The following is a 576,716-nucleotide window of genomic DNA, read 5'->3' on the forward strand; positions in this document are numbered from 1 at the left end:
GCTGTACAGCTCTGTGACTCTAGATTTGAATTGTTCTAATTTTCAAATTCTTTATCTGGACACTGACAGTCCAGTTGAAACAATCTGTGACAAAAATGACTCACTCCATTCAGCATACTTCCTTGCATGAAGCACGTATATTTCCAATTGCTCCACTGTTACAGAACCAGACTTACCCCCACTGTCCACACTTGCTATGGTGAGATGAAATGTCACATACTGCATTTCTGCTCTTGTCTCTGGCATGTTGGCATACCTAGAGTTAATGTACTCGATTCAAAGCAGCCACCCTCCACGGGAATGTGAGTCATGTTTACCTATATAAGGAAACCTGTCAGACTGAGGCCAGCCTTGTTCACTTAACTAAGAGACATATACACACAACACACACCCCGAAGAGAGTGGGAGTGATCTACAATTTGGACAAGAGCACAACTTCCTCAGTAAAAGAGCTCCTGAAGTATCTTTAACACAGTGAGGACCAGACAAGACTGCATTAGAGAGAAAGTGTGAGGGAGGGAGAGACAAATCTATTCTGGAACTACAAGCTTTGCCTTTTTACAACTTCAGGGAGCTGCAGCTTCTGGCGAAATGGAGAGTCAGGTAAGTAAAGTTTGATGGGAAAGCAGTTTGAAGCTAATGGGAAGTTCACAGAGAGGTTAAGTTTCGTTTGTGATTCAAAGTTTGACAATCAAATTGAAGTTTTGTTTCTCAATCAAAAAGACACTACATATTATTATCATAAACTTCTGTGCTACACATTTCCTCTCTTGCACTTGCATTATGTCCTACTGTAGGTGAAAACTATATTTTTGCAGAAGGATTGTCCATGCATGTGGGTTACCCAGAACAGAAATACCTACACTTGTGATTCTAGTCTCAGTGTGTACCACTTCTGACAAAACCCAGATGCATAGCTTTGTCCTAGCAAGGGTAAGTGGAAGGTGGTGGGAGAGAGGGGGAAGGGGCTGTGAAGGGGCAGATTTCTTGCAATGAACGCATGATCTGTAGGCTCAATTGCTGTCTGCAAGCTGCATAATGATCACTAATGGGGATGTGTTGATTCACGGTAAAGGTACCATGTCTGAACAGGCTCTCTCTGTTTATTGGCAGGGCTAGCTTCTGGACTGCAGAGCATGGGAGTGTTTAACCCCTTCAGAATCTGATGGTGTTTATTTTACTACTTCTGTACAATTCTTTTTTCTTAAATTGCCTGCCTGTAGACCAAATCCTTCAATACTGCTGATAAATGGGGTTCCAGTTTGTGTTTCACTGGTGAAAATGTCTAGAGACAGGATTGCAATGAGCATTAAATTTTGTGAATTGTTTTGTTTCGCCTGAAGGATCTTTATTATTTTGAGATGCAATTATTCTTACTGTTGCACCAATTTATGTGTGCCTCAACTAATTATTAGGGTGAATGCAGAAATTGACTTTGAAAAGATACTTCAACATCCGGTAGTTTATTTCGTTTTTTTGATTCATAATCTCTGACAACTTTTTGCTAACGTTACATCTGTTGGGGTTTTTAACAGCCTTTGCCACTGTTATTATGCTGGAAGCTAAACTGTCAAATATTTAGTCAGAACTTAAACACTGTTGTTCGAGCAGCTTCAGATTTAACTTGACAGTGAATAACTTCCATTCTTGCTTCGACAAGCACTTTGTACCTAAAGCTGCCTAAAGCAATATTCAAAGGCTGTCCAAACAACACTGCAAGAGTAGCTTCTCTGCCTTTCCCTATCCCCAGTTCAGATATCCCTCCCCTTGACTCAAATGCCCCTCCCCCCAGCTCAGACATGCCACCCTCTCAAGTCAGACGCCCCTTCCCCCAGCTCAGATGCCCCTCCCTCTGCCCAACTCAGATGCCCCCAACTCAGACACCCCTGTCCCCATGCACATACTCCACCTCCACCTCAATTCAGATTCCCTTCCCCAATAAGTACACTCCTTCTCCCCTTAAGTCCAGTTTCCCCCCTCCCCCTTGTTCCCCTTCTCTGAATGACTGAAGATTGCTTGTGATTAACAGCCTCACGTAGCCATAACCATGAGAGGCTGTTTTCAGGGCTATGTGATTTGAATGGCAGCTGGCTGTGTCAGTCTCTCTTGGGTCAGTAAAACAGACCTTGCAAATTGAACTGTCTAGATTCCTGAAGACTTTGGAGCTGGTTTGTAGCAAATGAAAAAAAAAGAGTTTTGTTTTGTGGGAATCTCAGCCCTGAATTTGTCTCTTAACCTTCATAATGTGTCATAGGAAATATTCTGGAGTTTCTTTTGTGGACTCATTATAAAGTGGTTTTATTTAATTCAGCACTGGATTAAATTTCACCAGCAATTTTGCTGGCATAAATCAGAGGGATAGCGCTGTTGTGTTGGCCAAACTTAGATGGGGAGAAGTTGATTGCAGCAATGACAATTTGGGAATGATTAATTTCAACGTTAACAAAGCTGTTCAAAGTTGTCGTGGATTTTAAGATGAATGATAAAATCAAGTACCACCAAACTTCAACTCTACATAGACATTGTATTTTTAGTTATGGTTTGCAATTTAGAAATTGGAATATATTTCAATCCTTCTGGGATAACAAATCAAATAAGATAAACATATACTTGGTTACATATACTCCATAGCATTGTATATCATAATCACGAGAGTTGCATTAAATTCTTGCGTAGTTTCCATTCAGTACTCTGAAGTTGCAATGGATTTTGAGATGAATTGACTCTTGCCTTAAACAACATGTAGTTTACTCTACGTTAGCAACTAAGACAAATTACACTGATATGACATTGTCACAGAGTCTATGAAGAAGACCAAGATGGTAATTCATATTCCTTCGAAATGCTCAGCTGTTATCCCACCATCCTTTAACATCACTAAACTGAAATGTGCTCACGGCTGTTTTCAGTATTAACCCACTCAAACCCGTACACCTTTATGCATTAAAGTGTGAACATTAAAGTCAGGCAGGTACCATTCTCCAGCTGCTACTCATGAAAGTCTCAGTGGCTTAGTGCAACACTTTTATATTATTTAACAAATAAACCTAAGAGCTATCGTTTACCAGTGGCCATCGGGGAAGGATATCTGTCACCTCTACCTAATCTGGCCTTTAAGTGAGGCCAACCCCACCTTATGGTTAACTTTTTTTAATATTGCGACAGTATACTTTATTCACAAAAAAATTATGTGTAGGTTCACACGCAGGTGCTAAAGCAGTTTGTTACAGTCTTTGCACATAAAGAACAAACAAAAATTGAAATTAAACATTCCTTGCAGTGGCAAAAAAGGGCAATTAATTACTCATGCAGGACATGACTTACATAGATTGAGGCAAACTGAACAGACCCCTGGTATATTTTAGCAGGAAGATCTTAGCTAGTGCTCTTCCCCCTTCCTCAGCACATTGTCCTGAACCTTGGAACACGCCAGTCTACAAAACTCGATTGAGGTCAGCTCTTTACGCTGGAAGACCATCAAGTTTCGGGCAGACTGAAATGCATCTTTCACCAAGCTGATGATCCTCCAGGAGCAGTTGACATTTGTCACGGTGTGCATCCAGGGGACCAGACCAGCATCACGGAGCTGCTCGGGATGAACCTTGACAAAACCCACTGCATTTCTCTCCAGACTTCCCTTGCAAAGGCACATTCCAGAAGGATATGTGTGACAGACTCATCCCCCACCCCGCAGCCACTTCGAGGGCAGCTTGCGGTGGTGCAGACTGATCGAGCGTACATGAAGGATCTCACATGTCGTGCCCTTCTTCCTACCAACGAAGCAGTGTCATGGGCTCTTTGGAAAGTTCTGGTGCTGAAGCGTTCTGCCAAATGACTTTGATAGTCCGCTCAGGCAACCACACGACAGGATCCACCCTCTCCTTTTCCCGCATGGTCTCAAGGATGCTACTTGCTGACCACTTCCTTTTGGACATTGGTTAACATTTAACTGTCTTCCAACAAGCCACTTGGTTGTCTTGTGTAGCTCACAGACCACAGAGGCTCAAGGAGGTGATGCGTCACTGTCTTTTCAGAGCAACTAGGAATGGGCTAGTTTTGAATTTGTTGCCACTGTTAGAGACATCCACATTCTGAGAATCAATTTTTAAAAACTTACTGCTTAGGATCAAGGTGTGTACGTTTTGTGCTTTCTGTGATCTAGTGATCAAGGTTAATATTCATGGCTGTGGGACTGTTCCATTATAACCGTATAGTACAATATATTAACCTTGAGGAACAGATTCCAAAAAGTAGATTACAAATTCTGTTTAATAATTCAAAGAATTTCCCTTAGGAAATTTTAAAAAATCATTTCAAAATTATGCAACTCAAAGGAAATTACCGTATATTGTGGAATAAAGGGGAAGTACATTTAGGCAGGCAAAGTCCTAGTGGTATTATCACTAGACTATTACTCCAAAGTTGCAGGCAATGTTGTGGGGCCCCAGGTTCAAATTCTCCTCTGGAAGATGGTGGAACTCAAATTCAATGAAAATCTAGAATTAAGGGTCAGATGATCATGAAATTGTTGTCGATTGTCAGGAAAATCTCATCTGGTTCAGAAACGTCCTTGAGGGAAGGAGACTGCCGTTCTTACCTGGTCAGGCCTACATGTGACTCCAGACCCACAGCAATGTGGTTGACTCTTAACAGCCCTCTGGGCAATTAGAGATGGGCAATAAATTACTGACCTAGCTAGTAATGCCCACGGCCTGTGAATGACTTAAAAGAAATGTTTTAAAATTCATTCTCAGAATATGGCAGCCAGTGGCAAGGCGGTATATAATTTCTCCTTCGAATCCTCCCACTTCCTCAGGTGAAAGGGGTAGCCATGGGCACCCGCATAGGCCCCAGCTATGCCTGTCTCTTTGTTGCTACATAGAACAGTCCATCTTCCGCAGTTACACTGGCACCACCCCCCACCTTTTCCTCTGTTACATTGATGACTGCATCGGCACCATCTTGTGCTCCCACAAAGAGGTCAAACAGTTCATCAGCTTCACCAACACATTCCACCCTGACCTTAAATTCACTTAGACCATCTCTAACACCTCCCTCCCCTTCCTGGACTCCTCCATCTCCATCAACGGGGACCGACTCAATACTGACTCCAAACCACCGACTCCCACAGCTACCTGGATTACACCTCCTCCCACCGTGCCTCCGCAAAAATGCTATCCCTTGTTCCCACTCCTCCGCCTCCACCACATCTGCTCCCAGGAGGACCAGTTCCATCACAGAACACACCAGATGGCCTCTTTCTTTAAAGACCGCAATTTCCCCTCCCACGTGGTTGATGATGCCCTCCAGTCCATCTCATCCACTCCCCGCACCCCCGCCCTCGAACCCCACTGCTCCAACTGCAACAAGGACAGAATTCCCCAGTCCTCACCTTCCACTCCACCAACCTCTGTACACTTCACATCATCCTCCACCATTTCCGCCACCTATACGTGGATCCCACCACTACCCCTGTCCGCTTTCTGTAAAGACTGTTCCCTCTGTGACCACCTGGTCAAGTCCACACTCCCCTCCCACCCAAAAAACTCACCCTCCCCTCCCAGCACCCTCCCCTGCCACCGCAGGAATTGCAAAACCTGTGCCCACACCTACTCCCACCTCTATCTAAGGCCCCAAAGGAGCCTTCCACATCCATCAAAGTTTCACCTGCACATATCATTTACTGTATCCATTGCTCCCCATGCGGTCTCCTCTACACTGGGGAGACAGGACACCTACTCGCAGAGCGCTTCAGAGAATATCTCTGGGACACCTACACCAACAAACCCCACCGCCCCGTGGCTGACCAATTCAACTCCCCCTCCCACTCCTCCAAGGACATGCAGGTCCTGGACCTCCTCCATCACCACTCCCTTACCACCCGATGCCTGGAGGAAGAACACCTCATCTTCCGCCTCGGGACCCTCTAACCCCATGGCATCAAAGTGGATTTCACCAGTTTCCTCACTTCCACTCCCCCCACCTTACCCCAGATCCAACTTCCAGCTCAGCACTGTCCCACCTGTCCCTCTTCCTTCCCACCTATCCGCTCCACCTCCCCTCTAACCTATCACCTTTACCCCCACCTCCATCCACCTATTGCACTATCAACTACCTTCTCCCCAGCCCCACCCCCCTCCCATTTATCTCTCCACTCCCAAGACTCCCAGCCTCATTCCTGACAAAGGGCTTGTGCCCGAAACGTTGATTCTCCTGCTCCTCAGATGCTGCCCGACCTGCTGTGCTTTTCCAGCACCACACTCTCGACTCCGATTTCCAGCATCTGCAGTCCTCACTTTTGCCTGGTATATTTTGCCCAGACATCATTGCCCTTGAGGTACCCTTCTGAAATCTCCACCAAGCTCAATATCGCCGAGTGAGTTACTCGGCCACTTTAGGAGAGCAGTAAAGAGCCAATCAGCTTTCAAATGGAATGCAGTTGAACCCATTGCTAAAGTTGTTGCCTTGACTAACCAATCTGGTATGTGCTTTTGTCTGTTAATAATACATTTGGAGGGCTATTGTTTCCATAAAAAGAGAGTTTAAGAACCATATTTGTTTGCTTTGAAATGCATGAGGCATATCTACACCTCACATCGTCATGGTGAAAACAATATAACGTTCTTTGGAGTCTTCTCTCTTACACTCGCTCTCACATTCACACGTTTACTCCCATTTTCACTCGCTGATATGAGAGGGAAAATAAAGTTTACCCAACATTTTTGAAGACACTTTACCTTTTATTACAGAACTGATTCGGAGTAATATGTCCCTAATTTGGAAGGCCTGACTAGTGGGGATAAGGCAATACAATGAACTTGCATCCAAAACCAGTTACATCCTGCTCAGTCATATTTTAAAAGCGCAGAAGGAGCCACTTTACTTTCCAAAAAAACGGCTATGAATTTTCATGTCAAAACACAAAGGGCTGTGGTATTATTAATCTGGCTGCAGCTTGCTGGGTGTGACCCCTGCAAGAATATTTCTTAAAAGTTTCCTGACTGAAAACAGCTGTTCGGATCCCTTGCAGAGCAAAAACAGAAATTGAATATGTTGTGGCCTATGATACCCAGATAACTTCGGTCCATTTATTCTCGAGAGACAGAAAGAAAGTTTTTTTTTTAAAAATCCTTGCTTCCAATAGTAGTGGTGCATTTCGCTTGCAACTCATTGGTTGTTAAAATGCTAGGATTTGCCTTCAATCGTACATATAGCTAAAGATACGTGGCCAAAATTAGAGAGAGGCATTTGGAGCAGAAAGAATAGTGCTGGCCACACACACTCACACAAAAACACACACATGTTTGAAACATTAATTAAACTTTGAAATATTATGAAGCAAGGATTTAACCAGTTTGAGCTGTGGATTGAATGAGGCACTGGTACACAGCAAGCCTTTAATTCAAATTACTCAATCCAAACAAATCCCCAAAAGACTTATTTCGGTTGAAGTAGAGGACTGGGTTTGCATTTATATAGCAGCTTTCCCCTTGTACTTCACAGCCAATCAACTGCACTTTGAGCTGGCGTTACTATTCTAACATAGGAAATATAGATCCAATTTGTGACTAGCAATTTCCTGGGCTCTGCAGTGAAATAATTGCAAGATGATAGACTGAACAGGCTGGGGCTGTTTTCCCTGGAGGGTTGGAGGCTGAGAGGTGACTTCATAGAGGTTTAGAAAATCATGAGGGACATGGATAGAATAAATAGACAAAGTCTTTTCCCTGGGGTTGGGGAGTCCAGAACTAGAGGGTTTAGGGTAGGAGGGGAAAAATATAAAAGAGACCTAAGGGGCAACTTTTTCATGCAGAGGGTGGTACGTGTATGGAATGAGCTGCCAGAGGAAGTGGTGGAGGCTGGTACAATTGCAACATGTAAAAGGCATTTGGAATGGGTATATGAATAGGAAGGGTTTGGAGGGATATGGGGCTGGGTGCTGGCAGGTGGGACTAGATTGGGGTGGGATATCTGGTCGGCATGGAGGGGTTGGACCGAAGGGTGTGTTTCTGTGCTGTACATCTCCATGACTCTATGCCTCTATGATATCTTTTAGCGATGAAATTAAAAATCATACAACACCAGGTTATAGTCCATCAGGTTTCTTTGGAAACACTAGTTTTCAGAGTGCTGCCCCTTCATTCAAAAGCTAATGCTTCCAAATAAACCTGTTGGACTATAACCTGGTGTTGAATGATTTTTAACTTTGTCCACCTCAGTCCAACACCAGCACCCGTGCCACCACATCTTTTAGTGAGGTTGGTCAAAAGAACTCTACAGTTAGACAGTGGAAGGGTGACTCCTGTTTCATTTAGAAATGTTGTCAGGATCTCCAAAGACAACTGAACTTGAATGTAATGCACTAGGTTGTCAGCCTGACATACATCTGTGTCTCTGAGGTGGGACTTGATCCCCCAATTTTCTATCTCAGAGGAAAGAGTGTCACAGCCACTGGGTCATGGCTTACTGTAGCAGTACAAGGTAAGGCTTTATGGTATATCCCTATCATTGTCAACACTTTACAGTTCTCGTAAGTACAGATACTGGACTTAAGGGGTTAAAAGCATTCTGCATTTGTTTGTAAGTATTTGCGTTGTACAATGGTGCTTGCTGCAAGTAGACACCAACTGAAACACAGAAATGTGTTTCAGAGTCTTCAGGAATGTGACATTAAGGAAAATAATGTGAGGCTCTTTTGCCCAGTATTTACTTTCTTAAAGAGTCCTGCATTTTATAACAGCACGGTGGCACAGTGGTTAGCACTGCTGCCTCACAGCGCCAGAGACCCAGGTTCAATTCCCGCCTCAGGCGACTGACTGTGTGGAGTTTGCACATTCTCCCCGTGTCTGCGTGGGTTTCCTCCGGGTGCTCCGGTTTCCTCCCACTTTCCAAAGATGTGCAGGGCAGGTGAATTGGCCATGCTAAATTACCCATAGTGTTAGGTAAGGGGTAGATGGAGGGGTATGGGTGGGTTGCGCTTTGGCGGGGCGGTGTGGACTTGTTGGGCCGAAGGGCCTGTTTCCACACTGTAAGTAATCTAATCAGCAAGATGCTTCGGAGGTCAAATTGATCTTTATTTAGCAAACTTGGTTTTTCTATTGGCATCGATGTGGATGGGTTAAACAGACTGCTATTCACTAATGCCTCTTTTTATAATAGCCAGAAACAACTGAACCCCCAAGTTCCATCTTCTATTATGATGAAATCCTCCAGTTATGTGCATTTCTTTTACACTCAATAGGTCAGTGCTCCCTGTGAACTGTGATCAGCGCACACTCAGCTCCAAGAATTATTAGGTGGCAACATTTAGGTGATAGGAGCGAGGTTAACAATGGGTCACTCAGAACAATTTGGAGATGAATAAGCAACAATTCAAAATATTACATCTAGGCACTGAAGGTCAGTAAGCATAGAAAGATGATTACTGTAGACTAGGAGACAGTGAAGACTGCAGGTGAGAGTCGAAGAGTGTGGTGCTGCAAATGCACAACAGGTCAGACAGCGTGCCTGAAACGTCGATTCTCCGGCTCCGCGGATGCTGCCTGACCAGCTCTGCTTTTCCAGCACCACACTCTTTGACAATTGTAGACCCCAATTTAGGAGTTTGGCAATTATCAGCACTGCTGGGAAGATAGCTGAACTAACTAGGCTCTCTATAGACGGTAAAAACAATGACTGTAGATGCTGAAAACCAAATACTGGATTAGTGGTGCTGGAAGAGCACAGCAGTTCAGGCAGCATCCAACGAGCAGCGAAATTTCGGGCCAAGAATCGGGCAAAAGCCCTTCATCAGGAATAAAGCAAGGATCAAGAGCAGTTGGATGGCTCTGTGAGGATAGAATGAATTCCAGAAGGATTCCTAGGAATTAGTAGGCAACTGAGAGGTGGAGTCAGGACACAGGAGAAACCTTGGACTGCTGAAAAATTGGGAAGATAACTGGCTCTGTCTTGAGGGAACTGTGAGTGTCTCAGAAGAAGCCTGTGAATTTGAGTTTAGAAGAATGAGAGATGATCTCTTTGGAAAATAGAGGCTTCTTAAGGGGCCTGACAGGGTAAATGCTGAGAGGATGTTTCTGCTCATGAGAGCATCTAGGAACAGATGTCTCAGAATAAAGGCCCACCAATTTAAGGCTGGGATGAGGAGGAATTTCTTCTCTCAGAGGGTTACGAGTCTTTGGAACTCCTTGTCACAGAGAGCTGTGGGGACAGAATCCTTCTGTATATTTAAGGCTAAGACAGATAGATTCTTGGTCAGTAGGGGAATCAAGGGATATGGGGAAAGGGTAGGAAAATGGACCTGTGGAATATTGGATCAGCCATGATTCTTTTGAAAGGTAGATCATGCTCAAGGGCCCATTATTATAATAAGCCCAAAAATTAATTAAACACCCCAGGACGAGTCACATGTCAGTGAAACATAGCATTAGTGGCACTAAAATATGAGTGAAATACTGCAGATGCTGGCAATCTGAAACAAAACAGAAAGTGGTGGAGAAACTCAGCAGGTCAGGCAGCATCTCAATGGAGAGAGAAACAGAATTAATGTTGTGAGTCCAGGATGACTCTTCTTCAGAACTGAAAGGGGCTGGAGAATGGATTTTATTTTTCATTTTGAATGGAATATTTTTGCTCAAGTGAAGGATCATAGAATCCTTACAGTATCTAGCCAGGCCATTTGGCCCATCAAGTCCATACTTGACCTTCTAAAGATCATCCTACCCAGAGTCACTCCCTGTGCTCTATCTCCCTAACCCTGTATTTCCCATGGTTAATCCACCTAGTCTGCACATCCCTATACACTCTGGGGAATTGAGCATGGCCAATCCACCTAATCTGCACAGCTATGAACGTAGGAGGAAACTGGAGCACCCGGAGGAAACCCACACAAACATGGGAAGAATGTGCAAGCTCCACACTGGCAGTCACCCGAGGGTGGAATCAAACCCAGGTCCCCAGTGCTGTGAGGCAGCGGTGCTAACCACTGTGCTACTCTCAGCTGTGAAAAATGAGAAAATCGATCTGCTCTGTCTGCCATATGATTTCACTGATAGGTCTGTGTCCTCACCCAGATTAGTAAACTCACAGCCCAGCATGTTACTGAATCTTTTAAACTGGGAGGAATCTAAACTAAATTTCATTTTTAATTGATTTAATCCAGTTGGAAAACAAATTACCCTCAGCATTTCCGCACTGGGAAGTGGAAACAACAGGCAAGCTTTAGTTTGATGGAGATATACTTATCAATGCCTATACTCCACACAGGCTTCCTGTACCTTAATTCTTTCAATATTTTCACAATATCATCCATGCCTTTCTCCCTCATGTTACTCATCTAGGTTCTTCTTAAATACACCTATGCCATTTGCTCAACAATTGCTTGTAGTAGCCTGTTTCACACCCTTATCATCCTCTTGGGACAGAGGTTTCACCTGACTTCTTTATCAGCTTTGCTAGTGACTCTCTTATATTCATAGCTCCTAGTCTTCAGCCCCTTCAAAAGCATCTTCTCTACATTTACCTGATCAAATCTCCACAGAATTTTAAAGAGCTCAACAAGGCCACATCTCAGTTTAAAATCAGAGACTCTAGGAATCGACCATTCAGTTGACATCAAGGTCTCATTTAACGGAGTGTCACATCAAGGAGCCCTGAGAAAGCTGGAATCAATGGGAATCAAGTTGGTATCATGCCTGGCACAAAGGAAGAGAGTTGTTGTTGGTAGAGGTCAGTCACTTCAGCTCCAGGACATGTCTGCAGGAGGTCCTCAGGGTAGTGTACTTGGCCCAGCCATCTTCAGCTGCTTCATCGATGATCATTGCTCCAACATAAGGTCAGAAGTATGGATTCACCAATGTCGGCACAACGTTCAGCACCATTACAACTCCTCAGATATTGAAGCAGTCTGTGTTCAAAGGCAGCAAGACCTGGACAATATCCAGGTTCAAGCTGAAAAGTGCAAGTAACATTCATGCCACACAAATGGCAGACAACAATCATCTCAAATGAAAGCCTGCCCACCGTATCTCCAGGGCAATAGTGAGGAGTCTGATGAAATACTTCCCACTTGCTTGGATGGTTATCGCTTCAAGAACTCATCAGAAGCTTGATACCATCCAAGGCAAAGAAGCCCACTTGATCAGCACCACATCTACAAACATTCAGTCATTCCACAACAGCAGCAGTGTGTGCTATTTATAAGATGCACTTCAGAGACCCATCAAGATAGCACCCTCCAAACCTAGAAGGAGAAGGACAGCAGATACATGACAACTTCACCATTTCAAGCTCCCCACCAAGCCATTCACCACCCTAAATTAATAATATATCACTATTTCATCATTGTCACTGGGTCAAAATCCTGGGATTCCTTCCCCAGTGACACTGTGGGTCTGCCTTCAGCAAGTGGGCTGCAGCATTTCAGGAGGCAGCTCACCACCATCTTCTCAAAGGCAACTAAGGACAGGCAATAAATGTTGGCACAGCCATCCAAAACTCTGCTGTGTGTCTAAACTCGTGTCTAAACTCACAGCAAATCCCATTCCTTTATTGATTCCCAGTTGAGCAAATTCTAGACTATAAAACTCTCATCCTTGTTTTCAAAAACCTCCATAGTGTCGTTGTTCTCCACCATTTTAATCTCCTCAAAGCTTCCTGCCTCCTGAGATAGCTGCACTCCACCAATTCACTTTAATCTTCCCACCATTGATGCCTGTGTTTCTAACTGCCTAAGTCCCAATATTGGGAAATTCCCTCACTGCTTCTCTCTGCCTCTCTATTTCCCTTTCCTCCTTTGTTAAAATATATCACTTTAACCATACTTTTGATCATCTGACCTCAACTCTCCCTATATGATCCAGTGCCATACTCTCTCTGATAATACTCCTTTGAAGCACTTGGGGACTTTTCATGCTAGAGGTGTTATGTGACAATAAACTGCTTATACTCACTTTCTAATTAATGTAGCCAAGTGCAGTGCAGTGATGGTGGATGTGTCAGATGTCTAATGGCAGGAGTGTAAGAGCAAGGAAGTTGGAGGTTATGTGATGAAATCTGCTGCAACATGCCCAACCAGAGGTGACAGCCTGCTCAAACAGCAGACCAACACAAAGTCTAGAGATGCCTGTGAGAAACGGTCATTTATTTGACTAAGTTCAAAATCACACACCAGGTTTATTTGGAACTATAACCTGGTGTTGTGTGATTTTCAACTTTGTCCACCCCAGTCCAACACCGGCTTCTCCACATTATTTGAGTAAGACACTGAAGATCTGCCATTCTTGTGGAGATGCACAAGAGTCAGCAACTTCAGGGAACTGGAGTTAACAAATGGTTGGACAAACTTTTACCCAGAGGGCACTTTGCACATTGAATTAACCACATGAGGAAGCGATGAATGTGGGCACAGTTGCAAAGTTTAAAAGACACTTAGATAAGGACATGAATTGAAAAGATTTGGAGAGATATGGGTCAGGACCAGGCAGGTAGGACTAGTTTAGTTTGGGATTATGTTCAGCATGGACTGGTTGGACCGAAGGGTCTGTTTCTGTGCTGCATGACTCTACAGGTGAAGATACTGTAGAATGAGGGGGAGAAATATCCAAAAACACATGCTGTAGACAATGTTTCTTCAATGTAATGTGACACACTACATACCTGTCTGGTAAGATGCGTATGGACAAATCGAACACCTTTCCTATCATGTCATATTACAACTTAGTATACCTCTTACGTTTTACCGAATACAATCAGATCTTGGCACTTTGCTGTGTATTTCAAAACACTCCCGAGTAGAGCTGCCAGTATCTATTGCTTGGCAATGCTCCTTCTTGCTTTTTGTGAAACTGATGTCTTACATCTGACTCTCCTTCACGACCCCATGCAGTAACAACTCCAACAATAGCCTAACTGATTACTGAAGCATTGTGAGGAATGCCTTGCTCACTTCTGATATTGTCTCCTGATACAAAGCTGTCTATAGACTCAGCAGCCAGAGGCGAAACCACAGTCTGTATAAACAGAATTGAACTTCTTACAGCTGAACTAGGGTGAATCAGTTACAAAGTAAAGGGAATAGTTGCCTCATTTAAAGATGCAAATGCAGTTGAATTTTCAGAGCAAACAGAGATATATTTCTGAATTTTTACATGTGAATTTTAGCACTTAACAAATAAATGTCACGCAAAGAAATTAGTAATGTTGATTGGATGTCAGCAAACATACAAATGGTCTGAATCCCTACATTATGTTGCTAAAGCTCTTTACCCTTATGTTGTCCCTTAAAAACCTAATTATTTCATCAAACCTTTGGTCACCTGTGTTCATTTTTGCTTATGCTTCACAAATGTCAAAGTCGGCTGATAACACTCTAGTGAAGCACCTTGGACTGTTGTACTATATTAAGGGTAGTACATGAATGTAAGTTTCTTTAACTGGCTCTCAAACACCAGAAAACCTAACGTTTAACTCCTGCCTTAAACTCACTGCCAGCTATTTGTTATTCTTTGCAAAAAGATTGTTTGTGTTGTTTTGCAATAAAACCAATGTTTTGACTATTACACAGTGGGCCATTGTGCACAGATGGGAATACATGTTTCATACAGTAAAAAGAACACAACAGCAGAATGCCATATCCTCAGCTCCCAGGTTACGGTACAGAATTATCTAGAGATCTCCAGCAGTAGATTACTGTGAAATGAATACTGTATTATAATCAGCACGTATGGTGTTACATTAGCTTAAAGAGTTTCAACAGAGGGAAAGGTTCCAGGTTCCACACATAAAGAATATGCATTCAGATGGAAAGAAAGAAATATTTGCACTTGCTTTTTCACATTCTCAGAAGGTCCAACAGTGTTCCATTGCCAAAGAATCATTTCTGAAAGTAAACTCACTGTTGTAATGCGAGGACACCAATTTGCTCCGAGTGATGTCTAAGCCAGAGAATGAACGCCAATGTTAACGGTTACAAGTAGGCCAACAGGAAGGCATTGCTCCTGAAATACTATACTTTTACATCTACCTTGAGGCTGTAAACAGAGCTTCAAATTCATGGGCGCAATCTTCCAGCCCAGAAGCAGTGGGACTGTATGCAGGAAGTGAACTAAATTAGGCAGAATTAGTGATGAACCAGCCCTACTGATCCTGCCTCAATTAGGTGTTGCAAGGAATGGTCAAGCTTCCATTTTCTGCCTTGCCATCAATTGAGGCCCTATTAATGACCACTTAAAGGCTTCATTCCACCTGGACTGCATTTAGTTTAGCGCCAGATGGATGGGAAAGAGCTAGTCTATTTGAATGGTTAACCAGTATGGGTGGCAATTTGGGAGGCAGTGGGTATTTATTAATCTGCACGCATCTGTGCATGATCAAGGGACTGGACCTAGGGTGAGAAGTGGCAACTGAAGGTCAATGTCTGCCCTTGCTTTCAACTCCCAAGGACCCCTTATCTCTGTGATTGCAACCTACAACAATTCCCGAGCAGCACTTCTCTTTGGGTGAGGCTTTGCCTTGAGAATCCAGGAGGTGTGGTCTCTGTAGCAGCCATGTGCAGCCTCTGACAAACCCTGGAGTTACCGGTTTCCTATTGGCTGGCAGCTTTTGGCATCCTGGTCTGGGGTTCTAATTTTAACAGATTGGCTGCTGACAGCCAATCAGCTGGCTGATGGCCTGCCGGATCTTCCACCATTGCAACCTTAGTATGCCATGGGTTTCTTTCCTGGAAACCCTCCCACTTCCGAACTTAGTCTGAAAATTGTGGGCAATGTATCATGTGGTGGACAGCACTGCTGCCTTGAAGTTTCTGGAGGCTTAAACCTAATTCAAAGACTGAGCTGTGGCTTGCTTTCTGTACGGGAGAGAGAAAATTGGAGTGAGCTGATCAACCCAGATTTGCAGCAATATCTTAGGGAAGAAAATTGTTTGTTTCTAATAGCACTGTGCAGACTTACATTGATTCCCAAGGGCAGACAGTGTCAAGAGCATTCCTCACTGGCATCACTAAAGTGCACTGACACGTGGAATTCAAACTAGTCTGCATAGTTGACAGAAATAGATCTGCACAAACTATCAGCAACCCCCCCCCCCACCCCCCAACTGCTTTGTCTCCCACCCTGCACCTAATGAGACAAGTTACATTCCCTGACCCCCTCACCACGTGTGTTACAGAACACAAATCAGCTTTGTGTAAGTGCTCAATGTTGGATTAACACAGACATCTCAGCGGGTTATCGGGTTAGAGGAAATTACAGCCAGGGGCAAGGCTGGAGATTTGAAAACAAAGAGTTTAATATCATTGGCAAATTCACTTTGTTTGTGTTATGTTTCAGAAATCCGGGAGGGTTAAGAAGAGACAGAAATACAAGTTACAGATGGTTCGAATGGAGAGCAGTAATTATTGGAATGCTTTGTCAGTTTAATAGGGCCACTTTAGTAAAGTCAAGATTGGTTCAGAAGAGATGTGACTATGGGGGCAATTTGATTAGCTCTTTGGGCATGTTCAATGTGGACATGGACAGTGCAGAAGATTATCTCAGAGTACAAATGGGATCTTGATCAGCTGGGCTAATGGAGCAAGGAGTGACAAGTGGAGTTTAATTTAGCTAAGTGTGAGGTGCTGCATTTTGGAAACACAAATCACGGCAGGACTTATTCACTTAATGGTAAGGTCCTGGGGAGAGTAACCAAATAAAGGGACATAGGGGCGTAGGTGCATAGTTCTTTTCGGTGAATTGGCCATGCTAAATTGTCCATAGCGTGTTCAGGGATGTGTAGGTTAGGTGTCCTAGTCAAGGGTAAATGTAGGGGAATGGGTCTGGGTGGGTTATTCTTCGGAGGGTCGATGTGGAGTCAAAGGAAGACTAGGTGGTAACGAAGGCGTTTTGTATGCTTGCCTTCATTGGTCAGAACATTGAGTAAAGGAGTTGGGACATCATGTTGCAGTTATACTGGACATTGGTGAGCCCACTTTTAGAATACCCCGTATAATTCTTGTCACACTTCTATAGGATGGATGTTGTTAAACTTGAGAGGGTGCAGAAAAGATTTAAAAGGATATTACCAGGACTGGAAGATTTGAGCTATAGCGAGAGGCTGAATAGGCTGGGCTGTTTTCTCTGGAACATTGGATGCTTAGAGGTTTATAAAATCAAAAGGGACATGGTTAGCGAGAATAGTCTTTTTCCTAGGATGGGGGAGTCCAAAACTAGAGGGCATAGCTTTAAGGTGAGGGAAAAGCTTTAAAAAGGACCCCAGGGATAATTTTTCCATGCAGAGGGTGGTGCGTGGTTGAAAAGAATTGCCAGAGGAAGTGGTGGAGGCTGGTACAATTGCAACATTTAAAAGGCATCTGGATGGGTATATGAATAGGAGGGGTTTAGAGGGATATGGGTCAAAGCTGACATCAGATTGGGATGTATGATTGGTGTGGATGAATTGGACCAAAAGGGCTTTTGCTGCGCTGTATGAATTTACGACTCTACGATTTGATAATATAGATGGAGGATAGTTTTTGGAGGGGATTCTTCTTTTCATTCAAGCTACATCTGGTGTAAGAACCATGAATAATGTTGGGATGGACAGCATAACTGGGCAGGTGAGAGACCTCCTGCAGAAATTCACCTAGAGAGAGTTTACAAAGTGGAATTGATTAAACAAACATCTCTGTTTCATATCAGTCCTGACATGTCTCTTAGTCTCTTCCTTCTTCCTGCTCAGTTACACTGGGACTAACCTCAGGATTTTCCAGTAGAAAAGGTGAGAAAGTTAAACAGCCCTCTGATTCTGTCTTATTATTCAAATCTGGCTGATCCTGCATCTCAATTTCTTTTAGATAGCTTAATCTTGGAATCCCTACAGTGTGGAAACAGGTCATTTGGCTCAACAAGTTCACACCAACCCTCCAAAGAATAACCCACCCAGACCCATTCCACAACCCTATTATTCTACATTTACCCCCTGACTAGGGCACCTAGCCTACACATCCCTGAACATGCTATGGGAAATTTAGCACAGTCAATTCACCTAACCGACACATCATTGCATTGTGGGAGGAAACTAGAGCACACAGTGCAAACCCACACAGACACGGGAAGAATGTACAAACTCCACACCTGACAGTCACCTGAAGCTGGAATCAAACCTGGGTCCCTGGCGCTGTGAGGTAGCAGTGCTAACCACTGAACCACGATGCAACCCAGGCTTAGCAATCCTTAACCACGTAGCTCTACAAAGATCAATCAGATTCAGTTTCAAAATGTTGTCTTTATAAAAGCATCCATAGATGTGTTCTTCCAAATTCTGAAGGATTTCTTTTGATAGGGAGACTCCTATTGGGAGGATATGTTTGCCAAGTGGCCATTAATATTAAAATACCACTTGATGAATGTTGAAGGAGATTAGGAAAGTTTAGTGAATGTGAGAATTGAAAGCTTTATCACCAGTAGGAAACTCCGTTATATTATTAATCAAAGAGGTCCATGGACTTTTAAATAAAGGGAAGCATAAAACAATGCAGAGAAAGAAAACATGGGTTGATGCTACGTTTCTCCAGCAAAGGACCATCATCAATACAATAGGATGAAACGACTTCCTTCTGTGCCATTCAACATATATGGTCTTCCCAGTGAAGAGTCTATTATCTCTGCTCAGAAATGTCTGGCCTCACATCTCTTCTTAGTTTTCCCTTAATACTATAGTGTATCCAACCATAACTCAGAGGCAGCCGTTATGCCTCTCATAGAATCATAGAATCCTCACAGTTTGGAAACAGACCATTTGGCCCAACAAGTCCACATTGACCCTCTGAAGAGTACCCCACCCAGATCCATTCCCCTATTATTCTACATTTCCCCTGACTAATGAACATGCTATGAGCGATTTAGCTTGACCAATTCACCTAACCTGCACATTTTTGGACTGCGGGAGGAAACCGGAGCACCCAGAGGAAACCCATTCAGACACAGAGAATATGCAAATTCCATGCAGACAGTTGCCCAAGGTTGGAATCAAACCCGGGTGCCTGGCGCTGTGAGGCAGCAGTGCTAACCATTGAATGTTCAAAATGCACCCTTGATGGAATGGGTGAGTAGAGATCAAAGGCCCCATTCTTTGGACACTGCTTGACATCCAATGAGATACCTCCAGCTGATGGGAATGGAGTGATATCCCCTGCAGACACCCTCACCTTAATCCTCTCCTTGCTCCTAGTCAGTGTCTGCTGATCATGCTAACAAACCTGTCCACATACAAAGGGTGCAGATTCTCAGAAAGGCTCCAGAAACCCAGAACAACATCCATTATAAAAACAACATACTGCAGATGTTTTTATGAATCACTCTCGAGAGGTGGGCGTCGCTGGCTGGGCCAGCGTTTATTTTGCATCCCTAGGTACAGGAGATCTGGAAGCTCTGGCGAAACTCAGCAGCTATGGCAGCATCTGTGGAGAAAGAAAAACAAGTTAATGGTTCGAGTCCAACATGACTCTTCTTCAGAATTGAAGGGGACTGGGGAATTAATGGGTTTTATAGAGAGCAAGTGAAACAGATGGTAAGGGTGCCCAGAGTCGTGGACAAAGGGTGTGTTAATGTTCATAGAGGAGTCATGTAGATGAACAACAGATGTCAATAACACGGGTCCGTCACAGAATAATAAGAAAATCACCCAACACAACTCTGAATCTTCCTTCATAAATCTCTTCACCTCCATTTACTTCTTAAGATTCTCCTGAAGCGAATCATCTTTGATTAGTCCTAATTAATCTTCATGTGAATTGCTGCGAAATTTGCCTTGATAATGCTTCTGAAATACCTTGATTATCTTAAAGGTCAGTTATTGTAATGGACTCAAAGGCAGCTGCTCAAATTGAGAGAAGGAACTCGAAAGTTAAATGCAGACAAGAGTAAAATGCTGCATGTAGGTTGAAAAAGATCAAGAATATTCATAGATGATGGACAGTTTTGAAAGAGATCTAGAAGTCCTAGGGGAGTCAATATTCCTTGTGTCAAACTGTAGCTTAGCAACCAGAAAAGCCAAACAGTGGAAGCAGAATGTAACAGCTAGTCATCCCACAACCTATAGGTCAGACCCAACCACTACAGTTCTGCCACATCCAGTACAATTGAACAACTAACAGTACATGGAGGCTCCACCATGTAACCCTATCCATAACAGTTGAGGAGCCCAGGACATCGGTGTCAGAGATAAGCTGAAGTCTATTGATTGATGTTCAGCATGAGTGCTGATTAATGGACTATTTCCATCTCTTTCTGAAATCCCCAGAATTACAGATGCCAATCTTTAACCAATTGATTTCACTGATCTGATCTCAAGAAGTAGTTGAGGACATTGGATATTGTAAAGGCTATGGGCCTTGACAACATTCTGGCAGTACTGCTGAAAATATGTGCTGCAGAATAAACTGTGCTCTGAGCCAAGCTGTTCCAGTACAGTGACAACACTGATGTCTACTTAACAATGTGGAAAATTCCCCGAGTGTGTCCTGTCTAGAAAAAGTGGACCAAATCCAATTTCCGCCCTAGGAATCAACTCTCAACCATGAGCAAAGTAATGAGAGGGGTCAGTTAAATTGTTACCAGGCAGCTCCTGCAAAGGAATAGCCTGCTCATTGATACTCAGTTTGAATTCCACCATGGTCGGAGCTCTTGACCTCATCACAGCCTTGGTTCAAACAGAGACAAACAAGTGTAATTCCAGAATGATTATCCCTGACATCAAGGCCACATGTGACCAAGTGTGCCATCAGGGAGTCCTAGCAAAACTGGAGTCAATGGATATCAGCGGGCAAACTCTCAGGTGGTTGGAGTCATATCTGACACATAAGAAGATGAGTGTGGTTGTTTAAGGGCATTGGTCTCAGCTTCAGGACATCTCTGCAGGAGCTCCTCAGAGTAATGTCCTTGGCCCAGCCATCTTCAGCTGCTCCATCACTGACCTTCTCTCCATCATAACCTCAGAAATTGGGTTGTCCATCAGTGATTGCACAATGTTCAGCACTATTCACAACACCTCAGAGATTGAAGTAGTCCATGTCGAAATGTAACATAACCTGGGCAACATCCAGTTTTGCACTGATAAATGTCAAATAATATTCCTGTTACACTAATGCCAAGCAATGACCATCTCCAGCAAGATAGAATCTAATCATTTCTCCTTGACATTCATTGGCATTATCATTATTGAATCCCGCACTATTAGATTCCAGAGTTAACACTGACCAGAAACTGAACTGAACCAGTCATTTAAATACTGTGATAACAAGAACAAGTCAAAGGCTATGAATTCTGCAGTGAGTAACATCACTCCTGACTCCCCAAAGCCTGGCCATTATCTACAAAACACGAGTCAGGAGTGTGATGGAATATTCCCCACTTGTCTGGATGGATGAAGCCCCAACAACACTCTAGAAGCTTGACTCCAACCAGGATAAAGTCTCCTGTTTGATTGCGAGGGCAAATGCATCTTGACAGCAGTATTGATGACATTTTCCATTCTTTGATAATTGAAAGTAGTCTGATGATATGGTAATTAACCCGATTGCATTTGTTCTGCTTTTTGTAGACAAAACCCAACTGGCTAATTGTCAGGTAGATACCAGTGTCCATGCTGTACTGCAACAACTAGACTAGGGATGTGGTTAATTCAACTGCTGGAATATTGAGGGCTATAGTCTTTGCTGTATCCAATACTTGCAGCTGTTTCTTGACAAATAAATGGAATTAATTGAATTGAATTGGCTGGAGATTGGTATCTGAGATAGTGAGGAATTGAGAGGTGTTTTAGAATGGGTCACCTTCTTGTGGGAATGGGGGGAGGTGGAGTAATAATTCAGGGTGGAGCCCGCTGATAGCAGAATTCCCATTCAGACTTAAAATTCCGGTTCAAAGGTCATTTCGTCATACCCTCACTTCACTTCACTGAGTGACTGAGCAGGCTCAATAATGGAGTTTTGAAACCTTATAATTTAGTACCACTTTTAAAAGGAACTTTCCTTCGCTGTATTTATCAGCTGTCATCTGTAAAGTGGTGTAAATTGCATTTAAAAACCTTTTAGAAAGGTTGGAGATGAATGTGTCTTATCTCCCTTCAGAAAATAGTGTCCTTTTTGCAGTTCCTTTTCCTGGGAGTCTCTCAGGAAAACAATCTGAAATGGAAGCATTTGCTTCAGAGTGCAGGTATTTACACTGTCATTCACCCTGATTTTTAAACTAACTCACCCAGTGAATATAAGGCAGTTTCACCACAGGATGGCTATTTTGAAGTTGTTGGGTAAAATCAACAGCTGAAAGTATTAGATACAGCAAAGACTATAGCCCTCAATATTCATATTGGCTGACAGGGCTGCAACATAAATTCCTATCCTTGTATAGCCACTTTTAGTGGAGAAAATGCATTAGTATGGTACATATCCCACTTTGTAAATGCTGGACCCACTGTAAAATTCACAAGTTCCTCTTTTCAGAGTACCCAGGTCACAGAAAAATCTTTCATTCTTGTCAGAATTCCCTCAGTCTTCCTCACAACATCAAAACCCTTGCTTGCTCCAACATTCCCAGTTGGGTAAACCTCCACAATCTGCAGATCTTAGCTCTTCGACTGCTCTTAGATGGTATATCTTCATCCCAGCACTCCCATCTTGAGAACATTTCCTTTGATTGCAGATCCTGGGAAATCCTCCCGAGTGCTCAAAAGCCCCTCGATTGTCCTGTTACTCAGAAAGAATGGGATTGGCCCCAGTTTGGATCACACACCACCCCAATCCAGATTTCCCCCTCTGTCCCTTTCTGTAATGCCACTGCAGACATGAAGGGACGAGTGGCCTTCTTCTGCACCTTAACATCTCTTTGAAACTACTAAACCCTGCAATGCTCACCCAAATCTTCTCACACCCTCTCTTCAAAGTAGCCCTGGACCCTCATATCCCACACTGCAATACCCCAGGCCATCTCTCCCAATACACCACTGCCCTCCCCTCTCCAATCCAGCAGATGATTGAATGTCCATGTCAATAATATGATATGCCACTGTTTAAAAAATATCTGAGTCGCCACAAGCAGCAACATGAGGTATCGTCTAGTAATATTTCATATCTTTACAAACTCTGTTCTCATGTTGCCTTCATTATTGAAATGAATGAAGGATTTGTATCACAATTGTGCAGGTTAACTGCAGGTAACAGTTTGCTTCTGGCTTGCATTTTCTTTCAGCTGTCAGTAATGTTCCGATAAGCTAAACTGATAGTCTTGAGCAAAGAGAAATTGACTCCAACCTTCCCCACACAAGATTTCCACCAGCTTGTGCTTAAACCAAAAAAAAGCAAACAAGTGGCAATTGTTTGAGGATCAGTCGTGGAACAAAGGTGCATTCACAACAGGTGCTCAGCGCATTATGGTTGGAATAAACTGTATTCCTAGTCAATCAGATACGACAGTCAATTTTCACTCTTTTGCTGAGTGCTGGAGTTCAATAGTTCAAATATTGGTCTCCTGGAAAGGAGTCAATTAGTGTTCTCTTTGCCTCAACTCAAGGCCTCAAATTTCCTGGAAAGTTTCATTGCACTCCAGCTTATGAGAGACTCTTAAGATTCTTTTGAGGAAGAGTGAGTTTAGCCCTTTTGTCTAAGCAGTACTAAGTATTACAAAGTGCAATACTTAGTACTGCCAGCAGTCACTATTTGTGATGTATCATGGCATATTTAAAATGATTTATTTACTATTGCTTCACTGAGATTGTACATTAATTTCAATACTTTTGTCGTTGGTACCATCAGATTCTTTTCCATTAAAACACAGTCATACTTTCTGAAGCATGCAGTTTTAGTGTGTACTAATGATGGAGTGAAGGACTCACACATTAACTTTTTAAATTAATTCATGGGATGTGAACATCATTGATTGGGCCAGCGTTTATTGCCTGTCCCTAGTTATATAGTCATGGAGATGTACAACACGGAAACAGACCCTTCAGTCCAACTCGGCCATGCCGACCAGATATCCTAATTTAATCTAATGCCATTTGCCAGCATTTGGCCCATATCCCTCTAAACCCTTCCTTCCTATTCATGTACCCATCCTGATGCCTTTTAAGTGTTGTAATTATACCAGCCTCTACGACTTCCTCTGGCAGCTCATTCCACACACACACCACCCTCTGCAATGTGAAGGTTGTCTCTTAGGTCCCTTTTATATCTTGCCCCTCTCACCCTAAACCTATGTCCTCTTGTTTTGGACTCACCCACCCTGGGGCAAAGATTTGTCTATTCACTCTATCCATGCCCCCCATAATTTAATGATCCTCTATAATGTCCCCCCTTCACTCTCCAATGCTCCAGGGAAAATAACCCTAGCCTTTTCCCTCTCCCTATAGTTCAAAACCTCCAATCCTGGCAACATTCTTGTAAATCTTTTCTGAACCCTTTCAAGTTTCACAACATCCTTCCTATAGCAGGGAGACCATAACTGAACACAGTATTCCAAAAGTGGCCTAATCAATGTCCTGATTAAGCTGCAAAATGACCTCCCTTGAGAAGATGGTGGGGGTGAGTTGTCTTCTTGAACCACTGCAGTCCGTGTGCTGTAGGTTGACCCACAATGCCCTTAGGGAGGGAATTCCAGGATTTTAACCCAGCGACAGTGAAGGAACGGCAAAATATTTCCAAGCCAGGATGGTGAATGGCTTGGAGGGGTGCTTGCAGACGGTCCTGTTCCCATGTATCTGCTGCCCTTGTCCTTCTAGGTTGTGGAGGTCACAATTTTGGAATGATTCGGAGAGGCAGCAGAGGCTGATAGCTAAGTTCGGTACCCATAAGGAGGGCCTCAACTGGGACCTTGGGTTCATGTCACATTACAGGTGATCACCATTGCACTACACACACACAGATATTCCTACACACACACACACACTCTCACATACACACGGACACAGGTACACACAGACGCGCACACAGACACCCACACACACCCTTATAGACACACACACTCCCACACATGCACCCCCTCACAGACTTAAGACACTCTGCACTCACTACACACACACACACACACACACACTTTCTCATACTCACAACCCCCACCCCAGACAGTCACACACAGACAGACAAAGACCCACATGCACACATATATTTTGTGTGGTAAATTTTTTTGTACTTGCAGAGTTACATTGCACTTTGCTCAAAAACTGCATACATTCATGTAGAACTCTGAGCTCAAAAACTGCATGAATTTATGTAAAACTCTGTTATCTCACTTTTTAGATTGGAATCAATCTAAACATCAGGTGACAGACAGAGAACACAGGGGGCTAAGACCTTCAACATATTGTCTAGCTATCACCATTGTTAACAGCTAACCCGAGAATGCAACTTTAAAAAAAGGGTTTTGTGATTTACACATGAAAGAAGTGAAACTATCACTGTATTCTAACAGATGAAAGGCTTAACAGACAATCAATTCTTCAATGTATAATTTCAGTTACATCACACTGCAAATTTTTGCTATAAATTCTGTGTTAGGATCGAGCCCTCCACTATCACCTGATGAAGGAGAGTCGCTCCGAAAGCTAGTGTGCTTCCAATTAAACCTGTTGGACTATAACCTGGTGTTGTGTGATTTTTAACTTTGTACAATTTTGGAAGGTGTTCTTATGTGTTATTGCAGTGCATCGTGTAGATGGTGAGGCATGGGCTGCCAGTCAAACAGGTTGTTTTGTCCTGTCGAGCCCCATGAATGTTGTTGGATCTGCATTCATCTACTCAAGTGGAGAATATTCTATCACAGTTCTGAATTGTACCTAGTAGATGATGAACAGACTTTGGGGATAAATGAGGTGAGCTACTTGCCACAAGATTGCTAGCCTTTGATTTGTCCTTGAAGCCACATTATTTATATGGCTAGTCCACTTCAGTTTCTGGTCAATGGTATACCCCAAGATGTTGATAGTAGGGGATTCAGTGATGGTAATAGCACTGAATGAAAAAGGGGAATGGTTAGTTTGTCTCATGTTGGAGATGGGCACTGTTTGGCACTTGTGTGATGTGAATGTTAATTCTGACTCACCAAACTACTCCTGAAAATTACACAGGTCTTTCTGCATTTTTGCATAAACTACTTTGGTATACAATATTAATAAGAGGGATTTACCAAAGAAAGATTCTCCAAGCTTATCTTGGATTGTGCTAAATTATGATCATTTCTGCTAGACTTAAAACCACTAATGCAATTTGGTGCAAAGTTACTTTGCCATAATTACCATAGAAACAAAGAGTTTCGATGTGACTTTGAATCCAGGACATTCTGGGTCTATAATGCAGAATGAACTGAAGTAATTACATTTTGAAAAAAGACACATGCTGCCAAAATATTCATCATGCTGGCCCTCAGCGTGATGAATACAAGAGTGCAAAATTTCAAACCACCATAACATCCCTATTACAGACAGGAACAGCACTCATTGAATGATAAGAACTAAGGTATTGCCTTGGAGGTAGTATCCATAGGCTCCCTAAACTCTCGGGTAATTTTTAAAAATGCAAGACTTGAATATATTGCTTTTGTTTGCATAGAATGGATCGCTGCATATGAATGTGTTCCTTCTAGCAAGTTAATGAGCCAAATTACAAGTTCAACTCACTCTGTTATGTGAGTCATTAGTACAGCTAGTGGTACACTCAGGATTCTTTAGCAGTGCTGCTCAATGATAGAACTACACCGAACAACAAGGTGTTTCATTTCGGGATTTTGCAAGGGCGCACTGCACTCTACCTATTATGAACAATGAAAGTAACATGCTATTTGATTCAATCAGCCAGTCACTGGTATCACACCATTTTGTGATGTGACTGACTACAGCCCCCTGTTCCTGGAAAATACCTCCATGCAATGGAAGTTGAAACAGCTTGCTTAATATGTTGTTCAAATTTCCAAGCAAAAGTTTAAAGCTTTTAATGTGACATACTTTCTCCATGGCAACATTTCAAGCAATTGCGATTGACTGTCACTCACCATTCTTTTCTACTGTAGTAAACTGTTGTGATCATTTTAAATTGGCATTCTTGCATTTGTCCTGATGAGGAGAAGATGAAAAGCTTTGGTAACATGCCTCTGTCTTCAGCAAGATTTAAGTTCTGTAAGACCAAGTGACTGGAATATTACCTCAAAGGAGTCATGCATTTAACTCAATAAATGGATTCTTCAGCAAATAAAACCAGCTGAGTTTACCCTTCTGAAATTCATAAGAGTGTTGCAGGGCCAGAATAGCTGATTCAGACAGTTTGAGAATTTAACTGCGCATAAAAAGAGCTAAATAAAAAATATTAAGGGTCAATGTGAAACTGTAAAAATCTCAGTGGTCCACTGATATCCTTGAGGGAAGGAAACCACCAGCCAATATCCGGCCAACTCTGCATTTGATCTTATCAAAGTAGTTGAATCAAAGCTTGAATATTCGCGGCCCTCTGAATTGACCAAGCAAGTCTCCAATTACATCTAACCTCTACCACAAAAGATAAAGAACATGCAGCAGCTTGGGAAGGCAGTCCTGCACCTCCCTCTCAAGACATTTGGGGATGGGCAACAAATGCCACCTGTGCCAGTGATGCCAACAGCTCAACTTAATACTTGTTAAAATTCCATATCAGGCAGTGCATTGGGTTACAAAAGGGATAAAACAAGCTCCTCTACAGTAACTCCTTTTATTTCATACAGTAGGCTGTTTATTCGGATCCTGGATGAGCCCTCATTTTTTGGGGCTGCACGGTAGCTCAGTGATTAGCAACACAGCTTCACAGTCCTAAGGATCGGGGTTTGATTCCAGCCTCAGGCAACTGTCTCTGTGGGTTACCCCTATGGGTCTAAAGATGTGCAAGTTAGGTGAATTGGCCATGTTAAATTACCCATAGTGTGCAGGGACCTATAGGTTAGGTGCGTTAGCCATGGGAAATGCAGCATGATAGGGTGGGGCAATGGGTCTAGGTGGGATGCTTTTTGAGGGTTGGTGTGGGCTTGTTGAGCTGAATGGTCTGTTTCCATGCTGTGGGGATTCTGTAAAAGAACAAGATTATGAAATCTGCTTGTTTTACAATTTGATCTCACAGTGATACAGCTTTGCATCCAAAGTGTCCCTCAACTATCACTAACATCAAAAATGCTCACATGCTTTCACAGTGTTGCAAATGGAACCATTTGACTTGATCATAAGATGTAGGAGCAGAAGTAGACCATTCAGCCTGTCTAGTTTGCTCCACCACTCAATGAGATTATGGCTGATCTGATCCTCAGTTCCACTTCCCTGCCTTTTCCCATGACCCTTGATTCCCTTACTGATTAAAAATCTATCTTAGCCTTGAATATATTTAATGATCCAGTTTCAACAGCTCTCTGCAATAAAGAATTCCACAGAATCATTACCTTCTGAGAGACAAAATGTCCTCTTATCTCTGTCTTAAACGGCAACCCCTTACTTTGGCCGCATAGAAGATGAAACATTGAATCAGTTCAAATCTTTGTTATTGAGACAGGTAACGGGACAAGTCTCATTGCGCAGGTAACCAACATGAATAAAATACTTTGTGGGCAGAGCATAGAAGGTGCAAAATTGGGCTCAATAACAAGTGTCGTTCTAGATCAAGGCACTGCCTGATGTGGGCGCGCACACACTGTCAATGAAGTTAGCAAGAATTCATTGAGTCAATTAATGTGTCACACTAATCCAATGCCAGTACTACCAATTTAAAACTCTTGTGCCCAGCACTTTTTTGTTTCAATTCATTTGTGGGATGTGGGCCACACTAGCTGGACCAGCCTTTATCCCCCATCCCTAGTTGCCATTGAGAAGGTGGTGGTGGTGAGCTGCCTTCTTGCACCTTCCTTCAGTCACACACAGCCAAATCAGCAGCAAGAAAGAGTCCCCCTCCGCCCGATGGTATACCAGCCCTCGTTCTATTTAAAGGAATCAACTATTTACAGGTCGGTTGCTGATTGATTGATTTCTTATGGCTGTTGCTACGAGGCTATGAGTGTTTCACAGCCTTCGTCGTTGTTTCAATTTACAAAGGACCACAGAGAGTGGGGTGACAGGTGCAGAAGGCCATTTTGCTGACATCTAGGCCTCAGCACAGATTTCTTGCTCTCAGACGCAAGGACAGTAATAGGAATTCCCCTTAGAATATAGCACAACAGGCTGACCTACGGTCACGAGGAGCAGGCCCAGCTGCTGGAAGGGGGAAGAGTAGGAGAAGGACTTTGTTCAGGAACCACTCTCCTATGTAAATCACTGTAAGAGAAAATGTGTGGGATGTCTGTGCTTCAGCAAGGATAGATTCACTGAAACCTACCAACAGCTGTAGCCACAACTGAAACCTCAAAACAGGTTAAGGATCGCATTGCTGAGGGATGTGGAAGTGATCTTGGCAATCAATTTTAATTAGTCTGATCCTCTCCTGTCTGATCCCAGAGATATTAGCTGCATCTCACACTTTGCTATTCATTGTTCCTTAAGGGTGGGGTGGGGAGTAGGTGGTATGTTACTGATGCTTTTAATTCAATGCAAGTTAATTATATTTCATTGTCTCCTCCCAGAGGCAGAAAACACAAAACCTTTCTAGGATTTCAGGCTTCTCTGTGGTGCAGGATGTCGCCGTCTGTGTTCACAATCCATTATGTGTCACCTCCAATCCTGTCCTATATCAAAAGCAAAACAAAAAGTCTCCACTCCCTCAGTGTCCAGGGCAGGGCTGGCTGGCACAAGCACTGCCAAAGTGGAAGTAGAGGGTGCATGAAGCTTATAATTTGCTCAGACAGCACCTCAGTGATCACTCACTGGAAGACAGGTTTCTGGACTGTTGTGGTGCATTGTAAGCCCCTTGGAGCAGTAGCATCCACAGCCGTGGTGGGAGAGTTGGAGCCTCCATGGCAGAGCCCAGACCTTCAGTAGAATCTGCTCGTGCTTCAATGGACGATCTGATGCTGCATAAAGGTTGATCCAGCACTGTGATGATAGGGCTGGCTATGGCTTCCAAACTGAAAAGGACACACTCCAACTGCCGCTTGACGCATTGTGACAGGTTTGTGTTGGGCTCATCCACACTCCTTTAAAATTGAGTAAAGGCTTCCCAATGCACTACCCATCAAGCTGTGTACACCCATCTATGCCTTGTGTATGAAACCCCAGCGAACTCTTCATCTGCAATCTCTGCTGCGTATGTCTTCCTCCCTCTCCTCCAGTGAACTGACACTTGCTCAATCCTTGTCCACTGCTCTGCAATCGCGCATTCATGTCTGGTGTCTCACTCAAACACCGTCTCTAATTTGTCCTCAAAGAACAGTGTTCCGTCAGCTGGGTGTCTGCAACTGTGAAATCATCATTTCTTACCACATCTCTGTTCCCTGACTAGGGTTGCAGATATCTAAAAGCAAAAGTCCCAAGGATAGGACTGCGCTGTGATGACAGAGATCAGAAAAAAAAAAGCTACATCATCTGCATTACACCCGGAGAAATGTGAAATAATGGGAAAATGGGAGTGGGAAGGATGGTTGGGAATGAAGATTCCCCCATTTTGAATGGTTTCTGCCCCATCACTGGCCAAAGACTTAACAATCACCACCATCATAAAGGCAGATCCATCTCCTCCTTGGGGGGGTTAGGTGTGCCTCTCCTACTCTGGTCAGTTCCCCCATCCCTTACTGTGCTGTATCCTGTCCTGCAAGATGAGGGGGGTAGGGGGGGGTAGGTCAGTGAGTGTGGTGCAATCTGGTTTGGTGATGTGGCTGTTGTTGTTGAATATCTGGCAGACTGTGATGTTTGAAGGCGTGGGGCTTGGAGTCACACTAAGATATGAGGGTGTGATTACACAAATGAATGTCACGCACATAAGTCCTGACTGATAGAAATGGTTGGTCAGTGGTTTGACCAGTGGCTGAGGCAGGTCATGCAGTCTGTGAGGTTTGACACCTGGAAGTGGATTCATTGGCCTTGCCCATTTGGATGAGGTCATTGGGTTTGCTGTGACACTGCACCCAGTTCCTTGGGCACTGACTGCTGGAGCAGACTGCCATTGTATCTTCCCTCACTGCTTTTTGACAGTGAGTCTGCTGAGCCTTCTGGACCTCTGTGGTCTCCTGTGTACCACCTTCTCTAAGAATTTACTGCAAATAAATATTTCCTCAAAACCTTTTGATGGCTTGGCTCTACTTTTAAGACCTTTACTGTTAAGTGTGGCTGCTGCTCTTGCCTACATTATAGTGGCTATGAGACAATGAGGTTGGGTCACAACAAACTGGTGTTAACAAATTAACAACTTATTTGCGGACCTCTCTGAATTTTAGTCACTTTTACCAGCTGATTCTACACAGAACTAATTATTTTCTTGGTCACCTACTCAGTTAAAAGGTGAATCAAGTTGGACTCAGTGATCCCAATGCTAACCAAAGTGATCTAATTATCCTTAACCATTAGACATAGTGATTCCATTTCGTGCTAACGTTATAAACTGATGAGATGGTGCCAGAACGCAGATAAAAGTTCCCAGAAGCTTCAGGCAGTAGAGAGAAAAGAAATATGATGGTTTTGGTGGAAAGGTTATTTTCAGTTCAGTATTCACAGGTGGTGTGACATTGAAGTTACATTTGACCTCGGTGCAGCCACATCTGGAGTGCTGCCATTTTGACCCCCGATTACAGGCAGGTAGTACAATTTGAAGAATGCCAACCTTACGACTGTGTTTCTTAAACGGTCTCAGTTATTGCAACAGAATGTCTCTCTTGGCCTTTTTTTTTCCTGCAGGAGATGAGGACGATTGGTGATCAGGGATTGTGGGCAGTGTGTAGTCCACTGCAGCTTTCTGACTTTCTAAGGTGTGGAAGAATTTAGGTCTTGATGTATTCTCCTGTCAAGAACAGGGTCAAAATAACACAGCAGATAAAGGCACAATGTTCCCCCAGAAGAACACAATAGAACAGCACAATAGATTAATATTGTGGTTGGTAAATCCTTGGAATTAGTTAACCCTATAGTGCAGAAGGAGGCCATTTGGCCCATCATGCCCATTCCAGCTCTTTGAAAGAGCTGGTCAAACCTGCTCTTTCCCAAAAGACTTGCAAAATGTCCCCGCTTAAGCAATTAATTTCCTTTTGAAAGTTACCATTCCAGTATTCAGATATTCTCAAGTATTTAAGCAATTCACTTTTGAAAGTTACTATTCCATCTACTTCCAAAGCTCTTTCAGGCAATGCAATCCAAGCTACAACGACTTGCTGTGTGGAAAAATATTATTTTCATCTCCTGCTGGCTCTTTTGCAAATGATTTTAAATCTTTGTCATCTGGTTACAACCTCCTGCCAGTGGAAACTATTTTTTACTTACTTGAGCCATCAAAACCCCCTAGTAATTCTGAGCAACTACATTAACTCTTCTGGCAACTTTCTTCAGAAAATCATTGCACCAGGCACTCCATGTCTTTGACATCCCTTGGTCCATTTCATATCAGTGCTGCCGATGTGCCTTTCAGCCTATGAGCTTCAACCCATGTTAAGAAAGAGATACAGGACTAGTCTTCCCAGAACCACAGTGAAGAAATTGACAGTACATTTGGAAGGACTGGTCTCCCTTTATCAGACACACTATAGTCGCACTCAAAATTAAACATGGCCTTCTCATATTTGCATCCTCCAGCAGGAAAAGTCAGCCTGTTTAGCTGCTCCTTCCTTTGCTTTGTGATCACAGTGTAAATAAAGGGTTGGCAGAGTTAGCTTTTCATCTGTCTTGTGTTTCCAGGCAACAAGGGACTTAATGTGACTCAACTGCCACCTGTAGTCAGTGCTGTCTTGTAGAGCCAAGATTTATATTGTCTGAGAGGTGTAATTTAAATAGAACAGAACTCAAATTGACACCTGCATGAAGTAATCAATAAGTCAAAGGCAGGGGCATTTACTGTGGAGAGCTATTGATTGAGGTCCTCTAACAAGATGAAAGGATTGGATGCAACCCAGTTTAGGTAGAATGTTTGAAATGGATAAGGATGGTGGAATTAGAGGTCATGTCTATAAAATCTGGTGGCACAGTTTACAGGTAAGGTCATATTTTTGCTGTCCTTGTCCACTGAAAACATTTCCATGATCTGACAACGATTCAGGAAAGCTGCAATAGTTCTTTACAAGAAAGAGGTTTCTGGAAGAAGGCAGCAGGAAGACAAGAGGAGATCATTCCGTCCTGGAACTTGTTTGTTCACTGTTCAATTAGATGTGCACCTGGCATCCATTTTCCTGCCTTTTGCTCAATCTCTTGCTTGTGCCCAGATGAAGAAGGAGTACACGATGTCCACCAATACTCTTGATGCCTTTAGAAAAAGGTGTTACAATCAGGGTAGGGGTAGACTGTTTTATCTCCCCTTCCAATTGTTTCAATTTAACATCCCTCCCTTTCTTCCTACTTCTCTCTCCCCCTTTGCACTTCCCTTAATGGGCTGGATATTAATCAATTGGGATTCATGGATGACTTACTGATGGTGGTCAATTGATTGAAAAAACCACGGGTAGTTTGGTGATGGAAAAATTAGTGTTCAATCCCTTGCATAGGGACACTTGAGGTCCAGTAGTAACATCCCTTTCTCTGGGTAAGGAGACTCAGTTCAAGACTCTGTAATAACATCTCTGAATAGGTTGATTAAAAAAGATATTCAATTGCCAACAAAAAAAAATGCTCAGTTTGCAGAGATAGGACAAATTGGATTCCTAATAATTCCCTGGGCGATGATCCAACAAGCTACCAAGTTGATTTAAGGTTGAAGAACCCAGCACCACCTTTTCATGGAAGATGGGGATGGGCAACAAGTTGTTGACCTTGCTAGTGATTCCCACTTCTGGAAAGAGTTTAAATGTTGCCTGTGTGAACTAATACCTTTGAGGGATTTGTTGCTAAAGGCAAGAGGTGTACATCTGGACCCTAACTCTATAATGTAAAATGGATGACACCAAACCAAAGGAATAGAAATTAATTTTAAAATTGGTTGAGGGATAATATCAGTCTGGGTATTGATTTTAAACTAATGCATAAAGTCAAAATTGTTCTGGACATCAACTTGGGGGGACTGCTCCATTTACAGTGAAATGCATGTGAGCTTATTTACCTGGCTCCACTCCATCATTTTCAAAAAAACCATCATACAAATGACAGGCTTTAAAAAAAAACATTTACTGTGGGTTCCCAAACGCAATCTTTATGCAAAGTATTTCTAATTTACAAAAACATTTTGAATAAAAAACAAAGTACATCTGACACAAATACATAATTTGCGGTTGTTTCTTAAGGGAGTTATACAGGCACGAACGCTTTTTTTTGCAGCAGAATACCATTTTTCTTAGAGCTTCAGTCAATTCCTTTTATGGATAAAACATTCTATTTGCTGTATGAGATCCAGGGGAAGGTGTTTGTCTACTGGAGCACTCAGAGCATCAGATGCTTCCAAACTAATTAAAATAAAATCTTATAAATACGGAACAGGAATATGCCAGGATCAAATACTCCTCTACGACATATTGGTTTCACAGTCAAACAGAGACAATTGCTGGAAGATTATCCTGGAACTAAATAATACTACTTTGTAATTACCTCTCAGGTAAGGGCTGCTTAACGTTTTACATTTTCTTTTTGAGAGGTGTTGCAGTTGCTCAGGAGAGGCTGTCAATTATAGTCCCTTAATAACAAAGGCAGAAAGATGGGGGTTAAAAAAAACATGTTTTCATGTTGACAATCTGTGACAAGAAAAGCGAAGTTGAAAGGAGTGCTAAATGATCAGGGTTAGGAGATCAGATCAGGAATTAAAATGGGTGAGTGCTGGGGGCTGGCGTGGTTCTGTTCTCCTTCAAATATCCCGAAAGGTTCAAGCAAAAGTGAAATGGTGAGCCAGAGGCAAATTTGAGGCAGGAAGACTGAATTGTTCTATTGGTTCAACCCAGACTACTGCCTGGTCCCAATACTGAAAATCTCGACTGGACTTTGCCCATTGACTTCCGATATTTGTCTGTCATTTTGACATTAATTAGTGGATAAATTTGTTCCAGCTCCTTTTGAATTCGATCTGCTTTTGTGCACATTTCATTTGCAAAATGCAGCACAGATGTTGGAGTTTTGATTGACCAGTGAGGGTAGATAAAGTGTGCAGTCTTGCCCCCACACAAATACTCGCACACAAAGCAAAACTTAACAGTTGATTATAGATTTGATCTGATTAATGGGTAAATGGCTTTGACAGCTTTTGTTTACACCCTGTAGTTTTGTCATACCGGTGTGTTTTATTGATGACTAAAAACAATGGGAGTTGTGGTAATGTTACAGTGATGACACATGAAGAGTGTGTAAGAGTGCTTCGTGGAGAGTGACATAACCACAGGCATGGCTGCTTGTTAAAAGTGTCAGTCATAATTTCATAGAACATAGAACATAGAACAATACAGCACAGAACAGGCCCTTCGGCCCACGATGTTGTGCCGAACTTCTATCCTAGATTAAGCACCCATCCATGTACCTATCCAAATGCCGCTTAAAGGTCGCCAATGAATCTGACTCTACCACTCCCACGGGCAGCGCATTCCATGCCCCCACCACTCTCTGGGTGAAGAACCCACCCCTGACATCTCCCCTATACCTTCCACCCTTCACCTTAAATTTATGTCCCCTTGTAACACTCTGTTGTACCCGGGGAAAAAGTTTCTGACTGTCTACTCTATCTATTCCTCTGATCATCTTATAAACCTCTATCAAGTCACCCCTCATCCTTCGCCGTTCCAACGAGAAAAGGCCGAGAACTCTCAACCTATCCTCGTATGACCTACTCTCCATTCCAGGCAACATCCTGGTAAATCTTCTCTGCACCCTCTCCAAAGCTTCCACATCTTTCCTAAAGTGAGGCGACCAGAACTGCACACAGTACTCCAAATGTGGCCTAACCAAAGTCCTGTACAGCTGCAACATCACCTCACGACTCTTGAATTCAATCCCTCTGCTAATGAACGATAATACTCGTTGTTCAACCAGACTTGCATTGAGACTTATTACCAGACTGAGGATTAATACGGGCATGTGGTATTGCTGGGGCAAAAGCAGAAATTGCTGGAAAAGCTCAGCAGGTTTGACAGCGCCTGTGCAGAGAAATCAAAGTTAAAGTTCCCGTCACCTTTCCTCAGAACGCTGGACCTGAAAAATTAAACTTTGATTTCTCTTCACAGAAGCTGCCAGACTTGTTGAGCTTTACCAGCAACTTCTGCTTTTGTTTCTGATTTACAGCAACTACATTTCTTTCAGTTTTTATTTAGTATTGCTGGAGTTTGGGGCCGATGTAAAGATTTCCTATCAATTGTTATCATGTCTCCTTCCATGCCACCCAGCCCCACAGTTACTTACCTGAGGAGGGATCAAAAGCTGCATTGTGTTGTGTTGGGATGGCAAGAGAACAGGAGAAAGTCTTTTGAGCCTCAGTCCCATTCTTAGGATTTAGGCATGCTGCTAAGGTGAGCATTTATTGCCCATTTTTAATTATCTGAGATCATTGCGAGCCTTCTCCTGAGGCATGGTCGTGCTCACATGTCCTATGTCTGTAAGTTATTGAACCATTGCACTCCTTTGTGCCAAAAATATTGTTAGATAAGGAGTTCCAGAATTTTGCCCTGGATCAAAACCCTGGGACTCCCTTCCAAACAGCACCATGGGTGGACCTGGACCACACAGGGAGACAGCTCGTCACCACCATTTCTTAGGCAATCAAGAGATGGGCAGTAAGTGCTAACCCAGCCGGCGATGCCATGTCCCATGAACCTTCGATGTGCAGTGTATTTTGAATGAGCAATAACAAAATAGTGACAAATCGCCGAATCTGGATGTTGTGCAACTTAGAGGAATCCTCAGTAGTGCTGGTCTTCCCATACATAGTTGACTTCTGGATGCTGTAAATCACAGGTTTGGAAGGTAATAGCAAGTAAATCTCAATGAGTAGCATCTTATAGAAAGAACATACAGCAGCCCCTGCAATGAAGGTGATGGGTGAGCTATATTGAGTGCTGTGACAGCCAGTCAAGAGAGGAGTACTCTCCTCTCACTTCTAATGGGTCTAGTTATCTGTAGTGATCCCACTGCATCCCCATAGTAAACAGCTTTCTGGTAGTTTATTGGCTTTGGGGAATCAAGAGTTAATCAATTTCTTGATGTTCAGTCACACAGTTTGAGCTAATGCCCTCCTTTATCTGGTATCCTGTGAGTTCTAGTATCCAAGATAGTACAACTTTGGTACTACTGCTAATAAGGCCAAAGGCCTGATTAGCTGATATTGTAGCACAGGGTTAACTTGTCAATTAAGGTTTACTTTCCCCATTTCTTCTCTCCTCACCTGCTCCCTTCCTTCTCTGAGGCTAGATTTTAACTCTTCAACTCCCTGTCCCACTCCGCCAAGGACATGCAGGCCCTGGGCCTCCTCCATCACCCGACGCCTGGAGGAAGAATGCCTCACCTTCTGCCTTGGGACCCTCTAAACACACGGCATCAATATGGACTTAACCAGTTTCCTCACTTCTCCTCCCTTCACCTTATCCCAAATCCAACCTTCCACCTCGGCACCACCCTCTTGATCTCTCCTACCTGTCCATCTTCATTCCCACCTATCCGTTCTGCCCTCCTCTCCAAACTATCACCATTACTCCCACCTCTGTCTACCTATCACACTCTCAGCTACCTTTGTCCCAGCACAACCTCCCTCCCATTTATCTCTCTACCACCCTCGGCTCACAAGCCTCATTCCTGATGAAGGGCTCTTGCCCGAAACGTCGATTCTCCTGGTCCTCGGATGACCTGCCTGACCTGCTGTACTTTTCCAGCACCACACTATCGACTCTGATCTCCAGCATCTGCAGTCCTCACTTTCTCCTAGATTTTAACTGTCAGGCTGTCAGACAGCCATTCTGAAGAAAGGTACTCATTAGCATACTGAAAATGCATACAGTAAAAAGAGACACCTTTACACTCAGCAATATTTTCTTGGGTCACTGGGGTTAACTTTCCCGATGCTTTCCTTGTATCTTAAGGACAATGAGGCGGCAAAGTTGATTTGGAGAACGTTTCCTTTGTGTGGCTTTGTGTAGGATTTTATCAAGGTATTGAGGGAATGCAGTGCATTGTGAGAAAAGCTTCACTCACTCAGGCAGTTATATAAGAGCGGAGGAGGTAGAATACTCCCTTCATCACGATCCCACCTAGCCCTCACTCCCATCAACCCGAGATTGAGCCCTTCCTCCACCCCGATCTCAGTCAGAAATCCCCCACCCCCTCAATCTCTGACAGGACCCTCATCCATTCCCCCCACCCCAACTGATCTCAGATTACTTACTGCCCAGCTCACGCCAGGCAGCTGCTTCACATCCCTACTCTCAGACAACTGACTCGCTCCCCCTCTGTGGGCGGCACGGTGGCACAGTGGTTAGCACTGCTGCCTCACAGCACCAGAGACCCGGGTTCAATTCCCGCCTCAGGCGACTCTCTGTGTGGAGTTTGCACATTCTCCCCGTGTCTGCGTGGGTTTCCTCCGGGTGCTCCGGTTTCCTCCCACAGTCCAAAGATGTGCAGGTCAGGTGAATTGGCCATGCTAAATTGCCCGTAGTGTTAGGTAAAGGGTAGATGTAGGGGTATGGGTGGGTTGCACTTCGGCGGGGCGGTGTGGACTTGTTGGGCCGAAGGGCCTGTTTCCACACTGTAAGTAATCTAATCTAAACCACTCTGATTAGTGAGCGGGAGAGAGCAGGAGGTTGTTTAAATATGATTGTGCTGGTAAACTTGGCGGGGCTTCCAGAACCCTGACCTTAGCCTTTATTTCCTCATGCCTCCACCCTCCACTTCACCGTCCCCATTAAAATCAAGTCTGGAATAACTGCTGCGAGGCTGTCTGTACCAGCACTTTCAGATCGAGTGGTAAGGGAAGCTGAACAACACCTCTCATGCATTATAAGGGAAAGATAGAAACTGAAATCTAATTAACCCTCGGGTTTATCAAGAACATAAAAAGATGACCATCAATGGACCGCATAGTCCCTCAAGCCTGCTCCTACGTTCAATACAATCAGAGTAATCTTTGGCTTTAAAAAATCCATATTCCCTTCTACTCCTCATATTCCTTGATCCCTGAGACACTATAAATCTCAGCCTTACTGAAGAGTGCAATGAGTAACACTCTGGCTTAGAGAATTCCAAAGGCTCACAGCCATTTTAAGTGAAGAGATTACTCCTAACCTCAGCCCTAAATTATCAACCTCTAATAATGAGTCTATGGCTATGGATGTAATGGAAAGCCAAAATGTGGCGGGACGAGCTTGAAGGGTCGAAGGGCCTGGTCCTGTGCTGTTTTGCTCTTTGTATGAGATAAAGCATTGGGAAGTCTAAGTATACTACATCTATTGTTGCCCCTTTGTCCATCCTACTCGTTACATCTTCTGAAAAATGAGTACATTTATTAAACAGGATTTCCTTTCTTGTAAAACCATATTTACTTGTTCTCATCATATTGTGCTTTTCTAAGTACATTGCCAAACTTGATAATAAGGAATTTTAACATTTCCTTTAACTTGCCTATCATTCTTACTTTCTCTCACCATTCTTTCTTGAATATTTGCTAACTTTCTATCCACTGGGACTGTATCAGATGTTAGGAAATTTTGGAAAATTATAGCCATTATCTCTGCAGCTACTTCTTTTAGAATATAGACCATCAGGTCCTGGGGATTTATAGAGTTTTGAACCCTTACATCTCTTTGGTACTTTTTTTCTCTATTGAAGTTTATCACTTTAATTCTCTCACTTTCATTAACCCCTAGTATACCTTCTGTGAAGAAAGACACTGACATTTGTTCAAAGTATCTATGTTTTTCTCATTTCCTACAATAACTTGTTTCTGTCAAAAGGAAAAAATTGTCTCTGTTAGCTACTCCCCTTTTTAATATATCTTAAAAGTTCTTAATTTATTTTATATTCCAAGCTTTGTTCTTTTTTTTTCAATTAGCTTTTTGATAATCCTTTGGTTTTTAAAAACATTTTGAGCTTCAGCCTTAGTAATATTCTTTTCAACATTATAACTTTCTTATTTTAATCTGATACTATCCTTAACCTCCTGCATAAACCATGATGCATGTCTCCAACTGAATTTTATTTTTCAGCGGCATATATTTTTGTGCACACCTTGAAATGTCTTTTTTAAATGTTCCCCCCGTTAATCTGTTTTCGTCTATTCATCTAATCAACCATAGTCAGCGTTCCCCTCATCACTATGCGGTTGGTTTTCTTGAAGGCTAAAACTTTTGGTTGAGACTGGAATATGTCATTTTCAAAAATAATGTAGATTTAAATTGTATTCAGATCACTATTTCCCACTGGATCTGCCATTCAACCGGATAATGGTTGATATGTATCTCAAATCCATTTATTCCTCTTTGATCCACAGCCCTCGATATCCTTACCTAATGAAATTCTAGTCATTCAAATCTTGAAAGCTTCAATCGTTCCTGCAGTCCTTTGACTAAAAGGAATTTCCAGATTTCTCCATGTACTCAGCACAATACAGCTCTTTCAAGGAGCCCATGATGAGTCTATTTAATAAATTAATCGATAAAGGTGATCACTTTGATTTGGTTAAACATTGTTCCTCGATAAACCTAGTCTGCAGGTTCCCGACGAGAGCCTTCACTATATCAATATGTACTGAAGGAGTTAACTATCTTATGATGCCAGAATGAATAAGTGTCTTGTTTAAAGAAAGCAGGAGTCTCAAAAGTAGCTTCAATTATTCAATTCTTTGAAACGTTGTATCTGCAATCTATCACCTGTCAGATCAAAGTGTTGCTCTGATCTTAGTGCTCAGGTCACCCAGGTCAAGATCCATTAGCCATTTGTACTAAAATATATATGGAGACTTAGGATGAGGACTCAAGGTCATCAACCACGTCGTACTTGGTGTCTGTATCATCCTCATGGCATTCCTGTACTCTGCTGAATTATGAAGTGTCTTGTCCTGTTCTATTCGAAGAAGATGAACTTATTCCATCAGCATAAAATTGCTCCAGTTAAAGGTGAAGACTCCCAAATAAAAGTTACTCAAAGGTTGTAATTAGTCCACTCCGTATTAATTACCACATATCATTTAAGAGAAGGCAGAGGTCATCCCAAAAGGCTTTACCCCACTGAGGTAATTTTACAGCATAGTAACAGTGACAACATCGGAATCACAGCAACATCCCACAAAACGCAATGGGAAAATCGAAATGGAAGAGGAGGAGGAAACGTCACTTTCACCACTCAATCAGGTTAGGGTTGACTATAATTTAATTCCAGTGACCTGCTTTGGTACTGCAAATTCTGTCCATGTCCAACAAAATTCTATCAATGTAACACATGATTAGATCTTATTTAATGATGGATAAGTATTGACTAAGACAACATGTGAACATCCCTGCTTATCTTCAAAAGGTGCCATGAGGTGTTTTATGTGAACCTGAGAGGGAGCAGATGGCCCGAGGTTTAATGTTCCCTCTAAAAAGCAGGACCCCTGACAGGACAGACCTCCCCCAGTTTTGCACTGAAGGGTCAGCTGAGGTTATGTGTTCAAACCATTGTCTTGAGGGTTGAGCCCCAACTGAGTCACACATACCAGAAACACAGGTCTTTTAAGTACCTGAGATAATCCTTCCTTAACGTTACTGTGGTTAGGAGCAGATATTGTCGTTTGGAGATATTTATTCTCAGGGATTCACTTGCTGTAAATGATAACTTCCTCAGGCCAGTCACAATAAAGAACGATGGTTAACGGTGCAATTTGTATTGTCATTAAAATCTTTCTCTTCAAAACCTAAGCCAATTTCATCTTAGGTATTATAGTTTGAGATATGGAAAACAGTTGAATTGGAATTTTTGTTTTTTAGCCTTCACCTCCTACATTCTCTGTGCTCCAGAACCACATTTGCATTCCCTGCCTCTGCACCTGTTGAAATGATCAGGGATAGAATTTGCTTTTATTATCTGATCCTCTCTTTCTGTCTCTCTTCTTCATCTCACGTTGCAGCACGTGTCACTGCCAGGTGTAAGACCATGGCAAAATTTCTTCCTGAATGTGCATCGGCATTAATACCAATTGTAGCAAGGAACCTGTGACTGAGATCACCTGACTCAGCATGAACCAATCTTTGGGGTTTATGACTTACTACTCTCAAAGCGTTTTGTCTCTTCAAATTCCGACTGTCAGGCTTAAACTTGTGGTTTCTTTTGGATATGAAGGATGTCCCTTTCTGGGTGATTAATGCATGAAATTCAGGGCAATAAGGGAAGCAGTTTAAATGATGACAAGTTAAAGCAGATAAGATCACGGTGTCAATGAATGAAGTGTAGTATTGTATAATAATAATAATAATTTGTATGTGATCTTCACAAAAAGAAAAGTTATACAGGACATCTCACAACTACCTCATGATTTTAATGAATTGCCTTTGAAGTGATATGGAAACAACCATGTCAGTGTGTTACATGTGAAACATGACTGTGTAGTAGAGTGAGTTAGCCCTATATTACTGAGGATACAATATAGGATGTCACTGTTAAGTAGAAAGCATGAAAAAAGATTCGCAAATTTGGAATATCCCTAAATGCTTTACACTTAATGAGTAGGTTTTGAAGTGTAGACTTTTGGTGAGGGGTGGGGGGGACGGGACGGCGAGGTGCAGTGAGTGGGGTTGGCGGGGGGGGCACGAAATCTTACAGCAGTATACAAAATTATGAAGGAAAAAGATAAGGTACAAACACAGAAATTGTTTCCACTGGAGGGTGAAACTAAAACTAGGGGTCATAGCCTCAAGAAAATGGGGAGCGGATTTCGGACTGAGTTGAGAAGGAACTTCTTCATCCAAAGGGTTGTGAATCTGTGGAATGCCCTGCCCAGTGAAGCAGTTGAGGGTTCCTCGTTCAACGTTTCTAAGGCAAAGATACACCAGGCAAGGAATAAAGGGTTATGGTGAGCGGACGGGTAAGTGGAGCAGAGTTCACGACAAAGATCAGCCATGACCTTATTAAATGGCAGGGCAGGCGCAAGGGGCCAGGTGGCCTACTCCTGCTCCTAATGCTTAATTTCTTATGCTCTTAAAATGACAAATATGACAAGCAGTATATGCAGAGTAAGAGACCACTATCAGGAGTATGATAGTTACTGTGTCAAATACTGAGTCAGATACTGGAGTTTACTCAAATAAAAAAAAACAATGAGAAAGAAGTCAGGGCTATTAATCAAACAGACAATCAATGTCTGCTTAAGAGGTGTGGACAGATTTTGACAGATTCAGAAAGACTAGCAATAGTACCAAGAAAGGGTACATAATGGAATTCAGTAGATTATGTGCAAGGCTGCAGAAATTTCTTTTAGAAATTCCCCAAGCTGTGCTGGTATTTATGTTATTAAACTGGGCCAAAGTACCAACTATGGACAGATGTTTTGACCGGAGTTAAATCTGTGGATAAACATATATTACCAGAACAACTGTTGGCAGCATTTTAAAAATTGCTAAGATGACATTCCTTTCTAGCAGCAGTCACAGCATAAAGGGGGAAATGATGATATGTCAGAAAACATGTCAGAACCTGTCAAGACCATCCAGATACGGGTTCCAGGTGACAGTGCAAAAGGAAATCTGTCATTAACCAAAATGAGAATGCAAATTCTAATGAGAGCAAAGAGAATTTGGGGTTTACAATAAGGAAACTAATACTTAATATTCAGAATTTCAGGTGCAATTCAAAATTCTATTAATGAAATACCCCCCAAACTTAATACAGCAGTAAAATATTCAAATCTAAGCATGAAATAGGAGATTCAGAGGAAGTTGATGGAGATACAGGTCAAAGAAAGGTCATTGCATTTGCACAAGAAATTTCAATTAATTGACTAATGTATTGGTGTCAGAGTCTTTGAACTTCCTGTGTATGGAGTAGACAGTTTGAAACGTTATCTGGAGTTTCCAAGTGAAAAGGAACAAGGCAAAGGCAAGGGATGTCCAAGGTTCCACCAGTTTCACATTTGGAGATGATAACATACTGAAATCTTTGAAAACAGTGATTATTCATTGTAACAGAGTTACAGTCAATAATTTTATGAATGTAGATGTCGGGTCCAAAGCTGTATCCATATAATGATAGGCTGTCAATAAAAAAAGTAAGTACTAAACCGGATATGGAAAATGGGAAAGCTACTGTATTTGGAAAATCTGTGAATTTGCAATTTATATAACTGGGGATGCTTCTAATGGAAAAATAATCTCTCCACTAAATCAATTAAAGGAGTTTTATTGACATCAGTGGGTCGAAATTTAGAAAACACAAAGTCAGGTGTGTTACAATTAGACATTCAATTTGCCCAGCCATCCTCGAAAAAGCTAAACGTTTTTAGTAAAGGATGTAGGAAAAAGGGATAGGGAATATAGTCAACTCACAGAAGAGGTGTGATGGAAATAGGAAATATCAAAGGATACCATCAGATCTATTGTATTATAACCCTCAGCAGGAGATTTCAACAAGGTAGTGGTTATGGATCAAAAGGTATGTGATAAAGAAAAAATATGTCATTTTACATATTGTAGATTTAGCAACCAGGATTAGTTATTCAACAATGCTACATAGTAAAGATAAAATAATTTTGGATCAAGTCATGGAAGAGAGGGCATGGACCAGACTTGGACTATCTGCAAGATTCTCCCAGATAATAAGATGGAGTTTGCTCACGGTGAATTTAGAGATGTATGTGTGGTTTTAAACATAATAGCCATGAATATGACAGCAGAAGCCCTAATAACAGTGGTGTATATGAGTGGAACCATGTAGTAATGGGCAAAATGGTCCATGTAATTTTGGTAGATCAACAAACTGTAAGTTATTATCTGCATTAGTGTGGGCTGTACATCTTAAGAATTTGTTGCAGATGGTAGAGGATTATTATCCAAATTAGTCAGTTTTTGGCAGATATCATGAAGGAACATCAGTAATAAATGGTCAATTCCAAGCTTGTGAAGGGAAATCGTCTTAGTTTTTCAGAGCATTTAAAGAGCATACTGAAGTAGTCCATGTTCAAATGCAATAAAATTTGGACAATATCCAGGCTTGGGCTGACAAGTGGCAAGTAACATTCATGCCCCACAAATGCCAGGTTATGACCATCGCCAACAAGAGACAACCTAACCACTGCCCCATGACATTCAATGGTGCTACCATCACTGAATCCCCCACTGTCAACATCCTGGACAGAAAGTCAATTGGACTTGCCACATAAACACAATGGCTACAAGAGACAACCTAACCACTGCCCCATGACATTCAATGGTGCTACCATCACTGAATCACTGTCAACATCCTGGACAGGAAGTCAATTGGACTTGCCACATAAACACAATGGCTACAAGAGACAACCTAACCACTGCCCCATGACATTCAATGGTGCTACCATCACTGAATCACTGTCAACATCCTGGACAGGAAGTCAATTGGACTTGCCACATAAACACAATGGCTACAAGAGCATGTCAGAGTAGAGATGGTGGTGAGTAACTCACCTCCTGACTCTCCAAATCCACTATCTGTCCACCATCGACAAGGAGAAAGTGGGGACTGCAGACGATGGAGACAGGAGTTGAACAGTGTGGTGCTGGAAAAACACAGCAGGCCAGGCAGCATCCGAGGAGCAGGAGACTCAACGTTTCGGGCATAAGCCCTTCTTCAGGAATGAGGCTGGTGTGCCAAGCAGGCTGAGATAAAAGGTGGGGTGGGGGGGGGGGGGCGCGCTGGGAACACAATAGGTGGAAGGAGGTGATAGACTGGAGAGGGGGTGGCGGCGGAGAGGTCGGGAAGAAGATTGCAGGTCAAGAGGGCAGTGCTGAGTCCGAGAGTTGGGACTGAGATAAAGTGGGGGGAGGGGAAATGAGGAAGCTGGAGAAATCTGCATTCATCTCAGCCCGCTTGGCACACCAGCCTCATTCCTGAAGAAGGGCTTATGCCCGAAACGTCGATTCTCCTGCTCCTCGGATGCTGCCTGGCCTGCTGCGCTTTTCCAGCACCACACTTTTCAACCACCATCTACAAGGCACAAGTCAGGAGTAAATTGGAATACACCCCCTTGACTGGATGAGTCCAGTTCTCAAGAATTCTTGACACTATCCAGGACAAAGCAGATCGCTTGATTGGCACCACATCCACAAACATCTGCACCCTCCATTATGGATGCTCAGTAGCAGCAGTGTGTCCTATCTACTGATGCACTGCAGAAATTCTCCAAAGGTTCTCAGGCAGCACCTTCCAAACCCATGACCACTTCCATCTGGAAGGGCAAGGGCTTAAGAGAACTCCAGCACCTTCAAGTTCCCTCCAAGCCACTCACCATCTTGACTTAGAAATATATCCCTATTCCTTCTCTGCCTCTGGGTCAAGATCCCGGAATTCCTTCCCTAATGGCATTGTTGACCTACCTAGAGCACATGGACCGCAGTGGCTTTAGAAGGCAGCTCACCAGCACCTTCTTCAGGGCAACAAGGGAAAGCCAGTAAATGCTGGCATCACACAAAATGATTTCCAAAAACAATTGAAAGTATTGTATGCAGACAGAGAGGCTTCCCTTAAAGCCAAAGTCTCAAAGAATTTGGTGAGCCCTATTAGAAACTGGTTTAAATCAGTGAATTATATAGTTTACTGTAAGAGAAGGGAGCTTAAAGAATGGATAGATCCAGGGAAGGTGACTGATAAATACAGAAGAAACAATAGCTGTACAGACATAGTTACCAGACTGATCGAGTGCATCTTTCAAGTTTTTTTATGAATTACAAGCTTGCTGATTCTGAAGGAGTTATAGAAAATAACAAGGAGCTAAGTATCTCTCATACCCAGTTGTCGCACAGCTCTGAAGATCAAGAATGCTGCAGCTGACAGTTTGTTTGATGATGGGCAGATCAGTTCTAATGGCTATTGGTCCCAGAGCACAACTGGGACCAATATCTGCAAAGTCATTTTTTTATTAACCGGAAAGGGCTAGTTAATGGAGAAATGTGACTATTGTAAATAGAGTGTGAAAAGCCACTGGAAAACATAAAATCTGGCTGAATGTACAGGATGCTTGGTTGGGGGTTAGGTTTGTGGATTGCGAACACAAAGTAGAAAGATGGAAGGCAAGGAAATGCAGTGTAAGCCCAAACAGTGGCCCTAGGAGTGAACGTGCCCAATAAAGAGATCATGAACTGTCGAAAGTAATCCTAGTGATCGGAGAGGGAGATCATACAGTAACAGCATAGCAAGGTACAGAAGGCAAGAGAGAGAGAGAGAGAGAGAGAGAGCATAGTTTCACAAAGACAAAAACTATCGTACAAATCAGAATACCACCAGGAGCAGAAGCCTATGGGATTGGGAGTGTCTCAGTGGGCATGAACAAATTAAAAGACAAGATAATAAAAGATACAAACAACAAGAAATACAAAACAGGAGAGGGTGTACACAGGTGCCATGTTGGGGACAACCAGCCCTATCACATCACTTAGGTAGTTATGTACAGTAAGGGTGCCTTCTGATGGGACGTATCAGACTAAAGTAGGACTCGTGGCATAAGGTTTCAAAGGAAAACTGGGGAGACCAAAGGTAAAAGAATAGATTCAACAATAACAGGAAACACAATTCTGAACAAAGGCTTCGCTTTGCAACAAATGCTTGAGAGTGTAGATCAATTGATATTAACGCTGAATTTTTGCAAGGCTATCAGCTCAAGAGGGAAATGCCTTTCATCCTCAAAAAGATGCAAAGAATCTCTGTAAATTATATATACATGTGTACATGACCTAGATGTTACTTTTGCAATTTGGTAAGGTATGATGTGTCAAATTATAATTGGATTGTCTTCAGTTAAGAGAAGACAATTGAGTGTTTTATTGTTTTATTGCCCCCATGTTTTATTGCCCCCATGAGTTGCTGCTGTGTGGTATCTTATCGATGCATGCAGCTGATATTTTTTGTGGGTTGCAGGAGTGAATTGCATTGGAAATCAGACAGAATGAATCAAGTGTCATTTTACATCAGGAAACTGACTTGGAAATGTTAGCCCCATTGTCATTAGTCAAAGTATGCTCTCAGAAAAAGATGCAGCGACTTCCAAAACTGAAATGGAGGAATTGTGAAATCCAATTGGATAACTTGGCATCTAAACAAGGCTGGAAGCCATTTTGAAGTATTAGTTGTGATGAAGAGTCACCGAACCCGAAACATTAACTCTGCTTTCTTCCCACAGATGCTCCCAGACCTGCTGAGTTTCTCCAGTAATTTTTGTTTTTGCCTCAAAACTCCAGCATCCATAGTCGTCTGTTTAATTTAAAGTATTAGTGTTGAGTATAACGATGAAAGATCCCAAGGTGGAAGATATTATTTGGACAAAGATGCATTGAAAAAATAAGACATGGAGCATTGTGTCTTGAAATTTTCATCATTGGGGATGACAGCAACATGTAACTTGTTGTTATTAATTATCTTTCTTATGCAAATCTCCAAGATGGATTCTTCAGTGCGAGAAAATTTCTTACTGTTCTTGTGGGAAAGGGAGGTGAATGTTGCTCTTTAGCTTGGAAAGCTAAATGATGCAGAAGAATAACAAAAAGTACCTCACTGACAGAAATTCTCACTCTTGCTGAGTTTGGTAGACATGGCAGGTTTCGTAGCAAAAATATTGGAAGACCTTCTAAAAATGGATTCAGCAACAATGCCATGAAGTGCAACATTGATAATTAGTCACTATGGGATAAGGTACACTCAATGAAATGTGTGAATGAGAAAAGACTGAGGATCAATGTCACTATTTTAGAACAGATGGAGAAGACAGGTCCACTTTGAAACTGGTGGATAGCAGTTAATTATCTGATTGTTTTACAAATAAAGGAACAAGATCTAAGAAACTGTTGGACATACAGAAAAAAAAAGGACCCATGGAACTTGAATGTGCAAAGAAAAAAATGGGAATATGATATGTTGTCATTTTGTACATTCTGGTTGCTTTATATGTATAGACTTATTTAAAAAGGAAATGCAAACTCCATCATCATCAAATATGGCCTGAAGGAATCCCTGAGAGCGAATGGAATGAGGGAATAGGTGATGGATATATTCATTCAGGCTTAACTGGGTATGAATTTGTTGTATAAATATGGGGAGCTGGTAATAAGTTTTGTGGTGTTTATGAAGTGTGGTTAGCTGAAATAAAGCTCTCAGTAAATGTGTGGATATGGACTTGGTTTAACTATTGTCATCTTCCAGGGTGTAAATATATCTTAGTACTACACTGGAGTATCAACCTACATTTTGTTTTCAAGTGTTCAAGTGGGGTTGGAATCCATGATGTGTTGACACAGAGATGAGAATGTCACTGTTTGACTCACACTGAATGTTGGATTTCTGCCTCAGGTTTATACAGTGTTTTAGGGCCGTGATATTAGACCTCAGGATATGGATTTTCCTGGATGGTACAATATGGAAATCATCATGGTGATAAGATTTTTATCTTCACTATTTGGCTGCAACGAAATGAGGCTGATCACTCACCCTTTATAGAGCGCAACTATGCATCATTCCACTGATTTCAATGGAGCACAAAATTACAGCCCAGACTGTGAAGACCAAAATCTATCCCACTGTCTCCTTAACAGTATCAACCTTTATTAAAGGCCCTTTGTATCTTGCAACAGTTAATTCCCTTGGCAGAAATGTATAACGGAAATGAAAGGCAGTTTGCTGTCTATCTCCTTGTACAGCGTCTACTCAAACTGACTTAGTAGCTTCCCTTATGTCATATCAAGTTAATAGAAAATTATAGTGGGAACATTACTTTGGCCTGAAGCTATTGTTACTAGATGGTATCATTGAGCATAAATACAGACATATGTCTGCTCATTCCTGTAAGTACCTCATGAGTGAAATTGGTGATCAAGCACAACCTCTCATTGGTTAACGGGAATTTTTTTTGTGGAATCGATGATTGGTAAACATGTTCTATTGACGTATCACCCCTCTACTCATTCTCTTACATTGGCTCCTGGCATCAATTTTTAAAATTCTCAGTCTTCTGTTCAAAACCCTCTGTGGCCTCACCCATCCTTTGTTTAAACAGATGTGGCCCCACACTCCTCACAAAGCAGTCAGACCCTTTGGTTCTGCTTTCTCTTGCATCTTCTTTTTCGTTCACCACCCATTGTCAGCCAGGCCTTCAGCTGCCCAGACCTTATCCCCTCGAGTTTCCGACTCAAGCACCTTCTCTACCTCTCTATGCCTTGCCTAAATGATGCCCTTTAATCTCCAAACTTTTAATGGTCTCACCTTGTGTGGCCCACTGTTAGATTTTATCTGATTGCCTTCAGAAGAAGCAAGTGTTCCTGTATTAAAAATGCTTTATAAATACACGTTGTTATTACTACTGGCCACACAAGGTGCCTCTCATTGTTGAGGGAACCAACCATAATTTATGTGTTAGTGGCAACTGGTGAAGCAGCATCGCAATATAATATATAGGTAAGAATATAAAGCTGTAAAAAAGCAAGATCAGCAGTAGGCCATTTGGCCCCTCGAGCTTCTTCTAGGTTTCAATAAAATCATGACAGATGTTGTGGTTCTGTTCGCCGAGCTGGGAATGTGTCTTGCAAACGTTTCGTCCCCTGTCCAGGTGACATCCTGAAGCACTGAGGATGTCACCTAGACAGGGGACGAAACGTTTGCAAGACAAATTCCCAGCTCGGCGAACAGAACCACAACAACGAGCACCCGAGCTGCAAATCTTCTCCCAAACTTTGATCATGACAGATCTTATAATGACCTTAACTTCACTTTCCTGCCCGACCTCCATTAACTTTGGATCTCTCATCATTCAAAATATATCAAACTCAGCCTTGAATATATTTGATGACCCCATTGCAGTGCTTTTTGTTGAAGGGAATCCTAAACACTCCTTCTCTCCATATTCCAGTCTTGATCCCAATTTCCTCAGAACATGAAACACTGTCTCATCAACCATTCCATCAAATTCTATCAGAATCTTAAACTTCAATAAGATCACACTTATTCTTCGGAACTCCAATGAGTATAGGCTCAACCTTTCCTCATCAGTCAAATTGCTCATCCCAGTAATCGTTCTAGTTAATCTCATCTTAACTGCCTCCAATGCAAGTATATCACTTCTTTGGTGAGGGGACCAAACTATACAAATTATCTCAATGCAGTCTCACTAGTGCCTTTTAATAACTTGTGGGATAATGAGACTTATGTACATTTATCCTCTCATGGGACCTGGGTGTTACTGACCAGCCAGCATTTATTGCCTGTCCCTAATGTTATGTATGTAGTTGGGTATGTGTTGCCACTTTAAGATAGCAGGTCAGCTGAACAGGTGGGGAGTTGGGAAAGCAATCTAAAAAAAGTGATGGTGAGCTTCTTCTTGAACCATTGCAATGCACGTGCTGTCAGTTGACCCACAATGCCATTAGGAAGGGAATACCAGGATGTTGACCCAGCACAGTGAAAGAATGACAATATATTTCCAAGTCAGGATGTTGAGGGGCTTGGAGGGGAACTCAAAGGTGGTGGTGTCCCCATGTATCTGCTGCCCTTTCCTACTAGATGGAAGTGATCATGAGTTTGGAATGAACTGTCTGAGGATCTTTGGTGAATTTCTGCACCTGGTTCAATTGAGTTTCAGGTTAATGGTAACCCCAAGGATGTTGATAATGGGGGAATTCAGTGATGGCAACAGTATTGAACATTAAGAATTGGTTGTTAGATTGTGTTTGCTGGAGTGGTCATTTCCTAATGATGATGTAGTAGATAATATGAATTTGACATCAGTGAGAGAGTAGATGTCAGTCCAGAATGAGCATGTGACAGGAAAGCTCTTAGCCGCTATGTTGGAGAGCTGCATTTGATAACTTTTCAGTTTCTCAGGTTGCATTAAAGTTTCAGTATTAAGTTCACAGGACCTTACAGGAGGGTCAGCTTTATGAACTGTAAATCTCAGGAACCTCGTGTGCATTTATTAGCAGGTCAGGGGCGGGCAATAAATGGCAGTCTCGCTGAAAATGAATTAAAAACATATTTAAGTTCTGTTCCACCTCTGGTATGACAGAAGCTATGGATGTTCCCTCCCTGTCCTGAGAAAACAAAATATCAGATGGCTTGTCTTATTGACCAGCAACCCCTCACAGTGTAGGCAGAGGACAGAGAGCAGTCTGTTGCCCATTCTATTAACTTGTACCATAGTCTTTACTTCTGTCTGAGAGTAGAGAGGGCACCTGAATAAGTGAAGAAAAGGCTAATAAAAATGAATGTAAAATATTGACAACCTGAATTAAATTTATTTGAACAAAGTGTAAGAGTGTAATCAGTATTAAACATTGCTGTCAAACACTAACTTAAGAATTTATAATTTGACATTTTTCTTATATTTAGGAGAGAGAATACAAGGACAGAATTCCTGCAGCAATAAACTTCAGTTTAACTGCGTATACTAAGCTTTATTAAGGATAATCTGTTTTATCCTTCAATTTTCAACAAAGGCTTTTATTACGGGGCTGTTAAATGTGTGGTACCACTTATAATTTACAACTTTGTATGTAAATTTAATGCTGCAATATGTTATAGGGATAAAGTGATTTATTCCTTTCTGGCTGAGTGCATGTTGCAAAGTTAGAGGCATGTCAGGGGTTTTAGATAACAGTTATAAAGTGCAAAAGCAGACCTCAAATGATTTATGAAATGCCTTTGACTGTCTGGTTTGTCATTGATTTGGCGGGATTCCTCATGATCTTTCGTCTTAACGTACATGCTGGGGTAGCCATTCATCTGGTTCCACTTTCAAACTCAGAATGAGGGCTGAACTTACACAGGCAGCTTCCACTCAAACCAGGAGACCAGGGGGCTCAATAGGGGGCCTTAAATGAGCTGTCAGTGCCTGTCATGGCTCCCTGGGCATGTTGCCCATCAGTCAATTCAATTTTGTGTCCCCTACCTTGCCAGTTCTGGCTTCATGGCAGGTTCCTGGATCGGATGGAAGGTGCCAAAGTGACATTTGATAGGTGCCCAAACCGGTTTTACTGAGGAGTCACAGTCAACCTCTAGCAGTGATTCTTGAGTGTGTTGGCAGCCACCGAGTGTGGGAGGCCAGATAACTCCTGTGCTGATCAACAAGCAATGTTGGATGGCAGGTACTTGTCGTGGAGTTTAGGCCCCTCCTGCTCACCCATGCTCCTGGTAGATCAGGAGTTCACCCAAATAATCTGCTCTTATTCTCCATCTTATCAATGTAAACCAGGTCACAGAGCTTGTTGTGTTGCACAGAAGGCTGCCAGTATTGCAAGGCCATTTGTTTTACTTGTGAATGCTCCCACACAGCGTGATAATGTTGAGAAGTGCCCCTTTATCATGAGTGATACGAGCAGTATCTATCAGTTTGCAGTGCAGACAAACTAATCCTTCTTTGCTTCAGGATCTACAATCCACCATTTATCAGTAAATCTCCAAGATCTCTCTGGCATTTCTTGGAGCCTCCTGTCACATGAGCTAGTCACTAGCGTAGATGTAGAGAAGCCTAGGTTTTTCTTGTTTTATGTAATACATGTTGATTGGTGAAAAATGGTGCCATCAATTTTGCAAATCACAAATGTCAGGGACCATCTCCACTTAGGTAACATGGATCAGTGTTATTTCTTTTAATAGAAAATTAAAAACAAGAAAGAATATTTACATCGTTTCGCTATAACCTCTACAGTGTCAAGGTGTTGCAAAGTCAATGGGCTGGACTTTGGTTACTGAAGCAGATAGATCAAATCAGAACAATTCCCAACTTACTGGACCAGCCTCAGTAAAGAATTCCCACAATGTAAGACCTTCCCTTTAGGAGGGAGTGGGAAACAGACTGTCCCAGACCCTGGAAACAAAGTGAAGGTGACTATGGGCTGGTGCTTTAGAAATAGTTAGGCCTTCTAATCCTCATACCCTCTAATCCTTCCAAAGGTAATTTATATTCAACCACACCCTCCTATAGATCCTACCTTCATGGCCACTCAGCTCTGAGCAAACCTCAGTAGATATGTAAGATATGCAAGAGTGGCACGGTGGCTCAGTGGTTAGCACTGCTGCCTCACAGCGCCAGGGACCCAAGTTCGATTCCAGCCTCAGGCAACTGTGTGGAGTTTGCACATTCTCCTCATGTCTGTGTGGGTTTCCTCCGGGTGCTCTGGTTTCCTCCCACAGTTCAAAGATGTGCAGGTCAGGTGAATTGGCCATGCTAAATTACCCATAGTGTTAGGTGCATTAGTCGGTGTGAATGGGTCTGGGTGGGTTACTCTTTGGAGGGTTGGTGTGGACTTGTTGGGCCAAATGGCTTGTTTCCATACTGTGGGGCTTCTAATCTAGTCAAAACTAATTAGGTAGCCATCCAATGCAGCTCTCACTCCTAAACAATTGATAGCAAAAAACAGCTTCCATTCATAAAAGCCAACTCAAAGTTTTTAGGTTGTAAAATGTTTTGTCTTTTATTAAGAGCAGTTATTTTCATAAATTTCTTTTAATTCAATCATAGGACATGGGCATCACTGGCTGGGCCAGCATTTATTGTTCATGCCTAATGAAATACAGATGATCGTTTAATAGACTCTTTAAATTGTCAATTGAGCAGTGAACTCAGAATCCCACACTGAGGTCATTGTAGCTTTTTAAATTCAGCCAAGCATTCACAACAATATAATGACAGCTTTTGGGGAAGAGCTCTTTTCAAACTGTACTACAAACTGCATAACCAGTCGTTATTTTGCTGATGAAGGGCTTATGCCCGAAACATTGATTCTCCTGCTCCTCGGATGCTGCCCGACCTGCTGCGCTTTTCCAGCACCACACTCTCGACTCTGATCTCCAGCATCTGCAGTCCTCACTTTCTCCTGTTACTAACCTGTGTCTGCCAATCAAAGCCATCCAGCAGAGAGTTTTTATTTGGAACTCATTGATAGCTGCAGCCTGTTTCTTTCCAAAGTTTCAAGAGTGGAACCTTTAAAATGGAGTCTTGATGAGTTTGTGATTCTCTCCTGTGTAATCCATACCCTATCTCCTTACCCCTGCCAACTAACATTCGATCTGTTGGAAAAAGAGGCAGGACATGTACACCTGGGTCCTGCCCACTAATTTTAAAAAGTCCAATCTGATGCAATGTTTTTGACATGTAGCCAGTGTAGTAATGTTGGAAACATTGCTGGTGTGAACAAACCATTCTCCCAAGCAAGGTGTGTATTTGGTGATGCCAATTGAAGGATAAATATTGATCACAACCTCTCAGTAATCTCGCCTGCTGTACTTCAAGAATATTGTCTGGGGATGTTTAACACGCATCTGAGAGGGTAGGACCAGCTGAACAATTCATCTAAAAGACTCCGACAATGCTGTCATCCTTCAATAATGTACTGGCATGGGTATTTATATACTGAAGACAGTGGAAATGAATCATGGCATCTGAATCAGAGGTGAGAGCGAAGCTGACAGATAAGATTCTCCTTACTTCATCCCTTGCTCCCATTCCGTAAATTAGTGTAACATTATTTGCAAGTGTGCCAAGATAACTAACAAATTTAAGAGTGCATTTTAATGTCTGTATTTTAGTGTTCACCCAATAATGATGTAATTGCGTCAGAGTTTATTAAGGCTGGGAAGCAGTAAATATTTGAAGTTACGGTTGCCTGTCTAGAGTGCTAGCATGGAATTGGTCTTGGCAGCGAGGTAATACAAAAGGGGTGGAGTGAATTGCCAGCCTGTTTTATATTCCATCCATTGGAAGATAATCAAGTTGGATGTAAAACCGACAGCCAATTCACTTGTCACCTTATTCCACTTTTGGCCAAGACTAATTCCACCAACCATTTTCAAAATGTACCGACCAGTCTCTCTGTTGTTGATCCTAAACATTGTGGAGTAACTTCCTGCTGGCAAACAGCTGAGACTTTTGAATTATTTTTGTTGTATGCATATGCATTTGAAGCATCAACAACTCCACACCCCAACTCCCAGCTTCACTGATAAAGCCTCATATTAATCTCGATTATACAGTTGGAAGAAATCCTTCTGTATGATACAGTTCAATTGCTGGTAATGTTCTCTTTCCAAGATTTCCCTGGCTTTGATGATCTTCTTCCAGAAATACCTCCCTCCCTCCAGAAAGAGAGATCAAATTGTGGGAAAGGGCCAATATTCCACCCTTGGAGGTATTGCTATTTAAGGATGGGAATTTTAAACTGAAGACAAAAGGGTTCAGAAAAGATTTACAAGGATGTTGCCAGGGTTGGAGGATTTGAGCTATAGGGAGAGGCAGTATAGGCTGGGGCTGTTTTCCCTGGAGCATCGGAGGCTGAGGGGTGACCTTATAGAGGTTTATAAAATCATGAGGGGCATGGATAGGATAAATAAACAAAGTCTTTTCCCTGGGGTCAGGGAGTCCAGAACTAGAGGGCATCAGTTTAGGGAGAGATGGGAAAGATGTAAAAGAGACCCAAGGGGCAACTTTTTCACAAAGATGGTGGTGTGTGTATGGAATGAGCTGCCAGAGGAAGTGGTGGAGGCTGGTACAATTGCAACATTTAAAAGGCATCTGGATGGATATATGAATAGGAAGGGTTTGGAGGGATATGGGCCGGGTGCTGGCAGGTGGGACTAGATTGGGTTGGGATATCTGGTCAGCATGGACAGGTTGGACCGAAGGGTTTGTTTCCATGCTGTATATCTCTATGACTCTATGACATAGTCGAACCGAGAGCTGACGCAAGTGAGCAAGACCTGCAGCAAATTCAAATATGGTGCAGCAGTTCTGGATGAGCTGAGGTTTACAGAGGGCATAAGGTTAGCCATCACCAAATAGATCTTTTTTCTGTAGAATTAAGGATATGATCATTGCCCTCTCATTTTCCTGGAGTGAACAATTGCAAGATGCAGTTATTGTATGCAAGTGAACTGGCGAATGTTGGCTTTGATGCATGATGGATAGGCTGATTATAAATCATTGATAATTAATTGGGCTACAGTTGGCTTCAGCAGCCTGGGGGTGAAGGAATTGAGAAAAGATTACTCCTCTCAAAAATATCTTCAGCTGGAATTGGCCACCAGTTTTGACAGCGAGAATCAGTGAGGGTGTAAATTTACATGGTCCAGAGTGGAAAGCAGACCATCTATGAATCATGAAAGCTTCTGTCACAACCCTGCTTCTTACATTTTACCATTTCATCCCCAGTGGGCTCTCTGTGTGGGCTCTTGGATGTAATGGATATTTTATGAGGGAGCAGAGGACAAAGCTTTCCCTGGAACTGCCCCTGAATTGAAGCTGTGCCTGTTAGAAGGGAGGGAAAGAGAAAGGTTTCGATTCAGAAAGTCTTCTTTAAGCCAGAATTTCATCCAGCCCACCGATACCAAATGGATGTATTTATATTTATTTGCAAATCTTGAAATATTTAATCCGAGACCAATCCAAATAGAAATACCCGGTCAGTAATCCATGGCATTTAGAAGTTGGCTTGTTTAACCGTGAGAAATAGACATTTGAGATGTATCTTTTGTCCCTTGTGTTAGTGCTGCTCCCTCCGTACTGTGTCTTAATGGTGTTAACCTAGACGTAATGTTATGCTGCAAATAAAGTATGCCTTGCATTTATTTGATAGCTATGTAAGCTGCACAAACAACATTTTCACAGTATGCTGCATTAAACCTCACATCCTGTACAGGTACTAACCAAATTATATGCTGTTTGCTGTATGTTCTTTTTTTATTAAGAAAGTGTTAGATGCCATAAGTATCACTACTAAAAAGAAATACCTTGATATCTAAAACATACCGGACAATCTGATTGCATCTGAATGCTTGCAATTCTCATTTCTTCTGAAGAGACTGATAAGTTTTTCAGTTACGGCTGACACATTCCAAGCACATAAACTGGGCTGATTAGTACCAATGGCTTCCCTTCCCATTCCTGCATAGGTATCTCTGGTGTCTCCTGGAATCTATCCTTAACCCCTTCCTATTTCATAACTTCAGTGCTCTCCCCAGAAATACCATGGAAAACATATCAATTTCCACACAAACACTGATGACTTTCAAATTTCTCCCCCCTACAGCCATTCACAAACAGCCTTCCCACTGACTCTAAATGATCAGACTTGCCTGACACTCAGTACTAGATGGCCAGAAATTTCCTCCAATTTAAATATTGAGAAGACTGAAGCCATTGTCTCCAATTTCTGCTCAAAACTCTATACCAACACTGTCTCTATCGCTAGCTAACGACTGAAGCTGAACTTGATGGATCAAAACCTCAGTGTCATACTTGACCTGGGGATGACCTCTGAACCACAGCACCTTATCTATCATTGCACGTTTCCGTCCTTTCTTCAGTTGTTCTGCCTGAAACCTTCACCGTGTCATTGTCACCTCCAGACTCGTCTATCCCAATGCATCCTAAGGTGGCCTCTCATGTTCTACGCTTCATAGGATTGGGTCTATCCCAGACTCTGCTGGCTATGACCTGACATCACATACCATAACCGTGAACTGACATTTGATCTTAGCCAATTACTGCCTCAAATTTGAAAATTATCACCCTTGTTTTCAAATCCCTCCATGACCTGGCCCCACGCTACCTCTATAATCTCCGACTCAACAAGTTATCTAATTCCAACTTATTGAACACCATCAGTTTTATAACCTCTCCATCATTGGTGGTCATGCCTTAGACTCCAACTACTGGAATTTCACTTCACCTCCACCTCACTTCACCTCCTTTAAGACATTCCTTAAAACCCACAACTGGATGAAAGCTCAGATTGCCTGTCCTAATCTCATACATAGCTCAATATCATGGATTGTTTGATAAAGCTCCTGTGAAGTGCTTTATGAGGTTTTCTTATGCTATCACAGGCATATAAATACAAATTGTTCCTATATCTGATCAGAGGCTGCTATAACTGGGTAGCTACTGGAAGCAAGGACCACGCCCTGTTGTTTTCCCTCACTGAGATGACTGCACTCATGGCTTTTGTTCTATGTCTTGGTTGCAATCAGGTGACACACAGTGTTCAAGCCTGGGCCTTCAGCAGTCTGTCCAGGACAGGATTACCCTGCAGGCTCCTTTGAATCACTGTCAGGTAGAAACGGGAGACAGACGCCTCACACCGTACAGGAAACACTCACTGTTAGTAGTCGCCAGTTAGTGGCAAGAGGGTAGATTTACCATCCAATCAAGGATGCCTGGGGCCTCTCTCAGATTTGGAAGGCCAATCATGGGCCTTCCAGCCTGAAAGCAGCAAGGAAAGAGATATCACCTCAAAAGAGAATCACCTGCCCTCCAACCTTCTCAAGGCTATGGCTGTGCCTGCCAGCAGGGAGAAGGTATAAGCCAGCCTGAAGTGATGGTTGCCCTCAGGAGGTCAACACCAAACAGTTAAAGTACTCACCACCACCTCCAGAAACCTGAAGGCTGAGTGGGAAATTCCAGTCAGGATCATTCAATGGGCTTTCATAGACCCTTAGATATCTCGACTGGCTGCCCAACTTGGGGTATGCAGTTGTGGTGCAAAATTTCCCACCCGCCTCCAATCCCAGCCTGGAGGGGGGGGCTGAGATTAAGCCAAGCGTCAGCTGTGGCATTTAGAAGTTTGAATTAGAAATTTGTGTACCAGAGACTGGTGATTGAAATCGGGTGGATCTCATTGACTATGAGATCCTGATGGGGGTTGTTAACCTGGGCCAGTAAGGGAACCTTGGCAGACAGATATAAACAGGAGGTTCAGAGAGGCTCCTGACCTGAGACACTGACTCTGAGCTGGCTGGTCACAGCCAGTGTACTGTGCACATGTAAATAAAGGGTGACTTGGTGACGGGATACTGGCTTCTGTACAGTTATTTCAGAGACCCCAGTCTAGAATCTCAATGGTATGGATTTTACAGTGACATATTCAATGTTGGAGAGGCCCAGAAACTTCTGGAATGGACACTGCAGTAAGCCATCCTACACTGTTCCTGAAACTTTACAAATTCAACCATTGAGTTTTCAATTTGAGCAGTGAGCATGCAACAAGCACGAATCCAGGCTAATTGCTCACTAATAATGCACTATTTGCACTGAAAATTGTTACTGTTGATATCTTCTCTGATTTTGTAAATACTAACTAATGAGATCATCGCCAGAGGCAATCTCGTAATTTTCTAAAATGTATTTAGTAAAGGAGTTGCAAAACATTTAACATGTCACATTCAGAGATCTTATGATATTTATCAGCCCTTCTTTGCGTTTCCACGTACATGACTACATTTAATGTTGATTACATTTCTCTAACATTTGAAATCAGATTATTATTGTTGAACTTCACAGCGATGAGAAACCGAGATCAGAAAAAACTTGTTCGAATACTAAAGATTAAATCATTTGAAATATTTGAATCCCTATGACCTTTTAAGTACAGTTTATCAGATTGTTTTAAATACTTTAATGTTTACCATTTTTTAAGCCTATTTATCTGACTTCACAATGTTAATAACATAATTCACTAACACAAACCTGATTAATTCTATCACATCTTTAAGTGTTTACATTTTCAATGTGGTGAAGCGATTTCCATCAAATAACTCAACACTAATCCTTTGTTCCAGTGCCTTCATATTCATGGTGCTGGAGCAGCCTGGAGTAGATTGACTTCTCAGGCATGGCTTGCAGGTCTAGCACCATGTGGTCACACATTCCAGAGTGCCGTTGGGCTCCAATGTCAGTGAATCATCCTTCCTTCAAGTTCTAACCCTCACCTCGGGGATTGCATTGAGCGAGTCTGTAGTTTGTTCTGAGGTCAGAGGCGAGTGCTGTTACCTTGCTGTGCGCTGAAAAATCCAGCTCACAATTTGTTGCATACTGTACCATACTGAGGGACGGCTGCTCTGTCAAATGGTGGTCATCCTTCAGTTCAGAGATTAAACAAAGGTTTTGTCTGTCCTGTTAGGAAGCTACAACAGATCCCATGGTACAATTCCAAAGAAAGACAATATTGCTCTCCCAGAAGTTGCTGGAAAAGCTCAGCAGGTCTGGTGGCATCTGTGGAGAGAAATCAGAGTTAACATTTCTGGTCCAGTGACCCTTCCTCACCGGACCTGAAACATTAACTCTAATTTCTCTTCACAGGTGCTGCCAGAGCTGCTGAGCTTTTCCAGCAATTTCCATTTTTGTTTCTGATTTGCAGCATCCCCAGTTCTTTTGGTTTTCAATAAACCAGATTATCAGGTTATGATAAGCGCTACTTGTTGCAGTAAATTATAGTTTCCAACAATACAAAAGCAACTATGCTCAAGAATACATCCTTTGGGGTATTGTAGAACAGTGATAACGTTTAAATCCCACCTACTCCAGAGGTACGTCATAATGTGTCTAAACAGATTGATTTAAAAATACCTAAAAATACTTCATCGGTTGCAGACTGTTTTGAGACACTGTTGTGTAAGGTGCGAAAAAACTAAAGTTATTTCTTATTGAAAATAACGATTCATTAGGCTGTTGCTGCAGAACTTTCTCAGTTAATGAAAGCTATTTGTTGGGTCACAGTTGTAGTATATGACCTTTGAATTAAAGATATGTTCCATTGATAACTAACATTGTGGAGAATAAAATGCAACAGGCATGACCTTAGATTGTTAACAAGCACCTATAACAAGGCTGTTGATTCATGAAGTCTCCATTATTAAATTTATATGGTTGACTAGAAACACTCTGGCCCATGAAGAGTTTGGCAATGTTCCACTTCCATTATTGCCTAATGTTCTTTCTCTTAACAAAGTTGGATTTTGTTTTGTTTTGCTCGCCTGACCTGCATTATTGATACACAATGCAAATCTGTGCACTTTGGCAAAACAGGTTGTCTCACTGACGATACAATAGAGCCTCTAGTTTCCCAGCTGACAAGCTTTCCAACATGGTCTTTGTTTATTGGTTCGCGAAGCGTGGACTTCGCTGGCAAGTCCGGCACTTACTGTCTATCCTTAGTTGCCCTGAAGAAATTTCTGCCGGGCCTTCTCTTGAAGCTGATCACATGGTGAAGGTGTGCCAAGACAATGCTAAGTGAAAGACTCCAGGATTTGTAACCGTCTGCCACTGAAGGAACAGTAATGCATAACCAAATCTAGATAGTTGAGGGGCCTCAGGATGAAGATCTCAGGACGTTGCTGAACACTCTCGGACAAGTGTTGAAAGTAATTTGTCTATTTTTTTGATGGAAGAGTGGTTACTCATCAACGCTGCTTAGCACTCTGCTGATAACTAAGTGTTTTACAAATACCATTTTGAATGATGGTGAATGAAAGAGGATGCAATGCCCTCCGTAAAGGGACTACGTAAATTTAGCATCCCATAAAGAAGGTAAATTTGGAGAAATTGATAAACCAATTGGTCAATTGATGATTATGGAATCATCCACACACTGCCAGATCCTGTTGAAGAGCAACAACGACAACTTCATTGACATATCACCCCTCACGGAGTAGAAATGCCACAAGGGAAAAGACTGGATGCTGATGCAAATAACGAGACACAAAAGAGGTGCCATAAAGCTCAAAGATGAAATCCTATGGGGAGTCTTAACGGGGAAACTTAAAGGAGTAGAAGGAGGCACAGAAATTGTAGAAGAAGCTGTAAAGTTGTGAATTGAAGAGATTGGGCCATCAATAATGGGCCAAAAGCAAAGGAAGAGTTGAATGTAGGGGCAGAGCTAATCGTGTGCGATCATGAAAGAAATTAAAGCAATATTGACACATTTTCTCAGATCTACTGAAGAAAACTTTCACTTCCTAGCAGAAAGAAACTCCTTTCTGAAATGGCTGGGGGCCATTTTGTTTTGGGGCAGAGTGGTGGTCGTTGAAGGAGCCATAACCTTTATAATACTCCTCTTGGACGGATCGAGCCCAATCTTTACACCTAATTTCCAGTCCACAATACAACTGTTCGCTTTGAATTGATAAACACTCTAAATCTCACCGTCTGAATTGCTGGACTTTGCTCAGCCAAAGAAACAAACCAGAGACTGTTTTCAATCACAAGCTCAGTTGTTTAGCTTTGACCGACAAAATCCAATCCCAGGGTCACTACACATCTCTCAGAGAGTCCTTGATTGGAGTAAGCTAATCCTTTGAGTATTCCCTGTTCTTCCCGTTTTCCAGAATAAGCTCCCCTTATATCCTCTGACACCTTTAATCTTCTGCATAGTTCCAACAGTGAAACACGGGAATTGGGAAGAATGCCTAAATCATTGAGGACTTCTTAAATCTGTAATACATTTCGACTTGACTGAAAATTACTTAAAGGGACCTTCCTCTAATCTTCAAAACAAAATGGAATACTTGAATGCCCCTTACTTACTAAAATTCTTCTAAATTTCTGTGTTCTCATTACCAGCAGGATTTCCTGTGATTTACAGGAAACCTGAGCACAGATGCAGGAAGAAAAATACAAAATGAAGGCAAGTAACCAAGGGCGTAAATGAAAGAGTAGAACTTGATTGTGATCTTGGAAGGCTCAATTTATAAACATTACATGAATCAAACTTTTCCTCGTTTGGCACATCAGTTAAAAATGAATCAAAATCTGAATGGAAACCTCTGTTCTGTTTTTTCCTTATGGTTACATGGATGGAAAAATACAGGGACTCCCCCACCACCCACCACTCCCCCGCAGAAAATCTAGAATTCGGGGTTTGGATCTGTGCAAAGTTACAGGAACACAATGACATGCTTAATTGACACTCCCACTGGTTAGACTAAATGTTCACTCTCTTTACCATTCATACACCCCGGAGCCATGTTGCACCATCTACAAGATGCACTACAGCAAGTTGACAAGATTTCTCTGAGTGTGTTTTCCAAGTGCAATGTCTTGAAAGACAATGGTAGCAAGCACATGGGAACACTGACACTTCCCAGTTTTTCACTGACCCAGACATTGCCCTGATGCTGACATACTTCACTGCTCCTTAAGACATCACTGGATCAAAATCCTGGAATTCCATTTGTATTAGCACTACATTCCCTACACAGCTTGCAGTGGTTCAGGGTGAAGGCCAATCTCCCCTCTTAGAGGTACCGGCAGTAAATACCAGCTTTGCCAGTATTGGCATCATCTCAAGCGTGAATCATAAAGGGTGTATGTGATCCAAGAATCCTACATATCAAACTAACATACAGGCAAAAGCAAACCAGGTGGGCAGACAGGCCTGTAACAGGTGATGATGAATCCTGACCTGTGCACTGAGCAGAGATTTATTGATAGTGAGAGGGTCGCACTCATTCCAGTTTGATTACAGGGAGTTCTTCTATAACACAATGGATACATTCGTGTGCAACCCCATGTTATAGAAAAATTGCGGTTTAGAAACAGCGCATACAGTGTTGGCGGTGTAATCATGTTACAACCAACACACATTTTAAAAGTTCACGCTTTAGGAACAGTGTCCCTAGTTCATCAATCATATTACAGTGAATTTGCGTTGACGGAACGCACATTATAGCAGAACGACCTGTAATTTCTTTGCGATGGTTGGGGTTGAAATGATTAGAGATCAGGGCCAATGGCCCCCAAATCATATTATACCCTGAGTATTTGACACATGTCTTTTATGGGAGGAGACCTGCTGTCATTACACATGACTCCAATTCCACAATAACACAGTTGACTTCTAACCATGCTCCAGTGTACCTAGCAAGGCAGTCAACACTGCATCACCTTTGTGGGTGAACTTGAACTGAGAATAAACCTTACCAGTGACATTCTGAGAATGGGCAGAGCAAAATTCAATACTAAAGCAGCCAAACGGATGAAAATAAATGCCTAGAAAGGTTAAAGCCTGCATGTATTGAGATCACATGCCCAAATGCATTGCCAGTTACTCATTGTGTATTTGCAACAGAACTACAATTAACTGCATCTTAATCTGCAGTTAGCCATATATGGTTATTCACTAATAGTTTGGGTTTGAAGTGGGTGGCAAGGCAGGCTGGCTTCCTTGTAAAATTGAGCGGTTTTCTGGTGCTTGGCTAAGAAATGGAAATGGGATTTAACAAATGAGAAAAACACTTCGTGTCTAAGTATGATTCTGATCCACAGAGACTCCTTCATTACCAGTTCAAATAATCAGCATGTAAACTGATGACAAAGAAATATTTGCCACCATTAGTAATACAGGCCCCAACCGCTGATTCCACACAAATGGCTGTCATTGAAGCTAGTTTTCTTTAGTTCCAGTCATAATAATATGTACTAACAGGTGTCAGGAAATGAAAGGAGAGCAGAACATTCCAGAACAGAAAGTTGTTCCAATTATTCAAAGAAAAATGTGGCTCCCTTTGTCATGACCCATAGCAACAGCAGGGACTGCTACATTCTCAGGTTAGAAATTGCTTTGTATGGCAGGTTTGTAATTCCAGGATGTGAAGTGAGTAAAAGTATTTCTGGATAGGATAATAATCACATTAAGAGTGTGACAAGTGTCCTATTCATTGCAAACAGGCAAATACTCCTTGGCTGTTCTAGCAACCTACCATGTAGAATGGGCAGAGCAGAATTCAATACTAAAACAGCCAAACTGATGAAAAAACATGCCTAGAAAGGTTAAAGTCTGCATGTATTGAGATCACATGCCCAGTTACATTGTCGATTACCATGTAAAAGGCTCTATTCTAGCTCACTAGCCATGGTGGGATCCAATGAGCTGTAGGAGGAAAGGATTTTTCAGCCTATTTTCAGCCAGGGCAGCATGTCAAATAATCAAGGTCATCCATTGTAAATCAAAGCAACTCTTCTCTGAAAAGTAGACTGACTTCTCCTTTCGTGCCCTCTTGGCTTTTCAGAGGTGTCACCAGTTTCCAAACGCCAACACTTTAATTTTCCCAGACCCATCTCCCATTGTGTTCTTCCCCTGTGTGTTCCAGGTTGCAAGGAAATCCTCCAGGATGTACGTGAAAGTCAAGGGATACACAGCAGCTCACAGTAAGCCACACACCACCCACACTGTAACCAGAACTGAAGGGGACCAATTAACGAGACAAGGGAGGCACTATAAATTCTTGTTTACTTAGTCACTTCAAAAAAATCATGCCGCTTACATTTCAAAGATCCCTTCACTTCCTCATGGGTTTAATAGAGAAGCCTGTAGCTGCTCCCAACTGAAAACGGAAAAGAATATTATGCATTGTTTGGTTGGAAATTTAACACTGCAACAAATCAGGGATCACCAGCATCTCTACACCTTTTGATAATAGAAACAGGGCTTCAGTAGAGAAGCACTGAAATGCTTTCAAACTGACCAATAGTACAGAAACCACAAGCAAGAGCAGTTTGTTGTTGATTTATTGTTTAAGCTAGCCCTCTGTTTCACATGGCAAGGTTCACAACATTGTAGTCATTAATAGTGAATGATTCCACTCTAGATTGTGCAATACTGTTCAAATACAGTCCAGCTTACAGTGTCCTGCTATATAGAAGAATAGAATCTCTACAGTGTGAAACCAGGCCATTTGGCCCAACAGGTCCACACCAACCCTTCAAAGAGTAACCCACCCATACCCCTACCCTATCACTTTACACTTACCCTTGACTAATGGACACAGCCCTGATCTCTCTGGGCAATTTCCCATGGTCAATTCAGCTAACCTGCACATCTTTGAACTGGGGGAGGAAAATGGAGCACCCGGAGGAAACCCTTGCTCTGTGCAAACTGGCAGCTATGTTTCTGATGTTACAACAGTGGCTGCAGGTAGCTAATTAAAAAAAACTCTTCATTGGCTAAGTGCTTAAGGGCATCCTGAGTTTGCGAAAGGTGCTATATAAATGCGAGTTTTTCATTTTAATGATTAATGGATTCAGGCTTTACTTAGCCTTTAGTTTGATATGTACAATGATTTTCATACTGTCATTACTAGATTTGTGAAGAAACTTGGGAGCCTTTTGAAGTTAGTGACCTGTAGTACATTTCTTCTGAAAACCTTGATGACAATGAGGCTCTGTTCGTGAAGCTAAAATCTCATTCATCAACTGAGCATTCAAAATCTTTACTACAACAAGGCTTTGAATTTCATTTGAAATTCAACAGAGATTTAAAGGTTTACTTATGAGACTGGGCTGCCTGAATTGGATTTGTATTCCTTTGAGTGCAGAAGATATAAGGACAGATCTAATGCAGTTGAAAGATGATTAAAGAAAATGATACAGTAAACTGAGGGAAATGGTTCCCTTTAGTAGGGGGTCAAGAATGAAAGGACTCAACCTTAATATTGCAGCGAGGCTGTTTGGGAAGGATGTCAGCAGATGCTTCCTCACACAGATATTGAAATTCTCTTTCCCCCCCCCAAAACAAACTGTCAAAGGTGATGGTCAATTTTAAGATTACAATTAGAATTAGCTTTATTGTCACAGAGTAAAAGATTCACAAGTCGCCACTTACAGCGTCATGTTAGGCACCAAGATACCTAGGTACAGATTCTTAAGTACAGATTCTTAGGGGAAAGGAAACAGGAAAAAAAAGAAATAAAGAGTCCAGCAATAAGTTAGAAAAATTAGCTGTGCAGACCTGTTTTCGTTAGATAAGGGCTTTAGGGATTTATAACAAAGGTAAAAAGCTGGAATTAAACATAAGATCTGAATCGCAGAGCAGGCTCGCTTCCTGATTTTATGACTGAACATGGCAAACATTTTCATTTTCACCAGCAATGACTGTTTGCAGATTTCCATCTTGGAATGCAATTCAATTCCATTGTGCAATGTGAGCATCCATTCCCTGGCCTACCAGCCCAGTAACATAACCACCACATCCCAAAATTGATGGTTTCGTTTCCAGTCACTAATGAGTTAATTGAGGGGGTTAATTGTTGGATTAGAATTAGTCTCAATTGTCAGCATCCTGTGTTAGGTAGAGGAGGTCGCAGTCTAGAGACCCCTGCTGGTCAATGCATGTAGATTGTCCCAATGGGGTCAATGGAATAACCGTTTATCAATATGCCCCTTTTTACAAAGGGTTACAACTTAAAACATAACTTTTTTTAAATGCCCGTGGTCAAAAAGCCACAGGTCAGGAATCACAGAAGACAGCTCCCCCTAGGCTGAGCTCACGACCTTTGCATCGAGAGCAAATATTGAGTCATAGAATCATAGAGATGTACAGCACGGAAACAGACCCTTCGGTCCAACCCATCCATGCCGACCAGATATCCCAACCCAATCTAGTCCCACCTGCCAGCACCCGGCCCATATCCCTCCAAACCCTTCCTATTCATATACCCATCCAGATGCCTCTTAAATGCTGTAATTGTACCAGCTTCCACCACTTTCTCTGGCAGCCCATTCCATACATGTACCACCCTCTGCGTGAAAAAGTTGCCCCCAAGCTCTCTTTTACATCTTTCCCCTCTCACCCTAAACCTATGCCCTCTTTGTTGCATCATTTTCCATAACACCCATTTTCAAGACATCGCATTGTCATTCGGTGCCAAAATATTTTAGCCTGTGGACTTGTCTTGACTTGGAACTGAGTTGAAACTGCTCAATCATGCAGGAAGCATATAGCCTTGGATTGGATTGAGTCCCAGATTCTACATTTTAAATGTCATGGCACCAATTATACCCCATCCTAGTTCAGAGATGTTTTCCCTTGCAAGACACAGAGCCATGCTCTTATTTGTGAATCGTGGTAAAGTGATAGGAAGAAATGATTATCAGTTTTAATGTTTACTTCCACAATTATTCTATTGTACTACTGCATCAGCTAATGATGTAATGCAATTAAAGGAACACTTCAAGTGCCAATTAATAAACCCTACTGCACAGAATAATCCCCAGTCATGTCATATATAATAAAACATTCAGATCCATCTTAATACATTCTCCCAAGTTGCCAATGTCACACAAGCATTGTAACGGTATCTTGTCACTTTTCCATTTGGTGCTACCAAGTTGAATTTTACGATGGTTTCTGAAGATTATTCATTATACATACTGGAGGAATACTGACACTGTGCTGCATGAAGGCTCTCATTAAATGATCTTGATGGGGAGTTAATTAATATTGTTGATGAATAACTCGTCAACACTTTTTTTTCCATGATGGAAGTATTATCTGCTCATGTAGTTGTGGAAGGTAAAATTTAAATCACTATCAGATATGACATCAGTACTAAGTGTCATGTGTCAAAAAAAATGTGTGTGTATGTGTGATGCAATGATGCTGACACTGTGGGGTTTTTGATTCCAACACACCTTCCACTTAAAAGTGTCGTCAACACAGTTAAAGTGTTCCGAGGTTAGCCTAAATTTGACATCAAGCCAACATTATTACAACTGGTGTCCACAAACGTGATGAGGAAAGCAAGATTTTGAGAAGTCTCTGAAAGGATGGGAGAGAGATTTAGGAGGGAATTCTAGAGTTCAATTCAGGATTGGAGGAAAATAGGTTTCCCAGAGGTTGGCAAAGTCTGGAGATTACACAGTACTTTGAAAGAGCTATCCAATTATTTCCAGGTGGCCATGCAATAATTCTCTTTTCAAGTATATATCCAAGTTCTCTTTAGAAAATTGCTGCTGAATCTGCTTCTATTCATGCAATGCATTCCAGATCATAACAACGTGCTGCGTAAAATTCACCCTCTGGTTCTTTTGCCAATTATCTCAGAGAGCAATTGTCATAGTCAATCTTTACATCTAATAAGATAGGCTCCCACTGGAAATAAAAAAAGGGTATTGAGAAAGGATATCACAAAATAATCTTAATGATGTCTACAGCATATACACTTCACTGTTTTATGTGACATTGGCTATAAGGCCACTTTTGTGACTTATTTTCCCATACAATAGTATCCTGCCTCAAAAATATACAGAAGACTTACCATTTAGGTGTTAGACTGAGAATTTTCATTCCATACAATGTTCGTTCTTTCAAAACTGGATCATTTCCATAGGTGATACCCAAAAGAACTTTGTGATTTTTTTTTAACAGCTTCAATATTTTTAATTGAATATTTTGGAGATGATGAAAAGACTTCAGGAACTGAAATTCTCTTTGAGCAGCCACAGAGGAAGCAATGTGGTGAAATTTTAAACAAGAGCTCTTAGTAAGTAAATAGATGGCAAAGCTTTCCTATGAAGGGTCTAACTGAGTTGTTGACAGATGTAGTTAGGACGGGATACCAGAACGTCGTCACTTTGCAAACTCGTCAAATACAATGAAATGCTTGTACATGGTGGGATGAGGAGGCCAGCTGGTCTAGACTATGCCAACACAGAGGCAACCTGGACTTTGGCCAAAATAAGTCTCCCCTTCTAACAGGATATGTTTTCCAGTCATGCCTTCACACATTCAGGTGCTGATAGGATGTGCCAACAATCGATCGCAACCATTGAAAGATGAGTGGTAATCTTTGCTCTCCAAAGAGATTCAAAAATTATCGACACACTTCAAACTTTCCAAGACTGGATTGTTGCGACCTGCTGATTGATGAATTGTTAATTCAACCTTTGCTTCACAGAGCTAAGCGATCCCACAATCAACGGATCAGATCTAAGCACTGCAGTCAGTCACATCCAATCACAAATGATTGTGGACAGTTAAACAACTCACAGAAAGAGGAAGCACCAGAAGTAACCGCCCCCCCCCACCCCCCACCCCCCCCCCACCCCACCCCACCACCTCCTCAATAATGCAGAGCCTAGCACCTCAGTGCAAAAGATAAGGGTGAAGCATTTTCAGCATTCTTCAGTCAGAAGTGCCAGAAGGATGATCCATCTCAGCCTCCTCCAGTGGTACCCAGCATCACAGTCGACACTCTTCAGCCAATTCAATTAAACCCACGTGCTAGCATGTGAAAGGGTTGACAATGGGCCTGACAACATTCCAACAATAGTAGAGGAGACCTATGCTTCAGAACTTGCCAATCCTGTTCAGACAAGCTGGTCCAGTACAGTTTCAACATGGAAGATTGTCCAGGCATGTCATGTCCACAAAAGACAGGACAAATCCAACTCAGATAATTACTGTCTCATCAGTCTAATCTCGATCATCAGTAATGGAAGGTATCATCAACAGTGCTATCAAGCAGCACGTGCTCAGCACTAACCTGCTCGGCGACACCCAGCTTGGGTTCTGAGAGGGCCAATTAGCTCCTGACTTCATTACAGCCTTGGTTCAAACATGGACAAAGGAGCTGAATTCCAGAGGTGAGTGTGAGAGTGATAGCAACATCTTGATGTCAAGGCTACATTCGACCGAGTGTGGCATCAAGGGCCCCTAGCAAAACTGGAATAAATGGGTATTGAGCAATCTCTTCACTCTTCAGGAGTCATACCTGGCACGTAGGAAGATGGTTATGGTTATTGAAGGTCATTCATCTTAGGTCCAGGACATCTCTGCAGGAGTTCCTCAGGGGAGTGTCCTAGGCTCAACCAAGTTCAGATGCTTCATTAATGACCTTCCCTCCATTATAATGTCAGAAGTGGGAATGTTCGCTGATGATTACATAATGTTCAGCACCATTTACGACTCCTCAGACACTGAAGCAGTCCATGTTCAAATGTAAACAAAACATAGACAATAACTAGGTTTGGACTGACAAATAGCAAATAACATTTGTGCCACTCAAATGCCAGGCAATAACCATCTCCGATAAGAGACAATCTAACCACTCTGCCTTGACATTCAATAATTTTACCATCACTAAATCCCTCACTATCAATATCCTGGGGTTACCACTGGCCAGAAACTATATATAAACACAATGGATACATGTGCAGGTCATAGGCTAGGAATACTGCGGTGAGTAACTCACTTCCTAACTCCCCAAAGCCTATCCACCGTCCAAAAGGCACTAGTAGGGAATGTGATGCAATATTTCCCACTTGCCTGGATGAGCACAGCTCCAACAACACTCAAGAAGCTTGACACCATCCAGCACATAGCAACCCTACATCTACAAACATCCTTTCACTCCACCACTGATGTTCAGTAGCACAGTGATACAATTTAGGAGATGCACTGCAGAAATTCACCAAAGATCCTTCAACAGCATCTTGCAAAGCCACGATCACTTCCATCTAGAAGGACAAGGGCAGCAGATACATGAGGAACACCACCACCTACAAGTTGACCTCCAAGCCACTCACCATCCTGACTTGCAAATGTATCAACATTCCTTCACTGTCGCTGGGTCAAAATCCTGGAATTCTCTCCCTAAGGGCACTGTGTATCTACCTACACACATGGACTGCAAAAAGGCAGCTTACCACCACCTTCTCAAGGCAACAAGGGACAGACAATAAATGCAGCCTAGCCAGCGATGTCTAGATCCCACAAGAGAATAAATTCTTAAAATAATTGGGAACTTTGAATGGTCCTGCCCTTGCAGTGTGGCTGAATTCTTCTGAAGTGTAATCTTCTAATTTAGTTACTGTCTTCCAACACAGTCTATCTGTCCAGGCTCCCATTTGCAATCTGTTTAAAAAGATTACACTCCATGCTTGTTTAGCTGAAGGATAAAGGTTCTTTTCAAGTTCAATGATGATATTTTAAAAGTTCTTTAATTGGTTTAAGAATGAAACAGAGCTTACACTTCTGTACCCCAACAACATGTCTCAGTTCAGCAAGCCATACTACTGAAATTTTCTTGCCCACCTTGTTACAAATGTGAGGTTTTATAAGATTGTTAATGTCTTCTGTGTGCATCAGAGCAACTGTGGTGATGAGGGATAGATTGCCAGTCTCCTAGCCCTGGGATATGTCAGAACTGTTAAGTTTTGTAAAAGACCCATGTGATTCATGTTCCCTTTGAGATGGCTTTAGTAGGGAAGAGTCCAAAGGAAGGCAGCTTAGGTTTGGGTTACAGGCATTCCAAAAAGTATCATGAAATTTTACAGATTTGATCAGCTGGTCAGAATGTGACAGAGAGCAAGATGTCAGAAGCAGCAAGTCTCTATTATTCATTATATTAACTGCAGGTGGAAGTTTGTGCTTGAATTAAAGAGTTCACGTTTGTGACTGTTTGAATCAAGTTAGGAAGATTTGCCAAACTGACCATAAGGAGGAATCTTCTGGGTACACTCTGTCCCCACCAGGAGAGTCTGTTCAGGGATTAGATATTATTCAGCTGGCAAAGGAGAAAGGAGTTAAAAATCACTCTGGACTGGTTCTGAGAAAACATGGTGTCCATTTAAAATATTGCTGGACTGTGGGAGTTTTTGGTGATTTTAAATGTCAAAAGGGGGATCTTTGCTGTAATTGATAGGACAAATTGCCTGTTGAATAATGTTTAGTCAATGTTACTGAATTGAATTGAATTTATTGTCACATCTACCAAGGCACAGTGAAAAGCTTTGTCTTGCAAGCAATACAGACAGATCACCGAGTTAGGTAGCATGGATAGTAAATAATAGGTCAACAGTGGCAAAACAAAAACACAGGTTCAGGCAAATGTTAAGAGTTTGTGAGTCAAATCAGTATTCTAACAACGGTAACATTGAAACTGTTTCGAAACCATGTGTTCAGACTTCTGTATCTCCTCCTTAATGGTAGAGGTTGTAGAAAAACATTGCCAGGTGGGATGGATCTTTGAGAATGCTGGCGGCCTTTCCTTGACATCGGGCCTGGTAGATGGATTGTATAGATGGGAGGGAGGCCTTTGTGATTGTCCAGGTCAAGTTCACCACTCTGTTACTGTTTCTGATCTTGAATGGTACAGTTGCCATACCAGGTAGTGATACATACAGACAGAACGCTCTCATTGGCACACCTATAAAAATTTGCAAGGTTATTCACCGTCATGACAAATTTCTCAGCTGCCTGAGGAAGAAGAGACGTTGTTGGGCCTTTGTAACCAGTGTGACTACATGAAGAGTCCAAAAACGCTTGTTTTGGATAACCACTCCCAGGAGCTTGACACTCTCCACTCGTTCCACCTCTGTACTGTTAATGGGTGGGGGGGGGCATGAGTAACATCCCGCCGAATGTCAATAATGAGTTCCTCGGTTTTGCCGGCATAAAGAGTTAGGTTGTTCTCAGTGCACCATTTTTCCAGGTCTTCCATCTCCCATCTGTAGTCTGTTTCACCACCATCTGAGATTCAACCAACTATGGTGGTGTCATCAGCGAACTTGTAAATGGCATTAGACTGGTATTTGGCGATGCAGTCATGGCATACAGTGAATACAGTAGCGGGCTGAGTATTTAGTATTCAGTCTCGAGGGGATAATAGTGTTGAAGGTTGAACTGCAGTCAATGAGTAGAATTCTTACATTGCTGTTCTTGGTGTCAAGGTATTTTAGGGAGGAGGGAAGGGCAACTGATATGGCATCTGGCGTGGATCTGTTGGTCCGATAGGCAAATTGGCGTGGGTCAAGAATAGTGGGGAGGCTGGAGTTGACTGATGCCATGATCAGCCTTTCAAAGCACTCCATGACCACCGAAGTTAAGCCCACTGGACAGTAGTCATTGAGACATGCTGCATGAGCCTTCTTAGGCACAGGGATGATGTTGACCCTCTTGAAACAGGCAGGGACAGTGGCCTGCTGCAGGGAGAGGTTGAAGATGTCCAAGAAGACCTCTGCCAGTTGATCTGCACATGCTCTGAGTGCATGGCTTGGTACTCCGTCTGGTCCCATCGCTTTTCTTGGATTCACACGAAGGAAAACTGATCTGATCTCTGATGCAGTGACTGTTGGGATAGGTTCGTAAGGACTTGTCAGAATAGGTGTTACCTCTCCGCTGAAATTCTGCTCAAAGTGAGCATAGAAGGCTTTGAGGTGATCTGGGAGGGATGTGTCATCGTCTGCTATCTTGCACTGTCTCTTTTTAGAACCTGTGATGTCATTCAGCCCTTGCCATAGTCGCCGGGTGTCTGTCTGGGTCTCTAGTTTGGATCGGTATTGGTCCTTAGCTGTCTTAAAGGCTCTGCAAAGATCATACTTGGACTCTTTACACCTGAGTGGGTTATTTGAGTGGAAGTTACTTTTAATCTTTGTGTTATGTATAACCTGCAACCTTCCTTTATAATCCTTTCAGCTATTTAATGGAAATCTGTATTTTGTTTTTTTAAATAAATATCAGTCTCTATTTTAATTGTAGCAATATACAATGATCCTATTGTCATCTAACAAATTCAAAATATTTCTGGGTGTGACATTAAACCAGGACCCTGTATGTCCTTTCAGCTGGATGTAAAACAATCCAATCTGAAATGGAATTGGGGGAGTTCTGCTTACTCCTATCACTTAGTCACCATCTCCTGGGGAGAAATAGAAATATTTGTGCTATTACATTCCTGCTTTTGGATCGTACTCTGCACAAATTGGCTACCACATTTTATATAATGACTCCATCTCAAAAAGTACTTCATTGGCTGTAAGTAGCATTGGGATGACTTGAAGCCATTAAAGATGCTTTATATTTACAAGCTCTTTCTTCCTCCACTCCCATTTGTGATCCTCTGGTTGTGAACAGGTCAGGAAACAGAAAAGTAGTGTTGCTGACCAGAAACTTCTGGTACGATGATGGAGTGTTGATGTTGCTACACTAATAATTTACGACATTTAAATTCAATTGCTGCTATGCCAACTTTAGGATTTAAATAGTGTTTTTAAACAATATCTGGAAGTTACAAAGCCAGTACTAGTAAAAGTGACTGTGTAGATTTCACAGAAGCAATTTTGAAGGTTTTGTTTCGAAAATCCATTAGCCCACCAGTTCCCACCCCTGCCCTCTGCTCTTTCCCTATAACCTTCCAAATTGTACCTTTCTGTGTGTATATCCAATTCCCATTTGAAAGTCATTATTGAATCTGCTTCCACCAGCTTTGCAGCTCAATATTTTCTTTCTAATAATAAAATTGTCCCCATTTCTTGACTGGTTCTTTTGGCAATCATCATAAATTTATCTCCTTTGGTTACTAACTCTCTTGCCAATGGAAACAATTGCTCCTTATTACTCTGTCAAAACCTCACATAATGCTCAGCAAATGAATTTAGCTCCTCTGGTAAACAACCCTCGCTTCTTAGTCTCTCCTCATAACTGAAGGTTCTCATCCCCGGTACCATTTCAATCTCCTTCACATCTTCCCTAAGGCTTTGAGATCTTTCCCCATATGTATTGCTCAGAATAGTTTTCAAAAGTCTTGATTTTTACAGGGAAGAAAGAAAAGTATGCAGAGGTGGCCAGAACCATATGATACACCAGAACCATAAATCCTAATGACAAAGGAGTGCTGCACTGCCTTAGTGACTGTACTGAGGGAGTGCTGCATTGTCTTAGTGACTGTACTGAGGGAGTGCTGCACTGTCTTGATGACTGTACTGAGGGAGTGCTGCACTGTCTTAGTGACTGTACTGAGGGAGTGCTGCACTGTCTTAGTGACTGTACTGAGGGAGTGCTGCACTGTCTTAGTGACTGTACTGAGGGAGTGCTGCACTGTCTTAGTGACTGTACTGAGAGAGTGCTGCACTGTCTTAATGACTGTACTGAGGGAGTGCTGCACTGTCTTAATGACTGTACTGAGGGAGTGCTGCACTGTCTTGATGACTGTACTGAGGGAGTGCTGCACTGTCTTAGTGACTGTACTGAGGGAGTGCTGCACTGTCTTAGTGACTGTACTGAGGGAGTGCTGCACTGTCTTAGTGACTGTACTGAGGGAGTGCTGCACTGTCTTAGTGACTGTACTGAGGGAGTGCTGCACTGTCTTAGTGACTGTACTGAGGGAGTGCTGCACTGTCTTAGTGACTGTACTGAGGGAGTGCTGCACTGTCTTAGTGACTGTACTGAGGGAGTGCTGCACTGTCTTAGTGACTGTACTGAGGGAGTGCTGCACTGTCTTAGTGACTGTACTGAGGGAGTGCTGCACTGTCTTAGTGACTGTACTGAGGGAGTGCTGCACTGTCTTAGTGACTGTACTGAGGGAGTGCTGCACTGTCTTAGTGACTGTACTGAGGGAGTGCTGCACTGTCTTAGTGACTGTACTGAGGGAGTGCTGCACTGTCTTAGTGACTGTACTGAGGGAGTGCTGCACTGTCTTAGTGACTGTACTGAGGGAGTGCTGCACTGTCTTTGTGACTGTACTGAGGGAGTGCTGCACTGTCTTAGTGACTGTACTGAGAGAGTGCTGCACTGTCTTAGTGACTGTACTGAGGGAGTGCTGCACTGTCTTAGTGACTGTACTGAGGGAGTGCTGCACTGTCTTAGTGACTGTACTGAGGGAGTGCTGCACTGTCTTAGTGACTGTACTGAGGGAGTGCTGCACTGTCTTAGTGACTGTACTGAGAGAGTGCTGCACTGTCTTAGTGACTGTACTGAGGGAGTGCTGCACTGTCTTAGTGACTGTACTGAGGGAGTGCTACACTGTCTTAGTGACTGTACTGAGGGAGTGCTGCACTGTCTTAGTGACTGTACTGAGGGAGTGCTGCACTGTCTTAGTGACTGTACTGAGGGAGTGCTGCACTGTCTTAATGACTGCACTGAGGGAGTGCTGCACTGTCTTAGTGACTGTACTGAGGGAGTGCTGCACTGTCTTAGTCACTGTACTGAGGGAGTGCTGCACTGTCTTAATGACTGTACTGAGGGAGTGCTGCACTGTCTTAGTCACTGTACTGAGGGAGTGCTGCACTGTCTTAGTGACTGTACTGAGGGAGTGCTGCACTGTCTTAGTGACTGTACTGAGGGAGTGCTGCACTGTCTTAGTGACTGTACTGAGGGAGTGCTGCACTGTCTTAGTGACTGTACTGAGGGAGTGCTGCACTGTCTTAGTGACTGTACTGAGGGAGTGCTGCACTGTCTTAGTGACTGTACTGAGGGAGTGCTGCACTGTCTTAGTGACTGTACTGAGAGAGTGCTGCACTGTCTTGATGACTGTACTGAGGGAGTGCTGCACTGTCTTAGTGACTGTACTGAGAGAGTGCTGCACTGTCTTAGTGACTGTACTGAGGGAGTGCTGCACTGTCTTAGTGACTGTACTGAGCGAGTGCTGCACTGTCTTAGTGACTGTACTGAGGGAGTGCTGCACTGTCTTAGTGACTGTACTGAGGGAGTGCTGCACTGTCTTAGTGACTGTACTGAGGGAGTGCTGCACTGTCTTAGTGACTGTACTGAGGGAGTGCTGCACTGTCTTAGTGACTGTACTGAGGGAGTGCTGCACTGTCTTAGTGACTGTACTGAGGGAGTGCTGCACTGTCTTAATGACTGTACTGAGGGAGTGCTGCACTGTCTTAGTGACTGTACTGAGGGAGTGCTGCACTGTCTTAGTCACTGTACTGAGGGAATGCTGCACTGTCTTAATGACTGTACTGAGGGAGTGCTGCACTGTCTTAGTGACTGTACTGAGGGAGTGCTGCACTGTCTTAATGACTGTACTGAGGGAGTGCTGCACTGTCTTAATGACTGTACTGAGGGAGTGCTGCACTGTCTTAGTGACTGTACTGAGGGAGTGCTGCACTGTCTTAATGACTGTACTGAGGGAGTGCTGCACTGTCTTAGTCACTGTACTGAGAGAGTGCTGCACTGTCTTTGTGACTGTACTGAGCGAGTGCTGCAATGTCTTAGTGACTGTACTGAGGGAGTGCTGCACTGTCTTAGTGACTGTACTGAGGGAGTGCTGCACTGTCTTAGTCACTGTACTGAGAGAGTGCTGCACTGTCTTTGTGACTGTACTGAGGGAGTGCTGCACTGTCTTAGTGACTGTACTGAGGGAGTGCTGCACTGTCTTAATGACTGTACTGAGGGAGTGCTGCACTGTCTTTGTGACTGTACTGAGGGAGTGCTGCACTGTCTTAGTGACTGTACTGAGGGAGTGCTGCACTGTCTTAGTGACTGTACTGAGGGAGTGCTGCACTGTCTTAGTGACTGTACTGAGGGAGTGCTGCACTGTCTTAGTGACTGTACTGAGGGAGTGCTGCACTGTCTTAGTGACTGTACTGAGAGAGTGCTGCACTGTCTTAGTGACTGTACTGAGGGAGTGCTGCACTGTCTTAGTGACTGTACTGAGGGAGTGCTGCACTGTCTTAGTGACTGTACTGAGGGAGTGCTGCACTGTCTTAGTGACTGTACTGAGGGAGTGCTGCACTGTCTTAGTGACTGTACTGAGGGAGTGCTGCACTGTCTTAGTGACGGTACTGAGGGAGTGCTGCACTGTCTTAATGACTGTACTGAGGGAGTGCTGCACTGTCTTAATGACTGTACTGAGGGAGTGCTGCACTGTCTTAGTGACTGTACTGAGGGAGTGCTGCACTGTCTTAGTGACTGTACTGAGGGAGTGCTGCACTGTCTTAGTGACTGTACTGAGGGAGTGCTGCACTGTCTTAGTGACTGTACTGAGGGAGTGCTGCACTGTCTTAGTGACTGTACTGAGGGAGTGCTGCACTGTCTTTGTGACTGTACTGAGGGAGTGCTGCACTGTCTTAGTGACTGTACTGAGGGAGTGCTGCACTGTCTTAGTGACTGTACTGAGGGAGTGCTGCACTGTCTTAGTGACTGTACTGAGGGAGTGCTGCACTGTCTTAGTGACTGTACTGAGGGAGTGCTGCACTGTCTTAGTGACTGTACTGAGGGAGTGCTGCACTGTCTTAATGACTGTACTGAGGGAGTGCTGCACTGTCTTAGTCACTGTACTGAGGGAGTGCTGCACTATCTTAGTGACTGTACTGAGGGAGTGCTGCACTCTCTTAGTGACTGTACTGAGGGAGTGCTGCACTGTCTTAGTGACTGCACTGAGGGAGTGCTGCACTGTCTTAGTGACTGTACTGAGGGAGTGCTGCACTGTCTTAGTGACTGTACTGAGGGAGTGCTGCACTGTCTTAGTGACTGTACTGAGGGAGTGCTGCACTGTCTTAGTGACTGTACTGAGGGAGTGCTGCACTGTCTTAGTGACTGTACTGAGGGAGTGCTGCACTGTCTTAGTGACTGTACTGAGGGAGTGCTGCACTGTCTTAATGACTGTACTGAGGGAGTGCTGCACTGTCTTAGTGACTGTACTGAGGGAGTGCTGCACTGTCTTAGTGACTGTACTGAGGGAGTGCTGCACTGTCTTAGTGACTGTACTGAGGGAGTGCTGCACTGTCTTAATGACTGTACTGAGGGAGTGCTGCACTGTCTTAGTGACTGTACTGAGGGAGTGCTGCACTGTCTTAATGACTGTACTGAGGGAGTGCTGCACTGTCTTAGTGACTGTACTGAGGGAGTGCTGCACTGTCTTAGTCACTGTACTGAGGGAGTGCTGCACTGTCTTAATGACTGTACTGAGGGAGTGCTGCACTGTCTTAATGACTGTACTGAGGGAGTGCTGCACTGTCTTAGTGACTGTCCTGAGGGAGTGCTGCACTGTCTTAATGACTGTACTGAGGGAGTGCTGCACTGTCTTAGTCACTGTACTGAGAGAGTGCTGCACTGTCTTTGTGACTGTACTGAGGGAGTGCTGCACTGTCTTAGTGACTGTACTGAGGGAGTGCTGCACTGTCTTAGTGACTGTACTGAGGGAGTGCTGCACTGTCTTAGTGACTGTACTGAGGGAGTGCTGCACTGTCTTAGTGACTGTACTGAGGGAGTGCTGCACTGTCTTAGTGACTGTACTGAGGGAGTGCTGCACTGTCTTAGTGACTGTACTGAGGGAGTGCTGCACTGTCTTAGTGACTGTACTGAGGGAGTGCTGCACTGTCTTAGTGACTGTACTGAGGGAGTGCTGCACTGTCTTAGTGACTGTACTGAGGGAGTGCTGCACTGTCTTAATGACTGTACTGAGGGAGTGCTGCACTGTCATAGACACTGTACTGAGGGAGTGCTGCACTGTCTTAATGACTGTACTGAGGGAGTGCTGCACTGTCTTAGTGACTGTACTGAGGGAGTGCTGCACTGTCTTTGTGACTGTACTGAGGGAGTGCTGCACTGTCTTAGTGACTGTACTGAGGGAGTGCTGCACTGTCTTAGTGACTGTACTGAGGGAGTGCTGCACTGTCTTAGTGACTGTACTGAGGGAGTGCTGCACTGTCTTAGTGACTGTACTGAGGGAGTGCTGCACTGTCTCAATGACTGTACTGAGGGAGTGCTGCACTGTCTTAGTGACTGTACTGAGGGAGTGCTGCACTGTCTTAGTCACTGTACTGAGGGAGTGCTGCACTGTCTTAATGACTGTACTGAGGGAGTGCTGCACTGTCTTAATGACTGTACTGAGGGAGTGCTGCACTGTCTTAGTCACTGTACTGAGAGAGTGCTGCACTGTCTTTGTGACTGTACTGAGGGAGTGCTGCACTGTCTTAGTGACTGTACTGAGGGAGTGCTGCACTATCTTAGTCACTGTACTGAGAGAGTGCTGCACTGTCTTTGTGACTGTACTGAGGGAGTGCTGCACTGTCTTAGTGACTGTACTGAGGGAGTGCTGCACTGTCTTAATGACTGTTCTGAGGGAGTGCTGCACTGTCTTAGTGACTGTACTGAGGGAGTGCTGCACTGTCTTAATGACTGTCCTGAGAGAGTGCTGCACTGTCTTAATGACTGTACTGAGGGAGTGCTGCACTGTCTTTGTGACTGTACTGAGGGAGTGCTGCACTGTCTTAGTGACTGTACTGAGGGAGTGCTGCACTGTCTTAGTGACTGTACTGAGGGAGTGCTGCACTGTCTTAATGACTGTACTGAGGGAGTGCTGCACTGTCTTAGTGACTGTACTGAGGGAGTGCTGCACTGTCTTAGTGACTGTACTGAGGGAGTGCTGCACTGTCTTAGTGACTGTACTGAGGGAGTGCTGCACTGTCTTAGTGACTGTACTGAGGGAGTGCTGCACTGTCTTAATGATTGTACTGAGGGAGTGCTGCACTGTCTTAGTGACTGTACTGAGGGAGTGCTGCACTGTCTTAGTGACTGTACTGAGGGAGTGCTGCACTGTCTTAGTGACTGTACTGAGGGAGTGCTGCACTGTCTTTGTGACTGTACTGAGGGAGTGCTGCACTGTCTTTGTGACTGTACTGAGGGAGTGCTGCACTGTCTTAGTGACTGTACTGAGAGAGTGCTGCACTGTCTTAGTGACTGTACTGAGAGAGTGCTGCACTGTCTTAGTGACTGTACTGAGGGAGTGCTGCACTGCCTTAGTGACTGTACTGAGGGAGTGCTGCACTGTCTTAGTGACTGTACTGAGGGAGTGCTGCACTGTCTTTGTGACTGTACTGAGGGAGTGCTGCACTGTCTTAGTCACTGTACTGAGGGAGTGCTGCACTGTCTTAATGACTGTACTGAGGGAGTGCTGCACTGTCTTAATGACTGTACTGAGGGAGTGCTGCACTGTCTTAGTGACTGTACTGAGGGAGTGCTGCACTGTCTTAGTGACTGTACTGAGGGAGTGCTGCACTGTCTTAGTGACTGTACTGAGGGAGTGCTGCACTGTCTTAGTGACTGTACTGAGGGAGTGCTGCACTGTCTTTGTGACTGTACTGAGGGAGTGCTGCACTGTCTTTGTGACTGTACTGAGGGAGTGCTGCACTGTCTTAGTGACTGTACTGAGGGAGTGCTGCACTGTCTTAGTGACTGTACTGAGGGAGTGCTGCACTGTCTTTGTGACTGTACTGAGGGAGTGCTGCACTGTCTTAGTGACTGTACTGAGGGAGTGCTGCACTGTCTTAGTGACTGTACTGAGGGAGTGCTGCACTGTCTTTGTGACTGTACTGAGGGAGTGCTGCACTGTCTTAGTGACTGTACTGAGGGAGTGCTGCACTGTCTTTGTGACTGTACTGAGGGAGTGCTGCACTGTCTTATTCACTGTACTGAGGGAGTGCTGCACTGTCTTAGTGACTGTACTGAGGGAGTGCTGCACTGTCTTAGTGACTGTACTGAGGGAGTCCTGCACTGTCTTAGTGACTGTACTGAGGGAGTGCTGCACTGTCTTAGTGACTGTACTGAGGGAGTGCTGCACTGTCTTAGTGACTGTACTGAGGGAGTGCTGCACTGTCTTAGTGACTGTACTGAGGGAGTGCTGCACTGTCTTAGTGACTGTACTGAGGGAGTGCTGCACTGTCTTTGTGACTGTACTGAGGGAGTGCTGCACTGTCTTAGTGACTGTACTGAGGGAGTGCTGCACTGTCTTAGTGACTGTACTGAGGGAGTGCTGCACTGTCTTAGTGACTGTACTGAGGGAGTGCTGCACTGTCTTTGTGACTGTACTGAGGGAGTGCTGCACTGTCTGAGTGACTGTACTGAGGGAGTGCTGCACTGTCTTTGTGACTGTACTGAGGGAGTGCTGCACTGTCTTAGTGACTGTACTGAGGGAGTGCTGCACTGTCTTAGTGACTGTACTGAGGGAGTGCTGCACTGTCTTAGTGACTGTACTGAGGGAGTGCTGCACTGTCTTAGTGACTGTACTGAGAGAGTGCTGCACTGTCTTAGTGACTGTACTGAGAGAGTGCTGCACTGTCTTAGTGACTGTACTGAGGGAGTGCTGCACTGTCTTAGTGACTGTACTGAGGGAGTGCTGCACTGTCTTAGTGACTGTACTGAGGGAGTGCTGCACTGTCTTAGTGACTGTACTGAGGGAGTGCTGCACTGTCTTAATGACTGTACTGAGGGAGTGCTGCACTGTCTGAGTGACTGCACTGAGAAAGTGCTGCACTATCTTGATGACTGTACTGAGAGAGTGCTGCACTGTCTTAGTGACTGTACTGAGAGAGTGCTGCACTATCTTGATGACTGTACTGAGAGAGTGCTGCACTATCTTGATGACTGTACTGAGGGAGTGCTGCACTGTCTTAGTGACTGTACTGAGAGAGTGCTGCACTGTCTTAGTGACTGTACTGAGGGAGTGCTGCACTGTCTTTGTGACTGTACTGAGGGAGTGCTGCACTGTCTTTGTGACTGTACTGAGGGAGTGCTGCACTGTCTTAGTGACTGTACTGAGGGAGTGCTGCACTGTCTTAGTCACTGTACTGAGGGAGTGCTGCACTGTCTTAGTGACTGTACTAAGGGAGTGCAGCACTGTCAGAGGATCAGTGGTAGGGGAACATTGCGTGATTGCAGGCTCAATACTGATGGAGTGTTGGACAATCAGTACTGATAGTATGTACCTATACTTATTTAAGTCTTTACTGAATATGGATTTTTAAAAACTCATTCATGTAATGAGGGCGTCCCTGGCTAGGCCAGCATTTATTGTCCGCCCCTAATTGCTCAGAGGGAAGTTAAGAATCAACCACATTGCTGTGGGTTTGGAGTCACATGTGGGCTAGAACAGGTAAGGTTGGCAGTTTCCTTCCCTAAAGGGCATTAGTGAACCAGATGGGTTTTCCCTGCCGGTTGACATTGGATTCATGGTCATCATTTGACTCTTAATGACAGATTTTTTTAAAAATTATTATTAGAGAATTCAAATTCCACCATCTGCCAGGGCAAGTTTCAAACCTGGATCCCCAGAACATTAAGCGCCCAGAGATAATACCATTCGGTTATTGCATCCCCGTTTGTGGCTTAGAGTCAAAGTAAGTGGCATTTCAGAGAAATATTTACCAGTGTTGGCCTATTTTCTCCTTAGTGTACGCACTTCCTGTTTATCCTTTCTATTTTAAAAAAAGTTCTACTTAGATTCATAGAGATATACAGCACAGAAATAGACCCTTCGGTCCAAGCGGTCCCTGCTAACCAGATATCCCAACCCAATCTAGTCCCACCTGCCAGCGCCTGGCCCATATCCCTCCAAACCCTTCCCATATACCCATCCAAATGTCTCTTAAATGTTGCAATTGCACCAGTCTTCACCACTTCCTCTGGCAGCTCATTCCATACACATAACACCCTCTGTGTAAAAACATTGCCCCTTAGGTCTCTTTTATATCTTTCCCCTCTCACCCTAAACCTATGCCCTCTAGTTCTGGACTCCCCACACCAGGGAAAAGACTTTGTCTATTTATCCTATCCATGCCCCTCATAATTGTGTAAACCTCTATAAGGTCATCCCTCAGCCTCTGACGCTCCAGGGAAAACAGCCCTAGCCTGTTCAGCCTCTCCCTATAGCTCAAATCCTCCAACCCTGGCAACATCCTTGTAAATCTTTTCTGAACCCTTTCAAGTTTCACAACATCTTTCCGATATGAAGGAGACCAGAATTGCATGCAATATTCCAACAGTGGCCTAACCAATGTCCTGTACAGCCGCAACATGACCTCCCAACTCCTGTACTCAATACTCTGACCAATAAAGGAAAACATACCAAACGCCTTCTTCACTATCCTATCTACCTGCGACTCCACTTTCAAGGAGCTATGAACCTGCACTCCAAAGTCTCTTTGTTCAGCAACACTCCCTAGGACCTTACCATTAAGTGGATAAGTCCTGCTAAGATTTGCTTTCCCAAAATGCAGCACCTTGCATTTATCTGAATTAAACTCCATCTGCCACTCCTCGGCCCATTGGCCCATCTGGTCAAGATCCTGTTGTAATCTGAGGTAACCCTCTTCGCTGTCCACTACACCTCCAATTTTGGTGTCATCTGCAAACTTACTAACTGTACCTCTTATGCTCGCATCCAAATCATTTATGTAAATGGCAAAAAGTAGAGGGCCCAGCACCGATCCTTGTGGCACTCCTTCTTTTCTCAGTTATTAAATCAAAGACAACCGGGTTAAATTTTCAGGTACATTTTGTGTCAAAGTCACAAACTAATGCTAAGTCCTGTCTGTCCCAAATGAAGTGGTTCCTGCATTTAATTACAGAATACGCCGATCATTTTGATGAGTTGTATCCTGTTAACTGAACACCAGAGGGCACCACTCTGTGGAGTCAAGCATAGTGCAGACAATAGACTCCCAGAGTCTTTCACTGAATGGCAGAAAGGTCTTATTCCTTAACATCTCTTCATATATTGTAAATGTTTTAGTCAGAAATAAAAAAAATCAAAGAGATTAAAACCCTAGTTTGCTTAATTATTAGACATGATAAGTTAAATTTTCAATCCAAACAGCTGTATGATTGGTTGATACTCCCCTTTTCCTTTGTTTGTTTCCTCTTCCTCCTTGCCTGTCCTGAGAAGACTAACTGCCTGTTAGGAAGGTAACTGTCAATATCCTAATCCTCATGCTGAGAACCCAGAACAAACATGACAGCACCTGTTGCATTTATGTAGCACCATCCATAATCTCATGTTGTCCTAAAGTGTTTTATAGCCAATGAGGACTTTTGACAAGTGAATGCTATTCTGTTGCAGGACATGTTTGAATCAGGTCGTGCGTGGCAAGCCTCCACAAACCAAATGGGACAATGCTCAGATAATCTGTCTTCTAAAGATGTTGGTTTCAAAGTTAAAGACCTTTCAGTCATAGAGTCATACATCATGGAAACAGACCCTTCGGTCCAATCAGACCATGCCGAACATAATCCCATATATAACTGGTCCCACCTGCCCATATCCCTCCAAATCTTTCCTATTCATGTCCTTTTCGAAGCGTCTTGTAAACGTCGTAATTGTGTCCACATCCATCACCTAGAGTCATAGAGATGTACAGCACGGAAACAGACTCTTCAATCAAACTTGTCCATGCCGACCAGATAACCCAATCTAGTCCCACTGCCAGCATCTGGCCCATATCCCTCCAAACCTTTCCTATTCATATACCCTTCCAGGCACCTTTTAAATTTTGCAATTGTACTAGCCTCCACCACTTCCTCTGGCAGCTCATTCCTCTACATGAAAAAGTTGCTCCTTAGGTTTCTTTTATATCTTTCCCCTCTCACCCTAAACTTATGCCCTCTAGTTCTGGACTCCCCAACCCCAGGGAAAGGCCCCTGTCTATTTAGAGCCCAACCATGACCCTTATGATTTTAAAAACCTCAATATGGTCACCCCTCAGCCTCCGGCATTCCAGGGAACACAGCCCCAGCCTGTTCAGCCTCTCCCTATAGCTCTGACCAATAAAGGAAAGCTTACCAAATGCCTTCTTCACTATCGTATTTACCTGTGACTCTACTTTCAAAGAGCTATGAACCTGCACTCCAAGGTCTCATTGTTTAACAACACTCCCTGGCACCTGCTAAGATTTGCTTTCCCAAAATGCAACATTTATTTAAATTAAACTCCATCTGCCACTCCTCAGCCCATTGGCCCATCTGATCAAGATCCCATTGTAAGCTGAGGTAACCTTCTTCACTCATTTGAGCATCACATCCAAGACTGACCCTCACCAACTCCTGTTGGTAAACATGAATTTCTTGGAAGGGTTGTTGGACAGTGATCAACTTTTCCACATGGGGCTGGTGATCCCTTGGCTGAGATCAATTACTTCTGCAGGTTAGGCGGTCTTCCTGATTCCTCAGCTATTTAACGGGATAAACACCTTTTGAAGTGCCTAATTGTTTTTAAAATTTTAAATTCTTTTCCTCTCTGCTCATGATGGGTGCATTTCTGTAATTGCTACATACCCATGCTGTCCAGCAGGGGTCTCTGCAATGGGAGTCCAGCTGACTTTCTGTCACGTGATGCTGACAACTGAAATAGAACAGAAATTGCTTGATAAACTCAGCAAATCTGGCAGCTTCGTTGGAGAAGGAAACAGTTAGTGTTTTGAGTCCAGTATGATTATTGGTTGGATAACTGAGCTTGAATTTATGCCAACTACCATCACCCACCTGGGCATGCACTGGTAATCTTGGGTTTGATCCTATGACATTCATATTACCGTGATTAATTCAGAAAATGTGAAAATGACCAGAATGATAGAACAGGCTCGAATGTCTGAATACCTTATTTCCTATTTTCTTTGTTTGTATTACATAATCTGGCTTATATGAGACTGTAGTTCCCACAAAGATAGTTAACTCATACTTGCCCTGTCAAGTGGGTGAGCAAGTCACTTAGTTATTATCAGTGATTTAAGAAGGCCACTTCTTTCAGGGTAGCAAAATTCCAGCCTTGTTGTAGATTCCCTACAGTGTGGAAGCAGGACATTCAACCCATCGAGCCCACACCGATCCTCTGAAGAACATCCCACCTAGACCCACCACCCCCTATCCTATAACCCTGCCTTTCCCATTGCTAACCCACCGAGCTTGCACATCCCTGGACAGTATGGGCAATTTAGCCATCCACCCAACCTGTACATCTTTGGACAGTCGGAGAAAACCCACTCAGAAACAGGGAGAACATGCAAACTCCACACAGACAGTCGGCCGAAGTCGGAATTGAACTCAGGTCCCTGGTACTGTGAGGCAGCAGTGCTAGCCACTGTGCCACCCCATACCATGTTTCACGCATCCCAGTAATGCGGTGGAAAATACACAGATCAGGACCTATAATTAACATTTTAAAAAAGAAGGGGACTTTCACTACCTCAGCACTTTCCCAAGACAGTTCCTAGCCAAAGTATGTGTGACTTCACACCATTTTTAATGATATTTCTACATTTGTACCTATTGGCTACCCAAGACATATAGAGGTGATGCACCTTTATGCCCTATTCAGTGCATGATCAGTTCTTCACAATATGAATTGGCCAAAAGGTTCAGTAATTTCCCACAAACAGATTTGAGCAAGTTTTCTAACTACATGGTGAAGGATTCCTTCACATGGACTGTACTAGACTTGCACATTTAAAGCAATGCAGCGTCCCCGGGTTCATGTGCCATATATTCACATAGAGGAGGCCCACCTGTACTGTAGCATTGTGTCATGGTGATCTAGTCTCACTGACATTGAACTATGAACTCATCAACTTGCACAGTTCAGGTTTAATGACACGATATATCCCTATATAGAATGGTGACGTCATGGGATCCTCTCTAAGCCCGAAGTAAGTATCCCACTGCTCACACTGTCTGTTGTCCCATTGAAGGCTGAGTCTTGTGGAGGCCGAGGACAGACAGTGGGTACCCTTCCCTGAAGGACATTCATGAGCTAGTTGAGTTTTTATGACAATCCAGACACTTTTCATGGTCACTGCTGCTGAATGTCTTTCACATAAATGACCAGATGCAATGAACTCCATTTCGTGACCTCTTAAGTGTCTTAGACGGTTCTTTATCTCATACTCTTCTCTTCCAAATTTAAAATTCTTTTACGGAGAATCATAGAGGCACATTTATCACCAAGAAGTTCAAACAAACAAGATTTGAAATTGAGTCAATTCATCAGGACTTCAAACCCACTGGATTTTCAACATTTGTCTGGTCTGTCCGTGAGAAAAGATTTCAAACATCAGTGCGTCTGGAAATGTATCAAGGCACATCCACCCAAGTGAGTGTTCCAGTGAACTGACAGTGAGACAGGTCTTGAACTGGTTCCACAGCCTGAATAACATCACACCATTCACAGTGAGGAGAAACTGTATCCTTGTCCTGTGTATGGGTGAGGAGTCAGCTGATCATCCAATATGGAGAGACATAAGAATGCCTGCACCATGGAGAAACTGTGGAAATGTGTAGACTATAGGAGGGGATTCGAATACCCATCTTTGCTGGAAATACACACACTGGGGAGAGGCCGATATACTTGACTGATGTTTGCCTCATCGTTAGCCACGGGTGAGGTCCCGGAAAACTGGTGAATAGTGAATGTTGTGCCATTATTCAAGAAGGGCTGCAAAGGGAAACCTGGGACTATGGACCTATAAGCTAACATCTTTGGTAGGTAAGTTACTTGAGAAGGTTCTAAGATATATGTGCATTTGGAAAGACAAGTTTAATGAGCAGTAGTCAGCATGGCTTTGTGCATGAGAGATTATGCCTCACAAATTTGTTAGAGTTCTTTGATGAAGTGACCAGGAAGGCTGATGAGGACAGGATGGTAGATGTAGTCTGTATGGATTTCAGTGAGGCCTTTGATGAAGTTCCACATGGTAGGCTGCTCTGGAAGGTTAGATCGCATGGAATCCAGGGAAAGCTGGAAAATTGGATATAGAAAATATAGAAGTTGGCTTGATGGTAGGAAGCAAAGGTTAATAGGCAGACTGGAGGCCTCTGACTGGTGGGGGAGTGCCTCAGGGGTCAGTGTTGGGCCCATTACTGTTTATTTTCTATATCAATGATTTGGATGAGAATATACAAGGTATGATTAGAGAGTTTGCAGATGACACTAAAATAGGCGGCATTGTGGTTACTGAGGAAGGTTATCAGAAATTGCAGCAGGACCTTGAGCAGCTGGGAATGTGGGCTGAGAATTGTCAAATGGAGTTCAATATAAATAAGTGTGAGATGTTACATTTTGGAAAGTCAAATCAAGGTAGGAATTTCATGGTGAATGGTAGGGCCTTAAGGAGTGTAGTGAAACAGAGGGATCTTGGAGTTCAGGTGCATGGTTCTCTGAAAGTGGAGTCACAGGTAGATAGGGCAGTGAAGAAGGCTTTTGGCACACTGGCCTTCATCAGCTAGGACGTTGAGTATAGAAGTTCGGAAATTATGTTACAGTTGTACAGGACATTGGTGAGGACACACCTGGACCATTGTGTTCAGTTTTGGCCACCTTACTGAATGAAGGATGTTATTAAACTGGAAAGAGTGCAGAAGCAATTTGTAAGGATGTCACCAGGACTCAGGGGTTTGAGTTATAGGGAGATGTTGGACAAGTTAGGACATTTTTCTTTAGAGCATAGGAAATTGAGTGCTGGTGGTGGTGGGGGGATGGCGGGGTATCTTTTAGAGGTGTATATAATCATGAGAGGAATTGATAGGGTGAATACGCTCAGTCAATTTCATAGGGTTGCTTTGATGAGGGGGCATGTTGGTCACAGTCTTGTCTCTGAGTTTGAAACTTATGGATTCAAATCCCATGCTGAAGACCTGAGACCAGAAGTGGTTGGGGCAGGTACATTAACACCATTTAAAAGGCATTTGGACAAATACATGGATAGGAAAGGTTTAAAAGGATATGGGGACCTCATTCCTGATGAAGGGCTTTTGCACGAAACGTTGATTTTCCTGCTCCTCGGATGCTGTCTGATCTGCTGTGCTTTTCCAGCACCACTCTAATGTAGTCTCTGATCTCCAGCATCTGCAGTCCTCACTTTCACTTAGAAAGATATGGGCCAAGTGCAGGGAAAGGGGGTTAGTGTGGATGGACATTTTGGTCAGCATGGACCAGTCTGGGCCAAAGGGCCTGTCGCCATGCTGTAGGACTCTATGTACCTATGACTGACAAATGTCTTTGATTGTTCAGTGAGGAACATGTCGTTGATGGAATGACACCTAACTTCTTCCTCTTTGCATTTTTCTGATGTATAGATGAAATGTTTCCTTTATGTGAATTGTAGCCTCATGTAAAAATTTCCTTACACATCTGACTATGCCCCATGCTGCCCTCAAATTCATATGTGAAACATAATGGTCAAATGATTTTCCTTTCTTTGATGACCTGGTTGGGAATTAGGAGGTCCTGTACTGCTGCCTATTGCATACCTGCCTTCACTGGTCAATCTACACATTGAGCTTCCAATAGTATCATGTGTTATGATGTTAACCTTATCACCAACATCATAAGTAGGGCACAAGCTATTCACTCACAATGTCTATGGGATGAGATGATTGACCTGAAACATCATCAAATATTTTCCTTTATTCTAGATATGACTCCAACCAATGGATGTTTAACACCCAATTCCCATTGATTCCAGTGTTGCTAGGACTCCTTGAAGCCATACTTAGCCAAATGCAGCCTTGATGTCAAGGGCTGTCACTCTCCCCTCCCCTCTGGAATTCAGCTCTTTTGTCCATGTTTGAACCAAGGCTGTAATGAGGTCAGGAGCTGAGTGGCCCTGGTGGAACCCAAACTGGATGTTACTGATCAAGTTATTGCTGAGCACGTGCTGCATGATAGCACTGTTGATGCCAGCTTCCATCACGTTACTGAAGATTGAGATTAGAGTGATGGGGCAGTAATTGGCTGAGTTGGATTGGTCCTGCTTTTTGTGGACAGGACATACCTGGGCAATTTTTCACAGGTTGGGTAGATGCTGTACAGTGTTGTAGCTGCACTGGAACTGCTTGGCTATGGGCATGGCTATTTTTGGAGCATTCATCTTCAGGGCTATTGCCAAAATGTTGCCAGTAGTATCCAGATGTCTTTAGCTATTCTTCCTGGGGTATATTAAATTGCCTATGATGATGGGGCCATCTGGAAGAGGCTGTGATGGATCATTCGCTTGATCCATCTGTCTGAAGATTGTTGCAAATACTTCAGTCTAATTTTTGCACGGATTTGCTAGAAACCCTGTTATTGAGGATGGGGAGATTTGTGGAGCCTCCTCCTCTTTAGTTGGACACCATCATTCACAAATTGACATGACACTACTGCAGAGTTGAGATATATTCTGATGCTTGTGGGATTGCATAGCTCCATCTGACACATGCTGTTTCTGCAATTCGATACACGAGTAGTGTGTTGTCTTGTTGCCAGGTTTACAACTCATTTTTAGATCCATCTGTTGCATGCCCTTGTGCAGTGTTCATTGAACTAGGGTTGACCTCCCAGCTTGATGGTAATGGTAGATGGTGGAATATGCTGGTCTACGAGGTTGTAGATTGCAATTGAATACAAGTCACTGTTGGCCCACAGTACCTCATGGATGCCCAGTTGGAGTTTGAGATCTGTCTGACGTCTTTCTCATTTAGCCTGCAGGTCATGCCACACAACGCAACTGAAGATAACTTCAATGCAAAAACGGGACTTCATCTCCACATCTATTCTGTTTCATTTCAGTGATGTGTACCGGTGACAAATCACTTGCTTTCTCGTTTTCTTATTGAAGTTCGTTGCCATTGCAACCAGCTTATTTTGAACACTTCTCCCTTTCTCTGAATATAATTTTCTGTTAGCAAGTCAAGAGGTTGCTGAGCCTGAATCAAGCACTCAAGGATGAATCAAAGGGCTGGAACCCAGTGAAATGTGACATGTTCAACACTATCATTTCTCTCACCAGGAACAATTTAAATGTCATCCCACTTAGTCTTTTGACATTTTGTTTGTACCAACACTGACAGCAAGCGGGAGAGTATAATTATCGCTAGAACTCCCTCCCTTACATCACTGTGGGGCTGTCTGCAGCACACATAGATTGCCGTTGTTCATTAAAGACAGCTCCCCACCACCTCGAGGGCAACCAGGCAGAGGCAATAAATATTGAGCTAGCCGAACCCTCATATCCCATGAAAGAATAATTAAGCATATGGAGTCCCTGGAAAGAATTTACAAGGATGGGAGGCAGGAACTCTTGTGATATCTAAAAAAAGACCGAATGAGCTGAGAATCCTTTCTCCAGAGGAGAGAAGACTGAGTGGTAAGGTGATAGCAATCTTTGAAATGATGAAGAGACTTGATCAGGTTGATGGGGAGAAGATACTTTCACTTTTAGGAGCATGCAACCGCGGGGCCATGACCACTAATACATCCAGGTGAGCTCAGCAGAAATGTCTTTACTCGCTGAATAGTGAGCATGTGGAACTTGTTGCCAGATAGAGCAGTGAGGATGAATGGCACGGACATACTTAGGCATAGTGTGAAGAATTACCTGACGGAGTGAGTGAATAGAAGGATATGCTGCTGGGTTAGATAAAGAGGGGTGAAAGAAGGCTGAATTGCCTGGTTCTGGGTGGTCTCTATATTATTCCGTGTAAAATTACCAACAAGGAATGGAATAAGAAGGCTGAGATGTGGGCATTTATTTAACCAAATGCTTTCAACCTGTAAATCAAGAAGGATTAACAGAGACTAGTTTGTTGGAGATGTACACAGACTGGCAGTTCAATTGTAAATAGTCAGGACAGCATTAAAAATTAAAAGGAGAAACTGATTTTGTGTACATGATTAATTAATAGGATGTGTGAGCCTACAGACTTCTTTTGTGTTTAACCATTATAACAAATGGTTTTAGTTTTTACAAGAAAGGGAATTGTTGTCATCTACTCCATTCCAGTCCAAACTTGAACATGGCCCGTGGGACAACAGAAGGTAAGGCAGACCCTGAGGAGCGCATCTGGCTCGATAATCACTGGCAGTGTGTGCTGTACAACCTACTTCAGAGCTGGCTCTTATTTCTTACAGAGTCTGTTCAGTATTTGCTTTGTTTCAGTAAATACTCTTGGCAAGTAGCCAAATCCCCAAGAGTTGCTCTGTTTTAAAATGCCTGGCTTGATCCTGAACACACGAGGAATTATAACGCAGCATTATTGACAGCTTGAAGTGAGATTACAGAATAAAACTGCTGACTGGATTTGCTGTCCTTGTTTGTAATACTTGTCAAGTATTTCAGACCAGTCTTTCATTTTCCCTCATTCTGCTGGAAGTGGTTCAATTTATATCAATGGCTCCAATCAAACCATTGCATTGAAGAACAAGACAGCACAGATGGAAGCCATTCAGCCTATCATATCTGTGTTGGTTTTTGAGTACAGCTGTCCAATCAACCTTTCCCAGTTTCCTTCCCCTTGGCGCTGTAAATATTTTCCATCTATGTATGTATCCAATGTTCCTGTGAATGTTGTTATTGAATCGGCTTCTGCTATTCTTTTAACACATACATTCCAAATCAGATCAACTCACCATGTTAAAGGTTTCCTGATCTTGCCTCAGTTACTTGAGTAAGTTTATGCTAAGTTCATGTGACAAAACAAGTCTTTGGTGACGTGTTAATGTTTCCACCTTCGAGTCAGAAAGTGCTAGGTTCAAATCCTTCCCTCGGTTTTCCTGATCAGATCAGAGATCTGGTTCTGAATTTTGCACTGACATTGAGCAGGAAATGTGGGTTTGAGACAGCCCATTACAACCTCACACTGTACAGCGCTTACAACCAGATCAGTTGGTATATCCATGACTACGCCCATGAAAGGCTGTCCATTAGCCAATAAATCCATTCCTTATGCCACACTCAAAAGACCAATCATAATCTTACTGGTTACCAACATACTGTGAGTTCTTCATTTGCACAAATTAATGAAGAAACTGGCAAAACTCCCCTGTTGTTCTTCAAAATAATACTAACAGAACGTTTTAGGTCCATCTAAGAAAGTAGACATGGTTTTGCTCTAACTTCATATTCATAAGATGGTACATCTGACAGTGCAGCACTCCCTCAGTATGAGGCTGGAGTGAATGTCTGGGTTCTTGTCCTCAGGTCTTCAGCATGGAATTTGAATCCATAAGCTTCAAACTCAGAGAAAAGAGTGTGACCAACATGCCCTCTCATCAAAGCACTTCCAGAACACAGTGATTCAGTGGTTAACATTGCTGCCTCACAGCGCCAGGGACCTGGTTGGATTGCAGCCTTGGATGACTGTCTGTGTGGAGTTTACGCATTCTCCCCGTGTCTGCCTGGGTTTCCTCTGGGTGCCCCTCCCACAGCCCAAAGATATGCAGGTCAGGTGAATTGGCTGTGCTTAATTGCCTATAGTGTTCAGGGATGTGTGGGTTAGGTGCATTAATCAGGGGTAAATGTAGAATAATAGGGTAGGGGAATGGCTTTGGGTGGTTTACTCTTCGGAGGGTCAGTGTGGACTTGTTGGGCTGAAGGGGCTGTTTCTACACTGTAAGGATTCAATGAAAATACTGAGGTCATGAAAGGCACGATGAAAATGCAGGTTTGTTTCTTTCTCAATGACTGCCTGAGTAGGTATATTAATGCAATTTATTCATTTGTGAGTCTTGGATTCGGGAACAACCAGATAGAATGAAAGTTTCTGTTCAAGAGTAGTGGAGATTTTAGAATGGTCATCAAACATTCACCTATTCTAATCCCATTTCTCAGCACATGGCCCATTGCTTCACACACTATGGCATTTCAAGTGCTCACCTAAATAGTGCTTAAATGTCTTGAGGGTTCCTGCCTCCACGATCCTTTCTGACAGTGAGTTCCAGATACACAAAACCCTCTGGGTGAAAATGTTTTCCCCCAAAACATTTCTAAACCTCCTGCTCATCTTAAAACTGTGCTCCCTGGTCATTGACCCATGTATTGTGGGGAAATGACAACCAGTTTCCATTTTTAAAGAAGGTACAAAGCAGGAATGACATGCCAGCGTTCTTCGGGGCCAGTACGAGACAAACTTGGGCATCGAGCCAAATTGGGGAGGTATGAGAAAGGATGACCGAATCCTGGAACAAAAGCTGGATTTTAATTTGGCATTGAAGATGGTGAGTGATGGAGAGAGGCATTTCGGGATGGAGTTTGGGATCCAGGTGGCTGAGGGCATGTACAGCCAAGTTGAGGCTTGAAGGAAGTCTGGGAGTAGAATTGCTGCATATCAGGTTGAAATTGGAAAATTTACAACTTTGAGGTGTCCAAATACAGATAGGAAGGCAACTACGGAGGGGCTGAGACAAGCCCTCTGCTACCCACCAACCTCTTTATATCTCATCTTGAATGTTTAAACTTAAACATTGTAATATAAGAGAGGAGGCAAGAGAGGAGGGGGAGTGGCATTTTTGATAAGGGATAGCATTACAGCTGTGCTGGGGGTGGATATTCCTGGAAATACATCTAGGGAAGTTATTTGGGTGGAACTGAGAAATAAGAAAGGGATGATCACCTTATTGGGATTGCATTATAGACCCCTAATAGTCAGCATGAAATTGAGAAACAAACTTGTAAGGAGATCTCAGCTATCTGTAAGAATAATAGGGTGGTTATGGTAGGGGATTCTAACTTTCCAAACACAGACTGGGACTGCCATAGTGTTAAGGGATTAGATGGAGAGGAATTTGTTAAATGTGCACAAGAAAATGTTCTGATTCAATATGTGGATGTATCTACTAGAGAAGGTGCAAAACCTGACCTACTCTTGGGAAATAAGGCAGGGCAGGTGACTGAGGTGTCAGTGGGGGAGCACTTTGGGGCCAGTGACCATAATTCTATTCGTTTTAAAATAGTGATGGAAAAGGATAGACCAGATCTAAAAGTTGAAGTTCTAAATTGGAGAAAGGTCAATTTTGACGGTATTAGGCAAGAACTTTCAAAAGCTGATTGGGGGCAGATGTTTGCAGGTAAAGGGACGGCTAGAAAATGGGAAGCCTTCAGAAATGAGATAACGAGAATCCAGAGAAAGTATATTCCTGTCAGGGTGAAAGGGAAGGCTGATAGGTGTAGGGAGTGTTGGATGACTAAAGAAATTGAGGGTTTGGTTAAGAAAAAGTAAGAAGCATATGTAAGGTATAGACAAGATAGATCGAGTGAATCCTCAGAAGAATATAAAGGCAATAGGAGTACATTTAAGAGGGAAATCAGGAGGGCAAAACAGGGACACGAGAGAGCTTTGGCAAATAGAATTAAGGAAAATTCAAAGGGTTTTACAAATATATTAAGGACAAAAGGGTAACTAGGGAGAGAATAGGCCTCTCAAAGATCAGCAAGGCGGCCTTTGTGTGGAGCCACAGAAAATGGGGGAGATACTAAACGAATATTTTGCATCAGTATTTACTGTGGAAAAGGATATGGAAGATATTGGAAGTAGGGAAATAGATGGTGACACTTTTCAAAATGTCCATATTACAGAGAAGGAAGTGCTGGATGTCTTGAAATGCATAAAGGTGGGTAAATCCCCAGGACCTGATCAGGTGTACCCAAGAAATCTGTGGGAAGCTAGGGAAGTGTTTGCTGGACCTCTTGCTGATATATTTGCATCATCAATAGTCACAGGTGAGGTGACAGAAGACTGGAGGTTGGCTAACGTGGTGACACTGTTTAGGAATGGTGGTGAGGACAAGCCAGGGAACTATAGACCATGGTGGGAAAGTTGTTAGAGGGAATCCTAAGGGACAGGATGTACAAGGATTTCAAAAGGCAAGGACTGATTAGGGATAGTCAACATGGCTTTGTGCGTGGGAAATCATGTCTCACAAACTTGATTGAGTTTTTTTGAAGAAGTAACAAAGAGGATTGATGAGGGCAGAGCAGTAGATGTGATGTATATGGATTTCAGTAAGGCGTTTGACAAGGTTCCCGATGACAGACTGGTTAGCAAGGTTAGATCTCACAGAATACAGGGACAACTAGTCATTTGGATCCAGAACTGGCTCAAAGGTAGAAGACAGAGGGTGGTGGTGGAGGGTTGTTTTTCAGACTGGAGGCCTGTGACCACTGGAATGCCACAAGAATCCGTGCTGAGTTCTCTACTTTTTGTCATTTACATAAATGATTTAGATGCGAGCATAAGAGGTATAGTTAGTAAGTTTGTAGATGACACCAAAATTGGAGGTGTAGTGGACAGCAAAGAAGGTTACCTCAGATTACAACACGATCTTGACCAGATGGGCCAATGGGCTGAGAAGTGGCAGATGGAGTTTAATTCAGATAAATGAGAGGTGCTGCATTTTGGGAAAGCAAATCTTAGCAGGAGTTATACACTTAATGGTAAGGTCCTAGGGAGTGTTGCTGAACAAAGAGACCTTGGAGTGCAGGTTCATAGCTCCTTGAAAGTGGAGTCACAGGTCGATAGGATAGTGAAGAAGGTGTTTGGTAAGCTTTCTTTTATTGGTCAGAGTATTGAGTACAGGAGTTGGGAGGTCATGTTGCAGCTATACAGGACATTTGGTTAGGCCACTGTTGGAATATTGCGTGCAATTCTGGTCTCCTTCCTATTGGAAAGATGTTGTGAAACTTGAAAGGGTTCAGAAAAGATTTACAAGGATATTGCCAGGGTTGGAGGATTTGAGCTTATAGGGAAAGGCTGAACAGGCTAAGGCTGTTTTCCCTGGAGCATTGGAGGCTGAGGGGGGACCTTTATAGAGATTTACAAAATTATGAGGGGCATGGATAGGATAAATAGACAAAGTCTTTTCCCTGGGGTGGGGGAATCCAGAACTAGAGGGCATAGGTTTAGGGTGAGAGGGGAAAGATAGAAAAGGGGCCTACGGGGCAACTTATTCATGCAGAGGGTGGTACGTGTATGGAATGAGCTGCCAGAGGAAGTGGTGGAGGCTGGTACAATTGCAGCATTTAAAAGGCATTTAGATGGGTATATGAATAGGAAGGGTTTGGAGGGATATGGGCCAGGTGCTGGCAGGTGGGACTAGATTGGGTTGGGATATCTGGTCGGCATGGATGGGTTGGACCGAAGGGTCTGTTTCCATGCTGTACGTCTCTATGACTCTCTGAATTGCAGCCTGATGGAAATGAATTATAGAAAATAAGGAGGTAGCCGATGAATTAAACAGGATTTTGTTTTTGCATCAGTCTCCACTGTGGGGCAGTTACAAGGAATACCCAAGGCCCATCAGGAAATGGAAATGAGGGAGAAACTTAAGAAAATTACAATCACCAGGGAAATGATGTTGAGAGAATTGTTGGAGCTACAGGCTGATTCGTCCCACGTCCTCAGAGCCTTCTTCCTGGTCTCAGTAACAGAGGGATAGTGAATACACTGCTTTTAATTTCCCTAGATTGAGGGAAGATCTCATTAGATTTGAAAGCAGTGACAATGCTAAATGTAACTCTCTTATTCAAAAAGATACTCAGATAGAAACTGCAGCTTAGTTAGAGTGACATCTATCGTAGGCAAGATATTTGAAGCTTGGATTGAAGACATTATCACAAGGCACTTAAGGAAATTAAGCAGAGTCGACATAGCTTTATTAAAGGAAGATTGTGTTTATCCAATTTATTAGAGCTCTTTGAAGAAGTAACATGTCCTGTGAATAAAGGGGAACTGGTGGGTTTATTGCACTTAGTTTTTCAGAAGGCATATGCTAAGGCCTAACCACATCAAAGGTTATAGTGGGTAATTAAAGCTTGTGGTATAGGGGCTAACGTATTGACAGGAATAGAAGATTGACCAGCCAACAGGGAACAGAATAGCCTTAATTGGGTAGCTCTTTGCTTAGCATAGTTCATCAAGCAGTGTGCCAGTTACTTGGATGAAGAGACTGCGGGTATGGTTACCAAACTTACTAATAACACAAAAATAAATATGAATGTAGATTTGTGAAGAGGACACGAGGAGACTGGAATGGGATATGGAAGGGTCACATGGATGGATCACATGAGTGGGTCACATAGATAGGTCACATGAGTGGGTCACATAGATGGATCACATGGATGGGTCACATGAGTGGGTCACATAGATGGATCACATGGATGGGTCACATGAGTGGGTCATATAGCTGAGTCACATGGATGTGTCACATGGAATGGTCTCATGGATGGGTCACATGAGTGGGCATAGATCTGCAAATAGAAAAAAAAGGATAATGTGGGAAAAGGTACAGTTGTTCCATTCTGAAGAGGTAGAGGTGTAAACAAACATATGATCTAAGTAGTGAGAGATTGCAGAGTTCAGATATGTGTGTCCTCGTGCACGAATCACAGAAGATTAGCGCTGTATACATGTACAACAAGTAATTGGAGAAGCTAATAGAATGCTATGATTTATGCAAGGGGAACAAATTACAAAAGTAGGAGACTTATATATCAGTTCTACAGGACATTGGTGAGAGCACAACTGGGGTACTGTATGTAATACTGTTCTCCTTATTTAAGACAGGATGTAAATGCATTAGGATCAGTTCAACGAAGATTTACTAAACCATTGCATAGGAATAGGCAGATTGTCCAATGAATAAAAGTTTAAACAGCTGGGCTTCTATCCGCTGCAGTTTCGAAGTGTGAGATATAGAAGTGAGATCCCAAGGCATCTTGGCAGAGTAGGATGCTTCCACTTAGCAGAGAATCAAAAACTAGGGTTTGATGTTTAAAAATCAGGGGTCACCCATTTAAAACAGAGATAAGGAGAATTGTATTCATTCCCTCAGAGGATAGTGAGTCTGTTCCTCAAAAGGCTGTGGGAGCAGAATCTTTGAATAATTTTAAGACAGAGGTTCCTGATAAGGTAGGGCATGACAGTTATGGGAGGGAGGGTGGGGCTCGGTGGGAATGTGAAGTAATAAGGGGATCGTAGTTGTGTTCTTATGTCATTCGTTTGTATGTTCATATGTACCACAAGAAGGGATATCAGGAATAAAAGAGTGGGGCGAGAGCAGCATATTTCTAGCAGGATTCCTGATGCTCAGTGCATGGAGACCTACAAGAAGTGTTTGAAGATGGACATGTTTGAAAGTTTACAAATTTTGAATTGGCTTTATAAATTGAGACAGAAAACACAAAATCGAGAAAGTTCTTTGAAATGGTTAAATCACTGGTTGTACCTCAACTGGAGCATTATATTTAATTTTGTACCAAACACTTCAGAAAGCATGTCAGCGTCTTGTGGGGGATGGGGTGCGGAAAAAAATCTACTGCAATGGTACTAGCGGTGAAGGGCTTCAGTTGTGTTGAGGAACTGGGATTGTTATCCTTTAAGCAGAATAAATGAAGGGAAGGTGTAAGTAACTAGGCAGAAGCCAGTTCCATTGTTGGAGGAAGTGATCAAGATAACTGAGCTGCTGTCTTTTAGAAAAGACATTAAACTGAGGCTCCATCTCTCAGGCGAGTGTAAAAGATTGTATTGCTTTATTGTGAAGAGGAGCTTTTCACAGTGTTGGGACCAATAACGATCTCTCACTAACAGCTAACAACTGTTTATAGGAACATTTATCTCATTGTTGTTCATAGAACTTTGCTGCATTCAAAATGGCAGCTGCAGAAATACAGGCAGGTTCTGCTCCCTGAACAAATCTAATCCCTGGTTGCATTTAAGACCCTCATTCAAATGTTCATGATGCCTACATGTTTTAGTCAAGTGCCTTTAACCAGCTTCCAAACTGGTGGCCAACCGAGTTCATAGTGGGGTTGGATGCTGAGAGCAGGCCTGAAAACCCTTTTCTTAAAGAATCATCTTCTCACATGGAATGAGATCCTATTTCCAAACCATGTCTGGCCCCATTCCGATATTTTTAAACAGAAACATTATTGAGGTTGTTTTAAAGTAGTATTATCCTGACACGTTAGATTCAGCCACAGGAGTGCACTGAGCTCAGTGAGAGAAATGGAATGTATGTAATGTACAAAAATGAGAACAATTGCAGAGCACCCAGTCAGCAGCTGCTGGATGACTGAATCAAACATTCCCCTCTACTGAACATGTGTGACTCAGGCTGCACAATAATTAAAACATTCATATCCTCAGGCACTGCTGAACCATAAACAATTAATCGCTAGCATTGCTCAATGGCAAATGCACAACATCCAATTGTTTAAAAGTTAGGCTTTCGTACTTTCATAGTCCTAATCCTAAATGAGAGGTTTTGAGTGAGATATTTGTTTGCTCCTATGCACTGAAAGATGACAACTTAATCGAATGTATCGCCTATAACAAATCACATTTGACAATCTCAATGTGATATTTGTCAGGTTTGACTTTGTTAATAAGATGTATGAGATAATCTGCAGTTTTCTGGTATCCAGCCACTCAAGATTCCAGCTCAGCCCCTGTGATCAACAAAAAGCCGCTGGTTAAATTGTGTTATTTCAAGGCTGTCAGCACTCACACTACACTATCATTCTCAGGTTACAAACCTTCCACTCTCCCCCACCCCCCCAATCCCTCCCTCTCCCCTGCCTTCATTGTCCTACCCACATCATCTCCAACATGCACAAATCTAAACAGATAAACAGCGAGTCACTAATGTTATCCTTGCTCCACACACCCCTCGCTCCTGAGGGAGGTGAGTGATGGATGACTCAAATAGCTTTCAATGCAGAGGCAGCTGAGGCACACTGACAGGCTTTCCAGAGCCATCCTCTCCACCCATCTCTCTCACAACCACAGCTGCTATCCATCCCCTACCTCAGGAGGGCCATCCACACCGCTCCCTCCGTTCTCAGAGGAACGAAAGCACTGTGGGGAGGGATGTTTCATCACTTTTCACGGCCAACGCTGCTTTGACTCAAATCCGAACAGATGGCGCAGTGGCACACACGGCTTTGAAGAATCAATGCGTTCGCTTTAAGAAGTCAAGCAACGGAGGGTCTAAGACTTTTCTCGTACCTCTGTTGTGTCAGGCAACATCACACAGAATCAGTGTCCCCTTTCGCAATGCGCAAGGGACAAGTTAGAATGGCCGTTCCTGTCTCATTCATAGACTCAGAGACTTACAGCACAGAAACAGATCCTTCGGCTCAACTCAGCCATGCCGACCAGATATCTTAAACTAATCTAGTCCCATTTGCCAGCACTTGGCCCATATCCCTCCCAGCCCTTCCTATAAAGCCATCCAGAGATTCATAGAATGGAAGGGTGCCATTCAGCCCCTCTTGTCTGTATCTGTTCTTTGAAAGAGCTGTCCAAACAGGTCCATTCTCCAGCTGTTTCCCATTGTCCTGAAAATCTTACTTTTAGTTTCTTCCTTCATTTATGCTATGTGGCCAGGCCAGCATTTATTACCCATCTGTAGTTCCATTAAGTGTCAACACGTTGTTGAGTCACATGCAGGCCAGATCTGTAAAGGATGGATGTTCCCTCCTCGAAAGGGTATTAGTGCATTTGTTCAATTGTGTTTGAAAATTTTGATTGAATCTCTCCATTGAGACATTCAGGCAGTGTATTCCAAATGAAATCAAGTTGCTGGGTAAAAGTCATTTTCCCTAAACTCTCCCTTGTTCTTTTGTCAATAACTTTAAATCCTCATCCTCCAGTTACTGCCTGTTTTTTTTGCAGAGCTACAGAAAGGTGACAACTCATTCAGCTCATCATGTCTGTGCTGAGTTTATGCAAGAACAATTGACCTGGGGCAATTCTACCATCTTTTCCCAGTAGATCTACAAATGATTGTTTTTCAAATAATGATCCTTTTCAGTGCAATGATAGAATCTGCCCCTGCCACACTCGGGCACTGAATTCCAAATCCCAACCACCTGCTTTACGCAAAAGGTTTTCCACACATCACCATTGCTTCTCTCACTGATCATTGCTGATCTCATTGAGGATGTAACTCTGAAGATGGACAAGAGAGATCTAGTAGATGTAGTGTACCTAGACTTTCAGAAAGTTTTTGATAAAGTCCCACATAGGAGGTTAGTGAGCAAAGTTAGGGCACATGGTATTGGGGGCAAAGTACTAACTTGGATTGAAAGTTTGTTGGCTGACAGGAAACAAAGAGTAGTGATAAACGGCTCCATTTCGGAATGGCAGGCAGTGACCAGTGGGGTACCGCAGGGATCAGTACTGGGACCTCAGCTTTTTACAATATATATTAATGATATAGAAGATGGTATTGTTAATAACATTAGCAAATTTTGCTGATGATACTAAGCTGGTGGCAGGGTGAAATGTGAGGAGAATGTTAGGAGATTACAGGGTGACCTGGACAGGTTAGGTGAGTGGTCAGATGCAGTTTAATGTGGATAAATGTATGGTTATCCACTTTGGTGGCAAGAACAGGAAGGCAGATTACTACCTAAATGGAATCAATTTAGGTAAAGGGGCAGTACAAAGAGATCTGGGTGTTCTTGTACACCAGTCAATGAAGGTAAATATGCAGGTACAGCAGGTAGTGAAGAAGGCTAATCGTGTGCTGGCCTTCATAACAAGAGGGATTGAGTATAGAAGCAAAGAGGTTCTTCTGCAGCTGTACAGGGCCCTGGTGAGACCACACCTGGAGTATTGTGTGCAGTTCTGGTCTCCAAATTTGAGGAAAGACATTCTGGCTATTGAGGGAGTGCAGCGTAGGTTCACGAGGTCAATTCCTGGAATGGCGGGATTACCTTATGCTGAAAGACTGGAGCGACTGGGCTTGTATACCCTTGAGTTTATAAGACTGAGAGGGGATCAGATTGAGACATATAAGATTATTAAAGGATTGGACACTCTGTAGGCAGGAAACATGTTTCCGCTGATGGGTGAGTGCCAAACCAGAGGACACAACTTAAAAATATGGGGTAGACCATTTAGGACAGAGATGAGGAGAAACTTCTTCACCCAGAGAGTGGTGGCTGTGTGGAATGCTCTGCCCCAGAAGGCAGTGGAGGCCCAGTCTCTGGATTCATTTAAGAAAGAGTTGGATAGAGCTCTCAAGGATAGTGGAATCAAGGGTTATGGAGATAAGGCAGGAACAGGATACTGATTAAGGATGATCAGCCATGATCATATTGAATGGGGGTGCAGGCTCGAAGGGCAGAATGGCCTACTCCTGCACCTGTTGTCTATTGTCTATTATCTTAAATCAATGCCCTCTGGTTCTTAAACTTTCTGCTGGTGGGGTCAGTTTCTCTCTATCTACTCTTGTTTTATTGGGCTCTGGTAGCAACTATTGGCAACTTAGATATTTTGTGGTCATCAGCCCTCATTTCCACTTATTTTCTGAGCAATCTGTTCAGAGATATGATCACACACCTTTGGGGCAGGTCAGCCAAGTCTCCTAGCTCAAAGGTAGGGGTACTACAACTGACCTTATATAAGTCTTAGTTATGTTTCTAGATAGCTTCTCATCAATCTCTGGAGTCAGAGGAACTTGAACCTGGACCTCTGACCCAGAAAACTATGAAGCACTTAAATTGTTTGCAGATATTTTCACATCAAGCTGTTCATAGATGTTATGACACACCTCTGGATGGATGGAGTTTGTACCAAGTTTGACTGAGTCTGAGGGCCTGTGTAATTATCAATAGTACAGTATAGATCACTAGACAGTCTTCATTAAAAGCACTGGGCTTACATAACAAGACATAGTTTATTTCATAATAGCAATAGGAATTAAAACAAACTCATTAGACATAATTATAATAATTCAGAGCCGAGTCTGTCACATCTAATTCCATCAGAACATTAAAAAAATTACTCTTTTGCCACCCAAACACTGTATGACATTATCAGATTGGGTGGAAACTAATGCAACTTCAACATCAACTCATTCAGACCAATTACTTTAAATAACAACTTTGTACTCACTCTTCACAATTGTAATTGTCTCTCTCCAAATCTCCCCCCAATCTTCCCTTCTCAAAGTAGAACAGCCCCAAATTCTACTATCTATGTAACTGGAGTTTCTTTATCTTCAGAGCCATTCTCGTGAGTATTTTTCCATACCCATTCCAATGCCCTCACATCTGCTGGAAGTTCGGTTTCCAGAATTGGACTCAATACACCAGTGGAACCAAATGAGTTTTCATTAAATACTAGTTTATCATAATATCTTGTTTTTGTTCTCCATGTCCCTATTTATAATGCCTGGCTAACTCAATCAGTACAGCATGAGGCTCTTAATCTCGCAGTTTTTACATCCGAATGGTGCTGGAAAAGTACACAGGTCAGGCAGCATCCGAGAAGCAGGAACATCGATGTTTCGGGCAAAAGCCCATCATCAGGAATAGAGGCAGGAAGCCTACAGGGTGGAGAGATAAATGGGGTGGGTGGGACTGGGGAGAAGGTAGCAAAGAGTACAATAGGTGAATGGGGGTGGGGTGGGGATGGAGGTGATAGGTAATCTCGCAGTCATTGGAAATGTGAATCAATGAGTTCAGCTGGTTGGATGGCTGGTTTGCAATGCAGAGTGATTCCCCTCCTGGCTCAGGTTACCGTGCAGACTCTCCTTCTCAATATCTCTCCCTGCCTGAGGTGTGGTGACCCTCAGGTTAAAAATCCAAGAGTTGACGCTCTGTAATGAGAGATTAGGACAATGACAACTTTACCCTTTTGCCAAGGATATGGACCAATTACAGAATAATGGAATTATAATAGGCAGTTGTTTTTGACCAGTGGTATATAATGGACCATAGGGCCTTTTTCTGTGCCGTCAATCTCTATGACTATGATTAAGCTCATAATCCTGAACACTCAATTATCAAAACTGAATACTCAACACTCTTCTGCCAGTGGAATAGGTTTCACCCAATTTAGTCTTCCAAAATCCTGCAGGGTTTTGAACACATCTATTTAATCTCCCCTAAACGTTCTCTCTTAAAGGAAAATGAAAACAATATGTATTTATATAATGCCTTTTCTTAGCGAAACATCTCCAAGCACTTCACAGGAACAGAATGAACCAGCATTGAGCCACATGAGAAGAGATTAGGTCTGATGACCAAAAGCTTCTTGCTACAGAAGCTCTCTTGGTGAATACTGATATTTAAATCAATCCAAGAGCCTGACCTTTGCTGCCATGGTGACAGGATTTGGGCCGACTGGAGTAGTCCTGTATGTTCGAGATAAATAAATAAACAGAACTGTTTTGGCCTCCTCTGGTCGCAGCGCCTGTTTCTCTTTGGAACACTGTGCAGATTAACATCTAAGTCCACAGCTGGACTGGTGATATTATACACCAATAAAGAAGGACCCTGCTGACATTTATTTTAGAGAAAGGGTGGATACTTGTGGGCTGCTCAGGGGAGCCAGTTAAAATGTGAAATAGTAGCAGGTTATATGCAGAATAAAAAATATAGGTAGTACCTGCCCATTATCTGAGATCCCACAAATCAGCTAACATTTTTAATCAAGCACAAACTAACATACATTCAGTTTTCAGTGAAAGTTAAAGATTTTCTATTTTCACACTAAGTAGGTTCCTGGTTTAATGGGCATGAGTAATGGTAGTTGACTTTCATTGACTAGATATTTCAAGTCATTTCATTTTAAACATACACATACCTATAATTCAAAAAGTGTGGCGCTGGAAAAACACAGCCGGTCAGGCAGCATTTGAAGATGGTAATTCTAATAGAATGCCCAAATGAGCAATGGAAAAGGATGGACCAGATCTAAAAGTTGAAGTTCTAAATTGGAGAAAGGCCAATTTTGATGGTATTAGGCAAGAACTTTCAAAAGCTGATTGGAGGCAGATGTTCGCAGGTAAAGGGGCGGCTGGAAAATGGGAAGCCTTCAGAAAGGCGATAACAAGAATCCAGAGAAAGTATATTCCTGTCAGGGTGAAAGGAAAGGCTGGGAGGTATAGGGAATGTTTGATGATGAAAGAAATTGAGGGTTTGGTTAAGAAAAAGAAGGAAGCCTATGTCAGGCATAGACAGGATAGTTCGAGGGAATCCTTAGAAGAATATAAAGGAAGTAGGAGTATGCTTAAGAGGGAAATCAGGAGGGCAAAAAGAGGACATGAGATAACTTTGGCAAACAGAATTAAGGAGAATCCAAAGGGTTTTTACAAGTATATTAAGGACAAAAGGATAACTAGGGAGAGAATAGGGCCCCTCAAAGATCAGCAAGGCGGTCTTTGTGTGGAGCCACAGAAAATGGGGGAGATATGAAATGAATATTTTGCATCAGTATTTACTGTGGAAAAGGATATGGAAGATATAGATTGTAGGGAAATAGATGGTGACATCTTACAAAATGTCCATATTACAGAGGAGGAAGTGCTGGATGTCTTGAAACGGGTAAAAGTGGATAAATCCCCAGGATCTGATCAGGTGTACCTGAGAACTCTGTGGGAAGCTAGAGAAGTGATTGCTGGGCCTCTTGCTGAGATATTTGTATTATTGATAGTCGCAGGTGAGGTGCCAGAAGACTTGAGGTTGGCAAACGTGGTGCCACTGTTCAAGAAGGGTGGTAAGGGCAAGCCAGGGAACTATAGAACGGTGAGCCTGTCCTCGGTGGTGGGCAAGTTGTTGGAGGGAATCCTGAGGGACAGGATGTACATGTATTTGGAAAGGCAAGGACTGATTCGGGATAGTCAACATGGCTTTGTGCATGGGAAATCATGTCTGACAAACTTGATTGAGTTTTTTGAAGAAGTAACAAAGAGGATTGATGAGGGCAGAGCAGTAGATGTGATCTATATAGACTTCAGTAAGGTGTTCAACAAGGTTCCCCATGGGAGACTGATTAGCAAGGTTAGATCTCATGGAATACAAGGACAACTAGTCATTTGGATCCAGAACTGGCTCAAAGATAGAAGACAGAGGGTGGTGGTGGAGGGTTGTTTTTCAGACTGGAGGCCTGTGACCAGTGGAGTGCAACAAGGATCGGTGCTGGGCCCTCTACCTTTTGTCATTTACATAAACGATTTGGATGCGAGCATAAGAGGTATGGTTAGTAAGTTTGGAGATGACACTAAAATTGGAGGTGTAGTGGACAGCAAAGAGGGTTACCTCAGATCACAACAGGATCTGAACCAGGTGGGCCAATGTGCTGAGAAGTAGCAGATGGAGTTTAATTCAGATAAATGCGAGGTGCTGCATTTTGGGAAAGCAAATCTTAGCAGGACTTATACACTTAATGGTAAGGCCCTAGGGAGTGTTGCTGAACAAAGAGACCTTGGAGTGCAGGTTCATAGCTCCTTGAAAGTGGAGTCACAGGTCGATAGGATAGTGAAGAAGGCGTTTGGTATACTTTCCTTTATTGGTCAGAGTATTGAGTACAGGAGTTGGGAGGTCATGTTGCGGCTGCACAGGACATTGGTTAGGCCCACTATTGGAATATTGCGTGCAATTCTGGTCTCCCTCCTATCGGAAAGATGTTGTGAAACTTGAAAGGGTTCAGAAAAGATTTACAAGGATGTTGCCAGGGTTGGAGGATTTGAGCTATAGGGAGAGGCCGAACAGGCCGGGGCTGTTTTCCCTGGAGCGTCGGAGGCTGAGGGGTCACCTTATAGAGGTTTACAAAATTATGAGGGGCATGGATATGATAAATAGACAAAGTCTTTTCCCTGGTGTGGGGGAGTCCAGAACTAGAGGGCATAGGTTTAGGGTGAGAGGGGAAAGATATAAAAGAGACCTAAGGGGCAACTTTTTCACACAGAAGGTGGTGTGTGTATGGAATGAGCTGCCAGAGGAAGTGGTGGAGGCTGGTACAATTGCAACATTTAAAAGGCATTTGGATGGGTATATGAATAGGAAGGGTTTGGAGGGATATGGGCCGGGTGCTGGCAGGTGGGACTAGATTGGGTTGGGATATCTGGTCGGCATGGACGGGTTGGACCGAAGGGTCTGTTTCCATGTTGTACATGTCTATGACTCTATAACTGTCGAATGTATGAATGAATTTTCTTCATAACTAATCTCTGTAATGAATGTTGTACGCCACTATTCACCATGATGCCTTGTGTAAGACACTGCTACATAGAATTTTCAGTGGCTAATAATGCATATATTTAACCATGTAATGTATTAATATGAGGAACTAACATTTCTTTACATTAGGAATGCACCATATAATAACTGTCTATTTATGTCAGAAAAATACTTAACATTGACCTAGCCTTGGTTCAGTGTAGTAATTCTGCCTTTGAGTCACAAAATCAAGTGTTCAAATTCCAAACCTGAGACTTTGAGGATATAACTCATGTTGACACCCCCAGTTCAATATTGGGACATTGGTACATGGTCAGTCATCTTTCAGATGAAACCAGCGAAGATAGACCATTCAGCCCATCAAGTCTGCTCTGTCATTCAACGAGATGGTGGCTGATTTGAAAATCTTCCACTCCGGCTTTATCCCTGAAACCCTTCAGCCCCTTATTGCTAACAACTCTGTCTGTCTCAATCTTGAATATATTTAATGACTCTAGCCTCAATTGACCTCTGTAGTAAGGAATTCCACAGATCACTACACTCTCAGAGAAAAAAAAATCTCTTTATCACTCTCTTAAGTGAGCAACCCCTTGCTCTGAATTTATGACCCCGCTCTTAAGTTCTTCACACAAAAGGGGAGAATATTTCAGAATCTACCCTGTCAAGTCCCTTAGAATTTTAAAGTCATATGGCACAGAAACAAACCCTTTGGTCCAACATGCCCACGCCAACCAGGTATCCAAAACTGAACTAATCGCATTTGCCTGCACTTGGCCCATATCCCTCTAAATCTTTCCTATTCATGAACCTCTCCAAATGTCTTTTAGATGTTGTAATTGTACCCGTCTCTTCCACTTTATCTGCCAGTTCATTCCCATACACACACCACCCTCTTGTGTGAAAAAGTTGCCTCCCAGTTCCCTTTTAAATCTTTCCCCTTTCAACCTTAACCTATGTCCTTTCGTTTCGGCCTCCTCTACCCTTGGAAAATTACCTTGGCTATTCACTTTATCTATGTCCCTTATGACTTTATAAAACCTTATAAGGTCACCCCTTAGATTTCAGGGAGAAAAGTCCCAGCCTGTCCTTATAACTCAAACCGTCCAGTCCTAGCAACATCCTTAAATTTTTTCTCTAGCCTTTCAAATTTAACATCTTCCTTTCACAGGGTGATCAGAATTGTACGCCAGTATTCTAAAAGTTAAGAATCATGTATAATTCAATCAGGTCCCCTCGCATTCTTCGAAACTCCACTGAGTACAAACCTAGTGGACCACTCCTCAGAAGAACACTCCTCCATACCTGGAATCAACCTGGTGAATCTTCTCAGGACCACCTCCAATGCCAGCATATCCTTTCTTAGATAAGAGAACGAAAATTGTTCACAGGATTCCAGCTGTGATCTAACTAGTGTCTTGTATAGTTTTAGCAAGACCTATTTTTATATTCCGTTCCCTTTGAAATAAATATCCATTTGTGTTCCCTACTATCCCCCTGAAAGTCTGTGTAAGGTTTTATTTTCTGATTCATGTGCCAAGGACCTCCAAATCCGACTATACTGCAGCTCTTTCTTTTCCCCATTTAAATAATATTCAACAATTCTACACTTCCTGCCAAAGTGTAAAGACTCACCTTTTCCCATGTTATTTTCCATCTCTAAACATAACGATAAATCATGGTGGTCCCAGCACTGATCCCTGTGTCACTCTATTGCTGCAGGATGCCATCCTGAAAATGCCCCAGTTATCTAAACTCACTGTCTTCTATTATTTAGTCAATCCTCTGACCATGCTAACATATCACCCCAATGTCTTAGTGAGTAGCCTTATATGCAGTACCTTATCAAACACCTTTTGGAAAACCAAATATATTACATCCACTACTTCTCCTTAATCTATTCTACTTGTTACCTCCTCAAAGAGTTCTAGTAAAGTTATCAAACATGATTTCCCCTCCACAAAGCAATTTTGACTGTATTTGATTTTGTTATGTATCTGTAAATGCTCTGCTATTATGTCTTTACAATAGACAAACATTTTCCCATTGATTGATGTTAAGCTAACTGACCTATAGTTATTGGTTTTTTTTTGCCTCCACACCTTTTTAAATAAAGGTGTTATTTTGACAGTTTTCCAATCCTCTGGGACATGTCCAGAATCTAAGGATTCTTGGAAGATTACTATCAATGTATCACTGTCTCCATAGCTACTTTCTTGAAGGTCCTAGAATGCCATGCATCAGGTCCAGGGACTTGTCGGCCTTCAGTTCCAATAGTTTCCCTCATACCTCTTCCTGAGTGAAACTCATTGTGTACATATCCGCTTCGCTTTCAAACATAGAATATAGAACATAGATGTTGTGCCAATCTTTTATCCTACTCGAAGATCAAACTAACCTACCTATCCTGCATTTTATTATCATCCATGTATCTATTCAAGAGTCGCTTAAATATCCCTCATGTATCTGACTCTCCTACCACCGCTGGCAGTGCATTCCACACATCCACCACTCTCTGTGTAAAGAACCAACCTCTGACATCTCCCCTAAACCTTCCTCTAATTACCTTAATATTATGGCCCCTCATGATAACCATTTCTGCCCTGGGGAAAATGTCTCTGGCTATCCACTCTATCTATGCCTTTCATTATTCTATACATCCCTATCAAGTCACCTCTCATCCCTCTTCGCTCCAATGAGAAAAGCCATAGGTCCCTCAAACTTTCTTCATAAGACATGCCTTCCAGTCCAGGCAGCATCCTGGTAAATCTCTTTTGCACCCTCTCCAAAACTTCCACATCCTTCCTATAATAAGGAGACCAGAACTGAACACAACTTTCCCTTTGATGTTAACTATTTTTGGAATACTATTCATGCCCTCAATTCTGAAGACTGATATTTATGCAACTCCTCTGCTATTTCCTAGATTCCCCATTGTTATTCCCCCAGCCAAGTTATCAATCAGCATGACCCACACGCCACAACGTGGTGAAGTGTATGCATCCTATCATCGCTCTCAGGTGTTAATACTAAATGGGGTTTCACTGAATTGTTAGATTGTTTTTGGTGAGAATATCACAAAATTACAATAAAATGTATCAAGGGTGAGATTCATATAATTTAAAATGTTCTGAAAGGCAGGAACCCTGGCCAATTTGCCCTCTATAACAGCGTGGACTGAGGCCAATTATAGTAAGGTGGGATCACTTAATGCTGCACAAACCAGTGAATGAACCTGCAACCGTCACGGCTTTTGAGGCTAAGCTCCTTTACCAGCAGATCCAATGAGTCCATTTGAAGACCTTTCCTCCGCATTAACTAAGTTCATGTCTTTTGATGCTATTAGGGGTCATTTTATTAACTCCTTGAAATCCTGAGCACAGGTCATTAGGTGCTAATGCTTTCTCAAGGTGCAGCAATGCACTGCTGATTCAGCTTTGCACTTGTCTCAAAGGCATGATATTATATTGGAGACTGTTTTTTTTCCTCTCTGACCTCGCTCTTCATTGTTTGATTTTAAAAGATGCTGGTCACAGAGTGCACAGTTGATGAGAGTTGAATTAGGAGTCTGGGGTGAGTGATGTCAGGGGCTTTATTATCTACTTGGAGACCCATCCATCAAACTGTCACCCTCTGGCTCACAGTCCTGGCTCCCCTGGTGCAAAAGGTGACCTGTCCAGACAGGAATTGGAAACGTGTTCTCTCAGTCACTGAATATGAGGATACCTCTGTGTAGTCCTTGGATAAGAACAACCAAGGGCAAATAAATATGTTCGGATATGTAATGTAATGAACTGAGTAGATGCACAGAAGGCCAGTGGCTGACTATGAGTTTCATTTATGTTTGATTCTCGACTGAGAGAAATGGTTCTTTTCAGCAGGCACGTCATCTTTGTGCCTAGAACCTAAATGTAAACCTGCACTGACCAGATAGGTTATGTTTTCAAAAGCTTTCTGAAGATTTAATGAGCAGTGGCCTAATTCCAACAAAACCTAGGGAGACTCCTGTCTGTTGAAGTCATTTAGTGACACATGTTCACTCTCTCTGCAGCTCTCTTTCGCACACGCACACTTTCTCTCTAGAGAGTAGGAAAGAGATTAGAATGTAGTCATAGAACACACTGATGACCACAGAATGATAGCCTTCACTTCCTAAGGTTCTCACAGCAGATTGGTTTGTCCTTTTACTGCAGCGTGCCTGGACTGTGCTCAGAAATACAGACGGTAAGATGTTTGACTGTAAAGTCATTGTCTGATATATATGATTTGCTCAGTTTTGTCAAAGATTTAAGTAGTTCCATCACTATTACCACTCTGTCTTTCTTGCTCAGTTGTTTGTGTTTATTGGGAAGGCTTCTTTTTTTCGGGAAGGTTTGTTATTAATAAGATTTTTAAGGAATTTCATATTAAGAAATCCACAGTGATGAGATTGGCTGTTTAATTTATAAGTAAGAGGCAGCAAAACAACAGCTTTGCACTGTCCACTAAAATGCTAAGTATGCAGGTCAAGGAAGAAAACCCAAAGCAGCTGTTTAAAGCCACAATACCCTGGTTAAGTGCTTCCTGCTGTACTTTGAATGGGAAACTTTCACGGCGTGTTGAGAACTGTGCTCTTTGATTTAACTCTGACAGCTTCTGCTTCTTGGAAAGTAGTGCTGGCTGTGAATTCTTTAAACCCTCTATGCCTCTCCACGCTAATGTGGAAAATGAATTCAATCTATCATGCTGTGATATAATGTAACATTGAGTACAAATACTTTCCTTTGGATTTTGTGTTAATACTTCAGTGTTTGTTTCACAATCTTAGATATATATGGAGTTTGTTAAATAACTACATATACGAAGACAAAGACGTATGAAAAATGATAAACACCTTAAAAATAATCATTATTCTCAGAGTATGTCCATATGCAAATTTTTTTAATCACTGACAAGAAGATGGGGATTTGATGTTTCAACATTGCAGTTCAGCATCTCATTCCAGCATCTTTCTCATTTCATTTACTGGACAGATTTATTTCCTGGATTAGAGTGAGGCTTTGAGCATTGATAAAGACAATGGCACTGCAATGGAGAGATTTGGAATAGTAAGCAAAACTCTCTGGAGCCCTTGCTTGTTCAGTGCCGTATCAAGTTAATGGTGCTCAGACACTTATTTCACACCCACATCATCACCAGAGCTGTTCCACCAATGCTGAACATCCATTTTTATTTGTTGAACTAAACTCCCCGTGAGTATTCCAGGAGACCAAAACTGTCTAGTATGCTGGCTTGAGTTGCTTTTTGAATATTTGTGTTGATTTTGAAACTGGAAGATTTTTCTGATTTTGGATATCGAGATGACTGAGTTTGATCTTTGCTGTTAACTCATTACCTATATCAATTTAAACAAGTTTCCAAAATGAATAGGACTGCATTTAGTGAACATCCTAACTCTCTCTGAACCATGCAGGCAGGCATTATAGTCCCCGATCACTCTAATGTTTAAAGTGATTTCCTCTCAAGTGGAAGTTTAGCTTTCCATTCAGGGACCGTCTTGTAGAAACTGAAACAAATTATGTTTTACAGTGGCTGAATGGGAGTTTGATCTTGCAGGAGAGTAATCAGCCGACAATAATTCGGCAAGTTTAAACCTCAAGACTTTTACAGATTAAATCTTACATGTGAATAGTGGTTCTAAGCTCATTTGTTGTATTGAGGAAGTGCTGCATTATCTGTGGGGTGGTTATTTAACCTGTCTGTGCTATCAGTGGAGAGAAGGGATCCTTTGGCCCAACTTGGAAGATGAGCTGGAAGGAGGGCTCTACTTAACCACCTAACAATTGCACAGAAGCAGATTATTTTATCAATCTTATTGATGTTTGTGGGAACTTGCTGTGTGTAAATTGGCTGCTGCATTTCCTACAATAAAGCTGTGACTCCATTTCAAAAGAGATGATTTGGCTGTAAAATGCTACAGGCAAAGATGTGAAAGATATCTTTTAAATGTAAGTATGTCTTTAAGCAACACTCATTATCCAGTTTTCTTTAAATAATATCTGACTGCTGCATTTTCGCTTTAACCAATTCCTAATTTTAATTTTGGAATATGCTTTAAATTCTCGGAGTTCCATAGTTACCTTACTCAGAGATCTGGATTTATAATATTCTAACCTCCATAGCAATTGACTCTTGGTGCATTGGAAAGTGCAATATTCTTTCTTCACTTTTGCGAGAATGGATCATTTCTAATCAGGTAACTTAGCTGATCCAGGACCATGACATTGCACAACCTCCCCGAGATAGTCAAACCAAATTTGATGAAATTATCATTGGGGTTAAACATAAATAAACTTTAACACAGTCCCTGACCTCCAGTGTGTGCTAATATTATAACATCATTGCAAAATGATGGATTAAAAGTTCACTGAAGGCCAACCTACTCTGTCAGTCTTTTCAAGAGCAGGATTATTAAAAAATGTTTCAATGGTACTGATCTGCAATGTACTGTCAGGATGATGGAAGTAGATTCTGAAGGAACTTTCAACACATATTGAATAAATAGTTGAAAAGAGAGCAATGAAGAAAGAGTGGGGATAAGTGGTTAGCTGTCTCAAGTCATAGTCATAATGGATTGAATAGCCTGTTTCTGTGATGATAGAAACATTGATTCTAAAGCAAAATCTATAATGCAATTCTACAGTTTCTGGTGCAGCCCCAGGAAGAATTTAAACCTGTCTGGATTTAGTGAATTGAACTAAAGAACTCACATTTATAGGCTTCAGCTTAGAGGGCAGGTTGGGCCTGAGTTCAAATGTCTCATCCGAAAGACTGCACTTTTCACAGGGCAGCTCTCTCAGTACTGCAATCGACTTGTTAACTTCAGTGAAGTTGTGTTTGTATATTGGTTAAAAAAAAAGATGTAATCAACATTGCTATTGTATTGAAACAATTACCTAGTTTGGGAACTGACAGTTTAAAAACAAATCACAGTCCCTTGCCAATGATGCAGTGAATGTCGGGTCACCCCTGAGGGGATAGTTTGAAATTCACATCACAGTGCTCTTTGTTGAGGAGCTGGTTCAGTTCGATTGGGGCCTAATTGAGTTGATCATTAATAGCTACACCTCCCAGCTGCTACCTTGACACAGCAGACAAAGGGAGATTAAACACAGGTCCACAATGACAAGCCCAGCTCCTGTGGGACAAACCTATCTGTGCATGCCTTTTCACTGAATTCTCTGAAAATATGGGTTGGATTTTCAATCAGAGCTTGTTTCTGGCAAGCACAGGAAAGAACTTTTCTACCTGCATATAACGAAGTAACTTGCATTTATCAAAACCTCCGAATGCTTTTTAAGTGTTTTACAGCCAAGTAAGCAGGTCTTTTCCGAGCGTCTGTTAGAGGAAAGATCTGAAAGAAAGAAGGTTGTCCTTGTGTTTGGTTTGGTTTCGGTCTGCCTTCGTCAAATGGGAAGAGGTTCTGTTGAACGTGAACTCCTCTCAACTGTCCTGTCACAAAGCAGTGTCCACTGTTAGACAGTGACTCCTTGAAGGTGTGCCTTGCTGATGGAGCACACCCACATTGCAGGATTCTGAATTACTTGTTTGGCTTTCACATGCACTGTCAATGGCTGACAGCAATATGAGACCTCAAGGTCAGCATGGACATTCATGGCAGTGAACCCAACAATGGCACTGAAATAGTCATCCTAAGCAGTGTGATTATATCAACAAAACGCAGAACATTCTTAACAACAGGTCCAAATTTGTTTCCTTTGGATCTGTCATTTACAATGATCAGACAGCCCTACTTAAAAGCAAATGCCAACAGCCTCATAGTGCCAAGGACCTGGGTTTGAATCCAGGTTGAATGTCTGTGTGGAGTTTGCACATTCTTCCCGTGTCTGCGTGGGTTTCGTCCGGGTGCTCTGGTTTCCTCCCACAATTTCAAAGATGTGCAGGTTAAGTGAATTGGCCGGGCTAAGTTACCTATGGTGTTAGGCGCGTTAGCCAGAGGGAAATGGGTCTGAATGGGTTAATCTTCGGAGGGTTGGTGTGGACTTGTTGGGTCGAATGGCCTGTTTCTGCACTGTAGATAATCTATGCTGGACTTCTGTAAGAGCAAGTTGCTGCTGGATGATATATATGATAAGCTTCGTCTTCACTGCTCACTGAGTCAGGACACATACAGGTTATCCAAGACACACAAAAGCAATGGCACTTTATGCTCTGTAGCTATGGCCAATTCTGCACAACCTAAGCTAGCCATGTGGTTGGGTCAATTGCAACAGGTTTTAAGCAGGTTTTCCACTTACACAGTGAAGTATCTGTGTACACTTATCAAGACCATACAAGACGTGCACATCAAGAGCAATGCAATGTCTACATGTGACATTGCTAGTCTATTTACCAACATACTACTCAAGGAAGACATAGACGTCTGCTTTGCAATTCTATATCATGGCGATCTGGACCCACCAACAGTGTGGGAATCATAAGACCATAAGGTATAAGAGCAGAATTAGGTCATTCAGCCCATTGAATCTGCTCCACCATTCAATCATGGCTGATGTGTTTCTCAACCCGACTCTCCTGCCTTCTCCCTGTAACTCTTGATTTCCCTTACTAATCAAGAACCTATGTATCTATGTCTTAAATACACTCAGTGACTTGACCTCCACAGCTCTCTGCAAAAATGAATTCCACAGATTCACCACCGTCCGGCTGAAGAAATTCCTCCTCATTTCAGTTCTAAAGTGTTGTCCCTTTGCTCTGGGGCTGTGCCCTCAGGTCCTAGTCTCTCCTACTAAAAGAAACATCTCCATGTCCACTCTATCCAGGCCTCTCGGTATTCTGTAAGTTTCAATCAGATCCCCCCACTTTCTTCTAATCTCCATTGAGTGCAGACCCAGAATCCTCAACTGCTCCTCATATGACAAACCCTTCATCCCTGGGATCATCCTGTAAACCTCCTCTGGACCAGCTCCAATGTCACCACATCCTTCCAAAGATAAGGGGACCTAAATGCTAACAGACCAGCATCTTACAGGGCCGCAGCAGTACGTCTCTGCTGTTGTATTCTAGTCCTCTTGGAACAAATGCTAACATTGGTACAATGACCATGCTCCATGTACAGGCTCAGTACAATGACCATGTTCCATGTACAGGCTCAGTACAGTGACCATGCTCCATGTACAGGCTCGGTACAATGACCATGCTCCATGTACAGGCTCGGTACAGTGACCATGCTCCGTGTACAGGCTCGGTACAGTGACCATGCTCCATGTACAGGCTCGGTACAATGACCATGTTCCATGTACAGGCTCGGTACAGTGACCATGCTCCATGTACAGGCTCGGTACAGTGACCATACTCCATGTACAGGCTCGGTACAGTGACCATGCTCCATGTACAGGCTCGGTACAGTGACCGTGCTCCATGTACAGGCTCGGTACAGTGACCATACTCCATGTACAGGCTCGGTACAGTGACCATACTCCATGTACAGGCTCGGTACAATGACCATGTTCCATGTACAGGCTCGGTACAGTGACCATGCTCCATGTACAGGCTCGGTACAGTGGCCATGTTCCATGTACAGGCTCGGTACAGTGACCATGTTCCATGTACAGGCTCGGTACAATGACCATGCTCCATGTACAGGCTCGGTACAGTGACCATGCTCCATGTACAGGCTCGGTACAATGACCATGCTCCGTGTACAGGCTCGGTACAGTGACCATGCTCCATGTACAGGCTCGGTACAGTGACCATGCTCCGTGTACAGGCTCGGTACAGTGACCATGCTCCGTGTACAGGCTCGGTACAGTGACCATGCTCCGTGTACAGGCTCGGTACAGTGACCATGCTCCGTGTACAGGCTCGGTACAGTGACCATGCTCCATGTACAGGCTCGGTACAGTGACCATGCTCCGTGTACAGGCTCGGTACAGTGACCATGCTCCATGTACAGGCTTGGTACAGTGGCCATGCTCCATGTACAGGCTCGGTACAGTGACCATGCTCCATGTACAGGCTCGGTACAATGACCGTGCTCCATGTACAGGCTCGGTACAGTGACCATGCTCCATGTACAGGCTCGGTACAATGACCATGCTCCGTGTACAGGCTCGGTACAATGACCATGCTCCATGTACAGGCTCGGTACAATGACCATGCTCCATGTACAGGCTCGGTACAGTGACCATGCTCCGTGTACAGGCTCGGTACAATGACCATGCTCCATGTACAGGCTCAGTACAGTGACCATGTTCCATGTACAGGCTCGGTACAGTGACCATACTCCATGTACAGGCTCGGTACAATGACCATGCTCCATGTACAGGCTCGGTACAGTGACCATGCTCCATGTACAGGCTCAGTACAGTGACCGTGCTCCATGTACAGGCTCGGTACAGTGACCGTGCTCCATGTACAGGCTCGGTACAGTGACCGTGCTCCATGTACAGGCTCGGTACAATGACCATGTTCCATGTACAGGCTCGATACAGTGACCATGTTCCATGTACAGGCTCGGTACAGTGACCATGTTCCATGTACAGGCTCGGTACAGTGACCGTGCTCCATGTACAGTCTCGGTACAGTGACCGTGCTCCATGTACAGGCTCGGTACAGTGACCATGCTCCATGTACAGGCTCGGTACAATGACCATGCTCCATGTACAGGCTCGGTACAGTGACCATGCTCCATGTACAGGCTCGGTACAGTGACCATGCTCCATGTACAGGCTCGGTACAGTGACCATGCTCCATGTACAGGCTCGGTACAGTGACCATGCTCCATGTACAGGCTCGGTACAGTGACCATGCTCCATGTACAGGCTCGGTACAGTGACCGTGCTCCATGTACAGGCTCGGTACAATGACCATGCTCCATGTACAGGCTCGGTACAGTGACCATGCTCCATGTACAGGCTCGGTACAATGACCATGCTCCATGTACAGGCTCGGTACAGTGACCATGCTCCATGTACAGGCTCGGTACAATGACCGTGCTCCATGTACAGGCTCGGTACAGTGACCATACTCCATGTACAGGCTCGGTACAGTGACCGTGCTCCATGTACAGGCTCGGTACAGTGACCGTGCTCCATGTACAGGCTCGGTACAATGACCATGCTCCATGTACAGGCTCGGTACAGTGACCGTGCTCCATGTACAGGCTCGGTACAGTGACCGTGCTCCATGTACAGGCTCGGTACAATGACCATGTTCCATGTACAGGCTCGGTACAGTGACCATGCTCCATGTACAGGCTCGGTACAGTGACCATGCTCCATGTACAGGCTCGGTACAGTGACCATACTCCATGTACAGGCTCGGTACAATGACCATGTTCCATGTACAGGCTCGGTACAGTGACCATGCTCCATGTACAGGCTCGGTACAATGACCATGTTCCATGTACAGGCTCGGTACAATGACCATGTTCCATGTTCAGGCTCGGTACAATGACCATGCTCCATGCACAGGCTCGGTACAATGACCATGCTCCATGTACAGGCTCGGTACAGTGACCATGTTCCATGTACAGGCTCGGTACAGTGGCCATGTTCCATGTACAGGCTCGGTACAATGACCATGCTCCGTGTACAGGCTCGGTACAGTGACCATGCTCCATGTACAGGCTCGGTACAGTGACCATGTTCCATGTACAGGCTCGGTACAATGACCATGCTCCGTGTACAGGCTCGGTACAGTGACCATGCTCCATGTACAGGCTCGGTACAGTGACCATGTTCCATGTACAGGCTCGGTACAATGACCATGCTCCGTGTACAGGCTCAGTACAATGACCATGTTCCATGTACAGGCTCGGTACAGTGACCATGCTCCATGTACAGGCTCAGTACAGTGACCGTGCTCCATGTACAGGCTCGGTACAGTGACCGTGCTCCATGTACAGGCTCGGTACAATGACCATGCTCCATGTACAGGCTCAGTACAGTGACCATGTTCCATGTACAGGCTCGGTACAATGACCATGCTCCATGTACAGGCTCGGTACAATGACCATGCTCCATGTACAGGCTCGGTACAGTGACCATGTTCCATGTACAGGCTCAGTACAGTGACCATGTTCCATGTACAGGCTCGGCACAATGACCATGTTCCATGTACAGGCTCGGTACAGTGACCATGCTCCATGTACAGGCTCGGTACAGTGACCATGTTCCATGTACAGGCTCGGTACAATGACCATGCTCCGTGTACAGGCTCAGTACAATGACCATGTTCCATGTACAGGCTCGGTACAGTGACCATGCTCCATGTACAGGCTCGGTACAGTGACCATGCTCCATGTACAGGCTCGGTACAGTGACCATACTCCATGTACAGGCTCGGTACAATGACCATGTTCCATGTACAGGCTCGGTACAGTGACCATGCTCCATGTACAGGCTCGGTACAATGACCATGCTCCGTGTACAGGCTCAGTACAATGACCATGTTCCATGTACAGGCTCGGTACAGTGACCATGCTCCATGTACAGGCTCGGTACAGTGACCATGCTCCATGTACAGGCTCGGTACAGTGACCATACTCCATGTACAGGCTCGGTACAATGACCATGTTCCATGTACAGGCTCGGTACAGTGACCATGCTCCATGTACAGGCTCGGTACAATGACCATGTTCCATGTACAGGCTCGGTACAATGACCATGTTCCATGTACAGGCTCGGTACAATGACCATGCTCCATGCACAGGCTCGGTACAATGACCATGCTCCATGTACAGGCTCGGTACAGTGACCATGTTCCATGTACAGGCTCGGTACAGTGGCCATGTTCCATGTACAGGCTCGGTACAATGACCATGTTCCATGTACAGGCTCGGTACAATGACCATGTTCCATGTACAGGCTCGGTACAGTGGCCATGTTCCATGTACAGGCTCGGTACAATGACCATGCTCCGTGTACAGGCTCGGTACAGTGACCATGCTCCATGTACAGGCTCGGTACAGTGACCATGTTCCATGTACAGGCTCGGTACAGTGGCCATGTTCCATGTACAGGCTCGGTACAATGACCATGCTCCGTGTACAGGCTCGGTACAGTGACCATGCTCCATGTACAGGCTCGGTACAGTGACCATGTTCCATGTACAGGCTCAGTACAATGACCATGCTCCGTGTACAGGCTCAGTACAATGACCATGTTCCATGTACAGGCTCGGTACAGTGACCATGCTCCATGTACAGGCTCAGTACAGTGACCGTGCTCCATGTACAGGCTCGGTACAGTGACCGTGCTCCATGTACAGGCTCGGTACAATGACCATGCTCCATGTACAGGCTCAGTACAGTGACCATGTTCCATGTACAGGCTCGGTACAATGACCATGCTCCATGTACAGGCTCGGTACAATGACCATGCTCCATGTACAGGCTCGGTACAGTGACCATGTTCCATGTACAGGCTCAGTACAGTGACCATGTTCCATGTACAGGCTCGGCACAATGACCATGTTCCATGTACAGGCTCGGTACAGTGACCATGCTCCATGTACAGGCTCGGTACAGTGACCATGTTCCATGTACAGGCTCGGTACAATGACCATGCTCCGTGTACAGGCTCAGTACAATGACCATGTTCCATGTACAGGCTCGGTACAGTGACCATGCTCCATGTACAGGCTCAGTACAATGACCGTGCTCCATGTACAGGCTCGGTACAGTGACCGTGCTCCATGTACAGGCTCGGTACAATGACCATGCTCCATGTACAGGCTCAGTACAGTGACCATGCTCCATGTACAGGCTCAGTACAGTGACCATGCTCCATGTACTGGCTCGGTACAGTGACCATGTTCCATGTACAGGCTCGGTACAATGACCATGCTCCATGTACAGGCTCGGTACAATGACCATGCTCCATGTACAGGTTCGGTACAATGACCATGCTCCATGTACAGGCTCGGTACAGTGACCATGTTCCATGTACAGGCTCGGTACAATGACCATGCTCCATGTACAGGCTCAGTACAATGACCATGTTCCATGTACAGGCTCGGTACAGTGACCATGCTCCATGTACAGGCTCAGTACAGTGACCATGCTCCATGTACAGGCTCGGTACAATGACCATGCCCAATGTACAGGCTCGGTACAATGACCATGCTAAATTGCCCAAAGTGTCCAGAGATGTACAGGCTAGTTAGTTAACCATGATAAATGTGTGGGGGTTGGGTTTGGACGGGATGATCTTCGGAGGGTCAGTGGCAATCCAATGGCCTGAATAGCCTCTTTCCACACTGTAGGGATACTATAATTCTATTAGTGTAACTGGACTATAAATTTTCAAAGATTAGAAAAACATTAAAGAAAATGCACAACAAAAGATTTGGATAGCTTTTACTTCAGTCCTTTCGAAATGAATGCTGATGTTGTATTTGCCTTCCTAACTGCCAACTGAATCTGCATGTTTACCTGAAGACAATCCTGAACTATGACTCCCAAGGCCCCTTGTGCTTCAGATTTCCAAAGCCTTTCCCTATTTTGAAAAGCCTATGCCTCTATTCTTCCTACCAAAGTGCATAATCTCACACTTGCCCACTATTCCATCTGTTACGTCTTTGCCCACTCTCCTAGCCTGTCCAAATCCTTTTACAGCCTCCCTGCTTCCTCATCAATATCTGTCCCTCCATCTATCTTTGGGTCATCTACAAATTTAGCTGCAATGCCCTCAGTTCCATCATCCAGACCATTAATGGATAACGTGAACAGTTGTGGTCCATGCAGAACTCCATTAGTTATTGGCTGCCATCTTGAAAAAGACCCCTTTATCCCTTCTCTCTTTTTTCTGCCTGTCAGCCAATCCTTTATCCATGCCAGTACCTTGCTGCTAACACTGTGGGCCCTGATATTATTTTGCAGCTTCTTCTGTGGCACATTGTCAAAGGCCTTCTGGAAATCCAAATAGATCACACTCACTGGCTCTCCTTTGTCTAACTTGCTTGTTACGTCCTCAAAGAATTCTAACAGATTTGTAAGGCGTGACCTCCCCTTGATGAAGCCATCCCAATTCAACCCTATTTTATCATGAACTTTCAAGTACTTCTCAATCTCATTTTAATAATGGACTCTAAAATCACATTAACAACCGAGGTCAGGAAAACCGGCCTGCAGTTTCCTGTCTTCTGCCTCCCTCCCTTCTTAAACAGGGGTGTTACATTAGCCATTTTCCAGTCCTCTGGCACCCACCCTGACTCCAGTGATTCCTGAAAGATCACCATCAATGCCTCTACAAACTCCTCAGTTATCTCCTTCAGAGCTCTGGGGTGCGTTCCATCTGGTGAGGGTGATTTATCCACCTTCAGGCCTTTCAGCTTCCCCACCACCTTCTCCTTAATGAAAGCCACTGCTCTCACCTCTGCCCCCTGAATTTCTTGAATGTCTGGTGAGCTGCTGGTGTCTTCCATTGTGAAAAGTGATGCAAATGACCTATTTGGTTCATTCACCATTTCTTTGTTCCCCGTTTCTACTTCTCCAGCTTCATGTTCCAGCAGTCCAATGTTGATTCTTGCCTCTCTCTTCCCTATTATATATCTGAAAAATCCCTCATATTTCATCTCCTCCCCCCTTACTGCTTTCTTCAGTTGTCCCCTGCTTGTTTTTTTAAAGGATTCCCCATCCTCTGTCTTCCCACTAATCTTCACCAGATTGTGTGCTTTTCCTTTTGCTTTTTTTGCTGTCCCTGACTTCCCTCATCAGCCATGGTTGCCTCACCTTCCCCTGAGTATGATTCTTCTTCCATGGGATGAATTTCTGCTGTGCCTCCCAAATTATCCCCAGAAACTCCCACCATTGCTGCTCCACCATCTTCCCTGCTAGGTTCCCCTTGCAATCAACTCTGGCCAGCTCCTCCCTCATGTCTTTGTAGTTACCTGTATTCAATTGTAACACGTTATATTGGATTCCCTTTCAAACTGCAGGGTGAATTCTATCATGTTCTGGTCACTGCCCCCTATGGGTTCCTTCACCTTCAGCTCCCTGCCTCATTACACATCACCAAATCCAGAATTGCCTGTTCCCTAATGGGATCTACCACAAGCTGCTCCAAAAACCATCCCGTGGACATTCCACAAATTCAATTTCTCGGGATGCACGACAAACTTGATTGTCCTGCTCCATCTGTATTTTGGAGTCCCCCATGATCATTACAATGGTGCCTTTCTAACATGCCTTTTCTGTCTCCTTATTTATTTTCTTCCTCACATCCTGACCACTGCTAGGAGCCCCGTAAATAACTCCAACAAGGTCTTTTTTCCTATATGGTCCTCAATTCTACCCACACAGATTCCACGCCTTCCAACTCCATGTCACTTCTTGCTAACAAGGCATCCTGCCCCTCTGCCTGTTTGACTGTTGTTCTGATAGGACTGTATCCTTGGATAGTTCCCAGCCCTAATCCCCTCATAGCCACGCCTCTGTGATGCCCACAATCCACCAATTTCAATCTGCAGTATGAGCTCAGTTACCTTGCTTCATATACTGAGTGCATTTAAGTACAACACCCTCAGACCTGTGCTGCTTGCCCTGTTATCTATTGTGCCTTAAGTTAGATTCTTGACCTTTCCATACTCTTGTCCTATAACTTAATAACCCCAGCTGCCTCCCCCCCACCACCCATTAACCTTTTCCCTAATCGTCCATGTAACTGAACCCCACTCCCTACTATTTAGTTTAAAACCCTATCCATAGCTTTAGTACTCATTAAACGCAGCAACTGGTGCAGTTTTAATGGACCCCATGTATGTCCAAATGTTCTCGTGGGATCCCCATAGGCCCAGCTCACATCTATGTTAGATTCCACGAAGAACCTGTATTCAATGGAATGTCACCTAACCTCCTACCCCTTGCAGATTTCCAGTATTTGTTACATTTGACTCCGTAACTGCATGTCGAAATTCCTTACCTGTCTTAATGGACTCCATCCTGTGCTCAAATTCATGTGTAAAATGGAGCAGTCAAATGAGCTCACTTTTCTGATGTCCCAGTTGAGAAATCGGCTGGGGGTTTTCTCCTGCTGTCCATTGCGAATCTCCCTTTGCTGAGCAGGACACACAAACAGGATTCCTATGCTTTCAAGCACCATAAGATTGACCATTTGCTCCCCTCCAAAAACTAGACAGCATAGGTCTAAAGTGAGAGGGGAAAGATTTAAGAGGAACCTAAGGTACAATGATAATCACACTCCATGAAGACACAAGAAGATTTTAAACAAATACAGATCTCTCTTTAATTCTCCCCATCTCTTCCTTCAATGCACCCCTCCCATTTCCAGTCTTTCGACCTGAGCTGTCTCTCTCCACATGCAGAATCTCAAGGTCGCATACCTGTTACAGCACTTATTCCTTTATTTGCTCCTCTTCATGGTTAGCTTCCTACTTCCAGGAAGAAACCGGATAATGACCATCGTACAGATGAAACTGCACAGATTTCCAGTGCGGTGATGAGTGGGTTTGTCTGCGGATGATTGAGTTATTTGTCACTGTCCTGCAATAAATGGCCCTCAGCTGCTAAACTCTTAACAGACACATAATTTGCTCATTTACATTTATCAATGCAAAGAACCAATTAGTGCGGACTCATGGCTCAACTCAATTACATAAATATACCTAAGATTCAGCAGGAATTGCCAAGCCCAGAGGCAGTTAACACTGTGTGAGGGGTCAGATGGGCTATCAGTGAACTTTTCCCATCTTTCATGTTGGCAGCTTTCACTAATTGGGATAGACAAGCCCATTCGTTAAGATTCAGTCACCTTCCCCAAATGCACCTGAGGCACTGCACAACCATAATAACCAATGAATCACTGGAGGTGCTTGGGAGGGGGCATGTCCCCTTGTCAAACTAATTATTCTTCCAACACCCACACACGCACAGGTAAAAATGAGCAGGATCAAAACTATAGCACCAGTAAATTATTAAAATATCCTCTCCTGCACCACTGACTACAAAAAGGGATGATGAATCCAGGAGTCCTCAGGAGGTTGAATAATTAGAAAATAATCAGCCAAACTGCAGGAAAAACAGTGCTGTACACTTCCCCGGGATGCGCTGAATAAACAGGGTCTTTCAACATCTAAAAGGTATGTAAAAGATCTACAATTGTGAGTGTCTATTGTCAGCTAACTAATCCTCTTTGTCCAAAATGCTAAGATTAAAGTTAATACCTCAGAACCTCAGAGCAATAACAAACTGCAGTCAATACTGTTATTTTTTTCAAACAAATGATTGAATTAGCAATGCCCCAATTCTGATATCAAACACTGGGCACACCGTTCTCACTAAAGACACTTAGTGATCCAGGAACCTATATATAAATAGGTATATACTCAGTACGCTGTCCTTGTGTTTGGTAAGAAAGATCTAGATTTGCCCAGCCTTCAATTGTACCACTCCCAGGATGTCCCAAAGGACTTTATGTTCAATGGATGATTTCCCATTGTGACACATTGTTATTTGATAGTGCAGGGGTTCTGTTTTAAGATGTCCATGGAAGGATGCAGAATGGAGATCCTGAACACTCATCACAGACGTAGTACAAGAAGAAGTGGGGAACTGAAGAATTTTAAATCTTTGTGATAACTTATCCAAGGGATATGGGAATCACTAATTACCCTCCTTATGGAAATCATTGTTTATGAGTAACAGGTAATGGCCTGTCCTGTTAGACCCACGACCCAAGCCCTTTATAAAGCAGACCCAGGGATGGTCTGCAAAACTGTATGTTGCTGGCTGGGATCAGCCAGTGTTGGGCTGTGGCTCTGTTTTGGTGTTCAACAATAAACTACATTCCTTTTCAATGTTATTACAATCTTGTTCTCTGAGCTGGCAGTTCGAAGGACTGTGAGTCAGAAACAGGCTACTTGTGGCTAATTGGGAACAGGAAGCTATCATTCAGCATTTCAGTCCTAATCCACCATCTGATGGGAATCTTGACTATCTTGCTCTTCCACGCCATTTACCTGCCCTGTTCTGTCTACAGTTTGTGACCCTTACCCAACCAATATCTCATCACCTCCATCCTGAAAGCTTCAACTGATCCTCAGCTCTTTGGAGGACTGAAAGATAGGAAGACTTCCAGATTTCCACTGCACTTTTGTGTGAAAATGTTCCTCCTGACAGTAGCCCTAAATGAGCCCAAATTTTAGGAATTTGACCCCTTGTTCTCACTTTCCCGAAGCAGAGGAAATAGTTTGTTTCTAACAACTGTGAAAAAAAAATCCTTTTTAACATTTTGAGAAACTCCGTTATATCTCTCTCACACCACTGCCCCCAGTTTCCACTCTTCCAATCTCAAGGGGAATTCGAGCCAAGCGTTATGAAAACTCTCCCCTTTTAATATAGCAGGAATTAAAATGCCTGAGGATAACAGAAATCATATCACACTTTACTGTCGATCCCCTTAAGAATCAATGGCACAGTTATTAATGTGCAAAAGAGAAAGATCAAAAAGACTCTGCCATTTTCATTAGGACAATATTGTGACGATTGAGGATGAAGGTTTTGGTGATTTCAAACGAGAAGATTGAATTTGTGAAAGACTTATCAGAAAGATATAAGCAATTGCACTGTATCGTTAGCCCGTTCACTTAACATAACTGGGCTACAAATGCTTCTATGAGCATCCATCTTTGTTACCTCAAATGATGAGGCTGTCTCTTCCTTTATGCACTTATCTAGCTTCCACTTCAACACATATATGCTGCTTTTCTCAGCTGCTTGTTGTGGTTCCACATTCTAAGCTTTTCAGATCCACACTGCTGACTTTTGATGCCATGTCAGAAAGTATTTCATTGACTGCAAGGTGACTTGGGACATCCAGAGATCATGAAAGGCAGTATAGAATTGAAAGTTCTTTTCCTGGCACTCAACAAAAGTTGAGCTTATCGGAGTACATGAAGACACTGCCACTCTCCTGTGAACAGCTCTGATTTTCTACCCTTGAAGGCGGAAGAACTCAATGGTGAAGGTATGGAGTGTTTGTAATGCAGCATCTGCTTGGCCTGCCACCTGCAGTGTTCCTTTATTCCCTGTGTTTCACAGCCAGCAATATTTCTGTCACTGCTTTCCGTCACATTCTGGTGTTCAATTCAGTGTGGCGTCTGCTAGGATCAGTAAATCTTTCAGTCAGTTACATTGTGTAGCTCAACAATATAAAGACCCTGTGAGGGCATTTTGACCATTGTCCCAATCACTTTCAGTGACCATTAAACTGCCTACTGAACTAATCTGAGCAACATTTATGTAAAACGATGGAGAGAACAGTGCTTCACTTCCAAACACATGGCCAACGCATTGAGGTATGAGCTGGGTTGCCATTCATTTAATCTGTTTTAACGTCTGTTCCTTAAATTACTTTTGTTCCTCCCCACTTGTACCTATAACTCACTTCATCTCAGGAGGCAAGGGACAGCTTCTTCCGTCATTCAGACATTTCTACAGAAGCATCCTGGCCATCTGAGAGGATGGCACTGCCAACATTCCTATTGGTCCTTCAGTACAGCGATTGGGAGGAAACTCGGATGGGGTGCATACCAATATTTTATTGACAGCGTTGCAACAGCCATGATTATTGACAGGAATAGCAAAGGAGCATCTGAGGTAACTTGCAATGGGCCTGAAACAAGGCCATTCGGCCCATGTGTTGGTGGTTCTGTTTGACATGAACCCCTTCACACTCTATGTCAAGCAAATCTATCAACACTGCTCCTTCATCAGGTACCTGGTGCTCTGAAAGCTAGCACTTCCAAATAAACGTGTTGGACTATAACCTGGTGCTGTGTGATTTTTAACTTTATCCTCAGTGATGGCACTCAGCTGGCTGAGTAAGATCACACGACACTTAAGTCTCTTCATGTTGAAAAAATATTTAACAAAGGACACATTTTATAGCAGCTACGCGCTTCTTTTTACAGTATTTTTGCATTGCTCAGTATTACAAATGGCCATTTTCTTTGAGACATATAGCACATATAGACATCAGATGCACAAGGGCTGCATGTGTGGCGAGGGCATCTGCTGCAGTGTGGCAACAAACACAACCTTCCTTTTTTATAAACTCAATGACCTTTCTCTGGGGTTGCTCATAGCAATGTCCTGGAGATTAGCCATTAATTCTGGAAGACTCCAGGATTAGTCTGGCGTGTTGATGACCATTTCACCTCCTTCGAATGCAGGGGCCAGAGAGTCACCTCTGAGCCAAGGCTGAATCTTAACAACGAGCTTAATTGTTAAGAGTTTATGTGTGAATTTCGTACGCTAGGTGTGTGAGATTGAAAAACACAAATTGAATTTGAGTGGGAGTGGCCACAACAGTGGGTCTCAGAGGGTGTCCTATATTTTGATCAAAAACTCCTTGTTTACTGCTGAGCATCTTCCTGACTCCTCTTTCATGACATAAATTTAAAACAATTTATGCGAAGCATTGACCTTCTCCAATAATCTGCCTTGGGGTCAGTCTTAACAGTTTTAAAGATAGGTATTAATTCAGAAGGAAATTAAAAACTGCAGCAACAGGGGAGCATTCGACCAGAGTACTTGTGAGAATTCGAGCCAACGTAAGATTGAAAGGGACAATTACTTAATCAGGTTGCTTCCTGAAGTTGCTAAGTGAGTTAGACATGAAATGAAGCAAATTATACGTTCAGACACACACAGTGATTGCTCGTGGAGGTTGTATCAACAAGGGACATCTGTGAATCACCGATTCAGATAGATTGCAATTCAACCTGAGAGTTGAGGATGTTGTATTGCACGAGTAGTGTCCTAACCTCTGAGCCAGGAGACCTGGATTCTAAGTCCTACTAGTGTCAGAGGTGTGCATTATACATGCCTGATCAAGTTGGTTAGAAAACATGTACAATACCCCAGTGACAGAGTTAAATCCTTTTCCTTCCATTTGTCAATACTGACTCACTGCAGTTGGCAGACTGTGAAAAGAATGATGCTTTACTACAGGTGCCAACAGTTACCTTATATTAAATTACAGGTAGGCCACGGATTGGTTTCTCACCATCTATGAGCCATGTAACCATTTTTCTGTTTAGCTTCAGTGCGTTTTATTGTTCTTTATGGCAAAAGGTATAGTGGACGTTTGCGAGGGATTGCGTGTGTGTGAGAGGTGGTGGGATTGTAACGCTTTAATCCTGTCCGCCCAGAGAACAGACAGAGAGGCAATTGCAATTTCTCTAATTAGGTATTGACCTGGAGTTGCCAAGAGCTGATTTTAGCCTGTTCCACTCAGTGGCTGCCCCCCCCACTCCCCCCCAACCCCATCTGCCAGAGACAGCAGGGTCCTCCCTGGCACCTACTGTTCGGATCCACGTGACATCATTGAGACCTCAATCCAATTTTCTCTCAGACCTCAGTGAATGCAGGGTAAAGGTCCCAAAAATGTTGGTTCAATTTTTTCACCTTTCTGTGGCCAGGAAAGGCAGTGATTCCTTACCCAGTTGTATATGGGTCTGAAAGTTGTATATGGTGCAAAGGTGCACCATAAGTACCTCCCACTATGATGAGATCATATGGCATGCGGGCTGTAGTGAGTCCTCCCAGCTGGTCCTCCTCAAAATCTCTGGAATAATGTCCTTTCGATCAATACCCTGTAACTAGTTGCTAGAAACAATATATTGTTAAGCAGGAAGTGTGCTAACCATGGACTCGTTCAGCCAAATGGTCAGCTTCCATGTTAAAATGTCTGTCCTCTCTACTGATTGCAAGTGCATACCAGTTTCACTCCGAGCAATCAGGTTGTCTGATGAGGTGACCTTTTGTTGGTGCTCAGTCCTTTACGGGGGGGGGGCAATGCAATGTGTCACAGCCAGGAAAAAAAAGAGTGGAACCACTGAGTGACAGGTCATGGGACTCAGAAAAGCTGACAACAAGAAACATTGTCAATGTTACCTCTTAGAAATATAGTTAGAAATACCAGTTGTTGATAACATTTTAATTTAACGGTATACCGAAATAAACTGTGAAACATAGAACTTCAATTTTAATTTTCAAAAACTTGTGTGCATATGCACTCAGAAATAATGGACGGTGCTTTGGTTAAGAAAAGAGTATTTTAATAAACCAGAATAATTCACATTATTTTACATGGTTGCCCAAATTAAGTTGGAATGTGTGACACTGGAAAGCACAGATGAAGGGCTTATGCCCGAAACGTCAATTCTCCTGCTCCTCGGATGCTGCCTGACCTGCTGCGCTTTTCCAGTGCCACACGTTTCGACTCTGATCTCCAGATTCTGCAGTCCTCACTTTCTCCCTGCACAAATAAAGTGTAAAACAAAGTAAATATTTTCCTTCAATATTCAATCATTCTCTGAGTATTGCACAAACACCGACGGTGCAGTGGTGTCAGCATATGGGATTGATTTCTAAAGAGGTGCAGAGTACTCCGTTATTGCTGGTCGTTGCTCAGGTCAAATCACCTTTTATGATCTAAATGTTGTGTTTTAAATGATCAAGGAACAGTAATTTAACAGGAGCAGGAGGAGACCATTCAGCCCCTCCATCCTCCTCTGCTATTATGTTCAATCATCACTAATCTGTACATACCTTGTTTTGCATACCAAATACCTGATCTCCATACGCAACAGAAGGTGTCAAACACAAGTCTTGAAACTTCTAATTAACCCCCAGCACCTACTGACTTATGGAGCACTGAGCACAAGATTTTCATGACCTTTTGTGAGAAATAAATGTTTCATGATATCACTTGCATGTGGCCAAGCTCGAATATTAACACAATGCCCTCTGGTTTAGGACTTTTCACCATAGGGAACAATTTTTCTCCCTGTCAAATTCCTTTTTTGACAGGGTGAACATCTTGAAGAGATCACCCCTTAGCCTTCGGAATGTAAGTCAGGGTTTATATAACCTATTCTCACAAATTAACCCAGCGTTATTGTTGCAAATCTCTGACACCCCTGGTAAAGGAAATTTATATTTTCAGGGGTGTGGGGTCCAGCGATGAATGCAGGAGTCCAGATGGGCTTGGACCAAGTGTCTATACAACTGAAGCATTACTTTCTCCACTTGGTAATCTTGAGAGAAAGACCCCCACTTCATTCCCCCTTTTTAATTATTACAGTATCCTCCTGGTTAACAACGGCAATAGAATTTCAGAGCCAATACTCCATTTCAAAATGAATCCTATTGTAATAGCAGGCACCATTTCACACCTCGTGTGAAGCTTCCTTAATTGAGTAGCAAGTCTGGGAATGACAGCCCGCAACAATTCCCTGCCTCTGGATTTTCGAGTGGGAGGCGGGATTGGCAGTGGAGGTGGGTGAGTGTGTTGACCTGTGCTGCCATTATATTTATAGCACTGTGGAATCTTAGCTGAATGAATAGGATTCACCAATCGTAAACACCCTTCAGTTTAATTGGCATGCGGTTTACACTCGGCACTCAGTCACTTACTGACTGTTATCTTACTGCGGCCCAGCTCTTGGGATGTTGTCCTGACCTTTCACTTTCAAACACAGAGGGCACTCGGTCTTTTTCTAAACAGGTCCGATGTAGGGTTGTGAACCTTTCAAGACATCCCTGAACTCTCCGGGAATTAAGGACCATTCTCCAGGACACTGTTGTGAGCAGCCCAGGAATAAAGTAAAATGTTAGGGGAGCTGGGGAAAAGAAAAGGTAGTGTTTACATTTTCTTCCCATTGTCTTCGAACAGTTTGCTTAGCTAGTAACAGAAGTGTGAGAATCGGTTCGACTGACAGTCGATGGTCATTGATCGGAGTCTTGAAAAGGGGAGACAACGTGCCATGACGATGGACTTGGCTTATTAAATGATGGGATGGTGGCTAGCTGCACTAGCACTTATAGCCTGTCACTAATCCTTGAGAAGGTGGTGAGTGGGCTGCCTTCTTAAAGCACTGCAGTCTATTTTGCGCAGGTAGACTTTGACCCCATGCTGCTGAAGGAACACTGATATATTTTCAGGTCAAGATGGTGTACAGTTTAAAGGGGAACATCAAGTGGTAGGGCTCCCATGTATCTGGTCCCCATGTCCTTGTAGGTGGTAGTAACTGTGAATTTGGAAAGTGCTGTCTTGAACTGAATTGAATTACCTATATTGTCATGTGCGCTCGAATGAGTGCAGTGAAAAATTCGCAATGTCACCACTTACGGTGCCATCTTAGGTATAAGATATGTAAGTACAGGTACTTAAGTATTTGGTATAATATAGAAAAATATACTAAATAAAAAGTCCAGCAGAATAAAAAGGGGACAAAAGGGGACTCAATTTATAGTCCTTCCACCCCAGTCCGTGCTGGTACCAAACCTCCAGACCTCACCGGGCCAAGTCTCCAGAACATGCTGCTCTTCAAAACTCAAGGCCTCATCTCCCGCCAAAGGCCTCCAGTATAAGACCCACCTCCTCAGCATCCAGTCTAACACTCAGCACCACACAATCGCCTCCAGTCTGTGACCCACCTCCCCACGATGGCATCCAGTCTGTGACTCACCTCCCCACGATGGCATCCAGACTGTGACCCACCTCCCTTCGATGGCATCTAGTCTGAGACTCACCTCCCCTCGATGGCCATTAGTCTGTGACTCATCTCCCCACGATGGCCTCCAGTCTGAGACACAACTCCGCACAATGGCCTTCAGTCAATGACTCACCTCCCCAAGATAGCCCCCAATCTGAGACTCACCTCCCCATGATGGCCTCCAGTCTGAGACTCACCTCCCCACATTGGCCTCCAATCAGAAACTCACCTCCCCACAATGGCCTCCAATCAGAGACACACCTCCCCCCAATGGCCTCCAGTCTGAGACTCACCTCCCCAAAATAGCCTCCAGTCTGAGACTCACCTCCCCGTTATGGCCTCCAGTCTGAGATATATCTTCCCGTGTAGGCCTCCAGTCTGAGACTCACCCCCACAATGGCCTCCAATCAGAAACGCACCTCCCCCCAATGGCCTCCAGTCTGAGACTCACCCCCCCAAAATAGCCTCCAGTCTGAGACTCACCTCCCTGTTATGGCCTCCAGTCTGAAATATATCTCCCCGTGTAGGCCTCCAGTCTGAGACTCACCTCCCCACGATGGTCTCCAGTCTGAGACTCACCCCCACGATGGTCTCCAGTCTGAGACTCACCCCCATGACGGTCTCCAGTCTGAGACTCACCCCCATGACGGTCTCCAGTCTGAGACTCACCCCCACGATGGTCTCCAGTCTGAGACTCACCCCCATGACGGTCTCCAGTCTGAGACTCACCCCCATGACGGTCTCCAGTCTGAGACTCACCCCCACGATGGTCTCCAGTCTGAGACTCACCCCCATGATGGTCTCCAGTCTGAGACTCACCCCCACGATGGTCTCCAGTCTGAGACTCACCCCCACGATGGTCTCCAGTCTGAGACTCACCCCCATGACGGTCTCCAGTCTGAGACTCACCCCCATGATGGTCTCCAGTCTGAGACTCACCCCCACGATGGCCTCCAGTCTGAGACTCACCCCCACGACGGTCTCCAGTCTGAGACTCACCCCCACGATGGTCTCCAGTCTGAGACTCACCCCCATGATCGTCTCCAGTCTGAGACTCACCCCCATGATGGTCTCCAGTCTGAGACTCACCCCCACGATGGTCTCCAGTCTGAGACTCACCCCCATGATGGTCTCCAGTCTGAGACTCACCCCCACGATGGTCTCCAGTCTGAGACTCACCCCCACGATGGTCTCCAGTCTGAGACTCACCCCCATGACGGTCTCCAGTCTGAGACTCACCCCCATGATGGTCTCCAGTCTGAGACTCACCCCCACGATGGCCTCCAGTCTGAGACTCACCCCCACGATGGTCTCCAGTCTGAGACTCACCCCCACGATGGTCTCCAGTCTGAGACTCACCCCCACGATGGTCTCCAGTCTGAGACTCACCCCCACGACGGTCTCCAGTCTGAGACTCACCCCCACGATGGTCTCCAGTCTGAGACTCACCCCCATGATCGTCTCCAGTCTGAGACTCACCCCCATGATGGTCTCCAGTCTGAGACTCACCCCCACGATGGCCTCCAGTCTGAGACTCACACCCACAATGGCCTCCAGTCTGAGACTCACCCCCACGATGGTCTCCAGTCTGAGACTCACCCCCATGATCGTCTCCAGTCTGAGACTCACCCCCATGATGGTCTCCAGTCTGAGACTCACCCCCATGATCGTCTCCAGTCTGAGACTCACCCCCACGATGGCCTCCAGTCTGAGACTCACACCCACAATGGCCTCCAGTCTGAGACTCACCCCCACGACGGCCTCCAGTCTGAGACTCACATCCCCACAATGGCTTCCACTCTGAGTTTCACTATCCACAACCGCCTAAAGTCTGAGACTCATCTCCCTGTTACTGCCTTCCGTTCGGGAGGCACTTCCTCCATTCCCGTTCGAGTAAGTTTAAAAAGTTAACAGTTTGAATAAAAAACATAAAATGCACAGACAGAGTGGACAGGTGCCCCAGCCCCCTGCCATGTTGGCAGTTTTAGGAGCCTTGGTGACTTTCTGCCAGTGCCGTGTACTCAGGCGATCAGAAGTGAAGGTTAAAGATTATGTGGAAGCAGTGTTGTTAGTGGTTACCTTTTATCTTTGCCTTCATCTCCCTTTTCCTGAAGCTGACCCTAATTTTTAGGAGAGTGGCCTACCCTACAGTCTTACAACCTCACTGAAATACCACATCCAGAAAGGCATGTTTGAGTGACCTCAGTAAAATGGTGGACCAGCTCTTGATCGTAAATGTAGAATGCAGTGAGTTTACCTCTAACATTCCCCCTCTTGCGTGACTGTGAGACACGCACTTCATGAGAGGAACAATGTAAAAAAATTGTTTTAAGAATGTAGCATTCCTGAAAATAAAACAATGGCTGTACATTTGTGCGTCAGTATACAACAATAATGACATTGATAGATGGCTTTAAAACCTGAACTTTCACCCTGAAGGTAGTCAGCTCAGAACAGGGAAAACTTAACTGTTAACTTGGTCCTGGTTGGAAAAAGACTTTCCTCTGAATCAGGAAGTTATGAGTTCAAATTGCACTCTAAAGTCTGAAATAAAGGGACAAAACTCACACTGGCAATTCAGTGCGGTACTGGAGGAGTGTAGCACTGTTGGAGTTACGATTTAAAGAGGATGTTAAACCCACTTCCTAGGCCAGAGACAAATTGGGCTATAAATTGCTGAATGAAACTGCTGTTCCAGCAAAAAAAGGGAAAATGTTCTTGAGGTCTTCCTGATCTTATGCCATCCTTTTCACAGGCTGGGAAGTTCTCTGTTGTAAATTGTCCACACCACTCAACCAAGGCAGAGGTGCCTATTCTAAAGACCATTTGAGAATTGTATTTCATCCTGCACACTATTTTTGTTGCTGTTATGAGGTTGGGAAGCCTTAGAAATCAGACTCTCCTTTGAGATTTTGTGACCACTGTGGAAGTCTGTTTGGGAGCTAAGAACATTCTGAATCTTAGAATCGCTACAGTGTGGGACCAGGCCATTCTAGCCCCCGCCAACGCTCCAAAGGGCATCCCACCCAGATCCGTTGCACCTACCCCATAACCTTGCAATCCCCATGACCAAAGTACCAAACCTGCACATCTTTGGACGATAGGAGGAAACTTGAGTACCTGAAGGAAACCCACACAGACATGGGGAGAATGTACAAACTCCATATAGACAGTTACCCGAGGGTGGTATTTAACCTGGGTCCCTGGTGCTGTGAGGGAGCAGTGCTAACCACTGAGCTCCCGTGCTGAAATGTAAATGTGAAATCTTTTGTCACCTTCAGAAGTCGCTATTATATGCTGTGTTATAATGTAGGTCTGTTTTTAGTGCAGTGATTGATGGACCTTTGCCCTGGGAAGATAAATGAACCATTACATTTGGTCACTATTGTAGAAACATTGCGGTATGTTTTCCATTAGTGAAAATGCCATAATGTATTCACCAATATAGAAAAATATGTTGGTAAAGTTGTTCTGTCAGGTTTGTCACTAGCACTTATAGATAGCTAGCTAGCTGTGGCTATGGAGGAGACAGGCTTTGGTTCGGAAAGAAAAAGTAAAATTATGTACTTGCTCCCTCTACTGACAGACAGCCTGCTATTAAGTGGTGAGAAACCAAGTGTTTAGCCAATGTCTGGCTCTTTTAGTCAGTAATGATGTTTCGGCAGCTATGGCCATTATGAATGCTTGACTGAGTTTGAAAAAATATTGTGGGTTCGGTCAAGATAATGATTGATAGGCACAAGATTGTGATAGCATCTTCTGTGTTTGTGGTTACTTAACTGAATGGAGATTTTTCTTAATGCAGTATCAATGATTGATCTTTAAGTGAGAGTTTTGTTACATTGTCACGGATTTTTTTAAAAAATCTGTTTTTAAAGTAATTCCCCTTAGTATTGCCTAGCTCCTAAAGTGATAGAGGTATTGGATGTAAGCCATGGAGGATACTTGGGGGTTGGGAATGGAAGGGGTAAAAATGTTCTGGGAGGCATGGAGTGGCATAGAGGATCTCAGAGCGCATAGAAGTGGGATGAGATCTGAAGGGCCATGGGGTTTGAGTGACTGCAAGAAGAGTGATATTTCGGGGTATTTGGGCAATGTTGCTGTGTCTGAGAATTGAGACTGGGCCTTCTAACCAGCCTGGCTGTGGATTCACACTTTCTGCATACTCCACTGTGTTTCAACAACCACATTGCATACCTGAACCCTGTGTCAGAAAACAGAAGTCTTGGTCACAGTCACACGAGTTGTATGTACAGTTAGAAAGATGCAAAAACAGACATGCCATATTTTCTTGAAACTCCATGAAAATCTTGGCCCCTATTTGCCCTCTCAAGAGGACGTAAAAATATCCATGCTGAAGAAGATTAGGGAAGGTGCCCCCAGTATCCTGACCAGTATTGATGTGTCAAGCAACATCACTGAAAATGGTGGATCCAGTCAGTTCCCTCATTATTATTTTTGGGTGTCTGCTGTTGGCAAATTGGTTGCTCCATTTCCCCAATACAACAATGACTTTACATCAAAAATACTATAATGGTTGCACCGTGTTTTGAGACATATGAAAAGTTGTGAAAAGTTAGAAAATTCCACTGCTCTTCCCCTTAAACAATACATCAACGTATAACGAGAGACTAAATCAATCAATGCCACTACAAATGGCACCTTTGAGGGTAAAACTGCAGCAGTTTACCTGCCAATGTTGGTTTGATGTGTTGGGAAAGTCCACAGTGCAACCTTTACTCGGCACTCTGGGAGTGAGTTAAAGAACCAGAGCTGCTTCAGAATTTTAACCGGTCTGCACACTCTTCAACAGGCCAGCTTTTACTAAGAACGCTTCTGCCCTGGTTACCAAATTGGAGATAAAGTAGTTACTGCTGAAATATTATTTATCTGGCTTCTCCTAAGGGCAGGCCAAAGGTCATCAATTAGAAATGCAATTTCTGTTAGAGGTTGAAATCAGTCAGCATCCTTTTCATGAGGCTATTATAAAGTATCTCCTTTATGAACCAATTAAAGATGTGGTTAGAAGGGGCTTTACTTCAAGAAGGGGGAAGAAGTGAAATGTCTGTTGATTCTCCATTTGTTTTCAAAGAGATCAATGTCATAATTAGATCTGGTTGTGAGTTTTGATCGACGAAAAGTTGTTGTGTAGTCCGTGACCAAACACTTGATACCATCAGCTGACTTTATTGCTATTCTTTATTTCAATTCATTTAGTTTAAGTGAGTTAAGGCTCTGCTAAACCAGCAATCCAAGGGATAGCTCAAGATAGTTCACTCGTGCTGCCAGTGGTAATCTCCAGTTAAATCCAGAAAAAGTTAATACTCTATATATATCAGGCCAATCAATGGCTGTGAGAGAAAAATGCATTTGCAGTCTGGTATGTGACATTTCATTAAACCTCCAGCAATTACATCTGTAATATTCTGTGGATGCCGATAATTTGAAGACTGGCAGCATTGGGTTTGTGTTGGGTCAGGTTTTCACAGGCTAGAGAACAAAGGCTATCAAATGAAATTTAAGAAGAGGTCAGCCATGATCTGACTGAATGACCTGGCCATCATGCAAGCCAACCCTCCAATCATTGACTTCATCTACAAGTCCCAGTCCTCGGGAAGGCAGCCAACATCATCAAAGACCCCTCCCATCCCGGGTTTTAATTTCATCCAACCTTTTTCGTCAGGCAAAAGGTGCAAAAGCTTAAACACACGTACTAACAGATTCAACAACAGTTTCTTCCTCATTGTTATTAGACTTCTGAATGGACCTCTCAAATTTTAAACTTAATGTCGATCTTGAGGTTTGTGCACTTTCTCTGCAGCCGTAACATTGTATCCTTCACTCGGTTCCATCACCCTCAGGCACTTTGTATGGTATGATCTGCCTGTGTGATCTGACATAGAAAACAAAAGCTTTCACTGTATGGAGGTACATGAGACAATAACAGATCAAACCAAATCAATAAAAGAGTAGAGGAGATGGCTCGGGATGCTGAATGATCTATACTGTTCCTCATCTTTGAGCAGGAGTTTACCTTTTACAGTAAGGATCAATTTAATCAGAAATAAAGATCCTTTGGAATGTTGAAACTAGCTTTACTCACTTTTGCTCTTACTCTCCAAGATAGTTTAAACTAATGTTTCTTTTCAATTTCAAGCACTTTTAGACAAGCTTCTCTGAAGAGTTTTAAACAAGAACAATCTTCCTGGGGAGCAGAACTACATCAGAGTGAACGCATGCCTGTTAAACACTGGAGACAAATGAACAATTATAGTTTTAGAAGTGGCATGTGAAACTACTTATGGGGTCAAGGAGAAAACCAGTAACCATTCAGACAGAACTCTGTGAGAATCAAGTACAACAGACAAATGAACTGGATGAAGGACTTTGACATGATAATGGCTTGCAACCAAAACATTTGCTATCCTTCAATTGATACAGTAAATAAGCAGACACGCATCTGTGTGGGCTGATGGGCGATAGGTCCTAATGTTGACCTCAGCTTGGAGATGTGAACTTTTCCCAATTTGCCATGCCGGGCCCAGAAAGCCACGCAGCTTTGTAATGCCAGAACCTATTCACTTCTTGGAAGGGCAGAGGGAAACATTCCGCAAATTTTTCTTATCGCATTTGGCACTCGTGATCCCAATGAGAGCTCCAGTTCTGGCCCACTAACTGAGGGAGGCCTTGACGCCAATTTAACCAGCCTAAGAAGGCTAGCAGCAGACCCATGGCCCATTGAATCACCAACCTTATTCATTTCAGGCCGGTGAACTGCCAGCAGCAACCCCAAGCGGTGCCTTGGCCATGGGGAGTGTCCGGGGAGAAGGTGACATGAGTTGCAATGGGCCAGTGGTGAAGGTTTTCCAGCAACAACCCGTCCTGCTCCTCATAGCTCCACAATGACAGCAAGTATCTGACATTCATGCTGACCCTCCCCAGAAGAAGGGCTGCATTCTCACAGAGAGGTATTAAACCAAGGTCTTCTCCCATCCTGTGGCACTGCTAGAAGGATAATTCACCACAGTGTCCTGATTCTTCAACCCACATCAATAAAGCAGGTTATCTGCTTGTTATTCTCATTGTTTGTTGTGAGTGGTACAGTGTGCAAATCGCCTGCCTTGTTTCCAGGCTTTACAACATTACGTTACACTTCAAAACCGCAATTAAGCTTGTACAAATGGACATGTCCAACAATTGCTGGGCACTTACTGGGAAATCCAAATCACTTGCGTCATAAAATCTCCATAAGGTGCCCTCAAAACATGGAGACTTACAAATCAGATAGATGTCAAAGCAGCGAGCTTTTTCACAACTTCAAACAGTCTGTTACAAAGCTGCAGCATGTGGTCCATTCACAGAGTCAGGATCACTGATAGTACCTATCAGCTGGCTTGCTTTCTCTCATCCAATGTTCACAAGGTTTGTGTGTGCATGAGGTAGAAGCAAATGTTTGCAGCATCGAGAGCTGGGAAGTGACAACTGAAAGCAATCTGTCTGGAATTGACAGCGTCTACTTCTTCCAACGGTTATAACAAATTCATGAACAGCACTATATGAATGCAAGTCTTTCTTTAATTTACAATATAAAACATACAAACGTACAGTTACATTTGCAGCTTGCCTCAGGATGGCTGGCTGAGTTTGCAGAGCCTGAAGGAGCCAGCTGTAACATGCATTGCTGCAGACAGTAGTCAGTGGCAATCCGATGTTGCGAAGCACCTTCTCCTTAACATTGCCAAAGTGTGATACCTGCTTTGTTCACTTGCCCTGGGTGCCAATGCAGAAGCCTCTCACAGCATAGCATGTGGTAGGTGAAATGACAGTCCATGATCACCACAGCTGCATCCTGTTCCAGCAGCCAATCTTAAAAGGGGCACTGATCATAGAATCCCTACAGTGTGGAAGTGGTCCATTTGGCCTATCGAGGCCACACTGGCCCTCCGAAGAGCATCCCACCCGACCCACTGACCCCCAGCCCTGTAACCTTGCATCTCCCATAGCTGATCCACCTAACCTGCACATCCTGTGGTAATTTAGCATGGCCAATCCATCTGATCTGGACATCTTTGGACTATGGGAGGAAACCCATGCAGACACGAGGAGAACGTGTAAACTACACACAGACAGTAGCCCGAGGCTGGAATCGAACCCAGATCCCTGGCACTGTAAGGCAGCAGTTCTAACCACTGAGCCACCGTGCCATCCATTAAATTGTTTTGTAATTAATCTAGAGTCACAGCCATATAGAATCCCTGTAGTGTGGAAGGAGACCATTCAGTCCATTGAGTCCACACTGTCCATCTGAAGAGCGTCCTATGCAGACCCACAGCCTCTCCCCTTTCCCTGTAACCCTGAATCTCCCATGGTTAATCAGGAATTGACCCTCTCCAACCTCTAGACTGCTACCTACGCTTTGCTGTTTGTGAGAGCTTTTTTGTGCACAAACTGGCTGCTCTGTTTCCTACATCCCGCCAATGACTACAATTCAAAAATAATTCATTCACTCTAAAACATATTTGACGTACGTTAGAAGTTTTGAGAATAAAACAATTCCTGAACGTGTTTTATTTCCAGTACTACTTCTGGCTGTGCAGCATTCGGTATGAAACGGAAATATCAGTCTGGGTGACATTAAATCTCTGGAGAGAGGCTTGAACCCTCAAACTTGTGAAGAAGTGTTTCCTTCGGCAGGTCTCCATCACAGAAATAAAAAGACTAACTGGTTCAAAGTTTTAGGCATACAATTAAAGAGAGACCCTATATTGTCTGGTGACAGCTTTGACAAACTGTATTCATTCAGACATGTTCAGGGACTACATCCCAAAATTCCCCTTTCATCTGTTAATAACTTAACCACCAAATAACTATGTGCATTGCCACAGGCTATCAACTAAAAGTTTTTGCTGTCTTTCCTTCATCAGTTTTCAACTAACGAGAATTTTATTTTAACGGAAAGCAGCAACAGTGTTATGGCTGCTGAACTGCCAATATCAAACCCATGCTATGTGAATGGTTCAGAGTTAAGAGTTTCATCAAAGTGTGAAACCTGTCCTGTTAAGGCAGTGATTTGATAAGTGAATGATATTGAGGTATTTAAAATAATGAGAAGATTTGATGGGGTCAGTGAGGGGAAATTATGTCCTCTGTTGGGGGAGCTCAGACATAGTATTCAAGATTGAAAGCGGGAAATTCAGGAGTGAGTGAATGAGTGAGTGAATGAATGATTGAGTGAGTCAGTGAGGGAGAGTGAGAGAGAGAGAGAGAGAGAGAGAGTGTGTGTGTGTATTTTGGATATACAGAACAACCTTGATTTTCCAAATGAGACAGATGCGGAGTATTTTGTTCGGATAACGAACAATGTTTTTACGGGACCTTGAGGTCTTATTCGGATAATCCAAAATTCGGTTGTTCTGTGTATATAATATATACATATATATACCTGGAGCCAAAGTACGGATCTGCTTTCATCTCTGGAATTGTAAAATAGACTAGATGGGGTGAACGGCCATCTCCTGTCCCTGTGCTCCAATTTACTGTTTGGAAACTAAAGCCTGGATTTTTACTTCCAAGGTGGGTAGCCCAATTCAGAAACTTTCCTGGTTCATTGGACCCAGCTGAGTTGAAGGGTGTTGATTAGTCACTATCTTCCCTCTGGAGTTGAGGGCACTGGGGTACATGTGGTGGTTGGACGGCTCACTTTGGTTTTCTAGGATTTTGTTCCATTTGTGTTCAAGACTATTTGACCCACTAGCCTTTAATACCCACTAATCCCTCGCCCCAAATTATACCAAACTGTGGGCTTGAAGGGTCACAACTGAGTAGACATGGGGACTATAAGAGGTCATTTGGGTGGGTGCTTGGGAGTGCATGAGTTGGCATACAGGGGCCTTGGGGCTGAGTGAGGTCACAGGGTTGGCACTGAGGGATCATGAGGGATATGGGAAAGGCATGGAGGCAGCTGTGAGATCTTCTGAATTTATTTTCATAATAGTTACCAATCCTAGACAGTGGTTCTTAACTCCTCTAATGGACCTTGAATCACATGACATAGGGAAACCGAGCTGACTCCACGAAAATTGGGAGGAGAGGTCTCATCATCCCTCCCAACCCAAACTGCAATGGCATTAGTCCGTTTGGGAGTGCAGGGTGTGGTCTAATGACTGACTCTCACTCTACGTCAATGAATACTAGGGGCATACTGCCATTTTTAAATGATAACGTCACTCAAATCTGGGCCGAGGCACTGAGAGTTTGAGTGATGTATAGGTCAAGAGGGTGTATTATGAGAATGGAGAGGCATATGTTTGACTTGCCTCAGCACCAATTTTATAAACAATTACAGATTAGATGAGGACTGAAAAATTCTTCTGATCTCACAAGTTGTGCAGTACCCTGAGAAATAAGGTGAAATGAGGTTCTGTATCAACACGCTGCTCTGTAAAATGGCAGAGGGGATAGTCAAGGAGGAACAGGGGACATGGGAAGGTGGCCGGGGAGTAGAAGACAGGAACTCAGTACTATGTGACTGTATCTGACAGATTGAGAAGGGGGTTCATCCAAACTGGAGTATTGCGTTAGTGTTATTCCACCACAAGTCAAGTGAAGGAGCTTTACACTGCCACTGCTTTTGCATCACATTGTGTAAAATATCACATGGGTAACAGACATTGACATACATGCCTAATATTTTGGCATTTGTTCTCAGAGTGACATCCCCCCTGAATGAGAGGCTGAGGGAGCAAACCTTCAGCCAAATGATAACATTGCCACTTCTGAGTCCAAGCTTGACTCAAACCCCACTGCAAACAGTGAAGACTCCGGGGCTATGGTCGAAGGCTATTTCAGACCGACTACCCTATCGCCTGGGACGGCAGTGGTCACATCATTCATGTTCTGATCTGTCAAAGTGTTAATCAGCCTGAAAATCTCCCTCCAGCCCACTTCGCACAATCCCCTCAGGTTGTGAAGATATGAAAACAGCCCAGGAGACGGCAGGTCTCGTTGTCTCCACATCAGGAGAATAAATCAACAATATTAATTTTTTTATGAAGGTGTTATTGGATGAGGTGAGAGAAGATGGGCACCTCAAGAGGATTAAAGTAATGAGGTCAATGGAGAGCGGACTGAACTGTGCAATATATTTTTCTCCTGCTATTGGATTTCCTGGTATGATTGGCAGGGGATCAAACAGAGGATTATTGAATCTTGCAGGTCCTGATAAGAATCACGTAATGATTGAGCTAGGGACTACAGTGGCTAGTTTTGCCTTTACACCACTGACTTTTCTCTGCAATTCTTTCAGATAGCAAAGGACAAACCTAGTTCTTTCCCCCTGGTAAGAGCTTGAATTTTCAGCAAAGATCATCATTTCCCTTTTAGGAAGCTTAGAATCTCCTGGTTAGTGCAGCGACTGGTGCAATGCTGTGTGCATGAGAAAAGCAGCTGGTTCGTTTTGTAGTCTGAGCAGTAACGAGCTTTTTGAGGTCGGGAAAGGGGCCACACACTGATCTCCCTGTTCCACATTATTCATAGAGCCAAAGGGTCATGGAACACGGAAAAAGACCCTTCAGTCCTACTTCTCCATGCCAACCAGACATCCCAACCTAATCTAGTCTGATTTGTCAGCACTTGGCCCATATCCCTCTAAACCCTTCCTATTCATGGGCCCATCCAGATACCTCTTAAATGCTTTAACCATACCAGCCTCCATTACTTCCTTTGGCAGCTCATTCCATACATGTATCACCCTCTGCGTGAAAAGGTTGCTCCTTAGGTGTCTTTTAAATCTTTCCGCGATCACCCTAAACCTATGCCCTCTAGTTTTGGACTCGCTCAGCCTGTGATTATTCACCCTATCCATGACCCTCATGATTTTATAAACTTCTATAAGGTCACCCCTCAGCCTCCGATGCAACAGGAAAAACAGCCCCAGCCTGTTCAACCTCTTCCTATAGCTCAAACCCTCTAACCCTATCCTTGTAAACCTTTTCTGAAACCTTCCAAATTTCACATCCTTCCCATAGCAGGGAGACCAGAATTGCACACAATATTCCAAAACTGGCCTAACCATTGTCCTGTACAGCAGTGACATGGCCTCCCAACTCCTGTACTCAATGCACTGACCAATAAAAGCAAGTGTTCCAAATGTCTTCTTTACCACCCCGACTACTTGCAGCTCTCCTGTCAAGGAACTGTGAATCAGCGCCCCAAGGTCTCTTTGTTTGGGTTTTCCATCCCACTGAGTATTGTGCATCGGCAGAGTTTGGGAGAATGTAGTTTTGGGTTTGGCTCTGATCCCTACTCAGTGGAATTGGCTGCATGTTAAAATAAAGTTTGCAGCAAAGCTGACAGATGGAAATTTGTTGGATAGTGATGGAATCTGTGACCCATTTGGAGTGATAGTGAATATTTTGGACAGATCAATTGGGAATCTGTAGGTTTAGTTGGTTTTGACAGTTCTGACAGTGTAACGCTCCCTCCATTTAATGTATTTTTGAAGATCTCAGACCCTTCCAGAGCATTTTGAAACCAATCACTACGGAAGAGGCAGCATAATAAACATCAAGAGGGGAGCACTGTTGAAACCTCAAAACACAGCCTTAGGTTAGCATCCTAACTGAAAGACTGCACCCCTGACAGTGTGGCTCTCGTCTATATTTCATCAGAGTATCTGGATAAGGCTGCTGTATGATTCCTCTGTGGCTGCATTTTTGTCTGAACCGATCAGGGCTCCAGTCTGTGGATTTATGATTCTGAAATGAGTGCACTACTAAATGAACCATGGCTTGTACCAAATGGGCCAGAGTTACGAATGATGGGAACATATCATAAAACATAACACATCTGGTGTCAGTCTTCAACCTTGAGATTTCAATAGAACAATGGTGAACAGTGCTCCCCTCTTGATGTTTCTTATGCTGCCTCTTTCATTGTGATTTAAGCCTTACTTGTTTCGTTTTCCCTCCATATTGTTTTAACTCCCTGAAAATCAGTTTACACGATCTTCACATCTGGTCTGGTTAATTGTAAGGCTAGTTTGGTGAATGCTTTTTGACTTTTACAAAGTATTTGTCAAGAGTTTCTCCAGAGCAGTATTGAGTTAGAAGTGCATCCACAACGTTCCCTTTAAGTCACATTGCCACAAGAAAGAATTTAAGGGCCCTGTGCAATTAAGCAAACCAGCCATGCACTACGCCACAGAAATTGGAGTGTATGCAGTAGATTTGTCACTAAGAATGCTCTATTGATTTATGGGATGCTGGATATTAGCTGTTTGCTAAGTGATTTACAACCATTGTTTGCAGATATTTTAAACAGTCATAGATCGCCAAGCAAGATTTACTGTATGATCTGCTGCTGTGCCAGTGTTGAGAAATGAACACTTATTGGCATTTTTGTGTTGTAGCCTTGACTCAGTTTTTGCACTTGCATCTCTAAATCAGAAGGTTGCAGGCTCCATTCCAAGACCTGAGCCCATTAAGCAGCCTGGATACTCTGGTGCCGTGTTGTGAATATAGCACTGTTTGCTCTGCAGTCTTTCAAATCAGGAACTTGGATCCAGGCCCCTCCCGTAAATGTGAAAGGTTAAGTGAATGGAAAAGGAATTAAGAGTATAATGACAGAGAGTTAGCATGTAGGTAAAGCAAGTGATTGACAAACACAATATTGGCCTTTGTTGTAAGATATATGGCATACCTAAGTAGAGCATTCTTGCTTCCATTGTACAGGACATTGGTATCTAGATTAGTATACTCTTTTGGTAATCCTTACTGTTTTGGACCTGACCAGACCCTCTCAAAATATTTTAAGAAGGTAGCCGAGACCTGAACTTGCAATTTGATTGGCCAAACAGCTCGACTTTAAGCAAAACACAATTTATTCAAATACTATGGGTAATCCAAGATGGAGGACGAGAAAAATTGCTGCCTGTAACTTGCTGCTCCTTTTTAAAGGTATTTTAGGGGTTGAAGGTGATTCCCTCAAATCCCAGGAGCAGCAATTAATGTTTTATATGCTGTTGCATTGTTTTGGATCTTTGGAGAGCAAAGAAGTCAAAACAATGGCACTTTTAAAAGGGAGAGGTACAAACAAAGGCAGCACATGGTGAGGTCAGTGTAGAAGAGCGAGAGAGAAAGAAACCTACACTGCTAACTGACAGAGCAGTGAACCTGTGCTGTTACTGCCTTTGCTGTTTGAAGTCCATGTGTATCTGGACATCGGAGTGCATCTGGGAAAATTAACAAACAGTGAAATTCACAACTGATCTTGGAGGAACCAGTTTGGGAGAGGTCACAGCACAGAAACAGATAAGTTAATATCTGTGGCCTTATAGTAAGTCTGCAGTAGTGAGTAGAGTGGGTTATTTCTTGATTATATGTTTTATTGAGATATGTTTCTTGATTAAACTTAAAAATATAAGCCATAAGTATTAACTTAACCTGGAGCAGTGTTTTGTAGAGGAATAAGACAGTGCTATTTTCTGGGTCTATAGATTGGAAGAAGCAAAAATGGCCTTTAGTAGAGTGATATGCTCTTCTTGTTGGGTGTGGGAATTTAGGGAGAGTTTACGTGTCACTAAGGATTATATCTGCAATAAATGCCATTGGTTGCGAATACTATCAGATGGAATGGATTGGTTAGAGTGACAGTTTCAGGCAATGAGGAATTTACAAGAGCAAGGGAATGTGATGGATGGCAGTCATAGGAAAGGATAAAAGCCACAGATACAGTCACATAGATGAGTTAACTCCAGGAAAGGTACAAGAGTTAAGCAGGTAATGCAGGAGTCTTCTGTGGCTATCCCCATTTTAAACAAGTATGCTGTTTTGGAAAATGTAGGGGGTGATGGATTCTCAGGGGAATGTAGCATGAACATCCAAGTTTCTGGTATCGAGACTGGCTCTAATGCAATGAGGGGTACATTGGGTTCCAAGAGATCGATTATGTTAGGGGACTGTCTAGTCCAAGGTACAGACAGACGTTTCTGTGGCCAGCAGCAAAATCAGAATGGTATGTTGCCTCCTGGGTGCCAGGATTAAGGATATCTCAGAGAGGGTGCAGAATGTTCTCAAGGGGGAGAGGGACCAGCAGGAGGTCATCATACACATTGGAACCGATGACATAAGAAGGGAAAAGGATGAGATTCTGAAGGGAGAATATAGAGAGTTAGGTAGGAATTTAAAAAGGAGCCCTCGAATGTAGTCATGTCTGGATTACTCCCAGTGCTATGAGCTAGTGAGGGCAGGAATAGGAGGATAGAGCAGATGAATGCATGGCTGAGGAGCTGGTGTATGGGAAAAGGATTCACATTTTTGGATCATTGGAATCTCTTTTGGGGTAGAAGTGACTTATACAAGAAGGATGGATTGCACCTGAATTAGAAGGGGACTAATATACTGGCAGGGAAAAGATTCGCTAGAGCTGCTCGGGAGGATTTAAACTAGTAAGGTGGGGGGACAGAGGGACCCAACAAGATAGTGAGGAAAGAGATCCCAATCTGAGCTGGTATAGTTGGGAAAGGCAGTGAGTCAAACAGTCAGGGCAGGTAGGAACAAAGCAGAGAACAAGGTATGACTGATAAATTAAACAGCACTTATTTCAATGCAAGAGGCCTAACAGGGAAGGCAGATGAACTCAGGGCATGGTTAGGAACATGGGACTGCGATATCATAGCAATTACAAAAACGTGGCTCAGGGATGGGCAGGACTGGCAGCTTAATGTTCCACAATACAAATGCTACAAGAAGGACAGAAAGGGAGGCAAGAGAGGAGGGTGTGGCGTTTTTGATAATGGATAGCATTACAGCTGTACTGAGGGAAGCTATTCCCAGAAATACACCCAGGGAAGTTATTTGGGTTGACTGAGAAATAAGAAAGGGATGATCACCTTATTGGAATGGTATTATAGAACCGTAATAGTCAGCGCGAAATGGAGAAACAAATTTGTAAAGAGATCTCAGTTATCTGTAAGAATAATAGGGCGGTTATGGTAGGGGATTTTAACTTTCCAAACATAGACTGGGATTGCCATAGTGTTAAGGGTTTAGATTAGATTAGATTACTTACAGTGTGGAAACAGGCCCTTCGGCCCAACAAGTCCACACCGCCCCGCCGAAGCGCAACCCACCCATACCCCTACATCTACATCTATCCCTTACCTAACACTACGGGCAATTTAGCATGGCCAATTCACCTGACCTGCACATCTTTGGACTGTGGGAGGAAACAGACATCTCCAACATCTCCCTGAGCTGCACCATAGTTCCAACGTGCTTCAAGGTCGCTACCATCATTCCCATGCCGAAGAAGTCTTCAGCGTCCTGTCTCAATGACTACAGCCCCATTGCACTTAAACCCATCATCATGAAGTGCTTCGAGAGGCTTGTGATGAGGCATATTAAGACCCTGCTGCTCCACTCACTAGACACCCTGTAGTTTGTGTATCATCCCCACCGCTCAACAGATGATGCCATTTCCACCACCTGACCCTCACCCATCTGGAGAAGGACACCCCTATGTCAGACTACTGTTCATAGACTTCAGTTCTGCATTTAATACTGTCATTCTTCAGCACCTGATTGGAAAGCTGAGTCTGTTGGCCCTTTGTAACTGGATCCTGGACTTCCTGACTAAGAGACCTGAAGGGCTTTTGCCCGAAATGTCAATTTTCCTGCTCCTCGGATGCTGCCTGGCCTGCTGTGCTTTTCCAGCACCACACTCTCGACTCTAACTTCCAGTATCTGCAGTCCTCACTCTCCCCTGGGAGACCTGAGTCAGTCCAGATTAGGAACAGTATCTCCAACACCATCACACTGAGCACGGGGGGCCCCACCCAGGGCCGGGTGCTCAATCCATTGCTGTTCACCCTGCCAATGCACAGCTCGAATCATATTATTAAATTCACTGATGACATGACAGTAGTGGGTTTCATTAACAGGAACAACGAGTCAGCATACGGAGAGGAGGTGCAGTGGCTAATGGACTGGTGCACAGCCAACAACCTGTCACTGAACATGGACAAGACAGAAGAGATGGTTATTGACTTCAGGAGGGCGCTGGACATCGGTTCTCCCATGGAGATTGTAAATTGCACCAAATTTCTTGGCATACACCTGGCAGAGAATCTCACCTGAACCCTCAACATCAGCTCCTCAGGCAAGAAAGCCCAGCAGTGTCTCTACTTTCTGCACAGGCTGAGGAAAGCCCACCTCCCCCACCCCCCATCCTCACCACATTCTACAGAGTGTTCATTGAGAGTACCCTGTGCTGCTGCATCACTGCCTGGTTCAGGAATTTCACCGTCTCGGATTGTAAGACCCTACAGCGGGTAGTGAGGAGAGCTGAGAGGATCATCACGGTCTCTCTTCCCTCCATTACAGATGTTTACACCACACGTTGCATCCGAAAGGCTAAGAGCGTTGTGAAAGACCCCACACACCCCCTCACTCAAACTCCATTCCCTCCTGCCACCTGGCAGAAGATGCCGGAGCATTCAGTGTCTCACGGCCAGACTGTGCAACAGTTTCCTCCCCCAAAGCCATCAGGCTGCTTACCATTGTATGATCAGACTCTATTCCATCTGCAATTCTTTTAAGACTTTTTGAATTGTTGCTAAAGCAATGATTTATTAATGATCATTCATTATTACACTGTAATTGTCCACCACTGTGCTTATTGTCTTGTCATATCAGGAATTACTGTGCTGTCTTGCATGTTTTGCACTTTTCTTATGCACTTTATGCTGCCCTGTGTATGCCTGTACTATCATGTAGTTTGTGTTGTTCATGCAGTACCTTGGCCCTGAGGAACGCTGTCTCGTTTTTACTATATCAGTTGTATACGGCAGAAATAACAAATAAAGCTACTTTTGACTCTTGACTCTTATTGAATGGCAGAGCAGGCCTGAGGGGCTGAATAGCCTCCTGCAGCTCCCATTTATCAGATTAGATTAGATTACTTAGTGTGGAAACAGGCCCTTTAGCCCAACAAGTCCACACCGACCTGCCAAAGCGCATCCACCCAGACCCATTCCCCTACATTTACCCCTGCACCTAACACTACGGGCAATTTAGCATGGCCAATTCACCTGACCTGCACATCTTTGGACTGTGGGAGGAAACCGGAGCACCCGGAGGAAACCCACGCAGACACGGGGAGAATGTGCAAACTCCACACAGACAGTCGCCTGAGGTGGGAATTGAACCCGGATCTCTGGTGCTGTGAGGCAGCAGTGCTAACCACAGCACCATTTTGAAAAAGAACTGGAGAATTCTCCTGGCCAATAATTATCCCTCAACTAATATCACTCGAACAAGAGCTCCTTGTTATCACCTCATTACTCCTTAATGGTAGCTTGCTGGGTATGAGTAAGCTCCCATCAATTCCTGTATTATAACTGGGAACACCCTGTGCAGGGCAGGCTAACACAGTGGTTAGCATTACTGACTCATAACAACACGGATCCGGATTCAATTCCACCCTCGGGCGACTGTCTGTGTGGAGTTTACACATTCTCCCCGTGTCTGCATGGGTTCCTTCTGTGTGCTCTGGTTTCCTCCCACAGCCCAAAGATGTGTAAGTTAGTTGGGTTGGCCATGCTAAAGTGCCCATAGTGTCCAGGCATGCACATGACCAAGTGGATTAGGCATGAGAAATGCAGGATAATGGGGGTGGAGGGGTCTAAGTGGGATGATCTTCGGAAATTCGATGGGCCGAATGACCTGCTTCCACACTGTGGGGATTCTATGATTCCATTTCAAAGGTAGAATACGTTATTGGTTTTAAAGGACTTTTAGATGTGCAAAGATCTTGCCTGTTGTATATTCATCCAGATGAGAATGCCCTTTGCATCGAGTGACTATGCAGGTAAGGACCAAGAATTAACTTGTTGTCACCTTAGTTCAGGATGATCAATGAGTAGTTGGCAGGTCATTTAAAAGAAGTGCAGGAGATGTGAATATGATGAATGAACTCCACTATTACATGCTGAAATCTTGTGATTGGGATTACATGTTTGCAAAACAAACACAACAGCCACGTGTGAATCTAAATGTTATAGTCAATAACTTTTACACCACTTTACTAAATAGCAAAGAGTGCAGATCAAACTCCAAGCATGTCGTTTGAAGGCGAAGTGCTGGTTGAGGATTTAGAGTTCATGTATGAACCTGCTGAGGGATCTGATGCTGCTGCAAGTCAACATCCATGTTTGATTCAGCAAAGGCAGCATCATCACTCTTCTGTCCCAGTGTCTGAAATGAGCTGGAGAACCAAGTATTACAACACCCCATCGGTGCTTTGGTGGCACTTCCCAGATCTTGAGTTGGCAAGGAATTACCTTTGAGAGGCGTATACTTGCATTTTGTGCAATTGAACACCTGAGGAATTGCACTCCTTGTGTCCTCTTCCATCTGGAGGTTTTAAGGCACAGTGGTCATATCCCCACCTCTGGGCCAGTAGCCCTAGGTTCCGTGTATGTTAGACACTTGATGGTGACCAACGACGTGTCACAGCCTGGCCAAACAGGTTGGCTATTGATCTCTAAATCCTTCCAATGGCAGCTGATAAGAGGGGGAGAGATTCTCGGTCACCCCAGAAGTATGTGGTAGCTGCAGCAACAGCCTCCCACTTTAAAAGATTCCAGGTTTCGATTCTTACCATGAATGAGCATCATTCATAATTTGAGGGGCTACTCCACACAGACATCTCTTCCATCTTGAGAGAATGGTACACAGAGTACAAATAGAAATACATTAGCGTGCCAACTTCACTGGCTCCCAACGCCATACGTTTGTTCACTGAGGCCACCACAAATAGTAATGTGTGGCAGTGGGTGTATTGGCAGCTGGAGACTGGAAAACCTCCCCAGCTCTCCTTTGAGTCACATTATGGGATCATTCACATTCACAACACACAGACATGGCAAGCATTTAATGTTTTCACCTGCGGAGTGTTAGGGTGGGTCCTTCGACAGCCAGAGTAAGTGCAATACTGAAACAGGTTTGAAAATTGCACACTTAAGGAGTCAAATTGGAGTGGTATTGGGGGATCAGTTCATTGTAGTGACAGTTTCCGAGTCACCAATACATTTCCATTTACGCAATTGAATATGGATGGGATTTTAGGACAAAGCAACAATTAAATTTGCATCATCCTTTTTCATGTCCCTGATAAGGGAGCGCTTTTATCGAGGTGATTGCCAGCAGTTTGTTAATTTTGTCAATGGAGGCGAAACATATAGAGGTGAAAGGCATTGATTGGGTCATTACTTAAGCACATATAAAGAAATACTTACTGACAAAGAGTGGTAGCCAAACTGGAGATATATAATGTAATGCAGCCCTCCATAAATAAATCTAATAGAAGTAAAGACTGGTTCAGGTTTCTTCCTTCACCGACAGATTCTGTTGTAAGTCTGATAGCCAATGTACCTTCACAACTTACCATCGATCAGATGTTAAACTGGACCAGCCATTTACTTCCTGCGGCTACAAGCGTGGGTCAGAGGCTAAGAGTTCGGTGGAGGCCATCACAAGCATGGGTCAGAACCCTGAAGTAATGTGGACATTTTTAACTTGTACTTTTTTTTTTTAAATGTGCCTTTTTAAAAATAAGGTGGATAAGTAAAAAATGGATGTAAATGTAAATGAAATGGCTTCCTGGAGAGAAAGACTCACAAATGTCACCCAAAGATTGGAAGGAAAATTCTGACAACAGCCGCAAAGAGGGAAGTCTAAACAGACTGCAGCATTATCTCTTGGAACTGCAAAGATAATGAGAAGCTGACAAACCCTTGCTCAACAGCAATCCACCCTCTGTGGATCAGCTCTCAACTGCAGATAGGTTTTGGGGTTTTCCTGTGAAGAATACACAGAACAAGGGTTAAAAAGCTACTCAACTGGGGTGTGTTAGTGGCACTGAACATTCTTGTGTGCACCAGATTAGGTTCAAGTGATAATTTGGTGTGAAGGTCACATTCAAAGAACTATTCCCTAGTTACCCCTGTGCTGCAGTTAAAGTACTCTCTCACTCTGAGTGCTAGAAATCCATTTTCTATCAGTCAGACAAAACAAAATAGGGCAATAAAAGGACTGTCTCTCACTCTGAATGCTGAAATTCAATCATGGTCAAAAGGAATCGGCACTACAGAAGTTCAACAAATCTGCAAAACTAAGGGTCATGCAACTGACTGTTCAACTCTTAATGTCAGTGCTACCTGTAACTTCCAATGTAATGCCCACAATATTCAACTCTCCACTCTTCCGAGGCAGCTCCAAGACTGGTCCATATATATTTTCTTTAATACTTTTATCCTTTTGGGCTCACCTTGTATTTCTAATCTGTGTGTCTAATAAGTTACCAATTCCTCTTACATTTGGTGATTAACTCAGGAAAATTGGGTTAAATTGACTCCTATTGAAGCATAAGTTAATTTGGATCTGGGAGAATGGTACCTGCAAGGAAAGGAATCTTTTTCAAAATTGACTTTGTAGCAACAAACCAAAAAAAGAGGAGTCAGTTTTATCCCTCCTCACCCGATCCTGTGTGCAACCATAACAAGTGAGGGAACCTCATCTAACATCCGGTCATGATGAATAACTCACATTTTGAATCCCTAAAGCCTGTCCACCCTCTACAAGGCACAGGTCAGGAGTGTAATGGAATACTGTCCACTTGCCCCAATGAGTGCAGCTCTAATAACACTCACGAAGCTCAATATCGTCTAAGGCAAAGCAGCCCAGTTGATTAACAACACAACCACAAACATCCACACCTTCCACCCCTCACAACTAGGTCTGTATCATCACTGTAACAACTCAACATGGCTCCTTTGACAACAGCTTCCAGGCCCAAGACCAAGACCTCTGCTAACTAAGAAGATAAGGACAGTGGAAATAAGGGACACCAGAGTCCAAGCCACACGTCATCCTGATTTGGAAATAAAGTGGAATTCCTTTAGTGTTGCTGGGTCAAAATCCTGGAATTCCCTCCCTCACAGCATGGGGGTGTGAATGTGCACCTCAAAGACTGCAGGGAGTCAAGAGGCAGTTCCCTACCATCTTCTCCCGGGAAGTGAGGATTGGACAGTAAATGTTGGCCAACAGCAATACTTACAATCTCGCGAATGAACAAATAAAAACAAATTAATGGCGCCAGCGCCTAACTTAACAAAATACCATTTCACAAGAGTTTAAACATTTTATGCTTCACCTTGAAGCCTCTAATTACAGCTTGCAATGTTTAACTTTTTGATAAAATATTGCCAACTGCTTGCTGTCTGCTGCTGCTGCTAAGCAGACCATTTAGTCTGGTTTACAGGTCTGAAATTATAAAGGGCTCTGCCTACTTTACAAGTTCGACTCATTCGAGATAAATGGTACTTTTCTGCTCAGGAGGAAACTGTTTGGGTTCAGAATGGGTGCTTGGGCACTTTTCTCTTCATTGGCATTTTTGTTGGCATGCAATGGGGGTGGCAAGGTGACTCAGTGGTTAGCACTGCTGCCTCACAGCGGCAGGAACCCAGTTTCGATTCCACCTTGGGCAACTGTCTGTGTGGAGTTTGCACATTTTCCCAGTGTCTGTGTGGGTTTCCTCAGGGTGCTCCAGTTTCCTCCAAGGATGTGCAGGTTAGGTGGATTGGCCATGCTAATTTGCCCATAGCGATGTGTAGGTTAGATGCATTAGTCAGGGGGAAATGTAGAGTAGTAAGGGAATGGGTCTGGATGGGTTACTCTTCAGAGGGTCGGTGTGGACTTGTTGGGCCGAAGAGCCTGTTTCCACACTGTAGGGATTCTAATATGACACAAATTGGACCAAGACCGAGAGTTTGCTGGGAGGACGTGAGCAGTCAGGTGCTGCCTCAAAGGTATTAATCTTTGGCTTACTACCAGATCCACCAGCAAATTGGCATGGGGGAAAGTAAAATTAGAGAGTTGAATGCCCAGCTGAAAGGTTGGCATGGGGAAAAATGAGTTTCGATTTGCGGGAGAAAGACGGAGCTATACTATTGGGTCAGCCTTCCACCTGGGGCACTCTCAGACCCAGGCTCTGGAAATATGTGGAACCGGAGAGGGTTTTGAGCAAAATAGTCAGGTGGAGGAGTCACCTGACAGGAGATTTGGAAAGTTGAAATGAAAGGGCGAGGCAATAGAGCAGGGCGACGATAATGGATAGAATAATCAGAGTGTGACAGGAAGGTGCAGAACACATAAGCATTAACAGTGCACCATGGTCAGAGTAGGGAAAAACAGCTTTTCAGTTCAAAGCCAAGGAGGAGGATTCAGAGAAGTGTCAGTTCATTCACTTTGGTCATAAACATTGAAGGGAAGGACTTTTCTTAAAGGCGAGGAAATTACAGATTTTGATGAGAAGAAAGATTTGGCTCATACAAGAAACACAAAATATTAGTATGCAATAACGGCAAGCAGATAAGCAAATGCTACATTGACTTTCGTTGCAAGGGAATTTTTGTACAAGAATAAACAAATGTGCTTACATTTGTGCAGGGTTTTGATGAGACCACATCTGGGTATATTAAGTGAAATTGTAGTCTTCATATTAAATTAAGAACATACTCGTATTGCTGAGCTGACAACGTTAAATACTGGCTGAACATGAACTTATTGTTGCAATCATCCAGTGTTGCTGTGATTGAAGTGTTTGTCAGACCATAGTTGTGTACCATAGTAAGGCCATTCAATGTGGCCTTAGACAACAACAAAATCAGTACATGTGTTCATGACAATGCAGCATGTCCCTGGGATGAGACAGTTGACCTGTTATGAGAGACTAAGTAAACTATGTCCAAATTCTCTGGAATTTAGAAGAATGAAAGATAAGGGCATTGAAACATTACAGAATCTGAAAAGCTTAATACTGAGGTAGATACAGGGTGGATACTAAGAGGTTGTTTCCCCAGAGCCAAGTGCATAAAGCTTCTGGCCCACGACCCTGGCACTGCCCTGAGCCAAACTCAGAGACCTCTGCTCCCCTAGATCCCAGGGCCCCATATCAGTGTCTGATGACCTTATTATTCCAGGCCCTGGTTTCTCAGGACTAGAGAATCTAGAACAAGGGAGCACAGTTTCAGAATAATCATTTAGGACCGAGATGAGGAGAGATTCCTTCAGTCAAATGGATGCGAGTCTGCAATTTTCTTCCACAGACGGTTGTTTGTTGTTGAGTCCTCAATGAATATATTTTAGATTAAGATGTACAGGTCTTTGGGGAATCAAGGAACATGATGTGTGTGGGGGGGAAGTGGAATTGAAACCCAAGATCAGCTCTGGTTATAATGAATGATGGCTCCAATGTTCTGGGTTATCTTTCTCCCATGGAGTGTAGAGGCTCATCACCACCATCTCCAGAGCAAGTAGAGATGGGGAATAACTACTGGCCCTGTCAGTGACGGCCACATCCTGCAAAAGAGTAAAATACATGCTGGCTTGACAGACCATATGGTCTACTCCCACTCCTTTAAATTTATTCTAATGTGGGTAAGCAAGGCAGACCCATGAGTAACAATGAAGTAAATGACTAAATTGTCTGGTTTGAGATGTTGGTTCAGGGATAATTGTCACCCAGAGCACTATTGGATTTCCCTCGCATTTTTTAAAATAATTCTCCATTTTAATCCCATCCAGCAGGGTAAGCAGGCTGGACTTTGGTGCTCTATTGGATAATGGATCGAGCCAGGGGTGTAATAGATCATGGGTGAACTTTCAAACTCAACCCAACTCTCCTCTTCCCTTGAGAAACTGACAGATTGTGTTATCTGCTAACGTTGCCAAGGGGCAACACGTGAATGAGAAATGGGAGGAGGCTAGGGAATGGAGGGGTGTGGGGGGGGGGGGAGTGTGTGGCAGCAGTGTTGGGGTGGGGGTACATCAGAGGTAACAATGAGGGAGTGGCGGGGGCTGGGGGAAGGACGAGAAATCCACTGCATGTGATTATCTGGGTTTTTAAATTTTTTTTTTAAATCAACCGTCCAGACATGTTATGACACATACTTGGGAGATGTGGGACTTGAACCCAGATCTCTGGCCCCATAGGTAGGAAAGAATGTGGGCGGCACGGTGGCACAGTGGTTAGCACTGCTGCCTCACAGCGCCAGAGACCCGGGTTCAATTCCCGCCTCAGGCGACAGACTGTGTGGAGTTTGCACATTCTCCCCGTGTCTGCGTGGGTTTCCTCCGGGTGCTCCGGTTTCCTCCCACAATCCAAAGATGTGCAGGTCAGGTGAACTGGCCATGCCAAATTGCCCATAGTGTTAGGTAAGGGGTAAATGTAGGGGTATGGGTGGATTGGCGGGTTGGTGTGGACTTGTTGGGCCAAAGGGCCTGTTTCCACACTGTAAGTAATCTAATCTAATAGAGCCAAGTGAGAGCAGTCCCACCCTAGTGGGACTGTTAGATAATGGTGACCATGATAAGCCACATCAAAGAGTGCAGATGCAATGGGAAATGTAAAGAGGAAAAGTTTATCTTTGTCACTGAGACTGCAATTTGCAACTTTGATAATAATAGAATCCCTACAGTGTGGAAGCAGGCCATTCAGCCCATCTAATCCACAATGACCCTCCAAAGAACATCCAATCCAGATCCACCCCCTCCCCGTCCTATCAACCCAGCATTTCCCATGGCTAATCCACCTAAACTACACATCCTTGGACATTATGAGGCAATTTAGCATGGCTAACCCACCTAACCTGCACATCTTTGGACTGTGGGAGGAAACTGGAGCACCCAAAGGGAACTCACACAGACAATGTGCAAAATCCACACAGACAGTTGCCTGAGGATGGAATTGAACCCAGGTCTCTGGTGCTGTGAGGTACCACTGAGCCACCGTGCCACCTTACAAAGAGCTGCTTCTGTCCAATAGCCAGAGCACAAAACTAACCAGAGGCAATCAATATCAACTACAGAGAAAGGTAACTCCTTTCTACACGTGGTACAGAAACCGGTGGGCTGGGAAGGACAAGGGGATGTGGGAGGTAAGAGATACCTTTCATTTAAATTGATAAAAACGCAAAGGACTGGTGTTTTTACAACTTTCCAAAGGAAACCCTTTTCAAAATTTAGGAAATAACTTTTAAGAGCCTCTTTAAACAGCCTCACACAACTGCTATGAGGCACTCGGCAACCTCTGAAAATGTTTGATTTTATGGGAAATATTGGAAACATATTTATTTTAGAAGCAGTAACTATGGCACACTTGTATGTAGGTCACATATGGACCTCATCTGCATTTACCGTCCCTCTTAGCTCTCTGATATATCCCTCCTTCATTCTTTATTTCTTTTAAACTGAGGGGGTTTTGATCTCTGACAGCATTTAGATAAACATTTCTCTTTATATATTCCAGCCCACGACACTTGAAATTGATGTTCTTTTTCTAAGTTGTCCTTCGAATCCTGCCCTTCCTTCCGAGTCTCTCGATTCTCAACACAAGCTTTTACTATGAAAACAAACAAACTATATCTGAACGTTAAGATATATGAATAAGCAACTCAGTCCTTTGAGCTACTTATGGCTAAACTGGGCACTCTAACATCTTGCCTACCTAAGATAACCCTTCACCCTCTTGCTTATCAAGAATCTATCTCCCTGTCAAAAAGATTCCAATACTCTGCTTTCAGGTCATCTCCATTGATCCTCTGTGAGAAAGATTTTCTCTTCATACTTGTTTTTAAATGGGTAACCGCTTATTTTTTTTTCAAAAAGGCCTGATTCTAGATTCACCCTCAAAAAGAAACATCCATCCTATCAAGACCCCTCGGATCTTGTATGGATTAAAATTAATGTAATAATTAAGTTGCCTCTTGCGCTTCTAAATGCTATTCTGATATTAGTCTTGTACATCTTCTCTGAACTGTTTCGAAACTATTTACATCTTCCTTAAATAAGGATACCAGGTACTGTGCACTCTAGCTGGGGTCTCACCAATGTCCTGTATAGTCTCCCTAATGTTGTATTCAATCTCCTCCCAATAAATGATAACCTTCCATTAGCTTTCTTTAAGTACCTGAAAACTAATTCACGCACCAGGGTACTCAGGTCCCTTCTCCCTCTGCAGTCTCTCACCTTTTAGACAACGCAATTCTCTTATATTTTTCTTCGTTTCTTCCACCCAGAAAATTTGAGGTTTTTCCTCCTGGTATTCCATTTGCCAGATCTTTTCCAACTCACTTTCTCTACATCCCTAGTCAGTCCCCAGGCAAGGTTCATAGAATCCCATTGGTGTGGAAACAAGCCATTCAGCCCATCGGGTCCACACCACTCCTCCAATTAGTTATGGCTTCAGTTGGGATATCCCAAATTGTCATACTTCTGAGTGAGCAGGGATGAACACTCACCTCTTAGATGGTCACAACAATGTTAGTTCCTTCGCTTCTGGATTCCTTTCCACCAGACCAAATTCATTCATGGTTTAAGTTGAGCCAGTTTTAACAGACATTCTTTGGTTAAAGACTGATTAAATTTATTAGTTACTAAATGCAAGTGGTAATAACACATACATGTAGATTAAAATTGAGAAGTAATATCAATAAAGACAAAAGTTTAAAGATATACGGATTGGGTTTGCCTTGTGAAATCATTGTGGGCAGTTGCAGCCTTTATGTTTGGTAAGACTGGTAGCATTGGCTCTGGTAGTTGAGTATTTGATTTCAAAATTCTTGTCTTTGCAGGTTGGCTGAGATTCTTTTCTCCTGTTCCCTTTTGACAATGGTTAGCTTGCTGACTGCCTTCCAGTACTGAGAACGAGTTGCGTCTTTGCTTTTAACCTGCAGTACAGGGGTATCGAATGGCTGTTGTCAAGTTGTGACTACACAACACACACGTCCACAGTTGGACATCAGGTCATTAACGCACAGAGGTTTGCAGTTGCTTTATAATCCATTTCTTTTCCACATTGCTGGAGAGATAAAACTCAAACATGGCTTTTAATTCATGTCAATAGTCTGCAGTATAAAGCAGAGCTGAGAGGAATTAGTTAGATAGCCTTTTGAGATCTCAGTCCTTAACGTTTCCTTGGCGTCTTACCAGATGGTACATTCCCAAGGGTTCACACAATGAATCATTCAGAATTCAGTGAATTCTGTTCTTTGAAGTTGCAATATCAGCCTGTCTTGGCTTACAGTCTTTGCTTTTTAAAAAAAATGTTGTGTCCAAACATTTAATATGTCCATAAATAATTTGGTGCTCTGACTTATTGTCATGGCAGTAGCCTTTTCACAACTTATTTGCTACCCATCTTCAGGTCATCAGCAAATTTAGCAATAGTATTGTATAAGGAACATGTTGTATAAATTGTAGTTGGAAATTCAACTCATTGGTCATGGACATGACAACCATTACTGAGATGGTAAGGAAAAAGAATTAAATATACTCGCTCATAAGCTCCACAGGAAAGATTCAGAAAATAGTGGAAAAGCAGCTATGGATAAAATTACTTTAGCCAGAAAGGATGTAATGTGAGATAAGCAGATAGAGAAATTATATAGGTAGAATTAAGAATGGAAAAAAATAATCAGGTCAATTGTGTGTAGATTCGCTGGTAGCAACTAGAAGTGGTAGATTGAATAAGTGCATAAATTAAGCGAGCATGTCGATAACACAGCATGGTTTTAATAAGGGATTTTAATTGTCATGTAGATTTGGACAAACAGAATAGCACATACCAGAAAAACTGAATCTCTTGAGTATGTCTGCGATAATTTTATGCAACAATATATTCTGGAACCGAGAAATTGCAGACCATGTTCAACCTAATAATACACCAGATTTAGTTAACAGCTTAATGACAGGTGAACATTTATCTAACAGTGATCATAATGTAATCATACTCAACGTAATGTTTGAAGGGGAGGAAAGAAGTTAAGATTTGAGTTTTGAGCAAGACTGGTTCCAATGCCACGATATAGCCCATCGTAAACTGTGTAAATCTGTTCATGGGTAAAGTGACAGATGGTCAGTGGGAGCTGCTTAAAACTAATATTATGTGATACAGAACTAGCTTATAGGCACTATAAGCAGAAACAAAACAACCATGAACACCTAAAAATCAACATAGGGACAACATAACCCTAAAGACAGGCAAAATGCAAAAGGTAATACAGATCCTGGTTAATAGGAGAACTACAAGAAGCAGTAAAAGCAGCTGTTGCCCATCTCTGACAGACAATAAAATATACATAGATAAAGATACAGCGGAGATACTTAGAGCTCAATGAAACTCAACTAATTTATAAAGTACTTAAAGGAATAACACATGTTTTTAAACTACGAGAGATTACTCAATCATTGTCTTTCACTCCCCTGGGTTCTGTAACTACCAGGGAGATGTGGCAACAGGCCAGGCTGGAACTCTTCTCAATGTCTTCACCAAGCCTCCTGACATGGGTGAACTCCTGCAGAGTTATTCTTCCAAGTCCTACTGAAAATCAAGGATTTTCTGGTCCTCTTACAGGTCTCTGTGCTAAATATATGGTTTATTTGGAGTTATCTGTGCATGTGGCCAATTCCACCTCCCCCCCCCCCCCCCCCCCAAGTGTTTCATCCTTATTTGGTAGAGACAACAGTTACTGATTCCCTGCAATCTTAGCTCTTAGTTGACCTGAATGATTCAGTCAGCGTAATTCCATTCACATAACAACCCATTGTAAAGCCTCTTATCGGTTCCTGCTATCTTCAGCTCTGTCCAACAGAGCAAAACTGAATTTATAGAAAGAGCTACAAGAGTCTGAAAAGAAACTTGTTAGAAATATCAAAATCCGCAGAAGTTTTCTTCCAATAATGTTAGAAAAAAGAATGGTGGTGAGGAATATTGTGTCCTAGTTGAAAACGGATAGGAGTGAAATTTCCAATGGGAGTAAAGAAATGGTGGAGCTGCTCAATACGTTCTGCCCAGATTGTGTGATTAGTAATGAAACACTTCTCACCAATACAAGCAGCAAGAAAAAGTGCATGCTTACCCATCAGGGTCTTATCAAACCACGTGTCTGATGCTCACAATTTCCTGAACTCCCCATCATAAAAAAAACTGAGCAGACATTATTGGAAGACAGGAGTGGTCAAGCTAGTGTGGAAAGCCAGAGAAGAAATTGCAGGGGTCCTAGCCGAGATATTTGTATCATGTGCAGCCACATGTCAGGTGCCAGAGAACTGGAGAGTGGCTAATGTTGTGCCTTTATTTAAGAAGGGCTGTAAAGAGAAGCCTGGAACTATAGACCAGTGAGTCTGACAACAGTTGTGAGTATGTTATTGGGGGGGGGGGGGGGATTCTGAGAGATAGGATTTACATGGATTTGGGGAGGCAAGGACTGATTAGAAATAGTCAACATGGCTTTGCGTGTGGAAAACTGGTGTCTCACAAACTTTAGTGAGTTTTTGAAGACATAAGCAAAAAGATAGATGAGGGCAAAGCAATAGACTTTGTCTACATAGACTTTAGTAAAGCCTTTATTAGGGTTCCACATGGTAGGACGATTAGCAAAGTTAGATCACATGGGATTCAGGGAGACCTTGTCAAATGGATACAAAGTTGGCTTGAAGATAGGAGACAGAGTGTGGTGGTGGAAGGTTGTTTCTGGACCAGAGGCCCATGACTAGCAGTGTCCCGCAGTGATCGGTGCTGGATCCACTTTTGTTTGTCATTTATATAAATGATTTGGATGAGGATTTAGGAGGTGTGGTTAGTAAGTTTGTGGATGACCCCAAAATTGGTGATGTAGTTGACGGTGCAGAAGGTTATCTAATATTACAAAGGGATCTTGACCTATTCGGCCAATGGGCTGAGGAGTGGCAGATAGAGTTTCATTTAGATAAATGTGAGGTATTGCATTTTGGTAAAAAGAACAATAGCAGGACTTATACAATTATTGGTAGGATCCTCAATAGTGTTGTCAGGGAGTCCCAGGGGTTCATATACAATAGTTCTTTGGAATTACCATCAAAGGTAGACAAGGTGGTTTAGAAGGGATTTAGCATGCTTGCTTTCATTGCTCAGACCTTTGAGTATAGGATTTTTATGTCATGTTGAGGCTGTATAGATCATTGGTGAGGCCACTTTTGGAGTGCTGTGTACTGTTCTGGTCACCCTGTTATAGGAGGGATATTATTAAATTGGAGAGGGTTCAGAAAGGATTTACAAAAATGTTGCCGGGAATGGTGGGTTTGAGTTATAAGGAGTGGCTGGGTAGGCTGGGACTTTTATCAATGGAGCTTAGGAGTTTGAGGGATGACCATATAGAGGTTCCTAAAATCCTGAGGGGCACAGGTAAGGTGACAATCAAAGATCTATTCCCTAGGATGGGGGAGTTCAGACTCGGGGGCATATCTTTTAAGGTGAGAGGAGAAACATATAAAAGAGACATGAGAGGCACCTTGTACAGAGGGTGGTTCATGTGTGGAATACACTGCCAGAGGAAGTGTGGTTGCAGGTACAGTTACAACAGTTAAAAGACATTTGGACAGGTAAATGAATAGGAAACATTTTGAGGGATAAAGGCCAAATGTAGGCAAATGGGGCTAGTTTAATTTTGGAAATTTGATTAGCATGGGGTGAGTTGAACTGAGTGATCAGTTTCCTCATTGTATGACTCTATGCCCTCTTTTTAGTGGCACCATCTGCAATACTCTGGGAAGTAAAGGTTAATTGTCTCAGAACTTTGCATTCTTTGAAAATATGAGTGAATGGTTGACTAAGTAGTTGTGGAAGTGGAAAGTTTTAAAGGATGCAAATTCAACCAAGTTTCCTTGAGTTAAAGAAAGAGTGAGCTTTTCAGCAACTAAACATGACAGAAGATAACAAAATGTGGCATATACACAGATTCGAAATGAGAAAAACTAAAGTAAATAAATGATTTGATTTGGTGTTTGTTCATGACTCATAGATGTTAAAACACTGCAGCCGTGAAGCTGGGTGATTTCAGGAATGCTGATCTGGTTGGTTGTTGATTAGTTGTTTTGAGATTCTTGTTTTGGCAGATAGCCAAAAGGAGTTTGTCTGGTTTCCTTCAACAGTAGTTTTGCTGATGACTTGTTCTCTGCCTTTCTTTGTATCTGCACCCACAGGGTGTCCAATGGGAGTTCTCAACTTACCCCTTCACAGCACACTTTAGCGCAGCAGAACTTGAACCAGACTTTAATGTGGCACCTCGGAAATGATGAAGGGCTTAGGCTTGAAATGTCAACTCTCGTGCTTCTCTCTTGCTGCCTGACCTGCGGTGCTTTTCCAGCACCACACTATTTGACTCTGATCTCCACCATCTGCAGACCTCACTTTCTCCCTGTATCATACAGAACCCAGGTATTATCATTGATTTTAATCTCTTTTCTTCTGTATTGCTAATAGGGTTAAACTCAAACATGGATCACACCCAGAACTGCCTTTTTTTAAACTTATATCATGTCCACAGTTAATGGCACAGTTTATAGGAGATCACAGCTCACTCTCATTCATGGCATCTTTCCCTTTTGCTGTCTAATGTATCCTGGACATCTTTCAGATGTGACATTGCATGGTTCTTTTTGGAACATCCCTTGCCATACTTTGGCACGTCTGTCTTTCTTTTAAAATATATGTGGTGCTTAAATGTTCAGCATATCCATAAGTAATTTGGGATAATGATCCATTGAATAGCAATGCCTATCCAAAAATTAGACCTGGTTTTAACCTGTCTACTTTTTCCTGTGTAGTTGGTACATTGGATTTCTGAGAGGCGACGATCTGTATAATGGACGTTGTACCCAATTTCCATCTTTTTAGGAATGGGAAGATTTTGGTGAACTTTGTGTCAACATTAATATTTGAGCAAAACAAACATATCAGATAGCCCGAGATGACAGAAGAACAGCAATCACTAGTTGCTAGATGAATTGTTAGTTTTAAATTTCAGATTGACAGATATGTTATTAACCAAAGATTTGAAGGGATATGGATCAATGAAGAATGTGTTTGGAGTTAGGTCATAGATCAGTTCTGCTTTCAGTGCATGATGGGGCAGCCTCAAGGGACTAAGTAGGCTGCTCCTCTTTCTATTTACAGTGCAAAATATTTAGATAGGTAGATTGGAATTTATAATGGAAATAGCTGATAGAAGAGTATCACCAAGTATTGGGGCAGCAAATGAATTTTGGCGATATAAGTTTTCAGTGCTGTGGATGTGGTGATCAGACCCATATAATGAGCAAACCATTCCCCAAACCTCTGAATTCCTTTAGTCCTTAGTACGTGCCAAGAATAGTTTATTTAACCTTGTGCTCCTAGGAGACCACAGTGCATGTAGCAGCTAATGTGAGTAAAGGGTCTATGCTCATATAAGGGGTAAAATGAAAACTAAAACCCTTCTGGCTCTACACTGTGGCAAGGCTGGGAACAGGGACCTGGCAGACTAGCAGGGAGACGTATGGATCAGCTACGAGATGACAGGGCAGTCAACCTGCACATATAAGGCCCCAGTTATGGCCAGCGTGGAGACCACCAAGTTCCCTTGAGGCGGTGTGTGTGCGACTGGCCAGGTGGAATTCAAGAGCAGACCCTGCTAGGACATGCCATAGTGATGGGCCAAATGTGATAGCCAGACACTCCCTGCTCCACAGCAGCTGCCTGCTGAAGCCCATCCAAAATTTACTTTGAAATCCATATCCCACACCAACCGTGGGCCACCTACGTGTTGAGGTGCCTTCTCGGTCTTGGACCTGCCTCAGTAGCTCCCACGTCCCGCAGTGTACTGCAGAAGCTTCAGCTTTCTGAAAGGGGCACAGGCATTGGGAGCTCACCCGTTGTTAGGAGTCAGTCCCTCTCTGGGCAAAATGCCACTCTCCACTCTCACCCCCTGTAAGCGTAGTGTTGGGGACCTTCATTTGTTTCCAATATCGGATTGTCAAAGGATGCAGGAACATCCTTCCCCTACTTAGAAGAAGGGAAAGGAGGTAGAGGCTATACCAGGGCAGAGGAAAATCATAGGCCTGACTTGAGATCGCCACCTAGTGATCACCTAGTGACACCTTTGGTATTGGGAAAGGTGGAAGGACATCTCAAGAGTTGCAAGTCCAGTGACAGGTTGACCCCACCTGAATGGCTGGGTTTTATGTAAATAAAAACTTGCTGACCCTCGCCCAGCTCTCAGCCAGGTTACCTGCCAGACTGGTGGGCGGGAATAGGGAATTAAAAATGAATGACAACCGATGGGGATCCCTGGGGTCGGTTTCCAGCAGGCAGTGGACAGAGGTCTGTGCAAGAGATGAGGGATCATGATCCATGGAGGTGGGGATTGGGGATGGCTGGGGCTAGTGAGACCTAACAATGTCTTGAGGGGCATGTGGGTGAGGAGGGGTAAGTGTGAAGTGGAGGAGGAGCACTCCTGCATGCCCTGACCAATTGGAAATGTTGTAAACACTACACTCAGCCATTTGATACCTCCAGCCATATAAATCCATGGGAATGGTGAGGAATGGGGGTGAAGGTCTGGGGTGGGGTTGGTGTCGCCAATGTTTGGATGTCAGATAAGCCTCCATTTGCCTCTTATATGATCCTTGCTGATGGCCTGATTTGATGTTATAAGTTTAAAAGGCCAAGAAGTCGTCAAGTCGAGATTGGGAGAGGGCGTTCTCACATGTTTCACCATTCCCACTGGGAAGTAGGGATGGTGGGGGAGGGGCGGGTGTGCAGGCAACACCGTAAAGCAGGACTCACATCTGCAAAATGAACAAAAGAAACTGGATTGATCTTGTCTGTTTCAAATGGCCCTTTTGTGCCAGTGGATGTTTTGACATGTGAAGGTTTTGCAAAAGCCCTCTGGTATTTTCCATCAACACTAACAGCACAGTGGGAATGTACTAGATGAGTTAATCATGTCAGATTGGAGCATAAACAAGACCTTGAAGCTATTTCCTCCATGAACCCAATCTGTTGAGCAAGAAAAGCTTTCCTCTGCAGAATCAGATAGCACTGGAATCCCAACTCTTACCCATTTAAGCCACAGTTCTTGTGGCTGATGTCTATGACCTAACCAACAAAACAGGATTGGAATTTAGGCTTCAGTGCTTCGATAATTAACCACACTAGAGTTCCAACTACTGACTGTGCCGAGATTGAAAATAACTTTCTAATGCACTATTTCAACATGAAGTCACTGTTCCTTATCTGGACTGTAAGAATCAGTCTCTCAACTGCATTGCTGTGCCAAGTGAGCGGGTCTTCAAAAGACAGGCACATTAAGGGGAACTGGGTTCACATACACAACAAACTGACCAAAGACTGCATCCCTGCAGGATATCATGTAGTCAAACTGATGCACTTTGATCAAACTAAATTATAGCTTCATGAATCAGTACAAATACAACAAATCAGTGTAATCTGACTAAATCTCTGCTAGAAATATTGTACTCCAGTATGAAACTGTGTCTGCGGGACCATACACCATTATGAATCAGAGTATGTGGGACTGTAGGCAATATTCTCCCATGGGATCAGGCTGGCCAGCATTTATTGGCCATCTCCTGTTGCCCTTGAGAAGGTGGGTGTGAGCTGTCTTCTTGAACCGCTCCAGTCCACCCACAATAGGTTGACCCACAATGCCCCTAGGGATGGAATTCCAGGCTGTTGACCCAGCGACAGTGAAGCAACGGTGATGTATTTCCAAATCAGGGTGTTGAGTGGCTTGGAAGGAAACCTGCAAGGTGGTGGTGCTGCCCTTGTCCCTCTGGATGGAAGTGGTGATAGGTGCTGTCTAAGGATCGTTGGTGAATTTCTGCAGTGCATGCTGTAGATGATGTACATTGCTGCTACTGAGAGTCGGTGTTGTGCAGGTTTGTATTCCAGTATGTGTGGACCTGTGCTCCAGTATGAATCAGGGAGTGTGGAAATGTACCCCAGAATGTAACAAGGAATGTGTGATTTTACTCATTGTGTGGAACTGTCCTCCAGTATCAGTCAGCATGTGTGACTGTACTCCAGTACGGATCAATAAGTATGTGACTGTACTTCAGTATGAATCAGGATGTGTGTGTCTACAATCCAGTATGTATGAGGGAGTGTGGGACTGGACTCCCGTATGAATCAGAGAATGTGGGGCTGTATTCCAGAATTAATTGCTGAGTGTGCAACTGTACTGCAGTAGGAATCAGGAAGTGTGTAACATTATTTCAGAATTTAACAAGGAGCATGTGACTGTACTCTAGAATGAATCAGGGAACATGTGACTGTACTCCAGTATGAATCAGGGAGTATGTGACCGTACTCCAGTGTGAATCAGGGAGTGTGTGACTGTACTCCAGTGGGAATCAGGGAGTGTGTGACTGTACTCCAGTATGGATCAGGGAGTATGTGACCGTACTCCAGTGTGAATCAGGGAGTGTGTGACTGTACTCCAGTGGGAATCAGGGAGTGTGTGACTGTACTCCAGTATGGATCAGGGAGTATGTGACCGTACTCCAGTGTGAATCAGGGAGTGTGTGACTGTACTCCAGTATGAATCAGGGAGTGTGTAACCGTACTCCAGTATGAATCAGGGAGTGTGTGACTGTACTCCAGTATGAATCAGGGAGTGTGTAACTATACTCCAGTATGAATCAGGGAGTGTGTGACTGTACTCCAGTGTGAATCAGGGAGTGTGTGACCGTACTCCAGTATGAATCAGGGAGTGTGTGACTGTACTCCAGTATGAATCAGGGAGTGTGTGACTGTACTCCAGTGTGAATCAGGGAGTGTGTGACTGTACTCCAGTATGAATCAGGGAGCGTGTGACTGTACTCCAGTATGAATCAGGGAGTGTGTGACTGTACTCCAGTGTGAATCAGGGAGTGTGTGACTGTACTCCAGTATGAATCAGGAAGTATGTGACTGTACTCCAGTATGAATCAGGGAGTGTGTGATTGTACTCCAGTGTGAATCAGGGAGTGTGTGACTGTACTCCAGTGTGAATCAGGAAGTATGTAACCGTACTCCAGTATGAATCAGGGAATGTGTGACTGTACTCCAGTATGAATCAGGGAGTGTGTGACTGTACTCCAGTATGAATCAGGAAGTATGTGACTGTACTCCAGTATGAATCAGGGAGTGTGTGACTGTACTCCAGTATGAATCAGGAAGTATGTGACTGTACTCCAGTGTGAATCAGGGAGTGTGTGACTGTACTCCAGTATGAATCAGGGAGTATGTAACCGTACTCCAGTATGAATCAGGGAGTGTGTGACTGTACTCCAGTATGAATCAGGGAGTGTGTAACCATACTCCAGTATGAATCAGGGAGTGTGTGACTGTACTCCAGTGTGAATCAGGGAGTGTGTAACCATACTCCAGTATGAATCAGGGAGTGTGTGACTGTACTCCAGTGTGAATCAGGGAGTGTGTGACTGTACTCCAGTATGAATCAGGGAGTATGTAACCGTACTCCAGTATGAATCAGGGAGTGTGTGACTGTACTCCAGTATGAATCAGGGAGTGTGTAACCATACTCCAGTATGAATCAGGGAGTGTGTGACCGTACTCCAGTGTGAATCAGAGAGTGTGTGACTGTACTCCAGTGTGAATCAGGGAGTGTGTGACCGTACTCCAGTATGAATCAGGGAGTGTGTGACTGTACTCCAGTATGAATCAGGGAGTGTGTGACCGTACTCCAGTATGAATCAGGGAGTGTGTGACTGTACTCCAGTATGAATCAGGGAGTGTGTGATTGTACTCCAGTGTGAATCAGGAAGTATGTGACCGTACTCCAGTGTGAATCAGGGAGGAGGTGACTGTACTCCAGTGGGAATCAGGGAGCTTGTGACCATACTTCAATATGAATCAGGGGATGTGTGACTGTACTCCAGTATGGATCAGGGAGTGTGTGACCATACTCCAGTATAGATCAGGGAGTGTGTGACTGTACTCCAGTGGGAATCAGGGAGTGTGTGACTGTACTCCAGTATGGATCAGGGAGTATGTGACCGTACTCCAGTGTGAATCAGGGAGTGTGTGACTGTACTCCAGTGTGAATCAGGGAGCTTGTGACTGTACTTCAATATGAATCATGGAGTGTGTGACTGTATTCCAGTGTGAATCAGGGAGTATGTGACTCTACTTGAGCATGAATAAAAGAGTGTGACTGAAGAAGGGCTTATGCCCGAAACGTCGATTCTCCTGCTTCTTGGATGCAGCCTGACCTGCTGCGTTTTTCCAGCAACACATTTTCAGCTCTGATCTCCAGCATCTGCAGTCCTCACTTTCTCCTAGAGTGTGACTGTACTCCAGTATGAATCTGGGAGTATGTGACTGTACTCCAGTATAATCTGGGAGTATGTGACTGTACTCCAGCGTGAATCAGGGAGCGTGTGACTGTACTCCAGTGTGAATGTGAGAATGTGTGATTGTACTCCAGTGTGAATCAGGGAGTATGTGTCTATACTCCAGTATGAATCAGGGAGTGTGTGACTGTACTCCAGTATGGATCAGGGAGTGTGTGACTGTACTCCAGTATGGATCAGGGAGTATGCAACTGTATTCCAGTGTGAATGAGGATTAGTGGAATCATACTGTCTTTGAATTGTTGCCTCTCAGATGGCAGTCCATATGTATCTGTAGTAATAGCTGTCATCTAGGGGGATCGGTGCCTATGGGATTATACCCAAACATGAATCCGTTATTTGCAGAAAAGTGGTAAAATGGGCAAGGAAATAAAAATATACTGAAGTGCCCTTTAAGCACTTTTCTGAATTCATTTCTTTTTTCAAAGGCACATTAGGAAAAGATTATTTATGTTGGTTATGTCAAAAGTGCTCACAGATTTTATAGGTCAAGGAGCAAACAACAGACTGGCAGTCTAGTGTGCAAATCAAGGGGTACGTTTGTCTTTGCAAATCTATAATTATTCCAGTGAGGAATTCTTCCTCTGACTGCACATTGCATCCACCTATCCAACTAGTTATTGGTCAGCCAAGTTACGCCGGTGATTCCTAATGATTACAACAACTAATATTCTGACTGACAGTGATCGCTCGCTCACCTCTGAGCATTGGTCCAAGTCTCGGCTCCAGAAACACCAGCACACAGACACTCTCAGTACTTTACCGAGGGTCTTCAGCAGTGCCACGCGTGCTGCAACATGGTTGAGACATTAAACCAAGGCACTATCATCCCACGCTGGTTGAACTACCCTATTCTCCCAGCCCAGAGAGAGGGATTGCAGTACCATCCAGGCGATTAGTATGGAGCAGCACAAAGTTTGAACAAAGAATGTGAGAAGCTGCTGCATCGCTGCCTGTCTGTGGGTGGAGGGATGGGAATGAACCCTGTCCCCCTGCACCAAGTTCTGTTTGATTGTGACTTCTCTGTGCACTGTGGATAATGGGTTTCTGAAGATGAAGCAGGTACGATTATTGTAATCATGTGGTGCTGTGGTCCAGCCCTCTGTCCTGTGTGAAAGCTTTGCCAGTTTGACGTTGCCTCCTTACTGAAGTGTTTTGCAGAGAATTGAATATAGCTGCTTAGCTGCAGCGAGAACATTCATTTCTCTAGTGTCCTCCATACAATTACTTATCCACCAGTGCACTTGGGGAACAGAAAAAGTTTATCTGGTGCTGAACTCAATCCTGTTTGTAGAAACCTGCTGGGCAAGAAGTATTTGCAAAGCCTCATACATTAGAAAGCTGTCTACACTTCCTAAATATTCCGCTCCCTTTAAAGTTCTTTAAAAGATCTGGAAAGGCACTACATTAATGCAAGTTTGTTCACCTCTTTTCAAGATGGAATGCGTATCCCAAATGCAAACTGCACTCGTGTTTTGTCTTTTTTTGTGTGTGAGTAGTGACTGCTTATAATTGTAAACGGCTGACTGGATTCATTTTGCAAGAGTGCGGTCGAGTTTTGTCTGTACAGCCCACCTGCTCTAACCATTTACCTGCTGAGTTTGAACGAGGGAGTTGAAGACAGGAAGAATACAGGAAAGCCCCATGTTACTCTTCCCAACAGACCTCCGCAGACATCCCAGCCCATGTTCATCACTTGACAGACAACCGCAGAACACAAAAGTTTTTCCACAGGCTCGTCTGGTTTTCTGTTCATTCTGGGGGATGCCTTTTGAAAGGCAGCTCAGCCAAAACTAAGGGGCACAGCAACTTAGCATATCCCCTCCTCTTTTGCTGGCTCGTGCCTTTGATCTCAGTGGCCCTTTATCTTGAAATACCTATAAAAAACCTTCCCGAGTCCGAGAGTCGAAAGCGAGCCTCCTCCCCTTGCCTCTGATTGGCGAGATTTAATCACAGCCTCTTCCAGCTCCCTGCGACTGAGCAGAGTCTGGGTTTCAAACGAAAAGAAGCGGCCAGAGATGTCCCCCTCCTCCTAACTTATTCTCCCAGCCCAGAGGGAGAGATTGCAGTACCATCCAGGCGATTTGTAGGGAGCAGTACAAAGTTTGCACAAAGAATGTGAGAAGCTGCTGCATCCCTGTCTGTCTGTGGGTGGAGGGAAGTGAATGGATTTAACCCTGGCCCCCTGCGCCAAGTTCTGTTTGATTGTGACAGCAGACTTCTCTGTGCACTGTGGATAATGGGTTTCTGAAGATGAAGCAGGTACGGTTATTGTAATCCAGTGGTGCTGTGGTTCAGCCCTCTGTCCTGTCTGAAAGCTTTGCAACTTCGATGTTGCCTCGTTACTTTTGCAGGGTGCTGGACATGTTTCTGCCGAACTGCAGCAAGTGAATGAAAGCACTGGCCTAAGTCTCTGTCAGTTAATTAGTGGGCGACCAGTAGGAAGTCTGGCAAGTTTTTTTTTGGTGTCTTGCGTTGTCTGGGCCCTTTGATCACTTGTGTGGCAAATAGACGTGGAGTGAATCCATGGCAACCTCTGCTCGTAGGTTGGTGGGAACAGAGAGGATTCTTCAGCAGGGACAAAGAGTAGTTTGTTAGCATACTTGATCTTAAACAGCAGTACAGAGCTGTGCAGTAGGTGAATCACTGTGCAATGCCTTCAGTGAAACTGTGCGTTTTTAAGGATTCTGGCTCACAAAGGCTTGAGTTATTTCTTTTTTTGTCAATATATTTCAGGAGCTGCCTAGGATCATAGACTTGTCATTTTAAACGTATAGGTTTCGAATCTCAGTACAGTCACAGTCAGGAAGTGAAGAGTTAACCATAGAGCAAGTGGCTCGAGCGTGTTGTCACGAATCAGAATATTGTGCCTGTGACTGTAAAGTTTTTTGCCCAGTTATTTGGAGCTGTGTTGGGCACCTTTCTTATTATTAGACAATTTAGTGACACTTGCTCTGATTGCAACGATCACTTGCTAGGCCCGTTCCTTTTTAAACTCGCTCAAACTTGAATGTAACCTGCAACCATTCAACTCAGCCATACCACTCCCTTCTCAGAAAATTAACCGTGATTTGTTTATAACCACAGATTTTAAAAAAAAGAGTCTGAATTGAACAGACTATTCGGCTATGACTTTTCTTCAAATTCAGTGGAATTAGACTGAGACTCCACCCGAGGGACCTTTTCTGTCCATTTGTTTCAGACTGTTATTCCAATTTTGTGCAATTCGTTAAAATCGTGGAGGGTGGGGGATGGATTCCTCGGTAATTGTGCAAGTTTCTTGTGTTTGGGAGTCAGGGCTGGAGCACTCTGATTTGTGTGTGATTCTCTTGGTGACCTGCAGAGGTCAGGCTGTGGATGAAGCAGCACTGAGTGAGCTTTCTCCTGCTTATCCCATCCCCCTCCATCCAAGACATACACCACACAGAAACTGTTTGGAGCATTATCTCTGTTGTTTGACGGGCAAGGGGTGTGGGAGAGGGGAAGAAACATGTCGAAAGAACTCGAGCGTACACTGATTTTTGAAGTTGAGGGAAGCAGATACACCTCGCAAAGTTTATATAAACTCTCAAAATATGATGGTTGCCCATGTGTATATTTCTTCACTCTTTCTGGAGAGGGTTAGATATATTTCTGAACTTATTCTTTGTTCAAATATTAGACTTGGTGATGAGCCCAGGGCTCTACCTCTGTGGGCCTGAATTCATCAGCTGTGGCTCAATTGGTCACAATTCCACTTCCCAGGGTCAGTATTGCTGTATCCAAACCTCCCCAGAGACCTGACTGTATAACCCCAGGCTGACACCCCCATGTTATCACTGAGGGGAACACTGCAATGTAAGAGGTGCCGTCTTTCTTTCAGTCGAGATGTCAAACCAAGGTTCTAGTTGCCTTCTCAGGTGGACTCCAGAATCTCCATGGTACTATTCATAGAGTCAGACAGCATGGAAACAGACCCTTTGGTCCAACCAGTCCATGCTAACCATAATCCCAAACTGAACTAGTCCCACCTGCCTGCTCCTGGCTCACATCCCTCCCAATCCTTCCTAATCATGGACTTATCCAAATGTCTTTTAAATTTTGTAACCATAACTGCATGCACCACTTCCTTTGGCAGTTCATTCCACACATGAACCGTCTTCTGTGTTTTTTTAAAAAAGCCCCTCATTGAACGTTTTTCTTTTTAACTTACAAATATGCCCCCTAGTCTCGAAATCCCCCACTTTGGGGGAAAAGCAAACTTTGCTATTCATCTTCTCTGTGCCCCTCACAATTTTATAAACCTCAATAAGGCCCGCCCCTCTTTCGAGTGAAAAGAGCCCCAGAGCAGGGTTCTGCCAGGGTCCTGGTCACTGTTTATTCTTTGACCACCATCACCAGCTGGTAATGATCAAAATGCTGTTTGTGGGAACTTGTTGTGCACTAAAATTGACGGCTCCTTTCCCCACCTCTTATAACCACGACTGCTCTTCAAAAGTACTTTGGAACATCCTGAGGCAGTGAAAGGTGCTGCACACATGCAAGTTCTTCGTAGATAGCTATCCTTGTCCATCCGTAGGTGTGTTGGTCGCTATGGTTGAGAAGCGGGGAAAGGTGATGAGACAAAAAATGAAGAATTGGCCACAGGCCACATGATATGGGTGGGCCTAAAAACAAAACTGATAGTTTATCTGAGTCAATGATCTTAACTGGGGGGGTGGTGCCGAAGGATAGGGTGGGGGCGGTGTGTAGAAGGGGCAGCAAGTGTTAAATACACTTGTCAACAAGAAGGGATTTAATACTGAGCCTTGATGAGTCCAGAATTAGTAACCCAGGACTGCAGGTTACCTTGATTTCATCTTGAGGCACCAAGACCTCAGTTCACTTGAGTGTTTCTGCTCACTTTTCTAAATACCTGCACTGTCTCCATTCCTACAGCACTGCCATCCACTCTCCTTTTCAGTCTCCCCTCCATCACCAATAATAGGCTTTGTCCCGGATGAAATGTTCTTTCAGGCCGAGCCCTTTTCCAAAACAAAATTCCTTTTACTTGGGGGAGCAATGAACAATTTACAAAAACTTTGCCCTTTTTTCTTTCTGGTGTCACAGTGGAGATTTCCTGCCTGGTTCCCATTCACAGGCACACAGTGGGAAAAGAATCGAGTCTGACACATTCTCAATGCCTCAGCCTGTTGAGTCTTGACACAAGTCAGCGACTGTCCTGGGTTTCCCTCCTTTTTGAGTGAAGGCCATGGGGTATTCACGGCAGGCTTAGTAGGACAATAGCCACAAGAGGAGATGGCCAACTACAGATATTGTAAAGAAATACGCGCACAGCCTTCGCAGGCTTTAAGCCATCTTCTGGATGAGTTGTTAAACTGGGGCCCTGTCTGCTATCTCAGGTGAATGTCAAAAATCCCACGGCAACATTTTAAAGATGAGCACCCAGTTTATCCCTGGCAGCCTGGTCAATATTTACTCCAAAGTCACTAAATACAGATGATCTGGTCATTATCACGTTGCTGTTTGTGGGGCCCTGCTGTGCATGAATGGTTGCCTCATTTCTTCATTAACAACAACGTTGGACATCATCTTGTGTATCTGCAACTATAAATCCAAGTCACGGACTGTACTGCGGAGTGAAAGGTGTCTAAAGGTCATAAACTAGGTCTATGTTTAGCTTTGACTTAACTGGAATTGTGGATACCTCTTCATTCTAAATGAAGATTTGGAAGCTTTCAAATGGTAGTACACCCCGTGTTCAGGCTAAAATGATTGTGAATTGAAAACTGTGACCCGGTTACAACATTTAAACGACATTTAGATGGGTACATGAATAGGAGAAAGCGAGGACTGCAGATGCTGGAGATCACATCGAAAAGTGTGGAGCTGGCAAAGCTCAGCGGACCAGGCCGCATCTGAGGAGTAGAAAAATCGATGTTTCGGGCATGAGCCCTACATCAGGAATAGGAAAGGTTAAGGGATATGGGCCTAATACAGGCAAATGGGACCAGTCTAATGATTGTCTTGGACTGAAGGGTCTGTTTCCATGCTGTAGGTCTCTGTGACTACACTACTAATGTGCAGTATCAACTTTAAGCACCTGGGACATCCTAAGGACAGACAAGGTGCTTTATAAGTGTGCCAGTCCTGCTCTTATTTCTTTCTCGGTCACACCTCCACTCACAGCCAGCTTCCCACAATTCCCAGGAACATTCCTCTTAACCCCTGACCCCTTTTCAGATCATGCTTCAACTGTACTTGATTCTGAGATTTTTGTTTTAATCGGTCAACTTCAAATTAAAATGGAATGATATTCCAACGCAGTCTCTGCTTTTTTTTTCCCCATCTAATTTTATTTCCCTCATGTGAGCTATGCTTCAGAATCTGCATTGCTAGATACTCAGGATGTACTGGACGGCACCAATTATTGTTTCTGGATGGCTGCCTTCATCACATCATATCCCTTCACCTGACCAGTGGAAGCAGCCCTATCTTTTCCAATGGACATCTCTCCTTTTCAGTGCAGATTTGTTCTTTTGGGGAGTGAGACTGAAAACTGACACCTCTGTCACTGGGACTGCAAACCATGGAGTGGGAGATTCATTTCAGTCTGATGCACCTGGATTTCACAGGCAGTGCCTGCATTGGGATAAGTCAATTTAATATGTTTTCATGTGCAAATTAAAGTGGAGGAGCCCTAGTGAGAGTCTCTCGGGGATCTGCCTTCTTTTCATTTAAATTCACAGGGGACTAGTATTTTAAGAGCAATGTTTTGAAAGTGACTTGACACTATCAAGTAGTATTGAAGAGGCGGGCAGGCTGCAGAAGGATTTAGGAGAGGGGGCAAAGAAGTGGCAGATGGAGTACAACGTTGGAAAGTGTGAGGTCATGCATTTTGGTCGGCAGAACAGAGAATACGGACTATTTTCTAGATGGGGAGAAAATTCAGAAATCTGAGGTGCAAAGGGACTTGGGCGTCCTAGTTCAGGATTCTGTTAAGATAAACTTGCAGGTTGAGTCGGTAGTTAGGAAGGCAATAAAATGTTGTTGTTCATCTCAAGAGGACTAGAATATAAAAGCAGGGATGCTCTTCTGGAGGTTTATAAGGCTCTGGTCAGAATACTGTGAGCAATTTTCGGCCCCATACCTCAGGAAGGATGTACTGGTCCTGGAGCAAGCCCAGAGGAGGTTCATGAGAATGATCCCAGGAATGAAAGCCTTAACTTTGAGCGCCTCTGTTCTGCCATTTGGTGACAATGCCAGAATTGGTGTGTGCACCAAGACATGGTCAGAAGCCACAGGCTTTACATTTTCCAACTGTCTCAGTCTCCCACCTTGACATGTTGGAGAAAATAGCTTTGATCCGGGTTAACAGGCCACAGGTAATGAGTTTGTTTCAAACTGAGGCCAAGTGGAAGCCTCTACCACCTGGGTAAGCATTGGCAATAGTGACCTCGCGCATTTCACTGGATGACATCCTCAAAGAGTCATGGAGTCGTACAGCACAGAACAGACCCTTCGGTCCAATTCGTCCATGCCGGCCAGATATCCTCAATTAATCTGGTCCCATTTGGCCCCTATCCCTCTAAACCCTTCCTATTCATATCCCCATCCAGATGCCTTTTAAATGTTGTAATTGTACCAGACTCTACCATTTCCTCTGGCAGCTCATTCTGTACATACTCCGCCCTCTGCATGAAAAAGTTGCTCCTTAAGTTCATTTTAAATCTTTCCCCTCTCTCTCACCTTAAACCTATGCCCTCTAGTTTTGGACTCCCCTACCTTGGGGGAAAAAGATGTTGGCAATTCACCCTATCCATGTCCCTCATGACTTTATAATTTCTGTAACTTCTCAACCTGTAATACTCTAGGGAAAATAGCCCTGGCCTATTCAGCCTCTCTCTATATCTCAAACCCTCCAACTCTGGCAACGCCTTGTGAATGTTTTCTTCACCCTTGCAAGTATAACAACATCTTTCCTACAGCAGGGAGACCAGACTTGAAAGCAGGCATTCCAAAAGTGCCCTAACCAGTGTCCTATACAGCCGCAACATGACCTCCCAGCTCCTATACTCAGTGCACTGACCAATAAAGGCAAGTGTACCAAACACACAGCTACTGGAGGTGGGGAAGGAAGTGGGGGGCGGGAGGGGAATGGTGCAGTTCGTGTTCTGGAATCACCAGACTTACCACAATCTTAAAACCATGAATCAGAAATTAAGCCAAAATAAATGTCAGGCTCCTCTCAGGAGATTCCTGTGCCTTTTTTGGTTTTAAAGGTTTGTGAAAAGTTTTCTGATACCCTGACTGTCAGTGCACACTGTAAATAATGATCATGTATCCAAAAGTACATTATCGTTGAAATTCCTTTGGCAGGTTGCTAGTCATCTGACTTGTCTAATCTAATTTAGGCATTAATAAAGTTTATGTGTTCCATATGTTATGTTCACAGCCCATCACAATATTAAGCAATAAACCTGTGGGGAATATTAAGATACATTTGAGGAGACCCGGTTGCCTCGGAGACAAAACAGTATTCAGCCAGAGGGCAGGCTCTAGTTAAAATTAATTACTCCATTTCTGGACCGGCAAAAGTCAGCTTTTATTGGATGTAAACAGGGACTAATGGAATATAAAATATAATTTCGAAGTCTGTAATCTGACATTGGCGCTGCTGGCTCAGTGATGTGTTTCCCATAGGGGTAGAGTGCTGGGAAACCCTGTTGGTTGGTTGATTGTTTGTACCTTACATGGCTGATATGAGAAGGAACAATGATATGCCATGGTTGACACCTCTCTGTCCATTGCTTCACTCATGCAGTTCATCCACTGACTATGTGCATGAGACCACACAGCAGTCACCCTCAGCTGTGTTTCTGAGATTGCCTTGTCACACAGTCACACAGAACTGCAATCTACCCTTCCTCAGCTTTCTTGACCGTCTGCAGCCATTGATGTGGCTAATGGCACCAACTTCCTCTAAAGCTTCTCCACTTCTGTCTGGCGGGTGGGGGTGGCATTGTAATACTTGATTAAGCTTGTCTGATCTTTTGACTGTGGATGAGGTTAGTAAGTAAAGAGTCTCTTGACTACAGGTAAAAATTTTAGGGAGAGTCTAGACTTCCTACTCCTAGCTAATGATGGCATATATATTGAAAGTTTTCAGAAGTTCTAGGATGTAGGGGTACATAGCTCTTTGAAGTTTGCATCACATATAGACATGGGGATTAAGAAAAGGGTTTGGCACATTTGCCTTCATTGCACAGTCCTTTGAGTATAGGAGTTGGGAAGTCATATTGAGTTTGTACAAGACACTGGTGAGGCTCTTCTGGAATATTGTGTCCAGTTATGGTTCCCCTGTTATAGGAAAGATATTATTAAGCGGATGAGGCTTCAGAAAAGACATAAAAGGGTGTTGCCAGGTATGGAAGGTTTGAGTTATAAAGAAAGGCTGGGACTTTTTTTCACTGGAAAGTAGGAGGTTAAGAGATGACCTTCTAAAGGTTTGTAAAATCATGAGGTGTATAGAACGTGTTAATGGTAGTTCTCTTTTCCCTAGGATGGGGATTTCAAAACTGAGGGCACATTTTTAAGGTGAGAGGAGAGGGATTTAAAAAAGACGAGGGGCAATTTTTTTACACAGAGGCTGTTTTGCATGTAGAATGAACTTTCTGGGGAAGTGGTGGATGCTGGTATAATATCAACGTTTCAAAAGATATTTGGATAAGTACATGAATAGGAAAGGTTTGGAGGGATATGGGCCAGGAGCAGGCAGGTGGGATTAGTTTAGTTTGGGATTGTTTGGTGTGGACAAAAGGATTTGGTTCTGTGCTATATGACTCAATGATTCTATAATGTAAATAGACTGTGTTTGAACTTAGAGCTATTTCTGCATTACTCTGAGATAAATAAAATAGACAGCAACTCCATTCTGTCATGAGAGGACTGTACTTGCATGGTACTCCTCTTGTGTCTCTTGCCAAAAAATCCATAGATTATCTGGTCATGGTCATACTGCTGTTTGTGGGGAACTTGCTGCAGACAAATTGGCTGCATCGTTTCCTACATTATAACAGTGACTGCACCACAAAAAGGCTGTGAAATGTTTTGCGATGTCCTATGGTGGGTCAGGAAACATGTTTTTTTAAAAAGTGTAAGTAATCTCTTCCCTTCTCTGACCCAACTCCTCCCCCACCCCACCCTAGCCCCCATTGCTCCTCAAGAGTGTAACTTTGATCCTCTCCCATTTATCATCTACATACTACCCCTCAGCGATGTCGTTGTTCTAAAATTACTCTATGGGTCTCATCCCTTCACATCTCCGTCATTTTCCTCAAGCCCTTTAGATCTCTGCTCCTCTCATTTCAGACCTCCTGTACAGCTCTGATTGTAATTACTCTGCCTTTGTTGGCCGCAGTTGAGAAGGTGTTAAGCACGGAGATCTCCTCATGAAATCTCTTTGCCCTCACTTCCCTTGTTTCATGCACGTTTACAATTGTACCTTTTTTTGGCTAAACTTTTACTCATCTGACCTAATATCTCCTTATGTAGCTCATATTGCCCCTGTGAAGTACCTTGGTAGACTTTAACACATTAAGTCACAAAGTCATTGGATGGTTAGAGTACAACAACAACTTATTGTCACTAGTATTTATGAAAATATAGTGAGATGCGGATATGTTGCTGTAATCTGGTGCCATTTCAGTTACAAAACAGGAGGAGGCCACTATGCTCATTCTTCCTGTGCTGACTTTCCAAAACAATAATTCACCTCGTGCCTTTCTCCTGCCTTCTCCCCATGCCATTCTCTCTTCTCAGGTAATCCAATTCCCTGTTGAATGCTTTTGACTGAACCTGCCTCCACCACATTCTCAGGCAGTGTTCTGTGGACCTGAACAAGGTTTCTCCTCATGCCGCCACTGCTTCTTAGACCAGTTACATTAAATCTGTGTCTGCTCGTTCTCAATTGTTCTGTCAGTGGGAACAGTTATTGCCCATCTATTCTGACGAGATCCTCATGATTTATAAAGGTTGTATAAATGCAGGCTGTTGCTGCTGCTATAGCTATGGTGTGCAAGATTAGTCCCTTCTCCCCCTCTTGTGGAAGGAGTGGGTGGGGGAAGGGTGTGGTATGATGTGCTTTTGGTCTCAACCCAGTGCTCATCCGAAGGACATGCAGATTCAGTGTCTGCTGCAGACACAGCTCCAAAATGTCCTTGGCAACTTCCTGACACTATTCATTTGAATGTGTGACAGATCAAACTGTCCATTCACTGAAACGAATCAGAGAATTACAGAGAACTCTTATTGAACTGACAGTTCATTAGTACAGAATCTTAAACGTAGGATGCTGTGTGGGAAAGGATGCTGAAGATGGTCTTGACTAAAGGCATTAAGGCCCCTTTTTAAAAAAAAAGTTCCGCCTCGGAGAAAGACTTGTACTACTCCTGACAGATTTGTTGGCTGAGGCGTAAAATGTCATAATTAATGTTGCAATGATGTCAACGCAGCTGCCAAAAGATACTCATGGGGTAATCAATTGCTCTTTCTCTATCAGTGAAATGTTTGTCATTTTTTTAGTGATCTGGGGGAATTAAGACTTGTGAGGTGGTTTTCTCAGCTCCTCCGGGCTGGTCGTTGTTCCCTCCCTCAGCACTGCCTTCCAATTCCCTGCTCGCTTTGCTCCCACGTTGCTGTCTGCTCCTGTTTTGATTCCACACGGAGCATCAGCAATTCTTCAGCCTGACCGCCATCGTAACTCAGCCCAGGATTCATCAGTCCCACAACTCTGCCTCAAGGTTTGCCCTATTCCCAGACAAAATTCGCTCCTCTACTGTGATCTCTCCAAGCCTCTAGCGAAGATCTCTACAGCTACAGTGGCTGTAGTCCTATCAACCCGTTGGACTGCTATCATATTAGCGAGAGATTGCAGGTTCAGAGGGAATTCATGGCTAACCAATTTGATTGAATTATTTTGAAGAAGTGACTAAGTGCGTAGATGAGTGCAGTGCAGCAGATGTAGCCTCTCTGGACTTAAGGTGTGTGACAAGGTTTTACATGACAGACTGATTAAGAAACAAAGGGCCCATGGGATTCTGGGTAATTTTGCAAACTGGATCCAAAATTGGCTTAGTGGCAGGAAAAAGGGAGTAATAGTCAAAGGGTTTTTTTGTGACTGGAAACCAGTGTTCAGTGAAGTAGCACAGAGTTCAGTGCAAGTTCCCTTGCTATTTGTTGTGTGTACATTAATGATCTAAATACGAATGTAGGAGGTATAATCAGTATGCTTACAGATGATATGGAAATTGGGGTGGCAGATAGCGAGGAAGAAAATCTTAAACTGCAGCATGACGTAGAAGGGTTGGTCAGATGGACTGAACAATGACAACTGGAATTTAATCTTGAAAATTGAGAGATGATACATTTTACGATGAGTAACAAGGCAAGGGAGTAAATATTGATTGGTAGGAGCCTAGAGAGTATAGAGGATCAGAGGGACCTTGATGTGCATGCCCGTAAGATATAGGAGCAAAATTAGGCTATTCGGCCCATCAAGCCTGCTCTACCATTTAATAATGGCTGATACATTTCCCAGCTCTATTCTCCCATCTTCTCCCTGTAACCTCTTGATCCCCTTACTAATCAAGAACCTTTGTTTTAAATGCACTCAATGACTCAATTAACCTCCACAGCCTTCTGTGATTAACCCTGGTCTCTCCACGTGGTGATTAGTTCTGCTTTCTAATAGTTTTGCTCCAACTGATGCGAAACTCACTGACCTGTAGCTACTTGGTTTGCCCCTACCTCCCTTCTGAATACTGGTATCACATTCGCCATCTTTAAGTCCTCTGGCACCCCACCTGTGGCCAGAGACGATTTGAACATTAATGTCAGAGCCACTGGTATCTCTGCTTTATGCCTCTCAGAGGAGCCTTGGATACATCTCATCTGAACCTGGGGAATTATCCACTTTCAAGTCTGCTAAAACCATCACCACCTCTTTCCTCTGAATGTTAAGTTGTTCAACCACATTATAGATCCCTGCCTATCTCTATTATGAACATAGATGTAAACTATTCATTTCAAATCTCAGCTATTACTGAAAATGAACCTTCCAGCTCAGTGAGCAAACCTACGTCCAGAAACTCAATCTGAGCTGCAATCTTCTCAAAACTCGTTTGACTATTACCCCAGCTACTTTCAGTTTGCCCTTCAAGAGTCCTGCTTTTTCTCTGGTTATTGACTCGCACCCCCCACCCCAGTATGTTCTATACTCTGTGGCATTCACGTTTTTGAACTTTTGACATCCTACTGTAACTGTCTTTTTTTCCTCATCCAGCCCTATCCATCGCTTGACATCCAGGCTTCTCTAGGCTTGTTAGTCCCTTCACATTCATGGGAGCACATTGGCCTTGCACTCAAACTATTACATTTTTTTGGGTGACTCCCACTGCTCTGATGTGGATTTGCCTGCAAGTCCCAGTCCACTTTGGCCAGATCATGTTTTATCGTATTAAAACTAGCCTTCACCCCCCACACACACTTTCACAACTGATTTATCTCTGGTCCAATTTTGTCCATAGTTATATTTTACTGAGTTATCATCACCAATGCCACAACTACCAGATTCCTGCCTTTGTTTCTCAACATTAGGTCTGGCACTGTCAGTTCTCTTGTAGGACTTGCTTTGTTCGAGCTTAAAGCTCTCCTGGACTCACTTTAAGAATTTCACTCACTAAACATTTCACATTTTGTTTATTCCAGTTAATATCGGGGAAGTTGAAATCCCCTCCTATTATCATCCTATTCTTTCACAATTGTCTGATATTTGCTGACTTACCTGTCTTTCTATCTCACCTTGCCTGGGGACTGTATAGTACACTCCTAGCAAAATGATTTCCCCTCTTATTTTGTTCTTAAATTCTCTCCATTTGGCCTAATTTGAGGCATAGGACATAGAACACGAGAGCACAATACAGGCCCTTTGGCCCTCAATGTTGTGCAGAGCATTTATCTTGATCTAAGATCAACCTAACCTACACACCCTTCAAATTGCATGTTTTAGGATATCAACCCTCCTCATCCCAGTAATTGACTCTTTGGCCAAGATTGTGGCACTCACCTCGTCTCTTACACCACCATCTTGTTATAAGAGCTTTTTACAGGGGAGTATTAGTTGCCAGTCCCGACTCTCCCTCAGCCATGTCTCCTTGATGGCAATGACATTCTCTACTCTCTGCCATTTCCACAAAAGAGTTGCCGGCTGTGTTACCCTGGAGTGTTGACTCTCCAATTGCCCCAACGTGGCAGATGTAGATCATTGGTCACCCAATACATTCCATTGCCAGCCTTTCACACCGAGTCATGTGACATGGGGCATGGGGGGGGGGGCAGGGTGTTGGCATTTGGGTGTTGGCTGAACCATCCCTTTCTTTGTCTGAACTTGAGAATATGGTGCTGGAAAAGCACAGCAGGTCAGGCAGCATCCAAGGAGCAGGAGAATTGATGTTTCGGGCATAAGCCCTGGACTCTGGTCTAACTAGATCAAACCATACACTGAGCAGCATCGTGTATGGAACGTCCAATGAGAAGCTATGAGCATGCAGCTTCACTGAGTTGATTTTTGCATATCCCTGACACAAGGGAAAATTGTTTTGTGTTGCGTGATTGTTGTCCTGCCACTTACTGGTTCTGCAGATAAATATACAAAAGATGGCAATTTTGGCATTTGCTTTTATTCTAGGCCCCTTGTTTATTGCCCATATTGAGTAGCCTTCAGAATGTGGTGATACCTCCCTTTTAATTTTCCCCTGAAGTCTGTGGTACGTGGCTCCTGACGTGTCAATTTTATGCTGCCAATTGCATCCCTTGAGTAAACGAGCAAAGTTCCAGCCAAGCCAGTGGTTGGAAGAGCACATTTTTACCACGTCATCCTTAACCCAGGCAAATTTACTTTCAGATTGTGAGTCTTGAGTCAGAAAGCGGAGATGTCCATGCAGAGAGCAGCGCGATTTTACAACATATAAAGATTTAATAGTTCTGCAGCTCCAGAACTATTTTGGAGGGAACAAAGAAACGTTATTGGATTGGAAAGATAATAGTTTGAAGTTTGCCTTCCAGAAGTTGGGTCAGAGCTGAGGCAAAGTTGTTTTTCAGGAATTTATTTGTGTTTGGGATGCAAGTAAAATTGGTCAGGAAATATTCAATTCCCATTGTGGTTGCCTTACAGGCATCAGGAGCATTCCACAGAATTATCCAGTGCTAACTCATAAATGACCAGGTTTAATGAATTAAATTTCACAATTTGTCAATGTGGGATTTGAACCTGTTGCAGCAGAGCCACTGGATTGAGTCCCTGAAGAAATTTGCTTGTGAACTCTCATGACTCTTCTTTAGCAATCTGTTCTTCTAATTTAAAAAAATCACTTATCCCATGTTTGTGCTTGGCAGGATCACAATGGGTAATAAATAATCATTTCATCAATTTGTATATTGAACCAAAGCAGAACTATGTTGTGATCTGCAGAATGCCGAGAGAAATGCTGAAACTGTAAAGGGCTTTGGATGAGACTAATCACTATCCCTCATAAACCCTTCTTTACATCATTAGATCTCGACTTGATTTCTATTTTAACAGAGAATCTTAATTATACAGTCATAGAGATGTACAGCATGGAAACAGACCCTTCGGTCCAACCCGTCTATGCCGACCAGATATCAAACCCGATCTAGTCCCATCTGCCAGCACCCGGCCCATATCCCTCCAAACCCTTCCTATTCATATACCCATCCAAATGCCTTTTAAATGCTGCAATTGTACCAGCCTCCACCACATCCTCTGGCAGCTCATTCCATACACGTACCACACTCTGTGGAAAAAAAGTTGCCCCCTGGTTTCTTTTATATCTTTCCCCTCTCACCCTAAACCTTTGCCCTCTAGTTCTGGACTCCCCGACCCCAAGGAAAAGACTTTGCCTATTTACCCTATCCATGTCCCTCATAATTTTGTAACCCTCTAAGGTCACCCCTCAGACTCTGACGCTCCAGGGAAAACAGCCCCAGCCTGTTCAGCCTCTCCTTGTAGCTCAAATCCTCCAACCTTGGCAACATCCTTGTAAATCTTTTCTGAACCCTTTCAAGTTTCACAACATCTTTCTGAAAGTGGCCTAACCAATGTCCTGTACAGCCGCAACATGACCTCCCAACTCCTGTACTCAATACTCTGACCAATAAAGGAAAGCATACCAAACGCCTTCTTCACTATCCTATCTACCTGTGACTCCACTTTCAATGAGCTATGAATCTGCACTCCAAGGTCTCTTTGTTCAACAACACTCCCTAGGACCTTACCATTAAGTGTATAAGTCCTGCTAAGATTTGCTTTCCCAAAATGCAGTATCTCTCATTTATCTGAATTAAACTCCATCTGCCACTTCTCAGCCCATTGGCCCATCTGGTCCAGATCCTGTTATAATCTGAGGTAACCCTCTTCGCTGTCCACTGCACCTCCAATTTTGGTGTCATCTGCAAACTTACTAACTATACCTCTTATGCTCACATTCAATTCATTTCTATAAATGACGAAAAGTTGTGGACCCAGCACCGATCCTTGTGGCACTCCACTGGTCACAGGCCTCCAGTCTGAAAAACAACTCTCCACCACCACCCTCTGTCTTCTACCTTTGAGTCAGTTCTGTATCCAAATGGTTAGTTCTCCCTGTATTCTGTGATTGTTTAGATATTGCTTTTTTTTAAAAATTCATTCATGCAATAAAGGTGTCGCTGGCTAGGCCAGCAGTGATTGCCCTTTGGTCAGTTAAGAGTCAACCACATTCCTGTCGGTCTGGAGTCTCATGAAGGCCAAACCAGGCAAGGATGGCTGTTTCCTTCCCTAAAGGACTTAAGTGAGCCCTGACAATCAGCAACAGGTTCATGGTCATCATCAGATTTTTAATTCCACATTTTTAATTGAATTCAAATTCTACCATCTGCCATGGCAGGATTCGAATCCAGGTCTCTGGAGTAACAGTTCAATGATAATATCACCAGGCCATCTCTTCCCCTGCTTGCAACTGGTCCATATGTAATGAAAAAGGAATAGGTGATCAAGGGGAGCACATGTTGTAATGATGGGTCTGAGAAGCTTTGGGCGGATTTCTGTCCACTAATCTATCTTAACACTATTATTCTAGATTCACAGAATTGCTATGTTGCAAAAAGTGGCTATTCAGCCTATTGGGTCTGCACTAGCTCTCTGAACATTTTTTAACGTTGTGACGAAGCAAGCTGCTTCTGTTTAATCATCCAGTGCCCTCCTTATACAGTGCAGCATGATCCAGACCCTAACTACTTGCCTCACCCCCACTTCTTTTGCAAAACGCTTTAAAACTATGTTCTCTGGCTTTTGATCTGTTTGCAATTGAAAACAGTTTTTCCCAATCTACTCCTGTCCGAACCCTTCATGATTCCATAAGCTTCAGTTGAAACTCTGTTCAGCCTTATTCTTTCCAAGGAAAATCATCCCAACTTTTCGAAATCTTTCCTCCTAACTGAGGTCTCATATTCCAGAACCATTCTTGTAAACCTCTGTGTTCATGTCCTGCCTAGATTATAGCAGCCAGTTACTGGGGAAGGATGTCCACACAAGGTCTTCAGCTGAAGATAAGCTCACTCCACTGCACTGTACAGGAGCTACCACATAGTGAGTTAGTTGATACTTAATTATAACAAAAATTTCATTCTCAATGCAACAAGTTCAGCAGTGGGGATGCTCACAGATGATTGCACAATTTTGAGCACAATTTGTGATGCTACATTCAAATGCAACAAGGTCTGGATAATATCACACCACACAAATGCCAGGTTATGTCCATCACCAATAAATAATCTAACCACTGCCCCTTGATCATCAATGATGTTACCATCACTGAATTCCCCCCCACTATTAAGATCCTGGGGATTACCATTGACCAGCAACTCAACTGGACTCAAAAACCTCACTTTGGCTACAAGAATAGGTCAGAGGCTAGGAATACTGTGGTAAGTAATTAACGTCCTGACTCTCCAAAACTTTTCCACTATCTACAAGGCACATGTGATGGAATACTCCCAATTGCCTGGATGGATACAGCTCCAATAACAATCAAAATGCAGTCCACTTGGTTGGCAACATATCCACAAGCATCCATTCCCTCCTCCACTGACATTCAGTTCACATTACTGCTGCTGCTGCTACCTAAAAGATGCACTGCAGAAATTCATCAAAGATCCTTAGACAGCACCTTCCAAACCCACAACCACTTCTATCTAGAAGGACCAGGGCAGCAGGGACATGGGAACACCATCACCTGCAAGTTCCCCTCCCAGCCCCCAACCAGGCATCCCAGCTCAGAGGTAATGACACTATCACTAAACCCCAAAAGTCCTGGTCAGGCCACTTTTAGAGAATTTTGCATGGTTTTGGGCCCATATCTCAGGAAGGATGTACTGTCCCTGTGTTCAGAGGAGACTGAGGAGAATGGTCCCACGAATGAATAGCTTAACATATGAGGAACGTTTGAGGACTCTGGGTCTACACTCAATGGAGTTTAGAAGGATGAGGAGGATGTAACTGAAGCTTACAGAATACTGAATGGCCTGGACAGAGTGGATGTTGGGAAGATGGTTCCATTGGTAGGACAGACTAGGACCCGAGGGCACAGCCTTCGAGTAAACAGAAGACCATTTAGAATCGAGATAGAGAGAAACTTCTTCAGCCAGAAAGTGGAATTCATTGCCACAGAAGGCTGTGGAGGTCAGGTCATTGAGAATGTTTAAAACTGAGATAGATAGGTTGTTGATTGTAAAGAGGATCAAGGGTTACAAGGAGAATGGGGTTGAGAAACTCATCAGGCATGATTGAATGGCGGAGCAGACTCAATGGGCTGAATGGCCTAAGTTCTGCTCCCCTGTCTTAATGTTTTATGGTCCTATAATCCTTCTCTTGACAGACAGAGCACATTTTTAGATTGTCAGTTAACTCTTTCAGGTGCAAACTGCCTTATACAACTGAATAAATAACACTATTCTATCTTGTACAAAGCAGCAGATTAAGGGGAATGAGAGGATTGCTACTTGTCAAGGGTTGAAGTCACTGGACTGTTTTCAGGATCAGTCAAATGATACTAAGCTCAACTTCTGTCTAAAGTGGGATTATTAGCACAGACTCGCTAGGCTTCAGCTCAGGAACAACCAACTTCCAGATCTGAGTGTTGTCGCTCAGTGATGTAATTTTAATACACTGTCAGTTGTGGCGAATCACTTACAGTTTTCACCGCAAGCAACTTGTCAGGAGTAGACTTCCAAATTTAAAAATCCCAAGAAGAATGTTAATTGCTGGAAGCTCAGCGGGATGCTACCCCAAGCCTATCATCTTGGAATACCGTCACCCCACATCCACCCTCGACAACATAATAACTTCCTTTTCCCCTAGGCAGGGAGCTACTTACAGACAGCAGTGATGGAGGTATGTTGAATTAGGTTCAGGCACAATTATATCATAAATAAAGTACAAACCAAAAACAAAATACCATCAGCAATGTTTGGAATGAGCAAGAATATTATTTTCAGAATAAATTTTAAATTTCATTGCAGCATTACTCTAGCCTTTAACACCTGTGAAACTAAAACTAACTTTTACATGTATTCTTTTGAGACATGAATGTAACAGCCAAGAGAGGATGTTCGTTCATTCTTAAATTCCTATCTTTGTGCAAACTGTTCTTGGAAGGATATTGCTTTTGATTAGATTCTCTGAAAGCAATCCTAGAGTACAGTAAGTCCTCAATAAATAATGTTGTTGCATTACTGAGATGCGTGACTTGAAATAATATTGAGCAAATTTAGAGTTTCCGTTGCAACTAATGTGATCATTATAGGTTAGTTCTTCAGACGGTTTTGCAATAGACCAAGAGCATTAAACGGCGTTGAAATACTGTCCATTCCTAAATTCCTACATTAATAAATGAAGCAACTGTTGAAATAATATTTAAAAAAATTAATGTTAATCAGAAATTTGAATAAGGACATGAATAGGAAAAGTTTGAAGAAGTATGAGCCAGGAGCAGGCAGGGGGACTAATTTAGTTTGGGATTATGTTCAGCATGGACTGGTTGGACCAAAGGGACTGTTTCCATGCTGTCTGACTATAACTATGTAAGGAAAAGAAGTTGCATTACTGAGTACCTTTCATGTCATCATAACATTTTAAAGTGTTTGACAATCTGTTAAGTATTGTTTAAGTGCAGTCCCTTTTATAATGTGGGAAAAGCAGCAACAGATTTGTTGCAAAGCAAGCTCTCTTTGGCAATAATAGCAATAAATGACCAGACAATCTGTTGTAGTAACATTGGTTGAGGGAGATATATTCGCCAGGACCAAAGAGGGATCTCCTCTGTTTTCCTGCACACAGTTTCACAGGATCTTTTACTCCAGCTGAGAGGACTGCCTCTGTGTAGTACCACCACACTCCAAAGGCATTGACAGGATGGTGTCCTGAGCTCACTGGAGTGGAGCTTGATCTTTTGACGTTGAGGTGAGAGTTGAATTGAATCGAATTGAATTGAATTTGTTGTCACGTGTACGGAGGCACAGTGAAAAGCTTTATCTTGCGAGCGATACAGGCAGATCAGAGTTAAATAACATAGCTAAGTAAATAATAAACAAACAGCAGCAAAAAACAAAACACAGGTACAGGAGAATGTTAAGAGTTTGTGAGTCCATTCAGTGGTCTACCAGAGTAATACCAATGTTACTGAGAAAAAATGAAATGCACCTTCTATTGAAACCATTCCTTATACTTTCAATCCACTTCCTAACAATAGATGGTGATATGGATTTTTAAAAAATGAAAATTACTAATAGATAGGAATTCATGGATGGTGTCATGGATTGTTTGAGATGTACAGCAGGCTGTTACCTTTCCAGTTCTTGGATTTGAATAGGATGTAGTGATGCCTGTTAGTTGCTGTTTCACCCGTGCTGCAGAGATTTTGAATAGTTTGTTGACTGTTTCCACCAGGAGCCAAAACTTTAACATTTAATGTTGAAGCAATAATTGAAAACAGAGCAAATTTTGTTGGCCATTAAAGCTTAATTTAGCAATTGAACTGCAAACACTTTTTAGGCCAATGAAAGGCTGAAATAACTTACATTTAATCTAGTCCAGTAGTTTTGGGTTTTTTTAAAAAAAAACGCCTTCAGCTTTAAACATAGCATTAACACTGAGGCTAGAAGATATAGGAGCAGAACTAGACCATTCGGCCCATTGAGTCTGCTCTGCCATTCGATCATGGCTCAAACCCAATCTCCTGCCTTTTCCCTGTAACCTTTGATCCCCTTAATAGGCAAGAACCTTTCTATCTCTGCCTTAAATACACACAACACCAGGTTATAGTCCAAAAGGTTTATTTGGAAGCACTAGCTTTTGGAGAGCTGCTCCTTCATCGCTTCCAATTAAACCTGTTGGGCTATAACCTGGTGTTGTGTGATTTTTAACTTTGCCCACCCCAGTCCAACACCAGCTCCTCCACATTTTAAATATACTCAATAAGTTGGCCTGCACAGCCCTGTGCAGCAATGATTTCCTCAGAGTCCCCACCCTCTGGCTGAAGTAATTCCTCTTCATCTCGATTCTAAAGTGTCGTCTCTCCTCTCTGAGGCTGTGCCCTCTGGTCAGTCTCTCCTACTGGTGGAAACAGTTTCTCCATGTCCACTCTATCCAGGCCTCTCAGTATCCTGTAATTCCACCCTCCCCCCCCACCCCCGTCCTCCAATGCTCCTTGGAGTACAGACCCAGAGTCCTCAACAGCTCCTCATATGACAAGTCCTTCATCCACCGGTATCATTCTTTTAAATCTCCTCTGGACTCCCTCCAGCATCAGCACGTCCTCCTTTTAGATACAAGGCCAAAGCACTGCTCACAATATTCCAAATGCAGTCTAACTAGGGCCTCAGCAGTACATCAGCAGGTCAGGTGAATTGGCCATGCTAAATTGTCCCATAGCATTAGCTACATTAGTTAGGGGTAAATGTAGGGTGGTGGAAATGGGTCTGGGTGAGTTTCTCTTTGGAGAGTTGGGCTGAAGGGCCTGTTTCCACACTGTAGGGAATCTAATCTAATCTAATCTAATCCCTGCTGTTGTATTCTAGCCCTCTTGACGTGAATGCTAACATTGCAGTTTCCTTCCTAACTACCAACTGAACCTACAGGTTAACATTTTAAGAATCCTGAACTGGGACTCCCAAGTCCCTCTTGTAGTTCAGATTTCCGAAGCCTTTCCCCATTTAGAAAGCAGTCTATGCCTCTATTCTTCCTGCTTGAGTGCATAACCTCACACTTTCCCATCTGTATTCCACCTGCCACTTCTTTCTCCTCTCTCCCACCCTGTCCAAGTCCATCCGCAGTCTCCCCACTTCCTGAATATTACCCATCCCTCCACCTATCTTTGTATCATTTGTAAACTTAGCAACAATGTTCCCGGTTCCTTTTGTCCAGATTGTTAATGTGTAAGTTTTTGATTCCAGGAGTATTACAGATAATCTGAAATTCAAGTATTTCTGCACCAGCCATGAGATCTTGTGGGAGTGTACAGGATTACTGGTTCAATTATCTGTATTGGAGATTGAACGAGTTACTTTCTGAACGAGGAGTGTGATTAGTAGGTTCACAGCCAAGTCTGACACTGGCCCACTGCTTTCCAAATTGACAATATTTTAAAAATCTTGGTGCTTTGATAATGAGGGCTTTTTTTTAAAAAAAAGGCATTAACACTGAGGACTTCTTCCACCTGTGAGACAACTGCATTTAAACCAAATCCTTCCAAAACCCCAGGTTTGCCAAATTCAAATTGGAGAAAGTGGTGAATGAGAAATATAAGCAATCGGATTAGTGCCTGGGCCGCCTTAGGCCTATAGAGACTTGTGTGGATTAAGTGTCCTGACTATCTTTATATATTCACAGATAGAGCCCTACATGAATACACATAGACAAAATCCAGCAACGAATGGTACCTGAATGAAAATGTATCTGACTGCATTACCTTTGTTGCTTGTATAAATGGGACTATTCAACTGCACAGACCAGCTTTGCTACTCCATTAGGCTGCACACACAGGTCTTGACCTATTGACAAAGTGACATTTCCAGCCGATGCACAGTGGATGGAGTCTATGCTTTAATTCAGCCGACTGTCTCGGTCTCCCTTGCCCTTGATGATCAAAGAGCACCGTTTGTTTACAGTGCTGGGCCTGAACAAAGCTTTGAGGCAATTTCTTCAGACTGAGAAGGCATGCTTCAAGGCTATTGGGGGCTGGTGTGTGAAATTTGGATTTCAAGGGTCTGTTAGTGCCTTTTTTGGGAAGGCTTTGTGTCGATGGGCCTGGGTTTGACACGTTCAGTTAGGGTACTGCAATGTGGCAGAATGGTGAATGAAATGAATGATGTGTGCACAGGAAACTTTCTGCCATTTCACAGCACATAACAATGTCCATTTGGAAACAAAAACACTAAGGCTAGGAGTTCTGAAGTTTTTATTTGTTGGCGATATTGAAAAGAAATTATTCTTGTTTGGATTAATAGTCAAATCTGTTTCAAGGCATATTCTCATTGTGAAAAGTGCTGAAAAATATTTATACCTCCAAAGCATCGCTGAAAACAGATAATTGATCATTGTTTCATTGCTGGGGTGTGCCGGGCACACATTGGCTGCCACTTTTTCTGCAATACATCAGTAATTACTTTGTTCAGGAGTAGTTAGTAAGCTGTAAAGTGTTTTGGGACATCCTGAGATTGTGAAAGGCGTGGCGGAAAATGCAAAATCTTTAACTTCATGCTGAATCCAATAACTCTTCTTTCACAAAATACTGCAATGCAGTAATGTAAATGCAATACTAAATTGTCCTTTGGTGCAGGACAGCACTGTGACTCAATGGAATCTGATATATTGTGGTTTCCTATGTGATACTCCGTATATCTTGTATCCCAGAGTTGGCTGCTCATTCAGTCGGATATCTTGAAGTTTATTAACCGATGTATTTACGCGGCTAAAGTACAAAATCACAGGCCTGCACACATTGGATTCTATATTTTGCTGCTGCTACTCTACATAGACTGAAGACACCCTCCTGACTCCATGACGGAGAGGTGGGTACCTTTTTTTTATACACCGGAGCATCACGTGTCATGATGACATGGAAGTGTTGTTTAAAAAGTACAAACATCCAGTCTGGCATCACAACAGATTCACTCGTTCTCCTGAAATGAAATAGCTTTCAATAGGAGTCACTGAAACCTGGGGTGGAGGGGACAGATTTTAACCATCAGTGGGGAGGGCAAGCAAGCAGTCTGCCCGTCCATCGTCTGAAAGGTGAGGGCTCTTACAGAATGGAGTCTGTGCATACCGCATTGCTAAAGTGCCCCAAGGCAATGCTGCCCACTAATCTGAAATGCACTTACCTTTAAAATAATAGGAATGTGGTCCCTCAGCCGTGAAATATATCTTCTGGCTTCCATTTTAACATCCAGTTCCGTCCCCTCAAAGTTCCTTATGTTGTATATTTCCTTGCTCTGATTGACAGTGGGGCTTGAGCACATTGGGATAAGGTCCAAAATCTCCACAGAGCTGATTTGTAATGGTTAAAAGTCAGAAGAACAGCTACCACATTCAGGATTCCAATGTTATTTTGCACAGTTGAGGTTTTGATTATTGTAAGTTGAAAATAATCATTTCCCTCTGCTAATGTTATGCTTAGTTATCATTTAGTCAGATGTTATTATTTAATTCCTTTCATTGCTCTGTCTTCCCCTGACATTTATAATCTCATCTGCTGCCTGCTATCCTTGGCACCTCCTCGGAATCGCCAGTCTTCCTGTGGGAGTTGAGGTATCACAGCTGATCCATTGGCAAGGCCATGGTTATACTGACAAACCCATCCTATTCCATCCAACTTTCCAGTCGGAGTTTGAGATTGGGAAACATGGCCAGCTATCCTCTTTATACTCCCTGTGATCCGGATGACTGCTGCTGCATAAACCGGAACAAGGGAGGGCTAATGTGGTGAAAAGCAGGCGTTGACCCTCCGATACAGCGCGATGCTTGATTTGGTACACAATAAGGGACTTGGGCCTTAGGGACACACACACAGACTGGACCAGGTTACATCTCTAGGCTCTTTGTTTGTTCTCACAGCGGTCATACACTCTGATCCCACCGGATGCCTGCCTTGTCCTCCAGTACCTTGCCCACTCAGCCAGAGGCACCAGCCTCTTAATGCCCGTTGTGTTGGCTTGCACTTCCTTTGTGTCTGCTGTCACAAGGTTGTCAGCAGACTTTGTTCAATTCAAGGGAGGCAGCCACTGTTCAGAGGTTCCTAGCACAGTAAGATGAGGGCAGACTCTGTGACCAATCCAGGGGTTTGGACACGTTTGGCCAGTCGGTCAGGATGTTCTCCACAAAAAGGATGAAGAACTGTATCTCAAGAGCTCACCTCCTATCTTGATTCTTTCTCCCCTACCAGATTGGGGGGGGATGGTATTTCCCTCCTGGAATGGTTGACAGGTGGGTATTGAGGGAGATGAATGGGTAGCACAGCTGTTACTATTGGTGATAGGTGGTGAGGTGCTCAATAGTGAGTGAGTAGGCAGCATAGAGGGCATGCAGGGTTAGTGGGTTGGAGTGGCAAGTGGGAAAGTAGGGCAGGGGTTAAAGGAGGTGTGTTAGGTAAGATCCAGCGAGAACTTTCAGTGGGCCTCCTGACTGGATTCTCTCCAAAAGAAACCCATCCAAACTGGCACTTTGGCAAAAATACATAAGATTCAACCCTTGGGGACTGCCAGACAAGAAGCAATCTATGGTCCAACGAGTTCACACTCTACCATTCTGACAGTCACGTGATCGAACATGATAATGGAATTGCTGAAGAGAAAGTGAGGACTGCAGATGCTGGGGATCAGAGCTGAAAATGTGTTGCTGGAAAAGCGTAGCAGGTCAGGCAGCATCCAAGGAACAGGAGAATCGAAGTTTCAGGCATGAGCCCTCCTGAAGAAGGGCTCATGCCTGAAACTTCGATTCTCCTGTTCCTTGGGTGCTGCCTGACCTGCTGACCTGCTGACCTGCTTTTCCAGCAACACATTTTCAGCTCAGAATGGAATTGCTGACTCATTATTGCAATCCACCTCTCTTAATTAGACCCAGGCACGATTTGAGGAGAACTTCATTGTTGGCGATTGTACCTGAGAATCTGAGCAAAGTCATTCACTTCCCCTGAATACGCCATGCCTCAAAGCACTCTGAACCAAATTATAAAGTGCCCTTTTTTTTCCTGAAAGAGGGTTTATATTTGACTGACTGAATCAGACATAGCTGCCTCCACTGTTTTTCTAGGTACCTTTTTGCTTCAATCACGCACTCACTGACCCATTCCCCTTGGGTTGGAGTGGGGGAGGTGAAATGGAAGTTGGAACGGGACCCCAGTCCACTTTTTTTTTGCAGTGCCCTGCTCATCAGAGGGCAATGTCTCAGTGATCAAAAAAGTGAAGGGGGTCTCCTGATATATATATAATTTTTTTTATACTTAACCCCCACACTACCACCTAACTGTGGTAGTGCTTATTTTTTCCCCAGTACCCATGGTGTGTGTGTGTGTGTGTGTGTGTGCAGGTGTGGGATACAGTGAAAGACACAAGGTGCACAAATCTTTATTCAATTTCCACCACCAGGAAGATAGGAAAACACCCGAGTGGCCAGTGACAAGCACTGCCCTTCAAACCACAGGGCAATGCTGTGTGATCAAAACAGTGAAGGGGAGGGTAGGGACTAAATCAAAATAGAGTTGGAGGGGGAAATAATGCACTCTACTCCCTGTGGGGCCCACCTCTCCCTGAACAACTCCAGGGTGTTGGTGGACACCACGTGCTCCTTCTCCAAGGACACCCAGGCCCGGGTCCCCAGTCCATGCTGATACTGTTTTCACAGTGGCTAGTTTCATAAATGGAATTTGGTGTTGGGTGGACAACATCAGGCCTCAGAATTAGCACTTGAAATGGGTGGTACAATGATTGGTGCTGCAACCTCACAGCACCAGAGTCCTGGGTTCAATTCTAGCCTTGGGTGACTATCTAGCTATGTGGAGTTTGCACGTTCTCCCTATCTGTAGGTGGGTTTTTGCCCAATGCACTGGTTTCCTCCCACAGTCCAAAGATGTGCAGGTTAGGTAAATTGGCCATGCCATTAAATTGCTCTGTTGTGTGCAAACTAATAAAACACCATGTTATGGGTGTGGAGTGGGTTTGGGTGGGATGCTCTTCTGATAGCTGATACAGTATCAATGGGCTGAATGGCCTCTTCCCACACTGCAGGGATTCTGAGGAAAGGCCCCGACTTGTTTAAGTCTGGGAGGTCTCCCATGGCTGAAATACCTTTGGCTAAAATCAAGGAAATTATTAGAAATTTGTCAATCGGGCCTCAGGATTCCCTATTATCCCCAAGTCTGTTGAATAAAATTGGGGGCAAGAAATGCTGTGGAGCTAATGACATGACATACCATGTTTTGTATGTAGCAGTAAGGAAGCAAACAGAATATGTAGCTTCATCCATCGACAATCTCCTATTTCCATCCCTTCTATTTTATTGGAAACATATGGAACTTCAAAGAAAATGCTGTGGAAGTAACATTTTGACATTATTTTGCCATTCGCACCCACTGTTTCGAAATGTCGCTATGGTTTAATTCTCTGGTTGCTTACGGCCATTTCCCAAAGATTAATCTTTAATTCTTGAACGATTCTGAAAGGCTGTCAACCACGAATTGTACATTCTGCTGTGTTTGGCAGAAAGAGAGAATGAGGGCAAAATATGACCTGAGAATTTTATTTCTTAAATTGGAACTTTGTCTCCTCAAATATAAATGTAGATTGAGATCGATCTCAACAATGTTCTGGTCTGGGCTGCCAAGATGTGCATTTGTCATGACTGAATGTTGAACTTGGACAGAGTCTGATTAATTCATGAAACTCTGTGCTAAAACAATGTGCTGTCACTTTTAATTTTCCATTAGCAGTCTATTTGTGGAAACAATATTTAGGTACTGTCAGCTTAGCTAAGGTGGCTTTCAGCAAGCAAGTTTAGGTCTAACATTAGCTCTCCAAAGGACCTGTGTTCTCTGCTTTTTTTTTGATTCACTCATGGGATATGGGCATCGCTGGCTGGACCAGAATTTATTGACCATCCCCAGTTGCCCTTGAGAAGGTGGTGGTGAGCTACATTCTTTGAATCTCTCCTGTCCATGTGCTGCAGATAGACCCATAATGTCATTAGGGAGAGAATTCCAGGATTTTAACCCAGCGACCGTGAATGAACGCTGATATATTTCTAAATCAGGATAGTGAGCGGCTTGGAGGGAACTTGAAAATGTTGGTGTTCTCATGTATCTGCTGCCTTTGTCCTTCTAGATGGAAATAGTCACGAGTTTGGTAGCTATGTCTAAGGATTTTTAGTGAATTTCTGCTGTGCTTCTTGTAGATAGTACACACTGCTGCTACTAAGCATCAGTGGAGGATGGAGTGGATGTTTGTGGATGTGGCACTAATCAAACAGGCTGCTTAGTCCAAGATGGTGTCAAGCTTTTGTGAGTGTTGTTGAAGCTGCACACATCCAGGCATGTGGGGAGTATTCCATCCCACTCTTAGTAGATGGTGAACATGCTTTATAGAGTCAGAGGGTGAGTTAATCACTGCAGTATTCCTAGCCTCCGACCTGCTCTTGTAGCCACTGTTTGTGGTGAGTCCAGTTAAGGTTTGATCAATGATAATCCCTAAGAGTGTTGATAGTGGGGGGGATCAATGATGATAATGCCATTGAATGTCAAGGGGCAGTGGTTAGATCCTCTCTGAGATGAGATGGCGATTACATGGTATTTGTGTGGTGTGAACATTACTTGCCACTTGTCAGCCCATACCTGACTATCGTTGCATTTGAACACAGACTGCTTCAATATCTGAGGAGTCGCAAATGGCGCTGAACGTTGTGTGATCATCAGTGAATATCCCTTTTTCTGACTTCGTGATGAAGGGAAAGTTATTGATGAAGCCGCTGAAGATGGTTGGGCCTAGGACACTTCCCTGAGGAACTCCAGCAGAGTTCTGGAGCGAAAATGACTGACCTCCAACAACCACAGCCATCTTCCTATGTGCCAAGTATGACTCCAACCAGCAGAGAGTTTGCCCCCAGATTCCGATTGATTCCAGTTTTTCTTGGATTCCTTGATGACACACTCTGTTGAATGCAGCCTTGATGTCAAGGGCTGTCACTTTCACCTCATCCCTGGAATTCAGCTCTTTCGTCCATATTAGAACCAAGGCTGTAATGAGGGTCAGGAAGTGAGTGGCCTTGGCAGAACCCAAACTAGGCTGGATAAGGTAATGGTTCTGAAGGAGTTAATGTTCACATTACACTGGCTCCATCCATTCTGCTGGTGTCTCACTGTGTCTGTGGGCAGAAATGTGGAGCTCTACTGTAGCTTGTGAAGGGAGTAAATGTATCTGTACCAGCTCCATAAAGTCTCAGTCATTGTGCCTGATGAAATGTAGTTATTCTCATTGCTATCGTGTAGTGAACCTTCTTGTTATTCAAGAACAGCACCTCTCTCTTGTGTTTACTCTGCAGTAGTGCATCATCCAGCACTGATTACAAAGGAGGATTAGTAGCAGTGAATGACCTTAAACAACCCTTGCCCTGCACTGCCTACTAGACTAGGTGCCTACAGTGATTATGAAGGAGATCCTATCCCCTTGACTGTGACTGTTCTAAAATAATAAATCCATATCTCATTGCAATTAGTCCTGGACAGGAATTACACTCAAAATATGGAATTATTAGTGGCAGGCAGCATGGCTTTATGCAGAGGAGATTGTGTCTCTCAACTTTGAGGTTTTTTTTTGAGGAAGTGATAAAGATGTTTGAAGGCAGGGTCGTGGATGTTGTCTACATGGACTTTATCAAAACGTTTTGATGAAGTTCCTCGTGGCAGATCGATATAGAAGGTGCAGTCATACGAGATCTGCAGTGAGCTGGTAAAATGGATACATAACTGGTTTAGTCATGGAAGGCAGAGTAGCAGTGGAAGGGTGTTCTTCAGATTGGAAGGGTGTGACCAATGGTGTTTAGCAGGGATCAGTGCTGGGACCCCTATTGCTTGTGATGCATATGAACGATTTGAAGGTGAATGTAGGTGCCCTGATTTGTGGGTCATCTGCAACCTTAAAGATTGGGTGGGAGCTACAGATCGTGAGGAGGATTGCCAGAGAATACCGCAGGAGAAAAATAGGCTGGGGACTTGGGCAGAGAAATAGCAGATAGAATTCTAACTGGACAAATGTAAAGTGTTGCGTTTTTTGAAGGGCTAATGCAGGAGGGAAGTATACAGTCAATGTCAGAACCCTTTAGAAATATCAACATATGGAAGGGTCTAGATACACAGGTCCAAAGTTCCTTGAAAGTGGCAACGCAAGTGGATAAAGAGGTCAAGAAGGCATGCTTGCCTTCATCAAGTGGGACATAGAATATATAAATTTGGTGAGTAATGTTGCAGCTGTATAGAACTTTATTATGGCCATATTTGGAATATTGTCTACAGTTCTGGTCGCCGCACTACCAGAAGGATATTGAGGCTTTGGAGAAGGTACAGAAACCGTTTACCAGGATGTTGCCTGGTTTGGAGGGTGATTGAGGCGAGATTGGATAAACTTGGTTTGTTTTCACTTGAATGTCAAAGGATGAGGAGCGACCTGATGAAAGTTTACAAAATTATGAGAGGCATGGACAGAATGGATAGTCAGAGTCTTTTTTTCCTAGGGAAGAAATGTCAATTACTAGGGGGCATAGGTTTAAGGTAAAACGGGAGAAGTTTAAAGAGGATGAGAGGAAATTTTTTTAAGAGGGTCGTAAATGCCCAGAATGAATTCCTGGTGGTGGAGTCAGATACAATATCAAGGTTTAAGAGGCATCTTGATGGGTATTTAAACAGGAAGGGAATAAAGGGATATGCACAGCATAGAGGCAAAAGTTTTTAGTTCAGAAAGCTGTCACTTGTCAATGCAAGCTTGGAGGGCCAAAGAATCTGTGTGCTGTACTGTTTTTTTTTTGTTCCTTAACGCAAATTGGCTGTTAGGTTATTTTGGGTGTTAGTTGAGAGATGAACATTGGCCAAGAAGCTGGAAGCCTTCCATTGTTGGGCATCTGGGGGACACCAGCACACAAACCAACCCGACCGCCCTTTGGCTGACCACTTCAACTCCCCCTCCCATTCTGCCAAGGACATGCAAGTCCTGGGCCTCCTCCACCACCAAATCCAAGCCACCCAACCCTAGAGGAAGAACGCCTCATCTTCTACCTTGGGACTGTCCAACCATACAGCATTAACATCGACTTCATCAGTTTTCCCCATTGCCACCTCATCCCAGATCCAACCCTCTTGAACTGTCCCACCTGTCGATCTTCCTTCCCACCAATCCGTTCCACCCTTCCCTCCGACCTAGCACCATCACCTCCCCACCTTCATCTACCTATTGCATTCCCAGCTATCTTTCCACCTCCCCAACCCTCTTCTTTATCTCTCAGCCCCATTTCCCTCTCACATTCTTGATGAAGAGCTGATGCCCAAAACATCAACTCTCCTGCTCCTCAGATGCTGCCTGACCGGCTGTGCTTTTCCAACACTTTTCTACTCTGACTTCCCAGCATCTGCAGTCCCCACTTTCTCTCATTGTGGAATAGTGTCAAGGAAACTTTTCTCTGTACACTGGATAAAGCCTTGTTTTAATGTCTAGGACTGGCGGGTTGTACGTCAGAGTGCTGCACACCATTGGTTTGGAGATGAATGCACTGTTTTAGAGTGGGATTTGAACCCACAAATCTCTGGACTCAAATGAGATTGGTACATGGGCTTCACTTGAGTAACTGCTAATGGCCTGTCCCACCTCCACAGGCAGGTGGATAACGCATCAGTCAGAGCTAGGGGGTTGACCAGTCACTGTCATGAAGAGCTAAGAGGAGCACTCCAGTTCTATCTCTGGAGCTTATGAACTGGTTGTCCAGTTATAATTTTTCATTTTGTTCAGTGTTACTTGGCCTGAACTAGGCTTCAAAAGCTGCTCACCCAAACAGGGTTTGAATGGTCTGTTTCTGTTCTTCCCGATGACTATCGGGATGCTGAACTGGGGCTACATATCTGTATAAGGGATAGTGATCTTTGCCCTTTCTTGTTTGCAATCACTGAGGCAGAAGGGGAGGCTCCTGTTGGCGGTGGTTCAGTTTCTTGTTCTCTGCCAATAGAGGATTAAAACAGTCGATCGTATGCAGTTGAATTGCAGGAACTCACTCTCTTGCTTTCACATCTTTTTTTGTTTATTAGTTATCTGTTTATATTAAAAAGAAAATCCAAGATGTGGAGTGCCCCTGTGTTTGGCAGGAAGGTTTGAAGACAGGAGGTCATGTGATAGAACCTCCAGAAATGTACCCAACCTGAATTGGCAGCACCCTTGCCCCTCCTACATTCACCAATGTACAAATGGCACAGCTTTCAGTTTGGGGATGAAATTCCTGTCTTTAATTTAACACAGATCTAAAGCCACGGAAACACTTCTCTGCTATATTTTTCTCTCTCTCTGCTAAAATGTGGAAAGAATTTTAGCCGCAGGCTCTTTTGAGAGCTGAATGCCAGAGTTTAGCCACGAGTGTGCCTTTCACCTCTAGGACACACGAAAGGAGAAATATAGAGGCCAGTACTGTCTCCTACTTTGTTCCACCATTTCCCATCTGTTGCTTATTTATTGAAAAATTGCTGCAATTGCCATCCATGTAAGTGGTAAGGACCTAATTATTCTGATTGTAAGCGATGCACTAGTTGATGGAGTTGGGAAAACAAGGCGTGGATTGTTGGTTGATTGGAATTTGACTTCATGTCATCGCCTACTGGATCGCCTGATTTTGGTCAATTTAAACAAGTTAGGGGATGGTGTGTGGAATGAACTGCCAGAGGAAGTGGAGGCTGGTACAATTCGAACATTTTTCAAGTCATCGAGACGTACAACATGGAAACAGACCCTTCAGTCCAACCCATCCTTGCTGACCAGATATCCCAACCCAATCTAGTCCCACCTGCCAGCACCCGGCCCATATCCCTCCAAACCCTTCCTATTCATATACCCATCCAAATGCCTCTTAAATGTTGCAATTGTACCAGCCTCCACCACTTCCTCTGGCAGCTCATTCCATACACATACCACCCTCTGTGTGGAAAAAGTTGCCCCTTAAGTCCTTTACCCTCTCACTCTAAACCTATGCCCTCTAGTTCTGGACTCCCTCACCCCAGGGAAAAGACTTTGCCTATTTACCCTATCCATGCCTCTTATGATTTTGTAAACCTCTATAAGGTCACCCCTCAGCCTCCGACGCTCCAGGGAAAACAGCCCCAGTCTGTTCAGCCTCTCCCTATGACTCAAATCCTCCAACTCTGGCAACATCCTTGTAAATCTTTTCTGAACCCTTTCAAGTTCCACAACATCTTTCCGATAAGAAGGAGACCAGAATTGCATGCAATATTCCAACAGTGGCCGAACCAATGTCCTGTACAGCCACGACGTGACCTCCCCACTCCTGTACTCAATACTCTGACCAATAAAGGAAACCATACCAAACGCCTTCTTCACTATCCTAACTACCTGCGACTCCACTTTCAAGGAGCTATGAGCCTGCACTTCAAGATCTTTTTGTTCAGCAACACTCTCTCTAGGCGCTTGCCATTAAGTATATAAGTCCTGCTAAGATTTGCTTTCCCAAAATGCAGCACCTCGCATTTATCTGAATTAAACTCCATCTGCCACCTCTCGGTCCAATGGCCCATCTGATCCACATCCTATTGTAATCTGAGGTAACCTTTGCTGTTCACTACTCCTTCAATTTTGATGTCATTTGCAAATTCATTAACTGTACCTCTTATGCTTACATCCCACCCTCATAAATGTTCCAATTATGGAGGAACAAACAAGAGTTTGGCTTTTTTAAAAATTCCTAATTTCTCAAGATTCAACAGTAAGTGGGTATATGAGTAGGAAGGGTTTGGAGGGATATGGGCCAAGTGCTGGCAAATGGGACTAGATTAGGTTCGGATATCTGGTTGGCATGGAAAAAATTGGACTGAAGAGTCTGTTTCTGTGCTGTACATCTCTATTATGCTATGACTAGATTCCTGCCTGTTCTGTAGATCATAATCCAGGGAGATGCATCTGACCGAAGAAGAGAGAAGGCTCGTTTAATGGAATCAGATCGCGAGAAGTTATGAGATTCCCTCCAGTTCAGGAAGACTGCCTCATTGAATTTTAATTTGGAATATTCTACTTTTAAATGGAAATTCAACAGGCATTTAAACTGGCATTCTACCTTCTGTAACTTGGGGGGGCTCAGCCAATAGGGACAGATATTCTGTTGCAGAAAAGCTGGATTGAGATGATGTCAAGATCCCAAAGGGGTATCTAGACAAGGTTCCTGCGGAATGTGGTGTAGGCATGTAGTGCCTTTTATGTTAGTTGGGACCTAATGCAGTGATTCCACTTCATCAACAGGATGGTTTATTCAGTTACATGGCCTGTGTCAGTAGGAGCACTGTGGCACTGGAGTATGTTTGAGAGAGTGCCTGAGCTAGTATGAGTTTACCCAATTCATTTTACCATTTGGTAGTCCAGGGGAAGTCTGCTCACTGCTGTTGGAAATGTTTATCCTTTGGCCAGTTTTGCACGTAATCCATTCAGTTAATGCTTAATTTATGCAGAATCTTCCACTGCTACCAACAGTGGGAGGCAAGGTAGTGTGCACATATAAATATGCAGGAGGTGGAATGTCAGCTTTCCAATGAAAAGTAGGAAATTACTCGTGGCAGTTTGAAGGTGAATCCAGATTCCTGATTATCAGCAGTGAGAATGTTGGAGTAATACAGCAGGATATCATGCATAACCATTAAATACACCTTTTTGCCAGATCTGATTGTAACATTTTTCACAAATAACTTCCCAATGAATGAGAAGCTATGCCTACAGATTTGTGACTGGTTGGTTGTTTAAAGAAGGCCTGCAACAGACTTGGCACTCCTCACAGAGTCATAGAGATGTACAGTACGGAAACAGACCCTTTGGTCCAACTTGCCCATGCCGACCAGATATCCTTAGCTAATCTAGTCCCATTTGCCAGCACTTGGTCCATATCCCTCCAAACCCTTCCTATTCATATACCCATGAAAATGCCTTTTAAATGTTGTAATTGTACCAGCATCCACCATGTCCTCTGGCAGCTCATTCCATACATGCACCACCCTTTGCTTGAAAACGTTGTCCCTTAGGTCCATTTTATATCTTGCCCCTCTCACCCTAAACCTACGCCCTCTCATAGTCATTCAGCACAGAAACTGACCCCTCGGTCCAACCAGTCCATGCCGACCATAATCCCAAACTAAACTAGTCCTACTTGCCTGCATTTGGCCCATGTCCCTCTATAAACCTTTCCTATTCATGTACTACTCCAAGTATCTCTTAAACATTGTAACTGTAGCTGCAGCCACTACTTACTTTAGAAGCTCATTCCATACACAAATCATGCTCTGTAAAAATAAAATTGCCCCTAATGTGTTTTTTAAAACCATTTTCTTCACTTTAAAGGTATGTCCACTAGTCTTGAAGTTTCCCACTCGAGGGAAAAGACACCTGCAGTGGAGATCTTTGAGTGACCTATGTGACGTTTCACTGTCAACCAGCATCGCTACATGTTGCGGACATGAATGCTCTCAACATGAGATGTAGGAGTTATGATCAATAACGTTGAAGATGACATGAACACTGGTGGCGTGGTAAACCATGAGCGGGAAATCCTTAGACTACAGGAGATGGGCTGAGTAGTGGATGGTGGAGCTTAATCCTTATAAGCATCTTTTTTGGAGGACTAACAAGGAAAGGGAAGACACCATGGATGGTGTGGCCTTACAAAGTACAGAGAATCCGGGACCTTCGTGTGCATGTCCGTAGATCCTTGGAAGCAGCAGGACAGGTGGTTCATAGGACCTTGGTGTGCATGTTCACAGATCTCTGAAGGCAACAGGACAGGCAGAGGCAGTTCAGAAGGAAGATGGGGTACTTGCCTTTATTGGTGAAGGCATTGAATACAAGAGCAAGGAGATTATGATGAAGCTGAATGAGACGCTAGTTGGGAGTACTGTATGCAATTCTAGTCACCACACTGTAAGAAGGGTGTGATTGCACTAGAGGGTGCAGAGGAAATTCTCCAGGATGTTGCCTCGGCTGGAACGATTCAGCTATAAAGTGAGACTAGATAGGCAGGGGTTGTCTTCCTTAGCTGAGAGATATAAAAAATGATGAGGGGCGCTGATAGGATAGAGGAAGAGAGCTTGCCCTTTAGTAGAGAAGTCAATAACTAAAGGCCATAGATTTAAGGCACGGTGAAGAGGTTTAGATAAGATTTGAGGAAGAATGTTTTCCACTTTTGGATGGTGGGTTTCTGGAACTCACCACCCAAAAGGGTGGTAAAGACCAGAACCGTCAAGATACTTATACAGTATGTAAGTAGTAACTTGAAACCCATCACGTGCAAGGCCATGAGCTACAAAGTGGGAACAGATACGATGGGCCAAAGGGCCACTTTCTCTAATTGAAACCAATGTGGTCATTTGCTGACTGTGGGATCTTGCTGAGCACAAGTGAGTGCTGCATTTGTGCCACACTTCAATACTACTAAAGTTGAAATGTTAAGCAAAATCCTGAGGTAAGGAGCTCTGATGGTGCATTTCTTGGTGCAGACACACCTCCAGAAAATACTTAATTTCCACTAAGTAAGGCTCATTACCCCTTTAATGTATAGTTTTCCATGAGTAAACACTGTGGGAATTTTATTTCCCCCCTGAGTGTGGAAAGTTCCAGAAGATTAATCCTGTTGCCGCAGGGATGGGAATGAATCGGATTGCTGAATTTGAGGCGGTTTGTCAGACAGATAAACAGTTCACAGCTCCAGGAAGGAACTGCTCCACCTTCAAGATAAGCAAATGTGAAAGGAAGAGTCACTTTGCATCACATTGTGGGTGAATCATCCCTTTTAACTCACTGCGTATATAATTGTACCGAGCAGCTTGACCCCCACCAGCCCCGCTCCTCATACACCGCTTGGCATGTCGAAATGTTGAGAAAGCAGCAATGTGCCAACCATTCACCTTTATAACCCTGGAGAACTTTGGTCAAAGGAACAAAAGGCAAGAGGGAAATTCATACTCACCCAAGGTACTCAAAGGCTGTCAAGCTGAGCAGAACTGGGAGCAGATGGTTTTTCTAAGAGATTCCCCAGGCTAAAGGCTGCCACTGATTAAGGAGGCGCTGAGGTGCAATTATAGCTCCCTAGATTCACCTTGCCCTGGCAGAGCGTTCAAAACATTTGCTTCGATTTTGGCAAGGAAACGCAGCTCTTTGCTAACTGTGATCTGAGTTACTGCAGGGGGTTTGTGGTGGAGGTAACTGAGGGCAATGAGAACAGTTGCTTCTCCCCATATCCCTTGCATAATGACTGTAATTCTAAAATTCCAAGCTGTGGGTTCAAATCCTCCCACAGCCTTGCCCTTCTCAATCTCTCTCATCTGCTCCAGCCGTAAAACCCTCCGGTATCTGCAACCCCCCACTTCTGCTCATCTGCAAGACTGTACCTCCAACTCACTGGGCCCAAATCTCTGCTCCTCCCAGCCCAAACCTCATCACTTCTCTTCTATTATGTGAGACTTCTTAAAACCCGCCTCTTTGACCATGGCTTTTTGGCTGTAGAGTGGGTTTGCTGTCAAGAAATTCTTTGAAGCACCTTGGAGGGTTTGGTTACATTAGAAGTGCTATTGAAGAGTAGGTTGCTGTTGGTTTTAAAAGCAAGTGTTCCTGCCTTGGAAGCTGGGTTGTACCTGCACTGTGCCTTTGAAGTTACTGTCGGGGAATCACATTTGCGTTACCATGGTTATTGAATGGTGTATGGCAGAAAGTGAGGATCTTTTACAAGAATGTGCCCATGGTAATTGCTCACATTTAGTAAACTGCTAAGCCACTGTATTCAGCTCCATGATGTTCTGAGAACTGTGTGTGATTACAGCACAGAAAAATATAATCACATCTGTGCTTCTCAACCATGCCACTGCCTTCCTGTAGCCCTGTGTCAATCCAAAACTATTCCCACTGGTAGCCACCACCCTCTGCTAATCCTAAAGCAATTCAATGTTCCCACTCTTTCCTCAAAGTTGTATGTTGGCTTCAAATACTGATGTAATTTTTGTTGTAAAAGGGAATGGTGTCACGCCAATTCTCCCCCATCCCAACCCATGATAAAGCATTTCATGCACTAGCAATTCTCTGAATAATAACATTTTACTGAGAATATTTAATTTGAGGGTCATAAAAGCTTTTGAATGCCCAACCTTGGGAGATGATCATCTTTCCTTACTCAAACTATTTGGCATCCTTCAAACATACATTGAACCCCAGTCAGCTATCCTGCCAATCTTCTTGACTCCCGTTGATAATATCTCCATATCTCTCAATCTGTGGTTCATCTCATAACAATGTTATTTGCAAAGCAATTACGCATGTGCTTACTTATTTATTTTCACATGGCTCTATTTGATCCCTTATATCCACCAGTTTAACATCTCATCTGAAAGACAGTATCTCTGTCTGTGCTGCACTCCCTCAGTACTGCACTAACAGTCAGTGTCAGCCTAGACTGTGCTGATGTCAACAGACAAAGTTAAAGATCACACAACACCAGGTTATAGTCCAACAGGTTTATTTGAAAGCACTAGCTTTCGGAGTGCTGCTCCTTCATCCACAACCACCTGATGAAGGAGCAGCGCTCCGAAAGCCAGTGCTTCCAATTAAACCTGTTGAATTATAAACTAGTGCTGTGTGATTTTTAACTTTGTCCACCCCAGCCCAACACCAGCTACTCCAAGTCATGATGTCAATGGAGTAGAACATAATCCCAACACCTTCTGACCAATTGGTGAGAGTTGTAGCTGACCTTGATCAATTTGAGCTGCTGGTTACAGTACTCTGGAATAAATGGATGTGAAAGCTCCCTGTGCCGGGTTAGATCCCACCAACATTCAGTTCTGGCTGTCTGGATTTTGGGAAGATGGCTGTGACAGTTCAGGAGCACCTAAGAGTGGCGGCTGTAGGGAATGGATATGTCACCATTTACAAAAATGAATTGCTCATCTGATATTGGGCTTATGTTTGCGAATGAACTGCAAAGGCAGCGTTAATTTACGCCCCGCTTACTTTGTGCATGATCTCGGGCAGTACACTAGTGACACTGGATATGAACATTGGGAAAGCTGTCCATCTCCTGCACTGGCATCTTGTGTCCCAATAAATTTGTATTCACGTGGGCAGGACATGGTGGCCCAGTGCTGCCTCACAGCGGCAGGGTCCCAGGTTCGATTCCAGTCTCGGGCCACTGTCTCTGTGGAGCTTGCACATTCTCCCTGTGTCCGTGTGGATTTCCTCCCACATTCCAACGATGTTCAGGTTAGGTGAATTGACCATGCTAAATTGTCCATAGTTATTCGGTGCATTAGTCAGAGGAGGGTGGGTTACTCTTTTGGAGGGGTCAGTGTGGATGGGTTGGTCTGAAGGGCCTGTTTCCACACTCTGGGGAATCTAAGCTAATATTCACTTTTTCTCCATATTGACTCACCGATACCCCTCCTAGATCTGTGCTGTGGTGTGTTCTAGGTATTTGTATGGACGGTGACACACCCAAGAGTTTTCCTGTGGTCCGCTCCATTATACAGTGTATAATTATGGTCTATAATACACTAAACTGAGTTCATTATTGGCTGAGCAACCACACTATGGTTTCATTTGGACCACTCCACGTTAAGAACTTTGCGTGATGTCACGGTTGTGCTCAGTAAATTGATGTTTGTTCTTGAAGAAACAAGCTGTCTCCAGTTTGGAGCTTGGGAATCATAGGTCCTGTTTTTCTAGCGAGGATATAATTACTTTATAGGTGGCTCCATTTCTCCCTGTCGTGTCTGAAAATGAAAGCTGCAAAAGTCCTGACGACAAGAGGTTATTGTTAGGCTGCTGTTCTTGAGCAGAATTTGATCCTCCTTGTTTATTTAGTTGACTCCAGTTTATTCAGTTGAGCGTGTGAGTGACTGGCAGACTGACTGGCTAATGATTGGAGGCCCCAGCCTGCATCCACCCCCCTCCGTGCCACTCTTTTGAGGGAGGTGGTTTTAGGTGGAGCTGGTTTTCCGGTTATTGTAGGCTGCAGTAAATCTGATTTATTTTTCCTGTTGCATTTCAGATGTGCCTGTTAGTTTAGTGGAGATTGGGTTCTGGATCACTCAGTCTTCTGAAACCTCCAGTTTGATAGTGTTGTGTGATGGTCACCTTAAAAGCAGCCATGTCCAGACAATCCCAGCCGAGTTCCAATCCGATGGTGGGTATCTGGCTAATTGTTGTTGCTGATAGTACTGGCCCACTGCTACTGGGAGAGTTTCTTTCCCAGTCAGGCTCACTGCCAGTTTTGTTTTGTTTTTACTAAATTTCACTGTTGAATTTATTTATTTAGCAACATTAGTCCATGCGTGTGAAAGCAATTCATTTGTAGTTTAGACCAACAATGTCATATATTCATATCTGCTTTGCTGTGAGGGGCACAACGCGGTTAGTGTGTTTGCAACATTAACTTTCTCTCCCCTCCTACAGTGACAAGCCCCATTGGCAACCAACCAAACTGCAGGCTGTATTCCTTGGATGGGTATTGGCTTTTCTTTGGGAAACGTCCAGTGATCCATGGTTACTACGTTTGCTAATAAACACACCTCTATGATTTATTTGTGAAGCCCCAGATTTTTGGATCAAAGGAGTTGACTGTGATCAGCAGAAAGCAGTTGCTGATTTGTTTTCAAAAGCAGAGACTTTGTGCTTCAGTTTGTATTTTGGTTTGTTAATGGTTGGGTGCAGAGAGGATGATTTTGTGTTCAGAATGAATTGAGGAATTCCACTTGCTCCTCAGTGACTGTAGGACCAGAGTCTTGCTGCAGCTTCACAGAGTGATTGTGTTTTAGACAAACAGGGGTGTGCTGTTGGCTGGCGATGACTTTCTAAGGAAGGAGTGATTGCACGAGAAGGGTGAATTTCCATTGCCTCACTGACTAACATCCAGTTGTCTCCATAGATACTGTCAGAGGTAGTCGCACAAATTGATACTCAGACAATGCGAATACCTGATTTGCCTACTTAAATTCCAGCTACAGATCCATTCTCAGGGATTCATTGTGCTCCATATAATCTCAATTGATGTCCATAGTTTAGAGTAATGCAGCACCATTCCTATCCTCACGACATTCCAGTGTTGTCACTGAAGTATATTTTTGAAGTGTCATCATAGTTTTACTGGAGGAAACATGGCAGCCAATTTACACACAGTAAGGCACTTCAAACAACCGTGACCAGTTCCTAGAACATAGAACAGCACAGCCAAGGAAGAGGTCATTCGGCCCATCATGTTGTGCTGAACATGACGCCAAATTAAACTAATCCCTTCTGCCTGCCCTTGCGTCATACCCCTCCCCTCCTTGCGTAATCATGTGATTTTCTAAAATCCTTTAAATGCCCCATCGTATCTGCCTCTATTATAGCCAGACTCCTACCACTCTGTTTAAAGAAAATGCCCCTCACGTTTCCTTTGAACTTTCCCTCTCTCACCTTTAAATGCATGCCCCCTAGTTTGAGACATTTCAAATCTTGGAGGGGTGAGGGGTGGTGGAGATTCTGACTGCCAACCCTATCTATGCATCTCTCAATTTTATAGACTTCAAGCAAGTCTCCCCTCAGCCTCCACCCTCCAGAGAAAACAAATTTAGCTCATACCCTCGAATTCAGGCAGTATCCTGGTAAACCTTTTTCTACCCCCTCCCCAAAGCCTCTACATCCATCCTGTAATGTTGGAGGTTTTACCCATCTGTTTTGATGTCAGTTAAACGGTGTGATGTTGACCACGGGATTGTGCTTCTCTTTAAAAAGAGATGGTGTCATGTGATCTATTATACTCACTTGAGAGGTCAGGTGGGGTATTTATTTAATGTCACATCCTAAAAATGGCACCTACGATAGCGCAATCTTTCTCCGTACTGATGTTACAGCCTGCATAGTGTTCATGTCTCTGGAGTGGGGCTTGAACTCACAATGAATGGACTCCCAGATGACAGTGCTGCCTCTGAGTCAAAACAATAATTTTAAGAAGTATTTGCCTGCCCATCTGTCAGCTTTTTTTAGACCATCTGATTGGCCCCTTGCCAGAACCAACATCCCAGTGGCTTTAGAGTTTGTATTGTCACTACGTTTGTATTGCTGCATATCCCCCTGAAGGCTGCAGATCCTGGGGGACAGCTACAGCTTGTAAACAAAGTGTCCTGTTGGAAAGCGGTATTAACAGATATGGTGCAAAAGTGGAGAATTGAACTTGAATGAGAGATCAGCCATAATCGAAAAGCCTTCAAGAGTGTAACAGAGCTGGGGAGAGAATTCCTGCTGCCTCCTGGCTTCATATAAAGATAGGTTTAAAAAAATGAATTTACCTTGAGGTAGTGTTGAGTTATGCAATTCAAGTGGCTCACTCTGTTCAAGGTGGAGGGATGCGATGTGTGTGTGTGTGTATAATGTAGCTCTCTCCATGAAATTGGTCCTGTACACTCCTGCCCTCAACCTTGAAGCAGAGAGCGATAATCTACTCCCCGGTGTTACTGCGCCGTTTTTGAATCCGAATTTATCGAATTTTTTTTTACGCTCAAGTTGTAAGAGCGGATTGAGTTGAATGTTAGGAAGTGATTCCTTTCCCAGAGAATAGGGTGATCTCTGATCCTTTTAGACAAGACCAAGACCTGGACAAAGATTACCCAGTACAAGAAGTAGATAGTGTCCGAGATTAATCAGGACAGGGTGAGTGATCTCGTGAATCCAGGTGTCTTAGGGAGGTGAGAGATTAAGTTTTCATTGAGTTGATTTTCTTTGACCTGGGAGACTACAGGAATCTGGGTAGAATAGCGATTTATTTTGACTTGATACAGGACAGTCTAGTTGGACCAGCTAATAATAGTCTTCAATCTGATCATATCTCATGTTTGTTTGTATATATTTTGGGTGAATTGGTTTAACTCCCATCAAGGTGAAATAGGCTTATGTTGGGGAATGAGAAATTGCTCAGCATCAGAATCCTGCCCTTGAGCTGCCTACAGGAATGGCATGGTGGCTCAGTGGTTAGCACTGCTATCTTACAGCACCAGCGACCTGGGTTCAATCCGAGCCTTGGGCAACTGTCTTTGTGGAGTTTGCACGTTCTTCCCATGTCTGTGCAGGTTTCCTCCCACAGTTCAAAGAGGTGTAGGTTAGATGGACTGGCCATGCTAAATTGTGCAGGTTAGGTAGGTTATGCAGAGTTACAGGGACCGGGTGAGTCTGGGTGGGATGCCCTTCAGAAGGTTGGTGTGGACTCAATGGGCCAGATGGCCTGTTTCCACTTCGTAGGGATTCTATATACAGCCAATTTTCCTGTTGCTATGGCCCAGTAACCTACCTTGACTCTTGACCAGTAAATCCTCCATTCAGTCTGTATACCACCTTCACGTTATTGGGAGTACCAGTTAGCATGTTGGACTGTACGCACTCTTGGGTTATGAGTTAGTGCTCCATGGGAAGCAATCTGAAATGGCAGAAAACCCCTAGTATTTACAACTCTGGTTGCCAGGTGTATTCAGATGAATTCCTGGAGGTTCTTGCCTCACTGTGTTCCCACTGGCTCTTAATTAACATCGTTCTCCTCCAGAGAATGAAAACAGTCAACAGTCCTGCTGTTGGATCATTGCCATTCTGAAATACCAGTGAGTCTGTTTATTCCTGTCCGCTGGAATACGATACCCGTTTCCCGGGCAATGCTTGGTGCAAAGCCCAACAGTCCAGTGTGATCGGTGTGCAACTTCCCCTAAACTGGATGTGAGACTCAATTAAACAGGTCTAACCAGACACAGGCTGCACACGCAATATAACAAAGCTAGTCATTGAGAATGAAAGCAATGAGAATGAATTAACATTTTTAATAATTAAACTATGAATGTTTAGGTAATGTGCAGTAGGAGACTGGTGTGAAATCTATCCCATCCAATTACTGGATGGTCCATGGAAGGTAAGTATCTGTGTGAGTGAAATGGAATCTACCTCTGTCCCTGTGGAGACAGGAAACCACTTGGATAAATCTGGGCGGACTAGGCCAACAGTGAAGCCGACAGAATTTTTATACATTTTCAGGAGAGTACAGAAGGAATGTAAACACATTGTTCTGGTTACCATAGAGGACAGATACACAGTACGTCCTGCTGCTTTGCTAGGTCAGGGAAGTAAGGGTTACATTTATATAGCGCCCCCCCCCCTCCCCTCACAACCTCAGGATATTCCAAAACTCTCTTACTGCCAATGAGATTGATTTTGAAGCATTGTAATGCAAGAAGTGCAGCAGGCAATCTGAGCGCAGAAAGATCCCATATAGAACAATTACATTCCGAACATTAATTTTTGACGATTATGGAAAATGCGCAGTTGGTTAGGTCATGTTTGGAAAGGGAGCAACGGGGGGAACTGATGGTCACCAACCAAAAACACTGGACGAGATGTTGCAATGGTAATGATGGCAAACCTGTTAGCCTTGCATGTCAATATTCCACTGAACCAGGCTGCAATGTTGGGAGACCATGCTTAGCACAATGCAAAATCTCAGGAGTTGCCTAAACTTTTACACATCTCCCAGGGGGAGTGTTGGGGGACTGCTACCACAATCCATTGGAAATTGTTATGGACCAGACCACATCACCTCCAAACATTGAGAAGGTAGTCTAGACTCTAACATTTTACTATTTTAAAGGTGTGTATAAAGCATTGCATTCCAGATGCAATTCGACTAGTGAAACTACTCAACTTTAAACAAAAACACACTTAATGTTTGCATTATAGTTAAAATACAGACAAAATAAAAAGAAAAGAATTGACTTAACTGTAACTCTATCAAAATGCTTAACAAAGCACTAGATATATTCGCTGGCACTAATTAACTGTTCCAGTATAGTAACATCCCATAAACACACCCTTGGCAAAGGCAAATTCAGTAAAGTAGATTGTATCAAATGCAGTTCTAGCAGCAGGAGGAGAACCCCAGCCTTTAGCTGCAACAGAGAGGAATAAGAGGTTCCACATCTATCTTCAAGACCTCAGTAACTGCAGAAAGCGAAGACTAAAAATCCTCATTCTGTGGGAGCTTGACCCCACCCATTCAGGCTGCTTCTGTTGTTCCAACTTTTAAAAACCCAAGATGTCACAAGTTATTTACTCCATGGTGTTGGAGCGGACTGCTTCACAAAAAAAAATCAGGACAAAATACACCTCTTAAAGCCATGGTAACATCACAATAAACAAGAATTTCTCCTCCGCACTCTTGGCCTCACTGGACAAAGGTTATGTTTTTGGGTTTAATGAAATGTAACTGGGTTTTTAACCGCATACTAACTTCAGTATTACTGCCACTACTGACCCCAGAGAAATAAACATTTATCTTTTATGGAATGGCAAATTTCTCCAGAAATTCCGCAGTTTGAATTTTTAAGCAGTGTTTTTTTTGTTTGCTTTGTTATAGTAACTAAGAGTTGCAATTCATTTAAAGTTGCTGAAAAACCTGTATTAAGAAATGGAAACTCAATGCAGTTAACCTCCAGGGTGGCTGTGAGGATAGTTTACTGGGGTTGGCTATTCACCAGGTTTCCTTTTCACTGTTACTCCACTTCAAGACAGCCTGCTACCTTGGTGACAGATTCCTATCCTGGTCATCAACCCTCTTCCTCCCTCTCCAGATGCTGCCTGCCTTGCTGAGCGTTCCCAGCATTTTCCAAACTGAAAGGGCCGTGGATGCTGTAAATCAGAAACAAAGAGAAATCGCTGGAAAAGCTCGGCAGGACTGGCAGTGGCTGTGAAGAGAACTCCGAGTTAATGATTTGGGTCTGGTGACCCTTCCTCGAACAATGACCCTTCCATCAGACCCGAAATGTTAACTTTGATTTCTCTTCACAGATGCTGTAAGACCTGCTGAGCTTTTCCAGCAATTTCTGTTTTTGTCCCAGCATTTTCCATGTGTACTGGTTCACATTGCCCCCATGTTATTTCCCTTTCACTTTTAATTGAGATAAACATTGAGCTAAACACTGGAAATAACTCCTCTGTGTTGCTTCAGTTGTGTTTTTGTTCTGGGAATGTGTTGTTGCTGGCCAGGCTAGCGTTTGTTACCATCTCTAATTGCCTCTGAAGGTGGTGGTCAGTCACTACCTCCCATTTCTGCAGTGTGTCTCATCATCAACATTAAATCAAGAATGCCAGCTACACAAACTGGCACTGGTTCATGTGACTGAACAAGCCAATTTTTGACCTGCAAATCTTTTGACACATGCAGCAGACTGCCCTGTGAGTCAGTGGGAACGGCAATGCAAGATTTGTCTCCTTTTGTAGATGAGATGTCTGACAATTGTGCATACATGACCATTTATCAGAAAGTTGAGTCCAGTCACGAGGAGTGTCTACACAGTACTGTTAGGAAGGAAATTCCAGATATTTCACCTGGTTCCATGTCAGGATGGTGATGCAAGTGGTGGTGTTCTTGTGTATCTGGTGCCCTTGTCTTACTAGGTCGTAGAGAACGTGAATTTGGACAGTACTATTCAAGGAGGTTTCTGTGATGCATCTTGTAGGTGGAATGCATTGCTGCCATTGCGCATCGGGGTGAAGAGAGTTCATGTTGAAGGTGAGCTGCTTTTCTTGGATGGTAATGAGCTTCTTGAGTGTTGTTGGAGCTGCACTCATTCAGGCAGGAGAAAGTATGCCCTTCTATTCCTCACTTAGTGTCATGTGATCTTTTACATCCTTCTAAAAGAGCAGATGGATTGTCAAGTTAACATCCCATCCAAAAGATGGCATCAACAAAGTAATGAAAGAGATCATTGTGTGGAGCTTACTCTGAGTTCTGCCAGGGCCACTCAGCTCCTGACCTCATTACAGCATTGGTTCAAACATAGACAAAAGAAAGAACTGAATTCATAGTGACAGCCCTTGACTTCAAGGCTGCATTCGACAGAGTGCGTCATCAAGGAGCCCGAGCAAAACCGGAATCAATGGGTAACAGGGGGCAAACTCTCCATTGGTTGGAGTCAAACCCGACAGATAGGAAGGTGGGCATGGTTGTTGGAGGTCTGTCATCTTAGTTCCAGAATATCTCTGCAGGAGTTCCTCAGGGTAGATATTTACTGATCAACCTGTTCAGAGATGTTACCCCTCTGGCGTAGGTGGGACTTGAACCCTCTCTGAGGAAGGAACACTACCACCGTATCTAAAAGTTCTTCAGGGTAGCTATTTTGTTTTAGTTTATGAATGTCTGGTATATGTAGATCAAGTACACAAGTCTCTAAAGTGGGGTATGAGGGCGCTTGAGGGTGGCACGGTGGCTAGCACTGCTGCCTCACAGCACCAGGGACCTGGGTTCAATTCCAGCCTCGGGCAACTGTCTGTGTGGAGTTAGCACATTCTCCCCGTGTCTGTGTGGGTTTCCTCCAGGTGCTCCGGTTTCCTCCCACAGTCCAAAGATGTGCAGGTCAGGTGAATTGACCTGCTAAATTGTCTGTAGTGTTAGGTGGATTAGTCAGGGGTAAATATAGGGAGGTGGGTTTCTCTTCGTAGGGTCAGCGTGGACTCGTTGGGCTGAAGGGCCTGTTTCCACACTAGGTAATCTAATCTAAAGGTAATTTAAACCCACAACCTTCTAGTTCAGAGGTGACTATTCTATAACAAGGCCAAGACTGGAACATTTCCTCTGGGTAGTGTCCTAGACCCAACCATCTGCAGCTGCTTCATCAATGACCTCCCCTCCATCATAAGGTCAGAAGTGAGGGTGTCCACTGATGATTGCACAATGTTCAGCACTATTCATGACTCCTCAGATACTGAAGCAGTCTGTGTTCAAATGCAACAAGATCTGGACAATATCCAGGCTTGGGCTAACAATAGAGTGTAGAGTGGACATTGCACTGTCACAGAATGTGAAAATATGCTGCAGTACATCAGCCCAAACAAGGATCCAGCCAATGCCAGCAATGTTTAACCCAGTCAATCATTCATTTCAGGTTGTGAAAAAGAGCCAGTTAATGGCTTGTGTCAGTTTTAATAAAGATCTACAGTGGCTAACTGCAAGATGGCAAACCACCATTGCGTGAAACATAATGGATCTGTGCAGGGGTAATTTGCTGTGTTGTTGTCCTTTATTTGAACTGATGTTATAAGTGCATGTGGTAGAATAACAAGAGGATGGGCCAGGAAACACACTCCCACAAGGGACCAAGTAGTGAGTCACTCTCACACAGCTCTCACAAGTGAGTTTGTTCTGTTGTCTCAAGACTTTGCTAAGAATTAAAACATAAGAAGGAGATTTCTTTTTATTATGCTGTCACAACGATTTTCATTTGGGCAAAGGTCCCTTGTATCAATGTGCATTACTGTAGTTTGCCGTTTTTAGTGCAGTAAGTCGTCGTCTCATGCTTTACGGAGAGTGTAGTCAGAAAGAAAGCTGAAGCACAGCATTATAAAACGACAGTGAGGCAGGTGACCAAAAGCTTGGTCCAAAAGGGGTGGGTTTTAAGAGGTGTCAAAAGGAACCGAGAGAGAGCGAGAGAGAGAGAGGGATTTGGGGATGGAATTCCAGTTCTTGAGGGGCCTAGCCAGCTAAAAGCAAGGCCACCAATGACAATACGGGCTGCACTGAAGTCAGAATGGGAAGAATACACTTATCTAAGAGAAGATTCCAAACCTAAGAGGGTTGAGGCCAGGGGAGGGATTTGGAAATAAGGGTGAGCATTTTAAAATTGGAGTGATCGCTGGATTGGGTACCAGGGATATTGAGGTCTTTGTAGCACAGACAGATAAATGGAGACGGGCTGAAGATCAGCCATTCACTAACTACTGACTAGAGGAGCAGGATTCGGGGCCTTTTCTAGTGGGAGGTAGGGGTTGCTACGACTGTTTGCTGTTACAGTCGGTAAGTCATGTCCACAGCAAGAAATCATTTTCGAATCTGTGCAGCAAGATAGAGACACTTCCTAGTCAGCACTGGTAAATGTACAACATTGTGTCTTTGTTTGAAAATGTTGGATTTTGGTTTACGAAAGGGAGAGGCATCAGGATAATGATTCATCAGGAAAATGATTTGAGCTGATGGTTTCTCACTTACCTCCAGGTCAGCAGCTCATGGGTTCAAACCCCAGTCCAAAATCTTGAAGACATAGTAAAGTCTAGCACATTGGTGCAGGAGTGAGGGAGTACTATACTGTCAGAGGTGCTGTTTTTCAAACTGTGGTATTGAGTGTAAGGTCCTGATGGCACTCGGATGACTATGCTGACGCACCGTTCACAGAAGATTCATGCTCTGTGCCTTGGTCAATACTAACCCCTCGACTAACGTTGCAAACTAAAATTAGCTGGTCATTATCTTGTCTTCCATAAAAACTGGCTGTGTACAAGATGGCTTCCTACCTTAATAATTCCAAAAGGAGTTGTAAGGATGTCCCAGAGTCCTTTGCAGCCAGGAAGTTCAATTCATGACATTCCCTTCCTCCCCCCATCTCTCTCCTTCCTTGTGCACCATCATTGAATAATAAACAAAAATATTCAATTATAACTCAGTGTTTCTCTTCAGGTGTCTTTGTAACTTTTCTTGTATTGTTCACCATCATTGTCAATTTGTCAAATTTCACTCCATATGGGAGATGCCTCATTCGAACCTCTGAGTTCCATCAGACCTTGGAACTCAATATTTGTGCGCTCAAAAAATAATTTTTATGAATCATGCCGCTCAGTCAGGGATTAGTGGCACCTCCCCATGTCTGATTTTTTTTTTCTCTCTCTGCTTGCTGCTCTAGTAAATTAGAGGGTGTTGGGATAGCTCAGAACAATCAAAGGTCGTGTTGGGAACATGAATTGAAGTTTGAGGAGAGGTGCGAATAATCCCAGCCCCAATCAGTTTTTACATGAAATAGGGTCGACCCTCCGTGGTCTGAAGTGAGAAATTTTGATTAGTGGGACCCCCCGCTCCCCCTCCACCCCCGCTCCCCCTCCACCCCAGGCCCATGTGAAGCCTGTTGCTCTGCTGCCAATGTCATGGTCACGTTGGCTGCTCTTGGAAGGTTGGAAACGTGGGTTCAAAGCCTTCATGCTGGGCTTCTGCTCCGTCCTGTCACACAGAGCCGGCAGCAGCCAGGAGGTTGTTTCATAATGAGACCTTTTTTGAACTTCGAAGCTGCTGTCATAATTCTACACAATGCCTGCAGTGATCACTGTAATTGTTGATGGGAGGAAGAGCTTTTTTTCACCAAAGTGATGCTTCTCTGAGCTGTTGCATTAGCCTTCAATAAAGTCTTAATGATGTTGAACTGAGTTGTTTGTAATTAACGATGCCCAGAGGTACTTGACTGTATGTAATCCCATTGATGTTTGTTTTCTCCTCCCTCTGGCTCACTGTTTCCAGCTTGCTAATGAGAGCCTAAAGCCCCCGCTAATGAAGCGCTGTTTGTTTCAGGAAAGGTTAGAAGGTCCTGCAGCAGGACGGGGTCTCTGGGAGGAGAGCGCGTGCAGCTGCCCCCTCTCTGATGCACAGCTCGGAGGTACCAGAGCGCGGAGATGGAGGGATTCTGCCTGACTGAGCTGTCTGCCCGCGATAGGCGATGGCCGTCAAGCCGGGCACCAAGCAGCAGTCCCTATCTTCGATGTGGGGGGGAGGGGGGGACGGGGAGGCCATTCCGATTGAGCGCAGCGATGGGCTGGGGACACCGGGATCGAAATGCTTTAATTGTCTGACGCTTTGGCCGTACGCCTCAGAGAGCAGCCGACTTGCAGCCCCCCGTCATGGATAGTGTCCGGGGTGATAGCCTGGCAGTGGGCTGAGGCGTAAGTCGGCAATCTCCCTGAGTTGAGCCCCGTGTTCCTTTACCCGCCCCCTCCACCCAGCAGACACACACGCACAATGTCGTCTAATCCAATCCTGTGTTGCCTTTCCAGATAGCTCGCCAGCTTCCCTGGATTTTGCTGACGACACAGGATTGCTTTGCCTGAAGATGGAAACACTGGAGTCGGAACTGACCTGCCCAATCTGTCTGGAGCTCTTCGAAGACCCGCTGCTTCTGCCGTGCGCCCACAGCCTGTGCTTCAGCTGCGCCCACCGCATTCTAGTCTCTCACTGCGCGTCGAACGAGAGCGTGGAATCAATTGCTGCCTTTCAGTGTCCGACCTGCCGCTATGTCATTGCCCTCAACCACCGTGGCTTAGAGGGTCTGAAACGCAACGTCACACTGCAGAACATCATCGACCGCTTCCAGAAGGCATCCTCGGTCAGTGGCCCCAATTCGCCGGGCGAGAGTCGGCGCGAGCGCCCCTTTGACAGCAACGCCATGACGACGGTGGAGCGGATCCCGTGCCAGTTCTGCGAGCAGGACCCCCCGCGGGCGGCTGTGAAAACCTGTGTGACCTGCGAGGTCTCCTACTGCGATGGGTGCCTGAAGGCCACTCACCCGAGCAAGAAGCCCTTCACCGGGCACCGGCTGATCGAGCCCGTGCCCGACTCGCACCTCCGCGGCCTCATGTGCCTGGAGCATGAGAGCGAGAAGGTGAACATGTACTGCGTGACCGACGAGCAGCTCATCTGTGCCCTCTGCAAGCTCGTGGGGCGGCACCGAGACCACCAGGTGGCAGCACTCGGGGACCGCTTCGAGAAAATAAAGGTACGTCTGCGTGTGATCTTTCCCCTCTCTGTCCGCCTGGCAGCCCGTGGGGCGTTCTCTGAGAGGGCGGAGTTTCAATGTTGGGCCGCTTGTGCTCCTGTGAAGCGCCTCGGAGGTGCTACATAAATGCAAGTGGATTTTGTTGCAGCACAGACTGGCTTGACCCAAGTCGACGTGCATTAAGAGGTTGCGACTGACGAACAGGCACATCCCTTTTGTAACCCAGGAGGGGGTGGGAAAACCGAGAGGGAAACCGTTTGAGTGGTGCTGCGGCTGCAAAAAGGGATCCACTCAATCAGAAAGACATTACAATTGGAATAGAGTCAAAAGCATTGATTGCAGTTCACCCCAAAGAGATTTGTTCCTCTGTTTTTAATTAAAAACCAAAAGAATGACACAGCAGTATCAGTGTTTGGATATTATGTTCAAAGGGGTGAAGATACCTTTATGTAGCTCCAGAAAAAGGTTTATTTTTAATTGTACAGCGATTATTTGTGTAGACAATTCTATCGCTTTCAGGTGATTGGTCAAATCATTTGCAATGGACTAATTCCTGTCTTGTCCTCTGTTGCATCTCCCAAGACATTGGCACGGTGACTCAGTGGTTAGCACTGCCTCTTCACAGCACTTGGAACCCGGGTTCGATTCCAGCCTCGAGTGACTGTCTGTGTGGAGATTCCACATTCTCCCTGTGTCTGCGCTGGTTTCCTCCCACGGTCCAAAGATGTGTGGATTGGCTGTGCTAAGTTGCTCAGTGTCCAGGGATGTGTAGGCTGGGTGGGTAAGCCATGGGACATGTAGGGGAGAGGGTGCCCTTCAGAGGGTTGGTGTGGACTGATTTCACACTGTGGGGATTCTATGTTCAGCGCTGACTCTGACTAATGGTGTTGTAATCTCCTCTGTCTCAGAGTGTAAAGGGAACCTGATGACGGATGACAGTTTGCACAGTGGTGGGTCTCTGGACTAGTTTTAGTCACAAATATATAGACTGTGCTCAAAATAACCTTAGAATGAAATCAAGCCCATGGCACAGAAACAGATTGTTCAGCTCTACAGCAGCTTTCATGCATCTCATTCGTGTTCGGTTCCTACCAATCCAGGCTTTTGTCCTGAACTCGGGCGATCGTTTTCAGCATGCTGGTGAGAACAGGGAAGAGTTTGTGCTCTCGGCAATATGCTGCAGGCTGCAACCTCTTCCTGTCAGTTGCAGGACGCGTTCAGATCCACGATGTGGTGTGATGTTTCTGCACCCAGACCAGTGATGTGACCCCTACCCCAATCCAATCCCGCAGACGGTGACGGAACTCGGGAATCGGCCCCAGAGCAGCATCCAAAATTGGCCATTGCTGGGACTAAGATTTAGTGGGGAGGGGGACCCATCACTAATCGGCACATGTGATGGGGGGAGCCATTGGGATTTGGTTATTGGAAGGACTCAAAATGGTGAAGGGTCATGGGTTAGGATTCGGGGAGCGCTGGATACTGGGGAATGGGGCTGTGAATTGGGCTCCCTGCAAGGGATGAAATGGCTGTTCCTGCAGGAATACCTTACAAAACAAAAAAATCAACAACTTCATCCAATCCAGTCAACATGCCTGCTCTTCCCTCCTTCAGTCATATGCTTCTCTCCCATCCTCAACACTATTTGCCTCAACTCCTCCTTGTGGTGGCAAGCTCCACATAGGTTAATAGAGTAGTACAGTTGGGGGGGTGCTATTTGGCCTAGGTAGAAGTGGGTACTGCAGATGCTGGAGATCAGAGTCAAGATAGAGTGGTGCTGGAAAAGCACAGCAGGTCAGGCAGTATCCGAGGAGCAGGAAAAATCGGTGTTTTGGGCAAAAGCCCTTCATCAGGGCCTGTCAAGTCTGTGCTAGCTCTTGGCAAGAGCAATTTAGCTCATTCCATTTCCCACTCTTTTCCCAATGGCCCGACGTCTATTTTTCTCCTTTGGATGCTGTTTGGATTTGTATTCGCGCACACTTCCCGGGGATAGGTTTCTCCTGAGCCCTCTAGAATAGCTCTCAGTGAATATCGGTCAACCCCAATGTTTGCTGGTCATCAAGGACAACTATGTCTGATGGTTTCCGAGTAGGTGAGGAAAAAACCACATTAGCTAACAGAATGCAGCATGTGATGAGTGAGATGTGGTACAGAACCATTCCGACTTCTGTCAGTGCCTCTGAGAAACTGCATTGGGAGCTCTTTGTTGAGGAATTGTTATCTTTCAATGTAATAGTCCAGGATTTCAGACAGAAAGGTACTGATTGAATGATGCTGGTAGAGGGGTTGGTAAGGTTAGTTAGAAATCATGTTTAAGTGATGGTAATCTGAGGATCCCACATTGTCACCATGTATGGGACATTGAGAACGTATGCCCTTCGGCATCTGATCCCCAATACTAGTTTCCTGAACCACAATAACTCGGAGAGCTGGTTAGAGTGAATGGTGACTTGGTTCTAGTTAAGGATGTTCTTTCTTTTGAGGATGTTCCTGGCTTGCTGTGAGGGTGGTGCATGTGAATGGTATTCTGAAGTCAAGCAGCCATGGGACTTTACAATTGGTCGCAAAGGAGATTGGGAGCACATTGGCAATAACAATCTGGCTGCTCATGAATTAGTTTTTGTTTTACCTGGTCAGACCTATATGTGGCTCCTCACCAAGATGAATGGCTCCCTACAAAATGGCCCCTCAAGCCTTTAAGTTGCATTATCTGCAGCAGCTCAAGGAGGAGACATACCACCCTTCAGGGAATCCAGGGGCAATTAGGCAGCGTTATCAATCATGCTTACATTTCAAGATTGAATTTTAAACGAATGCATCTATCTCTATGCAATGAATTGCTTATCTTTCATTTCCTTCTCTACTAACCTGTCTTTCCTTATCCTGGTCTGTCTCTTCGCAAGTTCTCTCTGCCCTACTTTCTTTCATGATATTGGGTTGTCGGTGTTTGACTGGGTTGGACAAGGTCAAAAACCACATGAGACCAGGTTATAGTCCAACAAGTTTGAGAACACAATCTTTCTGAGACTTGTACCTGAAGAAGGAACGGGACTCCAAAAGCTTTTCCTCTCACTCTTACTCTGTCACCTCTTTCTGTATTCCTTCTTCTTGTCATACCTTGCTGTCTTTCTACTCCATATCTTTTTTTTTCTCTCTCTCTTAAACTCTCTGCATCCTTTCCTCTAGCATCCTTTCTTCCAAGTTTTGTAACTCTCTGTCCCCCATTTTGACTGGAGGTAAGACTTAATGAATGCCTTTTCACAGCCTCAGAGCATTCCAGCTGTTCAGACAAACACTGGGCTGAAATTGCAAAGCTGTGGCAATTTCAGAAGTATGGCGGCCAATTTGTACACAGCCTGGTCCAAAGCAAACAGTAAAGTAAATAGGCAGATCATCTACTGCAGTGATGCTGTTGATGGGATACATAGGCCCCTTTTCACACAGTAGCATGGGATTATTTTTACTTTCATCAGAAGATTGAGCCTTGGTTTAATGTCTGATCTGAAAAGACAGCCGCACCGAGTGCGGCACTTCTGCAGTGTTGCTCTGGTGTCACAGCCCGGGTCTTGTGCTCTGGAGTGTGACCTGAACCCATTACCTCCATCCCAAGGTAAGGAGACTACCGCTGAGAAACAACTACTACCTTCTCTTACCGAGAGTCTTCCGTTTATTGGTTATGTTCTTCCATATTTCCGTCCAATAGAATTAGGCTGGGAGTTGAAAGTACTCAGCACAATAAGTTTGGAAACTTAAATGGAAAGAGTACCATCAGTGCTATTGTCTGTCTATAAATATGAATAGTCTGAGTGCCGTTGTCCAAGTTCAGGAGTCTAAAAGCTTTTCATGAAGCTGAGGTATACTCTTATGTAAGTGAAGACACTGTTACATGTTAATTCATTATTAAGTATTTTCAGTTCTGGCTAACAGCACTTCTGAAAAATGTAACATCCCTTGGGAGGCTCATCCTGAGCTCACTTTTTCTTTACAAGGGAAGCAAACATAATGTTCTCAACAATTCTGTGTCCGTTGAGCCTTTGGCCCAGTGGGGACATTCCAGTCTCTGAGGCAGAAGCTTCAAGCCCTGAAGCTCGAAAACTTACAATAATATCAATGCCCCTTTTCTCATCGTGGTGTCCTTGGTTTTTGTCTAAGTTTGTATCCACCAATCAATGAAGATTCGGAAAGATGCAGCGTTTGGGCAAGAATATGGCAGATGGAACATAACATGGATAAGTATAAGGTTCTCCACTTCTGCCGGAGCAACAGATGTGCAGAATATTTCTGAAATACTGAGAGGTTGGAAAGTATAAATGTACAAAGGGACCCAGGGTCTCCGTGTCAATAAGCCACTGACAACTAATGTGCAGGTTCGATAAGCTCTTAGGAAGGATAATGTAATGTTAGCCTTTATTCCAATAGGGTTGAGAACAGGAGCAGTGAAGTCTTGCTTTTGGTTGTGTAGGAGCCTGGTTAGACCGTGCCTGGAGAGTACTGTGTGCGGTTTGATCTGCTTACCTTAGGAAAGGTATTACTGCTATGGAGGGAGTACAACAAAGGTTCACCGTACTTGTTCCCAGGAAGGTGGGACTGTCCTACAAACAGATGGTGAGAAAACTGGACCGGTATTCTCTCTGGACTTTTGAAGAGCGAGATACTATATCATTTAAACCAGTAGGGATTGAGAGTGTAAACACAGGTAAGATATTTATTCTGGTTGGAGAGTCTCGAACTGGAGGGGGGGGGGGATGTAATTTATAAATAAGAGGGATGCCATTTCAGGTTCTATTTTACTCCAATACTGGTGAATGTTTTGGAATGTAGAAGCTCAGTTTTTCAGTATATTTAAAGGAGTGGTTGATAGATTTTTGATTAGCAATGACAGTGTTATGGTGATTGTGTTTAAGTGTTCGAGCGACATGATTATACTGAATGGCAGAGCAGTCTGATTGATTGACCTACTCTTGTTCCTAATGACTAACAAATGAAAGCGCGGATTTGTTAAAAGGAAAGTTTGTTCGACTGCATCGATTTGAGCTCTTTGAAGTAACTGACAGGTTTGGTCGGGGTGGTTTGATTTTGTGGCAAAATTTAAACTCTGGAATCAAAGGACAGTGGCAATATGAATGCAAAAATTGGCTAAGAGGCAGAGAGCAGAGGTAAAATTATTGTATAAGGTCTAAAGGTAATCGAAGTGGCGTTTCCCAGGTGCAAGGATTTTTCTTTAAAAATACATGTGTACAATATATTACTGATTTGGATTTGGCTAAGTTAAGTCAAAGTTTCAAAGTTTATAAATGACACGAAACTCCGAAATGCAGCAACCAATGCGGAGAATGGTGACAGGAAGACATGGGCTGGTGAACTGAGAGAGACACAGGGCTGATAAAATTTGATATAATGAAGTAATGCATTGCAGTCAGAAGAAGAAGAAGCAATGTAAATGAAAATGGTTCCATTTTTTAAAAAGGCTGCAAGAATAGACGGACCTTTTTGGGGATCTGTGTACAAATCCCAACGGAGAGAGAAGCTGCAAAGACAACAGCTATGGGATGTTGACTCCATTTGAACATACTCTCGGGACCATGGCTTGTTAGTTTTGTGCTTTTGAAAATTGTGAGCTGAAATGCGAAAGAACTGTTTTTTTAAAAATGTGCTTTAAAGTATTACTGCATTGGACAAGTAGCAACTGGAGGTTGAGTTTAGCCATTGTGTTTGGAGGGGGAGTTTATGCTGATACAGCTTTGACTGGAAAGTTGTTTGGCCTATGAACGCATGACTTGGATTAATGATAAAGACCTTTCCTCCAATGAGAAAAGCTCTAGCTCCCTCACCCTTTCTACATAAGACACACCCTCCAGTCCAGACAGCATCTTGGTAAATCTCCTCTGCACCCTCTCTCCAGCTTCCACACCCTTCCTATTATGAGGTGACCAGAACTGTACACAATATTCCCAAGTGTAGTCTAACCAGGGCTCAATAGAGCTGCAGCATAACCTCGTGGCTCTTAAACTCAATCCCCCTGCTAATGAAAGCCAATGCACCATATGCCTTCTTAACAAACCTATCAACTTGGGTGGCAACTTTGAGGGATCAATGGACATGGACCCCAAGATCCCTCTGTTCCTCCACACTGCCAAGAAACCTGGCTTTAATCTTGTACTCTGCATTCAAATTCAACCTTCCAAAGTGAATCACTTCACACTTTTCCAGGTTGAACTCCATCTGCCACTTCTCAGCCCAGCTCTGCATCCTGTCAATGTCCTGTTTGCAACCTCCAACAGCCCTCCACATTTATCCACAACTCCATCGACTGTTGTGTCATCAGTAAACTTACTAACCCACCCTTCCACTTCCTCATCCAAGTCATTTATTAAAATCATACAGCAGAGCCGGAGAGAGGGTGCAGAGGAGATTTACCAGGATGCTGTCTGGACTGGAGGGTGTGTCTTATGTAGAAAGGGTGAGGGAGCTAGAGCTTTTCTCATTGGAGGAAAGGTCCTTATCATTAATCCAAGTCATGCATTCATAGGCCAAACAACTTTCCAGTCAAAGCTGTGTCAGCATAAACTCCCCCTCCAAACACAATGGCTAACTCCCCCTCCAAACACCAGAACCGATCCCTGCGAAACACCACTGGTCACCGAGCTCCAGGCTGAATACCTTCCATTTACCACTTGCCCTCTGTCTTCGGCGGGCCAGCCAATTCTGTATCCAGACAGCAGATTTCCCTGGATTCCATTCCTCCTTACCTTCTGAATGAGCCTACCATGGGAAACCTTCTCAAACGCCTTGCCAACATCCATGTACACCACATCTACTGCTCGACCTTCATCAATGTGTTTTGTCACCACCTCAAAGAAAGGCATGATCCGGCCCCTCACAAAACCATGTTGATTCTCTCTAATCAAACTTTAGTTTTCCAAGTAATCATAAATCCTGTTTCTCAGAATCCTTTCCAATAATTTCGGCCACCACCAATGTAAGACTGACTGCTCTGTAATTCCCAGGATTATCCCTATTCCCTTTCTTGAACAAGGGAATACCATTTGCCACCCTCCAATCATCTGCCAGTAATCCAGTGGACAGTGAGGACGCAAAGATCATCGCCAAAAGTGCACCAATCTCTTCCCTCGCTGCCTATAGTAACCTCGGGTACATCCCCTCTGGCCCAGGGGATTTAGTTATCCATAGATTTTTCAAATTTTCAGAACATCCAACTTTTTAACATCAACCTGTTTGATCACATCAGTCTGTTTCACACTGTCCTCAGAAGGTCCCTCTCAGTAGTGAATGCTGAAGCAAAGTATTCATTAAGGACCTCCTCTGACTCTAGGCGCAAGTTCCCTCCACTATCCCTGATCAACCCTACCCTCACTCTGGCCATCCTCTTGTTCTTCACATAAGTGTAGAATGCCTCAGGGTTTTCCTTAATCCTACCCACTAAAGCTTTTTCATGCCCCCTTCTAGCTCTCCTAAGTCCATTCTTCAGTTCCTTCCTGGCTACCTTGTAACCCTCTAGAGCCCTGTCTGATCCTTGCCTCCTCAACCTTAACTAAGCTTCCTTCTTCCTCTTTACTAGATGCTCATGCTCTGAGTTCGTCCCTCTTATTCCTGATACTACTTGCATTAAAATAGACACGCTTCAACCCCTTGCACCGACTGTACCTTTGCCCTATCAAGGGCCTATCCCACCTCACAGATTCTCTGTATGCTATATCTGGCTGTTCACTACCTACTCCATTATCTGATCCATAACTCCAGTTCACACCCCCCTGCCAATCGAGTTTAAACTCTCCCAAAGAGCTCCTGTAAACCTCCCGCCCAGGATACTGGTGCCCCTCCAGTTCAGGTGCAACCCGTCCTTCTTGTACGGGTCCCACCTTCCCCAGAAGATATCCCAATGATCCGTGTCTGAAGCCCACTCTCCGACACCAGCCCTGCAAGTCATGCGTTCATTTGCATTCGCTCGCTATTCCTAGCCTCATTAGCATGTGGCACCAGTAGCAATCCTGAGGTTATTTGGCTGCGCGTCCTACCTTCTAGTTTCCAACCTAACTCCCTACATTCTCTTTTCAGTAGCTATTCACTGGGGCCCTGCTTATTTATGGGCAGTATTTCAGACTTCAATATGGAAAGGCACACATTCTCAGATTAAAGTTTGGTTTTTTTTCTTTTACTCTATGCAAGGCATGGAGTATAAAAGCAACAAAGCTTTGCAAAATCTCGTGAAAATAAAGTCCACTGGTTAGGCCTCTGCTGGAATATTGCATCCAAATCTGGGATAGCTCTTCAGGAATGATGTTAAAACCTTTTTGGAGAGGTTGCAGAAAGAGATAATGACAGACTTCACGTATGTGGAGAAGATGGAGAAATTTGGATCCTTCTCCCTTGACCAGATAGAAGATTAATGGGAGACTTGATAGAGATTCTGAGAGTCATGAGTAATTTTTGATGGAATGAATCATGTGATGGACCGGGAACCAGGGTGTGATTAGTAAAACAGCCAGCAGTGACATGGGCAAACATGTCTTTTAGACAGCAAGCTGTGATCTCAAAGCAGATTGAATAGTAACTTTATAAAGGGGATGGGGTCATACTTGGGGGGGGGTGCGGGGGGCGGGGGGGAGAGGGAATATATGAACAATGAAGAAAGGTCAGGCATGTGTAACAAATTGGATAGCTGAACTACACAATGGCCAAATGCCCCCACTTCCTGTACTCTATCATTTGAGGAAGCCTGATTGCAAAGCTCTTTCTGAATGCAAGCACCGTTCTATAGTATCAGACAGCTGCCTTCTGCACTGTACGATTCTTTTTACAATCATAGGCTCTGTTTTTAATTAACAGAAATTAATACCCATGCAGTTTGGTGCAACTTCAGAGGAATTTTAATTGACACTTTCAATTAATTTGTTCCCATTGAAGTAACACCTTGATCACCCATTCTGGACCCTCTAATTCCTACTGACTGGGGGAGCTTGTTAAATGAATGGCCTACTCCACAAATCAAAAAGAAAATCATAAACTTTAATCTGAGAACGTGTGCCTTTCTGTATTGAATTTTGAAAGGCTCTGAGAGCAAACAAGCAGGGCTCCAGTCAATAACTGAACAATGTTGGTAACGTATTCCATCACGTCCGTTTTAGTACCAGTTCCAAGAGTGATTTTGGTAAACTTTTCTACACGTTATGAAACGATTAACTCGAGAATGAAGGACTGATTGACAACTGATATCCAACCTAGTAAAGGCCCAGGGAAGTGGAAGTCTTTGTGATGTGTTTCTCCATTTTTAAACGAAAGGCAGAGGAAATGCTTTGAGTGAGAGTTGGGATTTAATCTTCCAGGGCTACGATGACCCCTGCATTCAGACTGAGTCAACATCATGCTTTTGAGATGCTGCCTCAGGCAGTGAGTAGAGCAGCTGTCTCTGCTGTGTAAACTGCAGAGACAGAGCTAACAACATTGAAACCCAAGTAAGGGAGATTGGAGGAATTATTCAAACGTATATCACAGCAGTTGCTTTTGACAGAGAGAAATTCGGGGGCATATTGTGTTGAAATGGCAGCTGAGCTTGATTTATTTCCTGTGAATGCGGTGTTTAATTTGTGAAGAGAAACTAGTCAGATTCTCTTTCTGCTTTCCTTTCTCTGATGGATGCTGTCATCCTTTTTCTGGAAGGAGGGGACTAATTAAGTGTAGGCTCTTCCATTGACAAAGCCAACCACTGCAGACTGACTAACACACGGAGCTTCCCAGTGGTACTCATGAGCAAATACCAATCCGTTCTTGGATCACCTTCTGCAAGCCACACAGATAAAATTGAGTGATAATTGCTTGAACTCCGTGTTTGAATTGGGACTACAATGTCCCTGTCCATATTGAGCTAACAGTACTGAGCTAATGAATGAACTGTTTGCTGCACTTAGGAATTCCAAGCTGAGCATCCGGAATATTCCTTTCAGGCTCTAAAGAAGGAGGGGACCTGTATATCTGTTAGAGTACCGATTGGAATTTGGCAGTCCATTTTACACACACTACCTTGCTGTTACCCCCACAATCGGTGGATAGTAAAGCAAGCTGCCCAACTTTATGTTGCCTTTCTTTGATATGAATGTGTTTGTCTACCATTTTCCGATACTGCATGGGCATTGATGGATGCAACTCACTCAGGAAACTCTTTGCTTAACTAACTTAGTCATTTCCCTACATCTGAGCAAGATAAATTGGAGCGTCGTTTACACAGGGAAAAACCATAAAGAATTCATTGAGTGCACTAAAGCACATTCTGAAATGCAGCTAATTCTTTAACCAAGCTTGAGAGTGTTTCTATTTATATCCAAAGATTGCACTTCCCTTTTAAGTTATGTCATGTTGTAAAAGGTTCTCAAGGTGATGACAAGACCTTATATTTTCAAAAGGAAGACTTTGTATTTCCATCACACATTTCCAAATCACGGAACATCCCAAAATGCAGACCGGGAAGTCCTTTTTCTTTCCCCACACACTGTTACAATCTAGAAAAATGCAGCAACCAATTTGCACACAGAAAGCTCTCTAACAGCTAGAGAAAGTTGGCTAGGAAACCGGGGACATCTTCCATGCTGTTGATCGGCAAAGGAGGAGGCAGTAGCATATTAGTAATGTCACTGGACTAGTAATCCAGAACCTGGGACCACGTATCTGGGGACATCATTCAAATCCCACCATGGCAGGTGGTGAAGTTTTGAATTAAGTAAAAATCTGGAATAAAACATTGATAACACAAACACTGTCAGTTGTTGCAAATATCCATGTGATTCACTAACGTCCTTTGTTTTTTAAGGGAAGGAAATCTGCTGTCCTTACCTGGTCTGGCCTACATGTGACTCCAGACCCTTCAGCAACGTGGTTAACTCTTAACTGTCCTCTGGTCAACTAGTTGGGCAATAAATGCTGGCTTAGCCAGTGACATCAGCATTGCGTGAATGAATACATTTTTTAAAAATGGAGTCCTTTGTCTACCAGAAAGGGCAGATTAATTTAGTAATTAATTTAGTATCCTCTCTGAAAAATAGCTAATTAAAAGTTCTGACAGAAGCAAGTTAAAGGCAATCTCAACCAAAGTTGTAGGCTAACTGCGTATATAAAAGAGATATAAAAGTGCAGGTAAAGATTCTCAGGTAAACCCTGAACTGAGATTCCAAATCAATGGGGAGATAGTGGCTGCCATTACTAAAATGTGCTATCTACTTTGAAAGTGGGCTCCCTGAAAAGGTTAAAAACCAATTTGTTGTATGTCATTTGCCAGAATGGTGTTCAATACTGAGACTGTCTCTTCATTGCCATTAGCAAGAAAAGTGGTTTTTCCTCTTGCCCAGTCCCTCCTGCAGATTCTGAAAATGCTTCCATCACCAGGATTGTAATTTGTTGCTTCGCTAATGTAGGACCCACGCAGAGTGAATCCCGTCACTTGGATGTTGACTAGTACAGGCTAGCTAAGGACAGTGTAATTTGAGCGACACTTCAACAACTTATATTTGTATTGTGTCTTCATTCCAGGAAAACATTCCCAAGCTGAATAGAAATAGACTATGTTTTAATTCTAGTATTTTGTTTGCTTTATTTTGGCAGAGGGGAATTTCAGTTACTGACGGGGGAAATCAAGTACTTTAAGTGGCTACACAGAAAAGGTAGCACATTGTACCCACTGGGTGTTATGTGGCAAGTGACAAATCCTACAAGGACATGTTATCACAGCACTGTCAACCAGCAATGCAAAACATAGGAACAGCAGTAGGCCATTCAGCCCCTCTAGCTAGTTCAATGTGATTCTGATTGATCTGTGGCCTAAAACAAAAGTTAACCTGAGATTTCCCATGAGAGTTAGATTAGATCAGAGTTTCAATGGAATACCTGTGTGAAATGCATCATAAATATCTGCAGGTAAATCTTGAGCTTCAAGAAATATTTGAAAGTTATATATTTCAGATAACAGATTTCACAAAATTTACTCTTTGTAGACTCTGCATTTTGACTTGTTCTTGTAATAGAATGAAATTAGTCATCTAAGATATCTGCACCTTTAGATTTTTTTATTTTTGCTAAGGATTGCATTTTATGTTCATCAATGGGAGAGTGTTAAACATTTTGGAAAAAGCATCTTTCTCCAGCCAACAGGCCAGTAAAGATGGCTCATTGTTTTACAATCTGACATCTACTCTGCAATGATGTTCGAACAAGTTGTTCCTCCCACTCTGTGTGGACCATTCCCTACAGCAGCTGTGTGGATTTTTCCATTTCCTACACCATGCCAACATTCTCCATGTCAGTGAGACTGGCAGGTCAATCTGAATTAGACAGAACCCTTGCACATTAGGGACTATGCTGAAGTCTTCAAACTTGGTTGATTTGTATTATTACAGGAGAGAACTTTGTTTCCCTCCAGTCTGGGCAGGATTCCAACTGAGATTGTGGAATGTTTCACAGCTCTGTACCACCTGGAACCTTCCATGATTGTTCGCTGTTTTGATTTGTTCTTTGAATACATGCTTCCTCATGCACCACCATACATGGCCAAAAGCAGTCACAAAATCCACACAGCTGCTGTAGGGAATGGTCCACACAGAGTGGGAGAAACAACTTGTTCGAACATCATTGCGGAGTAGATGTCAGATTGTAAAACAATGAGCCATCTTTACTGGCCTGTTGGCTGGAGAAAGATGCTTTTTCCAAAATGGTTAACATGTGTCGGTGGCACAGTGGCACAGTGGTTAGCACTGCTGCCTCACAGCACCAGAGACCCGGGTTCAATTCCCGCCTCAGGCGACTGACTGTGTGGAGTTTGCACATCCTCCCCATGTCTGCGTGGGTTTCCTCCGGGTGCTCCGGTTTCCTCCCACAGTCCCAAAATGTGCAGGTCAGGTGAATTGGCCGTGCTAATTTGCCCCTAGTGTTGGGTGTAGGGGAATGGGCCTGGGTGGGTGCGCTTTGGTGGGTCGGTGTGGACTTTTTGGGCCGAAGGGCCTGTTTCCACACTGTATGTCATCTAATCTAATAAAGTGATGCTACTGCAGTAGTACATACACAAGGGTTACCAATTTGTGCACAGCAAGTTTCCACAAAAAGAACCGTAATAATGACCAGATAATCATCATTTGTGAAGAGTACTGGCCAGTGGACTTCCTAATGAAGGGCTTTTGCCCGAAACATTGATTTTCCTGCTCCTCGGATGCTGCCTGACCTGCTGTGCTTTTCCAGCACCACTCTAATCTTGAGTCTGAAAGCTACAGGACTCTTCTTCACAATGTTTATGTGGATCTGAGACAGCCGGACTGAACCTCAGGTTAATGTTAAATCTGAAAGTTAGCCTCTCTGACAGTGCAGCTCTCCGTTATGACTGCACGGATGTGACAGCCAAGCTGAAAGCCTTCAATCTGCGGAGTTCTAGTCTAATGGCTAGGAGTGAGCCCCAGCTGACTGTGCTGTGAGCCTTCATGCACAGGACTAGTAGACAGCAGATGGTTCGGTTTGTGTGTTCCTGTTGGCGAATGGTCAGGTCCTCAGTTGCGGTTGTCAAGCAGACAGTTTGGAAGAGCTGCCCAGCACGCTTTGTTCAAGTTTCCAACTATTTTCCCAAAAATGCAATCAATTGTGACATCTTTGCCGAGCAGAGAATTTTGCATATCGGATATGTGGCATAGATTCATCACTGTTTTGTAAACCGCATTAACCTCTTCTTAAAAGGTGTAGGGAGATAAAAGCCTAATGTTTGGCGAACCGTTATTTGTCAAGCCTAGCCACATTCCCATGTACAGATGGGAGCTGACACTCAGAGGTTATGATGTCGAAATACTGACCTCAAGAATTGGATTCTGTATGTGGGCATACCCTCAGAAATTTGCAAACTGTTTCGCCACCAAAGCGGGCTTCCGATGTGCAGGCACTCCTTTTGGTCGTAAGATCCCGGAAAATAGCAACAAAATCAGAAATTGCTGGCGAAACTCAGCAGGTCTGGCAGCATCTGCAGGAAGAAAGCAGAGTTAATATTACAAGTCCAGCGATTCTTTCTCACTTCTGATGTTTCTGTTTTATCCTATTTTACCTCCGAAATTAGTTGAATGACTTTGACTGTCTAATGTTCGAAGCTCGGCTTACATAACCAAATTAAAAAATCAGTAGGTGCACTGAAAGGGTGGCTAATTGATTTAATTAGTGAAAACTACAGAAGCATAAATTCCCTTAACAACCAAAATAGGGAGGTGGTCGAATCCTAAACTTTCTCAAGCAAGCTGCTCTACGAACGTAATTTTAGCTGACCGCTTCCTGCATTGAGCTGATAGTGTCAGTTTAAATATTCATGGCATGAGTGCTGTCCAGGGAGCTGTAAGCGTGCAAGGGTGTACACCCCCCTCACGGGGAAAACAGGCCCATCCAAAAGGTCAGCAAAATATCCGAAACAGGCAGCTAGGAGACTTCTTTCTATTCAATTCCTCAGCCTCCAGGGTGGGAGTTGTCTCTTTCCTGGGGAAAAATAGAGTATCCTTCTGAGAATGTGTCTATTGTGGGATATTGTAATTTGATAACATCCTTTTGCGGTCGGTCATTCTTAATATGGGAGAATTCCGATTCACAAACTGGTGCATTGTTTGGGGGGTGGGGGCGCGCACTACAAGTCAGGTTTGAACCTGCTACAAAAACAGCTTTTTTTCCCATTTTGTTCATCACTTTATACAGTCAGCAGATTGGTTAATTGCTTAAATTAGAGGCTGAGCTTGCAAATCCAAACGAATAGACTATCGTGTCCTGTTTGCCTACTCGTTGCACTCTGAGGTATTTTGCAGATTGCAGGGAACACACTGAAGCCAGTTTTCCCACTATTGTCTTGCCCTCAACCTCTGACAATTTTGAAAGACTCCTGGAGAGAAGTTGCATTTGTGCTGAATCACTCCAGGTCAGCTGAGCAGCATTATTAAAAATGTGCAGAGTCTAGAATTTACAACACTGAGTCATTCAACCAAACAAACCATGTTGTACATGAGAGTGCTTCCATCTTGTCCTGTGTGGGTATCTTTCTATTCCTCTCTCTATTTATCTAACTGCCCCTTGAATGTTTCAACATTATTCACTTCAACTGCTTAATAGGCTATATGAGAAAACTCCCTGAAGTGACACTGGTAAGCACTGCCACTCCTTCATATTGCTGTCAGATCTGGTCTCCCAGATTAGTTCGGGAAGAGGGGCTGAAGCCTACACTAATCCGTGCACTCTCTCAGCAGACGTGTATTTGGCTGGCTATTATACAGTAGAAAGTCACGATTAATCTGCACGGGATCAACTCTTGTGTTATTGACAGGCCTTTGTTTTAGATAGTGTTTTAATACAAGTCCTAAACTAATAATCCTGCTTTTACCATTGTCGAAGTAATCTCCTTGTATGTGTTTTGTCAGTCATCCAGGAATTTGATCTCCAAGCCTTTTGTTGCGACAAAGTGACTTGTTTTTATTTTTTCTGGAGATATGAGCTCTACAGCCATTTTATTGCCAATCCTTAGTTATTCTTCAGAAGGCAGGCTGCTTTCTTGGGTCATTGCAGTCTGTGTGCTGACGTTGCTCCCTCTATCACATTTATGTTAGGAAAGGTTAGGATTTTGAGCCAGCGGTGTCGCACAGTGAAATCTGTCCAAGCCAGGATGCGGTAAGATACGGAGTGGACGGTGCTCCTTATCTCCTGCTGTCCCAATCCTACGAATTGGCGCAGGTTGTCAGTTAGAGAGGTGCGCTCGAACAATCTCTCACGGGAGTTATTGCAGAAAGTGCACACTGCAGTCATTTCATGTTCACGGTGAAGAAATGTCCACAACACCTCAGTGAAGTTGCACATCTTAAAATGTTAATAACAAAAGCATTTTATAGAATCATAGAGATGTACAGCACGGAATCAGACCCTTTGGTCCAACTTGTCCATGCCGATCATATATCCCAAATTAATCTAGTCCCATTTGTCAGCACTTGGTCCATATCCCTGTAAACCCTTCCTATTCCTATACCTGTCTAGATGCCTTTTAAATGTTGCAATTGTACCAGCCTCCACCACTTCCTCTGGCAGCTCATTCCATACACGCACCACCCTCTGCGTGAAAAAGTTGCCCCTTGGGTCTCTTTTATATCTTTCCCCTCTCACCCTAAACCTATGCCCTCTAGTTTTGGACTTGCCTACCTCAGGGAAAAGATCTTTTCTCTTTATCCCATCCATGCCCCCCAAGATTTTATAAATCTCTAAGGTCACTCTTTCAGCCTCTGAAGCTCCAGACTATTCAGCCTCTCCCTATAACTCAAACCTTCCAACCCTGGCAGCATTCTTGTAAATCTTTTTTGCTCCCTTTCAAACTGAACAACATCCTTCCCATAGCAGGGAGACCAAAATTGCATGCAGTATTTCAATAGTCCCTACCCAATGTCCTATACAGCCGTAACATGACCTCCCAGCACCTATACTCGATACACTGACCAACAAAGGCAAGTGTACCACACATTGCCTTCACTATCCTGTCTGCCACTTTCCGATCTCCCAGCTTCAACATTTTGCCAGCTTCTGCCTCCATCTCCATGGATCTTCAGTTGCGATCCATGGAAGTGTAAAGGCTGACTAACCGAGAGTTGTATTAATGAGAGGGGGGTTTGACAGAACACGATGAAGATGTGACAGCAGTCCCAGACTAGGGCTCCTGAACAGAAGGAGTAAGTTGTTTAACTCCGGCTGACACTAATGCGGGTAGGAGTGAGGAGGCAGCACCCCCCCCCCCCCCCCCCCCCCGAGCTCGGCAGTGTGAATTACTGGGTGGTTTGTATATCACCAGGTTCATCGTCAGGAACTCTGAGGCTCCCGTGGTTGACCCTGGCCCCTGGCACTCACGAAGGTAACCGCAGGAGGATTTCAGGATGTGTCACTTTCAGGAAGAGAGTGAGTGAGTCCTGGTTGGGGTGCTCCAAAGTTACCTTTGGTGAGCCCATAGGTGCTTTCAGTGTTCCTGCTAAACTCAGCCCAAAAAAGGAAAGTTTCTTGTGTAGATGGATAATTGAAAAGAGCTCAGTGGCTCCAGCACCACTGTAATCTTGGTCTGGTGTCTGAGCAAACACTAATCCCTCGGTTGACATCTGCGAGCTCTTGTATTGCTGCCTGTGCGATCTTGTATGTCAATTGGACACTGCTCTGTCAAAGTCCACACTGCCTATGAAGTACTGTATCCAGAGAAAGCTGAGAGACAAATACAAGCTTGTTCTTAATGTTTAAAATAAAGCTCATCCAGAATCTTGCACAATGAGACTGAGTGGATTGAGGAGTGTTTCCCATTTTCCGTCATTGTGACAGACCTCACACTCATAACCAGCAAAACACTGGAAATTATCTTGACGAGAGGAATCTATTTTTAGCTCGCTATAATAATTCGGGGTGGTTTTTTTTGTTTCTGGTTTAGATTATTCCATTGTAACAAATCCACTGTAAATCTGCATCTTACATAAAGCAATGTCCTTACAATATTTTACATCTCCAATGGCAGGTACGTCTTTGCTGCAATTATTTTAACTGTTTCCATCAACAAAATACAGGATGACCCTTCCCCTATATCTGCGGAAACATTTTCCTCAGTTTCAGTTACCCATGGTTTACCAGGGCCCGAACATATAGGGAATGTTCCAGAACTAGGGACCAGGAGGTTGCCGGGAAGGTACATTCCCATGTAAATGCATGGATTCTCTCCTATCTGTGGTTTCAGGCTTCCGTGGATGGTTTTGGAACATATCCCCTGCAGGTAGGGGGGATCTACTGGAATTAAGATGAATATTGTGGAAACCACAGCACTGCGAACTTTGTGTGGGTGTGTGCCTGTATGTCTGTCTGTGTCTCTCAGTGTGTCTCTCTCTCTCTCTCTCTCTCTCTCTCTCTCTCTCTCTCACCCCGACCTAAGTGGGGGAAATGTGTTATGGTATCCACTCAGAACCTTGCCAATTGGGGACACAGGTCAGAGATCACTGTGAAAGATCTCATTCTGGGATGAATAAACTCCTGTTTAGTGTGGATAGCATAAGAACAAAATTAAAACTCCCAACGTCAACATGAAGCATTTTGAGGCCATTTAAAAATCACTTACAAATTTGAGAATTTAACAGTGCACAAAGCTTTCTTGACATTTCAAAGATTTCAAAGATTTTACTGATGATAGGACGATGTGCTGTATGTTTGAAGTTCTTGCATTGTGTCACACGAGGTTCCCCATGGGAGACTGATTAGCAAGGTTAGATCTCACAGAATACAGGGAGAACTAGTCATTTGGATACAGAACTGGCTCAAAGGTAGAAGACAGAGGGTGGTGATGGAGGGTTGTTTTTCAGACTGGAGGCCTATGACCAGTGGAGTGCCATAAGGTTTGGTGCTGGGTCCACTACTTTTCTTCATTTATGTAAATGATTTGGATGTGAGCATAAGAGGTATAGTTAGTAAGTTTGCTGATGACCCCAAAATTGGAGGAGTAGTGGACATCTAAGAAGGTCAACTTAGATTACAACTTGATCTTGATGAGATGGGCCAATGGGCTGAGAAGTGGCAGATGGAGTTTATCTAGGTAAATGTGAGGTGCTGCATTTTGGGAAAGCAAATCTTAGCAGGACTTATACACTTAATGGTAAGGTCCTAAGGAGTGTTGCTGAACAAAGAGACCTTGGAGTGCAGGTTCATAGCTCCTTAAAAGTGGAGTCGCAGGTAGATAGGATAGTGAAGAAGGTGTTTGGTGTGCTTTCCTCTATTGATCAGAGTATTGAGTACAGGAGTTGGATGTTGCCAGGGTTGGAGGATTTGAGCTATAGGGCTTAGGGCTGTTTTCCCTGGAGCATCGGACGCTGAGGGGTGACCTTCTAGAGGTTTATAAAATCATGAGGGGCATGATTAGATTAGATTACTTACACCGACCCCCACCCCCCACCCCCCACCCCACCCCCACCCCCCCGAAGAGCAACCCACCCAGATCCATTCCCCTACATTTACCCCTTCACCTAACACTGCGGGCAATTTAGCATGGCCAATTCACCTAACCTGCACATCATTGGACTATGGGAGGAAACCGAAGCAAACTCGCACAGACATGGGGAGAATGTGCAAGCTCCACACCGGCAATTGCCCGAGACAGGAATTGAACCCGGATCTGACGCTGTGAGGCAGCAATGCTAACCACCGTGCCGCATAGATAGGATAAATAGACAAAGTCTTTTCCCTGGGGTGGGGGAGACCAGAACTAGAGGGCATTGGTTTAGGGTGAGAGGGGTAAGATATTAAAGAGAGTTAAGGGGCAACTTTTTCACTCAGAAGCTAGTATGTGTATGGAATGGGCTGCCAGAGGATGTGGTGGAGGCTGGTACAATTGCAACATTTAAGAGGCATTTGGATGGGTATATGAATAGGAAGGGTTTAGAGGGATATGGGCCGGGTGCTGGCAGGTGGGACTAAATTGGGTTGGGATATCTGATCGGCATGGACGGGTTGGACCGAAGGGTCTGTTTTCGTGCTGTACATCTCTGTGATTCCATGAAATGATGTCCTTCAATTTTCCATACTTGTTTTCAATAAAACCTTTCACACGAGGCTGTAAAACAGAGTCCCATGTGGTCTAAAGAGAGATGTAAAATGCTTTGAAGAGGTGCAGATCTATTCTCTTGGTATCCTGGCCAATATTACTCCCTCAACCAATGCTTAATGACAAGATGATGCCCTAGTTTTATCACATTTCTGTTTGTGGGCAGTATTAAGTGTAAATTAGCTGTCACAGTTTTGTACAGTATAACAGTGACTATAGATGTGCTTTGACTATAAAAAGCTTTGATACGTTCTGAGATTGTGAAAGACCCTAAATGCAAGAACAGCCGAAAATGCTGGAGGAACTCAGCAGGTCTGGCAGCATTTGTGGATAGAATTCATTGATTAAGCCCGACATGACTTTAAACTGTATAAATTCTTCTTATCTATTGTTCCCTTTTGCATCCTATGCTTCCTCTAGTTTAGTGTCAATCTTAGTTCATTGAGGACATAGGATTGTAGATCTGCACATCTGATTTTGGCATCACCAGCTAATGTACTGCAGTTTTGGGTCCCCCTGCCCTATAATCATCACAGAAAGCAAATATCCTTTTGCAATTTGCAGGGTCTCCAGAAATGAACCTTTAATTTACGTTTAGGATAACAAAGGCTTGCAGTTGAACTTTTATCAAAATGCTTCCTGCAGTTCCTTCCAAGGTGTCTCCACCAATCGAACGCAAGTCACAAAATCGATTCCAAACTCTGAAGAAGAAGCAGGAAATGCTGGAAGCTCTCTGCATTGGTCCTGGGGACATCTCCGGTGGGAAGGGGGAAGATCAGGTCAACGTTCCCAGGCTATTCCCGAATAACCTTTTGAACCTGAACCGGGCACCGAGTGGAACAATCCCTCCGCTCCAATTCAGTAGCTCTTTGTGTTAAGTGTTATTATGAAGCAATTGCTTAATAGGGACTAACTCGAACAAAATTGCAAACCACAAAGGGATATAAATTCTTGGCAAAAGAACACACGCAAACAGAAAATTGAAGTCTCTAAGTAACGGCAATTGTTTTCTGATTTTATGTTTCCTTCATCACTGAGGTTTGGAGAAGACTGCACAGTGAGAGAGAGCCTTTCCATAAATTTCCATTGGAGCAAAACTTGTCCACATTTACACAAAGCCAAGCTTCTCTCTAAAGCATTGACAGTGATAGTCCATTAACATTTAAAATTGTTACTCCTTAAAAAGTGAAGCAGACTAGCATTTTGGTTCCATTTGAAAAATCTTAAGAAGGTGTGAGCGACAACAATTTATCTTTTAAGTGGTGACTGAAAAATTTGGAAACCTCCATGAGGGGTGGGGATTGGATGAAAACAAAATGACACAACCGAAGAGAGAGGTTGAAAATTGGGTCTTAAAGATGGGGAGAGTCATACAGCATGGAAGCAGGCCCAACTTGTCCATGCCGACCTAAACCAAACTAGTCCTACTTGCCTGCGTTTGCCTCATTTGGCCCAAACTTTTCCTGTCCACGAACTTATCCAAATGCCTTCTAAATACTGTACTTGTACCAGCCTTCACCACTTCTTCGGGCAGCTCGTTCCATACGTGCACCAGCCTCTGTGTGGAAAAGTTGCCCCTCAGGTCCCATTGAATCTTTCTCCTCTCTCCTTAAACCTATGCCCTCTACTTCTGGACTCCTGTGGAAAAGACATTGGCTATTCACCCTATCCATGCCCTTTTATGATTTTATAAATCTCTAAAAGGTCACCCTTCAGCCTCTTACGCTCCAGGGACAAAAGTCCCAGCCAATTGGAAATATCTTCTCTCTGTCTACCCTAACCAACCCTTTCATAATCATTAAAACTTCCATCCGATTGTTCTTCGGTCAACTATATCCTTGAGAAATTGGCCCAGGCTGTTCAGTCTTTTCAAAAGGTAAAACCTCACAATTCTAATTTTTTTTTCTTTTGCATCATTTCTAGTGCAGAGAGGGAGAAGTATGGAGGTTTGGGGTTAGAATTCCAGAGTTTAGGACCCGGATGCCTAAAGACGCACCCTCCAGAGATAAAGTGAAGATAATGAGGAATTAACGAGTTTTGAGAAGATTTGTCGCTCAGATTGAGGTTCTGGATGTCGGCTTGCTCGCTGAGCTGGAAGACTCATTTCCAGATGTTTCGTCACCCTACTAGGTAACATGTTCAGTGGTCCTCCGGGTGAAGCACTGCCGATGATTCCTGGTTTCCATTTATATGTTTGGATTTCTTTGGGTTGGTGATGTCATTTCCTATGGCGATGTCATTTCCAGTGACATCACCAAACATATAAACAGAAAGCAGGAATCATCAGCAGTGCTTTGTCCGGAGGCCCACTGAAGATGTTACCTTGCAGGGCAACAAAACGTCTGGAAATGAACCTTCCAGCTCAGCGAGCAAACCTAAATTCATAATGAGGGATATACAAGAGGCCTGAGCTGCTGGTATGGAATGGACTGGCTGTAGAGCTGGAGGAGTTTACAGCGATGGGGCAGAATCTTCTGATTTGCAAAGGTGTTGGGCCTTAAGGTGGAACAGCAAGATGGAGGCATTCCAACAGCATACCACCTTTCCTCCTCCCTCCTCCCTGAACAAGTTCTCAACGAAAGACCACTTCAGGGTCTGTTGTAAGCAGAAGGGAGCAAGGGTTTTGGATGATCATTGATGTTCATTGCACACAGTGAGGATCATTGAGACAATTTGGAACAAAAGTGAAGCACCTTTTGCCAGTAGTTCGTGTTTGTAGGAGCTGTCCAACATCTCAATTTAGATGCAGTTATTGGCTGCCAGCAAAATCTCTTGGAACTCCCATCTTTCAATGTCTAACTTGAACAAATATCAAGTATGTATGCATGAGGGCAACTGAAATGGATCTTCTATGGAATGCCACCAAGGTTTTACTCAGTGGGAGTACAATGTCGTATCCTTGAATTTGTTTATTCACTGATGGGAGGAGGTCATCATTGGCTGGACCAGTGTTTTTATTGCTTATTCCTAATTGCCCAGAGAGCAGACAAAGGTTAACCACATTACTGTGGATCCAGAGTCTCTCCGGTATGGATGTCCGTTTCCTTCCCTGAAAGACGTGTTGACAATCAACACCAGTTTTTGTGATTATTGTTAGAATCTTAATTTCAGATTTTTTTTATTGAATTCAGCATTCATGCTCCACTATGGTGGGACTCAAACCCAGGTCATTACATGGTGTCTTTGCATTAATAGTCTAGCAATAATACCACTAGGCTATTATCTCACTATTATTGACTGGAAAATCAGACACAGTTTGTAACAAATTCTACCATTATCGTAGTCCTCATGACCAAACTTACTTGATGACGAACAATACTGCAGACTTTCTTCCATGTCCTACATTGACTGCATTTGACTTTGTTTTGGAGCACAAACATTCATGTAGATCAATGCAGTGACAATCTGGAGGGGAGGATGTTATTTTTGGATAGAGAGGATGCAACAATTAGCAGTATTTATGCGTTATGGATTGTTAAATCTACAGTTCTATTAGTATTTCTCCTGTTCTGTTGACTGAACTTTGACCTTAGGCATCTCAAAGGACCATTGGAAATAGAGTCAGAGAGATGTACAGCATGGAAACAGACCCTTCGGTCCAAATCAGATATCCCAACCCAATCTAGTCCCACCTGTCAGCACCCGACCCATATCCCTCCAAACCCTTCCTATTCACATACCCATCCAAATGCCTCTTAAATGTTGCAATTGTACCAGCCTCCACCACTTCCTCTAGCAGCTCATTCCATACACGTACCACCCTCTGCGTGAAAAAGCTGCCCCTTAGGTCTCTTTTATATCTTTCCCCTCGCACCCTAAACCTATGCCCTCTAGTTCTGCACTCCCCAACACCAGGGAAAAGACTTTGTCTATTTACCCTATCCATGCCCCTCATAATTTTGTAAACCTCTATAAGGTCTCCACTCAGCCTCCGATGCTCCAGGGAAAACAGCCCCAGCCTATTCAGCCTTTCCCTGTAGCTCAGAACCTCCAACCCTGGCAACATCCTTGTAAATCTTTTCTGAACCCTTTCAAGTTTCACAACATGTTTCCGATAGGAAGGAGACCAGAATTCCCTGCAATATTCCAACAGTGGCCTAACCAATGTCCTGTACAGCCACAACATGACCTCCCAACTCCTGTACTCAATACTCTGACCAATAAAAGAAAGCATACCAAACGCCTTCTTCACTATCCTATCTACCTGTGACTCCACTTTCAAGAAGCTATGAACCTGCACTCCAAGGTCTCTTTGTTCAGCAACACTCCCTAGGACCTTACCATTAAGTGGATAAGTCCTGCTAAGATTTACTTTCCCAAAATGCAGCACCTCACATTTATCTGAATTAAACTCCATCTGCCACTTATTGGCCCATCTGGTCCAGATCTGTTGTAATCTGAGGTAACCCTCTCCGCTGTCAACTACACCTCCAATTTTGGTGTCATCTGCAAACTTACTAACTGTACCTCTTATGCTCGCATCCAAATCATTTATGTAAATGACAAAAAGTAGTGGACCCAGCACCGATCCTTGTGGCATTCCACTGGTCACAGGCCTCCAGTCTGAAAAACAACCCTCCATCACCACCCTCTGTCTTCTACCTTTGAGCCAGTTCTGTGTCCAAATGGCTAGTTCTCCCTGTATTCCATGAGATCTAACCTTGCTAAACAGTCTCCTATGGGGAACCTTGTCGAATGCCTTACTGAAGTCCACATAGGTCACATCTACTGCTCTGCCCTCATCAATCTTTTGTTACTTCTTCAAAAAACTCAATCAAGTTTGTGAGACATAATTTCCCACGCACAAAGCCATGTTGACTATCCCGAATCAGTCCTTGCCTTCCAAATACACGTACATCCTGTCCCTCAGGATTCTCCCCAACAACTTGCCCACCACCGAGGACAGGCTCACCGTTCTATAGTTCCCTGGCTTGTCCTTACCACCCTTCTTAAACTGTCGCACCACGTTTGCCAACCTCAAGTCTTCCGGCACCTCACCTGTGACTATCAATGATACAAATATCTCAGCAAGAGGCCCAGCAATCACTTCTCTAGCTTTCCACAGAGCTCTCGAGTACACCTGATCAGGTCCTGGGGATTTATCCACCTTTAACCGTTTCAAGAATTCCAGCACTTCCTCCTCTATAATCTGGACATTTTGCAAGATGTCACCATCTATTTCCCTACAGTCTATATCTTCCATATCCTTTTCCACAGTAAATACTGATGCAAAATATTCATTTAGTATCTCTCCCATTTTCTGTGGCTCCACACAAAGGCCGCCTTGCTGATCTTTGAGGGGCCCTATTCTCTCCCTAGTTACCCTTTTGTCTTTAATATTTTTGTAAAAGCCCTTTGGATTCTCCTTCATTCTATTTGCCAAAGCTATCTCATGTCCCCTTTTTGCCCTCCTGATTTCTCTCTCAAGTATACTCCGACTGCCTTTATAGTCTCTCAGGATTCCCTCGATCTATCCTGTCTATACCTGACATATGCTTCTTTCTTTTTCTTAACCAAACCCTCAATTTCTTTAGTCATCCAGCATTCCCTATACCTACCAGCCTTCCTTTTACCCTGACAGGAATATACTTTCTCTGGATTCTCGTTATCTCATTTCTGAAGGCTTCCCATTTTCCAGCCGTCCCTTGACCTGCGAACATCTGCCTCCAATCAGCTTTTGAAAGTTCTTGCCTAATACCGTCAAAATTGGCCTTTCTCCAATTTAGAACTTCAACTTTTAGATCTGGTCCATCCTTTTCCATCCCTATTTTAAAACGAATAGGATTATGGTCGCTGGCCCCAAAGTACTCCCCCACTGACACCTCAGTCACCTGCCCTGCCTTATTTCCCAAGAGTAGGTCAAGTTTTGCACCTTCTCTAGTAGGTACATCCACATACTGAATCAGAAAATTGTCTTGTACACACTTAACAAATTCCTTTCCATCTAAACCTTTAGCACTATGGCAGTCCAAGTCTATATTTGGAAAGTTAAAATCCCCTACCATAACCACCCTATTATTCTTACAGATAGCTGAGATCTCCTTACAAGTTTGTTTCTCAATTTCCCTCTGTCTATTGGGGGGGTCTATTGTAGTTAGTTCTGTCTGTTATGAATTAGGGTTCAAACCCTGGAGTTAGCACCCAACATGGGTCTGCACATTCAAAGGAAGAGGACAAAGAAATTGCTCAAGGCAGAACTCATTTTGTGATCAAGGCTAGCTCTCCCTGTATTGAACTGGAAAGTTTTAATCAGCTTATGCAGCCGATGTGCAAATTAAATTATGCATTAAGAGCAGGTCTGTAGATTTTTCAGGGTTTATTCTCCCTAAAGGATGATAGGTTTTCTAGGATTTTCTGACCCTCATTGGTGAGAAGCTAAGGGAATGATTGTGTAACACAGAACCCAGTTCAAATTCTATTGTGGGGGAATATTTAAATTTGAAATTCATTCCTCACAAATTGGCATCAATAAAAGCATCTGTGAAGATTTTTTTGTTTTTGAATCAACACTTTGTTCACTTGAGTTATCCCAGGGAAAAAGGAGATGACAGCTTGTATTTCCATAGTAGTGTGAGCCATGTTTTCGGACAGAAGTCTAAAAGGTTGCCCATAAAAGCATCTTAAGAGGCATGAGAGGCAGAGACTGCTGTCATTAAGCAGTCTGGCGTTTTGTGACTCCAGTCTTATCTGAAAGGTTTGCCCCCTGACACAGACTAGCAAGCCATGACGTTGCATAATGCCAGCATGAGACCCACTATGTAAACGATTCTCTCAGGGAGCTGTAAACGAGAAAAGTTGCACCTTGTACATGGTTGTACATGTTTCAGAATGTTTGCTGCCAGACTCAGCACTATATTTATACAATGTTAAACCTTCTTGCTAGTGTAAGATGTCTCTGTGTCTCCCTGGGGTTAACTGAGTATGGGCAATGCTACTGACCTCCACTAGGATGACATTTCCTCTTTGTTATGGTACTTTAGAGAGTTACAGATGAAAACTGACAGCATTCTATCCCCCTTTCTCAAATGGATTATGCCTGTGACTGAAGAGCCAGTAGCTGCACTGATAACAAAATGCCAGCAATTGCAGATCCTTCTTTTAGAGTCAGAGAGTCAGACAGCACAGAAACAGACCCTTCGGTCCAACCAGTCCAGGCTGACCATAGTCCCAAACCAAACTAGTTCCACCTGCCTGCACTTGACTCATATCCCTCCAAACCTTTCCCATTCACGTACTTATCCAAATGTCTTTTCAATGCTGTAACTGTACCCGCATCCACCACTTTCTCAGGAAGTTCATTCCACACGTATGTGAAAAATTTCCCCCTCGTGTCTTTTTTTAAACTTCTCTCCTCTCACTTTAAGAATATGTCCCCAGTCTCAAAATCCCCCACCCTAAGGAAAAGACACCTGCCATTAACCCAATCTATACCCCTCATTAGTTTGTAAACCTCTATAAGGTTACCCCTCAACTTCCTACGCTCCAGTGTTTAAAAAAAAGTCCCAGCCTTTCAGTATAAAATCCTGCAGTACTTCATCAATCTGATACCAGGAATTGGATTGCTTCAGCATTGGACTCCTAATTCAGTTCTGCTCAGACAGCCAAACTGGTCTGTTCAAATAAACTTTATTTTAATTTGACCATTTTCCAGCTCTGCTAGAAGTGTTGATTCACTGTCTGTTGTTAATGCTTTGTAATACTTGCTGCTAGTGTAGGCACAGGAAGTGACCATTCGGACCCTCACAAATGTTCTCCCATTCATTGTGACCAAGGGAAATCTATCCTTATTTGGCAGGAAGCGACCGAGAGATTTGAAGAAAGTCTGGAAGAGAAAGCAGTACTTGAGCTGAGAAAACGGGAGAGAGAGGGGGAGGGAGATAATTGGATAAGCAAATGAGGCATGGTGTGCAAATTCCATGTCTATGTGTCATCTTGTCTTTTTATTGCAGTGTGCTGCTCCCTCTGTTGCTTTGGCCACAGGCCCCACAGCACATTCCTGTTGAAGGGGACATCCCCAGTATGTTGTGAGATAGACCCTATACCGTGTGTGCTATCCCGAAACCTCACATTCTAACTGGCTGGTGCGAAACCAGGACCCTCTGTTTTGCAGCCTTCAGCACCTCCGTTGTCAGCACCTGAACAACAAGCACGAAACTTACAAAATATCAGTGTTTATTTGTGGGGCCAAACAACCCATTTGCACGTGTACTTTTTTTTTAAAAACAAGCTTCTGCCAAGTCCCTGGAAGTACTGCGGAGAGTTTAGGGTTTTGGAGATGTTGCAGTGAGGTTCCTGGATTTGGCAGAGTGACCTGTCTGCACACCTGGCAGTGCCACCAAGGATTGCAACTGCTGGAGGAATGTGGTCATGTATGAGGAGGGTGGAGGGCAGGCTTCACATTGCCACCTGGCCAATTTGATGCTAGCTTCCTCAACAATGAGAGGGGACAGGTTGGCAGTGCTGACTGCACCCCCCCCCCCCATCACTTTAGCATGTGTGCCCACCTCCAGTGCTGCCCTGCGCACTGCCCAGCGAGAGCTTCATCTGAGTCATCTGGGGAAATATCTCCCCTGTGACCTAGCCCTCCAGTGAGCTGGCAAACAGCCCATCCCTCACCCCAGACCTGGCTGCAGGCGACATGTACATCATATACCGATCCCAACCCTATCATATTCCGCATGGAATCAGCACGGACAGGTTCTGAGCTGGTCGTTACCACCATCAGACAGTGTTAAAAGGTTTTGGGGTCCTCTTCAGTGCTGTCCATTCACTCACTCTCTCTCCCGCCTCATACTCTGGTACACACCAATTCTCAGGTGTCTGAAAGCAGAAACTCGGAGTGGTGACTATTTACTGGAGTGTTTGAGACTCCCACCTCATTCTTCCAGAAACCTATCAAATTCTAACAGGACTAGACCCGGGTCATTGCAGCAAGGACACTCCCATTGATGATACTGCCAGCTGTGGCAGCACAGCTAGACGCAATAGGAATAGCAGCCTGGTATCACTGGCTAGGTTTGGGAAGAGTAAGGTTGACCCCTGAATGTTGGTGTGGGTGGCTGGAGGCGCTTGGAGCAGTGTGAGATGTTGGAGATGTTGGAATCCGAGATGTTACGCAAAAATGCGTTCACTGTTGTTGTCCACATGTGAGGACGTCGTATGGCACCACTGCTAGGTCCTCCATTCCAGATATTGAGCTTTAACCTCCCTGACTGTGATTCAGGGTCTCCCAGCCCTACCATCAGCCCAGAGACTCTGCATCTTTCCTTTTGCCCACCTTAACCACTAACTTCTCCGGCATTGTATTCATCACCCTCTCCATGCCCAAATGATTCATTTTCCCTTGTTTAAAATCGTGGCAGTCAATACAGCTGGTCTGTGAAGGGCTGGTCTGCCTTTAAGGAGAGCAGCAGTATTAAGTCTCAGTACAACACTGCTCAGAGAGATCTGCTGAGCCCCGGGGCAGCCAGCAGAGAGGAACTTGTTCAAAAGGAACTGGCAATTGGCGGGCCATGAAGTGTGACCGAGGAAGGGAGCAGGCACACGTTTTCTGCTCACAGCTACTGAACACCGATGCACAAGAAGCAAGTTGCAGAAAGAACAGGAGAAACAGACAAATAAGACCGGCCAAGATTGCAAAGGCAATGGGAGCTGAGGCTGTGGAGAGACTGATCTCCCCTCACATTGATTTGCTGTCATTTCACCATCGTTATGAAACTGGAATCATAGAATCCCTACAGTGTGGAAACAAGTATGTATCCAAGTGTATCCATACTTGTATCCCTATGGCCCAACAAGTCCACACTAACCCTCCAAACAGTATCCCACCCAGACCCATTCCCCACTACTCTACATTTACCCCTGATTAATGCACCTAACCTACATATCCCTGAACATTTTGGCCAATTCACCAAACCTGCACATCTTTGTGACTGTGTATTGACTATTCCCAAACTGGTGAAAAATGGTCAAGTGTTGATGACCAAAGGAACCTGGATATCCCTGCAATGTGGGAAATGGCCATTCAGCCCAACAAGTCCACAACAACACTCTGAACAGTGATCCCCCAGATCCATTTATTTACCTTTTATTTACCCCTAATGCACCTAACCTACACGTCTCTGAACACTATGGCCAATTCACCTAACCTGCACATCTTTGGAATGTGGGAGGAAACTGGAGCACCCAGAGGAAACCCACACAGACACGGGGAGAACGTGCTAACTCCACACAGACAGTCACCCAAGGCTGGAATTGAACTCAGGTCCCTGGCACTGTGAGCCATCAGTGCTAATGATTCTTATTAATTATCTCATTTTGTTAGACAATTTAAAAAAAAGGTTCTAACCAGTATGTTGTCTGGTGGTTAATACAAAGTAATAGATACATTTGTTTTTTTTAAATTACAAAGTTATCAGTAAGGTTTTTTACCATGTATTATAATACATGGTAAACAAAGGTCTTTGTTGTATGTTAGGTACAGACCTGTTAAGAGGTCATTGTGGGGCTATGGGCAATAGGATACAATAAATTTTTGAAAAAATATACACCCTTTAAAAACACATCACAAGAGAATGTGACATTTATCTCCTCCTTTGTTCACAAATGCTGTGGTAAACTGTGAAAATAGTGCGGGTTTGAACAAAGAAGTGTTTCTGCTGCTTTTGGGCCTTATTTCAATGCAGGACTTTCTGTCACAGTCACAAAGAAAATGCCAATCCTTTTGAACAGGGGCACATGAAGGGAGCTCACTCTCTGAGATAAGACACTGCAATGGCTTTAGTCACTCCATTCCTGTGAAACAAAATGAAACGCTGCTTATTTGGAAGAGGATTAGGTGTTAACGTTATCACTGGAATAGCTGGGATACTGTTCCATGTTATTGTTATTGGACAAGGGATCTGGGGCAATAGACATAAGATCATATAGTGAGAATGGCATTGATGCCAACATTGATGAATGCAGAGAATATCCAGTTCAGTTTGCACCACGCAAGTTGAGAATTTCAGTTTGTGGATCAGTGACTTTGTTGTTGTAATCTGCAGGAGGTTACCTGTTATAGTAATCTGTAGGAGGTTTTCTGTTGTAGTTGCAAATTATTGGAGAGGATTCTGAGAGGATTTATGATTACTTGGAAAACCCATAGTTTGATTAAAGATAGTCAGCATGGCTTTGTGAGGGAGAAAGTGAACCCTGCAGATGCTGGAGATCAGAGTCGAAGAGTGTGGTGCTGGAAAAGCACAGCTGGTCAGGCAGCATCCGAGGAGCAGGAGAGCTGATGATTTGAGCATAAGCCCTTCATCAGGAATGAGAGGGTGGCCCAAGGGGGCTGGGGGACAGGTAGCTGGAATGCGATAGGTAGATGAAGTTGGAGGTGAAGGTGATCGGTTAGAGAGGAGGGTGGAGTGGATAGGTGCGAAGGAAGATGAACTGGTAGGACAGGTCATGAAGGCGGTGCTAAGTTGGAAGGTTGGATCTGGGATAGGGTGGGGGGAGGGGAAATGAGGAAACTAGTGAAATCAACATTGTTGTCGTGTGTTTGGAGGTGCAGGTCATGCCTCACAAGCCTAATTGAACTCCTTGACAATGTGACAAAACAATTTGAACATAGAGCAGTGGATGTGGTGTACATGGATTTTAGCAAGGTGTTTGGTAAGGTTCCTCATGGTAGGCTCATTCAGAAAATAAGAAGGCATGGGACATTGGGAAATTTGGCTGTCTGGATACAGAATTGGCTGGCCCATTGAAGACAGAGGGTAGTAGTAAATGGAAATTATTCAGCCTGAAGCTCGGTGACCAGTGGGTTCCGCAGGGATCTGTTCTGGGACCTCTCCTCTTTGTGTGATTTTTATAATGACTTGGATGAGGAATTGGAAGGGAGTGTTAGTAATTTTGCTGATGACATGAAGGTTAGTGGAGTTGTAGATAGTATGGAGGGCTGTTGTAGGTTGCAACGGGACATTGACAGGATGCAGAACTGGGATAATAAGTGGCAGATGGTGTTCAACCTGGAAAAGTGTGAAGTGATCCATTTTGGAAGGTCGAATTTGAATACAGAACACCGGTTTAAGGCAGGATTCCTGACAATGTGGAGGAACAGAGGGATTTTGGGGTCCATGTCCATAGCTCACTCAAAGTGACCACCCAAATTGATAGTCGTGAGTGTAATGCTGAAAAAGCACAGCAGATCAGGCATATTCCGAGGAGCAGGAGAGTCAACATTTTGGGCAAGAGCCTTTCATCAGGAATGAGGCTTGTGAGCTGAGGGGGTGAAGAAATAAATGGGGGGGGGGGTATCGGGGGAAAGTGGCTAGAGTGCGATAGGTGGATGGAGGATGGAGGTGGGGGTAAAGGTGATAGGTCAGAGAGGAGAATGGAGCAGAGAGGTGAGAAGGAAGATGGACAGGTCATGAGGGCGGTGTCGAGTTGGGAGGTTGGATCTGGGATAAGATGGAGGGAGGAGAAATGAGGAAACTGGTGAAGCCCACATTGATGCCCTGTGTTTGGAGGGTCCCAAGACGGAAGATGAGGCGTTCTTCCTCCAGGCGGCAGGTGGTAAGGGCGTGGCGATGGAGATGGCCCAGGACCTGCATGACCTTGGTGGAGTGGGAGGGGGATTTGAAGTGGACAACCCAAGTTGATACGGTTGTTAGGGCGGCATATGCTGTGTTGGCTTTCATTAGCAGGGAAATTGAATTTAAGAGCTGAGAGGTTATGCTGCAGCTCTATAGAGTCCTGGTTAGACCACACTTTGCATTTTGTGTTCAGTTCTGGTCGCCTCATCATAGGAAGGATGTGGAAGCTTTAGAGAGGGTGCACAGGAGATCTACCAGGATGTTGCCTGGACTGGAGGGTGTGTCTTATGAAGAAAGGTCCAAGGTGTTAGGGCTTTCTCATTGGAGTAAAGAAGGATGGGAAGTGACTTGATAGGGGTGTACAAGATGATGAGAGGCACAGATAGCGTGGATAGCCAGAGACTTTTTCCCAGGGTATGACTGTGCTCCCACAGTCCAAAGATGTGCCGGTCAGGTAAATTAGCCACGCTAAATTGCCCATAGTGTTAGGTGCTGTAATCAGAGGGAAATGGGTCTGGGTGGGTTGCCCTTTGGAAGGTCGGTGTGGACTTGTTGGGCCAAAGGGCCTGTAGGGAATCTAATATAATTAGTTTGCAATAAGTCTAGAAAAAAAGACTTGCATTTTGATGGTACCTTGTATGAGTGCAGACTGGCTGTAAACTCTGAGACAATGAGAGAGAGACAAGGAAATCCCTCAATGTTGAAGACCATGGAGATATACTTCCCAAGCATGACATACTGATTTTATTGTCATAACTTCAATTATTCATATACTGTATTCCAAATGTTATTTCCTGAAAGAAATCTATTTTTCATTTGTACTTGTCTCAATCAATACTAACAGCTTCCACCACCTCCCGAAGGGAGTCTGTTCCTTGAATTGATCACTTGTGCACTGAATCATTTGTTCCCACAGATTAGTTTTGCATTGACCCCCTTAAAGCTCATCAAGGCAGTATTAACTATCCCAAATAGTTGAAACCTTCAGAATTAATGACTGTGCCTCTCTACTGTTGTTCGCATACAGGCCTTGTGAGGAAGTAAATTAGGATTCCCATACTTAGAACATTTGAAGCACTATTGTTGAATTAAATAAATGAAAATTAAATAAAATCCAGGTGAGTTCTGCAGCTTGTAGCGCGATTAAAATGAATATACAAAAAGGAGAAGTCAGCCATTAGTCTGCTCATTATCAGTGAGGAGTGAGTGCTGCAATCATACTAATCTTCCTGAAGGGTCAACAGAGGTTCAGTTGGATACATGGGAGGAGATTTCTAGTGTGAAGGATGAAATAGACTGATTTGTGATCATGAAACTTTCTGTATGTAGTATTCAATGCAGAAATAAATCCCTGGCTTCAAAGCAGTTGCCATCTGTGTGTTGGGTTCTGAGATTCAGTGCCCCTACAGTACAGAAGACAATTCAAGCTAACCTTCAGCTAAGGAACTATCAACCATGTTGAAATGACCCTTGGCTCAATTGCAGCAAATACCCCATTCTGCATTTGTATAACACCAGTAATGGTTGTTGGAGGCCAACTATCTCAGCCTCTAGACAGCGCTGCAAGAATTCCTCAAGATTACCTGTTCCAACTATCTTCGGTTTCTTTATCGCGCACCTTCTCTCCGCCCTCAGAGGTGACCAGTTCTGTTTGCATCTTCGCAAATAAGTCGATCAACACCCTATCTGTCATCTTAAACAATCACCTTCTCCTCCGCTGGTACACAGTGACAGCTCCATCTCCAAGGCATAGTGCTAGAATTCACCGAAGTTTCTTCAACAGCAGCTTCCAAAGCCACCAGCTCTATCACTTAGAAGAAGGTAAAGTCACAATGGTCTTACCAGATCATGGGCTGATTTCTCATTTGAGGGAGAGAGATGACTAGTGGCGGTTTAACCTGAGCCTCAAGCAAGGGGAGAGGTTGAGAGGTGAGTCCTACGTGACAACCTCAGCCCATTTAGAGAATTGATCCCATGCTTTTGGCATCACTCACCAGCTGTCCAACCAACTGAGCTAACTGACCCCCACTTAAAAGTACATGGGCAGTAGTAGCACAGGAACATCACTAACTGCAAACTCCCTTTAAAGTCTCATACCATCTGGACTTGGAAGATATATCATGTTAATTCACCATCAATATGCAAAGATCCTAGAACTCCCTTCCTAACAACATTGTGAATGTCCCTGCGCCCACATGGACTGCAACAGTGAACAAGATGACCCCTCAATTTCTCAAGGACAATTAGGATGGAGAATAAATGCTGGTCATGATTTGGGGATGCCAGTGTTGGACTGGGGTGGACAAAGTTAAAAATCCCATAACGCCAGGTTATAGTCCAACAGGTTTATTTGGAAGTACGAGCTTTTGGAGCATTGCTTCTTCATCAGGTGGTTGTAGAGAATAAGATTTAAGACACAGAATTTATCGCAAAAGTTTACAGTGTGATGTAACTGAAATAATATATTGAAAAAGACCTGGATTGTTTAAGTCTCTCATCTTTTAGAATGACCATGTTGGTTTCAGTTCTTTCTTATGTAAATCGCAAAACCTTTTTAAAAAAAGTATTCTCAAGTGAACTTTAACAATTGGTGTCGGCCCAGATGATGCATTTAAAGTGTAGACAGCTACGCTCATAGCCCACTAATTAATAATAAATCTCTCAGGTTTGTCACGGCAGCATTATTGGACAAAGCTATAGAGGAAGACCCATCCCAACGACCATGGGATGATGAATGCCAACTTTGTCAGTGCCATCCACATCCTGACAATGTGAAATTCCTGTGCAATCTTTGCTCTTCAGCAAGCTGTGCTTTCCAAAAAGAAGTGAGGAATTGAAGGGGACGCATGGGTTGTTAATTGCTTTTTGATACTACACTGCAAACTTGCGGAAATATTTTATTCCTGCTGACTTTTAAGTTTATGATTATCGGGCCATCCACATACTGGATGGAGGTTTACAGCTGGAAAATATGAATGAGCTCCAGCAGCTGCAAACAGCCTATGAATATTTGCAGATGTAAGGAATGAATGAGACTGCTGATTCATAAAAAATAGCACCACACTGCCTGAAATTATCCATTTTGATAAAACGTAGAGTTTTACATTTTTAATTTCCCCAATTTGCTTGATTTTAAACTAGTGAAATCCTTAATATAGCTTGATTTTAAATCCAGTAAATCCCCTAATCTGGCTTGAATTTCAGTCAATGAATTCACCAATCTAAATAAGGATTAGAAACAGCACAGCTCGGTAGGCTAAAGAGCCTGTTCCTGTGTTGTATTGTATTGAATCGAAATTACTGTACAACACCTGATATATTATGAGTAAATGATAACCTTTTCCTTCCCATGTTTCATTGAGTATACATTTGTGGCAGACATTGGGCATGCTCTGTAAGGAAGGAAAGGGACTTAGCCTGTAAATCAACCTGGGTTTATTATTTATCCATCAGCCATCACTCAGACACTGATTACCTTATTCAGCTTTCTAGACAGAAATTGACTGCCAGTTTTCCTCCGGTGATATTAGTCCTAGTATCCCTGTAATTACTCAAAGATTAAAAATAATTTGTTATTTTTCTGCCTATTCCCGAAATTAAATGTCTTCAGGTAATCATGATAAAATTAAACAAATAGAGATAAGTGATATCAAAAAAACAGAACATTGGAAACCCACAGGTCAGGCAGCACCAATGACGGGGGAAACAGTTCATAATTCAGGTTAATGGCCACGTCAAAGCATAGAATTTGTAGAATGATAGGCCACCGAAAGAGACCATTCAGCCCATTGTGTCTATGCTGGCTCCTTGCTCCTTTTCCAAATCCCTTGCAAAGTTATGATTAAGTTACTTTCCAATAACCCTTTCAGGCAGCATTCTGAATCACAACAGTTCACTGTTTATTTTTATTACCTCCGGTTTTCAATCCATGTAACTTGTTTTAATGAGTAAAAAGAACACGGGAGTTTTTTTCCTTTTTTTTAACCAAAACCATTCATGATTTTCGACAGCTCATATTTCTGATCTCCTCTTCCGATTGCATTGGAACTAGAATGTGCCAGATTTTAACAGCGTACAGGTCAGCAGAGCGAGAGAGGGAGAAATGGAACTTGGGGTGAAGGAGTACAACAGAAGGGGAGGTCAGTAATAGGATGGAAAACAGGAGCAATTAGCTGATTGTAAAAAGGGTTTATTATAGGACATGTAAACAACAGCAGACAGGGACAGTGGAGGTGTAACTGGTTACAAAATTCACTGTATTTATAACCATTTGCTTGAAAACTCAAAATCATAAAAACGAGGAGCAGGGGTAGAATGTTTGGTCCCTCAGCTCTGTATGGCTGTTCAGTACTGGCCACTCTGATTGTAGCCTTCACTCACTTTCTCGTCTGATCCCCATGACACTTGACTGCTTTGTCAATTAAAAACCCATCTAACTCCGCCTTGAATATGTTTGATGATCCACTCCACTGCTGTCTGGTGAAGAGCATTTCAAAGCATAACAATCTTCTGAGAGAACAGATTCCTCCTTATTTCACTCTTAAGTGGGATCTCTGTCTTTTTAAACACTGAATTTAACAACTTGAGTTCCTTGCAGCCTCTTTCTGCTTTGACATTTATTTGACCTTCAAAAATATGCATTTGTCGAGTACCTTTCATGATCTCAGCCTGACTCAATGTTTTAAAGACAGTTGAGTACTTCTGAAGTACAGCCACTATTGTAATGCAGGGAAGCACCACATTCAATATTCAATCTGTGCACAACAAGATACTATAAACAATGGCTAGATTAAAAGACCGCATCATCTGCTGTTGAGCAACACCCTGTATCATTTAGGACCCCAGAGGAACTGCCGTCCTGACTTCAAATAGTGGCATAGGATTCTTTAATGTCCATCAGAGAGGCAGATGGTCTCTTGTTTTAACATCTCATCTGAAAGTTGACATCTCTACCATTGCTAACAAATTTCTGAATTTCATTGAAAATACCTCTCGGCGCCAGGAGTGCTGTCCACTGAGCCTCGGTTGAGATTCTGAATGGTGCTAATTGATAGATCTTCAATTTCTCTTCGCCTGTTCTGATTATGCCATCTGTACAAAACCACTCGTGAGACTGCATAACATTGTAGTTACAGCACAGTCGGCCACGTATCTCACTGCTGTCGGTAACTCTCATCCAACTCTGATTAAAGTCATTCAGAAGGTTGCTGGCTGCTGCTTTGTAACCATTACAACATCAGCTCTTTGATCAGAGAGAGGACTGACATCAAGATCTCTGATTTAGCCAATGTGCTAGCACACATCAACTGCTATATCAGCCTTGGGCTGCACTAAAGTTCTGTCTTGATAATAGTGCTTGTGTCATAATGAGTACATGTATCAGCTGTAGTTCAGTTGGTAGCATACTCAACAGTGCCTGAGGATATACATATGAGTCCCACAACGGGACCTGAGGGCAAAAATTAAGGCTGCCACTTCCGTGTATTATTGAGGGAGTGCTGCACTGTTGGAGGTGTTGCCTTTCAAAGGAGATGTTAAGCTGAGGCAACACTATTGGAGAGAAGAGCTGGGGAGTTGTCCCTTTGTCCTTGCCAGTGTTTACCCCTTACTCAAACCTGTAGAACTAGATTGTCAGGTTCTCACATTGCTGTTTTCTGGGAGTTTGATGTGCATTTATGACGTGACTGCATTTCAAGTCCTTCATGAGCTAGAAGATTCTTTGCACCATGATTGTGAAAGGCACAAGATAGATGTAAATCTTTCTCTTTTCAATCCTGTGTTTGTTAATGACAAGCTGTGTAGGTTCCGAAGAGACTGAAGCATGTGAGTTTGAAACTGGCAGCATCTGTGGTGTGGAAAACAGTTAATATTGAATGACCTTTTTTCAGAACTGAGAGAAGAGAGTCAACATTTCAAATCAATTGCCTCATACCCCCTTTCTTCTTCCCGTTTTAAGGTGATGATAGAGAAAGACATGATTGGGATGAAACCAGGTTACTAGATTGGATAAAATCTGGGTTTGGGGGACTGAGAATAGAACTTGGGGAAAATAAAATAGTCAACAAATGTGGCAAACAACAATTTCGAACAATGGTGAGAAGCATTGAGACGATTGTTCAATAAACTGCAGGAAAAGTGTATTTCATTAATAGGAAAGAATAAAATTAATGCTAATAGGCTGCTGTGGTTAAACGAAGACATAAGTGTATGATTGGGGTTTGTGGAAGAGGAATATATTGAGTATTTAGGTATCAGAGGAATCATGAAATTTTTACAGCATGGAAAGAGTGTGTCCGTGCCAGTCACCAAACATCCATCAATTCTAAACCTAATTTCCAGCATTTAACCTGTAGTCTTGTATACTATGGCATTTGAAATGCTCATCCAAATGTTTTCCAAGTGTCAGGAGGGTTCTTGCCTTGACCAGCCTTTGACACGGTAAGTTTCAGACACCCACAACACTTGTGGTGAAGAAAGTGTTTGTCGAATCCTCTCTGAATCTCCCAGCCCTTAACTTAAAACTCTTCCCTCCAGTTATTTAATCCTCTGCTAAGGGAAAGTGTTTCTCCCTACCTATCTCCCTCAAAACTTTGTATATTTCAATTGATTCCCCCTTCCTCAGCCTTCTCTGCTTGAGGGAAAACAACCCAAGCCTATTCTTTATAGCTGAAACATTCCAGCACAGAAAACACCCTGGTGAATCTCTTCTCTAGTGCAATCACATCTTTCCTATAGTGTGGCAGCTAGAATCTCTCCATACTCCAGCTGTGGCCTCACTAATGTTATATACAGCTCCATCATCACCACCTTGCTCTTGTACTCAGTGCCCTGATTAATAAAGGCAAGAGAAGTGAAAGTACAAAGGGTTTGAGAAGAAGGAAAAGAGACACAATTGAAGTAACTTAACAAAGAATACAAAACAAAAATACAGTGCAATATTTTACAATGGTCAATGAATTGAGTTTAGGAGGTCATATTGCAGCTGTACAGGATATTGGTTAGGCCACTTTTGGAATACCGCATTTAATTCCGGTCTCCCTGCTCTAGGAAAGATGTTAAACTTGAAAGTGTGCAGAAAAGATTTAAAAGGCTGTTGCCGGGGTTGGAAGGTTTGAGCTACAGGGAGAGGCTGAATAGGCTGGGGCTGTTTTCCCTGGAGTGTCAGAAGCTGAGAGTTTACCTTACAAAGTTTCATAAAATCATGAGGGGCATGGATAGGGTAAATTATTCGCAAAATGTGTGAGTCCAAAACTAGAATGCATTGGTTTAGGGTGAGAGGGGAAAGATTTAAAAGGAGCTCAGGAGCAATGTTTTCACACAGAGGGTGGTGCATGTATGGAATGAGCTGCCAGAGGAAGTGGTGGAGGCTGGTACAATTACAACATTTAAAAGGTATCCAAATGGGTATATGAATAGGAAGGGTTTAGAGGGATATGGGGCAAAAGCTGGTAAGTGGGACTAGATGAATTTCAGATATCTGGTCAGCATGGATGAGTTGGACCGAAGAGTCTCTTTCTGTGCTGTACATCTCAATGATTCTAAAGAAGAAACACTGTGATGGGAATAGGACCATTTGAGGGTAAATAGGATAATACACAGGTGGCCAAAGAGAGGTGGCAGAGATGTTGAATATTTATTTTATTTCGGTCTTTACTCTGGAACATAAAAAAATGGTGATGCATTGAATAAACTAACCAAACTCAAAGAAGAACAAAAGTCCTGGTTCAGATGGATTACATCTATGTATTTTCAAATAATATTATCACTTGTACATAACACTTACTTAGGAAAAGGTGGAGTGCCAGAGAATTGGATTATCGTTAATGTAATTCCTATATTTGAGAAGGAGGGGTCTGTACATGTCCAGGGTGAACTATAAACAATTCTGCTTAATATCTGTGTTCGGAAAGATAATGGAATTCCTACTAAAGGGGAGGAACAAGAACATCAACAAAAATATAATAGCAAATAATAAACATGGATTTCAAAAAGAAAATCTTCCCAAATCAACTTTACTTTTTTTTCCCCCTTTTACAGCAGTAACAAAGAGACTAATGCATATAAATGCAATTTATCTGGATTTTCAGAAGGGGCCTGATAATTGTGTTATTTAATTTAACCTGTTCAGAGATGGTATTACACACCACTGGAGCAGGTGAGACTTGAACCCAGGCCACGAAGGGGTCTTAGAATGGATTCATAAATCGGATTAGGGACAAGTAGCAGAATGGATTGTTACTGGACAGCTTCAAGAGCACCAGCAGATTGAGGGAGTAGAGGGTTGTTACTCAGACTGGCAGAAGGTGTGAAGTGAATCAGGGCTGACGACACTGCTGAGAGGGTGCTGCTGGAAAAGCACAGCAGGTCAGGCAGCATCCGAAGAGCAGGAGAGTCAATGTTTCGGGCATAAGCTCTTCATCATATTCCTCAGATGCTGCCTTTTCAGCACCACACTCTCAACTCTGCAGCATCTGCAGTCCTCACTTTCTCCTCCTGACAAGTCTGCTGTTCTCACTATACTTTTACAATCGGACGCTGGAAAGAAAACCACAATTTCTAAACTTGCGGATTACATAAAACATGGGGGGTGGTTAGTCAGCACTGAAGAGAACATACCACATACTAGAGGAGGACATTAGTAAACTGGCTGCATAATTGGCAAATGAGGAACAGCCTATAAATGTGAGGCCATGCATTGAGTGGGTAGAACAGGCAGGCAGCTTATTACTTGTAAAGTGCAGCACCAGGTGAGATGGGAGTAAATATAGAAATATAGCAACCAGTAAAGATTGTATCAAAGGTTAGTGAATCCATTTAAACAAAAAGAAACAAAGAGTTTCTTTAACTCCAGAGTTAAAACAAAGGAGGGAAGCTGTTGAAATTTGGTTACAGTATACTTACAGTACAGAGTACAGTTCTGTTTGTTAGATTACAAAGAGGACAGAGACACTGGAGAGGGAACAGAAAAAGATTGCAAGGATTTTACCAGATGTGTGTGGGTGTCCGGATCAGGAAAGGATTGTCAAGAGTAGGTCATTGTTCTCGTATTGAAAGAAAACTGGGGCGACCTAATAGAAGCCTCTAAAACGAAAAATGGAAGTTTTGATGGTGTGGTTGCAGGGAGAACTTTCCTCTTGTGAACAACAGCAGAGACCATCAGAATACGATGGTCAACCAGCAATCCAATAGCGAATTAAGAACCTCCTGTGAGAACGTGGAACTCCCCCTCGTTGGGAATGGCTGAAGTGAGTAGTATTCAAAGTTTATGAGAAGATTTGTAGCTCGGGTACTCGTTGTTGTGGTTCTGTTCGCCGAGCTGGGAATTTGTGTTGCAGACGTTTCATCCCCTGTCTAGGTGACATCCTCAGTGCTTGGGAGCGTCCTGTGAAGCACTTCTGTGATCTTTCTCCGGCATTTGTAGTGGTTTGAATCTGCCACTTCCGGTTGTCAGTTCCAGCTGTCCGTTGCAGTGGTCGGTATATTGGGTCCAGGTCGATGTGCTTATTGATTGAATCTGTGGATGAGTGCCATGCCTCTAGGAATTCCCTGGCTGTTCTCTGTTTGGCTTGTCCTATAATAGTAGTGTTGTCCCAGTCGAACTCATGAGCAAAACCAATGTAGTATACAAAATCCCATGCTAGGACTGCACAAAACACTACATCGGACAAACAGGAAGACAGCTAACGATCCACATCCATGGACACCAACTAGCCATGAAACAATACAACCAGCTATCCTTAGTAGCCACACACGCAGATGACAAGCAACATGAGTTCGACTGGGACAACACTACTGTTATAGGACAAGCCAAACAGAGAACAGCCAGGGAATTCCTAGAGGCATGGCACTCATCCACAGATTCAATCAATAAGCACATCGACCTGGACCCAACATACCGGCCACTGCAGCGGACAGCTGGAACTGACAACCGGAAGTGGCAGATTCAAACCACTACAAATGCCGGAGGAAAGATCACAGAAGAGCTTCACAGGAGGCTCCCAAGCACTGAGGATGTCACCTAGACAGGGGACGAAACATCTGCAACACAAATTCCCAGCTCGGCGAACGGAACCACAACAGTGAGTAGTATAGATGGATAAGATGGGATGCGAGATAAGAATATGAGGATCACAATGGCAAATTTGGCTGCGGCAGATTAAGGACAATAAATCTTCAATGTGAACTAATTAACTTCATTAGCCAATTCCTCTCCTGTATATTTTGTGTAATCCTACGCAGATTTCACATATTTTATAAATAAACTCTCTGAAGCTTCAAAGAAGGAGAACTCTCACTCCATTCCCAACTTTCAACCCCTTCTCTACAAACATTGAGCATGAAAGGGAAGCAGCTGTCCTTTGGACAGTATATTAACCTCCCCAATCCCCTCCTCCTGCACCCACGCCAGTAAAGTACTAGCCATCATTGAGAAGCCATCATTACAGAGTAGTGACACAAATCAACCTTTGAAAATGATATAACATTTTGTCATGCAGTTGTCGCCCACTGCCGGACTTGTCAGGAACATTGGTTGCTAGGGAACAGTAGGCACAGAAGAGGGATGGCATGGTGGCTCAGTGGTTAGCACTGCTGCCTCACAGAGCCAGGGACCCGGGTTTGATTCGGGCGACCGGGTGGGGTTTGCACTTTCTCCCCATGTCTGCATGGGTTTCCTCCCACAGTCCAAAGATATGGGTTAGGTGGACTGACCATGCAAAATTGCCTGTAGTGTGCAGGTTAGGTGGGTTAGTCATAGGAAATGCAGAGTTATACGATGGGTGGGTTAGGTCTGGTTTGGATGTTCTGTGGGATGTTGGTGTGGGCTGAATGGCCTGTTTCTGTACTGTAGGGATTCTAAGAGGGTAAATTATTTTATTTGCACTTCCAAGATTACCTTGTGGACCAGGTGGAGGCGCTGGAGTTTCAGAATCTGTGGGCCTCTCCTGTCTTAAGGTTTTTTCTTTTTCTCCTAACCACACCCATCCCAAATAGCAGTGGCTGTTTTGTTGGGGTGCAGTGCTGTTGGTTACTATACACCTATCCTGGAATAGACAGAGCATCTCAATGATTATAAAACTGGCCTGAGTTTGAAATGTTGAAAAAGTCTCGTTTTGGCATTTTGGAGCTCTTCAGTTACCTTAGGTTCCATCCCTGCTCCAGCTTGGAAAGAATCTTCACAAACATATTTTCATGAAGGTATTGAACCTGCTTCCACAAGGACGGTGTGTCAAATAGAAAAATGTCTCATTTAACTAAAACCAGGAATTGTCATAATGCTTAAGTCCCTTTAATGAGGTTGTTACTGGTCTTCATGTTCTCAAAGATAATGACCGAAATCCCTCCCTCAAAGTTGTCTCATCTTGGACAAAGTAAGTTTTCTGATGAAAAGTCATCTAGATTTGAAAGGTTAGCTTGCTCTCCCTCCATGGATGCTGTCTGACCTGCTGTGATCTCCAGCATTTTTTATTTTCAGTACCGATTCTAACATTTGCAGTAATTTGCTCCGACAGAGTAAATTCTAACTACTTTTCTTTATGTTCATTCTGAAAATGTGGGTGTCACCAGTGGGCAAGAATTAATTTTCTTGTTTTGACCCAGTGATTGATACCCACCTCATCCTAGTTTCAAACTTCCAGCTCAGCACTGTCTCCTTGACTTGTCTGGACTTGTCCTACCTGCCTATCTCCTTTTCTACGTATCCACTCCCCCCTCTCCTCCTTGACCTATCACCTTCATCCCCTCCCCCACTCACCCATTGTACTCTATGCTACTTTCTCCCCACCCCCACCCTCCTCTAGCTTATCTCTCCACGCTTCAGGCTCACTGCCTTTATTCCTGATGAAGGGCATTCGCCCGAAATGTTGATTTTACTGCTCCTTGGATGCTGCCTGAACTGCTGTGCTCTTCCAGCACCACTAATCCAGTATTTGGTTTCCAGCATCTGCAGTTATTGTTTTTACCATAATGGGAAACATCTCCGCTTTCATGTTAATTCAAATGCTGAACTAACTAGAATTAAATCCAGCAACTCTCTGGAAAACAGCAGAGCAGTAAATGCAGTGTTAACAATTTCTATTGCACCTCTTTGCTGTTATTTTGCTGGCCTTGAACTTCCTCAGCGTCAGTTTCCTTTGTTGAAAAAAAAATCATTCTCCAGGACATGGACTGTCACTGGCAAGGCTGCTATTTATTGAATTCTTGATTCAGAAATAAACCGGTTACATTTTCTTGTTCTCAAATTTGAAAGAGTTACACATTTTTAAGACTGAAATGTTGGAGCTCAGTCAAACGTATTTCTCAGATCACACCATGTGCTACAGACAGATCCATCGTCACTCCATATGCTGCCTGCAGTTCAGTTAGTGAGTGATGTGGCATTTTGGATGCAGATAATGCTGTAGTCCTTAACTAATTTCAGAATAATATAGTGGTTGTTTAAAAAAAATGCTGCTATGTATCAAGAAAACTGTTTCAATCATGAACTTCTTTTTAAATTGACTTCTATAATTAAACTGAACACCTCAAAACTCTTTTATGGTTTGTTTAATTTTCTCAAAAGTATTACTCCCAGTACTGCTTGGGTGGTGGAATCTTGCACCTTCATAGTCATCACTCTGTGATAGGTTGGTACGTTGTCCTGGCGATGTGTCACATGTTGCTCCCTGGTCTTGATTATGTTCCTGATGAGATTTCACTTCCTGTTGATATTACGGATGTTATTAGTGATGATGCTGTTGTCTCTCCCTGGTTAGTGATGTGGCCTGTGTAAGGGAGTGTTTAAGAATGTTATTCATATGGACTTCCAGAAGGTATTTGATCAGACCATCTGTGTTTAATTAAAATGAGACTGTACCCAATTGTAGGAAATGTATTAACATGGAAAAGGAATTGGTTCGGAGGTAAGGAATGAGAGAGTGTAAATAGGGATAATGGGTATACTTTAAAGTGGTTGGCTGTGATCAGCCATGCCTCCTAGGCCATTCAGCCCACAAAAGCCATTGTGTTACCCCCATTCTGTTAACTGCTGTACTTCAACACCAGTTACCCATCTTAAATCCAAATCTCCTAATACCCTTACCTCACAAAACTCTTTCTCTCAGCCATCTTTTTTTTTGTGGAAGAAAGTCAGTCTGAGATTTGTTTACCCTTTGTTTGTGAAGCAGTGAATCTTGACATCGGCCAAGCTGCAATTTTAAAAGTTATGCAGCATTTTCTGATATTGTCGTCAGATTCCCCAGGTAGGAGACCATGAAGCTTCTGGAGCACAATGAATGGTGAGGCTTCGCAACTTGTACTAGTTAACCTTCCAAAATATTCAAAGCTGCGTTTCTCCTATTCAGCTCAATAGCAGCATTCCTTTGAAAACAGCAAACTCCTTCTTCATGTTTCAGTTCTGTCTCTGGCATCTAAGGCAATGGAAGCGTGATTTTCAAAGGAATAGATAACAGCTGGCTAAAACGGTTCTGTGGTTAATCAGATAAACTTTATGGGATCCATTATGAGAAGGATGTGGTTGAGAAGGAATTTGGGCCCAATATTGGGCTCCTGGAACAGAAGAAGCAGAGAAACAATTTGTGTTGCAGCCGAGTCAGTAGGTCACATTCGTGCTCATGTGCTTACACCTTCGCTGTCAACATATACAGCTGTATTCAGAGATTAGGTTTTCACTCCTGTAAGGAATATGCTAATCTGTCAGTGCCTACAAAGCACCGTGTGCCATTGCAGACTTTACCAGCCCACATTCCTACAGTGCCTGTGGGTGTAACTGGAGTAATATCACAAAATACTCCAAATACCAGTTTATGGCTTTGTTTGACCAAAGTGGAACAGGATCCAGACTGCTTTTGTTGAGCTCTATCCAAGTGCTTAAGGAACACAGGAAATGTGGGGTGCCCAATAACATTGCACTTTTTTCTTAACTCTTTGTGATTCAAATGCTGCAGAGCCATCTCCCTCACTGATGTCCCGCTAAACACATCAACAGTCGTATCTTATGGCTTTTTATAAAAATGCAATTTATTAATACAATCCAAAGGATATACCTTAGTAATTACAACTCAAATCGCTACAAATACATTTTTAAAAAAATGTATTCCATTCTGACCTGCATTGGAGTCTGATTCTTCAACACCTGGCTTGTGAAATCTCCCTGTGTTCTTACCCTTAGTTATCTCTGTATTGTCCCAGTACGTTCTAAATCTCAGCTACAAATCCTCTCATTGAATTTATCCCACTCCAATTTATGTTGTTGTTTTCAGTTACTGATCTCCCTTTCCAATTGTTTACCTCTTTTCATGGCAATTTCTGTGCGACTTCCCATTTTTTCAATTCACCTTCACTCGCTCCACGAACCTCCAGCCACGTCAGCTTTGTTCTGGCAGTATGTCTCCCTTCCTGCCTTCACTTCCTGTGTTTTTACAACTCCGTTTGAGATGAAGCTTTAAGTACCTTCTCAGAGTCCCAATCTTTCCAGATTCAGATGCGCGTCTTTACTCTCGTTCACGATTTGTTGAAGCTGTTTGAGGCACAGTATAGATTAAGTGCTGCTGCTGAGGAAGTTGCTGAGCTTGCAAAACAGCTGTGTGAGCAGTGGCATGTGGCTTTTCGTTGCTGAGAGATGTGCACACTTTCTAATGGACTCCTTGGTGTGTCATGACGCAGATAGACAAGTCAAAGGAGCAGCTTTGTAGGTTAATGGGATCGTTACCTGGACTTGGCTAAGGTCGTCATCTACAGGAGTCCCCTGCCACTCTTCTCCAGTACATCTCTGGATTTGTCAGGATACTTGTTGTGTGATATGGGCCATAGCCCATGATCGGCTACTATGGCTGAGCACATCATCGTTGACTCTCTCCGTGCAGATGGTGTACTCCCAGCTCTGAAATAGCAGGCGAGTCCCAGGTGGACAGAGGAAATGCTTCAGGGATACCCTCAATGCCTCACTGGGGAAGTGCAGCATTCCCACCGACACCTGGGAGTCACTGGGCCATGACCATCCAAAGTGGAGGAGCAGCATCTGCCATACCAACGCCTCTCCCTCACCCCACTCCTTCCCATGACCCCCTCAACCTGCCTCCAGGGGAGCAGAGACCACTGTAGCTGCATCAGTGTGTACAGCCCGCTACAGGCTCCCCCCCTGAGAGTGGAAACGAGTCACCCCCGTCTTGGAGGAACCACCGATTAAATAAAGTAGACATCGTTACAGGAACGTCACATATTTTTGTTCTGTCTTAACACCCTCATGGCAAGATGAAGCCACAGTGAAGATGTTAGATAAATAAAGTGAATTTTTCCTCACCTCAGCAGGTTCTAAATAGTTTTTTCAGCACAGGAGACCAAGAACACTACCAGTATCCACAGGATGGGACTGTCTTTGTGTGCCTTCACAATGGGTGGGCACCACGAAACATAAAGTGCCTGCGGATACCAGGTATAACATTATCACTTAAATGTCTAACGTCCCTTTTGTCATGTTCAAAATTATTCAAGGGAAAAAACCCACGCGAGAAAGCAGGAGACCAAGACTGAGAGATCAAGATCGGGCATTTGTTCCTAATGATGGGAGGACATCAAAGGGAAGCAAAACAGTAAGTTACTAATAGCCAGGGGCAGAGGAAGAATAGCAGGCCAACAGTGGAGATCACTGTAGGGTCACAGTCTAGGACAACCTCAGGAATATATTAAAGAAAATTTCAGACCATAAAGAAATGTCATGAAATGCGTGTGAACTTGAATAAATATATCCTGCCACACGTAGAGACTTGTGGTATGAGAATATTATAAAGAAAGAGATGCTGTACGTAGGGAAAATGGTTATATAGAGGCGGCCATACCTACCAGCTGTTGTCTGTTGACTTAAATAAAAATGGGAAAATGCTGGAAATACTCAGCAGGTCTGGCAGCATCTGTGGAGAGAGAAGCAGAGTTCATGCATCAGATCTGTGACATCTCATCAGAACTGGCTGTTGACTGCTGTTTGTATGGATTAGCCTACATTGCATAGTAAAGGCCACCATATGTAGAGACTACTATATTTAAATGTATTGCAAAAGGAATGATAAACATGGAAGAGAATGAGTACAGCAGGAAGAATAAATGGCAACTCAGAGTCAGTAAGCTAAGGTTAAAGAGCAAGTATAGTTATTCAAATAATGAGTCAACAGGTAAAATGCATTCAAATCTAAAATCACCTTGTAAGAACTTGGGTGAAACCAAGAACTTGCAATTTTACCCTTCCTGAAATGTGCGCACTAAAACTTGCATTCATTTGTGTAAAATGAAAGCAGGAGTCTGACTGGAGATAGCAAGCCAGTCCCACCTCTCCCCTCATGTCAGAAACGTTACTGTAGTTGGAAACCTGTGATGTACAGGCTGCAGACACGGAAGCGACTGTATGAAAAGCTAAACCATCATCGCACAGAATTTGTTAGCACTTGCGAAGTTGTGAGGTGCTGTGTTGCAGCCCATACGGTCTGCTCGCCAATGCTGCGTGGGTCGACTTCATCATTTGCCCATCTCTGGTTAAAGTGATCACATCTGACCTGAGGAGCTGTCTCTCCAGCAAGCCTCTCTGCGCCATTTAACTTCTGCGCGATTCAAACGGGTACCAGCCCAGAGGCAGGACTCTGCAGGATTGTACAGGATGATTCATCTCACATCCGGTCTGACAGGAACAGAGACTGAGGAAGATCTGGCTGCTGCTCAGCAGATGGACAGCCCTGGCGTGGGCTTGGTGAACTTACTTTACTGTCCCAGCTATCATTGAATATAAATACAGAAGGAGGCCGTTCGACCCAAACTGCCTGTGTTGGCTCTTTGAAAGAACTCGTCAATTAGAGCTACCCTCCTTGCTCTTTCCCCACACCTTGCAGTTTCCCTGGTTTTCCATAACGGGGTGTAATTTTGGAAGTTCTTATTAAATTGCCTCTATACACTATCAAGCAGTGCATTGCAGATGATTAGCAACTAGGCCGTGTAAATCAATCTCACTCACTGGTTCTTACCAATTATTTTAAATTTGTGTCTTCTGATTCTCAAAGAAATGTTTTCTCCTTGGTCAGGCTAACATTCGCTAATTTTGAAATCCTCTATTAAACCTTTTTACTCCAGCACGAGGTTTTTTAGTCTCTCTATGTAACTGGGACCCAGTATTCTGATACCATTCTGCTAAATCTCCTCCAAGGCCTTGATCTCATTTATAAAGGATGGCGCACTGAATTAGGTGCCAGATGTTGGTTGAGGCTCCAGCAGTGATTTGTAAAGGTTTCAGTTAATTGCTTTGCTTTCTACTCTACCTACTGAAAGGGAAACAGCTTGGGATTGAAAAATTGCACAAGTCGTCTCCCTCCTCATTCAGAACTGTAGGTTCCATCAAACTTGAGCATTTCTCATGAATTGCAGATTTTTTGCTTTATAGATTCCTGTTGACAGTGGTGATCATGCCAATAACATTGGCATCAACACTTGGGGCAATATTGGTCAACGGCGGCATTGGAACACAGGTCTGTACTTGGCAAGGTAGTGAGGAAATCCCCACTATCCTGATGCAGCAACAATTGCCAGTATTTTGAAAGCCACGATCAGCTGTTATGCGGACTTTAACTCTGGAATGGAAGTTACAAGCGCAGGAGTTGGTGACTGACTCTTTTGCCTGAAGTTGCTTTAGGAAGAGAAGGGAGACATGTTTAACTTTTATGTAACTTCATGACTTCAGAAAGTAACTGAAATAGGCTGAGGGAGTTGAATGACACTTCCTATGTTCATATTCTATTGCATCGTACCATTGTTTGAGTACACTAGGTGTCTGCTCAGTGATGTTTCTATGCCTGGAATTTTCTGCTGTAAATGCCATTTGCTGTGCCAACAGGGTTGAAGTTGTGGTGTTGTAAGCAGTTGATCTGTAGCTCTGAATTTCACATTGCATCTGTAAGGCACTGATTTCATTACTGTCATCCATTTGCTATTTCTTTTTCAGTATGGGAGTAAATATGTGTCTGTGTGCTTGCTTGTTTGTTTGTGTGTGTTTCTGAGTGTCCATCTGTATTTCTGAACATTTGTATCTTTGGATGTCCTTTATGCATGTTCCTGGCCATACCTCAGTATGGTGTGCTTGTATTTATGTTGGTCTGCACCTCCCTTCCCTTGTATTCCATTTTAAATGCTGTCCAGATTACCAAAGAGTCCCTGCTCCAAAGATATTCCACCTGATCCTGTTGAGGGCCTCTGGTATTTCCTACTATGGTGCCATTAAGCAGAAGGTGAGAATTGGCATGTGTTCCTGTCCTGGGAATGAGCAGCCCTGACGTACAGGTCTCTACAGGCTGAAGCCAGGGCAGACTGTGCATTTTAGATAGACCCTCTGTTAATATTAACAAACCAAATGAGCACACACCATGACCTGAAGTAGTTCTAATGAATAGAATAATAATAACCTCCCAAAGGGTATTGAAAACTCTTGCAACAGCAGAGAGATTGAGGGTCAGAACCAAGTGTGCAATGAGCTGAGATTTCAGAGCTGAATTCATTAAACAGCTGTCCAAAGAATGGTTGCCAATATTGTGTTTTTGTTTGTTTTTCTTTCACCTACGCTTAACATGAATATAAAGCCATTTGAAAAGGTAAGCTGCTCTTCCTCCACCCCCATCCTCTATCCCTGCATCCACCCCTTTGGACCCCCTCTGTCAATTTGCCTTTCATCCACATTATTCCGATGTGCGACCAAATCGCACCATGGTAGTTTGAGAAATTCAAAGTCTGTGAGGAGATTTGTAGCTCGGGTGCTCGTTGTTGTGGTTCTGTTCGCCGAGCTGGGAATTTGTGTTGCAGACGTTTTGTCCCCTGTCTAGGTGACATCCTCAGTGCTTGGGAGCCTCCTGTGAAGCTCTTCTGTGATGTTTCCTCCGGCATTTATAGTGGTATGTTTCTGCTGCTTCCGGTTGTCAGTTCCAGCTGTCCGCTGCAGTGGTTGATATATCGGGTCCAGGTCGATGTGCTTATTGATTGAATCTGTGGATGAGTGCCATGCCTCTAGGAATTCCCTGGCTGTTCTCTGTTTGGCTTGTCCTATAATAGTAGTGTTGTCCCAGTCGAATTCACGTTGCTTGTCATCTGCGTGTGTGGCTACTAAGGATAGCTGGTTGTGTCGTTTCGTGGCTAGTTGGTGTTTGTGGATGTGGATGGTTAGCTGTCCTGTCCTATGACATAGGACAAACAGGAACACCATCCTATCCTTATCCTTGAACACCAACTAGCCACAAAACAACACAACCAGCTATCTTTAGTAGCCACACATGCAGATGACAAGCGACATGAATTCGACTGGGACAACACTACTATTATAGGACAAGCCAAACAGAGAACAGCCAGGGAATTCCTAGAGGCATGGCACTCATCCACAGATTCAATCAATAAGCACATCGACCTGGACCCAATATACCAACCACTGCAACAGACAGCTGGAACTGACAACCGGAAGCGGCAGAGACAAACCACGATAAATGCCGGAGGAAAGATCACAGAAGCGCTTCACAGGAGGCTCCCAAGCACTGAGGATGTCACCTAGACAGGGGACGAAACGTTTGCAAGACAAATTCCCAGCTCGGCGAACAGAACCACAACAACAGTTTGAGAAATGTTAACAGTTTTAAAAATCTGAAAATATTTGAAGTTGGTATCTGTGGTGATAACTGAAGCTGCTGTTTTGCTAATTTAAAAAAACATTTGATTCGCAGTTGCACAGGTAGCTAATGAGACAAGTTTTGGTAAAATGTAATAAGGGATCTTGCTAGGCATCAGGGTGAACAATCCTCCAAATGTGATGCAATGCAGGTAGCCTCAAAAACATAGGATTCAACTTTGAAGTGAAACCACGTTCTTTAAATTAAGGCACCTTGACTTTTGAAGTTAAAGGCATGATGCCAATCTTCCTCTTAAGTTTTCCTCCTGCTGAAGGTGGATCTGATCTTCACCACCAGGGGGAGGGCAAGGAGGTATGACCACTACCACCCTAGCCACACTGGAATCCATGTGCAGTTGGAATAATCAGTCTCTCATGAACCATCCAACCAGAGACTATGGTAACAGAGACTTCCACTTTGTAGTTTGCATCCTAGTTCGTGATGGTGGAAGCTCTCAATTAATTTCCATCAAATGACTGACTAGAAACCCTGCCCACTCTTATTGCCTGCCACTGGAAAGATTTACATGTTGAGAATCAACTGGTTTAGTCTGCATCATGACCAGCCCCTCCCTGGTCATCAGGTCCTGGTGTGTGACTTGAATCCAGAGACTCTGGCTCAGAGTTTCGAGTCATAGAGATGTACAGCATGGAAACAGACCCTTCGGTCCAACCCGTCCTTGCCGACCGGATATCCCAACCCAATCTAGTCCCACCTGCCAGAACCCGGCCCATATCCCTCCAAACCCTTCCTATTCATATACCCATCCAAATGCCTCTTAAATGTTGTAACTGTACCAGCCTCCACCACTTCCTCTGGCAGCTCATTCCATACACGTACCACCCTCTGTGTGAAACAGTTGCCCCTTAGGTCTCTTTTATATCTTTCCCCTCTCACCCTAAACCTATGCCCTCTAGTTCTTGCCTCCCCCACCCCAGGGAAAAGACTTTGTCTATTTATCCTATCCATGCCCCTCATAATTTTGTAAACCTCTATAAGGTCACCCCTCAGCCTCCGACGCTCCAGGGAAAACAGCCCCAGCCTGTTCAGCCTCTCCCTGTAGCTCAGATCCTCTAACCCTGGCAACATCCTTGTAAATCTTTTCTGAACCTTTTCAAGTTTCACAGCATCTTTCCAATAGGAAGGAGACCAGAATTGCATGCAATATTCCAACAGTGGCCTAACCAATGTCCTGTACAGCTGCAACATGACCTCCCAACTCCTGTACTCAATACTCTGACCAATAAAGGAAAGCTTACCAAACGTCGCCTTCACTATCCTATCTACCTGCGACTCCACTTTCAAGGAGCTATGAACCTGCACTCCAAAGTCTCTTTGTTCAACAACACTTCCTAGGACCATACCATTAAGTGTATAAGTCCTGCTAAGATTTGTTTTCCCAAAATGCAGCACCTCACATTTATCGGAATTAAACTCCATCTGCCACTTCTCAGCCCACTGGCCCAGTTGGTCAAGATCCTGTTGTAATCTGAGGTAACCCTCTTCACTGTCTACTACACCTCCAATTTTGGTGTCATCTGCAAACTTACTAACTGTACCTCTTATGCTCGCATCCAAATCATTTATGTAAATGACAAAAAGTAAAGTTAAGTTAAGCATTATGGATTAGAAGATAAGAAATGGCTCTCACTTCCATCAAATCAGTGTTGTTCACAAGCATTTGTGGTTCAATGTGTCATGTGTACTCCATTAACCTGAAAGATGCAATGTTGTCAGCATGATAGTCATTCCTAATGTGGAGAGGTTAAAGATTATGGAGATGTTCTCCTTTTTGGAGAGGAGGTTAAGGGAAGGTTCAAGAAGAAGTGTTCAGAATTTTGAGGTTTTGTTTTGTGGAGTATATCGGGAGGAACAATTTTAGCAAGAAAAAATGGTATGGAAAGAGAGGGGGAATGGAACTAATTGCAAAGGTATTTCTAAGCAAACCCTGGCACAGGACGATTCCATGATTTTATTTGTGTTTTTCTGATTTAAATTATCTGGAAAATAGCTCCTTTTGAGCAAGTTCGAGATCATTGTTCCTGGGTGTCAACCTGTGCTTACTCTGGATCATCCTTAGTTCTATCAGAAGGTTCTGGAATCAAGCCCCACTCCAGATCTAAAGCACATCTTCCATACTGACACTCCCACTGTACTGCTGATGGGGGGGGGGGGGGGGCACATTGGCAGAGGTGCCACCTTTCACATGAGTCCTTAAGTGGCAAGAGTGCAGGTTCTCTCTGGTGGATGTGAAGGATTCCATGTCAGTATTTGTTCCTCCACTAACAGTACAAAAACATATTTGCAGATTATTATCACATTTCTGACTTGCTGTGTGTAAATTCACTGCTATGATTCATGTTTTACAACAGCAGCTATTTTTCAAGAATACTTCATTGATGAAAAGCATGTTAGGGCATCTTAAGGTTGTGAAAAGTTGCGGAAGGCATGTAGAGATATTTTTCTCCAGGTGAAGAGCCTTATTAATATTTCTATTACATTTCAGAAAAGGCTCTATTTTTGCCCTGGATTAATGTGAAGTGCAGGAGCAGCATTGTCATGTAGTTACTTTTTCTTCAGGTTGGAAATGTCTGCTGGATGATTCCATAATGTCCTACGATACAGACTGCCGAAGTGTTTTTCAATTATGAATACATTTTTGTAAAGTTTTTAGAATACCACTGGGACCTCCTGCAGCTACAGCCACTTTAGAGAAGTTAGTGTAAACCATTATGTGACGAAAATATATCTGTGCATATAAAATAAGGATTGTCACGTCAGTACAAGATAATTGACCCCCAGTATTTCTGCAAACAAGCTATGAGCTCTTTGCGGTTGAAGGAAACTATTTGGAGCAAGCCTACGCTCGCAGGCAAACTCCCCCTTAAAAAGCGCTGAGTTCTGTTGAGGCATCCCGCAAGGCGAGACTTATGTGAAGAAGATGGCAAAAGGGAGCTCCCATTTGAATGTTCATTGGTTTATGTAGTGGGTGACAGACTCATGAGCGACAAGTTGAAAGCACTTGGCTTCTGGCCCACCAGCCAGAGCAAGTGACCCACGACCCAATCGGGATTGCAAACAAAAACCTACTAATTTCCTTTGGGACACCTTCACGGTGTTCCATTCTGACTTGTCTCTCCCTGCAATAGGGCTGTGGTGCCTGGTGCAGGTTGTAACTAACTATGTTTAATTTCTGTCCTAAACAGCAAAGTCTGGAGTCGAATCTGGCCAGTCTAATTAAGAGGAACAATGAGCTGGAAACACTAATGGGAAGATTAATTCAGACTTGTCAACATGTAGAGGTGAGTCCTCTCTGCAATTCACTAAACGCAAGCTGGGTGATGCAAGAAGTGTAGTTTAATAATGCAGCAGTCAGGATTAATATTGTATTATGAGAACATGTTTTATGTCACATCAGTTAAGTTAGCTGATTAAAAAATGTTACATAAGCAGGTTGCATCAAATTAAGTCCTAAACCTTCAACTAAAAAGACCATAGCTACGCCATGTTCGTTAACACTGCATTAACTAGCGCCTGGTGTGGCCCAACATTACCGCTCTGACTAGATAATTTGCTGTGGAGGAAGACACTGACCTGGACTATACATAATTTGTTGGCCCCTCTCTCTTTTCTCTGTGGCCTTTGACCAGCTGAGTGTTTCATTTCTGCTTGGCTCTTCCAAACCCCATTCAAACCGTCAGTGTTCATATAGCATGGCCGATTATGCCAATCTGCCAGTTCGCAGGGCCCATGTCTGCCATCTTCATAGCTTGCTTACAAAAGGTCTTTGGATATACAGCTATCATCCAGCTGATGAACATGGGCAAGCCCACACTGGTGCTGTTAGCTCAGAGACCACTGGAGCTGGTGGAGTTAGCACAATCCAAGAAGGTGCTAGTGAGAGTAGGACTAGGAGGATCGAGTATGGACGAGGACCTGGTGCGAGGGAGGTGGTGGTGGGTGGGGGGAAGTGGGGGGGCAAAGGATTCACATCGTTGGACCTTTGGGATCTCTTCAGGGGTAAAAGTGACCTTTTATAAGAGGGATGGGTTTCATCTGAATTGGAAGGGGACCATTACCCTTGTGGGGAAATTTGCTACTGCTACTCAGGAGGCTTTAAATTAGTAAGCGGTGGGGTGGCGGGGGATAACCAAAGCGAAAGTGAGAAAAGAGAAAAGGCTGAGGTTGGGACAGTAGATTTGGAGGTGACTGGGTACGGATGGGGGTATAGAGTCTATTGATCAAGGCAGAAAAGAGCTTGGGAGCGAGTGAAGTAAGACTGAGAAAGTAAACTGGATTTACTTCGATGCAAGAGGTGTGATAGGTAAGGCTGATGATCTTAAGGCAAGGTTGGGAACATGGGACTGGGATATCATAGCTATTACACAAACATAGCTCAGGGATAGACCGGATTGACAGCTTAATGTTCCAGGGTATAGATACTATAGGAAGGATCGAATGGAAGGCAAGAGAGGAGACAGAGTGGCGTTTTTGATTAGGGAAGACATTACGGCTGTACTTAAGGAGGATATTCCTGGGAGATTGTCCAGGGAAGTTATTTGGGTGGAGCTGAGAAATATGGAAGAGATGATTACCTTATTGGGATTGTATGACAGGCCCCCAAATACCCAGTGAGAAATTAAGAAGCAAATATGTAAGGGGAACTCGGATATCTGTAAGAAAGATGGCATTGTAGTGGTATGAGATTTTAACTTTCCAAATATAGACTGGGACTGTCATTGTGTTAAGGATTTGGATGGGGAGGGATATGTTAAGTGTGTACAAGCAAACTTTCTTATTCAATATATGGATGTACCTACTAGAGAAAGAGCAATACTTGTCCTTCTGTTGGGAAATAAGGCAGGACAAGTGACTGAGGTGTCAGTGGGTAAGCACTTTGGGGTAAGTGATCATAATTTAGTTTTTAAATAGTTATGGAAAAGGACAGACCAAATCTAGAAGTTGAAGTTCTAACTTAGAGTAAGGTTAATTTTGGTGGTATGAGGCAAGATCTTTCTAAAGTTGATTGGGGGCAGATATTCACAGATAAAGGGTTGGTTGGGAAGTGGGAGGCCTTTAAAATTGAGACAGAGTTCAGGGGCAGTTTGTTCCTGTTAGTGCGAAGGACAAGATTGGTAGGTATAGGGAATGCTGGATGACTGGAGAAATTGAGGCTCTGGTTAAGAAAACAAATGAAGCATATGTCAGGTACAGACAGCGGAGATCGAGTGAATCCTTAGAAGTGTATAAGGGCAGTAGGAGTATACTTTAGAGGGAAATCAGGAGGGCAAAATGGGGACGTGAGATAGCTTTGGCAAGTAGCATTAAGGGGAATCCAAAGAGATTTTGTAAGTACGTTAAGGGCAAAAGAGTAACTAGGAAGAGAACAGGGTCCCTTAAAGATCAAAATGGCCGTCTAAGTGTGGAACCACAGGAGATGAGTGAGGTACTCAATATTTTGCATCAGTATTTGCTGTGGAAAAGGACATAGAAGCTAGGGAATGTTGGGAAATAAATAGTGATGTCTTGAAAAGTGTTTGTTTTATAGAAGAGGAGGTGCTGGAGGTCATAAAACATAAAAAGATAGATAAATCCCCTGGACCAGATCAGATATTTCCTCGAACTCTGTGGGAAGCTAGGGAACAGATAGTTGAGACCCTTGCTGAGATATTTCTATCATCAACAGCCATGGGTGAGATGCCAGAGGACTGGAGGTTGGCTAATGTGGTGTCACTATTTAAGAAAGTTTGATACGAAAAAACCAGGGAACTATAGAATGATGAGTCTGACATCAGTGGTGGGCATCCTGAGAGACAGGATTTACTTGCATTAGGAAAGCCAAGGAATGATTAGGGATAGTCAGCATGGTTTTGTGTGTGGGAAATCATGTCTCATTAAAATGATTGAGTTTTTTGAAGACATGACCAAGAAGATTGACGAAGGCAGAGCTGTAGACATTGTCTATATGGACTTCAAAGCATTTGACAAGGTTCAACATAGTAGACTGGTGAGTAGGGTTGGATCACATGAGATCCGGAGGAGCCAGCTAATTGGCTACAAAATTAGCTTGAAGGTGGTGGTGAAGTATTGCGTTTCAGACTGGAGTGACCAGCAGTGTGCCAGTAGAATCAGTGCTGGGTCCACTGCTTTTTTATAAATGATTTGGATGTGAATGGTTAGTAAGTTTGCAGATGACACCAAAATTGGTGATTTCGTGGGCAGTGAAGATGGTTATCTCAGCTCAACTGAACCTTGATCAGATGAGCCAGTTGGGCAAGGAGTGGCAGATGAGATTTAATTTAGCTAAATGTGAAGTGTTGCATTTTGGTAAGGCAAACTAGGGCAGGGCTTATACAGTTAATGGTAGGACCCTGGGATCTGTTGCTGAATAGAGACCTATGGGTGCATATGCATTGTTCCTTAAAAGTGGAGTCACAGGTAGACAGGGTTGAGAAGAAGGCATATGGCACCCTTGGCTTCATTGGACATAACATTGAGTATTGGAGTTGGAATGTCATGTTGCGGCTGTACTGGACATTAGGGAGGCCACCTTTGGAATACTGCATACTTGGTCATCCTTCTAGATGAAGAACGTGGTTAAACTCTGGAAGGTGCAGAAAAGATCTACAAGAGTGTTGCCAGGGTTGGAGGATTTGAGATACAGTGAGAGGCTGAATAGGCTGGGGCTGTTTTCCCTGAAGCATTGGAGGCTGAGGGGAGACATTAGAGGTTTATAAAATCATGAGGGGCATTAATATGGTGAATAGTCAAGGTCTTTTTCCTAGGGTAGGGGAGCCCAAACCTAGAGGGCATGGGTTTAAGGTGAGAAGAGAAAGATTTAAAAAGGAACTAAGGGATAACATTTTTCACACAGAAGGTGGTACGTGTATGGAATGAGCTGCCAGAGGAAATGGTGGAGGCTGGGACAATTGCAACATTTAGAAGGCATCTGGATGAATAGAAAGAGTTTGGAGGGAAATGGGCCAAATGCTGGGATCAGATTAGGATGTCTGCATGGTGTGAATGAGTTGGATCGAAGGGTCTGTTTCCTTGCTGTATGATGCTATGACTCTGTACCTCTGAATTGGTCACCACGGCCTACTGAAAGATGCCAAGGAAAAGTATGAGTCCCGTGGAGACATGGCAGTTGTAACTTTTGGGATGGGGGGATTGGTTTCAGCATCAACAAACAGATTGTTGGTGGCTATGGATACGTGATGCTATGAACAGACCCCAGCGTTACTTTCTCAGTGCTGATAAACAATGGGTACGACCATGTCCTGACCCATCACACTTGTGTTCGTAGTCCTGATGGTTGAACCAAACTCCACAGACACAAGGGCGTCTGTCTGTTTTGTGCTGAAGGTGTTCCTCTGTGTGGAATACTAGTGTGGAAGAGAGTGAGGTTATTGCAATTGAATCTTTTTATGGAACGGTTTCTCTGAGCATGATAGCTAGTTCAGAGCCAGTGTATGTTCAGATTTCAGTTGTTATCGCATTGTTAATTTGGGTTGTTTATGAGCACACAGCATTATTATCTTCACATGATTGATACCCCTATTCCAATGAGAATGCAGAGGATGTGGTGCAGTATCTGCACTTACTCGTGGAATAGATCTCAGGTGGCAACAATCTCAGGACTGACCAGCTTTTTAACGAGCTAAAAGCATCCCAGAATCCTTCGCAGCTAATGAAGGGCGGCACTCATCGAGCACTGCTCGCCCACATGTACAGATAGACTCACATTCAATTCTTCTGGGGTTTTGTAGGCTGTGAGAACCTGTTTGAATTAGTTAATAGTTCACAGACCCTGGTGGACATCATAAGTACGGACAGATAACTTGTTTATACATTCTACTGATAATAAACTCAACAAGTTGTTTTATCCCTGGAAACTAAACCTAAATAACTCAGAGTAAATTACTTGATTGGTCTAATATAAGTGGGTAAGCTTTAAGCTAATTTGTCTTACGGGAATGTAGCATCATCAAACTGACCTCTCTCTCTTTCCTTCTCTACTCTCACTTCTCTCCTTTCCTGTACTCCTCCTCGCTTCTCTCTCTCTCTCTTTCTCTTTCTTTCTTTCTTTCTCTCTTTGCCCCTCTCTCTTTGCCCCTCTCTCTCTCCTCTTGCTTTCCTCTCTCTCTCTCTTATCTCTCTCCTCTCTCTCTGCTATCTCTCTCACTTTCTTTTCTTTCTCTTTCTTTCTCTTTCTCTTCTTTCTCTTCTTTCTTTCTCTTCTCTCTTTCTGTCTTCTTGCTCTCTTCTCTCTTTCTCTCTTCTTTCTTTCTTCTCCCTCTCCCTCTCTTCCTCTCCCTTCTCTCTCTCTCTCTCTCCCCCTCTCTCTCTCTCTCCCCCCTCTCTCCCCCCTCTCTCTCCCCCCCTCTCTCTCTGCCTCCCCCTCCCCCTCTCTCTCTCCCCCTGTCTCTCTCCCCCCCGTCTCTCTCCCCCCCCTCTCTCTCTCTCCCCCCTCTCTCCCCCCTCTCTCTCCCCCCCTCTCTCTCTGCCTCCCCCTCCCCCTCTCTCTCTCCCCCTGTCTCTCTCCCCCCCGTCTCTCTCCCCCCCTCTCTCTCTCTCCCCCCTCTCTCCCCCCTCTCTCCCCCCTCTCTCTCCCCCCCTCTCTCTCTCCCTCCCCCTCCCCCTCTCTCTCTCCCCCTGTCTCTCTCCCCCCCGTCTCTCTCCCCCCTCTCTCCCCCCTCTCTCTCCCCCCCTCTCTCTCTCCCTCCCCCTCCCCCTCTCTCTCTCCCCCTGTCTCTATCTCCCCCCCCGTCTCTCTCCCCCCCCGTCTCTCTCCCCCCCTGTCTCTCTCCCCCCTGTCTCTCTCTCTCCTTCTCTCTCTCTCTCCTTCTCTCGCTCTCTCCTTTTCTCTCTCTCTCTCTCCTTCTCTCTCAGGATTCCTGAAGAAGGGCTCATGCCCGAAACGTTGATTCTCCTGCTCCTTGGATGCTGCCTGACCTGCTGCGCTTTTCCAGCAACACATTTTCAGCTCTGATCTCCAGTATCTGCAGTCCTCACTTTCTCCCTGAGCAGGTCCCCACAGTTTCCAGAAACAAGAACAGTCAATTGCTGGAAAAGCTCTGCAGGTCTGGCAGCATCTGGGGAGAGAAATCGGAGTGAATGTTTTAGTTCGCGTGACCCTTCCTCAGAACCCATCATCTTGTCATTATCTCATTGCTTTTGGTGTATTTCCTGTGTTAAATAGTGACTACAGCTCAACAAGGGACTTCATTTGCTGGAAAGAATTTACCGTTGTGAAAGGTGCCATGCATTTTGTTTTGTTGTGTATAATAAAAATGAACGATGCGACGGCATTTTTTTTTCTCTCAGCAAGAAACAGCACAGATGTGTACTGAAGCTTCCCCTACTTGGTTGTTGAGTGGTGCGTTTATCGTTCCACTCACAAGCTCTTTAATCTCTCCCATTTACTTCAATCATTACTGCGGCTGTGAGTTGGAGCCAGAGTGTGTTCTAGTCTCAGCTGCCTGCTGGGAGATTAGCCGTTACCTTATGCAATGTTTTATTGCCATTATAAATACCTGCTGCACTTCTCCTGTAAATACTATGAAGGGAAGACCTCCAAGTATACGTGGTAGATTGAAACTGTAAATCAGTCCTTCATGAGGATTTTATTTTATCCAGTGCACAGATCCTCTCCATCACCCTCTTAGAAAACTAATAAGCTGTTGGTGGGTTTTTTTTTGGTTTAATTAGACCTGCTGTTTCCAATTGTATCTGAAAGTGTTCTTAAAAAGTAGAAATTAAGAGCCAGGATTTCAAAATTCATTGGAAGTATGTTGATGCTTTCTCCTTGAAGTAATAGCTGACCCATCTATGTCCTGGGACATCTTCTTACTCTTGTGTGCACCGCTGGGAATGGCAGTATTTGTGGCACAATTGTACTGAGTGGCTTGCTGGAGCATTTTAGCAGATACATAGCTGTTCATAACAAGCAAGCAACTGATCATACTCTACTAGTCCCACACTTACAAAACTCACAGCATAGTGTCCACCATTAGATGTGATTCTGCAATTAATCACCACCATTTGCTGGATGATCCCGAGTGTGTGAAGAATTAGGCTGACAAGCAATTGAGGAATAGTCACAAGGCAAAAACCATTAACAACAGGGCGAAAGTGGGGACTACAGATGCTGGAGATTAGAGCCAAGAGTGTGGTGCTCGAAACACACAGCAGGTTAGATTAGATTAGATCACTTACAGTGTGGAAACAGGCCCTTTGGCCCAACAAGTCCACACCGACCCTCCAAAGAGCAACCCCCCCAGACCCATTCCCCTACATTTACCCTTTCACACAATACTACGGGCAATTTAGCCAAGCCAGTTCACCTGACCTGCACATCTTTTGACAGTGGGAGGAAACCGGAGCACCCGGAGGAAACCCACGCAGACATGGGGAGAATGTGCAAACTCCACACAGCCAATTGCCTGAGGCGGGAATTGAACCCGGGTCTCTGGCGCTTTGAGGCAACAGTGCTAATCAGGAATCAGGGCACCTTCCTGATGAAGGACTTTTGCCTGAAATGCGATTTTCCTGTACCTCGGATGTTTCCTGACTTGCTGTGCTTTTCCAGCACCACACTCTCGGCACCATTAACAACAGATCAAGTGGTCCAATTAAAACTGAATTGTCTTAGATTATTTTGCACTGAAAGTGTAATTTTCTTTTGTCCATTCACGGGATGAGGGCATTAGTGTTTAGGCCAGCATTTATTGCCCATTCCTATTTACCCAGAGGGGAATTAAGAGTCAACCACATTGCTGTGGGTCTGGAGTCACATGTGGGCCAGACCAGGTAAGGATATCAGTTTCCTTCCCTAAAGGAGATTAGTGAACCAGACAGGTTTTTCCAAAAATTGACAATAGTTTGATGGTCATCATCAGACTCTTCATTCCAGAATTTTCAAATTGGTTGAATAACAGCTGTCCATTGAGACACCATGTAGGCTTGCCAACCTTCCTGGAGTGGTTGGTGTTTTTCTGAAATTCGAAGGTGTGCCTCGGGAAGCTCACGTGATTCAGTAATCCTAAGACTCTTGCTATTGAGGCCTCTGTTCCTTGACATATTGTGAAAGTAGCCTCTGGTTTGGTGGCATTAGCCACAGAGCTGTCAGTGCATGACCAAGGCTGCAGAGTCAACAGCAGTAATTCCTGTGGGTGGATAGACATGGGGTACTGGTCTCCTCAATCAGGCAATGCCAGCCTTTGGGACAGACTCTGAAATTGACATGGGCCTCTCTGAAATAGTGTGGAGGCATCGTCTTTGGTATATACTTTTCATCTGCTCATGGGTATCCTCCTGAGTCCAGAAATTTATTGCATGACGGCTGATGTCACCAAATCATGAAAACATTGAGCGTTGTTTGGGAGTAAGGCTATCCTGTCATTATAAAGTAAAGACAATAGCATTTGTTGAAGACATGTGATTGAATACCATGTGATCTGGTGCCATCTCTGTCTGATTCTTGACTGAACTTGATTCAAAGATGATGTTAATCCAGGATTGTGAGTTTTCTCGGTGGGTTTTCCGGTGACTGAACTGCTGGCTTCCTGACCCACTGATGTTTGGGCACTTAGGCCTGGCTGTTAGTGTGTTAGTGTGAGGAGGCAGCATCTGGAGAGCTTCCCCTTTCCTCCCTCCCTCTGCCGGCACTCTGCCCAATCATTAGGGCATTGGCTCTTGATGTGTGGTGAAGTTTGATGGACGCATTGTCCCCATTTTGAACAATTGGGAGCAAACTCCTCCCAGCAAACACTCCAAGGAGAGTTTGAGTGTTTTTATTGGCAGCAGCTGGAAGGCTAGCCATTTTGAGAGCGTATGACCTGGTGGGGGATGATTTTGCCTTCTGGACATAAGCTCCAGTGCACCAAAGCTGATCTCCTAAGAGCTTTCTTCTGATGATGCCTTTGAGAAGGACACTATAGTGCTTGTATGCTGGTCCTCCTGTTGCATCAGAAGGAGATGACAGGGACATTGTTGGTGGAATTACTCTAGGGGTCTAATGTGTCACAAGTACACAGTGCACGTCTCTCTGCCATAGAGGAGTGCAGTAACAACAAGCGCTCTTTGCGTTCGGTCTTTGTTGACTTTCTGAGGTCTTTGTTGTCAAATGCATCCTGTAAAAGGTCGAGCTGATTTTGGATCTCTTCATCCAATGGGGGCATTTTGCAAGAGGTGGCTGGTGAGGTATGGGAACAGCTCGACACGTAGCAGAGTCACCCCGTCAGTGGGCGCTGGGACATTGAACCGGATGGGGGTTGATGCACGAGCTTTTCCAAGGCGAAATGCTCCAAGCTGCTTCACAAGAACATGAGAGAAAGCTGGCTGCAAACCCGAAAAGGATCTACTATATGGGCTGGTTTTCGGTGGATTTGAAGGAAGGGAGGTCTTCAAAGGGAGGGAATTCCAGTATGTGGGGCCTAACTGGTTCAAGGCACAGCCAGCACTGGAGTGGAGCGGAGCTGCATGTGCAGTTTGAGTTGACGCTCTTGGGAATAACTGGGATTTTGCAGGATTGTGGGGAGATAGAAGGAAAGGGGAAAAACATGGAGGAAGTCAAAACTCAAAGCACCAATGTCTTGTTTGCATCTCAACATCATATAATATAATAGATTTTAACATCTCAAGGAAGTTTAACAAGAAACAAGAGATCAAAGTATGTGTGAGTGAGGACTAAATGATTTAGTCAAAATGACGGGTTCCAAGAAGTCTTCTACAGGTGGAAAGGGATGTCGAGTCACTGTGAAAGTGATTTATAAATAATTAAAATTGGGGTGTCAACAGGGAACCATTCAAACCATATTCAGAGGAGGGGCGGAAGTAAGAAAGGATGTATGGCTAGAGGATGTTGCAAAGATGGGGTGAAATTTGAAGATGAAGATGATGACTTTAAGTCTTGTGGGGGTCAATGACTTCATACAAGTCAGTGAGTGCAAGGATAATTAGTGCTACACAACATTCAATTCTGCAACGACCTTGGAATAAGGTCGGGTTTCTGGAGGGTAGGTGAAGAACCGGAGTGGCAGCAAGAAGAATATTAGACAAGTCTTCTCTAAACCTGACAAAGCCATAGGATAGACTTTTCTGTGGTGGCCATTCTTGGAGATGAAAATCATTAGACATAGTCATTAGTCAAAACACAAATCACCATTATCTTGTCTACATCTCAACCTCATATAATATAATAGATTTAACATCTCAAGGAACTTTAACAGAGAAACAAGAGATCAAAGTATAGATGGGTATTGCAGGATTGTGGTTTAAGGAAACAGTTGCTCCTTGAAGTAAAGGTAATTTTAGGTGGTTCCTGACCTGCACAACAACCAGCAATAACCAGAAGGATTTGGCTGAGGTGAGCTGAGTGAGATCCTGTCCTGATATAGAGACCTTGAACTAAAATTAGAGTGAGGTTTCATTTGAGAGCTGATGAACAAGCAAGACGTCTGCTTGTGATCAAAGTCCAGTTCGGGAGCCAGGAGATGGGTAGAGTTTGATTTGAAAACGAAATGAAGGTTAAATGCAGTCAGTGTAATCACTGGAGGAATTGATTAATGTTCAGAAAACCAACAGGGAAACATTGCCCAGATGGGCAAAGTGAGTATAGCCAAGGATTCCAATTGGGAGTAACCCTCAGCCCAGGAGTTAAAAGGAGATTTGGAGAAAGACAGAGTTGTCTTTAAACCAATAACATCCTGTGACAGAGATAGGAATGATTATGAGCTTGAGAGTGTCATTATATAATGAAACATGTGACACCAACCCAATGCAGGTAGCTCTGCTATTGTGCGATAGTTGTGTTTTTTGTGCGACCCCACGCTATATAAAAGTCATGCAATAAAAATCGTACTTAAAGCATTGGCGATGCAATCATATTAGAGCCAACACAGCCTTTCAAAGTTTGTGCTTTAGAAACAGCATCCCCCCTATTTGTCAATCGCATTACAGCCAGTTCACGTTGACAAAACGCATGTTGTAGCAGAATGAAATGTCCGTGGAATGTTGCAGGATAGAATTGTTTTCCATTTGAATGCATTGTTTGTCAGTTTTCTGCCTGATTTTCTGCTAGTTGCCTTATCTCCCCCGTCGCTTCCACACAGTTACCCAGAATAGAGCCCCCATGCCTTGTCCCCATTCAGCGTTTCCCCACAGTCAGTAAAAGGTGCAGGCCGGACCCGCTAGCCCTGTTGCTCTCCTTGTTCCCCACACTGGTGTGGTTCCTGCGTCTCGTTCTTCCGAGAGTACTGGGCTACACAAAGGCTGCCTTTCTGGGGCCGCTGTCACCTCAGTGAGCCTCCAAGGAGTACTGAGAGGGCAAACTTGAGGCAAGGCAGAAGAGGGCAGACTGCTGCCAAAGGAATATTACAGTGGGAAGCAAAGTCCTTGGAGGAGACAGTGTCAAACAAGGGGCAGGATGTTTTCACTGGCCTGCGGCATTCCTGTGAGCAGCATTGAATTATTAATGTAACTTTATACACATTAAACGGGACATTATAATAAAAATACTCCCCAGCATATTTAAATCAACCCCAGCCTTCCTTTGGAATGCAGAAGCCATCAACGCCAAAGCACATTTACATTAAATCCAACAGAACAGCTCAACACCACATGCTATCAGTTCAAGAGTGACACCATGAATAAAGGAAATATTGCTACCATTTGTTTGGGATATGAATCTTAACTCCTTTCCATTTGTGTCAAAAGTAACCACATAAAATGTCTCAAACGCAGGTTACACTCAGGTTATTGGCCTGGGTTTGAAAATTCTGTATGCCCTCGACCAGATACTGTTGAGGGTTGGTGTGAGATCGAGCAAACCGGCCAAATGTTGTTGTAGCTCCTTTTTTTTTTAAACAAACAGAAACATCTGAAATAATGTGCAACGCAGATGGTTGGAGTGTCTTTGGGGTCCAGTTGTAATCTGAGACAGTGAAGGGTCTGGCTCAGTGTCACAAAGACTGTGTTTGAATTTTCTCCCCTGTCGACCGACCAGAGAAATTAGCATCAAAGTTGCAGAAACGAATGTGGATATACCGTTTAAGTGATGTTGCCAGTGACAAGAGATATCAAACTTGAGCTCTGTTTTAAAGGGATGAGCTGGAGACTCGTGTTAATTATTGGTAGCCCATGCAGGCTTTGAAGAATCATAACCAAACTACTGCCGACATTGAACGTCTGAAGTAGAAACAGGAAAGGGTTGGAAATGCTCAGCAGGTCTGGACAGATCGGTGGGGGCAGAGAGAGACAGAGAGGTAGAGTTCATGTTTCAGGTCTGTCAGCTGGTTTTCAGCTGAAGCCTTGGCCCTAGTGCTCGTGAACACAGCAGCTGTTACCACACTACAAACTCTGGAGGCCTCCTCCCTCAGCCCTAGGCTGTACCCCTTTCTCTCCCCCAATTCCAGCACTCCCCTTGGTACTCCCTAGTCTTCAAGGTAAAAACAATGACTGCAGATGCTGGAAACCAGATTCTGGATTAGAGTGGTGCTGGAAAAGCACAGCAGTTCAGACAGCATCCGAGGAGCAGGAAAATCGACGTTTCGGGCAAAAGCCCTTCATCAGGAAGAGAGGATGAAGGGTTTTTGCCCGAAATGTCGATTTTTTTTTTTTCCCTGATCCTCGGATGCTGTCTGAACTGCTGCGCTTTTCCAGCACCACTCTAATCCACTCCCTGTCTTCAGTCAGCTGCACGGGACTTGGAGTGTTAGGGACACTGGCAGCAGGGTTTGAATGAACCGTAAATACGTAGGAGGCTGCCCAAGGAATCGTAAAGTGTGGAGTGACAATGACGTGTACAGGGGTTTCAGGTGAGCTAAGCCAGGGGATAACCAAGATGAACGTACACACACAGTGACTACTCTTCAGGGGGACCTCTGACCAATCCCAGCTAGCAGACGGGAGCAGGCTTGTGATATACAGAAATGACACCCAGTCCGACTCCGTACCTGACGATCCAAAAGGCAGTATAAATTATGGAATGGTGAACACAGAGAAGGAACCCACTCGGCCGACTGTATCCACACTGGCTTTCTGTAAGAGCAACTCGGCAACACCGCGGTCCGTGTGTGGTAGGCCCCTAATATTCCTTCACCGATTTGATTGTTCATTGACTTTACCACTTTGTGGATCTGAGAATCCCAATGGCAGGCTTGATAATACTGGGTTAATGGGTTACAGCATTTCTTCCTGGAGCTGTCCCATAAATGGTGGTCAGATGTGCACCATTACTGACCCTTCTTGGCCACAAGGTGGTCACATCGGGCTGGGCATCCCTCAACTACCTTCGCTCTCAGGAAATCATTCATAAAGGAGGTGGTTACACAAACCCTTTTGGCTGAATGAAAAGAACAACACCTTGCATTTATCTAGTGCCTTTAGCAGAGCAAGTATTGTTATGGGCCAGGCCAGACCCCCTCATAGTATTTTCAGAAGGTAGCCTAGAGCCTAACTTTTTCTTATTTTAAAGGCAGATGTGAAGTCAGTATCCCAGGTGTGAAGCAGCTGGTCAAACCACTCGGCTTTAAGCAAAACCCAATTTATTTAAACACTGCAGCTGAGACACGAGCAACGAAAATAGAATTTAGAATAACTTAACTATTGGAAAATGTAACTGACCCAGTACAATACCTATTACAAATTAACTATTCCAAACCAGTAACATCCCTTAAACATACCCTTTGGCAAAAAGGTAAATTCAAACATAGCTTTTACAGGTAGGAGGGAGCAGCATCAAGAGAGAGATCTCAGGAGGTGGCCAGAGGAGTTCCTTACAGAAGCTTGCAACCTCCCTGGACACTCACATCTTGTGACTGCTACAGCTAAAAACAGGCTAAAGTCAATCTGAACTGGGAAAACTGACCATGGTTGAACTAGACTCTTCTGCACGTCTGCCTTCACGACCTCTCTTCAAAAAAAAACAAAGACAAAATATCCTTTTAAAGTGACAGCATCATCATAATATGCCCAAAACTTCTTTAGAGGAACATGGTAAGACAGAATTTGTGATTCTACCAAAAAGGTGTATGCTTTTTTTTGGAAAATGGCATTAACTGTGAAACTGTCAGCACTCCCAGCAGGAGGGGGATAGCACTCCCAGCAGGAGGGGGATAGCACTCCCAGCAGGAGGCAGCACGGTGGCTCAATGGTTAGCACTGGTGCCTCACAGCATCAGGAACCCAGGTTCGATTCCAGCCTCTGACAACTGTGTGGAGTTTGCACATTCTCCCACTGTCTGTGTGGGTTTTCTCCCATTTCCACCCACAGTCCAAAGATGTGCAGGTTAGGTGGATTGGTCATGATAAATTGCCCACAGAGTTTGGTACATTAGTTAGGTGGAATGGGTCTGGGTGGGTTACTCTTCGGAGGGTCGGTGTGGGCTAGCTGGGCCGAAGGGTCTGTTTCCACACTGTAGGGAATCAAATCTAATCAAACAGGAATAATTGAAAGCCAGGCCCAATATATTAAAGGAATATAACTTGGCAAAGGAAGGTGAGGCAAATACAGTTAGCATAAGGGAGGTACGTTAATAGTATTCAAGCATAATTTTTTTTAAAAAAGAGTTACTCAGGCTTAAAGGAAGTCATGGCAGCAGAGCTCACACCCATGACATGCTCCTCCTGTGCTATGTGGCAAATCATGGAAATTTCAATTGTTCCTGGTGACCATGTGTATAGAGCATGTGTCCAGCTTCCGGTACTGACAAACAACATTTTGGAGTTGGTACTGCAAGGGAATTTGATGCTGCTGGTGGGGAGGGTTTAAATGAATTTGGCAGGGAGGTGGGATTCAGAGAGAATGTTCAACAGGGAAGATAAACGGCCAAAATTAGAAGAGACAGTAAGTGAACTGGGAAAGCACAGATGTTATGAGACATTTTAGGCACTAGGGAGGTGGGCAAGGATACGTGGTATTTATTGTAATGCTTGAAGTTTGACAAGCAAAGAAGCTAAGTTGAGGGCACAAATTAAAACATGGGGCATGATTTTGTTTACCTCTTGTGAGATGTGTGCGTTGCCGGCTAGGCCCAGCGTTTATTGCCTGTCCCTAGTTGCCCCTGGAGAAGGTGGGGGTGAACTGCCTTCTTGAACTGCTGCAATCTGTGTGCTGCAGGTTCCCACTATGCCCTTAGGGAGGGAATTCCAGGATTTTGACCCAGCGACCATGAAGGAATGACAATATATTTCCAAGTCAGGATGGTGAGTGGCTTGGAGAGGAACTTGCAGTTGGTGGTGTTCCCTTATCTCATCTGCTGTTGTCCTCCTGAATGGAAGTGGTCGTGGATTTGGAAGGTGCTATCTAAGGATCTTTGGTGAATCTCTGCCATGTATCTCGTCGATATTTGATTGGATTTATTATTGTCACATGTACCTAGGTACAGTGAAAAGTTTTGTTTTGTATGCAGTACAGGCAGATCATACCATACAAAGTATATGGATGGTACTGCTGCTACTGAGGATCAGTGGTGAAGGGAGTGGATGCTTGTGGATGTGGCGCCAAACAAGTGGGGGCTGCTTTGTCCTGGATGGTGTCAAGCTTCTTGAGTGTTGTTGGGTCTGCACTCATCCAGGCAAGTGGGGGGTATTTCATCACACTCCTGACTTGTGCCTTGTAGGTTTTGGGGAGTCAGGAGGTGAGTTATTCACCATAGTATTTCTAGCTTCTGGCCTGTTCATCATCATTGTGTTTATGTGGCCAGTCCTGTTGAGTTTCTGGTTAATAGTAACCCACAGGATATTGAAAGTGGGAGATTCAGTGATGGTAACACCATTGAATGGCAAGGGTTGTGATTAGATTGTTACTTATTGGAGATTGTCATAGCCTGGCATTTGTGTAGGCAATGGTTACTTGCCACTGGTCAGCCCAAGCCTGGATGTCGTCCAGATCTTGTTGCATTTGATCATGGCTTGCTTCATTACTTGAGAAATCGCTAGTGCGAGCATTGTGCACTCATCAGCAAACATCCCCAGTCCTGACCTTGCAATGGAGGAAGCTAAAGATGGGTGGGCCTAGGACACTTCCCTGAGGAACTTCTGCAGAGATGTCCTGGAGCTGAGATGACTGACCTCTGACAACCACAACCATTTTCCTATGTGCCAGGTATGACTCCAACCAGCAGAGAGTTGCAACCTGATGCCCATTGATTCCAGTTTTGCTAGGGCTCCTTGATTCCACACTTGAACAGATGCAGCCTTGATGTCAAGTGCAGTCACTGAAACTTGGTTGAGAGATGATCAGGATTTGAAGCTCAATATTCCAGAATACACAGTCTTCAGGCAAGACAGGGAAGGAGTCAAGAGGTTTCAAATAAGGAAACCTCTTCAGTATTTACGAACGAGAGGGACCGTATTGTTGAAGAGGAGAGTGTGAAACGGACTGATAAGCTAGAAGAGATACCTGTTAGGAAGGAAGATGTGTTGGACATTTTGAACAACTTGAGGATAGACAAGTCCCCCGGGCCTGACGGGATATATCCTAGGATTATGTGGGAAGCAAGAGAGGAAATTGCAGTACCGTTGGCAATGATCTTCTCGTCTTCACTGGCAACTGGGGTGGTACCAGGGGACTGGAGAGTAGCGAATGTTGTGCCCCTGTTCAAAAAAGGGAATAGGGATAACCCCGGGAATTACAGGCCAGTTAGTCTTACTTCTGTGGTAGGCAAAGTAATGGAAAGGGTACTGAGGGATAGGATTTACGAGTATCTGGAAAGACACTGCTTGATTAGGGACAGCCAGCACGGATTTGTGAAGGGTAGGTCTTGCCTTACAAGTCTTATTGAATTCTTCGAGGAGGTGACCAAGCATGTGGATGAGGGTAGAGCAGTGGATGTAGTGTACATGGATTTTAGTAAGGCATTTGATAAGGTTCCCCATGGTAGGCTTATGCGGAAAGTCAGGAGGCATGGGATAGAGGGAAATTTGGCCAATTGGATAGAAAACTGGCTAACCAGTCGAAGGCAGAGAGTGGTGGTAGATGGTAAATATTCAGCCTGGAGCCCAGTTACAAGTGGAGTTCCGCAGGGATCAGTTCTGGGTCCTCTGCTGTTTGTAATTTTTATTAATGACTTAGAGGAGGGAGTCGAAGGGTGGGTCAGTAAATTTGCAGATGATACAAAGATAGGTGGAGTTGTGGATAGTGAGGAGGGCTGTTGTTGGCTGCAAAGGGACTTAGATATGATGCAGAGCTGGGCTGAGGAGTGGCAGATGGAGTTCAACCCTGCCAAGTGTGAGGTTGTCCATTTTGGAAGAACAAATAAGAATGCGGAATACAGGGTTAATGGTAGGGTTCTTGGTCAGGTGGAGGAACAGAGGGATCTTGGGGTCTATGTACATAGATCTTTGAAGGTTGCCACTCAGGTGGATAGAGTTTGTAAGAAGGCCTATGGAGTATTATCGTTCATTAGCAGAGGGATTGAATTCAAGAGTCTTGAGGTGATGTTGCAGCTGTACAGGACTTTGGTTAGGCCACATTTGGAGTACTGTGTGCAGTTCTGGTCGCCTCACTTTAGGAAAGATGTGGAAGCTTTGGAGAGGGTGCAGAGAAGATTTACCAGGATGTTGCCTGGAATGGAGAGTAGGTCGTACGAGGATAGGTTGAGAGTTCTCGGCCTTTTCTCGTTGGAACGGCGAAGGATGAGGGGTGACTTGATCGAGGTTTATAAGATGATCAGAGGAATAGATAGAGTAGACAGTCAGAAACTTTTTCCCCGGGTACAACAGAGTGTTACAAGGGGACATAAATTTAAGGTGAAGGGTGGAAGGTATAGGGGAGATGTCAGGGGTGGGTTCTTTACCCAGAGAGTGGTGGGGGCATGGAATGCGCTGCCCGAGGGAGTGGTAGAGTCAGATTCATTGGCGACCTTTAAGCGGCATTTGGATAGGTACATGGATGGGTGCTTAATCTAGGATAGAAGTTCGGCACAACATCGTGGGCCGAAAGGCCTGTTCTGTGCTGTATTGTTCTATGTTCTATGTTCTATGAATCTATTACAGCAGTAAGGAGAGATGACATCTTAGAAGGCTTCTCAAGATAAGCCTTATAGGTAGAACCAAAATGGAGTGATCACTCATTGGGAGTGTATTATAGTTCCCTAAGGAGAGAAGAGCAGATTAGTAGCCAAATTTTAGGGAAGCATATAATTAGCAAGGCTGTGAAAGTAGGAATTTCAATGTCTCCAACATTATCTCGGGTAGTCATTGTGCGAAAGGCTTGAAGGGAGTGAATTTTTGAAATGCATCCAGGGCAGCTCTTTAAGACAGTAGGTAGAAAGGAGAGAGTGAAGTCCAGGACTTAATGTTAGGTAATGAAGCAAGACAGTGATCGTAACTCAGTTAAATTCAAGATTGTTATGGAAAAGGATAATGATTCAATAAGATTAGATATGATTTAGGCAGAGTGGACTTGGAGTATATACTTCCTTTCTGGTAACTCTGTCTCAGAACAGTGAGATGTATTCAAGAAGGAAATAGGGAGAGTACTGGGCCAACATAGAGTCATAGACTCATAGAAATATACAGCTCAGAAACAGACACTTTGGTCCAACTCATCCACCAGATATCCTAAATTAATCTAGTCACATTTGCTAACACGTGGCCCATATCCCTCTAAACTCCTTCCTATTCATATACCCATCCAGGTGCCTTTTTTAAATGTTTTAATTGTACCAGCCAAATACTTCCTTTGGCAGCTCATTCCAAACACACACTATCCTTTGTGTGGAAAAAGTTGCCCCTTTGATCCCTTTTAAATCTGTCTCCTCTCACCTTAAACCTATACGCTCTAGTTTTGGACTCCCCCCAACCTAGTTAAAAGATCATGCCATAAGCCTCTGTACGTTCACCCCTCAGCCTCCAACACTCCAGGGAAAATAACCCCATTCTATTCAGCCTCTCCCCAGAGCTGAAATCCTCCGATCCTGGCAAACAAATCCTGTGAATGCTGGATATCAAGGGATATACGGCATTAGATTTAGAGAAAAGGTAAATACCAAGGGCAGAAAACAGTAAAGGGCCTAAAGGAGAAAGTGCAAGAGGGAACTTAAAAGGGATACAAAAGGATACTGGTGAGTAAAGTAAAGGCAAATTCCAAGTTGCTTTACAGATACGTTACAGGTAAAAGGATAACAAGGGAAAGAGTAAGACCCATTACAGTCCACAGAGGTAATTTGTGCATGGAGCCAGAGAATGTGGGTGGGTTCTAAATGAGTGCTCACTAGCGACAAGGACAATATGGATGTAGAAATCAGGGAAAAGGACTGTGATACAACTAAAGAAATTAGGATAGACAGAGAGGAAAGTGCTTTGGCAGGCTTAAAACTAGATAAACCATGAGGGTTGGATGAAACATATCCCAGGCTGTTGAATGAGGCAAGGGAGGAAATAGCAGGGATCTTGCAAATAATTTGCAATTCCTCTGTAGCCATAAGAGAGGTGCCAGGGGATTGGAGACAACCGATGTGATCCATTATTGAAAAAGGAAGTGGGGATAAACCAGGAAACTATGGGCCGGTCAGCCTAATCTTGGGTGGTAGGAAAACTTGGAAGCAATTCTCAGGGACAGAAGTAATCTGCATTTGGACAGGCTGAGATTAATCCAGAACAGTAGACATGGTTTTGTTGAAGGGAGGTCACATCTGACAAACTTGATTGAATTTTTCTGTGTAGATGAGGCTCCTACGTTTGTTGTGGTATACTTGGACTTCAACATGGTCTCTGATAAGGTCCGACATGGGAGACTGACAGAAAGGGTAAGAGTCTGCAGGATCCAATGAACTTTGGAAAATTGGACCCACGATTGGCAAGAAGCAGATGGTGATGTCTGAGGGACATTTTTTCTGACTGGATGTCTGTGTCCAGTGGAATCCATAGGGGGCCAGTGTTGGCGCCCTTGCTCTTTGTGGCTTATATCAATAATTTGGACTTGAATGTAGGAGGGTTGACCAGTAAGGTCACAGAATAAACAAAAATTGGTGGGGTGGTAAAAACCGAGAAGGTTAACCTTAGATTACAGGATGGTACAGCCAGCCTGCTTCAATAGGCTGATCAGTGGCAATTGGAATTCAATCTGGATAGGTGTGAGGTGATGTACTGGGCAGGACAAACAGGGCAATGGAATATGAGTGGTAGGATCCTGGAAAACACTGAAGATCCAAGGAACCTTAGTGTGCATGTTCACCAATCCTTTTAAGGGAGCGGGGCGAGTCAATACAGTGGTTAAGAAGCCATTTGAGATACATACCATTATTAGCTGTGGCATAGAATTTAAGAGCAGGGGGGGTAATGCTGGAACTGTATAAAGTATTGGTTAGGCCCCAACTAGACTGCAGTGTGTAGTTCTGGAATCCACATTATAAGAGGGCTGTGATAACATTGGAGAAGGTGGAGAGGGGACATGATTACAATGTTTAAAATTTTGAGGGGCATAGATTGGGTAGACAGGAAGAAACTTTCCCTTTGATGGCAGGGTCAATGACAAGGGGCATCAATTGTAGGTGAGGGGCAGGAAGCTTAGAGGGATGTGAGGAAATTTGTTTTTGCTTGGAGGTTGTGGAAATCTGGAGCTCACTGCCTGTAATGGAGATAGAAGAGATGCAGAAACCCTCATAACATTTAAGTAGCGTTTAGATCTGCTCTTGCAAAGATATACAAGACTCTGGGCCAAGTGCTGGAAAATGGAATGGGAATAGTTAGATGGTTGTTTTTCACTGGCATGGAGGTGATGAACCGAAGGGCCTTTCTCTGGACTGTAGGTCTCTATGACCCTGTGACCTGAGAATTTGACACTGAGCCATGGGAGAGGATACGAGGGCAGGTGACCAAAGGCTTGGCTAAAGGAAGAGGTTTCAAGACTTGGGCAGCAGATAGTGTAACTGCTCCTGGTGTCAGGAAGAATGCACAAAGGTTTCAAGTTGGAGGAGTGTGGGTATCTTGGAGAGTTGTTGACCTGAAGGAAGCTTAAGGGTGTGTGGAGCAGCAATGTGCAAGGGGAAGGAGTTTGAGGCACTGCCGGACTGCTGGGAGTCAATGTACTTCAGAAACAGAAATGATGGCTGAAAGGGATTTGGTTAAAATAGAGAGCGTGGAATTTTAGATGAGGTCAGGTTTACAGAATTTGGAAGGAGGATAGCTAGCCAGGGAACACTACAATAATAAGAACAAGTCCACACATGTCCTCCTTTCAATCTGTATTTGAATGTTGCCCTGTTCCATTGAAAATACCCATTCACTCTGTGTGAGTGTCTTTGTGAATGATGGGCGCACGTTGGAGGCAGTCAAGTGAGAAAATTGGTCAATTATATTTTACATTTTACAGTGTGTCTTGATCTGTCTCTTCTCCTCGCCTAATTACAGCTTGGACCTCAGCAGAAGTTATATTAACACTATCTGACAGGGGATCAACTTTAATAACTTAACCATCAATGCTCAGCACCTGCCCGAAAGCTCTTTCTGAATAGCTTCCAACGGACAGCGATAAGAATTGAGGCTGGCTTATCATTGCAGAAGTGGCTCTGTCAGTTTTAACCCTGGAGGGAGGCTTCCCACTGTCAAGTTCCTCGAGAAGCCTGTTAATTAAAGGAAGGAAAGGCAGTGTTGTTCTTTGGAGTGTTATTGTTGGCCCAGAGCCACAGAGGTTGCTGACATCTCACTGTGCTCAGGCAGATTTGTCTTTATGAGTTAAAGGTGGGGTATGTTATTGTTGGACCAATCGGCAGACATTCCCTCCAGTGCTGTGGAAACTATTCATTACACTGAATGGAGATGCTTTATGTTTTTCCTGTTGTGGTGGGCTTCAGGGGATTGAATGCATTTGCACCGTTCTCCCTGCCCCTCTCTGAACCTTGGCACATCTTGGTGACAGAGTGATCAATGTTCGAAACCGCGTTAAGGTATCAAGACTGGGAGGGTTCGTCATTTTGTTGATAAACCATTCCATCCTTACTTTCTCCATAGTGAGAGAGTGGGGCCTGCTTAAAGTGAGAGAGTCTATTAAGAAGATAAATCCAGTCGCACAGCCATATTGTTATACCTTTGTTGGTGCTGTGAGAACTCCCAGTTTACGGTGTTGAAGATCAGATTCCAGGGGAACTGGGATAGCTGGGAGCCGTGCAAACAAAGTTACTTTCACACTGGGGTTTGCAATTTCCCTCTTTGCCCTTGTATCTTTCCCTGAGGAGGACATCATCAAGGGCCAGAAGCACAGGAAGACGTCATTGGGCCTGCACAGACAGACAGGAGCAGCCTACTTTGGTTACAAGTAACCATAGCAACCACCTTCTTTAATCAGCCTTTTGTGCAAGAAGATCTGCTCTGTTCGCTTGTCTTCAGATCATGGAATCAGTTTGCTCGTAGCTGCATGTATCCATCAGACGCATTTTGTGAAATTGCATTAGCTTCTGGTTTCACGTCAGTCTTCATGAATTATAGATCCACAGGACATCAGAAGGGAACATGAAAAATGATTTCACCTCCAGATCAAAAGGGAAAGTTGCCATTCCTTTTTTTCTCAAACAGGAAATGGCTAATGCACATCAATGTAGATTTTATTTTTAAAACTGCGTTTATGGAGAATTATCAGTGGTGAATGTGGTCTGCACCATCCTTAAAACAAAAGGGGCAATGTTCTGGAAAGGTCCTTAATGAGATGAAGGAGTATTCATCCAGTAAATGGCATTGAATTTGAAAATGTTAAGAGTAAATAATTTGGTTAGATCATATTTCTAAACTAAAGATAAGTTTATCCATCATGTACAGATAAACACTACATAGGCAATGAAAACAGAAATTACTGGAAAAGCTCAGCAGGTCTGGCAGCCTCCGTGGAGAGAAATCAGAGTTAACCGTTTGGGTGCAGAACCCTTCCTCAGGACAGACCCTTCTGATTAATCCCTTCTGATCCTCCCTCAGAATGGTCATTGGAGCAATAGAAGCAGCCAGGATGGGGTGTCACTAGCTGTCACAGATCTCTAGTTTTCTTTTAAGCTTCTAAATTAGCAGAAGCTGCTGGAGTATTGAAGTAGAAGCTATTGTTTTTCCCCTCTCTCGGCTACAGCTAGAAGCAGGCTTTCTCTTCCTTTTCAGACACTTCATGTGAGAAAATCTGATTTCCCGATTTGCCTTTTTGCCAAGGGGTGTATTTATGGGATGTTACGAGATGGAAACATGTAATTAATAATAATTATTCTGTTCATTTTTCCAATCGGGTTATTATTCCCAAGTCCTTCTTTCTTCTGTTGTATTTAACTAGAGTGTTTGAATAAATTGTGATTTCCTTATCTTCTAGTAGTTCAACCAATTAAATTGGAACACAGCAGCTGACATTTACCTTTAAAATAAGAAGTAGTTTGGGTCTAGGCTACTTTTGTAACATATTTTGAGGGTGTCTGCTCTGGTGCATAACACTAGCCAGTAGAGGTATTGGAAGTTGGTGTTGTGCAATCTTTAATGAGTTACTGTACTGCATCTTGTGGATGGTACACATTGTGGCCACTGTGCATCAGAAATGAAATGAGTGAATATTTAAGCTGTTGCTTGAGGTGCCAATCAATTGGGTTGCTATCTCCTGCACAGTGCTGAGCTACTTGAATGTCATTGGAGTTGCACTCAGCCAAGTGGGGAGTATTTCATCTCCATCTTACATTATAACTTATAGGGGAGTCAGGAAGTGAGGCTTCCAACACAGAGCTGCTGTTATAGCCACATAATTATATGGCTGTCGAGAGTGAGTCATACTGAAGGGCTTATGCCCGAAACATCGATTCTCCTGCTCCTTGGATGCTGCCTGACCTGCTGTGCTTTTCCAGCACCACACTCTCGACTCTGATCTCCAGCCCTCACCGACTTATATGGCTGGTCCAGTTCAGTTTCTGGGCAATGTTAAGTCCCCAGGATGTTGATAATGGGAGGTTGAGTGATGGTAATGCAATTGAATATCATGGGGCAATTATTAGATTTTCTTTCATAGAGATGTACAGCACAGAAACAGACCTTCGGTCCAACCCGTCCATGCTGACCAGACATCCCAAACCAATCTAGTCCCACCTGCCACCACCTGGCCCATATCCCTCCAAACCCTTCCTATTCATGGAAGGCATCTAGATGGTTATAAATGTTGCGAGTGTACTAACCTCCACCACTTCCTCTGGCAGCACATTCCATACACGTCCCACCCTCTGTGTGAAAAAGTTGCCCCTTAGGTCTCTTTTATATCTTAACCCTTCTCCCCCTAAATCTATGCCCTCTAGTTCTGGACTCCCCAACCTGGGGAAGAGACTTTGTCTATTTATCCTATCCATGCCCCTCATGATTTTGTAAACCTGTATAAGGTCACCCCTCAGCCTCCGACGCTCCAGGGAAAACAGCCCCAGCCTATTGAACCTCTCCCGATAGCTCAAATCCTCCAACCCTGGCAACATCCTTGTAAATATTTTCTGAACCCTTTCAAGTTTCACAGCATCTTTCCAATAGGAAGGAGACCAGAATTGCATGCAGTATTCCAAATGTGGCCTAACCAATGTCCTGTACAGCCGCAACATGACCTCCCAACTCTTGTGCTCAATACTCTGACCAGTAAAGGAAAGCATACCAAATGCCTCCTTCACTATCCGATGTACCTGCGACTCCACTTTCAAGGAGCTATGAACCTGCACTCCAAGGTCTCTTTGTTCAGCAACACTCCCTAGGACCTTACCATTAAGTGTATAAGTCCTGCTAAGATTTGCAAAATGCAGCACCTCCCATTTATCTGAATTAAACTCCATCTGCCACCTCTCAGCCCAATTATTGGAGATGGACATGGCCTGGCACTGGTGTGGTCCAAATATTGCTTTCAACTTATCAACCCAAGCCTGGATATTGTGCTGCATTTGAACATAGACTGCTTCAGTATCTGAGTTGCGAATGGTGCTGAACGTTGTGTGATCATCAGCAAGCATTCCCACCCTCCCCAGAGGGAACTTAGGTGATGAAGCACCTGAAGGTGGTTGATCCTAGGACCTTATCCTGTGAAACTGCCCAGGTTCAAGGCCCACCCGCTCCAGGGGTGAGTAATAAGATCTCCAAATAAGTTGATTAGACACTATATATCCCGGGCAAAGATAACTGACCTCAAATAGCCATGACCATCCTCCTTTGTAACTTCAGCCCTGTCTTTTACAGTAATGTGCAGGGCACTCCGGTCACTGAAGTAGGGGGTATTTGTGGAGCCACCTCCTCCAGTGAGTTGTTTAAGTGACCACCACCATTCACAACTGGATGTGAACAGGACTGCAGAGCTTAGATCGGATCTGTTGGTTGTGGGATCACTTAGCTCTGTCTATCACTCGCTGCTTATGATGTATGGCATGCAGGATCAACTGTATTGTTGCTTCACTAGATTACCACTTCAGTTTTAAGTTAAAAGTCACACAACACCAGGTTACAGTCCAACAGGGTTATTTGGAAGCACTCGCTTTCAGAGCGCTGCTCCATCAGGTGGTTGGGGAGTATCTGATGAAGGAGCGGCGCTCCTAAAGCAAGTGCTTCCAAATAAACCTGTTAGACTCTAACCTGGTGTTGTGCGATTTTTAAACTTTGTCCACCCCAGTCCAACACCGGCACCGCCACATCATGACTTCAGTTTTAAGTGTGCCTGGTGCTGCTGCTGGCATGCACTCTCCATCAAACCAGGGTCGATCCCCTGGCTTGCAGGTAATGGAAGAGTGAGGGATATGCCGGGGCCTTGAGGTTTCAGATTGTGACAGTGTATAATTCTATTGTTGCTGATGGCCCACAGCACCTCACTGATGCCCAGACCTGGACTGCTCGATCTGTTCAAGCTCCACTCCATTTGTTGATTGTGCCACCCAACACAATGGTGGATCTCCTCGGTTTAAAAACAGGACTTCTCCCAAGGACAGCGCAATGGCCAGCTTTCCCAAATACCGTCATGGACAGATACATCCTCAGAGGGTAGATGGGGTGATGATGAGCTCAGACAGAGGTTTCCCTTTTCGTTGGTTCCCTTGCTGCCTGCACTAACCAGTTATGTCAATTAGGACTCGACCAACTTGACTGGTAGTGGTTCCATCCTGGTGGTGGACATTGAAATCTCTCACCCAGAGTAAATTTTATATCCCTGCCCATCTCGGTGCTTTTCCCAAGTGGTGTTCAACATGGAGAAGTATTGATACATCAGGTGAAGATGGTGGGTGCAGGAGGTGCAGGCAGTGTGGAGTGGTCCTTTATTTCTTTATTTTTCCACTTAATATTAAGAATGTTTGTGCTCTCTCTCTCTCTCTCTCTCTCTCTCTCTCTCTACCCACCCTCTCTCTCTCTCTCTCTCTCTCTCTCAAGTTATCTGCTATGTATCTGGAGTCACATGTAAGCCAGACCAATTAACGATGGCAGAGTGGGAGATTCAAGATGGCGGAAATCCAGTAGGTCTGCTTTGCTGAGCTCTGGACCAGAACCCACTCAAAGTGGGGCAGTCACCCTCACATTTCATATTTAATGTGCATGAAATAGCCGTTTCTTGACCCCCCTAGAACTATGTAGTACTAGTTTAAAATAGTTAAGAAAATGGCTAAAGGGAAGGGAGCACGAGGATCCCATCATGCAAGGACACCCTTGCAACAACAGACACACCCGTGGCCACAGCGTTGGCCTCTGCAACCACCCCAGGAGACTCACCTATGGAGCAGAGCCTGATCTCTGAGTTTGTGAAACTCCAAGAGAAGATCGATTCATCGATGGAGGAGACCTGGACCAGGCTTGAAACGATCTCAGCCATGCTGCAGAGGCACGACCAGGAGATCCAGTGCCTCAGGCAGCGTGTCGGGGAGGCGGAGCAATGGGCCGCAGTTTCCGAGACTGCGACGGAATCCTCAGCGGGTCGGGTTCAGGCCCTGGAACGGTGGGTGCGGGCCTTGGAGGAGCAGGTCGATGACCTCGATTTTTGAGGCCATCGGAAGAACATCCACTTGGTGGGGCTTCCTGAACGGGAGGAAGAAGGTCAGCTCGTCAGCTTCTTGGAGCAATGGCTCCCACAGCTTTTGAAGCTGGAAGTCGAGGTAGGCTAGATACGGGTCGAGCAGGTCCACAAGGTCGCAGTGCGCAGACCCAGGTTGGACCAGTGCCCCCAGCCGGTCTTAGTGCGACTCCAGCATTACAGAGATAAGCAAATGGAGAAGGATCCACAAGCTCTCATATACAAAGGATCAGGATTATGCTTTTCTAGGACTTCTCTCCGGTTGGGATACATAGAAGTAAGGCCTTTGATGAGGTAAAAAGGAGGCTGAGGGACTTGAATATCCAGTATTCTGTCAGATATCCAGTGATGTTGTGTTTTGGCCGCAGAGAGTCCGTGTTCAATTTTGGTTCACTGGAAAAGGCAAAGGACTTCTTGAATGCTTTAAAATGGACTGAATGGCTTGAAGTATATAGACAATTATGTTTATTTTGTTTCTTCTATGTAATTTGCCTGGTTTACCTGGTTGTTGGTGCGTGGTCTTGGTTTTTTTAATATATGTCGGGGTCATAATTATTTCCCTTTTTTTTGTCTCCTCTCCCTTCTCGTTACCTTTCCGTCATCCTTTGTTTTCCTGGCTTTTCTTTTCTTTTGTGTTCGTCTTTTCTGGCTTGGGATGGGGGGGGTGGTGGGCGTAGTGGAGGGAAACGGGGAGAGGTCTTTTTTTTGTTCTACCAGGAGTGCCGAGGATTACAGTATGGAGGGGACGGGTTGAGTGCCCACTTTTAATTTTCTTGTTATAAGATGCTGGTATCTCTTGTCTGGGGCGGAGGCGTGGCTTCAACTAGAAGGAGTCATGGTGGTGCTAATGGGAGGTATAAGCGCCCCCTGTGGACAAAGGGGGAAAGCCTCCTTTCATTTATATTATATGTTGGTATGTTGTAGAAGTAGCTGTTAGAAGTTTTGATTTGGTAGTTTTGAAAGTTGCATTTTTAAACTTGTACGCACTGTTTATGGTTTTCACTCAGCGCACTATGAGTGGGGTTCTTCCTCCCAGGGGGCCACAGACTGTTTCGGACAATCATGGCAAGCCATTCGTTTAAATGGTGCACCTGGAATGTTCAGGGGAGTCGCTCACCAATTGAGAGAAAAAAGATACTTTCAAGCCTTAGAAAAGAGAGGATCGATATTGCCTTGCTTCAAGAAACACATTTAACCGATAAGGAGCATTTGAAGTTGCAACAGGGAGGATTCGGCCAGGTGCTTTTCTCAGCCTTTCATGTGAAGGGTAGCGGAGTTGCTATTCTCATCCGGAAGAACCTTCCCTTTCAAATGCTAGGCCAGTTAAGGATGAGTCCGGGCGGTTCATGATTCTTAAAAGTTTTAATACATGGAGAGGAGTATGGGATTCTGAATGTATACTGCCCCCCCCCCCCCCCCGGGCACGTCCCCTTAAGTTAATAACAGATGCACTCTCTAGATTGATGGCCATTGGGGCACATCATACAATTATAGGGGGAGATTTCAACCGCATTACTGAACCCGAGGTGGACAGGATCCCTCAGGGTCTTGTGGATATGACCCCCTAATCCAGGCAGTTGGTGGACCTGAACAGGGAGTAGGCGTGTGGAGATGTCTTCACCACAAAGGTAGGGATTTTACCTTTTTTCACTCATCCACATAAGTGCTATACTCGACATGTTTTTGTCCCATCAACCTTTTTGAATTCAATGCTGTCTTGCAGAATAGGGAACATAGCTGTTTCTGATCATGCAGCAGGGTACATGGAGGTCAAGGCTGGTGGTAGCGGGAAGGGCTCCCAGCACTGGCACATGGAGCCTCTCCTCCTGAAAGATAGCAAGCTTATAGAATATTTTTTGTGGGAGTTTAAAATCTTTTGGGATATTAACTTAGGTACAGCCAGTAATCCATCGGTGCTGTGGGAGACCGCCAAGGCCTATGCATGGGGTTTGATTATTTCTTACTCTGCGACCTGGAAGTGACAGAGGGGAGAGCAGCTTGAGGCTCACCTGAAGGCAGCTGAGTTCACATACTTTGACAGATTGTCTGTTACCAAACTGCAGCAGATTACAGACCTTAGGGCTACTTTGAATGCTGCACTCATCCAGACAGCAAAGAGGAAAATCTGTTCTGTGAAACAGAGATTATTTGAGTACGGTGATAAACTGGGTAGATATCTAGCGTACTTGGCCGAAAAGAAGAATGACCCCAATCTATTACATCCATCGGAGAGAGCGCTGGTACTCTGACTTACAGTGCCAAAAAGACTAACGCAGCATTTAGAAAGTTTTATTTTGAATTGTATCGGTTGGAGGGCTGTGAGGACAGAATGAAGAAGATGGAATCCTTTTTTAAGACCCTTGGATCTTCCGGATGTAACCTCAGAGCAGGCATCTTTTCTGAATGCCCCCCTAAAATCCTGTCAAAAATGCTGCTGTTAAGGCTGGAGAGAGTATTGTCTTTTATTGTAAAGGAAAGATGTTGTGAAACTTGAAAGAGTTCAGAAATGATTTACAAGGATGTTGCCAGACTTGGAGGATTTGAGCTATTGGGAGAGGCTGAACAGGCTGGGGCTGTTTTCCCTGGAGCATCGGAGGCTGAGGGGTGACCTTATAGAGGTTTACAAAATTATGAGGGGCATGGATAGGGTAAATAGACAGTCTTTTCCCTGGAGTCGAGGAGTCCAGAACTAGAGGGCATAGGTTTAGGGTGAGAGGGGAAAGATATAAAAGAGACCTACGAGGCAACATTTTCATGCAGAGGGTGGTATGTGTATGGAATAAGCTGCCAGAGGAAGTGGTGGAGGCTGGTACAATTGCAACATTTAAAAGGCATTTGGATGGGTATATGAATAGGAAGGGTTTGGAGGGATATGGGGTGGGTGCTGGCAGGTGGAACTAGATTGGGTTGGACCGAAGGGTCTGTTTTCATGCTGTACATCTTTGACTATATAACTCTAAGTTTACTTACTACTGCTCCCAGTGGTAAGGAGCTTCAGTGAGATTGCGCTGAATGTAGTCATTTAATTGAATATAATTTAAGTTACCTTGCTATAACATAGTTTAATTTTATTTTGTTTGTATATTTATTTTTCTTCTTTTTCCTTGGTTATTTATTGAATTGTAGTTTTTGTAGAGGTTTTATTTTGGTTTTTTTTCATGTTTCGGTAGTTTTTCGAGTAGAGTAGTAGTTTGTTTCCTATTATTGGTATTATATTATGAAGTTGTCATGCTATTTTGTACTGGTTTTGTAATTTTGTAAAAAACTTAAAATCTTTTCTTTTTCAATTAAAATATTTATTGAAAAAAAACAATGGCAGAGTTCCTTCTCGGATGGATGCAACTCAACCAGGAAGGTTTTTACAACAATAGATTCATATTCTGGGGAAACATTCCAGATTTGTTTTATTAATTGAATTTAAATTCCTCCAACTGCTGTGTTGAGGCTTGACCTCTGTTCCCAGAATATTAGTCTGGGTGTCTGGGTTACTAGTCTGTCTTATAACATTACCACAGTCTTATAACATTACCTCCTCGAAGACCATTCTTCCTTTCGTAATAAAGGCAGCATCACTTGAACCACCCAGATCGAAATACAAACGGAAATATTTAAAGGTTTCAATTGCTTTTACATATTGTACTCCATTTGGAAAAAACACACTGTATTCCTGTTATACCTTTTAACATTGGTGAATATTCCAAAGGCACTTTGCAGAAGTAATAGAGTCATGGTTGGGAAGACTAAGTGTGGTGGGAGAAACCGCTGAAGCATTTAGAAAGGGGTTTCTAGATCACGGGGCTTATGTGGCTGAAGACAGATTGGGTGGGGAGAAAGGGGAGAGATGATGCACAAGACGGTAGATTGGGCTTCATGTGTTTAAAGGCAATCAAGATAGTAGGTCTTCATGTATGTCCATTAACACTGCTGATCATTTGGATCTTTCTTAAACCTCCTTATTTTATGAATAATATTGGGAATGGCCATAATTCTAATCTACAGGCTCCTAAATAAAAAAAGTTTTCAGTCAAGTGACAATTGGTAAAGAGGAGGTACATGTGATTGTGATAGAATGGGACTTGATAGTTCAGATTGTCTGGGTCTGAGTCAGCTCATTCGCAGGCTGTTGGTTAGGTTTCTTGCAACTTTTGTTCAGCACACAGTCATCTGACCACATTCCTCAATCACCAGAAGTGGCCCTGACAAATCCTTTTGGATGCATAACATGAACGGGGTCAGGTCAGGACAGTAATAAAGGAGATGGCCATGCTTGCTTACACGTGAACTGGGCCAGGTCAGGATGGTACTAAAGGAGATGGCCTTGTCTTTTTACAGGTGAACGCAACACGTCAAGAGGACAAGCTAACCGAAGAGTGCGACCAATTGATTGAAATCATTCAGCAAAGAAGGCAAATCATTGGCACCAAGATCAAGGAAGGGAAGGTAAGAGACCGATCACTACTGACGACTGTCATCGTTGACAATACATATGATGGAACAGGCTTGAGGGGCCAAATGACCTACTTCAGTTCCGACATTCCGAGATCCAGACATTTTTAATTAAGCTGTTTAGAAATGTGATTACACACCACAACACTCGAGCCCTTGATGTTGCTAGATCCACACTTAGAGTCATAAATTCATACAACATGGAAACAGACCCTTCAGTCCCTGCAGACCAGGTTTCCTAAACTGATCTAATCCCATTTGCAAGCGCTTGACCCTTATCCCTCTAAACCCTTCCTATTCATGTACCCATCCAGATGCCTTTTTAAATGTTGTAATTGTACCAGCCCCCACCACTTCCTCTGGCAGCTCATTCCATACACGTACCACCCTCTGTGTGATAAAGTTACCAAACCCAGTCTATCCAGCTTCTCCCTATAACACAAACGCTCCAGTCCCGCCAATATCTTTGTAAAACCTTTCTGCATCCTCAAGTATAACAACACGCTTCCTATAGAAGGCAAATATTCTGAAATGGCCTCACGAATGTCCTCTACAACAGCAATGTCCCAACTCGTATACTCAGTGTTCTGACCAATGAAGGCAAGCGCGCCTGTCTACCCACGACTCCACTTTAATGGAACCATGAACCTGCACTCCCAAGGTCTCTTTGTTCAGTAACACTCACCAGGACCCTACCATGAACTATATGATTCCTGCCCTGGTTTGCCTTACCAAAATGCAACACCTCATAGTCATCTAAATTAAACTTCATCTGCCACTCCATGGTCCATTGGCCCATCTGATCATTATTTTGTTGTACTCTGTGAGATAATCTTCTTCACTGTCTGCTACACCTCTAATTTTGATGTCATCTGCAAGCTTACTAACCATAACCTCCTTCACATCCAAATCATTTATATAAATGATGAAAATCAGTGAACCCAGCACCGATCCTTGTGGCACTCCACTGGTCACAGGCCCCCAGTCTGAAAGGCAACCCTCCTCCACCACCTTTTGTCTTCTACCTTGTAGCTAATGTTGTATCTAAATGGTTAACTCCCCCCAGATCCCATGTGATTTGACCTTACTAACCAGTCTACCTTGTGTGGAGCCTTGTGAAATATTTGCTGAAGTCGATATAGACCATATCCACCGCTCTGTTTTCATCAAGCTTCGTGGTCTTCAAAAAACTCAATCAAGTTTGTGAGACATAATTTCCCACACATAAAGCCATGTTGACTATCCCGAATCAGTCTGTGCCTTTCCAAATACACATACACCCTGTCCTTCAGAATCCCTTCCAACTATTTACAACTGACATAGTTCCCTGGTTCTCCTTACCACCTTTCTTACCTAATGGTACCACATTAACCAAACTCCAGCCTTCTGGCACCTCACCTGTGGCTATTGATGATACAAATATCTTAGCAAGGGGCCTAGCAATCTCTTTTCTAGCTTCCCACAACGTTCTGGGAAACACCTGATCAGGTCCTGAGGATTTATCTACCTTTACACATTTTAAGACTTCCTTTTCTGTAATATGAACTCTTTTCAAGGCATCACTATTTATTTCCCTAAGTTCACTAACTTCCATGTCCTTCTGCACAGTAAATACTGAGGCAAAATGTTCGTTTTGTATCTCACCTATCTCCAGTGGCTCTCCACGCTGACATCTTTGTTGATCTTTAAGAGGCGCTATTTTCTCCCTAGTTATTCTTTTGACCTTAAATGTACTTCTAGATTTGGATTCTCCGTAATCCTATTTGCCAAAGCTATCTCATGTCCCTTTTTGCCCTCCTGATTTCCCTCTTAAGTATAATCCTACTGCCTTTATACTCTTCTAAGGATTCACTCGATCCCAGCTGCCAACACCCAATACATGCTTCCTTCCTTTTCTTGACCAGCACCTCAATCTCTCTAGTCATCCAGCATTCCCTATCTCTACCAGCCTTGCCTTTCACACTGACACTGTCTCTGAATTCTTATTATGTCATTTCTAAAGGGCTCCCACTTTCCAACTCTCCCCTTACCTGTAAATAACCTCCCCCAATCAACTTTTGAACGTTCCAGCCTAACACCATCAAAATTAGCATTACTCGAATTTAGAACTTTAACTTTTTCATTAGTGCTATCCTTTTCTATAACTATTCTAAAACTAATAGAATTATGATCACTTGCCCCAAATAGCAACCCCCACTGACACTCCAGCCACTTGCCTTGTCTTATTTCCCAACACAAGGTCCTTCTCCAGGAGGTACACCTACACACTGAGTAAGACATTTCATTGGACAAAGATTGGGTCTTTTAAAGAGGTCTCAGCAACACTGGTAATGAGTCATGTCATTTAATCAATGGATTAAGAAGGTATCCTCAGTTTGAGTTGGATTACTTTGATAGTAAGAAAGCTGGAATTTCACAGCATTGGGAAAAGATTTAATTGGTTACCAGTCTGCTTTCTCATTAGTTACTTTTTACTACTTGTAGAGGCCCTCAGTGTGGATAATAAAGAGGAATGTCAATTTAAGATGATGATATGATGAATGCTGCTGCAATGCCTCTGTCCAATTACCCGCTCACTCCCACACCTAAATAGCAAACATTTTAGGTACTAAAATAAAACAAAGAGCTGCAGATGCTGGAAACTGAAAAAAAAACACAGAAATTGCTGGAGGAACTCAGTGTTTGTGAAGAGCAACACATACTTAATGGTTCAAATTCACATGGACTGGAAATGTTAACTCTATTTTCTCTCCACAGATACTGCCAGGCCTGCTGAGTTTCTCCAGCAATTTCTGTTTTTGTTTCATTTCGCTTAAGTGCTTAATGTGATGGGATGAGTGTCTGGTAGTGTCAATACCCCATATTGAACTCTAGAAAACAAAAGAGGGCTGCTGAGGAAAATGTACATCTTTTTAAAATAAAAGATGATTGACATTTAACTGTCAAGCCGCAGTTAAATTTTTAAAAACCAGGCATGTTGACTCTGGTCAAGTGCGTGTACATGTCCTTTCTGATGTGGAGGTGCCAGTGTCGAACTGGGATGGATAAGATCAGAAGTCACACGACGCCATGTTAGAGTCCAACAGGTTTATTTAAAATCACAGGCTTTCAGAGCGCTGCTCCTTCATCAGGTAAAGTCAACTTCATATGCAATTCCACTTCACCTGAGGAAGGGGCAGCGCTCTGAAAGCTTGTGATTTTAAATAAACCTGTTGGACTATAACATGGTGTATTGTGACTTGTGGACTATGTTCCTTCTGCAAAGAGCAGACTCCCGTGTACTAATACCTGTAGCTCCCCGTAAGTGCAAGAGGCTGGAAGAACACAGAAAACCAGGTGGTATCAGGAGGTGGAGAAGTCGACATTTCGAGTGTTACCCTTCTTCAGGCAACATTTGACTTCACCACCTCCTGATGCTACCTGGCTTGCCTGTGTTCTTCCAGCCTCCTGCTGGTCTACCTTGGATTTCAGTTTCTGCTGTTCTTTGGTCTCTAACCCTGTATGTACAAGCCCAATTCTAAATTGGGTGTCAGCATGATTGTTCACCCTCTCAGCATTATGTAGCAAGTGTTGTCCGATTACAGAGTAACAGTGCATGCTGGATGTTGTGTTGAGTGTTTTGCAAGTGTGGATTGGTTGGGTTCAGCCTGAGTCTTGCATGTTGTAAATAGGTGGAGGGATGTGCTGTTTGATATGCTCTTTGAGATATATAGCAAAAGTGAGGACCGCAGATGTTAGAGATCAGAGTCGAGAGTGCGGTGCTGGAAAAGCACAGCAGGGTCAGGCAGCATCCGAGGAGCAGGAGAATCGACATTTCAGGCGAAAGTCCTCTTTGAGATATGTGGCATACTTCTCTGGCATCACACCAACACTGAAATTCAAATACCACATTCCTCGTCTGTATTGGTCACTGTTATAAGTTTTTTTCATGCGCCTTTTTCAAGTTGTGCACTAACAGACAAATATAGTAGAAGACAGAGGGTGGTGGTGGAGGGTTGCTTTTCAGACAGGAGGCCTGTGACCAGTGGAATGCCACAAGGATCGGTGCTGGGTCCTCTACTTTTTGTCATTTACATAAATGATTTGGATGTGAGCATAAGAGGTATAGTTAGTAAGTTTGCAGATGACACCAAAATTGGAGGTGTAGTGGACAGTGAAGAGGGTTACCTCAGATTACAACAGGATCTGGACCAGATGGGCCAATGGGCTGAGAAGTGGCAGATGGAGTTTAATTCAGATAAATGTGATGTGCTGCATTTTGGGAAAGCAAATCTTAGCAGGACTTATACACTTAATGGTAAGGTCCTAGGGAGTGTTGCTGAACAAAGAGATCTTGGAGTGCAGGTTCATAGCTTCTTGAAAGTGGAGTCGCAGGTAGATAGGATAATGAAGGAGACATTTGGTATGCTTTCCTGTATTGATCAGAGTATTGAGTACAGGAGTTGGGAGGTCATGTTGCGGCTATACAGGACATTGGTTAGACCACTATTGCAATTCTGGTCGCCTTCCTATTGGAAAGATGTTGTGAAACTTGAAAGAGTTCAGAAAAGATTTACAAGGATGTTGCCAGGGTTGGAGGATTTGAGCTATAGGGAGAGGCTGAACAGGCTGGGGCTGTTTTCCCTGGAGCGTCGGAGGCTGAGGGGTGACCTTATAGAGGTTTACAAAATTATGAGAGGCATGGATAGGATAAATAGGCAAAGTCTTTTCCCTGGGGTCGGGGAGGCAAGAACTAGAGGGCATAGGTTTAGGGTGAGAGGGGAAAGATATAAAAGAGACCTAAGGGGCAACTTTTTCACGTGTATGGAATTAGTTTCCAGAGGATGTGGTGAAGGCTGGTACAATTGCAATATTTAAGAGGCATTTGGATGGGTATATGAATAGGAAGGGTTTGGAGGGATATGGGCCGGGTGCTGGCAGGTGGGAGTAGATTGGGTTGGGATATCTGGTCGGCGTGGACGGGTTGGACCGAAGGGTCTGTTTCCATGCTGTCCATCTCTAGGACTCTATAATGCATAGAAGTGGTGTAGACAGTAAGAGACCTGCTGAGAAAGCTGTCGAACTATTCATCCTGCTCCTTCCCTGTAAGTTTGCAGATGTTTTCCCTTTTCAAATACTTATTCAATTCCCTTTTGAACATTGCTGTTGGCTCTCCTTCCCTTCAAGCAGTATTTTTCACAATATCACAACTCACTGCATGAATAGATTTCTCATCCTCCCTTCTTCCCCCCACCCCACTCTCCCACCACTGCCCAGTTAGAAAGAGGGTGCACGATGGAATATCAGAAGCAGATTGAAGCAGCCCAATGCCCTTCGTCTGAGCTCCTCTCTTTCCCTTGAAAGGTCGTACGCCTTCGGAAACTGGCCCAGCAGATCGCGAACTGCAAACAGTGCATCGAACGATCAGGCTCCCTCATCACTCAAGCAGAGCAGACACTGAAAGAGAACGATCACGCTCGCTTCCTGCAGACAGCTAAAAATATCTCCGAAAGGTAAGGGAGGACACTGCCACTCACTTGTTGTTTTCTGCCTTCGTGATGACCCTGTTGACTAAATGTACATCCCACCACTGCAAAGGCAGTCTCATCCTGTTCCATTCACCACAAGTGAAACCGTACACCTTTTTTGAGCCTTCTTCCTGTCTGCTTATTTCATTATATGATCATTTTCATCCAGAATGTGAGCTGTCGAATGTATTTCATTCTATCACCGCGCTCTCTTGTCCCCACGGTAACAGCAGTGTTAAGGTGTTGCATGTGTTTCCATCTCCAGGAGTCTGGACGAATAATTGAGAAAATGAGTTGATATCCCAGGGTGGCCCATTCACGATTCTGAGTTTCCTACGACAGTTTATTCTGGAAAAACGAAAGGTTTTAATCACTGAAAGCTGCCAGATTGTTTGCACAACCAGCGTCGGTTCGCTAAGGAAGGGAATCAGAAGTTGCTCCCTGATTTCACTGACATGGTTAATGGTTGCTTGCTGTTTAATGTGGCCTTGCCAATCACTCAGTTGTGCCAACCTGCTCAGTGCTGCAAGAAGAAAGCAGGGGACCGCAATCTCAAGGGAGACACAGATGTCAAAGGATTTCTAGTGTGTGTGTTTGGGGGTTTTTTTGGCCCCTTGCACACCAGAAGAACTCCTATGTCCTTCTTTGAAAAGTGCAGCATCCAGAGTGTGAGCTGTTGAATGTCGAATTGTGCATCTACCTGGTTGGTCGGTAGAGGTTTTGCTTGAACCTCATACCAAGAAGGATGGATGCTAAGACAGTGCAATACTTTCATGGAATACCACTGGAGCACCATCCATGGTTGTCCGCTCGGTAGTCTCCAAGTGCAACGTTCAGAAAGCTAACAACAGCCTTCACTTACTTAGTACCTTTAATATGATATAATGTCCCAAAGCACTTTGTAGGAAGGTGTTCTTCAAGCTGTGAGGGAAACCGAGCAGGGGAATATTGGAATAATTGTGTTGAGGTGAGAGTTTCGGCAGCAGATCAGCTGAGAAGGGAGATGTTATGGAGATGGCACAGATAGGTGGTCAGAAGACCTGTGCAGTGATAATTAGGAAATCAATGTTGGGAATGGTCTGGAAACACCTCAGACAGCTGAGAGAGAGAGAGTGGGGATTGGAGCAAACTGCTCAGGAACAGAGTTGGGAACAGCAACTGAAGACAATAGCTTCAGTCTTTGCGGTATTTAATTGGAGCGACTTGCTTCCCACTCATTTGGACTGGCAATTTTGGCAGTCAGACCGGTGAGGGCTTGAAAGAGGAGGTGGTGACAGAGAGCTGGATGTCTTCAAGTGCCTGTGTGAAACCTGGCACTGAGAGTTTAGGTAACGTCACCAAGGGGAAGCATGTGGATGAGAAATTGGCCAGTGATATGAGAGGGGGAAGAGAAGGTAGTGTGGTGTAAGCAGCCTCACATCGCCAGGAACCTGGGTTCGATTCCAGCCTCAGGCCACTGTCTGTGTGGAGTTTACATACTCTCCCCATGTCTGCATGGGTTTCCTCCCACAGTCCAAAGATGTGCAGGTTAGATGGATTGACCATACTAAATTGCCCTGTAGTGTACAGAGTTGTATAGGCTAGGTGGATGATGGGAAATACAGAATCGGGCGGGTCTCAGTGGGATGCTGTTCAGAGGGGCAGTATGGGCTGACTGCATGGGTGTAAATGGAACCAGGCGAGTGTAGTTCCACTTGCTGGACAATGGCTTTAGAGACCCAATCGTTTAAACATTTCTAAATCCTGTTGCAGGCCTTTCTTCTTATTATAAAACCAAAAGAGCATTTTTTTCCCAGTAATTTGATTCCTGGAGCTCTAACTGTTGTTCATTATGAGGTGATCAGGGGATTAAGAAATGCAACTGATCCAGTTGGCAGAATGAGCTCGCATTAATGCACAATAAAGTCACTGAATGCTCAGATGAGCTCACACAGTCTGCTGCCAATGCTCCTCGTTTTATGGTTTTCTTCTCAAATGAGTGGCAAGACAGATTGCACTCAAACGGAGTTGCACAACAGCAGTGAAACGTATTCTTTAATTTACTGGCCAGCCTTACAAGTCATTGCTCAGCTTGTACCACCCTCTGTCCTCTGAACTAGAAGCTCATGGGTTTATGTCTGACTCCACAGGCTTTAACATATCGTCTAGGCTGACAGTCCAGTCCTAATACAGAGGGAGCAGGGGCCAACATGCTGATATCGATTCCTCCAACTGATAGAGCGAAAGCAGATGATCACTTAATATCATTGCTGTTCCTTAGGCCTGCTGTGTACAAATTGGCTGCTGCGTTTCCAACAGCAGAGTAAAGTGCAACGTGTGCTGTAAATTCCTGCTGTTTGTGTGCAAGCCCTTCCAGAATTCACTTCACTCAATCTGCCGTCTTAAAGCAAAGTAGCAGTTAAAGAAACTTGCTTGCTGGAATAAAATGCACACTGCACATTCTGTTGCAAAAGTCACCAATTTCACTGGGCAAGACTGGACCTTACTGTACTTAAGAGTCATAGAGTTGTACAGCACAGAAACAGACCCTTCGGTCTAACTGTTAACCAGATATCCTAAATTAATCTAGGCCCATTTGCCCACGCCCAGCCCATATCCCTCTAAACCCTTCCTATTCACATATCCATCCCGATGCCTTTTGAATGCTATGATTTGGAGATGCTAGGGTTGAACTGGGATGTACAAAGTAAAAAATCACACAACACCAGGTTATAGTCCAATAGGTTTAATTGGAAGCACTAGCTTTCGGAGCGCTGCTCCTTTATCAAGTGGTTGTGGCTGATGAAGGAGCAACACTCCGAAAGCTAGTGCTTCCAAATAAACCTGTTGGACTATAACCTGGTGTTGTGGGATTTTTAACTTTTAAATGCAGTGATTATACCTGCCTCCACCACTTTGCTCCCCAGAAGGTACATGTTCTTCCTCTTCCTCTGTTTTACAGTACCATTGTTCTAATCTTTTCCTTTCCAAAGTTGCAAAACAATGCAATGGATTATAAAACAGTAATCACTGCTCCAAGAAGTCAAGAAATCACTCCAACACTGAAAAAAGACCTCAAAAAAGGAGCAGCTCTTCGATCCACTATTTTCTCTGGTCCTCCATCTTGGAAATCTCATTGATTGTAAAGAGCTTTCAAATGTCCTTGAGTTGTGAAAGGGTTCCTGTTAATTTAAGATCTAAAGGAAAAGGGATTACCAAGCTAACTGATGCGCTAAGCTGTAATTCATACTTCAGTCTGCTACTCCCCACATTAAATGAGAGATTATTACAATGTAGCCACATTCCGTGCATAAGGAATTCTGCTGGGGGGAAGCAAGCAGGGAGTCAATGGCCTGTTCATGGAATACAGCTTCAATGACATGAGCACAGCTAGTGACTAGAATGGGAAACGACTAGGCAGAAGTCTTTCAGATGCTCAAGGAAAACAAATAACTCGAAATGCAGGGCTGCTAAAAGGATCATTTTAATGGTGTCTCCTTAGTTGCTATAGTAACATAAATATCAGTTCTTCCTGCTGCTAAAGATCCACTCAATATTCTTTTAAAAACTGAGCGACTTCAAAGCATCACAATTACCTTTTTAATAGCTTGTCGTGCTGAGTAGCTCTCCAATGCAGTGAGGTTGGATTAAGGTTAATAGAGGTGTAATCATTAACTCAGTCACTCAGTGACTTGTTAATTCTGCTTCATCTCAGCAGTAGGGCTCAACACACACACTCACACACATATATACATATACATATATATATACACACACACCACTCACATATACATTATATATATACACACACACACACCACTCACATATACATATAAATATATATATACACACATATACATATATATATATGTGTGTGTGTGTATATATATATATATATTATATATACACACACATATATACATATATGTACACATACACATATCCACATGCATATATGCGCGCGCACACACACACACACTTTGATCTGGATTGATCCTGAAACAGTATGTATTTGAGGCTGTTAGCTCTTATTGTTTTAGGACACGGTGGAGGCAGAAATGGTAACTCTGTCTTTAAGTGCATAAATATTTTTATTTTAAAAAAAACCTGGTATGGCAACTGTATCATTCAAGATCAGAGACGGTTACAGAGAGTGGTGAACTCAGCCCGGCCAACCTCCCATCTGTAGAATCCATCTCCCAGGCCCGCTGTCAAGGAAAGGCCGCCAACATTCTCAAAGATCCATCCCACCCTGGCAATGTTTTTCTACAACCTTTACCATTGGGGAGAAGGTACAGAAGCCTAAACACACGCACCAGCCGGTTTCAAAACAGTTTCTACCCTATTGTTATTAGGATAATGAATGGACATCTCAAACTCTTAGCATTCACCTGTACCTGTGTTTTTGTTTTGCAGCTGTTTACCTATTATTTGCTATCTATGCTACTTATCTCTGTGATCTGCCTGTATTGCTCACAAGACAAAGCTTTTCACTGTGCCTCGGTACATGTGACAATAAATTCAATTCAATTCGAATACTTTATTCATAAAAATATCTTTATACATCGTCACGAAAGCAGTTTCGGTTCTGTACAGTAGTGTTTGAAGAAACCAACAAACATTGGAGTTTGGCTGTATCCAGCAAACAAACCCAAGTCATTTCTTCCTTACAAAGATTCGAGGCATGGGGAGGGTCTGATAACTGGTCTGTGCTGTGCAAGCTGTGACCTGGGACTGGGACAACCATCAAACCAGGGAAAAACGCGCTTTGGTCTGCCCAAAACTTGTTGTTCTTCTAGAATAAAGAGTTGACTGCAGACCGGCACATTCCAAAGTCCAGGCCTACGTGCTGAGGGACGCACTAAAGCTTGAGGCAGCCTCTACCAAGGCACAGTGGGGAACAACCACTTTCTGAGGTTTCTCTGTTAAAGGTAAATGGGGGAGTTCTGTTCAGTTATCAGACCCTGCTGGTACATTAAATGTATGTAAATATAGTGTTTGAGTGGATTAATATTGGGATATGAGTCAGTCTTGTCAGTGAGCAGTGTCCCCACCATAGTCTCCCTTGTAATGCTAGCTGTGGTTTGATGGTAATACTTTAGCCTCAGGGTTCAAAAGTTGTAGATCTTGAGTGTCGACACAGCTGACAATCCACTGTTGTACTGAGAGAGAACTGTACTACCGGGGCACAGTTTAATCTCACTGCTTCTCAGGAATGTAAAAGACCCCATGTCGCAATTGGATGAAGAGCAAGGATACGTATTCCACAGCAATAATTGTCCCTATATCCTCTCTTGTCATTTTCACACTGTTGTTTTCAATACCTTGGTTTCCAGAAGGTTAAAACCCAGAAGGGTCTGAAAGGGTTTGAGTGCAATAAGGACCACCCACTGTCATGAGGGCTCAGTGAGAGTTAAGTCTGACCTTGTAGCGGATAGGCTGAGAGATTGGTCCTCCCAGCAGTCTTTGCCATAACGTAGAGGCAATTATTAACCTGTGCATTGTTGCAGAGGTGCAATAGACACCTTGTCTCCTCCACAAGACTCTTGTATTTAGACCAGAAAGTGCAAACCTCATAGACACTGGACCATGTAAGCCCCCGAGTGAACCCAAACAGTTAAGAGTATGCTCAATTCAGTTGTTCGCTATTGAACTGAGTCACACACTTCAAAAGGTACTTAATTAATGTCTGCATCCTAAATTCATGAAGGCTGTCCTCCAAAAGCAAGTTAATCCCTTTCGACAAAGTTTTTGTCTTAAAGGGGGGTTTCCTTAGTAAAGTCCTATGTATACCCTTCTTTGCAGTATGAATGGGTGGTTTGGAATGCCAAGTTAGACAATGTCGGCTGACACATGAGAGAGGAAGTATTGCTTTAAGAAATGCTACAAATCCCTTCGTTACAAACCATCTATAGAACTCCATTCAGTTCTAGACATTGTACCTCAGAACAATTGGTCTTGGAGGGGTAAAGCATGGGTTCAGCAGGATTTAGAGTTAAATTAGGAGGCAGAATATTGAGTACGGGAGTTGTGAGATCATGATATGGCTGTACAGGACATTGGTTAGGCCACTGGTGGAATATTGCGCACAATTCTGGTCTCCTTCCTATCAGAAAGATGTTGTGAAACTTGAAAGGTTTCAGGAAAGATTTACAAGGATGTTGCCAGGGTTGGAGGATTTGAGCTACAGGGAGAGGCTGAACAGGCTGGGGCTGCTTTCCCTGGAGTGTCGGATGCTGAAGGGTGACCTTATAGAGGTTTACAAAATCATGAGGGGCACGGATAGGATAAATAGACAAAGTCTTTTCCCTGGTGTGGGGAGTCCAGAACCAGAGGGCATAGGTTTAGGGTGAGAGGGGTAAGATATAAAAGAGACCTAAGGGGCAACCTTTTCAAGCAGAGGGTGGTATGTTATGGAATGAGCTGCCAGAGAAAGTGGTGGAGGCTGATACAATTGCAACATTTATGAGGCATTTGGATGGGTATATAAATAGGAAGTGTTTGGAGGGATATGGGCCGAATGCTGGCAGGTGGGACTAGATTAGGTTGGGATATCTGGTCGGCATGGACGGGTTGGACCGAATGGTCTATTTCCATGCTGTACATCTATATGACTCCATGAATCTGACTGTATTCCCTTTAATAGCAAAGGTGAGAATGTGATGTAATCAAAGTGTTGACAGTAACGAGGTGTTTTATTGGATAGATACAGCAAAACCATCTTCTGTAGTGGAAGAATCCACAATGGGAGGCCACTGTTTTAACATTGGGGAGAGGCCTTTCAGAAGGAAGCAGTTTTTAAGGCAGTGTGGGCTATTAACACAGAACCCCTTGCTCAAAAGCTGAAATCTTTCGGGTTGAAGCCAATCGATGTTTGATAGATGATATTTTTGTGCAAGGTTGGAGAATGGGACTGAGCTATGGATAACCGTGAGCTAATTGAATGGCAGCATGGGTTAAATACTGGGCAGCTTCCAATGTTCTGCAGTCTGAGGCAGGGGCAACTTGATCTGGGTGGTGTCTGACTTCATACTGTCACAAGCTCATCAGAGAAAAACAAAGGAATCCTGTTTAAACAGTGCTGGAAATGTCATGGTTAAAATGTAGGTTGCATGGTTCACACTTGGTGGGTAGCTCTGCGTTCAGCATTTTCAGGTTCCGCACAACGGTCACGTGCGGAGTCTCCGACCAGGGTAGTGCTTAGGGTTAGAGGGTGGGAGGGAGCAGGAAATAATTGGAGTAAGTTTGAGGAGAAGGCGGAGGTGAGAGTGGAGAGGGAAAAAGAGTGAGAGGTAGAGGGTAAGAAGAAAATAGGGGAGAGGTGACAGTAGGGAAACCATGGATGGCAACCTGGAGACATGACAGTAAAGAAGATGGCAAAAATCAGGCTCTGTATGCAATTAAGCTCCGACCCAGAGGAACCCTAAACAATAATTTAATATTAAAAATGCCTCTTTATGTGCACTTCCACAGATAAGGTGTGCCCCTGAAGTGCAATTCCATGCTGTTCTACACAAACTGGGAAGATTCCGTTAATGTCAGCAGGACCTCGTTTAAAATGTTGCATCCGGGGACTTGGCAGTTGGTTCCATTCCCTCCCCGTCCTGAGAACCCATGAGTAAAACTCAACGCTGCGTTGTATGGGCCATGAGCTGAAACTCTGTCCATTAGTGATGGCCCTTGTATATCTGTTACACAACAGACTGGGCAGCCTATACACTGTTCAGTCAGTGGCAGGAAGCCAGCACCAGGGCATGCTATGATTTTAATGGCGGGCGGTAACGGGCCTCTCTTAACTTTTCCTCACCAGTTGATGTTCATAAAGAAGAAAACGCGTGCAAGTGAGAGCGTGTTTTCGGGATAGTCACACGTCTCTGAGAATTAGAAATCTGGCAGAGATGAGGCTGAGGGACAGGGATTGTTTCCCCACCAGTTATTGAACGAGATGCGCGTGCAGGGGCTGGAGTCATAATGCGGAGCAAAGTAAGACAAATGACGCGTCAAGTCTTAATTTATTCCGGGTTGCTCGGGTGTCACGGCCCCTTTTTTTTTGTTTGCAGCTCATCAATATCTACTTCTATGGTCATTAGCTGCACAATGTCAGTCAGTTTGACAGAAATGATGATCCAGGGCTGGCTGAAAACTTAAGTCAAGCATTATAATCCTGGAGAGGGAATTTAGTTTGGATTTGTTTGGACTTGGCACGAAGTTTTACAAAGTAATGCAATTCTACCCTCCAGAAAGTAGCTAGAAAATTAAAAATATTTGTGTTGAAGAGTGAAACGTTTTAGCCACAAACACTCAAGTGCACTAATAGAATGGATTAAAAGCAGGATAAAGCTTCTTCCAAAGCAAAAAAAAATTGCTGCAGCATTAAAAATCAAAGTGGTTTGTTGGCTGTTAATTGTGAACTGTACTGGATAAATACAATTTCTTTCACAGTCCTGCTTTAGTCTCTATCTCAGAAGAACAATCCCACTTGCATCAGTCTGAGAGCCAGTCAAGCTGTCTGGTCCATGTTGGAATTCCACCGTGATATTCCGAATTCCCAATGCCCGAGGAAGAAGAGCTTGCATTTAAATGGCTCCTTAGGTGACCTCTAGCCCTCCCTTGGCATCTTGTGGTCAATTAAGAGTAGTAATGGGAGCTCAGCACATGAAATCAAATTTACCAAACCTCTTGATGTTTTTTTTCTCTCTCTGCGCAGAGTCTCCATGGCAACTGCATCTTCTCAAGTGCTCATCCCAGAAATCAACCTGAATGATACATTTGACACATTTGCATTAGACTTCTCGCGGGAGAAGAAGATGCTGGAGAGCCTTGATTACCTCACAGGTAGGAGATTTGGAGATGAGTGTTACGTACATTTTTGGCACCTCACTATGAATTTAGGAAGGCGCTGTCGACAACGTTTCACCTCGTAACCGACGGCCGAAATGGTGCCTTTTTTTTAATCCATGGGGCAAGGTGCGAACTCTGTGGGAAATGGGCTAATTATGGATTCTCCACCTCCATTTGCACTAGCTGAGGTATTCGCTCAAACAGCTCCCCAACCCCCGTTTTACAATCCATCAATCCAGAATTATCTGTAGGCTAGCTTACACATGTCACACAGCTAATATTACAGCCAATGGTCATTCCCATTCATTGCTGCTTATTACATATTGATCAATCACCCAGGGGAACCTTAACAAGAGAACTAAGCCTTGAGCCTGTTCAGACAATTAGTCGTGACTAATTTGCGCCACCTCTCCATTTACCCGTCCGTGATCCATATCCCTACTTCAATGAAAAATCTATCATTCTCGACCTGAAGCACCCCCAGGTGTTCACAGTGGATTCAAGGGCACATGTGGCCTTCAGCTGAAGGGAGGGTTAGAGAGTGTGTGTCATGCAACCAAGACACAAGATTGTAATTCAATCGCACTCAATGCTTTTACATTATACCTTGACACTGTTTACAGGTCAGTAGCAAAATCTACTGAAATCTGGCAAGTAGAGAGCAGTTTCTGTGCATAATGAGGTACAATAGCATCACCTCCACAGAGTGTGTAATTACAGTGTGACAGGTCTGCGTGAGCAGGTTTGATTCTAAATGGTGAGACTGAAACGTGTAATTGGAGCAATGTTAACACAAAAAGATAACAGTAGAAAGACTTCACAGGTAAGACCTATTTTTAAAATCTATCCATTCTTGGGACATTGGCATTGCTGGCGAGGATACCCATCCCCAGTCGTCTCTAACCACCTTTTGAAAACTGGGCGAAAGTGAGGACTGCAGATGCTGGAGATTAGAGTCAAGATTTGAGTGGTGCTGGAAAAGCACAGCAGGTCAGGCAGCATCCCAGGAGCAGGAAAATCGATGTTTTGAGCAGGAGCCCTTTATCAGGAATGAGGCTAGAAGCCTCAGGGATGGAGTGATAAATGGGAGGGGTTGGGGCTGGGGAGAAGGTAGTTGAGAGTGCAATAGGTGGATGGAGGAAGGGGTGGAGCAGATGGGAAGGAAGATTGACAGGTGGGACAGATCATGAGGATGGTGCAGAGCAGGAAGTTTGGAACTAGGATAAGGTGGGGGGGAAGGGAAATGAGGAAACTGGTGAAGTCCACATTGATGCCATGGGGTTGAAGGGTTCTGAGGCGTCTTCCTCCAGGCGTTAAGTGGAGGAGACCCAGGACCTCCATGTCCTCGGCAGAGTGGGAGGAGGAGTTGAAATGTTCGGTCACGGGTTGGTGGGGTTGATTGGTGCGGGTGTCCCGGAGGTGTTCCCTAACTGTTGGGGGGCATGCTGGCAGTGTGCAGGTGGGTGGCGTTGGTGGGGGCACTTCCATCTGCCATGACTAGGGCCTCCAAGCCCACCATTTCTTCCTCTCCCAACGTCCCCAACAGTACCCTTCCACTGACACAATCATTCGTTTGGCTGAACTGGTGCTCGCCCTCAACAGTTTCTCTTTCGAACCCTCCCACTTCCTCCAGACCAAAGGGGTAGCCATGGGCACCCGTATGGGCCCCAGCTATGCCTCTCTCTTTGTTGGCTACGTAGAACAGTCCATCTTCCGTAGTTATACCGGCACCATTCCCCACCCCTTCCTCCGCTACATTGATGACTGCATTGGCGCCACCTCGTGCTCCCACGAGGAGGTTGAGCAGTTCATCAACTTCACCAACACATTCCACCCCAACCTTAAATTTACCTGGACCACCTCTGACACCTCCCTCCCTTCCTGGACCTCTCCATCTCCAGCAACTTCGACCGACTCAAAACCGACAATTTTTACAAACCCACCGACTCCCACAGCTACCTGGATTACACCTCCTCCCACCCTACCTCCTGCAAAAATGCCATCCCATATTCCCAATTCCTCCGCCTCCGCTGTATCTGCTCCCAGGAGGACCAGTTCCACCACAGAACACGCCAGATGGCCTCCATCTTTAAAAACTGTAATTTCCCCTCCCACATGGTCGAAGCTGCCCTCCAACATGTCTCATCCACGTCCTGCACCTCCACCCTCAAACCCCGCCCCTCCAATCGCAACAAAGACAGAACCCCCAACCCCGCTGCTCGCCTTCCACCCCACCAACCTCCGCATAAACAGCATCATCCACCAACATTTCTGCCACCTACAAACAGACCCCACCACCAGGGATGTATATTCCCTCAGCACCGCTATCCACTTTCTGGAAAGACCATTCCCTCCATGTCTATGTGGTCAGGTCCACGCCCCCCAACAACCCACCCTCCCGTCATGGTACCTTGCCCTGCCACCACAAGAATTGTAAAACCTGCGCCCACACCTCCTCCCTCACCTCCATCCAAGGCCCCAAAGGAGCCTTCCACATCCATCAAAGTTTTACCTGCACTTCCACAAATGTAATTTATTGTATCCGTTGCTCCCGAAGTGGTCTCCTTTACATTGGGGAGACAGGACACCTTCTTGTAGAGCGCTTCAGGGAACATCTCGGGACACCCGCACCAATCAACCCCACCGCCCCATAGTCAAAATTTCATCTCCCCCTCCCACTCTGCTGAGGGCATGCAGGTCCTGGGCCGCCTCCATCACCACTCCCTCACCGCCCGACGTCTGGAGGAAAAACACCTCTTCTGTCTCCGGACTCTTCAACCCCAGGGCATCAATGTGGACTTCACCTAGCTGTTACAGTAGGGAGTTCCAGGGGTTTGACCCAGCATCAATGAGGAGCTGTGCCCTCATGTCTGACCCATCTCCTGCACTTCAGCCCTCATCCTCCCCCTTCCCTCTCACAGCAGCAGTAGGAACCTCCATGTCCTTCCCTACCATTCCACCAGCATCCACATCCAGAGGAACGTTATCTGGCATTCCGCCATTTCCAGCAGGATGTCACCACTAGACACACATTCCCCTCCCCTCCTGTTCCTGTCCACCTTCCGAAAGGACCGTTCCCTCTGGGACACCCTGGTCCCCTCCTCCATTCCCAACACTCACTCAGAGCCTCACGGCGCCTTCCCCTGCAACCGTCGAAGGTGTAACACTTGCCTGATTACATCCTCCCTCCTCAGTATCCAAGGGCCCAGGCTGACTTTCCAGTGAATTCACGCTTCACACAATCTAGCCAACTGCATTCACTGCTCACAATGTGATCTCCTCTACACTGGGGAAATGAAGCATTGACTGGGTGGCCATTTCACACAACACCTACACTCCTGTCTGTAAAAATGAGCTCAATCTTCCAGTTTCCTGCCACTTCAGTATCCCCACCGTGTTCCCACACCAACATTTCAGCCTCAGGCCTGCTGCAGTGCTCTAGTAAAGCTCAGTGCAAGATGGAGGAAGAGCACCTTATCTTCCAACTAGGTATCTTACAGCCTTCAGGATTCAGCGACGGGTTCAATAATTTTACAGCATGAACACCTTCCTCCATGTCTTTTGCCCACCTTTCCTGGCTTATTGTTCTGTCTCCCTCTCTCTTCTCTCTTTCTCTCTCTCTCTCTCTTTCTCTCTGTCTCTCTCTCTCTCCTCTCTTTCTCTTCTCTCTTCCCCTCTCTCTGTATTCCTCTTCCCCACCCTCTCTCTTCCCCACCCTCTCTCTTCCCCACCCTCTCTCTTCCCCACCCTCTCTCTTCCCCCCCATCTCTTTCACCCCCTCCTCCCCCTTCACCCCTCTTTCTCTTCCCCCCTCTCTTTCCCAATTTCTTGTCCCCCTCTTTCTCTCTTTCTCCCTCTCTTTGTCTCCTCCTCCCCCTCCCTCTTTCTCTCTTCCTCCCCTCCCTCCCTCTCTCTTTCTCTTTCTCTATTCCCCTCTCTTTCTCACTCTTCCTCTCCATCTCATTCTCTTCCTCCCACCTTCGCCCCCCCCCCCCCCCCCCCACCCATATCTCTTCCTCTCTTTCTCTGTCATACCTTCTTTGGTTCGATCTCCATCTGTACGCCCATTCCTGCCAGACCTGCTGAGTTTCTCCAGCAATTTCTGTTTTTGTTTGTTTCAGATCTCCATTGCACTTAATTATAATTGAGTTTATGCACCGCCTTAAAGAGTTTAACACTTTTACAGCCATAGAGAAGAGTGTTGGGAGTTGGGGGGGGGGGGGTGGGAGGGGGGTGGTGGGAGGGGGGTTGGGGCTGTGTGGAGGAGTGTGGGGCTATGGTGGAGAAAGGCAGTAACTGGTCAGGAGATGGTTGAGTGCTTACCTCAGGTTTGTGTGTCTGCCTTCCAGCACCGAACCCACCTGCCATCCGCGAGGAACTGTGCACTGCCTCCCACGATACGATCACAGTTCACTGGACCTCGGACGATGAATTCAGTGTGGTCTCATACGAGCTTCAGTACACCATCTTCACCGGTCTAGCCAACGTTGTCAGTGAGTTCAGAGTCGCTGTTAATGCCGTCCTTTCAGGGTATGTCCGGGAGCTATATGGTTTTAAAGATGAATCTGTTTGGGTGCTGATGGCGGAATAATCATCGCAGTGTTTAGAAAATGGTGCTTTCTCCACAGAATTTGCCCAATCACAGATGCAACTGTAAATTACCCAATAATCTAATTTTAAAACTTGCCCCGGTAACTTTTTGTATTCAGATTGACTCAATCCCATGAGAGTTCTTTAGCACGCGTTCCTAGAAGTGTAGCAGCTGAAACTTTTCCATAAACTTTTTATGTTATTCATAACTTTGACTTTTATTTCTGTAACCCTCCCAATATTTCCCTCAATCCTCTTGCCTTAATCACTGAGTTTAAATTAAACATACCTTCAATTGCCGGTTTAATTATGTAGCACAAAATCCAGTGAGGCTGGCAAAAAGGAATTGAATAAGAATTCGTAATTTCTGACTGAGTCGAGCACATTAATGCGGCTTTTGAACATCTGTAGTTTGTCTGAAATCCCACGGTTCGGAACAGAAATATCATTACAGTGATGCCCTACATAGCCGAATAGCCTGCTGACATTCGCAGTCAATGCTGGCACAAAACATGGTGATTGTAAGGCTTCTGGTGCCAACGAGCCATACCCCAGCGAGGAACTCAGACAGGAAAGCTAGAGGGGATGAAACTCTGTGAATAAGAAAGGACTACAGTGGGCTAGTCACTAGATCAGTAGTTCCATCGGTCTTGGTTGCAGGATAAATATGTTGCAAGACACCTGACAAACTGCTCTTGGAATAGTCCCATAGCATTATTTCCTGCCATCTTACAGGCCTGAGTTTACTTTGTCATCTGAAAGACAGAAATGCAGCAACACTCAAGTGTTAGGAGTGGGACATGGACGGATTACTTTCTAAGTCAGAGGTGATAGTGCTATCCCTATAGTGATGTTAACACTTAAAACGCTGCAGTCTAAAACTGTATACTCTCAATAACGTGTGGAGCTGGGCTTTCGATGGGCAATCATAGATTTTCAGGACTCTCATTCCTAAATAGGTTCTTTATTGTTTAGCAATTTTGACATTCCCATCGTTCATTCAGCATCTGTTGTTGCATGCTGGAGCGGGTGGTCCAGTTGGTTCTCATGTGGGTGTTGAAGCCCCTCCCTTGCCCCCCCCACCCCACCCCCGAGTGATGCTACTCTTCCGGTTCCATTGCAGGTTTGTGTAGCTCGGCCGACAGCTGGATGATTGTCCCCAACATCAAGCAGAACCACTACACGGTGCACGGGCTGCAGAGTGGGACCAAGTACATCTTCGTCGTCAAGGCTATAAACCAGGCCGGCAGCCACAACAGTGAACCGTCCAGGCTCAAGACCAACAGTGAGTTGTACAAGTCACGCTGCCTGGCTTCAGAAAGGCCACTCAACAGCCTGTTGTCAACAATTCCATTTGTGACCATTGCTTTTGCTTGCGTCTTTTCCCTTCACCTGTGGCAACTCGACCACAACACTCCCCACCTGCCAAAGCGTTTGAAGGAATGATATTAAATAAAATTGGACACTGGGTCACATAAGGAGGTATTAGGGTCGATGACCGTCAGCTTAGTCACAGTCATAGTTTTTAAGGAACATCTTAAAGAAGGAAAGAAGTCAACCAAGTTTAGGGAAGGATTCTGGAGTTTCGAGCCTAATGGCAAACAATTAAAAATGGGGATGCTCCAGAAGCCAGAATTGGAAGAGAGCAGATGTCGTGGATAGGCCGAGGAGCTACAGGAAGTACAAGTTAGGGAGGGACAAGGCCTTGAAGGTTTAAAGTTGAAATCTTGTTTAACTAGGAGTCGGGTGAATAAGCACAGGGTGATGGTGAAAGTAAGCTCTATTAGGGTACAGGCAGCAGTGGTTTAGATAATGTCAAGCTTACACAGGCCAGGATGTGGGCAATCAGCTAGGCATGAATAGTCAAATCTAGAGAGTTCACAAATGGAAGAAAGATAGGCTGAGGCAGGAGTAGAGATGGGTGACAACACAAAGCTGAAAATCACTGCTCCCAGTGACTATCATGTGTGATGGGAGCTCATCTCAGGGTTGAGTGTTTGGCACCAAACAGTTGCCAGGGAAAAGGATGGAGTCCCTCCATTCAACTGGTTCCATATTGCTCCCAAATGGATGGTTAGTTCCCAGAATCTTAGCCATTCAAGGTCTTCAGATTAGTCATTGTTACATCAATGTGATAATGGCAGTTCAGTCTATTTGTCCATCCAAAACTGGAAGCACTTTAGTTCCTGTTTATGAAAGATCAATCAGTGAGAATTAGGCATCTGAGAAGCACTTAAAGAAGAATGCTATGATTTGGATTTAGATTGAGACCAGCTTGATGTGAACAGGATGTGGGATTGATGGTGTGGGTCAAGAACCAAAGCCTTCGTTCGCGTTGCCCAGAGAGATTTTATAGCCCCCACACCTCATCAGCAACTGTCACACTCCAGCTCAAACCGGCCGGATTGTGGACACGCACCATGGAGCCCACAGCACCTCCTCCTGGTCAACAAAGAAACCTTAAACAAACATTCTGTTTAAATAGACCTGACCCTCTCTGGCCCAAGATCTAGCTCTTAGCATGATTGGTCAGGTCGAAAGCCACCACTGCTGCTCAACACAGGCTTCCGATTATCATCATTCACCCATTGGGATAGTTAACGGATAACCATCAAACTTTGCCGAAGCCTCCCGCCCTCTTCCTTCAATGAGCTTGAGGTGACAAATTAAATATTGGAAACATGTGGAGTGTCGGAGGTTGAGGGGTGACCTTATAGAGGTTTGTAAAATCATGAGGGGCACAGATAGGGTAAATAGTCAAGGTCTTTTCCCTGGGTGGGGGATTCCAGAACTGGAGAGAACAGATTTCGGGTGAGAGGGGAAAGATTTAAAATGGACCTAAGGGACAACTTTTTCACACAGAGGGTGGTGTGTGTATGGAGTGAGCTGCCAGAGGAAGTGGTGGAGGCTGGTACAGTTATAACATTTAAAAGGCATTTGGATGGGTGTATGAATAGGAAGGGTTTGGAGGGATATGGGCCGGGTGCTGGCAGGTGGGACTAGATTAGTTTGGGATATCTGGTTGGCATGGACAAGTTGGACCGAAGGGTCTGTTTCCGTACAGTACATCTCTATGACTCTAAGTGAAGCCTATCTTTCATTGGTTGAAGTTATCAGGGGCAAAATTAAACCTTTCAGTTCCTCCAGCCTTCTCTGCTATTCTATCGGATCATGGTGAATGTACCTTAACATAGACCCTTATCAGTTCACCAGACAAAATCTATCTGCTTTAAAAGTTTAAATTACCACTATCCATAAAGTTGCAGACTTTGACTACCCTTTTGTGTGAGAAAGAAATATACTTTGTGATTTCACCTCAAAATGGGCTGGCTCTAACTTATTGTGGTCCCTTGGTCTGGATTTCATTGAAATAGCTTGGAAGCAGAGTTCACAAGTGTTGCGCGGCATATGGAGGAACATTAAGGGTGTCATTTCCTGGCTTCCCAATTGATATGTATAGTCACACAGGCACGAGACGCAAGCAAAACAGATGTCCTGATGAACTTGCTGATATCTGCCCTTTGACCTCTTTGTCCCATTTGATCAGAGGCCAGTCAACTACTGTAAATGGGAATAAGGATGGAGCTAAGGGAATTAAAATAAAGACAAGTATTGACAGACGGAGGTCAATGGGCAGATGTCATTATTTTAAAGGAGAGATCAATAAAATTCATGAGAAAGATGTTCCAGTAAATTAAAGCAAAGTAAGAATGAAATGCCAAGGGTAAATAAAGAGATGAGGATTAAAACTGAAACTGAAGAAAAGATTTTTGTTAAGGGATGAACAGTAAATGAGAGAAATACAAAAAGCAAAGTGTTAGGTATTAGAAGGAAGTTAAACAGATAGCAAGGCTGAGTGAAAATGTGAAATGAAGGTACCAACGAAATGGTATTCTATAGACACATAAGTAACATTAGAAGCAAAGGGACAAGGGTCACTAAAATAACAGCTCAGAGGCTGACCCTATAATGAGAGTGTGAATACATTGGGCAAGACTTTAACTTAAAACCCAGTTGTTGCAGAGGGTTAAAGATGAGTCAGTAATAGGGACAACTGGGGGGGACCGGCAGCAGTGGAAGATGGCAAAGGAGAAAGAATATAACGTCAGTTAGGGTAATGTGAAAGGAAATACCAGTAAACTTATCAAACTTAATTCAAAACGGGATGGATTACACCCACAAATGTTAACAGCGACGATGGAGAAGGCAGTAACAGCACCAGATCACAAAGAGAAATTTTGAACTGAGAAATGAACAGAGCCAGGGGATCAGTGAACAGCAGATGTAATTTATCATAGGAGATCGATGCAGCCCAGGGAAGCATCCCCTAGTTAGCAAAAAGAAAATTACAAGAAGGTTTGTTAAAAGGTGAGATAGCAAATGATACGAGAAATGAGAAAATAATGAAAGTAGTCATCATGGATTTCCAGAAGACGGTTTTTTTCTTAAATCAATCTTAATTGATTTCTTTGAAGAAGTAACCAATTGTAAACCAGGACACAGTGGTATACGTGGACTTTCAGAAGATCTTCGTTATGAAACTCGTGACAAGAATGAGTGTGTGTGGAATCAGGGGCAATGGGTTAAAAGGTGGCTACAGAAATGGAAATCTAAAGGAAGCTTTTCAGAAGAGCAGGAAGTGTGAAATTGGATCCCATTGTGATCTATGCCAGGATCTATGTTGTTCCACCAAACTGTACCAATGACTTGAGCTCAGGAAAGTGCTAAAATTTGCTGGTGACATCAAATTGAAGGTAAGGGTGTTAAGGATCAGCATGGCTTCAGATGATGGAGTGACAGCTGTCAGTCTGACCCCCAGGCGTCAGACAGGGCTGGCTGTGGGGGCAGGCACCAGGGGTTGCCTATCAGAATGGAGGGCTGTGGGGTTACTTTGGCCAGGACTCTGGTCTGCTGCCTGTTGTGGGACCAGGGGAGAAAGGTCAAGGTAGCCCGTGGTGTCAGGGGTAGGAGGAGACTGCAGGAGAAGGAGTGAAGAGAAGGCAGCTGCACACACTGGGGGTGGGGAGGGGTTTGCAAAAAGTGATGAGAGGAGGCAGCATTTGTTGGTGGGCAGGGTGGACTTAAGAGGTTGGAACTAGGAGAGACACCAAGGCCCATAAATTCTGTCTTTAGCTCCTTGATTCGGGTAAAAAGGGCAGCCACCTCTTGAACAGTAAAGACTAAATAAAAATGCAGGAAAGTCAGGCTAGTTTAGTTTAGGGAAACATGGTCAACATGGACAGGTTGGACTGAAGGGTCTGTTTCCATGCTGTACGACTCTGTATATGGGATAGAGGAGGAGAGAGCCAATATAGTCTTGTTAATCATTGAATGGAGTTAGTGAGTTTTGAGAAGATTAGTAGCTCAGGTTGAGGTTCTGGATGTGGGTTTGCTCGCTGACCTGGAAGGTTCATTTCCAGACGTTTTGTCACCCTAATCGGTAACATCTTCAGTGGGCCTCCAGGCAAAGCACAGCCGATAATTCCTGCTTTCTATTTATATGTTTGGATTTCTTTGGGTTGGTGATGTCATGTCCTGTGGTGTTGTCATTTCCTGTTCTTTTTCTCAGAGGGTGGTAGATGAGGTCTAACTCGATGTGGTTGTTGATAGAGTTCCGGTTGGAATGCCATGCTTCTGGGAATTCTCGTGCATGTCTCTGTTTGGCTTGTCCTAGGATGGACATATTGTCCCAGTCGAAGTAGTGTCCTTCCTCATCCGTATGTGAGGATACTTGTGAGAGAGGTTCATGTCTTTTTGTGGCTAGTTGATGTTCATGTATCCTGGTGGCTAGTTTTCTGCCTGTTTGTCCTTGCAAGGTATTTTGTAAATGATGTTAGTTTTGCTTGTTGTCTGTATAGGGTCTTTAGGTTCATTAGCTGCGGTTTTAGTGTGTTGGTGGGTTTGTGGGCTACCATGATGCCAAGGGGTCTGAGTAGTCTGGCAGTCATTTCCGAGATGTCTTTGATTTAGGGGAGAGTGGCTAGGGTTTCTGGACATGTTTTGTCTGCTTGTTTGGGTTTGTCGCTGAGAAATCGGCGGACTGTGTTCATTGAGTATCTGTTCTTTTTGAATACACGGTATGGGTGATTTTCCTCTGCACTGTGTAGTTCCTCTGTGCTGCAGTGAATGGTTGCTCAGAATAATGTTCTGATGCAGTTTTGTTTGTGGATGTTGGGGTGATTGCTCCTGTAGTTCAGTATTTGGTCTGTATGTGTTGTTTTCCTATAGAGGCTGGTTTGAAGTTCCCCATTGGCTGTTTGCTCTACTGTCACATCTAGGAATGGCAGTTTGTTGTTGTTTTCCTCCTGAATTTTACACCAGTAAGGGTCTTATTAATGGTGTTGAAGGTTTCCTCTAATTTGTTTCGTTTAGTGATGACAAAGGTGTCATCCACGTACCGGACCCAAAGTTTGGGTTGGATGGTTGGCAGAGCTGTTTGTTGGAGTCTCTGCATTACTGCCTCTGCTAAGAACCCTGATATTGGAGATCCCATTGGGTGTTCCATTGGTTTGTCTGTAAGTTTTGTTGTTGAAGGTGAAGTGTGTGGTAAGGCATAGATCCACTAGCTTGAAGATATTGTCCTTGCTGATAAAGTTGATGGTGTTTGGTGTATGTATCTTTGGGTCTTCTACTAGTGTAGTCAATGTTTTTTTGGCCAGGTTAATGTTGATTGATGCAAACAGAGCTGTTACATCAAAGGAGACCATTATTTTATACAAATTGGAGTCATACAATTTAATAAGGGCAGAAAGCATTGGGTTAGATGAAGAGACTCCAAAAGCAGAGATGTACTGTTCCAGTCACATCAGGGGTTGTTTAGAGCACACATGGAGTATTATGAAGACAGTTCTGCTGCAAGATAATGTTAATACAGCTGTTACTGGAGGATGTAGATTCAGGCTGTTTACTCTGGAAAAACGAAGCCTAAGACTAGATCTGATAGACACTGCCATAGATATGAGGGGCTTCAATAAGGTGCTGAAACTCTTTCCACTTAGAGGTGAGTCCAAAATACTGGAACATCAATATGATGCCATGGACTTATTGAATGAAGTACTTAGAGAGAATCTCTGGAAGGAACATATTCTGATAAGGCAAAACTCTTATAATTGGCAACCTTCCATGCCCATCGCACATCCTAAAGTACTTCACATCAATGAAATACTTCTGAAATATATTCACTGCTGTAGTGCAGGAAAGCAGGCAGCTAGTTTGCAAACAACAATACCCAACACAGAGTGATTGTCAGCGATCATTAGAGTGCAGGAAGCTTATCAATATAGATGAAGCGTATCAATTTAGAATTTACGAGCCAGATTTTGAACGTAATACAGGATGTATACCTGTTGTGAGTGGGGTTTGAAAATTCAGGTCCTTGAAATCCTTATGGGGACCGTTGAGTTTTCCAGGTTAGTTTACAATTTTATTAAGGCTGGCAATGGGGTCCAATGCCACTTCCTAGCACCAAAGGTCCAGAAGAGCTTCATGGTAGGACAGAGGAATGTTCTTGGTCATGAGGTTACAGATGGAAGTTGAATGCAACTTGGCAGATTCTGGTGACCCACATCTCCTCACAGGATGCCCAGTTGGTTGATCTGTTTGAAATCTATCCATTTAGCACTCTGCCCTGTAGCATGCTGGAACCGATCCTCAAGCAAAGAGAGAATTGCTTCCCTGTAATGGCTTTGCAGAGGGTTCTCCCACTGATGCTGTCAGGGACAGACATGTTTGCAAGAGGTACAACGATAAGGAGGAAGTCAAGCAGATGTTCCTGTCTTGTTGGTTCTCGAGCCACCTACCATGCACCTGGTCCAGCAGCTATGTGTTTGGTCAGCTCACTCAGTCATACTGGGACCTGCCACTATGAAGTCACCCGTCCACTGTATGTTCTGTCCCTTACTGCCCCCATTGCTGCCTCTCTCAATTGGTATTCAACATGGAATGCTACTGACCCATCATTGGAAGGAAGTGGCAGGGTCGCTGCTGAGGGAGGTGACCAGCAGAATGGTTCCTTGCCCGTATTTGACCTGAAGCCATGAGACTCTATGCGGTCCAGCATTGATGTTAAGGACTCCCTCCTGGCTGTGCCGCCACCTCTGCTGGCTCTTCACTGAAGGTGGGGCAGGACGTACCTGGAGTTGGTGGTGTCTGGAAGGTATGAGCTTTGATTTTGTAAATATGATTATATCAGCCTGTTGGTTGCCTACTCGAGGGAAGAAATCTCCCAGTGTTGGCACAAAGCACCCAGATATTTACCGAGGAGAACTTTCCAGGGTCAGCAAGGCTACGTTTTCCTGTTGTTGATCCTGATGCTGAGTGGTCAGTCCAATTTCACTCTTCATTGAGATTCCTTTCGTGGTTTGACAAAACTTTAGTCACTTGCTGGGCCATTTCAGACACCACATTGTCAACCACATTGCTGTAGTTCTGGAGGCACACGTACAGAAAGAAATTGACTTGTTTTTTCACGGTACCTTAGGTGTCTAACTTTGTTTTAAAGAACTGATTTATTAATTGAATAGTTCCACCAGCCGCCTTGTTGGGATTTGAACCCATCTCCGCTGAGCATCTGTCTGTGTCCCTGGTTTGCAAGTCAGTGACATCACTACACCATCACTATACACCCCCCAAATCACTACACCCACACCCCCCACATCACCACCCCCCCACCCAATCCCTACCCCCCCAAATCCCTACACCCCCCCCCCACATCACCACACCCCCCACATCACCACACCCCCCACATCACCACACCCCCCACATCACCACACCCCTCACATCACCACGCCCCGTCACATCACCACACCCCCCCACATCACTACACCCCCCCAACATCATCACATTCCCTCTCATCACCACATCTCCCACATCACTCCACCCCCCCACATCACTCCAACCCTCCCACATCACTCCAACCCCCCCACGTCACTCCACCCCCCCCACGTCACTCCACCCCCCCACGTCACTCCACCCCCCCACGTCACTCCACCCCCACGTCACTCCACCCCCCCACATCACTCCACCCCCCCACGTCACTCCACCCCCCACGTCACTCCACCCCCCCACATCACTCCAACCCCCCCACGTCACTCCACCCCCCCCACGTCACTCCACCCCCCCACGTCACTCCACCCCCCCACATCACTCCACCCCCCCACATCACTCCACCCCCCCACATCACTCCAACCCCCCCACGTCACTCCACCCCCCCACGTCACTCCACCCCCCCACATCACTCCACCCCCCCACATCACTGCACTCCCCCCACATCACTGCACTCCCCCCACGTCACTCCACCTCCTCACGTCACTCACCTCCCAGTCACTCCACCCCCACATCACTCCACCCCCAGTCACTCTACCCCCCCATACCACTAAACACCCCCCACATCACTCCACTCCCCAAATCACCAACTCCCCCCCACATCACCAAACCACCCCACATCACGCCACCTCCCCCACGTCACTCCACCCCCCACGTCACTCCACCCCCCCATCAATCCATCCCCTACATCACCAAACCCCCCCACATCACCAAACACCCCCACATCTCTCCACCCCCCCATCACGCCACCTCCCCCATCTCTCCACCTCCCCCCACATCTCTCCACCTCCCCATCACTCCATCCCCCTGCGTCTCTCCACCCCCCTGCGTCTCTCCACCCCCCTGCGTCTCTCCACCCCCCCGCGTCTCTCCACCCCTCTCACATCACTCCACCTCTTCTCACGTCACTCCACACCCCCACGTCACTCCACCACCCCGCATCACACCAACCCCCCCACGTCACTCCACCCCCCCACGTCACTCCACCCCCCCCACGTCACTCCACCCCCACATCACTACACCACCCACGTCACTCCACCTCCATTACTACCACCCCCCACCTCACTACACCCACCCATATCACCCACACCCTGCATCACCCCACCCCCCGCATCACCCCACCCCCATCACCCCACCTCCCCACATCACCCCACCCCCCACATCATTCCAACCACCCCCACATCGCCCACCCCCCACCTCTCCCCACCCCCCATATTACTCCACCGCCCTCACATTGCTCCACTCCACACACCACTACACCCCCCCACACATCGCTACACACCCCCACCTCGCTACACCCCCCCCACATCACTCCACCCCCCACATCGCCCCACCCCCCAGATCGCCCCCCCCCCTACATCGCTACACCCCCCCACGTCACTACACCCCCATACCACCCCACACCTCGCATCTCTACACCTGCCGCATCTCCACACCCCCCCACTTTGCCCCACACCCCCTCATCACCACACCCTCTACATCGCTACACCTCCCCACATCACCACCCTCCCACATCACCCCTCCCACATCGCTACCCCCCCACATCACCGTCACATGCCCCCCACATCACCGCATCCCCAACATCATTACACCCTCCAACATCACTGAACCCCCCCCACATCACTACACCCCTCCCTCGTCACTGTAGCACCTACCCTTCCACATCACTACACCACCCCCACGTCACTACACTACTACCACCCCTCCGACATCATGCCAATTGTTTATTATTTTATCGCCGCTTACTTTATACTTAATCATTGTAATTCTCTGGTGATGTCTTATTCTTCTGCGTCATACACGTGTGGCAAATAGGAACATGGGCCAATTGGCTCAACATCAATCTGGCCGTTGTGTTTACAATGAAGTGTTCTTGCTTTATAATTATAGCAGGTTTTTTATTCCCGTGCCAACCAGGTACTGAAATCACAATGTTTAAAATAGATGGTCATCTTCTGGCCAGGAGGTTGTTGGCTCTTTAGCCAGGAAGCAATTAACCTACTGCCACTCCAGTGCCATCCTGAGGGATTGCTGCACTGTTTGAGTTGCCGTTTTTTCAATGAATCATTAAACTGAGGCCCAGTCTGCCCCTTCAGTGCCATTTTACATCCATCGGTTTCAAAGACAAGCAGAGGACATACCCCCAGTGTCTTGTCCAGTGTTTATGCCTCACATTCATTTGGAGGTGTAGTGATTCTCATGAGGCCAGCCAGATTGATCTTATAGAATGAGCTCCCTGCTTGGAGCTGTTACCCTGGTCCAATAGGGGAGCCCAGGCTGGCAGATATAAACAGGAGCGTCAGACATCCTGTTCACTCTGACAGCAGGCTCTGAGAGAGTTGGATCAGTGTAAATAAAGGGTGACTTGGTGACAGGACACTGGCCTCTGTGGAGTTAGTTCAGGTGATAGCAAACTCAAACATTTCTGGAAAAACGACACGTTTTATCAGAACTTTTTATTTTGACTCATCAGGACAATTTGGCGGCACGGTGGCACAGTGGTTAGCACTGCTGCCTCACAGCGCCAGAGACCTGGGTTCAATTCCCGCCTCAGGCGACTGACTGTGTGGAGTTTGCACATTCTCCCCATGTCTGCGTGGGTTTCCTCCGGGTGCTCTGGTTTCTTCCCACAGTCCAACGATGTGCAGATTAGGTGAATTGGCCATGCTGAAGTGCCCATAGTGTTAGGGGAAGGGGTAAATGTAGGGGAATGGGTCTGGGTGGGTTGCTCTTCGGAGGGTCGGTGTGGACTTGTTGGGCCGAAGGGCCTGTTTCCACACTGTAATGTAATCTAATCTAATTTAATCTAATCTAATTCAGAAGAATATCATAGAACAGGGGAAATGATATGAGAGGAAAGTGGTGATGGCTGGTAAATAGAGGCATTGCCATGGAGAAAGCACCAGTTAATGATCACTGACACTTAACAGCCAAACCCTGTTTAAACTTTAAACATGATTGCTCAAAACTTTGTCCCTGGAAATGAACATATTTCGAGCTGAAACAAGTGCAGTGTGTGTAAAATGTCCTGTCTGCAAAGACCAGGGCCCTGAGCATGAATAGGTGTTGATTCCTCACTGACAGGACAGAATTGGCTGTCCATATATTTCCGAGCAAACTCAAGATTCTATCCAGCAAATGTTGGACACCGTGTTGAGAGTTTTACAAGGGCGGGCTGGTTTGGTATGATCAATGCCTTGTTTATTGTGAACTGCCGAAGGACTATGCTGTTTCATCTCCGTCTTCAGGATGTATAGCCTAGGTACCTGGCCTCACACCAGAATATCCCACATTCCTCATTTGTGAGATGGGCACAATGGCTTTTAGAGTTGATGGTAGCATCCTCTTACTGACAAAACACTAGTTGTGTTGTTCCTGTATAGTAGCAGCTGGAAGCCACCTCTTGGTCCAAGTTTTGAGACATCTGATCTGAGGTAGACTGGACATTTTTCAGAATAATATTGATGGCCTTCGACCCATTTGTGAATTAGCTTGATACATAGCAAGAAATGATCTGTTCAAGGACATACCTCACACTATGGCATTTATTTTAACATTAAACTCACAGTGAAGAATTAACAAGACTAAAAGTTTCAACACCATGTGTCTTTCTTCAGCAATATCGCACCTTTTTAAAACTGACCATTTAATCATCATCTCGTTTTTTTCATTGGAGCTTGTTGTTTGGAAATTGTTTTGTAAGTTACAACATTAATTGACTATAGAGTCGTTTAGCATTTCCTGAGATTGTGGGCTGTACTTTAAATGTATAAGTTTGAGAATGTGTTGCTCGAAAAGCCTGACCTGCTGCGCTTTTCCAGTAACACACTCTCAACTCTGATATCCAGCATCTGCAGACCTCACTGTCTCCTCCTTTAAATGTATAAGGCAAGTCTTTCATGCCTGTCTTTGTTAAAATAGTCCTGTTTCCTTAACACTGTGAGAAAGACAATGTTGGATATTATGAAGAAGATCAGTAGATGATCACCACTTCCAAGTTTAAAGCTCAAGCTACATTTCAATGCTGATGGAACCAGTCTGGATAATGGTGTGAAGTTCAGGATTTCTGAATGTGTGACATCAGATATTTCAGTAAGACAGAACACCAGTAATTTCCAGGCTTGTTGGCAATCTTTACCTTACAGTGGATACTGTGGCTTGCCATTGGGGTAGAGTTTTCAAAGAGAAATTGTCTTGGTCTCCTATTGCAGCATTGACTGAGATTCCCCTCTTTGCCAGGGTAGACACCCCTTCATATTCTGCTGTAGTTATTGGTGACAATTTGGGACATCTCTTTTCCTACAGAGAATCAGCATCCTCCTATTTATGGAACTGATGTTGCGATTACTCCGTTTCTCTTATTAGGGTACTCTTTTCGCCATTGCATGCTTTCCTTTGAACTTAAATGACTACTAATTGAATGATACTGCAAAATAAATCCCCGATATAGTTGGGGATTCACTTGTCCAGTTTGCTGTTTAAATCCAATCGACCAAAGAGCAGATCCAATGAATAAGCAGGTCATGAAAAGTACAAAACCTGCGAGGATGTCCCAACATATCGTAGAATCCCTTTGGCCCAACAAGCCCCCACCAACCCTCTGAAGACAAACCTACCCAGACCAATTCCCCAACCCTACATTTGCCCCTGACTAATGTACCTAACCTCCACATCCCTGAACACTATGGACAACTTAGCATGGCCATTCCACCTCACCTGCACGTCTTTAGATTGTGGGAGGAATCCCACCCAGAGACTGGGAGAATGTGCAAACTCCACACAGACAGTTGCCCGAGGCTGGAATCAAACCTGGGTCCCTGACGCTGTGAGGCAGCAGTGCTAACCACTGAGCCACCATGCCACCCTTATTTTACATTCTTTTTGATAGATAAATGCGGATTTCGCTCGGGACCTCTGATCCTGGCACCTTGGGGAGAAGCATGTGTGTGAGGCATGCTATTTTCATCTGCATTTGTAACTTTAGGATATTTATCTGGGCCAAGTGTCAGCAATCCCCACAGTTCTGCAAGGGAGGATGTTACGGTGTTGCTGTTGGTCTGAGAGGCTAGTCATAGTAACAATGACTATCTGAGCTAGAGTCAAACTGTCACGGACAGGGCATATTGACCATAGTCTGGGCTTGCTGACTGCTACCCAACATTAGTATCTGAAGGATTCCACTACCAAATGATAGTCTGAAGACATTATTTATCACCAGAAAAGGTAAACATCTTATTGAGCAAGGCTGTATCATTTTAACAAAGAGCAACATGGTGGCTCAGTGGTTAGCACTGCTGCCTCACAGTACCTGGGACACGGGTTCGATTCCAGCCTCAGGCGACTCTCTGCGTGGAGTGTGCACATTCTCTGCATTGGGTTTCCCCTGGGTGCTCCCGTTTCCTCCCATAGTCCAAAGATGTGGCACGTTGTGTTCAGTGGTTAGCACTGTTGCCTCACAGCACCAGGGACCTGGGTTCAATTCCAACCTCAGGTGACTGTCTGTGTGAAGTTTACACGTTCTCCCCGTGTCTACATGGGTTTCCTCCGGGTGCTCCAGTTTCCTCCCACAGTCCAAAGATGTGCAGGTCAGGTGAATTGGCTGTGTTAAATTGCCCATAGTGTTAGGGATATGTAGGTTAGGTGTATTAGTCAGGGATAAATGTAGAGTAATAGGGTCGGGGAATGGGCTGCCTCAGGCCTCTTCCAACTCATTTAAATCATTTCCTAAGGGCTGCCCTTTTCATGTTTGTAATCATTCCCTTTTTCCCCATCCCCTTCTCCCCCACCTCCCCCCAAACCCCCTGAGTTTGGGGGAGGGGGAAAAGTACTAGAGATCTTGGGTTAACGTAAGGGAGCGGCCCATTTCTCAGGCACAAATCAGCCCAATCATTAGACAGTCCCAAGGCCACATCTATCCATGAACCCACCACAAGTTTTCCACCACCGAATTACTCAAAGGACCGGTAAAGCTTAGCCATGACTTTGAGCTGACTCTCAAACGGGCAAAAGTTTGGTGCCATACAGTTCAGTCAAAACAGGACTGTTTCCGTGGTAACGGCCCCATGAAAAACCATCGTTTTCCTGCAATGAGGACAAACTCTTGCAGAATCTGGAACGTTGGCCGTACAAAGCCAGCAACAAGGTGTGACTGCAGCATTGTTGTTCCTGAAAAACATTGGCATCAACAGAATGTGCATGTGTCTGTAAGCACTGGACACCTGCCTCATTCCTGATGAAGGGCTTTTGCCTGAAATGTTGATTTTCCTGCTCCCCGGATGCTGCCTGACCTGCTGTGCTTTTCCAGCACCACTCTAATCTTGACCCTGATCTCCAGCATCTGCAGTACCCACTTCTGCTTGCCCATCAGCCATGTTTTAGGAATTGCCCTCTTCCTATCTTGTGTTTACTGAATGTGACTTTGAAAGTGAGCCTCAAAGGAGGAACAGAAGGTGGAATGCGATGGAAAGATTTATGGAAGCACTTGCAGAACCTAGAAGACATGTCTGGTAACATTAAGGCGATGGGAATGAGAGTTTACTTAGGAAGAGAAACAGAATTTGGAGACTGGATTATAGAGAAAGGGGTGAGTAAGGCCATCAAAGGAGCTAAATGTTTTACATTTGTGGCACTGGGAGATGAGTAGAAACAGAGGTGATGGTGTGAGTGAGGAGACAAGTAGCAGATGGGCTGTGATGGCATTGTATAATGGGCTGTGATGGCACGAAGAGGTTACAGGAGCTCAGTTGAGGATCGGATCAGGTTTCACAGTTCAGCTTAGCTTGAATCAGTGGCCAGAGAGGGGAACACAGTTGTTAGCAAGAGAACAGAGTTAATAGCAGTCTTCAAAGATGCTCCAACAGAGGTCACCAAACTCAAAACATTAAGTTTGTTTTCTCTCCACAGATGCTGCCAGACGTCCTGAGTTTCTCCAGCATTCTCTGTTTTGTTTCAAAGATGCTGGGTTAGCCAGAACGTATTCTTAAAATCCCACCGTTCTTGGCCTTCGCCCTCACCCAAACCCTAAACCCATTAACAGCATCTGACTTTCTGATGAGCTGAACTCTTGCACCCTTTCAAAAGATCTTGTTTTCATTTATCTCCTGGACTGTTTGAAAGAGCTAATGGCCTTTAGTGTATGCAGCTGCAGTTCTGAGTGTGCTGGAGTAAAGCCAACCCTTCTGAGCAGAGGAACGAGAAAGCTACGCAGATGTGTGCTATCCCTGAGCTTTTAATCAAGGTCTGATTTTAACCATTCCCAACCCAGCAAGTGGAATCTTCCCAGCCTTGCGGAGAATTCAAAGGCGGGGACACAGGAACGTGTTGGGGCAGTGACACCCCCTCCCCCACCTACCGACCTCCCAACGATCCTGTCAGAGGATTGGAGAGGGTGGGAGACGGTCACCTTGGCACCTGTTTGGGAGCTGTGAATGGCAGATTGATCCGAGTGGACTCTCTGTTGGCCTCATCCCAGCGTCAGAGGGGACCCACATAAAGTGCGGAGCCTGTAGAGGCAGCTATCCAGCTGTGGGGTGGGTGACCATCATAGCCAAAGGCCCAGTGAGGTGGCTGTGGGAACCCCCCCCACCTCCACCTGCCTCCATTTTGAGTCCTAGTTGCCCCCTTGCCACAACAGCGTGTCTCCCAGGGTCCCCCCCCCCAGTTGGCTGTCCTCGGCTGCAGATGGTCAGCCTCAGGAACCAACCTGCTCACCATTTTTCATTAAAAGGGGGAGATGGAGTGGGCCATACTGTGGGGCCGGGCGTTGGAACTGGCCCCAGCAACCCAACCACAATCGAAACCAACAGGCGTTTGCATGTTGCTGCATTCATGGGGTCTGTCTTTGGGTGCTCCTGGCAGTCTCCAGAAATCTCAGAACTGAACCGAGACTCCCTTGGTCAGTCCAGGGCCAGACGCTTAGATTCATTTACACTCGTGTCTTGCGCAGGCTCCAAGTTTTGAGCAGCCCTGATAGTCGCCCTTAAAGGAAAGAAAGACTCCGAAAAGACCTCAAAACCTGTCCACAGTTGTTTTTTCCTTATCTCCTCCCTCACATATAAAGTGTGGGACACAGAACAGAGTAAAATTCAACAAGGCCCAAGGGACATAATTGACCACAGAAGCTCAACTGAGCCATTTTGCTCCCAGGTTAAATTTAGTTCAGGCCTTGTATTCTCTCTATCCCAGCAGGTCTTGGCCCAGGTGTTGCCATACACGCATCTTGGTTCCATATCTTTTGAAGTGACAATGAGAATGTGAGTGCTGTTGAGAAGAGACTAGCCGATGTTTAGCCTCCTGGATCATAAACCAACCGAAATGGTTAATCATATAACTACCTCTTGCACGCAGCTTACAAAACCATCACATGACCAGCGAAAGCTTCTTAGGAGATTCTTGAATGTGCATTGGGTAACAAGTGAATTATGACTGCATTTATATAGCTCCTCTCAAGACCTCATGATACCCCAAAGTGTGTTGAGCCAAGCAAAGACTGTTGAGTCACATTCATAATATAGGAGTCGTGGCTGCTTGCGTGTGCACAGCAAGATCCAACAGACAACAATGTGATCGCAACCAATCATTCTGTTTTGTTTTAGATGATTTGGGGAGTGGGATACCTGGCAGATCTCTGCTTCTCTTCTTCAAGCTGTACCATTGGACATTGGTCAATCTACAATTGAGAGGGGAGAGGGGACATTGGCTTATAGCTTCATTCAAAACACAGCACCTCTAGCTCCCCCCACCCATCCCTGAAACTGTGCTAGAGTTCTTGCTGAGATTTCTGTGCTCACGTTTCAGGAGTGGAACGTGAAGCCTCAATCTTCTGTCTTAGAGCAATGGTACTACCTGGTCAACCAGACCTGAGCACCTTGAAAGGCTGACTGCAGCTTGTAATTCGAGGGGGTCCCCCGAGACTGAGCTGGATAGCTCAGGAGCTGGGCACAAAATCTCGGCTGACTCTGCAATGCAGCACCGCGCAAGGGTTGCAGTGTTGCAGCCATCTTTTTGATGCAGTGTTAAACTGAAATGCCGTCTGCTCTGTTGGGTGGAAGTCAAATACTCCATCGAAGAAAAGTGACAAAATTACCCTTGGCATTCTGGGCAGTATTCATCCTGTAATCGGTATTTGTTTTAAAAAGAAACCAATTCCCTGATCGCTGCCACATTGGTCTTTGTGGAACCTTGCTGAGCAGAAGTGTGTTCCCTATGTCCCAACAGTGACCATTTCATTGGCTGGAGAGCACATTGGGGTAGCCCAAGGTCATGAAAGACGCCACCTAAATGCAGGTCTTTCCTGAGGATGGAAAGCAGTACGTGAGGCATGTGTGAGTGGCCGCCGGTAATGGGTGCTACCATGTTTTCCTACATCGATGGTAATGGCCTCTCCTTTCTTCTTGTACCTCCCCCCCCAACTCATAGGCCAGCCGTTCAAGCTAGATCCCAAATCCGCACACAAGAAGCTGAAAGTCTCTCATGACAACTTGAGTGTAGAACGGGATGAGACCACCTCGAAGAAGAGCCACACTCCAGAGCGTTTCACCAGCCAAGGGAGCTACGGGATAACCGGCAACGTCTACATTGACAGCGGCCGCCATTACTGGGAGATCCTCATTGGAGGAAGCACATGGTGAGAGCACGTACTGCAGTGGGGTTGGACAATGTTGTTAGCTGTGTCCTGTGTTAGTCACATTGCTGAAACTGATACCAGCTTTGTCCTGACGCTGTGCTCTCTGGAATATATCCTGAGACTCCCCTCCCTAACAGCACTGCAGAAGCCTTCACTATATGGACTGAGCTGGATTACAAAGGTGGCTCACTGCCACTTTCTCAAGGGTAACTTCTTGAGTATATATATAGGAGCTAATTTATCCACCAGACGCAATAGTCTCTAACAAAGCATGTCTACATGTCTTCTCCTCTCCACACCCCCATTTCCAAGCTTGCCCAAATGGTTGTTTCCTTTTTCTTGCGCTCGTTATGAGTACAGGGATGTAACAGGACTGATATAACCCCCTCCTCTATAATTGAAAAGGGAATGGAAGTCATAGATTATCTAGGAGAGGCCTAGTATAGGTTTGAGGCCAAATTACACACTAAGACTATATTTGTAAATCTGGGGAACTGGCTGTTGAATCAGATGCATCTGGTCTTCCAGCTTATTTCTACTGCAATGAGATATATAATTTTTGCAGAACAAAAGACAGTCTTTTTGCCAAAGTTTTTAGCTTTGCTGTCATCTGGACAGTGTGTAAGAATACCAGCTAAAGAGGAAAACGTGCATTTGTACGGCATGAGGGGAGAGGGATTGGCATGTGGACTCGAATTTGGTAGAGGTGATGCTATGAAGAATGCACCAGTTAATGATGATTGACAGTTATCTGCTCGGGTTTGTTAAAATTCTGAACCAGACAGGTTCACCAACTATCTCATTTCAGTAATACTAGAGTTCTGTACGACCAAACAACCAAATATCTGATTGGATCTGAAGTACAACAAAGTGATGCACAAAAACGAGTTTGCATATCTGGCTGCAGGTTATGTTTACAGAACAGAGAGTGGCTGTGAAGTAACTGGAAACAGCTGCCTTAATACAATGACTTTTGCAATGGAGACAAGTACCTTTTTGAAATGCTTTGTTCCTTCTTTAGCATTTGCGTTCATGAGAGGTCACTCTGGGAATGTGTTAAGCAGGAGCTGTGTTTGTCTGGGCAGACTCAGAACGTGGCCTTGGTATTCAGGATGGTCTGATGCCGAAGTCAACCCAAGTGCAAAGCCTTTACTGGCAGTTACTGGAGACAGCAGCTGTGTAAGCTCGGTCTCGGCCAGCATCGCCATCCCTTCCCCCCCCAACCTTGCAGCCAAACTGCCCAGAACCCGGGCTTCCCAACAGAGCTTCCTGTTTGCGGATTTGTTGGACATTGATGCGGTGTAGCTGGAGGAATTTCAAGTGGATCATTACACTGCTCACTGGAAACCCCTGAGGCCATTCAGTTGGGCCTCAAGTAATATTGCCTCAACGTCGTCACTAATTTCAGAACAGTCCAGAATTGTTCACTCCTCTATTTTTATGTTTCCCAGATTGTCATAAAGTGATGGAGTTCTTTTCTTTTCCCAGTCTTCAATACCCAGGGTCAGCAATGTGCTTTCCTGTGGTAATCGAAATGGTTTCTTTGTAATACAGTAATTTTATAAGCCATTCCCTCCCTGTAGTATTATGGGAAGTTAATATGCTAACAATGAGGACGCGACTCTGACACTAGCCGACTAGGATTCAAAGGGGAGCAGGATGGAAATGCTGTACAGAGAGCGAGAATTACTAGTGAAGTTTTAATAAATAGTTTATACAAAGTGAGTGTGGGGATCATAAAATCCTTAAACAGGCCCTTCAGCCCAACAAGTCCACACTGAAGAGTAAACCACCCAGACCCATTCCCCTACCCTAATGCAACTAACCTCCACAGTCCTGAACGCTATGGGCAATTTAACATGGCCAATTCACCTAACCTGCACGCAAGAAGCTGGAAGGAGGAAGCCCACAGAGACACAGGGAGAATGTGCAAACTCCACACAGATAGTCAACCGAGGCTGGAATCGAACCTGGATCCCTGGTGCTGTGAGGCAGCAGTGCTAACCACTGAACCACCATGGGATGGTGATGCTGCCTGAGATCGAGCTTACACAGCTGCTGTCTCCAGTAACTGACGCACAAGGCTTTGCACTTGGATTTACCTCGGCATCGGGGATTATTTTTAAAAAAGGAAAGGTTGGAGTGGCTTCAAATAGTGTAGGACACCCAATGTCCAAGGGACCCATGGTAGATAAAATCCCAGAAGGGGCAATGTTGGAGACTTACGCCTTTAGGAGTAATGATGTGGAGAGTATCGTATAGTCTGTTAGCTTCAGTATTCACCCAAAGCACTCCTCACTGCCATGGCATCTACTGTTCCACAACATTATTCCTCAGGTAAATTGTTTCCAGCAAATCACAAAAAGAACCCTTCAGCGTTGATTTAGGACCTCCTTCACTGTAAGTCACTTATTCACAACAGCTTTTCTGTGCAGTCGACTATAGCTTCTTCACAACGCTTTGAGATCCACTTCAGACACTTGAGAACACCATCTCCAGGCTGACACCCACTTTAAAGATACTGAGTAAAACCCAACTCTTTGCTCAAGGCTTCAGTCACTCTGTCCTGGTGCTCTCTTCATTAGCTGGGCATCGACCTTTGTCAAATAGCACTTCCACGTAGTGCCTTGTGAAGTTAATATTGTTACAGAAATGCAGAAGGTTCACTACATGGATATCCTAAATAGGCAAGTGTGAAAAGTGTGAATTTGACAGGGTGACCTTCTGTCTGCCAGCAGACTTTGTGAAATATGTTCTCCTAGCCAATTATAGTTTGCCTGTTTCCAAGGAAACCAACTCTTTCTCTTTGTAGGAGAGGGTACGGGAGAGAAGGCAATGTATATGTGAGTTATTTCTCAAACTCTCCTCTCTGACACACCACAAGGTGGTCTTGAGAACTTGCTGTGGTTTCCTATCCATGCTTTGTAATTTACAGCAGCCTGAAGCAGCCCACTCTGAGCACAACCTCCTCATGTCTGCTCTCACAGATTTTACAGTAAACGTAGGAACAGACAGAGGCCATTCATCCCTTTCAACCTATCCTGGCTCCATATCGCCTCACATTTGTTGTTAGCAAAGACCGACTGGAGTCAGATTTAAAATGATGAATTGAGAGTCCACCAGTTTGTGTCTGAGGTGAACATCCCACCACCCACTGAGTGAGGCACCTAGTGTTTCCTGTATTTTCTGACAAAGGGCAGTTCTCAATTTAAGGGCATATTATTTTGTTGTAAATTGCCTGACTGGTGGGAAAAGATTCATTCTGTCTATTCTATCAATTCCTTTCAAAATCCTAAAACCTTCATCAAATTACCCTTTGCCCCTCTGTCATTTCGAATCTAGTTTATGTAATCTCCCCACATAATCCGCTCCTTGGACCCCTGGAAACATTCAAGTGAATCTCTGCTGCATTCCTACCAGTCTGAGTGTAAAACGGGGTGCCTAGAACTGTACAAAATATCCCAATGTGATCTAACCAGAGCCAAGTATAGTTATGGGAAATCTTCCTCTTCCCTGGCTGATCTGTACTTAAACTTAATTGGCCCACGTTGGTTATATATTGCTTGATAGCTATACCTGTCATCGTTTAAGGGGAAGCTGGATATGTGGACGGGAGGAGATGATAGAAGGCTATTCTGAAACAGTAAGGTAAAGGAGACCTTCGTGATCCATAAATCCCTGTGGATTGAATGGCCTATGCTTGGGCTAAGAGTTCAGCATCATGTGACTGGAAGCAGAGCAGCGTGTGGAGAGTCAAACCATTTTAATTTTATTTCCAGGTATGCAATTGGGATCGCCTACAAGTCAGCACCAAAACATGAGTGGATTGGGAAGAACGCCTTCTCCTGGGTCTTTTGCCGGTGTAATAACAGCTGGGTTGCAAGGCACAATAGCAAGGAGATACCTGTGGAGCCCTCACCCCACCTCCGACGCTTGGGTCTTTTGCTGGACTACGACAATGGATCTTTGTCCTTCTACGATGCCGTTAATGCTCAGCACCTGTACACCTTTGACATTGCATTTGTTCAGCCTGTGTGCCCCACCTTCACTGTGTGGAACAAAGCCCTCACAGTCTTAACTGGTCTCCCTATACCGGATCACCTGGATTGCACAGAACAGGTACCTTAGTCAGCGTGTGGTGAGCGAGGACTGCAGTTCCTTGCCTTTTCAATGGGAGTGCGTTGCACAGTTGACTGGAACTGCCTTATCCAATCAGACTTCATCTCAGTGTCCAGGTCTAGCTGGGAGTTAAAACAAAACATGTGCTTTCCTCTGCACTCCCCCCCCACCCCCCCCCCCCCCCCCCCCCCCCACCCCACATCAGCTCAGTTCCTGGCTATATTTACCTCTTGCTCTCAGCCGTTCTTTGTATTTGTGTCCTTACCTCCCAATCGTCCTTTAAGGTGGCCGATTCCAGTCAGAAAATGAGGATAGAAAGCTCGTCAGGCAGCCAGATTGCACTGCCCTCCTCAGAGACCTGGGCGGGGGGTTTAATTGATCCCCAATGTGGTTTGTTGCAATCTGTTATCAGAATGCAACCCCCCCCCCCCCCCAACAGGATTTTGCGAAGCTTGGGAAATCAGGGTGCAAAGTTAAATAGCTTGAGGTAGTTGGGCCTCTCCCTGTGCTATTTCCAGCATTTACCACCAGCATTGGTGTTTCCTGATTGTGTTGCTAGTCTTGACCCAAACTGTTTCGCTGTCACTTTGTGATGTAACTCTGCTTGCAACAGGGACTCAACCTAACCCTGTCTGCTCCTGCTAATCCCATTCCCTCTGATGGCTCACAGGCCCACCCAGACTTCCAGCTGTCCAACCCATTTGTCAGTTGTATTTATTTAATTTATCCCTTTCAAAAGAGGAACAAGATGTTGGATATCATCCAACTCTTTCTGGATACGGGGTATGTCAGCCGTAATTCCAATCCCATGCAGAGTTGAAGGCTGGTTTGGATTCGTGGTTGTGCTGTTGGGTGAGATTGGCCTTATTGTCAGAAGCCACATGGGTAAACTCCTCTTGCGCTAAACCCCAATTGTTTTCGAGCACTCCCAGATGTCCAAAATCTGCAGCATCTTTTATTTTGACAAGGCTTATTTCCTGTAACAACTGGCAGGTCAGAACTCGCACTTTCTCCCCTCTGTTTTCTCAGTCAGGGCTTTACCATGTCACCACGACGCCAACTTGAACATGGCTGTTTCCTTCCTCGATGAATAATTTTTCAACCCTTTTGCCAACGGGAATGAGCTGTGGGAATAATAATTCCATCTTTACAACCTCCTTTGTTTGGAGCTTCGGAATGGAGAGAGGGTGGGTAATCAAGGGCAGGGCTTCATATTCCTGAAGTGTAAATCTGGTGCCCATTAGCCTGTGCCCCAACTTTGGCTAATGCTAGTGATGAGCACTCCAGCCTGTTCCACCCACACATCCATGTTTACTTTTATACTCGCTTTACCCCCCCTGAGGAAATTATACCCATTGATGTTCCACGTTTGGCTCAACACTCCTTTATTTTGTACTCACTCATATAGGGGGATTTATAAATTATTTATATAAAATGGGTTTTTTTTGGACTAAAATTGTAGAACTTTTTGCTTTTGCACATTCAATGTTTACTATCGTATTTATGTGTAGGTGATTTGTTGGGGAGTTGAAATATATGAAAAGAACATTAAGAGAGAAACTATGGATTTTCCAACGGGGCTGTTAAGAACTTTTGTATTGATTAACAGGAAGCTGTTCTGGACACAGTGTGCAGTGAATGATAAGGTTCATTCCAATTATAGATCATTCTCTCGACATAGCAAATGTGCAACAAAAACGAAACTGAGCTGAACTGGCCTTTAAAGAGACAATATCCTGTTTATACACAACTGCACTTCGAGGTGGACCTCGCTAATGTCTCTGCACAGAGTGAGGACATACAGAGGTTCGTTCATATCCAAGATCTGGTACTCTGATCTGATTTCAGTGGTCAAGTTGGGAACCTCTTCTGTTTTTAATGGGACGTGACTTTAATATGAAACTGTATGTTGGTTTAAGTAATTGCTATGGGGACATCCGTATCATTGGCCTGGCCCAATCAGATTTGGGTCTGGCATCTGAAATAGAGTACGGGCCTCAGAAATCAGCACGGCTGAGTTTATCGAAGGGCAAGGGTTAAATTAGCAAGAAGGGTTGGGTAGACTTAGTTTGTATTTCCCCGGAGCTGTTGAAGATCGAGAATCACTGAACTGGAACTCTACATTGATTTGATATGGTGGGTAAAAAGTAACTGTGAGAAGTCCAGGACCAGATTGACAGAATCTGGAAATTAAACACAGGCTATCTAAGGGAGAAATCGCTCCTTGCAGAGAGTGGTGGAAATCTGAAACCTGTCACTCAAATGGCTGTTAAATTGAGATTTTCAAGACTGAGTTTGTTCAGTTCTTGTTGGGTAAGAACACTGAAGGGTATGACACAAGGCAAAGTAAATGGAATTGAGATACAGAGCAGCCATCATCTTAACTGAATGTCAGAGCAGGTTAGAGGGGCTGACGGGCCTCTTGTCCCAATGTTTATGTATCATAAAAATCTTGTTATTGCAGCTCATTGAACATTACAACAGGATACACACATTATAAAACACGGTAAACCATTCAGTTGGGATTTAAAGGGATATTGCCTCTTTAAAGTTGTGGCAATCTCAAATTAATCCAATGTTCATTTGTATCTCCACTGTGAACATTTGTTGCTTGGTGCAGTTTTCATTTTTAAAATGAGCCAGTTCTGAAATGCATGTTGCATGAAAATACAGTTGTGTCTCATTGCAGAACTGAGCACATCTCTGGGCCTTATGCTGCCTCTGTTTCAAGAACCCTGTGACAATTTCTGTAAGACTGAGGTGGTTTGTCTGGCTTGGGCCAAGGCTGCAGATCAGAGGACAAAGGTACTAGATTGCAAGTGAATCTCTGAAATGAGACTGCACACAAGGAGTTAATAGGGAAATATGTTAATGTCAGTGTTGCACTGCAAAACAGTTTTTTTAAAAAAAAGCTGTGACTACCATTGAATGTCGCCACTGTTATTGCAAGTTTTCAAAGGAAATTGTTCCTCACTGATTGATTACCTTTTGGACTGAGGAAGATGACTGAGTACTCAGGAGCAAAAAAAACGACTGTCAGGAGTCCAGGAACTGCATTACTTTGCAAACTGGTTTTAAAAAGGCAAGACAAATGGACTTAAACATATCCAGTTACAAATCCTGCATGTAATTGAACTCCTGGGAGTGAATGCAAGGTGCACTGTGGTGTTGGGATGCCGAATTCAGGCATTGAAGCAGGTAACACAATCTGTTCATGGATGACGTCGCAATGACCTCTGTTTGATTGTGCTGGTTACTGTGTGGAAAGGCACATTATCTTCTGCTAATCAGTGGAGCCTCTGGACTGCAAACTGCAACGGTCACTTCAGGCTGGACTACAAAATGAGCCGTTCAGTATGAGCCAACACATTCCTTCCTGTGGACTGCTAATGATTAACATGCTCAATAATAAAGTTGGCATTTGGACAATTGCATTGCACTCCACTGTCGAGGCTGCTCCCCTTCACTGTTGTTTTTCATCAGTTTAGACACAGCTCAGTGGCTGGAGGGACATTTTCATGTATTCAGTGTCAATAGACGCACTCCACCACCAGCTTGATTTTATTTTTGTTCTTTATGATTTTAATGAAGCAGCCTGTGTTTTTTTTTATATATTTTGCAGTACTGAATTCAATCCCTGATTCCAGAATAAAGGACTATTCATGTCGAGTCTAATTTCTTTGTGTGTGCGCACCAGATTTTGTTTATCAAGATTAAACCGGCAGCCCAGAATGTCGAAGCGTTGTGTTCAGTATCAAGCAGAGTGGTGGGAGGTAATGAATTTCTCAAATTGGCGTCAGCATTGATCGCATTCTCCCACTGCACAGGCTTGATGCAGGAGTGCTGCACTGTCGCAGGGACTGTCTTTGACACAAAATCTTAAACCAAGGGTCCTTCTGACTTCCGAGGTGGACGGGAAAGATTTCATGGGAGACAAGGCTGGAAGAACGCAGCCAGCCGGGCAGCATCAGGAGGCGGAGAAGTCAATGTTTCGGGTGTAACCCTTCTTCAAGCTGACTTCTGCAGTGTTCTTCCGGCCTCCTGCTTGTCTCCCTTGGATTCCAGCATCTGCAGTTTTTCTCTCCAGGGAAGATTTCATGACGCTGCTCAGTGAAGTATCTGGCTGGTATGCGTCATGAGAACAGATGGCCTTGCCATTATCGCTGGCAGGGTGGAGAACAGGTGAGACTTTGCTGTGTGCAAATAGCAGCCATGGACAAGGAACTACCTTTCAAAGGCTGTCAAGCAGTTTGGATGATGCTGTGTCAAACAGACACAAGAAATTATTGGAGAAACAGCAGGTCTGGCAGCATCTGAGGAGAGAGACAGAGAGACACAGTTAACATTTTGAGTCCAAAACTGAGGGACACACTGAGTTTCTCTAGCGATTTGTTTTTGTTTGTTTCAGGTCGCCAAAGATCCGCAGTTCTTTGTTGGATGAGGTTGAGAATGTGAAAGGTTTGTCAGTTGGGTGGCATGGTGGCTCAGTGGTTAGCACTGCTGCCTCACAGCGCGAGGGTCTAGGGTTCGATTCTGGTCTCTGGGTGACTGTGTGGAGTTTGCCCATTCGCCCCATGTTTCCTTTGGTTGTTCTGGTTTACGGGTGGCATGGTGGCTCAGTGGTTAGCACTGCTGCCTCACAGCACCAAGGTCCCAGGTTTGATTCCAGCCTCGGGCGACTGTCTGGTGAAGTTTGCACATTCTCCCCGTATCTGCGTGGGGATGCTCTGGTTTCTTCCCACAGTCCAAAGATGTGCAGGTCAGGTGAATTGGCCATAGTGTTAGGTGCATTAGTCAGAGGGAAATGGGTCTGGGTGGGTTACTCTTCAGAGGGTCGGTGTGGACTGGTTGGACTGAAGGGCTTGTTTCCACACTGTAGGGAATCTAATCTAAGTTCTTTCTCTCCTCACAGACTTTTATTTTGTTATGTACTGCTTTAAGTATATGGTTTCTTGATATCAGACTGGTGAAAACTACCTCTACATACCTAACCTTGTGGAAATTTCACCCTAGCTGATTCCTGAACCCCACACATTTGAGACATGTGGTGACTTGATGTAGAAGATCAAATAATCCTTTTCTCTTACCTTTGAGAAACCTTTTTGCAAATTGGTGTAGTTTAGCTTCTTTCATGGAGGTAGCTGATGGTTGTTATTTCTGAGTGACCCAGTTAACATGCTTGTTGGAAATGGAGCACCATCGTTAACATGAAAGGAAACTTTTCCTTGTGCTTCCAGTAGTTTGTTTGAGGTGATAGTAAATTACATTATTAGAACAGCTCATTCTCAAGCTGATTGCAGTGTTGAAAATTTGAGAGTGTGGTGCTGGAAAAGCACAGCAGGTCAGGCAGTATTCGAGGAGCAATCGATGTTTCAGGCATAAGCCCTTCATCAGGAAACGTTGATTCTCCTGCTTCTCGGATACTGCCTGACCGGCTGTGCTTTCCCAGCACCCCACTCTCGACTCTGATCTCCAGCATCTGTAGTTCTCACTTTCTCCTCCAATGTTTAAAAGGCATTTAGATAGGTACATGAATATGAAAGGTTTAGAGGGATATGGGCCAGGAGCAGGCAAGTGGGACTAGTTAGGTTGGGATTACGTTTGGCATGGACTGGTTGTTCCGGAGGGTCAGTTTCCATGCTGTGTGACTCTATAATTCTATGAAATCTTTGCTGTCAAAGCCACTGTGTATTGGCCATTTCTATTGGTCTGAAGAATGTGGCAGAGGGCTGTCATCTTCAGGGATGTGGGACAAGGGCAGGGATTAGTGCCTATTTAGTGGTAATTACGTTGGTACAGACTTGATGGGTCTTTTCTGTGCTCCATGAATCTTGAACCATTTTGATCCAATATACAGGCTGACATGGCCATGTGAGGGGGTTGGGGGGGAATGAAAAGCCTTGCTTTACTAAGGGATGGGAGTCACATCCAATCAGATGAGGAAGACTCACTCCTTTACCTAAAGGAGGGATTTGAATCCAAAATTCTGGAGCTGAGGACTGCAATTGCTCCAGGAGATAATGGTGAAGGTAGAGAGAGAGATGTGCTTGAAAATTGGTCCCGGATGTGTGGTAGGTCTGTCACATTTAGACTGACTGTCAGAATTCAGCTCGAAGAATACAACAATGAGTTGATCTCCTGCCCCACGCCCCCCAACCACCCACATCAAAAGATATATTCAGTGGGATGGCTTCCTGCTTCTCTATAAAATTGCACCTTTAACACTATGAGGCTTTGCAGCAGAAGTAGGCTATTTGGCCCATCTGATCTCGTTTGCCATTTATTGAGATCATAACTGAACGGATAGTCCTCAACTCCATGTTCCTGCCTTTTCCCCATAATTATTGAAAATCTGTATCACAGCTTTGAATATATATAGTAACTGTCTGCCACTCAGAAAAAGATCCATTTATTCCTAAATTGTTTCCTATCTGCTCAATCTATTTCAGTACATACCACACACGTTAATTTTGCATACTAATCTCTAATCTCTGGCATTATCAAAAGCCAGCTAAAAGTTGAAGTAAACCATATCCACTGGATTCCCCCTTATCAACTCGACTAGTTACATTCTCCAAATTCCAGATTTGCCAAGCATGACTTACCCTTCATAAACCTCCCACATGCTTCATTCGCTATGAGGTGAAGGCTCACATTTCATTTGCTTTCCCTATGACCTGTTGAACTCAGATGCTAGATTTCTGTGATTATGCAGGGAGTTCCCTCCGATCCCTCTCTGCTGTAGCTTTCTGCAGTCTTTCACCATTGAAATAATATTCAGCTCCTCTAATCATGCTGCCAAAATGCATAACCTCGTGTGCCACATGTCAAGATGTTCCCCACTTGGCCTATCTGTATCCTTCTGTGTTCCAGCTTGCTTTCCCATCTATTTTTGTCTCATCCACAAGCTTGGTGCCAGTACATTCATTTTCCTCATCCATGTCACTAATATATATACTGTAAATAATTGTGGCCTCAGCACTGATCGCTGTTGGACTCCACTGGTTACAAGTTGCCATCCTGAAAATGCACCGCTTATGTCAACTCCGTCTTCTATTAATTGTGCAATTTCTATCCTTGCTAATACATTATCTAAATACCATGGGCTCTTGTCTAATGAAGTAGTCTCACATTATCAACACTGTTTGGAAATCTAAATATATTACATCCACTGTTTCCCTTTATCTATCCCATTTGTTAATAATTCAAATAATTCCAGTAAAATTGTTGGGCAGAATTTCTCCTTTAAGAAGCCGTTGCTGACTCTGTTTGATCATGTTATGTATTTCTCAATGCTCTATTACATCCTTTATAATGGACTTTACACTTTCCCAATGATCGATATTAATCTAACTGGCATATAATTGCCTGTTTTTGCCTCCTCCCTTTTTAAAATTATAGTGATGTATTGGCAGCTTTCCAATTGGCTGGGACTTTCTAGAATCTGAGGAGTATCCGCTATCTCTGTGGCTATTTCCTTTGTTATCTTAAAATGAATCCAAGTCAACTTCTAAGAATCTTTTGATTCTGGAAACGTCCCAGGGGACGAGAAAGGTGGCAATGTTTCAATTCTATTCAAAATGGAAGGAGATGAAAAAGGTCACTTAGTTTAACATGTCATTGAAAAAATGTTACTCCATCATTGTTACTAATGTTGCAGGAAATTGCCCCATATACAATTTATAAATTCTCCTTTGTGGCTATCCCATCAATTTGATTTTCTAAACCTCTGTGAAGATTAAAATTCCCCATGATTAATGTACTGCCTTTTATATGCCTTCATTACCTCCTGACTTATCCTCTGTTGTACAATATAGCTACTGATGGAGGGCATGTAGGCTGCCTTCACCCAGTATCTTCTTCCCCTTTGTTGTTTCTTGCCTCCACCAATACAGATTCAACATCTTCCCATCCGAGATCATTTCTTGCTGTCATACTTGTTCTATACTTGTACTAACAAAGCTATCCCACCCCATTGCCTTCCTGCATGCCCTTTTGTAAACAAACCCCTTACGTGTGAACTTTCCTACTTCAATCTCATTACAACCATGTCTCTCAGAAAAGAATTGCCAGGATGTTACCGGAAACGGAGGGTTTGAGTTATGAGGAGTACTGTGTGCAGTTTTGGTCTCCTTGCTTGAGAAATACTGGCCTGAGGAGAGGTGCAGAGGTGACACGTGAGGTTAATTCGGGAGTTGAGGGGGTTGGCTAATGTGGAAAGACAGTGGACTGTGGTTCTATTCATTGGAACTCAGAAGACTAAGGGGGATCATATAGAAGCCTATAAAATTATGAAGGAAATAGATACGACAGAAGTAGGGAGGACGTTTCCACTGGAGGTTGAAACTAGGTCAAGAGGGCATAGCCTCAAAATTAGGGGGAGCAGATTGAGGACTGGATTGAGAGGGAACTTCTTCACCCAGAGGGTTGGGAATCTATGGAATTCCCTGCCCAGTGAAGTAGCTGAGGCTTCCTCATTGAGTGTTTTTAAAGATAATTTTTTGAACAGTAAAGGAGTTAAGGATTCTGGTGAGAGGGTGGGTAAATGGAGCTGAGTTCACGAGAAGATCAGCCAAGAACTGATTGAATGGTGGAGCAGGCTCGATGGGCTGGATGGCCTACTCCTGCTCCGATTCTATGTTCTAAAAATAGGCTGGAACCTTTCACAGATGTCAGAGGCTGAGGGGTGACCATATAGAGGTTTATATAATCATGAGGGGCATTAAATAAGGTGAATAGCAAAGATCTTTTTCTTAAGGTGGGGAAGTTCAAAACTAGGGGCCATATTTTTAAGGTGAGAGGAGAAAGATTTAAAAAGAACGAGGGGCACAGACAGTGGTTAATGTGTGGAATGAACTGCCAGAGGAAGTGATGGACGCAGATACAGTTAGAACATTTAAAAGACATTTGGATAAGTTCCTGAATAGGAAAGGTTTGAAGGAATATGGGCCAAATGCAGGCAGGTGGGACTAGTTTAGTTTGGGAACATGGGTTGGCGTGGACTGATTGGACCAAAGGGTTGTTTTCCATGTTAGGTGACTCAATAGCTAGAAGATGGAACCCATCAACCATGATATGTGCTATTAATTTGTTTATTTAGTTCTGAATGCTACACACATTCAGGTAAGGATCCATTAATTTTGTCTGATCGTCTTTGTTCCCATTGACTCTATTACTGTTTTTCTCTGTTTTTACACTCTGTCCCTATCTGCCCACTCTCACAATTGTTATTCAAATAGTTGCCAGGCATTGCTGCCAGAATCCATTCACTTTGTAAACTAATGTTTCCCCTCTTCCAAACCCTCCCCTGTCTCTGATTAGTTCAAAGCCGTCTCTACACTCCGAAAAGGGAACTGTGCAACTAATGATGCAAAATACTTTTGGATCTACTGCACTTATCCTGGAATGTCCCATTTTACAGTATTGCTTTTTAATTTACGGTGCTTGGTACAACTGTACCATGTCCCAAGGCTTTATTAAAACCCAGGCTGTCAGTTCTGAAGTGTGGTCACTTGTTATAATGTAAGATCTGGAACAACCAATTTACTCACCATTAGGGTCTGACAAATGGCGAAGAAACCTGTCAGCAGGAAAAGTTGGTGTGTGAGGCCCGGCAGCTGACTCCATGCAAGGAGTGGGCACTCACTACCTGACTGTGGTGGCACAGTGTGATCGAAAGGTGAAGAGTAGCTGCAGAAGTATTGTCTCTTCATCTACATCTCCTTTTGAGGGTGTGGTGCTGGAAACGCACAGCAGGTCAGGCAGCATCCGAGGAGCAGGAGAAGTGACATTTCAGGCATGGGCCCTTCATCAGGAATGGGGCTTGAGGGCCTAGGGGGTGAAGAGCTAAATGGGAGGGGGTTGGGCTAGGGGGAAGGTAGCTGAGAGTGCAATAGGTAGATGGAGGTGGGGGGTAATGGTGATAGGTCAGAGAGGAGGGTGGGGCAGATAGGGTGGGAAAGATGATGGTCAGGTAGGACGGTTCATGAGGGCAGTGCCCAGTGGAAAGCTTGGAACTAGGAAAATGGTGGGGGGAGGGGAAATGAGGAAACTGGTGAAATCCACATTGGTGGCATATGGTTGGAGGGTCCCGAGGTGGAGGATGAGGCGGCCTTCCACCAGGCATTGGGTGGTAAGGGTGTGGCAATAGAGGAGGCCGAGGACCTGCATGCCCTTGGCAGAGTGGGAGGGGGAGTTAAAGTGTTCAGACATGGGGTAGCAGGTGTCCCAGAGATATTCTCTGAAGCGCTCTGCAAGTAGGCATCCTGTCTCCTCAATGTAAAGGAGACCGCATCGGGAACAACGGGTACAGTAAATGTCATTCCCTCGTTGAGCGATCCAGCTATCTCTCCCAAATGGAAATGCTGTTTTCCCTTCCTCCTGCTCCTCTGCGAAGTTTTAGCTGCCTGTTCTGTCCTCTCTCTTTTCCACACGATGGGGAACTGCTGGGCACGAATGTGCAGCCAAGGATGTGCAGGCTAGTGGATTAGCCATGGGAATTATAGGGTAACAGGGATAGGGTAGAGAGTGTGGGTCTGCGTGGGGTGCTCTTAGGAGTGTCAGTGTCGACTCAATGGGCCAAATGGCCTGTTCCACATTGTGTGGATTCTATGATTCCAAGAAGCTTGCAGGGCCTCGTCCTATAATTCCTAGCTTTTCCATTCCATATAATACAGTAGGATATTATTTCCATCTGCTTCAGGCACTCCTGCAATGATAATCAATTAAATAGCATTTCTAGATTACCTGTAGCATCTTAGTGATACCATATAGGAACAAAACAGGCTCACGAGAAATTCCTCAGGTACCAGGCTACAGTCTGCACACCAATCTAATTTAATTAGATGGACACTGGGGATGTTAGATATTAACAAAAGCCTTTTTCAGGTTATAATTGAGTACTTGTAAAGCTAGATCTCAATTAGTTAAAAAAGAAACTGATCAACAATAAAATGATGATGCAGAGAAATTAGTGAGAAATTGCTCCAGGCTGCTATAGGAAGGATGTTATGAAACCAGAAAGGGTTCAGAAAAGATTTACAAGGATGTTGCTGGGGTTGAAGGGTTTGACCGATAGAGAGAGACTGAATAGGCTGTGGGGCTGTTTTCCCTGGAGTGTCGGAGGCTGAGGGGTAACCTTATAGCGGTTTATAAAATCGTGAGGGGCATAGATAGGGGTATGAATAGGCAAGGTCTTTTCTCTGTGGTGGGGGAGTCCAAAACTAGAGGGTGTAGATTTAAGGTGAGAGGGGAAGGATATAAAAGAGACCCAAAGGGCAACTTTCTCGTGCACAGGGTGGTGCGTGTGTAGAATGAGCTGGCAAAGGAAGTGGTGAAGGCTGGTACAACAATAATATTTAAAAGGCCTCTAGATGGGTATATGCAAAGGAAGGCTTTAGAGGGATATGGGCCAGGTGCTGGCAAATAGGAGTAGATTAATTCAGGATATCAGGTCGGCATGGACGAGTTGGACCGAAGGGTCTTGTTTCTGGGCTGGACAGCTCTATGATTCTATGACTGTAAGAATTGGGAACAGAGTCGGTGGCCCAGTGGACTGTTTAACTGGGACTAATTCCCACCAGAGCTCACAGTAATTGCTGCTTCAAGAATGTGCCAGTTCTCCTGCTGTTAGAATGACCTATTGTCACAACCATTAAAATAAATAAATAAATCCAGTGTGGAATCACCCTGGGTACGAATAAGTCTCGGTTGTAAATTCATTCTAGGCACAGAATCAAATTGGGTGTCAATTTGTCTGGCTGCAAAATCAGCCTGGATGTAAACCAATCTGAGTATAAAATCAGTTTGGGTATAACTCAGTGTAAATTCAGTCTGGGTGTAAATCAATCTGCATGTACATCAGATGATGTATAAATCAGACAGCATGTGAAATCAAAACAGTATAAAAGCAAGCTGTTGGTGCCTGTTTGATATCCAGGATTTGTTGTTTGGATCCAGATAAATGTGAACGTGACTCCACTGATGGTGAAACCCTTTAAGCTGTGAAAAGAGATTCTCTCCCTAACAATGTGGATTTCACTCAAGTCCAAATTCTAAGTCAATAAAGGAATTTGCTCGCCACTCACTCCAGCCTTCTCCTAAAGGTGTCGAATTTACTGAATTCCAGAAGGAAATGTCAAACAATGTCAAAAAATCCAAAGTGTACAGCATGTTAACAAGACTGACTGAAGATAACTGAGCGTTTTGTTCCCTTGGATTCTCCCCAGTTTGGCTTTTGCCTGGTAACTTAAGCTCAGATTGTTTATTTTTGCTGGAATTCTTCTCAAACTTGTTGAGCAATTTAACAGCGAAACTCTGAAGGTCAGTTTGACAGCTTCCTGCAGAATGAAGGAAAAGGTCATTGCAATGAGAGCAGGAAACAAGGCACCGCCTGGTACAATCAGAGGAATGCATTGCATTGTTACTGTATAAACCTCAGCACCACTCCCCATAGTAACCCCCTAAGAGAGGGCTATCGCACTGTTAGTCAAAGTTGAAGCAGGAGAGAAGTTGTATTTACAATCTTTCGCAATCTCAGGACTTCACAAGGCACTTACAGACAATGATGTACTGTTGAAGGAGGACGATTTGTTCAAAGCTGGGCACCTGAATGAGGGATGTATCGATAACCAACTTCAGCAAGACATAGGATTTAAGAGGAGGGCAGGCTATTCAATCCTTTAAACCTGTTCTGCCATTCAATAAAATAATGCTTGACCTGATTGCAGTCTTAATACCCACTATCCTGCTACCACCTCCCCCAGCTGCCCCCATATCATTAATACCCACTATCCTGCTACCACCTCCCCCAGCTGCCCCCATATCATTAATACCCACTATCCTGCTACCACCTACCCCAGCTACCACCTCCCCCAGCTACCACCTCCCCCAGCTGCCCCCATATCATTAATACCCACTATCCTGCCACCACCTACCCCTGCTACCACCTACCCCAGCTACCACCTACCCCTGCTACCACCTACCCCAGCTACCACCTCCCCCAGCTACCACCTCCCCCAGCTGCCCCCATATCATTAATACCCACTATCCTGCCACCACCTACCCCTGCTACCACCTACCCCTGCTACCACCTACCCCAGCTACCACCTACCCCTGCTACCACCTACCCCTGCTACCACCTACCCCAGCTGCCCCCATATCATTATTCTATGACTTTCTTATCCATCAAAAGTATAACTAACTCGGATATCAAACGGGCACCGACAGCTTGCTTTTACACTGGTTTGATTTCATATATTGTCTGATTTATGCATAGTCTGATGAACATGCAGATTGATTTACACCCAGACTGAATTTGCACTGAGTTATACCCAAACTGATTTTATACTTTATAAAACCTCTACTGTTTTCTGGAGAAGAGAATTCCATAGACTAATGGAAGAAATCATTTTTCCTCATCTCTCTCTTAAAAGGATGCCTCATATTATCAAACATGTCCCCTAATTCTAGTCTCCACAAGATGTGGAAAGATGCATGCTCACAATCCCCACCCTGTCAAGTCAATGTAACATGTTTCAATGAGATCACCCCTCATTCTTCTGAACTCCAATGGGTACAGGCCCATGGTTTGACATCTCATTGGAAGACAGCATCTCGAACAGTGCAGCACTCCCTCAGGACTGCCCTAAAGCAAAGCATTAATCCAGATTATATACTCCACTGCTGGTGTGGAAGATTGAACGTACAACTTTCTCCCAGGTGCCAATACTGCCAACTGAGCCAAAATCTAGCAGCTTTCAGGGCTCCCACCAGTTTATCACGTGAGCTGTGGTTTTTGAGCTGACTAAACTGAACAGCAGTGCCAAGGTTTGAAAGACAGTGTGCACTATTAGGCAGTGACCTCGCTTTATTGTCAGATTGAAGAGTCAGATTGACTAGAAGTGGAAAATCCAAAAAAGATTATTTCTAAAGCAGCGTAGACACAGTTGTACCATAAGCATATCCTATATTCTCAAGCTCACTGGGGAGAGAAAAGGGAAGCAAAGCGTGACTTATTGATATTGAAAATGTGACGTTATAAATCTGGAAAATCATTGAAATTATACCCGCCAACACAAGAACAGGAGTAGTCCATTCAGCCCATCAAGACAGCTTTACCATTTTAGATCATGGCTGATCATCTACCTCAATTCTATTTTCCCATGTTATCCCCATTGCCACTGACGTCGTTAGGCTCTTGAAATCTATCAATTTCCATCTTAGATTCAATGACTCCACAGCCTTCTGTGATGGAGAATTCCAAAGATTAATTAGCCCCTGAGTGAAGAAACTCTTCCTCACCTCAATCCTAAATGACTTGCCCCTTATTCTGGGACTCTGTCCCCTGGATCCGAATCCATCGGCCAGGGGAAATAGCCCATCTGTATCTATTCCTTTGGCCCTTTAAGAATCCTGTAAGTTTCAATGAGATCATCTCTCATTCTTCAAAACTCTGCAAGAGTTCTTCCACAGTACCCTCAATCTCTCCTCATTAGACAGTCACATCATGTTGGTGATTAGAATGGTAAACGTCCACTGTACCTCCTCTGTGCAAGTAGGCAAGAGAACCAAAACTGTACACAATACTCCAATAGTGCAGTCCCAGCAAGGTCCTATCCAACGGCAAGACATCTTTATCCTTGCACTCATCTCTCCTTGCAATAAAAGTCAATAATACTGTTTCCTAATTATGCATTGCTGCATCTGCATGTTAGTTGACAGTGACTTATGAACGAAGTTGGGGATGGCATTGGTGGCTCAGTGGTCGGCATGGTTGTCTCACAGCACCAGAGATCTGGGTTCAATTCCAGCCTCAGGTGACTGTCTGTGTGGCGGTTGCATATTCTCCCCATGTCTGCATGGGTTTCCTCTGGGTGCTCTGGTTTCCTCCCCCAGTTCAAAGATGTGTAGGTTAGGTGAATTGACCATGCTAAATTACCCATAGTGTTCAGGAGTGTGTAGGTTCGGTGCATTAGTCAGGGGGAAATATAGGGTTTGGGTTTATTCGTCTTCGGAGGACTTGTTGGGCTGAAGGGCCTGTTTCCAGACTGTAGGGATATCCAGGGCCCTTTGGTCATCAACACTTTACCATTTTTCACCAGTTTGGAAATGCTCCATGCTGTTAGATTTCCAACAGTGCCACAGTGACCTTTTGACTAGTGCAGCATTCCACAGACCCATTGTAACAGATCGCCAGTGGGCTTCAAACTTTAATCCTTCCCATGCTTTCATGCTGGTTATTTTCCATATTGACAACTAGACAAATCATTCTGCAGCGCTTCGGGCACAAGTGCCACATGCACCAGGTATGTGCTCCACTCAACAAGATCTGCAAACATAACATGTCATTAGGGAAGTTGCCAGCTCAGCACTTGAACATGGTTGCTGCCTCCATAGCTGTGTTGTGTAGCTGGTGGATGTCAACACTTGTTGACCCCTGATCCTTGATCATCGCATCAAAAGTAGCTTGCTATTGACCTCGTGATATTGCTGTATATTTCATGGTGTCCTTCAGTTTCACCACCATTAACACCTTTACAATGCTCGATGTAAATTCATCACCTATTAAAGGGAGAATGTCGTTGAACTCTACTTAAAGTGGGAAACCTGCTGACTGTCCTTCCCCTGTCAATGCCAGACTCCCACAGCTACCTGGATTACACCTCTTCCCACCCCACCTCTTGCAAAAATGCCATCCCGTATTCCCAATTCCTCCGCCTCCGTTGTATCTGCACCCGGGAGGACCAGTTCCACCACAGAACACACCAGATGGCTTCCTTCTTTAGAGACCGCAATTTCCCTTCCCACGTGGTTAAAGATGCCCTCCAATGCATCTCGTCCACATCCCGCACCTCCGCCCTCAGACCTCCAACCGTAACAAGGACAGAACGCCCCTGGTGCTCACCTTCCACCCTACCAACCTTCACATAAACCAAATCATCCGCCGACATTTCTGCCACCTCCAAACAGACCCCACTACCAGGGATATAGTTCCCTCCCCACCCCTTTCCGCCTTCCGCAAAGACCGTTCCCTCCATGACTACCTGGTCAGGTCCACGCCCCCCTACAACCCACCCTCCCATCCTGGCACCTTCCCCTGCCATCGCAGGAATTGCAAAACCTGCGCCCACACCTCCTCCCTCACCTCTATTCAAGGCCCTAAAGGAGCCTTCCACATCCATCAAAGTTTTACCTGCACATCTACTGATATCATTTATTGTATCCGTTGCTCCCGGTGTGGTCTCCTCTACATTGGGGAGACTGGGTGCCTCCTAGCAGAGCGCTTTAGGGAACATCTCCAGGACACCCGCACCAATCAACCACACCGCCCTGTGGTCCAACATTTCAACTCCCCCTCCCACTCTGCCGAGGACATGGAGGTCCTGGGCCTCCTTCACCGCCGCTCCCTCACCACCTGGCACCTGGAGGAAGAACGCCTGATCTTCCACCTCAGAACACTTCAACCCCAGGGCATCAATGTGGACTTCAACAGTTTCCTCATTTCCCCTTCCCCCACCTCACCCTAGTTCCAAACTTCCAGGTCAGCCCTGTCCCCATGACTTGTCCTACCTGCCTATCTTCTTTTCCACCTATCCACTCCCCCCTCCCCCCTACCTATCACCTTCATCCCCTCCCCCATTCACCCATTGTACTCTATGCTACTTTCTCCCCACCCCCACCCTCCTCTCACTTATCTCTCCACCCTTCAGGCGCTCTGCCTGTATTCCTGATGAAGGGCTTTTGCCCAAAACGTCAATTTTACTGCTCCTCGGATGCTGCCTGAACTGCTGTGCTCTTCCAGCACCACTAATCCAGAATCTGGTTTCCAGTCATTGCTTTTACCTATGCCAGGGGGACAGCCTGCCATGCAGCTGGGTTCAAAGATCCAAAATTGTTGTATTCCAACACATCACAAATAAAAACTCACCATCAATTGTTGTCATGGGACAGGTGGAAGAAACAGGTACCAGAAAAGGCTGCTGACTATTAGTTTCTTTACCTGAAAATGTCAATGTACACCAAGCAATGCCCTGTATGACTTACGTTTGTTCTCTGCCTCATTGTATGAGCCATATGGCTCGGCCATTTTGAAATAAAATTATCCCTATGCAATTAGGATGCAACAGTTAGATTATGATGCACTGCTCTTATTGATTCTCCACCCAGCTCAGACCAAAGGATTGTTAAGCTGCATTGTGCTAAAGTTTCATAATATGTTATTATCACTTGGGAATTTGGATTTTAAAGTGGAGGTAAAAAGTGGAGTTGAAGATTATGCGATCAGCCATGTGGGACAAATGGCCGACATCTGCTCCTGCATCTTATGGCCATTTCAGAGGGTAGTAAAGAAAGAACCACATTACCTGAGTCAACAGTCACATATAGGGCAAACTGGGTAATGAGTCAGAGTCTTAGAGTCGTAGAAATGTACAGACACATTGGTCCAACCCATCCATGCCGACCAGATATCCGAAATTAATCTAGTTCCATTTGCCAGCATTTGGTCCATATCCCTGTAAGCCCGTCCTATTCATATACCATTCCAGATGCCATTTAAATGCTGTAATTGTACCAGCCTCCACCACATCCTCTGGCAGCTCATTCCATACACACACCACCCTCTGTGTGAAAAAGTTGCCCCTTAGGTCCCTTTTAAATCTTTCCCCTCTCACCCTAAACCTATGCCCTCTAGTTCTGGATTCCCCCCACCCCAGGGAAAAGACCTTGTCTATTTATCCTATCCATGCCCCTCTTGATTTTGTAAACCTCTGTAAGGTAAACCCTCAGCCTCCGATGCTCCAGGGAAAGCAGCCCCAGTCTGTTCAGACTTTACCCTGGCAACATCCTTGTAAATCTTTTCTGAATCCTTTCAACTGTCACACCATCCTTCCAATAGGAGGGAGACCAGAATTGCACACAATATTCCAAAAGTGGCCGAACCAATGTCCTGTACAGCTGCTGCATGACCTCCCGACTCCTGTACTCAATACTCTGACCAAATAAAGGAAACCATACTAAGCGCCTTCTTCACTATCCTATCTACCTGTGACTCCACTTTCAAGAAGCTATGAGTCTCTTTGTTCAGCAAAGGGCCCTAAAAAGGACTTTAGTGAATCAGATACATTTGTAATGACAGTCATAGGAATGTAAGAAGTCGGCCATTTAGCCCTTCCAGCCTGTTCCACCACTCAATGAAGTTATGGATGATATGTAGCCTAACTCCATTCACGGGCCTTTGCACATACCTTTCCTTAACAAAAGTTGATCTAACCCAGATTTAAAATTAACAACTGATCCAGCATCCACTGCTGCTTGTGGAAGAGAGTTTCAAACATCTACCATCATTTGTGTGTAGAAGTGCTTCCTAACTTCTCTCCTGAATGGTCTGGGCCTAATATTTAGACTATGGACCCTAGTTCTAGAATCCCAAACCTTTATCTAGTTGTCTTTTCCTGTTATTATAGGGTCACAGAGCTTAAAGACAGACCCTTCTGCCCACCATGCCTATGCTCACCAACAAACACTGAATGACACTAATCCCATTTATTTGCACTTGGTCCATAGCCAACTATGCTCTGGACTTTTGTTGAAGAGGGATTTTAAACAGGAGTCTGAGTCCCGTGTTCAGCAGCACGAATGGATCTTTATTCGGAGCTCCTTACCAGTGCATCCTGGGAGAGGTCTCTAGGACCCTTTACCTTTCCCAAGATTTATACACAAGTTTTATAACATACCCCGCTTCAATGATTACATGCAACATTGACATCAGCTCCCTCTCTGACTGTTCTAGCTCTTCCCAGACATTTGCCAGCTGCATTATACTGAGTGGATGCTATTTGTTACCTTGTGAATGCGGTTATTTATATTGCCAAAGTCATAAGGAATAAGTACTGTTTTTCGATTACGCCCTGCGCTACTATCTGTTTTCCAGTGTCCTTTCATGAGGTTATCTGTATTCACCTTTTGTTATATATCATTCGGTCATTGATGTTAATGCCATTGGTCATATGTCCTCTGGTCCTTGGTGTTCACACTATTTGTCCTTCAGTATTCTCTGCTGATGGGATGGGGACTACTCTCTACTGTCCATGGCTGTTTCTCTAAAGACATTCAGGTAAATATGGGTGGCACGGTGGCTCAGTGGTTAGCACTGCTACCCCATAGCGCCAGCGACCCGGGTTCAATTCCCACCTCAGGCAACTGTCTGTGTGGAGTTAGCACATTGTGTCTGTGTGGGTTTCCTCCCACAGTCCAACAATGAGTCGGTCAGGTGAATTGGCCATGCTAAATTGCCCATAGTGTTAGGTGGATTAGTCAAGGGGTAAATATAGGGGAATGGGTCTGGGTGGGTCACTCTTCAGAGGGTTGATGTGGACTTTTTGGGCCAAAGGGCCTGTTTCCATACTCTAGGGATTCATTACATACCATGTAATGGCAATTACATAAAAAGCCTTTGATTGCGGTGGGATCAGACTTTCCCTTCTACACTTTACTAAATAGCCAGTTTTCTCTTTTCCACTGAGATTTCTGTCAGGCTCTTCATTACCTCGTCTGATTGCCATGAGCATGATGGCCTTGATTCTGACTGTGGAAACTGCTACCTCAACTAATTCTCTTCAAACATGGGAACTCCAACGAGTGCTCATCCAGACATTTCTCGAATGTTGTGAGAGTACCTGGCTCCACCACCCTCTCAGGCAGCTCTTTCTGATACCACTTGGGTGAAAAACAAGTTTTTTCACAAAGCTCTTCTCAACCTCTTGCTCCTCAACCTTAAGCTCGGGTTTTAGACACATCTGCCATAGGGGAGTGATTCTCACAATCTACTCTCTCTATGCCTCTAAAAATGTTGTATACCTCAGTCCGATTCCCCCTCAGCCTCTCTGCTGTAAGGAAAACAAATCCAGCCTATCCTCAGTTTCTCCTCATAACTGAGACTTTTCATCCCAGGCAACATCCAAGTAAATCTCCTCTGCACGCACTCCAGGATTTTCTTGCTCCTATATCCGACACACCAGCTAATGGAGATAAACATCCAGGATGCCTACTTCACCATCCTGTCTGCTGATGCTGACAATTCAGGGCTCTATGTACACCAAGGTCCTCTGTTCCTCAGTAAGCCCTAGAGACTTACCCTTCATTGTGTGTGTCCTTCCCTTATCAGACCTCCCCAAAATGCGCCACCTTGTACTTCTTGGGATTAAATTCCCTCTGCCAATGCTATATCCAATTTACCAGCTGATCAATATCAGACCATAGCCTGATTCTATCCTACTCATTATCAACAACGTCACCAATTTTGTATCATCTGCAAACTTCCTGCTCCAAGTCGTTAATGTAAATATAAAACCACAAGGGTCCTAGTACCTATCCCTATGGAACACTGCTGGTCACAGGCCTTCAATTACAAAATCTACTTCTCCCATCACTCTTTGCTTCTGATTTGGAAGCCAGTTTCAGATTCAGTTCGCCAACTTGTCCTGGATCCCATGGGTTCTTACCTTTTGGGCCAAGCTTCCATGTGGGGCCTTGTCAAAGGCCTTACTGAAGTCCATGTCAAGATTAGATTAGATTAGATTACTTACAGTGTGGAAACAGGCCCTTCGGCCCAACAAGTCCACACCGCCCCGCCGAAGCGCAACCCACCCATACCCCTACATCTACCCCTTACCTAACACTACGGGCAATTTAGCATGGCCAATTCACCTAACCTGCACATCTTTGGAGTGTGGGAGGAAACCGGAGCACCTGGAGGAAACCCACGCAGACACGGGGAGAATGTGCAAACTCCACACAGAGAGTCGCCTGAGGCGGGAATTGAACCCGGGTCTCCGGCGCTGTGAGGCAGCAGTGCTAACCACTGTGCCACCGTGCCGCCCACAACCTAATCAGCTGCACTACTCTCGTCAATCCTTTCTCACCTTTTCATGAAGCTCAATTAAATTAGTCAGGCAGGATCTCCCTCTCACAAATCCGTGCTGACTAACCCTGATCAATCCTGCCTTTGCAGGTATTGATTAATCCTGTCCTTCAGTATTTTTCCAATAATTTCCCCAACCTTGATGTCAAACTAACTGCTCTGTAATTACCTGGTCTACCCCTGCTATCCTTCTTGAACAAAAGAAAGACATTAGCTATCCTCCAGTCAACTGGAACTTCACCTGTGATTGGCAAAGTATTAAGTATCTCAGTCAGGGCCCTAGCAAACTCCTCCATTGCCTCCCAAAGCAGCCTGGGATGCAGCCCATCAGGTCCTGGGGATTTTGTGCAACTGTTAAAATATCTAATACCACCTCCTTATTCATCATAACATGTTCTCGACCCTCACCATTCCAACTGAAATCCCCTCTGTGAATATAGATAAGAAGTATTTACTTAAGATCTCACTCATGTCCACTGGCTCCATACACAGTTTACCCCTTTGGTAGCTAATAGGTCCCAGTCTTTCCCTGGTAATCCACTTACTCTTAGTGTTCTTATGGTTTTCCTTGATCCCATCTGCCAAAGATATTTGTTGGCCCCTCATTGCCCTCCGAATTCCCTTTCTGAGCAACGTCCTACACTATATTTTTTAGGATCTCCCCTATTTTAATACCCTATACCTGCCATGTACTTCCTTCTTTTTCTTTTTCAAACTCTCAATATCCTTTGACACCCAACCTTCCCTAGACTTGCTGCCCTTGCCCTTCACTTTAAGAGGAACACACTGGCCCTGAATTCTCACTATACTACTTTTAAAAGAGTCCACTCTTCCAAATGTAGACTTTCCTGCAAGTAACTGCTCCCAGTCTATGTTTGCCAGATTCTGTCTAATGATATTGAAATTGGCTTTCCCCCAATTTAGACACCAAATGTCTGCACTATTCTTATCCCTTTCTATAACGATTTTGAAACTGACAGAATTGAGTTCATTATTCCTAAATGTTCACCCATTGAAACTTCAACTATTTGACTAGCTTCATTCTTTATGACTGGGTCCAGCGTGGCTCCACCTTTAGTAGGACTGGCATAAAAAGCTCTCCTGGATGCAATTTAAAAACTCCATCCTGTCTGATCCTTTCACGCTGAGGCAATCCCAGTTAATGTTAGCAAATTACAACGATAACCCTGTTTCACTCACACCCCTCTTTGTGGCTTGCTGACGTACCTGCTCCTCTATCTCCCTCTGATTGTCGAGAGGCCTGGAATATAATCCCAGCAAAATCATCGCCCTCTTTGATTTCTAAGACCAACCCAGATTCCTCATTTGCTGAGTCATCCATGACATTCTCCCTCATCACTGCAATAATGGTTGTCTTTATCAATAATGCAAAGTTCCCACCTCCTCTACCTCTGTACCCTGGAATGTTGAGCTGCCAGTCCTCCCCTTCCTTAAAACATGTCCCATCCACCTCACCAGTTAAGCATCTTGCATTAAAATAGATACAATTTGACTTTCCAGATCTTTCACATGCCTTATCCTGCTCATGCCTTCTCCACATACTGGACTGTCCTAGTATTCCTTGCCTCTGACTTTTCATTTGTTCCATGCCCCCATTCCCCCGCTGATTCAGTTTAAAGCCTCTTTAACAATATGAGCAAACTTCCCAGACAGTAGATTGGACTTTTGAAGGCTTTGATCAGATCATCCCTTAACCTTCTACTTTCTAGGGACAACAGGCCTAATTTGATTAACCTCTCCTCATAACTTGACCCTTTAATGTATCATTGTTGTAAACTCATGTTGTACTCCCTCTAAGGCTAATACACCCTTCCCAAGGTGTGGGGCCCAGATCCGCTCACAGCATTCCAGGTGGGCTCTAACTAGGGTTCTGTATATCTGCAGCATAAACTCTGTCTCCTTGTACTCCAGTCTCCTCAATATCAAGGCCAGCATTACATTAGTTTTCTTGAATATTCTCTGCATCTAATGCAGCATTTTAAAGATCTATGCACCAGAACCCACAAGTCTGCTTGGACATCCACTGTAGTAAATTTGTACCAACTAGAAAATACCCATATCTATCCTTTGTTGATCCAAAATCACAGACTCCCTACAGAGTGGAAGCAGGCTATTCAGCCCATCAATCCACACTGACCCTCCGAAGACCACCCCGCCCAGACCTACCCCGCTACCCTATCCCTGAAACCCTGCATTTCGCATGGCTAATCTATCCAGCCTGCACATTCCTGGACATTGCAGGGAAATTTATCATGGCCAATTCACCCAGCCAGCTCTTTGCAGGGAAATTTAGCATGGCCAATTCACCCAGCCTGCTCATTGCAGGGAAATGTAGCATGGCCAATCCACCCAGCCAGCTCTTTGCAGGGAAATTTAGCATGGCCACTCCACCCAGCATGGACATCCCTGGACATTGCAGGGAAATTTAGCATGGCCAATTCACCCAGCCTGGACATTGCAGGGAAATTTAGCATGGCCAATCCACCCAGCCTGCACCTCTTTGGACTGTGGATAATCAATGGTAGCTTCATCATTACTGATGATGATATTTCCGATTTATCAATTGGATTTAAATTTTGCCAGCAGCAAAGGCAAGATTTGAATCTGTGTTTCCAGATCAGTAGCCTGGATTAACCTATTCTAGGCAAAAGTATCATTACACCACTACTTCCTTGTATCAAGGCAACTGAAAACAGTCTGGCCTATCTAAATCTGTTTCTGCTAATAGTGAATATGAAAAGTGTTTCTCTGGTTTGTTTTAGATTTTTGGATATATGTTATTGCCATACCACCAAAGCAAATTTGAATATTTAAGAGGAAGAAGCTGACCTCACTCATTCCCGGAGTCAAATGTCCCAAATAACTGACAAGAATGTAACTGTTTTCAAACAGTTAGTGACTGTATATGTTAAGTGTATTTGAATCATGTAACAACAATCATGTAACTTTCCATTCTCTTACACATATTATAGTGATTTGGCAATTCAGTAAACCTTGTCCATCGGTTTTAAAGATTTGATCAGTTTTGAGTGAATTCGGGATTCCAATAGTAGCTTCCTGAACTTTTGACTTAAAGACAATTGTCTCATACTGTTTTGTTCCTAGTAATACCATAGCATTGCTTAGGAATAAAATCCTCATGATCAAGCCTGGGAGTTTAGGTTTTTTGGCAGTGTGCTTTTCCCAGCCTCCCTGAGTGTGGCAGGAATTATCGAATTTTATGCTTTGTTTCATTTCAGTTAAATTCACTGTGGAGCTAATCAGCAGTGATATTTACCATCCGCATTAACAGACAGTGCAGCTCGAGCAATGGTTCATCATTAATGTCAAACCAATGGAGGAGTGAATGACTGAACCAAACATCGGGTCAGTAAAGGTGAACGATAGTCGTTTGAGATGTGATGGAGTAAAATGTGGCAGCTTTGGGAGGAGCATGTAACCTTAGCTATAATCTGGTCCCAACGTTGGACAGAAAACATCAAAGCATCAGTTGGTTTGGCATTGAAAAAGGACTTTCTGGGGGTCAGCTAGCTCAGTTGGCTGGATAGTTCGTGCCAACAGTGAGGGTTCAATTCTTGCACTGGCAGAGATTACCATGAAGGACTCTCCTTCTCAGTCCCTCCGCTTGCCCGAGATGTGGTGACCCTCAGGTTAAACCACTATCAATCACCTCTCTTTCTAATGATGGAGCAGTCTGGTGACTTCACCTGTAAAAGAGAACTTGGCTTCTGATTGTTCAATAAAGTGATTCTGGAGTCAATCTACATACTATTGATGCTGTTAGGATATGAGTGGGGGGGGGGTTTCATTTTAATAACAGGTGATCTGTAATATGGTTAAGCATTGTGAGTAATTCTTGTATTTTCTTCTTTCTCTGGTTGTAGGGCAAGGGGTGAGATGGGGAGCTGATGGCAGGGAAAGGAGTGTCTGGTCAATTATAATGAGCTTGGGACAGATTTGTTGGACCAGCCCTGTCTTTTCAGCCTATGGCTTTCATCTGATCATCTCCTTATATTTGGATGTTGGGTGGGAGGTAGACATTTTCCTTTTTTTTGTTAAATTAGCATTGATACCATCTAAAAAAAAAGAATAGCAGCATTGGGATGGAGGAGTCAAAGGTGCAGCTATTGATAAAACACTGACATTGTAGAGGAGGATAATAGGCAAAACCGTGTTGAGATGGCAAAAGGAAAGAAACAGGAAATGAAGAGAACAAGTAAGAGACAAAGATGAAGATAAATGAAGCAGAGGTTAATTTTCAGTACCATGGTGTAGCTGTACATGTGTAGTTGTGTCGTGGTGATAAGGAGAAAGTGAGGACTGCCGATGCTGGAGACCAGAGTTGAAAAGTGTGGTGCTGGAAAAGCGCAGCAGGTCAGGCAGCATCCAAGGAGCAGGAGGATTGGTGTTTCGGGCATAAGCCCTTCTTTGAAGAAGGGCTTATGCCCTAAACGTCGATTCTCCTGCTCCTCGGATGCTGCCTGGACTGCTGCGCTTTTCCAGCACCACACTTTTCAACTTATGGTGATAAGGCCCAAAAAGCTGTATGGAACAGGAGTTGTAATCTCAAATCCTGGCAGTTTGAAGACTTGAATTTTGTCTTCAAAATTACAGGAATAAAACAACAGTAGCTCTCGGGTTGTCATAAAAACCCAAATGATTCTGTACTGCCAATGCATTTCGGGGATAAAACCTGTCCTTCTTATCCAGCCCGTGACTCTGTGCCACACCAAAGTGACTGACTCTTAACTGGCTTCTGACAAACAAACTACCCTGTTAGATCCAGGACAACCCAGAAATGGCCCTTAAATACTGACCTAGCAGTAACATCCAGATATCAAATTAGTGAAATCCTCTATGGACATGATTCAAAACTGCAAGCATTGAAAACTGTCTCACATAACAGGAACTTTCTGATTAAGATTCGGGAGTGTATAGGTAAGGTTCTGGTGGAGAAATAGTTGTTACATGTTCAGAGATTAGAGGAACTGTTAAACAAGAAGAGATCAAGCCTGTGTACTTGCCCTTGTAAAACCCAGGCATTCACATAATGCATATTAATAAAGCTGTGTTTTAATCATAGCAACCTATCTCTTAAGGAGTCTGCTACAGACATAAGATAAAGGAAACTGGTTTCAGGAAAGGACCGTGAGAATCAATGGTCCAAAACTATATGTTCCTCTCAAACATGTCATGTCTCAAATTTCTCATAAATGGGGTTAAAAATATTATTTTCAAAGTAAAATATTGCAAGCATAATTCTGATAATAATTCTTGGTTAGGAGTTTAATGTGTACATGGTTGAGTGCCTTGGGAAATGGAGTTCAAAATCACACAACACCAGGTTATAGTCCAACAGGTTTAATTGGAAGCACACTAGCTTTCGGAGCGACGCTCCTTCATCAGGTGATAGTGGAGGGCTCGATCGTAACACAGAATTTATAGCAAATATTTACAGTGTGATGTAACTGAAATTATACATTGAAAAACTGATTGTCTGTTAAGCCTTTCATCTGTTAGAATACAGTGATAGTTTCACTTCTTTTATGTGTAAATCACAAAACCTTTTTTTTAAAAAGTTGCATTCTCGGGTTAGCTGTTAACAATGGTGATAGCTAGACAATATGTTGAAGGTGTTAGCCCCCTGTGTTCTCTGTCTACGCCATGATGCTTAGAGTGATTCTAATCTAAAAAGTGAGATAACGGAGTTCTACATAAATTCATACAGTTTTTGAGCAAAGTAGAATGTAACCCTGTAAGTACAAATTTACCCCACAAAATATATGTGTGCATGTGGGTCTTTGTCTGTGTGTGTGTCTGTCTGGGGTGGGGGTTGTGAGTGTGAGAAAGTGTGTGTGTGTAGTGAGTGCAGAGTGTCTGTGTGTGTGTGTGTGTGTGTGTGTGTAGGAATATCTGTGTGTGTGTGGTGCAATGGTGGTCACCTGTAATGTGACACAAACCCAAGGTTCCGGTAGGGGCCCTCCCTTTGGGGACCGAACTTAGCTATCAGCCTCTGCTCGGCCACTTTTCTCTGCTGCCTGTCCCAAAGTCCACCTTGGAGGATGGTCACCCGAAGGTCCGAGGCTGAATGTCCTGGACCACTGAAGTGTTCCCCAACTGGGAGGGAACCCTCCTGTCTGTTGATTGTTGTGGGGTGCCCATTCATCCGTTGTCATAGCCTTTGCTTGGTTTCCCCAATATACCATGCCTCCGTGAAATGGGAAGCCATGATTTGGGGGTGCAGGTGTTAGACTGGGGTGGACAACGTCAGAAATCACACAAGACCAGGTGATAGCCCAACAGGTCTATTTGGAAGTACAAGCTTTCGGAGCATAGTCCCTTTGTCAGGTGTAGATATGGGGAGGTATGCACCTGAAGAAGGAGCAGTGCTCCAAAAGCTTGTGCTGTCAAATAAATCTGTTGGGCTATCACCTGGTGTCATGTGATTTCTGACTTTGGGAAAAGGAAGAATCAGAGCTGCTGACTATCAGGGGTGAGCTGGTAAATGCTGAGTCAAATCTTCTCATCAGAATGAGGAAGACTTCAGTACACAGAGATGAAACATTAGAGTCACAAAGTCATAGAGATGTACAGCACGGAAACAGACCCTTCGGTCCAACCCCTCCATGCCGATCAGATATCCTAATCCAATCTAGTCCCACCTGCCAGCACCCGGCCCATATCCCTCCAAACCCTTCCTATTCATATACCCATCCAGATGCTTTTTAAATGCTGCAATTGTACCAGCCACCAACACTTCCTCTGGCAGCTCATTCCATACACACACCACCCTCTGCGTGAAAAAATGGTCTCTTAGGTCTCTTTTATATTTTTCCCCTCTCACCCTAAATCTATGCCCTCTAGTTCTGGACTCCCCAACCCCAGGGAAAAGACCTTGAAAAATTTACCCTATCCATGCCCCTCATGATTTCATGAACCTCTATAAGGTCACCCCTCAGCCTCCGACGCTCCAGGGAAAACAGCCCCAGCCTGTTCAGCCTCTCCCTATAGCTCAAATCCTCCAACTCTGGCAACATCCTTGTAAATCTTTTCTGAACCCTTTCAAGTTTTACAACATCTTTCCGATAGGAAGGAGACCAGAATTGCACACAATATTTCAACAGTGGCCTAATCTGTTTAGCTGCAACATAACCTCCCAACCCCTGTACTCAATACTCTGATCAATAAAGGAAAGCATACCAAATGCCTTCTTCACTATCTTATCTACCTGCGACTCTACTTTCTAGGAGCTATGAACCTGCACTCCAAGGTCTCTTTGTTCAACAACACTCCCTAGGACCTTACCATTAAGTGTATAAGTCCTGCTCAGATTTGCTTTCCCAAAATGCAGCACCTTGTATTTATCTGAATTAAACTCCATCTGTCATTCCTGAGCCCATTGGCCCATCTGGTCAAGACCCCATTGTAATCCGAGGTAACCTTCTTCGCTGTCCACTACACCTCCTTACAGAGATTTTTAACTAAAATTTCACATGGGTACCATTTACTGAGTGCCCACAAATAAGAGAACACAATGATTACATTGCAGGTGTAATGTGCTTCGGCCTGATAGAATCCCTACAGTGCATTAGAGGCCATTTAGGCTGCACCAACTCACCAAATATTATGGCACCTAAATCTAGCCCTACAGCCTGGCATTTGCCATTGCTAACCCACCTAGCCTGCACCCTAGGGGCAATTTAGCACAGCCAACCTACCTGACCTGCACATCTTTGGACTGTGGGAAGACACCCACACAGGCACAGGGAGAACATGCAAATTCCACACAGACAGTCACCCAATCGAGCCCGAGGTAAAAACAATGACTGCAGATGCTGGAAACCAGATTCTGGATTAGTGGTGCTGGAAGAGCACAGCAGTTCAGGCAGCATCGGAGGAGCAGCGAAATCGAGCCTGGGTCACTGTGGCTGTGAGCCACCATGACCACCTATCGTGAATCACAGGCAATAAAATTGGGTTAAATTGTACCTTGTTTTTGGAGCTACAGGTGCATTTTTGAATCCAAAATGGCATTAGAGGCATATGTGCATGAGTTAGGTGCAGGCCGTGCGGGCATTTTCTCAGCTGGAAGTAGGCTAATTGGACAATTTGACTGTTATTTTGGAGGCCCATGCTTCAGTTAAAGGCCACTCAGCAGTGCAGTGGAAAGCATACATTCAACAGAGGAGGGGAGCCTACATCCTACCATCACCCTATACCTGCCAGTCCCTACTTGGGGTCTGGTAGCATTTGGAGAAATGCTGGCCAGTTCCCAGTGTTAGTTCAGGCTGGCGAGATCTCCAGGGGACAGTATGATGGGTGCTGAGTCTGTCCTGAATTCAAGGATGCGGGGGTTGTATCATGCTTGGTCTGCAGCAGGTCAGGAAGAATGAGCAGAAACCACCCAGCAGGAAGACAGAGCAGGAGGGGCACAACACTCCCAGCAGGAGGGGGACAGCAATCCCAGCAGGAGGGGCACAGCACTCCCAGCAGGAGGGGGACAGTAATTCCAGCAGGAGGGGGACAGTAATTCCAGCAGGAGGGGCACAGCAATCCCAGCAGGAGGGGCACAGCACTCCCAGCAGGAGGGGCACAGCACTCCCAGCAGGAGGGGGACAGCACTCCCAGCAGGAGGGGGACAGCACTCCCAAGCAGGAGGGGGATAGCACTCCCAACAGGAGGGGCACAGCAATTCCAGCAGGAGGGGGACATCATCCCGGCAGAAGGGGGACAGCACTCCCAGCAGGAGGGGGACAGCAATCCCAGCAGGAGGGGGACAGCAATCCCAGCAGGAGGGGGCAGCACTCCCAGCAGGAAGGGCACAGCACTCCCACCAGGAGGGGCACAGTACTCCCAGCAGGAGGGGTACAGCACTCCCAGCAGGAGGGAGACAGCAATCCCAGCAGGAGGTGGACAGCACTCCCAGCAGGAGGGGGACAGCACTCCCAGCAGGAAGGGCACAGCACTCCTAGCAGGAGGGGGACAGCACTCCTACCAGGACGCCCTCATTTCACAGCACAATATTGTGAGGATTGCTGAGGATCTGCAGTCGTATTTAGGCCAATCCAGATAAAAGTGCCAGACATCCTTTCCTTTAGGACTCAGATGGATCTTTCCAACGACTGATGGTAATATCATAGTCACCATTACTGAGTCTGACTTTCAATTCAAGAATCAGGTCACAACCTCATTCGTGGCAATGTAGGGTGGCCTGGCACTGCTCCCTCACAGCACCAGGGACCTGGGTTTGACTCCACCCCAGGTGACTGCCTGTGTGGAGTTTGCACATTCTCCCTGTGTCTGCACGGGTTTCCCCCAACAATCCAAGATATGCAGGTCAGGTGAATTGGCCATGCTCAATTGTCCATAGTGTCCAGGGATGTGTACATTAGGTGTGTTAGTCAGGGGTAAATATAAGGTAGGGGGAATAGGTCTGGGTGGGTTACTCTTCAAAAGGTTGCTGTGGACCTGTTGGGTTGATGGGCCTGCTTCCACACTGTAGGGATTGTATTGTATACCTCCTCGTCATGGCCAGCATCCCACTGCCATGGGAATAATGAGATCAATCTGCGCATACTCCCTGCTAATCAGATGAAGCTGCCCTCATCTCTAACCCAATCGGCATATCAAGAGGGAGGTTTGTCACTGAGGGTGGGGCAATGTGTTTGGGTGGAATGTTGGTCATGGTTAAATAGTTGACCGTGCGTGTGAGGTGTGGGCGTGAGCCGTGCTGAGTCAGCAAGGGCAAGGTGAGGTAATACAAGTGAAGTCTGGGTTGTGATTGATGGAGGTTGCTGAGAGGTGGGTGAAGCAGCGAGAGGTTGGTGTGGTGAGCCACACGTTGTAAGGATAGGGCAATGGGAAAATGAGCTCAGTGACCTTGACCAAATTGAAACAGCCAGGAAACTTTTTGTGGCACTGTCCTCTGGGCTCTGCTCACATCACAAAGACTGTCAGCTGTCATTGCTCTCTCAGAGTTTGGCTGCACAGTATCCCTATCCAGTATGGATAGAGGACATTGCTACCTCTCTCCACCTCCTGCACCAAGTCTTAATGACTATAAAACGATTGACTGCACAGTACCTCTTTTGGTGTTTTGTCATAAACTGGCTGCTGCGTTTCTTCCAACATGACATTGATTACATTCCAAATAGTACATCATTGATTGGAAGGGGCTATGACAGGCACAGCAGTTTTGTTCTTGGTTAGTTTGCTTGTGTGAACTATGGAAGCCATGAACATAATTAGCAAAAAGACTTTACAAATATAATTACTATTTTCTAAATTCGATAGAAAATGCATAAGCTTGGTGTGGAAAATTCCTGTTGAGTATTGCTAAAGTTCTTTTCTGTTCCTGCAAAGGTTTGATGCTCCCTTGTTAGCGCTCGTACTCACTTTTATACAGTGTGTAAAATGTGTCAGACACTGTACCTTAAATCGCAAGATAGTCTTGAGGCAGTTAATCTTTTGTCAAGTTCAATGAGAATCCGAATCTCACCCTAATCGTAGAAGTCCGGGTCAAATCATTCTCTCAGAGAAAACGCTTTAACGTTTTCGAACAGCCTTGGGTGGCAACTCATTCTGTCTGAACAGATTTCATCATCTGTACGCAAAGGGACAAGTTGGTAATTGACTAACTTATCCAGAACAATTTGCCCTTTAAGTGCCATTTGTTTTGAGACTGAGCATGCGAGTCCTCCAGGTTCTGTGCACTTTTATAACAGGGAATGAACAACATGATGCACGAAGCCTAACTGAAAAGTTCTTTCAAAGGATTGACCAAAGCATAGTCCTGATGGACCGAATGGCTGCTCTCTGCAGTGTCAGATTATAAAAGTTGGTGGAATTGAAAAGAGAGATGTCCCAGGAAGTGATAGTGTGCTGATGGATGGCCTTTGGTGATTGAAGCACATCACCACTCCTACATTGGAAATTCTCATCAGACAGTTTAAAGACTAGAGAGAAATTTGACCGCTATTTCCTCCTCTTCTGCTTCAATCACCCAACAAGTACTGACTTCACAAGATGAAAATATTTTTAAATGCATCCTCTAATTTAAAGAAAACGGTGTTGCTGAATATCTGATCAACACTACAGTTTGGAGGAGTGCTCATGGGATTTCAGATTTGCCATGGGGAGAGAAACTCAATTCAATACTAGCTCATCAAGTGGTAATTTTAGCATCTATCACGGTGACCACAGAGCAGAAAAGAAGGAAAAGGAGAAAAAAGGACATTTTTTATTTGGTGGTCACTGATTGTCATCACCGTCTGACTCTGACTGGAGATGGGGAGTGATGCTCCACAATGTTTGGTATAACTACGAGGTAGGCCCGGGGCGGGGAGGGTAAAGTGAGGAAGAGTTAACTAAAGGAGGTGAGAACATGGGGAGGGGTAAAACATGATGGGGTCACTGAGAGGTCGAGACAGTGAGCAAGGTGAAAGTTTGGAGATTCAGAGGCTGATTGAGCCAACAACTCACTCCCTCAAGTGCTGACTGTGTCACTATCTACTCTCATCCAAGTGGCACACATGTGAAATGGAAGAGTAAAATGCCTACCACCAGCACCATACTCAGAGTGGGTGAGGGAAGTATATAATTGTTTTACCTTTGACTCTGTTTGTAAAGCCCTTCCAAGGGGGCAACTGGGTAATCAGCCACTTACACAGTACAGCTTCGGGTTAGGGTACGTCACAGAATTCTGGATGTGATCCTCATCCACTGAACAGTTATGTTAATTAAAAATCCTGGCCCCAGTCATTGAACATTACAACAGAATTTCTACCAACGTGCAGACCAATAATTGAATACTCAGCTTTCAACTGAGCCTCCCATAATCTTATAGACATCTATCAGATTCCCCTTCAACCCTCTCTACTCCAAGGAAAACAACCTGAGCTTATCCAGCTTCTTTTTAGAGCCAAACTGCTCCATCCCAGGCAACATCCTGGTGAAGCTCCTCTGCACTGTCTCTACTGCAATCAACCCTTCCTGCAGTGTGGGGACCAGAACTGTACACACTACTCCAGTTTTGATCTAACTGAAGTTCTGAAGAGCTCCAACATAAGCTCCCTGCTCTTATAATCTTTGTCACGCCTGATAAAAGCAAACGTTTTGTGTGCCTTCCTAACTTCCCTAATAACCTGTCCTACCATGTTCAGGGCATCCCAAGATCCCTCTGTTCCTCTGAGCTTCCTAGCGTCCTGCCATTCAAGGAGTAATCCCTTGTCTTGTGACTTTTTCCAAAGTGCATCACCTCACACTGATCTGCCCATCTGACCAACCCGTCCATGTAATTCCTGTCACCTAAAAATGCCTTCCTTGCTATTAAGCCCCCAGCCAATCTTTGTGCCATTCACAAACCTGATCATCATCCCACCCTTACATTCTCATTTACATTGTTTACATGTGTCACAAAAAATAAGGGACCCAGCACTGATCCCTGTGGGAAACCACAGCACACTAGTCTCCAATCACTCAAGGACCACTCTCGAACACAAAGCCACCTTGGGATTCATACTTGCCTAGTCACTCTGCTTTCACCTTCTTTATCAGGCTGTGTTAAGTTGGGATCTGGCTGTAACTTGGCAGAGGGTATTGAATTGGAGTGTGCCCTCTCTTCAGCCTTTCCTGCTTTGCCCTACAGCATACAGAGGCACTGTTGCCACCCTCAGTTATCGCTGCCTTTATGAACACAAGTCACCCCCTCTGCTGCCCCTGTGAGAATTATAGAATCCCTACAGTGTGGAAACAGACCCTTCGGCCCAACACATCCATACCAACCCTCTGAAGAGTAACCCACTCAGACCCATTCCCCTACCCTTCCATTATTCTACGTTTCTCCTGACTAACCTAACCTACACATCCCCGAACACTATGGACAATTTAGTATGGAACATCCACTTCACCTGCATCTCTTTGGAAACCGGAGCATCCGGAGGAAACCCACTCAGACACGGGGAAAATGTGCAAACCCCACACAGAGAGTCGCCCGAGGTGGGAATCGAACCCGGGTCCCAGTGAGGCAGCAGTGCGAACCACTGAGCCACTGTGCCGCCCACTTTTGGCAGTGGTGGGAACACCTGCTGAAAAATACTGGGTCTCACCAAAGCGTCTCAAAGAAAGCACTCCAGGATGCTATCAGAATGCAAGGGAAAATGTCGCAATTAGGTAGTTTACCCCTCTCAGCAGCCTGAACGCAGGCGGTCACCTTAGAGTTTCACCCCTCTGTCCTCATTCCCAGAAGCTGTGTCTTCCAGATTGGCCATCCTGGTTAGGCCATTGTGCCAAGTCAAGCTGTTGGAGTACAGACCAAGGGCTCCCAGGGGCCGGTTGTATCCTCGGAGTGCAAGCACAACCTGCCCATTCACTGAAACAGCAGGATGTACATGATGCTGTCTGAACTGCTGTGCTCTTCCAGCACCACTAATCCAGAATCTGGTTTCCAGCATCTGCAGTCATTGTTTTTACCTCATGTACTTCTGAGTGCCAAGGTCACAGATCCATCTGGGACACAGCTTTGACAGTAATGAATGTTATGTGAATCTTCCCTATGCCTTAAGCCCTGATGGCCTTTCTGTGGTGTTTTTGGAATTAAATTTACATTAACTTTAAATAATGAGATAAAAGCTTGCGAACTGCAACAGCCCGTGCCCTGGAGATGTTATTCAGTGTACGAGCTAAATATGCACTCAATAACTGGGAGGGCTATTCCTGCATAGCTTAGGAGCAAATGTGTTTTGAGTGAGTGTCAACAGTTTCCAAACTGAGATTGATGTAATATTTTCTAATTAGCTCAGAGGGTGCAAATGCTGATCTAACATTGGGCTTGGCAATTTATCAAGAAATTGCTGGAGGCAGCCAGTGGTAGAAGCCCATTGTGACAGCCTGGTTATACATCACTGTCTAGTCCACTCGAGTGATTAATTATCTTAAAAAGATGCACAAACCAACCTTGTTGCGCTGTTTGTGTCCAAGTCACAGATTTCAACAGATCTACCTGGGTCTGAGGGTATCTGCATAGCTTTTATAAAGAGCAGTTGAGCCACAAACTCTAAGTAATACACTGCTTTGCCAACTATGAAAAATTATAAACTTATCTTAAACCTTGCGCTAATGAGATATGGACAAATCACCTTGATATCACCAATGCAGAGTAATGGTGCCATCATTAAAATAGCACACATGTGATGGCACAGTGGCTCAGTGGTTAGCACTGCTGCTCACAGCGCCAGGGACCCAGGTTCAATTCCTGCCTCGGGCGACTGTCTGTGTGGAGTTTGCACATTCTCCCCGTGTCTGCGTGGGTTTCTTCCCACAGTCCAAAGATGTGCAGGCCAGGTGAACTGGCCATGCTAAATTGTCCATAGTGTTAGGTGCATTAGTCAGAGGGAAATGGGACTGGGTGGGTTACTCTTCAGAGAGTGGTGGTGGACATGTTGGGCTGAAGGTTCTGTTTCCACACTGCAGAGAATCATAAAAAATGGGAAATACAATACATATGGCTATGTAGCAATCTCACCAGCTTCTAAATAAGAGGCTAGTGCCTTCACATTCTATTCCAAGGATTTGAGTCCAGCAATCCAGACTAACACCTTGCTGCAGTACAGCAATGCAGGCTAAAACCCTGCTGCAATACACCAATGCAAGCTAACACTCTGCTGCAGTACAGCAATCCAGTCTAACATCCTGCTGCACTGCAGGCTAAAACACTGCTGCAGTGCAGCAATGCAAGCTGATGGCTTACTACAGTACAGCAATGGAAGCTTAAATCCTGCTGCAGTACAGTAATCCAGGCTACAACCCTATTGCAGTACATCATTCAGGGCTAGCACCCCGGTGCAATACAGCAATCCAATGCTGTACCGCACTAATTTCCCAGTGCAATACTAAGGGAACTTAAATGCAATGATACTGTTGCAATGATCTCAATAAACTTAATTTATATATATACACCTTCATTCCAGACCAAAAGAAAGTATGTTTTCAAAGGACCAAGCGTACAATAACCAAATTTTCTTGAGGTAATAATGGAGTGAGTTTATTGGTTGTAAATATTTAGCGAGAGTTAAAAGTGTGGTGCGCATAACTGGATATTAGAAATGAAAATTGCGTCGAAAGAATAGATAACTGCTAAAAGACATGTAGATCAGTCCCTTTGGATCATTTGTGAAGTGTAGACAATGGAAAGTTGATTGTTGAGCAGTCGAATTTGAGATTATTGTCTTTGCAGGTCGTTTGAAATTCTTCTGTTCAGCTTCCCATTGACTGGCTTTCTGGTTTCGAGCACTGAGAGTGAGCACTTTCTTTACCTGCAGAACAGGGGTGCCTAAAGGATTGTTCTTAAACTCTGACCTTGACTAGCACTCAAACCCAAGATTCTACACCCTCATTGGCACCCTTCCTTCTATTGGCGCACACAGGCCAGCATTGACCTGCCTTTTAACCCATTGTTCATATTGTTGAAAGCAGAAGAAACAAAGCCTCACTTTATCTTGGAATGCTATCTTTCCCCACATCAAATTCATTATCTGAGATAACTCCCAGAAGAATACAGATTAGTTTGTAAAGTATTTCTCAATGTTGTGTGCATCCCTTCAAAGCCTCTTTGACAGCTAACCAGCTGTGAGATTCCAGGGCTTCTCTCTCCAAATAGCCACTGCATTTATATCCACAGTCATTTGTTTGACTGTCACAGTCCTGGAGGGATGTTGGTAGTACAAGAGCATTGTCATTAGGCTAGTAATCAAGAACCCCAGGTTAATCTTCAGGGACCATAGGTTCAAATCCCACTTCAGCAGATGGTGAAACATTAAATTAAATATACCTGGAATGAAGAGTTGGCTGAATGGTGACCACGTTTGAATGTCATTAAAAAATCTCATTGCTTTAGGGAAGAAAATCTGCTGTCCTTACCTGGTCTGGCCTACATGTGACTCCAGACCCACAGCAATGCGGTTGACTCTTAACTGCCCTCTGGGCAATTTGGGATGAGGAATAAAGTGCTGAGCCAGCCATTGACATCTACACCCAATGAATAAATCAAACTATGTTAAAAGTTTGATATGTCCACAGCTAATCCACAGTCATGACAATGTCACACCAGTAGCTCTATTGGGCAACAGGTTGATTAGCTCAGTTGGCCGGGTGGCTTGTTTGTGATGTAGGGTGGTGCTAACAGCATGGGTTCAATTCCCACAGCAGCTGAGGTGACTATGAAGGACCCTCCTTCTCAACTGCTCCCCTTGCCTGAGGTGCAGTGACCCTTGGGTTAAGCCAACACCAGTATTCCCTCTCTCTCATGCGGGAGTAGCCCTTTGGTGCTTTCACCTTACACTTTTAAAATACCTATTAGCCATAAAGTGCTTTAAGATGTCCTGAAGTTTGAAAGGCAATTAATAAACGTGCATTTTTCTCCCAGTGACTGCAGAAAGCAGAACAGAACAAGTTGTCGAAGATGATCTAGATAGAGCTGGGGCATTGCAGGATGAAGGGCAAGTTAAACCACAAGTGTTAGGAAGAAAAGATATCGGTGAGGAAGTTAGATCAAGTTGATGGCAGCATAAATACTAACACAGATCTGCTGGGCCGAATGGCCTGTTCTGCTTCTAATTTCTATATAATTCTGTGCAGGGATCCTCTAGCTTCTTCTGACTTCCCCTTAGCTCTCCACTTCTGTCCTATCTTCAAACCTTTCTGGGGATCCAGGCAGTAAGGCCAGCATCAACTTTATGCTGAACTTTTAATAGCAGTAGGAACAGCAATGGTCATGCTGACTGTTCAACCATTCCTGCAGGGTGATAAGAATCATTCACCCAAACTACAGTCTCTTCCAGTGAAGAAGGCGTTTGGTCTGCTTTCCTTTATTGGTCAGAGTATTGAGTACAGGAGTTGGGAGGTCATGTTGCGGCTGTACAGGACATTGGTTAGGTCACTGTTGGAATATTGTGTGCAGTTCTGGTCTCCTTCCTATCGAAAAGATGTTGTGAAACGCGAAAGAGTTCAGAAAAGATTTACAAGGATGTTGCCAGGGTTGGAGGATTTGAGCTTTGGGAGAGGCTGAATAGGCTAGGGCTGTTTTCCCTGGACCGTCGGAGGCTGAGGGGTGACCTTACAGAGGTTTACAAAATTATGAGGGGCATGGATAGGATAAATAGACAAAGTCTTTTCCCTGGGGTTGGGGAGTCCAGAACTAGAGGGCATAAGCTTAGGGTGCGAGGGATAAGATAAAAAAGAGACCTAAGGGGCAACCTTTTCACACAGAGGGTGGTGCGTGTATGGAAGGAACTGCCAGAGGAACTGGTGGAGGCTGGTACAATTGCAACATTTAAAAGGCATTTGGATGGGTATATGAATAGGAAGGGTTAGGAGGGATATCGGCCGGGTGCTGGCAGGTGGGACTAGATTGGGTTGGGATATCTGGTCAGCATGGACGGGTTGGACCAAAGGGTCTGTTTCCATACTGTACATCTCTATGACTCAATGACTCTGAATGGGCCTGCCACGCTCGAACGGGTGTGAATCTGTGCAATCCTTTACCACAGTGGGCTATTAAGACTGACACTTTAATAATGTTCCAGGCTGAGATAGGTAGATTGTTTGTTTGGTATGGGAAGCGAGGATTATGGGGGAAAGTAGAGCTGAGGATTATCAGATCAGCCAATGTCGAAGCAGACCTGATGGGCTGAATGACCTAATTCTGCTCCTATATCGTGTGGCCTTATGGTTCCTCACCTCAGCAAACCTGATGCTACTCCTTCATGCTTTTTATTCACATTTAGACCTAATGGGGAAGGGGCAAGGGTGACAATGTCCCATCAGGGTAGCAGAGAGAAGTCTTAATCTGACTTTGTAGAACTCAGCCAAGGGCCTGCTTGCTGAAGGAGACTTGGAGGTGGGTTACCGAAACTCAGCAGACAGTGATGTACGCTGACTGTTGGTTGCAACATTACTCCCAGTTAATCTATTATTAATGCATACCATATGTTTGTTGGCATTTGCCTGAACTGAATAATACTCAGCAGCAATTACCCAAGGCTTGTTGGGTGAATAGGCCAAGCATTCCCTGTGGAATCATTACGTTTATACCCATCAGCTATCAACACCATTATTATAACATTCAAAGCTGTAAATGAGTTATGAAATAATTAGTCTAAGGTTTTAAATGATGAAGTTGGAGAAATTTTGTGTTTTCCATTGCCTGAAGGAGAGACTCATATGTGATGATTTAATTCAAAAGAAAATATTACAAATAGCATTGAAAAAAAACACTCCTAATTTCCAACTTTAATGCAACGTCTGATCAGTCATCACATTGCTATATTAACAAACATCAATGCTATTGTCCACTTCTTTATGTTGAACTGAACTAACTTTCTCGAAATGTTAGTTTACAATGGACTGATCTGCAACGCATATTCTTTACCTCTCACACTGTCAGCCTTAATTGGCTCAAATGTTCGCGTTCTCACTTCTGAGTCAGTCCAGAGACTTGAACCTTATGACACTTCAAAAGCAGTTCATTGGGGGCAAAGTGATTTTGAGATGTGCTAGCAAGTGGTGTAGAAATTTACAAATATCAATAAATAAATAGACATGTTCTTGTTCTTTTCAATTCTATTAGGCAAACACATTGGGCACTCTGCATCAAAGCGACAGAGTTATATTTTCCTTTGAATGGGAAATCATCACATATGAGTCATTCCTTCAGGCAATGGAAAATGCTAAATTTCTCCTTTTTTATCAATTAAAAGCTTAGATTAATTATTTCATAACTCATTTATGGCTTACAATTTTATACTAATGGTATTTAATAAACAGAGGCTCTCACACAATGCAATTCTGCAATGATATGGCTTGTGGGAGCAACAAATTACTCAGAGTTCCACCAATCTGTCCAGTTCATTTAAATCTGCTCTTTAGTTACTATCCTTTCACAGAAGTACTGTAGATTTGAAAAACATTTACGTAAACAAAGAAGTACAAGAAGAATGTGCAATTATATCGAATAGTCAACCTTCCATCGGCATGAATGTGCTTGGGAACTGCAATTAATGTCTTGTGTCCTCATTTCCACAATATGAAAGATAGGTTCCCAATTCAGTGTGAAATCCCATTCCAAGTCGGAGCTGGACTCTCCCATGTTTCTGTAGCATGGCCCCCTGCTAAGTCTATCAATACACCATGTATTCCCTGCATTCCCATCCGTCTTTTCTTATGTGTTGTCCCATGGTTATTTCGATCTAAGTCCCTGCAGCGTAGTTCATGGGAAGCCTCACACTCTGAAGAATTGGCATCTATATAAGACTTTCCCAAGCTCATTCCTTAAAAAGACCTGATGCTGGAAACGTTGATTCTCCTGCTCCTCGGACGCTGCCTGACAGGCTGTGCTTTTCCAGCACCAGACTCTCGAGCCCTACTTTCCCCCATGAATGTCTGGCTGAAACCAAGTGGCTCGCTGTGTGCAGGTCCCGCCTTGATGTTACTTTGTAAAGTACAAGCCACACCAATATCTGAGTTGTTAGCTACAAGGGTGAGACAAGCCACGGCTGGTCAGGTGGTGGTTCTTGGGTGTCTGGAAAGAGAAAGACACAAGGAAGGGTAAGGTTGTGGTGAAGAGAGCAGGGAAAAGGAAAAGGCGCATGGAGACACCATCTGCAATGTAGGCATCAGGAGAGATTGTGGAACGAGAGAGGATAGGTTGTGAGCAGTTGCATTATACCTGTCATCTTGTACCTTTATCGTCCTGCTCCTGACCGTGTTCTGACAATTCCAACAGTGACCAACAGTGTCCCTTCCATTGGGAGTAAAGATGTTAGCCCTGGCAATTAGAGGCATCTCCTTGCATTCAGGAGAGGGGGTGGCGATGCGTGCCAACCAGTGTGATACCAAAGTGATTGGGTGATTTGCCTGTCACAATTGAATAGTTGCCAGAGTGTGTAGGATATGAGATGTGGATGTGAGAATTGCGACTAAGTCTGCAAGGTGAGTATGTTCAAGATTGAGATGGATTGAATTTTGTGCACCAAAGCATAGAGTTAAAAGATAAGAGAATGAGGTATGGGAAACAAGAAAGTGGTGTTGATAATGATGTTCAGTCATGACCATATTAAATGTTGGTTGAACCAGGCCTCATGAGCCATACAAATTACCCTTGCTAGTATTGCTTATGTTCCTATGCTCTTAATATCAATAGAAAATTATGTATTTATACATCACCCTTACCACTTTGCAGTCAGAGCAGAAAATGATGGAAGCACTCTTGATTTGCCACATCAATAGTTGATAGAACCATGGTGACCATCAGATCCTGTAAGGCCTCAGGAAGAGACTGGAAGCCATGGTGTGTTGCGATCTCTGATGTCTGGCATCCAAAGATCTGAAACAATGAAGACTTTATATCAGGCAATTTTGCAAAGTCTTCTTGCAAACCGCCAGCTTCATTCCAAAGACATTCTGCCACTCACAATCATATCCTTCTATCCAATATCTTGAGGTCCCATTGGTTCTGTTCCAATTGTAGACTCCCCACAGTGTGGAAACAGGCCCTTCAGCCCAACAAGTTTACACTGACGCTCCAAAGAGTAACCCACCCAGACCCATTCCCCCTACCCTATATTTATCCCTGACTCATGCACCTAACTTTTACACTATGGGCAATTTAGTATGGCCAATCCATCTACTCTGCACATCTGTGGGAGGAAACTAGAGCACCCGGAGGAAACCCTCGCAGACATGGAGAGAATGTGCAAACTCCACACTGACAGTCACCTGAGGCTGGAATTGAACCCAGGTCCCTGTTGCTGTAAGGCAGCAGTGCTAACCACTGAGCCACCGTGCTGCCCCAAATTATGTTTAGCCCACACTGGCCAATTTTGGATATATGCTAAAGAGATGGATGGGACATTTGAGGGCAAATGGGCATGTCCAAAACGGGTATAGATCAAGCTTATACCATGCTTGGACAAACTCCCCATACCCCAGCCCTCAGCCTCATCAAACTATTGCCCATATGAGGTAGGCTGACTCAAACACCATAGAACAAATATTGCTAGAACATTCTCGGAAACTATGATGTGAAACATTTGTATTTTACCAAGCTTACTTAAACCCATATGTCACCAATTCTGTGTCACCAATGGAGCACGAGAATGGAGGTTTGTGCTGATGACCTTATGGCTGGGGTTGTGGTATCAGCTAACATGTGCAATATTAGGTTGAAAAAAGTCTTCATAAAATCAGTCACGGAGATAGCCTTAGCACCTAACACGATGTTGAAGATGGGAAAAATGTGTAATTCACTCCCTGTGCCCCAGAATTATTCCTGGTTGTCTTTGAAACCCAACAGGCTCTGAAAATTCTTCATCTTGTTCTTGAGTTGTCACTGTTCAAGTGAGAACAAGCCTTTGGCTTGTAGGGGGTAGTGTAATTTTTAAACGGTTAGCTGCCTTTTAGTCTTTTCTACCTCATAGTAAACACAAGCAGACACTCAACTGTTGCCGGACCTCCCCCACGTTTATATGAATGAAACAGTTGTAACAGCTTTCCTCGATAGTTGAGAGACCGCCCTTAACCACAGTTGTACAACATCATCCATATAAGGGAAGAATGGGAAGCTCAAACACTGATTGGCCAAGTGAATGATAAAAGAATCGCAGGCACCAGAACCCAAATAAGGAAAACAGTGGGGAATCCGAGCACTCGTTGGTCAAGGCAGCAGTAGTAAACCCAGCCCACATATACATGTATATAATGTGTGGAGATTACTATGCTTGTGTGTGTGTACCTTTGGGAACAGCACCCGACTTTGCAAAGTTGAATGAAAAAGTTTTGGACTGACTCCTCCGTGTCTTTGTTCCTGGGAAGGGAAATAAAAAGTGCCGTAGATGGGGCTGGATAGCCACTTATCTCGCACAGGCTTAATGGCAGTCATCTCATCAGTAACTTCAGTGTTCAAACCCCACTCCATACATTTACCTTTACACCTGAAATACTGCACATAGCTTTAGGTGCTCACATCTAGGGAGGGATACACTTGCCTTGAAGGAAATCCAGTGAAGATTTACTAATGAGATGAGACAGTGTGCCTGTGATCAGAGGTTGACTCAATATTCTTTGGAATTTTGAAGAGTGAGGAGGGTATTGAAGAATATAAGATTGTGAAAGTGTAAATACTGATACTGATTGGGAAATCTAGGACATGGAGCTGCTGTCCCAGGAAAAGGGGCCAATCTTTTATAATGGAGGAAAACGTACTTCAATCAAAACATTGTAAAGCTTTGGAATTCTATATTGCAGCAGGCTGTGAAAGCACCGTAAGTGAATATTTTTAGTCTCTCAGGCAATCAAGGGAATGGGCAGGAAAATGAAGCTGAATCCCACAACTGTATTGAATGGAGGAGCTGGATCAAAAGGCCATGGGATCTATCTGTGTAAATTGTGGGAGCCGAGAAAGTCCTCCCATTGCTTATCAATAGGGACTGTGACAACACTATGGCTTTAAGAGAGATTTTGAGCTATGGGTGAAAAGCGATCTGTTCCAAGCCAATAAAGGAAACAGCATGTGAGGCCTTGAGTTCTTCTTTACCGTTGGAACAATAGAAGCAGCCTGAAAGGGTGAGGTCAGGCTCCCACAGAACTAGGGTTCTAAATTAGCTTTCAGTAATTGATGGGGCTTTGAAGCGGCCTTACATCTCTCCCTGCTAAAGGAAAATGCTTAAGTCTCTCTCTCTTTCTTTCTCTCTCTCTCACTCACTCACTCTGCCAGAATCTTTTCTTGGTGTTCTTTCCTCCTGGATTGGAGAAACCTTGCACATGAGACAATCTGTTTCACTGAATTTGCTTTTGCCAGGGATGTGTTTATGAGATATTACTATACTGGGACAGTTTTTATTAAGTCATTAAATAATCTATTATTCTAAGTTTTCCAATACAGTTAAAACTAATTCATTTTTTCTTTCTTGTATTTTAACTGTTGAGCAAGAATAAAGTGTGTTTTGCTTAGAGCCGAGTAGCGTAACCAATCGAATTACATCTGAAACACAACACCTTTGTCTTTAAATAAGAAAAAAGTTAGGTTGCAGGATATCTCCTTGATATATTTGAGGGGGGTTTGGTCTAGTCCATAACAGGACAAAGATGGTTACTGCCAGAATATCCTTCCAGTAGATACACCCTGGGCTGTGAACATGGGTGGGAACTCACAAATTAGGAACAGGATTAAGCCTTTTGGCCCCTCCAATCTGCTCACCCCCCCAACCTGATAAGATCATGGCTGATTTGCTCATTGCATTACACTATTTACTTGTCTACTCACTTGGTCAGTCAACATTCTGTCTAACTCAGCCTGACAAACATTCAAAGATCCCACCTCCACTGCTCTCTGGGGAAGAGAATTTCACTGACTAAGGGTGCTCTGAGACAAGAAAGCCCTTCTTATCTCTGCCTTAAGAAGAAGGCCCCTTAGTTCCCATCTTTTTCACACCAGGAAGCATCCTTCTAGCATCGATCTCGTTAAGATCCCCCAGGATTTTATACATTTCCAGATTTGGAAGAACTAGAGAATGGAAATTTTGTCTTGATACCATGGCCGCTTGTAACTGAATTACCTCAGATCCCGCATGCTCGTGACAGGGAATTAACTTAGTTGGCCCTTGGAGGTTTTTTGTTCACTAAGATTAAAGAACATTCTCCAACACAATGTTTTCATTACACTCGACACTTGATGTTTGATGCGTTGCACGCTCAAGGTCAAAAATGTAGCTGTTTAAGTTTCACATGATCTGCACCATAAATGCTTACACTGGTCTTTTGCTTTGGGCTGAGTTGCCCAATTGAAATTCAAATCTTTAGTTTACAGTTTCACTTCCAGTGAAAATACATTCGCACAATCTGAAAGGAAAAATCTAACAATGTAGTAGAAGGATTTTCATTCTTTTCAGTCAAAAGTACTCCCTAACATATCTGCAAGAGGTAACCTGGTACAACTTTATTCATACTATTGACAATGACCTGTTTAACGAAAGGCAAACATTCTTACTAAGTGCCCAGTCCACCACATTGAGTAATTATATTTAAAATTGTGAAAAATACTGCTATCTCCTGCCTGTACATGTAGCAATTCACCTTAAAGAGTAACCTGCTTTCAAATGTCGGAGCTGCTGATGCACCAAGTAACCTGCATTCGTTCAGGTCACCTCTAGGAGGCGCAATGCAAGGTTGGAGCCTGTTGAACATAAATGCTGCAGTTCTGTTTGTGAACTGACTGGGGATTGATGCCTCTTAAACCTCACCTAAAATTTCCCTTCACATTTCCGTTCAGAGTAGTAAATGTATCGTCATCTCGACTGGTTCATAATTAAGTCTAGATTCCCACCAAGTTTCAAAGATATTGTTGAGAACTGATTACTTGTCACACCAGATGACAAAGCAAATTCCTAAAGCTGACTGGTTAGCCTGGTGCTGTATTTCTGCATTGCATGCTTCATTCTGATATTGCAAAGATTGGTGACAGATTGATTAGTGCTTTATGGTCTTAAAGATACTTGCAGTCAACTACAGAAATAAACCCATGTTATCCATCTGTGCAAGACTAGATTGGGGCTATGAGAATATTGTAAAACAGAAATGGGAATTTATATCATGGGAACTTTGATAAATAAGCTTTTTAAATAATTATTTCACAATTATTGTCTATCCCTAAATCCCTTGCTAAGGTAGTGCTGAGCTTCTTCTTGAGCTGCCATATTCCATATGGTATAGCTACTCTCAATACTCTTGAAGAAGGCAGTTCCAGGATTTTGACCTTGTCACACTGAGGGAATGATGATAGGGCTCTTAGTTTGGAGGGCAATATGCAGGTCATGGAATGATAGAGCTGTACAGCAGAGAAACAGACGCTTCAGTCCAATTTGTCCATGCCGAACAGGAATCCTAAATTAATCTAGTCCCATTGGCCAGCTTTTGGCCCAAATCCCTCTAAACTATTCATATTCATATACCCATCCCGAAGCCTTTGAAATGTTGTAATTGTACCAGCCTCTACCACCTCTTCTGGCAGCTCAGTCCATACACGTACCACCCTCTGTGTGAAAAAGTTGCACCTCAGGTTCTTTTTAAATCTTTCCCCTTCACCTTAAACCCATGTCCTCTAGTTTTGGACTCACTTACAGTGGGAAAAAGATGCTGTCCATGCCCCTCATGATTTTATAAATCTCTCTGGGCAGAGCAGGTAACGGCTGTCTGATGGTGTTTTTTTTTAAGTCACGGTATAGTCCAGTTATTGTTTTTTTTAACAGCTAAAATTTAAAGTTTTTTTTAAGCACCTAGCGGACCCGGAAGCTGGTGTTGCGCTAGCTTACCTGGGAAGGTTTTTTTCTTATAAAAGCGCGCAGGCGAGGAACCCGAGGCACTACAGGTATGGAGCCTCCCACCCACCCTCCTCCTCTAAGCTAATAATACGACCCGTTGTGAGAAGCAGGTAAGTGCTGCATTTTGCTTGTTTGTTTCTTTAGATCTAGTTTTTAAAGTTTACCTTTTAGAGGGATGGCAGCGAAGGCAGTGCAATGTTCCTCTTGCAACATGTATGAGGTGAGGGAAGCCATTAGCGTCCCTCCTGATTACACTTGCAAGAAGTGCACCCATCTCCAGCTCCTCCAAGACCGTGTTAGGGAACTGGAGCTGGAGTTGGATGAACTGCGGATCATTCGGGAGGCAGAGGTGGTCATAGATCAGAGCTTTAGGGAAGTAGTTACTCCGAAAGTTATAGAGAGATGGGTGACAGTGAGGGGGAGTGGGAGGAAGCAGCCAGTGCAGGGACCCCCTGCGGTCATTCCCCTCAAGAACAAGTATACCGTTTTGGATACTTGTGGGGGGGATGACTTACCAGGGGTAAGCAACGAGGTTCAGGCCTCTGGCACGGAGCCTGTCCCCGTTGCTCAGAAGGGAAGGGTGGAGAAAGGTAGAGCGATAGTTATTGGGGACTCAGTAGTTCGGGGCACAGATAGGCGGTTTTGCAGGGGCGACAGAGACTCACGATTGGTATGTTGCCTCCCAGGTGCAAGGGTATGTGATGTCTCTGATCGTGTTTTCCGGGTCCTTAAGGGGGAGGGGGAGCAGCCCCAGATCATGGTCCATGTTGGCACCAACGACATAGGTAGGGAGAGGGGTGAGGATGTTAGGCAGGCTTTCAGGGAGCTAGGTTGGAAGCTCAGAGCTAGAACGAACAGAGTTGTTGTCTCTGGTCTGTTACCCGTGCCACGTGATAGAGAGTCGAGGAATAGGGAGAGAGAACAGTTAAATGCGTGGCTACAGGAATGGTGCAGGAGGGAGGGATTCCGGTTTCTGGACAACTGGGGTTCTTTCTGGGGAAGGTGGGACCTCTATAAACAGGATGGTCTTCACCTGAACCTGAGGGGCACCAGTATCCTTGGGGGGAGGTTTGCTAGTGCTCTTTGGGAGGGTTTAAACTAACTCTGCAGGGGCATGGGAACCTGGAGTGTAGCTTTAGGGTACAGGACCTTGAGTGTAGGGAGGTTAGGAACAAGGCATCGATCTCGAAGGAGGGTGCCTGTAAACAGGAAGGTGGCTTGAAGTGTGTATACTTCAATGCCAGAAGTATAAGAAATAAGGTAGGTGAGCTTGCAGCATGGGTTGGTACCTGGGACTTCGATGTTGTGGCCATTACAGAGACGTGGGTAGAACAGGGACAGGAATGGCTGTTGCAGGTTCCAGGGTTTAAATGTTTTAGTAGGGTCAGAGGTGGAGGTAAAAGAGGGGGAGGTGTGGCATTGCTTGTCAAGGATAGTATTACAGCGGTGGAAAGGATGATGGAGGAAGACTCGCCATCTGAGGTAGTTTGGGCAGAGGTTAGAAATAGGAAAGGTGAGGTCACCCTGTTAGGAGTTTTCTACAGGCCTCCTAATAGTCCGAGAGAAGTAGAGGAAAGTATTGCGAGGATGATTCAGGAGAAGAGTGAAAGTAGCAGGGTGGTTGTTATGGGGGACTTTAACTTCCTAGATATTGACTGGGAAAGCGATAGCTCGAGTTCGTTAGATGGGTTGGTGTTTGTCCAATGTGTGCAGGAGGGTTTCCTGACACAATATGTAGACAAGGTAAAAACAATGACTGCAGATGCTGAAAACCAAATACTGGATTAGTGGTGCTGGAAGAGCACAGCAGTTCAGGCAGCATCCAACGAGCAGCGAAATCGACATTTCGGGCAAAAGCCCTTCATGGCCAACAAGAGGTGAGGCCATACTGGATTTGGTTCTGGGTAACGAACCAGGCCGGGTGTTAGACTTGGAGGTAGGTGAGCACTTCGGGGGCAGTGACCACAACTCGGTGACTTTTACTCTGGTGATGGAGAGGGATAAGTGTGCACTGCAGGGCAACAGTTATAGCTGGGGGCAGGGAAATTATGATGCGGTGAGGCATGACTTAGGATGCGTGGATTGGAAAAATAGGCTTCAAGGGAAGAACACAAATGATATGTGGAGATTGTTCAAGGAACAGCTAATGGGTGTCCTTGATAAGTATGTACCAGTCAGGCAGGGAGTAAAGGGTCTTGTGAGGGAGCCGTGGTTTAATAAGGAATTGGAATCCCTTGTGAAAGGGAAGAGGGCGGCCTATGTAAAGATGAGGCATGAAGGTTCAGTTGGGGCGATTGAGAGTTATAAGGCAGCCAGGAAGGATCTAAAGAGAGAGCTAAGAGCAGCGAGAAGGGGACATGAAAAGTCCTTAGTTGGTAGGATTAGGGAAAACCCTAAGGCTTTCTATAGGTATGTCAGGAATAAAAGGATGACTAGGGTAGGTATCGGTCCAGTCAAGGATAGTAGTGGGAAGTTGTGTGTGGAGGCGGAGGAGATTGGTGAGACACTAAATCAATACTTTTCGTCAGTATTCACTCAGGAACAGGACACTGTTGCTGATGTGAATATTGAGTCACAAGTTATTAGAATGGATGGCCTTGAGGTACGTAGGGAAGAGGTCCAGGGAATACTGGAAAGGATGAAAATAGATAAGTCCCCTGGGCCTGATGGCATTTATCCTAGGATCCTCTGGGAAGCTAGGGAGGAGATAGCGGAGCCATTGGCCTTGATTTTTATGTCGTCGTTGTCTACGGGAATAGTGCCAGAAGACTGGAGGATAGCGAATGTGGTTCCCTTGTTCAAGAAGGGGAGCAGGGATAGCCCGAGTAACTATAGGCCGGTGAGTCTCACTTCTATTGTGGGCAAAGTCTTAGAGAGAATTGTAAGGGATAGGATTTATGAACATCTGGATAGGAATAATGTGATCAAGGATAGTCAGCATGGTTTTGTGAAGGGCAGGTCGTGCCTCACAAACCTTATTGAATTCTTTGAGAAGGTGACCAAGGAACTGGACGAGGGTAAAGCAGTAGATGTGGTGTATATGGATTTTAGCAAGGCATTCGATAAGGTACCCCATGGTAGGCTAATGCAAAAACTACGGAGGTATGGCATTGAGGGTGCATTAGAGGTTTGGATTAGGAATTGGCTGGCTGGAAGGATACAGAGGGTAGTAGTTGATGGTATAGGTTCATCTTGGAACGCAGTTACTAGCTGTGTTCCACAAGGATCTGTTTTGGGACCATTGCTGTTTGTCATTTTTATAAATGACCTGGAGGAGGGGCTTGAAGGCTGGGTGAGCAAGTTTGCGGATGACACGAAAGTCGGTGGAGTTGTGGACAGCGAAGAAGGATGTGGCAGGTTACAGCGGGATATAGATAAGTTGCAGAGCTGGGCAGAAAGGTGGCAAATGGAATTCAATGTAGCTAAGTGTGAAGTCATTCACTTTGGTAGGAGTAACAAGAAGATGGATTACTGGGCTCATGGTAGACTACATGGTAGTGTCGATGAGCAGAGGGATCTTGGTGTCCATGTACACAGATCTCTGAAAGTTGCCACCCAGGTAAATAGTGCTGTGAAGAAGGCATATGGTGTACTGGGCTTTATTGGTAGAGGAATTGAGTTCCGGAGTCCTGAGGTCATGTTGCAGTTGTATAAGACTCTGGTGCGGCTGCATCTGGAGTATTGTGTGCAGTTTTGGTCGCCATACTATAGGAAGGATGTGGAGGCATTGGAACGAGTGCAGAGGAGGTTTACCAGGATGTTGCCTGGTATGGTAGGAAGATCGTATGAGGAAAGGCTGAGGCACTTGGGGCTGTTCTCATTGGAGAAAAGAAGGTTTAGGGAAGATTTGATAGAGGTGTACAAGATGATTAGGGGTTTAGATAGGGTTGACAGTGAGAACCTTTTTCCGCTAATGAAGTCAGCTGTTACTAGGGGACACAGCTTTAAATTAAGGGATGGTAGGTGTAGGACAGATGTTAGGGGTAGATTTTTTACTCAGCGGGTTGTGAGTTCATGGAATGCCCTGCCAGTAGCAGTGGTGGACTCTCCCTCTTTATGGGCATTTAAGCGGGCATTGGATAGGCATATGGAGGTTATTAGGCTAGTGTAGGTTAGGTAGGCTTCGGTCAGCGCAACATCGAGGGCCGAAGGGCCTGTACTGCGCTGTATTTTTCTATGTTCTGTGTTCTATAAGGTCATCCCTCAGCCTCCGACGCTCCAGGGAAAACAACCCAGACTATTCAGCCTCTCCCTAGAACTCAAACTCTCCAACCCTGGCAACATCCTTATAAATCTTTTCTGAACCACTTCAAGTTTCGCAACATCTTTCCTACAGCAGGGAGACCAGAATTGCACGCAATATTCCAAAAGTGGCCTAACCAATGTCCTGTACAGCTGCAACATGACCTCCCAACTCCTGTACTCAATACTCTGACCAATAAAGGAAAGTATACCAAATGCCTTCTTCACTATCTTATCTATATACGACTCCATTTTCAAGGAGCTATAAACTGCAGTCCAAGATCTGTTTGTTCAGCAACACTCCCCGGGACTTTACCATTAACTGTATAAGTCCTGATCTGATTTGTCTTGCCAAAATGTCTCACATTTATCTAAATTAAACTCCATCTACCTCTCCTCAGCACCTTGGCCCATCTGATCATTGAACTCTGAAGTAACCTTTTTCACTGTCCACTATAGCTCCAATTTTGGTGTTATCTTCAAACTTACTAACTATACCTCGTTTGTTCCCATCCAAATCATTTATATAAATGATGAAAAGCAGTGGACCTAGTAATGATCCTTGCAATACACCACTGGTTATAGGCCTCTAGTTCACTGGCATTTGTGGTATATCAGTCTGACAGGGTTAATATTGAGAATACAAAAGTGCTACTAGCTATAATATGTTATATGGACTTGTAGGGTGAATAGTTTAGCAAGGTGTGAGGTCTAAAGTTTTGATCCTCTTCAAAGTCTTTGCAATAATCTAATTTTATCAATGTAACCTGTAACGAGTTGTTGACTTGCAATAAACTATATTTTGTTAACTACAGAGACTCTTCTTGTTAGACAATGAAGTCATTACCTTCTTCCACAGTGGACCAAGCAGATCATAGAGCCAAAGAGGTGTACAGCATGGAATCAGACCCTTCGGTCCAACATGTCCATGCCGACCAGATATCTTAAAATAACCTAGTCCTGTTTGCCAGCATTTGGCCCAGGTCCCTCTAAGTACTTCCATCCTGTAGTTTCTCACAATTGAAGACAATGATGATGACAACCTTCAATATGAGTCTCGGTGTGGAGGTGCCAGTGTTGGACTGGGGTGGAGAAAGTCAGAAGTCACATGACACCAGGTTATCATCTAATGGGTTTTTTTGAAGATGCAAGCTTTCAGAGCACTGCTCCTTCATCAGGTAGTTGCCTGTAACCTGGTGTCGTGTGACTTCTGACTTCAATATGAGTAGCAGTGCACATAATGCAGCAAGCTGGCACACCCAGACAACAGTGTCACCATGCATCTCCAACCCTTGCCTTTCCAGGTGGGAGAGTTAGCTGGTTTGGAAGGTCCTTTCAAAGGAGTCTGGATGTGTTGGTGCAGTGCAATTTGTAGATGGTGCACACTGGTGCCATTGTGCGTCAATGGTGGAGGAAGTGAATGTGGATTGTGGTGGATGGGGCGCCAATCAAATGGGTTGCTTTGAACTGGTTGGTGGCCGCTGGGGCGGAGGTGAAGCTGGGTTCCCCTCAGCTTCTGCATCATTGAGACTGTCCTAGCACCCCCATCGCTACTGCGGTGGGGGCTAGTTTAGATTCCCAGCCGCCTGGTCCATGGCTCACGGTGGAAAACTTAACAGCAAGTACTGGAAAACGGAACACCTTTTCTTTTTTATTTAGTTTTCTGCCTTCATAATCTATGTTTTGGTTTACTTTTCAGTATTTTTAAGATGGTGTCGGAGATTGGCGACATTATACATCGCTTTCCATTGTATTTTGCAACAAGATACATATGACAATAAATAAATAAATAAATAAAATCATTATTGGAGTTGCACTCATCAAGTCAAGTCGGAAACATTCCACCATACTCCTGTCTTGTAGATTATTGATTATGTTATTTTTCTTTAAACATGACAATGCACAGACATAGAATTTTGCAAAATAAAACTCCTTCTGGGTGCAGTAAATTTAAATAAATCATTTTGCCCAGAAAGATTGCAAATTATGAGCTTTTTCAATGCATGCATGCTCAGACAAGTCAGGGAGCAAGATCCTGTAAAATTGCACTTAGCAGCAAATAAATGTGTAGAAAACAATTTTTCCCTTCAGTGCAATGATAAGCCTCAATTTACATAATGACTTGATCAAATGTGTCTGTGCCTGTATATGGCATTTTCAAAGGCAGTGTTTTTTTTAGGTCTGACAGGAGAACTGACAGGAGTCCAGCTAATAGCAATGTGTTTTCAATTAATGATGATAAAATGTACAGCCTGTGTTGTCCCAAATCTCAGTAAGCAGCTGAAGATCTGTTTCCAAGTTCATTCGATTGAGCTGATGGACAGAGAGTAACAATCCAGGGACCTGCTGTGACTACCCCTCCCCAAGCATTGATGCGCCCGACTCATCCCAGGGAGCCCCCATTCTACCAGTCACCCTTGGGAAGTGCCTATATGTCCTTAATTTGTATGCCACTGTTGCGAGGTTAGTCCCTGTTTCCCTCACTAGGGTTTATGAAGTACGTGTCAGGCTGTGTCTGTCCTGACTCCAAACCACAGCACTGTGGGCTAGGTAGGTGCAGGAGGTGACTTGGAATGTGGATAAGCAACCCATCCTGTGGAGGGCTGGGAAAGGAGCACAGGCAAAATTGGAGATGGTAGCAATTTTAAACGGCAAGGATGAAAAAGAAACGGCTCAGTGGTTAGCACTGCTACCTCACAGCACCAAGGCCCTGGGCTCAATTCCAGTCTCAGGTGACTGTCTGTGTGGAGTTTGCACATTCTCCCTGTGTCTGCGTGGGTTTCCTCCGGGTGCTCCGGTTTCCTCCCACAGTCTAAAAATGTGCAGATTAGGTGAATTGGCCGTGCTAAATTGCCCATAATATTCAAGGATGTGTAGGTTAGGTGCATTAGTTGGCATAAATGTAGGGGAATGGGTCTGGGTGGGTTTCTTTTTGGGGGGTTGGTGTGGACTTGTTGGGCTGAAGGGCCTGTTTCTGCACTGTAGGGATTCTATGAAGCGTTTAGAGGTTAACAGAAAGAAGGAAGTATGGGCATAGTTTGGAAGATGAAATGGCAGGAAACACAACGTGTGTCAGGAAATACCCTGAGGAAGTTATGTGTCTGCATAAGCAGAGCACTCTCTCTGGGTGACTATACATATATGACAGGTAACGAGTGTAAACAAACATTCTCAGGTCGATTGGAGCTGTGGAATGAGCAACATTGAAGAGAAATGGGTGTAATGACAGACAGCAGCCAAATCCCTTACTTGGAAACAAGGATCTTAAATGTAATGGTTAGAAAGGTGCTGTTGTCATAGTAACCCAGAACCACAGGCCAATGATGGAGGGACAAGGGTTTGAAGCCACCATAGCAGGGGGTGAACTTGAATTCAATAAACATCTGACTTTTTCTTAAAGGAGAAATAAATACATATTTTAGTTTAACAGTGACCATTGAAGATTGGATGGCGTGGTAGCTCAGTGGTTTGCACTGCTGCCTCACAGCGCCAGGGACCTGGGTTTGATTCCACCCTCGGGCCACTGTCTGTGTGGTGCTTGCATGTTCTCCCTGTGTCTGCGTGGATTTCCTCCCACAGTCCAAACATGTGCAGGTCAGGTGAAGTGGCCATGCTAAATTGTCCATAGTGTTAGGTGCATTAGTCAGAGGGAAATGGGTCTGGGTGGGTGACTCTTCGGAGTGTCGGTGTGGACTGGTTAGGCTGAAGGGCCTGTTCCTACATTCTAGGGAATCTAATCTCATTGTTGTTGAAGGAAAAACCCATCTTGTTCACTAATGTCCTTCAAGGAAGGAAGCTGCCATCCTTATCTGGTCTGGCCTACATGTGACTCCAGCCCCACAACAATGTGGTTGACTCTTAACCACCACTGATATGGCCTAGAGAACACAGAATCCCTACAGTGAGAAAGCAGGCCATTCAGCCCACATCAACACTCTAAAGAGCACCACCCAGACACAATATTCTACCCTTGCATTTCCCATGGCCAATCCACCTAACCTGCACAGCTTTGGACTGTGAGAGGAAAGTGGACCACACCCACGCTGACATGGGGAGAATGTGAAAAGTCCACACAGAGAGTCGTATGAGGATGGAGTTGAACCTGGGTTCCTGGCACCGTGAGGCAGCAGTGCTGACCACTGAGTCACCATGCTGTCCAGAGGAGTGCATCAGTTCCAGAGAACAAATGCTAGCCTTTGTACCATCACTCATTCTGGTGGGGGTGGCGATTTGCCCAAACTGTGCTGAAAGCCACATTATTCTCCATCAGATTAAAGTACAAAGCACATGATAATCCGATCGCTCACGTTTGGCAATCAGAAAAAAAAATCAAACACATTGGAGAGGCAGATGGTCAGTGAGATTCAGTCTGGGAAAACTGTCATCCTTTTGAAGTAAAGCAGTAATGCAGATCATTCACTGGCTGATATTTTACAACACAATGTCGTACAACTCTAAATAGATGCCTGGTACTGATTTGACACAAGACCGTTATGCAAAAGCAAGCCCTCCACGCCCTGACCTGTATTTTTATATAGGCCAGACTCAAGGAAGGAAAGAAGGTTTCCGATTTCTCGACAGACCCCAAAGAGAAACAAAATCTGTGAAGTCTCTTGCAGGCCTGAGTTCAGGTTGCAACAAATTTGGCATTCATTTTATTCATTTCATTCAGTAAAAGGTGTGAAATAAAATCAAAATGATTAGATTGCAGGAGTTCTCGACCACCAGTCGACATGGTGTTCTGAAAAGTCCAACACATGTTAACCTATAAAGTTTAACAGATCAGAGTTCATGTAGATACCAGGTAGATATGTACAGTGATGTGCTGGTTTCTTTACTGACTCAGCAATCCTGGCAAATGACTCAGAAGAATATGAGAACATAGTATATTGCCTTAGTCTGGGAATTTGAATGCAGGATGTCCTCATCTCAAGCTGTACCTCCGTGGCTGAAAATCGTAACTCTCAGTGAAACAGAATCATAGAATTTTCAGCAGTGCTTCACCTGAGGCCCACTGAAGGTGGTACCTAGGGTGAGGATACGTCTGGAAATGAACCTTCCAGCTCAGCGAGCAAACCTACATCCAGAATCATAGAGTCATAAAATCATACTGTACAGGAAAGACCCTTCAGCCCACCAAGTCTGCGTCACCAAAAATATACTACTACCTACACTGGCCCCACTCTCCCACAGTAGGTCCATAGCCTTAATTGTTATGACACATCAAGTGCTCATCCAAGTACTTGTTCAAGGTTGTGAGGTTTCCCCACATCCCCCCCCCCCCCCCCCAACTTGGGCAGTACATTCCAGATTCACACCACCCTCTGGGTTTCTTCTCCTGTAGTACCCTCTAAACCTGCCTGTTCACTTTATAATCATGGCCCCTTGATGCTGACCCTTCAACTAAGAGGAACAGCTGCTTTCTATTCACCCGCTCCTTGTAATCTTATACACATCTATCAGGTTCACCTCCAACCTTCCCTGCTCCAAGGAAAACAACCTGAGCTTATCCAGCCTCTCTTCATCGTTGAAAGGCTCCACTCTGGCAACATCCTGGTGAAGCTCCTCAGCACCCACTGCATACAATCAAATCCTTCCTAAAGTGGGGGGGGGGGGGGCAAAAACACACAGTTCTCCAACTGTGGCCCAACCAGAGTTCTGTACAGCTCTCTCATGACCTTCCTGCTCTTACAATCTATATCAGATTAGCTTTAAATAAAGAATTCCTGTATTTAAATATATTAAAAATGGAAACAACTGGTATTGGTGAAAATGGCAACTCATAACCCTTTAGCAAAGGAAACCATAGATTTCCTGTAGTCCAATGAGCTACATAATCATATTTCAGGACTGTTGTGATAGTTCAAGGATACGTCCTGTCTCCAACACATTCCTGATGTTTCTCATATCGTCCCTTGTCCTTGAGATCATTGAGAAGAAAGTTAGTGTCTAAAATGGAGCTCCAATTCACTGTGGTTGGTTTTGTGCTGATTTGACCGCAGTATCTCTGTGGATATCTGCATGGTGTGAGGAGAGAGACACATCCACCAACGCACTCTGACATCTGCTTAAACGGCTGACACTTCAGTTTGCAGGATCATGAATTCAGATTGGTGCAGCTAATTTAAAAGACAGCCTGTCACCTTATTGAATATAACTGAAGTAACAAGCACATCACAAGTAACAAGAATCTCCACAAGCATTAGCTATGAGTGCACTGTGGTTTGATCTTGTGGTTTGAGCCAAACTTCAAATGGTGGCCACCTCAGAGATTTCAATCAGTGCAAAAAATATCCAAAGAAGATCCAATTCAGAGAACTTCAGATTCAGAGAAAACTGGAAAGTGGAAAGTAAGCCTGGGGACAGGACTAATGGAGGTCTTTGAGGCTGTGATGAATGGCCACAGTCAATCCTGTTTTCGAAGCTCCATCAGCATTTATTGTTTTCTTATTTTAAAGATCTGGAGGGGTTTGTGTCGGTGTCAAGGACTGGATTTAGTGCTAGCAGCCTGATTCCTGCTGCTAGGCCTGAAAGCGGAGGGGAACATACACGTTTGGAAGTCGGTGGGGCCTGGCCAGATGGGAGCCCTCTCAGGACGGTCAGTCAGAGAGCCAACTGGGAACGGCGGCCATTTCTTGAATTGCACTTGGAGCAAAAGCAGACATGGATGAGCCTCAACGGCAAGATCAGTGGACCCTGGACCTGCTTCTTCCACCAGCTTCCAGCAGGGAGTAGCTCCATGACCATATACTAGTGGAGAGGGGGGGGGGGGGATGGTGATGGTGGAGACGGTGCCTCATGCATCAAAGAGAGCCCAAAACACAGGCTGCCACCCTCCCATCACCAGGAGCACCTCCCCCCAGGCTGTAGCCAGATCAGTCTCTGTCGAGGCCCACATGGGCGGCACGGTGGCACAGTGGTTAGCACTGCTGCCTCACAGCACCAGAGACCTGGGTTCAATTCCCGACTCAGGCGACTGACTGTGTGGAGTTTGCACGTTCTCCCCGTGACTGCGTGGGTTTCCTCCGGGTGCTCCGGTTTCCTCCCACAGTCACAAAGATGTGCATGTTAGGGTGAATTGGCCATGCTAAATTGCCCGTAGTGTTAGGTAAGGGGTAAATGTAGGGGTATGGGTGGGTTGCGCTTCGGCGGGTCGGTGTGGACTTGTTGGGCCGAAGGGCCTGTTTCCACACTGTAAAGTAATCTAAAAAAAATCTAATCTAATCTAATCTAATTGGTCATCTGTCACCTCCCCCTGCTGTTGGCAAGATGGCATGGCAGCGGGCAGAGACAGGCAGTTCACCCACCCCTTTTTAAAGGCCATCTCAACAGCCTTCCTGCCACCCAGCTCAATCCTAGCGATCAGCCCAATGTTGGGGCAAATCTGCAAATAGAAGGTGGTCAATGATAAACTCAATAAGGATATCAGGAGAAACAGAAGGAACTAAAAAATGGAATCTGTCAACTAAAGGAGTGGCTGAGGGGAACAACAACAGGAAACAGGAAGTGAAGGTGATGCTGATAGGGTTAGGTGAAGAAGGGTGGGAGGAGACCCAGAGACTGTCAGGCAAACCGATCTGTTTCTGAGCCTTCACTATAATTTCTGGGAGGCCAAGTCGGGCAGACCTGAGAAACAGACTGGCGTCTTCACAATGTTACTCAGCAAAAAGGAATGGACCAAAGATGCATTTATAAGGAACCTTCATGAGCTCAAGATGTTGAAAAGTACTTAGCTGCCTATTAAACATTTCTAAAAGCTGTTTTCCAGTATTTTCCAACCTATCTGTCCTCTGCTATCCATTTTCACAAAATCCTTTCTTTCGAATAAAAAGGGGTTTGCCATAAGGGGTGAGCACCTTGGGCTATAGAGAGAATCAAAGCACAATCAGACAAGAAGCCCAGTGAGACTGAATTTAATATTGGGTGCATCTCTGCACCTTTTAAGCTTTTGCTAAATGGTCTGGTGTGTGATACTCGTGCCACACAAATGCCATATATTGACCATCTCCAACAGCAGAGAAGCTAATCATCATTGCTTGACGTAAAATGGTGTTACCATCACTGAACCCTACACTATCAACATCCTGGGGGGTTACCATTGATCAGAAACACAACTGGACTCACCACATAAACACAGTAGCTACAAGAACAGGTCAGAGGCTAGAAATACTGCAGTGAATAACTCACCTCCTGACTCCCCAAAGCCTGCCCACCATCTACAAGGCACAAGTCAGGAGTGTGATGGAATACTCCCCGCGTGCCTGGATGAGTGCGGCTCCAATAATACTCAAGAAGCTTGTTACCATCCAGGACAAAGCATCCCATTTGATTGGTATCATGTCCACAAATATTCACTCTCTTCTCCAGTTACACTCAGTAGCAGCAGTGATAAAGATACACTGCAAAAGTTCACCAAGGCTCCTTTTTAGACAGCATCTTCCAAACAGGTACATGAGGAACAAGTTCCTTCAAGTTCCCCTTCAAATCATTCAACATCCTGACTTGGAAATGTATGGCTCAACACTCAATCGGAATCCTGGAATCCCCTCTCTAACGTTATTATGGGTCTAACTACAGTGACTGCCAGTGGTTCAAGAAAGCAGCTGACCACCACCTTCTCAAGGACAAGTATGGGTGGGTCATAAATGCTGGTTCAGACAGCAACACCCCCATCCCACTAATTATTAAACAAACATTTCTCATTAGACAGTGGCGATTAAAGGAAATTATTGCTTGTTAAACACCTTATTAGTGATACAACTCATCGCATTAATATTCAGCTTCCCATCTTACTAAATGTGCCAAACAAGGCATCGAGAACTATCAACATGGAAGTCAGAGCAGGCACCTGGCAACTTTAGCTCACCACTAGCTCCAAAGGATCTTCATGTTGGACACTGGGCACAATTTCTCATTGGGGCACACTCCATTGGGCGCCAGCCTCATGCATCCCATGTATCCAACATGTGCCAGCCTCTGTGAGCTCTCCCCAACCCACTTACAGGATGCTTCTGCACCTCAGTATGGTACCTCGAGCTGTCCCGGTAACTCTCACTGTATCCCTGCAGCAAGGACACTGGGCACTCAGGGACATACACAGCCAGCTCACGGACTGGACCAGGCTATATCTCTGGGCCCCTCGCTCTCTGTCACAATGCCCACTCACTCAGATGCTCACATGAATATTTTAAAGAATTTTTTTTTTTAAATGTTTAAATTAAGCTGCTGAATGGTTGTGAAAGTCCAAGGGGCTCCCTTATCTGGGCTGGCCTTTTCCCACACTTGACTGCCTTTTAAATTGGTCCAGCAAGGTACTTTGTTGTTTGTATCCCAGATAGGTAATAGGGATGGCCAATAAAGGTCAGCCTTGCCAGTGAACCCAGATCCCAGGCTCACTTTTAAAGTACCTCTTAGTATGCAATCCTTGAGGGGAAACTCCACTGGGTGCTTCTTTGTTCTTGAGAGACCTGTTCCTTCATCGCATTTAGCTTCAACAATGGTGCAATTAATAATGAGACCAACAGTGGCTCCGCAGACAGTTATAATTAAGCAACAGCCGCAATGGAGTGTGACTCAGATCGCAAGGATGTAATTACTGCCTGAACTGGATGTACATGACAGTAATGCTCTGTTCTCACTGCTGCTCTGTGCATTGACTGTGCGATACTTCACTCAATTATATGAAGATGTAAATTAGTATTGTAACTGAACTCCCCCCAGTGCTTACCTACAGGTGACTGAGTGAGCAGAGGAAACAACCACTTCAAAATGACAAATGCACAACTTTATTTAAGGGGGAATAATAAATTATTTTATTGCCTGCAAGCAGCATCATGCACTTCCTATAGCACAACACGCTATAGCGTGTTCCTAACCTAAGGAAGCTTCCCTTGAATGGCGCTTCCAGAAATGTCAGAACATAGGAACAGGAGTAGGCAATGCAGCCCCTTGAGCCAGTTCAGCCATTCGATTAAATAATGGCTGATCTGTGTTTGTCTGTAGTTCCAGTTACCCATCTTTGCCCCCAGTGTCCCTCAGTCTCCTTCCCCAATTGCTCAACTGCAGTCTGTGAAACTCCAACTGAACCCCCAGCATTTTGAGAAGGAGATCTCCAGGTTTCTGCTACTCTCGAGTGAGACAGCACCTCCTGGCTTCTCTCTGGAAAGGACTGGTTCTAATTTATAGATTATGTGCCATTGCTGGAGTTTGTTTAGTATCTGCCCTGTGGAATCCTTTTAGGATTTTAAATGCCTGATTTGAGTTATTCCTCAATCTTGTAATCCCAAAGGAATACAAGAGCTGTGTAACTTGTTATTGCAATTTAACCCCCTGATTCCCAGCATCACTCAGAGAACCATACCACTCCCATCTGAAATCCTGTCCTTTCTGTACTTCAGATAATGTGATAGAAGAGGCCAGGACTCTGAAATACCACCATCTTTAAGCTTCCGAACTATAAAAGGTATTCTAGTTTATGATCTGTGTTAACAATTACAGATGCACTGCATATCTTGCACTTAATATACTTTTCCTCGCCAAACTGCTGAGCTGTAACCATGCTCACGAGTAGTAAAATATTTATAGGGGATAATCCATATAGCATCTACTTAACACTTTTGCTGACCTATCAACTTATATTCATAGGAAACAGTGTAAACAAAATAAAAGATCGTTACCCTTTTTTTGTACAGTGTCTCTCACGTCCTCTTGAAAAGCCTATACGTCAAGGAGAAAAGGCATCGCTTCCTCTGATTAAACTGTTGGATATGAAGTAAAAGGTGATAATGACATGACGTGAACTCTCCCCACCTCCAGCTCTTCATCACATTGTGCTATAAAAAGGGCAGAAGAGGTCTTGGTTTAATATGGAGTCATAGAGTCATACAGCATAGAAACAGACCCTTTGGTCCAACCAGTCCATGCCAACCATGTTCCCAACTAATCTAGCGCCACCTGCCTGGGTTTAGCCCATAGCCCTCCAAAACCTTCCAAATATCTTTCAAATGTTAGACATGCACCCAAATCCATCGCTTCCTCTGGCTGTTCATTCGACACCCACGCCACTGTCTGTGTAAAAGCTTGTCCCTCATGTCCTTTTTAAATTTTTTCTCCTCTCACCTTAAAAATCTGCCTTCTAGTTTTGAACTTGCCACTTTGGGAAAAGACCTTTGCTATTTCCCTTATCTATGCCCCTCATGATTTTAGAAACTTCGATAATTCTGATCTAAAAGGCAGTCGTTCAGATGGTGCAGCAGCTGCCTCAGTCTTGAACCAAAGGTCCAAGTCTCAAGGTGGTGCTCAAACCCACAATCTTCTGACCCAAAGCTGAAAGCTCCCTGATGCCCCTTCAGTGTGCTCTGCCACTCATTTAGATTATAACTGATTTATAGGACCCCTTAAGTGCAGAACGAAGCTATTCAGTCCATCAAGTCTCAGCAAACCTCCGTGAAGTAGCCCACCCAGACATAGTCCCCCACCCTATCCATGTAACCCTGCATTCCCCATGGCAAACCCATCTAATCTACACGCCCCTGGACACTATGGACAATTTAGCATGGCCAATTCACCTAACCTGCATACCTTTGGATAGTGGGAGGAAACCGGAGCACCTGGAGGAAACCCATGCAAACATAGGGAGAATGTAGTGTGACTGAGAGGTCTAAAGCACTGGGTTTAGGCTCCAGACTCTAAGAGGGGTGGGTTCAAGTCACAGTTTGACAGCACATTACACCGACTGTGGTTTGGGTGACTTCAGTTTAAAGGGGTGGCACGGTGCCTCAGTGGTGAGCACTGCTGCCTCACAGCACCAGGGATCTGGGTTCGATTCCAATCCTGACCATAGTCTGTGTGGAGTTTGCACATTCGCCCTGTGGGTTCCCTTCTGCAGTCCAAAGATGTGCAGGTAAGGTGGATTGGCCATTGGGGATGCAGGCTTACAGGGAAAGGGTGGGGGTGCTGTTCAGAGGGTCAGTGTGGACTCTGCACTGTAGGAATTATACAAGAAGTAGCACATAGACAATGGCCTGACAGTAGAATTGAACCTTGGGTTCCTGGTGCTGTGAGGCTGCAGTGCTAACCACTGAGCCACCGTGCCATCCCCACCACCACCACCACCACCCCCCCCCCCACCCCCCCCCACCCCCAATATATGGCTCTACAAATTAGGAACTGAAACATTTAATATGATCATGGTTGAATCGATTGTGCCCTTAACTCCACTTACCCACTGACGGTCTCAGACCCTCTGAGAGAAAAGAAAAATTCTCCTCCTCTCTGAAAACATTTAATCTGTGTCTTCTAATTCCAGTTTCTCCGACAAGGGGAAGCATCTTTTAGCACCTATCCTGTCAGTAATCCCAAGATCTGATTTTTTAAATGCTAGGTCTGCATTTATTTCCCATCTCTAACTGTGTAGTTATGAATGAACAACTTTGCTGCAGGTCTGGAGTCCCACGTAGACTGGACATGGTGGGGATGGCAGATTTCCTTCCTGAAACAGCGTTAGTGAAACAGATGACAATCAAGAGTGGTTACATGGTTGCCATTAGGGCTAGCTTCCATTTTTGTGATGAAACCACCTCTCATTCCAATGGATACTTTTTAGATTTAGATTACTTACAGTGTGGAAACAGGCCCTTCGGCCCAACAAGTCCACACCGCCCCGCCGAAGCGCAACCCAACCATACCCCTACATTTACCCCTTACCTAACACTACGGGCAATTTTAGCGTGGCCAATTCACCTGACCCTGCACATCTTTGGACTGTGGGAGGAAACCGGAGCACCCGGAGGAAACCCACGCAGACACGGGGAGAATGTGCAAACTCCACACAGTCAGTCGCCTGAGTCGGGAATTGAACCCAGGTCTCTGGCGCTGTGAGGCAGCAGTGCTAACCACTGTGCCACCGTGCCGCCCAACCTTTCCTCATAAGTAAACTGTTCAACCCAGGAATCAGTCAAATGAACCTTCTCTGGACTCTTCCTTGTGTCCATATTAAATTAAGGAGACCAAAAATGTACACCAAAGGTGGTCTTCATGAACTGAAGCAAAACATCCTTACTTATGTATTATTATTCCCTTTGCTGTAAAAACACCTTACATTTGACTTACTAGTCACTTGCTGTAGCTGCATGCTAATGTACTGAAATTCATCTACCAGGACACTCAGATCCCTCTGCATTCTCCCTCCAGTTAAAGAGTATATGCTGCATTTTAATCTTCCTCCCAAAGTGGAAGTTCACATTTACCTGCAATCTACTTCATGAGCCAATGCTGTGCCCTCCCAATTAAAACCAATGTTTATCCTTTTCCCTTATCTTGTTGGATGTCCCGTTCATAACCTTTCTGTGAGCACTTTGCTGATCTGCTGCCAGAGTTTATCCAGTAGGTCAGGAGAATCCCTAAAAAAACTTCCTGGCTAGTGCCTCAAATTCCTCACCTTCCCAGAGTTCCTTTGCTGTTCAGCAGCCTTAGCTCTGTATCTGGCAGTGACCAACAACTGGAGCAAAATGGCAGCCTTGGCAGCTGCTCGGAGCCCAGGTATCCCTTCCTTCCACTTGGCTCCTGATCAGCATCAACTGGCTTCAGTCCTAAACCTGGAGAACTGTTCCTGAGCAACCTTTGAAAATTTAGCAACTTCAGACCATAGCTGTTTCCTTCATTTTGCTACAGGTTTTTCTCCAATCGTTCTTCACTACATTCCCATCCATGTTGCAAGAGGTTTTATTTCCTTGTTGTTTTTGCAATTCTTTATTATGACCAAGTTTCCATATCATGGAGCACTTGTGTCGACCTGGTTCAATTTGCTTTTTAGTAACCCTGATCTCAAACATAATCTTCCTGCCAAAGTGGAGCTTTGACAAAGGGTCAGTTAGACTCAAAACATCAACTCTTTTCTCTCCTTACAGATGCTGCAAGACCTGCTGAGATTTTCCAGCATTTTCTCTTTTGGTCTGAAATGTTTAAGCTCGTTAACAATTAATGTATAATGCTCATTACTCTGCACTTGTTATTCACTCTCCTTCCTCCCTTCATCTATTGGAGTGAGAATTATCAAATCTGACCCTCTACATTTCCTTTTGTATACAGTCATAGAGTTGTACAACATGGAAACAGACCCTTCAGTCCATCTCATCCATGCTGACCAACTATCCCAAATTAAACAAGTCCCATTTGCCAGCACTTGGCCCATATCCATCTAAGCCTTCTCTGTGTTACCTTCTCCTCAGCCCCCCCCCCACCCCTCCCATTTATCTCTCCACCCCAGAGGCTTCCCTGCCTTCATTCCTGATGAAAGACTTTTGCCCGAAACGTCGATCTTCCTGCACCTCGGATGCTGCCTGACCTGCCTCACTTGCTCTAATCTAGACTCTGACTTCCAGCATCTGCAGTCCTCACTTTTGCCTCCCTCGAATCCCTTCCTATTCATGTACCCATCCCGATGCCTTTTAAATGTTGTAATTGTACCAGCCTCCACCACTCCCTCTGGCAGCTCATTCCATACACGCACCACCCTCTGTGTGAAAAAGGTGCCCTTTCGGTCCTTCTTAAATCGTCCCCTCTCACCCGAAACCAATGCCCTCTAGTTTTGGACTCCCCCACCCCGGGGAAAAAACTTTGTCTGTTCACATTATCCATCATGATTTTTATCAACCTCGATAAGGTCCCCCCTTTTAGATGCTGATGGGTATATTGTATATTTCTAGCAGCTCCTGGTAACATCAGTCAATAGATGCATACTAGTTCTGTGCTCAGCAATTATTATAAACATTAGATCTGTTGCATGCACCTCAGAAGTCATTAACAGTCTTTTGTTTCTTGGTATAGATGAGATGGCCGGATAGATATCAAGCCCTTGTTATTGGAAGTAAACAGTAGCTCCCTTTATATTCAAAGACATGACAGCAATGAGAAGCTGGAGCTTCAAGGACAAATTCCGGCTTAAATTTGGGAGTAGGCGCATGGCTTTATGTTTCTCACTTCGGTAGGCGAGGCTGCCGGAATGCTTCCGCCGGAATTTTATACTCAGGAGGGAAACCTTCGGACGACCCCTTGATTTGCAACAGCCCCATGGTAGCTCAGGGACAGGCAGGAGTAGGGTGGGCAGGGAAGGTGGTGCAGAGTGGATGGATGTGAGGGTAGAAGAGTTGCATGAGGGAGCAGACAGTACAGGAATGGGTGAAGGGGGAGCTTCTAGGACTGGATGGTGTGGGGAGGGTGTGAGGGGAGGATGAAAAGAGGAAAAGGGGGAAGGGGAGAAGGTTATAGGGAGAGGGAAGGGGAATGATAAGGACAAGAGGGGAAGATTGAAGGGAAAAGGTGGATGAAGATGGACGGTAGGATGGAGATGAAGGTGATAGGCAGGAGGAGGGTGAAGGTGTGGAGACGAGAATTGGAAGAGAAGAATGGAAGAAATTATATGAAGATGGTGGAGCAAGGATGGAGGTGGAACTGGAGATTACTGGAATGATGGAGTGGCGGGAAAGATGAAAGGGGGGGTCAGTGTGCTTGAATCCATGTCCTTCCCATGCCCACAGCTGATCTAATCCCACAAACAGGCACCAGCCTCATTCCTGTATCTAAATGTTTTAGACTTTTTTCGCAGCCTTAGATTCATTCAGCACGGAAACAGACCCTTCAGTCCAACTCATCCATGCCAACCAAACTTCTTGAAATAAGGAGAGCGGGAGAATCACGGAATCTCATTCCAGAAGATGAATCCTCATCCTCTTTGAATTCAGTTAGACTGCAGCTGTTAAAAGGTTAATACTACAGAGTTTGTACCAGATAATTGAAATGTCATTGACTTGAACAAACTTTTCCTATGAAGATTTTTCTTGGAACACAGTCTGTGTATTTTTTTAGTTTCAGAACTTGGGTGATTGTAATTATTTTGGCACATCCCATTTTTAATTTCACCGATCCTGCGGCTAATCCATCGCCAAAATACTGACAGCTCCAGTCTGGAAAGTCTTTCGCAGCTGACTCGATCCCACATCAAACCCGTCGAGTTTTCTCAGCCAGCCAACTGTCAGGAAGCTCATCTTGGATGCCAGCAAAGAATTGTTCGTGACCTAATGCAGAAATAATTGCCAGTCCCATCTCAGAAACATATAGGAGGATGCTGTGCAGAATAAGACCAAAGATATTCACAGTTGTAGCTGACTGGATCAAAACAGCATTTATCTCAACCCAGCGACCTGGCAAAGATATAACAAGTCAGCTAAATGTGAGGTGTTGCATTTTGGCAAGACAATCCAGGGCAGGACTTATGCAGTTAATGGTAAGGCCTTGGGAAGTGTTGTCAAACAGAGAGACCTAGGGGTTCAGGTGCATAGTTCCTTGAAAGTGGGGTTGCAGGTAAACAGGGTGGTGAAGAAAGCATTTGGCACACTTGTCTTTTAAATTACTTACTTACAGTGTGGGAACAGGCCCTTCAGCCCAACAAGTCCACACCGGCCCTCCCACCACCCTGACCCATTCCCCTACATTTACCCCTTCACCTCACACGACGGGCAATTTAGCATGGCCAATTCACCTGACCTACACATTTTTGGATTGTGGGAGGAAACTGGAGCACCCGGAGGAAACCCACGCAGACACGGGGAGAATGTGCAAACTCCACACAGACAGTCACCTGAGGCAGTCTTCATTGAGTATAGGAGTTGGGATGTAATGTTACGGCTGTACAAGACATTGGTAAGGCCATTTTTGTACTACTGTGTACAATTCTGGTCGCTCTTTTATAGGAAGGATGATGTTAAACTGGAAAGGGTGCAAAAAGAATTGACAGGTATGTCACCAAGACCAGAGGGTTTGAGTTGTAAGGTGAGGCTGGATAGGTTCGTACTTTTTTTTCCTGGAATGTAAAGGCTGACAGCTGACCTTATCGAGATTTATACAATCTTGATGGACATTGATGAGGTGGATAGCCAAATCTCCGGGATAGAGGAATCCAAAACTAGAGGGCATGGTTTAAGGTGAGAGGGGAAACATATAAAAGAGAGGGGCAGCTTTTTCACACAGAGGGTGGAATGAGCTGTCTGAGGAAGTGGGGGAGGCTGGTACAATTACAGAATTTAAAAGATATTTGGATGGGTATATGAATAGGAAAGGTTTAGAGGGATATGGGCAAAATGCAGACCAATGGGACTAGATTAGTTTAGGATACATGGATGAGCAGGACCAAAGGATCTGGTTCTGTGTTGTATGTCTCCATGACTCTATTGTAGCCTCGGGTTTCCAGCCTTGGGAGGAAGAACTCCCATTTTTAAAGTGGCTTTCACACCTTAAGAAATCCTGAAGAATTTTGAAGTGAATAATACTTTCGGAAACTTAGTCACTATTGTAGGAAACACAGCAGTTATTTGCTCATGGTAACTTCCCATAACCTTGCTATACTGACCAGACAAGGCGTGACATTGGGTGACAGATAAAAATGACCAGGACACTGGAGGGAGAGCTTTGTCTTCTTCGAGACAGCGCTGATGGACCTTTTTAGATGAGATTACCTACAGTGTGGAAACAGGCTCTTCAGCCCAACCAGTCCACACCGACCCTCCAAAGAGTCACCCACCCAGATCCATTTCCCTCTGACTAATGCACCTAACACTATGGGTAATTTAGCATGGCCAGTTCACCTGACCTGCACATCTTTGAATTGTGGGAGGAAACCGGAGCAAACCCACACAGACACGGGGAGAATGTGCACACTCCAGTCACCCGAGGCTGGAATCAAACCTGGGTCCCTGGTGCTGTGAGGCAGCAGTGCGAACCATTGAGTCACCTTGACGCCATAAATTGTTTTAACGTTAAACTGAGAGAGAGGGTGATGGGGCCTGTGTTTCCATCTCCTTAGCTTCTCTGACAGTGCAGCTCTCCCTCAGAGCTGGAGTGGAGGGGCAGCTAGCTAACGTGCTCACGTTTCTGAAGAGAGGAGCGTGGGAGCTTGAGCCATCAAAGGGAGTCTGTGGCAACACCGTGGGGCGCAGGAGGCAGGAGCAGCGGTTTTGTGCGCACCCCAGGGGTTGGCGCTAGAGGCAGCATGCCATGCCTGAGAAAGGGTCACGTTGTTTATATCCACTGAGCTGCATTGGCTGCAACGGGTTGTGGTCGATCCAGCACCGATGGTCAGACTCAGCGCTGGGAATGCTGAACACCAGCCTGGGCTTTAGACACAACCCCTAGGGCAGAGACACAACTGCAGGTTCCAAAGAAACAGTCAGGGACTGAGAGGCGAAGGGTATGACTGGCGATTTAATGAAAGGATTTACCATCAACCTAGCGCCGTTGCTGTGTGGACGAATACTCCAACACTGCGCTCAAACCCCCACTGTGGCACTTTGTAAACGATAATTTGGCTTGCTTTTTAAAGAAAACCTGCGCTATGTCAGTTTCCTCCTCCGATCTTAATGACCATTCGCTGCTTTTAAACAGGGCCTCTGGAGATTGTGTGAATTCCGGGAAAAATATGGATTCCGGCAGTCAGCGTGCACCCACTGAAAGGGGAGTCAAAAGTCAATGATTCTCTTTCTTCTCGCGCCATTGGATAAATGACCAGAAAATAATCCATTGCATAACAGCGTCTTTAAAAAATGCTTTTCAGAAGGTCCAGCCTCGAAGGCAGAATGATTATTAAGTGAGGTATTGCAGGAGGTAAAAGGATTCAGTACAGCCTCAAGGTTAAAGGTATCCAGTTTCACAGAAATACATTTAACACTTCACACAGCATTTAAACCCAAACTTCACTTACAGGCCACTTAAAGTAACTGCCTATTCATACATAGTAAGTGAAAAATATAATCTGTACTGAGAATGAAAACACAACAAACAGGCTCGCGGCACCTCACAGGTAGAGTTCCAGTCATAAATACCTTAATGGTTCAGACACGAAATAGAAAACGTTTCATTTCACTGCAATGTCTCAGGGATAATCGCTCACCCAGTAGCCAAGCTGAACAATCAACAGCATCGTCACAGAATTCCTCTCCTATACGGTCTCACTCAACCGTGCCTCAGCGATGAGCTCTCCCTGGGACAGAGGCTCCATACCCAATCCACATATTTGGGGAGCATTACAGTGCAGTACTGAGGGAGCACCTCACTGTCCCGGTGCAGCATTACAGTGCAGTACTGAGGGAACACCTCACTGTCCCAGTGCAGTATAACAGTGCAGTACTGAGGGAACACCTCACTGTCCCAGTGCAGTATAACAGTGCAGTACTGAGGGAGCACCTCACTGTCCCGGTGCAGCGTTACAGTGCAGTACGGAGGGAACACCTCACTGTCCCAGTGCAGCATTACAGTGCAGTACTGAGGGAGCACCTCACTGTCCCGGTGCAGCGTTACAGTGCAGTACGGAGGGAACACCTCACTGTCCCATTGCAGCATTACAGTGCAGTACTGAGGGAACACCTCACTGTCCCAGTGCAGCGTTACAGTGCAGCACTGAGAGAGCACCGCACTGTCCCATGCAACACTATAGTGCAGTACTGAGGGAACACCTCACTGTCCCAGTGCAGCGTTACAGTGCAGTACTGAGGGAACACCTCACTGTCCCAGTGCAGCGTTACAGTGCAGTACTGAGGGAGCACCTCACTGTCCCAGTGCAGAGTTACAGTGCAGTACTGAGGGAACACCTCACTGTCCCAGTGCAGCATTACAGTGCAGTACTGAGGGAGCACCTCACTGTCCCAGGGCAGCGTTACAGAGCAGTACTGAGGGAACACCTCACTGTCCCAGTGCAGTATAACAGTGCAGTACTGAGGGAACACCACACTGTCTCAGTGCGACATTACAGTGCAGTACTGAGGGAACACGTCACTGTCCCAGTGCAGCATTACAGTGCAGTACTGAGAGAAAACACCTCACTGTCCCAGTGCAGTATAACAGTGCAGTACTGAGGGAACACCACACTGTCTCAGTGCGACATTACAGTGCAGTACTGAGGGAACACGTCACTGTCCCAGTGCAGCATTACAGTGCAGTACTGAGAGAAAACACCTCACTGTCCCAGTGCAGTATAACAGTGCAGTACTGAGGGAGCACCACACTGTCTCAGTGCGACATTACACTGCAGTACTGAGGGAGCACCTCACTGTCCCAGTGCAGTGTTACAGTGCAGTACTGAGGGAGCACCGCATTGTCCCATGCAACACTATAGTGCAGTACTGAGGGAGCCCCACACTGTCCCAGTGCAGCATTACAGTGTAGTACTGAGGGAGCACCTCACTGTCCCAATACAGTGTTACAGTGCAGTACTGAGGGAGCCCCACATTGTCGCAGTTCAGCAGTACAGTGCAGTACTGAGGGAACACCTCACTGTCCCAGTGCAGTATAACAGTGCAGTACTGAGGGAACACCTCATTCTCCCAGTGCAGTAAAACAGTGCAGTACTGAGGGAACACCTCACTGTCCCAGTGCAGCGTTACAGTGCAGTACTGAGGGAGCACCTCACTGTCCCAGTGCAGTGTTACAGTGCAGTACTGAGGGAACACCTCACTGTCCCAGTGCAGTATAACAGTGCAGTACTGAGGGAACACCTCACTGTCCCAGTGCAGCATTACAGTGCAGTACTGAGGGAGCACCTCACTGTCCCAGTGCAGCATTACAGTGCAGTACTGAGGGAGCACCTCATTGTCCCAGTGCAGCATTACAGTGCAGTACTGAGGGAGCACCTCACCGTCCCAGTGCAGCATTACAGTGCAGTACTGATGGAGCACCTCACTGTCGCAGTGCAGCGTTACAGTGCAGTCCTGAGGGAACACCTCACTGTCCCAGTGCAGCGTTACAGTGCAGTACTGAGGGAACACCTCACTGTCCCAGTGCAGCATTACAGTGCAGTACTGAGGGAGCACCTCACCGTCCCAGTGCATCATTACAGTGCAGTACTGATGGAGCACCTCACTGTCGCAGTGCAGCGTTACAGTGCAGTCCTGAGGGAACACCTCACTGTCCCAGTGCAGCATTACAGTGCAGTACTGAGGGAACACCTCACTGTCCCAGTGCAGCGTCACAGTGCAGTCCTGAGGGAACACCTCACTGTCCCAGTGCAGCATTACAGTGCAGTACTGAGGGAACACCTCACTGTCCCAGTGCAGCATTACAGTGCACTACTGAGGGAACACCTCACTGTCCCAGTGCAGTATAACAGTGCAGTACTGAGGGAATACCTCACTGTCCCAGTGCAGTACTGAGGGAACACCTCACTGTCCCAGCGCAGCGTTACACTGCAGTACTGAGGGAGCACCTCACTGTCCCAGTGCAGTATAACAGTGCAGTACTGAGGGAACACCTCACTGTCCCAGTGCAGTATAACAGTGCAGTACTGAGGGAACACCTCACTGTCCCAGTGCAGCATTACAATGCAGTACTGAGGGAGCACCTCACTGTCCCAGTGCAGCGTTACAGTGCAGTACTGAGGGAACACCTCACTGTCCCAGTGCAGCGTTACAGTGCAGTACTGAGGGAGCACCTCACTGTCCCAGTGCAGAGTTACAGTGCAGTACTGAGGGAACACCTCACTGTCCCAGTGCTGTATAACAGTGCAGTACTGAGGGAACACCTCACTGTCCCAGTGCAGCATTACAGTGCAGTACTGAGGGAGCACCTCACTGTCCCAGTGCAGCATTACAGTGCAGTACTGAGGGAACACCTCACTGTCCCAGTGCAGCAGTCCAGTGCAGTACTGAGGGAACACCTCACTGTCCCAGTGCAGTATAACAGTGCAGCACTGAGGGAGCACCTCACTGTCCCAGTGCAGCATTACAGTGCAGTACTGAGGGAGCCCCTCACTGTCCCAGTGCAGCGTTACAGTGCAGTACTGAGGGAACACCTCACTGTCCCAGTGCAGCATTACAGTGCAGTACTGAGGGAACACCTCACTGTCCCAGTGCAGTATAACAGTGCAGTACTGAGGGAGCACCACACTGTCTCAGTGCGACATTACAGTGCAGTACTGAGGGAACACCTCACTGTCCCAGTGCAGCGTTACAGTGCAGTACTGAGGGAGCACCTCACTGTCCCAGTGCAGAGTTACAGTGCAGTACTGAGGGAACACCTCACTGTCCCAGTGCTGTATAACAGTGCAGTACTGAGGGAACACCTCACTGTCCCAGTGCAGCATTACAGTGCAGCACTGAGGGAGCACCTCACTGTCCCAGTGCAGCATTACAGTGCAGTACTGAGGGAACACCTCACTGTCCCAGTGCAGCATTACAGTGCAGTACTGAGGGAACACCTCACTGTCCCAGTGCAGTATAACAGTGCAGCACTGAGGGAGCACCTCACTGTCCCAGTGCAGCATTACAGTGCAGTACTGAGGGAGTCCCTCACTGTCCCAGTGCAGCGTTACAGTGCAGTACTGAGGGAACACCTCACTGTCCCAGTGCAGCATTACAGTGCAGTACTGAGGGAACTCCTCACTGTCCCAGTGTAGTATAACAGTGCAGTACTGAGGGAATACCTCACTGTCCCAGTGCAGTACTGAGGGAACACCTCACTGTCCCAGCGCAGCGTTACAGTGCAGTACTGAGGAAGCACCTCACTGTCCCAGTGCAGTATAACAGAGCAGTACTGAGGGAGCACCACACTGTCTCAGTGCGACATTACAGTGCAGTACTGAGGGAGCACCTCACTGTCCCAGTGCAGTGTTACAGTGCAGTACTGAGGGAGCACCGCACTGTCCCATGCAACACTATAGTGCAGTACTGAGGGAGCCCCACATTGTCCCAGTGCAGCATTACAGTGCAGTACTGAGGGAGCACCTCACTGTCCTAGTGCAGTATAACAGTGCAGTACTGAGAGAGCACCGCACTGTCCCATGCAACACTATAGTGCAGTACTGAGGAAGCACCTCACTGTCCCAGTGCAGTATAACAGTTCAGTACTGAGGCAGCACCACACTGTCCCAGTGTAGCATTACAGTGCAGTACTGAGGGAGCACCTCACTGTCCCTGTGCAGTGTTACACTGCAGTACTGAGGGAGCACCGCACTGTCCCATGCAACACTATAGTGCAGTACTGAGGGAGCCCCACATTGTCCCAGTGCAGCATTACAGTGCAGTACTGAGGGAGCACCTCACTGTCCTAGTGCAGTATAACAGTTCAGTACTGAGGCAGCACCACACTGTCCCAGTGTAGCATTACAGTGCAGTACTGAGGGAGCACCTCACTGTCCCAGTGCAGTGTTACAGTGCAGTACTGAGGGAGCACCGCACTGTCCCATGCAACACTATAGTGCAGTACTGAGGGAGCCCCACATTGTCCCAGTGTAGCATTACAGTGCAGTACTGAGGGAGCACCACACTGTCTCAGTGCGACATTACAGTGCAGTACTGAGGGAGCCCCACATTGTCCCAGTGTAGCATTACAGTGCAGTACTGAGGGAGCACCGCACTGTCCCATGCAACACTATAGTGCAGTACTGAGGCAGCACCACACTGTCCCAGTGTAGCATTACAGTGCAGTACTGAGGGAGCACCGCACTGTCCCATGCAACACTATAGTGCAGTACTGAGGCAGCACCACACTGTCCCAGTGTAGCATTACAGTGCAGTACTGAGGGAGCACCTCACTGTCCTAGTGCAGTATAACAGTTCAGTACTGAGGGAGCACCACACTGTCCCAGTGTAGCATTACAGTGCAGTACTGAGGGAGCACCTCACTGTCCTAGTGCAGTATAACAGTTCAGTACTGAGGGAGCACCACACTGTCCCAGTGTAGCATTATAGTGTAGTACTTAGGGAGCACAGCACTGTCACACATTACAGTGCAGTACAGAGGAAGCACGGCACTGTCTCCATGCAGCATTTCAGTGCAGTGCAGAGGGAGAACCACACTGTCCCAGTACAGTATTACAGTGCAGTACAGAAGGAGCAGCAGACCATCCCAGTGCAGCATTACAGTGCAGTACTGAAGGTGTGCCATACCCCACTGTCCAGTGCAACATTACAGTGCAGGACTGAAGGTGTGCCACACCCCACTGCCCCAATGCAACATTACTGTGGAGTACTGAAGGTGTGCCACACCCCACTGCCCCAATGCAACATTACTGTGGAGTACTGAAGGTGTGCCACACCCCACTGCCCCAGTGCAACATTATAGTGCAGGACTGAGATAGTGCCACAGCTCACTATCCCAGTGCAACATTACAGTTCAGGACTGAGGAAGTGTCACAGCCCATCATCCCAGAGCAACATTACAGTGCAGGACTGAGGGAGTGCCACTGCCTACTGTCCAAGAGCAACATTACAGTGCAGGACTGAGGGAGTGTCACAGCCCATCATCCCAGAGCAACATTACAGTACAGGACTGAGGGAGTGCCACATCCCATCATCCCAGTGCAACATTACAGTGCAGAATTGAGGTAGTGCCACACCCCACTGTCCCAGTGCAACACTACAGTGCAGGACTGAGGGAGTGCCACAGCCCACTGACCCAGTGCAACATTACAGTGCAGGACTGAGGGTGTGCCATACCCCACTGCCCCACTGCAACATTACAATGCAGGACTGAGGGAGTGTCACAGTCCATCATCCCAGTGCAACATCACAGTGCAGGACTGAGGTAGTGCCACACCCCACTGCCCCAGTGCAACATTATAGTGCAGGACTGAGGTAGTGCCACAGTCCACTGTCCAAGTGCAACTTTACAGTGCAGGACTGACGGATTGTCACAGCCCATTGTCCCAGTGCAAAATTACAGTGCAGGACTGAGGGAGTGCCACATCCCACTGTTCCAATGCAACAATACAGTGCAGGACTGAGGGAGTGACACTGCCCACTGTCCAAGAGCAATGTTACAGTGCAGGATTGAGGTAGTGCCACAGCCCATCATCCCAGTGCAATATTACAGTGCAGGATTGAGGGAGTGCCACAGCCCATCATCCCAGTGCACAATACAGTGCAGGGCTGAGGGAGCGTCACACCCCACTGTCCCAGTGCAAAGTTACAGTGCAGGACTGAGGGAGTACCACAGCCCATCATCCCAGTGCAACATTACAGTGCAGAACTGAGGGTGTGCCACTGCCCACTGTCCCAATGCAACATTACAGTGCAGGATTAAGGGAGTGTCACAGCCCATTGTCCCAGTGCAAAGTTACAGTGCAGGACTGAGGTAGTGTCACATCCCAATGTCCCAGTGCAACATTACAGTGCAGGACTAAGGGAGTGCCACTGCCCACTGTCCAAAAGCAACATTACAGTGCAGGATTGAGGTAGTGCCACAGCCCATCATCCCAGTGCAACATTACAGTGCAGGACTGAGGGAGTGCCACTGCCCACTGACCCAGTGCAACAATGCAGTGCAGAATTGAGGTAGTGCCACAGCCCACTGTCCCAGTGCAACATTGCAGTGCAGGACTGAGGGAGTGCTACATTGCATAGTCACACTGCAGCACTACAGGTCTGTACTGAGGGAACACTGCACAGTCCCAGTGCACATTACAGTGCAGGACTGTGGGAGTGTCACACTCAAATGTCCAAGTGCAACATTACAGTGCAGAACTGAGGTAGGGCCACAGCCCACTGTCCCAGTGCAACATTACAGTGCAGGACTGAGGGAGTGCAACAGCCCACTGTTGCAGTGCAACATTACAGTACAGGGCTAACAGAGTGTTACAGCCCACTGCCCCAATGCAACAATGCAGTGCAGGACTGAGGGAGTGCCACAGTCCACTGTCCCAGTGCAACATTACAGTGCAGGACTGAGGGAGTGCTGCAGCCCACTGTCCCAGTGTAACATTACAGTGCAGGACTGAGGGAGTGCTGCACCCCACCGTCTGGGTGGGTTAATCTTCGGAGGGTCATTTTGGACTGGTTGGGCCAAAGAGCCTTTTTCCACACTGTAGGGAATCTAATCTACAGTGCAGGCCTGAGGGAGTGGCACAGCCCACTGTCCCAGTGCAACATTTCTGACGCTCCAGGGAAAACCGCCCTAGCCTATTCGACCTCTCCCTATAGGTCAAATCCTCCAACCCTGGCAACATGCTTGTATATCTTTTCTGAACCCTTTCAAGTTCCACAACATCTTTCCAATCGGAAGGAGACCAGAATTGCACGCAATATTCCAACAGTGGCCTAACCAATGTCCTGTACAGCCACAACATTTCATTTCATTTGAATGTACCTGACCTGTTAGATTACTTATAGTGTGGAAACAGGCCCTTCAGCCCAACAAGTCCACAACGACCCTCCGAAGAGCAACCCACCCAGACCCATTCCCCTACAGTTACCCTTCACCTAACACTATGGGCAATTTAGCATGGCCAATTCACCTAACCTGACCATCCAACTCCTGTACTGAATACTCTGATCAATAAAGGAAAATATACCAAAAACCTCCTTCACTATCCTATTTATCTGTGAATCCCCTTTCAAGGAGCTATGAACCTGCACTCCAAGGTCTCTTTGTTCAGCAAAACTCCCTAGGACCTTACCATTAAGTGTATAAGTCCTGCTAAGATTTGCTTTCCCAAAATGCAGTGTCTCGCATTCATCTAAATTAAACTCTATCTGCCACTTCTCAGCCCGTTAGCCCATCTGATCAAGATCCTGTTATAATCTGTGGTAACCTTCTTCGTTGTCCACTATACCTCCAATTTTGGTGTCATCAGCAAACTTACTAACTATACCTCTTATGCTCACATCCAAATCATTTATATAAATGATGAAAAGCAGTGGACCCAACACCGATCATGGTGAAACTCCACTGGTAACAGGCCTCCAGTCTGAAAAACAACCCTCCACTATCACCCTCTGTCTTCTACCTTTGAGACAGCTCTGTATCCAAATGGTGAGTTCTCCTTTTATTCCATGAGATCTAACCTTGCTCACCAATCTGCCATGGCGAACCTTGTCAAACGCCTTACTGAAGTCCATATAGATCGCGTCCACTGCTCTGCCCTCATCAATCCTCTTTGTGACCTCTTCAAAAAACTCAATCAAGTTTGTGAGACATGATTTCCCACGCATAAAGCCATGTTGACTATCCCTAATCAGACCTTGCCTTTCCAAATACATGTACATCCTGTCCCTCAGGATTCCCTCCAACAACTTGCGTCAGGCTCACTGGTCTATAGTTCCCTGGCTTGTCCTTACCACCCTTCTTAAACAGTGGCACCATGTTAACCAACCTCCAGTCTTACAGCACCTCACCTGTGACTATCAATGATACAAATAGGTCAGGAGAGACACTATAAAGATGCAAGTTCTTTCTTTCCAGATTGTTGCATGCTTGCACACACACAGACACAGGAAACATTATCATGCACAGCATGTGTGCTGCAGCATCCAGTTTATCCCAGATTGCTGCACACCAGCCACTCAGTCAGCTCACAAGGACAATTGCCTGCTTTGCTGTGAGACCAGTGGGCGAACATGAATTTCAATTTAAAACATTACTTCACTTTGTTCAGTGACAGGATAGGCTGGGACATTTGTCGCCGGAGCACAGAGGGTTAAGAGGTGACCTTATAGAGTTTTATAAAATCATGAGGGGCATAGATAGGGTTGTCTCTTCCCTTGGGTCTTTTCAGGACTAGGGGGCATACTTTGAAGGTGAGAGGAGACAGATTTAAAAAAAGACACGAGGGGCAACATTTTTACACAGGGAGTGTTTCATGTGTGGAATGAACTTCCTGAGAAAGTGATGGATACAGTACGGTTACAAAGTTTAAAAGACATTGGATAAGTGCGTGAATTGGAAGGGTTTGGAGGGATGTGAGCCAACAGCAGGCAGGTGGGACTAGGTTAATTTGGGATTATGGTCGGCATGGACGGGTTGGACTGAAGGGTCTGTATCCGTGCCGTATGACTCTACGACTCTGAATGCATTCAGGCAGGAAAAGCCGAGGGAAACAGGCCCGATCAGTACAGGCCCCACACTAACATCATCAGCAGGAGAATGTAGATGGGATGGACGATGGACTGCCGATTCACGATCATCTGTTTCGGTCGCCCTCCCAATTTTACCCAGTCCCCAGGGCACAGTGGCTCATAAATCAAAAGAGTGCACTTGCAATTTTGAAATCCCAAAGCTAAATACAAAAGGAGTTGCCAAGGTGATTACATCATTTTGGGTCCGCGTGTACATAGGGATCATTCAGTCAATGGGAGCAGCCAATTTGTACTTGGATAACTGAGCCACACCGCAATCCATTCATTTAGGTATCAATTGCAAAGCGATTGGTGGCCGCCATTTTAAATGTCTTGCCCAAGTCTGATTTTTCTAATTCGATGTCACACCTCTTTTTCTTGGTGCATCTCTGGGGGCAGTTTAAACCAAAATTCTAGTCAAATGTAGATCTACCTGGCGAATAGACCCAGGATATTGACTAGTTATGGCCTCATCTCACATTATTGTCCAAAACCGCTTTTGTGTTGTGTTCAATGAGAGTTATTCATAGAATTTTAAAGGGACACTTCTTCTAGTCGAGTGTACGGCAACTTTTTGGATTTGGTTTGGTGTCAGGGCACCAAGTCAGAGGAGCTGATTACCAAGAGAGACCAATGCTGCAAAAATGGAGAAACATCTTCAGCCAGAGAGTGGTGAATCTATGCAACTCATTGCCACAAAAAGCTGTGGAAGCCACGTCAATGAGTATATTTAATACTGAGCTAGATGGGTTCTTGAGTATCAAAGGGATCAAGGATAATGGGGAGAAAGCAAGAGAATGGGGTTGAGAAACCTATCAGCCGTGATTGGATGGTGGAGCAGATTCGATGGGCTAAATGGCCTAATTTCTGCTCCTGTGTCTTATGGTCTTATGGGCTTGGGCTAAAATTGAAGATGGAGAGAACAAAGAACATGGTAGTTAAAAGCCCCAGGGTAATTATGCGTGGGGGTCCTTGAGGTAGATATCCTGTGAGTTTCATCATTTGGTATTGTTCAGCGAACACTGGGAATTGTTAATATTTCAACTGCTTCTTGCAATTCTCAAAAAAGCCTTACAATCATTGGGATTTGCGATCGGAATATCATTTGGTGCTGCAGCACAATCACAAAAGCAATTCCCTGCGGTCCTTTGGAATTCCCATTCATCTCCCATTTTCCCTCAGTGAATGAAAACTGGGACACGGTTCAACTGAAATGAGAGCCAGGGAATTCCAAAAGTGGCCCACTTCTCCCTCATTTTCCTTTGTGCAGAAACGATTGCGCGAGCAGAGTTGGGCAGTAAATAGCCTGATGTACAAGTTGTTTAGTGCTGGCGGGTTTTGCAATTCGCAGTTGTGGACAAGGGCCCCTCGCAGTCCCCTGTAAAAGAAGGCTTTGCTCCAGTATCGGCAGGCGGTTGTCTAGGCGACTCTGTCTCCCTCTGCCAGCCAACTCAGTGTTAACAGAGTGTGTTTTTAATTGAAGGGCAGAGTTTGCAGAGAGTAGCAAGACTTGAACAATCTTGCCACCTGCTTTCTGGCTGCTTAGTGCTGCCCCCTGTTGGTTCAACAACAACAGCCCTCTGAAAGACATCCACTTTTAGCCAGGCTCACTTCTCTTTATATAATTCGCAAGGTCCCTTCAAGTGAGTAACTCCACAGTTAAACTAAACCATTGGTGCTTGTATTGATTTTGATTTTACTGTCATGTGTACTCAAGTACAGGAGTACTGTGAAAAGTGTCACCACACATGGCACCATCTTGGGTACAAATGTCCGGGTGCAAAAGGAGGTAGAAAGAAAGAACAAAGTTAAAAGTTAAACATTGCATTAACTATAGCACGGTGTAAAACATAGGAAATGAGGTTAGAAGTTACACATTGCAAACCATCTTGATTTTAGGCAGAGAATGAAGAAATAAAGCTGAAAGTTCAAACATTTTGGCCTTTCTTAAGTGTTTAGTCACAGTGGGACCACACTTTGAGGAACTGCCTCAAGACTGGGAGTCCACACTGCAAGAGGAAGCACACATGAGTCATTTAGATAGCTTCATGCAGTGGTTCTGACAACGGTGCAAAAATTGGGTAAAATGGGAGCAAGCAACTAACACAGTATGGAAAAAATTCCATTCGGCTTGCACACATCGAAAAGCTGAGTGGCAGACAATTGAATCAGAAGAGAACAGAGCTCACTTCACTCCCACATAACATTTCTTGATGCATGTGGGATTTGGCTGTTCTTTTTTTTCCATAAGTGCAGGCAAGATGACTCATAGATATGTTATAAACATCTAAGAATGTTTCCTAATTGAAGCTTAGCTCAGGGGCACAATTTTGACCTGACTATTTTAGACAGCAGCGACCTTCACAGATTCATTAACGTGACGTTTTTAAACTGAACGCCGATTGTTCTTCATTCATGTCTTAAAGAAGAATTAGAGGAGACTACAGACAATTGAATTTACCTTTTAACCAGGCACCTTCCATTCAGAGGGAAAGAGGCCAGGTTGAGGGGAGTTATTACGTTTGTATTTTCGGATCTTTCTCATAGTGTCTTGTGTGGTGCAGCATGAGGATTCGCAGATTGATCATCAGTCTGGCAAGGCCATGACATCGAGATCCTTTTCATGTCGTAACTACCTTCTTAATGCATCCCACAGTGTGCAATGGTTTCACAGACACCTATGGTCTGTGTGTTGAGGGGTTGCAGAAGCCGCTATACTTGGACATGGCAAGGCTGCACAGTGTTATAGAGTGATAGATACGAACAGCACGGAAACAGACCCTTTGGCCCAACGTGTCCATGTCGACCAGGCATCCCATCTGGCCTAGTCCCATTTGCCAGCACTTGCTCCATATCCCTCTAAACCCTTCCTGTTCTTGCACCATGTCAGCCCAACACAGTATGAACATAAGCTTCCATCCCCAGCCTCGATCTGTCTGCAATGACATTTCACCTTAACGCCTGCCAACTCAGAGTTGGGAAAGGCCACTGAGAGCCAAAGGCCTTGTCTTTTTACTCACTGCCACCCAATAAGCTGAACGGGAGCTGGAACTGAATAGCTGGTGTGTAGCAGGAGGAAGCACTCAGCTCATCAAATATGTACATTAAAGTTCAGCTCTCCTTAGTAAACACAACGCCCTCCCCCCATCTGCATTGAATGGGTTTAGAAACATCCAGACTTCAATCTGAGAAAATCTGAGGTAATAGCTCATTGGCAATGATCGGAAAAAGGCAATTAGGGAGAACTCAGCTCACAGCAAGAGTTATAAAATGAGTTCAAAGGCAAAATCATTGACAATTTTATTGCAAGCGTGTGCTGCAGGCAATTATTGACGATTGCCTGAAGAGAGATGAGAGGAAGGGGCAGTAGATTGGAGGCCAAAAGAGAGGAAGGGGCCCACTGTGAGACCCTGAGCTACAGCTGTAATTGGCCATAGCATTTTGGCCAATGAGTTTGTCGCTTGTGATTTCAAGTCCCACTCTCATCACTGGCAAAGAAGGGAGGTGTGGGTGGCACAGTGGTTAGCACTGCTGTCTCATCAGTGCCAGAGACCCAGGTTCAATTCCCACCTCAGGCGAGTGACTGTATGGAGTTTGCACATTCTCTGTGTGAGTTTCCTCTGGGTGCTCCGGTTTCCGCCCACAGTCCAAAAATGTGTGGGTTAGGTGAATTGGCCATGCTAAATTGCCCGTAATATTAGGTAAAGGGGAATGGGTCGGTGTGGACTTGTTGGGCTGAAGGGCCTGTTTCCACACTGTAAGTAATCTAATCAACCAGTGATTGTTTAAGTTCGTTCACGGGAGGTGAACATTTTGGGCAAGGCCAGCATTTATTGTCTTGAACTGAGCGAATGGTTTGGACGTTTCTGCGCGGAGTTACAAATGAGCCACGGTGTTGTGGTTGTGGTGTTACATATGAGTCAGACAGATGCTTATGGAGTTATTTTCCTATGGGACACTGGGGAACTCTTCAGGCATGGTCATCCTTCGACTCAACGTTTATTAGTTAATTCTACTTTATTATCTCACAGCCAGCGTCCTGAATGACTCATCAGACTGAGCCTTGCTGGAAGATGAGCAATGTTTTAATGGCACCCACCCACAAGAGCAACCACAGATGTATGCAGGGTGATTCCCAAAGCCCAGTTTCAGTCCAGTCCACTTGCCACGTTGGGTTCCAGCGCCAAGTTCAATTGGCTTCCAGCGTGTACTTATACCTATCAGCTTCAGGATAGGTTCCTCTGCTGGTCAACAGAAATCCTAACAGAGATAGGAATTATCGACTCCACACTCCTTTCCTTCAGCGAGACTTGGACTGTGTATCAGCGACAGACAAGAGCACCGAAGAAATTGCACCAGCCATGTCTCCACCGCATCCTCTGGATGACTGCCAAATGAACGTTAGTGTCCTTTTTGGAATCAGTCCAACAAGCAATCAGGCAACACGCCAGCAAAGTTTACTATGGGCAGGCTGGACTCGTGCCCAGACGCTGAAACGCCCTTTCCATCAAGGCTCCCCTCTCCCAGATGGCCAGCATTCCGGGGAGAAAATGTTACAAAGACCCTTTTAAAGCTCAGCTCAAAACACAGCCATTGACGTCAATGACTGGCAGCAGCTTGGCACCAACCTGTCCATCAAGCTGCATCATGGTTTGAGTTCATGGTTCTTATTGATGAGGTGGAGCAGCAGCAAAGAGGGCAAAGAAAGGAAACAAGCTCTGCATTCTGGATCCCATTATCTGAGGGGGTGCGGGGGGGGGGAGTGTCCCGTGTGCCTAGGATTAGCAGCTCAAGGATCAGTCTACTCAGTCATAGGAAGAGCATTTCTAACCCTGAGTAGGTTCCATGCCCCATTGGAAGGACAGCTGATGACCAATGAGGAATGATGATATTCCTCCCAATTGGATCCACATTTTGGCGGTCAGATTCCGAAAGACATTACCAATAACCTTGTCTTGGACAATAGTCAATCAGTAGCCTTTGGAAGTGACTCACGCTGGTGTTTGTTTAAGTTCGGTCACGGGAGGTGGACATTTTGGGCAAGGCCAGCATTTATTGTCTTGAACTGAACAAATGGTTTGGTCGTTTCTGCGCGGAGTTACAAATGAGCCACGGTGTTGTGGTTGTGGTGTTACATATGAGTCAGACAGATGCTTATGGAGTTATTTTCCTATGGGACACTGAGGAACTCTTCAGGCATGGTCATCCTTCGACTCAACGTTTATTAGTTAATTCTACTTAAATCCCACAGTTCCACTAAGCAGTGTTCCCTAACCACTCCTGCAGACCTACTGCATTACTAGACCAGCCACATAACCACCATATTGCCGGCCCCAGTATTCATAGGGTCTACCTCCCATGAGAAAGCTCCTATCCTGTACTTCATGATACATTTGTTGGCTCTTGCCTGGTTTTGTTGCTCAGAGAAATGGGAGAGCTGGTGAGAAATGTGCTCTATCTCACTGGGCTGATCCAGCCATTGGCTTCAGATGCGAATACCAGGCAAGAGCAAATTGTTCAGAAAGTACATTTTTCATTCAGGATGAGGCCCAACCATCCGCAAGTCTTCAAACTAGATTTAACCATTCAGGCTAAGTTCAGTGTTTTCAATTTATTGGTGAACATGGACCAACAAGTCAAACAATCTTTGCAATCTGCTCTGCCAGAAGCTAACCATCAGCTTCCAGAGGTTGTGAAAGATGCTCAATCTTATCCCAGCTCCTGAGCAGCCTGATAAGATCGCCAAAGCTGGTTATTTCGGTTAGCTTTATTTAACCAATTAGCACCCATTTCCTCCAAGCATATTGAGGTGTTCTCTTACCAAACCAATCCTGCGATCCTCAATGCCTCAAAAGGCGGCTTAGGGATTTCCTGTTGACAGTGACCAAATCTGCTTGAACAAGGAGGTGAGATCTGGTCCAAATTGAAGAGGTTTTCAAGGAAAATCTGTCTTGATCTAACTGCTGCCAGCATTGGCTGATGATCCAGCCTGAGACACAACACTGAAGTAGTCTCCATCCCTCCTCCCACTTCATGCTGATCACAGTCACTGGGATGGGATTGACACTGCAGCTCCTGACATTACTGAGGGGACAAACTGCCTTTCGGGAGAGATGCAGCGAATTGAGGATCAGTTTGACCGAACAGGCGAATGTGGAAGAACCCACAGCACAACTGGAAGAGAATCAGGCTCCCAACCCATTGGCCTCACTCACATTCTTTCCTGGTGTGCATCACCTTTTCAGCGCAGATTGGCTGCCATGTTTATGGAAGTAATAACAGTAATTGTATTTGAAACGTTGTCTCTGGGAGACAGATCCAAATCTCGAAGTCATATGAACATTTTCTAGCTCCGAACTCCAAGGTGTGTTCTTCAGAAGAGGAGTGCTATAGACGAAAATAAAGTGTAAATTTAGCCACTGCCTGGTTAGGTCCTGTGAGGGACCTGTAACAGACAGAGAGAGGCATAACACGGTGAGTTGATGTTAGGGTTGACTATCTCCTGCCCGTCAGCAGAAAGACTTCTTTTTTGTTCATTGCCTGTCCAGGAAAATACAAAAAAATGTTTTAAAAACTAAATGCAGCTCTGATCTGTGTATGCTAGTGGATGAATACTAGTGTTCATTGACCTGTGTTCAGGCTTGAGTGTGCTGTGATGGTCAGAGTTGAAGACTCACCCACAAGTCACATCTGCATTGCAGGTAAAGGGATTCTCTCGCCCTGTATACTGGAAACCAACTAGCCAGCAGGAAGTAACAGGACATGAAGGACTCTCCCATACAATCACAGAGAATGCTGGGGAAACTCAACAGGTCTAGCAGCATGTGTGGAGAGAAAAACTAAGTTAATGTTTCAAGTCCAAGTTTAGAGTTCTCAAAATGTTAACTCTGCAGATGTTACCTGCTGAGTTTCTCCAGTGTTCTCTGTGTTGGTTTCAGATTTTCAGTACCTATGATTTTGTCTTTACTTGAGAGCTCTCTTGCTCTACATGTTCCCCAGCACAAAAAAGGAAATAGGATTTCAACTAACTTCAAAAGCCAAGAATCCCAAAATGAGTTGTTCAACCATCAGTGTCCACTATCCACTCTTCACAAACCGCAGTGAGCCTGATCCGTTAATCTTAACTTTGATGTTTTGATGATCATTTCTCCTTCATGTTTATAATGAGGAAACACTTTTCTTTTGTTAATTAAACATAGCTTGGTTAAATTAGCTCCTTTGAAAACATAAATTCATTTTGTCTGGCACTTATTAAAATTTTTTTCTATTCATTTTTTGGGAAGTGGGATGTGGTCATCTCTGGCTGGGCCCAGCATTTATTGCCCGTCCCTAGTTGCCCTTGAGAAGGTGGGGGTGACCTGCCTTCTTGAACCGCTGCTGTCCACCTGCTGTAGGTTGCCCCACAATGCCCTCAGGGAGGGAATTCCAAGAATTTGACCCAGCGACAGTGAAGGAGCAATGATTTATTTCCAGGTCAGGATGGTGAGCAGCTTGGAGGGAAACTTGAAGGTGATGGTGTTCCCATGTATCTGCTGCCCTTGGCATTCTAGATGGAAGTGGTCATGGGTTTGGAAATTGCTGTCTAAGGATTGTCTGTGAATTTTTACAATGCATCGTGTAGATGGTACACACTGCTACTACTGAACATCGGTGGTGGAGGGAGTGGATGCTTGTGAATGTGGTGTCAGTCAAGTGGGCTGCTTTGGCCTGGATAGTGTCAAGCTTCTTGAGTTGTTCAGGCTGCACTCACCAAGATAAGTGGGGAGTATTCCAACACACTCCTGACTTGTGCCTTTTAGATGGTGGACAGGCTTTGGGGAGTCAGGAGATGACTTATTCACCGCAGTATTCCAAGCCTCTAATCTGATGTTGTAGCCATTGTGTTTATGTGGTATGTCCATTTGAGTTCCTGGCTAATGATAACCCCCAGGATGTTGTTCTGGGAGATTCAGTGATGGTAACACCATTGAATGACAAGGGCAGTGATGGTATTGTCTCTTATTGGTGATGGTCATAGCCTGGCATTTGTGTGACGCGAATGTTACTTGCCACTGGTCAACCCAAGCTGGGATATTGTCCAGATCTTGTTGCATTTGCACAGGGACTGCTTCAGTATCTGGGGAGTCGCGAATGGTGCTGAACACTGTGCAATCATCGGTGAACACCCCCATTGCTGACCTTATGATGGAGGGAAGGTCATTGATGAATGGTTGGGCCTAGGACACCACCCTGAGGGACTCCTGCAGCAATGTCCTGGAGCTGAAATGACTGATCTCCAACAGACACCACCATCTTCCGATGTGCCAGGTATGACTCTAACGACCAGAGATCATTCACAGGGAGGGTGCCTTTTTAAAATAGACCTTGCTGTGATCAGCTTGGGTGGGGGGTGATGAATAAAGGAGGGGACCCAGTTAAAGATTTCTCACACTTTGGGTGCATCATTTCTGGAATTGTAGCAAATTAGGGAACCTGCCTGAGGGCCAAGATATAACCATTGCAAAGTGCCTAGGGATGCCCAGAGGAGAGTTTATCGCTCTTCCTTTGTTTTCTTATTCCATGTATTTGGTTAGAAAGAGTCGGCATTTCAAATGACACAAACGATTACTTTCTGGTGTGAGGCAGCAGGAATTAGTGGCGTCCCTCAGGAACATGGCTTTCATTGAGAACTTCCCGAGGTTTTCATTAAAGGTGGAATTCGGAGCATTCAACGTAGAATTTCCAATTCCTTTAACCCTCTGTTTTGACAAGTTGTCTAAGGGAGTTAGGAATTAATTTAACATTTGATCAGGAAATGCTATTAAATGTAATTGACAAGAATGAAATAATTTATAATGACGTAGGAATGTTAGTAACTTTACTGCCCTGCTGCTCCACTAGTGCATTCTCTCAACTTCCATAAGATTCCCATGAGCTAAATGATCCGACTATGGACAATGTAGTCAATGATATGGACAAATAGAAACTGCAAAGGGACACCTTTATAAACTGAAGTGTTCCAGAATAGTTCAATCCTCTGTGATTTAAGGATATAAGGACAAGTAGGGGCTATTACACTGGGTACTGTACTTCTCTGCAACTCATCAGAATGGATTCATCACTGGATTCAGGTCCAGGGGACACTTCAATGATCGCACATAAGCAGAGATCATTAACAAGAAATAATGAAAGCTTAGCGACCTGAAATGTTAACCACAATGTAGGAGCAAATTACAGCTAATGCTGGAATCTGTACAGAAAGCAAAAAATGCTGGAAATCACAGCTGGCCAGGCAGCATCCATGGAGAGACGGGAAGCCAATGTTTTGACTCTAGCTGTCTCCTAATGCAGAGTTATCAACATTCGAAACATTGGCTTACTCTCTCTCCATGGATGCTGCCTGGCTGGCCATTATTTCCAGAATTATTTTGTTTTCAGACCTGAAATATTAACTCTCCTTCTCTCTCTTCACAGACCCTGGTTGACCTCCTGAAAGTTTCCGGTATGTTATGTCTCTGTGACAACAGAAGACACTCTTGGCTCAGATTCAGGGAATCACTGAAGGCTCCTAAACAATTTATCTTCTGTATCTGTCGAAGAGGTTTAGATAGGCACCCCAGCTTGTAATAAGTCTGATATTAATTCTCAGGACACAGTCTAACCAGAAATCCAATGACAAATCCGTAGAAATCAAAGTGACAAAAATATTAAGACTTTTCTAAAGACATCTGAAACTACTGGTCTACCTTTATCATAAGTAATATCAAGTCCAGTGCATGTCTCTATCAGCTCAGGGTGGCACAGTGGCTCAGTGGTTAGCACTGCTGCCTCACAGCACAAGGGACCCAGGTTCAATTCCAGCCTCGGGCGACTGTCTGTATGGAGTTTGCATGTTCTCCCCGTGTCTGTGTGGGTTTCCTCCCATAATCCAAAGATGTGCAGGTTAGGGTGGATTGACCATGCTAAATTGCCCATAGTGTTTAGGGATGTGTAGATTAGGTGCATTAGTCAGGGGAAAATGTAGAGGAATGGGTCTGTGTGAGATACTCTTTGAAGGGTCAGTGTGGACTTGTTGGGCCAAATAGCCTATTTCCACAGTGTAGGGATTCTAATTCTAACTCAGTAAGTATCGTATGCTGATGGAATGTGCCATGGCTTGGCTTTGGCATTCTCATGTCTGAGTTCAAAGGTGACAGTTTCAAGGCCATCCCAAGCCTTGTGCAGATAATCCAGGTTGATACATTAGTGCAGTAGTGAGGAATGCATGGCCTTTTGTATGAGACACCATGTCAAATCCCTGTTGGATTTCTTAGGTGAACATAAAAGATGCCACACCACTATTCATAGGGGATCAGAGGAATGGTTCAATATTGAATCACGCCATCAACATTACTTAAAAGGTACTTGTGATTATACAACATCTTTCACCTCAGGACATCACAAGGCATTCCACACCAACCAACTGTGGGGAGGTTGTGGTAAAATGATATTATCACCGGTGTGGTAAATCAGGGTCTTAGAATCCCTACACTGGAAACTGGCCATTTGGCCCAACAAGTCCATACCGCCCCTCCGAAGAGCATTCAACCCAGACCTACCTCCATACCTTCTCCCTGCGACCCTGCATTCCCATGGCTAATCCACCTAACCTACACACTTTTGGACTGTGAGAGGAACCCACGCAGACATAGGAAGAACGTGCAAACTCCACACAGACAGTCGCCTGAGGGTGGAATCAAACCTGGGTCCCTGACACAATGAGATATCAGTGCTAACGGCTGAACCACCACACTGCCCTTCCAAAAAAAGCCAACCTACTGCTCTGATTCAAATTTGAATTCATTAGTAGATCTTAAATTAAAAGACAATCTAATGATGTTTATTGTTGTAAGTTGTTGTAAATACCCATTTACTTCACCAATGTCTCGAAAGAAGGTACAGCTGCCAATGTGACGCCAAACCCATTGCAATGTGGATGACTCCTAATTGTCCTCTGCAAGACCTGGCCTGCCACTGAGCTGTGACTATCTGCTACCAAATCTGATATAAGAAATGAAAATGGACAAACCATGCAGCATCAACTAAGGCACCAACAACAGTCCTTTGGACACTGCAAATGTCCCTCTACTAACTTCTGGGTCTTGTGCGAAAATTGAGGACCGTCCCACATCCTAGTCAAGCAATAACTTGACTTAGTCATGCTCACAGAGTAATGTCTTACAGACTATACCCCAGATGCCCACCATCACTAGCCCTTCGTATGTCAGGTCCAACAACAGGGTCCCCCCCAGCACATGGTGTAGAGTCAGGAGGGAGTTGGCCCAGATGGCCTCAGTACTAACTCTGGAATCCTTCACTGAGCCTGGAGAAGGCCGCTCCAGCCTATCCAGAGCAAGCAAACAGCAGGCGATAGGGAGCTGTGCCCCAACTTGATCGCTGGCTAGCTCAGGGTAATGTAGGCTGATCAACTGCCTGGAGACCAGAAGGAGAAAGGTAATCCAAGATGGAGGATGGGAGAAAATTGCAGCTGTAAGGGCTGCTCCTTTTTAGAGGTATTTTAGGTTTTGGAGTTGTTTACCTCGGATTCCAGGAGCAATAGAGTCATAGAGGTGTACAGCATGGAAACAGACCCTTCGGTCCAACCCGTCCATGCCGGCCAGATATCCCAACCCAATCTAGTCCCACCTACCAGCACCCGGCCAACCCTTCCTATTCATATACCCATCCAAATGCCTCTTAAATGTTGCAATTATACCAGCCTCCACCACTTCCTCTGGCAGCTCATTCCATGCCCGTACCACCCTCTGTGTGAAAAAGTTGCCTCTTAGGTCTCTTTTATATCTTTCCCCTCTCACCCTAAACCTATGTCCTCTTGTTCTGGACTCCCCAACCCCAGGGAAAAGACTTTGTCTATTTATCCTATCCATGCCCCTCATAATTTTGTAAACCTCTATAAGGTCACCCCTCAGCCTCCGATGCTCCAAGGAAAACAGCCCCAGCCTGTTCTGTCTCTCCCTACAGCTCAAATCCTCCAACCCTGGCAACATCCTTGTAAATCTTTTCTGAACCCTTTCAAGTTTCACAACATCTTTCCGATAGGAAGGAAACCAGAATTGCACGCAATATTCCAACAGTGGGCCTAACCAATGTCCTGCACAGCTGCAATGTGACCTCCCAACTCCTGTACTCAATACTCTAACCAGTAAAGGAAAGCATACCAAACACCTTCTTCACTGTCCTATCAACCTGTGACTCCACTTTCAAGGAGCTATGAACCTGCACTCCAAAGTCTCTTTGTTCAGCAACACTCCCTATGACCTTACCATTAAGTGGATAAGTCCTGCTAAGATTTGCTTTCCCAAACTGCAGCACCTCACATTTATCTGAATTAAACTCCATCTGCCACTTCTCAGCCCATTGGCCCATCTGGTCAAGATCCTGTTGTAACCTGAGGTAACCCTCTTCACTGTCCACTACACCTCCAATTTTAGTGTCATCTGCAAACTTACTAACTGTATCTCTTATGCTCGCATCCAAATCATTTATGTAAATGACACAAAGTAGAGGACCCAGCACCAATCCTTATGGCACTCTCCTGGTCACAGGCCTCCAGTCTGAAAAACAACCCTCCACCACCACCCTCTGTCTTCTACCTTTGAGCCAGTTCTGTATCCAAATGGCTAGTTCTCCCTGTATTCCATGAGATCTAACCTTGCTAACCAGTCTCCCATGGGGAACCTTGTCGAACGCCTTACTGAAGTCCATATAGATCACATCTACTGCTTTGCCCTCATCAATCCTCTTTGTTACTTCTTCAAAAAACTCAATCAAGTTTGTGAGACATGATTTCCCACGTACAAAGCCATCTTGACTATCTCTAATCAGTCCTTGCCTTTCCAATTACATATACATCCTGTCCCTCAGGATTCCCTCCAACAACCTGCCCACCCCCGACATCAGGCTAATTACTGTTTTATAAAGCTGTTACATTGTTTTGGAACTTTGGGGAAAAAGAAGATCAAAGCAACAGCACTTTAAAAAGAAGGACGAGAGACAAAGGTGGAGACCACATGGTCAGTTTGGGAGAGAGAGAGAGAGAGAGAGAGAGAGAGAGAGAGAGAGAGAGAGAGAGAGACCTACACTACCGTCAAACACAGCAGTGAATCTGCACAGTCTCTGCCTTTGCTGTTTGAGTTTAAGTATTTCTGAACATCGAAGTCATCTAAGACCTAGGGAGCAACGTTTTTCACACAGAGAGTGGTGCATGTATAGAATGAGCTACCCAAGGAAGTGGTGGAGGCTGATACAATTACAGCACTTAAAAGGCAACTGGATGGGTATATGAATAGGAAGGGTTTGGAGGGATATGGGCCGGGTGCTGGCAAATGGGACTAAATTGATTGGGATATCTGGTCGGCATGGACAAGTTGGGCCAAAGGATCTGTTTCCATGGTGTACATCTCTATGACTCGCTGACTGTATCACAGATCACCCCATCCTTGGATTCTTAGGCATGCTCATGCAAATTTACACATGAGAACCTGTGAGTATAAGTCTTTAGCTCTGCCCCTCCGACTCGATGATCGATTTTTTCTATGTCTCGGTCGTGCTTTTGCAGCGTGGTCGACAACGATTCCCACCTGCTCCTGGACTCTTCTATGAAGAACGTCGATCTTTGCGTCGAGTTTGGAGATTACTTCCACGAGGCTCGCCACCGTAGGTAAGTCCCCCCGGGGCAGCTGCGGACGCCTCTGCTGCAGCTGGGGAGGGTGGGGGAGGGGTTCCTGCCTGCTGAGAACTGCGGGCATTCTTTCCCTTAGTCGTTTTAACAAAGCACCAAACTATTCAAGTTTGATGCAAAATGACTAACTGTATTAAATAAAAGTTATTTTAAGTGATTTGGCAGGTGTGGTGGAGGCGGGCAGCCCACTTTGCCTGAGTCTTGGGCAGAGCACTACAGACTCAGACTTGCTGGGTCACCACCATCTTGGATCTCCGAGTATAAGTCTTATTGAGTCTAAGTTTCCTTCTGAATGCTGAGTAAATTTGTTGCGAGCAAGCAATAATTTGGGAGTTGTTGATACCCAGAATAAACCTCTGAACTAAATAGTGGGGATGCTAACTTAGAGAATGGGTTATTTTCATAGGACAAACTGAAACAGAGAAGTGACATGTGCCATAATGCAATACATGGCAGTCTTTTTTGGGCTAACTTCCTCTGAACTTCAGGATGTACAGTTTCCACGGTGTGTGGCCTTGAGTAGCAGGCCCCATCAAATACTGGCCACCTTAGCGAATACTACATTGTGTGAAACCTGCATGTTACCCCTTTCACTGAAGCAGCATATTGTCCAGAGACAGGAGCAATGCCCTGGGTGACCTCTGGCATTGTATGTTCTCTCTCTCTCTCTCTCTCTCTCTTTCTTTTTGTGCCCATAGAAGAATACGGGTGACCATGGACTTCCATTGGATCGATCCACGATTCTACTTAAAGTAAAACGCTGCAGTGATCTCCTATTGTTTCCCCAGGACCTTTCCTGCCCTTAACATTTACTGTTGGCATGTGAGATGGTTTTACAGGCTGAAAATGCATTTGCCATGTTATGGATGCATTTGAAGGATGTGTTTCTAGACCAGCATTAGGGGAATATACACTGAGCCATATGATCTCCTCCCTCTCTCTGTCTCTGTCTCTTTCCTTCTCTCTCTCTCTCTCTATCTCTCTCTCTCTCTTGCTCGCTGAATACAAATTATCAAAAGGAATTCAGAGAAGGCTGAGCTGCTCAAATTTATTCCACATCACCTCCCTCTAAAAGCAAGAATGCCGTAATTTTCATCCATTGGAATGCTGCCCTTTGTTATGCAAATTGACAGTCAGAATCAAACAGCAAGCATGTCTTGATAAGGTGCTGCAGACAAAGACTGCAAAACTCCTGACTGCAACTTCTCTTAAGTAAGAACAAGCCAGGTTCTTAAAGTGATAGCACTTTTCGTTCCAGTTCTTTTCGAATTGTGACAATAATATGACTTTAAGAGGTGTATTTTGTCCTGTTTTTGTGAAGAAAGGTTGACACAGAAGTAGCGGGCAGTCTGCTCAAAAGCCAGTCATATAAACAGCTTGTGAAGCCTTGGGTTTTGTTTAAAGTTGGAACAATAGAAGCAGCCTGAATGGGTGTGGTTAAGCTCTCACAGAACCAAGACTTTAGTTTTAGTTTTTTTGCAGTTGCTGGGGTCTTGAAGCTGGGTATGGATGCTCTTATTCCTGACTCTGTTCCTACTAACAGCTGGGGTTCTCATCCTGCTGCTAGAACTGCATGTGAGACAATCTATTTTACTGAATTTACCTTTGCCAGGGGTGTGTTTATGGGTGTTATGATATTGGAACAGCGAATTAGTAGTGGTTCATATATCTATTACTTTGATAAGCATTTCGATAGTTACAGTTAAGCCAATTCTTTTCTTTTCCTTTTACCTTGTCTGTATTTTAAACTAAAAATAAAGCGTATTTTGGTAAATGTCAAGTTGTTTGACCAATCGAATTGCATCTGGAACGCAACACCCTACACTCACCTTTAAAATAAGTAAAAGTTAGGGTCTAGGCTATCTTCTGAATAGGTTTGGAGGGGTTTGGTCTGGTCCATAACACAATTCTCAGAATTACTATCGCTCCAAACTGATCATAACTTAGTTGCAGTAGGCCCAGAATGGGGTTTCCTGGTTGCTGTAGGCCCAGAATAGGGATTCCTAGTTGCAGTAGGCCCAGAGTGGGGCCTCCTGGTGTCGTCACAGTGGCAGGAGTGCCGGGGACTCCTGGTTGCAGTAGGCCCAGAATGGGGATTCCTAGTAGCTATCGGCCCAGAATGGGGACTCAATGGGGACTCCTGGTTGCTATTGGCCCAGAATGGGGACCCCTCATTTTTTTAGATTAGATTAGATTACCTACAGTGTGTAAACAGGCCCTTTGGTCCAACCAGTCCACACCGATCCTCCGAAGAATAACCCACCCAGACCCCTTTCCCTCTGAATGATGCACACTATGGGCAATTTAGCATGGCCAATTCACTTGGCCTGCCCACCTTTGTGACCCAGCGGCAGTGAAGGAACAGCAATATATTTCCAAGTCAGGATGGTGAGTGGCTTGGAGGAGACCATGCAGGTGGTGATGTTTCCCATGTGTGTGCTGCCCTTGTCCTTCGAGATAGAAGTGATCATGGGTTTGGAAGCTGTTGTCTAACCAGTGCATCTTATAAATAGTACACTCTCCTGCTACTGGGTGTCAGTGGTGGAGGGAGTGGATACTTGTGGATATGGTGCCAATCAAGCAGAGTACTTAGTCCTGAATGGTGATAAGCTTCTTGAGTGTTATTGGGGCTATACTCAACCAGGCAAATGGTGAGTATTCTATCACACTCCTGACTTGTGCCTTGTAGATGCTGGACAGGCCTTGGGGAGTCAGGAGGTGAGTTACTCACTGCAGTTCTTGTAGCCACTGTGTTTATATAGTGAGTCCTGTTGTGTTTCTGATCAATGGTAACCCCCCAGGATGTTGATAGTGGCGGGGGGTGGGGGGAGGGGTTCAGTGATGGTAACACCATTGAATGTCAAGCATCTGACCTGTTCTTGAAGCCACATTATTTCTATGGCTAGCTTCTAGTCAGTGATAGGCTCTAGAAAGTTGGCAGTGGTGGATTCAGTGATGGTAGTGTGATTGAATATCAAGGAGTGATGGCTAGATTCTTTTTGCCGGAGATGGTTATTGCCTGGCACTTGTGTGGCATGTATGTCACTAGCTACTGGTTCAGATCTTGTTGCATTTGGCTGCTTCAGTGTCTGAGGAGTCACGAATAGTGCTGAGCGTTGTACAATCATCAGTGAACATCCCCACTTCTGACCTTATGATAGAGGGAAGGTCATTGATAAAGCAGCAGAAGATGGTTGGGGCTTGGACACATCTTTGGCATTGTGAAATATTCCAAAAATTTAGACTCAGATAAAAGTTGAACAGAGCTAAAAGAAGAACACATTAGACCAGGTCACTAAAAGCAAAGTGGCAGATGCTGAGGAAGGGGAGATGGAAATGTTTCGGGTGGGAATTCCAGAGTTTAGGAATTGGGTGGCTGAAGTCTCAGCCGCACTGGGAGGGAAAAGGGAGTCATTGATTGTTGGATTAGAGTTGGAAGATTGCAGAGGGTTGACAGGAGGTGGTTGCAGACATTGGGAGGGTCAGAAATAAAGAACAAAGGCCAAATGAAGTTGCCAAAAGCAGACAACATCATAAAAGCAGCGAATAAAGTAAATAGCGGTCTCTTCAACTGGATCTCCTTTGTCAGATGTAAGGTAACGATAAACACAGAGGAACATTCAACCACTATATTTATTGTTTTTTTCACCTCTCATTGAACTCTGGCAGACTGATAGGACTGACAGACAGCAAAGCTCCAGTAATAACAGATGTGTAAAATATACTGAGGCGAACATGTGTTTTAGCTGCATGCCAGGAAAATTCATCTCTGTAGCCTGTAATCAGAATCAGTGCAAACTGTCCGCAAAAAAACTGAACAATAAACTGAGCTGCGGGCAATAGGTTCCAGCTCCAATCAGTTTACTCCAGGAAAACATAAGGGGTTTTTTTGTCTCCACTGCATTTAATCCTCCTTACTGTCCTCCTTATGAAACACACAGATGGGCATAAGACAGCATGACACTGAGCTGTCTCTAATGGGGTAGAGACAAAACTGAGTGGGATTGGCTGAAGCAAGAGGTTGGTGGGAGAAATGGTTACCTTCAAAGAGCAGATGGTTCGAGTACGGGCGAGGTACGTTCCCTCCGACAGAAAAAGTAGAATAAAGAAACCCAGAGTTCCCCAGTTTACAAAAGAGGCGGAAATGAGCATTAGAAAGGAAACGTGTGTCTCTAGGGCAGATGTAGGGCTGAAAATACAACTGAGAAACCAAGAGGAATGCCGGGGGGTTTAGTGGAGGAAAAAAGTAAACAAGGGAAGCAAAGAGGAATTTTGAGATAAGATTAGCAGGCACAATAAAGGGGAATCCCAAAGTCTTCTATAGTAGGAGAGAGGCTAAAAGAGGAATAGGGTTGAGCAGAGAATTGGGGATTTACAGACAAAGGTGTGACATGGCTGACTGTTAAAGGAATACTTTGGTCCTATCTTTACAAAAGAGGAAGTTCCTGCCACACCCTGGAGAGAGAGAAGGAGACTCGAGAAGCAGCATTCCCTCTAATTACCTTTCCCATTATGCAGGCCTCTGAGGACAACTTCCCCAGCTGGAAGTCAATGCAACGATTGGCGTTGTGATGCCAGTCACCACACGTGAAGACCCTGGAGCAGGTGCGCACAAAGCCGCACATCTTAGAATCCCTCTAGTGTGGAAGCAGGCCATTCAGCCCATCAAGTCCACATTGACCCTCCAGAGAGCATTGCACCCCTACTGTGAATTCCCCATCGCCAACCTACCTAGCCTGCACACACTATAGAGCAATGTAGCACGCCAATTCACCTAACCTTTGGACTGTGGAGGGAAACCAGAGCACCCAGGGGAAACCCACACAGACACGGGGAGAATGTGCAAACTCCACACAGACAGTCATCCAAGGGTAGGATTGAACCCAGGCCCCTGACACTGTGAGGCAACAGTGCCAACCACTAACCACTAAGCCACCATGACACCCCAGAATGTAGAATAAAGAGAACATTGACTGAAAGGGTTCAAATTTACAAAGGAGGAAGCCTTGGGTCAAATTGATACTTAATGTCAACAAGGCATTGGGATTGATCAGATGCACTGGCCATAACTTCACTCTCTACCTGTCCTGTCACTTTCAATGATCTTCAGACTCAGGAGATGTACCAGATGATTGGAGGATTGCAAATATCAGTGCCAATGTCAGTAGAGATTGTAAAGATCATCCCAGCAATTACAGACCAGTCAGTTAAACTGCAGCAGTAGGGAAGTTTCTGGAAACAGTGAGTTGGGATGGAATTAGCAGTCACAATAGAATGGGTGGGTTGGTTACGCAGAATCAGCACAGATTTCTAAAGGGGAAGAGTGTTTAAGTAACTTGCTGGAGTTTTTTGAGAGGTAATGTAAACGCTTGATGAGGATAACATTGATGTGGTCTGCATGGATTTCCAGAAGGTCTTTAACAGTGCCACACAACACACATTTGAGGAAAATTACATGTCATGGTATAAAAGGGTCAGTACAAAATTGACTGATAGTAAATAGAGAGTAGCATCCAATGGATATTTATTGGACTGGAGGGAAGTTTGTAGTGGAGGTGCCCAAGGATCAGCATTGGGAGCTTTGCTTTTTCTGATATATATTAATTATCTGGATTGTGGTGTGTAGGAAATAATTTCTAAATTTGCGAATGACACAAAACGTGGGAGAATTGTAAAGTGTGAGGACAATATGGAACTCCAAAAGGACATTGACAAGTTGATGGAGTGGGTGGATAGAGGACAGATGGGGTTTAATGCAGAGATGTGTAAGGTGCAGCACTTTAGTAGAAAGAGTATTGAAAGACAATGTAAATAGGGGGTACAATTCTCATGAGGGTACAAGAGCAGAGGGGGCCTGGTTGTATATGAGCACAGATCATTGAAAGTGTCAGGACAGGTAGAGAGCGAAGTTAGTAAGGTATGCAGTGTTCTCAGCTTTATTATAGGGGCATAGACTACAAGAGCAAGGAGGTGATGTTGAACTTATCTAAGACACTTGTTAGACCTCAGCTGGAATATTGGGTACATTTGTAGGTACCACATTATTGGAAAGAAGCATTAGAGAGAGTCCAGAAGCGATTGACAAGAATGTTTCCAGGAATGAGAACCTTCAGTTAAGAGGGTAGGCTGAAGATGTTGGGACTGTTCTCCTTCAAGAGAAGACAGCTGAGAGGAAATTTGTTCGAGAGTTTGAAAATATCGAGTGGGCTGGACAGCAGAAATAGAGAGAAGCTGTTCCTGCTCATAAAAGGACCAAAGACAGGAGGGTGTATGTAGATCTTAAGTGGCATTCAAATGAAGCAAGAAAGAGCTTTGAGTTAGGATATAGACTGCACTGCCTGGAACTGTAGTGGATTCAACTAAGGCATTCAAGAGGGCATTGGATAATAAATTGAATAGAAATAGTGTGGAGTGGGAATAGGGATAAGGCAGGAGTTTGGTACTAGAAGCAGAGCAAGTAGACTGGGCCAAATGGCCTCCTTCTGCACTGTAACATTCCCGGGATTCTGTTATTCGATCATTCTGTGCCAGTGACAGAAACCTTAGTGGCACAGATCCCAACTGGGCAGCCAGGTGAGCGAGTGGGAAGGGCTCCTGCTTCCTACCCTGTGGGGATCTTACCCACAATGAGGAGACCCACTGCCAGGTGTGGAGATTGCCAGGCCAACTCTGGTGGCATCATAGTGGGTTCAACCAGCAGCAGATAACCAAAAAGAGGAAGGCAATGTATTGTAAAAATAAATTGGCAAGAAATGTAAAAACCAGCAAGAATTTCTAAGAGTTCATGAAAAGAAAGAGAATAGTTAAAGTTAATGTGTAACCTTTGCCTGGTTAATGCTCCATAATGTCAACACCAAAAAGGTGAAGCCTTTTCATTCAGTGCTTCCATCACATTGAGAAGACTTCAGGCCAACCCACATCCAGCAACCTGCTCTGAAAACTCTGCTCACACTGTGACAACCCTAACACATCTACCACAGCAGCAGAGATAAACCACAAATCATCACAAATAAACCAACTCACAAGATTCCAGATGAAAAGTTAATTTGCCTCCTCCCTCAATGTTAACTGAGTTTTGAACAATTCTATTTTTGGATTTAGACTTTTAAATCTAGATTGAGCTGCACAATGGCTTAGTGGTTAGCACTGCTGCGTCACAGCACCAGGGACCCGGGTTCGATTCCTGCCTCAGGTGACTGTTTGTGTGGAGTTTGCACATTCTCCCCGTGTCTGTGTGGGTTTCCTCCGGGTGCTCCGGTTTCCTCCCACAGTCCAAAGGTACATTAGTCAGGTGAATTGGCCATGCTAATTGCCCATAGTGTTGGTGCTTTAGTCAGGGGTAAATATAGAGTGGGGGAATGGGTCTGGGTGTATTACTCTCCGGAGGGTCGGTGTGGACTTGTTGGGAAGAAGGGCCAGTTTCCACACTGTAGGGAATCTAATCTAATCTAACTAATCTGTATCTGCATAAGCTAATCCATTCATCCTGAGGCAGTACCCTCTGTCCCAAGTTTTATTGAAATCATTCCTTTGTTTTTGAGATATATCATCTACAGACTGACGGGTTAACACGCTGGAGTAGAAATGTGACCTCTTTCCACTTTCAGTCGACCACAAATATGAAGAAGCTGGAGGTTTATTTTGAAACATTATGTTAAAAAAAAATCTAATGTTTCATCTTCAATAGTGGAAAGAAAAAGAATGGGAGACAGAGAGTAGGTCAGGAACTCAATTTCATGAGGAATTCAGACATACCCCAAAGGACTCACAATCAGATCATGGAATATATATATGCCAGCATCTCAAGTATTCAGTTAGAATTTATCTGGTTTCTATCTAAATTTAATTGTTTCATGAATGTAGTGGTGGTATAAAAGGGGTTAAAATCTCGATTGCAGTGGTGAGCCATTGTGTTTCACGTCATTACCAAAACAGCAGAATTCCGGAGCAAACAACATTTCAACTGTTCCAGATTACAATGCTGACAGCTTCATTGGGAGCAAAGTCAATTTCTGGCCCTTTGTTTCGCCAGCTGTTTGCCTAGTGATTTGAGCCAGTTGGCTTTCTATTGCTGGACTTTCAGATGAACTATCGTGTCTCAACCAAGGTGGGTCCTCTGTAGTCCATGGAACCAGAGCATCAGACAACACAAGAAAGTCATTTCAGGCAATCATCCGTATGCTGTCTCTTATGAAAAGACTCTCTAATTAATTCTACTCCCCTGCTCTTCTCCCCCAGCTCTGAATCCAGCAACAGCTCAAGAAGATAGCTCCCTAGCAGTTTCTCAAGGTGGTTAGGAATGGGCAATAAATGCTGGCCTAACCAGTAATGCGCACATATTCCAAATAATTTAAAACATTTCCTTTTTAAGAATACGTATTTCAAAAGTTACTATTGAATCTGCTTCCTCCAACCGGATTGTGGATAATAACGTCTCATTTTGTACCAGTTATACAGGGGCATCTCGGGTGTTGTGCACAGCATTGGTCTCCTTATCTAATGAAGGTTGCAAATGGGTTGGACATAGGATCAGAGAATGTTCTTCCCTTTCATTCTTTGGCCAGTTGGCTTAAATCTGTCCACCTACTGAACCTTCTGAATGATTGTATCAAATAATCTTATCAGCTTTGAAACCCTTTATTAAATCTCCCGAGGCATCTCTGGTCTGAGGAGGAGATCTCTTGCTTTTCTGATCTCTCCACTTAATTGAGGTTCCCTCATTCCTATGTTGATAATCCTCAGAGCTGGTGTTCTATCCAATGCCTTGGCATCCTTCCCAAAAGGTGATGCCCAGAACTGGGCACAATGTGAGGAATTTACCCATCCCTCTGGAGACTGGCTGAGGGAGAGCAGGGTGTGGCCCCTACAATGGTGAGGGAAGGCAGTGTTGGTGTGCCCACCGTTTTGCTGGTACTGTGCCATCTTATCAGCAGTGGGGAAGGAACCAGATGCCCCGCCCACCTGTTAGGAGCCTCCTCCCAATGTTGCTGGACTTTCCGCCCTGCAAGGAGGGCTCCCTTCTAATGCTGGCACCCACCCTCACCCTCTCCCTTGCCCACCCTGCCTGTCTGGCTCTGGTGCCCCCAAGGCCCACTTTCCTGAATGTGTTGGCAGCAATCGTCCACAATGTCCGCTTCTTCCAGGTGTGGGCTGGACAGTGTCTGTCATTCCAACCAATTGGACAGCAGGGTCTGGGGCCAAATGGCCATCCTTAGTTGGCTGCCATTAGAAGACAAGGCCCTGGGTCTTGTTGCACAAGGGAATGGCTCTGAAAGGGTTACACCATTCAATTGGTGTCCCACAGTCTGGGAATGGAGAGTTGGACTTCTACTCTAGCTTTCAGACAGATGTATTGGCACCACTTTTTAAATTCACTTGTGGGAGCTGGGTCAGCATTTATTGCCCATCCCTAGTTGCCCCTTGAGAATGTGGTGTTGAGCTGCCTTCTTGAACCGCTGTCATCCACATGCTGTGGGTTGACCTAAAATGTCCTGAGGGAGGGAATTCCAGGATTTTGACACAGCTCACTAAGTCATTGTGCCTGTTGTTGGATGTAGTTTGATTTATTGCTATTATACAACAACTTTCTGTCCTCTTTCTTAATGCTGTACGCTGGTATATCCTCTATTGTGAATCACTAGACAGGGCGAGACAAAGGATGATTTGTGGCAGTGAACTACCTCAAACAACCCTTACCCTGCACTACTTACTGATAGAGATGGCATAATCATACGGTGCCAGTTGTGAAAATATCACAAGTTCACAGACTGCAAGATCTGCCCCCACCATTGCACACATCGCCAGCATGTCCACACAGTGATGACAAAATCCATACCAATTGCAACAAGGCCTGGATCAGCGGGCCACAAAGACTGGCATAAATGTAGGGTGTAGGGAAGCCTGGGACTTGGTCCAGTCCTTAGTTAAATATTCAAGTATTTTCTCCTACCCCCCCAGACCAGTGAATGATGTCAGGATTGGAGGTGGGCTAGACAGGAAGTTAGCAAAGGAAACTTGGTTTCCTCATTGTGATTACAAAGATCAGGTGGTTATGATTCAGTTATACAGGGGGATTGATGACAACGCATCTAGAATGTTGTGCACAGCATTGATCTCCTTATCGAATGAAAATGCAAATGTTCGAGGTCGGTTCAGATAATGTTTATGAGTCTAGTAGCTGGAATAGGAGGATGTTCATGAATCTAATACCTTGAATAGGAGGAGAAGGGTTTATGATTATGAGGAAAGGTTAAGCTTAGGTTCACTAGGAGGTAGAGAGTAGGAGGTGATTTGTTGAAGTACATCCTGAGGGGTTTGACAGGGTGGATTTGAACATGGTGTTTTCTCAGGCAGGAGAATCTAAAACTGGGGGGTTGCTGTTTAAAAATCAGGAGTCGCTTGTTTAAAACAGAGATTTTAGATGGAATTTCTTTCTCTCCGACTGTTCTGAGTTTTTGAACCTCTCTTTTCTGAAAAGGCGGTAGAAGCAGAAGCCTTGGATACTTTAATCCTCAGGTGTGGGAAGATTCTTGTTAAGCAAGGTGGTGAGGGGTTGTCAGGGATAGGCGGCTATACGGATTAGTGGTTACAATCAGATCAGTCATCAATGGAGGAGCAGGTACAAGGGGACTAATTGGTCTACTCCTGTTCCTAATTTGTACGTTTGTATGTACATGATTAGATTAGATTACTTACAGTGTGGAAGCAGGCCCTTCGGCCCAACAAGTCCACACCGACCCTCCGAAGAGCAAACCACCCAGACCTCTACATTTACCCCTGCACCTAACACTACGGGCAATTTAGCATGGCCAATTCACCTAACCTGCACATCTTTGGAGTGTGGGAGGAAACCGGAGCACCCGGAGGAAACCCACGCAGACACAGGGAGAATGTGCAAACTCCACACAGACAGTTTCCTGAGGCTGGAATCGAACCCAGGTCTCTGACGCTGTGAGGCAGCAGTGCTAACCACTGTGCCACCAAAACCACATTGTGACTCGTGAATTCAAACTTGACCCCAGATTGTCTGTAGCCTTGGTCTACTCCGTAATCAGTGAATCATAAACCTCAGGTCAGTAAATGGATTGGGCCTGACCTTTAACCCCTAACCCTTACACTCACCAATCCTGCTGACCGTGGGGCATCAAATTCTCATCTTACCCAGACTGCTAGGAGTTAAAATCCATTCTTGAATCATCAACAAATCCTGCCTCTGATCTCACTGCTATGTATCTTTCATTGCAAAAAAATGCCATTACTAATTGACACACAAAAGATTGACCCTCCCTCTTTGGAAAAAGCCAAGTGCAATCAGCAACTTTTGTTTTGCAATATGTTCTCAAGGCGTGAGGAAAACTGGCAGGGTTGGCATATTTTTAAACCCAATGCCTGTTGCCCCATGAGAAGGTGACACAATGTTTTGCTTTCTTCTTAAACAGTTTTGCAGTGAGAAGGCTTCCTCAGTGCTGTGTGGTAGTCAACAGGAAATCAGAGTTTTTATTCATTGCTGAAGAAACTCAAGTCAGAATCATTGTCTCTGCTGACTGAGCAGACTAAAGATCATCTTACTGTATAGACATTTGATAGCCATTTGCTTCTGAATTTCCATTTCTGCTTACAGTGTTGTAGATTAATCACATGTAGCAGATAAATGAGCCTGGGTCAGCTCAACAGAAAACTGGGTCATGTCCCTTTAAGGACACAGACGCCACATTATTTAGCTGGAATAAATCAAGATGATTTAAATATCTGTCAAATATCCGCTGCTTCAATTAGTATTGATGCTGCTCACAAGTGTATTTATACAATATTAAGTGCTCCTTCATGTGGACAGTGACTAATCATTTGCGACATGGCGAAAAAAAGGCTGACAGAATAATTGCAAATTAATTCTGAATTGACAAATAATCCAGTTTAGAGTCATAGAGTCATAGAGATGTACAGCACAGAAACAGACCCTTCGGTCCAACCCGTCCATGCCGACCAGATATCCCAACCCAATCTAGTCCCATTTGCCAGCACTTGGCCCATATCCCCCCAAACCCTCCCTATTCATATACCCATCCAGATGCCTTTTAAATGCTGTAATTGTACCAGTCTCCACCACTTCCTCTGGCAGCTCATTCCATACATACACCACCCTCTGCGTGAAAACGTTGCCCCTTAGGTCTCTTTTATATCTTTCCCCTCTCACCCTAAACCTATGCCCTCTAGTTCTGGACTCCCCCACCCCAGGGAAAAGACTTTGTCTATTTATCCTATCCATGCCCCTCATGATTTTGTAAACCTCTATAAGGTCACCCCTCAACCTCCGATGCTCCAGGGAAAACAGCCCCAACTGTTCAGCCTCTCCCTGTAGCATCCCTGGCAATATCCCTGTAAATCTTTTCTGAACCCTTTCAAGTTTCACAACATCTTTCCAATAGGAAGGACACCAGATGTGCACGCAATATTCCAACTGTGGCCTAACCAATGTCCTGTACAGACGCAACATGACCTCCCAACTCCTGTACTCAATTCTCTGACCAATAAAAGAAAACATACCAAACACCTTCTTCACTATCCTATCTACCTGCGACTCCACTTTCAAGGAGCTATGAACCTGCACTCCAAGGTCTCTTTGTTCAGCAACATTCCCTAGGACCTTACCCTTAAGTGTATAAGTCCTGCTAAGATTTGCTTTCCCAAAATGCAGCACCTCGCAATTATCTGATTTAAATTCCATCTGGAACTTCTCAGTCCATTGGCCCATCTGGTCCAGATCCTGTTGTAATCTGAGGTAACCCTCTTCGCTGTCCACCACACCTCCAATTTTGGTGTCATCTGTAAACTTACTAACTGTACCTCTTACGCTTGCATCCAAATCATTTACGTCATGCAATTTGGTTCGGTAAATGCGCCAACGACATTTCACACAGTGAACTCTCAGATAGCAAGAGTTTTGACTGTCCAAAACATCGTATCTTCAAAGTACTCAAAGTTCCTTTCTTGGTGAATTCATTACAGGATGTTAAAAGAGCATACAACCATGACTTTAACTTAATCCCAAGGATGGGACAGGGGCAGGCTTGGCAAAACGCTGCATTCCCACTCTGATTCCATTTCGATGTTGTGAAACTTGAAAGGGTTCAGGAAAGATTTACAAGGATGTTGTTAGGGTTGGAGCGTTTGAGCTACTGGGAGAGGTTGAATAGATTGGGGCTGTTTTCCCTGGAGTGTCAGAGGCTGAGGGGTGACCTTATAGAGGTTTATGAAATCATGATGGGCATGGATAGGGTAAATAGACCAAGTAATTTCTCCTGGGGTGGGAGGGTCCAGAACTAGAGGGCATAGGTTTAAGGTGAGAGGGGAAGGATATAAAAGGGACCCAACTTTTTCACACAGAGGGTGGTGCATGTATGGAATGAGCTGCCAGAGGAAGTGGTGGAGGCTGGTACAATTGCAACATTCAAAAGGGATTTGGATGGGTATATGAATAGGAAGGGTTTGGAGGGTTATGGGCCAAATGTTGGCAGGTGGGACTAGATTGATTTTACACAGCTGGTCAGCACAGACGAGTTGGAACGCAGGGTCTGTTTCCATGCCGTATATCTCTATGACTGTAGGACTCAGTGAAAGCAAAGCCAGTGAACGACCGGATGGGACAGAGTGTAGAGAAGCTGTTTTCTAGCCTTGCTCCTGCCAGCTGGATTTGACTTGAAACATCCAGCTATCTCCAACCAATATGAAAGCCATGTAAATCGGAGATGAAAAGGAGAAGGAGATTGAGTACTAGATCCTTTTCATTAAACACTCACATCGTTTAGAAGAATGAATAAAACATTGGTGTTTACAATGTCTTTACCTTAAGAAATTATCAGGAAACTGCCTTCCCTGTAAATCAGAAACCCCACGTTATTCATACAAAGCTGTTTGTAAAAGTGTTTCATATAAACATCAGTGTTCCACGAGTCTCTTTTAGAAGATGCATTTTAATGCGTTTGCATATTTATCAAGGTGAATTCAATTGACCACCATCTTCCACTAAAGTGCCCATTATTCTTTTATGACCCATTGCGAAGGCCCCAAGCAATGACTTCAGTGATGATAACAATCTTCCATCGTTTTATGGACTATCTGTTCAGAATTAAAAACCCACATATGCTCAGAGGTGAGTTTGTTCTGGAGAGGCTCATCATTCCTCAAAGGACTTGACTGATTCCATACCTTGCACAGTTCATTTTGTTTCAAAAACTGTTCCCCAGCTGCAGCAATAAAACGCACGAGGGGTTCCTGTTAATAAGCATTATTCAGCACCAGCTTTTTAATAGGATATAAAGCTGCTTGCATCCCACTGGTGCGATTCAATTATTGATAAGCATATTTCAAACCCATCCATTCATGTGTTCACTTAAGAGTTACCCTAAGCAAACATTGTTTAATAGGCACTCTATACCATCTCTCAACTGGAAGCTATTGCCGGAGCCAATATTTTGATATTGTACAATAGAGAGAATGAAATGAAAAAGTTTGCATTTCTATACCATCTTTCATGACCTCAGAAAAGGCCAAAGCTGATTAAATGCCTTTTGAAATCTAGTTACTGTTGCAGGCTAACATATAACCCTTTGTGACAAGGGATGCAATTGGCAAGGGAGCAGAGGAGGGCAGGAAAACAGTAGGAGACGTTCCTTTTAAACTTAGTACAGCTAATACTGGGTTGACAGAAGCTATGGGTGTAAACAAAGCTGACCCTAGAATGAAGACAGCAGCTGCATGGAACAGAATGTTTATGCACATTTAATCTGGACATTTCATTTCATTTAATGGCCATAGTCTCTTTCTGTATACAGGCTGCTACCCCAGTGACCATCCTGTAATTTACAAAAAAAACCCTATTTCACCCACTTCCCATCGAATGGTGCATTTACATTACAGAGAGAAACTGTATTTATATAGCACCTTTCACAACCTTAGGCCACTCCAAAACACTTTACAGCTTTGAAAGCGTTTTTCTCCCTGTTTTAATGTAGAAGTCACAACTTATGCCTGGAAAGCACCCTCCACTGCAATGTGGTAAGTGACAAAATGATTTGTTTTCTGTAATGTTGATTGTGTGATGACTATTGACCAGAACACACGGGCTAACTCCCCTGCTCTCTTCCTTGTCGTGAACGTATTTACATCAGCCTCCGAGAACAGACAGGGCCAAGTCTGAAAGTCTCAAGCAGAGGATGGTACCTCTGACAGTGCAGTATCCCCTCAGTGCTGCAGTGAAGTGCCCGGGTGGATTATGTCCTCAGATCTCTGAAGTGCGACTTGAACCCATCACCGTCTGACTTTGAACAGAGCTACACTGAGGCCCCAATGATTTTCCTGACCCAGCCTGCTCTTTCAGTTGTGCTACCAAACTCATGGGGGGGGGGGGGGGGGAGAATGGCAGCAGAGGCTGAATCTTCCCATGACATGGACAAGTGTCGATTTCAGGGAGTTACATGGATGACTTCTGTTATGGACTAGGCCAGACCCCCTGAAAACATTTCAAGAAGGTAGCTCATACCCGAACGTTTTGCTAGTTGTTTTATTCCAGGAGGGACACAGCTGGTCAAACCACTTAGTTTTAAACAAAACAGAATTTATTTGCAAGAGAACAGAATACAGAATAACTTTAACTGTCGGAAAACCAAATAGATTATCCCTAGTTAAGGTTGCTGTTCCAAAGACTTGCAAAGTTCCCATTAACACCCCTTGGCACAAAAGGTAAAATCAAACCCAGGGTCCTACAGGAGAGATGTCATTGAGCGAGGGAGGATCAGCATGGACCTGCTACCTTGGCTCTAGCAACTTCACATCGAACTGACTGCTTTCAGTGAAAGATATCAGACTGATCAAACCAAACCAAAGAAAAGCTGAGCTGGGAGAACTGGCCACTCCCCTTTCATTGTACAAGCGTTATTTTTAAAACTTGAAAGCCTTTTGTCTGAGGCAGTATCTGTTAGCTATAATTGGCCCTAAATTGGCCCTAAAACCCTTCAGACCTGGACCTTTTGGAATCACTGCGGTTACGGCCTTTCTGAAAGGAAAGCCAAGGGCAGCATAACCTTGTGAAAGGAGCAGCATTGTCACACTTCTCTCTGTTGGTCATAACGGCTTCACTGACAAACTCCCCACTACCACCTCATTAATTCCGTAAATGGAGCTCCACACTGTCCCTCTCATTTTACGGTGTGATGGCAGAGATTGAAGCTCATGGCTGTGGTACTGTAGGCACCATGTTTAGTCAGCCAACTGCGCACCACTGCAAAATCTCCCCTCCATAAATATATCCACTTTCAATCCTCCACCTCTCTGATCAACTGCTGTGGGACCTGGTTAATGGGAGATCATGTCAGACATAAGCAGCCTTTTCATACGTCCAGGATAGAGATAAATAGGCCAGGCATTGATCATAGAATCGCAACATTGTGTAAACAGGCCTTTCGGCCCAACTGGTCCACACCAACCCTCCAAAGAGCATCCCACCCAGGCCCATCCTCCTACCCTATATTTCCCATAGCTGACCTACACACTATGGATAATTTAGCACAGCCAATCTATCTAACCTGCACATCTTCTGACTGTGGGAGGAAACCAGAGCACCCACAAAGACACGGGGAGAACATACAAACTCCACACAGACTGTGGCCTGAGGGGGAATTGAACCCAGGTCCCTGGCGCTGTAAGACAGCAGTGCTAACCACTAAGCCACTGTGCTCTAAGCATACCCATTTGATGGTGAGCGAGAAAGATCTTTCTTACGTCTGAGCAGCATCCTGGATGGAAACAGATTTCAGACATTCTTCGCCCCATATCTCACGACTGCTGCTAAGACACAATACTTTAGTGAGGAGATTACTGGTTGCAAAGTTAATGGGAATGCTTTGTGCTAGACCCCTTGCCTCCCCTCACATTTCTCACTTCCAGCCATTTTATATATGCGAGTAAGTGCTCAGTCAGGACGATACAGTTTCTGGGGTTCATTCCACCTTTGTGTCTTACAAGATTTAAGATAACAACCAGGTCAGCTTCCTGGTGCGTTGCTCTGGTTAGGAAAGAGACGTTAAGTGCTGACTGCAGAACTTTAGATGTTGCAGTGAAGTCTACAATAACATTTCAGGCTTGTTTAGCAATACATATGAAATCTCATCTGCTGAAGGCTGGACGATGAAGGATCCTGAGGTGTTAATGGCACTGGCAGAACTCTGTACACAGCTTATGATTGTGAAACATTCACAAGCCTTGAGTAAAGGATTTTCTCCACATTTCGGCGCTAAATGGCACTCCCATTATTTTTTAATTGGGTCCCTTGATTCTCGACCCCCCCCCCCCCCGCCAAAAAGTCTAGAATCAATCTTTGCTGCATCTACCCTATCTAACCCTTTAAGCATTTATTAAGCTTCAGTGAGATTGTTCTTCGAAAACTCTAGAGAATACAGGCCTAATTCCCCCTCCATAGGAGATTCCCAACTTCCCAGGAACAAGTCTGGTGAACCTTCTCTGCACTCCCTCCAGGTCAATAACATCTTTCCTGAGGTATGCAGACCAAGATTACACACACTACCCCAGGTATGGCCCAACCAAACCCCTATGCAATCGAACAAGAGTTCACAACTGCTGCAGTCTGGCAATAAAGACTAACATTCCATGAGACTTGCTAACAACATGCTGCACATATATGTTAGTCTTCAGTGATTCAGCAACAAGGACACCACGCCCCTCTGTATACCTACACTTTCCAAATTCTTACCATTTAAGAACAACTCTGTCAACCTTGTTGCAGAAATGTTTTGGGATATCGTCACTGTGGTCTTAATACCTTGTCTTATAAGCCCTACATCAGCCACGAAACATAATTTTAACAATGAAGGCCTTACATCTTCTGCTTGAGAGGAAAGCAGCCTTGTGCCATTTACTAGCTCTGAAATGTCCTTGTGAATTAAAGAAGGCAGATTTGTTTATATAGGTTTGTCTGTGCTCACTTCTGCTCTGTTAGCTGGATTAACTTGTCATGATCAATGACAGGCAGGAGGCTGGAAGAACACAGCAAGCCAGGCAGCATCAGGGGGTGGGGATGTTAATGTTTTGGGTGTAACCCTTCTTCAGGACTGAAGGAACATTGACTTCCCCACCTCCTGTTGCTGCCTGGCTTGCTGTGTTCTTCCAGCCTCCTGCCTGCCTACCTTGGAATCCAGCATCTGCAGTATATTTGTCTCTATGATCAATGACATGGCCATGATTGACTGGGGACCGCGTGTGTAATGTGAGTTTCTGGTTAATGCACAAGCTGCACACGGAGAGCAGTTTATGTGTCACCAATGGCTCTCCCAATGTCAGAGGACTATGACTGTCCTTTGCAGAGTCTCACATTGCCCACAATTGTACTCCTTACCCCTAGGGATAAACAAGACTAACTTACTCTGCCCACTGTGAGTGCATCGGCAGCCATTTTCCATCAGGCCTTGTTGGGGGATGAAGCAGTATCAGGCAGTGACCCTGTGAGTAAGTTCCAGGCCATACACAAGTGCTCAACTGACTGCAGCCAATCCCTGGATGGAGACTGGACAATGCCCTTGACTGAATGTGGTGGCATTCTCAGACTGACAATGGACCTCCTTCACTCGACTAATACCTATTTTCCTAAGACTGGCATATGCTGTGGGTGTGACATTGGCACCATGCCATGCAGCAGGACCATACCCACCCCTTCGGCTGTTCGGTACCGGCCAAGCTGATGGGTTTTCAGTCTCTACTAGAAGCAAGTCAGAGATGTTGCAAGCATCCAGGAAAATACAAATAAGAAAGCAGACTAGGAACCCTGAGAGATGTCCTGTGAGGAGGTGCCCTGATCCAATGCATGACATGGGTTTTAATCCCTGCATGCTGTATTGAAATGGAGGATATCAGTGAACAAACTTGGTAGTGAAATACTAAAGGTGCTCTCTGATATAATCCACAATCAGAATTAAAACCAACGAAGAAGAACATACAATACAGGTCAGAGTCACTTCACCAGCTGGCGGAATAGAATAGATTCTTTCCATCGTCAGAGAATAAAGCAAGTACAGTCCAAAAACATCCAGTCTATTTCTACAGCTTCATAGTGCAATCTCATGCCTCCCTAACATTGCACAAGTTACTTGTTTGAGTTGATGAGGGATTCATAGAATACCCCATAATGGGATAGGTTTCAGGTCAAACTATTTACACTTTCTGCAGTGGTAGCTAAAACTGACCTGACACAATAACATTTCGCCAAGCTCAAAAATCAAACTCTACATTTCAGTTCACTGATGTTTGGGGATCAGTTTAGATTCTGAAGAATGTATATTCTGATAAAATCCACAAATCTCCATTTTGGCAGTTGTGAAGACAAAAGAGGACAGTTACTGATCCTGTTCACAAACAATGACTCAAAACATGTCAGAACATTCCAGAAATTAATACAAAATGAACAGAGATATTCTTCAGCCTTTTAAGGCACCAACCAAGTTCGTTCATGAACTGTGCCCTTAGGTCATAGGTAGTTGTCTAGACCAGTAAGAAGATGTTGTGGTGTACCACTAGATTGGCAATCCAGGTCCCTGGACTAATGAACTTAGAGATTGAATCCCATCATTACAGTTTAAGAATGTGAACATAAACCTTTTGGAAAAAAAGGGCTGATATTAGTAAAAGTCATCTTCTAGCTGTTTGTAAAATCTCATTAAATTAACCATGTGTCCTCACTCAGCCTGACCTACATGTGATTCCGGTTCCACACGAAGTGCTTTAATATGAATTATTTTAGAATCACTACAATAAAACAACGAGGAGTTTCACCATATGGCCAAATGCTGCTGAAAAAGAAGACTTTGTTGTAAAACGCGCTAAAGCACAGAGAAGATCCAGACGAAGACAAATACATCATCTCGGCTTCCTGATGGTCAGTAGCATGTTCCTGATCTTCCCTGCAGCATGGATATGAATGGAATGATTTGTTTCCCTTAAGGACTCGGTGACTAAAACTGAGCGCAGGCTAAGCTGAACTCAGGCCTAAGTATAGTAGGGTCTGACTTTGAATGACTCATGTGCTGGCACGGTGTAGAGTTCAGCTCCCGACCAGGAGATGTTGAACACTTCAAAAGCGTGTGCAAGTGCATCAACAATATTAAGATGTGCCTGACCTCTCCTTAAGCCTACAAAGGGCTTGGAAGGTACTATTTTAAAACTGTTATTTTCCAAGGAAGGGTTCACTAATATAGCACTGGGACTAAAACGGATAAATGATGAAGACAGGTTGCACATATCTGGAATGTAATTCCTCAGAGTAAACCAGACGGAGGGATGAGTGAACATCAGACATATTTGTTCGGTCTGACCAAGATAAATTATTTGCTCTGACGTGGAATTCCAGAACCTTAAAATTAGAGGAAGGTCATTCAAGACTGCAAAAAGGACCTTTTCACATCAAAGCTCACATAAATATGGAACTCTTCCGCCCAAACAAAACTTGTGGATGCTGAGGATCAATTGATGAAATTGCGACTAAGCCTGGTGGATTTTTGTAGGTGTAAGGAAGGATACAGAGCTAATTCAGGTACATTGAGATAAGGTGCAGATGGACTATGATCCAATTGAGTCGCAGAACCAGCTTGAAGTGAGGAGAGACCTATTCCTGGTCCTTCCCTCCAATGGCTTGGGATTTGAGTTCTCGTCCGCAAACAGTCAAACCCTGAAGGGGACTCAAACTCTCACATCTCAGAGGCATGTTCTAGCTGCCAATCATAACGATAAGAAAAAATTGTGCACCTCAAACGGAGAAATGTGAGAGCACAAGGCAAGTCAGGCAGTGAAATGCTGCAAAAAAAACGAACTCTTCATCAGAATGGTCCCCTCAACGTGGTCCATATGATATCACTTTCAGAATAGGAACAACGAAGGACTCTCATTACAAATATCAGAATGTTTGAAAGAGGTACCTTTAAAACGTAGTCACAGCTGGTACGTAGGAAAAATACAGCAGGAAATCTGCATGCAAGCAAATTCCCAAAAACCAGCAAGTGAAAACAATGAGCAGCTTTACGGTCCTCGGAAAGCAAGATATTGCAGATACTGGAATTCTGGAATTAAACAGAAAAAGTGGAAAACCTCAACAAACCTACATTATGTCAAATATTTCTGAGCCTCTCCGTTTATGATAGTCCAAAGCTGCAGATAAGAGAGAGCTGCAGAGAGTGGTGGCTGTGTGGAATGCTCTGCCCCAGAGGGCAGTGGAGGCCCAGTCTCTGGATTCATTTACTAAAGAGTTGGATAGAGCTCTCAAGGATAGTGGAATCAAGGGTTAGGGAGATAAGGCAGGAACAGGATACTGATTAAGGATGATCAGCCATGATCATATTGAATGGGGGTGCAGGCTCGAAGGGCAGAATGGCCTACTCCTGCACCTATTGTCTATTGTCTAAGTATTGGCTGGGATATAGGTTTTCTGAGAACTGTGGCACATTTAAGCAGACAGACGATGAAAGCCACCTCTGAACAAAATATAAGCATATTACAAAATTCTATTAAGGACTCATGCTCAACTCAAAACATTAACTCTGTTTCACATTCCACTGACGCTGCTGGAGCGGCTGGGTTGCTCCAGCATTTTCTGTTTTCATTTCAGATTTCCAGCATCCACAGCAGTTTAGTTTTTATACAAAGCGTTTTTACTTGCAATCCTTATTCACGGTGATCATTTCCCCACATGTTGACAAGGGAGACAGCATGTTAAAGAACCAGGCCAAAAGAAAAGATTTGAGGAAGAGTCGTTTGACCTGGAGTGTCCATGTCCCTGCTCCTTGCATGAAAATCAGCAATGGTTGGTCATGCCAGTTTCGGGTAATCCTGATGAAGGGCTCCTGCCCAAAACATTGATTTTCCTGCTGCTGGGGTGCTGCCTGATCTGCTGTGCTTTTCCAGCAGCACTTTAATTTTGACTCTAATCTCCAGCATCTGCAGTCCTCACTTTCACCTAATGCCAGTTTTATATCCAGGTATCAAGGTGAAAATCGAGCTGAATGTCTGAGTCATTTTATTTTACTCCTGGCAGCTGCAGAAAGAGAAATAATGAGAGAGAAATAATCTGTCTTTCATTGCTGCTCTCAATAAGGGTTGGAATGTTTAGGGCAGATTCTCAGTGCTAAAGTTCAGACAATTCCAGTTAAACTTCTGAAGTGAATTTTATTAAAGAAAGGTGCCTGTCGATAGAGCAGCTTTCACTGATGTATTGAGTACACGTTTAGCACCAATCCCCTGCCTAAGACCCTGCCTCAAGTATGATATTCAGATCAACATTACAAAAAGGTTAGCATGATACATCAAGTGTTGTACCAAGAGATCATCCTTTTGTTAATTTATCACAACATTTGTGCATGAAATATCCCTAAATACAGAGTTAATTCATGTGAAAACTAAAGGGCTTTCCTATTTTGGTGCTCTAAGCAGTTTAACCCATTTGCCTGCAAATATTACCAGCTCATTCTCAAACTACTCACTTCTGTGCTACCCCTTAAAGGGGACTAGATTGGGTTGGGATATCTGGTCGGCATAGACGGGTTGGACCGAAGGGTCTGTTTCCATGCTGGACATCTCTATGTCTCTATGACTCTAAGTGCCCGTCAGTCTGTTATCCCTTTGCCACCTTTTACCACGGTGCTTCTTTTAGATACTTTTATATCAACCTCAATTATGACAACTTTTTTTGAAGAGTTTCTGCTTTTGTAAAACTGTATTCAGTGAAACATGTATCAATGGTTACTATGGAGATACAGTGCAATCATGAAGGTACTTATTTAAAGACTAGTAGTGGCAGATGGAAATTTGCGGAGTCCTTGGGGACAGAATAATCTCTACCTTCACTTCTGAGGGAAAGACCCAGTAGATTATTTTTAATCTGCCCTTTCTCCAAAATATACACAGCAATGCAAACACACTTTTTTGTATGTCAGCATGGCTGTCTATCCAATTGTCTCAATTTCAATCTCTCTGTTTTACTTTCTCTCTCTCTCTCTCTCTCTCTCTCTCTCTCTCTCTCTCTGTAATATGTTTGTCTCCCTCTGTAATGTCTATCTTTTTGACGTTAAAAATCACACAACACCAGGTTATAGTCCAACAGGTTTAATTGGAAGCACACTAGCTTTCGGAGCGTCGCTCCTTCATCAGGCGATAGTGGAGGGCTCAATCGTAACACAGAATTTATAACAAAAATTTACAGTGTAATGTAACTGAAATTGTCTATCTTATACGTTGCAGGCAAAGATACCCGGAGGCATGGTACATTGGGGAAACCGAGCAAAGGCTACGACAACGGATGAATGGGCACCGCACAACAATCAACAGACAGGAGGGTTCCCTCCCAGTTGGGGAACACTTCAATGGTCCAGGACATTCAGCCTCGGACCTTCGGGTGACCATCCTCCAAGGTGGACTTCGGGACAGGCAGCAGAGAAAAGTGGCCGAGCAGAGGCTGATAACTAAGTTCGGTACCCATAGGGAGGGCCTCAACCAGGACCTTGGGTTCATGTCACATTACAGGTGATCACCATTGCACTACACACACACACACTCTCACATACATACGGACACAGGTACACACAGACGCGCACACCCTTATAGGCACACACACGCACCCACACTCACGCATGCACCCCCTCACAGACTTAAGACACTCTGCACTCACTACACACACACACACACACACACACACACACACATAAACTTTCTCACACTCACAACCCCCACCCCAGACAGACACACACACACACACACACACAGCCAAAGACCCACATGCACACATATACATATATTTTTTGGGGTAAATTTGTACTTGCAGAGTTACATTGTACTTTGCTCAAAAACTGCATGAATTTATGTAGAACTCCGTGATCTCACTTTTTAGATTAGAATCAATCTAAGCATCATGGTGTAGACAGAGAACACAGGGGGCTAACACCTTCAACATATTGTCTAGCTATCACCATTGTTAACAGCTAACCTGAGAATGCAACTTTAAAAAAAAGGGTTTTGTGATTTACACATGAAAGAAGTGAAACTATCACTGTATTCTAACAGATGAAAGGCTAAACAGACAATCAATTTTTCAATATATAATTTCAGTTACATCACACTGTAAATTTTTGCTATAAATTCTGTGTTACGATCGAGCCCTCCACAATCACCTGATGAAGGAGCGATGCTCTGAAAGCTAGTGCTTCCAATTAAACCTGTTGGACTATAACCTGGTGTTGTGTGATTTTTAACTTTTTGTACACCCCAGTGCAACACCGGCATCTCCAAATCATATCTTTTTGACAGTACTCTGCAACATCTGCTGTCTGACTGTTGGGGAACAGGAGCTGGATGAACTTCAGATCGTTTGGGAGGCAGAGGGGGTTATTGAGAGGAGTTACAGGGAGGTAATAACACCTCAGGTACAAGAAAAAGGCAGATGGGTTACAGTCAGGGGGCGGAAAGGGAACCAACAGGCAGTGCAGGGATCCTCTGTGACCATTCCCCTCAATAACACCTATACCGTTTTGGATACTGTTTGGGGTACAGGTGTCTGTCACAGAGTCTGTCCCTGCTGATCAGAAGGGAAGGGGGAAGAGGAGCAGAGGAGTAGTCATTGGGGACTCCATAGTCAGGGGGACAGATGGGAGGTTCTGTGGGAACGAGAGAGACTCACGGTTGGTGTGTTACCTCCCAGGTGCCAGGGTGCATGATGCCTCTGATCGAGTTTCTGGGATCCTTAAGGGGGAGGGGGAGCAGCCCCAAGTTGTGGTCCACATAGGTGCTAACGACATAGGTAGGAAAAGGGATGGGGATTTAAGGCAGAAATCCAGGGAGCTAGGGTGGAAGATTACAGCTAGGACTACACCCAAACCAGAGGGGTACCAATAACTTAGGGAGGGAAATCTGCTAATGCTCTTCAGGAGGGTTTATACTAATTCAGCAGGAGGGTGGGAACTTAAATTGTAGTTCCAGTGTTCAGCAAGTTGAGAGTAGTGAGGTCAGAAATGATGTTTCAAGGTTACATGAATTCACTGGCAGGCAGGAAGGTGGTTTGAAGTGTGTCTGCTTCAACACCAGGAGCATTCAGAATAAGGTGGGTGAACGTGCAGCATGGGTTGGTACCTGGGACTTTGATGTTGTGGCCATTTTGGAGACATGGACAGAACAGGGACAGGAATGGCTATTGCAGATTCCAGGATTTAGATGTTTCAGTAAGAAGACAGATGATGAGAAAAGAGGGGGAGGTGCGGCATTGTTAGTCAAGGACTGTATCACGGTGGCAGAAAGGACGCTTGAGGACTCAGCTACTAAGGTTGTATGGGGCTGAGGTTAGAAACAGGAAAGGAGTGGACACACCGTTGGGAGTTTTCTATAGGCCTCTAAATAGTTCCAGAGATGTAGAGGAAAAATGATTCTGGATAGGAACAAGAGTAACAGAGTAGATGTTATAGGGACTTTAACTTTCCAAATATTGACTGAAAATACTAAAGTTTGAGTACTTTAGATGGGTCCGTTTTTGTCCAATGTGTACAGGAGGATTTCCTGACACAGTATGTAGACAGGCCAACAAGGGGCGAGGTCACATTAGATTTGGTGAAGGGTAATGAACCCGGCCAAGTGTAGCACTTTGGTGATAGTGACCACAATTCAGTTATGTTTACTTTAGTGATGGAAAGGGATAGGTATATATCGCAGGTGTAGAGTTATTACTGGGGTAGAGGCAATCATAATGCAATTAGGCAAGATTTAGGATGCATAGGATGGGGAAGGAAACTGCAGGGGATGGGCACAGTTGAAATGTGGAGCTTATTCAAGGACTAGCTACTGTCAGGCAGGGAGGAAGTGGTCGAGTGAAAGAGCCGTGGTTTATTGAAGAAGTTAAAGAAGAGGAAGATGAAGCCTTATGTTAGAATGAGACATGAAGGCTCGGTTAGGGCGCTTGAGAGTTACTAGTTAGCCAGGAAAGACCTAAAGAGAGAGCTAAGAAGAGCCAGGAGGGGACATGAGAAGTCATTGGCAGATAGGGTCAAGGAAAATCCTCAAGCTTTCTATAGATAATTCAGGAATAAAAGATTACTAGAGTAAGATTAGCGCCAATCAAGGACAGTAATGGAAAGTTGTGCATGGAGTCTGAGGAGGTAGGGAAAGTGCCAAATGAATATTTTTTGTCAGTATTCACACTGGAAAAAGACAATGATATTGAGGAAAATACTGAGATACAGGCTATTAGACTAGATGGGATTGAGGTTCACAAGGAGGAGGTGTTAGCAATTCTAGAAGGTGTGAAAATAGATAAGTCCTCTGGTCAGATACGATTTATCCTAGGATTCTCTGGGAAGTCAGGGAGAAGATTTCAGAGCCTTTGGCTTTGATCTTTATGTTGTCATTGTCTACAGGAATAGTGCCAGAAGACTGGAGGATAGCAAATGTTGTCCCCTTGTTCAAGCAGGCGAGTAGAGTCAACCCTGGTAATTATAGACCAGTGAGCCTTACTTTGGTTGTGGGTAAAGTGTTGGAAAAGGTTCTAAGAGATAGGATTTATAATCATCTAGCAAGGAATAAGTTGATTAGGGATAGTCAACATGATTTTGCGAGGAAGGAAACTGCAGAGGATGGGCACAATTGAAATGTGGAGCTTATTCAAGGAACAAGTACTGTCAGGCAGGGAGGAAGTGGTCGAGCAAAGGAGCCATGGATGGTTCAGAGGTTGTGCTTCACAAACCTTATTGAGTTCTTTGACATGGTGACCAAACAGGTGAATGAGGGTAAAGAAGTTGATGTGGTGTATGTATGGATTTCAGTAAGGCATTTGATAAGGTTCCCTACGGTAGGCTATTGCACAAAATACAGAGCCATGGGGTTGAGGGTGATTTAGCGGTTCGGATCGGAAATTGGCTAGACAGAGGGTGGTGGTTGATAGGAAATGTTCATCCTGGAGTTCAGTTATGTTGGTGTACAGAAAAGATCTGTTTTGTGTCCACTGCTGTTTGTCAGTTTTATAAATTAACTGGATGAGGGCGTGGAAGGTAGGGTTAGTAAATTTGCAGGTGACACTAAGGTTGGTAGAGTTGTGGATAGTGTCAAAGGATGTTGCAGGTTACAGAAGGACATTTCTAAGCTGTAGAGCTGGGCTAAGAGGTGGCAAATGGAATTTAATGCAGAAAAGTGTGAGGTGATTCACTTTGGAAAGAGCAATGGGAATACAGAGTATTGGGGTAATGGAACATTGTTAGTAGTGTAGATGAACAGAGAGATCTCAGTGTCCATGTACATAGCTCCCTGAAAGTTACCACCCAGGTTGAGAGAGTTGTTAAGAAGGGATACGTTGTTTTAGCTTTTACTGGTAGAGGGATCGAGTTCCAGAACCATGAGGTTATGCTACAGCTGTACAAAAGTCTGGTGCAGCCGCACTTGGAGTATTGTGTACAGTTCTCGTCACCGTATTATAGGAAGGATCCAGAAGCTTTGGGAAGGGTGCAGAGAAGATTTACTATGATGTTGCCTGGTATGGAGGGGAGGTCTTATGAGGAAAGGCTGAGGGACTTGAGGCTGTTTTTATTAGAAAGAGGAAGGTCAAGACATATAAGATAATCAGAGGGTTGGAGAGGGCAGACAGTGAGAAACATCTTCCTCAGATGGTGATCGCTCGCATGAGGGGACATAGCTTTAATTTGAGGGTGAATGACATAGGACAGATGTCAGAGGTAGGTTCTTTACTCAGAGAGAAGTAGGGGTATGGAACACCCTGCCAGCAATAGCAGTAGGCTCGTGATAAATATATAGGCAAAAATCGAATGCTATAGGTTAGATGGGTTTAAATTAGTTTCACGGGTTGGCACAACATCAAGGGCCAAAGGACCTGTATGGCACTGTAATCTTCCATGTTCTATGTACTCTGTAAGGTCTGTCTCTCCGACTGTGCTCTGTACTGTCTGTCTCACTGGCTGCGCTCTGTAACGTCTGTCTCTCTGACTGTGTTCCGTAACGTCTGTCTCTCTAACTGTTCTGCAATGTCTGTCTCTCTGACTGTGCTCTGCAATGTCTGTCTCTCTGACTGTGCTCTGTACTGTCTGTCTCTCTGAATGTGCACTGTACTGTCTGTCTCTCTGGCTGTGCTCGGCACTGTCTATCTCTCTAACTGTGCTCTATAATGTCTATCTCACTCACTGTGCTCTGTAATGTCTGTCTCTCTGACTGTGCTCTGTACTGTCTGTCTCTCTGAATGTGCACTGTACTGTCTGTCTCTCTGGCTGTGCTCGGCACTGTCTATCTCTCTAACTGTGCTCTATAATGTCTATCTCACTCACTGTGCTCTGCAATGTCTATCTCTTTGACTGCTCTGTACTGTCTGTCGCACTGACTGTGCTCTGTAATGTCTGACTCTCTGGCTGTGCTCTGTAACATTTGTCTCACTAATTGTGCTCTGTAATGTCTGTCTCTCTGTGCACTGTACTGTCTTTCTCTCTGACTGTGCTCTGTAATGTATGTCTCTCTGACTGTACGCAGCGATGTCTGTCTCTCGGACTGTGTTCCGTAACGTCTGTCTCTCTGACTGTGCTCTGTACTATCTGTCTCTCTGAATGTGCCCTGTACTGTCTATCTCTCTAACTGTGCTCTGTACTGTCCGTCTCTCTGGCTGTGCTCTATAATGTCTGTCTCTCTGACTGTGCTCTGTAATGTCTGTCATTGGCAGTGCTCTGCACTGTCTGTGTCTCTGGCTGTGCTGTGTAATGTCTGTCTCTCAGACTATGCTCTGTAATGTCTGTGCTCTTGCTGTGCGCTGTAATGTCTGTCTCTCTGACTGTGCTCTGTTCTGTCTGTCTCTCTGACTGTGCTCTGTAATGTCTGACTCTCTGGCTGTGCTCTGTAACATTTGTCTCACTAATTGTGCTCTGTAATGTCTGTCTCTCTGTGCACTGTACTGTCTTTCTCTCTGACTGTGCTCTGTAATGTATGTCTCTCTGACTGTACGCAGCGATGTCTGTCTCTCGGACTGTGTTCCGTAACGTCTGTCTCTCTGACTGTGCTCTGTACTGTCTGTCGCACTGACTGTGCTCTGTAATGTCTGTCTATCTGACAGTGCTCTATAATGTCTGTCTCTCTGACTGTGCTCTGTAATGTCTGTCTCTCTGACAGTGCTCTGTAATATCTGTCTCTCTGACTGTGCTCTGTAATGTCTGTCTCTCTGACTGTTCTGCAATGTCTGTCTCTCAGACTGTGCTCTGTAATGTCTGTCTCTCTGACTGTGCTCTGTAATGTCTGTCTCTCTGACTGTGCTCTGTACTGTCTGTCTCTCTGACTGTGCTCTGTAATGTCTGTCTCTCAGACTGTGCTCTGTAATGTCTGTCTCTCAGACTGTGCCCTGTAATGTCGGTCTCTCTGACAGTGCTCTGTAATGTCTGTCTCTCTGACTGTTCTGCAATGTCTGCCTCTCTGACTGTGCTCTGCGATGTCTGTCTCTCTGACTGTGCTCTGTAATGTCTGTCTCACTGACTTCCTCTGTACTGTCTGTCTCTCTGACTGTGCTCTGTAATGTCTGTCTCTCTGACTGTGCACTGTACTGTCTGTCTCTCTGACTGTGCTCTGTAATGTCTGTCTCTCTGACTGTGCTCTGTACTGTCTGTCTCTCTGACTGTGCTCTGTAATGTCTGCCTCTCTGACTGTGCTCTGCGATGTCTGTCTCTCTAGCTGTGCTCTGTAATGTCTGACTCTCTGGCTGTGCTCTGTAATGTCTGCCTCTCTGACTGTGCTCTGTAATGTCTGTCTCTCTGACTGTGCTCTGTACTGTCTGTCTCTCTGGCTGTGCTCTGTAATGTCTGTCTCTCTGACTGTGCTCTGTACTGTCTGTCTCTCTGACTGTGCTCTGTAATGTCTGTCTCTCAGACTGTGCCCTGTAATGTCTGTCTCTCTGACTGTTCTGCAATGTCTGCCTCTCAGACTGTGCCCTGTAATGTCTGTCTCTCTGACTGTTCTGCAATGTCTGCCTCTCTGACTGTGCTCTGTAATGTCTGTCTCTCTGACTGTTCTGCAATGTCTGTCTCTCTGACTGTGCTCTGTAATGTCTGTCTCTCTGACTGTGCTCTGTACTGTCTGTCTCTCTGACTGTGCTCTGTAATGTCTGTCTCTCTGACTGTGCTCTGTACTGTCTGTCTCTCTGACTGTGCTCTGTAATGTCTGTCTCTCAGACTGTGCTCTGTAATGTCTGTCTCTCAGACTGTGCCCTGTAATGTCGGTCTCTCTGACAGTGCTCTGTAATGTCTGTCTCTCTGACTGTTCTGCGATGTCTGTCTCTCAGACTGTGCTCTGTAATGTCTGTCTCTCTGACTGTGCACTGTACTGTCTGTCTCTCTGACTGTGCTCTGTAATGTCTGTCTCTCTGACTGTGCTCTGTACTGTCTGTCTCTCTGACTGTGCTCTGTACTGTCTGTCTCTCAGACTGTGCCCTGTAATGTCTGTCTCTCTGACTGTTCTGCAATGTCTGCCTCTCTGACTGTGCTCTGTAATGTCTGTCTCTCTGACTGTTCTGCAATGTCTGCCTCTCTGACTGTGCTCTGCAATGTCTGTCTCTCTGACTGTGCTCTGTAATGTCTGTCTCACTGACTTCCTCTGTACTGTCTGTCTCTCTGGCTGTGCTCTGTAATGTCTGTCTATCTGACAGTGCTCTGCACTGTCTGTGTCTCTGGCTGTGCTGTGTAATGTCTGTCTCTCAGACTATGCTCTGTAATGTATGTGCTCTTGCTGTGCACTGTAATGTCTGTCTCTCTGACTGTGCTCTGTAATGTCTGTCTCTCTGACTGTGCTCTGTACTGTCTGTCTCTCTGACTGTGCTCTGTAATGTCTGTCTCTCTGACTGTTCTGCAATGTCTGCCTCTCTGACTGTGCTCTGCGATGTCTGTCTCTCTAGCTGTGCTCTGTAATGTCTGTCTCTCAGACTGTGCCCTGTAATGTCTGTCTCTCTGACTGTTCTGCAATGTCTGCCTCTCTGACTGTGCTCTGTAATGTCTGTCTCTCTAGCTGTGCTCTGTAATGTCTGTCTCTCAGACTGTGCTCTGTAATGTCTGTCTCTCTGACTGTGCACTGTACTGTCTGTCTTTCTGACTGTGCACTGTACTGTCTGTCTTTCTGACTGTGCACTGTACTGTCTGTCTCTCTGACTGTGCTCTGTAATGTCTGCCTCTCTGACTGTGCTCTGCGATGTCTGTCTCTCTAGCTGTGCTCTGTAATGTCTGTCTCTCTGACTGTTCTGCAATGTCTGCCTCTCTGACTGTGCTCTGCAATGTCTGTCTCTCTGACTGTGCTCTGTAATGTCTGTCTCACTGACTTCCTCTGTACTGTCTGTCTCTCTGGCTGTGCTCTGTAATGTCTGTCTATCTGACAGTGCTCTGCACTGTCTGTGTCTCTGGCTGTGCTGTGTAATGTCTGTCTCTCAGACTATGCTCTGTAATGTATGTGCTCTTGCTGTGCACTGTAATGTCTGTCTCTCAGACTGTGCTCTGTAATGTCTGTCTCTCTGACTGTGCACTGTACTGTCTGTCTTTCTGACTGTGCACTGTACTGTCTGTCTCTCTGGCTGTGCTTTGTAATGTCTGCCTCTCTGACTGTGCTCTGCGATGTCTGTCTCTCTAGCTGTGCTCTGTAATGTCTGTCTCTCAGACTGTGCCCTGTAATGTCTGTCTCTCTGACTGTTCTGCAATGTCTGCCTCTCTGACTGTGCTCTGTAATGTCTGTCTCACTGACTTCCTCTGTACTGTCTGTCTCTCTGGCTGTGCTCTGTAATGTCTGTCTATCTGACAGTGCTCTGCACTGTCTGTGTCTCTGGCTGTGCTGTGTAATGTCTGTCTCTCTGACTGTGCTCTGTAATGTCTGTCTCTCTGGCTGTGCTCTGTTCTATCTGTCTCTCTGACTGTGCTCTGTAATGTCTGACTCTCTGACTGTGCTCTGTAATCGCCGTCTCTTTGACACTGCTCTGTGATGTCTGTCTCTCTGACTGTGCTCTGTACTGTTGGTCCCATGGCTTTGCTCTGCAATGTCTGTCTCTCTGGCTGTGCACTGTATTGTCTGAGTCTCTGGCTGTGCTTTGTAATATCTGTCTCTCTGACTGTGCTCTGTAATATCTGTCTCTCTGACTGTGATCGGTACTGTCTGTCTCTCTGGCTGTGTTCTCCAATGTCTGTCCCTCTGACTGTGCTCTGTACTGTCTGTCTCTCTGACAGTGCTCTGTAATGTCTGTCTCTGGCTGTGCTCTGTAATGTCTGTCCCTGACAGTGCACTGTCATGTCTGTCTCTCTGACTGTGCTCTGAAACATCTGTCTCTCTGACTGTGCTCTGAAACATCTGTCGCTCTGACTGTGCTCTGTAATGTCTGTCGCTCTGACTGTGCTCTGTAATGTCTGTCTCTCTGACTGTGCTCTGTAACATCTGTCTCTCCGACTGTGCTCTGCACTGTCTATCTCACTGACTGTGCTCTGGAATGTCTGTCTCACTCACTGTGTTCTGTAATGTCTGTCTCTCTGACTGTGCTCTGTACTTTCTATCTCTCTGACTGTGCATTGTACTGTCTGTCTCTCTGACTGTGCTCTGTAATGTCTGTCTCTCTTAATGTGCTCTGCACTGTCTGTCTTTCTGACTGTACTCTGTAATGTCTGTCTCTCTGGCTGTGCTCTGCAATGTCTGTCTCTCTGACTGTGCTCTGTAATGTCTGTCTCTCTGACGGTGCTCTGTACTGTCTGTCTCTCCAACTGTGCTCTGTAATGTCTGTCTCTCTGACTGTGCTCTGTAATGTCTGTCTCTCTGGCTGTGGTCTGTAATGTCTGTCTCTCTGGCTGTGCTCTGTAATGTCTGTCTCTCTGGTTGTGCTCTGTAATGTCTGTCTCTCAGACTGTGCCCTGTAATGTCTGTCTCTCTGGCTGTGGTCTGCACTGTCTGTGTTTCTGACTGTACTCTGTAATGTTTGTCTCTCTGACTGTGCTCTGTAATGTCTGTCTCTCTGGCTGTGGTCTGTAATGTCTGTCTCTCTGGCTGTGCTCTGTAATGTCTGTCTCTCTGGTTGTGCTCTGTAATGTCTGTCTCTCCGACTGTGCTCTGTAATGTCTGTCTCTCTGGCTGTGCTCTGTAATGTCAGTCTCTCTGACTGTGCTCTGTAACATCTGTCTCTCTGACTGTGCTCTGTACTGTCTGTCACTCTGGTTGTGCTCTTGAATGTCTGTCTCTCTGATTGTGCTCTGTACTTTCTGTCTCTCTGACTGTGCTCTGTAATTTCTGTCACTCGGACTGTGCTCTGTACTTTCTGTCTCTGTGACTATGCTCTGTAATGTCTGTCTCTCTGACTGTGCATTGTACTGTCTGTCTCTGACTGTGCTCTGTAATTTCTGTCACTCTGACTGTGCATTGTACTGTCTGTCTCTCTGACTGTGCTCTGTACTGTCTGTCTCTCTGACTGTGCTCTGTACTGTCTGTCTCTCTGGCTGTGCTCTGCACTGTCTGTCGCGCTGGCTGTGCTCCGTAATGTCTCTCTCTCTGACTGTGCTCTGTAATGTCTCTCTCTGACTGTGCTCTGTAATGTCAGTCTCTCTGACAGTGTTCTGCAATGTCTGTCACTCTGACTGTACTCTGTATTATCTGTCTCTCTGACTGTGCTCTGTACTGTCTGTCTCCCGGACAGTGCTCTGCAATGTCTGTCTCTCTGACTGTGCTCTGTCCTGTCCATCACTTCAAAGACAGGGACACTGTGACAGATTGCAATGTAGCATTGAGGGAGGGCTAAAGAACCACAAGAAGATGAAAGGAGTAGATAGAATCTCCTGAAGTGAGGCAGGGAGAGGCTCGAATTGAGAATGAGCATTGACAACTGGGCCACACATTTTGTTAGTGTGCCACACACAGCATGATATTGGTTCAGGTAGTATTGGACACGCTGGCACTGAAATGAGAGCACCTTTTGGAATCTGGCTTTACTTTATTCATTCTCACTCTGGAAAACCTGTGATCAAGCCTGAGGAAGCTGTCTGAAACTTGAAGGAGCATCCAATTCCATTGAATTGCTGGGAAGTTGCTTTTCTTCTTTTCCATGTGCTGGAAACATTTGGGGCAGTTCTGTTTCCAAACATTTCCAGAACGTGGAAAAAAAATACAGAAGACTAACATCACATCAGGCACGTCTCTGAATGCTGAAAGGAAATTATTCTTGGTGCTTGGTGTTTCTGTTTTCTTATCTACTCCAGTGTTTCTAAGAGGCAGATTCTCATACTAAGAGGGGTGAGAGGGAGCTGACCACCTGGGGTCTCCATCTCGGGGGGGAGCGTGAGACGGAGCTGATCCCCTGGGGTCTCCATCTCGGGGGGGAGGGGGTGAGAGGGAGCTGATCCCCTGGGGTCTCCATCTCGGGGGGGAGCGTGAGACGGAGCTGATCCCCTGGGGTCTCCATCTCGGGGGGGAGGGGGTGAGAGGGAGCTGATCCCCTGGGGTCTCCATCTCGGGGGAGGGGGGAGGGGGTGAGACGGAGCTGATCCCCTGGGGTCTCCATCTCGGGGGAGGGGGGAGGGGGTGAGAGGGAGCTGATCCCCTGGGGTCTCCATCTCGGGGGAGGGGGGAGGGGGTGAGACGGAGCTGATCCCCTGGGGTCTCCATCTCGGGGGAGGGGGGAGGGGGTGAGAGGGAGCTGATCCCCTGGGGTCTCCATCTCGGGGGGGAGGGGGTGAGAGGGAGCTGATCCCCTGGGGTCTCCATCTCTGGGGGGGGTGGGGGGGGGGGTGAGAGGGAGCTGATCCCCTGGGGTCTCCATCTCGGGGGGGAGGGGGTGAGAGGGAGCTGATCCCCTGGGGTCTCCATCTCTGGGGGGGGTGGGGGGGGGTGAGAGGGAGCTGATCCCCTGGGGTCTCCATCTCGGGGGGGAGCGTGAGACGGAGCTGATCCCCTGGGGTCTCCATCTCGGGGGGGAGGGGGTGAGAGGGAGCTGATCCCCTGGGGTCTCCATCTCGGGGGAGGGGGGAGGGGGTGAGACGGAGCTGATCCCCTGGGGTCTCCATCTCGGGGGAGGGGGGGAGGGGGTGAGAGGGAGCTGATCCCCTGGGGTCTCCATCTCGGGGGAGGGGGGGAGGGGGTGAGACGGAGCTGATCCCCTGGGGTCTCCATCTCGGGGGAGGGGGGAGGGGGTGAGAGGGAGCTGATCCCCTGGGGTCTCCATCTCGGGGGGGAGGGGGTGAGAGGGAGCTGATCCCCTGGGGTCTCCATCTCTGGGGGGGGTGGGGGGGGGGTGAGAGGGAGCTGATCCCCTGGGGTCTCCATCTCGGGGGGGAGGGGGTGAGAGGGAGCTGATCCCCTGGGGTCTCCATCTCTGGGGGGGGGTGGGGGGGGGGTGAGAGGGAGCTGATCCCCTGGGGTCTCCATCTCGGGGGAGGGGGGAGGGGGTGAGAGGGAGCTGATCCCCTGGGGTCTCCATCTCGGGGGAGGGGGTGAGAGGGAGCTGATCCCCTGGGGTCTCCATCTCGGGGGGGAGGGGGTGAGAGGGAGCTGATCCCCTGGGGTCTCCATCTCGGGGGGGAGGGGGTGAGAGGGAGCTGATCCCCTGGGGTCTCCATCTCTGGGGGGGGTGGGGGGGGGGTGAGAGGGAGCTGATCCCCTGGGGTCTCCATCTCGGGGGAGGGGGTGAGAGGGAGCTGATCCCCTGGGGTCTCCATCTCGGGGGGGAGGGGGTGAGAGGGAGCTGATCCCCTGGGGTCTCCATCTCGGGGGAGGGGGGAGGGGGTGAGAGGGAGCTGATCCACTGGGGTCTCCATCTCTGGGGGGGGTGGGGGGGGGGTGAGAGGGAGCTGATCCCCTGGGGTCTCCATCTCGGGGGAGGGGGGAGGGGGTGAGAGGGAGCTGATCCCCTGGGGTCTCCATCTCAGGGAGGGGGTGAGAGGGAGCTGATCCCCTGGGGTCTCCATCTCGAGTTAACCAGGAAGCATGGACGTGTGGATAAAGAAATGTCTTTTACAAGAAAGAAATTATGGGAATGCTGAGACCCCAAATCTTGTAGGAGGTAATGGTTCTGATGGAGCTAATTTTCATGATACATTAAGTCTCAGCAATCTGATGGCATCATCGGGTGGAGAAAGTTAAGGTATACATGGGTACACCGATTGAGCTGATGTATTGCGAACAGCTCATGGAAGTCTTTCGTCAATGGGCCTATTAAGTTGTTGTAAACTGTACCTATTGCAATAAACTACCTTCTTATCTAAGACAAGTTCCTCTTCTGTTTAGACTCACCCAATGATCTACCCTTGATAGATGAGACAGACCTTCGACTCAGCACAGACAAAGGAGTATTGGGGGTAGCAATCCATCCTCAACCAAATACCACATACAGGTTGGAGTGGTATCTGAAAACCAGACACCAAATCTCCATGTGGACATCTTCAGATGAAATAGAGCATCTTCAGACAACTGTAGGTGATGATTATGTTTTAATTTGCTGCCATTTTGTACCAGTAGTTTCCAGCAACAGACAGCATTTATTTTTGGTGATTTGGCAACATGTGTTTTGCACCTAATTTTTTTAATGCCTTCACGGTATACTCAAGAGAATGGTAGAGAGCTGAAATGCATTATTTCTTTAAAATTCATTTGGGAATGAGGATGTCACTGCTGGGCCAGCCTTTTATTTCCCATCTCTCATTCTAGGAACATAGCAACGTAGGAATGGGAGTAGGCTCTCCAGTTGCTCAGGCCTGTTTCACCGTTGGTGAACACCTTTCTTCAACCACTGCAGTCCACATGATGTGGGTTCGAACATAGAACATAGGACATAGAACAATCCAGCGCAGAACAGGCCCTTCGGCCCTCGATGTTGCGCCGACCTGCGAACTATTCTCAGCTCCTCCCCCTACACTATCCCATCATCATCCAAGTGCTTCACTAAGGATTGTTTAAATCTCCCTAATGTGGCTGAGTGAACTACACTGGCAGGAAGGGCATTCCACCCCCTTGCCACTCTCTGAGTAAAGAACCTGCCCCTGACATCTATCGCCCCTCAATTTGTAGTTGACCCACAATGCCCTGAGAGAAAGGAGCTCTCAGATTTTGACCCAGTGACAGTGAAGGAACAGTGACCTGTTTCCAAGTCAGGATGGTGAGTGCCTTGGAGGGGAATCTGCTCCTGCCCTTGTTGTTGATGGTAAAGGCCATGGATTTGGAAGTTGCTGTCCAAGGAACCTTGGTGAATTTCTGCAGTTCATCTCATAGATAACACACAGTGCTGCTACTGGTGGATGTGGCATCAATCAAACTGGCTGCCTTACCTGGATGGAACAAGTTTCTTGAGTGTTGTTGGAGCTGCACCCATCCAGGCAAGTGGGGAGTATTCCATCACACTCCTGACTTGTGCCTTGTAGATGGTGGACAGGCTTTGGGGGAGTCAGGAGGTGAGTTACTCACTGCAGTATTCCTTGCCTCTGACATGCTCTTGTAGACATGAGTACCCCAGCATAGCTTCTAGACAATGGAACCCCCCCAGGACATTGATAAAGAGGTGAATAGCATAGTCATTTTCTAAGGAGGAAGACACCTATGCACATGGTGGGCAAAGGTTAGATGGAGCTGCTGAAATGGATGGTGGTCAGCTCATGTGGAGGTAAAAACTGGGGCATAGATTAATTACATGAAATAGTACAGTCTATGCTGCATGTTCTATGTAATTAAAAATAAACCTGCACAAGATAGCTGAATATTCTCTTTCAGAGCCTTGATCGTCAGATGAACATCATAACCTGACATAGATGAGACATGCAACAATCCACATTCTGACACAGATAAAATTTACCATTTTTCTCTTGTAAAAGATCAGTCTATTGGGCCAATGAGGGTCGCATCTGGACACGCAATCACAATCTCAGCTAGAACTCCATTATCATTACAGAAAATCCACAGTTAGCACAGAGCCTTCCTGTAATCAAACTGCTTGAAATGTATAACTGTGCAAACCTGATACCACATGCATATCTCCAGTATCCATTACACATTGGCATCTGTGGATTAAAAATATTTGTCAGAACGCATGTAGCTTATTCAACAAACCATCGCCTCTGATCTTCTTGCAAGGCTCAATCCGTGAGCCTATTTATTTTCTCTCTTGAGCAAGAGAATGATTTTCCCTCCACAATGAACATCTCGATGTTTTAAACCGCTCTGAGAAATGTTTTCAAGGAAGTGGGAAAAGAAGTAGTGTCTTGAGGCTCACAGAGGATCTCTCACTGCTATCTCGAGCTATCAAAAAGAACAAATTGGTGTTGTGCTAAAGACAAAATAGACAATTACAAAAGCAGTCCATGTATCACTGATGGACAGGCACAGTTACAAAAACTAATGAACAAGGCTAATGGAATGCTAGCTTTTATCTGAGGAGGACAGAATGACAGAGCTGTATGTTAAAGCTGTACAGGGCTCTGGTTAGAATCCATCTGGATACTACACTCAGTTTTAGGCACCACACCTCAGCAAGGATATGCACTACTGATTTTGGACAGAGTACAGGGCAAATTGATTCAGTGATAACAGAGCTGAAAGGGTTAAGCTGTGAGACCAGGATATTTATATTCTTGTAAGTATCAAAGATTAAGGGCTGATCTGACTGAGGTGTTAAGATGATTAAAGGATTTTGATAGGGCAGATTAAACTCTTTCCTCTTGCGTGAGAACCTCAACCAAGCAGATTTAACCTTAACGTGAGAGGTAGCTCAACCAAGGAGGATCACAGAATATTTTCCCAACGATAATCAGGTTGAAGCCTGCATTGCAATGAACAGGGTGAATTGAAAAGGTCAAAACTGAGTTTGCTGGAGTTTTGTTAGGTCAGGCTATTTAGAGATATAGAAGCAAGATGGGGGCATTAATCTCAGAGCACAGATCACCTCCAATTGAATGGAGGTCTCAATAGAAAGTGACACAGATGGAGAGAGAAACACAGTTAAGACTCATGCCAAGGACTTTTCTTCAGACCTTGTAATTGACCAGAGGAATAGTCTGATTAGCCTACAGCTCCTCCCATGTTCCTGAGTTCCTTATTGAGCACTCTTCCTGACTATCTTTGATCACTGTTTCAGTCATTCTTCCCAGTGTAAACACCCAGCGAGTGTGCTTGTCTGGGAGTACATGGCAGTTTTACAAATGTTTAAGGAGGCAAGGAACCTGGCTCCAAACCACTAAACTCTGCATTTAACTTCAGCACATCAGGGTTTTCAATTGTAAGAGTGGGTGCACAGATATTGCAGACTTTGTGTACTCCAGGATTAGATTAGATTACTTACAGCATGGAAACAGGCCCTTCGGCCCAACAAGTCCACACCGACCCGCCGAAGCCCACCCACCCACACCCATTCCCCTACGTTTACCCTGCACCAAACACTACGGGCAATTTAACATGGCCAATTCACCTAACCTGCACATTTTTGGACTGTGGGAGGATGGGGACAATTGAGGGGAAGCCTGATGAATGATGGGAACAAAATGTCCATTGTTCCCGAGACTGACAGCTGCTTCCCCGTGTGGAAGGGTGGCCCTTTCTGGAGTGTTCACTGAGTGTTGACTGTCACTGGACGGCCAGGTGATTCCTACACAACTAGGTGGTCACTGACCTTGCTTCTGGAGGTCTGCGCGTCTGCTATCTCCACTTGACACATGCCGGTGTTACCCACACTGCTTTGCCATGGGTGTCCAAGAAGGATGACAGCAATGCTTTCTGGGAAAGCACCGAAAGGACATCAGAGTTCATGAACCGGGATTCCGGGTGCTTTGGTCCTTCTGTCAACTCCCATCTGTGCTGTGTCACTTCATGTAGTTCAGTCGAGTTGGCTCATATGAACCGTCGAGCAGGAGTAGGAATAGGCCCTCGATCCCCTTGAGGCAGTTCCGTCCTTTGCTCAGATCATGGCTGATCCCACTGTGGGCCCAAGTACACATTCCTTCTTGCGCCTCATTGCCCTCTAACTTCCTTGTCAGCCACTACTTGCCAAGCTCTGCCAAAAAGTATTCAATATCCTGGCCCTGGGGGAACGGCACTCCAAAGACTCACAACCCTCTGAGACAAAAGCATTCCTCACCTCTGCCTCGTGAATGGGAGACCCCAGGCTTTGGAGCTGGGCCCACGGTTTGAGCCTCACCCACTCTCAGCATCCACCTTGTGGAATCCCTCCCAGGATCGGAAACCTCTCAGTAAGATCGCACACCCTCCCTCCCTCCCTCCTTGCTCTTCTAGACTTGCATGAGCCTTCATCGCCTCTGCCCAGGAATTCCCCCGGGAAACCCAGACATCAGATGCAAGTGCAGGCCCCATGATGGGCATGGAAGAGTGCCCTCATTCGTGGGCTCCTGTGCACTACCAGGCCCTGCAGCGCCAACAGCACTGTCATGTTCACATTCCATCTTCCCACTGCCCTTATCATCCTCACAGCATTTATGGAAAGGCCTTTGGCATGGGTTCTTGAAGAGAAGTTTGTTTCACTTCATTGCTATGTCAAAGCTGATTTATTCTTTCCTGTTTGCATGAAGTCACAACCTCATTGGAGACACAAGGATGGATTTATTCTTCAGAATCGATAGAAATGCAATGAGTTTCAGTGAGTTTCGTGCTCTGGAATCTATAGAAGATAGAGTGGAATCCCTCCAGTATGCAAACAGTCCATAGTGACCCTCCAAAGAGTAACCCACCCAGACCCATTCCCCTACCCCTGACTAATGCACCTTCACATCCTTGATATCACTACGGGCAATTTAGCATGGCCAATTCACCTAACCTGCACATCTTTGGACTGTGGGAGGAAACCCACGCAGACACAGGGAGAATGTGCAAACTCCACACAGACAGTCACCCGAGGCTGGAATCAAACCTGGGTCCTTGGTGCTGTGAGGCAGCAGTGCTAACCACTGTGCCACCGTGCCACCCAATAGAATTCGAATCACTTACAATTTCATTTCAGACACTAGCGTGTATGACTCCTGGAATGCAGAGACAAATACGCCATGCTCCGATTTCCTGCAATCAGCATTTGGATACAGATCAATCAAAGGTAGCAGCATACTATTATTTCGGAATTGCCTCTCACATGCAGCTAATGAAGCATGGTAGATGCACAGTCAATGCAATGAAGGTTGAAGCAGGATGCAGTGTCTGATGGCTGGAATCCAATGCAGCACAACCAGTGGATACCTGTGACAGTCCGAAAATGTGCTTTCACCCTGGCGAGACATTGAGCAGGGTCTCTGTGGCTGCAGTAGGCCTCACCATGCTGGGGATCGCTGCCATGCAGCAGAGCTCTCATGAAAGTTTTCCCTGCTGCTCTTCAGAAAGAGAGAATGTACGTTCTGTGTAATCTTTGAAGGTACAGAGCCCCCCCACTGGCCCTCGCACAGAGATCGATCACGTACAACTTTATAATACATTGTGATAACAAACCAGCAGATCTTGGAGACAAAGCCTGCAGCAACCTGGAAGGAGCACCCAAGCCTCAAGATCATCATGACCATTATACTTACCCATAATGCCATCCATAACTTACTCAGAAACGGCAATACCAGGCAGCTTTTAATGAGCACCTCCATTATGGAAGAGTACCCACTGCGCTAGTTCAGACTGGGATTGCAGGATTGCTGCACAATGAGCTTGTAGAGTCTCCAGCTAACAGCCCTCCCCCCTTCACTGTCCCTCTTCCCGCCCCTTGTGCTCCTCACTCTCCCCTTCACTGTCCCTCTTCCAGCCCCTCGTGACCCTCACTCTCCCCTTCACTGTTCCCCTTCTAGCCCCTTGTGCTCCTCACATGATGTGTGTGGAGGTGCAGGTGAATTTGTTGCAGACATGGAAGGATCCCTTGGGGCCGCAAGATATGCAAAACCTGCACCCACACCTCCCCCCTCACATCCCTCCAAGGCCCCAAGGGATCCTTCCATATCTTCCACAAATTCACCTGCACCTCCACACACATCATTTACTGCATCCACTGCACCCGATGTGGCCTCCTCTATATTGGGGAGACAGGCCGCCTACTTGCAGAACGTTTCAGAGAACACCTCTGGGACACCCAGACCAACCAACCCAACCACCCCGTGGCTCAACACTTCAACTCCCCCTCCCACTCCACCAAGGACATGCAGGTCCTTGGACTCCTCCATCGCCAGACCATAGCAACATGACGGTTGGAGGAAGAGCACCTCATCTTGCGCCTAGGAACCCTCCAACCACAAGGGGATGAACTCAGATTTCTCCAGTTTCCTCATTTACCCTCCCCCCACCTTGTCTCAGTCCCAACCCTCGAACTCAGCACCGCCTTCCTAACCTGCAATCTTCTTCCTGACCTCTCCGTCCCCACCCCACTCCAGCCTATCACCTTCACCTTTACCTCCTTCCACCTATCGCATTTCCAATGCCCCTCCCCCAAGTCCCTCCTCCCTACCTTTTATCTTAGCCTGCTTGGCACACCTTCCTCATTCCTGAAGAAGGGCTCATGCTCGAAACGTCGATTCTCCTGCTCCTTGGATGCTGCCTGACCTGCTGCGCTTTTCCAGCAACACATTTCCAGCTCTGATCTCCAGCATCTGCAGTTCTCACTTTCTCCTCCCCTTCACTGTCCCTCTTCCAGCCCCTCGTGCTCCTCACTCTCCCCTTCACTGTCCTTTTGTAATTAGATTACTTACAGTGTGGAAACAGGCCCTTCGGCCCAACAAGTCCACACCGCCCCGCCAAAGCGCAACCCACCCATACCCCTACATTTGCCCCTTACCTAACACTACAGGCAATTTAGCATGACCAATTCACCTGACCTGCACATCTTTGGACTGTGGGAGGAAACCGGAGCACCCGGAGGAAACCCACGCAGACACGGGGAGAACGTGCAAACTCCACACAGTCAGTCGCCTGAGGCAGGAATTGAACCCGGGTCTCTGGCGCTGTGAGGCAGCAGTGCTAACCACTGTGCCACCGTGCCGCCCACTGTCCCTCTTCCATCCCCTCGTGCTCCTCACTCTCCCCTTCATTGTCCCTCTTCCAGCCCCTTGTGCCCCTCACTCTCCCCCCTCACTGTCCCTCTTCCAGCCCCTTGTGCTCCTCACTCTCCCCTTCACTGTCCCTCTTCCAGCCCCTTGTGCTCCTCACTCTCCCCTTCACTGTCCGTCTTCCATCCCCTTGTGCTCCTCACTCTCCCCCCTCACTGTCCCTCTTCCAGCCCCTTGTGCTCCTCACTCTCCCCTTCACTGTCCCTCTTCCAGCCCCTTGTGCTCCTCACTCTCCCCTTCACTGTCCGTCTTCCATCCCCTTGTGCTCCTCACTCTCCCCCCTCACTGTCTCTCTTCCAGCCCCTTGTGTTCCTCACTCCCCTTCACTGTTCCCCTTCCTGCCCCTTGTGCTCCTCACTCTCCCCTTCATTGTCCCTCTTCCAGCCCCTTGTGCTCCTCACTCTCCCCTTCACCATCCCTCTTCCAGTCCCTCGTGCCCCTCACTCCCCTTCACCATCCCTCTTCCAGCCCCTCGTGCCCCTCACTCCCCTTCACCATCCCTCTTCCAGCCCCTCGTGCCCCTCACTCCCCTTCACCATCCCTCTTCCAGCCCCTCGTGCTGCTCTCTCTCAACCCTGACCACCTTACCTGTTGTTCTAGGAGGTGACTGTGCCTGCGAGAGGGAACAAGTAGATCCGACAGAAACATTGAAGGGTCCTGTCCTGGCCATCCTGCGTAGATATGACGCAAGAAGGCACAACAACGCAACACTTCCTCAGCTGGCTCACGAAATGTGGCCTGTCCATAAGGACCCTCATCAACTTCTACAGATGCACCATCGAATCTATCTGGGTGCATAATGGCCTGGTACACCATCTGCTCTGCCCAGGACTGTAAGAAACTACAGAAAGATATGTGCACAGCCCAGACCATCACAAAGCCAACCTCCCATCCATGGACTCCATTTATACGTCTGGTTGCCGTGGAGAGGCTGCCAGCATCATCGAAGACCCCTCCCACCCTGATAATGTTCTCTTCCAATCTCTTCCATCTGGCAGGAGATACAGAAGCTTGAACACATGCACCAACAGGTTCAAGAGCTGCTTCTTCCCTGCCATTATTGGGCTGCTAAATAGACCTCTCTAAATATAAATCATGTTAATCTTGCTAATGGTGATCTTGCTTTGTGCATCTTCCTGCACAGCCATAACCTTGTATTCCTTGATCTAAGCACCCTATGATCTGTAAGTCCTTGTTTGCTCTGACCTGCCTGTACAGCTTGCAAAACAAAACTTTTCACTGTACTTAGGTACTCGTGACTACAATAAATAAATCAAGCAGCTGAGACTTTCCCAGATCACACCCACACCCTACAGACTGCACCAACATTAAGTATCAGTCCAAGCCTGCAATCAGAACTACAAACTCAGAGATAGCGGGTGTAACTCAGTCTGCCTTAACATGGATCCTATTTCCTTTAAACATGATTTCCCTCGATCATGAAAATCGATGTTTCGCCGAAACGTCGATTCTCCTGCTCCTTGGATGCTGCCTGACCTGCTGCGCTTTTCCAGCAACACATTTTCAGCTCTGATCTCCAGCATCTGCAGTCCTCACTTTCTCCTCAATCATGAAAGGTCACATAATGCAACTATTTGTTCGACAGTCGTGCTCTTGTCATTTTGATCCTGATTACTTCACGCGTGACTTGTAGGCAAGGTAACACTCATTCTTGCATTCCCTTTGATCAACACTCAGCAAACTGAACTCTTAAAAAAAAAATCAAACCGCTGCACCATGCAGTGAAATGCAAAATAGATGGTGGGCCTTGACAAATTACAGAGACCAAGTTGGCAACGTGCCAGTAAGTGCCAGCAGGAGAGAAATTACTCCTCGTCTCTGGAGTTGGACGCTAACACGAAGCATCACTGTTCACAAGCCAGCACCAAGCATGTCAGCCAGGCCTCACTGGAAGGGTCGACACCTCTGAGTCAAAACGTTGTAGATCAGAGGCCCAGTGTAGACACTTGTCAATCCTGACTGATACACAATGACACTCAATCCTCATTCTTCACTGATTCACTTATTCCCAGATCCAGCTCTTCCCAAGGCCAAGCACAGTGTCCATCTTTTCTGTACCCATTGACCCGTCCAGTCTGAGCACACAGTGCATGGAAGAGGTACACAGGACTGGTATCATGCCCCTATGGCCCATAAATAACAAGGGCTGTACTGAGGTAGTGCCATGCTGGTGGGGAGGGTGGGGGGGAGAGAGAGCGTGTGTGTGTGTGCGTGTGAGAGACACAGGCAGCGTATGTATGTGAAAGAGTGTGCACATGTATGTGTGTGCATGTGTATGTGAAAGGGTATGTGCATGTCTGCATGTGTGAGAGCGTGCATATCCATGTGTGCCCCTGTGTGTGACAGATTGTGTATATGCATCTAAGTATATACAAGGGAGTGTGCTTGAATGAGATAGGGTGTCTGAGTGGGTGACAGAGTGTGGGTGTTAGTGTATGCATGAGCGTGTGTAAGTGTGTGTATGTGTGAGTACATTTGTGACAGTGTATGTACGTACGTGAATCTGTGTGTGTGAGAGAGTGTGTATGGAAGTATTGTATGGATGAGAGAGTGTGTGCATGTCTATGTGAGAGAGAATGTGTGCGAGAGTATGTGTATGGGTGAGAGAGTTATGTGTGTGTGAGAGTATGTGTATGGGTGAGAGAGTATGTGTATGAGAGTATGTGTATGGGTGAGAGAGTATGTACGTGTGAGAGTATGTGTATGGGTGAGAGAGTATGTACGTGTGAGAGTATGTGTATGGGTGAGAGAGTATGTGTGTGAGAGTATGTGTATGGGTGAGAGAGTATGTGCGTGTGAGAGTATGTGTATGGGTGAGAGAGTATGTGTATGAGAGTATGTGTATGGGTGAGAGAGTATGTACGTGTGAGAGTATGTGTATGGGTGAGAGAGTATGTGTGTGAGAGAGTATGTGTATGGGTCAGAGAGTATGTGTGTGTGAGAGTATGTGTATGGGTGAGAGAGTATGTGTATGAGAGTATGTGTATGGGTGAGAGAGTATGTGTGTGTGAGAGAGTATGTGCATGGGTGAGAGAGTATGTGTGTGAGAGTATGTGTATGGGTGAGAGAGTATGTGTGTGTGAGAGTATGTGTATGGGTGAGAGAGTATGTGTGTGAGAGTATGTGTATGGGTGAGAGAGTATGTGTATGGGTGAGAGAGTATGTGTGTGTGAGAGAGTATGTGTATGGGTGAGAGAGTATGTGTATGAGAGTATGTGTATGGGTGAGAGAGTATGTGTGTGTGAGAGTATGTGTATGGGTGAGAGAGTATGTGTGTGAGAGTATGTGTATGGGTGAGAGAGTATGTGTGTGTGAGAGAGTATGTGTATGAGAGTATGTGTATGGGTAAGAGAGTATGTGTATGAGAGTATGTGTATGGGTGAGAGAGTAAGTGTGTGTGAGAGAGTATGTGTATGAGAGTATGTGTATGGGTGAGAGAGTATGTGTGTGTGAGAGTATGTGTATGGGTGAGAGAGTATGTGTGTGTGAGAGTATGTGTATGCGTCAGAGAGTATGTGTGTGTGAGAGAGTATGTGTATGGGTGAGAGAGTATGTGTATGAGAGTATGTGTATGGGTGAGAGAGTATGTGTGTGTGAGAGTATGTGTATGGGTGAGAGAGTATGTGTGTGAGAGTATGTGTATGGGTGAGAGAGTATGTGTGTGAGAGTATGTGTATGGGTGAGAAAGTATGTGTGTGTGAGAGAGTATGTGTATGAGAGTATGTGTATGGGTGAGAGAGTATGTGTATGAGAGTATGTGTATGGGTGAGAGAGTATGTGCGTGTGAGAGAGTATGTGTATGGGTGAGAGAGTATGTGTGTGAGAATATGTGTATGGGTGAGAGAGTATGTGTGTGAGAGAGTATGTGTATGGGTGAGAGAGTATGTGTGTGTGAGAGAGTATGTGTATGAGAGTATGTGGATGAGAGTATGTGTATGGGTGAGAGAGTATGTGTGTATGAGAGTATGTGTATGGGTGAGAGAGTATGTGTATGAGAGTATGTGTATGGGTGAGAGAGTATGTGTGTGTGAGAGTATGTGTATGGGTGAGAGAGTATGTGTATGAGAGTATGTGTATGGGTGAGAGAGTATGTGTGTGAGAGTATGTGTATGGGTGAGAGAGTATGTGTGTGTGAGAGAGTATGTGTATGAGAGTATGTGTATGGGTGAGAGAGTATGTGTATGAGAGTATGTGTATGGGTGAGAGAGTATGTGTGTGAGAGTAGGTGTATGGGTGAGAGAGTATGTGTATGAGAGTATGTGTATGGGTGAAAGAGTATGTGTATGAGAGTATGTGTATGGGTGAGAGAGTATGTGTATGAGAGTATGTGTATGGGTGAAAGAGTATGTGTATGAGAGTATGTGTATGGGTGAGAGAGTATGTGTGTGTGAGAGTATGTGTATGGGTGAGAGAGTATGTGTTTGTGAGTATGTGTATGGGTGAGAGAGTATGTGTGTGAGAGAATGTGTATGAGTGAGAGAGTATGTGTATGAGAGTATGTGTGTGTGAGAGTATGTGTATGGGTGAGAGAGTATGTGTGTGAGAGTATGTGTATGGGTGAGAGAGTATGTGTGTGTGAGAGTATGTGTATGGGTGAGAGAGTATGTGTGTGAGAGTATGTGTGTGGGTGAGAGAGTATGTGTGTATGAGAGTATGTGTATGGGTGAGAGAGTATGTGTGTATGAGAGTATGTGTATGGGTGAGAGAGTATGTGCGTGTGAGAGTATGTGTATGGGTGAGAGAGTATGTGTGTGAGAGTATGTGTATGGGTGAGAGAGTATGTGTGTATGAGAGTATGTGTATGGGTGAGAGAGTATGTGTGTGAGAGAATGTGTATGGGTGAGAGAGTATGTGTATGGGTGAGAGTATGTGTATGGGTGAGAGAGTATGGGTGTGAGAGTATGTGTATGGGTGAGAGAGTATGTGTGTGTGAGAGTATGTGCGCGTGAGAGAGTATGCGTATGAGAGTATGTGTGTGTGAGAGTATATGTATGGGTGAGAGAGTATGTGTGTGTGAGAGTATGTGTATGGGTGAGAGAGTATGTGTATGAGAGTATGTGTATGGGTGAGAGAGTATGTGCGTGTGAGAGAGTATGCGTATGAGAGTATGTGTGTGAGAGAGTGTGTGTATGGGTGAGAGAGTATGTGTATGAGAGTATGTGTATGGGTGAGAGAGTATGTGTGTGTGAGAGTATGTGTATGGGTGAGAGAGTATGTGTGTGAGAGTATGTGTATGGGTGAGAGAGTATGTGTGTGTGAGAGAGTATGTGTATGAGAGTATGTGTATGGGTGAGAGAGTATGTGTATGAGAGTATGTGTATGGGTGAGAGAGTATGTGTGTGTGAGAGAGTATGTGTATGAGAGTATGTGTATGGGTGAGAGAGTATGTGTGTGAGAGAGTATGTGTATGGGTGAGAGAGTATGTGTATGAGAGTATGTGTATGGGTGAGAGAGTATGTGCGTGTGAGAGAGTATGCGTATGAGAGTATGTGTGTGAGAGAGTATGTGCATGGGTGCGAGAGTATGTGTATGAGAGTATGTGTATGGGTGAGAGAGTATGTGCGTGTGAGAGAGTATGTGTATGGGTGAGAGAGTATGTGTGTGTGAGAGAGTATGTGTATGGGTGAGAGAGTATGTGTATGAGAGTATGTGTATGGGTGAGAGAGTGTGTGTGTGTGAGAGAGTATGTGTGTGAGAGAGAGTATGTGTATGGGTGAGAGAGTTATGTGGATGAGAGTATGTGTATGGGTGAGAGAGTATGTGTATGTGAGAGTATTTGTATGGGTGAGAGAGTATGTGTATGAGAGTATGTGTATGGGTGAGAGAGTATGTGCGTGAGAGATTATGTGTATGGGTGAGAGAGTATGTGTATGAGAGTATGTGTATGGGTGAGAGAGTATGTGAGTGTGAGAGTATGTGTATGGGTGAGAGAGTATGTGTGTGAGAGTATGTGTATGGGTGAGAGAGTATGTGTGTGTGAGAGTATGTGTATGGGTCAGAGAGTATGTGTGTGTGAGAGTATGTGTATGGGTGAGAGAGTATGTGGATGAGAGTATGTGTATGGGTGAGAGAGTATGTGTATGAGAGTATGTGTATGGGTGAGAGAGTATGTGTATGAGAGTATGTGTATGGGTGAGAGAGTATGTGTGTATGAGAGTATGTGTATGGTTGAGAGAGTATGTGTGTATGAGAGTATGTGTATGGGTGAGAGAGTATGTGTATGAGAGTATGTGTATGGGTGAGAGAGTATGTGCGTGAGAGAGTATGTGTATGGGTGAGAGAGTATGTGTGTGTGAGAGTATGTGTATGGGTGAGAGAGTATGTGTGTGAGAGTATGTGTGTGTGAGAGTATGTGTATTGGTCAGAGAGTATGTGTGTGTGAGTGTATGTGTATGTGTGTGAGAGTATGTGTGTGTGAGAGTATGTGTATGGGTGAGAGAGTATGTGTGTGTGAGAGTATGTGTATGGGTGAGAGAGTATGTGTTTGTGAGTATGTGTATGGGTGAGAGAGTATGTGTGTGAGAGAATGTGTATGGGTGAGAGAGTATGTGTATGAGAGTATGTGTATGGGTGCGAGAGTATGTGTGTGTGAGAGTATGTGTATGGGTGAGAGAGTATGTGTGTGAGAGTATGTGTATGGGTGAGAGAGTATGTGTGTGTGAGAGTATGTGTATGGGTGAGAGAGTATGTGTGTGAGAGTATGTGTATGGGTGCGAGAGTATGTGTGTATGAGAGTATGTGTATGGGTGAGAGAGTATGTGTGTGAGAGAATGTGTATGGGTGAGAGAGTATGTGTATGGGTGAGAGTATGTGTATGGGTGAGAGAGTATGTGTGTGAGAGTATGTGTATGGGTGAGAGAGTATGTGTGTGTGAGAGAGTATGTGCATGGGTGAGAGAGTATGTGCATGTGAGAGAGTATGTGTATGGGTGAGAGAGTTATGTGTGTGTGAGAGTATGTGTATGGGTGAGAGAGTATGTGTATGAGAGTATGTGTATGGGTGAGATAGTATGTGTGTGAGAGTATGTGTATGGGTGAGAGAGTATGTGTGTGAGAGAATGAGTATGGGTGAGACAGTATGTGTATGGGTGAGAGTATGTGTATGGGTGAGAGAGTATGTGTGTGAGAGTATGTGTATGGGTGAGAGAGTATGTGTGTGTGAGAGTATGTGTATGGGTGAGAGAGTATGTGTGTGAGAGTATGTGTATGGGTGAGAGAGTATGTGTATGAGAGTATGTGTATGGGTGAGAGAGTATGTGTGTGTGAGAGAGTATGTGTATGGGTGAGAGAGTATGTGCGTGTTAGAGAGTATGTGTATGGGTGAGAGAGTTATGTGTGTGTGAGAGTATGTGTATGGGTGAGAGAGAATGTGTGTGAGAGTATGTGTATGGGTGAGAGAGTATGTGTGTGTGAGAGTATGTGTATGGGTGAGAGAGAATGTGTATGAGAGTATGTGTATGGGTGAGAGAGAATGTGTGTGTGAGAGTATGTGTATGGGTGAGAGAGTATGTGTGTGAGAGTATGTGTATGGGTGAGAGAGTATGTGTATGAGAGTATGTGTATGGGTGAGAGAGAATGTGTATGAGAGTATGTGGATGGGTGAGAGAGTATGTGCGTGTGTGAGAGTATGTGTATGGGTGAGAGAGTATGTGTATGAGAGTATGTGTATGGGTGAGAGAGTATGTGCGTGTGAGAGAGTATGTGTATGGGTGAGAGAGAATGTGTGTGTGAGAGTATGTGTATGGGTGAGAGAGTATGTGCGTGTGAGAGAGTATGTGTATGGGTGAGAGAGTATGTGTATGGGTGAGAGAGTATGTGTATGAGAGTATGTGTATGGGTGAGAGAGAATGTGTGTGTGAGAGTATGTGTATGGGTGAGAGAGTTATGTGAGTGTGAGAGTATGTGTATGGGTGAGAGAGTATGTGCGTGTGAGAGTATGTGTATGGGTGAGAGAATATGTGTATGAGAGTATGTGTATGGGTGAGAGAGTATGTACGTGTGAGAGTATGTGTATGGGTGAGAGAGTATGTGTGTGAGAGAGTATGTGTATGGGTCAGAGAGTATGTGTGTGTGAGAGTATGTGTATGGGTGAGAGAGTATGTGTATGAGAGTATGTGTATGGGTGAGAGAGTATGTGTGTGTGAGAGAGTATGTGTATGGGTGAGAGAGTATGTGTGTGAGAGTATGTGTCTGGGTGAGAGAGTATGTGTGTGTGAGAGTATGTGTATGGGTGAGAGAGTATGTGTGTGAGAGTATGTGTATGGGTGAGAGAGTATGTGTGTGTGAGAGAGTATGTGTATGGGTGAGAGAGTATGTGTATGAGAGTATGTGTATGGGTGAGAGAGTATGTGTGTGTGAGAGTATGTGTATGGGTGAGAGAGTATGTGTGTGAGAGTATGTGTATGGGTGAGAGAGTATGTGTGTGTGAGAGAGTATGTGTATGAGAGTATGTGTATGGGTAAGAGAGTATGTGTATGAGAGTATGTGTATGGGTGAGAGAGTATGTGTGTGTGAGAGAGTATGTGTATGAGAGTATGTGTATGGGTGAGAGAGTATGTGTGTGTGAGAGTATGTGTATGGGTGAGAGAGTATGTGTGTGTGAGAGTATGTGTATGGGTCAGAGAGTATGTGTGTGAGAATATGTGTATGGGTGAGAGAGTATGTGTGTATGAGAGTATGTGTATGGGTGAGAGAGTATGTGTATGAGAGTATGTGTATGGGTGAGAGAGAATGTGTGTGTGAGAGTATGTGTATGGGTGAGAGAGTATGTGTGTGAGAGTATGTGTATGGGTGAGAGAGTATGTGTATGAGAGTATGTGTATGGGTGAGAGAGAATGTGTATGAGAGTATGTGGATGGGTGAGAGAGTATGTGCGTGTGTGAGAGTATGTGTATGGGTGAGAGAGTATGTGTATGAGAGTATGTGTATGGGTGAGAGAGTATGTGCGTGTGAGAGAGTATGTGTATGGGTGAGAGAGAATGTGTGTGTGAGAGTATGTGTATGGGTGAGAGAGTATGTGCGTGTGAGAGAGTATGTGTATGGGTGAGAGAGTATGTGTATGGGTGAGAGAGTATGTGTATGAGAGTATGTGTATGGGTGAGAGAGAATGTGTGTGTGAGAGTATGTGTATGGGTGAGAGAGTTATGTGAGTGTGAGAGTATGTGTATGGGTGAGAGAGTATGTGCGTGTGAGAGTATGTGTATGGGTGAGAGAATATGTGTATGAGAGAATGTGTATGGGTGAGAGAGTATGTACGTGTGAGAGTATGTGTATGGGTGAGAGAGTATGTGTGTGAGAGAGTATGTGTATGGGTCAGAGAGTATGTGTATGAGAGTATGTGTATGGGTGAGAGAGTATGTGTGTGTGAGAGAGTATGTGTATGGGTGAGAGAGTATGTGTGTGAGAGTATGTGTCTGGGTGAGAGAGTATGTGTGTGTGAGAGTATGTGTATGGGTGAGAGAGTATGTGTGTGAGAGTATGTGTATGGGTGAGAGAGTATGTGTGTGTGAGAGAGTATGTGTATGGGTGAGAGAGTATGTGTATGAGAGTATGTGTATGGGTGAGAGAGTATGTGTGTGTGAGAGTATGTGTATGGGTGAGAGAGTATGTGTGTGAGAGTATGTGTATGGGTGAGAGAGTATGTGTGTGTGAGAGAGTATGTGTATGAGAGTATGTGTATGGGTAAGAGAGTATGTGTATGAGAGTATGTGTATGGGTGAGAGAGTATGTGTGTGTGAGAGAGTATGTGTATGAGAGTATGTGTATGGGTGAGAGAGTATGTGTGTGTGAGAGTATGTGTATGGGTGAGAGAGTATGTGTGTGTGAGAGTATGTGTATGGGTCAGAGAGTATGTGTGTGAGAATATGTGTATGGGTGAGAGAGTATGTGTGTATGAGAGTATGTGTATGGGTGAGAGAGTATGTGTATGAGAGTATGTGTATGGGTGAGAGAGTATGTGTGTATGAGAGTATGTGTATGGGTGAGAGAGTATGTGTATGAGAGTATGTGTATGGGTGAGAGAGTATGTGTGTGAGAGAGTATGTGTATGGGTGAGAGAGTATGTGTGTGTGAGAGAGTATGTGTATGAGAGTATGTGGATGAGAGTATGTGTATGGGTGAGAGAGTATGTGTGTATGAGAGTATGTGTATGGGTGAGAGAGTATGTGTATGAGAGTATGTGTATGGGTGAGAGAGTATGTGTGTGTGAGAGTATGTGTATGGGTGAGAGAGTATGTGTGTGTGAGAGTATGTGTATGGGTGAGAGAGTATGTGTGTGTGAGAGAATATGTGTATGGGTGAGAGAGTATGTGTGTGTGAGAGAGTATGTGTACGAGAGTATGTGGATGAGAGTATGTGTATGGGTGAGAGAGTATGTGTGTATGAGAGTATGTGTATGGGTGAGAGAGTATGTGTATGAGAGTATGTGTATGGGTGAGAGAGTATGTGTGTGTGAGAGTATGTGTATGGGTGAGAGAGTATGTGTATGAGAGTATGTGTATGGGTGAGAGAGTATGTGTGTGAGAGTATGTGTATGGGTGAGAGAGTATGTGTGTGTGAGAGAGTATGTGTATGGGTGAGAGAGTATGTGTATGAGAGTATGTGTATGGGTGAGAGAGTATGTGTGTGAGAGTAGGTGTATGGGTGAGAGAGTATGTGTATGAGAGTATGTGTATGGGTGAAAGAGTATGTGTATGAGAGTATGTGTATGGGTGAGAGAGTATGTGTATGAGAGTATGTGTATGGGTGAGAGAGTATGTGTGTGAGAGTATGTGTATGGGTGAGAGAGTATGTGTGTGTGAGAGTATGTGTATGGGTGAGAGAGTATGTGTGTGTGAGAGTATGTGTATGGGTGAGAGAGTATGTGTGTGTGAGAGTATGTGTATGAGAGTATGTGTATGGGTGAGAGAGTATGTGTGTGAGAGTATGTGTATGGGTGAGAGAGTATGTGTGTGTGAGAGTATGTGTATGGGTGAGAGAGTATGTGTTTGTGAGTATGTGTATGGGTGAGAGAGTATGTGTGTGAGAGAATGTGTATGAGTGAGAGAGTATGTGTATGAGAGTATGTGTATGGGTGAGAGAGTATGTGTGTGAGAGTATGTGTATGGGTGAGAGAGTATGTGTGTGAGAGTATGTGTATGGGTGAGAGAGTATGTGTGTGTGAGAGTATGTGTATGGGTGAGAGAGTATGTGTGTGAGAGTATGTGTATGGGTGAGAGAGTATGTGTGTGTGAGAGTATGTGTATGGGTGAGAGAGTATGTGTGTGAGAGTATGTGCATGGGTGAGAGAGTATGTGTGTGAGAGTATGTGTATGGGTGAGAGAGTATGTGTATGGGTGAGAGAGTATGTGTGTATGAGAGTATGTGTATGGGTGAGAGAGTATGTGTGTGAGAGAATGTGTATGGGTGAGGGAGTATGTGTATGGGTGAGAGAGTATGTGAGTGTGAGAGTATGTGTATGGGTGAGAGAGTATGTGTGTGAGAGTATGTGTATGGGTGAGAGAGTATGTGCGTGTGAGAGTATGTGTATGGGTGAGAGAGTATGTGCGTGTGAGAGTATGTGTATGGGTGAGAGAGTATGTGTGTGAGAGTATGTGAATGGGTGAGAGAGTATGTGCGTGTGAGAGTATGTGCGCGTGAGAGAGTATGCGTATGAGAGTATGTGTGTGTGAGAGTATGTGTATGGGTGAGAGAGTATGTGTGTGTGAGAGTATGTGTATGGGTGAGAGAGTATGTGTATGAGTGTATGTGTGTGAGAGAGTATGTGTATGGGTGAGAGAGTATGTGTATGAGAGAATGTGTATGGGTGAGAGAGTATGTGTGTGTGAGAGTATGTGTATGGGTGAGAGAGTATGTGTGTGAGAGTATGTGTATGGGTGAGAGAGTATGTGTGTGTGAGAGAGTATGTGTATGAGAGTATGTGTATGGGTGAGAGAGTATGTGTATGAGAGTATGTGTATGGGTGAGAGAGTATGTGCGTGTGAGAGAGTATGCGTATGAGAGTATGTGTGTGAGAGAGTATGTGTATGGGTGAGAGAGTATGTGTATGAGAGAATGTGTATGGGTGAGAGAGTATGTGTGTGTGAGAGTATGTGTATGGGTGAGAGAGTATGTGTGTGAGAGTATGTGTATGGGTGAGAGAGTATGTGTGTGTGAGAGAGTATGTGTATGAGAGTATGTGTATGGGTGAGAGAGTATGTGTATGAGAGTATGTGTATGGGTGAGAGAGTATGTGTGTGTGAGAGAGTATGTGTATGAGAGTATGTGTTTGGGTGAGAGAGTATGTGTGTGAGAGAGTATGTGTATGGGTGAGAGAGTATGTGTATGAGAGTATGTGTATGGGTGAGAGAGTATGTGCGTGTGAGAGAGTATGCGTATGAGAGTATGTGTGTGAGAGAGTATGTGCATGGGTGCGAGAGTATGTGTATGAGAGTATGTGTATGGGTGAGAGAGTATGTGCGTGTGAGAGAGTATGTGTATGGGTGAGAGAGTATGTGTGTGTGAGAGAGTATGTGTATGGGTGAGAGAGTATGTGTATGAGAGTATGTGTATGGGTGAGAGAGTATGTGTGTGTGAGAGAGTATGTGTGTGAGAGAGAGTACGTGTATGGGTGAGAGAGTTATGTGGATGAGAGTATGTGTATGGGTGAGAGAGTATGTGTATGTGAGAGTATTTGTATGGGTCAGAGAGTATGTGTATGAGAGTATGTGTATGGGTGAGAGAGTATGTGTGTGTGAGAGTATGTGTATGGGTGAGAGAGTATGTGTATGAGAGTATGTGTATGGGTGAGAGAGTATGTGCGTGAGAGAGTATGTGTATGGGTGAGAGAGTATGTGTATGAGAGTATGTGTATGGGTGAGAGAGTATGTGAGTGTGAGAGTATGTGTATGGGTGAGAGAGTATGTGTGTGAGAGTATGTGTATGGGTGAGAGAGTATGTGTGTGTGAGAGTATGTGTATGGGTCAGAGAGTATGTGTGTGTGAGAGTATGTGTATGGGTGAGAGAGTATGTGTATGAGAGTATGTGTATGGGTGAGAGAGTATGTGTATGAGAGTATGTGTATGGGTGAGAGAGTACGTGTATGAGAGTATGTGTATGGGTGAGAGAGTATGTGTGTATGAGAGTATGTGTATGGTTGAGAGAGTATGTGTGTGAGAGTATGTGTATGGGTGAGAGAGTATGTGTGTATGAGAGTATGTGTATGGGTGAGAGAGTATGTGTATGAGAGTATGTGTATGGGTGAGAGAGTATGTGCGTGTGAGAGTATGTGTATGGGTGAGAGAGTATGTGTATGAGAGTATGTGTATGGGTGAGAGAGTATGTGTGTATGAGAGTATGTGTATGGGTGAGAGAGTATGTGTATGAGAGTATGTGTATGGGTGAGAGAGTATGTGTGTATGAGAGTATGTGTATGGGTGAGAGAGTATGTGTATGAGAGTATGTGTATGGGTGAGAGAGTATGTGCGTGTGAGAGTATGTGTATGGGTGAGAGAGAATGTGTGTGTGAGAGTATGTGTATGGGTGAGAGAGTATGTGTATGAGAGTATGTGTATGGGTGAGAGAGAATGTGTGTATGAGAGTATGTGTATGGGTGAGAGAGTATGTGTGTGAGAGAATGAGTATGGGTGAGACAGTATGTGTATGGGTGAGAGTATGTGTATGGGTGAGAGAGTATGTGTGTGAGAGTATGTGTATGGGTGAGAGAGTATGTGTATGAGAGTATGTGTATGGGTGAGAGAGTATGTGTGTGTGAGAGAGTATGTGTATGGGTGAGAGAGTATGTGCGTGTGAGAGAGTATGTGTATGGGTGAGAGAGTTATGTGTGTGTGAGAGTATGTGTATGGGTGAGAGAGAATGTGTGTGAGAGTATGTGTATGGGTGAGAGAGTATGTGTGTGTGAGAGTATGTGTATGGGTGAGAGAGAATGTGTATGAGAGTATGTGTATGGGTGAGAGAGAATGTGTGTGTGAGAGTATGTGTATGGGTGAGAGAGTATGTGTGTGAGAGTATGTGTATGGGTGAGAGAGTATGTGTATGAGAGTATGTGTATGGGTGAGAGAGTATGTGTATGAGAGTATGTGTATGGGTGAGAGAGTATGTGCGTGTGTGAGAGTATGTGTATGGGTGAGAGAGTATGTGTATGAGAGTATGTGTATGGGTGAGAGAGTATGTGCGTGTGAGAGAGTATGTGTATGGGTGAGAGAGAATGTGTGTGTGAGAGTATGTGTATGGGTGAGAGAGTATGTGCGTGTGAGAGAGTATGTGTATGGGTGAGAGAGTATGTGTATGGGTGAGAGAGTATGTGTATGAGAGTATGTGTATGGGTGAGAGAGAATGTGTGTGTGAGAGTATGTGTATGGGTGAGAGAGTTATGTGAGTGTGAGAGTATGTGTATGGGTGAGAGAGTATGTGCGTGTGAGAGTATGTGTATGGGTGAGAGAGTATGTGTATGAGAGTATGTGTATGGGTGAGAGAGTATGTACGTGTGAGAGTATGTGTATGGGTGAGAGAGTATGTGTGTGAGAGAGTATGTGTATGGGTCAGAGAGTATGTGTGTGTGAGAGTATGTGTATGGGTGAGAGAGTATGTGTATGAGAGTATGTGTATGGGTGAGAGAGTATGTGTGTGTGAGAGAGTATGTGTATGGGTGAGAGAGTATGTGTGTGAGAGTATGTGTCTGGGTGAGAGAGTATGTGTGTGTGAGAGTATGTGTATGGGTGAGAGAGTATGTGTGTGAGAGTATGTGTATGGGTGAGAGAGTATGTGTGTGTGAGAGAGTATGTGTATGGGTGAGAGAGTATGTGTATGAGAGTATGTGTATGGGTGAGAGAGTATGTGTGTGTGAGAGTATGTGTATGGTTGAGAGAGTATGTGTGTGAGAGTATGTGTATGGGTGAGAGAGTATGTGTGTGTGAGAGAGTATGTGTATGAGAGTATGTGTATGGGTAAGAGAGTATGTGTATGAGAGTATGTGTATGGGTGAGAGAGTATGTGTGTGTGAGAGAGTATGTGTATGAGAGTATGTGTATGGGTGAGAGAGTATGTGTGTGTGAGAGTATGTGTATGGGTGAGAGAGTATGTGTGTGTGAGAGTATGTGTATGGGTCAGAGAGTATGTGTGTGAGAATATGTGTATGGGTGAGAGAGTATGAGTGTATGAGAGTATGTGTATGGGTGAGAGAGTATGTGTATGAGAGAATGTGTATGGGTGAGAGAGTATGTGTGTATGAGAGTATGTGTATGGGTGAGAGAGTATGTGTATGACAGTATGTGTATGGGTGAGAGAGTATGTGTGTGAGAGAGTATGTGTATGGGTGAGAGAGTATGTGTGTGTGAGAGAGTATGTGTATGAGAGTATGTGGATGAGAGTATGTGTATGGGTGAGAGAGTATGTGTGTATGAGAGTATGTTTATGGGTGAGAGAGTATGTGTATGAGAGTATGTGTATGGGTGAGAGAGTATGTGTGTGTGAGAGTATGTGTATGGGTGAGAGAGTATGTGTGTGTGAGCGTATGTGTATGGGTGAGAGAGTATGTGTATGAGAGTATGTGTATGGGTGAGAGAGTATGTGTGTGAGAGTATGTGTATGGGTGAGAGAGTATGTGTATGAGAGTATGTGTATGGGTGAAAGAGTATGTGTATGAGAGTATGTGTATGGGTGAGAGAGTATGTGTGTGTGAGAGTATGTGTATGGGTGAGAGAGAATGTGTATGAGAGTATGTGTATGGGTGAGAGAGTATGTGTGTGAGAGAATGTGTATGGGTGAGAGAGTATGTGTATGGGTGAGAGAGTATGTGTGTGAGAGAATGTGTATGGGTGAGAGAGTATGTGTGTGAGAGAATGTGTATGGGTGAGAGAGTATGTGTATGGGTGAGAGAGTATGTGTGTGAGAGAATGTGTATGGGTGAGAGAGTATGTGTATGGGTGAGAGTATGTGTATGGGTGAGAGAGTATGTGTGTGAGAGTATGTGTATGGGTGAGAGAGTATGTGTGTGTGAGAGTATGTGCGCGTGAGAGAGTATGCGTATGAGAGTATGTGTGTGTGAGAGTATGTGTATGGGTGAGAGAGTATGTGTGTGTGAGAGTATGTGTATGGGTGAGAGAGTATGTGTATGAGAGTATGTGTATGGGTGAGAGAGTATGTGCGTGTGAGAGAGTATGCGTATGAGAGTATGTGTGTGAGAGAGTATGTGTATGGGTGAGAGAGTATGTGTATGAGAGTATGTGTATGGGTGAGAGAGTATGTGTGTGTGAGAGTATGTGTATGGGTGAGAGAGTATGTGTGTGAGAGTATGTGTATGGGTGAGAGAGTATGTGTGTGTGAGAGAGTATGTGTATGAGAGTATGTGTATGAGTGAGAGAGTATGTGTATGAGAGTATGTGTATGGGTGAGAGAGTATGTGTGTGTGAGAGAGTATGTGTATGAGAGTATGTGTATGGGTGAGAGAGTATGTGTGTGAGAGAGTATGTGTATGGGTGAGAGAGTATGTGTATGAGAGTATGTGTATGGGTGAGAGAGTATGTGCGTGTGAGAGAGTATGCGTATGAGAGTATGTGTGTGAGAGAGTATGTGCATGGGTGCGAGAGTATGTGTATGAGAGTATGTGTATGGGTGAGAGAGTATGTGCGTGTGAGAGAGTATGTGTATGGGTGAGAGAGTATGTGTGTGTGAGAGAGTATGTGTATGGGTGAGAGAGTATGTGTATGAGAGTATGTGTATGGGTGAGAGAGTATGTGTGTGTGAGAGAGTATGTGTGTGAGAGAGAGTATGTGTATGGGTGAGAGAGTTATGTGGATGAGAGTATGTGTATGGGTGAGAGAGTATGTGTATGTGAGAGTATTTGTATGGGTCAGAGAGTATGTGTATGAGAGTATGTGTATGGGTGAGAGAGTATGTGTGTGTGAGAGTATGTGTATGGGTGAGAGAGTATGTGTATGAGAGTATGTGTATGGGTGAGAGAGTATGTGCGTGAGAGAGTATGTGTATGGGTGAGAGAGTATGTGTATGAGAGTATGTGTATGGGTGAGAGAGTATGTGAGTGTGAGAGTATGTGTATGGGTGAGAGAGTATGTGTGTGAGAGTATGTGTATGGGTGAGAGAGTATGTGTGTGTGAGAGTATGTGTATGGGTCAGAGAGTATGTGTGTGTGAGAGTATGTGTATGGGTGAGAGAGTATGTGTATGAGAGTATGTGTATGGGTGAGAGAGTATGTGTATGAGAGTATGTGTATGGGTGAGAGAGTATGTGTATGAGAGTATGTGTATGGGTGAGAGAGTATGTGTGTATGAGAGTATGTGTATGGTTGAGAGAGTATGTGTGTATGAGCTTATGTGTATGGGTGAGAGAGTATGTGTATGAGAGTATGTGTATGGGTGAGAGAGTATGTGCGTGTGAGAGTATGTGTATGGGTGAGAGAGTATGTGTGTGTGAGAGTATGTGTATGGGTGAGAGAGTATGTGTGTGAGAGTATGTGTGTGTGAGAGTATGTGTATTGGTCAGAGAGTATGTGTGTGTGAGAGTATGTGTATGTGTGTGAGAGTATGTGTGTGTGAGAGTATGTGTATGGGTGAGAGAGTATGTGTGTGTGAGAGTATGTGTATGGGTGAGAGAGTATGTGTTTGTGAGTATGTGTATGGGTGAGAGAGTATGTGTGTGAGAGAATGTGTATGGGTGAGAGAGTATGTGTATGAGAGTATGTGTATGGGTGAGAGAGTATGTGTGTGTGAGAGTATGTGTATGGGTGAGAGAGTATGTGTGTGAGAGTATGTGTGTGAGAGTATGTGTCTGGGTGAGAGAGTATGTGTGTGTGAGAGTATGTGTATGGGTGAGAGAGTATGTGTGTGAGAGTATGTGTATGGGTGAGAGAGTATGTGTGTGTGAGAGAGTATGTGTATGGGTGAGAGAGTATGTGTATGAGAGTATGTGTATGGGTGAGAGAGTATGTGTGTGTGAGAGTATGTGTATGGGTGAGAGAGTATGTGTGTGAGAGTATGTGTATGGGTGGGAGAGTATGTGTGTGTGAGAGAGTATGTGTATGAGAGTATGTGTATGGGTAAGAGAGTATGTGTATGAGAGTATGTGTATGGGTGAGAGAGTATGTGTGTGTGAGAGAGTATGTGTATGAGAGTATGTGTATGGGTGAGAGAGTATGTGTGTGTGAGAGTATGTGTATGGGTGAGAGAGTATGTGTGTGTGAGAGTATGTGTATGGGTCAGAGAGTATGTGTGTGAGAATATGTGTATGGGTGAGAGAGTATGTGTGTATGAGAGTATGTGTATGGGTGAGAGAGTATGTGTATGAGAGTATGTGTATGGGTGAGAGAGTATGTGTGTGAGAGAATGTGTATGGGTGAGAGAGTATGTGTATGAGAGTATGTGTATGGGTGAGAGAGTATGTGTGTGTGAGAGTATGTGTATGGGTGAGAGAGTATGTGTGTGAGAGTATGTGTGTGAGAGTATGTGTCTGGGTGAGAGAGTATGTGTGTGTGAGAGTATGTGTATGGGTGAGAGAGTATGTGTGTGAGAGTATGTGTATGGGTGAGAGAGTATGTGTTTGTGAGTATGTGTATGGGTGAGAGAGTATGTGTGTGAGAGAATGTGTATGGGTGAGAGAGTATGTGTATGAGAGTATGTGTATGGGTGAGAGAGTATGTGTGTGTGAGAGTATGTGTATGGGTGAGAGAGTATGTGTGTGAGAGTATGTGTGTGAGAGTATGTGTCTGGGTGAGAGAGTATGTGTGTGTGAGAGTATGTGTATGGGTGAGAGAGTATGTGTGTGAGAGTATGTGTATGGGTGAGAGAGTATGTGTGTGTGAGAGAGTATGTGTATGGGTGAGAGAGTATGTGTATGAGAGTATGTGTATGGGTGAGAGAGTATGTGTGTGTGAGAGTATGTGTATGGGTGAGAGAGTATGTGTGTGAGAGTATGTGTATGGGTGGGAGAGTATGTGTGTGTGAGAGAGTATGTGTATGAGAGTATGTGTATGGGTAAGAGAGTATGTGTATGAGAGTATGTGTATGGGTGAGAGAGTATGTGTGTGTGAGAGAGTATGTGTATGAGAGTATGTGTATGGGTGAGAGAGTATGTGTGTGTGAGAGTATGTGTATGGGTGAGAGAGTATGTGTGTGTGAGAGTATGTGTATGGGTCAGAGAGTATGTGTGTGAGAATATGTGTATGGGTGAGAGAGTATGTGTGTATGAGAGTATGTGTATGGGTGAGAGAGTATGTGTATGAGAGTATGTGTATGGGTGAGAGAGTATGTGTGTGAGAGAATGTGTATGGGTGAGAGAGTATGTGTATGAGAGTATGTGTATGGGTGAGAGAGTATGTGTGTGTGAGAGTATGTGTATGGGTGAGAGAGTATGTGTGTGAGAGTATGTGTGTGAGAGTATGTGTCTGGGTGAGAGAGTATGTGTGTGTGAGAGTATGTGTATGGGTGAGAGAGTATGTGTGTGAGAGTATGTGTATGGGTGAGAGAGTATGTGTGTGTGAGAGAGTATGTGTATGGGTGAGAGAGTATGTGTATGAGAGTATGTGTATGGGTGAGAGAGTATGTGTGTGAGAGAGTATGTGTATGGGTGAGAGAGTATGTGTGTGTGAGAGAGTATGTGTATGAGAGTATGTGGATGAGAGTATGTGTATGGGTGAGAGAGTATGTGTGTATGAGAGTATGTGTATGGGTGAGAGAGTATGTGTATGAGAGTATGTGTATGGGTGAGAGAGTATGTGTGTGTGAGAGTATGTGTATGGGTGAGAGAGTATGTGTGTGTGAGAGTATGTGTATGGGTGAGAGAGTATGTGTATGAGAGTATGTGTATGGGTGAGAGAGTATGTGTGTGAGAGTATGTGTATGGGTGAGAGAGTATGTGTGTGTGAGAGAGTATGTGTATGAGAGTATGTGTATGGGTGAGAGAGTATGTGTATGAGAGTATGTGTATGGGTGAGAGAGTATGTGTGTGAGAGTAGGTGTATGGGTGAGAGAGTATGTGTATGAGAGTATGTGTATGGGTGAAAGAGTATGTGTATGAGAGTATGTGTATGGGTGAGAGAGTATGTGTGTGTGAGAGTATGTGTATGGGTGAGAGAGTATGTGTTTGTGAGTATGTGTATGGGTGAGAGAGTATGTGTGTGAGAGAATGTGTATGAGTGAGAGAGTATGTGTATGAGAGTATGTGTATGGGTGAGAGAGTATGTGTGTGTGAGAGAGTATGTGTGTGAGAGAGAGTATGTGTATGGGTGAGAGAGTTATGTGGATGAGAGTATGTGTATGGGTGAGAGAGTATGTGTATGTGAGAGTATTTGTATGGGTCAGAGAGTATGTGTATGAGAGTATGTGTATGGGTGAGAGAGTATGTGTGTGTGAGAGTATGTGTATGGGTGAGAGAGTATGTGTATGAGAGTATGTGTATGGGTGAGAGAGTATGTGCGTGAGAGAGTATGTGTATGGGTGAGAGAGTATGTGTATGAGAGTATGTGTATGGGTGAGAGAGTATGTGAGTGTGAGAGTATGTGTATGGGTGAGAGAGTATGTGTGTGAGAGTATGTGTATGGGTGAGAGAGTATGTGTGTGTGAGAGTATGTGTATGGGTCAGAGAGTATGTGTGTGTGAGAGTATGTGTATGGGTGAGAGAGTATGTGTATGAGAGTATGTGTATGGGTGAGAGAGTATGTGTATGAGAGTATGTGTATGGGTGAGAGAGTATGTGTATGAGAGTATGTGTATGGGTGAGAGAGTATGTGTGTATGAGAGTATGTGTATGGTTGAGAGAGTATGTGTGTATGAGAGTATGTGTATGGGTGAGAGAGTATGTGTATGAGAGTATGTGTATGGGTGAGAGAGTATGTGCGTGTGAGAGTATGTGTATGGGTGAGAGAGTATGTGTGTGTGAGAGTATGTGTATGGGTGAGAGAGTATGTGTGTGAGAGTATGTGTGTGTGAGAGTATGTGTATTGGTCAGAGAGTATGTGTGTGTGAGAGTATGTGTATGTGTGTGAGAGTATGTGTGTGTGAGAGTATGTGTATGGGTGAGAGAGTATGTGTGTGTGAGAGTATGTGTATGGGTGAGAGAGTATGTGTTTGTGAGTATGTGTATGGGTGAGAGAGTATGTGTGTGAGAGAATGTGTATGGGTGAGAGAGTATGTGTATGAGAGTATGTGTATGGGTGAGAGAGTATGTGTGTGTGAGAGTATGTGTATGGGTGAGAGAGTATGTGTGTGAGAGTATGTGTATGGGTGAGAGAGTATGTGTGTGTGAGAGTATGTGTATGGGTGAGAGAGTATGTGTGTGAGAGTATGTGTATGGGTGCGAGAGTATGTGTGTATGAGAGTATGTGTATGGGTGAGAGAGTATGTGTGTGAGAGAATGTGTATGGGTGAGAGAGTATGTGTATGGGTGAGAGTATGTGTATGGGTGAGAGAGTATGTGTGTGAGAGTATGTGTATGGGTGAGAGAGTATGTGTGTGTGAGAGAGTATGTGCATGGGTGAGAGAGTATGTGCATGTGAGAGAGTATGTGTATGGGTGAGAGAGTTATGTGTGTGTGAGAGTATGTGTATGGGTGAGAGAGAATGTGTGTGTGAGAGTATGTGTATGGGTGAGAGAGTATGTGTATGAGAGTATGTGTATGGGTGAGAGAGAATGTGTGTGTGAGAGTATGTGTATGGGTGAGATAGTATGTGTGTGAGAGTATGTGTATGGGTGAGAGAGTATGTGTATGAGAGTATTTGTATGGGTGAGAGAGTATGTGTATGAGAGTATGTGTATGGGTGAGAGAGTATGTGTGTATGAGAGTATGTGTATGGGTGAGAGAGTATGTGTGTGAGAGAATGAGTATGGGTGAGACAGTATGTGTATGGGTGAGAGTATGTGTATGGGTGAGAGAGTATGTGTGTGAGAGTATGTGTATGGGTGAGAGAGTATGTGTATGAGAGTATGTGTATGGGTGAGAGAGTATGTGTGTGTGAGAGAGTATGTGTATGGGTGAGAGAGTATGTGCGTGTGAGAGAGTATGTGTATGGGTGAGAGAGTTATGTGTGTGTGAGAGTATGTGTATGGGTGAGAGAGAATGTGTGTGAGAGTATGTGTATGGGTGAGAGAGTATGTGTGTGTGAGAGTATGTGTATGGGTGAGAGAGAATGTGTATGAGAGTATGTGTATGGGTGAGAGAGAATGTGTGTGTGAGAGTATGTGTATTGGTGAGAGAGTATGTGTGTGAGAGTATGTGTATGGGTGAGAGAGTATGTGTATGAGAGTATGTGTATGGGTGAGAGAGTATGTGTATGAGAGTATGTGTATGGGTGAGAGAGAATGTGCGTGTGTGAGAGTATGTGTATGGGTGAGAGAGTATGTGTATGAGAGTATGTGTATGGGTGAGAGAGAATGTGCGTGTGAGAGAGTATGTGTATGGGTGAGAGAGAATGTGTGTGTGAGAATATGTGTATGGGTGAGAGAGTATGTGCGTGTGAGAGAGTATGTGTATGGGTGAGAGAGTATGTGTATGGGTGAGAGAGTATGTGTATGAGAGTATGTGTATGGGTGAGAGAGTATGTGTGTGTGAGAGAGTATGTGTATGGGTGAGAGAGTTATGTGAGTGTGAGAGTATGTGTATGGGTGAGAGAGTATGTGCGTGTGAGAGTATGTGTATGGGTGAGAGAGTATGTGTATGAGAGTATGTGTATGGGTGAGAGAGTATGTACGTGTGAGAGTATGTGTATGGGTGAGAGAGTATGTGTGTGAGAGAGTATGTGTATGGGTCAGAGAGTATGTGTGTGTGAGAGTATGTGTATGGGTGAGAGAGTATGTGTATGAGAGTATGTGTATGGGTGAGAGAGTATGTGTGTGTGAGAGAGTATGTGTATGGGTGAGAGAGTATGTGTGTGTGAGAGAGTATGTGTATGGGTGAGAGAGTATGTGTGTGAGAGTATGTGTCTGGGTGAGAGAGTATGTGTGTGTGAGAGTATGTGTATGGGTGAGAGAGTATGTGTGTGAGAGTATGTGTATGGGTGAGAGAGTATGTGTGTGTGAGAGAGTATGTGTATGGGTGAGAGAGTATGTGTATGAGAGTATGTGTATGGGTGAGAGAGTATGTGTGTGTGAGAGTATGTGTATGGGTGAGAGAGTATGTGTGTGTGAGAGAGTATGTGTATGAGAGTATGTGTATGGGTAAGAGAGTATGTGTATGAGAGTATGTGTATGGGTGAGAGAGTATGTGTGTGTGAGAGAGTATGTGTATGAGAGTATGTGTATGGGTGAGAGAGTATGTGTGTGTGAGAGTATGTGTATGGGTGAGAGAGTATGTGTGTGAGAGTATGTGTGTGTGAGAGTATGTGTATTGGTCAGAGAGTATGTGTGTGTGAGAGTATGTGTATGTGTGTGAGAGTATGTGTGTGTGAGAGTATGTGTATGGGTGAGAGAGTATGTGTGTGTGAGAGTATGTGTATGGGTGAGAGAGTATGTGTTTGTGAGTATGTGTATGGGTGAGAGAGTATGTGTGTGAGAGAATGTGTATGGGTGAGAGAGTATGTGTATGAGAGTATGTGTATGTGTGAGAGAGTATGTGTGTGTGAGAGTATGTGTATGGGTGAGAGAGTATGTGTGTGAGAGTATGTGTATGGGTGAGAGAGTATGTGTGTGTGAGAGTATGTGTATGGGTGAGAGAGTATGTGTGTGAGAGTATGTGTATGGGTGCGAGAGTATGTGTGTATGAGAGTATGTGTATGGGTGAGAGAGTATGTGTGTGAGAGAATGTGTATGGGTGAGAGAGTATGTGTATGGGTGAGAGTATGTGTATGGGTGAGAGAGTATGTGTGTGAGAGTATGTGTATGGGTGAGAGAGTATGTGTGTGTGAGAGAGTATGTGCATGGGTGAGAGAGTATGTGCATGTGAGAGAGTATGTGTATGGGTGAGAGAGTTATGTGTGTGTGAGAGTATGTGTATGGGTGAGAGAGAATGTGTGTGTGAGAGTATGTGTATGGGTGAGAGAGTATGTGTATGAGAGTATGTGTATGGGTGAGAGAGTATGTGTGTATGAGAGTATGTGTATGGGTGAGATTGTATGTGTATGAGAGTATGTGTATGGGTGAGAGAGTATGTGCGTGTGAGAGTATGTGTATGGGTGAGAGAGTATGTGTGTGAGAGAATGAGTATGGGTGAGAGAGTATGTGTGTGTGAGAGAGTATGTGTATGGGTGAGAGAGTATGTGTATGAGAGTATGTGTATGGGTGAGAGAGTATGTGTGTGTGAGAGAGTATGTGTGTGAGAGTATGTGTATGGGTGAGAGAGTATGTGTATGAGAGTATGTGTATGGGTGAGAGAGTATGTGTGTGTGAGAGAGTATGTGTATGTGTGAGAGAGTATGTGCGTGTGAGAGAGTATGTGTATGGGTGAGAGAGTTATGTGTGTGTGAGAGTATGTGTATGGGTGAGAGAGAATGTGTGTGAGAGTATGTGTATGGGTGAGAGAGTATGTGTGTGTGAGAGTATGTGTATGGGTGAGAGAGAATGTGTATGAGAGTATGTGTATGGGTGAGAGAGAATGTGTGTGTGAGAGTATGTGTATGGGTGAGAGAGTATGTGTGTGAGAGTATGTGTATGGGTGAGAGAGTATGTGTATGAGAGTATGTGTATGGGTGAGAGAGTATGTGTATGAGAGTATGTGTATGGGTGAGAGAGTATGTGCGTGTGTGAGAGTATGTGTATGGGTGAGAGAGTATGTGTATGAGAGTATGTGTATGGGTGAGAGAGTATGTGCGTGTGAGAGAGTATGTGTATGGGTGAGAGAGAATGTGTGTGTGAGAGTATGTGTATGGGTGAGAGAGTATGTGCGTGTGAGAGAGTATGTGTATGGGTGAGAGAGTATGTGTATGGGTGAGAGAGTATGTGTATGAGAGTATGTGTATGGGTGAGAGAGAATGTGTGTGTGAGAGTATGTGTATGGGTGAGAGAGTTATGTGAGTGTGAGAGTATGTGTATGGGTGAGAGAGTATGTGCGTGTGAGAGTATGTGTATGGGTGAGAGAGTATGTGTATGAGAGTATGTGTATGGGTGAGAGAGTATGTACGTGTGAGAGTATGTGTATGGGTGAGAGAGTATGTGTGTGAGAGAGTATGTGTATGGGTCAGAGAGTATGTGTGTGTGAGAGTATGTGTATGGGTGAGAGAGTATGTGTATGAGAGTATGTGTATGGGTGAGAGAGTATGTGTGTGTGAGAGAGTATGTGTATGGGTGAGAGAGTATGTGTGTGAGAGTATGTGTCTGGGTGAGAGAGTATGTGTGTGTGAGAGTATGTGTATGGGTGAGAGAGTATGTGTGTGAGAGTATGTGTATGGGTGAGAGAGTATGTGTGTGTGAGAGAGTATGTGTATGGGTGAGAGAGTATGTGTATGAGAGTATGTGTATGGGTGAGAGAGTATGTGTGTGTGAGAGTATGTGTATGGGTGAGAGAGTATGTGTGTGAGAGTATGTGTATGGGTGAGAGAGTATGTGTGTGTGAGAGAGTATGTGTATGAGAGTATGTGTATGGGTAAGAGAGTATGTGTATGAGAGTATGTGTATGGGTGAGAGAGTATGTGTGTGTGAGAGAGTATGTGTATGAGAGTATGTGTATGGGTGAGAGAGTATGTGTGTGTGAGAGTATGTGTATGGGTGAGAGAGTATGTGTGTGTGAGAGTATGTGTATGGGTCGGAGAGTATGTGTGTGTGAGAGAGTATGTGTATGGGTGAGAGAGTATGTGTATGAGAGTATGTGTATGGGTGAGAGAGTATGTGTGTGTGAGAGTATGTGTATGGGTGAGAGAGTATGTGTGTGAGAGTATGTGTATGGGTGAGAGAGTATGTGTGTGAGAGTATGTGTATGGGTGAGAAAGTATGTGTGTGTGAGAGAGTATGTGTATGAGAGTATGTGTATGGGTGAGAGAGTATGTGTATGAGAGTATGTGTATGGGTGAGAGAGTATGTGCGTGTGAGAGAGTATGTGTATGGGTGAGAGAGTATGTGTGTGAGAATATGTGTATGGGTGAGAGAGTATGTGTGTATGAGAGTATGTGTATGGGTGAGAGAGTATGTGTATGAGAGTATGTGTATGGGTGAGAGAGTATGTGTGTATGAGAGTATGTGTATGGGTGAGAGAGTATGTGTATGAGAGTATGTGTATGGGTGAGAGAGTATGTGTGTGAGAGAGTATGTGTATGGGTGAGAGAGTATGTGTGTGTGAGAGAGTATCTGTACGGGTGAGAGAGTATGTGTATGAGAGTATGTGTATGGGTGAGAGAGAATGTGTGTGTGAGAGTATGTGTATGGGTGAGAGAGTATGTGTGTGTGAGAGTATGTGTATGGGTGAGAGAGTATGTGTTTGTGAGTATGTGTATGGGTGAGAGAGTATGTGTGTGAGAGAATGTGTATGAGTGAGAGAGTATGTGTATGAGAGTATGTGTATGGTTGAGAGAGTATGTGTGTGTGAGAGTATGTGTATGGGTGAGAGAGTATGTGTGTGAGAGTATGTGTATGGGTGAGAGAGTATGTGTGTGTGAGAGTATGTGTATGGGTGAGAGAGTATGTGTGTGAGAGTATGTGTATGGGTGAGAGAGTATGTGTGTATGAGAGTATGTGTATGGGTGAGAGAGTATGTGTGTGAGAGAATGTGTATGGGTGAGAGAGTATGTGTATGGGTGAGAGAGTATGTGTGTGAGAGTATGTGTATGGGTGAGAGAGTATGTGTGTGTGAGAGTATGTGCGCGTGAGAGAGTATGCGTATGAGAGTATGTGTGTGTGAGAGTATGTGTATGGGTGAGAGAGTATGTGTGTGTGAGAGTATGTGTATGGGTGAGAGAGTATGTGTATGAGAGTATGTGTATGGGTGAGAGAGTATGTGCGTGTGAGAGAGTATGCGTATGAGAGTATGTGTGTGAGAGAGTATGTGTATGGGTGAGAGAGTATGTGTATGAGAGTATGTGTATGGGTGAGAGAGTATGTGTGTGTGAGAATATGTGTATGGGTGAGAGAGTATGTGTGTGAGAGTATGTGTATGGGTGAGAGAGTATGTGTATGGGTGAGAGAGTATGTGTATGAGAGTATGTGTATGGGTGAGAGAGTATGTGTATGAGAGTATGTGTATGGGTGAGAGAGTATGTGTGTGTGAGAGAGTATGTGTATGAGAGTATGTGTATGGGTGAGAGAGTATGTGTGTGAGAGAGTATGTGTATGGGTGAGAGAGTATGTGTATGAGAGTATGTGTATGGGTGAGAGAGTATGTGCGTGTGAGAGAGTATGCGTATGAGAGTATGTGTGTGAGAGAGTATGTGTATGGGTGAGAGAGTATGTGTATGAGAGTATGTGTATGGGTGAGAGAGTATGTGCGTGTGAGAGAGTATGTGTATGGGTGAGAGAGTATGTGTATGAGAGTATGTGTATGGGTGAGAGAGTATGTGTATGAGAGTATGTGTATGGGTGAGAGAGTATGTGTATGTGAGAGTATTTGTATGGGTCAGAGAGTATGTGTATGAGAGTATGTGTATGGGTGAGAGAGTATGTGTATGAGAGTATGTGTATGGGTGAGAGAGTATGTGTGTGTGAGAGAGTATGTGTGTGAGAGAGAGTATGTGTATGGGTGAGAGAGTTATGTGGATGAGAGTATGTGTATGGGTGACAGAGTATGTGTATGTGAGAGTATTTGTATGGGTCAGAGAGTATGTGTATGAGAGTATGTGTATGGGTGAGAGAGTATGTGTGTGTGAGAGTATGTGTATGGGTGAGAGAGTATGTGTATGAGAGTATGTGTATGGGTGAGAGAGTATGTGTATGAGAGTATGTGTATGGGTGAGAGAGTATGTGTATGAGAGTATGTGTATGGGTGAGAGAGTATGTGCGTGTGTGAGAGTATGTGTATGGGTGAGAGAGTATGTGTATGAGAGTATGTGTATGGGTGAGAGAGTATGTGCGTGTGAGAGAGTATGTGTATGGGTGAGAGAGAATGTGTGTGTGAGAGTATGTGTATGGGTGAGAGAGTATGTGCGTGTGAGAGAGTATGTGTATGGGTGAGAGAGTATGTGTATGGGTGAGAGAGTATGTGTATGAGAGTATGTGTATGGGTGAGAGAGAATGTGTGTGTGAGAGTATGTGTATGGGTGAGAGAGTTATGTGAGTGTGAGAGTATGTGGATGGGTGAGAGAGTATGTGCGTGTGAGAGTATGTGTATGGGTGAGAGAGTATGTGTATGAGAGTATGTGTATGGGTGCGAGAGTATGTACGTGTGAGAGTATGTGTATGGGTGAGAGAGTATGTGTGTGAGAGAGTATGTGTATGGGTCAGAGAGTATGTGTGTGTGAGAGTATGTGTATGGGTGAGAGAGTATGTGTATGAGAGTATGTGTATGGGTGAGAGAGTATGTGTGTGTGAGAGAGTATGTGTATGGGTGAGAGAGTATATGTGTGAGAGTATGTGTCTGGGTGAGAGAGTATGTGTGTGTGAGAGTATGTGTATGGGTGAGAGAGTATGTGTGTGAGAGTATGTGTATGGGTGAGAGAGTATGTGTGTGTGAGAGAGTATGTGTATGGGTGAGAGAGTATGTGTATGAGAGTATGTGTATGGGTGAGAGAGTATGTGTGTGTGAGAGTATGTGTATGGGTGAGAGAGTATGTGTGTGAGAGTATGTGTATGGGTGAGAGAGTATGTGTGTGTGAGAGAGTATGTGTATGAGAGTATGTGTATGGGTAAGAGAGTATGTGTATGAGAGTATGTGTATGGGTGAGAGAGTATGTGTGTGTGAGAGAGTATGTGTATGAGAGTATGTGTATGGGTGAGAGAGTATGTGTGTGTGAGAGTATGTGTATGGGTGAGAGAGTATGTGTGTGTGAGAGTATGTGTATGGGTCAGAGAGTATGTGTGTGTGAGAGAGTATGTGTATGGGTGAGAGAGTATGTGTATGAGAGTATGTGTATGGGTGAGAGAGTATGTGTGTGTGAGAGTATGTGTATGGGTGAGAGAGTATGTGTGTGAGAGTATGTGTATGGGTGAGAGAGTATGTGTGTGAGAGTATGTGTATGGGTGAGAAAGTATGTGTGTGTGAGAGAGTATGTGTATGAGAGTATGTGTATGGGTGAGAGAGTATGTGTATGAGAGTATGTGTATGGGTGAGAGAGTATGTGCGTGTGAGAGAGTATGTGTATGGGTGAGAGAGTATGTGTGTGAGAATATGTGTATGGGTGAGAGAGTATGTGTGTATGAGAGTATGTGTATGGGTGAGAGAGTATGTGTATGAGAGTATGTGTATGGGTGAGAGAGTATGTGTGTATGAGAGTATGTGTATGGGTGAGAGAGTATGTGTATGAGAGTATGTGTATGGGTGAGAGAGTATGTGTGTGAGAGAGTATGTGTATGGGTGAGAGAGTATGTGTGTGTGAGAGAGTATGTGTACGGGTGAGAGAGTATGTGTATGAGAGTATGTGTATGGGTGAGAGAGAATGTGTGTGTGAGAGTATGTGTATGGGTGAGAGAGTATGTGTGTGTGAGAGTATGTGTATGGGTGAGAGAGTATGTGTTTGTGAGTATGTGTATGGGTGAGAGAGTATGTGTGTGAGAGAATGTGTATGAGTGAGAGAGTATGTGTATGAGAGTATGTGTATGGGTGAGAGAGTATGTGTGTGTGAGAGTATGTGTATGGGTGAGAGAGTATGTGTGTGAGAGTATGTGTATGGGTGAGAGAGTATGTGTGTGTGAGAGTATGTGTATGGGTGAGAGAGTATGTGTGTGAGAGTATGTGTATGGGTGAGAGAGTATGTGTGTATGAGAGTATGTGTATGGGTGAGAGAGTATGTGTGTGAGAGAATGTGTATGGGTGAGAGAGTATGTGTATGGGTGAGAGAGTATGTGTGTGAGAGTATGTGTATGGGTGAGAGAGTATGTGTGTGTGAGAGTATGTGCGCGTGAGAGAGTATGCGTATGAGAGTATGTGTGTGTGAGAGTATGTGTATGGGTGAGAGAGTATGTGTGTGTGAGAGTATGTGTATGGGTGAGAGAGTATGTGTATGAGAGTATGTGTATGGGTGAGAGAGTATGTGCGTGTGAGAGAGTATGCGTATGAGAGTATGTGTGTGAGAGAGTATGTGTATGGGTGAGAGAGTATGTGTATGAGAGTATGTGTATGGGTGAGAGAGTATGTGTGTGTGAGAATATGTGTATGGGTGAGAGAGTATGTGTGTGAGAGTATGTGTATGGGTGAGAGAGTATGTGTATGGGTGAGAGAGTATGTGTATGAGAGTATGTGTATGGGTGAGAGAGTATGTGTATGAGAGTATGTGTATGGGTGAGAGAGTATGTGTGTGTGAGAGAGTATGTGTATGAGAGTATGTGTATGGGTGAGAGAGTATGTGTGTGAGAGAGTATGTGTATGGGTGAGAGAGTATGTGTATGAGAGTATGTGTATGGGTGAGAGAGTATGTGCGTGTGAGAGAGTATGCGTATGAGTGTATGTGTGTGAGAGAGTATGTGTATGGGTGAGAGAGTATGTGTATGAGAGTATGTGTATGGGTGAGAGAGTATGTGCGTGTGAGAGAGTATGTGTATGGGTGAGAGAGTATGTGTGTGTGAGAGAGTATGTGTATGGGTGAGAGAGTATGTGTATGAGAGTATGTGTATGGGTGAGAGAGTATGTGTGTGTGAGAGAGTATGTGTGCGAGAGAGAGTATGCGTATGGGTGAGAGAGTTATGTGAATGAGAGTATGTGTATGGGTGAGAGAGTATGTGTATGTGAGAGTATTTGTATGGGTCAGAGAGTATGTGTATGAGAGTATGTGTATGGGTGAGAGAGTATGTGTGTGTGAGAGTATGTGTATGGGTGAGAGAGTATGTGTATGAGAGTATGTGTATGGGTGAGAGAGTATGTGCGTGAGAGAGTATGTGTATGGGTGAGAGAGTATGTGTATGAGAGTATGTGTATGGGTGAGAGAGTATGTGAGTGTGAGAGTATGTGTATGGGTGAGAGAGTATGTGTGTGAGAGTATGTGTATGGGTGAGAGAGTATGTGTGTGTGAGAGTATGTGTATGGGTCAGAGAGTATGTGTGTGTGAGAGTATGTGTATGGGTGAGAGAGTATGTGTATGAGAGTATGAGTATGGGTCAGAGAGTATGTGTATGAGAGTATGTGTATGGGTGAGAGAGTATGTGTATGAGAGTATGTGTATGGGTGAGAGAGTATGTGTGTATGAGAGTATGTGTATGGTTGAGAGAGTATGTGTGTATGAGAGTATGTGTATGGGTGAGAGAGTATGTGTATGAGAGTATGTGTATGGGTGAGAGAGTATGTGCGTGTGAGAGTATGTGTATGGGTGAGAGAGTATGTGTGTGTGAGAGTATGTGTATGGGTGAGAGAGTATGTGTGTGAGAGTATGTGTATTGGTGAGAGAGTATGTGTGTGTGAGAGTATGTGTATGGGTCAGAGAGTATGTGTGTGTGAGAGTATGTGTATGTGTGTGAGAGTATGAGTGTGTGAGAGTATGTGTATGGGTGAGAGAGTATGTGTGTGTGAGAGTATGTGTATGGGTGAGAGAGGATGTGTTTGTGAGTATGTGTATGGGTGAGAGAGTATGTGTGTGAGAGAATGTGTATGGGTGAGAGAGTATGTGTATGAGAGTATGTGTATGGGTGAGAGAGAATGTGTGTGTGAGAGTATGTGTATGGGTGAGAGAGTATGTGTGTGAGAGTATGTGTATGGGTGAGAGAGTATGTGTGTGTGAGAGTATGTGTATGGGTGAGAGAGTATGTGTGTGAGAGTATGTGTATGGGTGCGAGAGTATGTGTGTATGAGAGTATGTGTATGGGTGAGAGAGTATGTGTGTGATAGAATGTGTATGGGTGAGAGAGTATGTGTATGGGTGAGAGTATGTGTATGGGTGAGAGAGTATGTGTGTGAGAGTATGTGTATGGGTGAGAGAGTATGTGTGTGTGAGAGAGTATGTGTATGGGTGAGAGAGTATGTGCATGTGAGAGAGTATGTGTATGGGTGAGAGAGTTATGTGTGTGTGAGAGTATGTGTATGGGTGAGAGAGAATGTGTGTGTGAGAGTATGTGTATGGGTGAGAGAGTATGTGTATGAGAGTATGTGTATGGGTGAGAGAGAATGTGTGTGTGAGAGTATGTGTATGGGTGAGATAGTATGTGTGTGAGAGTATGTGTATGGGTGAGAGAGTATGTGTATGAGAGTATGTGTATGGGTGAGAGAGTATGTGTATGAGAGTATGTGTATGGGTGAGAGAGTATGTGTATGGGTGAGAGTATGTGTATGGGTGAGAGAGTATGTGTGTGAGAGTATTTGTATGGGTGAGAGAGTATGTGTGTGTGAGAGAGTATGTGTATGGGTGAGAGAGTATGTGCATGTGAGAGAGTATGTGTATGGGTGAGAGAGTTATGTGTGTGTGAGAGTATGTGTATGGGTGAGAGAGAATGTGTGTGTGAGAGTATGTGTATGGGTGAGAGAGTATGTGTATGAGAGTATGTGTATGGGTGAGAGAGAATGTGTGTGTGAGAGTATGTGTATGGGTGAGATAGTATGTGTGTGAGAGTATGTGTATGGGTGAGAGAGTATGTGTGTATGAGAGTATGTGTATGGTTGAGAGAGTATGTGTGTATGAGAGTATGTGTATGGGTGAGAGAGTATGTGTATGAGAGTATGTGTATGGGTGAGAGAGTATGTGCGTGTGTGAGAGTATGTGTATGGGTGAGAGAGTATGTGTGTGTGAGAGTATGTGTATGGGTGAGAGAGTATGTGTGTGAGAGTATGTGTGTGTGAGAGTATGTGTATGGGTCAGAGAGTATGTGTGTGTGAGAGTATGTGTATGTGTGTGAGAGTATGTGTGTGTGAGAGTATGTGTATGGGTGAGAGAGTATGTGTGTGTGAGAGTATGTGTATGGGTGAGAGAGTATGTGTTTGTGAGTATGTGTATGGGTGAGAGAGTATGTGTGTGAGAGAATGTGTATGGGTGAGAGAGTATGTGTATGAGAGTATGTGTATGGGTGAGAGAGTATGTGTGTGTGAGAGTATGTGTATGGGTGAGAGAGTATGTGTGTGAGAGTATGTGTATGGGTGAGAGAGTATGTGTGTGTGAGAGTATGTGTATGGGTGAGAGAGTATGTGTGTGAGAGTATGTGTATGGGTGAGAGAGTATGTGTGTATGAGAGTATGTGTATGGGTGAGAGAGTATGTGTGTGAGAGAATGTGTATGGGTGAGAGAGTATGTGTATGGGTGAGAGTATGTGTATGGGTGAGAGAGTATGTGTGTGAGAGTATGTGTATGGGTGAGAGAGTATGTGTGTGTGAGAGAGTATGTGTATGGGTGAGAGAGTATGTGCATGTGAGAGAGTATGTGTATGGGTGAGAGAGTTATGTGTGTGTGAGAGTATGTGTATGGGTGAGAGAGAATGTGTGTGTGAGAGTATGTGTATGGGTGAGAGAGTATGTGTATGAGAGTATGTGTATGGGTGAGAGAGAATGTGTGTGTGAGAGTATGTGTATGGGTGAGATAGTATGTGTGTGAGAGTATGTGTATGGGTGAGAGAGTCTGTGTATGAGAGTATGTGTATGGGTGAGAGAGTGTGTGTATGAGAGTATGTGTATGGGTGAGAGAGTATGTGTGTATGAGAGTATGTGTATGGGTGAGAGAGTTGTGTGTGAGAGTATGTGTATGGGTGAGAGAGTATGTGTGTGTGAGAGAGTATGTGTATGGGTGAGAGAGTATGTGCATGTGAGAGAGTATGTGTATGGGTGAGAGAGTTATGTGTGTGTGAGAGTATGTGTATGGGTGAGAGAGAATGTGTGTGTGAGAGTATGTGTATGGGTGAGAGAGTATGTGTATGAGAGTATGTGTATGGGTGAGAGAGAATGTGTGTGTGAGAGTATGTGTATGGGTGAGATAGTATGTGTGTGAGAGTATGTGTATGGGTGAGAGAGTATGTGTGTATGAGAGTATGTGTATGGTTGAGAGAGTATGTGTGTATGAGAGTATGTGTATGGGTGAGAGAGTATGTGTATGAGAGTATGTGTATGGGTGAGAGAGTATGTGCGTGTGTGAGAGTATGTGTATGGGTGAGAGAGTATGTGTGTGTGAGAGTATGTGTATGGGTGAGAGAGTATGTGTGTGAGAGTATGTGTGTGTGAGAGTATGTGTATGGGTCAGAGAGTATGTGTGTGTGAGAGTATGTGTATGTGTGTGAGAGTATGTGTGTGTGAGAGTATGTGTATGGGTGAGAGAGTATGTGTGTGTGAGAGTATGTGTATGGGTGAGAGAGTATGTGTTTGTGAGTATGTGTATGGGTGAGAGAGTATGTGTGTGAGAGAATGTGTATGGGTGAGAGAGTATGTGTATGAGAGTATGTGTATGGGTGAGAGAGTATGTGTGTGTGAGAGTATGTGTATGGGTGAGAGAGTATGTGTGTGAGAGTATGTGTATGGGTGAGAGAGTATGTGTGTGTGAGAGTATGTGTATGGGTGAGAGAGTATGTGTGTGAGAGTATGTGTATGGGTGCGAGAGTATGTGTGTATGAGAGTATGTGTATGGGTGAGAGAGTATGTGTGTGAGAGAATGTGTATGGGTGAGAGAGTATGTGTATGGGTGAGAGTATGTGTATGGGTGAGAGAGTATGTGTGTGAGAGTATGTGTATGGGTGAGAGAGTATGTGTGTGTGAGAGAGTATGTGTATGGGTGAGAGAGTATGTGCATGTGAGAGAGTATGTGTATGGGTGAGAGAGTTATGTGTGTGTGAGAGTATGTGTATGGGTGAGAGAGAATGTGTGTGTGAGAGTATGTGTATGGGTGAGAGAGTATGTGTATGAGAGTATGTGTATGGGTGAGAGAGAATGTGTGTGTGAGAGTATGTGTATGGGTGAGATAGTATGTGTGTGAGAGTATGTGTATGGGTGAGAGAGTCTGTGTATGAGAGTATGTGTATGGGTGAGAGAGTGTGTGTATGAGAGTATGTGTATGGGTGAGAGAGTATGTGTGTATGAGAGTATGTGTATGGGTGAGAGAGTATGTGTGTGAGAGAATGAGTATGGGTGAGACAGTATGTGTATGGGTGAGAGTATGTGTATGGGTGAGAGAGTATGTGTGTGAGAGTATGTGTATGGGTGAGAGAGTATGTGTGTGAGAGTATGTGTATGGGTGAGAGAGTATGTGTGTGTGAGAGTATGTGTATGGGTGAGAGAGTATGTGCGTGTGAGAGAGTATGTGTATGGGTGAGAGAGTATGTGTGTGTGAGAGTATGTGTATGGGTGAGAGAGTTATGTGTGTGTGAGAGTATGTGTATGGGTGAGAGAGAATGTGTGTGAGAGTATGTGTATGGGTGAGAGAGTATGTGTGTGTGAGAGTATGTGTATGGGTGAGAGAGAATGTGTATGAGAGTATGTGTATGGGTGAGAGAGAATGTGTGTGTGAGAGTATGTGTATGGGTGAGAGAGTATGTGTGTGAGAGTATGTGTATGGGTGAGAGAGTATGTGTATGAGAGTATGTGTATGGGTGAGAGAGTATGTGTATGAGAGTATGTGTATGGGTGAGAGAGTATGTGCGTGTGTGAGAGTATGTGTATGGGTGAGAGAGTATGTGTATGAGAGTATGTGTATGGGTGAGAGAGTATGTGCGTGTGAGAGAGTATGTGTATGGGTGAGAGAGAATGTGTGTGTGAGAGTATGTGTAAGGTTGAGAGAGTATGTGTATGGGTGAGAGAGTATGTGTATGGGTGAGAGAGTATGTGTATGGGTGAGAGAGTATGTGTATGAGAGTATGTGTATGGGTGAGAGAGAATGTGTGTGTGAGAGTATGTGTATGGGTGAGAGAGTATGTGCGTGTGTGAGAGTATGTGTATGGGTGAGAGAGTATGTGCGTGTGAGAGAGTATGTGTATGGGTGAGAGAGTATGTGTGTATGAGAGTATGTGTATGGGTGAGAGAGTATGTGTATGAGAGCATGTGTATGGGTGAGAGAGTATGTGTGTGTGAGTATGTGTATGGGTGAGAGAGTATGTGCGTGTGAGAGAGTATGTGTATAGGTGAGAGAGTATGTGCGTGAGAGTATGTGTATGGGTGAGAGAGTATGTGTATGAGAGTGTGTGTATGGGTGAGAGAGTATGTGTGTGTGAGAGAATATGTGTATGGGTGAGAGAGTATGTGTGTGTGAGAGTATGTGTATGGGTCAGAGAGTATGTGCGTGTGAGAGAGTATGTGTATAGGTGAGAGAGTATGTGTATGAGAGTGTGTGTATGGGTGAGAGAGTATGTGTGTGTGAGAGAGTATGTGTATGGGTGAGAGAGTATGTGTGTGTGAGAGTATGTGTATGGGTCAGAGAGTATGTGCGTGTGAGAGTATGTGTATGGGTGAGAGAGTATGTGTGTGTGAGAGTATGTGTATGAGTGAGAGACTATGTGTGTGTGAGAGTATGTGTATGGGTCAGAGAGTATGTGCGTGTGAGAGTAGGTGTATGGGTGAGAGAGTATGTGTATGAGAGTATGTGTATGGGTGAGAGAGTATGTGTATGAGAGTATGTGTATGGGTGAGAGAGTATGTGTATGGGTGAGAGAGTATGTGTGTGAGAGTATGTGTATGGGTGAGAGAGTATGTGTGTGTGAGAGAGTATGTGTATGAGAGTATGTGTATGGGTGAGAGAGTATGTGTATGAGAGTATGTGTATGGGTGAGAGAGTATGTGTGTGAGAGTATGTGTATGGGTGAGAGAGTATGTGTGTGTGAGAGAGTATGTGTATGAGAGTATGTGTATGGGTGAGAGAGTATGTGTATGAGAGTATGTGTATGGGTGAGAGAGTATGTGTGTGTGAGAGTATGTGTATGGGTGAGAGAGTATGTGTTTGTGAGTATGTGTATGGGTGAGAGAGTATGTGTGTGAGAGAATGTGTATGGGTGAGAGAGTATGTGTATGAGAGTATGTGTATGGGTGAGAGAGTATGTGTATGAGAGTATGTGTATGGGTGAGAGAGTATGTGTGTGTGAGAGTATGTGTATGGGTGAAAGACTATGTGTGTGAGAGTATGTGTATGGGTGAGAGAGTATGTGTGTGTGAGAGTATGTGTATGGGTGAGAGAGTATGTGTGTGAGAGTATGTGTATGGGTGAGAGAGTATGTGAGTATGAGAGTATGTGTATGGGTGAGAGAGTATGTGTGTGAGAGAATGTGTATGGGTGAGAGAGTATGTGTATGGGTGAGAGTATGTGTATGGGTGAGAGAGTATGTGTGTGAGAGTATGTGTATGGGTGAGAGAGTATGTGTGTGTGAGAGAGTATGTGTATGGGTGAGAGAGTATGTGCATGTGAGAGAGTATGTGTATGGGTGAGAGAGTTATGTGTGTGTGAGAGTATGTGTATGGGTGAGAGAGTATGTGTGTGAGAGTATGTGTATGGGTGAGAGAGTATGTGTGTGTGAGAGAGTATGTGTATGGGTGAGAGAGTATGTGTATGAGAGTATGTGTATGGGTGAGAGAGTATGTGTGTGTGAGAGTATGTGTATGGGTGAGAGAGTATGTGTGTGAGAGTATGTGTATGGGTGAGAGAGTATGTGTGTGTGAGAGAGTATGTGTATGAGAGTATGTGTATGGGTAAGAGAGTATGTGTATGAGAGTATGTGTATGGGTGAGAGAGTATGTGTGTGTGAGAGAGAATGTGTATGAGAGTATGTGTATGGGTGAGAGAGTATGTGTGTGTGAGAGTATGTGTATGGGTGAGAGAGTATGTGTGTGTGAGAGTATGTGTATGGGTCAGAGAGTATGTGTGTGTGAGAGAGTATGTGTATGGGTGAGAGAGTATGTGTATGAGAGTATGTGTATGGGTGAGAGAGTATGTGTGTGTGAGAGTATGTGTATGGGTGAGAGAGTATGTGTGTGAGAGTATGTGTATGGGTGAGAGAGTATGTGTGTGAGAGTATGTGTATGGGTGAGAAAGTATGTGTGTGTGAGAGAGTATGTGTATGAGAGTATGTGTATGGGTGAGAGAGTATGTGTATGAGAGTATGTGTATGGGTGAGAGAGTATGTGCGTGTGAGAGAGTATGTGTATGGGTGAGAGAGTATGTGTGTGAGAATATGTGTATGGGTGAGAGAGTATGTGTGTATGAGAGTATGTGTATGGGTGAGAGAGTATGTGTATGAGAGTATGTGTATGGGTGAGAGAGTATGTGTGTATGAGAGTATGTGTATGGGTGAGAGAGTATGTGTATGAGAGTATGTGTATGGGTGAGAGAGTATGTGTGTGAGAGAGTATGTGTATGGGTGAGAGAGTATGTGTGTGTGAGAGAGTATGTGTACGGGTGAGAGAGTATGTGTATGAGAGTATGTGTATGGGTGAGAGAGAATGTGTGTGTGAGAGTATGTGTATGGGTGAGAGAGTATGTGTGTGTGAGAGTATGTGTATGGGTGAGAGAGTATGTGTTTGTGAGTATGTGTATGGGTGAGAGAGTATGTGTGTGAGAGAATGTGTATGAGTGAGAGAGTATGTGTATGAGAGTATGTGTATGGGTGAGAGAGTATGTGTGTGAGAGTATGTGTATGGGTGAGAGAGTATGTGTGTGTGAGAGTATGTGTATGGGTGAGAGAGTATGTGTGTGAGAGTATGTGTATGGGTGAGAGAGTATGTGTGTATGAGAGTATGTGTATGGGTGAGAGAGTATGTGTGTGAGAGAATGTGTATGGGTGAGAGAGTATGTGTATGGGTGAGAGAGTATGTGTGTGAGAGTATGTGTATGGGTGAGAGAGTATGTGTGTGTGAGAGTATGTGCGCGTGAGAGAGTATGCGTATGAGAGTATGTGTGTGTGAGAGTATGTGTATGGGTGAGAGAGTATGTGTGTGTGAGAGTATGTGTATGGGTGAGAGAGTATGTGTATGAGAGTATGTGTATGGGTGAGAGAGTATGTGCGTGTGAGAGAGTATGCGTATGAGAGTATGTGTGTGAGAGAGTATGTGTATGGGTGAGAGAGTATGTGTATGAGAGTATGTGTATGGGTGAGAGAGTATGTGTGTGTGAGAATATGTGTATGGGTGAGAGAGTATGTGTGTGAGAGTATGTGTATGGGTGAGAGAGTATGTGTATGGGTGAGAGAGTATGTGTATGAGAGTATGTGTATGGGTGAGAGAGTATGTGTATGAGAGTATGTGTATGGGTGAGAGAGTATGTGTGTGTGAGAGAGTATGTGTATGAGAGTATGTGTATGGGTGAGAGAGTATGTGTGTGAGAGAGTATGTGTATGGGTGAGAGAGTATGTGTATGAGAGTATGTGTATGGGTGAGAGAGTATGTGCGTGTGAGAGAGTATGCGTATGAGAGTATGTGTGTGAGAGAGTATGTGTATGGGTGAGAGAGTATGTGTATGAGAGTATGTGTATGGGTGAGAGAGTATGTGCGTGTGAGAGAGTATGTGTATGGGTGAGAGAGTATGTGTGTGTGAGAGAGTATGTGTATGGGTGAGAGAGTATGTGTATGAGAGTATGTGTATGGGTGAGAGAGTATGTGTGTGTGAGAGAGTATGTGTGTGAGAGAGAGTATGTGTATGGGTGAGAGAGTTATGTGGATGAGAGTATGTGTATGGGTGAGAGAGTATGTGTATGTGAGAGTATTTGTATGGGTCAGAGAGTATGTGTATGAGAGTATGTGTATGGGTGAGAGAGTATGTGTGTGTGAGAGTATGTGTATGGGTGAGAGAGTATGTGTATGAGAGTATGTGTATGGGTGAGAGAGTATGTGCGTGAGAGAGTATGTGTATGGGTGAGAGAGTATGTGCGTGAGAGAGTATGTGTATGGGTGAGAGAGTATGTGTATGAGAGTATGTGTATGGGTGAGAGAGTATGTGAGTGTGAGAGTATGTGTATGGGTGAGAGAGTATGTGTGTGAGAGTATGTGTATGGGTGAGAGAGTATGTGTGTGTGAGAGTATGTGTATGGGTCAGAGAGTATGTGTGTGTGAGAGTATGTGTATGGGTGAGAGAGTATGTGTATGAGAGTATGTGTATGGGTGAGAGAGTATGTGTATGAGAGTATGTGTATGGGTGAGAGAGTATGTGTATGAGAGTATGTGTATGGGTGAGAGAGTATGTGTGTATGAGAGTATGTGTATGGTTGAGAGAGTATGTGTGTATGAGAGTATGTGTATGGGTGAGAGAGTATGTGTTTGTGAGTATGTGTATGGGTGAGAGAGTATGTGCGTGTGAGAGTATGTGTATGGGTGAGAGAGTATGTGTGTGTGAGAGTATGTGTATGGGTGAGAGAGTATGTGTGTGAGAGTATGTGTATGGGTGAGAGAGTATGTGTGTGTGAGAGTATGTGTATGGGTCAGAGAGTATGTGTGTGTGAGAGTATGTGTATGTGTGTGAGAGTATGAGTGTGTGAGAGTATGTGTATGGGTGAGAGAGTATGTGTGTGTGAGAGTATGTGTATGGGTGAGAGAGGATGTGTTTGTGAGTATGTGAATGGGTGAGAGAGTATGTGTGTGAGAGAATGTGTATGGGTGAGAGAGTATGTGTATGAGAGTATGTGTATGGGTGAGAGAGTATGTGTGTGTGAGAGTATGTGTATGGGTGAGAGAGTATGTGTGTGAGAGTATGTGTATGGGTGAGAGAGTATGTGTGTGTGAGAGTATGTGTATGGGTGAGAGAGTATGTGTGTGAGAGTATGTGTATGGGTGCGAGAGTATGTGTGTGTGAGAGAGTATGTGTATGGGTGAGAGAGTATGTGCATGTGAGAGAGTATGTGTATGGGTGAGAGAGTTATGTGTGTGTGAGAGTATGTGTATGGGTGAGAGAGAATGTGTGTGTGAGAGTATGTGTATGGGTGAGAGAGTATGTGTATGAGAGTATGTGTATGGGTGAGAGAGTATGTGTATGGGTGAGAGTATGTGTATGGGTGAGAGAGTATGTGTGTGAGAGTATGTGTATGGGTGAGAGAGTATGTGTATGGGTGAGAGAGTATGTGTATGGGTGAGAGTATGTGCATGGGTGAGAGAGTATGTGTATGGGTGAGAGTATGTGTATGGGTGAGAGAGTATGTGTGTGAGAGTATGTGTATGGGTGAGAGAGTATGTGTGTGTGAGAGAGTATGTGTATGGGTGAGAGAGTATGTGCATGTGAGAGAGTATGTGTATGGGTGAGAGAGTTATGTGTGTGTGAGAGTATGTGTATGGGTGAGAGAGAATGTGTGTGTGAGAGTATGTGTATGGGTGAGAGAGTATGTGTATGAGAGTATGTGTATGGGTGAGAGAGAATGTGTGTGTGAGAGTATGTGTATGGGTGAGATAGTATGTGTGTGAGAGTATGTGTATGGGTGAGAGAGTATGTGTATGAGAGTATGTGTATGGGTGAGAGAGTATGTGTATGAGAGTATGTGTATGGGTGAGAGAGTATGTGTATGGGTGAGAGTATGTGTATGGGTGAGAGAGTATGTGTGTGAGAGTATGTGTATGGGTGAGAGAGTATGTGTGTGTGAGAGAGTATGTGTATGGGTGAGAGAGTATGTGCATGTGAGAGAGTATGTGTATGGGTGAGAGAGTTATGTGTGTGTGAGAGTATGTGTATGGGTGAGAGAGAATGTGTGTGTGAGAGTATGTGTATGGGTGAGAGAGTATGTGTATGAGAGTATGTGTATGGGTGAGAGAGAATGTGTGTGTGAGAGTATGTGTATGGGTGAGATAGTATGTGTGTGAGAGTATGTGTATGGGTGAGAGAGTATGTGTGTATGAGAGTATGTGTATGGTTGAGAGAGTATGTGTGTATGAGAGTATGTGTATGGGTGAGAGAGTATGTGTATGAGAGTATGTGTATGGGTGAGAGAGTATGTGCGTGTGTGAGAGTATGTGTATGGGTGAGAGAGTATGTGTGTGTGAGAGTATGTGTATGGGTGAGAGAGTATGTGTGTGAGAGTATGTGTGTGTGAGAGTATGTGTATGGGTCAGAGAGTATGTGTGTGTGAGAGTATGTGTATGTGTGTGAGAGTATGTGTGTGTGAGAGTATGTGTATGGGTGAGAGAGTATGTGTGTGTGAGAGTATGTGTATGGGTGAGAGAGTATGTGTTTGTGAGTATGTGTATGGGTGAGAGAGTATGTGTGTGAGAGAATGTGTATGGGTGAGAGTGTATGTGTATGAGAGTATGTGTATGGGTGAGAGAGTATGTGTGTGTGAGAGTATGTGTATGGGTGAGAGAGTATGTGTGTGAGAGTATGTGTATGGGTGAGAGAGTATGTGTGTGTGAGAGTATGTGTATGGGTGAGAGAGTTTGTGTGTGAGAGTATGTGTATGGGTGCGAGAGTATGTGTCTATGAGAGTATGTGTATGGGTGAGAGAGTATGTGTGTGAGAGAATGTGTATGGGTGAGAGAGTATGTGTATGGGTGAGAGTATGTGTATGGGTGAGAGAGTATGTGTGTGAGAGTATGTGTATGGGTGAGAGAGTATGTGTGTGTGAGAGAGTATGTGTATGGGTGAGAGAGTATGTGCATGTGAGAGAGTATGTGTATGGGTGAGAGAGTTATGTGTGTGTGAGAGTATGTGTATGGGTGAGAGAGAATGTGTGTGTGAGAGTATGTGTATGGGTGAGAGAGTATGTGTATGAGAGTATGTGTATGGGTGAGAGAGAATGTGTGTGTGAGAGTATGTGTATGGGTGAGATAGTATGTGTGTGAGAGTATGTGTATGGGTGAGAGAGTCTGTGTATGAGAGTATGTGTATGGGTGAGAGAGTGTGTGTATGAGAGTATGTGTATGGGTGAGAGAGTATGTGTGTATGAGAGTATGTGTATGGGTGAGAGAGTATGTGTGTGAGAGAATGAGTATGGGTGAGACAGTATGTGTATGGGTGAGAGTATGTGTATGGGTGAGAGAGTATGTGTGTGAGAGTATGTGTATGGGTGAGAGAGTATGTGTGTGAGAGTATGTGTATGGGTGAGAGAGTATGTGTGTGTGAGAGTATGTGTATGGGTGAGAGAGTATGTGCGTGTGAGAGAGTATGTGTATGGGTGAGAGAGTATGTGTGTGTGAGAGTATGTGTATGGGTGAGAGAGTTATGTGTGTGTGAGAGTATGTGTATGGGTGAGAGAGAATGTGTGTGAGAGTATGTGTATGGGTGAGAGAGTATGTGTGTGTGAGAGTATGTGTATGGGTGAGAGAGAATGTGTATGAGAGTATGTGTATGGGTGAGAGAGAATGTGTGTGTGAGAGTATGTGTATGGGTGAGAGAGTATGTGTGTGAGAGTATGTGTATGGGTGAGAGAGTATGTGTATGAGAGTATGTGTATGGGTGAGAGAGTATGTGTATGAGAGTATGTGTATGGGTGAGAGAGTATGTGCGTGTGTGAGAGTATGTGTATGGGTGAGAGAGTATGTGTATGAGGGTATGTGTATGGGTGAGAGAGTATGTGCGTGTGAGAGAGTATGTGTATGGGTGAGAGAGAATGTGTGTGTGAGAGTATGTGTAAGGTTGAGAGAGTATGTGTATGGGTGAGAGAGTATGTGTATGGGTGAGAGAGTATGTGTATGGGTGAGAGAGTATGTGTATGAGAGTATGTGTATGGGTGAGAGAGAATGTGTGTGTGAGAGTATGTGTATGGGTGAGAGAGTATGTGCGTGTGTGAGAGTATGTGTATGGGTGAGAGAGTATGTGCGTGTGAGAGAGTATGTGTATGGGTGAGAGAGTATGTGTGTATGAGAGTATGTGTATGGGTGAGAGAGTATGTGTATGAGAGCATGTGTATGGGTGAGAGAGTATGTGTGTGTGAGTATGTGTATGGGTGAGAGAGTATGTGCGTGTGAGAGAGTATGTGTATAGGTGAGAGAGTATGTGCGTGAGAGTATGTGTATGGGTGAGAGAGTATGTGTATGAGAGTGTGTGTATGGGTGAGAGAGTATGTGTGTGTGAGAGAGTATGTGTATGGGTGAGAGAGTATGTGTGTGTGAGAGTATGTGTATGGGTCAGAGAGTATGTGCGTGTGAGAGAGTATGTGTATAGGTGAGAGAGTATGTGTATGAGAGTGTGTGTATGGGTGAGAGAGTATGTGTGTGTGAGAGAGTATGTGTATGGGTGAGAGAGTATGTGTGTGTGAGAGTATGTGTATGGGTCAGAGAGTATGTGCGTGTGAGAGTATGTATATGGGTGAGAGAGTATGTGTGTGTGAGAGTATGTGTATGGGTGAGAGACTATGTGTGTGTGAGAGTATGTGTATGGGTCAGAGAGTATGTGCGTGTGAGAGTAGGTGTATGGGTGAGAGAGTATGTGTATGAGAGTATGTGTATGGGTGAGAGAGTATGTGTATGGGTGAGAGAGTATGTGTGTGAGAGTATGTGTATGGGTGAGAGAGTATGTGTGTGTGAGAGAGTATGTGTATGAGAGTATGTGTATGGGTGAGAGAGTATGTGTATGAGAGTATGTGTATGGGTGAGAGAGTATGTGTGTGAGAGTATGTGTATGGGTGAGAGAGTATGTGTGTGTGAGAGAGTATGTGTATGAGAGTATGTGTATGGGTGAGAGAGTATGTGTATGAGAGTATGTGTATGGGTGAGAGAGTATGTGTGTGTGAGAGTATGTGTATGGGTGAGAGAGTATGTGTTTGTGAGTATGTGTATGGGTGAGAGAGTATGTGTGTGAGAGAATGTGTATGGGTGAGAGATTATGTGTATGAGAGTATGTGTATGGGTGAGAGAGTATGTGTATGAGAGTATGTGTATGGGTGAGAGAGTATGTGTGTGTGAGAGTATGTGTATGGGTGAAAGACTATGTGTGTGAGAGTATGTGTATGGGTGAGAGAGTATGTGTGTGTGAGAGTATGTGTATGGGTGAGAGAGTATGTGTGTGAGAGTATGTGTATGTGTGAGAGAGTATGTGAGTATGAGAGTATGTGTATGGGTGAGAGAGTATGTGTGTGAGAGAATGTGTATGGGTGAGAGAGTATGTGTATGGGTGAGAGTATGTGTATGGGTGAGAGAGTATGTGTGTGAGAGTATGTGTATGGGTGAGAGAGTATGTGTGTGTGAGAGAGTATGTGTATGGGTGAGAGAGTATGTGCATGTGAGAGAGTATGTGTATGGGTGAGAGAGTTATGTGTGTGTGAGAGTATGTGTATGGGTGAGAGAGAATGTGTGTGTGAGAGTATGTGTATGGGTGAGAGAGTATGTGTATGAGAGTATGTGTATGGGTGAGAGAGAATGTGTGTGTGAGAGTATGTGTATGGGTGAGATAGTATGTGTGTGAGAGTATGTGTATGGGTGAGAGAGTATGTGTATGAGAGTATGTGTATGGGTGAGAGAGTATGTGTATGAGAGTATGTGTATGGGTGAGAGAGTGTGTGTGTATGAGAGTATGTGTATGGGTGAGAGAGTATGTGTGTGAGAGAATGAGTATGGGTGAGACAGTATGTGTATGGGTGAGAGTATGTGTATGGGTGAGAGAGTATGTGTGTGAGAGTATGTGTATGGGTGAGAGAGTATGTGTATGAGAGTATGTGTATGGGTGAGAGAGTATGTGTGTGTGAGAGAGTATGTGTATGGGTGAGAGAGTATGTGCGTGTGAGAGAGTATGTGTATGGGTGAGAGAGTTATGTGTGTGTGAGAGTATGTGTATGGGTGAGAGAGAATGTGTGTGAGAGTATGTGTATGGGTGAGAGAGTATGTGTGTGTGAGAGTATGTGTATGGGTGAGAGAGAATGTGTATGAGAGTATGTGTATGGGTGAGAGAGAATGTGTGTGTGAGAGTATGTGTATGGGTGAGAGAGTATGTGTGTGAGAGTATGTGTATGGGTGAGAGAGTATGTGTATGAGAGTATGTGTATGGGTGAGAGAGTATGTGTATGAGAGTATGTGTATGGGTGAGAGAGTATGTGCGTGTGTGAGAGTATGTGTATGGGTGAGAGAGTATGTGTATGAGAGTATGTGTATGGGTGAGAGAGTATGTGCGTGTGAGAGAGTATGTGTATGGGTGAGAGAGAATGTGTGTGTGAGAGTATGTGTAAGGTTGAGAGAGTATGTGTATGGGTGAGAGAGTATGTGTATGGGTGAGAGAGTATGTGTATGAGAGTATGTGTATGGGTGAGAGAGAATGTGTGTGTGAGAGTATGTGTATGGGTGAGAGAGTATGTGCGTGTGTGAGAGTATGTGTATGGGTGAGAGAGTATGTGCGTGTGAGAGAGTATGTGTATGGGTGAGAGAGTATGTGCGTGTGAGAGAGTATGTGTATGGGTGAGAGAGTATGTGTGTGTGAGAGTATGTGTATGGGTGAGAGAGTTATGTGTGTGTGAGAGTATGTGTATGGGTGAGAGAGAATGTGTGTGAGAGTATGTGTATGGGTGAGAGAGTATGTGTGTGTGAGAGTATGTGTATGGGTGAGAGAGAATGTGTATGAGAGTATGTGTATGGGTGAGAGAGAATGTGTGTGTGAGAGTATGTGTATGGGTGAGAGAGTATGTGTGTGAGAGTATGTGTATGGGTGAGAGAGTAGGTGTATGAGAGTATGTGTATGGGTGAGAGAGTATGTGCGTGTGTGAGAGTATGTGTATGGGTGAGAGAGTATGTGTATGAGAGTATGTGTATGGGTGAGAGAGTATGTGCGTGTGAGAGAGTATGTGTATGGGTGAGAGAGAATGTGTGTGTGAGAGTATGTGTAAGGTTGAGAGAGTATGTGTATGGGTGAGAGAGTATGTGTATGGGTGAGAGAGTATGTGTATGAGAGTATGTGTATGGGTGAGAGAGAATGTGTGTGTGAGAGTATGTGTATGGGTGAGAGAGTATGTGCGTGTGTGAGAGTATGTGTATGGGTGAGAGAGTATGTGCGTGTGAGAGAGTATGTGTATGGGTGAGAGAGTATGTGTGTATGAGAGTATGTGTATGGGTGAGAGAGTATGTGTATGAGAGCATGTGTATGGGTGAGAGAGTATGTGTGTGTGAGTATGTGTATTGGTGAGAGAGTATGTGCGTGTGAGAGAGTATGTGTATAGGTGAGAGAGTATGTGCGTGAGAGTATGTGTATGGGTGAGAGAGTATGTGTATGAGAGTGTGTGTATGGGTGAGAGAGTATGTGTGTGTGAGAGAGTATGTGTATGGGTGAGAGAGTACGTGTGTGTGAGAGTATGTGTATGGGTCAGAGAGTATGTGCGTGTGAGAGAGTATGTGTATAGGTGAGAGAGTATGTGTATGAGAGTGTGTGTATGGGTGAGAGACTATGTGTGTGTGAGAGTATGTGTATGGGTCAGAGAGTATGTGCGTGTGAGAGTATGTGTATGGGTGAGAGAGTATGTGTATGAGAGTATGTGTATGGGTGAGAGAGTATGTGTATGAGAGTATGTGTATGGGTGAGAGAGTATGTGTATGGGTGAGAGAGTATGTGTGTGAGAGTATGTGTATGGGTGAGAGAGTATGTGTGTGTGAGAGAGTATGTGTATGAGAGTATGTGTATGGGTGAGAGAGTATGTGTATGAGAGTATGTGTATGGGTGAGAGAGTATGTGTGTGAGAGTATGTGTATGGGTGAGAGAGTATGTGTGTGTGAGAGAGTATGTGTATGGGTGAGAGAGTATGTGTATGAGAGTATGTGTATGGGTGAAAGAGTATGTGTATGAGAGTATGTGTATGGGTGAGAGAGTATGTGTGTGTGAGAGTATGTGTATGGGTGAGAGAGTATGTGTTTGTGAGTATGTGTATGGGTGAGAGAGTATGTGTGTGAGAGAATGTGTATGGGTGAGAGAGTATGTGTATGAGAGTATGTGTATGGGTGAGAGAGTATGTGTGTGTGAGAGTATGTGTATGGGTGAAAGACTATGTGAGTGAGAGTATGTGTATGGGTGAGAGAGTATGTGTGTGTGAGAGTATGTGTATGGGTGAGAGAGTATGTGTGTGAGAGTATGTGTATGGGTGAGAGAGTATGTGTGTATGAGAGTATGTGTATGGGTGAGAGAGTATGTGTGTGAGAGAATGTGTATGGGTGAGAGAGTATGTGTATGGGTGAGAGTATGTGTATGGGTGAGAGAGTATGTGTGTGAGAGTATGTGTATGGGTGAGAGAGTATGTGTGTGTGAGAGTATGTGCGTGTGAGAGAGTATGCGTATGAGAGTATGTGTGTGTGAGAGTATGTGTATGGGTGAGAGAGTATGTGTGTGTGAGAGTATGTGTATGGGTGAGAGAGTATGTGTATGAGAGTATGTGTATGGGTGAGAGAGTATGTGCGTGTGAGAGAGTATGCGTATGAGAGTATGTGTGTGAGAGAGTATGTGTATGGGTGAGAGAGTATGTGTATGAGAGTATGTGTATGGGTGAGAGAGTATGTGTGTGTGAGAGTATGTGTATGGGTGAGAGAGTATGTGTGTGTGAGAGAGTATGTGTATGAGAGTATGTGTATGGGTGAGAGAGTATGTGTATGAGAGTATGTGTATGGGTGAGAGAGTATGTGTGTGTGAGAGAGTATGTGTATGAGAGTATGTGTATGGGTGAGAGAGTATGTGTGTGAGAGAGTATGTGTATGGGTGAGAGAGTATGTGTATGAGAGTATGTGTATGGGTGAGAGAGTATGTGCGTGTGAGAGAGTATGCGTATGAGAGTACGTGTGTGAGAGAGTATGTGCATGGGTGAGAGAGTATGTGTATGAGAGTATGTGTATGGGTGAGAGAGTATGTGCATGTGAGAGAGTATGTGTATGGGTGAGAGAGTATGTGTGTGTGAGAGAGTATGTGTATGGGTGAGAGAGTATGTGTATGAGAGTATGTGTACGGGTGAGAGAGTATGTGTGTGTGAGAGAGTATGTGTGTGAGAGAGAGTATGTGTATGGGTGAGAGAGTTATGTGGATGAGACTACGTGTATGGGTGAGAGAGTATGTGTATGTGAGAGTATTTGTATGGGTCAGAGAGTATGTGAATGAGAGTATGTGTATGGGTGAGAGAGTATGTGTGTGTGAGAGTATGTGTATGGGTGAGAGAGTATGTGTATGAGAGTATGTGTATGGGTGAGAGAGTATGTGCGTGAGAGAGTATGTGTATGGGTGAGAGAGTATGTGTATGAGAGTATGTGTATGGGTGAGAGAGTATGTGTGTGTGAGAGTATGTGTATGGGTGAGAGAGTATGTGTGTGAGAGTATGTGTATGGGTGAGAGAGTATGTGTGTGTGAGTATGTGTATGGGTCAGAGAGTATGTGTGTGTGAGAGTATGTGTATGGGTGAGAGATAATGTGTATGAGAGTATGTGTATGGGTGAGAGAGTATGTGTATGAGAGTATGTGTATGGGTGAGCGAGTATGTGTATGAGAGTATGTGTATGGGTGAGAGAGTATGTGTGTATGAGAGTATGTGTATGGTTGAGAGAGTATATGTGTATGAGAGTATGTGTATGGGTGAGAGAGTATGTGTATGAGAGTATGTGTATGGGTGAGAGAGTATGTGCGTGTGAGAGAATGTGTATGGGTGAGAGAGTATGTGTGTGTGAGAGTATGTGTATGGGTGAGAGAGTATGTGTGTGAGAGTATGTGTGTGTGAGAGTATGTGTATGGGTCAGAGAGTATGTGTGTGTGAGAGTATGTGTATGTGTGTGAGAGTATGTGTGTGTGAGAGTATGTGTATGGGTGAGAGAGTATGTGTGTGTGAGAGTATGTGTATGGGTGAGAGAGTATGTGTGTGAGAGAATGTGTATGGGTGAGAGAGTATGTGTATGAGAGTATGTGTATGGGTGAGAGAGTATGTGTGTGTGAGAGTATGTGTATGGGTGAAAGACTATGTGTGTGAGAGTATGTGTATGGGTGAGAGAGTATGTGTGTGTGAGAGTATGTGCATGGGTGAGAGAGTATGTGTTTGTGAGTATGTGTATGGGTGAGAGAGTATGTGTGTGAGAGAATGTGTATGGGTGAGAGAGTATGTGTATGAGAGTATGTGTATGGGTGAGAGAGTATGTGTGTGTGAGAGTATGTGTATGGGTGAAAGACTATGTGTGTGAGAGTATGTGTATGGGTGAGAGAGTATGTGTGTGTGAGAGTATGTGTATGGGTGAGAGAGTATGTGTGTGAGAGTATGTGTATGGGTGAGAGAGTATGTGTGTATGAGAGTATGTGTATGGGTGAGAGAGTATGTGTGTGAGAGAATGTGTATGTGTGTGAGAGTATGTGTATGGGTGAGAGAGTATGTGTGTGTGAGAGTATGTGTATGGGTGAGAGAGTATGTGTGTGAGAGAATGTGTATGGGTGAGAGAGTATGTGTATGGGTGAGAGTATGTGTATGGGTGAGAGAGTATGTGTGTGAGAGTATGTGTATGGGTGAGAGAGTATGTGTGTGTGAGAGTATGTGCGTGTGAGAGAGTATGCGTATGAGAGTATGTGTGTGTGAGAGTATGTGTATGGGTGAGAGAGTATGTGTGTGTGAGAGTATGTGTATGGGTGAGAGAGTATGTGTATGAGAGTATGTGTATGGGTGAGAGAGTATGTGCGTGTGAGAGAGTATGCGTATGAGAGTATGTGTGTGAGAGAGTATGTGTATGGGTGAGAGAGTATGTGTCTGAGAGTATGTGTATGGGTGAGAGAGTATGTGTGTGTGAGAGTATGTGTATGGGTGAGAGAGTATGTGTGTGAGAGTATGTGTATGGGTGAGAGAGTATGTGTATGAGAGTATGTGTATGGGTTAGAGAGTATGTGTGTGTGAGAGAGTATGTGTATGAGAGTATGTGTATGGGTGAGAGAGTATGTGTATGAGAGTATGTGTATGGGTGAGAGAGTATGTGTGTGTGAGAGAGTATGTGTATGAGAGTATGTGTATGGGTGAGAGAGTATGTGTGTGAGAGAGTATGTGTATGGGTGAGAGAGTATGTGTATGAGAGTATGTGTATGGGTGAGAGAGTATGTGCGTGTGAGAGAGTATGCGTATGAGAGTACGTGTGTGAGAGAGTATGTGCATGGGTGAGAGAGTATGTGTATGAGAGTATGTGTATGGGTGAGAGAGTATGTGCGTGTGAGAGAGTATGTGTATGGGTGAGAGAGTATGTGTGTGTGAGAGAGTATGTGTATGGGTGAGAGAGTATGTGTATGAGAGTATGTGTATGGGTGAGAGAGAATGTGCGTGTGAGAGAGTATGTGTATGGGTGAGAGAGTATGTGTGTGAGAGAGAGTATGTGTATGGGTGAGAGAGTTATGTGGATGAGACTACGTGTATGGGTGAGAGAGTATGTGTATGTGAGAGTATTTGTATGGGTCAGAGAGTATGTGTATGAGAGTATGTGTATGGGTGAGAGAGTATGTGTGTGAGAGAGTATGTGTATGGGTGAGAGAGTATGTGTATGAGAGTATGTGTATGGGTGAGAGAGTATGTGCGTGAGAGAGTATGTGTATGGGTGAGAGAGTATGTGTATGAGAGTATGTGTATGGGTGAGAGAGTATGTGTGTGTGAGAGTATGTGTATGGGTGAGAGAGTATGTGTGTGAGAGTATGTGTATGTGTGAGAGAGTATGTGTGTGTGAGAGTATGTGTATGGGTCAGAGAGTATGTGTGTGTGAGAGTATGTGTATGGGTGAGCGAGTATGTGTATGAGAGTATGTGTATGGGTGAGAGAGTATGAGTGTATGAGAGTATGTGTATGGTTGAGAGAGTATATGTGTATGAGAGTATGTGTATGGGTGAGAGAGTATGTGTATGAGAGTATGTGTATGGGTGAGAGAGTATGTGCGTGTGAGAGTATGTGTATGGGTGAGAGAGTATGTGTGTGTGAGAGTATGTGTATGGGTGAGAGAGTATGTGTGTGAGAGTATGTGTGTGTGAGAGTATGTGTATGGGTCAGAGAGTATGTGTGTGTGAGAGTATGTGTATGTGTGTGAGAGTATGTGTGTGTGAGAGTATGTGTATGGGTGAGAGAGTATGTGTGTGTGAGAGTATGTGTATGGGTGAGAGAGTATGTGTTTGTGAGTATGTGTATGGGTGAGAGAGTATGTGTGTGAGAGAATGTGTATGGGTGAGAGAGTATGTGTATGAGAGTATGTGTATGGGTGAGAGAGTATGTGTGTGTGAGAGTATGTGTATGGGTGAGAGAGTATGTGTGTGAGAGTATGTGTATGGGTGAGAGAGTATGTGTGTGTGAGAGTATGTCTATGGGTGAGAGAGTATGTGTGTGAGAGTATGTGTATGGGTGCGAGAGTATGTGTGTATGAGAGTATGTGTATGGGTGAGAGAGTATGTGTGTGAGAGAATGTGTATGGGTGAGAGAGTATGTGTATGGGTGAGAGTATGTGTATGGGTGAGAGAGTATGTGTGTGAGAGTATGTGTATGGGTGAGAGAGTATGTGTAGGAGAGTATGTGTATGGGTGAGAGAGTATGTGTGTGTGAGAGAGTATGTGTATGGGTGAGAGAGTATGTGCGTGTGAGAGAGTGTGTGTATGGGTGAGAGAGTTATGTGTGTGTGAGAGTATGTGTATGGGTGAGAGAGAATGTGAGTGTGAGAGTATGTGTATGGGTGAGAGAGTATGTGTATGAGAGTATGTGTATGGGTGAGAGAGAATGTGTGTGTGAGACTATGTGTATGGGTGAGAGAGTATGTGTGTGAGAGTACGTGTATGGGTGAGAGAGTATGTGTATGAGAGTATGTGTATGGGTGAGAGAGTATGTGTGTGTGAGAGAGTATGTGTATGGGTGAGAGAGTATGTGCGTGTGAGAGAGTATGTGTATGGGTGAGAGAGTTATGTGTGTGTGAGAGTATGTGTATGGGTGAGAGAGAATGTGTATGAGAGTATGTGTATGGGTGAGAGAGAATGTGTGTGTGAGAGTATGTGTATGGGTGAGAGAGTATGTGTGTGTGAGAGTATGTGTATGGGTGAGAGAGAATGTGTATGAGAGTATGTGTATGGGTGAGAGAGAAAGTGTGTGTGAGAGTATGTGTATGGGTGAGAGAGTATGTGTGTGAGAGTATGTGTATGGGTGAGAGAGTATGTGTATGAGAGTATGTGTATGGGTGAGAGAGTATGTGTATGAGAGTATGTGTATGGGTGAGAGAGTATGTGCGTGTGTGAGAGTATGTGTATGGGTGAGAGAGTATGTGTATGAGAGTATGTGTATGGGTGAGAGAGTATGTGCGTGTGAGAGAGTATGTGTATGGGTGAGAGAGTATGTGCGTGTGAGAGAGTATGTGTATGGGTGAGAGAGTATGTGTATGGGTGAGAGAGTATGTGTATGAGAGTATGTGTATGGGTGAGAGAGAATGTGTGTTTGAGAGTATGTGTATGGGTGAGAGAGTATGTGCGTGTGTGAGAGTATGTGTATGGGTGAGAGAGTATGTGCGTGTGAGAGAGTATGTGTATGGGTGAGAGAGTATGTGTGTATGAGAGTATGTGTATGGGTGAGAGAGTATGTGTATGAGAGCATGTGTATGGGTGAGAGAGTATGTGTGTGTGAGTATGTGTATGGGTGAGAGAGTATGTGTATGAGAGTATGTGAATGGGTGAGAGAGTATGTGCGTGTGAGAGAGTATGTGTATAGGTGAGAGAGTATGTGCGTGAGAGTATGTGTATGGGTGAGAGAGTATGTGTATGAGAGTGTGTGTATGGGTGAGAGAGTATGTGTGTGTGAGAGAGTTTGTGTATGGGTGAGAGAGTATGTGTGTGTGAGAGTATGTGTATGGGTCAGAGAGTATGTGCGTGTGAGAGAGTATGTGTATAGGTGAGAGAGTATGTGTATGAGAGTGTGTGTATGGGTGAGAGAGTATGTGTGTGTGAGAGAGTATGTGTATGGGTGAGAGAGTATGTGTGTGTGAGAGCATGTGTATGGGTCAGAGAGTATGTGCGTGTGAGAGTATGTGTATGGGTGAGAGAGTATGTGTGTGTGAGAGTATGTGTATGGGTGAGAGACTATGTGTGTGTGAGAGTATGTGTATGGGTCAGAGAGTATGTGCGTGTGAGAGTATGTGTATGGGTGAGAGAGTATGTGTATGAGAGTATGTGTATGGGTGAGAGAGTATGTGTATGAGAGTATGTGTATGGGTGAGAGAGTATGTGTGTGTGAGAGTATGTGTATGGGTGAGAGAGTATGTGTATGAGAGTATGTGTATGGGTGAGAGAGTATGTGTATGAGAGTATGTGTATGGGTGAGAGAGTATGTGTATGAGAGTATGTGTATGGGTGAGAGAGTATGTGTGTGTGAGAGTATGTGTATGGGTGAGAGAGTATGTGTATGGGTGAGAGAGTATGTGTGTGTGAGAGTATGTGTATGGGTCAGAGAGTATGTGTGTGTGCGAGTATGTGTATGGGTGAGAGAGTATGTGTGTGAGAGTATGTGTATGGGTGAGAGAGTATGTGTATGAGAGTATGTGTATGGGTGAGAGAGTATGTGTATGAGAGTATGTGTATGGGTGAGAGAGTATGTCTATGAGAGTATGTGTATGGGTGAGAGAGTATGTGCGTGTGAGAGAGTACGTGTATAGGTGAGAGAGTATGTGCGTGAGAGTATGTGTATGGGTGAGAGAGTATGTGTGTGTGAGAGTATGTGTATGGGTGAGAGAGTATGTGTATGGGTGAGAGAGTATGTGCGTGTGAGAGAGTATGTGTATGGGTGAGAGAGTATGTGTGTGTGAGAGTATGTGTATGGGTGAGAGAGTATGTGTGTGTGAGAGTATGTGTATGGGTGAGAGAGTATGTGTATGGGTGAGAGAGTATGTGCGTGTGAGAGTATGTGTATAGGTGAGAGAGTATGTGCGTGTGAGAGTATGTGTATGGGTGAGAGAGTATGTGTATGAGAGTATGTGTATGGGTGAGAGAGTATGTGTATGAGAGTATGTGTACGGGTGAGAGTATGTGTGTGTGAGAGTATGTGTATGGGTGAGAGAGTATGTGTGTGTGAGAGTATGTGTATGGGTCAGAGAGTATGTGTGTGTGAGAGTATGTGTATGGGTGAGAGAGTATGTGTATGGGTGAGAGAGTATGTGTATGGGTGAGAGAGTATGTGTGTGAGAGTATGTGTATGGGTGAGAGAGTATGTGCGTGTGAGAGAATATGTGTATGGGTGAGAGAGTATGTGTGTGTGAGAGTATGTGTATGGGTGAGAGAGTATGTGTGTGTGAGAGTATGTGTATGGGTGAGAGAGTATGTGTATGGGTGAGAGAGTATGTGCGTGTGAGAGTATGTGTATAGGTGAGAGATTATGTGCGTGTGAGAGTATGTGTATGGGTGAGAGAGTATGTGTGTGAGAGTATGTGTATGGGTGAGAGAGTATGTGTGTGAGAGTATGTGTATGGGTGAGAGAGTATGTGTGTGAGAGTATGTGTATGGGTGAGAGATTATGTGTATGAGAGTATGTGTATGGGTGAGAGAGTATGTGTGTGAGAGTATGTGTATGGGTGAGAGAGTATGTGTGTGTGAGAGTATGTGTATGGGTGAGAGAGTATTTGTGTGTGAGAGTATGTGTATGGGTGAGAGAGTATGTGCGTGTGAGAGAGTATGTGTCTGGGTCAGAGAGTATGTGTGTGTGAGAGTATGTGTATGGGTGAGAGAGTATGTGTGTGAGAGTATGTGTATGGGTGAGAGAGTATGTGTATGAGAGTATGTGTATGGGTGAGAGAGTATGTGTATGAGAGTATGTGTATGGGTGAGAGAGTATGTGTGTGAGAGTATGTGTATGGGTGAGAGAGTATGTGCGTGTGAGAGAGTATGTGTATAGGTGAGAGAGTATGTGCGTGAGAGTATGTGTATGTGTGAGAGAGTATGTGTGTGTGAGAGTATGTGTATGGGTGAGAGAGTATGTGTATGGGTGAGAGAGTATGTGTATGGGTGAGAGAGTATGTGTGTGAGAGTATGTGTATGGGTGAGAGAGTATGTGCGTGTGGGAGAGTATGTGTATGGGTGAGAGAGTATGTGTGTGTGAGAGTATGTGTATGGGTGAGAGAGTATGTGTGTGTTAGAGTATGTGTATGGGTGAGAGAGTATGTGTATGGGTGAGAGAGTATGTGCGTGTGAGAGTATGTGTATGGGTGAGAGAGTATGTGTGTGAGAGTATGTGTGTGTGAGAGTATGTGTATGGGTCAGAGATTATGTGTGTGTGAGAGTATGTGTATGTGTGTGAGAGTATGTGTGTGTGAGAGTATGTGTATGGGTGAGAGAGTATGTGTGTGTGAGAGTATGTGTATGGGTGAGAGAGTATGTGTGTGAGAGAATGTGTATGGGTGAGAGAGTATGTGTATGAGAGTATGTGTATGGGTGAGAGAGTATGTGTGTGTGAGAGTATGTGCATGGGTGAAAGACTATGTGTGTGAGAGTATGTGTATGGGTGAGAGAGTATGTGTGTGTGAGAGTATGTGTATGGGTGAGAGAGTATGTGTTTGTGAGTATGTGTATGGGTGAGAGAGTATGTGTGTGAGAGAATGTGTATGGGTGAGAGAGTATGTGTATGGGTGAGAGAGTATGTGTGTGTGAGAGTATGTGTATGGGTGAAAGACTATGTGTGTGAGAGTATGTGTATGGGTGAGAGAGTATGTGTGTGAGAGTATGTGTATGGGTGAGAGAGTATGTGTGTGAGAGTATGTGTATGGGTGAGAGAGTATGTGTGTGAGAGTATGTGTATGGGTGAGAGATTATGTGTATGAGAGTATGTGTATGGGTGAGAGAGTATGTGTGTGAGAGTATGTGTATGGGTGAGAGAGTATGTGTGTGTGAGAGTATGTGTATGGGTGAGAGAGTATTTGTGTGTGAGAGTATGTGTATGGGTGAGAGAGTATGTGCGTGTGAGAGAGTATGTGTCTGGGTCAGAGAGTATGTGTGTGTGAGAGTATGTGTATGGGTGAGAGAGTATGTGTGTGAGAGTATGTGTATGGGTGAGAGAGTATGTGTATGAGAGTATGTGTATGGGTGAGAGAGTATGTGTATGAGAGTATGTGTATGGGTGAGAGAGTATGTGTGTGAGAGTATGTGTATGGGTGAGAGAGTATGTGCGTGTGAGAGAGTATGTGTATAGGTGAGAGAGTATGTGCGTGAGAGTATGTGTATGTGTGAGAGAGTATGTGTGTGTGAGAGTATGTGTATGGGTGAGAGAGTATGTGTATGGGTGAGAGAGTATGTGTATGGGTGAGAGAGTATGTGTGTGAGAGTATGTGTATGGGTGAGAGAGTATGTGCGTGTGGGAGAGTATGTGTATGGGTGAGAGAGTATGTGTGTGTGAGAGTATGTGTATGGGTGAGAGAGTATGTGTGTGTTAGAGTATGTGTATGGGTGAGAGAGTATGTGTATGGGTGAGAGAGTATGTGCGTGTGAGAGTATGTGTATGGGTGAGAGAGTATGTGTGTGAGAGTATGTGTGTGTGAGAGTATGTGTATGGGTCAGAGATTATGTGTGTGTGAGAGTATGTGTATGTGTGTGAGAGTATGTGTGTGTGAGAGTATGTGTATGGGTGAGAGAGTATGTGTGTGTGAGAGTATGTGTATGGGTGAGAGAGTATGTGTGTGAGAGAATGTGTATGGGTGAGAGAATATGTGTATGAGAGTATGTGTATGGGTGAGAGAGTATGTGTGTGTGAGAGTATGTGCATGGGTGAAAGACTATGTGTGTGAGAGTATGTGTATGGGTGAGAGAGTATGTGTGTGTGAGAGTATGTGTATGGGTGAGAGAGTATGTGTTTGTGAGTATGTGTATGGGTGAGAGAGTATGTGTGTGAGAGAATGTGTATGGGTGAGAGAGTATGTGTATGGGTGAGAGAGTATGTGTGTGTGAGAGTATGTGTATGGGTGAAAGACTATGTGTGTGAGAGTATGTGTATGGGTGAGAGAGTATGTGTGTGTGAGAGTATGTGTATGGGTGAGAGAGTATGTGTATGAGAGTATGTGTATGGGTGAGAGAGTATGTGTGTATGAGAGTATGTGTATGGGTGAGAGAGTATGTGTGTGAGAGAATGTGTATGGGTGAGAGAGTATGTGTATGGGTGAGAGTATGTGTATGGGTGAGAGAGTATGTGTGTGAGAGTATGTGTATGGGTGAGAGAGTATGTGTGTGTGAGAGTATGTGCGTGTGAGAGAGTATGCGTATGAGAGTATGTGTGTGTGAGAGTATGTGTATGGGTGAGAGAGTATGTGTGTGTGAGAGTATGTGTATGGGTGAGAGAGTATGTGTATGAGAGTATGTGTATGGGTGAGAGAGTATGTGCGTGTGAGAGAGTATGCGTATGAGAGTATGTGTGTGAGAGAGTATGTGTATGGGTGAGAGAGTATGTGTATGAGAGTATGTGTATGGGTGAGAGAGTATGTGTGTGTGAGAGTATGTGTATGGGTGAGAGAGTATGTGTGTGAGAGTATGTGTATGGGTGAGAGAGTATGTGTGTGTGAGAGAGTATGTGTATGAGAGTATGTGTATGGGTGAGAGAGTATGTGTATGAGAGTATGTGTATGGGTGAGAGAGTATGTGTGTGTGAGAGAGTATGTGTATGAGAGTATGTGTATGGGTGAGAGACTATGTGTGTGAGAGAGTATGTGTATGGGTGAGAGAGTATGTGTATGAGAGTATGTGTATGGGTGAGAGAGTATGTGCGTGTGAGAGAGTATGCGTATGAGAGTACGTGTGTGAGAGAGTATGTGCATGGGTGAGAGAGTATGTGTATGAGAGTATGTGTATGGGTGAGAGAGTATGTGTGTGAGAGTATGTGTATGGGTGAGAGAGTATGTGTGTGTGAGAGAGTATGTGTGTGAGAGAGAGTATGTGTATGGGTGAGAGAGTTATGTGGATGAGAGTATGTGTATGGGTGAGAGAGTATGTGTGTGTGAGAGTATGTGTATGGGTGAGAGAGTATGTGTATGAGAGTATGTGTATGGGTGAGAGAGTATGTGCGTGAGAGAGTATGTGTATGGGTGAGAGAGTATGTGTATGAGAGTATGTGTATGGGTGAGAGAGTATGGGTGTGTGAGAGTATGTGTATGGGTGAGAGAGTATGTGTGTGAGAGTATGTGTATGGGTGAGAGAGTATGTGTGTGTGAGAGTATGTGTATGGGTCAGAGAGTATGTGTGTGTGAGAGTATGTGTATGGGTGAGAGAGTATGTGTATGAGAGTTTGTGTATGGGTGAGAGAGTATGTGTATGAGAGTATGTGTATGGGTGAGCGAGTATGTGTATGAGAGTATGTGTATGGGTGAGAGAGTATGTGTGTATGAGAGTATGTGTATGGTTGAGAGAGTATATGTGTATGAGAGTATGTGTATGGGTGAGAGAGTATGTGTATGAGAGTATGTGTATGGGTGAGAGAGTATGTGCGTGTGAGAGTATGTGTATGGGTGAGAGAGTATGTGTGTGTGAGAGTATGTGTATGGGTGAGAGAGTATGTGTGTGAGAGTATGTGTGTGTGAGAGTATGTGTATGTGTCAGAGAGTATGTGTGTGTGGGAGTATGTGTATGTGTGTGAGAGTATGTGTGTGTGAGAGTATGTGTATGGGTGAGAGAGTATGTGTGTGTGAGAGTATGTGTATGGGTGAGAGAGTATGTGTTTGTGAGTATGTGTATGGGTGAGAGAGTATGTGTGTGAGAGAATGTGTGTGGGTGAGAGAGTATGTGTATGAGAGTATGTGTATGGGTGAGAGAGTATGTGTGTGTGAGAGTAGGTGTATGGGTGAGAGAGTATGTGTGTGAGAGTATGTGTATGGGTGAGAGAGTATGTGTGTGTGAGAGTATGTCTATGGGTGAGAGAGTATGTGTGTGAGAGTATGTGTATGGGTGCGAGAGTATGTGTGTATGAGAGTATGTGTATGGGTGAGAGAGTATGTGTGTGAGAGAATGTGTATGGGTGAGAGAGTATGTGTATGGGTGAGAGAGTATGTGTATGGGTGAGAGTATGTGTATGGGTGAGAGAGTATGTGTGTGAGAGTATGTGTATGGGTGAGAGAGTATGTGTAGGAGAGTATGTGTATGGGTGAGAGAGTATGTGTATGGGTGAGAGTATGTGTATGGGTGAGAGAGTATGTGTGTGAGAGTATGTGTATGGGTGAGAGAGTATGTGTAGGAGAGTATGTGTATGGGTGAGAGAGTATGTGTGTGTGAGAGAGTATGTGTATGGGTGAGAGAGTATGTGCGTGTGAGAGAGTGTGTGTATGGGTGAGAGAGTTATGTGTGTGTGAGAGTATGTGTATGGGTGAGAGAGAATGTGTGTGTGAGAGTATGTGTATGGGTGAGAGAGTATGTGTATGAGAGTATGTGTATGGGTGAGAGAGAATGTGTGTGTGAGAGTATGTGTATGGGTGAGAGAGTATGTGTGTGAGAGTATGTGTATGGGTGAGAGAGTATGTGTATGAGAGTATGTGTATGGGTGAGAGAGTATGTGTGAGTGAGAGAGTATGTGTATGGGTGAGAGAGTATGTGCGTGTGAGAGAGTATGTGTATGGGTGAGAGAGTTATGTGTGTGTGAGAGTATGTGTATGGGTGAGAGAGAATGTGTATGAGAGTATGTGTATGGGTGAGAGAGAATGTGTGTGTGAGAGTATGTGTATGGGTGAGAGAGTATGTGTGTGTGAGAGTATGTGTATGGGTGAGAGAGAATGTGTATGAGAGTATGTGTATGGGTGAGAGAGAAAGTGTGTGTGAGAGTATGTGTATGGGTGAGAGAGTATGTGTGTGAGAGTATGTGTATGGGTGAGAGAGTATGTGTATGAGAGTATGTGTATGGGTGAGAGAGTATGTGTATGAGAGTATGTGTATGGGTGAGAGAGTATGTGCGTGTGTGAGAGTATGTGTATGGGTGAGAGAGTATGTGTATGAGAGTATGTGTATGGGTGAGAGAGTATGTGCGTGTGAGAGAGTATGTGTATGGGTGAGAGAGTATGTGCGTGTGAGAGAGTATGTGTATGGGTGAGAGAGTATGTGTATGGGTGAGAGAGTATGTGTATGAGAGTATGTGTATGGGTGAGAGAGAATGTGTGTTTGAGAGTATGTGTATGGGTGAGAGAGTATGTGTGTGAGAGTATGTGTATGGGTGAGAGAGTATGTGTATGAGAGTATGTGTATGGGTGAGAGAGTATGTGTATGAGAGTATGTGTATGGGTGAGAGAGTATGTGCGTGTGTGAGAGTATGTGTATGGGTGAGAGAGTATGTATATGAGAGTATGTGTATGGGTGAGAGAGTATGTGCGTGTGAGAGAGTATGTGTATGGGTGAGAGAGTATGTGCGTGTGAGAGAGTATGTGTATGGGTGAGAGAGTATGTGTATGGGTGAGAGAGTATGTGTATGAGAGTATGTGTATGGGTGAGAGAGAATGTGTGTTTGAGAGTATGTGTATGGGTGAGAGAGTATGTGCGTGTGTGAGAGTATGTGTATGGGTGAGAGAGTATGTGCGTGTGAGAGAGTATGTGTATGGGTGAGAGAGTATGTGTGTATTAGAGTATGTGTATGGGTGAGAGAGTATGTGTATGAGAGCATGTGTATGGGTGAGAGAGTATGTGTGTGTGAGTATGTGTATGGGTGAGAGAGTATGTGTATGAGAGTATGTGAATGGGTGAGAGAGTATGTGCGTGTGAGAGAGTATGTGTATAGGTGAGAGAGTATGTGCGTGAGAGTATGTGTATGGGTGAGAGAGTATGTGTATGAGAGTGTGTGTATGGGTGAGAGAGTATGTGTGTGTGAGAGAGTATGTGTATGGGTGAGAGAGTATGTGTGTGTGAGAGTATGTGTATGGGTCAGAGAGTATGTGCGTGTGAGAGAGTATGTGTATAGGTGAGAGAGTATGTGTATGAGAGTGTGTGTATGGGTGAGAGAGTATGTGTGTGTGAGAGAGTATGTGTATGGGTGAGAGAGTATGTGTGTGTGAGAGTATGTGTATGGGTCAGAGAGTATGTGCGTGTGAGAGTATGTGTATGGGTGAGAGAGTATGTGTGTGTGAGAGTATGTGTATGGGTCAGAGAGTATGTGCGTGTGAGAGTATGTGTATGGGTGAGAGAGTATGTGTATGAGAGTATGTGTATGGGTGAGAGAGTATGTGTATGAGAGTATGTGTATGGGTGAGAGAGTATGTGTGTGTGAGAGTATGTGTATGGGTGAGAGAGTATGTGTATGAGAGTATGTGTATGGGTGAGAGAGTATGTGTATGAGAGTATGTGTATGGGTGAGAGAGTATGTGTATGAGAGTATGTGTATGGGTGAGAGAGTATGTGTGTGTGAGAGTATGTGTATGGGTGAGAGAGTATGTGTATGGGTGAGAGAGTATGTGTGTGTGAGAGTATGTGTATGGGTCAGAGAGTATGTGTGTGTGCGAGTATGTGTATGGGTGAGAGAGTATGTGTGTGAGAGTATGTGTATGGGTGAGAGAGTATGTGTATGAGAGTATGTGTATGGGTGAGAGAGTATGTGTATGAGAGTATGTGTATGGGTGAGAGAGTATGTCTATGAGAGTATGTGTATGGGTGAGAGAGTATGTGCGTGTGAGAGAGTACGTGTATAGGTGAGAGAGTATGTGCGTGAGAGTATGTGTATGGGTGAGAGAGTATGTGTGTGTGAGAGTATGTGTATGGGTGAGAGAGTATGTGTATGGGTGAGAGAGTATGTGCGTGTGAGAGAGTATGTGTATGGGTGAGAGAGTATGTGTGTGTGAGAGTATGTGTATGGGTGAGAGAGTATGTGTGTGTGAGAGTATGTGTATGGGTGAGAGAGTATGTGTATGGGTGAGAGAGTATGTGCGTGTGAGAGTATGTGTATAGGTGAGAGAGTATGTGCGTGTGAGAGTATGTGTATGGGTGAGAGAGTATGTGCGTGTGAGAGTATGTGTATGGGTGAGAGAGTATGTGTATGAGAGTATGTGTATGGGTGAGAGAGTATGTGTATGAGAGTATGTGTACGGGTGAGAGTATGTGTGTGTGAGAGTATGTGTATGGGTGAGAGAGTATGTGTGTGTGAGAGTATGTGTATGGGTCAGAGAGTATGTGTGTGTGAGAGTATGTGTATGGGTGAGAGAGTATGTGTGTGAGAGTATGTGTATGGGTGAGAGAGTATGTGTGTGAGAGAGTATGTGTATAGGTGAGAGAGTATGTGCGTGAGAGTATGTGTATGGGTGAGAGAGTATGTGTGTGTGAGAGTATGTGTATGGGTGAGAGAGTATGTGTATGGGTGAGAGAGTATGTGTGTGTGAGAGTATGTGTATGGGTGAGAGAGTATGTGTGTGAGAGAGTATGTGTATAGGTGAGAGAGTATGTGCGTGAGAGTATGTGTATGGGTGAGAGAGTATGTGTGTGTGAGAGTATGTGTATGGGTGAGAGAGTATGTGTATGGGTGAGAGAGTATGTGTATGGGTGAGAGAGTATGTGTGTGAGAGTATGTGTATGGGTGAGAGAGTATGTGCGTGTGAGAGAGTATGTGTATGGGTGAGAGAGTATGTGTGTGTGAGAGAGTATGTGTATGGGTGAGAGAGTATGTGTGTGTGAGAGTATGTGTATGGGTGAGAGAGTATGTGTGTGTGAGAGTATGTGTATGGGTGAGAGAGTATGTGTATGGGTGAGAGAGTATGTGCGTGTGAGAGTATGTGTATAGGTGAGAGATTATGTGCGTGTGAGAGTATGTGTATGGGTGAGAGAGTATGTGTGTGAGAGTATGTGTATGGGTGAGAGAGTATGTGTGTGAGAGTATGTGTATGGGTGAGAGAGTATGTGTGTGAGAGTATGTGTATGGGTGAGAGATTATGTGTATGAGAGTATGTGTATGGGTGAGAGAGTATGTGTGTGAGAGTATGTGTATGGGTGAGAGAGTATGTGTGTATGAGAGTATGTGTATGGGTGAGAGAGTATGTGTGTGAGAGAGTATGTGTATAGGTGAGAGAGTATGTGTATGGGTGAGAGAGTATGTGTATGGGTGAGAGAGTATGTGTGTGAGAGTATGTGTATGGGTGAGAGAGTATGTGTGTGTGAGAGTATGTGTATGGGTGAGAGAGTATGTGTATGGGTGAGAGAGTATGTGTATGGGTGAGAGAGTATGTGTGTGAGAGTATGTGTATGGGTGAGAGAGTATGTGCGTGTGAGAGAGTATGTGTATGGGTGAGAGAGTATGTGTATGGGTGAGAGAGTATGTGCGTGTGAGAGTATGTGTATAGGTGAGAGATTATGTGCGTGTGAGAGTATGTGTATGGGTGAGAGAGTATGTGTGTGAGAGTATGTGTATGGGTGAGAGAGTATGTGTGTGAGAGTATGTGTATGGGTGAGAGAGTATGTGTGTGAGAGTATGTGTATGGGTGAGAGATTATGTGTATGAGAGTATGTGTATGGGTGAGAGAGTATGTGTGTGAGAGTATGTGTATGGGTGAGAGAGTATGTGTGTGTGAGAGTATGTGTATGGGTGAGAGAGTATTTGTGTGTGAGAGTATGTGTATGGGTGAGAGAGTATGTGTGTGTGAGAGTATGTGTATGGGTGAGAGAGTATGTGCGTGTGAGAGAGTATGTGTATGGGTCAGAGAGTATGTGTGTGTGAGAGTATGTGTATGGGTGAGAGAGTATGTGTGTGAGAGTATGTGTATGGGTGAGAGAGTATGTGTATGAGAGTATGTGTATGGGTGAGAGAGTATGTGTATGAGAGTATGTGTATGGGTGAGAGAGTATGTGTATGAGAGTATGTGTATGGGTGAGAGAGTATGTGTGTGAGAGTATGTGTATGGGTGAGAGAGTATGTGCGTGTGAGAGAGTATGTGTATAGGTGAGAGAGTATGTGCGTGAGAGTATGTGTATGTGTGAGAGAGTATGTGTGTGTGAGAGTATGTGTATGGGTGACAGAGTATGTGTATGGGTGAGAGAGTATGTGTGTGAGAGAATGTGTATGGGTGAGAGAGTATGTGTATGGGTGAGAGTATGTGTATGGGTGAGAGAGTATGTGTGTGAGAGTATGTGTATGGGTGAGAGAGTATGTGCGTGTGGGAGAGTATGTGTATGGGTGAGAGAGTATGTGTATGAGAGTATGTGTATGGGTGAGAGAGTATGTGTGTGTGAGAGTATGTGTATGGGTGAGAGAGTATGTGTGTGTTAGAGTATGTGTATGGGTGAGAGAGTATGTGTATGGGTGAGAGAGTATGTGCGTGTGAGAGTATGTGTATAGGTGAGAGAGTATGTGCGTGTGAGAGTATGTGTATGGGTGAGAGAGTATGTGTATGAAAGTATGTGTATGGGTGAGAGTATGTGTGTGTGAGAGTATGTGTATGGGTGAGAGAGTATGTGTGTGTGAGAGTATGTGTATGGGTCAGAGAGTATGTGTGTGTGAGAGTATGTGTATGGGTGAGAGAGTATGTGTGTGAGAGTATGTGTATGGGTGAGAGAGTATGTGTATGGGTGAGAGAGTATGTGTATGGGTGAGAGAGTATGTGCGTGTGAGAGTATGTGTATAGGTGAGAGAGTATGTGCGTGTGAGAGTATGTGTATGGGTGAGAGAGTATGTGTGTGAGAGTATGTGTATGGGTGAGAGAGTATGTGTGTGAGAGTATGTGTATGGGTGAGAGAGTATGTGTATGAGAGTATGTGTATGGGTGAGAGAGTATGTGTGTGAGAGTATGTGTATGGGTGAGAGAGTATGTGTGTGTGAGAGTATGTGTATGGGTGAGAGAGTATGTGCGTGTGAGAGAGTATGTGTATGGGTGGGAGAGTATGTGTGTGTGAGAGTATGTGTATGGGTGGGAGAGTATGTGTGTGTGAGAGAGTATGTGTATGGGTGAGAGAGTATGTGTGTGTGAGAGAGTATGTGTATGGGTGAGAGAGTATGTGTATGGGTGAGAGAGTATGTGTGTGTGAGAGAGTATGTGTATGAGAGTATGTGTATGGGTGAGAGAGTATGTGTATGAGAGTATGTGTATGGGTGAGAGAGTACGTGTGTGTGAGAGAGTATGTGTATGGATGAGAGAGTATGTGTATGGGTGAGAGAGTATGTGTATGAGAGTATGTGTATGGGTGAGAGAGTATGTGTATGAGAGTATGTGTATGGGTGAGAGAGTATGTGCGTGTGAGAGTATTTGTATGGTGAGAGAGAATGTGTGTGAGAGAGTGTGGGTGAGAGAGTGTGTGTAGATGAGACAGTGTGTCTGTGAGAGAGAGTGTATGAGTTCGTGTATGTGTGAGTACGTTTGTGAGAGTGTATGTATGCATGTTTGTGTAAGTGTATGTGTGTATGTATGTGTGTGTATGTGTGTGAGAGAGAGAATGCGCATGTGTGGGTTTGTGTGAGAGTGTGTGTGTAACAATGTGAAAATGTGTATGTGGGTGTGTATGTGCACGTGTGTGTGTGAGAGAATGTTAGCTTGTGCATGTGTGTGGGTGACAGTGTGTGGGACTGTACCTGTATGTGTGAGATAAAGTGTGTACGTGAATGTGTGCGGGAGAGTATTGTGTGGGTGACTGTGTGTGTGAGAGAGAGAGTGTATGTGTGTGTGAGAGAGGGTGTGAGTGTGTGAAAGTGAGTGTGTCTTTGTGTGAGATTGTCTGTAAGCGAGAGTGTATAAGAGAGTATTGTGTGGGTGAGAGAGAGTGTGTGTGTGTGAGAGAGTATTGTGTGGGTGAGAGAGAGTGTGTGTGTGAGAGAGAGTATTGTGTGGCTGAGAGAGAGTGTGTCTGTGAGAGAGAGAGTATTGTGTGGGTGATAGAGTGTGTGTGCGTGTGTGAGAGAAAGTGTGTGTGAGAGAGTATTGTGTGGGTAAGAGAGAGTATGTGTGTATGAGAGTATTGTGTGTGTGAGAGAGTGTGTGTGTGAGAGAGAGTATTGTGTGGGTAAGAGAGAGTGTGTGTGTGTGTGAGAGAGTATTGTGTGGGTAAGAGAGTGTGTGTGTGTGAGAGAGAGAGTATTCTGTAGGTGAGAGAGAGAGTGTCTGTGTGTGTGTGAGAGAGAGAGAGAGTATTGTGTGGGTGAGAAAGTGTGTATGTGTATGAGAGTATTGTGTGGGTGAGAGAGAGAGTATTGTGTGGGTGAGAGAGAGAGTATTGTGTGGGTGAGAGAGAGTATGTTTGTATGAGAGTATTGTGTGGGTGAGAGAGAGAGTATTGTGTGGGTGAGAGAGAGAGTGCGTGTGAGAGTATTGTGTTGGTGAGAGAGTGTGTATGTGTGAGAGAGAGTATTCTGTAGGTGAGATAGAGAGAGTGTCTGTGTGTGTGTGTGAGAGAGAGAGAGTATGAATGTGTGTGAGAGAGAATGTGTGTGTGTGGGATGGCTGTGTTTGTGACAGGCAGAAGGATCTCTCAGGCCTGATCTCTAATCTCCTTTGGAATTCTGCCTGTGAACCAGAGCACACAAAGCATATACTGGAATAGCTTTGGGTTTCTGACGGTGAATGAGGGCTAAAGGTTTCAGCCCATGTGCATGCTGCCCTTCACCATACAGTCACTTATGTTACAACATTGGGATTGAGAGTACATTCACACTGTACTCTTCCTCCTTCTCCCAGTAAATCATGAGTGAACAGGCAGTCAGTCACCAGGATACAAACCTAGGAAAGAGAGAATTTCTACATCCTTCAGTGAGCATGGACCAAACCCACAATCTCAAAGCAACAATGACGATAATCCCAGACCAAATGTTGATGTGGACTTGACTCTGTATTTCATGATGAATTAAATATTAAATCTAAAGTCAATCCTCAAGTAGAGCAAAAGACTATCCTCTTGCATAGTTAAGCAAATCATTTGCATTTAAATCTTTCAACCATTCTCACTGGCAAATGTAATCTTATTTTCCTATCGTACAAACGTTGTTTCAGAATTTATCAGCCTGACCTCCAGAGTCACCGCACAATACAATGTGCTTTCTCGGTGTCGCTAGTTACTGAGAGTAGGCCCCTCAACACTGAGGAGCTCGAGCAGTCAGGAGGACTTTCCACACAGGTCTTGTTTTGTCAGAGTAAATGACCGTGATAGACATCGTGGGACTTTGTCCTCAAAGCTGACACGGTGTTATTCCCTTGCCTGGTGTCAGTCACTCTCAGACAAAGACAAAAGCAGTTTATTTAGAAACTGCAACAGGCTGGTGTCCAACCCAGCAAGCAGCATTTCGTTCTGCAAGGTATGAAATAGTTCAAAACAACTGAAGTGAATCTTTAAAACACAGACTGCGCTGTGTATATAGTTATATTTTCATGCTACAAGAGTGCAACAAAGTCTGGTGTCTTTCATTCCCAGGGGTAAAAGAGAGATCTGAGGAAATAAGAGAGCATTCAAATGTCTTCCTTTTCTTTAGTGTGTTTCCCCCCAGGGCCTTCCTTTGAAGCTACTCATAATAGCTACATAAATATCATATTATGGTCTGGAAAACGCTGGCTTTGTCTACTTAATGACTGCATCAACAGACAGTTCCCTGGATTCTCACACAGGGACAGTTCCCAGTTATGGGGACAGAGAGTCAATGCACCGGCCTGTGAGAGAGGGAACCATGCCAGTGAAGACAGATACATTTCATCTCAAATTAGAATCAACAATCAATCAGGAACCAGCAGGACACAAGGTGCATATAAATTGCCAGCGTGGTTTGTTACTTTTACAGTCATTGTCAGATGGGTTTCTTACGTTCTTATCCCTTAAAACGTAATTTCACAATAACTGGGCAAAAACTCACTATTGTGCCACCTGAAAATAAGGATGAGCCAAGATGTTTTCAAAATGTGAAAGAAACATTTGCATTTATACAGCATTTTTCCAACCAGTGAATATCCTAAAGCATTGTACTGTACAGTCAATGATGTAGTTTCAAAGAATAGTCTCTGTTGAAATGCAATGAAATGTATCTATTTCTGTTGGATGGTAACAACAGAAGGATAACTACACACACACACACCTTAGAAACTGCCATCTCCATCATACCAGCTGGAAGAAAATGAAACAAAGAACTGTGGATGTTGTTTATAAAATTATGAGGGGCATAGATAGGGTGAATAGACAAGGTCCTTTCCCTGGGGCCGGGGAGCCCAGATCTACAGGGCATAGGTTTAGTGTGAGAGGGGAAAGATATAAAAGGGAACTAAGGGGCTACGTTTTCACACAGTGGGTGGTACGTGTATGGAATGAGCTGCCAGAGGATGTGGTGGAGGCTGGTACAATTGCAACATTTAAAATGCATCTGGTTGGGTATATGAATAGGAAGGGTTTGGAGGGATATGGGCCGGGTGCTGGCAAACGGGACTAGATTAGGTTAAGATATCTGGTCAGCATGGATGAGTTGGACCGAAGGGTCTGTTTCTGTGCTGTACATCTCTATGACACAATGACTCTGAAAACAGAATTTACTGGAGAAACTCAACAGGTCTGGCAGCATCTGTAGAGAGAAAGTGAAACATTGACTCTGCTTTCTTCCCAGAGATGCTGCCAGACGTGCTGAGTTTCTCCAGCGATTTATTTCTGTCCCAGGGAAGTAAACCTTGTCCCCTGAAAGACTGCTAATCAGGTTGTTGTAGACCTGAGAGAACAGGTTTTGAGAAGGTGTTTGTTCCTCTCAGCTTGTAACTACTTCTGAAGGAGAGTCCTGTCTTTGGCACCCATCTTATATATATTTTCAGGTACGTCTGTTACTAATCTTGGTACACACTAGAGACACTCAGAATACAGGAGGGATGAATCCTGTGAGAGTCACCAGGGGCTAGCATCCAGGAACTGAAATTTACTGAATCGATTTTATACTCCAAAACACAATAGATCCCAAAGATTCCTTTGTGACTTTAAGAGATCTATTCCCAACAATCTCAATCTGCCTGGCCTTCAACGCTCATTGGGAGTGTCATTTCTGGCTTTGAGGTAATACCGTCTGGATTCACGCCCTCACTCCGAACGATAGGGTGCATAACACTGGCTGATATTTCAGCGCAGAACTACACAATGCTACACTATCAGAGTTCTGTCTTGGATAAGACTGGGGGATGGCACTATTTGAAGAACAACAGGAGTATTCTCCACTGTGTCCTGGATAATATTTATTCCTCAGCCAGCATCAGAAAATCAGATTAACTGGTCAGTATTTTGTGGGAGCCTGCTGTTCAAAGATTGCCAAGTCTCCCACATTGCAATCGGAACTACTGATTTGGGAAAGTGTCTTACTGAATCCCTACTGTGTGGAAACAGGCCATTTGGCCTATCAAGTCAATCCCCAACCCCCTGAAGAGAATTCCACACTCCCTAATCCACCTAAACACCTTTGGACTGTGGCAGGAAACTAGAGCACCCAGAGGAAACCCATGCAGATACAGAGAGAACGTGGAAACTCTGCACAGGCAGTCCCCCAGAGGTGGAATTGAACCCAGGTCCCTGGTACTGGGAGGCAGCAGTGCTAACCACTGAGCCACCATGCCACCCCAAATCAGAAGTGTTTCAGGACAAGGTTCAGTTGACCCCTAATGGGACTTGAACCCACAATCCCTGCCTTTAGGAGGCATTATCCATCACACATTTCACGGACTTAATATATTTTAGGGATATCCCTAAAGTTGTGAAAGGTGCTATACAAATCCAAGATGGGTAGTTCTTACTTTAAGTGGGCAGAGTGTGTGGAACACAAGAGCAATTAGGTGCAGCACTGTTCTTTTGAATATAAATTCACAATGTGTGAAATTGAGTAACTTTGATGGGAAAACAAGAAGGTGCAATTCCGATGAGCTTCCTTCCTTTCATCAATTTCGTCCTGCCTTTCAGTATATCTTCCCTTTCCCTCTGCTCCCAGATATTCATCTCGTTTCCTTTTGAAAACATCTCCAATATGGTAGCACGGTGGCTCAGTGGTTAGCACCAGGGTTCGATTCCAGCCTCGGGTGACTGTCTGTGTGGAGTTTGCACATTCTCCCCGTGTCTGCGTGGGTTTCCTCCCACAGTCCAAAGATGTGCAGTTATAGGAGAATTGGCCATGTTAAGTTGCCCGTAGTGTAGTCAGGAGTAAATGGCAAATAATAAGGTAGGGAAATGCATCTGGGTGGGATACTCTTTGGAGGGTCAGTGTGGCCTGTTGGGCCGAAGGGCCTGTTTCCACACTGTAGGGGAATCTAGGATTCCTTAACCACGTCCTGTGGTTGCATGTTGCACAGCCCAAGCACTCCCTGAGAAGAGACATTTCTCCCTTATTTCTCTTTTATGAATTGACACTGGGGATGGGTGAATAAGTGATGGCTTTGCCCATAATTTGAGAATTAGCATTCTGAAAAAATACACATTAATAAGTTACTCTGGGTCAGAGAACATATCTGAGCTGTACGTTTCCTACGAGGGATGATGTTTGACCATTTAAAATACTCAGCTCTCCACAAATATGAGAAGTTGCAGAGACCTTTGAATCTTTCACCTCGTTCAGACTTAGCCTCAAGCCTGTAATCGCAATGATGTCACCCGATGTGTCATATCTTGATCTTTAACACAAACACGTGATGTTGTCTAGACAATAATAATGGATATTATATATTTAAAACAGACATAAACTTGGGATTAGCATGAGGAGGATGAAAGGTAAGTTACTTTTGTTCCAAAGGCAATATAGAATCACGCACTACAATGACAATGCCGTTTAAAAGGAATGGATAAATCATTGGAAAAGAATTAAGTAAGAAGAGGTGGAGGGAAATAGGATCAAAGTAATGTAATGACCTATAATAGATTCTTTTGACAGGATATTTTTGCCGTTTCTCCCTATTGCTGTTCCTACTTGCTGTTAGCTCAGTCTCTCAACCATAGTTCCCTCTAACTCACCTCCACTTATCTCCTCCACCTTCTCTGCTGAGTTCTTAACCTACCTCCCTTCAAAATTGGCAACAGCAAACGCTCTCTGAATAAACCCCCAATTCCCAATCAGATATATCGATTGCCTCAGGACTTGCTGTTCTCAGACTTCTGAATGGACTCCTTTAATGTTAATGTTGATCTCTCTCTGCACCTTCCTGGCTGCTGTAATGCTGTATCCTACACTCTGCAATGCACTTGTACGGTAGGGTCTGCCTGTAAAACACATAAGACGACATTTTTCACTGTACATCGGCACACGTGACAGCAATTTTTTTTTAGATTAGATTCCCTACAATGTGGAAGTAGGCCCTTCAGCCCAACAAGCCCACACCGACCCTCTGAAGAGCAACCCACCCAGACCCATTCCCCTACATTTACCCCTTCACCTAACACTACAGTCAATTTAGCATGGCCTTTCCACCTAACCTGCACATTTTCAGACTGTGGGAGGAAACCAGAGCACCCAGAGGAAACCCACGCAGACACGGGGAGAATGTGAAAACTCCACACATTGAATTGAACCCGGGTCTCTGGCACTGTGAGGCATCTGTGCTAACCACTGAGCCACCGTGCCGCCCAATAAATCAAATCAAATTGAACCAGTGTTTTTCTTCTCCCTTACTTCCACATATGTTGTTCTGCCGCATTCTTTCTCAAATTGAATTTCTCCAGTTCGCTTCCTGCTCTCGTTACAAACACCGCTCAGAGATGTACAAATGATGACCTCCGCAGTTGTGAATGTGGAATCTTTGCAGGAATCAGCTAAGTGTCATTTTTGGTGAGTTTCTCCCTGCGAGTCCTCGCAGGTTTTCTCGCACTGTCTTCTGAAAATTCACCTCATTAATTCTGTGCCATTGCCCTGTGGTAGCCCACCCGTTGTATTCTCCCCCCCACCATAGGCAGATACATTAGGCCATTGCTGAAGCCACCAGGATTCCTGACACCACTGCCATCTTCGAAGTCTAGCGGTGCACACGGTCAGACACTGTCAGCCTGTAGCTGCCCTGCACTGTTCATTGATTTGTCCCAGACATGTTGGACAAGAGGTTGGCTTTGCCAAGAGGGAGCTAGCTGTTCCACTGAATAGATGGAAGGTGGGTGGGTACATGCAGTTTCTTCCCATAGCAGGCTGCCCTGAGATGTTGGTGTTTGCTGGAGATCTGGAGGAGCTCGTGCCAAGCTGGAGTGACTAGGTAACTGCTCGGAGTTACACGCTGGGAATTGTCACCATCCAGTTTCTATCCAGTGGTCGGGGGAATGGGAAACTGCATATTAAAGAGGTGAGATTAGGTCATATTAGTGTTGTCCAATAAGCACCTCACTGCAAGAATGTCATCTCCAGTTGGACATTGGGACTTTCTTTGCTCTCCATTGCACATCGCTGGCTATCTCGCAATTTACTCCTAACGTTCTCGCCAATTCCCAGTCTGGGAAGATTCAGCCCAACGTCTTTACTCACCATCATCGAATAGTTGGCAATCTTTGATACAGTTGATGACACAAGCCTCTGACACTGTTTGCCCTCTGCTGAACTTCCCTTGAACTCCAGGGAATCATAGAATCCCTACAGTATGGAAGCAGGCCAGTCAGCCCATCGAGTTCCCAAAGAATATTGCACACAGACTCATCACCCCCTCCCCCCAACCCTGTAACGCTGCATTTCCAATGGCTGACCTACACATCCCTGTACACTACAGGCAATTTACCATGGCCAATCCATCTGACCAGCACATCTTTGGACAGTGGGAGGAAACCGGAGCACCCGGAGGACACCCACGCAGACACGGGGAGAAAGTACAAACTCCACACAGACAGTCACCTGAGGCTGGACTCAAACCTGAGTCCCTGGTGCTGTGAGGCAGCAGTGCTAACCACTGAGCCACTGTGCCATCCCAAAGTAGGCTTGGGAATTTAAGCCCATCAGGAGCTTTCAGATCTGTTCCTTCTTGGCTCTTTGCCCCTGTGACTCCCTCCCCCTGCCACTGCCCCCCACACACACCTCCGTCCCCACCCCCAGTTGTTGTTCTCTCCTGAAACATGTTCCCCATGATTGAGCCCATTTATAGTGACTGTCCTTTCTGCTCCTCGGTGTGCAACAGAGATCATTCCCACTTGGATAACTGCAGGTCTACTCACCTTTCTACTTGTCCCCCATCACTACAGCACTGGCCATCCTGTTCCCTGAAATTCTGTTCCTAAACATCCCCACTGATCCATCCATCTCATCACCATTGAAACCCCTGTCTTCTCTCAACATTTCAATCAACATTCCCATCCAGCAGCCCCCAGAACACTAGCCCCCTAACGAATCTCTTTCTCCTGGCACTCTGCCCATTCCTTTAAGCCAATTTGCAGACTTTGCTTCATGCTGTATGATTGCTTAACCACTTCATCTGGAGTTTCCAGCGTTTTACGTTGGACAAACCCAATGCTCATTGTAAAATAACAATGGAGACCAAATAAATCATTCTAGCCACGGCCATTGGAACTCCTGGGAGATTTCAAAAGCAATCTATGGAGTCATTTATCCTGCATGAAGCTGTGGTCTCTGAGACATTTACTCAACACAAGCTTCTATTTTATCTTAATTAAAAAATTACGATGCTTAATTCTGCTAATGCTACTCAGAGGAAGCAAGTCCATATGGGCTGTATTACTATGCCGTCATACTTCTGAGTTTCAGCAATACGCATATACTGCACAGTCCGGCAGAATAGAATGAGCAAGCAAGTGTCTGAAACATTCATTGAATGCACCGTCAACTTTACCTGAGAAATCTTGGGTCGTTTCTGAAACCGTCCCATCGCTATGGCAACCAAAGTTTGAGGTTGTGCAGGACATTGGTGAGAAGTCTTCTGGAGTGGTGTGTCCAGTTCTAGTCATAAGAGGGACATTGTTAAAGCTACAGAAGGTTCAGAAGAGATTTACCAGGATGTTGCTGGGTATGGAAAGTTTGAATCAGAAAGAAAGGCTGGGTAGGCTGGACAAAGTCAAAAATCACACAGCATCAGGTTATAGTCCAACAGGTTTAATTGGAAGCACTAGCTTTCGGAGCGCTGCTCCTTCATCAGGTGGTTGTGCCTGTTGGACTATAACCTGGTGTTGTGTGATTTTTAACTTTGTACACCCCAGTCCAACACCGGGACCTCCAAATCACAGATAGACTGGGGGCTTTTTTCACAGGATTGTAGGAGCTTGAGAGGTGACCTTATGCAGGTTTAGGAAATCATGAAAGGTATCAATAATGTTAATGGTCGGTGTATTTTCCCTAAGATGGAATAATTTAAAGACAACAGGGTATATTTTTAAGGTGAGAGGAGAAAGGTTTAAAAAATACATGGGGTCAGATGTTTTACACAGAGGGTGGTTCGCATGTGGAATGGACTTCTTGAGGAAGTGGTGAATGCGGGTACAATTATAATATTTAAAAGACATTTGGATGGATACTTGAATAGGAAAGGTTTGGAGGGATATGGGCCAGGAGCAGGCAGGTGAGACTAATTCAGCTTGGGATTATGTTCGGCATGGACTGGTGGACCGAAGGATCTGTTTCCGTGATGTATGACTCTATACAACTCTATACAAGTTAGGTATGCTAAAAAGGCAGCTAGGCTAGGAGTCACCGTCTCTGGGTTAAGAATGTGATGGGCTGGACACACAGACATGTGACTGGATGTAATGGGGACACCATACTCACTGCCACCACCACCACTCTCCTACACAACATTCCTACACAACCCCAACTAAACCACAGGACTGGATTGGGGCGGACTGGACTGGATTGGGGCGGACTGGACTGGATTGGGGCGGACTGGAGTGAATTGGGGAGGACTGGAGCAGCTTGCGGCTGACTGAAGGTCAGGAAAAATAGATGCATCAGGCAAGGCAGAGGGCTTCCAGGTTTAGTGACACCATGTTCTCTGATGTTCTGCATTTACTCTGCCGCTCCGAGCGTGCTCTCTGCCCAATGGTGGCCTTTTCAAGGGCTCACACATTCTTACTGAGGCATGTCCACCCACTGGAACATGAATACATGTTCTCTCAAAGAGGTGCAGGTTGGCCCACCCCACCTCCCCCCTAAACCCTCAGCTCTGTCCCCCTCCCCCACTCCCCATTGTCCGGTCTAAACACTCTCTTACAGCTGGGGCGACAAGTGAAACTTCCACCTATTCTCAGTGATAAAGTTCTTGGAGGACACCTACAAAAGAAGCAGTGGAAACCACATCCCTCAATGTAACCCTTTCAAGTGCTTACAGATCTCACACTCAACATGCTGCCTTTTCACTTGTTCCTGAGATGTGAGTGCTCTGACAACGCTAGCATTTATTACACATCCTTGTAAAGCTGCCTCCTTGAACTGAAAACATCCCCTCAAAGATCAGCAAGCAGCCTATGTGTGGAACTGCAGGAGATGGGGGAGATACTAAATTAGTATTTTGCCTCAGTGTTTACTGTGGAGAAGGACATGGAAGATATAGAACGTGGGGAAATAGATGGTGACATCTTGAAAAATGTCTATATTATGGAGGAGGAGGTGCTGGATGTCATAAAGGTGGATAAATCCCCAGGACCTGATCAGGTGTACCCTAGAACTCTATAGGAAGCTAGGGAAGTAATTACTGGGCCCCTTGCTGAGATATTTGTATCATCGATAGTCACAGGTGAGGTGCCGGAAGACTGGAGGTTGGCTAACGTGGTGCCACTGTTTAAGAAAGGTGGTAAGGACAAGCCAGGGAACTATAGACCGGTGAGCCTGATGTCAGTGGTGGGTAAGTTGTTAGAGGGAATCCTGAGGAATAGGCAAGGACTGATTACGGATAGTCAACATGACTTTAAGTGTGGAAAATTGTGTCTCACAAACTTGATTGAGTTTTTTGGAAAAGTGACAATGAAGATTGATGAAGGCAGAATGGTGGATGTTCTCTACATGGACTTCAGCAAGGCATTTGATAAGGTTGTGCTTAGTAGACTGGTTAGCAAGGCTAGATTACTTAGAACCGAGAGAGAGCTTACCATTTGGATACAAAATTGGTTTGAAGGTGGGAGATAGAGGGTAGTGGTGCAGGATTGTTTTTTGGACTGGAGGCCTGTGACCAGCAGCATGCTGTAAAGATCACTGCTGGATCTATTGCTTTTTGTCATTTGTATAAATGATTTGGATGTGAATATAGGAGGCATGATTAGTAAGTTTGCAGATGAAACCAAAACTGGTAGTGTAGTGGACGATGCAGAATATTCAGAGTACCACAGGACTTTGATCTGATGGGTGAAAGGGCCAAGGAGTGGCAGGTGGAGTTTAATTTAGATAATTGTGAAGTGCTGCATTTTGGAAAGGCAAATCAGGGCAGGACTTATATATTTAAAGATAGGGCCCTGGGAGGTATTGCCGAACAAAGAGACCTTGGGGTGCAGATGCATAATTCCTTGAAGGTGGAGCCACAGTTAAACAGGATAGTGAAGAAGGTATTTGATAAACTTGCTTTTATTGGCCAGCACATTGAGTATATAAGGTAGGATATCATGGTAAAGGTGTACAGGTCATTGCTTAGGCCACCTTTAGAATACTGTGTTCAATTCTCGTCTCCCTGCTTTCGCAAAGATGTTGTTAAACTTGAAAGGGTTCAGAAACAGGGATGTTGCCAGGGTTGGAGCATTTGAGTGATAGGGAGATACTGAATAGGTTGGGGCTATTTTCCCTGGAGTGTTGGAAGCTGAGGGGTGACCTTATAGAGGTTTATAAAATCGTGAGGGGTGTAGGTCTTTTTCCCAGGGTAGGGGAGTCCAAAATTAGAGGACATAGGTTTAAGATGAGAGAGGTAAGATTTAAAAGGGACTTACTGGGCAACTTTTTCACGCAGAGGGTGGTGAATGTATGGAATGAGCTGCCAGAGGAAGTGGTGGAGGCTGGTACAATTGCAACATTTAAAAGGCATCTGGATGGATATATGAATAAGAAGGGTTTGGAGGGATATGGGCCAAATTCTGGCAACTGGTTAGTTCAGGACATCTGGTCAGCATGGACGAGGTGGAAGAAAGAGTTTGTTTCCAAGTTTTATAACTCTATGAGTCTATGCTGCTATCTTTGGGGGTGTAGGGGCAGTGCTGTTAGGAAGGATGCTCACAGATGACTATGACCATCTCCATGAAGAGACTGTGAAGGAGCAGTGATATAGTTCCAATTAACTTAAGGTGGTGGGGAACTGAAATATAGAGGTGGCTCCATGCTCCTGCTGCCTTTGCCTTTCCAGGTGGGAGATGACGTGGGTTGGGAGGTGCTACCAAAGGAGTCTGGATGAATTACTGCAGTCCATCATGTAAGTGGTACATACTACTATCCCTGTGCATCAGTGGGGAAGGGATTGAACATTGAATGTGGTACTAATCAAGCAGGCTGCTTTGACTTGGATTGTGTCGAGATTCCAGTGAATGTATAGATGTCGCATAATCCTGCCACTGAGCAGCAGTGCTAGGGGGAGTGAATATTTATGGTGGGGGGTGAGGCATACATTGAGTTTTGTCCTGGGTGGTGTCAAGCTTCTAGAATATTGTTGGCATTGTGTCCATCCATGTGAGTGAGAAATATTCCATCACACTCCTAACTGTGCTTTGTGTGAGATGGACAGGCTTTGAAGAATCAGAAAGTGATCTGTTTCTTGTAGAATTCCCAGCCTCTGACCTCGGAATTCTTGTATCTCCAGGATTTATATGGCTAACCCCATTAAGCTCCTGGTTATTGGTAACCCCTAGAATGTCAATATTGGTGGATTTAGCAAAGGTACCATCATTAAATGTCAAGGGCATGTGAACACTGTAACTTGTTATTTTCCTATAATTTCAGATTGCGGACTGTAATGGGAAAAAAGACTGTTAGAAAAGTTTAAAATTGTTGAAAGATTGAAAGCAAGGCACCTGATATTCATTGCAAGCATTGTTTACACTGCTATTTGATCAAGTCGCGGGGAAGTCTACTTTCAGATGAGCTGGAGCCGGGGATGGGTGTACAAATGGAGATCCAGCCAGGAATTGATCGCTTATTGATTTGAGCAAAGGTGAGCTATGATTTTTGGTTTTATATTCTGTCTAGATGTGTGTCTGTGTTTGTACTTTTACAAGGGTGTTAGTGCTCTAATGAGTACAGTTAAATGTCAATACTTCCTAATTATTTATCTGTAGCAAGAATCTATTTATTTGTATTAAATAGTAGTTCATGTTAAGTATCGAATCTGGTCCAGCTTTTCTGTCAACCTGGATTAAAAGACAGATAGCTTGGAGAATTTTACAAAATTTTATACAACTTCTAACTTCTGCGATGACTCCAGGAAGAACTGAGCTAGAGTTTGACCATGCTTTCCCAGTGAGGCGGAACAGGGTGATGATTGATTTCTCTCTTCATGGGGATAGTCATTGTCCAGCACTTGTGCGGCACAAATGTTATTTGTTCATCAGCTCAAGCCAATCCATGTCTGGCTGCATTTGGACATGGATTGCTCCAGTGTCTGAGCAGTGGTGAACGGTGCTGAATGAACGCAGTGCAATCATTGGCAGACATCCTTGCTTCGGACCTTATCATTGGTCATTGATGAAGTAGCTGAAAAAAATTGGGCCTTGGGCAGTACTGTGAGGAACTCCCAAGACAGCGTCAGTTTCAATGTATCCCAAATGGAAGAATAGCAATAAAACCAAACCCAAAAAAGACAGATGAATCCGAGGTTTTGAGGACACCTTACATGACAAATGCAGTTTAGGGGAGGGGTCTAATTGAAACTTACAGAATCCTGAATGGCCTGGAGAGAGTAGATGTTGGGAAAATGAAACCGAGGGCAAAGCTTTAGAGTAAAGGGAAGACCCTTTAGAATGGAGATAAGAAGAAACTTCTTCAGCCAGAGAGTGGGGGATCTATGGAATTCATTGCCACTGAAGGCTGTGGGGGCCAAGTCATTGAATGTACTTAAGAGTAGATAGATAGGCTCTTGATTTTCAAGGGGATTAAGGGTTATGGGGAGAAAGCAGGAGAATAGGGTTGAGAAACTTATCAGAGGCGAGAGTGTGGTGCTGGAAAAGCACAGCAGGTCAGGCAGCATCCGGGGAGCAGGAGAGTCGGTGATTCGGGCATAAGCCCTTCATCAGAAACTTATCAGCCATGATTGAATGGTGAAGTAGACTTGATGGGTTGAATGGTCTAATTTCTGCTCCTATGTCTTATGGCCTTATATGAAAGTCCACTCCATGCCGGAAACATGAGTGTTGATGTCTTACTGCAGACAACTTCATTCAGAATGTCCTTTCACTGACTCCCAGCATTACAAATTTTCAAGGCTCCTCAAGATGGCGGGAATACTACATGAATGCAATGGCTATCCAAAACATAGGAAACACAAATTAATAACAAGTCTCCAATGCAGTTCTGTCAATGAACTGTCAACCCAAAGCATACTGAACCTCCCGGACTGTTTCTGCTGTCATCCGATCAACATCCTCCAACCTGATCACTCTTAATGACCACCAAAAAGTTAATGTCTGCAACAGGAGCTGCTCCCTTATTGACCTGAGGCTGGTAACCAGTATTTCTGGAGCCTGCTGACTAACTCTCAGGAATTTCACACGATGTATTCGTTTTGAGGCTGTGTCTCAGCCTCACTATCCTTTCAAAAATGAAGAACAGAAGCTAATTACTGTAATGTGCACCCTGGGCTCCTGAAACAGCAAGAGCTTTGTGGTCCCCTCAAAATAATTCATTCTTCCACGTAAATCTAAACCTGTTTCCATGGCGGCGGCAGTAGCTCAGATTACATGTGGCGATGCCGGAGCTATTAATGAGCCAGCTAGAACTGATTTTTTTTTTAAATTCAATCCCATCAGCACAAGTGATGTTTTATTTTGAAATTAGTCGATATCCTCCAGAGTTGCCATAGCAATGACATAATTGCAGGAGGATCAATTAGATACTGATTAGCACCCCGTGACCTTGAGAGCTCAGGTCGAATAAAAAGACTGAAAAGTGCAATTAGCATTCTGGGTCTCATCAGTCACACTGTTAATATTATAATGTCAGTAACTTTCTTAACACCATAACCATCGAACCAAAGAGCACAAAATGGGACATTCAGGTCATCATGTCTTTACTGGCAAGACATACAGAACAGACCTATTGACAGTGGATCCGACAGTTTCAGAGGGCATTGGATATCCATTTGAACAAGAGGCATTGATAGGTTTACATGAAAGGTCTGGGCAAAATGATCACTATAACTTATGGTACTCTATCAATTTCATTGTCTTACAAACCATTGGCTACTTCCACTATAATGTCATGTTTCTGTTCTTTAGGGCAAAATTCTACTCCCGTGCCTTGCTGAATCTTTTAACTATTCAGGGTACGGAATGTTTAAATCCTCCAAAAGTAACTGCCCCTAACTCTGCTCAGAGCACGCGAGCATTGAACGCAGACACCTCTATAGATTAGATTCCCTACAGCATGGAAACAGGGCCTTTGGCCCAACCAGTCCTCCAAAGAGTAACCCACCCATTTCCCTCTGACTAATGCACCTGACACGATGGGCAATTTAGCATCTGACCTGCACATCTTTTGGACTGTGGGAGGAAACCAGAGCACTTGTAGGAAACCCACACAGACACAGGGAGAATGTGCAAACTCCACACAGACAGTTACCCAAGGCTAGAAGCGAACCTGGGACCCTGGTGCTGTGAGGTAGCAGTGCTAACCATTGAGCCACCAAGCTGCCTAAATACTGTAGCTATGCCAACTTAACTAAAGCATCATGCAGTTTTCCTTTTGCAATTTGTTTTAAAGTGATAATTTATTCGGTCTAATACCCAAGTTTGTTACTAGATGCTGTGGGAGTGTTGCCAACTTATTCCAGTTCCAAAGTCAGAAGTCACACAACACCAGGTTAAAGTAGTTCCTTTGACAGTGATTGGCTGGCAGTGCTCACACTGAGAGAGTCCTTCTTGTCTCAGTTCCTGTTGATTGGCTTGCTGGCTGGTTGGCTTCTCACACACTGAGTTATGAACTTTTACCTGCAATGCAGGGGTGACCAGTGTGTGGTTCTTTGACTGCAGTCTTCCAAAGCACACTATTGATCAAAACCAAGGCAGTTCACAGAAATTCCGCAGTCCACTGGCACATGAACACACAGGAATTTTTGTCCCAAATACACCTTCTGTCACTAGCACACAAAGACCAGGATTGAGTTGTCTTTTAGCCCACGTTCTTGAAATGAGAAGACACAATACATGTCTCCTCTGGCTTTTTATTGATTTATTTGAAATCAGAAGCTTTCAGAGCACTGCCCCTTCGACTATAAGCTGGTGTTGTGTGACCTCTGATTTTGTCTTCCCCAGTCCAGCACTGGTACCTCTACATCATACTAGTTCCACAAAGACTACGCACAAATGGTCAAATCTACCGTGAGGAGGGATGAACTGACTTTCCCTTTTTATCCATCTGCCTCCAAGTTTGGTCACAGCAAGGCTAATTTAGAAAGCATCGCCTCTCTTGTGGATAATTCTCTCCCAGCTCAAATACATTGGTATTTTCAAAGGACAGTTTTAAAAAATAATTTATTAATTACTAAATTCCAGAAGAAACATTAATGAAAGGCACATACACAAGAATAAGAAGTGAGTATAAAAAATAAAATCAATGTTAAAAGATATATAAGTCAGTCTTAAAGGTTTATTCATGAAGAATGGATAGTGAAATACTGATGCAGTTGGCTTTGGGATCCTTGGAATGTTAATTGAAATTCTTTTGTCATGGTTCCTTTGACAGTGATTGGCTGGCAGTGCTCACACTGAGAGAATCCTTCTTGTCTCAGTTCCTGTTGATTGGCTTGCTGGCTGGTTAGCTTCTAATACACTGAGTTATAGCCTTTTACCTGGAATGCAGGGGTGACCAATGTGTGGTTCTTTGACTGCAGTCTTCAAAAGCACACTATTGATCAAAACCAAAGCAGTTCACAGAAATTCCGCAGTCCACTGGCACATGTACACGAAGGAATTTTGGTCCCAAATACACCTTCTGTCACTAGCACACAAAGACCAGGATTGAGTTGTCTTTTAACACACGTTGTTGAAATGAGAAGACACAATACATGTCTCCTCTGGCTTTCTCTCACCATATTCACAGCTTCAGGGAGCTCCCCATGAGATTACAGTTCACTTTGAGGTGCATTTTCTCCCTTTCACATCCATCTCTTTTAAGCTTCCTTGGCATCTCATCAGGTGTGACATTCAGGGTATCTCTCTCTCTCTCACTCTGGACAGCCACTGAATTTACAGCCACACCAACTTTTGACTGCACACCCTTTGTTGACACAAATGCCATAAGGAAAGGTTCAAAATCTCTGTAAGGACTTTGCGATACCGATCTGTCATCATGGCCACGCCTGAGGTCCCACCAATGCTTACAGCTTGAAATCTCCATTTTCCTCGACTTTCATCAGAGTGTCCCTCCTCTTCAAAGGTGCATTTCATAGGACCACACCAGGAGAGATTCAAACTGCCTTTTGTAACTGAAACTTGTCACACAATCTTTCAGAAACAACCCGATATATGATCTGCAACATTCATACGACATCAGAATTGTCACTGCATCTTTAAAATTTACAAATTAATTCGCTGTGATACTGAGAGACATGTGATGTCAGCTACTGCTCTTTCAGAATTGAAGGGGAACTGGCAAACATATGGAATATTGTAGCAAGGTATCCACTTATAAATGTACTCGAAGGCATTCACTTATTAATTATGGTAATATCAGAGACATGACCAAAGGTTTTGGTTATTTGGTCAGTGAAATGTCTGTTCAGTTTGGTGTTTTGCACGGCAGACTGTGTTGAGTGAGAGAGTGAGGGCTGGGTGTTTGTAAGCAGAACGTACTGTGTTAAAATCTCCAGCACCAGGTCTAGCAAGAGTTGGCAACCCTGTCACACAATGGTGAGCTGCAAGCATAGCATCGGTATTGAATGTCCTTGCAGCATCTCTGCACTGCTCTTCAGCTGACAGAATAAGTCAACAACAAAAGGATGTGCAACAACAAACTGAGGGAATGGAGACATGAAACACCAAACAGTGTCCTTGTGGTGGGATCTGGACCAGATGGGCCAGTGGGCCGAGGAGTGGCAGATGGAGTTTCATTCAGATAAATGCGAGGTGCTGCATTTTGGGAAAGCAAATCAGGGCAAGACTGATACACTTAATGGTAAGATCCTGGGGAGTGTTGCAGAACAAAGAGACCTTGGAGTGCAGGTTCATAGCTCCTTGAAAGTGGAGTCACAAGTAGATAGAATAGTGAAGAAGGCATTTGGTATGCTTTCCATTATTGGTCAGAGTATTGGGTACAGGAGTTGGGAGGTCATGTTGTGGCTGTACAAGACATTGGTTGGGCCACTTTTGGAATACTGCGTTTAATTCTTGTCTCCCTCCTATAGGAAGGATGTTGTGAAACTTAAAAGGGTTCAGAAAAGACTTACAAGGATGTTGCCAGGATTGGAGGATTTGAGCTATAAGGAGAGGCTAAATAGGCTGGGACTGTTTTCCCTGGAGCGTCGGATGCTGAGGGGGTGACCTTACGGAGATTTATAAAATCATGAGGGGCATGGACAGGGTGAAGGCCTTTTCCCTGGGCTAAGGAACTCCAAAACTAGAGGGCATAGGGACCTAAGAGGGTAGTGCGTGTATGGAATGAGCTGTCAGAGGAAGTGGTGGAGGCTGGTACAATTGCAACATTTAAAAGGCATCTGGATGAGTACTTGAATTGGAAAGGTTTGGAAGGATATGAGCCAAATGCTGGCAAATGGGACTAGATTAGTTTAGGATATCTGGTTGGCTTGGACAAGTTGGACTAAAGGGTCTGTTTCCGTGCTGTGAAGCTCTCTGACTGTCTGATGGATGTTGAAAAGTCCAGGTTGGTCCGCATTGCCAGGAGGGGACAGCAAGAGTAAAGGAGGTAAAAGCTATAACTGGATATAACCAGCCCACATAATAAATTGCGAGGAATCATATTGATCCAGCATTATACCATTATGGGGTTTTGTTAATGCTTGAAACATTGAAAATCATTTGGTTATGGTATCCTGATAACCATACCTAGATCCCAACAATTCCTTAATTCCCTGCTTTAATTTCTCACTAAAGAGCCATTTGTGGCTTAATCATGGAGCTTCGATCTAGAGGTGAATGACGCCTGTCTCTGCTTCCAGATTGTATTCAGTTTAACCCAGAGTCAAAACGTGGGGCACTGGAAAAAGCAGAGCAAGTCAGGCAGAGTCTGAGGAGCAGGAGAATCGACGTTTCAGGCAGAAGTTGAGGGGGAAGGGGCTGAGAGATAAATAGGAGGGGGTGGTAGAGCTGGAAGGAAGGTAGGTGGGAAAGCGATAGGTGGATGCAGGTGGGAGATAATATTGATAGGTCGGTGTGGAGGCTGGAGCAGATAGGTGGGAAGGAAGATGGACAGGTTTGACAGGTCAAGACAGCAATGCCGAGTTGGAGGGTTGGATCTGAGATGGAGTGCAGGGAGGGGAGATGAGAGAACTGGTGAAGTCTTCACTTTCTTCAGTTTAACCCACTTTAGATGCAAATGAATTACATTTGCTGTAATCTGATGAGCCACTGTGATTAGGATTTCAGAATAACCAAGATTATTAATCTGGTTCTCAAAAGCACTAGATATGTGATTTATGTGAGGAATAAGAGAATGGTCAAGTGTGATTACACTTATGTGAGGAATAAGGGAATGGTGTGTGTGGAGTCTGAGGAGGTAGGGGAATCCCTAAATGAGTTTTTTGCTTCTGTCTTTACAAAAGAAATGAACTTTGTAGTGAATGAAACCTTTGAAGAGCAGGTGTACATGCTGGAATGGATAGAGATAGAGGAAGCTGATGTGCTGAAAATTTTGTCAAACACTAAGATTGACAAGTCACCAGGCCCGGACCAGATTTGTCCTCGGCTGCTTTGGGAAAGGAGAAATGCAATTGCTTTGCCTCTTGCGAAGATCTTTGCATCCTCGCTCTCCACTGGAGTCGTACCTGAGGACTGGAGAGAGGCAAATGTAATTCCTCTCTTCAAGAAAGGAAATAGGGAAATCCCCGGCAATTACAGACCAGTCAGTCTCACGTCTGTCATCTGCAAGGTGTTAGAAAGGATTCTGAGGGATAGGATTTATGACCACCTGGAAGAGCATGGCGTGATTAAGTGCAGTCAGGATTGCTTTGTGAGGGGCAGGTCATGCCTCACAAACCTTATTGAGTTCTTTGACGATGTGACTAGAAAAGTTAATGAGGGTCAAGCTGTGGATGTGGTGAATATGGACTTCAGTAAGGCATTTGATAAGGTTCCCCATGGTAGGCTCATTCAGAAGGTCAGGAGGAATGGGATACAGGGGAACTTAGCTGTCTGGATACAGAATTGTCTGGTCAACAGAAGACAGTGAGTGGTAGTAGAAGGAAATTATTCTGCCTGGAAGTCTGTGGTGAGTGGTGTTCCAGAGGGCTCTGTCCTTGGGCCTCTACTCTTTGTAATTTTTATTAATGACTTGGATGAGGAGATTGAAGGATGGGTCAGCAAGTTTGCAGACGACACAAAAGTTGGAGGTGTTGTTGACAGTATAGAGGGCTGTTGTAGGCTGCAGCGTGACATTGACAAGATGCAGAGATGGGCTGAGAGGTGGCAGATGGAGTTCAACCTGGATAAATACAAGGTGATGCATTTTGGAAGGTCGAATTTGAAAGCTGAGTACAGGATTAAGGATAGGATTCTTGGCAGTGTGGAGGAACAGAGGGATCTTGGGGTGCAGGTACATAGATCCCTTAAAATGGCCACCCAAGTGGACAGGGTTGTTAAGAAAGCATATGGTGTTTTGGCTTTCATTAACGGGGGGATTGAGTTTAAGTGTCGTGAGATCTTGTTGCAGCTCTATAAAACTTTGGTTAGACCGCACTTGGAATACTGCATCCAGTTCTGGTCGCCCTGTTATAGGAAAGATGTGGATGCTTTGGAGAGGGTTCAGAGGAGGTTTACCAGGATGCTGCCTGGACTGGAGGGCTTATCTTATGAAGAGCAGTTAACTGAGCTCAGACGTTTTTCATTGGAGAAAAGGAAGAGGAGAGGGGACCTAATTGAGGTATACAAGATAATGAGAGGCATAGATAGAGTCGATAGCCAGAGACTATTTCCCAGGGCAGAAATGGCTAACACGAAGGGTCATAGTTTTAAGCTGTTTGGTGGAAAGTATAGAGGGGATGTCGGAGGCGGGTTCTTTACACAGAGAGTTGTGAGAGCATGGAATGCGTTGCCAGCAGCAGTTTTGGATACAAGGTCATTGGGGACATTTAAGAGACTGCTGGACATGCATATGGTCACAGAAATTTGAGGGTGCATCCATGAGGATCAATAGTCAGCACAACATCGTGGGCTGAAGGGCCTGTTTTGTGCTGTACTGTTCTAAGTTCTATGTTCTATATGGGTAATATGTTACTAAAAGAATCAACAGGCTTTTATTACAGCTCCTGATGGATACATACATTATACTCATAGGCACTTCAGTGTCTGACTATGTCAAGCCATTATTTACAAACAGCGAACCTTACATCCTTGATATGCCCCGAATTGTTTTCCACCAATTAATCAGTTTGGAAATGGAATCTCTGCTATAATGTCGGAAACATGGTGACTGATACCTGCACAGCAAACTCCCACAAACACCCATGAGATAAATAGAAGTCAATCTGTATGAGTGATTGTAGCTGAGGGATAACAGTTACCACACTTCAACAAGTAACTGTTTAGTTATAAAGGACTGGGATACAAAATAATTGCACGTTTATTATTGCACTTATTTTCTTATTGAATAACAGCTAATGTTTGTACTTAACTTTTACGATTGTCTATGAAAGGCCCCGATTCACTGCCATTATCTATACTACTCAGTCTAACTAGCAGCTACAGAAGAGAACCTTTAAGAAAATCTGGAAATATAAAAAAAAACTGGAAGTAGTAAAAGTGAATCAGGCTGTCAAAAAAAGCCCATCTGGTTTACTGACGTTCTGACCCACCTGCTGACTGAGCCCCAAAGCAGCCTTCCTCGATGCTTCAAAAAGCTTCCCCCCACCTCTCCCCCCCCACACACAGAAGCTGATTGGGGACTCCGGCCCAATCTCCCTGTTTCTCAGGCGAATGAAGAATGACAATAAATAGCAGTCTTAACAACAATGCTCACCTCTCGAGAACAAATGGAGCGAGCGTGCAGGAAGCAGCTTTCCTTTGGAAACAGAGGTTTGCCTCCCAAACTACTCCCTCCATGATTCCATATTTCCTGCAAATGTATCTTCCTGGCTATAAGGAGTTGCGGGGATTCCTGAGGTTGTAAAAGGTGTGAAATATGGATGGGAAAATAC

The 576,716-nt window shown here is 44.4% G+C and overlaps 1 protein-coding gene and 1 long non-coding RNA gene across 4 annotated transcripts; one reads left to right on the top strand and one right to left on the bottom strand.

Moving 5' to 3' along the window:
• Positions 1-361: 361 nt before the first annotated feature.
• Positions 362-353,639, top strand: LOC140485990 (E3 ubiquitin-protein ligase Midline-1). Of its 3 annotated transcripts, none has more exons than XM_072584490.1 (10): positions 362-603; positions 225,001-225,719; positions 280,780-280,875; positions 311,876-311,983; positions 317,333-317,481; positions 326,183-326,310; positions 330,666-330,809; positions 332,030-332,191; positions 349,147-349,354; positions 353,134-353,639. In XM_072584490.1, exons 2-10 carry the CDS (start codon positions 225,057-225,059, stop codon positions 353,480-353,482), a joined length of 2,007 nt encoding a protein of 668 aa, XP_072440591.1. In that variant the 5' UTR covers positions 362-603; positions 225,001-225,056; the 3' UTR covers positions 353,483-353,639. The 3 variants fall into 3 exon arrangements, with proteins under 3 accessions (XP_072440591.1, XP_072440592.1, XP_072440590.1); XM_072584491.1 differs by lacking the exon at positions 362-603 and adding an exon at positions 114,146-114,166; XM_072584489.1 differs by lacking the exon at positions 362-603 and adding an exon at positions 175,741-176,025.
• A 39,545-nt stretch (positions 353,640-393,184) lies between these two features.
• Positions 393,185-423,040, bottom strand: LOC140485992 (uncharacterized). Its single transcript, XR_011962492.1, has 4 exons — positions 422,896-423,040; positions 414,700-414,855; positions 394,638-394,791; positions 393,185-393,987 (listed from the first exon to the last, which is right to left on the bottom strand). It is a non-coding gene; the product is annotated as an uncharacterized lncRNA (long non-coding RNA).
• Between the last annotated feature and the right edge of the window lie 153,676 nt (positions 423,041-576,716).

This window comes from Chiloscyllium punctatum, chromosome 15, assembly GCF_047496795.1.
Source record: "Chiloscyllium punctatum isolate Juve2018m chromosome 15, sChiPun1.3, whole genome shotgun sequence".
Taxonomy (NCBI): domain Eukaryota; kingdom Metazoa; phylum Chordata; class Chondrichthyes; order Orectolobiformes; family Hemiscylliidae; genus Chiloscyllium; species Chiloscyllium punctatum.

Bases quoted from the DNA above. Each gene is read 5' to 3' on its own strand.
- LOC140485990 (XM_072584490.1), top strand. From the start codon at position 225,057: ATGGAAACACTGGAGTCGGAACTGACCTGCCCAATCTGTCTGGAGCTC. The intron at 326,311-330,665 runs GTAGGAGATTTG...TCTGCCTTCCAG, and splicing joins GAGCCTTGATTACCTCACAG to CACCGAACCCACCTGCCATC. The intron at 349,355-353,133 runs GTGAGAGCACGT...TTTTATTTCCAG, and splicing joins CTCATTGGAGGAAGCACATG to GTATGCAATTGGGATCGCCT.